Here is a 576,716-nt window from a genome sequence, read left to right as displayed (position 1 = left end):
AATTTATCTTTCCTTCTATTGTCTCCTTGTTGTTCATTCAAACATGCCTACTCCCATTCCTTCACTGGTAGGACTCGATAACATATTCGGTGAGAGCACCTGTGTGAACATTTTATTTCATCTCTCTTATCCTTTGTGACAATCAAGCGAGAAATTCAAGAGAAACTAACAGCTGAATGGCAGGGGAACATTAACCCCTTCAGGGACCACACTTCATGCCAACATCATGACACCATATCATGGAAACATGAAGAATGGGTCAGGGTCAACCAGAAAGGTCATCGCGAGGCTTAAAAACCCTGGAACTGTAAGAAAATGTCTGCGACAAAGTGGTTGAAATTTGACACCAAAGTACAAAAAAGAATCAGGAAAGCATTGAAGTTTTGATATTTCACGAAAGATGATACAAAGGCAAAGGGACTTTGGACTTACAAAGGACATTGCTTGCCTTAAGGTTATTATCATGGTGAGCAGGAATTCAAGATCTTTTCTGACACAAAAAGGATTAAGGGTAAATTTAATTTTTATTTTGACCAAATTGTTGTTTTTATTTTCAGGGTTTTTAGCTTCTGTGTTATTAGGAGAGACATTACTAGTGAATTCAAAATTCTATTTTAGAATGTATGTATTTTGTTGTCATTCAACAACCAATATGAATTCTTAGGTCAAATATGCTTCAAAAACAGTGAAGCGGATATTCACTGTGTATTTATTCATGCCTTTATGCACTGACTATCTGGTCATCCTATCTGATGCACAAAAAAGAACCATTATTTAAAACTCTGCTATTGTTTTAAATGCATTTTAAAAATGCAGGAATAAGTTGTCTTCCTTCAGGCCAGTATGCTTTCGGAGTCTTCTCATGAATTTAGCCTTGGAAACAGCCATTTACTCTGGACATTGAACTTGAAGGGATCTCCATTTTACTTGTTGATCCTGCATACGGATAAAGTGTGTGCAAAATCAAAGTTCTTAGAATAATACAAATTTGTATCAAAAGACATGTCAGTATATTGAATTTGAGTAATCTTGGCTTCTTTCAAACATCTGTCTTCATCTGGCAATGTACCAGAATTGCTGCCACTTCTCAACGGTGATGTTCTTCACAGCAGCAGATACTCATCATTTCTTGATAGTCTTTGCTTCTGCAAAATGCTTCCAAACTGAAGAAAAAGAAAATACTCAAGATGCTTTAAATCCTTTCCTCCAGCCCCTGCAGAATATTTTTGTTGTTTAAAGTCTCAGTTGCCCTCCATCCTCTCAGCAATCACACACTGGATTGAACTGCCTGTTGGCCTTTGCTCAAACATTCTATGGTTCTGAAATACTAAATAAAAGCAATGGAAAAATAGAAACAAACTTGAAATTCTACTTATTCTACTTCTTCTACCCATTCATAGTCAACGTGGCTCTAAAAAAAAAAAAAATCCATAACATGAGTTTGCTACTAGTACAGAATTTTACAGAATAGATTAAAAATTATGGAAAAAATAAAACATTTCAGTACTTTAAAAATACTGAACATAAAACATTCCATTTAATTTTCATGCATGTACGCTGTCCTTCCCTATTCAGTCAGTTCCTAGTATCATTTTTAATTACACTTCATGAGCACTGATCAGCTACACAAATATCCTTTCAGCTGATGTTCTTTTTTATTCCATGGATATTTTCAACCAAATATACAATTATGGTGGAAATATCATAACTAGGTCTCTTTTTCCACTTATCTGAAATCTAAAGACCATCCAAACTCTGTTTCAATATCAGTTTCTGATAATCATCAACCATTATAGTAATAAAAATAAGAAAGAAACATGTGATTTTTTTTCATATTTATCTACTGTAGGGAGTACCCTATTCTTGGAGCAGTGTTACTGAAGACACAAGGTTCACTGCTCATGAAAATCACCAGGATTTTCTCACAGATATTGTGAGCACTTGGCTTTGGCCATTATTATTCTCTTGCTAGAACTACATAGTGGGGAGTAAATTTTTCTTTTTCTCTATTTTATTTATGTATCAACATAAAGGTAAAAACTGAGTGTCCAAGTGCACATCTCCTGACTGAAGAGACTAAAATTTATATCAATCAATAAGGGAGTTTAACTGTCACAGAGGTCCTCCCCGGATATTTTGTTCTGCTTGGATTTTAATTCTGTCCATATCACTCTTGTCTACCACATTCCTGTGGGCAAAGACTCTTACAAATTTATCATCAAATAAAACAACCATGAAGCTGTTTTCCAAGGGTATTAGTCAACTGAAATAAAAAGTTGAACTTATGATCTGTTGAAACCTATACTCTTCCACTGTAGTTGTGATTCTAAAGTTTACGTGCATACCATTGCTGCCATAAGTTGTCAACTTCACTGCTAGTCACAAGTGCACTAATAGAGCTAGACTTATTTATAATGTGTTATTTCTCTTAAAAACAGTCATGCCCTGTGCTTACTTTGATATTAGTTAAAGGTTACAAAAAATGTGTTTGATATCTGCTACCATTTTTCCACACAGTTGGATGACAGATTAATGACAAAATAGACTAAGTACTAAAGAATTAATCTTCAACTTCTTTGTTGTAGGTAACCTTCCATAAGAGTAATTATAGTTATCTATGCAGACGCAAAGTTAATAATTACTTATGGGGTTTTTTTTTCTTACTTTAGCAGTAGATAAAGGTCTTCTAACTTTCTGGTGCTGTTAAGCTGTTTTCTTCACAAGCAATACTTTTCTCATTAAAAGACTAAGCACAAAGGTGTTAATTAGCTCTTTCTTTCTCTCTCTCTTTCTTTCTTTCTTTCTTTCTTTCTTTCTTTCTTTCTTTCTTTCTTTCTTTCTTTCTTTCTTTCTTTCTTTCTTTCTTTCTTTCTTTCTTTCTTTCTTTCTTTCTTTCTTTCTTTCTTTCTTTCTTTCTTTCTTTCTTTCTTTCTTTCCCATTAGAAACCCAAGGTCGTTAACAGGAAACAGGTGAACAAGTCCTACATTTCAATAATGTTTTCCACTTCATGGAACACACGTACATTACAAATGTGTTACATCTTTGAAGAAGCTGGAATTTAGAAGAGGGTACACATCCCCAAACTCACAAGTGAGTGACACAAAACTGCCTTGGAACCTTCTCGGGCAGGCTACAGGTTCCTCTTCCGTACTGTGTGATGGAGCAGACCAGGAAGCGGGCACAAGGGATTGACACTACAGTGGGGGGAATGGAGGACGTGTGCTGAACAACTGATACCAACTTCTCATGCATATTTGTGCTGCCCAGGGTAGGAGGACTAAATGCATGTGGAAGGCGGCAGGTGCCATACTGCCTCCCTCATCATGGTCCAGAATATGTCCAGGACCTACAGCTGAGTCTGGGCTTGCACTCAGATGTAGGACAAATCTAGGCTCAGGCTAGATTTAGACTTAGGTTAAGAGGTAATTTATACATATAGCTGTGAGCTGTGTACATATATATATAGAAATAAATATATGGCTACATAACTCTACTTCCTTAGCTACTTCGGTCATGATCATCAGAAGGATATGTAAGCATTAAAAACCCAAGCATCCAAAATAGTTTCACACAAGTACAGTCATTTTATAACAAAACAAATTCACATAAAAATTGATACTTATCTGTGAAACTATTAAATAGCTTGTCCAAGGTTTTTAGAGAAAAAAAAGAATGTTTAAAAAAACAGGAATTTTAATTCTTCCAAGCCTGGTAATGTCTGGCTTGCTCTGCAATTATAATTTACCAGACATAAGGCCAGAGGGTAATTTTTCCCTGATGTTTCCCTTATACAAATGAGCAGTGAAGCTAGAGAACACAGCAATTTTCTCTTTATTAAATAAATAAAAATCATAGTTACCTGCTAGGAAACATCTCTTTGATGTAATTTATTGATGTAAATTAAATGCTATATCTAAGATCACTACATAAGAAACAAGAGAATTTAGTACCAACAGATAATTCTTTGTAATATATTTTTAAATCTCTTTGTACTTTAAATTAATGGAATATTTAACAACAACAATAAAAATACCCAACTCAAACCCAGAACAAATTTAAAATCAAAGATGACTTTGGTTAAAATCTTTGCTGGCTCTAAAGTGAGGTAAAGGCAGCTGATCAGGAAAAAAAAGTAAGCAAAGGAAATGTGTTAATGTAAATGCAAAAAGAGAACGCAATATATGAGATATTGAAGATACCCACCCTCTCCATCAGAAAATAATAAGAAACAAAACCTGGTACCATGAACAGTAAGGATGAATAAGGATGTTAAATAATTTACACTGAAGACTCATAAATGAGATGGCTGAGAATTTAGATTCCACTTCAAGTCGGATACATAATTTGTTAAATAATGTATACAAGGAGCAAAATGTTTTCACTGGGTTTTGATACAGATTTCTTTAATTTTTTAATAATATAACAAATGCTTGAAATTTATATTGCTACTAGAAGTTAGTACAAAGGACATAATACCATAAAGGTTTTCTCCAAATTAAGTTACTGTATACAAGTAGTAGAGATTCATTCCATCGAATCATCTAAAAAACATGGTACCTAGACATCCATGTCAGCTAACTGCCCACATCTTTCACAGGTCAGTAAAGAGAAATAGCTACCTAGAGAGGAATAATTCATCATACCATCAAACAAATGTCTAACCTCCCATTGATAGCTATTTAGAATTTGACTGAGTATCTTAGAAAATCAGAACACGTTGATTTATGTGGATTAAAATGTCTACTTAGACATCTTTGAAAGTAAGGTGTGGTTTTTTTAAAATAGTGATGTTTTTATTAGAAATTCTACCATTCAGGGCCGTCATTAAGAACTGAAAGTAAACACAGGATTATTCACAATGAATTATTCAACTTCTCCTTTTTAATAACAATGCTTAAATGAAGGCAAAATGTAGCAAAAAATCCTGCTAAAAGTGAAAAATTTATAAGCCATTCTAAATTTTCTTATACTAGCTAATCTGAAAACAAATTACAGCTATGAAGTGCAGAGCAATTGACCTTCTCAGATATTATGTACATCACTTATAAAGCTAATTGCATTTTAATTGGGTTTTACTAAATGGACAGTTTTGCAATGAGATATTAGGTTTTAAACATTTTTGTATTTAATGAGTGTTAATTTCACTGATGATTTGCTTCAGCACAGAAGTATCATGACTGAATTAATTCTGCCTGAAGCTATGATAGATTTTAAGGCCACAAATATTGACTACAGAGGATAAGTTCTATAAAGGATAAGAAAAAAAAACAACAGGAAAGTTCAGCTTAAAATGAGAAAACTAGCTGAATAAAACTCTTAAGCTGTAATGGTTCTGCAAATGTTCTAGGAAAGGCATTTTGAGCTGTAGATGTATACATATTTTGAAGTAAATTTGAGGAAGGCTTAACCTTTTTTAATTTGTATAGTGTCAACAGAACTCTGGATTAAAGTAGAATTTTTAAGATACAAATTTTTCTATTTTTTTCCCTCAGGTTCATTTCCCACTGTTTAAAAGTTTCTTATTCACATTCAGTAACACACAAATAGTCCTATTGAGATGCCTTCCTTTAAAAATGAAGATACCTTTTTCTAGCCACATACAGATTTAATATCATTGTTTTGGAAGTGTCCTTGCTAGTAAGTCCTTCCAACCTGCAATGTCTTCTCTTCATCAGCTGTTGACTGGACTCCATGCATGTGCTTTATAAAATCTCCTTTTTCTCATTCTTATCCTAGGACCCCTGACCCTTCCTTCTAGGAAGGGACACCTGTTGCCCTATCTCTGATCACAACAGCTGGAGTCAAAGAAAATGGAGTGGTTAAGTCTCCTGGGATATAGCCAACGGAGACTGACTGGTGAGGCCTTTTCCTCTCAGGGTAAGCACCACAGAAATTCTTTCCCAAATGTTTTATGTCAAAGTTCAGCTCCAGTAACTTTGAAGACAAATCCCAAGACTCCATTTCATTCATAATTTTTGCTGTTTGCCTAACTGTGACAGTCTGGCTGCATGTGGGAGTTTGTTATGCTAGTAGCTGCTAGTTTCATTTAGTTGAGGTATGTTGAGCTTTTCACAGAATCACAGAAAGGTTTTCTTTGGAAAAGACCTTTAAGATCATTGAGTCCAACCATCAATCTAGCCCTGCTAAGTCTGCAACTAGATCATCTGCAGTTGCTGCAATTAAGGACTCCTAATACCAATAAAGGTAACTTAGAACTTACAATTCATCTTTATTGCAGCAATTTGACATACTCCTCTAATAGAGGAAAGGTTGACCTTATAAAATAGTGGTTATGAAATTATATAATACTGTAATAAGTCATATTTTTAATATAAATATTAATGAATATATTTTTCTGAGCATATGTGAGTAAAATAGAAGAAATTTTAAACAAACACACATCTTTATTAATTTAATCTAAAATTAGTTTCATAGAATCATAGAATAACCGGGTTGGAAGAGACCCACCGGATCATCAAGTCCAACCATTCCTATCAAACACTAAACCATGACCCTTAGCACCTCGTCCACCTGTGCCTTAAACACCTCCAGGGAAGGTGAATCAACCACCTCCCTGGGTAGCCTGTTCCAGTGCCCAATGACCCTTTCTGTGAAGAATTGTTTGCTCATGTCCAGCCTAAATCTCCCCTGACGGAGCTTGAGGCCATTCCCTCTTGTCCTGTCCCCTGTCACTTGGGAGAAGAGGCCAGCACCCTCCTCTCTACAACCTCCTTTCAGGTAGTTGTAGAGAGCAATGAGGTCTCCCCTCAGCCTCCTCTTCTCCAGGCTAAACAACCCCAGCTCTCTCAGCTGTTCCTCATAACGCCTGTTCTCCAGCCCCTTCACCAGCTTCGTTGCTCTTCTCTGGACTCTCTCCAGAGCCTCAACATCCTTCTTGTGGTGAGGGGCCCAGAACTGAACACAGTATAATTTATGAATTTCCTTTGCACATTGTTTATTCTTTATGAATGGAAGTAGATTAATACATTTATAAAGCAATATTACATCTTGATAGGATTGTTTCTGAGAACAAACATATTAAAAATTGTGATGTGATACAATAGTATAACCAGATGCAAATATACGTATTTAAAATAGATATTTGCCTACTATACCTGAGGTGTTAAAACTAGGTGATTAACTCTTGATACCATCAAAAGATACTCGTTACCAAAAACATTACTGTACACACTTCAAATGTTTTCATTCTACATGTAATAGCTATTTTGAACTTCATCTAAGAGTATTAAATGAATGTTATGCATAATAAAAATATGAACAAATAGACAGGCATTATTTCCTAATGCATCTTACACTGAATAAAACCTCTGAAACTGCTAGTTAAGGAAGTCACAAGCATATTGGTTTTTTTGGTGGAGAAGGGCATTTATGCAACTATTTTAATTTTTCTATTTATGAAACATTTTTTTTAAATTTTTCATCTATATATATTTCTATCTAAACAAGCATATAACACACTGATGTTACTGTGGGGAGGTCATTTTCATTCCAGAAATATCTGTAATTAGTGGATCTGGATGGTTCAAATTAGTGATATTTGTACTGAAAAAAAAAGTTTTTAAATGAATCTATGCCAAGTAAAACATCTGGAAAGTCAGAACAGCAACAATCATAGTCTGAATTACAAAAGGAGACTTTAACTAAAAGGCAGAGAGGTTCAGTTCTAGGATGACTAAGGTGGGTAGCCTACACACTGACCTACAAGATCATTGAAAAATTCATGCTTATTTAGACCAGTCATTCAACTCATATAAAAATCAAATATCAGCTGCTCCAGATGTGCATCTTATGTATGGAAAAACTTGTATTCATAAATAAGCCCTGAAAATGGGTCTGCAATGAAGAACCTCTCATATATGCTTCCTGCAAGCAAAAGCAAAGACTAAATGGCTGACATTCCAGCAATGCTTAACCACCTTTTAACTTTCTTAACTGAAATTCAGTCCTAGTACCCTCATGTGTGTAAAGAAATTCCAGCCACTCCTAGTAATGCTTGGGACAACTCAGACAACTGGCTGAATAGGCAGTGCATACAAAGCACTTCCAAAATCGGATGGCACTGTGAAAGTTCAGTGGGTTTATGCCATTTTTTCTGCTAGATCAGTGATCTAAGCTGAGCTGTTCTCATAGAGAAGGGGGAATTCTTTTAATCATTCCAAGTGGATGACCTGACTCATTATTTTACATTTAAAAAAATGGTCCCAAGCAGAGTATTGGCTTCCAGATAACTTCTGCTGGAACATCTGGACTACGGATCAGCACAAAGAACTATACAAAACATTAGAACTACTGAATCACATGTTTCTTAAATGAGACTGTAGTTAGAAATCCTCAACAAAGCACTTTTAATCTAGAACTTTCTATTAAAATTACTTTAGTTTACACACAAGTACTCCAACACAGAATTAGACATTGACTTCAGGAGAGTTGCGAATAAAAACAAGAAAATATCTGGGAAAAGCACTCTACAGAACTTGGGGCCCAATCACCATCCAGAGGGAGAACTCCATGGGTGATGACATTAGATTCATGGCAAGCCTTTGGCTGGACATAAGTGTGCTGAAATTTCCTTAGAGTAATTTTGTAGAGAATTATTTTCAGTGTTTAGATGTTAGATGTTAACAAACTTTGTCTTTCTATTTATCACTTTGTTTTTGTAATTCAAGAGTAATTATCTTTTGTTAATTTTAAAGCTCTTTCAGAAAAAAAATGCTTAGTTTTATTCAGTTTAATTTGTTCAGCTCAGAAATACACTCAGATACAGATACATGATGGTCTGCAGCAAATTAAGAGCCAGTAACTCATTTAAAAGTATAGCATGGTGGAAACATACCACTAACCACAAAATATCATGGGACTTGACTGGAAAGATTAAGAAAAGTCTTTTACTTTTAAAATTTCTGTAATACCTCAATTGTACAAATATTTAAATTTTAAACTGATTTTATTATGGGCAGATCCTCATCTGGTATAAATCAGTGTGGCTTCTTTGAATCTGAAAGAGCTGTGCTGATTTACTTCACATAACTCCATGTCTGTCCCATACTCTTTTTAAATCATTCTTTTAGAGAGCGTTTCAAGTCATAGGTTCTTTCCAAATATAATAGATGGGAAACAGCACTCTGCCTGCCTTTTAACTATTTTACCCATAGACAAATCTGTGCTGTCAAAACAGTCTTTTAGAAGTTGAACAAAATCCAGAAAACCCAAGCTCCATGCATAGTAAAAGTTGGCACGAGTTTATCTATAAATTCTTAACCACAAGAACACAGTGAAGTCTTCTACAGATCAGAATTTTCAGGCTTGTTTAGCTCAGGACAGTTGCTAATGTAGGCAATCTCACACCTCAGATGCTAAGGCTATAAAGACATCCCATTTATGCTTTATATTTATTTGTTATGACAATGCCCTGAAGAAAACTACCATTACTGTTAAAAGAGTAATACACATCATGCAGTGAATGATAGCTTGATCTGTTATGACACAACATAAAAAACATGTGAAAAGTCTGTTATCTTCAAATTTGGTTCCTTGATCCTTTAGTAAAAAATGTGTTCCATTTGTGGCAAGTGTAATTCAAACTAAACTGATTGATGCAAGACATAACTAAACATCCTAAATTCTGTGAAGAATTTACATGGCATTCTGCAGTCTGTTGCTTTATTCATTCTATTTACTACACAAGGGAAATTCAGCCTTATCTTCAGATGCACAACTCAAATGCACCATGAAAGGTTCTGGTAAGTAAAGGCCTTTTCAAAGGGAAGAGATAAAAGAAATTAATGTAATCATAACTGTTATTTATAGAGTAATCTCAAAAGAGGATGAGCCTTAGGGCAGGATCCAGGAAAAAGTTCTGCAGTGGTACCAAAGTTCTATTGCATAGCAGAATGAGCTACCTTGCAATCTTTGATACATATGACATAAAGCTGACCAGTCAGTTTCAGATGAAAGTTTAACTATTTTTCCTTAACTATTGCATAAAGTCACACATCTTCATGTGTTTTGTGGAGTGCAATATACACAAGTTTTTCTTTAAATTCACAGGTCCAAAGCAAATAGCTATGCTAAACAAACCATCAGCACTACAGCAGATAAGATTATGTCAACACCTCTCTGCAGTTGTTATAAGGACTGCAGTTCAATCAGGAAAAACTTATCCCAGCCTGAAACCTAGATAAAAGATAAATTAAAGCTTACCTAATTTGTAAGAAAAATTGTCTGACAATCTGTCACACACAGGAATGAAGGGAGAACATGACACTAATGATGTTTCAGGATCTATTTTGCATATACCAGATAGCAAAGACAGTTTTAGTAAAAATCTCACACAGTTTCAATGCAACCTTTCCTCCAGCTATTTCAGCCATCTCTGCTCATGGCCTTGTGGACAAACATTGCCTATGAAACACCGTTCCAAAAGCGGTGTGAGTGCACCAGTGTGGTTTTAAAACAAGGTAATATACTCTGGTTTAACCATAGAGGGAGAAATTATATTCCCATCCAAGGTAATCCTTTTAAGCAAACAAACATCGAGATTTCTGTCACTCTATGGGGTAGTAGCTCTACTAATATGATCACTCTTAGTAGAAAAGGCAGATAGGGATGACTGAAGAGTAGAAATCTGTTTCCCTTGTGTTCTGGGATGTAATGAGGGACAGATCTGTTTCACTTTAGAAGAAATGAAAGCACTGATTCTGTGAAAAACAAGGCAGAGTCAGAAAAAAAATAAGTTGTTTAGATAAAGGGAAAGGAAATGAGAGGAAGCCAGGCACAACAATGTGCCTCCTTTTCATCTGTTACTTCTGCAGTGCACTGTATCTGCACTGTACAGCCCCTATTTTTGAAAAAGTGGGTCTGACTCCCTCTGCATTCTTGTCATGCTGTAAGTGTAGGGGGATGGGGATTTTTTTAAGTTTGGAATTTGTGCAAAGCTGACAGCAAGATTAATAGAGGGGACCATAAGGATTACTGCTGAGCAATCTACTAAGCCAATAAGCACCGAACTAAGAAAAATTTGCACAATGGTTTTGAAACAGCTGTTCTGGTCTGCCATGTTCGAACCCTAGTTTTTAAATAATTTTTAAAGCTGGTTCCCCTTTACAAGCAAATTCTTCCAGTTTTGGCTGTAAAACAAGTGAATATAAGACATTAATTCAACAGCTGGGGTTTTATTTTCTTTGTTTAAGAGCAGAAGATCCTTTCCACCTTTAGGTAACTATAGACTACCCAGGTTTATATTAATTCTAGTCTCCGTTCTTCTGCTGTACCTCATGCTTCTTCCCTTATTCATGCCCAGTTCATCTCATTTTCCTTCCTAGCTGATGCTTTACATCTTCTCCAGAACATTGGTATTGCTTTAGCCTTATTGTTCTTTTTCCATTGTTCTTTCTTGATTTACAGCAGATCCCATTACTCCCTTCCAACTTTGCCCTTACTCTATTTCTACTTTCAGTTTAACTTTCCCGTGATGCAGGAGCACTATCTGAACCTTTGGTAGTAGTTATCGATTATCATTGGTCTTTTATATTTAACAGACTGCAATGTCTGAAGTATGGCATTCAAGATGTCCTTTCTGTAGCTGTATCAACAAATTGTGCCTGTGCCTGCTCTTTTTAGCAATAGGCAGACAAGAAAAATGAAAATACTTTGAAGGAATCAAAGGAACAGCATAACACTAGAAGGTTTACTTCTAAAGGTTTACTTCTAAAAGGACTTCAGAAGATAATCTTGAAAGGTGGAAGACTATGTATCCACCTACATACCTTGAAGAGTCAATGACTGAGGATAGGCTAACCTTGCTGTATGAACAGATTGCCAGAGGTGGAGGTGTTAAATCGCCAATGTAGCCTCCAGATCTAAAATGAGAGGTTAAGCCTTTCTTTCAGTAAGGGAAATCCTGAATAGGATGATATAATACTTTTAAATGCATCTCTTGTTTTCCTGGATGTATTAGAATGTGCTCTTTTACCTGATTTATGGCATGCGAGATCTGACCATCTGTGGGAGTGCAGATCTGAAGAGTGGGTGTTGACCGGGCTTCTGACCTGAAATCTGTTGTACAGAATGTCAGGTAACAGCATGGCATTTTTGTCTCTAAATTGGAAAGACACGATTTGATGGATGGGCCACTCAGTGGATATGGAATTGACTGGACGTTTGCACTCAGAAGAGTTGTGATCAACAGCTCAATGTCCAAGTGGAGACCCGTGACAACTGGCAATCCACAGGGGTCAGTGTTGGGACCGGTATTGCTTAACATCTTTGTCAGTGACATGGACAGTGGGATTGAGGACACCCGCATCAAGTTTGCCAACACCACCAAGCTGTGTGGTTGACATGATGGAGTGAAAGAAAGCCATTCAGAGAGATCTTGACAGGCTTGATAGATGGGCCTGTGGTAACCTCATGAAGTTCAACAAGGCCAAGTGCAAGGTCATGCATCTGAGTTGAGGCAATCTTAGGCATAAATACGGGCTGGTCAGAGAATGGATTGAGACTAGCTCTGAAGTGAAGGACCTGGAAGTGCTGTTGGATGAGAAGCCAGCAACGTGAGCTCACAGCCCAGAAAGCCAACTCTATCAGAAGCAGTGTAACCAGCAGGTGGAGGGAGGTAAGTCTTTCCCTCAACTCTGCTCTTGTGAGGCCGGGTCTCGAGTCCTGCATTCAGTTCTGGAGTTGTCAGTGAAGGAAGGGCATGGATCTGTTGGAGCATGTCCTGAGGAAGGCTCAAGGGATGTGTTTCAGCCAAGTGGTACCACTGCTTTTGCTTTCAGATCTTCAGGGGCCTATCTGTCTGGAAGACTGTTAAATAATTCTGGGGATTATCTTGCTCTGAATTTTAGGAAGACAGTAGGTAAGCAAAGGTTTTGATGATTGTTTTCCAACACTTCTGGACAGAAACCTGTACGTATTTTTGTATGAAACCATTATGGTTATGGAAATGATTTAAAAAGCCTAAAGCATGGACAATAAAGGAAATAAAGGGTGTGAGATTTGCTTGATATAGACAAATGTTATTAGTGATGCTTTCAACATAAGTGCTCAGAATATCACCCTCCTGATAAGTGAAATCCAAATGCAGGAGTAAAATTTCAGGTGTCCCATCACTGGCTGAGGTAGTACTGCCTAAGTATCCTTCATATAAGTAAAGTCCTGAGAAGGAACTTCTCTTCTTCCTCTTATGAACTGCATCAGTTTTGGGTTTTTTTATTTTTTTTTTATTTTCTATAGTCTCTACAATGACCATAAGACCATTGCAAGACTAATTAATGTAACTAAATTTTGCTGTAATTATGCATACATTGATAATTACCAATGTAAAAATGGAGTACTCAAAGTAGATAGGAAAAAATCAAGACTTCTGCATGCTAGTGAGTCTCACTGGTAAAACAGCTATGTGCTCTATTGGATATTTTAAGATAACATTTGGGTTTTATTGTAGAAGGAAGGAAAATTAACACATGTAGATCAAGTGCCCTGGTTCTTTCATTGAGTAAGAAGTAAAATCTTTCCTTGATTTTTATCAATTTTCAGTTACTGCAGTCTACATGTCTAGCTTCTAGCAAATATTCTATCCCAGAAGATTTAAAAGTTTATTGTCTTTAATATAAAATACATCTGTAATAGCAGAGATACTACTTCAAAGTCAGCCTTCATCAAAACCTCATTCCTCAAGCAGTTGGACTCCAATAGAAGTTTGAGACTCTTAGGCATCTTTGTCTCTATTTCCTAAGGAAGATCCAGTGTGAGAACAGGAAAAAGCTACCTAGTTGCAAGTAGGAAATAGAAGTTTTTACACAGTATTTTCTCAGGTGTATTTTTAATGTTATACCCTGTGAACACAACAAAGGCACATCATCACCTTAACATCTGTCTGGATCCTTTGCATACTGGAAGAGCACTTGACATTAGCTTTAGCACAGTCCAGCTTAAAGGAAGGAAGAAAAAGACTAGAAATATTTTGAAAGAGAAGGCTTAACATCTCCCCTAAAGAGACTAAAGGGCGGTGCTGCCTGATTCAGAGGAGAAGGGTGTAGTGTTTTTCTTTGAATTTTGTGATTAACAGAGCAATTTTGCATTAGAGTAGCAGAAGGTGAGGCAAATTAACACATAAATTGCAGAAGTAAAATTTAGTAAAGAAACAATTTACTGACACTGTCTTTTACCCAGTGTTTGATATATACTTTTTCCTCTGTATTGATGAAAAATGAAACCTGAATTGCCTGACCTTTATTCTTATAAAACAACTTTCTTGTAAAATTCTCAGTGAAAGTTCTTCTACACTGATCAATTTTCACTGTTGAGGTATCCATGCAGTGGTATAAACATTGAGCTTTGAAAATGTTATTGAATGCTGCTTCATTTTATGTATATACTTGGTCTTTCAAAATTAAAATATTTTATTAAATATGAAGTTTTGTTTGCATTACAAAATGCAACACCGATTCAGATGTAGGAGAGTAAAATCTGTAATGTAAAGTAAAACACAAAAGTATTGCCAGAAGTTATGTGAATTCTGTGACATCTCAGATTTCATATCATATTTCCTTCATACAATTTATCAATTCTTTTCTTTCTTCTATGGCTGAGTGTACAGCTGAAATTCTAGCTCTAAATAGACGCACTCATAAGAAAGAACTCTATACCAGCACATCAAAAGCAGACAGCAGACTGTATAATAGCACTAATAAGTACTTATGGTAGCACATAACAAAATTTAGCCTTTCAATGTGGAGTGGCATTCCTCAAACTGTTCCTAGGATTTCTGTAGTTAAGTATCAAAAAATTAAGCAGTATCTCAAGGCCAGTATTTCCTTTTCAAACCCACACATGTACACTCAGCTCGCCTATTCGTTATTTCTCAGTGTTTGATGTGATGAATTAATTCACATGAGAAAGTTAAACTGAAAGTTTAACCATTTCAACAATGGTGATCCTCCTCCATCTGTCCTTTCCTTGGACAAACACGGGAATCGGGCAATGAGCTTCAAATTTGCAAAAGTTCATTTTGGAGACTGAATTGATTTCTTTTAATCCACCATATTTTCCACACTTTCAATCAAAAAGTTAAGTATTTAACAAAGGCTCTCCTCCTGAATAGAGGTATCTTGCAAAGTGCCTATTTCCTGCAGTAACAGCAAGTTTCCAAGCCACTTGAGTTGTATGAGGCAAAGCCATCAAACATGTCTCTATGTGGTTGCTAGTGGCAGTGTGGCAGTCTTTTTCTTAGCAGCTGGGGAACTTTAGAAGTTATAATGGAATGATTTTCAACAATTTCTCAATAATATCTGAATACAATTGGAGTGCTGCTTTGATGTTGCTGACATCGTACGTGAAAGTATCTAAGTTTTACAGATGTTTCCTCAATAAAGTAAAACATTTTGGCTCCCAGTGAGCAAATCTTCCCTATATATTATATTCAAAGCTTCTTTTCAACCACAAAGAGAAATCCTAGATGAATTAAACCAATAAAATTATAGTTAGATAACACTGTTATCTGTGTCCAAGCTGGGCTGGAGTTCACAGTACCAAATAGTCTAAGTCTGTTAAGTTCAAAACTGTTAAGTTCAAAATAATTTCCCAGGTGAAAGCTAAACTCAGACCTGTCCCCTTTGTACCTGTTGGAAATTTATATATGTTCATTTGCTGATGGCTTCTCACACCAGTCCTCAATCTAGGGGAAGACAGTGTGATTTGCTTCAAGTACAATTTCAGGCCCTCAGTTAAAACCACACCACAGATACCTCCAAAGTCCAAAGGACTTATTAAACTATTAAGTTCAAGTTTAATTTTAAAACAATAAGGTTTCAAATAAAATTCTACGACCAGATAGGATGTTTATCCAGGAAGTCCAATGATGCTGGATTATGTCTTCACACAAAAGGACAGGTGTATTTTACAAAAAAAATATTTCAAAATGCAGTTGAGAATGAAGAATTGATTTAGCCAGGTGCTGCTTCTTTGTATTGGGAATTCTGAATTTGAGAACAAATGCCATAAAGTATAAGCTATTAAGAAGTCCTCCAGCAATGATATTCGCAGGTTTTGTCATCCCCAGGACAAAATTTCTAACCTTGCTTTGAAAGAAGACCCCTTTTAATGGCCGATGGATTGAAACTCCATCAACCAGAGAATGACATTAAGATGACATTGGATCAAACTTGCATTGTTACCAACCACATATAGAGCTTCATCTGTTGTAATTATTTAAGAAGCCTTAGACATTGCACTGAAAATATTGAAGCAGCTCTTTATACATTTCATGTTTGTCTTATGGTAACAACCGAACTGTAACTAAGACTTTATATCTGTATTCTCATCTGGCTAGCAAAAGAAGTCAGTTAATTTTCAAAGTGATTTGAAACTGATTATTTATATGTTTATCCATGGTTCTGCTTTGCAGAAACTTTTAAAACACTTCTGCTCAGAAAATCAGAGTAAAACAGTAGTATAAAAAATACTATTGCTTTAATGTTTTAGATTAAATAATTGCCCAGCTTATGTGATATTGTACTTTCAGAATAGTTTAAAATATGAGTATAGTGTTTGAAGACTTCGGGGTGACCTGTGGTGTTGCTGAGCCTGATTGCAAAGCTCCCATTGACGTCAACACTTCACTTTTCTGTGTTTTAGAATTTTGGATACTATTCAGCATTTTTTGGCCTATTTGATGCCATTTGGGGGTGGTCGTGAAGTTCCTTCCAGCCACATTCAGCCACATTTATTGACAAACCCACCTTCTTCAGAAATACAGTTGACAATTCAACACACATCTTTGCTTGCAGATTTTCATTATGAATTTTTTCAGTCTTAAAAGTGGCAATCATAGACCCACATAGTCTGTTGCTGAGGTAACCTAGAATGTACAACAAATACTGATAAATCATGGCATATGTGAGATTGATACAACAGACAGATTAAATACCATCCATATTTGGAGTTTTCCTCTTTTTGATGAGTAAACTTCTGGTGTTAGAAAATAATGTTTTGGGTGCTTCTTTTCAAAGAGGCATCATTTAATTTAAATTAACAAAAAAAGTCGAAAACTCAGGGGAGGATGTTTAATAGTTTTGTCCTCGGCCAGGAGAGGTCACCCTTGTGTGAGGCATAAAATGAATCTGAACCCTTTCACTAGTTCATCAGGAATTAGTGGCTTTGGTTTAAATGAAAAATATCATATCCAGACGTTCCTGAAAAGGAGAGAGTTTTAGAATTCAGACTGGACTAGGTTTCACACCTCATCCTTTTGTTTACTGGGCAAAGTGGTTCTGCTGCTGGTACCAGCACTTGTTTCTCCCTGTGACAGAATTCATATCGTATCTCTACTTCATGTAAGTTTAAATGCAGAAAAATATCCCTGAGATTGACATTGTTATGTTAATTGGTAGTTGGTCAAAGGCAATAAATGAGCTTATATCTTAGATACAGATTAGATTATATCTTAGATACAGATTTCTCTTATTATTTAAGTTAAAAAAAAGTAAAGGATTGGTTTCAACCTTTCAAAACTTTTTTAAAACAAAAATGATCCTTATAAACTTTATTTCCTCTTCTGCTGTTGAGAACTGGAAATGCGAGAGATGTCCTTTTATGGCTACTGTACATTCCTCCTCTCCCTAATTAGATGCAGGGGTTTCTAATGCAAATTCAGCTCAAACTACTTCTCCCTGGACGCAAAACTATGACTGCTCATCTAGGATCTTCTTCTTTATTTTCCATCTTTAAAAGAAAAGCAGTGTCCATTCACAAATGTAACCAAGATCTGGAAGTCTGCCAGAATCTGTCTGACTCATCATTTTCAAAAGGTACCATGAATGCTGGGAATCAAATTCTAGCTGTGAGACCAAAGGTAGACACTCGAGTGCCGAATTCCATTGCCACTTTACTATTCAAGCCCACTTCAATGAAAAAATGCAAAGCAGAAAGGAAAACAGCTTTTTCTACCAATCGTAACAGAGCCAACATGGCTCTTTATACTAAGAATATGAATAATGTACAAAAGAATTTTAGAAAAATACCTTTAGGCTAGTAAACTGAGACTAATCATAGCATTGTTTTTGTGAAAATATGACTGGCTTTGAAGTGTTTATGCTACTTCCTTACTATTCCCTTGGCTATATTTTGTTTTCATAATGTTTATTCAGTTAACGTAGTTATTTTTGTACTTATCTGGTGTTAATACCTTTTCTTTGTTCCCCTTTCTTTTGAGTCATGTTTTATTTTCGGTTTTCTGAGGTTGATTTATCTCTGTGAAGAATTGCTTCATAGGGCAAGGCATGAGACATAAATCCATTACTTACGGTATGTCCACTCCTGTAGAAAATGTGTTTCACATGGAGCTGATTTTTTTTCTTTTCAATTTTTAAACACTATTTTCCATCATGGAGCACGAGGACTAACCTTTAAACACAGCAAAATACAACCTAGATGTTCAATTTTTAAATATATACAGTCCTAACTCAATATGCATTTCCACAGAGTTCAGGAGACAGTACTACTGGATGGGTCTAGATAACAGAGATAAGTCATAACCTTCATATGCATATGCAAATTAAAGCTATGCCTTCAGGGACCTGTCTATTTCTTCTTACAAAGACCGCTGTGAAAAGTTGTGACTTTTGTTCACATTATCACACTATATTTTGAATGCTGGAAATAAAATATTAACAAAATATCGGTGTAGACAAACATCTATGGGAATCATAGCCATAAGAGGCTAATACTCTCACTAGATCTATACTTGTATTTCTGCTACTTGAACTTGTCATAGGCTTTGGAAAAATCTAAGCAAAATCCTTAGTGTTTAGATTACTGGGTCTTGTACTTTACATATTTTGTGGTAGAGCATTTTAGTTTTTTTATTATCTGTATAATTTCTCAGGTTTGTACTATCACAGATGTCTCCAAGAGAGACTGAGATTTTAGGTTTCCAATCACCATTCTGACACATAAACACATATCAACTTAAGGAACTGACGTTAAGGACAAAATTCTTGTTGATCTCAGTGGGTTCAGGATTTCACATCAGCCATACTGGGAGACAGCACTTAGCACTGGAACTTCGTAACATTACCATGTTTCTTCTAACGGTAAGTAAAACAAAGTGACGTATTTTAAAACTTGTTGTCTTTAAGCTGGTGTGTTGCTATGACCCACGTTACTCATTATAATTCTTTCTGTGTAGATACAAACTATTCATGTTTGCAATAAGGGAAAAATGCTGGCATCTGTATAATATGCAAAGTGTGTATTTATAAATGATGCAACATTCATCATGTTCATTCATTTAAGTCTGTTGAAATAATTGATGTTTGAACAAAAAAAACTATTTTCCCCTTCATTTGACAATAGGAGCAGATTAGAAACCATTTAAAATATCAGATTGACCCTTGCAGTTACTCAGAGTGAACTGTCTCAGCCTCTTTGTGAAAAATTAGAGCAACTTCTTCCCTTCATGTGTTGGAATTTGAATACTAATCAGCAGAAGATTCAGATTTACTTTGATTAAATGTATTTAATAATGCATAACATGGCTCAGTTGCTGACTAAATGGTGGGTCATAGAATAGAATCATAGAATTGCTTGGTTGGAAAAGACCTTTGAGGTCATCGAGTCCAACCATACTGGTCCTCTACTAAACTATATCCCTGGGCACTTCGTCTATCCATCTTCTAAATACCTCCAGGGATGGTGACTCAGCCACCTCCTGGGCAACCTGTTCCAGTGTTAAATAACACTTTCAGTGAAAAAATTTTTCCTTATGTCTAATCTGAACCCTCCCTGGTGCAACTTGAGGCCATTTCCTCTCATCCTATCACCTATCATCTGGTAAGAACAAACAGCATTTTCACATTTATTCTTTAAATTACTCATTTAAAATAGACAAAATAATATTTTCCTTACTAGAAACATCTAGCCAGCTACAAAGCCGAAAGTGATGCACTGAGAAAATCACTTCCACAGGATTTGATCCACAGAGTCATTATTTTGAGTCTATTTAACTTATTTCTGTGTTGGTTTTTGTCTTTTTATGATTTATCCATTTATAGTTTCTAGTTCTTCACTTATGTCTGCTTTTTTACAAAGTGTGCGTATTGCACATGGCCACTTTTGCTAAGCATCTTTTAATTCAAAACCACAGAAAGTCCCAACACATCACCAGGAACTCTCAGATGAGTGAATTGGTCTAGTAGCTTATCCAATAAATATTATGTAACATTTATTCATTTTCATGCTTGCAAGCCAGCAGTGAAGTGCAGGTGCAAATACCCTTGCAAAATAATCTGGTGAGCAGATACTGTAATGTCAGATCAGTAATATGTTGGGCCTACTGAACTGGTCAATGCTCAAACCCATGCATTTAATATTTATAAAGTCATTATGAAGAGATCTGATGTCTAGGTACAGTTGACATATAACTCTTGCTATTGGGCACTTGTTATGTCTGTTTGTGTTAGACTGCAAACTAAATTTGTAGTAGGAGGTTTTATCCATCTTCTCCCATCTCTGAAGTGAAACACTGCAAGGAACAAAAGAAATTCCTTCAGATAGCATAGTGAGGTGCATAAAATGTTTGTAGCTGTGCATCCCAGTGGAACATGTATGGGAAAAAAATGGATTTGCATGGCAAACTATTATTTACATAATGCCCCATCCCTGGAGGTGTTCAAGGCCAGGTTGGATGGGGCCTTGGGCAGCCTGATCTAGTGGGAGTTGTCCCTGTCCTTGGAAGTGAGGTTGGGACTAGATGATCTTTAAGGTCCCTTCCAACCCAAACTATGCTCTGATTCTATGATTATATGATTCTATGCAACTGTGTAGCTTTTAGGAAATATCATCTATAGAGTAGGAAAAAACAGAAGTAAGATCTTGAAGGTCCAATCCCAGCTGCCAGAATTTCTTTTTAAGTATTGTAAACCATCGTTAGAAAAAATATAATCCTCAACGGGTAGAAAAATTCTTGGTAAAAACGTCTTGACATTCTGCCCATTCACTCCATCCTTACTGACACAGGTCTTCTCAAGAAATGGCAAATGTATCAAGTATGTGATATTCTGGGAAGACATCTATAGAAACCTTGTGTTTACAGCATTATGGGCTCATCAGCACTTGCATATTAGCATTATATCAAATAACAATGTTTTCCATTCACTTCTGCCTCTTAAGTGACAAGAGCCAGCCAAACTCCACTTTGCAGGCAACAGCTCTCAGACAGAGGATGAGCTCCTGTAGGGATCCTACAGGAGCCTGCAGACTCTGGTTTTGGGTACTGAAGAAGTGAAGCACCAATATTAATTTGGCCTGTGCTACAAGTACTTAACAACAACCATTCCCATACTGCCCACCCAAAAAAAAAAAAAGCATGCTTCTCTTTAAAAAAAAAATAATCGGCAAAGAAAATAACTACCCATGGCCATGGAAAACATTTCCACAATAAGATTTATTTTGTTGTTTGAAAGAAATCTTGTAATTTCTTTCCATGGGTAGAGAATTTTTATAAATTTTTTAGACTTTTATACCATTGGTAACCATTTCACTTGCAGGTAGATAACCATCTGTGTAACTACATCTGTGTAACTTGTAAGAAGCTTTTATTTTCAAGAATAATGTTCATGAATAACTGCCTTGTTGATACTTAATGTCCCTGTCAGTCTGTATTCTGATCTAGGTACAGCGTCATGGTAAGGGAATATATACTTTGCAGTCAGGACATTTTTAAGTGGAGGTCAAAGGAAGACAAGGAGAAGATGGATGGATGTTAATATTTTCAGTATTCATGTCTGAGCCATTTGTCCTGTAAAGAAACAGTTACCTTGTACTACACCTATACCATGACCTGACTGTAGAGCTGGTCTTTGGTCTTGTCTTAGGTATAGTTCATACAGCACAAATATACTTAAAGGCTGTGGTGTGAGTGGATGTGTCAAACAAAGCGGATTTTCCGGTCACGAAAATTTCTGCACATCAGATAATCAAGAGATTTTTTTCTCTACATTCTCTAACCTCAGTATTTTCACAAAAAATAATGACTGCCTCTGTTTTAACTTCTCCTACAAATATATGCACCAATAGAACAAGAAAATCTCATCTAGAAATATTATACCAAAGCATAAGCATTGAAAAGTTATATTACTGAAGTTTCTAGATATATATAAAATATTAAAATAAAAAAGATAATATAAAAAGAAAAACAAGGAAAGGCAAAGAAAGGCATGAAAAAGCAGACAAAAATTATGCCAGGAGGACACAAGGTTATTTTCTGGAGAATGGCTGTGTAACATATTAGTTAGGAGGTACAGGAATATGTAAGAACATCTGGGGATTCAGTTTTGCAACCACTTTTCTAAGTCTGCTAAATGAAGATCACTTTTCATATATTTAAATTCTGATTAGGCTTATAGCACATTTTATGAACAGGATTTGAAGAACTACGGAATTCAAACAGGAAACGTTAAAATAATTTACTAGTCTTTGGTTACTATTTGATCATCCTCCTACTACCAGAGCAAACTTTTCAGTAATTTGATGACTAATTTGATGCCAAGTTTAGTGTAGCCAAAATGACAAAAAAGACATTAATGAACAAGTCTGTAGTTATTTAAAAAATGCTGTTTCAAGTAGTATATAAGCAAATCAGGAGAAGGCACAATGTGTTAAAGACTGTCTCATTTTGAAATCAATATTCTGTAGTGAACAACATCTATAACATCAGTATATGGAATACCTGAAATTATACAACCAGAGCTTTTGGTAGCATTCAGAGCACTTAGACATTGAGCCAGTGGTGAAATTAAATGTGAGTTGGGAAAAGGGGCACATGTAGGTTAGATTCTTTCGTTATTGCAACTTAGCCTGCCTAAAATATATGCACAAAACAAGAAAAGATATTTGAATTAAAGTCCAGTTTTCCCTAACAGGAAATACTATTGCTTCACATTTTATGCAGGCAATCCCTTTGACAAGAAATGAAATAAGAATAAAACTACATAGGAAAGTCACAGAATACTCCAAAGAGGAAAATCTCTGCCAATTCTTTAAAAAATGTTTACATGGACAGGCTTTCTACCTTCCTTTTGGCCACAGGGGACAGGAGGGAGGTGGGTCAGCCTGAGCTATACAGGGCTGGGTCTGCCAGCAGGCAGAGAGGTAGAATAATTGCTTTTGTGGCCTCCTCTTGCAACACTTTGAATAAGGTCAAGTATGGAAAAGCTGAAGGGAAATGGGCTCAGCCATGCTAAAATTTAGCTGCAGCACAAGAGTTCAGGAGTGAGTTCAGCTGGAGAATGTAGCTCAGCTTCCTGAAGCCAGAAAAAACTTGGCTACAGAATTACAGAATTGTTTTGGTTATAGTTGCCCACATACCTCACCTGATCTAGGTGAAGCAGAGTAGCTGGCACATCAACTCAAGGACTTAGAAAATTAAACTAAATGATCAAGGCAGTTCTAAATTTCTTTAGCTGGTGAGGATCTCAAGAGAAGACTTTGTAGTAGTCTATAATGCCTTCAAGCATCAGGAAAAAAAACCAATTGTTACCTCCTTCTTGCATGTTTCCACCACATAGTTATGTTGCCCCTGCAATTTCCTATGAAGACAGAATGACAAAAATTTTAAGAAAGTTTCTGATTTTTGTATGGGATGATCCCCATTCCAGTGTCTGTTGTATATAACTGCCATAAAAATATTGTTAGGAAAAGAATATCTGTAATTGTTTTCCCACAAACTGCTAACCACAAAAATCAAAATAGATTGATTTAGTCACCAGAAAATTTAGGTATAATTCTCTGCTTAATCTTGAATGTACCTCTGGGGGTCAGGGAGGCTTCAACATGCAGTTGCAGTTCTGTAGTTGTAGAAACTATTGCTCATTAAGAAAAATAAATAAGTATGGGGTCAGATCTTGGGTTATGACCATGACTAGACTGAAGAGTGCTCTGCAGGTAAGTTTTGAAACTCATCATTTAGCCTTTTTAACCTTGTACTCTGTAACAGCAACTCACCCTATATTCAGATAGAGAAATAATAGCAGATTCAACATATGACAGGTTCTGAAGGATGCAGAACTCTTTGAAAGCATAGCCTAAGATCAAAGTGCTGCTGTTTCAGCCATACACCCTGTTTTTCATCTTCACTGTATTTCCCCTGTCAGCAGTAGAAACACAAAATGTATTAAGAACTTCTATTCCACTAGGAGATCATTCTTACTCTTAGATCACTCTTAGATATTTTCTTCCTCTCTTGAACCATTTGGTTTTTAAACCAGATGGCACTCATAGTTCAGAGCAAAGCCAACGTATTGGAAAATATGGTGTATTCTGTTTCTCACTTTTATCTGATGGCATAGTATTTATTTTTATTTTCATTTCTAAAAGGAAGTGTTAAAGCATTCCATATCTTCAAATGTATTAGTCATTCTACAAAAAGAATATGACTTGTGCATGGCAAAATATAATGCATTAGATTATGATTGCCATGCTATAAAACTTCTCTTCTGCTTGTTTTAATATGCTGTATTGAAATAGATATAATCATATACAGTTAGATGAGACTGAAAAAACCACAGTCCTTTGTTAGTGTGGCTGTCAGTCCTGTGGTGCCGTTTGTTGCAAAAATTTTTGATATCTTTCTTTGACCTAAAAGTTAAGTTTATGACCTCATGTAGATAAATTTATAATGGACTGATTTCTTCCCATACATTGCCTTTCATATGGAAAAAAATGTAGTTTTGGCAAATTTTGAGAGGAATGAAATGGCTTGAAATATCTGAAATAGCTTCATTTTAAGCATTTCAAGGCTAAGATTTGGCCTCAAAATTGCCCCTTCCTCCAAACTATGATGAATGTCTGGCTTCATGCTCTCTTTCCTAGGACCCTAACAGATGTTCACCAATGGATTTAATGGGTATATGATAAAAGAATGATACTCGTTAAACTGTTCTACCAGAATTTACTGGCTCATAGGAGAGGTAGAAGGAAACATGCTTTGTTACCCGACTCATTCAAGTTCACAACTACAGATATTAATGTAAGTAGTGAAAGGCAGTGGACTGATGGTAAAAAACAAGCCTGTGAAGAAAGATTGGTGAGGGGTGGACATGAATCTGTTCTAGTATATTTGGCATGAGCAGTGAAGCAAGGAACACTGCTAGAAGTAGTGGTATAGCAACCAATGCAATTAGATCTAGTGGAGTCTTTAGCTCTTCTGATCAGAATGCAGTTTGCTTCCCAAGAACAGATAAAATTTCACAGTGTGTGAGTGTGTGTGTGTGTTGTTTTGAGTAAAGAATAGCTTTTTTTGAACTGCAAGAAACTTGTTTGGTCTGGAAGCTTCCAAACAGAAAGGAAAAAGGAGCTAAGTAGCTCTTCATTACCGTCACCCTATTCTCAGTTGGAACAAGTGTATCATCCAACCAAGAACCACTACTTGGACACTTTGTAAGTCCACTTCTGCAGCACCATAATTTGATCATCTTCAGCAGAGATATGTATCAATTTGTAGGCAGAAATGAGAGAAGAATTGGATGCCGTGATAATTTGCTAAATTAAAGGCAGAAAAAAGCAGTATAATATTGTGTATTGCTGAATTTTCACATCTAAGTAGGGCATTCAGATATAAATGATGAGCAATGACTATGAAGGCACCACAAAAATCAGTAAGAATGTGGTTAAAATCTTACTATGATCCCCATCAAATGGCAGCATTTCTATTTAACCCGGGAAATTGTGGATCAGACGTTAAAGGTGAGTTTCATGCTCCCTGCTGTCAGAACAGATTTCTACCCTCCTCTCTATAACTTCTTTCCACCATACATGCATATTTGCCTTCTGTCAATAAGAGCACTTCTCTTTCCCCACAATGAACTAATTAAGGTATCAGTAAAGAAACACTATTCCCTCCCTCCATTCCCCAAGTGAATAATTTCTGATCATCAGCTTGTTTACCATGGATCAGATGAACAGAAGTGAGGAAAGTGAGATGGATTATCAAAAGAATAAACAAGATAGGACTTGATATAACAGAATGGTAACAAATACTTTGGCCATAAACCAGCTGAAGACACCACCCTTCGTTTAGCTTTAAGGAGAACCATACTGGACTCAGCATATGGGATGGAAAGGGAATAAATCCTGCAAGTTCCAATTTGACCTAAAACTATATTTTTATTTTAAAAAGTTTGATTTTTTTTTCAATTGAAGCCAAAAAAGAAAGAAAGAGAGAAAGGGAGAAAGGGAGAAAGAGAGAAAGGGAGAAAGGGAGAAAGAGAGAAAGAGAGAAAGAGAGAGATTCAGCCAGTTTGGCTTCAGATTTCAAGGTTTGTACAAACTGCAAAAGGTATTGATCACAATAGAAAATATTTCATGATCCTCGGTATGCTGAGTCCTAATCATAGGAGGAAATAACAGAATAATACCATTTCTTAGTGCTATAACACAAATATTAAAATAAAAATACTATTTTTTTTGTCAATTTAAGGTATCACATCAACTATGGTCTATGCAGAGTTACTGTTTGACATAGTTTGATTCCTGATACAAAGAAAATAAATCACTAACTTGTATTTTCTTAGAGATCTAATAGTTACGAAAGCTGGTTTGGGTTTTTTTTGTCTGCAAAGCAAAACAATTAATATAGCTCTGTAAATGTAACAATTAATCACAGTCAGCACTCTGCAGCTGTCATGCAGGGAAGGCAGCCAAGTAAGCCCACCAGCACTACTTTGGTGACCTGACCTCGTGTGATGGATGAGAGGACTCCAGTTGGTGAAAGACAGCAAACTTGGCCCTAAATACATGGGAGTGCAGTTCCAAGGTATGTGTATTTGACAGCCAAGAAGGTTGTTTCACTGGATACCTGAGGAATTGCATAGGGGAAAATGACACATTAACCATTTTGTGATAAACCATAATGACCAATTTATGCTTGTAAAGCAGATAAATTACAGAATGAAAGCAATGACTGTTTTTTTCTCATGCTGCCAGTGGTGTTTCTTTGACAGTCCTATATTTCTTCTGAGAAATTCAGTTTAAATATTTTATCTCAGACAAAGATTCTGGACATACCACACACATTAGGTGAAATTCCATTCCATTGTTCATCCTCCTCTGCCTGTCTGCAAAGCCTACACATTTTCAGTATTCCTCATTTTTCTTAAGTTCGATAGTACTCTACAAATGCTGATCAAATCATACTCTGTCATTCCACTGTAACATTAACAAATTGAACTGCCCTTTCTTAGAGGGCATACAAAGCTGATTTCACAGATGTGTATCGTTTGGCAACCAGACCCAAAAAATGTGCACTTGGGGTCAAAGCCTGCACAATCTTTATTTTCTTTCCTTCTCCCCCATATGTGATCATTCGTGTCTCACAGTACTTTTTTATCTAATCATCCTCAAATGAAAAGCAAGCTTGATAACTGCCAAAACCTGCATGTTCTGTAACTTCACAGCTGTGATACATATGCTGGAGTGGCAATGACAGAATGTCATATTAAGTCAAACTCAAAATGAGAAGCTCTAGGCCACCTCCAACAAAGGGACTGACAAAATGGTGAGACAACTAACTAATCTGATCTTAAAGAGTCTTTAGAGACAGAGGGAATCATTCCAAATACTTCTCAGTGCAACTAGAGAAGGAAGGGAGAAACAGTGGAAGGGCTACTGCAGTAAACATAATTCTAATAAAAGGCAGACAGAAGCAAAAAAAGAATGATTGTATTGGGAATACAAATGGAACATATTCTGGTTTGATATGAACTTTGAACAAATAAACAAGGAGAAAACATTACATGGAAAAAAGCATCCTGGGTAAGAACCTACTGGAGGCAAGACACTGCTGCAAAACATGGTAGATATATAGCAAACTGTATTATATTTGGAGAATGAGTTAAACAAATGGAGGTTTTCAATTATACTTTTATCTCTCTAAATATAAAAGAAATACAGATTAGCTTTCAAAATCATTGGCAATGTTTAACAAATCTCAAGCTCACATCTGAATGGCATTATGTCCTATGGGCTCATGACAGTGTCTTAACAGCTAGCCAAAGCAAGCAGTAAAATTTTTATTTCTCTGTGTGTCTGAGATATTATTCCCTACAGCAAAGAAAGACAGAACTTAATGTAGGGATAAGAATGATGTAAAAACAACCATGATTTTCTAATAATCATTGTTTTACTGATGTTTTTGGACATGTAAATGTCTTCAAGTACTGAGGTCCAAGGACAAAATTAAAATGAATTCTTTTATCCAGTCACGTAGTTTAAAACATAATAGTGGTTATTTCTGTAAATAAATGTACTAAAAGAATGAAATAAGTTTGTGAGGATTTCCTGATAGGCCAAAGGGATGCAATACTACTTCTTTATTTATTATCTGAAATTCCTGTATTTGCTTATTTTAATAGAATTTTTAATATTTACCACGACTTAAAAGCTAATTAAGGCCAAGAAGACATACACCATCTGCATATTTGCAAATTGCAAACTGCATATAGTCATATAAATTTCAATCAAGGTTAAAAACAGTCACCATCCTGCAGATTGATCGAAGAATGAGAATATTTAGACAGCTAAAGTTGTGGAAAATCCACTGCTGGAATTGATTGAGCATTTATAGTGAGTTTGTGACATCATCAGCTCTCTGAAAACCCTAAAGCAGAAACATCTTTCATCACACCTCTATATACTATTTTGCCTATTGTTAATGACAGGCTCTAATTCTAACTACAGTTTCCTGGTTTCCTTCCCAAAGACCTAAGAGGAAAGATATTCTTCTGCTGATACAATGTCTTATTTTCTGCTTTAAGGTATGGAATTAATTTGCAAACTTATTTGTGTTCTTAATTATTTTCTGAGTTGTATTAACATAAGCTCTCCTGAGTTAAATTGTTATTTTTCTGTCCACATTTTAAACCCCTGTTGGATGTCATTTTATTATTTTGCAATCATCCCTCTGGTGCATAAGTTCTCTCAATTTATTATCATCTGCAAATTCTGTTAATGAGCTGTTTGCTTCCACCTTGAGATCCCTAATGAAGATTAAATAAGGCTGGATTCTGCACTAACCCTTTGCATCCTGATTCTCTGGGATATTGCATCATTTCTACAAATGAAGTGACAGCAATATAAATATAGGGGAACTCTGAAAGTTCAAAGCCTGTGACTGCCATCGAACCACTGCTTTTTGGGTTTAGATATTTGTGAGTTATTTTAGTAATTTCATAATCCACGGACTACAAGAATTCTGGGTTGGATATTCCAAGTAATACTATGTGAGAGGCTATGGGATAGTTGAATAATAATGTTATGATATATTGGCTCTCAAGTGAAGCTATTTCAGTGGTGGGTAGTGGGGTGGTTCCTGATTTGAAGTTAATAATATGGTGTAACTTATGGAGAACCAACAAGTGCAGAGAAACAATAAAGTTGATGTTGCAATTTAATATAGGTTGTAATATCAAACACCTTGCAAAACTTTAGTTTAACAATTTGGGTTTTTAATCTGAAATGCGAAGTGCACAGTCATTAAATTCTGTGTTCAAGTAACATGCAGTAACATAAAAAGTAGTAACACTTCAGAATAAAAATCCTTGAAACACAGAACAAACCAGACAGATACCATCTTCAATGGAAAGAAATGGAAGTATGCATAATTGCCATCAAAGAGACCCAGAAATTAAAAAAAAAGGAAAACATTTTGCTAACAAATATGCTGATCTTGAAACACTATGAAAACCCGGCATTTTTCTCAAAACTCCTCTACAGGATGGAGATACATACTATGTTACAGAATCCTCTTTCAAAAAAATGTCTGTTCTCAGTTTCCTCTCCTCTGAAAAACACAAATTATATGTACCAGAGTATATCTGTAAAAAAAACTTGCATGTTAGAGATCTCCACTGGCTTACTCATCTCACATGTGTAGGAGATTGTATCACCCTCTAAGGACATATGCTAGTAGAAACAGTCATTATATCATTTAGTCTTCTTACAAGCTTCTTTAGCATTTAAAAGGCACAGCTTGGGCTTCCTAGCTACCCTGCTTTTCTAGACATCATCACAGGGCTGTTGGATTGGAGTGGTTCTAAACTAACAATGGAAACCTACCACAATGACTCAAAATCACAATGTATAATTTTAAACATTGGCTTAAGAAGCACTAAAAATATCCAGCTAAGAAATCTGGAATCTCACTTAAAACTCACCATCTAGATTAAAACAGTTGTAGTCAAGATTTTCAGTAAGCTGTCCACGCCTCCACAGTGTGGACACCCTGTATCAGGATAAAACAAACCCTACTTACATTCTAGACTTCCTAGAAGCTCTCTGCAGTCATTCATTTCCTCTCTCTGCCTTAACTTCCAATCTTGCTATGTAATGATAATTGAAGAATAAAGAATTCTTATATGAATTCTTATATGAATTCTTTATATAAAATGTGTTCTGCTGTGCCCTGTTCAGCTCCTAGCTCCCTTAATAGCAATGTAGTCAATACAGCTTTGTCTAGAATAACCGGCACATGATTTTTATTTATTTATTTGTTTATTTTCTTTCTGGCATTTTGTTGTTTAACGTTTGTATTTAAAATATTTCTATGCTGTAATGTATGACTGGAAGATGAAGCATCTATAAATAGTTAAGAGCCGGGCTTCTAAGTCCCCTTCTGAGAAGCCCATGGAGTTTATTATGGGCACGAGGTAACATATGAGCCAACTGTATTCTCATTTTGAATAAAACATTGTGAATAGGTCCACACTGGCACGGATTACTGCATCTATGCTTGGGCCCCCTAGTTCAAGAAGAATGCTAGGAAGAGTGTTAAGGAACTGGACAGCATCCAGCAGAGTGCTACTAGATGGCTAGAATCCTAGAGCACAGGACCTACGAAGTGACCATAAGAGACCGAGGCTTGTTTAGGCTCCCCCCAAACACAGCTGAAGAGCAGCCTACAGCTGTTTGAAAAGCAGTTAACAAGACAACAGATTGTTCCTCATTATCATTACATCCTCTAAATATTTTCCCTTGAAATTCACCTAAGAGTTGTAAATCATGGTATGATGCACAGGAAAATCTATTAGACTTATCTGACCTGCTTCCTTAATAACATATGGCTGTTACCAGTTCCCTAACCTGGCAATGCATCTTCCAGAGAAACTGAAATTGAAATCATGGTGGTCTCTGTGGAAGTTTTTTGAATTTTTTACTTTTTTTTCCATGAGAATGGTGTGCTTATAGTGACCAGATGCATAATTTTCTAGCATGAGTTTAGAATATTTAAAAGACAATGTCTTCTCTCCATTCTACATGGTGAACAGGTTTGTTTCTCATTAATGAGGAGGCAAGAGGAATTTTAAAGGCATAACCATGAACTGTGGATAACTGACATAACTTATGAAAAACTGCTTTGAATTAATAGCAAATTTAAACACTATTACAAATTCCTTACATTATCCAATCTCCCATAGAAATAACTGCTAAAATGTTCAAAAGCAAACTTCAAACTTCAGTTATCCCTAGCAAGACAAAGGGCTTGAAATTACAGAATGGTTTAAATTTCAGGGTGATTTTAAGAATTTGAGGCTGTTATATCAATCATTTTGAGTTGTATATAAATAATTTTTTTGATTTCTGAGCTGTCTACTAAATAAAGGAATGCTTTGCAGGCAGAAATATATCAATATTTGGGTGGTACCATGTTTTAAAGGAAGATTTAAGTGAAGGTATTATGAAGTATCAAGAAGAAATTAATTAGGCTAAGGTCTTTCAGAAATTTTTGCACTTCCTCATCTCTGCTACTGGAAGTCAGCAGGAGGTCTAGCACTAATTTGTATGGGAAACAAGCATCACATCAAGGCATGATACATTTGAAAAAATCATTCCAGAGGTTTTGGAACATAGGTTAGTCAATGAAGGGAAGTGATGAAAGACTAATTAATAAGGACTGGACAGAAAAACAGTACAAAGTGTATACTGGAACAAATTCTGCTGAAAAGAGAATTGCAGTAGATTGTCCCTATAAAAGTGAAGACTAGCACTGTCATCAAACTAACAAAGGACATTTACTGGTGTAGCCAGAATGAAAAGCACCATATTACTGCCATAGACATAATTTGTAGTATAAGTGTGTTAAGCATCAGGAATGCTGTTTTAGAGTTAAAAAAAATAATAATAAATTTCTACAGTGAATGCAGATACACCAAAGGAAAACTATTAAAAATAGAGCCAGGAGGACTATCTGATTATTGGAAACTACGCCTTATAGTCAAAGTCTCAAAATCTATCTGTTTAGACTATCAAAGTAAAGATTATGGAGTCATTTGACCATAGTGAATCTTAAGGGACTGACAAATTTCTTAATGAAAAGCTCTTCAACATTTCACACAAAAATGTAACAAGAGCCGAATGACAGAAGCTACTGCTAGAAAAATTATACCTGGAAATATGTTAAAAATTTTAAATAGTGAAAATTAATAACCACTGGAACAGACTGCTAAGAGTATTGCAAGTTCTCCATTTCTTAAAATGATTCTTTTTTGGAAGTCATCCACTAGTAAAGACAGTAATTAATTCAGAGAGGACTAGGGGCCTGTATCACGAAGGAGGTTAGACTACATGATCACAATATCCTCTTCTGACTGAAGAACCTGACCTAATATACAATCAGAACCAGTATTTTAAAAAATGCTGGATATAATATAGATGCAAAGAAGTATTCCAATGCCAGTTATTTATGAATGTGATGCAGATCTATTTTCTCAACAGCAAAACCATTATCTGTTGGCTTCTCTCTCTAGATAAGATAACATGTCAATTATTATTATAGAAAAAGTTTAGTGCAGCTCTTGTCTCAAGATCACTTCTTAGAAAGGTTCAAAACAGCACAGAGTAGACTTTGCAATATGCATTTTCTCTTAGGTTGCCTGTCATGTTACTATTGCTCTTTTCTATTTTATCAAGTTACTTTTTCAATGAAAACTTACTATTGAAGCTGACAAGAATGATGGATTTATCCCTCTCTGAGGATTTAAACTTACTAAGTTTTAGGAGGAAAGAGACAATCTCGGACTGTAAATTCAGTTAAACGTTAAGATTTTTTCAAGCTATAACAACATTTGAAAGAAAATTAGGACTTTTAAAGATGTGAAAATGTCTTACTATTGTACAGTGGACCGAACCATCTTATTTATTTAAGAGGTGTCTCCACTTTCTGCATTTCATGTAAAATTATTACAGGCAGCTGAAACTGAGGAAGTAGTGACTTTTCTACCTATTTTATAAAGGGTGAGAAGTCATGTTTTGTCTTTTTTTTTTAACTTTTATAATACATTTAGTAACTTCAGATAAAGAGAGTTTCCTAATTTCTTTCTCTAGAAGAAGACAAAAATAGAAGGAGCTAAACGTAAAGGATGGACCAAGTATAGATCACATCTGCTGATTTTCCCTTGTCCCTAGACAGTTACCCCCTCACAGAAAAACACTAAGTTGGTCATACAGGACTTGCCCTTGGTGAAACCATGCTGGCTGCCTCTAATCACATTCCCATCCTTCATGCGCTTCAGCAAAGCTTCTAGGAGAATCTGCTCATACACGTTCAGATTCCTCAGGTGGTCATGAACATGATCCTCCCCTACAGTGGGAGGGGCTTTACCCCTGGTCACCATCTTGTTGTCCATTGACTCAGGAGGGTTGAGAAGAGCGGTTGTTAGTGAAGACTGAGGCAAAAATGTTGTTGTGTACCTCAGCCTTCTCCTCATCTGTTGATACGAGGTCACCATTTTCATCCATCAGTGGTGGTATGCACTCTTTAACCTTCCTTTTCTGACTGACAAACTTGTAGAAGCCCTTCTTGTTAGTCTTCACTTCACTTGACAAATCCCTGTACTCATCCTTACACAACTGGGCAGCATCCCTATACTCTTCCGAGGTTCCCTGCCCCTGCACTGCCTGTGCAGTTCCCTCTTATTCTTCAGTTTGACCAGAAGATCTCAACTCAGCAATACTGGTCTCTTCCCTTTCGTGCCAGATTTCCTGCACCTGGGGACTGAGCTCTTGCACTTTATGGATAGCAGCCTTAAATATTTGCCAGCTCTCTTCTGCTCCCTTGTCTCTGAGGACCATCTCCCAGCCCAGGGAGTCTTACTAACTCCTTGAAGAACCAGAAGTCTGCTTTCCTGAAATTTAAGATCCTGACTATATTCCTCACCTGTCCCATATCCCTCAGAACTCTGAACTCCACCAGTGTGTGGTCACCGCAGCTTAGGATGCCTCTGATCTTGGCACCACTGATGAGTTCACTTGTATTGGTGATCATCAGGTCCAGTATTGCATCCCCTCAGGTGGGGGCTTCTATTAGTTGGGTTAAGAAATTATCTTCAGTACACCCTAGGAGCCTCCTGGATTGCCCATAGCTTGCCGTGCTACTTTCCCAGCATATGTCAGGGTGGTTGAAGTCCCCCAGTGGGATGCCTCCAGGACCATCCCCCAACCCCGCAGCATCAGCCACCACATGTCAGCTGATGCGATCAAGAGTTTGGAGCAGCCTGCCCCTCACTCCCTGTTGGGGGATTTCCTCACTCCACAGATTACATTTTCTGCCTTGATCTTGTGCCCAGCTGCAGCACTTACCATGTCAGCTGCAGTCACTCACTGACTGAGCATTCATTTTCATATAAGAATGTCTTCTGCCACCTGGACTATCTATGATCTGATTTCTTGAGGAGGAGGTTTCTAAATATCAGAGTATTGGCTTTTACAACTACTTTCCACTCAGACTAATGATGCAAGGTCTAACACAGAATATATTTAGAAGGAATGATGCTGCCTGCAAGAACATTTCAAAGCTCCTTTCATCTCTGATTCTGTGATATTGTGGCACTCCCATCTACAGTGGACATGAGAATGACTTGTATTTTATGCCTGGGTAAGAGGTGATGTATCAAGGGTAGTGAGGGAGGACACCTTACTAGACCTGGGTGAGGCAGGAAGGCACTGACAAACAAGGTTGCTATTCTGCTGCGTAACACCTGCAAACATTCCAGGGTTATGCTCTGTCAGAATCGAGTTTGTGAGGCTCATGGAGGTTTTCAGAAATCCTGGCTTCTGCCAGCTGTAGCCATTTGCTGAGGACCTTGAATTGTCTGGCTGAAGAGTAAAATTTCATTGTACTTAGACAGAAAAGCCTCTTCTTGTGTCAGAGTTGAATAAATCAGCTACCTTTCTTTGCAGCAGACGTGCCTGAAGCCTACTTCTGCTTTCAAAGCTGTAAGTAAATACATAAAGCAGCTTTCACTTAACTGCTTAGCCCTTATGGTTTTAAAGATGCACAGGCTTAAAATGGTAATATTCCTTGTGCCAAACTCAAGAGCAGTATAATGAATTTTTAATTTAAAGACTACTGTCACAAACTTAGGGGAATATAATGGTATAGTATATCCTTCATATGTATTTTAATACAGTGAAATCGCACTTTGCAGCAAATAATATCATAATTGTATTAGTTTATTCAAGTGACTTGTCTAATCACACCTGGTAGTTTGTGATGTGAAAAGTTTTATTTTACTATAAAGGAATGAATCTTGCTATAATATAAACTAGTGAGCATGAACAAGAAGTAAGTACAAATTGTTTTTATATTCTTCCCTGAGAACTTTCAAATCTGTGCCTTCTGAAAAGAAATCCAAAGGTAGAAAATGAGTGGGTTGTGTATAATTGGCATGTTTGAACATCATTCACTGTGCTGCCTGATAGAAAAAAAATCAATTGTTTTCCTTAAGGGGAGCATCTTTGAAGAACATAAGGGTCTGCACAGCTCAGTAGTTTGCAGGTCCATCTGCCTGATGGAATACAGAGAGCAAAAGCTTCAGTCTCTGATTTGAATTGTGAAATATGTAATATTTCCTCTTATGGTGACCCTGTCTTTGAAGGAACAGATACAAAAACTCTCAGTGCAGAAAAGGTCCTTTATGTCCATTGTTTTGTGACATTTTAAGCTAGGCAAAATATGCGAAACAGAGGTACCTAAAGGAAACCTTTACTATTTATATTCAGGCACCTGAACAGGTGGATTGTTCCACAGCATTACTTAGGATCTGCAGAAGGCAAATAAGACTGCTTTAATTTCCATATAAAATATGACTATGAAACAGGTATATTTTGATAAAGAATGAGTAGCAACTGTATGAAACTCTGTACACAAAGTTAGCTTCATAGCTGGCCTACTGGTTTCATTTTAGTCCTATATCTGCTTTATGGATTTTCTGTTCCAAGTGAATGCACTAGACCTTGAAAGTTAAAACTGACGTTTTTGACTAACCTTTTCACATGGCTTCTCCTGTTCTGCTGCCAACGTTCAAGGCTCAGCTACTAGGCACTTATTCTGTATGAGCTGTAATAATACATGAGAAAACAATCAAGTATCTTTATTTATTTTCTATTTGCATAAAAAATTAGAGGATCCTTGTAAATATATTTGTAATATTGTCCTTTTCCCCTGAGGTTTCTTGCCAAACAGTAGGTGGTTGCCTTATCTGGAAAGATACCCACATCTCCCAGTTTATCTGCTGCTGTCAGGTAGCTTGCAACAGATAAGAGCCCTAGCTAAAAATGCTAAAAAGAATTGCATGTTTGAACTGAAATCCAGCACTCCCAAACTTCAGGTGTATAACTTTTTCTAACACAAGTAATTAGAGAACTGCAAACACTTCATCATCTTTTATCAACCTTATCCACACCATTACCCAGAAGGGCTCACTTTTAGGTTAGAGTGAGATTTCAGGAGTGTGGTGTTACCTATCCATTCCTTTACCTCCCTCTGGAGATTCAGGCATGCTCGTATCCCTGCTATTGCCTTGTAAATTTTGCATGAGCCTTGAGTAGTTCGAGTAACAACTGTCATCTGGATTTCACGCATTAAAAGGGCCCCTTAGATTTCAAAATCCATAAGCAAAGGATTTTTTATTTTTTCCCTTCCTGTACAATGACTATTATGCTGGAAATAAAAAGGTCGGGGATATATCCATACTAGAGGTAAGTGGTAATAACATTTTCTTTCCCTCCTTAAACAGGAGAAAGATGAATAGTACAAATAGATATGGTTGATAGTTTAAGTATGAGAAATACTAGTGGCTATTTTTAGAATGTAAACACAAACCAAATCTTTTATTTATGTTGAATTTGCATGTGTAAAGGTCTATCAGTTTCAGCCACTGCACCACATTAGCTTCACTTTTTATATACTCACTTCAGCTGTGAGTAGATCAGCCTAGGTGTACCATGAAGCCAAGAAGCCAAGCTGTACCTGGCTAGAGAAGAAGTGGTAAATGAGGGAAGCCACCCAAGAAAGGGACACAGTATTTGCTTTTTTTTTTTCTTTTGTCTCCCAGGTTTGTAAATGAAACAGATTGAATAATTTTGAAAGCACATACACACTTTTTTGTGTTTTTTTCAACTGAAATTGAGATAGTAGTTAACTATAGAGGATGGAGGACTGGAAGCAGGTCTTGGGCTTAGCGACCATGAAATGATAGTTATTGATTCTTGCTGAATTAAGGAGGGTGTTCAGAAAAACCACTACCTCGTGGAGGGCAGACTTTGGCCTGTTCAGGATGAGTATTTTGATAATCCCTTGGGAGACAGTCCTGAAGGGTAAAAGGGTCCAGGAAGGCTGGATATTATTCAGGGAGGAAGTCTTAAAGGCTCAAAGCAGGCTGTGCCTATGTGTTCGAAGACAGACTAATGAGGAAGGTGACTGGCCTGGTTGAACAGGGAGCTGTGGCTGGGACTCAGGGTAAAAGGGGAGAATTTGCCACTTTTGGAAGAAGGGGAAGGCATCTCAAGAAGAGTACAGTGATTAGAAAGGCAAAAGCCCAGCTTGAACTCAGTCTGGCCACAGTTGTAAGAGAAAACAAACGTTTTTACAACTACATCAACAACAAAAAGAGAGCCAAGGCAAATCTCCATCCTTTATTGGATGCACTGGGGATGACACACACATTGCTACCAAGGATAAGAAAAAGGCTGAGGTACTTAATGCCTTCTTTGTCTCAATCATTAATAGTCAGACCAGTTATCTCCAGGGTATTCAGTTCCATGAGCTGGAAGACGGAGAAGGAGAGAAGAATAAACCCTGGTAATCCATGAGGAAGCAGTTAATGTCCTGCTATGCCACTTGGATACTCACAAGTCTATGGGACCAAATGGAATCCACCCAGGATTACTGAGGGAGCTCATAGAGGAGCTTGCCAAGCCACTCTCCATCATTTATCAACAATCCTGTTTAACACAGGAGGTCCAAGAGTATTTGAGGCTTGTCAATATGAAGCCTATCTAGAAGAAGTGCCACCAGGAGGATCTGGGGAACCACAGGCCTGTCAGCCTGACCTTGGTACAGGGGAAGATTATGGAGTGGCTCATTTTAAGTGCATTCAACAGGCCTGAGCAGGACATCCAGGGAATCAGGCTTGGCCAGTATGGGTTTGTTAAAGGCAAGTCTTGCTTGACCAACCTGATCTCCTTCTATAACCAGGTGATCCATCTACTGGATGAGGGAAAGCCTGTGGATGTTATCTACCTCGATATCAATAAAGCCTTCGACACTATCTCCCACGGCATTCTCCTTGTGAAGTGGGCAGGTCATGTCTTAGACAGATATACTCTTTGCTGAGCAAGAATCCAGCTGGATGGCTGAGCCCAGAGAACTGTGGGGAAGAGAATTAAATCCAGTTGGTGGTCAGTCACAGGCGGTGTTCCCTGAAGCTCAGTGTTGGGACCAGTCTTTATTTAATATCTTTATCAACCACCTGGACGAGAGGGTTGAATGCTCCCTCATTAAGTTTGCAGACAAGACAAAATTGTGTGGGAGCGTCAATCTGCTAAAGGGTAGAAAGGTTCTGCAGAGGAATCTGGACAGGCTGGATTTATTACCCAAGGTCAGCTGTATGAGATTTAACAGGTACATGTGCTGCATGCTGCACTTCAGTCACGATCACCTCAATGCAATGCTACAAACCTGTGGAAGAGTGGCTGGAAAGCTGCCTGGCAGAAGAGGACCTGGGGGAGTTGGTAGACAGTCTGCTGAATATGAGCCAACAATGAGACCAGGTGGCCAAGAAGGCCAACAGCATCCTGGCTTGCATCAGAACTGATGTGGCCATTAGGACTAGAGTAGTGATTATCACCCTATACTTGACATTGGTGGGGCCGCACATTGAAAACTGCGTTCAATTTTGGGCCCCTCACTACAAGTAAGACAGTGAGGTGCTAGAGCATGTGCAGAGGAGGACATTGAAGCTGGAGAACAAGTTTTATGAAAGCAGCTGAGGGGGCTGGGTTTGTTTAGTCTGGAGAAGAGGAGACTGAGGGAAGACTTTATCATTGTCTACAACTACCAGAAAGGAGGTTGTAGTGAGGCAGGTGTTGGTCTCTTCTCCCACGTGACTAGCAGTAGAATGAGAGGAAATGGCCTTCAGTTGCATCAGAGGAGGTTTAGATTGGATAGTAGGAAAAATTTCTTTTCTGAAAGAGTGGTGAAACATTGGAACAGTCTGCCCAGGGAAGTGGTGGCGTCACCATTGCTGGAAGTGCTCAAAAGAGGTATAGATATGGCATTTCGGGACATGGTTTAGTAGGCACAGTGGTGTTGAACTGATCTTAAAGGTCTTTCTCAACCTTAAAGATTCTATGACTCTGTGATTCTAAATGCTACTGAAACTAAAACTGAAATTGGAATTTTATTGACATAAAATATTCCCAGAAATTAAAAACATATAATATAACAAAATTTTTTATATGGACTTTCTTCTCTATTTTTCTCTGTGCTTACAATAATTCTTATGAATTTGAATGTTCATAATTACTTATTTAGTGCAATTACTTCTTTACAAAAATGTTATTACTGGGGCAGGAGGGGGGAGTCAGCTGTTTATACAGTGGCCCAATCCTGTCATTTTGTGATATATTTATTGACTTGTCTTCTTTAAACAATTAGTATGTTTAATCAAAATGCTCCTTATCTCCTTTCTAATTTGTTAAAATTTCTCATCAATCTTCACAGCTTGTGAGGCAGGAAATAGTGTCCATCATTAAAGCAAATCACAGAACATTCTTTTGAAAGAAGAAATGATTAAACAGACTTAGTTAAAAAAAAAACAAAAGTGCCAGTAGCAGACAATTTAAAGATCAAGAGACTGAGACATCTGGTTTTAATTTCTACATATCCATCACCTGCATTTGGTACACAATTAAGAGCCTCATAACTATCCACAGTGTGAAGAAGAGCTTTTGAGTTTCATAATTCAGAAATAATACTCTATAAATGAATACTTCTTGTTTTACTTCTATAGTCTATACATATTCATGAACACCCAAACTCACACTTAAAATGTGTAAAAAGAAAACCAATCTTTAATTGGGTAATGAGTAACAGAACAATTTACTAATTGGGGGTATTACAGCAGTGTGTTCACACTGCTGTATTGTAGTTAAAGACTTTGTCAGTGATTCCAGCAGAAGCACACTAATTTAAGAGCATACTAATTTGTGATTGTATAGCTACAGAAAATACAGTAGCTCTGATTTGAAAATTGCCATTTGGTATAATTAGACAGTAATGCATCCTAATTGCTTCAGATATTTTGTACATTTTGTTAAAAATAGAGAGCTGATTATAACACAAGACTAAGCTTGAAAAAGAGGATATTTAGAAAGAAAAAAAGCATAGCTGGCTGAAATTCAAAAAGGTTTCATTTACCATTCCTGCAAACAACTGATTTTGAATTGGAGTTCTGCTGCTATTCCACTTATATTTCTCTGCTTGATTTTCTAGTAAAGTAGAAGACACTGGAACCATGTTTTTAACAATACAGATTTTTTTTTTTAACTTTCTCTCTCAGAAGTTTTTTTTCTTAGACCATCAGCATCCTGCCTCCAGATTTTTGAGGGTGCTATTGATGCTAGATATTCCCAGAAAGAGATGCTTAGAAGAACCAGCTTGCTAGTGATCACAGCGTGATTGTGAGAAGAAGCCATTCTTCAATTCTCAAGTCTCATGCATGTCCATAGTTTTTCCATCTACCTGTAAACCTCACAAAGGAACTATGGCATCAAGTTGGACACAGTATTTGAATTTGTCAGTTTGTTTCCCCTGCAAGAGAAATGGATGTCTTTAAAGGTAAAAACTCAACTTTTTTTGTCTTGTCCTGAGAAACAGGGAAACCAAAATGTCTTATAAATAGAAGCATTTTTCACAACAGACGACATTTGGTACCTAATACCTCCTTGTGTCTTTGGAGAAATGTTGGATTATACAAGCAAAGCTGTAAGGAACAGTAAATACAAGAGTATTGTTCAGAAGAAAATGTATAAAAACATAGTTTCAGAACTTGAATAGACTATGCAGGACAGCTTATCTTACTGGACTGTAATATTTATAGGGAAACCTGCCTAGCAGGTGAAAAGGATGGAGGGCCACATGTGGTAGTATGTCATTCTTCCAGTATGCAAACAGGCTAACAGACATCTTAAAAGCCACTCTAGATAGCACAGATATAATCAGTGAGGTAACTTTTGGAAAATGTGTACATCGTTTACCTTTGGCATTTAACACTTGAAAATAAATTAATAATTCTGGTCAGTGTGCCTGCAGCTAATTATGTCCTGGTGTCATATTTCAAGCAAAACCATGATCTACAAAATATGACTTTCCATGTTATCCCATTCTGCAGTGGGTAACTTCTGCCCTCTGTCATGTTTAATACACAAGAGGAATGTCCTTCTGGGATGTTACAGCTTTATCTCCTCTCTAGTGTGGTACTAAATACTCAAGTTGCATCCTCTAATGTATTTAAGTAAGAAGTTATCACTGTCAGTTAGTGCCTGTGTCTGTTTCTGGAATTCTGTATAATCTGCCAGCAATTTTTAAAATAAATCTCAGGTTTTGGTCACTTCTTAAACAATGGGAAAAAAACCCCAAACCAACCCAAACACTTTTGTGTACTTAATTGTTTATTTTTCATCTCTGGGTGTATAAGAACTGTAAACCAGTATACTAATATAATGTGGTTCACTGTTTTCCTGCCTTTTCTTAAAAAAACAATGGTATAATTTAAAGTGGCACCATTAATACACACTAAGCTGCTCAGCACCCTTTCCATTCTGAACAATGCAAGAGCAGACTAAAAGTCCATCAGTCTGGCACCTTGCCACTGTAAGCAACCCATCACAATGGCTTCAAAGGATGGTCTGAAATCCTCAGAGTGAAACTTGTTAGATAGACTGTTTCATCAAGGGGACCAGAAGGCAAGAATTCTGTTTCATTCCACGTTATAACTAGTGGTCTCCTGAATCTCCTGGTTAAAGCTATTCTGATATTTAAGCTATTCTGATACTTAACTACTTCTTTTTATCTCTACTTCTAAATAACCATCACTATAGTGTTTAAAAATTTCCATTATAGGGCAGCACCTTCACACTCTAACAAATGTAACATCTATTCAGAAGACAAAATTACTACTGTATCTTGTTTTACACGTTTGATAGAGGGCAATTCAAGGTTTTCACATAGTCCTTAAAAACTATTTAATCTACATTGCTGACAGACTGCATGTAAAGTTCCATTGTAAAAATCACTCACACCATCACAAAGCTAGCAATCACTCAAAGACAGCCAGTATTTATTGTTTTTCACCTTTGCATTTTCCAAAGGGACACAGGAGAGTTAAAAACAAAATTTTAAAAAAATTAAATTGCTTTTCAACTAAGCTCTTGTATGCCAAGTCTCAGCATGGAAGGAATTTTAGCTGCTGAGCAACCTCATACAATAGTGCTTTAGAACAGAAATGCCAAAGAACAGACCCTTAACTACAGTATTGTGGCTCTGGTATGGGTGCCACTGTGATGAAAGTATTCTGATATAAAAGTGTCTGCCATGAAAATAAAGACAGAGAGACAGCTTTGTAGGTGGAACTTGGTTTCTTTTATGTAACGACTGACCCAGGCAGTCAGAAGGGGAGAGTAAGAGGGCAAGGACCACATTATGTGGGCACGTAGTCGCCTAAGCGGGAGTCAGGGAAATAAGTGTTGTGCAAAAAGGGAATTATTCCAGCATCATTTCCCACACCTGTGGTAACATTAATGATTTTTAGCAGCTTTTCTCATATTTTCAAAGATCAAAATAGTATTACCTACATTGTTTTAAAACCTATTAGCCTTCATGCAAAATGTTCAGTGTGGTGGTTTTGGAAATACTATAGACCTTAGCCCAGCAAAAGATGACTGAAAGGCATGATGTTTTAATAAAGACAAGTCCTTTGTCCTTGAGCAGTGTGGATGATGTCACATCAGCCTCATGAATGTATGTGGAATTACCTACTTAAAACACTTATGTGGAAATACTTGTGGCTCTCATAGAAATAGGTTTTAAGAAGATTACAGACCTAATGAAGGGAAGCTTCAGATGTTAGATAAAAGAGTGACTTTAAAGAGGAAAAGTTTAGGATTAGTTTAGCCACTTATCACTTATTTTCCAATATTTTTTCAGATGAGATCTGTTTAGTTAGAAAACAGAGTTTGAAAAGAAAAGTAATAGCAACCACAAAGTTCTGCTCTGTTCCATTAGGCAGAGTAATCATGGAAGTATTTGAATTATTAATGAATATTCCAAACTTGAACATTCTGGCTTACTTACAAAACTTGTTGTTTTTATCTCACGTAAGATAAAATAAATGTATCACTAAAGTAGTAATGCTATTCATTGCAAACTCACTGTTGAGTTACTGGAAAAAAAGAAATTATGTTAGTTAAATTTTCTGTTGTTTTTGAGGGGGGAGAGAAAAATGAAAAATCCTTGTTAAGGGTTGCAGAACTTTTAAAAAATAAATTTATACCAGCTGCTGAATATTTCTTTTTTGTAGTTGTTGCCAGGTTTGTCACTTAGTGGAAGCCAACTTCCTATGAATTCAGAAAATAATTTGTGTAAATGTGTGCTGTATTGCCAAAGAACAGTGAACCTATAAAACATCATCTGTGATTCTTTATGAATACGTTAATGTACTTCACTTTCATAGAGCTTGGTACAACATGTTTTTTAAATAAAAGGCTCGTGCCCAAATTGATGGAAATGTATGAGAATTCATGCAGTTACACTGTCTGTTGATAGTCCCTGTCTCGGAACACCAAGAGGTATATGAAGATTTTTGTAGTCTTGTGAAAAAGCTGGAAGCTAATACTGTCGGCAAGAAATTACTCAGTCTATACAGGCTAAAAGCTAGACAATTTTTTCATGTTTGAGAAGTTCTTCCTTACCCTGATTCTTGTATTGTAGATGTTATATTTTTTAAATTTATTTCCTTATACCATTTTAGCAGTATGAGATATTTAAGTTCATCCAGAAAGTCAATATCTGAGCCATCGTAGTGTCTTCTAGTAGGAAAGATCTATATATCAATCACCTTAATTTTTTACTGGGTGGAGTTTATCTTTTGCCACTTGAGGGCATCCTGTCATTATGTTCGATTATAAAGTAGCATGTCTCAATTTCCATAAAAATAATGGATTTCTGCAGAAACAGTGGTATTTACCAAAAGTGCTGATGAAGAATTGGAAATTATAATTTGCCATACTAAACAGAGTTTCAAAGACCACAGGTCAAAAAGGACTGTATTTCAAGTAATGCTAATTCAACAAAGAAGAAGTACCACAGCTGCAAGTAGATGGAAGTTTTCTGACAGACATCAATGTAGACCTCACAGATGTGTAGAAGCTTTGACAAAATTTGCTCATGTCAGAATAAGACAGTTGGACCTGTGCTTTCACGTGCAGGCAGCAAATAGATTTACGTCCATTCTTGCTAATTTATGTATATTTTAGCTTTCAGTAGCAAAACTGACAGCAGGGGGTTCAAACTGAACAAGACAATAGGTTGAGCCAATACAGTTAAAGCAACCACTTAACTTAGTCGGAATCTTCAGTACTCCTGTAAGTGTAGTGGTGTGATGATTACATATTAAATATCAGCTCTTAGATGCTTGGAGGTCTGACCATGTTTTTACCAGATTCTGTGGTAGCTATCTCATTCAACTCACATGATCTATATTTCTATAATCTAGTGATATTATAGTGGCATTATTTAGATTTATACTGAAAGCATCAGTGTAAATTATTTTCTGGTTTCTTTCTTCAATTTTTGGTCACTTATCCATGTAAATGTATCAGTTTTAACATAAGGGATTACCTACAAAACCTTCGGTTCTTCATAGCTTTATTACATTTGACTTCGATGCTACCATAGAATCATCGAATTGCTTGGTTGGAAAAGACCTTTGAGATCATAAGGCATTTTCTTTGTGCTAAGCTAGAAGTTTTCAAACTTAGAGACAGAAATGTTACAGTCACCAGGGTTATTGTCTGATAGTGCATTCTAGTTATGAATTCACCAGCCTTGGTGGTAAAGCGATGGAACACGCCACATTTCGTTTTCCTCTCTGCAACAGCTTCCTACATATTAAATAAGAAGCACTGACTATGACCTATGTCAATGCAAGATTTCCTCTTCTCGAACTTGGCCCTCATTCAGACTTTTTTCTCTCTCGTCTTTTAACTTTTCTACACCTAGGTCAGAAAGCACATGCTGTCCCTTTATTAACCTGCCATTTAATCAGCCCTTCTCACCAGGCCCATAAACACAAGCCTCACAATAAAACTTTATGTGCAAGAAATGTGCTTCTATTTAACAGTCAGTTTAACCTCTCCTGCCTTTCATTTTCTTTCCTGTTTCAAATGATACTCACATGGGGAAAGAGACTTATTCACACTCTTTTCCACATGTTCCTTTCATTTCCAATCACACTGTTCAACTGAATGAGGTCCTCCCAAAGAGGATCTCTGACTGCTGTTTTATTCTGAATACTCCAAACCACTCGACCGCTTCCTAATCTCCCCACTAAATTCTGATCCACAGCTGCAGATTGGCTTCTCCCTTATTCTGTTGTCTGTTCCACATTGCCTCTGTTCTTACAGTAAAAGTAATCAGGAGAACTGCCACCAGGATCTCTGTGCAAACGGAACCACCACAGGACTGCCAGTGCTGGGGTGAGAACAAGGTATGCTTAATTTCCCATGTTCCACTGTGAAATGCCTCTGTCCTCTGCCCTCTGCTGGGGTGCAGAAGTCAACTTCCAGCACCACCACCCCATTGCACCATGCCATCAGCAGCAAACTTTTACTTCTTAGTATTGATCTTGTCATTTGTAGTATTGATCCTGTCATTTGTCCTCTATGTGGAGCGTAGGATAAAAATGAAGTTCTAGGTTGGCACCTATAATTTAGTTTTGGCCTTGTAATCCATCTCTTTAGCCTCATGGTCAATGATGTCATCCACAAAGTGTAGTTTTTTCTTAAGGCAAACACATGGCCAGAGAGTTGTGGAATTTTCTGGTGAATTCTTGCATCTAAGACTTTTGAAAAGGACATCCTAAAAGTTTAATTATTGCATTGCTCATTTGAAAGTAAGCTATCATGCTCGTTCATCAGACTCTTCATGGTCCAGCCACATTAACATCACTAACAGGAGAATAAAGCTGTGGAAGCATTCTTGGAAAGACTTGCAGACTGCTCATCCTCTCCTTATTGCTCTTCCCCAGGCATTCATTACTGCTTACCATTGGAGAGATGGAGATTCAGTATGGCCCTATGCAGTTGTTTTAATTTCCAAATGAAAGGACATGTTTGAATTAAACACACAAACAAGAACAACAACAAAAACCCCAAACCCAAGTTATAATTTTTCTGATGAACGAAGAGGAAAATAAAAATCACTTTATCTGTTTCAGAGCTTCTTAGCAACAGTTATCTAAAAAAATGTCAAGAGAGGAAAAGTAATTTCCCTTTCTCAGATGCATTTTATTGTGCACACAGGCACAGCTATAACACTGATTTCCGTTTGTTTCATAGATGTCAAATGTAAATTGCCAAACTTCAGTGTTCTCTCTGTCTATTGTAGTAGTAGGATTAACAGTATCTCACAGGAACCCTAAATACATGCAAAAAGATATATATTTTATCACAAGCATTCGGCTAATTGCAGAAAGGTGGAGGAGAGCATACTATTCAATAATATTTTTATAATCTAGACTATCATATCCTTCCTGTTGCTTCCTTGGGTTCAGAACTGTTTAACTGCACTGCCTGTTTAACTTAAATACATCTGGATAATAAGAGACCCTGAAAAGCTTCATTTATATAATTAAATGTATAAATATATAACATAAAGCATTTAAATATCTGCTGCCATGATAGGCTCACTCAACTGAAAAGTACTTCCTGGGACTCTGCTCTGCCAGTGTCCTGCTGTGTTACCTCAGGAAAGCTTGCAGCAGCGATATGCCTCAGATTTCTTTCCGTAAAGAATAGAAATTTTTATCTAAAGTCCTTGAAAATCCATTGCTGCTGAGAAATAAATTCAAAATTCATATTATTTGCATGCAGAATCAAGTGTGATATTGGCTAAAATATGTCACCTTTGTAAAACAGCAAATTTCCTTTTTTCTTTACCAGTTAATTCAAATAGAGTCTGAAGATTCTAAGTGGGAACAATATTCCACACACCTCTTGAAATTACAGACAGTTGGTTTTGTTTTGATACTTATTTTGCAGATATTTCTGGGAGCAAAGCTGTTCAGTATACGATAAAGACTGAGTCAGCCAGCTTATGGTATGAGTTCAGAAACAACATTACTTAACATTCAACACTTTATTTTGTGTGTGGTTTTCCTGTACATAGTCACCATTAACATCTTCAAAGCAAGTGTATTCCTTCTAGAAACACATTTGCTCACATTAAATATATCTGGTAGCAAATAGCAGGTGACTGAATTTAAGAAGGTTTATTTCAGTGCTGTATTAAGCATTTTTTCAAGCTCTGAGCCTTTTTTTTTTACTAGATTTATTTTCATTGCTTAATACAAGTTTTGCTAAGTTTTTATCCTCCATCTTTCACATTATTAGAGGCTGCAAGAACACAATAATTTTGTAAGTGTCAGGCTCAGAGGATTCTGTTGGATTTCTATTGAAAATATGGAAAAATGGTACAAAACACTGAAAATTAAAAACAGGAAGATGCGCTGTTGAATGAAATTAAGAGAGATCTAAGTCCAGTCTTGTATTCCTCTCTAAAATTGTATAGTCCATCATAAAAATTGAGAAATATATACAAATACTTGTAAAAGATCAGGATCTCAGAGCAGAATCTTTGTCAAGGAAAAAAAATTAAACAAGGCTTTTATAACAATAAATGGGAAACATTTTTTTTATTTTAGAAAACACTTTTTCCAGTTCATTTAGAAGTCATTTATCATATTGCATAAAAGATCTTTTCCCTGGCATCTTAATATATTTTGTATCTGGAAAGAGGAAATTGATGCACAGGAATAAATTCTGTTCCATTCAAGTAAACAGTTGCTCATTCTCTATGAAATAAAATGAATGCCATGGGCTTTTTAAGTGGCACAGGTGGGCTATTTTTTGTGAAAAGAGATGTAGAAATAATCTAGAATCTAGATAACACCTTTGATTGCTCAGCATCCATATCCACCTGAAAATTTTGTCTCTCATGTTTAGATATACTCTGCTTCTAACAAATACATTTATTCACTTTAAAATGAAGTTATATACTGCTCTGATACTGAAATTAAGTGTCTTCTGGAATTTGAGGTTGCAACTATTCAGTCAATATCCATGTATCTTCAGGAAGTAGTGGAGGAACACCTGTTTCCAGCTATGTTATCTTGAGGTCTTTAAGAATGGCATGAATGATTCTAGACTTTTTTAGATACTGTGAAGAAAAACACTATAAGCATAGTCATGTCATTTTTCTTTATGTGCTCAACCTCAAGTGCATAAATAGCCCCAATATCTGTAGCATGAGAAGTCATTGATGGAACTAAACATGACAATACTCTCAGATTTCTACTGGTAGTGATGAAAAGTTGCTGAGAACACAATACGATTAGACCCCACATCATTACTTGCCGATTTATACTGCCATGTGACTCTTCCTCAGACTTTTCTGTTGAATGACCTCTTGCCTGAAATTGGTACTCAGGAAGGCTCTATTCTGTGATATACCAGGTCTTATCTTTGCAATGGGATTCAAGTGTGAAAAGGTTAGTACATATTTGAAATCTCTGCCTGCAGAAATATAGATCCACCAGTACACTCCAGAGAGACCCTTAGACTCACATAAAATGGCTCAGGAACCCAATGTGCGCCTTGTATGGCTGCCAAATATAATACAGTAATGGTCATTACATATCTTTTCACTCATTGCTGACATACAACCTCCTATTATATTAGTACAATATCAAGATTTAAATAAAAATACAATGTCAGATCAAAAGCAAAATGTTTATTTTTATGATCACAGCATAGAGCAGTATGGGTATATCGTAAATCTCATGCAAAGATGGAAACATTATTCTGTGCTATGTTTGTATATGAATGTTTGCTTTCTCTACAGACTTTCTTACTCTTATGTTTATCTAGAAACCTAAACAAGAGGCAGATCTAAAAATGGATTTTTATTAGTTCAAGGCTACTTACTTATGCTAGACAATGGAAAAAGCATCTTGTCTGTGAAAAAATAATTCTACCACACAATGCCAATAATTTTTTAACTCTTTGTTTTATCTGCCATATAAAAAGAAGCAGTAAGAGATTGCCTCTTTTCCTGTACTGATACACAAATCAGCACAGGATATAGAATAAAGTCTTAAGAGGGTATGCAGTATATGTTAAATTTTTTACATTCCTTTGTACAGTGGTTTCATATGCTGACATGTCCCAACTCTACTCATCATATAACTTTTTAGGACATGAAAACATACAACTTAAAGTATTTCTTCTTAATGCAATAACTGTAAAGGAAGCAAATTTACAGCTGTCTTCCGTTCCTGTACATGAATTATCCACCACTTTCTCTATTGCTTGTATTAATTATGAGCTGACAGAGTCAGTAGGAATCATTCTATTGATGTCATAGAGTGTCAAGTTAAAAGGGTAAGAGTCTGACGTGTAGTAAAAGGGAAATACTCCTGTTGTTGTCATCAGGTTTCAGTAAGAACCCCCTTGTTTTGTAAACTCCCTCATAACGAGGAGTCTAGGTGTGGTAGAATCCAAACTTAGATTTCAACCTGGAGAAGGGTTTATGTCTAAAACAGTATGTGTGCACCCACCCATCAGAGTCAGTATGCACATTAGAGGTTTGCCTTCCAGAGCCCCATAAGGGACTTCACTCAAGGATATGACATTGACAGAGGCCATCAGAGCCCACTCGAGGACTTTCACTTAAACAGTTTCACGAAGTCAAGATAAATGATTTATTAAGGTGGCTAATAAAACAAGTATGAAATTGCTGGTGATAAATTCACTCTCTGTAAAATCAAGCTTGCTCTAAAAATTAAGTGCTTATGGTTAACCGTAATTTCCTAAGTAACATCCAACATGGTCAGAGGTACAAATCTTACCAAGGACATGTCCCTGCTCTGGGAGGAGACAGGGATCCAGGCCCATCAACCTATTCCATTGTTGGAGTTTCTCACCTCAAAAATTGAGGGATTCTAAATGCCAAGTTTATACTTTTGGTGACTCTTGGCTAGGTGGCACTAAGTAAATTGTTGTATTACTGATTGGCTCTTGACCAGGAATGCATGTGGATTTAATTCCACCAGGACTTGTGCAAAAACGCAAGGAGAGTGATGACGTTAAGTTGCAGGGATGGAGGGAGTGAGGGGAGGGGGATGAGGGCAAGGATTTGATCACCATTCGGTACAATGATACAACTGCCTTTCCAGTCTTGCTGAAGTAACATCGGACTGTGAAGCCTCCGTCCCAATCCCAAACACCACTTAGTGCCTGTATTTGGTGGTCTTTTGTCTAAGTGTTCAACTGCAGTGTCCTGTGTTTAGATAAGCAATTTGCTTCATATTCAAGCCCGGCTCAGCAAATCTCTGTCTGCGTCTGGTCCATAGGATATTTTGAGATATTTGTGAATATTAGAGTGTTTCAAAACAACAGACCTAGTATCAGAAAACCTCTGGTAACAGTTAGGCTGTACTGACAATTTTCCGCAGAAAGCTATGGGGAAACTTTTTAAACTTGATGTTTCTTCTGGAAATGCACACAACTGAAAAAAGCAGAGGTCTGCATTCTGTTGAAAATTTCTCCTGGATAGGACTGCACGACCTGTCATATCAAGTTCCTTTGCCCTTCTATCTAATGTTTACAATTTCTGCAGCTTTGATTAGAGAAAGGCATTCAAATAATATGTAATTTGTTCTCAGAAAAGGCCACTTCACTGCAACGCCATTGGTCTGTTTGTCTTCTTTAACATAATACTTTCACTGTTATGAAATAATATTACGCAATACAATTTTTCATGTCCTTTATCTGCCAGGCATCTATTTTCTGTGTCTGGATCTTTGTAACAATTAACAAAATCCCAGCCTTTGATGTCCTGTATCTTCCACAGAGCTAGAAATATGATGGGGACATGCATCAGGAACCCATACAAACAGACTTGCATTCTGAGATGCTTTTCCTCTAAGGACAAATTATCTCTACCATGGCAAACATGGAGCTCTGGCCTTTCTCCAGAGCACAGAGGACTTAACTTTTGTTTTGACATAACCTGTTTTAACAATTCCACCATTCTCTCCAGTTTTCCCCATTCGTTATTGCTGTGGTAGCAGTATTATGACCAGAGTACAGTCCCAGAGAATCCTCCTATACAATGCCAGCACTACAAAGGGGGAAATGGAAAATACGACTGAATGATTTCAGGGTGCTTTATATGTCAGCACAATTTTTTTTCTTCTTCCTGTTCTGAAATTAAAAAAAAATAAAAATGGCCTGTTTAAAGGCTTTTCTATTCAAAATATTACAAATCATAATTGCCCTTTCCTGAAGGGAAATGTCTTCTTTTTAAAATTTTTTATTTATTTATGTGAAGAAAAGAAATTCAAAGTAATTCATACAGGAAAAACAAAGTTGCCACAAGTTCAGATAGTATAGAAAACTTATGTGATGTGGCCACAAGAAATACAGTTGTCTTCCGGCTCTGGACACAGGCTGTCAACACCAATACTTGCTTTAAATCTAAATTTAGAATGTTTCCTGTCTTGCAGAATTATTACAAATGAAACATAATTATAGTCTTCTTAAATTTTAATACCTTTTCCATTTGCTATTAAATGGAAATTTGTGTTTCTTAATGAATTTGTTGTGATTCACTACTGATTGTTGAACAAAAACCCAAACTCATATAACCACTGAATCTATGCTTTCTTTTACTAGAAAATCTACTTAAATCTATGTATGCTAATATCACTCATTATTCTTATTCTGGGTTTGCAAAGACACCTGCTGTGTTTCTAGTATTTCCTCTGTCTTGCATTATTAATTATTTTTTCTTCTAAATTTTCTTTTAAATGTTGGGCAATACTAGATAACAGTGCAACAAAGGCCAGGTTCTTCACCAATTTAAACCTCTCTCAACATGGCTGATTTTGACAAAGATAGATTAATGACATGAACAAAGTTGCACAGAGGTTATATCACTGCAAAAGCGTTGCCTTCAGAAGTTGTTGCTAACTTCTTGCTTCACTTATACCCTGAATTATTACCAAGAACATCTTGTAAAAACACTCCAGCATTGTCTTCTAGTAAAGACAATAAAAATTAACCTCAAATCCACAATATCATCCATGCCGACTTTTCCATTGCGTGTCCTATCTGGACATACCGGAAAGCATCTCATGGAATTACTTTACAAATACTAAAGAAAAATAATTTGTGTTATTTTAAATCTCTGAGAAATCACTGCCAGTTATCCTAACAATATTTTCTTCATACTGTTCTGTGATAAATCACAGAATGCAAATTTCTTAATATTGGGTTAGCTGAAATGTCAGACTCTCATTTATCAATGGTTACATAAATTATGACTTAGCTTTTCTTAACATTTCTCTTTTCTCTACGTCAAAGCTACATTTCCAGCAATCTTTTTCTTTATTAGTAGTCCCTATATATGTTCGTAGTCTCATAGTTTTCAATGGATTAACAGATTTCAAGAAGGAGCTCTCAAAATCCTTAATTTATAGAGTAATTAAGTGCATGTAATAAACAGGTTTAAGTGGCAGGAACTTGATACAGTCATACCTTTCCTTTATACAACTGCTGCTCCCATAGTCCCACAGGTATTAAAGATCTTCGGTTTCAAGGTGCTTAATCCTTTCAGCTGGAAAATGCAGAAAAAGCAAGTATTGGTTATTACTAAGAAAAAAAGCATTATTTGACAGGTGTGAATAATACTAATTTTTTTTTTCCAGGTGCCTGTTGGAATATAAGATTAGATAATTTGGAAGATTATGTACATGAGTTCCATGACAATATTTTGTAGTCTGCAGTTCAAGCCTTGTAGTGCTCAATGTAATGAGATAATTATTGGCAGTTCATTCAGATGATTTCTAGGCCTTTTCTAGAGAAGAGCAGTGGGGACATTCAATATAACTGGAGAGAGCAAACGTAAAACTGATAGAAGAGGCCTTTATATAACATATAATTTTTCTGTGCAACTGGTACCACAAAATGTTACTGAGGACAACAATGTAACAGAATACGGGAAAAGATGTGTGTATGAATAAAAAGAACATCCTCAGTTGTATCTGAAAACATTAAGAAATTATATAAATAATTGCAGATACACTGAGAAACCACATCGTGAAATGAGTGTTTCATTTTTTCACACAAAATCTGAAAGACCTGTGTGGTGGTCTGCCATACAATTCTGCATTCATGCTGTCAGGTGGCTCTATAACCTCACTGCTGAATGCAATTAAGATGTGTTTTTTTCATAAAAAGGACGGTTTTGGTGTAAGAATTTTATTTTGTCCTTATTTTTGTGAAAAATGGAAACACCAACAAATAAAGTCCTCAGCAGCTACTTGATGATCAGCAAATTGGTTGACATGCGTATGTATGAAAAATAAAACTACAAATTATTTTAATTCACCAAATAATGGTTTCTGATAACATTTTGAGTTAGCTATATTTTAAGAGGAGACTGGTCATTTACTTGGAATGAAAATGAGTTTGAGAATGAAAAGTAAATCAGCTTTTTTCTTCTTTGGCATCAGTAAAGCAGCGAATGTTTCACACCAACAGCTTAACTGTTTATAAGATAAATGTAATTGCAGATTAAAAGAGAAATGCCAGAGGAGATTGCTACTTTTTGTCTCAGAGATTTCTGCAACATTCCTTTCTCTACAGTCTGTCCTTCACCTGTCTCTTTGCTTTTTCTACCTTTCTGAGGTAAGAAAGACCTTTGCAGAACATAGGGATACTTTGAACCTCAGATATATGTGAGTTTGATACATGATGCATGCCAGTTCCCTTCAGTTATTGAACTCGGTGACACATCTTTTACCATTCCCACACACTCAGGGTATTGTGTTTCAAATCACTATCTTCAGCATCACGTTTTTTTAACCCCATGAGTTTAAGCTCCTCTGGGAAATTACTATATCCATCTTTTTAATTGCAAGATACCTGTTCCTGTTTAGAGCCCTAGTGTCATTATAATGTACATAAAAACATAACAGAACTTCCTTTCCTACATTTGCATTTTTCCCTGATGCCTTCTCTTTCCCCATTTCTTCTCACATCAGTTTATCTTGCAGAGTTTCTGTTCCTAAACTGACCTATGCTACGGGACCTCGAGCCCTGTTTTCCTGTCTGCTTAGCCCCACCTTCAGCATCCTGTGATAGCTCCCACAGAATGAAGAAGTCTCATCTGACTGTAACTCAAATCCACAATATCTTTCTAGCTCCCTCCAACCCATTGCTTTTAGAAAAAAAAATAATTTTGGGTTTTTTTAATATTCTAACCATAGTTGTGGAATTTATTAGTGTAACAGTGTTACAAAAGGAATGCAGGTAAGAGAGTTTTAAAGGACCTGAAGTAAATTCTACAATTGAGTTCACAAATTCAGACTCACTTTCTGGTTTCTTTTTAACACTATTCAGAATTTTTGGTATTCATAAACTGTACTGATTTGCCAGTAATGAACCTCCAGTTAGAACAAGCATTTTACATTTCAGCTTTTAAGGTATAACTTTGTAACACATAATCTTGTTTTAAATTATATATTGCATATTTATTAAAATGAATAAATAAGGTGTATGCCTAGTGACTGATGTAAAGTTTTCAGAAATGGAACCCTGATTTAGGGATGACAGAAAATAATAGAGTCAGATCAGAAGTTCTATTTTATATTTCAGTTGTCACATGTACCTGTAATATTCTTCTAGATCATCAGTCACAAAGAGTAGTGAAGTGTAAAACCTATTTGAAACAAATTTCACATCAAAAGGAAATGAGAAAAGTTTTATTAAAGCGTGGGATTTACTTACTAATGGAAAGGGATGCATTTAACACATATACTTAATTTTCTTCTGAAAACAAGAAATTATTTGGGCATTTGTTATTCATTTCAACTAACTGTGCATTTAATATAGGAAATTTAACCAAAAATATGTATTTCTAATGCAGTCATAGTAGATAAAGCAAGAGTTTGCCATTGCTCTCTGGAGGAAGCAAAATCTTTAGCTAAGTTAAACTTAAAAAGTGTGGATACTCCCTCAGGATCCATTTCAGCAAAGACAAGCATGAGCACGTGGGATGGGAACTGAAGAAGGTTAGTTGGCAGAAGGACCACCATAGGGAGCAGGCACATGCTCTGTCTGGGAATGTGAGCCAGGGGGATTGGATCACACCAAGGAGAGAATAGAGGCTTGAATAGAGCCAGTGCTGTAACATGAGGCCTTTTTTCAAACCTCACCACACGCAGATCAAGAGAGATGGCAGCAGCAATACTGAACAGGAGCATTTTCTTCAATATCTTGAGAAAAGTCCTTAATTTGTGGCTTATAAACCAATGCTAAAAGCATCTCCTTATAATTTTCAAAGACTCTACAAAACAATTACTTTCACAAACTGGTTTTGCTTGAACTTTTATTTGCTTCTTTTTTTCTTTTCTTTCTTTGCTGGGAATGTGGTGTAGAGTCATTTAACTGGATTGAGTAGAGTGCTACACTAATATAATTGACCTGCTTTCAAAATGGAGCTGGCCCTGGGAAGAGCTTATAAATGTCTTCTAGTTCTGTATCGGAGATAATGAGCCCTCATGGGATCGATCTGGTACAGGCAGAGGCAGTTATGGTAAGTCTGCACACCAAGCTTAATTCAGGTACTAAACAGCAGCCCATAGGTAAAGGAGACTGACCATATGCAGGAGGAATAAATTGACTTCTGATTACTGCAAATTAAATTATTTCCTATGACAACTATAGAAGGAACAACTTTTTACATGCAATATATATAACATTCGGAAGGGCCATGAAATATATAGGCAACAAAAAAACCCTTAAAAAATGGAAGCCACGTGTTTTATCTATATGAATATATACTTCATTTGCAAACTAGACAAGGTTATAGAATGTAAAATCATATGGAGTACATAATATTTTCCTCCATGTTAACAACAGAACTTCTTCTGTGGACATCAGAATCTCTGCACATGTGGTAACCAGGTACTATAAGTTCACAGTCTGCTTTGCTGTTGTCAAACTCTGTTTCAGACAGGACTGTGAACTGCAGCTGTGTTTAAGAAAGCAGACCTCTGAGACAATCAATTCTGCTAGGTAAACTTCTCATATTATTCAGAGTTCTTTGTTGTGAAATACAGCAGACTGGAAGTTGTGTTAAAAAAAATCAGAGTTGAGGATGGCTGACACAGTAGATTTATTGAATAGAAACTGTCTGATAAAATGATAGTTCAATGGATCAGAGAAAGAAGTCATGGAGCAATTCCAACACCATCATTTTTTCCTCTAGATCTGAGAAGAAATAAAATTGAGAACCCAGATGCACTGGACAGATAAAAAGTGCAAAACATTGTACAAGTCAAGCAAAGATCGTGTTTATTTCTCACAGGCTGTTAAAGATAACAGAGGGGTTATGAAGCGCCCTGTGATGAGAGAAAACAACAACAAGGTTTAAAAGCAGAAGTAAAAATAATCTTCATTTATTATACAGTACCTCTAATCAGACTCATGTGCAAGTCAGGATGCCTTCAATCCTGTTTTTGAAAAAAGTTCAATGTGCAATTTCAGATACTGATAAGCTGTGAGTATAAATACTTAGCATGGCAATGTGCTTACAGTTACTGTGCGCTCCAATTAGGTGATCAAAATCGTTCTTTATTTATTGCTGCTCTTTATGCAAACTCTAACTGAATTATTTCATGCCAAAGTGGAAAAAATAAAGTGAAAATATTGCTGCTGAATATGATAGTCCTACATTGTTTTTTCAGTGAATAAGGGAAATGCATGTATGATTTGCTACATGGAATTAAAATCTGGACAGATAACACATATGAAGTAAGGATACCAACAGATAATAATATCAGCATAGCTCAGCTGCAGATTATAGGCTTTCTCAAATATCCAGTAATAAAAAATAAAGAGCACAGTTCAGACCTTCTGGAAAAAAAAGAGTGTGTGATAGATTTTCACCTTGTCAGGAGTTTCACCTGATGTATGGTGGGAAAAAATTCTTGGAATTAGAACATTGGCACCTCTAAAGCTGCTAGGTTTAATAAGTTATAAAGTGCCAAATTTATGATAATTCTTTGTAGTTTGTGAGAAAGGACAATGCCATTCAGATCTTACAGATGCAACTAACAGTCTAAGATGGGCTCTATCGAACCACTTCATAGCAAAACTATCAAAAAATCTTTGTGTAGACTATGTCACATTGGAGAAGATCCCTAAACGGTACTTTCTATTAATCAAATCACAGAGCAGGTTTTGGAATTGACTTCAGATTTCCTGCCCAATTACGTATATAACTACCTACTTTTCTTTCTAATAAAAACTAGTCTCATGAAATATATATGAAATGGTCAAACTAACTCCAAACAATTGGGTTATTTGAATACAATCACATGCAAAATATTGCTTTAAGCATTTTATCCTGATTATTGATCCTTTTATTTAAATATCAGTTTTGCAAACCTTTCTTTTCTTTATTAACTCTCAGCTTCAGTAAAGTGAAAAACCTGCAGACAGATCTTCCATTGAACTTAATAATGCCAAGGCTTTCACCCAAGAAATTGATTGCTGTCTCTTCCTACTAAGACAAGCATTCTTCTCTGTATCAAAATCAGAGGCTCATAATTTGATGTCCTGGCCAATGCAGCACTAAACTTTCTGGTTAGTATAGGCAATTTCTCTATTTAAAGTGTGAAATTCACATGAAACCAACGTGGCCTGCCCCTCAAATGACCAAGAAGAAAGATGAATGATGTTTCAACAACTGAGTAAACAGAAGAAAGGACCTTGGTAACATTCAAACTCTGTAGTTTCAACACTGATAGATTTGGCAGATACTTTCTCACTTCCCAGATCCTTTTCTGTATTTCAAACAAATGTCTGATGAAAGAAAAAGGTGATTTCCCTTATAAGAAAACAACTAAGGGTAAAAGTTCTCTCAGCGCAAAGAACATTTGCAAGCAATTTGTTTCTGGTGCCCAAAAGGACACAGAAAGGAATATTAATCTGTGATGAATCTGAACAGAGTGAATGCTGGAGTACTACACCAGCACATGCATTGCAGGATGAAGGGCTCCATCTCCTAAGAGACACCCCAACATAGGACAACTGGATGGTGAGACTAGACCTGAAGGGCATCTTACTATCCTGCTGGTAAAAAAAAAGTCAAAGGTTTCTCCAGGCATTGCTGGGACAGAGAACTTTGGCAGCTCTCCAGCCTACTACTTGGCTTCTTGTCAGCTCCATGGTAGCAGCCTTCTGTGAGCGAGGGCTTTGGATAATAGTCTGTTTAGACAACATGCTGACTATAGTACAGAACAGAGAGCCGTTAGCAGCACAAGTTGATTTGGTGAAAACAATTCTCAAGAGCCAGAGTCGCTGAAAAACTACCAGGAATCAAATCTGGCTGCTACCCAGAAAACAAAAGTTCCTTGGATTTGTAGTCCTGATGCCTCTGCTTCAGAGCCTTCTAGACCTTTCCAGGGTGTATCAGAGAAACTATTTGGAAAGTAAAATGGCTATGAGGAGACAGTCATCTACCTCAGGGATACAATTGATGTCAGAGTAATGAGAGTTGCAAAGGGCATATTAGGTCATCCCAACCATCTTGTCACAGAGGGGATCACAGATTCATTTATTTCCTTTGTCATCTTCTTTTGACATTTCAGAGTAATGGGCCCACTCTTTTGGAAGGGAATTTTATAACCTTTTTATAAGGTTATTGTATATGAAGACTATTTTCTTAATCTTTTGTATTGCTGGTTATCTACACAGACAAAATTTTCTATGCCCCATATGGGTTAGCCACAATTTTGTCATTATAAGGAACACTTCCCTCCTCACTGTCATATTTACGTACTTTCTCAAACATGTAAAAGTTGAAAATGCAGTAAAAATTTAAATTCTTACTTGATAAATTCTTTTCTTGAACTCTTCAGCAAAAGAAGACTCAAGGAAATACAGAAAATTTCTTTCTCATTTTCAATATCTTATTCTTTCAAATTTTATGGCATAAATAGTTTTATGATGAAAATAGTGTTCTTTATGAATTCTCATTCTCAATAAAAAGTTTTGTTTTAAAAATACCCTTTAATAATTAAAAATATTTTCTAAAAAACTGCCTACATAAATATAACCTGTATTAGAACAAAGAACATATTAGTATCCTACTTTTCCTATTCGTGTCTCTTCACTGTAGTTTTGGTGTCTTCCATGACTAAAGAAACAGTGACAATAAGAATTTTTTATTTAACAATATTTAAGTAATGTCACTTTCTATGCAATGGCTGCAATATGTCAAGCATTAAGAAAAAAGTTCTGGAGGAAAAGTTCCTTTTAACACATCGCTGTCTAGTATTTATGTTATTAGTCGATTCAAGCACTACAATGTTTTCTATCCACAAAATTTGCATTTCTATAAACATAGGCTGAGTAGCAGAGTAAAATGTGTCTTAAAGGCAATTTGGGACATAAAACATAAAAAGGGACAGAGAAGAACAGCACATGGCTTGGTTTGTCCTTAAAGAAAAATCTGTCAATATGCATGACCCTGTTTTGTTAATTTAGATTCGTGGAGTTCTTTTAATGCCCTCTCTGCCTGCTGGTTTTAAATGGTTTACACTTACTTGAGAGTCTTCTGTAACAGGGAATAGAATGGGGCATGACTCTGGACCCAGGATTTTGCCCTCAACAGTGTCTAAAAAGATTTAGGGAGACTTAGATAGCTGAGCTAAAGAGAAAATGATGAAAATTGGCAAAGTCCTGTTCTTCAGCAAAATATTTAAAATTTTAAAAGTTGAGAAGAGGTGAAAAAAAGGTAAAGTGAATAGCGAGGCACAGAAACACAAGCTCAGACTACTGTACACACATTTAAGCATTTTTCAGTCCTGTCTAATCTAATTCAAATAAACCAAAAGTAACAGTATATGAACATTTGTGAAATGAAAAGTGGGCATTAAAAGTTGGACATCAATGACATTGCGTAAATCCTTTACATCCATGTAAATTCTTAAAACATTTTAGAACAGCAAATATTCAGTGACTCTTTTCTTTAGATTTAATGCAGTACAGATGTGGCTACAGTAATTTCACAGTTTAAGCCTTGGGCACATGGAATTTAAAACAGATCTTCATCACTGTAACATTACACAGTTCTTTTTTTCCACTGAAAAAGACATGAAGTAGGTACATTAACTCCAAACAATCATTACTTTAGCACATTACTTCTCAGTGCTAACATTTCTGTTTCCCTACTGAAGCATTGTGTACCTACATGGCCCCTATTATTATAGCTCTCTCAACCATTTCTTATGTATTTAGCTGCCCAATTACCCTGCGAGACAGAATAAAACCACGTATGCCTATTTTATTAAATGACAAAACAGTACTCAGAGGACTGGTGACTTATCTAAGGTCACATAACAGTGGCTTGAACTCAGCCTTCTCAAGCAATAGGCTCAGCACCTTCACTTCTGAATCAACTCAACATCCTGCTTGAAACAGTCTGTACATGGTATGTCACTAAATATGTTATGATATCAAAGAAATCAGTGCTAAGATTAGAGCCTTTTCTCACAGAACATTGGTTTCAGAAATCCCAGTTCTTTCAGAAAAAAAAAGAAAGTAAACAAAAGTTCATTGTCCAGCCAGCGCAGAACTATATAATTGAAAATCTATCACACCAGCTCGCAGAACAATAGTTATTTTTTACAGCATTAATTCATACTTTTCACTTTTGATGTCCTTCAAAGCAATGGGTGGGCTTACAGTACCTTCACCCACAGCTCAGCCTTGAATGGAAAAGTATCTTGTGCACATGCAAGAGCACACAAGTGATATGTCTGGATGTCTCTAACACTTCAGACTATCATGTGGCACTGCAAAAAGAAGATCTTTAGTTATTGCCCATTTTCTTCTCTTTTTCAGTATAATAACAAAAAAAAATCTAGGTTTGGATGGGACCTTAAAGATCATCTAGTTCCAATACTCCTGCCATGGACAGGCACATCCCACTAGATCAGGCTGCCCAAGGCCCCATTCAGCCTGGCCGTGAACACCTCCAGGGATGGGGCAGCCACAACTTCCCCGGGAAACTTGTGCCAGTGCCTCACTACTGTCATAGTGAAGAAATTCTTCCTTATATCAAGCCTAGCTCTGCTCTTCTCCAGTTTATAGCCATTCCCCTTCATCCCGTCACTACAAGCCTTTATGAACAGCCCCTCTCCAGCTTTCTTTAAGGCCCCTTTCAGGTATTGGAAGGTCACTATAAGATCTCCTTGGACCCTTCTTTTCTCCAGGCTGAACAAGCCCAACATTCTCAGCCTGTCCTTGTATGGAAGATTTTTCTGCCCTTAAAATATCCTCATTTTATGAAAGTAATTCACATTATCCTTTTGTAATTCTGTGCTTATAGAATGGAGAAAAAAAATGCTTCACCTTTACTTAAGTAGCCCAAAGGCAGGACCACATGCAATCTTCCGAATAAAGAAATGTAAAGATTATCAAAATATCATTAGCAGAACTTTCTAGTTATACTTTTTTTAGAACAGGACTTAGCTTTCTTGAGATGCAGAGAAGGTGGGAGGCTTTCTATGTGAGTATCACCACTGTTACTGAAGGTGGTGTAAGGTACCTAAGAACAACAGGGCTCGGGAGGTGTTGATTATGGAGTAAATTTTCATTCAAGGTAACCCTCTATAACCCATGCTCTAAAAGACAGCTAGCACTCAAGGACAGACATCTTAAGGTTTCCGACTACCTCTTGCTGAAGACCAGCAGGCAGTTAAGTCATCCAAATCTAATTTAAATAGTATATTGTTAAAATGAAATTCCAGAAAATAAAGGGCATCTGAGAAACTACCAGACACCCTATTTTGTACTAGGTCCTGCTTTCACTTCTACCATTGACCTCTAATACATCCTCAATCCAGCTGCATCACTTTTTACACCGTATCTGTCAGTGGTCTGTTAGTGTTTGATCAGTTTCATAGTGGAAATATGTAGATTAGATTAAGGCTGCTTTGTAACCTTTTTTTCTTCTCTGCCATTTCCTTTCCTAATGAGTATTTTCTGAGTGTCATTACATCATGTGATGTGATTCCACATCAGCAAGGGTTGTTTTCAATTACATGGTGTTCTGAATGCAGTACCCTCAAAAGACATTGTGAATGAATACCAATTTGTGGAGAGATCTATTAAATTTGGAAACTGTTCAGAATGTTAACAATTTCCTTGAAATAATAGGCATATAATGTTTCCTGTACTCAGTTTCTTCCACCCAACAAAACAAATAAGATAATAAATGAAAAGAAATTATCCCAACTAGATCAGCTGACCCAGCTCTGATGGGAAAATTGTCAAAGGTTAGTAAAATTCATTAGTACTAGAATTACCATGAGAACACATTCATCCCAACCAAAGCCGTTTAATTATACCTTGAAGTTTTGAATTATATTTGCTTCAATAAAATTTCAAATCCCTTTGAGTTTGGGGTATAAAATTCATCCTGTAAAATATAACAATTTGCTTAAGTGTATATTTCCCTGGAAAAAGTGTGTTGCAGAGAGCCTTCTTCCAAAACGATCCTGCAGGGCCAGTCCTTCTTCACGGCTCTGGAAAAGCCACCAGTACCTTCTATGCAAAGTGATATGCCAAAGGCCCCACACTGAGTTACTGACAGAGCCACACTTGCAAATATGGGACATTTTTGTGTGTTTGCTTGCATTCTCCCAGAATACAAAAAAAAAGGAAAAAAAACAAACAAAAAACTGATAACTGCTCTTTGGAAAGGATGAGTAATTATGATAAAAGATATTTATCTTCTGCAAAATATTGGATGCAATTTTGCAAATACATTAGCCTGTGCCTGCTTTGAAGCAGAAGAGGATATCAAGAATATAGAGAAGACCTGTTTGAGCTGAATCTGAAGTAGGACAATACAGGTAACACAAAAAAGAATTCAACAATTCATCTCAAAACACTGAAAATGTGAATAATTTGAGACCTATCTGCATGCTTTAAGTGTTTGTTTTGATGTCTCGTTATTGTATGCTATGAAACCATTGAGCTAACAGCATTGTAGTGTTAGGAGAGTGTTAAATTGCAGTGGCACAATGTCCTTACGTTATGAATACTATTCTATTTACTCCATTTTTGTCCCCAAATCTGCTCTTAATTGGTAATGTATTTTTGCTTGCAGTACAATTCTTGTCACAAATGCACTTTGGTTAATGTGAAATGAATCTATAAAGAGATTATGTGTTTACAAAATGAATTGAACACATTGAATTACTATGAATGAATCCTCTCATTTATCACTACTGAGAGATAGTTCAATTAATGTTTTTACAACAAAAGCTACATTTCTAAGAAGATACAGCATATGCAAGACAATGTCTTGAGGCATCACACCTATGGTGTTCCTAGACACAAACAAGAAGAACAACTCTAGGCAGTCTGAAGTCAGAGGTTGCCCCTACCACACTCATTGTATCACCCGGTGTTTGTAAACTGTTCTGTAAGAAAGGGCACCTTGCCAATGGCTTGTATCTCCCAGGCAGTCCCCTGTCATGTCCATTACTTTTGACAGTGCTAGTGAGTGCCCTCATGCAAAGGGGAGGGCAGATAGCTGGCTTCCAGGCATCAGTACATTACACTGTAGGAGGGATCCCTGCTGCCCAACACTGAAATGTTGACAAGCCTAACTTCTGTGCAGGGCATTTTGTCAATGTTACTGACATCTTGCCTTTTAGGAGTACATCTGATGTTTGGGTGAATGTTGTAGAGTCAGCATGCAATAACAACCTGTGAAACTGCCCAATATGTAATGAATAATAACTTAATGCTTCCTCAGCTTTTTTTAACATGTAGACTCCATATACATTAAAGAGTTAATTAATATCCTATAACAAAATCCTCAAACAGATACAGGGATACTATATAGTCTTCGTGTAAATCACCAGTCTCTACTTCTTTGCCTTCGGAAGCCAGCCCAGCTCCAGCTGCCTTTTGCTTTGCTGGCTCCTCTCTCACAACTTTGACCAATTTCTATTCAGTCCTTGAATTTTAACTCCCTAGACCCCACTAAGTTTTCTAATGGAAATACTAAGGCTCAGATGCACCCTGTTGTATGTCTCCATGGTTCTTTCATAAGTTCACAAATACACCAAGCCAGAAAACACAATGGAGTTTTGCTTGTTACTATCAGGTGACCTCTGAAATGGGCTTTCAGAGAGAAATCTTTCATTCCAGCCTGTGTTTTTTCTTCCCTGAAGGCAGAGTCAAGGTCTGTGTAATGATGACAGCACTAGCATATCCTGCAAGTGCTATCAGCTAAGGGAGAGAGGCAGAGGAAATGGAAGGAAGAGTTCTGTAACTCTGAATGCATGTCTCACATGTTCCCATTTAAATGGATATATACTGAACTGTTTCACTTAAACCAAAATAAACCAAAGGGATTTTTATGTTTACTAAAATAACTTATGCCTAATTAATGCCCTGTAGGTCAATTCATGTGAGTTCATTTTATGCACTACTATCAAGTTGATATTCGTTGCTTAAAAATGGATCTTTTGTGTAAAAAAACCCTAAACATAAAAATAAAGCTTTAAAAGGGATAGAAAAGAAGATTATGAATGACCCTTTATGTTATTTTGAGAATTAAACAGCTTCTGGAAACGTAGACAGTCAAATCACTGTTGACCTGAAGGCTGCAGTGGTGAGAATAATCCGCAAATACTTATTATTAACATAGATATTCTGGTTATTATTAAGCAAACTCAAAAATCCTTTAGCTAAATTTTCAGGCATGGAAACAGAGAAGGAGTAACCTTAAATCTTTATGCAGACAATAAAGCAAGTCTGGGGTTTGGTTTATCAATTCTTTGCCTTCAGGTGTCTTTTTCCCCAGCAGCTACAGCTGGAACTGGAATTCTCATTCCATACACAGTGTAGGATGAATATCAGGCACCTAAGAAGTATTGGTTGACAGAGAGCTGCAAGTACAGTGGCAGGCCATTTGGACTTCATTAGCAGAGAATTTAGGCACTTGAAATATAAGCATCAGCTTAAGAAATGTTTTGAGGGTCCTGATGAGTCTTAACTTGGTATTTAAACTTTTCTTATGGCCCATAGATGCTGGACACCTTCATCTCCAAAAGGCCATGTTACTTCTTCACAAAGCATCTGTTTGGAGTTGAACTTCAAAAAAAAATTTTTGGCTTGTCATCTATGACAGTTGGATCAAAATGAAGACCTTTCCTCACCTTGGAAACCTGCAACCTGTTTCATTGATATTTAATGTTTGGATTCCTACCCCACTCCATGCCCTTATTTCTTTACCAGGTTTTCTTTGTTCTTCACAAACTGATTTTCTAAATTGTACATTTGACCATATTTTATAATCTGCTAAGACTGAATACTAATTTGTGGGCTTTTTCAATGAGTTATAGTAAATCTGACCAGTATTAGCCTGAAACTTGTAGTGGATTTGTAACCATGAAACTTCCTGGACAAATTGCTTTCTGTGCAAATATTTGCAAATAAAAAAAAAAAAAGCAAACCTCAAATAAACATTTCTCAAAATAAAAAGTTAGCAAATATCATCAAAGTGGTATTTTAGATCTGACTTGTGCATTAAATACTTTCTTCAGTGTTCACCGATCAGTGTCAACTTACCAGTCTAGTGGAAAGTATTGACCACAGAAGGGGGAAAAAAAACCAAAATAGTTTTTTTCATGCAGAAGATAGGCTGGAAAAACTTGCTTTAGGCATGTTGAATCGACTCTCCTTAGGGTATAGTGAGCTGCCATGCAAGGGAAGGGATGGGAGGCTACAACTGGAATTAGGACAACATCAACATAGTTCAGGATGTTGCAAAACCAGAATCTGCTGATGGTTCCCAGGACTGATCCTGAGAGACTTAGAACACTATATTCAAATCAGCATTCCTTCCTCCTAGTATTGTCCTCAGATCTGGATTTCACACTTTCTGTTTAGAATGCATTGGTTCTGTTTCACTCTTACTAACCGCAAAAAAAAAACAAAGGCTTGTGATTTGTTCATATGTCACATTTTCAAATGATGATTTTTTTTTTGGTTCTTCCTTCCACTCTTTTCCAACACACAGATGAAGTGGTTGAATCTCAGAGGACCTATGTAATATAAATAAATTTAAGCAATAAACTCAGAGGACTGATTAAGTGAAGATAACTCTATGATATTTTTGAAGTCCAGAACCTTATAATTACGATGGGAGTTTGAAATAGTAAGAGAAAATATAAACCAATTTAAATAAACAATATTTCTGGCAGTTCTGTGCTCTAGCATCTAATCCTATAATGCTATTAAACTGAATAAATTTTTCTGTTTAAAACAGCGATCTAGGGATCCAGAATCTCTTTAGGACCTTATACTCCTTTCTGGAAAACCTTGTTACAATATACTATCTGTAATGTATTTATAAAATAATTTGAATGACTATACCTAATTAAAACCAAACATTTCATTTTTTGTGTAGAATTCAGTGTATGTGACCACATTTCTGAAATGTTTATTAAGCTTTTGCTTGGTGATATATTTTTCTCTATTTGAATTCCAGTCAACAGCAATTGTAATTTTACCCAAATAAAGATAAACTCTGACCATAAGAGTTCCCTTATGACTTGCTCTAGGACTTTTTTCTCCATCCTGCAGCACATAAAAATGGCTTATCTGACCATAGATAACTTTTCTATCGAAAAGCATACAGAATTCCAGAGTTTATAACACAAGGATACCATGGGAGAGGAGACTGTAATCCTGAAATGTCAGCTATTAGATAAATATAATTAACACATTGATTATAAAACTATTAAGGCTGAAATTCCAAAGTGCTGGGAATATATTTGTGTTTCAGTGTTTAGTGATTCATAGGTGCTATTCCCTGTGCATTCAATTACAGTATGGCCAGAGAAATTATTCTGGCTACAGCAGATCTGGGTTAAACTAGAAGATTCTTCCCTCTGGATACTGCAGGTTTAACTATTCACCTATTCACTAACCCTGACATTCTAAGCTGTGGGTTGAAAACTTACATCATCTCCTTCCAAAGATTTGTTATTGTTGTTGATACTATTCCCTGCTCTGGTTCATCACCTCCCCTGGCCACCATGAGGGCAGGGATGCCTTTCCTTGCATTGCACCAGTGCACATGGTCGTGAAACCACTGCAACACTCATCAGCAAAATGACAAGAAACGTACTAAATCCCCTTGAGTCTATGGCCATCCAGAGCACCGTGAATGTTACATGAGGTTGGAGAATTGAGCCTTTTATTTCTTTTCATTTCCTGATGTGTGATGGATGACCTAAACATTCTCCTAAAACAGCCTTCTTGCTACTGATTTTTATTAAACAACGTCTTCTTGCAACATGTCTTGAAGTGAAATGCTGTCTTCTGGAAAGCAAGCAACACTCTGGATCAAGGAAAAGCCATATTTAGACCTTAAAGAATACTGTCCAGAACAAGGGAAAGGAATCACAGGTGCTTTTAATTATTGGAAAGGATTAAGCCAAGTGCACACTGAGGCAAGGAGAGTTCTGGTTTCAGGGGCAGGGCAGATTGCCAGATTGAGTATGTAATTGCGATGAAGAAAGGAAAGGTAAAGGCTGAAAAATTTCAGGGTTAAAATCAAGAATGGACACAGAAAGCAAAGGGATAATGCCAAAACAGTATAGTGACAATTGTGGTCTTCAATAACACAGAAGGGCAGAGGTAGATGTCATTTTCCTCCACTATAGTGGAGGGCAATTATTGTGATATTAGATTAACTGTTTGATTTTTTTGTGCTGCAATTCTTTGTGCAAAAAAAGAAAAATCTCTTCGGGATTGTGAGGATAAATAAGCTGAAGACTATAAGGCAGACAGATATTATAATAGTAGGGACAATATGTGTAACTTATATGCACGGGAAAAATAAAGAGATCCATTAGCAGAGCTTGAAGTGAAATCCAACTGGCAGATCTCAATTTCCAAGTCAAATTTATCAGTGCAGCCGAGTCCAGTTGGGTAATATGGGACTGAGATATTTAAGAAGCTAAATTTGGGCAGAAAGGCCAGAGGTAGTAAAGGACTAAAATAGTAACTTAAAATTTACTAAAAGTAACCAGAACAATTTTTAGGTTATTAAAGATTCCCCATTTGAAGGAGGAGTTGAAAGAAGAATATTTAGAAGAAGCATTGCACTGTATTTCAAAATAATAGCCCCTTAAATGGCCTAATTCATGAATATATTATCAACCACTAAACACGTATATGTAGCGTATTGGATTTTTCTGGATATAACAGAAAAAATCTCTTTCAGGATACTAAAAATGTCCCTGCATTTTGTGAAAAATGGACAATAGACACAGATATTAAAGAGAGATACTCCTCACTTTCTTGTGAGAAGCCCAAAGGTCTTCATTTCATTGCTATGGAAGCCCGCATGAGATGTTTTTTTGTGATCAACATATTCACAGTCCCTTTGGGGTAACATTTTTGATATAAAAAGTACCACTACATTTGAAATCAGAAGTAAAAAATTTATTACAGAGTTTATGAGGATAATATGAATCTCCAGTGAATACAGTACATAGAGAAGTGAATTTATTAAAAACTCTATAAAGTACTCTTTGGCATACTTAACACATATATTATGTCTTGTAAGTAAAATTTTCACATGAAATTCCAAATTCCAAAGATCAAGTGACCTCAAACGCCTAACCTTTCACTATATCTATGAATTATGGATTATCCATCTACGCCTTGACTCAGCAAAATATTTAATGAATTCAACTAATTTTAAATTCTTTGACGAGCTAAAGTTAACAGCATAATGCAGAATCCTGTTTTATAGAAGAAAGTAATAAATAGTATGTTTATCTGTTTACTTTCTACATTTCTGAAGAAAGAAGTGCTGATAACTAATTTTGATGCTAAGGTTTTATTTTCAGACTTTTTATAATACAGCCTACCGTCCTCGTTTCATAAATATTTAATTACTCAAAAATATATCCTCACATGAGCACTTTCTGCAAATCAATACAACTGTGCATCTAAATGAGTATGAGAAATTATTTGTTTAAGTATACTTGAAGTATGAAGATGTAAATCCACACAGGGAGTTAGTATCTGGCTGTGCAATAAGACACTACTACTCTGCTTAAGTATTAAAATTAATTTAGTAAAGAGTGACTGGAAATATTCAGTGAAAGGAAAACATTAATGTGAAAAAAAGAAAATAAACTCCAGGAAGATGGCATGTCCCTGACTCTTGCAGAAGACAATATTGACAGCGTGAAAAGAGATTTTAGATTATTATAATCAAGGATAAATTATGAAATTATGTATTTCCTAACAGATATATTAAACTACAATGGCCACCACAATAATTTTCTCAGAGTGCCCCAGCTCCCTGCACTGTGGATCTAGTAAAAAAATGCCTTTATTGAAATGAATGGCAAATGTTAATTGCTAGCTGTGGAGACAGGATTTTACCCTGGATAAAAAACTGCACCCCCAGACAGACTGAAATCCTGTCTCTGGGACAAAAGAATAGTGAAAATATATCTGAGACTCACATTAAGGGTATGAAGGATATAGCTAAGACCTAACGAGTAGATGACCTCATGCTCAGACTTGCATATACGCACAGCCATCTAAGCTGCTAAAAGGAAAATTAAAGATATATAGAGCTAGATGAGCTGATGACATGAACTAGCAGCTGCTTCGGTGTGCATTGCTATACTAGATAAAATCTGTCCTATGGAGGTTAGCAAAATTGACCTCTCTGTGAGTGGGGGGCTTACAGTCCTTGTGGTGAAGCCACCTGAGGAAGCTAGTAGCAAAAGTGAATTGGAGCAGAGAACATGGTGCATATTGCTAGTCTTCTCTCAAGTTTCTGATTCCTTCCCTCTGAATGGACAATTAAAATAATTTAATTTAAACAACAGCATGGCTAGGAATTTCAGAAGAAGTGAACAGCACATTTTACACAGTTTTAATATATCAACTTAGAGTTACTCAGCAGTGTGGTGGGTGAAACAAGAAAACTGTTTAAAATACAAGGCTAGAAAAATATAGAGGTTACTTATGTTACTGAAGAAAATAGTACCTCAGCCACTACCTGCTCACACATTGAAATGACGACTTTTTAACCCCATTCCATAGACCCCTAGGCATTTATTTTCACACTTGTGCCTTTATTTTGCCCTCAGTATAAACTAGGATATTTTCAGTTCTAGTGAGGGCAAAACTTAAAATGTTGGCAAATGAACTGCTTTAGTGAACGAACTGATGAGTTCTCCTGCTATGCAAACCTCTTGATTGTAAATATCTCTGGGAGATGTCTATAATTCTTCTCTGATCAAATAGTAAATACCATAAAAATAGCCTTTTATGGTGTTTTTCTGGCCTTGCTTTCTTGTGATCCCAGAGTGACCCCAACAGAGTAAAATGAATAAACAAGGTGACTGAAATATCAGGGAAGATTTTCATGAGATTAACTTTAAAGAGATATTGCTGGGTGGAGGGTAGGTTGCTATTTTGGCTCTAGTACTTATTAGTAGGGGAAAGGATAACTCACGGACTTATTCAGTCCTAAAGCTGGTTCTGAAGGCCTGGGGTTAGCCTGTACTGGGTCTTGGAAATCACTCACATGAGTTTCTGAGTTTTTCAACAGACATCTTTGCCACTAAAAATTCCCTTCCAGAAAAGTAATTTTGGGACAGTCCCTCCATTTATTTTGATAGCTTCTTCCAGCCTGGCATAAAAACTCTGAGCAGTGGCCAGAATCTATATCTGTACTGATTCTTCAATTGTTTCCTTCCTCTCCTGTAATCCAAAATTCAGCTTGTGCTGTGCTGGTTTATATTTATTCTGCAGAATGTCTAAACATTCTGATTCTAAAAGAAATCTCCACATTCTCAGCTAAGCTGAGTACCAGAGAGGTAAGTCATGAAACAAAATACCTTTGCACGGAAGCCAAACATGTGGCAACCACCTGAGAAAGGAGGCTATGAAAGCAAGAGCATGTTCTGCTACTGCAGCAAGAGCTTTAAAAAATTACTGTTGCCTTCTGGCCTGTAAAAATAATGCAAGTTTGAGCAATACCCTACAGTAAATAGTTTGTCATTTTCCCATGTAGCTTTTATAACTTTCCTCTCTTTATGACTTCAAAGGCCCTGTTTGCTGAGCTTCCCAGTGTTTTCATATGCTATAAGTTCAAGAATAAAATGAGATTTTTGTATTTAATGTGTTTAATAATGCCTTGCTAAAAAAAGAGTATAGCTATTCTTCCAGTGCAATATTTATGTTTTCAAAGCAATATGGATAAATGTTCAATTCCAGCTCATTTCACCATCATAAACTTTATATATTGCATTATGATTTCTCTATGTAAATACCCTGCAACCCAAATCTACAGATTTCTAGTACTGGGACTTTAATCTGCTTCGAAATTTAAGGAAGAATTCCTTCACTATGAGAGTGGTGAGGCACTGGCGCAGGTTGCCCAGGGAAGTTGTGGCTGCCCCGTCCCTGGAGGTGTTCAAGGCCAGGCTGGATGGGGATTTAGGCAGCCTGATCTAATGGGATGTCCCTGCCCATGACAGGGGGATTGGAACTAGATTATCTTTAAGGTCCCTTCCAACCCAAACTAATCTGTGGTTCTATGATTCTATGAAAATATGGGCCATTGCCTAAAGCCTATGATACCTCATTGAACAAATTTAACCATGAGTTTTTGCAATTAGAGGTAGGTACATGAAGAAAAACATTGAGACATCACTGTCCTGGTTGCTGTTACTTCTTTGTGTTGTCACAGAAATGGAAAGTATGTTTTAAGCTCACCAGGATCAGGTTATATATTCCGTATCCTGATTATGATTCTCTGTCAATTCATAAACTGTTTGACCAATATGTCTTTCTTTAACTTTTCCTACTTCCATTAGATTAATTAAAATTCTAACAGCTGCTAGCACAAACTGAATATTAGAAGGTTGATTCTAGTACAGTTTGCGCAAGGTCTAATAATAATAGCAGTACTATTAATAGTAGCAACAGTAATAACAAGCAGTAATACTAATACTGATGTGAATAATATAGAAAACTGATTTTTAGATCAACTGTTTCTTTGACAGTAGTCACTTAAATGTCATCTATTAATACCAGTGGGTGCTGATCAGTGAGAAATCTCATAAAGGTACTTGGTGGATCAAGAAGAAGAAAGATCGAAAATTTCAATATGCAAAGTTTAAATAAAATGATCTTTCTTTGACTCGAAAGCATAGAAACACTAAACAAAATATTAGTCAATCTGTTCTGAGACTTAATCGCTGTTACAGTTAGGACATTTCCTTCTACTCCCGGAAACATTCCCTCTTGCAACAATTCAATTCATTGCTTCCATCTTGCACTAAAAGACATGAAAGACTAATTACATACTTTAAGACAGATATATTGAGAGAATACTTGTGAGATCCTTCCTTGATGATTTTATGCCTACTTTTCAGTCCTTCTCTTTTGGCTACTTACGTAGCCATAAAAGGTCCTTTCCTGCAGCAGGTCAGTACAACAGTCCATAGAGTATGTGGAAGAATTTCTTTGTGGCAAGGTATTTTCTTCTCAAGGACTTTTAGACCCTTTAGGTCATTGACATAAACAAAGCAGAAAAATAAGTTTTTGAGTTGAATGTTTATAGCCTCAGAATGATTTCTATAAAGAGCTCTCCTCTAACAAGTTGAGTCATTCTCCACTTTTACTGTATAACAGGGCATTTTCTTCCTTCTTGGCTTCTGTCTTTCAATTTCTTATCAGAGACAAGTTGTATTCTTACACAGGTAGTATCTCACTAGGGTTAAAAAGGATTAAAAGTCTTTTGTATGTGTATGTTCAGTGGAGAATGAACCTTTTATGTTGAATTTGAACGGATTCTGTTGACATGTGAACAGGGTACATGAGCCTGACTTAACATCTATTTCCAACTATGTGTATAAAGGCTTTTGTAAAGGCATGGTGAGAAAATAACTGTCAAACATGAAGCAAGTTGGGGAGAATATGAACAAGTACAGGGAGAAAGGACTAATTAAGTCTACACAGAATACCGAGCATTTATAAAAAAATCCAAACATGTTTTAAATATCATGTTTATTGGCAAGAAGATGTAGGGAGAAGGGTTGTAGGCACCACAATGCTTTGTGGTACTATGCACTTCTGAACCTTTTATATTTTCAGATCGACATTTTTCATTTTTGTCTCCCCTATCTCTTCTTCAGTATTAAAAATCTGCATGTTTTGTTCCATTTTCACACTTGATTGCTATTGTGGAAGAAATAAATTCACTCAAAAGACATGCATCCACCAACACAAGGATCACATGCTTCCCTTGAGAACTATACCAAATTAATACAAAAAGTGTGTCCATTAAAAGGCTGAAATTAACCAAGTAAGCAGAAAAATAAATGAAATGCATCCATCATTTGGAAACAAGTAAAACCCAAGACCAGCTTCAACCTCTTAGTCTAGGTTTGGTATTATGAAGAGTTCTTCTAAGCAGACTGGGACAACAATTTCTCTAATTAAAATTCAGTTCAGAAAGTGTGTGTGTTTGAGGAGGGTCGGCTTTCATACTGTTCTGCTTTGTTTGTATTTCTCATTTCTATTTTTTTTCTTCTGCTTGGCTGACAATATAAACGTTAAGATTTCTAAATTTCCGTATGAATCTCATATTTCCAGGGATAAGACACACAGAAAATCTACATCTCTTATTTGAAAAGAAAAATTGGAAGTGTTTTATTGTACAGAGTAAAACACGCTATCAGTATTCACCATCCTTAGTGCCCATTTAAATTATTACAAAACTAGGACGATAGAAACATGTCTTATATAGACAGAGGAACTGTGGGCTTTTTATTTTTAACAGAGAAACGAGAGGGAAGTATTGTCTCTTCTTCAGTACTTAATTAGCTCTGTAAAAGTGAGAAACTTCGTTTATTCAATTGGTATCCAAACCCATTAGTTATGGACTAATCCCAAATCACGGTTTCCACTTGGGACTATAGCTGAGTAGTAAATCAAACACATATGACATAAACAAGTGTTCTTCATTACAAAGGCTTTCAACTATAATTTGCATCATAAACCCAATCTAGCAAGCTGCACAATTTTGCAGGGTAAGAAACACAGAGTGCTGTTTGTTCATTTTCCTCATTTCAAACAGTGTTATTTCTAAAATTATATGAGAAAAGCACATCTACTACCTAATGAGTTCTTTTTTTCTCATAATCCATTGGTGTTGTCTTACTCCAAAATATCTTTTTTTAGAATTACAGACCTTAGATATTATATTTATGGTAATGATATAATATCAATGTGAAACCAGCAGTAACTTCCATTTGTCCTGTTGTTTTGACTATGTCCTCTGCATATTCTTCAATTACACATCCCTGCAGTATAGAAAATTTTAGACCTTTATGCTACTTCTGGAAACTTGCTACAAATATGCTTGTGTTATGTTGTCTTGGAGTTTTTTCCAAATCTGTTCTGCAACTAAGATGAAAGATAGTCAATATTCAGTATTTAATCTGGAAAACAAGTAAAACTTCCTTTGTCATGCAGTCTATAAAATTAAAAAAAAACAACCCAGCAACTGAAAGTTGAAAAGAGATGGCAAGCTGTCTCAACTTTTCTTTGGCTGTGGAAGGTCCATGACAGCAGATGTACATTGCTTGCATGCTATTAATTTTATATTTCCTTGCTTTCTAACATTTGTTTACTTAAGTAGAACCTTGCTTTTAAATAGTCAGGCTTTCCAGAATTTAAAATTTGTAAAGTCTCTGGTTTTGTATTTTATCTATGTTGTAATGTCCTTGTAAGGTGTTTTCCAAAAAGATCAGTTTCATGACTGTTAACCATTTTTCTTCTCAAGACTGAAGCTAAGAAGCAACATTCCAACACAGTGTGAAATATCTGGCTGTGTTCATTATTAACAAGACCATCATACAAGACGGTCTTGTTAATAATGCAAGTCATACACCAGTGCATAAGCTTTTCTTCTTGAAAAACTTTATTTCCTCTGATGACTTTTCATCCTATGGGACTAAGTTACAACTGTCACTTCATAAATTACTGCTGAATTATGCAGGAGAGCTTGCAGACAGTTTTACCAGAAAGTAAATTTTACTTAGCAATCAGTTCGGTAACAGCTTTTACAAAACACTAATAAGAAAACATATTATATGCATGTTAATGATGTCATACATACAAAAAAAGGTTGTAGATATAAAGAAAATCACATAGCATTAGAGAGTTACAGATCACAAAGAGCTTTACAGTACTGACTCATTTATATAGGATTCTTTTTCAAAACTAGATCCAAGACTAAGTTCAGATAAATTCTTGCTGCTTAATTCAGCTGGTCTTGCTTTTGTCAAATATAGGATCTTCATACAACTCTCAAAAAACCTCTGGTCCTGGTACTTTTTCATGGTATTATCTTAGGTATTTTTAGTAACACAATTAATAGCAATTGACACAGGATCTTCAAACCTCTACTGAAAAAAAAATCACATGGGAAAAGCTATTAAAACTGTTTCTAGTGGCACACACTTCTTAGAAACTGGTATACATCACAGAGTCACAAAGAATTACTGAGATTTTATTATTATTATTTTTTAACTGGCTGGAAATATCATTATTAGCCTTTGAAATTATAGTTGCCTGCCTTGAGCTAGGTTTACTGAATTCCTCTATGATCAGAAAGGACTGTCATTCACCACCACCTTGGCCTGCTCCTGTCACAGCCACTCTAGAAATGAAAGATGTATTGCTGTTGGTTTTATCTTTTTTGTCTCTTCGTGTTTCATATCCATATATTTTTCATTATTTGCAGGTGAAAATTCAGTATGCAATCTGAAGGTGAAGTACAGTTATTGGACAGCAAACAAAAGTGGTTTTTGTCAAGCTGCTTGAGAAAATTCTATAAGGAGTCACATTACACTTGCATACAGCATAAATTAGTCTCAGACTAGATGAAGAGACTCCAATAAAGCAGCAGAAAAAAACTTGACTGGCAATACAGGTTACAAGCTGCTGTTGTTATTTATAGTCTTTTGGACCTTATAGTAATTTTCATACAGGGTTTAAATTTTTTCAGTAAATGTTGACTAATTGCATCTGTACTGGCAAGCACTCTCTGTCTCCACATTACAGACAGGATAGGATAATCGGGTTCGATTGTATCTGTCTACTACTAAACTGTATCCCTGAGCACCTTGTTTATCTGCTTTTTTACCTCCAGGGACGATGACTCAACCACATCCCTGGACAGCCTGTTCCAGTGCCTGGTAAAACTTTCAGTGAAGACTTTTCCTGATATCTGATCTGAACCTCCTCTGGTGCAACTTGAGGTCATTTAACTTAATTTTTTTGAAAAAAATACGGTAAAAAAATACTAATTAAATGTATATATGGTAAAAAATGAGGAGGTATCTTATTGTGTCCCAGAGTTTCTGCAGCATGTAAGAGGTGAGATATGCTCTGTCCTCCAGGCAATAGAGATATAGGGCTGCGGATAGTCTTCCATCAACACTGGGTCAGCATTCTAGAGAGCAGCTCCTAATCAGATTTACAAGGGTAAAATATAATTATACCTTGCTGGGCACAACTCTAGTGGCTGTAAGGAGTTTCATATAACATGTAAATTCATGTCTTCTTTGGCCAGTGCTTCATTTGTAACAGGAAAATAGTTTTTTTGCTCCAGGCATTCTTCTACAACTTTTCAGTTTTTTTAATATTAATTTTTTCTTCTGCAATTTGATTCCAGTTTAATTATTCAGCTATGGTAGTTGCTCACCAGCAAAAGCAATATTCTGGTGAGAGAAGCCTTGAACGAGTCTTCCAAATATGTCAGGTGTTAATATACTTGCATTACTTTCACTCCAACAGTTGGCTTCCATTCATACACAGCAGGAAGAAGCTATTGCAACTTTTCTTAAGCCTGTAATTCATATTAGTGATAAAACTAAGCTGTACTGGTTTTACCTGTGGTCCAACAACCTTCACATTGATTTCTCAGAAGCTATAGAAAACAGCCATAGTTTACATAAAAATCAAGGTGAGAAATGAATATAGTCAAAGTCGAATATAGTCAAAGTCAACTATATCCTGAACATGCTGGATTCTGTGTGAGTGCAACATAAAGACGATTTAATTGTGCTTACTGTGGAAGAATCAAAATTTCTGATTTCGGATTTCTTGTGCTGGCAGGCCTCAGTCTGTGTATAGCAACTTTTCTTCAAAAATTGCAAAATATTTCAGAAATTAATAGACCAAACCAGAAAAGTGAGAGGAGATTAGAAAAAGTTTCCTGGTTATGTAATAGTAAGAGGAACTTATGTCTTTTATCATGGACCATACAAAAAATGTCAGGACTGGAATTTCATGTTTGGCAATGCAAAACTCTTTTCAAGGCATCTTTTTTCTTCTCTTCCAGTTCTTATTTGATTCCATACATGTGTCAAAATTGCTTTGCTTTTTTCCTGATAATAGGCAGATGTAGTTTTCCACATGGTTGTCCAAAATGTGAGAGGAGCTTAAACCAATGTGTTCCTATGGCCTGATCCAGGATAACACCTACAGAATTCAGTGGATAAATTCCTAGTCAGTGGATTTCAGAGCACACCCACGTGAAGAATTGTATATATAATTTCCATCCAAAATATGCGAAGTCTTAGTACTTTTATTCTCCTTTAAAAATAGCCTTAATACAGTTAAAAGGGAATAAGATTTTGTATTCAAAAGCGAACAGTGATGTCTCTAACAGAAAAAGAGCCCAAATTTTTCTTTTCTAGAAATTGTGCTTACTAGAGATAATCATATTAAATCTGTCATTTCAGTGGGTCTTGAAATAATTTTTTCTACATATTCAAGGACCACAGGATACTTAATATAAAGCACATAAGAAAAAATGTTATTGCTGATTTAAAATTTGAGAGCTGCGTAGCATTATATACTTTGATTCCTTTATACATTTTCATTGCAATCTGACTTAGTAATGATTTCTTTTTATAGTGCTAGTGTAAAGTCATGATCAGGACCCTTCCATTCTTCCTTTACAAATATAGTGAAAAAGAGATCATTATTACAAAGAAGTTGTGACATCTACTAGCTCATTGATCACTAAGGTTTAAGTGGACACTTCCAAACTTAAAATTCACTGCTCTCCATAGAAATGTAACTAATTCACACCTTAATAGGCACAAAGGAGGATAAATTACTCATTGAGAGACTGTAATAGTTTAAGCATAAATGTTAAAGCTGACTCCAGTTAAATCAATAGTAAAATCCATTTACTTTAGGGTCAATGGTGAACCGCTGCAATTTTCCCATGCATTAACTCACTGTTAAAACTATCGCTTGGAATAGAAGAGCAGAAAATTTCTGATCCAGCGGACAGTTTCTATAAAAAATGAGAAAAAATCACTAGCCAAATTTTTATTTTTCATATTTTTCACGCAAGAAATACTTAGTAGTCACTATATTCTGCATCTAAATATAACTTGATTAAAAAAAATCTCAAAACTAGAAAAGGCAATGTCTCCAACCAAATCCACATATAAAGTCCTCATAAGCCTCAAACCAAAGGGAAATTCTCAACGCGCAGTATAAAATGAAGGGTGAAAGAGATAGAAAAAGAAGTTTTGCATTAAACCAACAGGAAGATATTTGCTGCTGTGATTTAAAAAACAAACCTTGTTAACAGGCAACCTGCCATATTGCAATTGCAGAACAATAAAAATGGCAATTACTGGTAGAAGAGTTCTATAGAAATCAGATTGAAGAAAGAGTTCACAAAAAAATATACTTTACTGAATGTCTGTTTATACTCCATACTTTATTTTCAAAATACATTATCAAAGAAGGCTGTTGCACACCTTTTGACTTTTATGAGGTCTGACGCAAAAAACCCGAGACAACCCTGCATATTGGGAACAAAAGAAAGGGAGAGAAATAGAGATGGTTATAGAACATGTTCTAACCTGTGCCAGTGAGACAAGGCTTGACTCCATCACTTCACTTTGTAGAAGTGGATACACGCTCGAATACAGATATTTTCTTAACCCCAGTCAGAAAATGTCAGTGTTCAAGAGTGAACAGTGACTTAACATCATTTGTTGTCAAACTGAAGAAATTCTCAAGGGATGAATTTTCAGTTATTGACTGAGGCTTATGGTTAAGAGATCTCAAAGATCAAGTCAGTGTTCAAACAAACTCATTTTTGTCGGTAGAAGATGTGAAAGCAAAACTGAAGGAGATCCTCAACAGCCTTTCAGAAAATTATCTGTGGAATTGCTTTGAACATTGACGACAATATATGCATCGTATGGTCTGTGTCAACTCAGAAGGGAACTACTTTGAAGGTGATCATTGTTGATTTTTCTTAATTTCTTAAATGAAAAGAGTTACAGGCACAGCCTCTTTTTTTTTTTTTTATTGGACCTTGTATACCTTCAGACATTCTTCTGTTTCCGCTCAAAGGTTTCCAGCATTAAGAATCCCCTATCTTCCTCAGTGTCTCATGCATTCATGAGGTATAAGAGAATATTTTGCAACTGGTATTGAGAAACTGGAGCTCCTGTATCATTTTGATTGCTTCATTAAGCTATAGGAAATGTCAGTCCTTTTAATTTCATTTTTCTTCAGATTCTATTAATATTTCTTTTTAGAAAAGCAGCAGAAACTTTCCCACGTTTGGAAGTTTCATTGTACTCAATGTTTGGAGGGAATCAAGTCTCTAATTAGTAATGGAGAGGATGTTAGCCAGTATATATGCAAGTCCTGTTTTCCCCTTAGGCAGAATATGCCCTTGATTTAAAGACAGAATAACTGTGAGCAATAGAAAGTAAACTTTAACAAGAAGCCTTTACAGTCCTCTATAAAAATCATTAGAAATGAAGTGTTCACAAACTGCTGTCTGTAAGTTGACAATATCTGAGCTAATGTTAGGAATCTGGTTTTGCATACCTTACCAAAATAGGTCTCTACCTGCAAATTGCTCACACAGACTATCTAAACTAAGAAAATGTGAAAAAAACAAGACAGTGTTGCTATAATCCCATTCCTCCCTCTCCATTGTTAGTTTCACTTACCATGTGAATTTCTAAGACTGTCTTTTATTACACGTTTCGATCATTTGTTGTATAGTGGTGAGTTGACATGATCAGGCATTTGGAATCTGTATTATTAAGCAGTATTTAGTAGTCTTTATAACTTGATGTTTATAAGTACTTCCAATTAAGCACAATTCATAAGATTCTGCATCCCCATAAACAAAATTGCCTTTCAAAATTTTTCTCTAAATAGATATTGCATGCTTAGGTTGTATTATGAGTTACAACAAGTATTATGTTGTTGTCTCTGATGCTGTAAATTATTGACTTGTCATTAAAGCACTGCTGTCACTCCCTAAAAACATGGTGTTCAGGGCTTGTCTGACTGTATGTATGTGCATAAGAACAGAGGCTAGCACATTGCGGATGTCACTGGAATACAAATGATTGTGATTCTATTGTATCTAGCGCTTCTTTTGCTCAGCAACTCAAAATGTTGAATTTATCATCAGATGTTCTCCATAGTATACCGTAGTGGGAAGCTGTACTCAGAAAGTCTAGAAGTTATCTAACATCTTGTTGTCAGCTGCTTTTGAAGGACTTTCCAGGGTTATAAACACAACAGGACTCTTTGTGCAGATGTGAAAACCTTGGGCAGAGAAAGATGAAGTGTCTTGCTTGTTAGACTAGTGTTGGAAGCAGCAGAAGAAAAAAACCTGAAAACTCTTTCAAAAATTTATTTTAATTTAGATGTTTTAAATGCTTGCACGCTCACCCCAGCATCAGCTTTTTTTAAGTCATCCCTACTAACGACCTGTATTAAATTTGTGACTTTTTGGTGGCTACTATAGCATGTCATTTTTTAAATATATTTTAAATCTATTTTTCCTTCAGCATCTGGTTGTAGGAATCAAACTGACCTCTCTATTTCCTTGTGTAAATCTTCATGTTGCTCACGGTTGAAAACAAAATTAATGTCTTTTTCCTAAAATAATTTAGTTTGAGGTATTATCAGAATTTGGAAGTACAGAACAGAACATATATGTTCTCTATGTTCTTTACTAATTTTCTGCAATGCACATTTTCACTCTTTATTTTACTTCGAAATTCTAAATATCTGCCATAATTTACTGTAACTTTCTTCTACTTATGGCATAACTTTGCTATCCATTTCACTGCTCCCACTTATGCAAAGACATTAAATGCAAATCTAAGCCTAAATGACTATAGATACTTCCAATATATGCTTAGTTTAAAGCATACGTGGAGCTGGTCTTATAGAACATATAATAGTTCCCCAGTTTGTGGGTTTACATGCAGAGTACCTTTCTGCTCTGGAAATAATAATCTCATCCCTACTTCTTCTTACAAATTCTTCCTTTAAACATATTCCAGCAGGGAAACTATCAATTTAGCATCCTTGCAGACTAAAGTTTTGTCTATGAATACCTTAACAAATTATTCCTAGAAAATTACTGTGTCTATAGCCTGTTGGTTTCAGACATGAAGAATTTAGCTTTGTAATATCATAAAAGCATGGCCATCTGATGTAAATTAAATTAGCACTGTTTCATTTCTACTTTTGTTATTGTCAGCACTTTAGTACTCTTTGTATCATTTTCTATACCTTCCTTGTATACATTTTAACTTTATCTCTTCTTCTAAACTATTTTGTGCTTCTGTGTTTATTTTCATCATAAGTAGTATTTTCATTAAATATGAATTTTAAGTCATCATCAGATACTCTGCTTCTTTATTTTGACATACAGGTTGCTCTGTTGCTGCATAATTTAGATATACTAATTCTTATACTAATTGCTATTGGTTGGACTCGATGATCCGGTGGGTCTCTTCCAACCTGGTTATTCTATGATTCTATGATTCTATGAGTCACCATGTGTCCTTTCATTTGCAATCTTCCACGCAGGAAAAATGGCTTGAAGTGAGCTGTAACCTCCAAGCTGTAAGTGAGTATAATCAAATAGTATCTACATGTTAGTGTGTGGGAACACATACATACAAGTACTTATCATAGGTTGGAGAAACATTTGTATTAGGATTTGAGATTATATAGTTTGAAATAGTTACAAGCATAAAAATAGAGCTCTGCCAACCATTACTGTGATGACTGCTGGAGCATTTGATGATTTAGAAGCACATGTGATAACATTTGGTCAATTCATCAAATACCTTTGACAAAACAGACTTTTCTGTGAGCAGCAGTCTCTGAGAAGAATTCTAAATTTTCAAATTCCTAATCATTGCTGAAGAAATTACTGTTTCTAACAATTAACACTTCAAAGAGCTTTTTCTTTTCCTTTACTCAAAATCCACAATTTTTACCGTAATGCAGTACTTGCTGATGGCTGGAAGTCATACACAAGTTTATTCATTTGGATACAAGAAATCCTTACTTATGTCAAAAAGACTTAAACATTGGCATGGTAGTAGAAAAAAAAAGTTACTTTAGGGGGGAAGGGGGGACAAGGGGACGATAGATTATAATCTTCCCTACATGAAGCAGGATTTTATTTAACTTCGGCAAAAGACAAAGACATTGGGTATTTTAAATGATAACCTTAATGAGGACAAGAAATCTAGTCTGGGGTTATTTGGAAGGTCTTTTATGTCACTAAGCACATTCATTCCTCTTTCTGTTGGCCTCACTGTAATGAAAGGATGTGGCTTTGCAGACAGAAAGATACATCAAACAACCTATAGGACTTAACGGCTCTCTCAAATGGGCTAAGATAGCTTTTCTGTAGCACATGTAGCACATTCTATAGCTTTACTGATGAGCTGTGAAATGAAAATGGTGAGCAGAATGTGTTCCTTCTGAAATGTGTTTTGAAAAAGAAATAAGTGCATCATTGTGTTAGGTGCCCTGTGCACCAGAAGTTGTGTTGTCATTGGCAGTTTCACGGCAACAGAAGTGCTGAAGGCTTGTGATAGCCGTGCTTGCCCTTGTCCGTGAGTCCTTCTCTGAAGGTTCCTGCCATGCACTCTTCCCTACAAAATGCAGCTGCCCACAGTCCCTTGCTGAGGGCCAAATCCACAGATTAGTCAAATACTTTATTTTACATTTTTTGTGGTTTGGATTTTAAAGCATCATCTGTTTTCCCATTACTAAGAATAGCGTTACTTTTGCCAGCAGCATGACCACAATGTCTTTTACACCAATTCCTGTTTAGGACTCATTGCTGTTTAAGCACTTTCCTGCTGCTGTTTAATAGTTATAGATACCTGTTTTCTGCAATGTTCCATGAATACAACAGGCCTTATCTTTAAATAAAATGCATAAAAAAAGCATTCTGCACAAGTGGTGTGTACTACATTTCTTTGGTACCTTCTTTAGTTCTTTTTACAGGATAAAACAATTCTATATGGAATTGTATGCCAAAATCTCAAGTTTTATAGCTTAAATCAAAAGAAAATAATTTCTGAAAGGACAAAACAGTCAAACAATTCATGTCCCAAAATAACTGACCCAGAAACAACTCTAAACCCACCAATATAGCAGCATCTGGAGATCTGTGAAGAACCAGATGCTGCTGCAAAAATATCTTCCACAGTTTGACATTTGGTGTTGTGACTGATGTCCAAAATATAGTTGTAAATATAATGGAACATACCACCTCCCTACTGCTACTCCTTTTTTAATAGAGAAAAACACTATATAACATGATTTAAGACTTCCAAGTAGTTTGGGAGTGAGGAAGTTGCAAGCAGAATGAGCAACTAGAAAAAAACAAAGCAAAAATAATTAAGTATCTTGCTGTTTACTTTCGCTTCTAGTCATTTTCACATATGTAAACTCCCATAGAAACTCTAGATCTGACCCAAAGACCTTGAATTAATTCTCAAGTTTTCTTTGAAATGTCTTCTATCAGGATTTCAACATACATTCGACAAATCTCAGAATACTTTGGAAAATGGACATAACTTATTGCTATATGTTTACTGGACTTGGAGGGTTACCTTTATTAAAAGTCAATTCCTAAACCAGACTTTTATCTTAGCTGAAATATTTATCACTGGTAGTAATTTTTAAACAATTTAAACAATGTTTCCGCTTTCACTGTGTCCCTTTGGAAACACTTGTTTTCTCTTCTCCAGAAGCAGATCTCCTGTTGAGTTATGCTTTCCAGTCTAAATCAGTTTTACCCATCCTGCTTGCTTTCTTCACTTTACAGGAGGTATTTCTTCTATTAGAATCGATCTTGTCATCTTTTGAAAAGGATGGGCTGAAGATAACCAAACCCACCATCAGTCAAAGAAGAAAGAGACTGACATTGATCACACATTGCAAGGAGTGGTTTAGGCAGAAGAGATTGAGTGGGGTGAGAAAAAAGAGTGTAGGATAAGTTAGCAGCTGATAGTTATCAGAGTAATGAGCAAAGGATTAAAAGGATTCAAAACTAATTATTAAATTTCTTTTGTTTAGCAAATTGCCATACATTAAGTAGCCTTGGTAACCTGTGTGTTTTCTCTGTCAGTCAACCACTGTGAAATAATTCAAAGTATTTTAGTTCAAAAACAATGACAACAACAAAAAAAATGCACCAGCTCATGTCGTCTTGCCTTTGCTCAAAGTGAAAACATGCAAACAGGCAGTTCCCCTGGCTCAGCCAGAGTGCTGTCACTGTTTAAGCCCCAATAAATTGTGAAAATGTGTAAGCACTCAGGTTAGCTTGCGTGTGCTGTAGAGGGAGAGGGAAGTGGGGCCAATCCTAATTGTAGGAAGACAAGAAATCCTATTGGCACATGCTTAACTTTCTTTCTAGTAATTCTCAGTTTCTTTAAGCCATTCTTTAAGCCTTTAACACATGCTCCTGAACAGAGCTCACTCTTCAATTCAGGAAGATTAAGACTACGGTGACTATGGTAATTTACTATATTTCTAGGTAGCAATGGCTGATCCATTGTACTGTGACTGAGGCTTACTACATCAAGCTTAATTGTTTTGCTGTTACTTTGCGTTTTCCCCATCTGTTAGTAGCCACCTGTTATATCCCATGGTGATTCCTGATTACAGCCTCCAGACACTGCTACAATAAAAAATAAATAGCCGTCAAAATAATAGCAATGTGTTTTTTCAGGATGCAATGAATAAATGCATTGCTCCTGCACTCATTTCATGAGGAAAAAAATAAAAAAACTCCAAACACTCAAAACAAAGCCACAGATTTATAACTTCTTTTCCATGTAAGTTCTTTTTTATCTTTTTTCTTCAGACCAAGAGTTGTTGACTTTCTTGCATATTTATTCCTCAGAGATTATTGTGTTGGGTAAAAAAAAGCTAAGATCTTAAAAACTGGATAATGATCTTCGGTTTCCCACTTGAGATCCTTTAGAGAGACCTAAACATTCTCTGAAAAAGAAAAAAAACCTCTATAAAAACCGGTGCCTTAATTTGCTAGCTATTTTTGGTAATTTTGGCCAAAGAAAATTCTCAAAGTAGGAGTACATCTTGAGTAAATGGTTTAGTATTTAGCAAAATCCAAATGTTTTCACTGATGTAAAGAAAAACAAGATGTTTTCAGGCATTCCTGGAACACTGAGATATGAGAACAACTGGAATTGACCTCATAAACTCAGCATATGTGGTTGATTTAATCCAGGTCTCAAACTGAAGAAATTACTTGCCTCTGCACCCTCTACAATGTGCTGTGACTTAAACGCATAGTTGAGATATAAGTTTCCCAACAAAGTTCTCAGAAAAAAACACAGCAGTGCCAAGAACAACTCCCTGTCTCCTGTCTAAACCACAGAACCACATTAAAAGCTTCTTTTTTTTTTATGCTTGCTTATATTTTGGCATTTTGCTTTCTTGTTAATAATTAAATTGGTTTATTATTTGACCATAAATTCATTTTCACTTTGTTTGTCCAATTTTCTTATGACTGAAGTAAACACACTAAAATATAACAGAACCACAATGAGCATTTTTATAAGTACAGAAAATGTAGCCTGGGATTCTTTCATATCTATAATTTGGAAAACTCCTAGTGGGAGTAAAGGAAGAGAGTGCCCAGGCTGAAAATATGGTGGGAATTGGATACAAATTCACTTATTACCATAGCCAGAATGGCTAATCTAGAGGTGGAAACAGTGGTAACTGAGGCCTTTGTTACAGAAACATATAGAATGGTTTGAGGGTTTTGTTTTTGTTTTTTTTTTAATCTGTGTGGTGCAGATGCAATCTTAAAATTTGAAGATTCCGTTGTGGTTACTTGAAGAACATGAATCGTGGAATGAATCTTAGAATGGTTTGAGTTAGAAGGGACCTTAAAGATCATATAATTCCAACCCTCCTGCCATGGGCAGGGACACCTCCTACTATATCAGGCTCTTCAAAACCCCATCAGTTCCAGGGATGGGGCATCCACAATTTCCCTTGGCAACCCGTTCCAGTGCCTCACTGCCCTCATTGTGAAAAATTGCCTCCTCATGTCTAGTCTAAATTTTCCCCGCTCCAATTTATAGCCATGCCTCCTAGTCTTATCACTACATGCCTTTGTAAACAGTCCCTCCCCAGGTTTCTTGTAGGCCCCCTTCAAGGAAGGATGCTATAAGGTCTTCTCCGAGCATTCTCTTCTCCAGGCTAAACAACCCCAACTCTCTCTACCTGTCCTTATATGGGAGGTGCTCCAGTACATCTGTCTCAAACAATGTTCAACAGTAACCTAGTTTGAAACCTGTTTTCTTCCCTCAGATTCAGGACTTCACATGTGGTCCAGTTATTTGTCCCCACCTGATAGCTTTCATAATTCTTTGGATATTCCTGTTGCTTACCCTTTTGCATAAACCTGCTCGTAACCATAATTTGCAAAATAAGTCCATATGCACAGACTCAGGATGTGTTTTGGAAAAGCAATAATTTTAGTATTTGGAAGCATCAACCATGGTGGATGATTGCATGCGTCTGGCCAGGTCCTTCTCTCCTGGTTGCACTGGAGGTCTTTACTCATGCAGGCAAAATGCCAAGTTTTTGCAAGGACCTACAGATTACTTCCTAGTTTTTGCATCTACAAACTGAAATTTTATTTGGCAACAAATTTCTTGCACTAAGCAACAAAAACTTGTCATCCCAAACACATTTTGTGAAAACAGTACAATTAAAGCCCTCATTTAATCTTAATATGGAGGAAAAGTCTTATAGTTTGGTTGTTGAGCATGGCCTCATAATACTAATATGATAGGGGGACGCTAAAGTTGTAATTTTTCATCCTATCCCCCGTTGCCCACACATAGTGCGTACAACATCATCATACTTATGATTTATTTATTCTCATGTGTCTGCAAGAGAGATAAAGTATGGGAAAGTCTTTGCTGCCCCTAAATATTCCTTTCAGACTGTGTAATCCAAGGCATCTATCTGCATATAATTTTGCAAAGTCACTTTCAAAAGGGTAAACAATATTCATCTCCAACATTGGCTATACTTTTCTTATCATAATTTCTAGTATCTTACTATATCAATCAACAAACTTCAATAGAAAAGTACATAGGAGGGGTGAACCTGAGAAGTCTAAGCAGTGCTTCTTTATTCATCATACCCAACTGCAAATTAGAAAAGCCATACAAAATTTATTTGAACTTGGCCAAACCTATTTGGCCAGAAAACTAGGATGGCAATGCTGTGGGAACAAATATATTCTGTGGTATTGCGGACACAGTCCATGACAAAGCCTTACAGTTCATGAAAATCAACAAAAGCAACGAAAACCCTTGAACTTTAGGAAAAGTTCAAGTAATTTGTTATTATATCCAGATGGGATTACTATTCTCTACTTACCATCAAGGCATAATAAAATACAGAGTAGCAAGATGAGTATAAATGAAAATTGGTGTGTTTGGGCAGCCAGATTCTCAGTTCCTCATTGAGAATCAGCTGAGTTTCACAGAATATTGTAAAAAATTATCTTCCAGTGGGGCACCAGGTCTCTAGTATGAGAGCTTGCAGAGATTTCCTTGGAAGTCACATTAGGCTATGAGGTCCTGTTTGCCCATCCCCATAAGTCAATATGGACCATGAAAGATTTTCCAACTACTTGCTGTTCATTCCTGTAATGGTGTTTTGTATTTAGCCTTGGTCAAATGTTTTCATTTTCCCTCTTCTGGTGTTCACTTGAACTTTTTGGTTTATTTCCCCCCCAACATGTTCAGAATTTTTTCTTTCTGTAGAGGAATGACATGAAAATTATCAACAAGATCAATTACTTGACTCATGAACCAAATTTATCTTTTACAAGTTTGCTTATATACTCCATGAAAAATTCTGTGTTCAGTCAAGTGGTAGACAATATATTGTAACTAGGTAGCAAAAGAAACAGTTTCAGACTGTTTAAGAACCTGATGCTAATAAATCATAATGATTTTACAGATGGCTATGACTTAGCTTATATCTTTTGAGAAGGAAAGACTCAAAGATAAACAGATTATGTTTGTGAGGATTGTTACTAAAAATTAATATCAAGTTCAAAATTCTAAAATGGTCTTATACTCTTGAAGCTAGGACAATATAGCAATGAATAATATAATAATGAAGAAGAAATGACACAAATGTTTCCCGAAGGCTGACTGTTGAGGAACAGAATGGGAAAAGACACAGGAGTGAGAACGAATCCAAATTACAGTAGTTAGAATATGAGACTATGGAAAATGAGCAAAATAAAAATCCAGAGGAAACACACAGCAATACTTTAAAAATATTTTAATGTTCCATAGGAGGCCTAAGAGATAATGGGGCAGTATAAAGGACATCACACTCAAAGGATGTGAGGACATTGTTAAGCAACCAGATTATTTTTCTCGTGTCAGCCCTCAGCAAAAAGGTGATGAGTTGTTAACAAATCCTCGAGCAATTCTTATCCAGGCATTTAGAGTAAGGCTTTGTCAGACATGAAGAGGTGGTATGGGAACACTAAAATTACAATTGCTTTATTAAATAGGATGAGGCTTCAGAGATGATAATAGGCTGACTCTGAATCCTTTATGCCCTATTTCGCATCATGAATGTCAGCAAGGCTCTGTGTTTCCCAGACTGCCATGCACGGGTCGTCAGAGCAGCTGTGTAGTATGGCTGTCCCCTAAGAATCTCTCCAGATAACAGTATTCAGTTGCCTTTTTTTATCTGGTCATATTCATTCCTGAGAGTTCCTTTCTAGTAATATTACTTTCTCTTATCTTCTTGGAATAAAAGTAGAAGCGGGGAATAGCTGAACTCTGATAAATTAATTGGCCATTACTGGCATCCAATGTCTTTTATTTATCCAGGATTTATTTGTTCTGAGTTGGTTTTTGGTTTCCAACCTTTACGTGTCCATCACAGTAGTTTAGTTTCTACAGTTTCGGTGGTTTGATGGTTGAACCCTCTAAGAAGTGTTACATCAGCCTTAATCTTGCCCTCTGAACACACTGCTTCACCCTCAGCATCCTTATTGTGTGTTTTCATTTTGGGAGTATGCAATTTTTTGACCTTCTAACATACTGTTTGCATTGTGTGCTAACAAATTTCTCAATAGCTTCTCACCACCCCACCTCCTTTCTTTCCCATAACTAATTGTTGGCAATGTCTTTTACAATGTCAGATAGTCTTTTGGCCTCAAACACATGAACAATTTTCCTAGAGAGGTGGTTGATGCCCCAAGCCTGTCCTTAACAAAATACTTCAACTTAGTCAGCCCTGAATTGGTTAGGCAGTTGGACTAGATGATTGTTGTAGATACCTTCCAAATGAAACTCTATATTACACTCTAAATTGCTGTTTGTTTCATTTTTGGAATTATATTAGAAAGAATTGTTCTACCAAAGTCTTCTACACCAGCATGAAAGGTGCAAAGTCACAAGTAAAGAGTGCCAAACACAAAGCTGAATGTAGCTACCTTTGTCAGATTTCTTTATATTACACTGTTCACTCAGAAGTTTCCTTAATTTAACTCTGTAAACTACTGTACTATATGGAAAGCCTTGACCTAACACGTCTTTTGGTACTGCTTCTCTACTTTTCTTCGATGTTTTTATGGTACATATTCACTTTAGGACATGAAATTTATAGTGAGTGACTTGGCTATTACACATGAACGGAAATATGTTATAACAAATGATATTGCTAAAACAAAATGCAGTGAGTTATTGCAATAAATCATCAGGGCTCCTTGATAACCATCTGAATGTCCTGAGCCTTGCTATTCTCTCAAAATACTCTGAACAAGTGCTGTTTTGGAAGGTGAGAATCCTTCATCGCACAACTCTCTGAAAAAATTGCCCTAAGATGAATAATTTACTCAGTGACTATTTTTACTCCATAACAAGGTACCTGCTGAGGAAAAATTATTCAGAAGAAAATTGACAGAACACCGAGAGATGTGTAAAAACTGCAAAGCAAAGCTATTTCTTTCCAATGAGCTTTTTTGAGGAAATAAAAAATAGTGGATAATGGGACTGAGTAGTTACAATGTGTTAAAGTGCTTAAGTTATTTTGTAAAAATCACTCACAGGTATGTTTGTAGCTTGTTTTCACAAACAGAGGAGAGAAACCACAGCTATGCACAAGAAACGTTAAGATACATGAAGAATGTGGTGATAGCTAGTTTTCAATGTGAAAAAATAGAAGGGTACCAACCGGACAGTAACAGGGACAAGATTGCATGTAATTAGGTATGTATATGCAAGATATTGAGATTATGAAGTAGAAAAAGTCATAGCTGAAGTGCAATATTTAAAGCAAGAAAGAATAAGAGAAAGCAGAGAATTTTGCTAAATTAATTAGCAGAAGAAGATGAGAAGAAAGTCATCAGTGTTCACTGGAATGAAACACTGAGCTGCTCTGACATTCAAAAAGCCTAAATTAAATTGAATGTGATTAAATTTCAGACTAGTAAAGAAGAAGATTTTTTGTGGAAACCTCAGTGAAATATTGTTTTAATAAACTGATTCAGTGAGCCGCCGCCCCCTGCAAAAAAAAAAACAAAAAAAAAAACAGAAAGAAAGAAGGAAAGAGAAAAAAAAATGCAGACTAATGGAAAATAAAAAATATCAAATTAAAGTTACCCCAAAAGATAAGTGGGAAGGAACAAGAAACATGTTACTTCAACACATTAAATATGTAGAAGAAATGCCATGTGAAGAAATGTTTATCATGAATAATGCTGAACTAAACTGCAATAAAGTGAAGTTATTATTAATAATTTTGGATGGAAAGATCTATTATATGGTTCTATTTTGCTTTCTATTTTCCTCCTCCTCAACTGAACATGAGCCAGCAGTGTGCCCAGGTGGCCAAGAAGGCCAATGGCATCTTGGCTTGTATCAGAAATGGTGTGACCAGCAGGTCCAGGGAGGTTATTCTCCCTCTGTACTCGGCACTGGTGAGACCGCTCCTCGAATCCTGTGTTCAAATCTGGGCCCCTCACCACAAGAAGGATGTTTGAGGCTCTGGAGCGAGTCCAGAGAAGAGCAACAAAGCTGGTGAAGAGGCTGGAGAACAGGCCTTATGAGTAGCAGCTGAGAGAGCTGGGGTTGTTTAGCCTGGAGAAGAGGAGGCTGAGGGGAGACCTCATTGCTCTCTACAACTACCTGAAAAGAGGTTGTGGAGGGGAGGGTGCTGGCCTCTTCTCCCAAGTGACAGGGGACAGGATGAGAGGGAATGGCCTCAAGCTCCGCCAGGGGAGATTTAGACTGAACATTAGGAAAAGATTTTTCACAGAAAGGGTCATTGGGCACTGGCAGAGGCTGTCCAGGGAGGTGGTTGATTCACCTTCCCTGGAGGTGTTTAAGGCACGGGTGGACGAGGTGCTTAGGGGCATGGTTTAGTGTTTGATAGGAATGGTTGGACTCGATGATCCGGTGCGTCTCTTCCAACCTGGTTATTCTATGATTCTATGATTCTATGAAAAGAAAATTCCTCATAGAATAAAAATTACAAATATTTTTTCTAACTGATCATATTAATTGTATAAAAGGTGGGTGTATGGCCTGTGGAAACAAGGGCAGGTGACATGGGAGGACTACAGTAATGCTGTTTGCAACTGTAGGGCAGAAATTTTTGGCCAAAGCTCACTTGAGGTTGAAGCTGGCCAGCACTGTGAAGGATAAAAAAAAGGACTTTATAAATATGTTAATAACAAAAGGCAGGCCAGAAATAACATTGGCCCATGACTTGATGAGCATGGACACATCATAAACAGGGATATAGGCAAAGCAGAGATATTTAGTGCTTTTTTTTTGCCTCTGTCTTCAATACAGATGATGGGCTCAGGCCTAGACCTAGCCCTGCGCTAGGGGATCAAGACTGTGTAAATGATAAACTCCCAATCAACCTTTAGCTTGTGTGGGATTTGTTGCTCCAGATGGATTCCTATCAGTCAATGGGGCCTGACAGGATTCATCCAAGGGTTCTTAAAAAGCTGGCTGATGTCATAGTGGAACTTATCTCAATGATTTTTCAGTGCTCTTGGGAATCTGGAGAGGTACCAGCTGACTGGAAGCTGGCAAATATTGTCCCAATCTTCAAGAGGAGCAGCAGGGATGACCCCAGTAACCACAGGCCTGTTAGTCTCACTTCAGTGCCTGTTAAGATTACGGAGAAGGTTATTCAGGGAGCTACTGAAAAACACCTGAAAGACAACACAGGCATTGGTCCCAGCCAATGACAAGGTTACTCAGCTAGCTGACCAAGGAAAACCAGTTCACATTATCTTTCTAGATTTCAGCAAGGGTTTTGATACTGTCTCTCACAGTATCCTCCCAAACAAAATGTCCGGCTTCCAGATGGAAAAACACATAATGCAGTTGGTAAACAATTGGCTAATGAGTTGAGCTCCAAAGGTCATGGTGAACAGGGTTACATTGTACTGGTGACTGTTGACTAGCAGGGTCCTGAAGGGAACCATACTAGGACCAGTACTTCTTAATAACTTCATAAATGACCTAAATGCAGGACTCAAATGTTTACTGACCAAGTTTGATGATGACACAAAACAGGGGGGAGCTGCTGACACTCTTGAGGGCAAAGAAGCCCTGCAGAGGGATCTAGGCAAATTGGAGAGCTGGGCAATTGCCAACCACATGAAGATTAACAAGGGCAAGTGCTGGACTTCGCACCTGGGACACAGCAGCCCTGAGTATGCACACAGAATGGGGGGTGAGAAGTTGGAGAGCAGCCCTGCAGAAAGGGATCTAGGGGTTCTGGTCAACAGCAAGTTGAACACGAGCCAACAGGGTGCCCTGGCAGCCAAGAGGGTCAACCATGTCCTGAGGTGCATCAAGCATGGCACTGCTAGCCAGTCAAGGGAGATGATTCTCCTGGTCCACTCCACACTGGTGTGGCCCCACCTGGAGTATTGTGTGCAATTTTGGGTGCCACAATACAAAAAGAAGCTACTGGAAAGCGTCCAGGAGGGGCCCAAAGTTAGTGAAGTGTCTAGAGGGGAAGTTTTATGAGAAGTGGCTGAAGTCACTTGGTCTGATCAGCCTGGAGAAAAGGAGACTGAGGGGAGGACCTCATAGCAGTTAACTGCTTCCCCTCAAGGGAAGGAGGAGGAGCAGGTGCTGATCTCTTCTCTCTGGTGACCAATGACAGCACCCGAGGGCATGGCAGGAACATGTGCCGGGGAGGCTTAGGTTGGGTGTTAGGAAAAGGTGGAGCACTGGAAGAGCCTCTCCAGGAAAGTAGTCACGGCACCAAGCATAACAATATTCAAGAAACATTGGACAATGCACTCAGACACATGGTATGAACTTTGGAGTTGTCCTAAGCAAGGATAAGAGTTATACTTGATGATCGTTGTGGGTCCCTTCCAATACAGGTCTTTCTGTGGTTCTGTTTTCCTATTGCATTTTATATGTGAAAATAGATTTAATAATATTTTCTTGAGACAAATTACAAAACTCTGCTGAAGGGGTATACATTATAAATATTGTTATGTACAATAGAAAATAAATATATTAAGTATCAGTTCCTGTGTTTAGACTGTAAATAGAGGGATAACTATCTTAAATTGGCAAAACTGCTGTTAAGTAAAGTACTGTATATATCTATATTATGGTATGTGTAGTATGACTGTAGGAACAGATTAAGTGATCCAGGCGGTTATTTGACTAAGACAGTATTTAAATTTTCACATATTGTCAATTAAAGGTGTGTCTTCAAGGAAGGCATTAGGTAGGTTTTGTACTTGCTACATTTAATGTAATTAAAGTTATAGATCTTTCTATGCCAAATGCTTTCAAAAAAATGATTAGTTTCAAAGTTAATCAAATGATTCTTTTCAAAAGCATCCAGATTCAGTTTATGTCCTTGAATTTGGTGAGTTCCTCAAGAAAGCTCCACTTAGTTTTGAATCAAAGCAATACAAAATTATGTACCTATATCTTTTTGATTTGTAAATGTACTATTTCTCCTGCTGCAATCTGCAGCTGTCTGGATCACTATTAGACCTATTGCCTGCTTGGCATACTTTGTTATCTCTTATCCATGTTCCTGTGAAATAGATAGGAATGTTTGCTCTGCCTGAGAAGGAGATTTTGTTCTACTTGCGTGACTGACAAAAGGCCAAGATCTCCCACTTGGTTAACGCAAGTATTAAAATAGGTATACTTCTCATAGTTAAATTTAAAGCATTGTATTAAAAAAAAAAATCTGATTTTGGACAAATAATTTTAAAAGTAAATTTATGTGGATCTTTACTTTTCAGTTATAACATCTATTTTTTTTTTTTCCAGTTTGCTTTTTCATTTTCCTTGATTTAATTTTCTTTTTTTTCTTTTCCTTTTCACTTTATTCTTTTTCATGTTTTCTTTTTTCTTCTCTCCTTTTTTGACCTTTCTACTCCCCTCCCCTCTCCTCCCTTCTCCTCCCCCTCCTCCCCTCCTCTCCCCTCCCCTCTCCTCTCCCCTCCCCTCCCCTCCCCTCCCCTCCCCTCCCCTCCCCTCCCCTCCCCTCCCCTCCCCTCCCCTCCCCTCCCCTCCCCTCCCCTCCCCTCCCCTCCCCTCCCCTCCCCTCCCCTCCCCTCCCCTCCCCTCCCCTCCCCTCCCCTCCCCTCCCCTCCCCTCCCCTCCCCTCCCCTCCCCTCCCCTCCCCTCCCCTCCCCTCCCCTCCCCTCCCCTCCCCTCTCCTCTCCTCTCCTCTCCTCTCCTCTCCTCTCCTCTCCTCTCCTCTCCTCTCCTCTCCTCTCCTCTCCTCTCCTCTCCTCTCCTCTCCTCTCCTCTCCTCTCCTCTCCTCTCCTCTCCTCTCCTCTCCTCTCCTCTCCTCTGTCTTTCTCTTTCTTTCTCCTTTCTTTTCTTTCATCTTCCCTTTACTTTTCATTAACATTTCACTATGAATCAGTCGAAATTCCAAAAGACTGGAATGAAAATTTCTGCAAAATTGTACAAGATCGTACTTCCAATAAGGATAACATGGTTATGGTTATACTATAGCTATATTATTTGCATTGAAGACTATCAAATAGTATATAGACTTACATTTGTTTCATGTTATAAGTTAGGTAAACTACTTCATTAGCCTTTCTAATCAAAATCTGGTTTATTCATTTTTCATCCTCTAATTTAATTTTTCTTATAAACAGAAGTGTTTAGTTTTGCCAAAGTTTGTTTGAAAAGAATAATTCACTTTCTGTAAAATACTTTTTTTTCAATGAGTCCCAACAGATGTGGCTTTCTCTGTTATCAGCTTTAGCTTTCATTTCCTCTACAATGAGCCATTAGTGCATGAAATGACTTTGTCAAGTGGAGCTAAGTAAGCAAATGACATGACATATTAACACTTTGAACTTAAAAAAAAATAGTGCAAGAGCATCCTTATTTTTTAACAACTTCAATACTGATTGTGAGTTACAAATATGTGTATGACATTACAGTCAATATATAGCATAACTTGCTAGGAGTTTTGGGTAAGAATAGTGACATGAGCATCACAGATATGGCAGAACAAAGTTGAGCACTGTCTGCAAAGCCCTGTAGGATAAATATAGAGTTTGATAACTCTATATTTCCATCATTACTTCCATCATTACTGATCAACTAGGTGATAGTTAGTAAAGATAATCATACCTTTTAAGTTGCAGCAACGCCCATGTTGTAGACCACGCAGCTGTATCCTAAAAGAAACTAATAAAATATTAGCACAGTCAGTGAGAATGAGTGTCTGCTCTGCTGTTTTGCTATTGCAGCATCTCTAGCAGTCACTAAGGATTCAATCTTTTATAACAGTGGTCATTAAATCCTCTGACTTCCATTGCACATGCAGGAAATTAAAAAGATAATCCTGATGTTAATAAGGAGAGCAAAGTATGACCACCTCCTATAATTAATATGCTCAGTATTGTCACTCACCAGACAACAACAGTGGGTAAGTATTATTTTGATGAGGCCTGGGCTTCACGAATTTAAGGTGGTCATTTCCAAGCAAAATAAATTTTGTGGGAAAATGTTTTAAAATATTTTATTAGACAATACAAATTGTGAGAAATTCACTAAGCACAACAAAAGGCACCTAAATAAGGATTAAATTGCATCTCAACACTGTCTTTGCAAGTTTGTGCTTTTGCAGTTTGGGGCAGGTATTTTTGATTTCATGATTTCCCACCAAGGGAATCTAGACATAGCAAGTCAGAGTAATTGAACAATTGAGTTACCCATACAAAATATTGTAAATGAATGTTGTTTGATCTATATGTTCGAGTTATATTTAGCAAAGAGTGTTTGGCATATTCACAAATTCAGCAGATTCACAGATTTGTGCCAAGCATGGGAGATGGGAATTTGTTTAAAATTTTGTTGGTAAAAATTCAGGTTCACCACAAATTATCAGCTTATTTGTTATTCCTGGGATTAACTATGCCTCTTTATTTCTATCAGTGTAAATGCTACAAAATAATACTGACTCAAACTAGTGTCTGCTAAAGTGCTTACTAGCATTTTCCCAGAATTAGTCAGAATAAACTAGATGTCTAAAGTGTCTTTATTGCTGCTGCCTTCAATTTCTTGGTCACTGTTACTAAATAGCTTATATTTACATCCACAGGAATCAGGTAGCAACATTCCAAGGTCCCAGAAAAATGGAAATGGTCCATGCATTTCTGTTGCCGCTGGCTCAGAGTCTCGGAGCAGGCTGGTTTAGAGAAACCAGAGAATATTCACCACAAAAATAAGGAAACACTCCTATGTTCACATTCCATCCCTGTCTTATTGTTAGAACATAAATAGGTGTAATAACAAACACTTGATTTGCAGACAAGATATTTTTGGCAAGTGACCTTACTAAATTTAAATTTCAGACCACAAGGCAATTTAGGCATGGATATCTTGCTCCACAAGGTGCCTCCGTGTGTCAGATGCACAGGAAGAAAGCTAAGATTCAAGGCATGAGTGTAAGACATGTATTAATTATAACTGCTATGAGAACAAGAAGCAATAGTGTGTGCAGCACAGGTCATGATTCCTTCCTTAAGTATTTCCACACGCTGCTGGACTCACATCAAACCCAGTCACTCTGCAACTGGTTCCCAAATCTTTTTCTTTCTCCCACATTTCTCCCTCATCATTCCTATATCAGCTGAGGAAACAGAGAAAAGGATTTTCTTGTCATTCTACACATCAGAAGCCCCAGGCTCATTCCCTCCTTTTTTGGGGGGGATATTTTCACCTAATCCTGTATTATGGGTGAGCAGGTTGTATGGAAGAACATGAATCTGGGAGGAGACCATTTATACACCCTTTCTCCCATGCGGATATGTCAGTGGCTTACCATCTATTTCCTGTTATCTTGTCTACATCACCCATTTCCAACATCAATTAAAAAAGAAATGAGGCATCCCCAGCACAAAGGCATTATCTGTTTCGGTAGGAGATAAAATGCTATTATAAAGAAAAATGTTGCCTTAATCTGTCAATTAATGAGACATGGAAATCTTGCTGCATTATCACATAAAAAGTAAAATTGTTACACATAAATTTCAGACTATTCGTCATGGCTAAGAAATAAAAACTTACTTAGTGACGAGTCCACTGACAACAAACTATGCAGTTTGTGTCCATTATCCTGTGAACTATCCAACCAAGTTAAAATCCATTGTTTTATTTGACCTTCTCTGATTCATCTGTAAAAAGAATTAATAATTCTCACCTTACATAAAGCCTTTTTTATTTTATTTTATTGTATTTTCCCTTGAAAAATAATAATGAATAGTCTACTTACCTTTTTGGTAGAGATAATGAGTGGCTGTGATGTGCACACCCCATTTTGAGATCCAGAAATGCTGAATACTTGACAATACGTTAGACTCCATTTTTATCTTAGCTTCATCGAATTAAAACTGGATTAATTACATTTTTATAATTTAAGACTTGCTCCAAAGCATAGTACAAGGGAAGAGTCTCTTAATTGATGTCATTAGGCTTTATCCAAAGCATGGTATAATGGAAAAAAGCTTTTAACTGATGACATTCACTTTGGGATCAAGTTCAAAGAGCAAACTGTAGCTTTCACCTCCAATGTATCATTATTGCTATCTATTTCTTAGGTAACAACAGAAAAAAAAATATTGTGGTTGCAGTTTACTCTGCTTAAGTTGTTATTGATTACAGTAACTGATAATTTACTAAATTTCTTAGCTTTCCTTGACAAAACCTGGGAAAAGTATTAATTAAGGTGGCTAAATTATGTTACTTCAAAAGAATATTAATTATTCATTAATGGTAATATTGCTGGATGTGGTCTAAAAGTACAGGGAATAGTTCAGATTTGAATAATAATATTAATCATATTCCTTGATTATTCCTAATTGTCACATTCAGAAGTGGCATGTTTACACAGAATTGCAACTACAGCATCAATTCTTCATAGTCTAGTAGGGGAACAGAGAAGTTTGAATATTTGCTCCCCAGCAGGCAAGAAGTAAACTGAGGGGATCTTTCCTCCACCAATGCAGTTGTACCATAAATCTGAGAAACTTTGCCATTACATCTTTGTTCTTAAAAATCAGATAAGATGATGCATTGAAGCTAGCACAAATTTCTACAGAGAAACTCCATGATCTCATGAACTGATCATTGCAACATGTAGAGGAATATGTCTACTTTGGCTGAGAAAAGGTTGATTGTTCACTAGTGAGCATAAGAGAGGATAATGGAGTTGACAGGAATCAGCCAAGTACATTCTAAGAATTTGTGAAAACTTAAGAATACAATAATTTTGGATACTTTCAGTGTTTGGTATTTGCCCATCATTTTTAAGACTCTTGCACAGCCTAAATGGGGAGAATATATTTATATCATTTAAGTATGTTTTATTTTTGTAGCAACTACATTGCTGTGTCTAACTAATTTTTTAAACATAGAGCTACAATGTATTCCAAATTAAATAGCTATGTTTATGAAGCTCTGAGATCTTTATCACCTTTCAGTACATAATGACTTTGAAATATGATAAAATTCACCAATGCGTATCATTCTTTCTGGAAATCTGTTCTTACCTTAGGTCTACTGTTTAGGCCAAACCCCAAGCTCTTCCAAAGTAACATACTCCCTGAAAATCTCTTTCAGGCCTTTGTACTGCTCCTGTATGTACTGTTGCTTGGAAGGACTTGGAAAGGTATCATATTTCTATTTAGGATGCTGTAGATGAATAGTCAGTTCTCACGCAGGCAACCTGGTACATGCCAAACGCAGAACTTATCTGGCAATTAGAATAGATCCAGCATATCTTGATGCTCTAGACACATGAGTGTCTTTGCCTTGTTGGTATTATGCATGCAGATGGCTGGAGATTATGTGCAAATGGACACTTTCTTTAAACTCAATCAAGACAAAATTTCTGGCTGGAAAAGGACATCTTCAGGGTACCCCTATGTAGTACATGAAAATATATACGTATCTGTATAGCATAGCAAACTGAGAAGTGTGGCTCTTTGGGAAGATTCTCACATTTCACTGTCTGTTAGAAAGTTATTTAGCAAAAAGAGGGAATAGGATCTTTGGAAGAGAAATACCGCACCATTGATTGTGCAGTATGACCCCATAGATACTAAAACCTGATGTTATCAATATATTGCAGAAATCAAAATGAGAGTAAGAAAATGTTTTTTTCCTCAAATTTCAATGCATTCATATCAGATTTTTCCAATTTTGAAGCAATTACAGTTAAAAGGGAGGCTAGTAGAACAAATAAATTATCCTTACACTTTAAAACCCTTGATCAGCCTTTCAGTGACAGATACAGTAAAGACAAAAAGAACAGAAAATAGCATAAAGAAATCATCTGCTATCATAGGCAAAAAATCTTCACATCAATAAAACAAGACCTTAAATTAATAAGCATTACATTATTCTCCTTCATGGCTCTAAACAGAACTACTTAGGAAAATTATCTGGAATAGTTTCTAAATACTAACATGAAAGTACAATTCAGTGTTCAAGGGAAAACATGCAATGCAAAGGAGAAAACCAAATCTTTGGCCAATTCATTTAAAGGAAATATAATTCACATTTCCAACATGTTTTGAATCCATCGGGCATTAAATTGTCACTGTAATTTTACCTCAGGCTAGCAGGCTTGAAGTTGCTTAGGTTACAAGAACTGAAACCACAGGTGAGAGAAATGCAGATTACAAAATATTCAGTTCAAGATATTTTATATATTTTGTGCATTGCTGGAATATTAACTGTTACACAGAGAAATGCTTGTGGCAGTCTATGATCTCTCTTGATACGGTTAAATATGAAATTAGAAAAGTCTGCAGCCTGTAAACTCCCCAAAATATACTAAGAAAAGTTGCTGTTATATTTTCTTCTTTCTGAGCTTGCAGATTTCTCCATGTCTTGAAAAGCAGTTGATTAGCCTGTGGGCAAATTTTGAAAAACACATCAGTACTGATGCATCTGAAAGAACTTTTCAGTTAAATGTCATACATGTTCTGTAGTTATATTTGAGGGGGCAGGACGTGATATCCTCATTAAAAAAAAATGTGTATGAGGAACAGCAGAGATATTGGGAGTCTCTGCTGCACCCATGAATCCTCCTAGTGATTCAGCTGTGTGTCCACTTCCTCTGCTGCCTTCCATCCTTTCCTCATATTCTCCTTGATTCAGCCATGATGACTGTAAAGTTCTCTGTGCACTTCCCTGCATATCACACACCATTTATTGAAAAATACCATCGTTTAATTTTCATTCCATTCTAATCAACCACGAGCTTAATCAAATGAGGCTGCTTTGATATAGCACTGAATAAAATTATAGCTGATGATGAGGTGGTCCTTCTTTTTCACCTGCACTATTTTACTACTGCATCTCTTACATCTCTCAAAGCAAGCGTGCATTTTGTCTCTGTTTGAGGAGTGCCATTTGGAAGAGACCAAAGCAGAAACATGAATACAGCAAGAGTTTTTGACCATCAGGTGGGAATAAGTTGAAGAACTTTCTGCTGCTTTATACGAACAAAGGTAAAAAAAATTAAATCCTGCTTGTCTTAAGTTTAAAGAATGTTCACAAGCTTTAAGTTGTTTGTTGTATAATAATGAAAGTCCTTATCTTTAGTTAATAATAAGAAGAAATCCTTATCTTTAGTTAATTTTCACTTTTCCAAACCATTAGTATTCACTGTTCTTATTCTTACTTTTCCTTTTGTTCATCTAAGACTGTCTGTCAGTTTGCATGAAAAATACTTATTGGTGGAATTAGGGCTAATCTTGATAGGCTACAAATCTATGAAATATATACTAACACTCCCTGTGGAAAACAGTAATAATATCCACAGCCTTCCGTTAGTCCACATAAACAGATTACTTCAGAACATCATGCATGTGACTTCCCATTGCATTCACAATTATTTAGAAACAATTATTAGTAGAAGTTATAAAATTCAGGCATTAGTTCTTTTAAAATTCAGAAACCAATGTTTTTTAAATAGAGAATCACTTTGAAGGAACTCTCTAAGCTTATATTAAAGTCCTCATTCAAAACTCTTTGATACTCTGTCACTATTATATGAACAATGTTTTCTGTAATGTGAAAATATGACATTTTTAGAAGAAAAAATATTTAGATTAAAACAAATCTCAAGAATTTAAATGTGTTTTTAAACAGACCACTATATGCATGTTTGAAATGAAAAAACTCATGTTAATAAATCAATAAAAAAATTTTTGGACATTTTTGATGCATATCTGAATGTTAATAACTAGTCCAAAAGGAAAGTAAGTAATTTCGCAGTCCTTTAAATCTTCTTGAAAATACTAAAGTTTTTATGGTACATGCAACATGTTGCTTAAGAACATCTTCAGACAAAACTATTTTGACAATTTGTTTCAGATCTTTTGTAGTAAAATCTAAAGGAACCAGAGCAGCCAAAATATTTAATTCTATGGATCTCACATGAAAAAAAATTCTGAAGAAAAGATCTGAAGATTTTATTTTTAATATAGAGTTGTTTTTGACACACGGCAGCAAAATCTCTTTGAGGTTCCCCTTCTCACTGAACATTGATTCAATGTTTCCCTGAACCAGATTATAATTGTACAGTTTGCAAATAAACAAAATGGGAAAGTGTAGTAAAAAATAAAAACAATTTACTCTCACATGAGATAACTAGTCAAAGGCCAATGAGACAAAATTGATGTGTTCAAACACAATATGGCATCCTATTATAAAACAAAATATGAGTTATGTCTACAGAGTGAAAGATTTCTGAAAAACGGTGAGTCAGAAAAGGATTTATAGGTCATTGTTGATAAACATGACAACGCAGAGTCAGTGCTAATCTGTGCCAGTAAGAACTATCTGAATTGATGAACATATTCTTCAGGAAAAATCTTTGTTCTGTACAAAGTGCTACTAAAAACTCAGTCAAAAAAATATGTGCAATTCTTGAATCAATACTTCAATGAAAGATAAGAATATGTTGTGAAGAACATCGCAGACATGATCACTAGGTTGAAAAGAATTCTTTAGAATTCTTAACAGTCTGAGCATCCAGCTGTGCATTTGGCTTGGTTCTGATCCATCTTTGCCGTGTACACACCCAAAGGTCACCAGGCCCTATTTTCACTTAATGATAACAACTGAGAGCTGTACATGTACCTTCCTTAAAGCAATGACTTCACTCATATTTTCTTTCTTCACTAGCCCTGCAAAAAAAAAAAAATGAAAAAAAGAAAAAAAAGAGAGAGAGGAAAATTAAGGAGGAACAGAATGCAAATTTCTGCTTTGCATTCAAAATACTCTTAGTATTTGCATTTAGAGAATACTGGTTATGCTTCAGGGTGACAATTGACTTGTTCTCAATATCTCTTCCTCTCTCTTTAATTTTCCTCTGTGAAGGACTGGCAATTGGCTATAGATGGAAAATTGAATAAGAAAACTTGCCAGGTCAGCATAATATCAATAAATCTATGTCTAGTCATTTAAGTCATACGGTCAATATCAAACCGATCACCAGATGAAGCCATGTCCTTAACTTAGTTTGGCAGGAATGCATAAAAAGCTTTGTTGGCTTTTTTTACCTAGTAGTGTAACAGTGATCACAATCCATTATGTAAGATTAACACATAGAAAGACTAATCAGTTCCCAGGGGCAACAGTAACCAGTATCTCTATGCATACAACTAAAAACCCCATTATTCTACTGAAAAGGTGAATATTTTCTTCTTACTAGTGTTGTTAGGATCAGTATATTGCTAGCTAAGTGAATGGCCTGTGACTTAGACAAATTTCAGATGACTTAGATGTCCCTCTGATCTTAAGCACTGTGAATCTATTAAACCATCTGCTCTCTCTACTTTTAAAGACAGATATATTTTGGTTTTCAAGTCCTGAATCTCTTCTGAATGTGTAAGAAGCATGAGATTTCTAAATCATCTGTTTTCAGACAGGTACATTTTTCCCAGGTCGTATTTGTTATTTAATCTGCCTAATGTCAGAAGGAAGCACAGTTCTATAAAGCCATGTGGTGATGAATAACACTCCTAACAGAGTTATAAATTGAGACTGATTGGTTTACGTGATTGTTATTAAATCCCATTTCAGCTGATTAATGGAATTTTGTTTGGCAGGGGAACAGAGCTAATGTTATCAGATAATTTTCTTTTGAAAATGGCTTAAATTTCAGTCTTCCAGATCTTCAAGTTCTAAATAATTCAGGGCCATTCCCCAAAAATTCCTTAGAATGTGTGAACACAAGAAAATTACAATGTTATCAATAAGGTGGCTTTAATATTTCAGTGCATTTTCACACTCTATCACCATGTCTTATGTTTCCTCCAAAAAGGGCCAAAACTATCCAACAAACAAAACATTTCAGCAGAGACTTTAATCTCATCTCACAATTGCTTGAATGGTTTCAAATGTCACATAATGAACAAATAAATTGACTTTCATGAAAACCACATTTGGCAGGAATGCACGAGTGCTTAGTTAAATAAGCAGACTGGGATTTAGGGGTACTTCTACACAATTTGTTGTTTTTCAAATGTAATAGTTCCTAAATTAGTCTCAAAGCATGGACTGGTTTGAAACCTGAAATCAATATCCACATGTGATTTGAAAGCTGATGGCTTGCCTGATTACATTAAGGTTCTAAGGACTTTTTTTTTAATTATCAGTAAACCCCAATGATGCAAAAGCATGTTGCTAACTATAATATCCATATAGCAATTTGTCTGCATCAGTTACTGCTGCTTTCTTTGACCTTTGTTGGCAAAACAAGGAACATCATATTTAAGATTACATAGAGTGCAAAGTTCATGAAGATTAACAGTACTAACATGGGGTTCCCTAATTATAAGCCTTCAGCACATTATAATTGTGACACTCATAGAGCATAGTTTAACAATTCACAGATATTTAATAAAAAAGGTAAAAGAAAGAAAAAGTGAATTTATTTCTATGAGCACAAGCAAGAATTAGAATTTGCACTAATAAAATTTGGAATTCCTGGAAATAAATCTTTCCTAAACTTACTGAGCAGATAGTGTTTAGGGAATATGTGTGTTTATACTTGCATAAAAAGAAAGTGTTCAAATGTATGTGTTGTCCCTGCTAAAGGAGAGCTACATGGAAACATCCAGGAACATAGGCAGCTGTCCTTAATAGAGACAGCAGTGCAAAGAGAAAGTGAAGGTTCTCAAACAATACGTGCTCAAACTAAGAAGCTATTTATAGACTAAAGCAACATCCTGAAAGCAAATCTGGAGCCAATGAAGTTTAATATTCTCTCTATAGCAATCATCACCAAACAACCTGGCCTCTGCGTAGCATGCCAGCTGTAGCTTCTGAAGGTCTTTCAAGTGTAATCTCACTTTGAATGAACTACAGTAACAGAATCTGGAGGTTACAAAGACAAGGATAACTTTTGAATTATGTGCACCAGAGAGCTAATTATAGTCATGACAACAAATGCAAACACTTGGGTGATTTTACTCATGCGTACAAATGGAGAACCCCAGCATCAGGGAGGGATGGGGGAAGAAGGACATGAAGGGAAGTATTAGAATGGTGACAGATACTGGCAAAATGTTGGCGAATGCCACTGGCCTTGGGAGAAGCTACAATTTCTACCACACTAATAAGTTATGAAAATTTCAGCATCAACTTTAAATAGCTCAGGTTTAAGCTTTGATCAATATATTACCAGCACAACCATCACTTGTTTCATTATATTTCTACTTGCTTCTTTTTAAAGCCTGTCAGTCATTGGAACTTTAGCCATATCCCAGTATCATCTATACCCTGTACCTCAAATTCCCAAAGCCTAAAATCTCAAAACCTTACTATTAGCATTAAATAGCAAGTTTTAATCTTTAAGAGATTCCTAGCCATTAGAAAACACTACCCATAGGGTTTTGTATGTAAGTTAGGGTGCCCCAGTTCATGCCCCAGACAATGTTTTGATTGATGAAGCTGAAGCTGTTAAGAGATACAAGTTTGCAAATGACCATTTTAAAGACAACTTCGTGCACCTCACTTTAGAATAAATGTACATGGCAATTCATGCCGAAAACTAAAGAACCACCTGAGCAGTAATTTTCATCCTGGACATAATTATTCTTAATCATTTTATTTGATTCTGCAGATTTATTTCTAAACTTCTCTGAATGTTCGTGCAGAAACACTTGTCAGGCAGGTAAAAAAAAGAATATGACCTCATACTTTAGAACCTAGTTGTATTACCTGGTATTTTAGGAAAGGAAAGGGGTTCTCTCACACAAAAAGGGATTTCAGTTGCTTTCTTCATTCAAGATCCTATAAAAATACAGTTTCAAAACACAGTAGTAAAAAAGTATCAAAGATATACTTTAGGTTAATTGAAAATATTCTTTTTAATTTTTTTTACTTTTGCAATCAGTATCAGTTAAGCAATGTAGTAGGGAAGAGGAAGTTTTGAAGAAGGTTAATTAAGAAGTTCAGTGAATAACTTTGGCTATCAAATACTTTGAAGAATAAACCTGATCCTTTCAGCAACGTTTGTAGAAAAGGCAGACAAATTTGTAGCACAATGTAGTCAAACTGGATATCCATATACTTAGCCATTTGATCCATTATACATTGTGTTTTTCCTGCATTGGACAGTCTAAATTGTTTATTCATTTCAAAACTCTTAAGGAAAGACGTTATCCATGACTTGAAATACTCTTAGCACTCTTGACTTTTTTATACCGTTTCAAATGAAGATAAACATGAACTTAATATTGCAACAATTTAACAATTGCTCTTTAGAGCAAGCATAATACCATTTGACAGTCTCATTGCCCTATTACACTATACCTTGTATTGTTATTTTTCAGGTGATAATGTGAATTTATACAAATAAAGGCACATTAGAAAGAAATAACAAACAGTATTCTCCTGACCTAATTTATTTTTAAGGAAAGGTATCTTTTACTAAGTACTGATTCCTAACAACTTAAGGGAAAACAGTATCATATCTTAATTCAAAAGTCTGTTCTGCTCTTTTCCTGGTTGTCATGTCCCTGCCTGCCAGAGACCAAACAGCAAAGAGGCAGGCATAGATTATAAAAGAAGAAATTAAAGAAATTGTAACTAAAGCTAGATTTTTTTTCTCCTTGTGTGTTATTGATTTGCACAACAAGCTGCATTGGGGGAGGAAGAAGAAAAGAGAAAGGTTATAGATTCTTGGACTTACTCAACTGTTATGTTCAACCTTTTTTTCCTTTTTTTATTCACAGGCCTCTTTCACTTCTTTTATTGTAAATAATTTCTGGATTTTGTTACAATGTCTGCTGTAACTCAGATCATCCACACCCTTCATAACTGCCTCAGGACTGAGTACAACTTCACCATCCTCGGAGTGGGATCGAAACTCATATCAGAAATAACTATAAAGGAGGCAAACGGAAAAAGAGATGAGTGAGAAAAGAAACACAGCTCACGAAGGAAGGGAGATTTTTAAAAAGGTTGGCCATTTGTTTGAAGGGGGGAAAGAGGAAAGAAGAGAGAAAACAGTAATTTCCACTGGGTCTTTAGGAAAAAGTTTTCTGCCTTCCTCCCCGAGGTCTCATAAAAAAAAAAAATCACACAAAACCAAACAAACAACACCCCACCCCCAAAACCTAAAGAGAGGTTAGAGATAACTGTCACAGTTTTTATAGTATCTTTTGGTTTCCATAGATACATTTTTCTACTAGCAAGTCCCAGGTAACTTTAGAGTTTGTATTAAGACCCGAATAGCTCCTGGAAGTTCAGCTATCACAGCCATTTCAGTTTTTTGTTTGTGTTGGGTAATATAACTACATCTCATTCTTTGAGATATTAACTACACGTCTTGGTCACCATATAAATTGCTTATTGTAATGTTTTTTACATGTAGTTAACTCTTGCTGTCATCTGAAATTTGCAGGCTGTATTTCCCATCATGTGCATTTAAAAAAATTTACCTGCTCTGTGTCGGATGCCACTCATTTTTCTAGCTGCTGTTTAGAGTGCTAATTTTAAATTTCACAGACACATTAATTCTGAAATCTGCTTATGCGGGTGACCGTATTTCTTTGCGTGAATTGTACAGTTCTGTCAGAGGAGGCCAGAAAGGAAATTCCATTTGATGCCCTCAACTCTGGAATTTGCTTCTGGTCCAGATCTTTTGATTTGTTGCACCTGTCAAGTATGCCTCACAGTTCAACTTTATTTTTTTTATGGAGGCTTGTGTATTTTTTTATGGAGGCTTGAATTTGCACTAATAATGTCCTTGAGCACAAAGCAACTCTGTTTAATGAGTCAGCAGTATTTCATAATTTGCTTTTATTTTTAAAATTTTGTACTAATTTTTTAAACATTCAGTGTAATTGTTGATTTTTTTTATAAATTGAAGCAAACAGAATAAAATCTTTTCTTTCTTCCATAACAAACAGAAATTTCATTATTAGTAGCACTTTTCCTCCCTTCCTTGAATCCTCTGCTGAAGGATATTTTGCATTTTATCTCTGTGCTTCTGGATTTTTACTGAAAGGATGCCATCATCAACTCATTTGTCATTTATCTACACTAGAACTATTAGGCTCAGATAAGAAAAAAAAAAATCTATGTCCTGCATTTCTTTCTGTTCATAAGCAGACACAGAGCAAGACAAAAGCAAAGTAAGCTTGAATTAGCAAAGTATTTCTTTTCATTTCCTTTTTTGTGCATAGTTTTTTGGCAGGAAAACCTCCCATTGCTAGGAAATTAAGCCACCACCTGTTGCCTTTTCCTCCTGTCTTGGTCACCTCTAAGTCAGCTCTGATACTCCCCTGTTCTCCTCCCTGTGCTCCTCCCAGAAAGGGGTGCTCAGGTTTCATTTGTGATGTGAGAAGTTAAGCAGTGGAAAGAGACATCGAAACTTGAGTGTTCTACAAATGCAAAGCAGAGGTTATTGGATTGTATCATACAGTCCATAAAGGTTAAGTTCCAGAGGAGGGAACAACAGGTTAGCCCAAGCCTACATAAACTCATCCTCCTGTTTCTTCTCCTCCGGCTGCCTCCAGAATGGCTGGTTGAGCAATTGTCAGGGGACAGGACAAGAGGGAATGGCCTCAAGCTCCACCAGGGGAGGTTTAGGCTGAACATTAGGAAAAAATTTTTCACGGAAAGGGTCATTGGGCACTGGAACAGGCTGCCCAGGGAAGTGGTTGAGTCACCTTCCCTGGAGGTGTTTAGGGCACTGGTGCACGAGGTGCTGAGGGGCATGGTTTAGTGATTGGTAGGAATAGTTGGGCTCGATGATCCAGTGGGTCTCTTCCAACCTGGTGATTCCATGATTCTGTGATTCTAAGGCATGTCTTTTGTGTGCACGCAGAGTGGCTGCATGGCTAAAGCAGGACCTGTCAGGTGCAAGCCAATGCCAAGACCCGGCTGCAGCAAGGCAGGGCATCCAGGGCCCATGACAGCCCCTGCTGTCCCCAGCACACACTCCTTCCCATGCGCAGGGCTGTGGGCTGTGGGAAGGTTTCTCAGTGGATTTTCTGGTCAGTGGAGAGGTAGCTGAACTGTCGTCAAACACCCGGTGTTGGAATCACATCAGTAGATTTCAGCTGTGGTGCAGAAACTTGAATAAACAGGTGAATGTGGAGCTTAGAGTTGAGTGAAAGTCAGTGCTCTCTGGAAATGAAAATGTGCTTGGCTGAAGCTGCATTATCTATGCATTTATTTCTGTTAAGTCCATCACCACAGCACATGGGAGCTGTCTAAAGTATTAGTTAAAGGCATAAATAACTAATAAACATCACAGCACTGCTTGGATCACTTTATGTTAATTATTCTTCCTGTTACTCCTTCAGATAATTTTTATATTTAAATAGAATCACTTAAACAGAATATTTCACAATACTCATCAGTCTCTTTTTCTCCCGTATTTTCCTGGCAAATTATGGGGAGTGCCTAAGTTCTGGCTAGGAACTTCCCTGATCTCCTGGCAAGAAACCATAGAGTTAGAGAAGATGTAGATAAATACTTCACATCATCTTTAATCTGCCTTACATGGGCATCCCAAAATATGGAATGAGCTAGAAACACTTTCACCCTATATAGACTGATCTTGCTGTCTCTTGCTAACATGCCAGAATGATATTTAATGTACCAGGGAGCCATACGGATTAGGACTGCATATTTAGGAAAAACTAGATCAGTCTGACTTAGTAAAGAAAAGTGCAAAATCAACCTGGGTATTCAAGAATGTGTGGGAAATAGGGTGATTTTTGGAACAAGGCAGGAAACTTCTTGGAATGACTGACATGTCAGCAGCAACATTGCCAGTGATCCACTCCCACTTCTATTTTAAAGGTATTTAAAATAACTGAAACTTCTCTTTTCTTTAACCTTCAACAAGAATAAGCAAGAAAGGGTTTCATGCCGTCTTTGTAACCTTGAAGGGTAAGAATGTCCTCCAGTAAATTCATTGCACTGCAGCTAAGCCATCATCTTCTAGAAAGCGAAAGGATCGGGGGCAGTTGTTGGATCAGACAGTCTATGATCCCGAATGACAAGTGCAACTTAAAGTTTAAAATATGATGAATGAACAATCCAACATTAAGCACAGTGGTGACTTGCCTGTTCCCATACTTACCCGCTGTCGTGATTTTACATGTTACACCATGGCAGCCATGCAAATCGATTACAACTGTAAACGACAACTCTTCCAGTAATGCATATCACCATTGTTTAAAAGATGCAAAAAGCATTCCACAAGTAACATGAAATCTCTTGCTTCATCACTGTAGTCACCACAAAGAAAGTTAAAAAAAAGCATTTCTACTAAATATAAAATTAAACCCATGAGAACCAAGCATGAGTATTTGCAATACAGCACTACAAAATGCTAATTATACTTTGTGAGTCACATGGTTGTTTACATGGTACATACAGAAATGGCATTGAAGAACAAAATAGTGGGACATAAACCTCTGTACTGATAAATGACATGAAGCAATCATTTTAATGCGGAATAGAATCAGTTTCGGGTTACTAGGGAGGGAATAATAGCAGCTGCAAATACAAATATCATTCTGATCCTAAGTGAAGTATAGCATTTTAAATTAAGGTCTTTGTAAAGAATCAACAGGTGATCACCTGCCTTGTTGGATTTTTGAACGTATAAAATGAGCCAGCGGGTGCAGTCTACATGTTGTGGTGTATCTTATATGGTCTACATCATGTCTGGTTTTCAGCTGTTATACATAAAGTAATGAATAAAACTGTACAACAATTCCTTTGTGAAGTTTGTCTTGCAAAATGTATCATGTGATGTTCTATGATCTGCTAACTTTCTGAGTTTTATGATCATGTTATTACTATAAGATTATGTAAATTGGCAAATGTTTAGTTGCTAGGGTTATTTTGTTCCACAATGGGGATTATTTTTGCTAAAAATTAGATGCATTTTTATTTGAAAATGGATCTGTATTCTCAGGAAATTAGGGGGGTATTTTTGCTTCAAACTGTAACAACACTTACAGAAAAATTCAGGATAAAAATACAGGCAAATTTCCAAATCACACAAACCCACAATGGTTCCTCAAATTAAACATTTTTTTTAATTTAATTTCTATACTTTGTATATCAGTAGTAGTCAGAGTTTATACAAATTTTTCTGATAGGCAGCCTTCCCATGATGTTACATAATATGACACACTGTCATCTTCAGAGGATGCCATGTCTGCATTGTTTCCCTATTCTAAAGCCTTTTACTAAGAGCTAAAAGGCGGATTACAATATTTCAGAGTGACAGGGTTAGAAAATCTAATTTATAATTTGCCTTTCTACTCCCACAGAAGAATCTCATGACTGCAGTGAACCTCTGGCATATATAAATATTTTAAATAAATATACTTCTCTACTCCTGGCATTTTTTTAAGCTATGGTTTCCAGCCCAGATATCCAATATAAGTCGTGATTATTAAATAAATATATTGTGCCTCACTAGTGGTTTTCACCATGTGCTTTCAGAGGCACTTTCTCCTTGTGATGACTGTTTATCAGACTCTCAGGTCTAGAATCCAAAAGGTCAAGTAGTCAGAACTATACTCCATCTACACAATAAACAGAAGGCTTTCATCTACTGACACTTCAGGTGCCCCAGAGCTCTATTTCTTTCTTAACTATCCCATAACAAGAACTTTTGCTTTTTCTTGTGTAAAGTACCTGTGTTTGGGAATAAACAAACAAAAAGCTTGTTCTGATTCTTCCCCAAAACATAGCTGCAAAAGGGGTAAGTACCACAAATCAGACTTTCTATGTTCAGAGACCATTAACATTCCCATTACTTAACTCTATTTGGAATCAGATTTTGGGTAGACAAAAGATATTTTTCAGTCCTTGGAAGATTAGAGAAGTGTATTTCTCAGGCAAAATGAGGAGAGACCAGTGTGCCATTAATTGCCATGGCTACCCTAGTGCTTGAGGATTGATTAGGTGAAAAATGCCTGCTCGGATCATCTGGGCAAACTACTTTCAAAGCTGTGGAAGAAGGTAAAAGATTCCAGCCTTGGAAAAAAGTTGCACAGAAACAATGTCACAATCCTTAGTAAATTGGCAGCTGTAGAGTGCTCTCCATTACTGACTCTAAGGCACACATAGTTTCCGATTCAGTGTCTTTGGTGTAGTTTCAACTTCTCTTTTCTCTAATGTCCTACATGTTATTTCATAATACCTCATAATTGTTTTCTTTGGTCGTTCTGTCATAAATAAAGACTAGATTTTAAAAGTTGAATGGTCTAAAAGGTTTTCCCAAGCAAATATCTGTGTTGAAGCTAGCTCAATTTTTCTCCTAAAAACAGAGTTGAAATTCCAAGTTGCTTTTGTAAATAGATATGGAGAAACAGAAACCAGGGCGGGGGGGGAAAGACTGAGCCTGCTGAAATGAACAGGAGAGATTACATAACTGTAGAGGAAAGTTTAAAAAACATATTGTCACCAAGACTGAAACAATGCCCAAAATCTTCCCTGTATTGCTCCTTCTGTCCCACTATCAACATAGTGGTTGTTCCATGCTTTCCAAGTTCTGCTGCAGAACAAACTTTGGGATCGTGCTTAATTTGGCTTAGAGCCTCCCCTTGCTTGGACAGGTTGGTATAATTTTATACACTTAGAAGTTTTAGCTCGTTTTCTTGTGGATTAGAATTCAGAGCTAGGGATAGATGATGGCAAAATATATCAAAATAATTCGAAAATCCTCCTTGAGTTAGAAATCATTTTCCCTGCTATTCATTCTGCTCTTTTGAGGAAGTATAATTTTCCCATCACCTCAAAATAAGCAGAGTATATTGCCTTGAATATATGAATACATTATGGTGCATGTGACTTGAACAATTATCTGCATACACATTCACAAACTAGTAAGAAATCAAAATTAGCTGAACTTGGAGGCTCCCCAGTTTCACGGTAAAAGGCTACAGAAAATGTAAGAACTGTCAAACTAAGTCACATTAAAGATCCATATAGTCTAGTATACATTCTCTCATAGTGGACAGGAGCAAATGATTAGGGGAAATTTATTAGAAACAGGAAACAAAGCCATTCCCCACGACTGCTGTTAGACCTCTGGGTAATCACTCACTGAAGAACTTCCTGAGGTGGATTTTGCATCCAGACCATGGTATTTAATATTCCTCATTCCTGTCATTTACTCTGCTGTATTTTGAGCTAATTTGTGTTTTGCCTTTCAATGCATCTCATAGCAACATGTTCCTCAATTTATTGATTGCTTCTTCCCTGTTACTCATGATCCCCTATATCAGTTGTGCCCAGATTAATTGCTGAAGTATGCACAGTGCTAGTTTTAAAATATTTATCTTAGTTTCCAGAAGCAATCTCTGTGGAAGCAAAAAGCTGTAAGCTAGCTTTTCCACTCTCCTGTTCTACATATTTTTCATTCTGTCTGAGTTTTAACTTGTTATTCATCTTTTAATGAAATAATTATTGAAAAGAAGTCCTGATTTTATAATAGGATTCCACACAATATAATTTGTGGTTGGAAACATGTCCTGTTTACCCTGATTTTACACAATGGGAACAAAAAGCCCTTACATTTTTATTCAAAGTCCATTTGTTGGGTTTAATAAGTAAAATCCCTTTTTTCAACCAGTGTTTTGTGAACAATCTAAATCTCAAAGCATGAGATCAGTGAATATTTCCTGTAAATCCACTAATATCCAGAGAACCTTTTCTTTTTTTCAAAATATTTGTGAGAACTGAGTAATTTCCACAGCAAATTATGCAAATATGCTGTACAAGATCTCCAACACAGCTTAGCCAGCGCAAATCCTGACCTTCCAACACTCCTGCTGTTCCTGCTCTGGTTTTCTCTTCATCAAGCTGCCAATCATATGTCACAATGCCAAGTTTTGCACTGTGGATAAGCATCCACTGGAAGCCAAGATAATATCAATGAGCTTGTTTACACAAGAGGACTAAACTCAGACCCAAAGACTCATATGCGGAGAAAAAAAAAACAGCTTCTGGACTGAATTAATCCAAAAGTAGCAAAGTTTGATTCAAGTATTGCTAGATAAAGTCCACAGTCAAGTTATGAAGATGTTCGGCTGGGTAGATTGTTGACTCAGAAGAGAACATTAGAATGACAAAACATATTAACTTCTTCAGCTCCTTGACACCTGCAGATATATAGATATAGATATAGATATAGATATAGATATAGATATAGATATAGATATAGATATAGATATAGATATAGATATAGATATAGATATAGATATAGATATAGATTAGATATAGATATAGATATATAACATCACAGGCTTGTGGGTCAAGATAAGGAATGGGAGAAATCACTCAAAATACAGCCCCCCCAAATACTAAATTTTTATTTCATCTGCCAATAGAGTATCTGGATAGTTTTTGGATTCCCATATATGGTTTATACTGTAGTACCTGAGACCAAGTTGGCAATTAATAGCCAAATAAAATTCTTCAAAACAGTTGTAATTAAATGAATATTTGCATGTATGGATATCTTTGTGCTCTCCTAGTTGGACACCCAGATGAAAACAAAAACAGCTGTACAGAAAAAAAGGTACATTGTGATAGCCAGTATTAAGGTAATTGGCATTGGAAATGTTAGTCAGTTCCACCATTCTGACTGCAAAAACAGAAATGCATGTGAACTTCAGTTGGCTATATATCATGAAGTCATCAAGTTTTTAGAGTGCTGGGTTAAATTTTTTAATGAAAGAAAGATCCATAGACACCTTCAAAGTTTAGATTTTATGCTATTGCTTTCTTTCCATAAAAGGCCAAAGACTGAATCAGTCAAAACACTTAACAAGGAGTTTTCAATACTTTACAGGAGAATTCTCTTCCCTTTTTAACATATTGTGCAGATAAATGCTTTTTCTCTTTACTTCTTGTGGTGGATTGACCATGGCTGAACACCAGGTGACCACTCAGCTTCTCTATCACTCCCTTTCTTCAGCTGGACAGTGGAGAGAAAATATGATGAAAGGATTATGGGTCAAGATAAGGACAAGGGAGGTCACTCACCAATTACAGTCACAGGCAAAATGGATTTGCCTCAGGGAAATTAATTTGATTTATTACCAATCAAATCAGAGTAGGATAATGAGAAATAAAACAAAATCTTTAAAACACTTTTCCCCATTCCTCCCTTCTTCTGAGTTTAACTTCACTCCCAATTTTCTTTACCTCCGCCACACAGTAGCTCAAGAGAAAGGGGATGGGGTTTTGTAATCAGTTTCATGCAATGTTTCTGCCACTTCTCCCTCAGGGGGAAGGCTCTTCACACTCTTCCCCTGCTCTTGCATGGGGTCCTTCCCACAGGAGAATGTTTTCCACAAACTTCTTTAATGTGGGTCCTTACCACAGACTACAGTTCTTTGTGACCTGTTCCAGCATGGATCCCCCATGGAGTCACAAGTCCTGCCAGCAAACCTGCTCCAACATGGGCTCCTTTCTCCGTGGGATCACAGGTCCTGCTACGATCCTGCTCCAGGAAGGCTTTTCATGAATTCACAGCCTTCTTCAGACACATCCACCTGCTCCAGGGTGAGTTTCTCCACAGGATGCAGGTGGACATCTGCTCCACCATTAACGTCCATAGGCTGAAGGAGAATAGCCTGCCTCAGTATGGTCTTCACCTCAGGTTGCAGGGGAGTCTTTGCTCTTGAGCCTGGAGTACCTGCTTCTCCTCCCCAGATCATCTTTGTGGTCCTCCTCTAGACTCCCTCTATCAGATCCCTGTCCTTCCTGTGCTGAGGACTCCAGAACTGAATGCAATTTCCAAATTAGGTCTCACAAGGGCAGAGGAAAGGCTGAGAATCACCTCCCTCAACCTGCTGCTCATACTTGCTTTGATGCAGCACAGGATATGGTTGGCTTTCTGGACTGCAAGTACACATTGCCAGCTGATGTTGAGCTTCTCATCCATCAAAACTCCCAATTCTTCCTTTTCAGGCTTACTCTCAATCCATTCTCTGCTCAGCCTGTATTTGTGCTTGGGACTGCTCTGACCCAGGTGGAGGACCTTGCACTTGGCCTTGTTGAATTTCATGAGGTTCACACAGGCCCACCTCTCAAGCCTGTCAAGGTACCTCTGGCATCCCTTCCCTCCAGCATCTAAACCACACCACGGAGCTTGATGTCATCAGCAAACTTGCTAAGGGTGCACTCCATCCCACTGTCCATGTCTCCAACAAAGATATTAAACTATACCGATACTGACCCTTGTGTTATGCCAGTAGTCATTGATCTTCACTTGGGCATGGAGTCATTGGCCACAAGTCTTCAAGTGCAACTGTCTGGCCAATTCCTTATCCACTGAGTAGTCCATACATCAAATCCATATTTCCAATTTAGAGACAAGAATGTTGTGTGGGACAGTGTTGAATACTTTGCACAAGTCCGGGTAGTTGATATCAGTTACCCTTTCCTTATCCACCAATGATGTAGCACCACTGTAGAAGGCCATCACATTGATCAGGCATGATTTACCCTTAGTGAATCCATGTTGTCTGTCACCAATCACCTCCTCATTTTCCATTTGCCTCAGCAGAGTTTCTAAGAGGGTCTGCTCCATGATCTTGCTGGGCAGAAAGGTTAGAATGACTGGCCTGTAGTTCCTCGAGTCTTCCTTTTCTCTGTTTTAAAAAATGGGAGTTATGTTCCCCTTTTCCAGTTAGCGGGAACTTCACTAGACTGTCACAACTCAAATATGATTAATGGTGGCTTAGAAACTTCATGCACCAGTTCCCTCAGGACCCACAGTTGCATCTTATCAGGTCCCATGGTCTTGTGTACCTTCAGGTTCCTTACACGGTCTGGAACCTCATCCTCTCTTATGGTGTGTGATTCTTTGATCTACGAGTCCCTGCCTTTGCCTTCTGTGACTTGAGCAGTGTGTCTTGAGGCCTTGCTGATGAAGACTGAGGCAGAAAAAATGTTGAGTACCTCAGCCTTCTTAATATCTCGGGCAAGCAGGTTTCCTGTTTCCTTCAGGAGAAGGTCCACATGTCCCATAGCCTTCCTTTTATCACTAACCTAGCTATAGATCCTTTTCTTGTTCTTTATGTCCCTGGCCAGATTGACTTCTATCAGGGCTTTAGCTTCCATAACCTGATCTCTGGCTGCTCAGAAAATTTCTCAGTATTCCTCCCAGGCTACCTGCCTTTGCTTCCACACTCTGTCAGCTTCCTTTTTCTATTTAAGTTTGTCCAGGACATCCTCTGTCATCCATTCAGGCTCCCTGGTGTTTATGCCTGACTTCCTCTTTGCTGGGACACAGCTCCTGAACCTGGAAAACTAGCAGGACACCTAGTAGTTAAATTAGTAGTTAGAGGAAGACCCTGGAACTGGGGGAACTCCATAAGTAGTCCTCAAGTAAAATTCCTTACTTCTAATCTAGCTACATACTCTAAGCTGAAGGCTATATAAGAGAAGTATTCTCATCCTTTTTTCTCAGCCAACAAATTTTGAAATCCTTTCTGCACTGAACCAAAACTTAAATACCCCACAAGAACTGCATGCTTAGAATGGACCATTGCATGAGTAACATTTTCCTCAGGGCAATGTTGAACAAAAGTTTAATCTTTTACGGTGACGAAAGGAGGTATGCGATGAAAGGAGGTATGACCTGGAACTACCACACCTGTATAGGGGCTGAATCTTACAGCACGTGAAAGGTGTAGGCATGGATTAAAACCAGAAAACAGTAGTTTAAACAGCTCACCTGCTGCAATGAACCTCTCAAAACAAACAGCTAGATGAGGGGTCAGGATCAGAACCAGAGAAGCCTGGGTATAAGATAAGCACTGAGCTGTTTGCCTCTGACAAGAGTGTGGTGCTTGGGAACTTAGAAACTGTAAAAAGAAAAGCATGTAAAGCTACAGTTTTCTGAACCAAGACACTGTGTTTCTTGACTAAGACACTGAACTTCAGTGCAAATCCCAATTCAGCCACCTGTTTTCTTTTTAGACCTTTAAAAGACCCAGATCTCATCAGAAACAATCTTCTCTCTGTTGTAAAGTGCTTTGATCTTTACATGCTCCTTAGAAGCAAAGCATTTATGTTAATAGGAAGAAAATTGTCCATTTAATCACACCTTCTTTGCAGCTTTCAGCTGACAATTTACAACAAGGAAGGACTCATTTCATTACTAAATAAATCCCATAGATAATAATTCCATTCTTCTCTCACCCACTTTTGTGAACTGGCTACAGAAAGTGGCAGTATTCTGCAAAACACAGCACAGTATTGGCAACAGCTATTTCCAGCTCTGTCTGAACTTTGGATGATTTATCAGCTATGTGTTGTGTTTGTCTGCTTTGTGTCAAAGCGCTTGCAAATCTGTTTGTCTGCTTTTTGTCAAAGTACTTGCAGGTTACCTTTGCATCACTTTCATAAAAAGCCATTTCATATAAAGTGAATTAGTATTTTGGTTTTGGGTAGATTCTGTTCTGTGCAATGCAATAGCTTCCAGAGGAGTAAACTGAAGAGCAAGAGGGATCCATTACTGCTATGTAAAATGAAGAAATTATTTTAATTGCAATGTGAAAGGATTTTTTTCTTCTGTTTAGGTAGAGGGAAAATACAGATGGTGATTACTTCTAGTGAGTTCACTTTCATATCATGCTTCCAAAATACTGCATTTAGCAACTAACTGGAAGAATACTTTTTATGATATGCTCCAGCTAGACAGATAAACACCTCCACAGTTCAAAACTGTCAAGAAAATTCACAAACCAGCACACTTCGTGACTGAGCAGCTGTTCTGTACATTAATGCTGCTGAGATTTAAAAAGGCAATAGCTCTTCTTAAAAATGCCATGCAGTTTTCAGGAATGATAACTGTTCTGCTTGGGTTTTCTTTGCTTACATTTGACATTTTGAAACTGTTATAATTGACATTATAACTGGCTACCTGACAGAACTGAATTGCACTTAGCTGTTAAACATTTTCCCTATTGGTAGCATTGTCCATCACTGACTAGCATTATCTTAATTGTTTGTACTGCCTTTACAAACTCTTGTAATTAATAATGGCCAATTAACAATGGCCAAATTGCCAGAGTTTGAGTTTCATTCACATTTGGAAAATGACCAAAAATCTCATCACTGGAGAAACGTTCCTAAGGTGCTTACACCATCCAGTCATTCAGAAAGTGTCATGTATTGCAAGTAAGAACATTCATTGTGCAATACAGGATATAGGAAGAAGTATGGATACATATATATTGATCTGTGACTGTGTTTCTATGAAAATTTCTAGCAGAGGAATCCCAGTTTGCATCCACATCCACACTGCAGACCTACAGCCCCTTTTGACACTACACATTGATCCCGTTCCTTAGGGAACTTGTTGGACCTTTCCAATTCAACAACATTGCTCCTGGTCATGCATGACCCAGGCAGTGACACAGGAAAGGCCTGTGACACATTCTCAGCATCAGCAGCCTGACTGAGACCAGACTCAAAGCTCTTGGTCATCAGCCTCTCCCACTACTCTTCAGGTGGCTCCAAGGATAGACAACAGGTAGGATATGATAAAGGAATTATATTTTCCTGGACAGTCCACACCCAAAATATACACATGTAACATCTTCACTATGAGAGTGATGAGGCACTGGCACAGGCTGCCCAGTGAAGCTGTGGCTGCCCCATCCCTGGAGGTGTTCAAGGCCAGGTTGGATGGGGCCTTGGGCAGCCTGATCTAGTGGGACGTGTCCCTGCCCATGGCAGCGGGGTTGGAACTGGATGATCTTTAAGGTCCCTTCCAACCCAAACTATTCTATGATTCTATGATTCTTTCATTGCTGTGAAGTATCTCATCAGTGACCTGAAATAAAGTCATGCTTAAACCATCTGTGCCAAAGGTAGATAAGCACCAAACGAAATCTGCTGAAGTGCCAACAGCTTCTGACAATAACCAACAAAATTCTCAGAAAATCTTCATGCTTCTTTAACTGTCCAGATTAACTTTCAAATTGCTATTAAGCCTGTATGTCCAGCAGTCCAGCAAACCCCCCTCAAGGAATACCAGCCTTGGCCTCTGCTCCCTCTCAAACTTCCTTTCCAGTCTCAAGCTCTTGAGTTGTCCCAGACCTGTTCTCATACTAGCAGTGATTTTGACAGTATTTCATAGCATGTGGAAATTTCCATTATGATCATCTCAATCATTACTAAATGTTTTAAGGATTTTTTTCTGGTATTTTTCAGAGACAAAGAAATTTTGTGCTTCTGCCAAGAAAAGTAAACTCATAAGGTGTGACTGAATAACTCTACCTCCCTCCTGCTTCTTTTTCTCTAGCAAGGTAGCTTGATGATGAGGCATGGGGACTGGGAAACGGGGTGGGGGGTGGAGGGAGATAGATACCTAGCTTGGAAGTGGCCTAATTATGTCCATTAAAAGAACAGGAGGATCAGGAAAGAGAATAGATCCTTCAGACAAAGGTATTTCATTGCCAGAACTGCAGCCAGCAGAGTAATTGTCACTGCCTCTTATGTATTTAGCCCCTGAGATTATCAGACAAAAAAATGTTAAATTTGAGAATGCTGAGAAAATAAGAACTATGTTGAGTAGATGTTGTAATCTTCGGGCAAAATATTTGTGTGTCTACCCTTCCTTTAGAAGGAATATGTGTTTCCTGTACTCTGCTCTTCTCCAGAACTCACTTTCTAGCTGATAGTCAGCTGTTTCTCCTGTCTTTGCATATAACTTTTCACAGTGACACAGGGTAGGCAGTAGACCTGGTGCCCCTATAAAGCTGCTACGCCTATTTCTGAAAGAGCTGGAAGAAAAAGTTCAGTTGCTCCTGCTATTGCAGCAAGAGCACTGTGCCTGGTAGGATCATTCCAGTCTCTGCCTGTGGCTTATATCTGGGAGATCTGGATCTGTTGGCAGCTCTCATCTTGGGGCGTTGCTGGTAGTGTCAGAGGAAAGACTCTGGAGTGAAAGAAGAAGTAGTGACAGAAAAGCCAAAGGGCTAGCAACTGATGAGAGCTGTAGCTGGGCTGTTCATCATTTGGGTGGTTCTTTAGTAATGCCTGTGAAGACGAGGCAGTCAATGACTCTGGTCATAGCTGAGTATCTGATAGTTTCATAGACAGTTTTGTGTTGGGCTCCTCTGTGGTGGATTTGTCAAATGTCCTGTTTTTGTAAGGCAATGTACTTAGCCCTGTAAAGTCTAGTGCTCTGCTGTGCCACCCTGATTTCATGGGTGGCTTCACACAAGGCTTTGGGAGTGACACACTGTATTCCAGTTTATCAGGTAATAAAAGCTATAGATGACACTAGTGTCTGCAGAAGAACAAGGTAGAGTAAAATATGCTATGTCTTGATACATTAAAATCTTTTCCATGAACAATCTCTAGGCTGGGGTTTTTTCTCCTTCTGTGAGGGGGAAAATAATTGAAATACTTGGCCAGGTCATTAAGTTCAAGTTGACTGAAGGTTATAAAATTATAGCACAGGTGGATTTATACCATGAAGACGTAACATTTAAGGATTGCTAGATCATAGCAGAATTCATCCATTCATAAAAACCATTGACTAACAGTCCCAGCATACTTCCAGTGTTTTAGAAAACATGTTGAGGGAAACAAGAGTATATCATAGGAATGCTCAGATTGCCAGTTCTGTCATATTCCAGCCAACCTCTACCTGCACATGTTGCAAAAACAGCAACAAAACCAAAACTAGCTCAGTTTTCAGAGAAATATGTTGTGTATTTCTCTTAGGCGAGTTGAAGAATATAATTCAACAGAATCTCCTAAAGGTAGCTATCCTAATAAATAATTGGTCAATTTTTTTATGTCTCTAGAAGACGGAGTGACAGTAGGGAAGTTTTTAAGCAGCAGTTGTGGGCTGCAGCCAACCCAGAAAGAGGGCAAAGCCTTACAGGCCAAGACAAACTACTGATGCAGACAGATCTAGCTGAGTGAACCTAATGAGACAGAAGAAACATTAGCCTAAAGTATCATTTGCAATTTCTTTTTGCTGTCTTTCTCTTTTGATGAGATTACCTCAAGATTAATTCAATGACATCCTCAAAGTATGATTTCTTCTTCTGGATTCACTGTTGCAAGTACTTAAATCCCCCAGAGTGCAAATGGTTTGCCATATGTAAAGTTACTTAGAAACATAAATAAAGTGAGACATCTGTATAAGAGTCTGTTAGCTGAAGTAATGGATTAAACATCAAGCTTTTAAGTTCCTAACCTACTTTTCATGCCATAGTTTTGTAGCAGTTCATCCAGAGGATTCACATTGGGGTGGGTAAGGCTAAACAATCCCTCTAGAACTTCGTAGCTGGTGTCTTTAAGCTTCTAAGCACGTGTGCATGAATGGTCTTAGATATGTGTGTTGTCCCATGACACTGATTCGAGTAAGACTTTGCAGCTGATAGGACAGAATTTTCTCTTCTCCAATTGATCTTGGCAAGTATGTTTGGACAAGAAGCATGAAAATCTTTTTAAATATCTGCTGACTCGTGACTGTTTGAACATCTTCCTGACACTTTTCGGCCACTTTACATCCGACAGCACTTTCTGACCAGAGGAATTTTGTAATGTTTTCTGATAAAGATAATCAGCAAGGGGCTAGTGACTCTGCTGGAATTTACTGAAGTCTTGGAGGACAAAATACATAGGTTACTATGTTTTTAAAGAAGAAATACATTTATGCATTCACTCCTTACATGTTACAAAAATAAAATCCTCAAAATACAAGCCTTGGGCTGGTTTCTTCATTCTTTAAAATGAAGTTATTTGTCGCAATTTTGCTGGAAATAGCCTTGAAAATTTTCTCTTTGCTCTCTCTGCCCAGAATCTGCACTGATCTTGGAGTACCAGTAAGATTTATCAACAGTTCAGAAACTATTGGAAACAAGTTCCCACCTGCCTGCACTGATTATCTGGGTTGGGGCAATCTGTGGTTTCAATACAGAATGGGGGATGCCATGATCAAGAGCTCCCCTGCAGAGAAGGACTTGGGAGTGCTCATGGATGAGAAGCTTGACATGAGCCAGTGAATCACACTCACAGCCCTGACGACCAACCATATCCTGGACAGCATTAAAAGAAGTGTAGCCAGCAAGTCAAGGGGGGTGATCCTTCCCCTCTACTCTACTCTTGTGAAACCCTACCTGTCCACTTCTGTAATCCTCAACACAACAAGGATATGGTACTCTTGGAATGGGTCCAGAGAAGGGCTACAGAAATGATCAGAAGGCTGGAGCACCTCTGATATGAAGACAGGCTGAGAGAGCTGGGATTGTTCAGTCTGGAGAAGAGACCTCTCTGAAGAGACCTTATAATGGCTTTTCATTACCTGAAGAGGGCATACAAGAAAGCTGGGGAGAGACTTTCTACAAAGGCACATAGTCATAGGACTGGGGCAATGGCTATAAAGTGGAGAGGGGAAGATTTGGATCGACCATAAGGAGGAAATTCTTCATAATGAGTGTGGTGAGACACTGGAACAGGTTGCCTGGGGAAGTTGTGGCTGCTCCATCCCTAGAAGTGTTCAAGGCCAGGGCAGATGGGGCCTTGAGCAGCCTGATCTAGTGGGAGGAGTCTCTGCCCATGGCAGGAGGGCTGGAACTAGATGATGTTTAAGGTCCATTCCAACCCAAACCACTCTATGATTCTATGGCTGTCAGGACTTCACGAAAGCCCCGACTTCACCGGTGTTACGACTGAACTTCCGGAGTTTCAGAGGAAGAACACTCCAGAAGCAATACCCCTTCAGCCTACAGGATGCAACTGAATAATTCTAATTCATGAACTGCCTTTGAAATACTTAAACCATTTTGAACTGTAAACTGAAAGCAGCTCAAAGTTTTTGAAATGCCAAAAGGCAGCCCTCCAATGGAAACTTTTGCTGGAGGCAGCTAGATAAAGACTCCAGGGGAAGCTGTCACTACAATATTAATATCATCAAGTTACTGTTCTGTGGACCTGAGTGACCCTGTCACCACAGAGATAATGGAGGGGAAGATATAAAAGCCATAGTAGTTGGTGAAAAGATGTGTGATAGTCCCTTTTCTCTTTAACACCCATTTATTTTTCATCTCACTTCCCCATAAAGCCTGTTTTGCAAAACTTTTTCAAACTTCTTCCACTGTAGAGAGTCCAGAGTAGTTTTATGGCGCCAGGGCCTAGCATTTTCTTGGCCCAAATTCACCCCTATTCAGATTCTTCCTTTCCCAAGAGCTTTTCTCCTCAGACGTTGGCTTGTTGTAGATATTAAAACTCTCCTCACCAGAGAATTTCTTCCTGATTTATCATCCACAGAAAAATCCTGTTAAGATTATATTATAAGTATGAATTAAATGATGCATTACTAAGCGGCTAGCATCTATGTAGATCCTGTCACATGCTGTTACTATTCTTAATCCAGAACCTCTGTTATTTTCAGTATCTCTCCATCATGCAACAGTCTGACAGTGTCGACATGCCCTGAGATTGATTAGGAACGGCTGCTTTTTCTCTTAATTTTCACAGATGTTCCACTCTTTAGCTGCCTTTCTGCTTCTGCTGCAGACAGATATCTGGTTGTAGCTTGAAGACAAACCTGAGTTAGTTTCAAAATGTTTGAGTATCAATAGCAATATAGAGAGCAACATCAGCTGAGTGTCTCACAAAGTACAAGTATTTGATACAACTCTTGAAGTCAACAGTTCGGACATGCCTGTATGGGCTGCAAACACTACCCTGACTTGGGTGATCATCAGGGTAGATGTCTTCTTAGACAGAAATTCTTTTGGTCTGATATGGTTTTTAACCCAAGTGACAGCATATGCTCTCACAGAATCCAAGTAGATTTTCACTGTCTTCGCGTTCCTCATTGCATTGTGTGTGGGAAGAAATAGGCTATTTTTCTAATTGTTTTCCTTATGTCTTTCCTGGATTATCTCTTCTTGGCAATGGAAATTTGTACAATTAAAAGTTGAAGCAATACTAGTGGTTTAGAATTTGTTGTTTTCTGAGCTCTTGCAGTGATGTAAGAGCGCCAGGGACTATGTCTCAATGGTACTTTGTAAATCTAGCTGATTGACTGAGAGATTTGTATTAGAGTGGCAGAACATGTTTTATTTCTTTTTCTTAAGATTCTGTAGTTGTTAGAACTAAAATCCAATTTATTTGAACTGTAGGGCTGAAGTGAAATCCATTACACTAAAAATCAAGACATTTAGCTGGTAATAAGTCTTGATAAGGAAGATATTTATGCACAAAGTATGCTTTGTGATAACATTGTACTGGACAGCGAATAAAAATATGTGTGATGGATAACTTTGTTTCAAAATATATTGCAAATTATTGATTTTTTTTCAGATACCAGCAAAGCAAATATGAAAAGAAAGATAGTACTCATATACACCATGGCAAGCGTCTGTTTCATGCATTCTGTTTTAACATTGTCTATTAAAGGTGCATATTTAGAGATCCATACTGATTTATGTCTATGTCATTAGCTTCTCCTGACAAAGAAAGGAATAGCTGCAAAAATTATGTACTTTATTGATCAGTGTTGATTAACAGATTTAGAGTGCTTTACTTTGCAAAGACATTCTTTTTTTTCTGCATAGTGATTTTCATATGCATTAATCAAAACTCTTTAACAAATCAGTTGTGTAAGTATATGGGAGATATACTGTTGGCACAGACTAACTACGTCAGATAAGGATTTAAATAATTTCTTTAATGCTAGGTGGTTGATGCATAATCATTCTTTTTATTTCGTCACTTTTCTTCAGCTGAGAAAACACATTCTCAAATGTATGCATGTACATAAGCCTCATCATCATTCTCTGTTATAAGAGTCTTAATACACTTTTGCTGCTAGTGGACAAAGAACACACAGCCTTTGTAGGTTCAAAGGAAAATGTCATTGTCCTGGGCTTAGAAATTTCTCATTATACATTGGTTATATTATCACAGGAGACATAGAGACAGTTGATATTAGTGTCCTGGGCTTGTAGAGAAATCAGCTGAGCTAGACTAATGTATCCAAACACCCTTGGTTTATAGAGATGTCAGGTAACTACCATAGAAACTCTTTGATCTGGGAAGTCCTTAGCCTCTTAAGGAAAACATGTCATGAGCAATGACTCCTCAAATGGTTTATTTTCCACAAGAATGTATCTAGAAGAGAAGGCAATGAATTTTAGTGCCAGTCTGAAACTTCAGGCAGTGAGATACCAATGAAAATCTATCTGAGTCAGGAAAGCAGAAGCAAGATGGTAGGCTGCTTTATCTTCATAATGTAAGCAGAAAAAATAGTTTCTACAGTATTAAGTTTTCCATGACATAGACTAGGTATTTCTTTTTATTTTTATGACATTAATACTTAAATAAGTAACAATATGAATCAGTTCTTTGTCCCAAAGATATGAGATAACCCTTAAAACTACCTACATGTAAAACCTCAAACCAAATATTTAAATACCCTCTGTTCTAATCAGTTGGTTATTAATTGTAATCATCCTGTCCAAGACAAATAGTATTCTCGTTTAGCTAGTATCTCATTGGTTTCCACTTAAAATTGCTCAGTGCTTAAATTGTCATTTGAGACAAAATGAGCCTTAGCACTCCAGAAAAATTAAGAAAAAAACCCAAACCTTACGTATGAAACAAATCCATTGTTATTTTATTTTGGAGTTTCTTTCTTATCAGGAGTGTGTGTGTGTTTGTGTAATGTTTTGTTTTTGTTTTGAGCTAGATCTTCAGGTGGTATAAATCAGAATAGTTATTCTGACTTTAGTAAAGCTATGTACTTTTACCTGATTGCCACATATAAATTATACATTGGTTGGAAGATCCATTGTTCTGCATAAAAATGTTGCTGAGGTTATTCTGACAATATTCATGAAAATTTCAGGTGACCAGGAAGAGGCATTAAAATATATTGCAGCTTCCTACTGTTTCATGAGTCTTGTCTGTGTTGTTGGTAGAAAATAGCTCAGAAATTACTTCACAAATTTAGGCCAAAATAAGGTTTAGGTTAGTTATTACTAGTACGAGACATTTCACACTGTTAAGCAAATATAATTCCATGCAATTGTGAAAAGAAGTGCTAAGAATAATCATCAAAACAAAATGAGGAGAGAATGTAGCAAAATTGGCAGGGTTGTTGGCTCATACGTATTCTGTCTTCTGCAAAGTAGCAACCAAAATCTGTGAATAAAGTACAGGTATTTCTCTTTGTCAGACAACTTGTTAACACCAGCATCTAAGCCTTGCAGATTCTCATGACAGTCTTGAGGCCAGGAAATCACACAAAACTAATTCCATTCTTGTAAAAACAACTGAAAAGAGAATAATAAAATGTAAACATGAAATACACTCTTGTGATAATTCTAATGCTATTCTGATAACTGTCATGTAGTCTTTCTCAGGCGTCATACAGTTACAAAAAAGATGACTTGTTGATGAGATCTCTGATAAAATCCTTTTCACAGCATCAATGTTAACCAACAATTTAAATGCATTGCAGCACCAAAAAGTTAAAAGGCATCTATGATATTATGTGTTACCTGGGATACAAAGGTAATAATGGAACATTATTTTCTGAATTCCCAATTTTGAACCTTCTGCTGAAGAAGAGATTTCTAAACTTTATACGTCTTAAATGTAGGACTTTTTTACATGTTTCAGACTTTTCATCTCCTGAAATTTGACATCCATCGCCCAGTGAAAGAACACTAAAGTGCTAGCAGGCTGCATGAAGCTCTTTCAGCAGAAAAGATAGGTTGAACTAATGAGTTTTTCCAGTTACACTTAAAAATATTTCAACAAGATACAGATAAAATGTAAATTCTGAGATTCCAAATGTCAGTTAAGGAAAAAAAATACAATTAATTTTTATTTAATATATATATAAACTTCCCCCAGTAGAATTTCAGCATTTGCCACACTGTCAACCCAAATCCTGAAAATGCTAAAAAACTTCTAACATCATTCACGTAGGAGGAAAAAATTATTGATAGGTTTAGTTCAGTGGTGAAACTGTGAAGCTACACTTTTAGCTCAAAAATAGGCCATGTTTCATAAAATACTAAAATTATGATTAGAAGTATTGATCTTCACTAGGTTCCATGTACTGGTTATTTTTTCTTTCCTCCCACTGGGAATTATGGATCTATTCCATCCACCAAAAACGCAGTCATATACAGTGAAAGATTGTAACAGATTTATCTGCATGAACATAGGAATCTCTTTAAAAGAATTGTTTCATAGTATTTGCTCTTCTGAAAGCACAGGCATCACTAAGTAGTTATGTGAATAAGAAGAATGTCTCCACACTGCTTTTTATGGAACTTATATCCTAGAACTATTATTATAATTGGACCATGATCATGGTTAAGACACTTGAGTGCTAGTGAAAAAGTGCAGTAAGAAAGAATTACACTGAACTTCTGTTTCATACGTCTAGCTGTCATTTTTTCTTTACGCTCATTTAACTGATGTTAAATTAGGTTTGATTTCATACCTTCAAAATCACCTGTGCATCTTCAGAGCTCATAGATCTTTATAACTGACTGAAAACCTACTAATTAACATACACAATAAAAACACACGCAAATACAAAAGGGATAATTTTTAAGTAAATTGCTGCAGGTAGTATTATGGAATGATCTTAACCTGCAATGTAATACCAGACTATGAATGCTGAGGCAGAAGGCCAAGGCAGAGAGAGATCTAAAGAACCTAAGTCCTAAGTCCTTATCAGTAGACACAAAATACATACTGTATTGCAATGTACCTGACTAGTTGATGAAAATAATGGGCCTCAACTGAAATGTGAAGTTCTAAGTGTTATGAGAAAGCTGTAGCATTCAAAGCATCTCATGCAAGAAATGAATCCGTGACAGCAGAAAATTATAGCTAACTCAGATCCCATTTCACAGTAAAGAAATGTGTGAAAAGTTGTGGCATTTAACGCATGCTAAGGTATGTGAGCTCTGAAAACAATTATACTGGAAAATGGATTTTCATAAATTTTTCTATCTTTTTTGTAAGATTTTTAACACTGAATGGTAATTCCAAGTTAACTCCTTCCAAAACAGAATAAATAAGAATTTGGACCTTCAGGCTAACGATAAGTGAAACTTCAAAACAGACTACCTGGATCTCCTGGAGAGTAAGGGATTGTTTTTTTCATAGTCCTGTCTTCTACATGCACAGAACCTGGGCTCTGAGTTTTCTGAATTCAGCACCCATTTATCTTGCATACTGTCATGGCACTGAAATACACTGAGATGTATTCTGTTAAAACATTCATAGTTGCAAACACACACACACACGCTTTTCCTTGTTAGGAAACCAAAAGTGTAACACCATCACTGTATTTACTACAGTCCAAATTTGGCTATGCAAATACAGAGTCTTGTTCCATCTGCACAAAGAACTCCATGGCAATGAGTGGGCAAATGTCAGCAACTTCAGTGGATGTTACAAAGGGCCTACAGTATCTTTTGTTGTACCTACACAACATGCTCAGCAATGTTAAGAGCAGAAGCTCCTAAAAACTACTCCAGCCTTTCCATCTGTCTTATACAGAACTGTGATAGCAAAAGACTTTTTTATTAGGCTGTATAGGAGATTACGGTGTTTATGTTTGCCCTCACTTGCCTTCAGGCATTAGTGCTGTGGATAAAGGGACTAAAAGTAGAAATTAATAGAAACAACTGACTGTAGACATTTCCAAATCAAACTCATGTCAATGTATGGGGCCAAATCCAGTATTTGTGGCAGGATATTTAGTATACCAAAGCCTATGATGTCTTTTAGAATATGTATATATTACCATGTAGACTGAGCAGTACTTGAGAAGATAAGACTTTTTCAATGAGTCTGTATCTTAATATGTAATTATGGATTTTAAATTAAAAAGGTTATTCTTTGGAAGTAATATCACTCGTGAGGTAATAAAAGACATCTTTACTTTCTGTCTTTTTACCATTTTCATTTACAATCTCCTTGGTAATGCCTGTGATATTGTTTGCACTGACATCAGCAGACTTACACCGCTATAGATGAGACCATTAGGTCTGCAACAGAACAACAGTATTATAGAGCCTTCCAGATGAACAATGATATTGCTTGCACTTCATATGCTTTTCTTAAAAACATTTAATGTGGAAAACAGTTTCAAGCTGTGACTTTTGCTGATAATATTATTAGGATTCTTTTCTTCCCAAAATAGAGGATTTAGAAAATTGAATTTGTTCCTGTATTTATTCTGATGCTATGAACTTTTGAGGAAGCATTTAGGTTGGTTTTGTTTTTAAGGAAACTTCAAAGCAATAAAAATCAGTATCTAAGCAAATATTACAGCTAGTCATGTTTTAACAGCAAAAAAAAAATTGCTAGCAGTTTTTTATAAAGAAAAAAACCTTAAGTTTTAACAACATCTAACAAGTACACAACAGAGTGCTGCACATCCTGGACTTCTTCAATGAGACTACTCAGAGACTTAAAACTAAGCATGCACTAGGAGCTTTACTGGACCATGTCCAATATGCTCAGTGACCATAAAATTTCTCTTCAGGCTTAAGGAGATATTTTCTGATATAGCATTCACCACCTTCCCCTTATGATCGAGTAATATAACAAAAAAACATTGTACTTAATACAGGAGCATGAGATTTTCCACAGTTGACCATTTTCCATGCTGGAAATTAATAATATATCCTTAGTCTGTGAATTTGATTCTCCTCTTCGATTATCAGTTTTATTCCAATGGAGTTACACTGAGTAGATTTTTATTCTGAAGTATTTTGCAAAAGGATTTCTGAAAATTAAAATAAATTATATTGATCTTAGATTATAGCCCCTGATCACTTTAGAATATGGTTTTACTCCATATAGTGAATATATTTTCAGCCATTTACATGGTCGGTATACTGTTCTTGCTGTAGTCTCTGTAATGCTGACATGCTCTGAGAGCCATGAAAATTCTCTAATTATGAGAACTAAAGCTAGGAAAAAAACACACTAAAACTGCAAATCCCACTTCCCCCTGGAATGCACACATGCAGTGGTAGCAGAGTAGGAACAGGTTAAAGAAAAATCAACATGTACATTCATTAAAGCAATCTGAATAACTAGAAGTTGCCGTGGAATCTAATTAGTAATATAATGCAAATATGTCTTATATTCAACTAGAAAAAAAAACAACCAAATGAAAAATGACGACAACAGTTTTTACAAAAAGAAAAAAATATATTATTTAGAAGGAAAAAACGTATATCTTAGAAGGAAACTGCAAAATATTATGAAATTGTCATTTCTGTCTAGCATGTGAAAAGAATTTTAAAAGCTTTGAGATACAGGAAAATCACTCAGAATGCAGCCACACTTAATGGATCTGTATATTTGAACAAGAAATCTCATGAGGCTCGTCTCTCTTTGGGGATTCCCTGTAGCGTATTTGCCATACAAAATCTGAATTGCTCATAGTTACAACACAGTAACAAGATTCTACATTCTATTCCTGTGTTTGGAAGCAGGATGTCATCACCACAAAGAATTCCATGACTGACATTTTAGTATAACTTATTTCAGGTGCACAGGAATACCATCAGTTCTCTGAGGTCTTAGTTGCCTTGAGTTCAGGGAAACAATCTTAAAAGCAAGAGTAAAGAGATAAGAAGAAACGTGGGAATGTGTATGGAAAAGCTGCAGATCTTTACAAAAAGATTAATATTGCCCAATCTTGGCTGGATGCAACTTAAGGACAGTTGCTGACAGCTTGCCTGGAAAAGTAGTGGTGATAAGGCCCCAAATACACAGAAAATTAATTGATTTGAACATTTTAAATTAACTTAAAAGTATAAAATTTTGGCCTAACTTGTAGCCAAAGAGGAAATCATGGAAAACAGCATGGCTGGAGAGCAGAAATTTTGTTCACTGGGGACTGTCTAGTAAGAGGAAATAGATGACTAACACTTTCAGTACCTGATCTATAGCCCTTAGGAAGAGAAAAGCTCTTCTCTTTTCTTCAATCATTAATCACCATTATAAAGCACATTCTTTAATTTCATGAGAAATAATAGATTATGGGTTTTACTTAGAAGTTTGTGGGAACTGTATCTTTATAAGTTTATTGTTAGAACAAAGTAACAGGTTCTGGGGGAAAAAGAAAAAAACTAAAAAACCATCACAAGCAACTTAAACACAGAAAAGTATGACAATAATTTAATGCTGATAGCAGGGCTTCCTTTTTTACCATAGGAACGTCAAGAAACCTTATTGGTAACAAAACTTGATTTCCTGAGTAGTATGAGAAAGAAACTTTAAGAGAATAGTTTGGAAAGAAGAGCTGGCAGATGGGTGGTACTCCTTCTGTCAGAAGAAAGCCTTGCCCAAATGAGTTTTGCCTGAGAGAAGCTCTATCTTTCTTGCTCATTTCCAGAGGAAGCATTTATTGCACTACAGTCTCTTTTCCTTCTGCTTAGACTTTAAGTGGCAGTATGGGGGAGGACAGTTTGATACAATGCTAAACTGTGTATATGTGAGTATTTTTAATTGTAGTATATTTAATGGAACATAATTTCATACATCAAATAGCAGTAAGGTAGCACTTATTTCACCCCAGGAATAAGGGTACACTAATAATCCAGTAATATTTTCATTTTGACGTGTTATTTTGAATGAGTAAAAAAAACCCAGTGTCTTGATTCAAACTGGTGTGATATATGTGTGAGAAACTTGTTTGGCTGATTTGTACAGAAATATGTAAACACACATAAAACCATTCAAACTCTGAGGTGAATAGGATTGCATTTTTCCTTTGGAGTTCTGACTAGCAACACAGTTCAGTTTAATGAAGAGACCATCCGACATGTATTAGCCTTAACTGGTGGGTGGTTCCAACTAGTGGAAAGAAACAGATACAAATACATCACCTGTTTTTGTCCCGTTCCTCAGGGAGATAAGCACTGATAATATTAATTGTAAAACACTACAATATGTGAATTTGAACATATGTTGTTTGTTTCCCATTAAGGCAGAAATTGTAGGAAAGAGAGCAAATATCATTCATCTGTAGCCTGTACTTATTTGTATATCTAAAAACCTATCTCTGAATGGATGCACGTAAAATAGAAGTGAATCCTGTACTGGGATTAAGATGAAATCCAGGGAGTACATCTAAATATGACTCTCCCTGCACACACTAAGTCATTGTGTTGGAAACTACTCGTGTATACGTGAGAAAGGATATCAAAGAAATAATATGCAGTCTCAACTATGCTTCATACAATGCTTCTTAGGAAGCAACTCTGTCCAGATCATCTCTATTTGGGTCTCTGATGTCCAAGGTGGTTGAGTCTAAGGTGGATTTATAGTTCTAGAACTTGACTGAACAATCCTCATTTGTTCTGCACTATACAATAGCTTATAATACGTAGAGGTTTGGAGGTGCTTAATAAAAGCCCAATAATATCTCTTACATATGGGCAATAAAAGATAAAAGAAGGGAATGGCCCCTTTTTGTATTCAGTTCCTTGGCAAGTAACTGGAATGTTGTCATCTATATCCAGTCTTGAGGGAATTTTTGCAGATGAATAATGGGAGTTTTGCCTGTTGAAAGACTTCAGGCTGGGTCTGACTTACCAAAAAGCATAGCACAACTCATGCTGAAGAAGGCAAATAATCAAGGTCAAGGGAAGCTCCTACATCATACTTCTGAATCTGAGCATTCCAAGAGCTGAATTTAGGGAGAAATTCTTCTTATGATGGAAATAAAAATCAGATCTTAATTCATTCAAAGCATTTGGGTCTGGTAATTTGGGTCAAACTCATCTCTAGTTAATGCTAAAAATGCACTGGATTCCTTATGACCTTCTTTTTATTCTTTGAAGCCTGCCAAAGTCCATGAAATCAAAATCACTACAAACAAATAACCTGAAACTGGAGACTGTGAAAATTAGTTACTTTCCAGATCCCACACAAAATATTTCCAAAGGCCAGGTAGGTGAGGACTATTTCTCAGGAAGTGGAATATGGGGGTAGCTGAATTCCAGAAAAATCTGTTCTACCAAGATTACGAAACTTCTAAAATAAACATAAAGAACACTGGAGAGACCACCAAGAGCAATAGACTGAAAGATAGTTTGGCAGAAGAAAATTCTCAGGCGATTTATAAAAGTCATATAAAAACATTTCTTAATACTTTCTAGGTCCTCTGTCAAATTACAGGATCCCTACTTTTATCAGTACAGATCTCACAGTTTATCACGCAAAGAACAAGAGGTGGAATGTGGTTCTTATCTCAGCTTGTGATAGAAAACCCAATAAATCTCAGAGAAAAGGCTGCAAGTGAATTATGAGACCCTTACTGTCTTATTTATACAACGTATTTTTCTTCTTGTAAGGATGATGGTGTTGATTTAAAAATGTGAAGAGAAAGAAAAATGAAAAATAGGAATGGGGAAATGGAGTGGTTTTGGTTTTTTTAACTTCTACTCAAAAAAAGTATGCTTACGGTTTTCTTTTCACTTTTTCCTTCAGGAAAAATGACCAAGGCATACTTTTATCATTTGTGGAAATGACAGCTGTGATACAGTAGGCAATGTTTTTAGTTTTTCACAGCCTTGAGCTCTGTAACCATCAAGATATGCTCTCCAATGTCTATACTCGGAGTTTTCTGAACTCTCTGTCCTTAACACTGTCATAGTTATGCTGTACCTCAGGTGTGAATCTCTAAACTCTAGTTGTCCACAAGTGACTGGATTACAAAACACTGATTCACACATCTTCCCAGACTAACCAGACGGTTTAAGAGATGGTATTCCCCTTGGACAATGGCCAGACTTCAGGTCAGACGGTGTTTGAAACAAGCCCAAAGTTCACTTACTGAATAACAAGTGAGTGTGTTCATGTGAAAAAGCCTGAGCCTGCTTCTGTCAGTGTAGCTAAAATCTCAGATGTCCAAAGAAGACATACCTCTCCGTGGAAGCATCTGAAAAACAGTTTCAAATAAAGCCATACATAATTGCTCTGCAGTGTGAGGAAAATACAGTAGTCATTCTGGGATAATCTGGCTTCTCTTTCACAAACCATTGGAATGAAGGACACAAGATTTTCAGTTGCTTCAGAGCAGATGCTGCCTCAGCTCAATACTTCATTCTCCACTAAATGGAATCATCAAGTGTATGCCTCAGCTTCACAATGCTGAAGCCATAGAAACCCCAAGAACGCTTTTAGCCAAGATCAATATAAAAAAAAATGATAAAAGAAAAAGAGATAGACCTTCCTAAAAAAATGAAAGCTTTAAAGGAGTAATGTTATTTTATAGGCACCATATTTTTATAATTGCTACGTACAGACTTACATTCCCTCAAAAAATACTTATGTATTCCCATAATTTATCAGCAACTAAAATGTGGGGAATAATCACTATGATATAGTATACTTACTAAAATTCTGTGCGATGTAATTTCCTGCTGCAGAGATGTCTATGCAGTAGCTGAGATGCCTATAGACTTGTTGCCATAAAGCTGGATCTCTGTGCAGTTATAGATTTCCCTCTACAAAGCTTCTTCATTAACAAGTTGCAGAACTAATTTCTGACTGAGCCAAACATACAGTGCTTGAAGTGAATATGTGGATATTCAACATATCTCATCTATAAAACAGTTGCTTTTATTTTGAATGTTAGATTATGCTTTGGTTTAGTTTAAGAAAAAGCCTGGCAAATACTTTTCTGAAGGATTCCACTCTTTTATCAACAAGAAAATACTCTCGAGAAGTTCCACAAAAACTTATTATGTTACTAAAATTGCATACTGTAATATTGTGATTGGTTCATTTTAGCCTGTGGACTGCAGCTTCAGGATGGGTAAAAAGATTCTGAGATCCAATTTCCATTTTTCTCTGTCCAAGCTCTTGGGAAATATGCTTTGTTTGCATCTTTCAACCAACCTTTCATAGATGCCAGGAGCCACAGCAGGATGTTTTTAGGGTGCATGTGAGGAAGGGCTGGTTGAATGTGAGGTCATGATATGAAATATGTAATCAACTCCTTTCCAACTAGAACTCTATCCATTTAAAATATAAAACCTGTGTTTTTTACTGTTGCTTTATTTTTTCTTTTATTTTAAATGCGCCCTTTGCAGCAAAGCTTTACTGGCTCTTTCTCCTTCTAAAACACTCCCCCAGAATAAATGAGCACTTTTGTTAAAGCATGGGGATAGTGGAAGAATTATGATTCTATTGGATAAAATCTTTTTGTTTTGAATAGTTACTATTTTTCCATGAAGAAATCAGACACCTTGTTGGTGTTTTCTTGTAGTAAACATAAGGTCATTGAAAGGAAACAGGCTAGATGGAACATCACTATGGTATTAAATTGCTTCCATCTGCAAACACTGTAAATCATGTAGAACTAAAGAGAGAAGTTATGATAAGAACTCTGAAGTATCGTGTATCTGGACTTTAAATTGTTCTTCTGCTAAGGACTTTTTTCAGCTGCCAAGATTAAGAAACACGAAGTCATGACTCAGGAGCTGGGCCCCGTCAAAGGCATTCTGCTCTGGAAATGGACTCCTTCCTCTTGAATTTTCTTTTTCTTTAGGAATTTTCTTTAGGAAAAATGATCTTCAAATCCTGTCTGTCCATCATGATTTCTCATATATGTACTTTCCACTGGCTTGACACTAGTTCAAAGAAGGTCTGGAGCTGGGGACTGTGTTAGAAAATTACAAGCTTATATTCTTTTTTGGTTTGTTAATTGCCCCTAAATAGACATCATATTTTCTTAATTTTAATTCATATATATCTCAGGCTCTGAATTCAAACAGACTGTTTTCTATATACACAGTTCTGCAAATGCAACTTTAAGCACCTGAATTACTTTCCAATTTCATCACAGGTGTTTTGTTATTCATTTCATGTGGCATTCTCTTGCTTGATGGTTATACAACTTCTAAAACTATGAAACCTTCAAAAATTCTGTGACATACTAACGCAAGGTGAAATGAAGGCAGTCGAAAAAAATTTGTAACCTCTATAAGTATTTCTGAGCATAATAATATATAGATAGATAAATAAATACATGAGCATTAAGTACTTTGACTTTTATAAAGAAAAAATCTTACCTAAGTTGTGATATTTTTTTTCCCCCTGCTTACTTTAAAGGAATTTACTTACAGTTCTTCAAAGACAAATACTTATACAAAAGGTTTAATGTGTTTTGTGGATTTCTATCATTTTAGAACAGCATATTCATTACAGTTCATTGCATGTGCTGAGAAATATCAACATGTGAATTAAAGTTTTTTTCTCAAGGAGGTCTTGTATACTTGCCTAACAAAATATATTACAAATGTAACAAAAACATACATGCACAGACCACAGATACAAACATTTTAAAATGACAACTCCCTTTCCCATCTGTCTTCTTCTTGCATATCAAACAAATTACTGTAAAGTAACAAAGGAAAGGCTGTTCCTTAAGCTGCTTTTCAATTGGAGCCTTGTCTTTATCTATGCACAGAGAGAACAAAAATGTTTATTTATACATATGGCTCTTTATAGTTGCTACTCAAAAAGTGCTGCATACAAACATCCAGGATTTCTCCAGCAGAAGGAACTCAAATGCACACATTGGAGATAATGACTGTAGGTGAAAGTTCCATTTGGCTGTTGTCCACACAGCCTGAAGATATTAACAGGAGGATTTTAGAGAGAGAGGCCAGATTTCTCTTCATCACTACTCACAGCATTGTTACAGAGATGTCTGGCTCCAGGTTCAAGAATTTCTTTCCAGCTAAAAAGAACTCCAAGATTTTTCTTTGATTCTGCATTTCATGGGATCCAGTAGCCCTCCCAGGGAGGTCATGATGAAAGATAGTGATGAAAGATAGACTTTTCTTAAGGAAAATCATACTCTCCAAAGACCTGCAGCCTTGAAGACTAAGCTAAGAAAGGAAGCTAAGAGGAAGAAAATATGTTGATCAGTAGGTCCCCAAAACTGATGCCTGTGGCTGTGTTGGAAGAGTATTAGAACTACACAGATGAAACAGAACTATTCTTTTTAATTAAATTATTTTTCACTCAAATTCTGGCTTCTTCCTGGAATATTCTAGTCATGTAGAAAATATATTCTCTCTTCAATTCAAATTGTTTGATTCTGGCAAACTTTTCCCTACTTTTCTCCACAGCTAATCAGTTAATAACACTTGAAAAGATTTATAGGAGAGAGTTGTTGAATCTTAGGATTTCCATGTCACTTGAAATAATTGGAAACAAAGAAAATTTCTTGTGTTCATTTACCTGAAAAGCCCATCCATCCTCTTCGTCAATTCAAGAGTAGTTTTCAATCAGCTAAAACCATACAGTGAATGTTAATAAAAATTATTTTGTTTAGTTGCCAGCAGAAAAGTGAGCTGTTGTTTAGTACAGGAGATATATAGGAATATTACATGCCAAAATAGTTGAGTTATTCATATAAAATATTGCAATTTTTGTAAGTGGATCATAAAGGAGAAAGGCAAAGTGTTTTAAAAGTGGCCAGTCAGCGATCCGCTCTTCTTTTATTTCTAACTTCTGAAATTTCTTCCAGCTACTGAACAGTTGAAATATTTATTCCAACTGTTGCACTAGCTACTACTATATCTCTCTTTCTTTCCAACCTGTTGATTAAAACAGGCGAAAAAAAGGTTTTTCTTAAGATGAGAAGAATCGGTTACCTACTGACAAATCCTGAATTCTAAGCTGAACATCTCCATGAAAAACTATGGAGAAAATAGCTCGCCACAGAAACATAGTCAAACAATCCTTCTGTAATTTTTAACCTTTTTTAAATCAGCAGCAGACTTAAAAATATAGATGTCCATAGCACAAGTATTTTATCTGAACTTTCAACCTTCAATTCCCTTTATGTTCTTCAAGGAGAAACAGTAAAGTTTTGGTAGAATTAATCTCACCTTATTGTACATGCCAAAAAGAAATAAGAAAGCTTTCACTCTTAATGGACTTCTATTTTGAGTCTATTTTCTAGTGAAATTCTGCAGACATGAGGAAATAATGAGGTTGTCCAGACTGTTGCACTTGTACTGTTATGTTAATATAAATGTTACCTGAAAGGAACTTCAAGGTAAGCTATGGTAACAGTGTTAACCTCTCTTGTGTTTCTCTGTGTATTCCTTATAACCAATGTTGTCTTTTGCCTTCCAGTACATTACAGCTGTACAGGACAGGGACAACATTTCTCTAAACCATAGTGCTTCCTCCCTCTAGCAGAAAATCTTAGGATTCAAAATAATAAGATACAAATACTCAAGTTCTCTCCTTGCCATTCAGACTATAATGCCCCTTCTCTGAGTTATTTCCCTGATGCTTGAGTCTCTTAATTCCCTGTATTTCCTTGTTTTCTGAGTTTCTTCACTGATTCCTTGTTCCTGTAAATCCCCTCCCTGAATTTGAGTTTTACTTCAAAGCCCATCGAAATTTAGTTCCATTAACTGTAAGTATAAAGTTAATACTTACATACTTATCAAATTTACACATTCAATTAGCAACATCTTAGAACAGTAATCTCTATATTTCTTTTATGTTTATTTCCAGTATTTAATTAATTAATCCAGCTTTTAACTTTATATAACTTCACATTTTCTCTCTCACACACAGAAGATATTGAAAAGTATCCACTCTTTTATACTGTCCTTCAAATATTTCCTAAAGACTTTTCCTTAAGACTAACCTAATTATTGATTGTTACTCAGCAACTGGTATCAACTGTCATTCTTCCTTTGCTGTGTTTGTCTCCCTTACTCTTCTTGCTCTTACAAATATTAACCTTCTTGAATCCTCTTTCACACTAAAAAAGTGTTCATAAACAATTGCTAAAATGTATAAACAAAACATTCAATATAAACAAAACTGTTCCTAGTTTTCCTCATTTCTATTTTCTTATTTATATCCTCATTCGCTAGACTTTATTTCATTGGTATGTTCTGCACAAGACAGAGGATGTTCTATCATCCAATTCTTAGTTACCTATTTTTCACTCACTGTCATGATATGATGATTAAGTTTTAACATTTATTTAATAGCTAACCAGTAATTTTAGTCTCTGATACAATAGAGAACTCTCCTATCCAGAGGTCTCAATACCATAGCCTAAGTAAAAAGTAAGTTAATCAATTAATAACAAGTAATCAGCACCTTAAATAAACAATTAGAATAAATATTATCTTTCTCCCTTTCTATTTTAGGCCCGTGAATTCCACAGGGAATGCACATAAAGGCAATGAAAGTTAATTATTAATATACATTGGCAAAAGGGGATTAGAAAGAAAATTCATCAAAGACATGAAGTGTTTGCATTGTGCCTGCAGAATTTCACTTTCTGTCTTATTTATTAAGCAAAAGACAAATTACCCTGATGTCAAGGGAATATAGCAGGGAGGAAAATGAAACAAGTCACCAGAGTAGTTAAGAATTTCATGTTGTTACTATTTCATAAAAAAAAAATAGCAGACCTCATGGAAGCAATTCAGCAATTAAAATTCCTTTTTCTTGTAACTTTAAGAATTAAAGTTTGCTGGGGCACTGACATCAGTTCAGAGTTATCAGTTATCACCCCTTTGGCAACTTCTACTTTCCAGTATCAGGGAATTATTGTAACAGAGTGGATCATTATTATACTTCCCTCTTTTTTTTTCCTAAATCAATAGAGATTAACACTAGTAAAGATCAGAAGATCATTTTGTCTGATCTGCTTTATAAGCTCTTATTTTTCATACTTACCTATTTTAAACACTGCAACTTCTCTTTAAACAAAGTTTAAGTGTATTTTCATAAAGTATCTCATCCAGAAACACATCCTGCCAGGATCTGAAGGCAATAAAGAAGTCTACTGCAGAATCCACTTTTGATAATTTATTTTTCAAAACTGCTTATAATTCCAAGAATTTTTTTCTAGGTTATCCTCAAAAGTTGTTGGTGGTTTTATTTTACAATAAAGGAACTTTGCACACATTAGTGTAAAAGTCCTAGACAGGTTACTACTCAGTTTTCCTAATTCATTCTTCCAAGGCTTCTATTACCTCTTATTGTTACAAGCATCCTAAGATCCCTCAGCGTGAGCGGTGGAGCCAAGTGTTTTCAGAATTAATATTTCCTATGTCTGCAGGTAGGACTGCATTCCTCATTCTTAGCTAATATTGTTTGCATCACAAAAGTTGTCCTTTTTCTTTATTAAAGATACAGAGCTTTTCATTCATTTGGTAAACTCATCGTGAAAAATTCCTACTTTCATTCATGCTTTTCTATTCAGGCATTCCTCTGTATCAATTATCCTAATTTTCATCAGGTGTGACAAATCCCCTCCTTTGAACCATGACCTATTTCTGCTTCTTCTCCTGATTTTCTTTTATTTGCTTACATTGAACAGAAGTTATGGTCGCTAGTCAACTACTGGTTTCTAGCCTAGTAATCATTACATTTTCTTTATCTCTTGTGACAAAATTCAAAATATCTATGCAAGTATCTTACGTTACAATACTTTTGTGTTAGAAAATTATCCTATATGATCCTTTAAATACTTTAATGTGGTTTTGCTACTGTCTGCCTGAAACAAATATTTCTCTGAATGTGAGTCCTCCATTGTGTAGATATTTTTGTCTATACAGTACAGACAATGAACACATCATGGTTTTGATGTGAGTCTGTGATCTGTCACAAAATCATGCATATCTCCTTTCCTAGACAACGTTCATGAGAATGTTTATCTGAAGCTATTCCAAGATCCAACCATCCTAATTATTAATAGTTTTATAATAGTTAATACCTGTCATAAAAAATGTCATCTGTTATCTTTGTCATCTCTGTTTTTTTCTATAAAAACTACAGTCCTTGATCTTAGGATAATATTCATATGAGTCAACCCAGCTAGCTTCATTTATTCCATCCACATAACAAGTTTCCCTCCAACAAGAATTTCCAGCTTCTCCCACTAGTTACCTAAATTCCTTGTATCTGGAGGCTGAAAAGCACCTTTTTCTTTTTGTTATTCATTTCTTACTGTGCTCCAAGTCTTACTCTGTATGTTGTTTGCCTTCCTCATAATTTCCTGTGTTTAGTCAGGCCTTTGAGGAGATTACAGGGACTTTATACCATAATGATCTTTGATACCATGGTGACCACAGGAAAAGTCGTGAGATTAATGAGGATGTCCTGTCTTTCTCTATGGTCTGGTAGCAATGCCTGCCTTTAAGATATGAAGACTACCAGCTGGCCTTTGCTAGGCAGGAGTAGGAGGCTGTTTTACTTAAGTAAAAAATCTTGCAAAGTATCTTGAATGAATAAAGCCATTTGAAAGCTCAAGACACAAAAAGCTATTTTAAAGTTCTCCTGAAGTAGAGGGGGGAAACTAGTACCCTGAAGATCAACCTTAGACATCAGGACTAACATATACCATTTTCCGTCTCTAGCAGTATAATAAAGAACAATCACTACTGAAGTTCAGTGCCTGAGGACACCTACCAGATTGCTGTATGGTCTAGTGTATTTTTATGTAAAGTATTACTTAGATTCTGTATTAGATCTCTTAGGCTGCTACACACTATGTGTGCCTTTACTTATTGCTAACAGTGGAGTGGGGGCATGGGGAGGACAAGAAGGTGAAAGTGAACAGGGTGAGAGGACCTTTTCTTACGAATTGCTTACCAGAGGACTTGTCTTTCAGTAGCCACTGTCAGATCCATGTAAAAACATGCCTTTCATTTTTCTTTCCTATCATGAACGGTGAAATGCTGCCAGCATATACTTTTGGCTGCCAAATACCCAACATATTTTGCCTTTTGTGGAATGACTGAAAATGAAATTATCTCCCTGTACAACTGGGATGATGTTTCCTACATTTTCAAATCATATTTGTACTTCTTTCATTAAGAAGTTTTCTGACTTATGGCATTACTTACTCTGATGCCTGTTAGGAACTGACTTCCCACCTGACCATTGCCAACAGCTGCAGAGGAGTAACAAAGCTGGCAACCTAATTCCAGTGAGTGGGAGGTCAATGCAACATCTGTCTTTCTTATCTTCTGCTTATTTGCACATGACTGCACTTCTTTTTCTTTTGCTGGTCAGAGTCTCTCAAGCATTTCAGTAATGTTTGCTTCACTGCATGTTTTGTTAGGCTGTCAGATTTCTGTAACTCATTTAGATCTTGTTTTATTTCAAATGGAGTGGATAATTTGGATGCAGGTTTTTCAGCCTATGTGTTTTTAGTATATCTCCTAGGTTTTAGGTTATGATAATCAAATCAGTTGGAAGCAGGTTTATGCTGTTTATGTATATGGAAAAATAAGTAAATGTGGTTCGTACTTCTACAGAGATACATAGTGGAAAGCATGTAGAATACAGCAATAGCAACATTACTGGGTGCATTATTCCACACTCACAAGGCAGCTCACAGGGCAGCAACATGAGCAGAAGCAAGGAGTGAGAACATGCCAAGGACTTGCTTTTTTCAGAATAGACACTTCCACTGCAGTGAACAAGTACATGGTGATAAAGATCATTTAACAAATTACTGTTACACTTTGATCTTAAACTCAAGATGTGTTTGTGAGGGACAGGGAGTTGTGAAATAAAGTCGAAAAGAAAGGTGGAATTATTTTCTTTAAATGTCAACCTCCTATGATACTTTGGATTACATTATCAACTCAGCACCAGTTAAAAAACCAAAATGTACTATATTTTTAAAAATAGTTATTATATTAAACCTAATTTCACATAACTGAAGTGTTTTACATATGCAGAAGTGTCTTCAGTGTGCTCCAATTGATAGGCATTACCTACGTTGTGGTTTGAGAGAGGGGAAATACTAAGGCAAAGACTACAGGTGAAAGTAAATGGGACTGGAAAGGAAAAGGTTGAAGAAAATACAAAGTTCTTAGAAAAAAACAGAAAAGTCTGTGAACAGAATAATGAAACATTAAGGAATGAACAGAATTTACCAAAACTAAAAGAGATTATTTAAAATTACTTTGACTGAAAATAAAAAAAAAAAAGAGAGGTATTCTATTAAAGATGCTTAAAGACAAAAACAAAAGCAGCTTTGAATTAAAAGCCAGAGTAGATAGGAACTTCTCTGCCAAACCTTATCCATCTATTTCTGCATCTAGTTTTTGAAAAACAAAAAAGTAGTTACTGGTAGTCAAGGGAATCCATGAGTTGCACAGTATAAGACATAGTAGGAATATTTTTCTGATGGTAGTGGATAGTGTCCAGAACCACTATGAGAAAAAAAAAGCAAATGTAGAAATAAAAAATTTATTGCCAATGCCTGGGAAATATACAAGTATGACATGTATTAGTGACGGAAAACAGTCTATTTGAGTAAAGATTTCAAAATTCAATTAAAAATGAGAACATACAGAGTTTTTAGTAAGCGTAGATGAATACATTTGAAGAAGACAAAGGAAGAAAAGTGAAAAGTAGTAATATGCGTACAGACCCATGCAAAAACTATAGGTCTACGTATATAATAGACCTATAAAGGAAGTTGAAGCCTAACAAAGTCAAGCAGAAATAAGGTAAAGAGCATGGAATCAAGTAGGATGGACATATAGTCAAAGATTTGAATGCGTATGTCTGTAGAAAACCAGAAATTTTTAAAGCTAATAAAATTATAGCATTGGTGAAATAATTGGTTAAATACATAGTTTAATAAGGCTGGCTGAAAGGGAGTAGAAAATTTGTGGAGAGCACATAGAATGAAAACAAATGATGGTGCTACTCAAGATGAGATCTCAGTTGGGCTGGCTTGAGTTATTTACGATTTATAAACTAAGACTGACCCATACCTTGGTGAAATAATCAGGGGGTTTTGATTAATTCTAGTGAGCTGGGGACATGTTTTTACAAGTAGGCAAAAATTTGCATGGCAAAACCAGAAAAGATGTCCAACACAAAATAAGAGAGAAACTAAATCCAAAGAAACCTAGGGGTTTACTGGAACAAAAACATATCTTGTGCAACAGTTTGCATGAAAGCAGAAATGAAAGAAGAAACAACTCTTTCAATAGTCACCTCAGCTGTAGAGCATGATCCAAGCACACTTTAGTCATTAGATTTTTTTTCTTAAGTTTGCAGATTTCTGAGGCAGTGTATAAGACTGATAGAAGTGAATGATTTGAATTTATCTGTAATCTGCTCCACAAAAAGAGCAATGTTAAATTTTGTTTAAACAAATCCAATAAAGACTTGTAGAAACTAATCAGCTGTGAGGAGAAGGTTGTAAGATTTTTCTGAGGTGCCAGGATATAGCTTTGATTAATAGGATATTAAATAACACTCAATAATTTGACTGGTCATAAATTAATCCCTTTTCTTCCTGTTGATAGATCTCATACCTCATTTATCGTTATGTCAGATGTTTCGTGTAAGGTATTAAATAATTTTGAACATTTTTTAGGTTACTCAATTATAAACCTTGTGACTGTTTTATCTCCTATCATTCGTTTGATGACAGCCCATTACATTAAAAAGTGTAGAGGAATCCAATGACTCAGTTATGAAAATTTTGCATTTGGCAGTAATTAACATGAACACCTGGTTGTAAGTAAAGGACAGAAAAAAAATTTCTTATTGAGATGCTCTCATTACAGAACAGAAGAAATACTAGGTTTTGATGTTGGTAAAAAAAAAAGTACAGATCCAAAGACCACTGAAAAAAGTGGAAAGACACATTGGAGGACAGATCATATTTTATCCTGTGGGCTTTGTTATGACAAACCATGAATAGAAATAATAAAATCACAAAAATATGTCCATGGAAATGTCTAGAATGTACCAGAGCAGATACATTCCCGTTAAAGGACAAGTCTCAAATAAAGGTATTTAATGGAGGAGTAAGAACAATAGTGAACATATTATTTTTCAAATAAAGTATTAATTCGGGTTAGACATTTTGTGTGAGTGGATATATTACTTTTTCAAGTGATTAGGAAATTTTCAGCTGTATTAAGGTCCAAAGAATTTTGCTTCAGTTTGGTGACAATTTTCTTAAGCACAGATTAGAAATGTAGCCTCTAATCCTGCGTTTTAATTGACTTAAACCAACAAGGTTTATCTTGACAGATCACTATTGAAATCAGTTAGGCCTCCAAATATTTGTGTAGAATGAATTGAAGGACCAAGGGTTTTCCACCATAAGATGAAAGACAGGAGAGGGAAAAGAGAGTAGAACTATGATAGGCCCTATTATATTTAACGCACTGCATTGTTTTTGCAAGGGGATACACAAAGGACCTACTACTACTCCCAGAAAGAGAAATGAGAGAACAGGAAACTCACACTCATCTGTTTTCTCTGCAGGCGCAGGAACAAGGTTTCATGGCCAAGAAAGAGAATGAAAATGTGTAAGAACATGATTAAATAAGAAAAGTAAAATAGTATTAGAAAATCCATAATAATAATGACTAATGCAATTGACATCTGGCACCGCTTTACATTTGTATAGAGTAATTGAGCTGACTAATTGAACTTGTGCTTTTTAATTTTCATTACAAATCTTATTATCTAAAATTTAACAAAGGAGTTTTTCTGAAAATACAAAAATACCCAGAATTTATCGTATTGTTTCCAGAAAGTGATGGAATGATTCATAATCTTACAAATTTAGTAATTCCAAAACATATAATTTGACTGTATAAAGAGTAAAATTAGAGGCCAAAAGTGTCCTTGATTTTATCTCATTTCACCATGCAAACTTACGACTTTGTTTCCATTTTTTTCTCCTTTATGATGTCATGGGGGTGATTTTAATTTGTGTAAGCAAAGCCAGAGAAAACATCTAGACGTGAGAAAATATTATCTTAGAGCATAGTTTCCAAATTCTATTTCATTAGGTAGTATCAACATAAAACTATGTTGTACCATTTTAGAGATAGACTCTAATCTTGAGCTTTTGATACCCAGCTGTTCCCCATTTCCTCCAGAGAAAAGGTGATAATGTACCTTGGTGTGTGTCATTTTGAAATAATTTAAGTCACACATGACTATATGATAATCAGAATCTGGAATTAGAAGTTTATATGTTAGACAAGAAAAGGAGGAAGTAGTTTAATCGTGTATTGCATACATGATGTCAAGGCAAGCTAAAGAGAAAATCTACTGAAAATACCACTGTCAAATTTCAGCAGAGAGTGACTGACCACTTTATGAGAAACCCATAACTACTAAATATACAGACGTCTTCATGGAGCATCTTTCGTATATACAGTTTTCTCTCTGTTAAGATAACTAGACCAGTCTAGTAACTTTTAGTATAAAACATCCGCATAGAAATAACGGTAAAAATACTTCCAAACAAGGCCTGATTTTACTTAGCATACAGTCAGTTGTATAAAAAACCGAACATTTAAACAATGATTCAGATAGAAAGTCCAGCCACCTGCAAACAAATACATGCTGTTCCCTGTCTGCCTCAGACTTAGTATAAAACTTATTCTTATCGATTTACAAATTCCCAGAATGCACACAGTTTTTGCACAAATCAAAGAAGAGCCCTTTAGTCATATATGAGAACAATAAGGGCTCAGATATGTTAAAATTCAGGGAGAAGTTTGATTTTTTGGGCTGTATACAGCTATAGTAGTACAGCTACAAGAGAATGATTACTCCCTAATCAGGTCAAATGCTTTATGTGTCAGAACGAAAACAGCTGTTAACAAAAGGATATGCAGCTTGCATATCAAAATATTGCATTACATGTTCACATAGGAATGTTTAGTTCAAGCTCAAGATGTGATATTTTTGAACAGCAGAAAGCTGGGAATGCTTTAAAACTATATCTCCATGTTGTTTTTTTTCTAATGTTGCAATAAGGAAGTCATAGGTAATATGGCAGAATGACTACATGACTAAATGACAGATCATAATTTTCAGTTAGAAGCTCCAAAAGCTAATTAGGTGTGTTGCAATACAGCTTCATTGAAAGTAGGAAAGGCAAAGAGCTGTCCTGAGTTAGAATTCCTTACACTGATGAAGAAGACATGTTCAATAAAATGATTGATATTCTGCCTGTCATCCTCCATGTGCTTTCCCAAACTATCCTGATCACATCATTCTTACAAAGGTCAAGCTGAACTCTTATTTTTTCCCCATCCCTTCAGCCGCCAACGAGAAATTATATTGATCTCTGTCTCAGTAATCGTTGATACAAGGAGATGACAAGGTAAGCCAGTCTAGCTTCATGCAACAGCAAACACAAGGCTCCTGCTCTCCCAAGTTTTCCATCTTGTGGGCATTTACAAGGTGTAAAATTACAAAAAGAAACAAATTTCTTAAGCATGATTCCCATGGTAACATTTAGCACACAAGAATATGTGGCAGGCCATATCCCAGAGAATATAAGGACCTGACTAGGTTAAAAGAAGGAAAAGTTTTGATGCAATATTGTGACATATACACCTCATATCTTTGCATGAATGAATGTAGCATAGTTCTGTAGTGACACAATTTACTAAGGAATATAAGATCTCCTTTTTGAGGCTCATGGCAAATACTCAGTTGAAGTTTACACAGTGTCTTTCAAATCAATTATTCTATTTAATTACATGTAAGTCCAAGCTTAAAATATGGTTTACATCAAAGTATCACTAAATTAAGAAGAAAAGCAACTAATTTAAAAGCAGCCATACAAAGTGCACGGGGTGGGATTCAACAGAATCAACACCACCATAATGTAGTTCTCAAATCCTATTTAAACCATTGTGGTATAGTATCCACTGTGAAAGCACTTATGGGCCAACTGTTCCTGCCCAGTCTCACCTGGGCCTTCCCCCTGCCCTGCCCCTGTCCCCATTTAAGCCCAGCTGGGGCCATCAGTCCTTGCCCCAGTGATGCTGGAGGAGTGGTGATATCTGATTCTTGTCTTCTACTCCTATTAGACTGACCCTGGGCATGGTTTCTCCCTTTGCTGAGCCTGTTGTGGGGGACCTCGTCACTGGCACTTTTCTCTGTCCACCATGGTGAGGTGCTCCTTTGAGAAGGCACTACCTGTCCTGGGTCACCCTTGGGTCCTGGGCATCCTTGGCTCCTGGCTCATCCATCGTCATGCAGCAGCCTGGTACTTATTGCTCCCTGGCACATTAATCGTACAAGCATAGAACGGAATCATATAATTGTTTCAGTTGGAAGGGAACTTTGAAGATCATCTGGTCCAAACACCCTGCAGTGAGCAGGGATATCTTCAATTAGATCAGGTTTCTCAGAGCCCCATCCAACTTGACTTTGAATGTTTCCAGGGATGGAACATTTATCACCTTTCTGGGCAACCTGTCCCAGTGCTTCATCACCCTCATTGTAAAAAATTTCCTCCTAATATCTAGTCTAAATCTACTTTTTTCAGTTTAAAAACTACTCCAGGTCCTTTGAAGTTACCAGCAGAATAAGTATAAAAAACAAAAATAAAATAAAAATCTGCCACTTAAATCTGTTTCCTATGTAGGAGCTTAGAAAAATCTGTTGAGCCCAGGACTGTGTATACATTCATCAAATTTCAGGCAACTTGTCAGTCTCCTGTGGAATTTTAAATTTAATTTTGATACTCTGGGGTCATTTTAACTCCCAGTTCTTTAGCTGGAATAGTAAGCATGAAAATTTGATACTTTGAATACTTTTCTTATGATTCATCAATTAATTAATGCTTTAAGAAACTGGGTGTTTTACAGTGTCCTCCCTCTACCCAAGATGCATGTTATCTGCAAAATGGTTTACATCAAAAACATTATAAGGTGCAAAACCGTTGATCTGACAAGGTAGCTTATTTCCATTGGTATGTGATTACTGAAGTAACGGGAAATATTTGTTGCAAAGGTTTTTGCTACGGTTGTGAGAAGCCTTGTGGGATACTTTTTCTTAAACGGGATTATACAACAACATGACTAAGATGAACTGTTATTTCATAAATAGTCTTAGATGTAAAAAATGTTGCTTGATAAAAGGTACAAGTGCATACACAAGAAATGATGGGAGAAAAAGGAATGACATTACTTCAAACAGCTTCCAGCAGCTGCTGAGCAATAAGCACCCTGAAGCCCTGTTCTTAAGCAAACCCTCAGATGGCATATCTTGTAGGGTTAGGAAGAGAAAAGGCTTGTTAAAAAGATTGAGACTTCCCTTCAACCAAGAGTAACAAGAAGAATACGTGTTAATGCAGCGTTAATGGATTCTGGATACTTAAGCATCAAGGGTTTTCTTGCCACTGTGCTGAATGAATGGAAGAAGGAACTTCCCCTCATTTTGAAGAGGTAGGATGTGAGCTCATAAAAACCAGCCAGATCATCTCCTAATCTGTCCTTTATACTCACTCGCTGAGATGAAGTATGACGTATAAAGGTAGAGGTAAATGTCCAAGCATTGCCAGTGAGGATTCTGTGTTTCAGGGTTTAGTGCATCTTTCTACAAGGGGCTTGGAGCTTCCTAGATTTTCTCCCTTTGCATTCTCTCCTTAATGACTAGAATATAGGATGTGCATATAAAACCTCACATAATTTAACAAAAACATTTTACTTCGGCAATCTCATTTATATTTTATATTTATCTAGCTGACTCCTTTTACTCCAAACTCCCTCCTTTAGTTCTTGAAAAAAATCAGGTTAGCCACAAATTTAATATAAAATGGTTAAAATAAAGAGCAATAGAATTATGTGTTTTGCAAGGTGATGATAATGGAGGAGGTATCCTCTAAACATTCAATAAGTTTTTCCTTTCCTCTTTTAGTGCTGAGATTCAGGAACCAAAACTTTGGCTTTATTGTACAGGAATGGGGAAAAGTAAACAAGGAAAAAGCAGTAAAGGAAAGTGAAGAACTGTGAAAAAGCTTGTTGGCATTACAGTGGATAATATTACAGCTTCGTGACCCTGTCATATTTGCTATTAATAAAGTATAGTTTTAAAGAAGTGTTTTAGATATAAACACATCTGTTGTATTAACAGTGGATACCAGTTTGACTTCCAGTTAACGCCAAAAGACACTTTCTTTAACTTAAGGGAAAATATGTTATGCCTACTCTTTCCTATACAAAGGTGAAGTTTACAATAAGCAAATTAATACCATCTGTTTATGGTGTATTGCACTTCATGTCACTAGCAGCTGATTTATACTCACAACAGAATATTAAATATTGTTAGAACTGTGGACTTAACAGCTGTACCTATTAGTGGTTATACCTTTTAATATATTTGACTTTGCTATAGTTTATTAGGAAATGTTCTGTCTCCTGTAAGGCATGGAACATGAAATGTTTACTGATTAAATCATTGTGGACTACTAATGTAATACAATAGCCTACATGTGGCTGCTATGAGATTGCCTCCAGCTGTGAAGAAACCAGGTTTTGTATTCCTGTCTTCCCTCCCATTCTTTTGTTTCTCTGTTCATTATTTTTGTATATGGACATATATAAGAAAGATTTACTGAAGTGTAATGTCAAGGGAAAAAAGCAATTCATTTGTTGATGCATCTCAGAAGAAAAACATCGCATTTCCTATTCAGGCCAATGGAGAGTAAAAACCAATTCCATTCATAAGGTTAGTATCTTGGGGGGAATGTGATTGTGTGATTTGGGTGATCTTAGTCTGTAGTAGCAACTGACAGAGAGATTTTAAAAGTTGCTTTAATGGAAATCAAATAGTAATTTATTGTTAAGACCAAAATCAATGCATACTTTTCCAGGGCCAAAATATCCACACAGAGGATCAAATTTCTTCCTTCTGCATAACAGCTACAACTACACCCTAATTTAATTCTTAATACTAAATTCACAAGGAGACACATTGATTGTGGTTTTTTAATTCAGATTTTCATCTTTAGCGAATGCAACAGCATAAGTTACTGCCTTATTCTGCCCCACAGATCTCAGTGATTATAATAAGAGTGGAAACACATTTATATTTGAAAAGCATTCTGACGGTTATGGCTTTGACACTGTTACCTTCTGATCTCTGTCAGCTTGGGTTGTTGTTTTTTTGTTGTTGTTGTGGTTGAACTGCTGTATTAAAGAGGATATTAGGAAATTTTACTTCACTGAAAGGGTTGTCAAGCACTGAAAGAGGCTGCCCAGGAAAGTGGTGGAGTCCCCACCCCTGGAGGTATTTGAAGATGTGTAGATGTAGTGTTTAAGGATATGATTCCACGGTGAACTTGACATAGTTAGGTTTACAGTTCTACTCGATGATCTTAACAGTCTTTTACAACCTAAAAATTTCTGTGTTTCTGTGATTAATTTAATAATAATAATTAATAAACAAACAAACAAATAAATAAATAATGCTACTGTGTAGTTTGTTAAAGTGGCTTCTTTCAGAACTGTACTGCTGAAGATAAGAAAACTTAATAAACCTTTGGTTATTAGTTGTTCAGCTTATGCAGGGACCTAGGAATCTTTCTATGCCCTGGAACTGAACTTTCAGGTTCCTGGTCCTCTTGATGATGACTTCACAACACCTGCTATGACGAAAGAGTTTTCTGAGCCTAATGGTTTAAAAAAGAGGCAAGATCTTTCTAAAGAGCAAAGAAAATATGCCTACGCAAAACAATAAAGAACTCATTAGGTTTTCTTTACTAATAACTTTGCATATATTTGAAGGGATATATATTGAATAACTAGGAATAGACATCATTCTAGACCTCCCAGAAGCATGCCCAGCTGTTGTAAAAAAATATTAGGTTAGGTTTTGTAACGAATATTATTTATTGTTATAATATTTTTTTTCTTTTTGTCACATGGATGTAAAAATTTAAGATTTTCATCTGTGAATTTATCACATTGTTTTTAAGTAACTTGAAATATATTTTTTAAATATTATATTATTTTTCCTTGTGTTTTCATGTGTTTGTTTTGGAAGTTAGTGGTGTAATGTATGCTTCTGTCAGTGATATATCAACATACTGTATTTATACTGCATTGTATATTCTACTAGCCTACCACAGCCGAGGTCTGATTGAGACTATACCCTCAAGCAACTATAAACCAAACAATTATTTTTGAGACTAATGTGTTTGCTTCCTAATGATCCACAACATTAAACTCTCACTTGGCAAGACAGAAAATACTCTCTTTTTTTCGCTCTAAGCATCAAAATTCTGCTGAACAGTTTTTTAAACGGTCATGGGTGACCAAAATGCAATTTAAATCTTCATTGGTATTTGCTCAGGGTTGCTTTCTTACTTGTAATTATTTCCAGAATGTTTGTTTGGAAATTTGTTAGAGTATGTATCACACGCAATAACTCTATATGCCAGATTCAATGCTGTAATATTTGGCGCTGCAACGGATTATGCTTATTTCAGCACACCTTAAAATAGGTAGTTCTTTATGTAAGAAGGAGTAAAGGTGAGCTCCGCCTGTGGTTCTTTTTTCCACATGCAGTAGCATTAAATGAGTTGAAGTAGTAGTTATTTCTGAGTATATGTTTTGCAGTTTATTATAGTCACTTTTTCTCCTTGTTAACAATAGTACACATCTTTCTTTTTTATTTTCTTTTGCCTTTTTTTCTTTTTCATTTTCCTTTTTTTATTTGAAGTAATTTTTATTTTATATCTTTAATAGACTTCAGATAATTATGACAGAGAAATTATTTATATATAGAATATATCTCAAATCTAAAGCAAGTTTCCTAGCACCTTAAACTTTTATACCTCAGATACGATTTTAAAGTACCTGAGTTCAGAGAACAACAGGAATAACAGCAACATAAACATTAAATTTTAATAATGGTTTTTATAATAATATGTATTTTATATCCTATTGGCGTTCTGAGAAACAATTACATGTCTATTGGAATTCGTGTTGATAGCTGAATTTATAGACTTAAAGAATAAGCTAGATTGGTAGGTACCTCTTGAGGTCATCTACTCCAGTCTTTCTGCTCAAGCAGGGCCATCTAAAGCTGGCTACCCAGGACTGTGTTCAGATGGGTTATGAATTCCTCCATAGATGGAGACTCCGTAACATCTCTGGGAAATTTACGTCAGTGTTTGACAGTGGACAAAGAGTTGGGAAGGGACATAACCTAGTGAGCTGACCTAAATTGGCAAAATATTCCATGCCATATCATGCCAGGCTCAGCAATAAAATCTAGGGGAGGGAGTTCTGAGGGAGGTAGCCATTACTTGGAGACTGTTTGGGCATCTGTCTGCTAGCAGGACTTTTTATCACATTTTTTTTTTTTGCACTTCCTCTTTCCTTCACATATTAAGCTATGTCAGCTCATGCTTTTGCTCTTCCTGTTCTTTTCCTTGTCCCACTGGGGCTGAGGGCAGTGAGCAAGCAGCTGTGTAGCATTTAGAGAGATTCCTGATACAACACACCATAGATGTTCACACAGTGAGTCCACATTTCCCATCACTACTACCATTCTGATTTCCAGGTAACAGAGGTTTCTACAGTTTGTCTCACTGTTCTTCTGGTACTCTATGAATGCACTGCTAATAGCATAGAGTTCCCAACAGCTTTTAATAAGGAAAATCCAGATCTTTTGATAAAAAGATAAACATAAAGATTTACTGTGGGTAATCTGCATATCACCTTTGTGTGATATCAGCAAATATAGTTTACCTTCTCTGTCAAAACAAATAAAATTTTAGGCATTTTACTAATGTGATTTGCATAACTTTTCAGACTATGCTAAATAAGTTAAATATGTATTATTCATGATAATCTGCCACAGAAACTTTATTGTCAAATACACATTGTCATATTTACTTCCAATCTAATAGTCCTATTACAAACCTCAGAAATTCATGGTTTGGAAAGAAAAGTTATAAAAGGAGCCAGAATGGAGTTCGTGCATTAGGAAATCTAGAACTTAAGAAACTATCAGCAGAAATTTAATTAAATGTCTAATGAATTAGATTATGATAATGATGACATTATTATTATTATCATTATTATCATTATTACTAAATAATAAGAATAATCACCATCATCATCTGCCATGCATTTCATCACTTTATTGGTGTTATACAGTTGAAGAAGATGAAGTTTTTAGCTGAAGGAAACTAAAGCCTATTAAATCCAGAATTCCTTATTTGCAGCCTCCCACGTCAGGAAATTTTACAAGAAGGACAAAGATTAAAGGGCTCTTCTTGAAAGTCGAAATCAGGCCTAGTCACTTGAGAATCATAGAATCAAAGAATCATAGAATGGTTTGGTCTGAAAGAGACCTTAAAGGTCAACTAGTTCCACCCCCCCTGCCATGGGCAGGGACACCTCCCATTAGATCAGACTGCTCAAGGCCCCATCCAACCTGGCCTTGGACACCTCCAAGGATGGGGCAGCCACAGCTTCCCTGGGCAACTTGTTCCAGTGTCTCACCACCCTCATCATGAAGAATTTCCTCCTAATGTACAATCTGAATCTTCCCCCTTCCAATTTAAAGCCATTCCCACTAGTTGTATCATTACATGGCTCTGTAAAAAGTCCCTCCCCAGCTTTCCTGTAGGCCCCTTTCAGGTAGTGGAAGGTTGCTATAAGGTCTCCCCAGACCCTTCTATTCTCCAGGCTGAACAACACCAACTCTCTCAGCCTGTCCTTGTATGGCAGGTGCTCCAGCCCTCTGCTCATCTTCATAGCTCTCCTCTTCCAACAGTTTCATAACCTTCTTATGTTGGGGATTCCAGAACTTGACACAATACTCCAGGTGAGTTCTCACTAGAGTGGAATAAAGGGGCAGAATCACTGCCCTCCACCTGCTGGCCACTCTTCTTTTGATGCAGCCCTGGATACAGTTTGCCTTCTGGGCTGTGAGTGCACATTGCTGGGTTATGTCGAGCTTCTCATCAGTCAGCACCCCCAAGCCCTTCTCAGCAGGGCTGCTCTAAATCACATCATCCCCCATCCTGTACTGAAACCATGGATTGCCCCAGCCCAGGTGTATGACCTTGTGCTTGGCCTTGTTGAACCTCATGAGTTTCACACAGGACCACTTCTCCAGCTTGTCCATGTCCTTCTGGATGACATCCAGTACTTCTGGTGCGACAACTGCACCATTCAGCTTGGTGTCATCTGCAAACTTGTTGAGAGTGCACTCAATCTCCCTGTCTACACAATCAATGAATATATTAAACAGCACCGGTCCCAGTATGGACTCCTGAGGGACACCTCTTGCCAAGGATCTCCGTCTGGTCTCTGAATGTGACCACCCAAACAATTCCTTATCCACCGAACAGTCCAGTTTATGATGTGTCCACACTCATCAAATAAAGGGCCAATGTTATTTCTGGCCTGCCTTTTGTTATTAACATATTTCAAAAAGCCCTTTTCTTCACAGTGCTGGCAAGCTTCAACTCCAATTGAGCTTTGGATGCACAAATTTCTGCCCTACACTGGCAAACAGCATCCCTGTAGACCTCCGATGTCACCTATCTTTGTTTCCACAGGCCATACACCATACTTTTATGCTTACATATGAGTAGAAGATCCCTGGTCAGCCAGGCTGGCCTTCTGCCTTGCCTGCTTGACTTACAGCATTTTGGAAGTGCCTGGTCCTGTGCTTTTAGGAGGTGATACTTAAAAAAGTGACCAGCACCAATTGACCCCACACCTTCCAGAGCTTTTTCCCAGGGCAGCTTCGTAAGCGGTTCCCTGAGCAACCTGAAATCTGCTTTCATCATATCCACAGTTGAGGTCTTGCTCTTAGTTTTCCTTCTGTTACCATAGATGCTAAACTTGACTGCTTCGAGATCACTGCGACCATTGCTTTTCCTGTGTCCGCTGATGTAGTCACCCCATCGTACAAAACCACTAGGTTGGTCAGGCAGGACTTACCCTTTGGTGAAGCCATCCCGGCTGTCTCAAATCACCTCCATGCCCTCCATGTCCTTTAGCATAACTTCCAGGATTGTTCCATGATCTTCCCAGGCACAGAGGTGAGGCTGACAGGTCAGTAATTCCCAGGGACATCTTTTCTACTTTTTAAAAATGGGGACAATGTTGCCATTCTTCTAGTCACCAGGGACTTCTCCTGACTGCCATGACTTTTATAATACCATAGAGAGTGGCTTGACAACCACATCAGCCAGTTCCCTCAGGACTCTGGGATGCATCTTGTCAGGTGCCATAGACATATATATGTTCAGGTTCCTTAGGTGGTCATGAAGCTGATCCTCCTCTACTGTGGGAGGGGCTATACCCACCTGGTCCCCATCTTGTTTTCTGTTGACCCACAAGGGGTGAGGAGAGTGGTTGTCAGTGAAGACTCAGGACCTTGAACTCCACCAATGCACGATCACTGCAGCCCAGACTGCCTCTGATATTGATGTCACTGATGAGCTCACTTGCATTGGTGACCATCAGGTCCAGTATTTCATCCCCTCGGGTGGGGGTGTCTATTACCTAGGTTAAAAAAATATCTTCAATGCACTCTAGGAGTCTCCTGGATTGCTTAAAGCTTGCTGTGCTACTTTTCCAGCAGATGTCAGGATGGTTAAAGTCACCTGGTAGGATGAAAGCTTGAGAGCTTGAAGCCTCCTGTAGCTCAAGGAAGAAGGTTTCATTGGTAGGCTTGCCCTGTTTGGATGGCCTGTACAGGTTCCTCTTGTTGCCTTGGTATTTTAATTCCCTTTCTGAACAACAATGCATGAATATAGTTTTCTTTTTTCTTACTTTTACATAATTTTAGACCTATCTCCACCTTTAACTAAGAGAATTGGAGGTAAGCATTAAAAATTTTTTCCACTAACGTAGATGAAATCCAAAAGAAGTAGAACCCAAGAAAAGTTAGTAATATATAGTGCAAAATTCTAATTGTGAAATATGGTTTGATTTAACAGGAGTCAGTCAAAAGCAGAATAGAAAAGATATTAAATTAATAAGTATTCCTCTGAAAGAGGAAGGTCCTTTTGATTTATTATGTCTCTTAAGGTATTCACTATAAATGACTTCTCATCCTTTATTACAAGTTATATTTGTGCAAACAATTTTTTTTTCCAAAATTGTCTACAAACAGGCTGCATTTATTCATATGTGGTATTTATATATGAATTGGTACAATTCTGTGAGAGCATTCATAATGCACTCACTTATCTTGTACAAAATTGGAAATGCAATATATACAAATATAATAAATATTATGACTTTCCCTGCGCCTTAATTGAGAATACATCCAAATATAGAATCATAGAATCATAGAATAACCAGGTTGGAAGAGACCCACCGGATCATTGAGTCCAACCATTCCTATCAAACACTAAACCATGACCCTTAGCACCTCGTCCACCCATGCCTTAAACACCTCCAGGGAAGGTGAATCAACCACCTCCCTGGGCAGCCTCTGCCAGTGCCCAATGACCCTTTCTGTGAAAAATTTTTTCCTAATGTCCAGCCTAAACCTCCCCTGGCGGAGCTTGAGGCCATTCCCTCTTGTCCTGTCCCCTGTCACTTGGGAGAAGAGGCCAGCACCCTCCTCTCTACAATCTTCTTTCAGGTAGTTATAGAGAGCAATAAGGTCTCCTCTCAGCCTCCTCTTCTCCAGGCTAAACAACCCCAGCTCTCTCAGCCGTTCCTCATAAGGCCTGTTCTAAATGTGATGCAAAAATACAATTGCAATGTATTGTTGCCTGAGCAAAGAAAGGGAGGTATGTATTTTACATATTCTGATAGTTTGGGATCTGCTTATCACTTACTATGTTGCATTTTCCAATGAACTTGCCCTTGCATTTCTTTTTATAATTATTGGGTCCCTTTCTCAGTGAACATATGACCAAGTTTACAATTTTGGCTACTGACCATAAGCTTTGAAGCTGAATACCAGCTACTTGAATGTGAATTGCCTATCAGACAAAGAACATTTTTCTTAAGAATAGTGAAGGAAGAACGTTTATAAAACCCACCAGCAGTCTATAGTTAACTGCAGAATATACAATTAGTTCAAGTATTCACTTTCTAAACTTGCTAACACAATTCTCACCCTTCACAGGGCTGTGCTTGCTGGAAAATTGACCCTGTGAAACTTGTGTGGTTGGGATTGAGCTAACTTCCTTCACAGCAGCCTATATGGTGCTGTGCTTTCCATTTGTGGCTAAAACAGTGCTGCTAACACAAATATTCCAGTATTTGCTTTGGCTATTAAATTGTCTATATCTCAATCCACAAATCTTCTCTACCTTCTTTTTACTCCCAGTTCCACAGGCAGGTGCACAGTGAGGCTAGGTGGATGTCGTCCGGGATCAAACTGCCAGTTATATGATTTCTATCTAATTTGTAAAAATTTCATGACTGGAGAAGAGCAATACCTCCATTAATAAATTTGCTGGCAAAGACATTGCACCTACTGGGAGGAGCTGACAGGACAGGTAATTCAAACCTGATCAACGAAGTATTCCGTGCCATACACATCATGCTCAGTATAAAAACGTGGGGGTCACAAGGGTCAGCCTCTCTTCTTCACTGGTCGACATTCAGGGAGGACCTTGCCTGTCTGTTTGCCCCTGAACCCATCCACGAATTCCTGAATCCAGTTTCCTGATCCAGTTCCCGAGTCCGGTCTGGGACCTTCCCTACAACTGTCCTGCAGCATTGGTGGTGATGTACTGTTATCGGGGGAGTTTAAATTGGGTTTTGTATACTTGTATATGTTTTATTGTTTTCTTAATGAAATTATAATCTTCCTTTTATTGTTGTTGTTGCATTAAAGCTGGTTTAGTGTTTGTTTCTAACCCACAAGACTTTCTTTCTCTCATTTCCCTTTTCCCTTTCCTGTAGGGGAAGGATTGGGACTAAAAGCTGCCCAGTTTTAGCTACTGACCTGGCAAGGGAGGGACTGACTTTAAGTCATACAATGTATTTTGAAGGAAAGAATAATTTAGAATACAATGGTAAATAGAGTGTAACACACTCTCAGCATGATTTTATGAAGGCTATATTGTATCAAATAGTATCATTTTCTCTGGTAAGATTTGTTAGATGGCCTAATGCTGTGGAGTTAATCTGTTTAAATTTAAGTACAGAAATTACATATTGCCCCATAGGAGGTTCTTATTTCAAGTAGAAATGTCAGGATTAATATGAGCGCTACAAAACTGAGAAAGTATCCAGAAAGGGAAATAGTTGTGAGTTTTTTGTAATTTATGGACTACACTGGTTGGAAGTTTTTACTGATACAGAAGATGACAGAATCATTGTATAGGAGGAATTAAATGACAATGTTGACTGGTGCAAAAAAGAATGAAATGTAATAGCACAAAGAGAAAAGTCATGCACTTTCTCTGTTTTATGGAGAGAGATTTACTGTCTTCCATGGCTTCACTTCTTAAAACAAAAGCCTTGAGGAGAGAGTGTGGTGACATTTCAAACACTTTTAGAAGATAAGCATAACGACAAAAAAGAACTACTCAACTTACAATATAACACCAACAGAAGATCCAGAAAAGTTACAAATCAGTCATGAATATATTTGATTACAAATTAGAAGATGATTTCTAACCACGAGAAGAGTGATATTCTGGAAACATTCCAATTAGTTAAAGGAAATCTGAATTATTTCAAGACAGAGTTTTATATGCTTATGAAAAGGGTAAAAAGAGGTAAGAAATGAAGTATATAGTGTGAGTTTTCAGATAGCAAATCGAAGTCAAGAGATTGGATTTAGGGACTGGGACATTGGTGTTTCAGTCAGGAAATGCTGGCAGATGGTAATCACATTTGAGTGTAAAACATGGTCTACTTCCTCAGTTAGTCTGGGAGATTTGTTAGCAAAGTCTCCACCTTTGTGGAGATCTAGGACGTTAACTGTAAATGTCACCTATTTTGACAGATACATTAGAGTTGTGACTTTGGTCTTTTATTGCAGGCTTATACTTGTTGTGAGATACTGGGTTGAGCATCATAGCCACTGTTGTGAGTTGCTAAATAAAGCAGACTTTTTGTGGTTTTTTCTAGACACATTGAATGGTTTCTGCCCCATGCCTGATAAGGTCATTGAGACAGGTTGTCTCTTTCAGTCTTGCATTCTTTTATGACCAAGGTTCATCAACTCTGTCAAACTCTTCAAAATCCATCAAAAATAGTGTCATGAGATAGAACTGTTTTCCAGCTGCCAGGACATTACATGTGAAAACAAAAATTAATCTCTTTATCCAAGATAAGATTTTATGTAACACTCATCTATAAAATATAATACTTTACTGATATTATTTATTGTTTGTGTTGTGGTACTAAGGTGATGAGAGCAAGGCTCAGGAGTTATTTTTACTATGTACAGTCTAAGACTCTAACATAAAACCAGTAACTTTTCAAAAGAATTTCTACTGAAAATACAAAATATAAACACAAGCAGTTGAAGAAGTGGTACTGAGAGATACTGTCTAGTTCAATTTTGTGTTATTTTATGCTTCACAGAATAAATGCATTTTTTTAATATCTTTACCCAAGGGATTGTCCCTGAGGAAGAAGTAGATTTTGGAGTCTAAGAATAACAGGTGATTTTATTTAGTCTAAACTATTTTGAAAATGCTATAATCACTCACAACTGTAATGTTTTAATTTATAAAAGGTAAATAATCTCTAAGATAAGAAGCTTTTAATTTTGTTGAGCTCTTCTTGCCAACATTTGCATGCAGATAAAGAAATATGTTTGTCTTGAACTTAACATTGAAGACAGAGTGTCTGCTTAAGAGTGAGAACAAAAGGAAAACGTGCATCCTTATGGCTAGAGGGGCCTTCACTGACGTAAATATCTCCTTTAACACTATGCAGAAATGGAAAATATGCTTTCTGGATTTCTTTGTTATTCCTACAGTACTTCATTTTGCACAAGTACAAAGGGTAAATAACATGTATACTCCTTTAAATGTTACCAGCCTCAAATAAACAAACAAACAAACAACACAAAAAACCCACAAAAAGTTGTTATAAATTAAGCACATTTTTAAACTTTTCACAAAGGTCTGTTGTTTATAAGCACAAAGATGAGATGGAAAATATTTGGGGCTCATAGAAAAGCTGCCTCAGACATCTGCTATCAGCAGGAGTTCTTGCACAGCTATACAGCAATTACTAAATCTGTAAGAACACGGATCACTGTTCTCAGGACTGCTCAATTGTAAGTCTTAGGCTTGCCAATAGTTTGAAATTTTCTGAGATCAGTGTTTAAATCTCTGCTTTAGGAGACAGGTAATCTGCCTTCTGGTCTAGTTTATGACATGAAATTCCTGCCTGGCCTGGTGTCTGGCATGAGTAAGGGCCATTTCTGCAGTAAAAGCTAGCAGAGCACAAAGTCACTGCAGGACAGTATTAGTACCTGATTTAGAGCTGGATGGCAAACTGCTAGCACTGTATAATAGCCAACATAATAATTTAACTGGAATATTCTTAACATAATATCAGCTCATCAGTGACCACAAATGGTCACTGATTTCACAGTTTACCTAATGTGAAAGCAGCCTCTGTGATACTGTACTTACACTGGCTACATAAGAGGATGTAACCCACTTAGTCATCAGTACAAATCTTTTTAGGTTTCTCACGTTGCTTGGAGAACTGTTCATTTTATTTACACAGCAAGGTGCTGGCAGCAGGGGGGTTACTAGGGCGGCTGCTGTGAGAAGAGACCAGGAGCTACCCTGTGCTGAACACAGCTGGTTCCAGCTGATTCCAACAGACCCATCGCAGGACACAGCTGAGCCCATCAACTGAGTGGCTGGCATTTCTTGGAAAACATGCTTAAGCAATTTGAGGAGTGAGCCAAATAATAGGTGTGAGAATTATAGGCAGAGCATCAGGGCCTGTGAAAGAAGGAGAGGAAGTGTTCCAGGTGCCAGAGTAGGTATTCCCTGGCAGCCTGTGGAGGGGACCACACTGCAGTAGATATCCACTCTGCAGTCCATGGAAGACCCCACACCAGAGCAAATGGACTCCCCAGCTGTAGGCAGTGGAGACCCCATGCAGGAGTAGGTTCTTGTGACAGGAATTGTGGCATACAGAAGACCTGCACTAGAGCAAATTTTTTCCTGAAGGACTGCAGACGATGGAGGGCCCACACTGGAGCAGAGGAAAGAAGTGAGAAGGAAGCAGCAGCAGACAGGAACTGTTATGGACTGACTGCAACCCCTAGTTCACTGTCCCTCTGCACTGCTCAGAGCAGGAGGGGAATAGTGGAAATGGAAATGAAGTAGTGAATTTCACAGAATCATAAAATCACACAGAATCATGGACTCATAGAATCATAAGATTGGAAAAGACTTTTAAGAACATCAAGTCCAACTGTGAACCTAGCACTGCCAAGTTTACCACTAAACCATGTCCCTAAGCACCACATCTACGCATCTTTTAAATACCTCCAGGGATGGGGGCTCAACCACTTCCCTGGGCAGCCTGTTACAATGCTTGACCAAGCATTTCAGTTAAGAATTTTTTTCCTAATACCTAATCTAAGTCTCACATGACACAACTTAAGGCCATTTTCTCCTCTTCTGTGGCTTGTTACTTGGGAGATGAACACCTGTCTCACTACAACCTTATTTCAGGTAATTGTAGAGAACAATAAGGTCTCTCTTCAGCCTTCTTTTCTCCAGGCTAAACATTTCCTGTTCCCTCAGCCAATCCTCATAAGACGTGCTCTGGACCTTTTACCAGCTTTGCTGCTCTTCTCTGGACATGCTCCAGCACCTTAGTGTCCTTGTAGTGAGGGATCTGAAACTGAAGACAGTATTTGAGGTGCATCCTCACCAGTGCCACGTGCTGGGGCAGAATCACTTCCTTAGTGCTGCTGGCCGCATTATTTCTAATACAATCCAGGATGCTGTTGGCTTTCTTGGCCACTTGGGAACACTGCTGGTTCATATTCAGCCAGATGTTGCCCAGCATCCCCCAGTCCATTTTCGCCAAGCTGCTTTCCAGCCATTCATCCCCAAGTCTACAGTTCTGCGTGGGGTTGTTTTGATCAAAGTGCAGGACCCAACACTTAGCCTTGTTGAACCTCATACGATTGACCTCAGACCCTTGATCCAGCCTGTCCAGATCTCTTCTTTTCCTCTGGCAGATCAACACTCCTACCCAAAGTGGTGTCATCTGCTAAATTACTGAAGGTGTACTCGACCCCCTCATCCAAATCATTAATAAAGATACTGAGCAGAACCAGCCCCATTACTGATCCCTGGGAAAAAAGTGAAGAATGAGGGAAGGTGTTTTAAGTTTTATCTTTGTTTCTCACCATACACCGCCATTTTAATTGGCAATAAATTAAATTTATTTTCCCCAAGACAAGTCTGTTTTGTCCATAATAATTATTGCTAAGTGATCTCCCTGTCTTTATCCTGACCCATAAGCTTTTCCATCTTATTATGTCCTCCTTCCCTGCTGAGGAAGAGAAGTGAGAGAGCAGCTAGGTGGGTATCTGGCAGCCAGCCATGGTCTACCCACCACAGACTTAAACTTAGATATTAAAGATTTGTGAAACTCATAATTGTTGAGGATTTTTTTCCTCAATAGCTGGACAGATCAGAGGATGGAAAGTTAGTTAACGCTTAAGTTTTAGAAAATCTTGCACAGCAGTCACATGCTAGTGTCTATTAACAGTATTCAATGCTCATCTTTTGTCTTGTGGGACACTAAACATGCTAACATTGAATGTCTTAATTATGCTTCTCCTAAAATAAGAAATTCACACACACATGATATAGTAAACAGAACCTGCAACAGAATACTCACTTATACTAGAGAATCCCCTGACTCAACTTAAAGAAAAGTAGATCTGTATTTAAATAGAAATACAGACATTTTAAATGCTTTTGGGAAAAAAATTGCAACCAAACATAATATTTAACAGCATACAGATCCTTTGCTTATTGAAGTAAGTGGGAGAACTGTCATTTACTTAGGTGAATCACCACTTAGGCCCAAATCTATAACAGTAAATTCAATGAATTTTGTTTAGTACCCAGTAGACCCTGAAAACATTGTCCTTGTCCATAAAGCATAAACTTAAAAATATATATATTTAATTTTCGTCTATATATCTTCATTAGAAAATATGTCTTCAGTGACTCACAGCTTATTACCTAAAGGTGATGATAAAAAAAACCTTCTTAGCTATAATGTCACAATAAGTGAGGCAAGAGGCTAAGTGAGAAAGATGGGGGGAGATGAAAAGCAAAAATACTAAGCAAACCCTTTGTTATTCTAAGAAAGTTTTGAGAATTTCAATTTTGTTCTTTCTCAGTAAAATAGTGATAACTTGGAAGAGAGCCAGAAGTCATGTCCTTGGTTTAATGAAGTAAACTTATTTGTATATTAGAAGCATAACACTTGAATAGCAAAATGATCTGTGAGAATTATTCTAGTTCAATTAGAGCCTGGTAGCAAAGTGAAGATATTGCCATACATCACACCAATCTTTTCCTGATGAGAAGAGTGAAAATCTGCAGGAAATTTGTAATCTTTCTACATGAACACTTTGTAGTGGGCTTCTGGTCTTAGCAAAATATTAGCACAAATCCTGGGAGCTCTCCATTATCCTGAGTACAGGGAGCTTTGCAGTTCTGTTAATTTCTTTTCTGCTTTTCTCTTCTTAATCTATTTAGCCACCAAAAAAAAAATCTATATCCTGCACTAAATTCAAAGCTTCTGTTAAAGTTTACAATTCACTATATACACCTGTATCTTATTGAAAAGATTTACTTGTGTAATGCTCCCTAAAGCTACCCTGCAGGGCAGGAGGTGGAGTAGGATGGAAAAAAACGATCATTAACAAAAGAAAAGAAAACCAGAAGAAAATGGGGAAAATATTCATTTGAACAACAGACAAAATAAAGATTTTCTTTTTCTTTTTTTTGAATGTTCTTATCCGTAAGATAGTGATTGTCCTGAGCTGGGGAAAATTCAGATTTAAACCCAGCCTTGAATTTTAAATGCCTAGTCCATCTCTATTCCAGATAGAGACTTCAGTGGCCCTCCTGTGCTGAGGATCACACCGGATCCTCCCGCTGTTCCTACATACGCACAGGATGCAAAAGAAAAAGTCTATTTTCAGTCCTGACATGCCTGCCAGAGCCAGTACAACAAATCACGGGGTAAACAGCTGTTGTGTCCTAACCATGGCAAGCAGGAATGACATGCCTGCTGCCTTCCCTGAGGCATGCTGCCATTCTTTGAATGACAACTAGTGGGAAAAGGGGGAGGAGGGTTGCTCCAGCATGTCAGCAGGCTTTGCCCACTCAGCCCAAACTCAATATAAGCCACATCAGTTGAGTGAGACGTCACTGATCTGTAAAACACATCTGTGTCTTTAATGACTAACTTGGAAAAAACAATAGTAACCATATTAGTATGCTGGCTGCAGGGACATAAATGCTCATTATAAAATGTTCAAATGTGATAGAAAAAAGAAGAAGTGGCTTGCCATTAAAAGTCTTCCTCCAGGCTATAGAAAGCAAAAGCAATAATTTACCTCAGTGGATTTAATTTCTTTGTTCTCTTCTTTTGACTGAAATGTTAATTATTAATTTATTAATTTCAGGGTTATAGAAGTTTAATGTTTTTCCAAACAGTTCAAATAGACTGAAACGGGAGGATTTTAGTTTCTAATTGTGCATCTGTTTTTCTCTCCATCAATATCCTGAAACACACTTCTGTAATTGTATTATTAACATCATCATTATAACTATTATTTGTGTAGTGTCTAACAACTCTATCATTGTCTGTTTGAGACAATCAATGTCTATAGGAAATAAATATGGACTTTGCCTCCAGAAGTTGTGTTGAATGTCACATTAGAGCACAGAAATTAATTTTAGGGGGAATTGCTTAGAATGTTCCTCACACTGAAATAGGAGCTCAATTTAAATTCAAATAAAGGTTGTGATCCCAAAAGGAAGGCTTCTGTGAATTTCTGACTGAAAATGTGTCTAAAAAGAGAACTCTTAAAATGAAAGCTGTATATCCTTCTTAATGCTGATATTCAAATGGAAAAGATAGCAGCACGAATCTCAAATTAACGTTAAATTTTATTTAACAGTCTTATAGCCCTTGGTATCTTTCTTGTGCCAGATAGTTCTGCTGCTTTCTTTCATGTCTTCATTGTTCTCTACTATTCCCTCATCTGTTCATTTGACGTACCATTCTAAAACAGACCAAATAAAGAACACAGTCAATATATGCAACTTTTACAGACGAAAGTCCTCAATAGGGTTAGGATACCCTAACTGTCACAGCTATGCAACACAGGATATATAATATTCCACTCTTTCGAGCTCCAATGTACTCATAGCTTAGCTTTGACAATATTTGTAATAATACATTTAAAGTACTACTTATGTCACCTAGGGGGTCCACAGAATTAGGAAATATAAAAGAGAGTTCAATCAGCCACATTATAGATCATAAAAATGCCATATCAATAATATAAAATCATAGAATCATGGAATGATTTCGATAGGAAGGAACCACAAAGGTCATCTAGTCCAAACCCCCTGCAGTGAGCAGGGATGTCTTCAACTAGATCAAGTTGCTCAGAGCCCCTTTCAGCCTGACCTGGAATGTTTCCAGGGATGGGGCATCTACCTTTTCTTTTGGCGACATGTTCCAGGGTTTCACCACTCTCAGTAAAAAATTTCTTCAAAATTCCTACTTCAAACTTCTCTTCTTTTAGTTCAAAACCGTTACCCCTTGTCCTATTGCTGCAGGCCCTGCTAAAAAGTTTTTTCCCTATCTTTCTTAGGAGCTCCCATTAAATACTGAAACATCTCCCCAGAGCCTTCTCTCCTCCAAGCTGAACAACCCAAACTCTCTCAGCCTCTCTTCATAGGGGAAATGTTCCAGGCCTTTGGTCATTTTGGTGGCCCCCTTCTGTATCCACTCCAACAGGTCCATGCCCTTCCTGTGCTGAGGGCTCCGGAGCTGGCTATTCAACATGTGGTCTCACTAGAGAAGAGTAGAGGGGCAGAATCACCTCCCTTGACACACTGGCAACTCTCAACTCTTCTTTTGATGCAGTCCAAGATATGATTAACTTTCTGGGCTGCAATAACATGTTACCGGGTCATGTCCAACTTCTCATCCACCAGGGCTCCCAGGTCTCTCTCCACAGGACTGCTCTCTTATCTCTTCATCCCCCAGCCTGCATTGATACTGAGGGTTGCCCTGATCCAGGTGCAGGACTTTGCACTTTGTCTTGTTGTACCTCATGAGGCTTTTCACAAGCCTACTTCTCTGGCTTGTCAAAGTCCCTCTGTATTCCATCCCTCAGGGATGCCAGCCTCGCTACTCAGCTTGTTGTCATCCACACTCTTGCTGAAGATTCTCTCAATTCCATCATCTGTGTCATTGATGAAGATATTAAATGGCACTGGTCCCAAAACAGACCCCTGAGAGACACCGCCTGTCATTGATATCTTGCTATATTGAAAGACAAGATAGTTTACAGTACTGTGACCACATAATTGGTATACTATTTGGCTAGCAACACAGTGCATGTGCATATGTGTGTTTGCGCACAATCACACACATAGATATGTACACAGAAAATCACTTTTCACAGCTCCCCAGAATATTCATGATCATCATCTCTAGCCTCTAGATACCAATTTTGGATCCTTCGTCACCATCAGTCTGAATAATCTCTGCCTAAAATCATCATTGAACACTAGTATGAGACAAAATCTCACTGAAACCATTTCTTTATACTATGTAATTAGACAGCATTACCTGAATCCTGTCATTTTAGTTGTGGGCATCGGTTAGATCTTCAAAATATGCATATGAATGTTCTTAGCACACCTAATACCTTTTACTTTGGTGAGTACACAACTGTCCCCTAACTTTCTTTTTATAAGCAAGATGCACTTAAAAAGTATGCAAGAAATGCCTATTGAATTTTAATATTTTACTAGGAACAAGTAACTAAAAAATCATCTGGGTGAAATGTTGATTTGTTACCAATATTACCTGAAAGTTTCGTCCAATGCAAGGACTTACAGAAGATAATCAATCAAATTACTTTATTTTACAATTACTGAAGTACAGGTATTTTAATTTAGTTAGGCCTCTATCTTGATTTGTAACAGAACTGAGGAAAGAATCTAGTTAATTAGGAGATCCAAGAAAGACATATTGTTTTATGTTTTTGTTGTACAGTTAATTCTTTGACCATGAATCTGTGCTTCATTAAGATCAGGTTGTGGATTTTTTCCAGTAGGGGTGTGTCATTTTCCAGCACCAAACAAGACATTGTGCACAGAACAGAAGGAATAAAAGACCAAATCTGAATCCTCGAGGTAGTTTTATTATTATTACCATTCTGTACTAAAATAGAAGTAATCCAGTGTAACAAGCCAATCTGTTCCTTCATGGATACTTTAGCAATGAATTATTGATGTTCTTTAGCTCATCATTTTAGGATTTTTAGGCAACAGAAGGGTATGATCTAACTTGTCATGTGCCATAGTCAAGTAAAATAGCAATACTGAAAAATATCCCACTGGGCAACCTACTCGAAAGAAAATTAGAAATTAATATGTGGCTGTAAGATATGCCAAGGAAGCATGTGCAGCAGTTAATAGACAGAAGATTAAAATATAGAGAGCTGGAAAGATACCAGTTTTCACAGGTCCTGTTAATAATTCTTGCTTCATGTCACAACATTATCACTCTGCAAGATTTCCAGGATATGACTGCACTAAGATCTTGTTCCTCTCCCTAAAGATATGGATTACATAAAATTACTTTTCCCATCTCAGCTTGATGGAAAACTTTCCACTCTGTCTCTTTTTCTTTAACTTGTCTTAACTTGTACCAGTCTTACAAAAACCGAAGGGACACTGTTAAGACTGGTGATACTAAAATAAAATCTACCAACTTTATCTGGTTTGCAAGCAGGACACAATGCCCCATTCTGCTCTGCCTGTCTATTTTGTTGCTGTCAGCAAAGAAAAGCAATGTAAACTGCAAGCAGCCCTCTCTTGAAACCCAATGGTGTGTCAGTGTGGGTGCCAATGCAATCTGCATATCAGAGGAACTTCAAAGGAATAAAGACTGAGTAGAGCATCTTTTAGTCTTAAAACTGTCATATTTTCATCAGTTTGCTTTAGCTTCCCATTTTTGCCTGTTTTTTCTGTTGTATTCCTGGTAGGGCACATCCTATTCTTTCCCCTTTTCCCCAAAATCAGCCTCATAAGCATTGAAATCAGGAAGTAAAACATCTCCTTTCTTGTACCCAAAGCCAAAGCAGCCTCCAGAAAGCAAGAAAGTGAAAGTTCCAACCAAACCCTTCATTTCTGGTACAGAGCACACTAAATTTCCCAGGAGAAAGAAAATGTTTATAGTCTTACTAACTTTCTGAGTTTTTTGATCTAGAGTTTACATTTTTGGATGATAGAGGGGGGAAAAGAAAAAAAATATTGCTATTTTATGGTCACATACAAAACATTTAGGTTTCTTAGTCTAGGGTTTTTCTTCACTATAGAAAGAAAAAAGAAAAAAAAGACAAGGCCACAGATTTCTTCACTTGCTTGTGCTAGTGAAAGCAACTTCTGTTTTCTCTGCAGCAGATGATTGTTGCTATATATTATTTGAAAACTTTTGGTCTTACAACAATTTATTTTAAAAAAATTAACATAGCTAATTTCCTCTGAAAACTCTGAAAAGTCATCAGTGCTCATCTTCTTTCTCCCAGGTTGTGCCTTCAGACTAATTCACAAGGGGAAATCTTGGTACCCAATACTACAGAGAACAATTTGAATAATTTACTTAAACAGACATAAATATCATGTAATGTTTAAAAACACTGTAATAACAGTGGAGCTACAGAGAGAAAGATCCTAAGTCAACTGGATTGCCTCCTTGAGATGCTTATCCCTTTCAAGGAGCCTTGGATAACCAGAAACAATCCCAGCTGCCTCAGTTAAGCACTTAAGTGTTAAGTGGGATGAATCCTGTCATATTTCCTACTGAAGTGTAGATGTTTTTCAAATAGTCTTTAAATGTAGCTGTATAATAAGGCCTTTCTTCCTTGCTGCTCCTTGGAAAAAATGCCATTTTCGGCTCGGAAAACAGGGTAGGGTGTTTGACTAATAGGGGGCAACTAGGTCCCAGGATTTCAATGAATTTTCAATGAATAGCTGAAATCTGACTCCTCTCCCATTATATATTTCCTGGATTGATATTTCTTAAGAGTAAATTATATTAGCAACTTTTTCCTATTATTTGTCAGATAATAATTTATCCCTTTCTTTGAATGTGCAAAAGTGAAAACATTTTTGAAAACAATAAGGTAATAATCTCTGGAAATCTTTACTAATTAAAGCTGTATTGTGCTCTGCCTTAGATAGTCTTCTGAAGAACGACAGAATACTGATATAAAATCCTCTGTCTCTAGCAATGCAATTTTTTTGCAACTGACTGTGGTACTTTGGTCAGTAATACATAAGAAAATGTTTTCTGGAGAGATTTCTCAAACACTGAAACTAAACTATAGGGTCATTCTGCGTTCTAGACAAGACTGCATGTATCACCTTTTTTCCCTACTTCCTCTCTTTCTCTCTGGCTCTTGAAATAGCTCTGTTTCTCTCACAGGACCAGACCCTGGATATTCACATTGTTTTCAGTGGTTCTGTTTTGTTACGTATTGCTTTAGTTACTTCTATTGCCTTTGCATGAAATTTTAGTGATTCATGATTATTTTTAAGAACATACTGCATACCAAGACATTAGTACTAATGTTTCATTCAGAGTATTTTTTTCATTTTCACACGGATTACTAGAAACCGTGAGTTTACCCTAAGCTAATCTAAATACAAGTCATATCTTTATAAACACTTTGAGAGTTTCAAAAATTAGAAGTATCCCTCACTTACCCTACTAGTTATTCTACAATTATATTTCAGGTAGAGATGACAAGAACATGTAAGATAACTTTAGTTTCCCAAAGTTATGAATATAATTCACTGCATCTCAGGTAGCTGCATTTCAGACCAGGGGCTGGGGTTTTTTTTTGGTGGAGGGAGTGTTAATTGTTACCAGTGCCTTGAACTGCAGGCAAAAGCAAACTGGAAACACAAAGCCAAATTTCAAGTGTGACATGTTTCCTCAGTAGTCTACCCATTTAAACAGAGCTAGAATGAGTCAAGGTGCTACCTGAAATCCTATCCAAAACATATTTTATTTCAAGCTATAACTACATCTCAACCCTATACTTGACATTGTTGTTGAACCTTAATTAAAACTGAACAAAACAAGCAAACAAGAGCAACAAATTAGTGGAAAGTTAATGTCCTCTAGAAGGACTTTATTTACACCAGTGAGGATTGCAGGGTGCCCATTAAGCAGAGTGACTTCAGTTATATCATCTCACCTCCTTGTCCATACCCTGTGCTATATGAGCCTTTACGTCTGCACTGGGAGACTTTCTGTGCAACTCCAAGCACCCCAGCATGGATCTGCTCAGCATAAGGACTGAGGTCTTTCTCGGTGAAAATCTAGTTTAAATGATCCTCAGAAAAGGGTCTTAATAGACCTTGCATTGTTAGAATACGTATTAAAAGGCATCATTGTTGGAATCCTATAATGTCATATTGGTATCATCACTGTAATTTTAAAAGAAAAGGTTACTCCTTGTTGTCCTCCTCTACTCCTCCTTAGCCTCCTTTGGATATTCTGTATATAAGATCTTAAATGGCTCATTTGTTATTGTTTAAGTCTGGGTAAACATTTTTTAACATCTATCAAATGCACAAAAACTGCAAGCATTTTATCAGGCAAGAGTAGAGTTAAATACTGTGTTGGTCTCAAAGTATAAATGATTGCATTAACTGAAAATCTGTGTCAAATGTGATGTGACTTGCAGAGCTGCATGTGAGAATGTCAGCCTTCTTTGTTCTCCAGTGTAGTTTAGCAACAGTGACTTTATTACAGTCTAGCAGCAGAGTCATGAATATTCTCAAGAGTAGGTGGGTGGCACATTCATTGAGATGTACAGTGGATTGCATACAAAACTAACAATATTTTTTGAATAATGTTACTAAAACTGTAATAAATCTGCCACCACTTTACATATTTTAAGCTCATTTGTCTCTATTTGGATTTTAACTATGTTTATCACACGCTATTGTTTTAACCAAGCGAACATTATTTTCTTTGCCAGAGTCTCTGAATTTGGTGAAAGAAATGTATTTTTGGCTAATTTTTAACCTGAGGTAACTCTATAAACAAGTGAAATGGCTGCAGTAAAGCATGATTGATCTTACATGTATTTTTGTTCAAAATAAGTGTCCTTTGGGTTATCTATTAGCCTTAAATGTAGCATCCCCAGAAACTCCATAAAAAGCAGGTTCTTTCTAAAGAAGAAATGAATTGTCTGGCCAATGTGACAATCTATATAAAAACCATTTAGCAAAACTGAAATGATCCAGTTCCAGCCTGCTCTGTAATTTAAGACATTATGGCCAGAAGTCACCACAATAGTGGTTTGGCAGATAAGCACAGGGAAGGAATTTGTGGTTGAAACATAGACCTAGAACACAGAAAAGTGTTTTCTATTCTTGGTCTGTGCATTGACTTCTTGTGTAGCCATGACTGACTTACAGTTCCTGAAAGTTAGGCACCCAGGGATCCCAGTGACGTGGTTACTAACCGTTTCCGAAACAAAATCCCTTGCCCTCTATATAAATTAGTTTGCCTGTCTAAGAAATGATGTTTAGAGATGGCCAGTTTGGGGTTGAGAGGAAGCTGTGTCCATTATTTTACCTGTTTTCAGTAGTTCACCCAGGGCACAAGAGTAGAATGGGAAAGGTAGGCACGCAACATTACTAAGTAAACTATTCTCTGACTGTTTTCAGTATGTATTAATGACACAGCTAATACAAAATATGCTGTTGATTCCCTTCTAAAAACTCTAGTGTTTATTTTCAATCAGTAGGCACAGCAGTGGGTTTATGCTCTTTCAGCAACCTTGTACTTCCAGAATCAAGCTCCTCTCCCAGCTTCTCAGAACAGAAATTAAGAAATGGTAGTTTATAGTGCATTAGGGTTACAATCACCCGCTTACGAGTATATTTCATGTCTGCATTCTCTAGAATAGACCTTTTTGTCTTTATTACACTGATATTTCTTCTTACAGATTTGATTTACTATTAGAATTTTTTCAGTGGTCAGTAGATAAATATGCTTTACGATTAGGATCCAAAATTCAGATATGTATACTTGCACTCATACACACACACAGACACACACATACATGCACACAGAGTATGGGTGCATTTGTAGCTCTAGACACATAGAGAAAGACCTAATTTTTCAAGTGGGAGACCTCTGCAGTACCTACTCTGGCTTTTTTACTAATTTTACTGTACATACAGGATCATTTAATCAGCTAGAAATCCATTTACTTTGCCCAAGTAGCACTTTCTTACACAGTAATCTATGATAAGAGATGAGTTCTTGCAGTACCTAGAAATCTTTCTGTCTGATATTCCTTTTTCAAGGAAGTCATCTGTATTTGCAGGTTATAAATATAGATAAAGATAAATATTTCCACTAATATCTCAACTATATAAATATTTAAACTGTAAACATAGAATATATAATATTTTGTCAATTTTAGAGATTTTAAAACTTCCTCATTACATTCTCAAAAGATTGTCACAGCTATAGTTACCTTTATTAGCAAAGATCATAAAATATGGAATGATATTTCAGAATTGTGCAACATTTACTGCCTAAGCATAGTCTAAATCACTTCAGTGGTTGATGTGTCCCTAGAGAAAAACATTACTAATAAATGTAATTAATTTGGTGAGGCAATGTATACAAAGATATGCAACAGTGAACTCATTAATTTCCGCTGAAATAATTATTTACAAATATTCATCTGGTTTCCCAAGACATGTTAATGAGTTGGAAAAAATGTTTATGTTGTATGATTGGCTGAAAAATGGCTATTGGCTTCAGCCTTCTAAAATAGTACTCCCTTTTTTCTGATTTTAAACAGAAATTCTAGCTCAATTGCATCTTAGTTAATGCAATTTCTTAATGGATAATTTATTTCCTGAAAGCTACAGGACTGAGTTAGGTGAAGTTAGTAATAGATTTGTGTAAAAGTTATCAAATAACTAAGGCTAAAATAGAACATCTGCCAAAAAAATTTCATTTTGTCATTTAACTTTGAAATATTATCTTCACTGGTAAGGTTAGCTACAGCCATTTTTTAAAGGTTTAAAAACTGAATTATTTTTTAGATCTCTGTACCTGAAATATGTTTGCATTTGGTTTAGCAAGGAAATTTTTGTTGACTCAATATAATTTGAAAAACATTTTTTTTTCTGTAAGGTAAAACATAAATCTTGTCTTGTTTCCATGGTTTTGCAGCTTAGCCTGTTTTCTCAGTACCTCTTATCTCAGTTTTCTAGATTTTTCTTAAACTGCTCAATCAGTAACATGCAATAGATTAGAAAGGGTTACTTTGACTAATACTTTCTTTCAAAAAGTATAAATTTGTTAACTCCATAGAGAATTTATGCATAGATTGAAAATCTCAACACTAAAATTTGGAGACCGACATTCGAAAAGCATATTTTAATCGTATCATTTCACCAATATTCTGCAAGAGTCTTAAAGTTCTGCTTTTCCATTCACTGACTGCAGTGAGTTGACAGTGCGAGAGTTTTTCTTTTTTCCTGCTTCATGTTGCCACTATTCTAGCACTTGCTCAGATAATTTTGTTCGAAGAATGTTGATCCAACATAAAATCATGTTAATAGGCTTCATCAAGGATCAGATTCAGTTGCTTAAATATAGGCATCTCATGCCACTTTTTACCCTCTCTCCAGTATACTTGCAAGGAGCTGGCAGATAAGGGCACAGGCTCCCCAGGACACTCACTCTTTTCTGGAGTGCCTGACAGAGGTCTAAGATACAACCTTGGAAGAAAATCCTAAACTAAGAAAGAAAAAACATTCTTCACTGTTTTCTTGCAGCATATATTTTTGACAGTCCTGCTGAAAATGCACAGTGCCATACTTTTGTCTGGTTTGCAACATGTAAATATATTTGTAAGGACCTTTGCTTATTCTTCAGATTTTAGCCTTCTTTAAGGAAATGCAGTCCCTGTGGAAGTACCCAAATCACATTTAATGCTGATGTCAGTGCTGACATCGATACTAGTGTGAGTGATAAAATAAGGAATTGCACTAACATGGGGTTCACCACATTCATACAATAAAACGGAACCTCTATGGTCTCTTTACACTCAATCTTCCTCTCTAAATTTTACAGCATTACGAGGTCATATAGTACAGCAGTTCTGTAGGATTGTGTTCACTAAAACAAAAAGCCACAGTTACAGAAAGTTTTATGTTAGTAAAAATAAAATAAGACACAAGAGTACTATTCTCGGCTAAAGTATCATTAAGTCACTTATCCATGAAGGCACGAAGTGACAGCAATAGAAAGTAGAAAACAAGAGGTCGGGGTGTAATAAAAGTAAGCCACACTATTTTCATTGAGTTTCAACACATGTACTGTAATTTTTATGAATTTTAAGCATGAATGGAATGCTGTGCCTAGCTAATTGGGACTTCAGATTGGCTATGGGCCAGTCAGGACTATAGGGACTCAAAGGCTAATAAGACTACAAACCTATCTGTGTTCTGTAGTGCTCACTATGCAATTTTTGAAAATTATTAGAAAATTAGGGACAGCTATGGGGTGTTGAAGTTTTCTTTTGACATTTGAAAATACATGCTATTCATGTCTTGGGTTTTTTGTGTTAATTAATTATTTAAGTTCTAAAGTCTTTGTTCTTCCCATAAGTTTTAGAGGCCATCAAAATTACAAAAACTCATGTAAAAATGTCAGTGATTTAAAGTATTAGGCAGACAAAACAAAAACTGGATCAAAGATGACACTAACTGAAAGCTGATGTAGACTTTAACAGAAAATTTGAGTTTGGGATTTTAATGAAGACGATATATAAATTAAAATAAAGTAGGTTATAGCCTTTTGTTTATCTGAAGTAAGAAGAATTAAAGTGGTAGTAGAGGTATTAAATATTATACTAAAAATGTTTTAGTTTTGAGACTTTTTTAGTGCAGCTATCTCTTAAACTCCATTTCAGAATCTTGCTTTTGTCTGCTTTTAAGTGAAATCAATGAAATCTAGTTTGCAGATAATGGAAAATTCAGAATTAGCTGTTAAGAACACAGTTAGAAACAGTAAGCAAGATTATGAACCTTAAAAATTCATAGCAAATACAAATATTCTTGTGGCAGCAAGCTGTAGCTTTACATCTTATGGTTGGCTTACCCTTTTTCTCACAAGGTTTGTGTGTTCACACCAGTTTTCTCCCACACAGCTTCTCTTGTGTCTGATAAGCTATTTGAGTTCATGTAACATAGGGTAATTTCATGAACTTAGTCCTTCACACACATACACAAACACACAAACAACACAAATCTCATGACTGACAGCTCCGTAGTAACTTAGTTTTGTTACATACAATCAGGCACATTTCTTCGACAAATTCCTCACCCTAATTTTAATTCATTGTGTTGTTTTGTAATTATATCCAAGTTTCTTTTGTGTTCTCCAAATCCGTCATGCAATTGTACCTTGATTAGTATTCTTTAAACAGCTAAAATAATTCTAACAAAATGAAGAACTTTGTTTTGAGTTAAGATCATAGCAAGGGAACAGAAAGGAAAAGAAATACAGAGGGTTTATATTTTTTCACAAAAGTATATTCAAGTAAAAAAACAACATCTGTAAAAGCTAAAAAGCTGCGAAGAACCCCACTGGAGGAGTAGCCAAGGCCACCTCTTGTGACTATCAGATGTACATTTATCCTAAGACTGGAAGATTTCATCCAATGGATCAACAAACAGCTCTGCCTTTTTCTTACTGTGGTATATTCTGTCAAAAATGCTAATTAAGCTGTATTTTTGTAGGGACTTTAGCTGTTTAGTACAGTATAACATGGGCTAAGCACTCTAATTTGCAGTGGAGTTCGAATATTAAAGCTAAGAGCAAAGAACACTTGTGAAGGTAGACTAAAGAAGGAAAAAAGAGTGATATTGCAGATATTATATAGTGGATATTGTCTGTAAAACCACATCAAGGATGTTGGTATGCATCAGGAGGGACAATGGTGATAAGTAAATCAGTATTACCATAGACTAAGGCATTGACCTTGTATTCAGGTACAGCAGGGGCAGGCCAAAGTATCATTTAGGAAATGATACCTCGGCCAGCATACAATGACATCTTCAAGCTTTCTGCCTGTTCCCTCCTGCCCTGAACTTCTCGTTCACCTCCCATTTAGCTCATTCAGATTGTATTACTGGTAATGCTAATATGCTCATATTTCCTCCAAAGCACATTTTAAAGTAATTATTAGAAATTAGCTTCCTATTTCACTTCTTATATCAAAGTACAAAGTACATCATTTTAATATAATTAAAAAATCCATTGGCAGTCAAGACGTGCCACAGATGGAACGCTAATCAGTTCATATTTTCCTTATGAGAGCTACATTTCTGCTCAGTTTTGACTCAAAGAAAGTAGGAAAATGGACAAAATAATTAACCCTCCCCTCCATTCCACAAGTCTGGAAAGAGATGCAATGACATAGTATGAACAGGCGTTAAGACTTGAGAGATGTAGACAGCACAATGACTTCTCAGTGCATGACAATGACACAGAACAAGATAACAGGATTAATTATATCCTCTCCACATGAACTCATGAATCTCCTCATTCTGTAAACTGCAAGAATTGTTAATTTTATACCTAAATGTTCAGTGAATTTTTCTGGTTTTCCTAGCTGAGTTTAGAAAAAAAAAATCATAAATTCTTTAACTATCACTGGAAGATAACACACCATGTTGTTTGTTTAGGGTTTTGGTTGGTTTTTTTTAAAGAAAAAAGTTTCGTTATATCTGTCTTTCAAAATCACTGCTTTTTTATATGTGGGAAAAGATGCAATCAGGGAATAGGCAATTAAAGACTGAGTAAACTGACATCAGTAATAAATCTTGTGTAGACAGAATGCATCTGAAGCTTAAGGTAAAACATTAATACATTACCTGATCACTTACAGAAACCATCAAGTAGGATAAAACACAGGAAAGTAAATACCGGATATATTAGATGAAAAAGGCTATCAACTGAGTTGTTTTCTTGAGTATATTGGAACTCAGGATACCAGAATAAGAGATGAAATTGATCAGACTAAAATATCTAGCAGAACTGACATTCCTGGAGTCTCCATGGGCAGATGAGGAAACTCAAAAGAAGTGGGCCAACCATCAAAAGAGGAACTATCTAGTCAACATCATTAACAATCATGACTTTATCACTGGGTTCTCAGTTTTAATCAGAAAGATATAAGAAAACACGTAAACATGAGGGAAAAATAATCCTTAAATCCTTAATTTTAATATTCATACAGCTGTATATTCTCCAATTTATTCTCTTAAAACATGATTCAAATGAAGAACAACTCATTAATTGCATCCTATGGTATAATTCACAAGTACAGTTTCCAGAAGACTGCTCCAAAGCAATGCTAGTACCCCAGAGAAACTGCCCAAAAGTCACTGTTTCACTCTGAGAAACAGTTAATTAATGATTAATGAAAGCACTCGTGCCCTTCTGAACCTTTTCTAAACACTTGAGTGTGTCCTACAGTAAGATGGACAACTGAAAGCTGTGAGATGACACAGGATGCTAATGTTTTGTCTTAAAACCATATAACTAAAATGAAAATATGAAAAAAAAGGAAAACATGTAAACTCTCATTAGTTCTTTTTATAAGTATAATATAGATGTATAAATAATATAAAGTCTCAGCTAAACAAGTAAGATTTAGATTCAAAGTGCTGTAAATGAGTGTTTTGATGCTGTATTTCATTTAGGCCCAGGATAGCAGATGTTTCAAAGCCTGGATTTAGGTTTGAAACCAGGATCTAGGGTTTGGCCCTGTCTCCAATAAACTGCATAGATCTGCCTCAGAGGTTTTTTAAAGTCTGATTAACATTGTGAAAGATGGATGAGGTGAAATTCTCAGGCACAAAAAGTAGAAAGGCGCAATACATTACTGTATAACATACTAAACTCAAAGGCACAGCTTATTCCAGTCATACACAGCCAGAAGAGCCACTGATGCCAATATTCTAAGGAAATATAAGGTTAGTTTTGAATTTTTTGGTTTATTTCCAAATATTTTTCATCTTCAGGCACACAGCTAGCCAGAGACTATAACAAGTGTGAAAACCTAAAAATTAAGCCTGCCATGCTGGCATCCCTGTGTAATACCCTTCATGCGATGAGAAAGATTTCCCCATGCAGTCCCTCCAGCCCCTGGAGCTGGGTCATCTGTCTGCTGGACCTCACATTGACTTCATTATGAGATTGTACATAGCAGCTTGTAGAAACAGGCCAAAGGAGTTCCTATTAAAGCAAACTGGGGCACAAAACATGCATGCTTGTCATACGCTCGCCTGTAAGCAACTACTCAGAGCTGCAAATTTATGTCAGCTGATGCCTGAAGCTGTAATTTACGTCAGCTGATACCTTAATGTAGATTCCCCATGTCCTTTGGGAACATTATTTTTCTGTCTTACTGAAGCGTTCTTGTGCATACACTTCTCTAATTTTGAAAGAAGTGCTATTTATAGATTTTAGAGGCTTCATAACAGATTCACCTAGCTTTAAGGTGGCACATTTCAAGTGAGTTAATGTATGTTGGTGCTTTGAAAATCCCTTGTAGTAACAAGTATAACAGACGCACTCCAAGACCTAGTTGTGAAGCATGTGCATTTTATTAATGCTTATCTCATGATTTACAGTTCAATACAAAATGCTGTGTTACAGGATTGGCAATCTCCTAGTCAAAACACTGAATTCCAAAGAAAAGACACAGATGTTACTATGACAAAACCTATGTCTTTTGAAACATATTTCTTCATGAATCTCAGGCTTCACTAGTACAGTCTAAGAAACCTCAAGCACGTTTCTGGGCAAACAAGTATTTCTCTTTAGATATTTCCAGAATTAAAACCTGACTCATTGCAAAATGGCTTTGGATCATTCAGGTTCATCTGGTGAACCATCTATGAGGGCTCAGTCATTCCATCTGAACCCTTCTGCTCATTCCAACTGCTGTTTAACATTTTGATCTGACAGTTTAATGCTACTCCATCACAAAATATATGTTCCCAGTGAAAACAAACATTTTTCATATTAGCAATAGAGACAGCTTCAAGAGATGAGGTTATCATGAGACAATTACACCCCAGAGGGATTACAGGCACTTATATCATGATAACCTTATCTTCAGCATGCCTTATTAAATAATTACAAGGCTGCCATAGCCAAGTATAAATAACCATAAGCTTCTTAGCTACGGGCTTATCACTAAATAAAGGTAAATGTTTATGTGAGCCTGGCAACCTCTACCACTTGTGCTAAAGCATCTAAACAAACCTCAGATTTCCATTTAAATGATGACAAATACTTAATGTTGAACTTGTTATGCTCTAGCAGGATGTTTACCATTAAAGTGAGACTCGCACTAAAGACAGCTCTTTCTCAAGATCCACAGAACCTTTTAAGTTGGAAAAGATATCTACAGGTTTATTCACTGCATTATGAATCTCTGCCGAAGTTCTCTGAAGTGCATAGGCTACACTGATAAAGATTATGTTAAGAATAGCTCTGACTCAGAAAATCATTGCTCATAGTTTTGCTTCCAGTGCCATTTTCAGTATCTGCACTGTGAGTTACTCTATAACAAACCACACCTCCTCATTTCACCACATAGTTTCACAGAACTGTGAAATAAGTACTCCTGGAAAAGTCATAATAAATATTTTCTTTGCATAAATATTAAAATTTAAAAATCTTTGAATTTGTTCACGTTCACTGACTTTTCCTCTTCACTTTCCATTAAAATGTTAGTGACTGAATTTACTGGCAAATATAAATTTTAAGCTTCAGTGATCCAATACTTACCAAAAATAAATTAGCAATGATATGTGATAAATCCAGCCAGCACTGGTTGATTTTATGACTGCAATTAAAAAGGAAAACAAAATTTTAAATCATCCCCAACACGGTTTTTATAATGTGTCCAGCCTTATAGTCATATTTCTGTTGATTAAAAATGCTTCTTTCTTTACATTATGCATGCTAACAATACCAATAGTAGGTAATAAACCATAATAAAAACAATGTCACTAGGCTGCTCCAGTTTTGGCCATGAAATTCAGATGCAACACATTTCCAAACTACTTACAGAAAGAGATAAATGTCATAAGCAAGTCACAAGAACTGTGAATAGTAAATCAATCTGGGAATGGCTGGCACTGAAAGCAGGCTGAGTAAAGAACCGTTTAGTGGCAAAATTTTCCCATGTTCCGTGATATACATAAACCAGCAGATTTTATAGGCTGTACAATGAGAAGCAGATTAGGAGCAGAATTCCTTTAGCTGTCCCATAGGCAGGAATGGGGAGAAAACTATTCTCATAAATGAGGAACATAGAAAGCGAAAAATAGCCCGTGTTCTCTAACAGAGCATAAGGAAGGTAATAGAGTCAGAGAGTAGATATTTCATTACATGGAGAACAGTTTCAAAACTGTGGCTCTATGCCTTCAGTGTTTTATAATGTATCAGTAGATGTTAACCCAATTAAGAATGTGACCCTAGGAAAAAAAAACCATAGTAAATGGTGAGAATTTGCGCCAATAAGCAGTGAAAATTTAACCTGATTGAAATTTAAATCAGGGTAAAATAATTTGACCACTTCTGGTTTCCTGTCAACAAATCATTGCCTTCTGAGCATGTGACATACATGAACTTTTCAAGTAATTCAACATGTTGATGGGTTTCCCACATTCAGTAATCATTTGACATAAAATATCATCATTTTATCACCTGCAAGCATAGGTCCTACTTGTTAAAATGGAGACCAGTTTGAACTTACAACCTGTTCTGGTCCCAAATGTTCACTTTTTTTAATATATGTTTATTTCATTCTTAAAAATAGATCTGGTTATGAGAGGGATATTTATGTGTTATATTTATTTTTCATAATTCCACAGTGCCTAGAACTGATGAACACGCCCTCTTCTAATTGCTTACAGATTGACAGCTACCAGTGTATTAATCGCTCAGTTTGCTCAGTACCGCAATTTACAGGTCTGTAGTCCCCTGTGTCTTCTTGTTTTCCTTTCTGAAAATAACTCAGAGTGTAACAGCAATAATTCTGTCCATTTTTTCCCCAATTTTGTGACTAGTCCTTACTGCAATGAAAGCTCAGAAATAATTGACTCTTTTGCCTATATGTTCAACATCACATAAGGAGTGTAATAAAGCTTTCCTTGACTGAAAACCAAAGCATATTCCTATTAGCTCTTTTAAGGGATTATTCTGTTAGATTTAGACTGAGATTCTTAATCCTGGGTCACAGCCTGACGTATTGTCTCCATGCATACAGTAACTACATTTCTCTACTTATACCATTGTGGAAAGTTAAATTAGTCAGCTTAACTCCCTTGAGAGAGCAGGCAGTAAATTTACACATCTATAATAGCAAAAATTCAACACAAATTCAGCAGGGGAGGAAAAAATAAAAAGAACATCAGAAAAAAAAGGACGTTTATCACAGATAGAATGAAAAATGTGATTTGACTAGACCTGACCTGTAAGTTACCGAAAGGGAGTATTTACTTTGTCTTTTCAGCAGATGGTTTTGTCCAGTCTTTTCTTCTCAAAGATTTTGCTTTTGGGACCACTGCCCATGACCTGCCCATTCACCTGAGCAGGCCTTCCCCCTCTCCTAGTCTGTATCACGGCACTTGTTCCCTCCCTGTTACTAACCCCGCAGTGTCCTCTTGATAAAGCATTTTTCTTTTCAGTCAGCTGTCCAGGATGGCTGCCTGCATAGCTGCACAGACTGCAGCACTGGTGCAAGGGAGCTGAGGTGCACAGATAGGAATAAGCTGCCAGGCAATGGGCTGGGCAACGGTGAAGAAAAGAAGAGCAAGCGGTCTTTCTGCAATGCGTCAAACCACAGCACCCTGAGCCTCAGACAGAGCTAGACTGTGGAAACACCGTCAATATTTCCTGAGAAGACAAAGACATAACACATGATGTGGAGTGTTTGAAACAGGTGATATGTCATCCTGTTATGTTCTCTAATGTCAACCGTTCAGCTTTTCATATTAATCTGCTTTCCTTTGTACTACAATATGTGGTGGACATAAAGTTGCCTGGGCCACTCACTCATCTTTGAAAGAGGGATCAGTCTATGAGTACATCCATAATGTTTTTTATACATTTTTTGGTGAACCAAATTTAAAAAATTAGTATTGTATTACTAATTTTATATTGTCCATATTTCCATTGAAGTAATACTGAAATAGTGTTTCATAACTGCGTTAAAGTTTAAAATAGTAAAGTAGTGTTGATGGGAGTTAGATGTGCAGTTCTCTAGGCAGTATTGAATAATATATTCCATGTCGTGGTGAGAAAAGTTGAAGAGAGATCATAAGTTCTTCAAGCCTCAAGATGTATTGTAGCACAGGCAGGTTTTGTTGCTTTGTTACACTATAAACTGTGTGCCCCTAGAGGATCAGTGTTTCAGTTTACATTCTGTGGAGTTTTTGTCCTCTGAACTATAAAAATAGACGCAATAAAATAACAAGAGAGCAATTTTTCAATATTGATGCTATCCTATATTGATCAACAGGGTGATTACACAGGAAATTTAGGTAACAAGTCATAAAACTGCTCTGTGCAATTTTGCCAGTATTTCTTCATCTGAACTGGTCCACAGGTTAAAGTTATCTGAACTCTCTCATTTTTCCTAAGTCCCAGCAGATCTCAGCTCTCTCCTCCTTACTCTCAACTACCATACACATTCAGTATAGTCTGTATGCCCAGCTCACACTGAGTAGCTTATTCATTATCTGCATCTTTTTCCCTGAATGTACATTCAATAGTAACATCAGTCATTCTACAAATAGCATGTCCAACTACTCTGCAACTTCCCTTTTTCATAGCAGGCCCTTGTCTTATTCTACTTTCCATCTGGGAGAAGTGAGGGACACAGCACCTCTTTTTTTTTAATTTTCACAGCTTGCACAAATAGTTGGTGTTCTTGAAGACTTACTTAGAAGACACTAGTGGCAGAATGAGAAATAAGAGCTGCTTATTCTTCTCTGGAGTAAGTTCTGGCTAAAGAGGAAGAACCAGTGGGACCAAACCCATTTATTTTATTGACTTCAACTCACATATTTTATATTTCAAGTAATTTTCCTTCTGAGAGAGCCTGGCAAAGAATAATAACTTGTAAGGCATTTTTGTGTTAGCTACATCATCTCAAGCGGAAAAAAACATAAGGATGAAAAAGCCAACAAAGTAACTGTTTTTTTAAAGTATTGAGGATTTTATCTGATTAACCCTGCCCTTATAACAATAGCAAATTATCAATTTACCCAGATTATTTCCTCATGTCTAACATATTTTCCCAGTTTCATCTCTTAAAGAACATATGGTCAGTAGAAATCACCCTCAATAAGAGATTTGTACTGTTACTCCCAGACATGTTAAGCTGAAAGTGTACCAAGTTGAATCTCTCCAGTTTTGTGAAGAACTGTACCATAAGGCTTGGGAGTTACAATTAAAGACATGAAATAGAACAGTATGGGACAAATACCTCAAATAAATATACCTGAAAGAGCTGGTAGCAAAATCATTGTTTTGTTTCATTATTTGGTTATCATAACAATGATTTCTGATGCCCAGTTGTCACTGAAGTCAAGCAGCTACTGAGGAGTAAGACTCAGTGTACTGGGCTATAAGCTTTGCTCGTCCAGCTCGTCTGTCCTGTAGTAGATCTGTGGCAACAAACAATAGCTACAAATATATACATCTCAGGCAAAACCTGCAGAATTTTGTGTATTAAGGGTTTGGCATCCTTGTGGTTCTAATTTGGCTGTTTGTTCACAGTCTGAATAAGTAGCACTTGCACAGGTGTGGTCCCCTGAAGTTTTCTAAGTCAGTAAGAAACTTTCTTCCTGCTCTTGATAAAAGGTAGCAGTCATTTTCTGATGACTTTTAGCAGTAATGAAAATTATTCCTTGTGATAGTTTAGTTAACTCTGACTTGTAAAGGAAGTCAAAGTTTTGCCTACCTATTTCACTGACCAGTCACCAGTCGCATACTTGAGGGAAGAGCAGTGTCATCCAGATTTGTGGATGTACTAATATTTGCAAACTCTCGCAGCTGGTATTGCAACTCAGATTATATTCTTGTGCATTCATCACAGTAGTTTGGAGTAGTATTAGAGGGGTGATTAACCTAGTTGGAACTTTCATATAGTAACTGTAGTAAAAACCACTTCAATAAAAAGCAAAATGCAACTGAATCCACAAAAAAAAAAAGTAGCAAATTGCGTAGCTACCTAGCAGATAATGTCCTTTTAATCACTAAAACTCCTAATGCATATTTTAAGAAACTGGCATTAAGGTAGGAAAATTTATTTTGGAAGATGCATGATAAACACATTAAAGTTTCAGCACAGTGCCTTTCACAATTCAGTCCAATATGTCTTTTCTTCTTTGCTAGCTGCCTATTTAGTTCTTTAAAGTACATCCATTTTCAATGTGTTTCTGTTTTTACATTCACTAGGGACCTGTGCAAGGATCTGGAGTACATACATGAAACATTCAGGACCAAATGGACCAAATGGACCAAAAAGATTACAGCACTAAGCAGGACACCTGAATTAAACATTTATTCAGCAATGATGTAATGTAGGACTTGTCAAACAAACACAAAACGTTGATTTAAAAATTGAAAAGATGACATCAAGTCTCACAGACTCTCTTTGAAAATGAGAGTATAGAATAATTTCAGGATATTTATTAGCTAATAATGTGTGCAGAAACTTCACAAGATATTTTTTATATTCAGGCATCTATTTTGATTTCTAGTGCAGCGGCTTATGTTGGTAACTATTCATTAGTGTGAATAAAATGTTTTCAGCCTGTCTTTTCAAATTTTGCTCATTACAGTCTATAAGCTAATGCTTTCATTCAAAGGGAGTATTTGTCTAAAATTTAGAACATATTAGTGATTTCGCAAACATTACCAGATGCTTGCTTCCGGAGCATATGTATGACAGTTACCTGCAGGACAAACAATTGCTTTCATATAGTTTCAAGACAGTTCATTGTTCAGTACCACTGAAAGACATATTTAAACATGCATAGTGCACATACTTGAGGACTGATTTTTTGGAAGACTAATATCCAAAGTCACAAGCTGTTCGGACAATCAGACTATCTTGTTTGATCTTGAAATGGATACTGGGTCATCTGAAATTTGAGTTTTGAAAGAGGTTGCTAAGAATTTTTGATAAATAGGAGACGAATCCAAAAAGTGTGACTAATTTTGTATTTCTGCACTACGGTTGATGGAATGATGGTTTCTGCAATGTCCTGTGCCTGAATTTAATCTTGCTTTAATTTTTAATACATTATGGATGTAACTTTTAATATGTGTATTTAATTTATCAGGCTTCTTTAATGTAGGGCAGTGAAAGCCAGATAAGCTGGAAGTCTCCTTTGAGTGGAACCCATATTTATGGACCAATTTTTGTTGCATCAAGTACATATAGGCATCATTCGTTTTGACAGAAAACCATGTTTAGTCAAGAGCAGCAGCTTTAAGTGTTCGGTATTATGGATTCAAATGATCTTAAACCACTTTACAGAGCTACACTGTTGGGTTTTGTCATCTGACAGATGGATCATAATCTAAACCAAGTGGAAGATGTAAACCTGACTACCTGTTTTAGTATGTAGAGTGTACTAGTCTGGAGGTAATACTTTTATGCAAGGAGGAGATGCTCAGTTCCATTATTTCCAGACTACAGTCAGAGTTTCTACTGTACTCAGTATCACAGCTTTTGGGGGGGTGACCTTAAATTTGCCAGAAATTTTACCACTCTGCCAGGTGGTTGAGAAACACCTCTACAAAACAAGACAGTATTAATTAGTCATTTAAAGCATAGTATCTAAGATGAGACCAGAGATAGGCAAAAATCTTTCGTGCATGTCCTGGAGATAGAACAACCTATTTTCCCAAATGCAAGTGAGCCAGAATTTCATTCTATCCCCTGTGGGAAGCATTAAAGCTCTTGTCATCACCTCGTTTGTTCTTTGTTTCATACCAAGCCCAGGTACTTTAACATATTTCATTCCCTTCAGCCAAAAATTGTTCAAGTATATTCTCTCATATGACCTTATAATGTATAAGGAAATGACTTGATTACTAAGTGACAATTCTTATTAGTGCAATCATTGTTATCAGTATCACTCTCTGTTCTCAGAAAGTTTTTAATCTCAGTAGATGTCCACATAAAAAAAAGGCATCAAAAGACACGAGTCTCATGTTTTCTTCACTATGAAAACGAAAAGAAGAAAAGCATTCTGTATTTTGTCCTTAAGAGTCAGATCAAATCATGCAGTTGTTTTGCATACTGGATCTGTTAGTGCAAGCATTGGATATGTTAGTACAACCACTAACACAAAAGACACCTAAATTATTTTTCGATGCAAGCTGAAACAGTACTTTATTTGTACTCACAAAAAGGAAACAGTAGATTTTTCCTATGTTTGTGGATCTTTTAAAAGTACATGTGAAAGCAATACTTTGTAAACTTAGTTATAGCAAGAGGAATATGCCAATTAAATCCCATTTGTCTCATTAAAAAAATGTTGAAACAATTCCTTCACGTTATACCATTAGGTTAGCAACTTCACACTCATGCAATGCTGTTCGAGCCTTTTCATGCCTCACCTAGCAGTAGTAATTCAATTCAATGACTCTGTTGTACTCTGCATTGCAAAATGTCAGAACGTGTTTCATGCAATGTCAGTCATGTGCTAATTTGACAAATTATAAAAAAAAATAGTGAGAATTCCTTTGAGTATGTTTAAGCACAAAGCACAAAATACATATTTGATTTCCAAAACTCATGGATTTTAACCCCAGAACTAGAACGTGCAATGCCATTTTCACTACAGATGTCAATCAAGTTGTGCAGGGATTTTTGTCCTCCCTTGCAGAAGAATAGCATATATGTACTATATGCTAAAACATCAGAGGACATTTTTGGCTTGAGGACACTGACAACTCTAAGCTTGGAATAAACGTTCTCCCTAAAATGTACAATGCCTGAAACACAGTTCTAATATCCCTATAAAAGTTCTGTGAACTTAAGATTATTTTTTTTTTTACTTGATCCTAAACTTGGTGAAATCAAATACAGCATTTCTATTTCTGAATGGAATACCAACATTTGGATAACAGGAAAGCAGCTTTTCTGTGTTACTCATTGCTAACTTACTATGCCTGATTATGAGGGAACAGTTTTGCACAATGCATTGATCTCTGACTTATCTTTCAGTAGTTATTACTAGCAAAGACCAACATAAATGTTTAACTAAATTCAGAAAAAAAATGCTCAGACTTCCAAGACATGTTAAACATCTTAAGCTATGGATGTTTTAGCAGGGTAATCAAAACTTCCTATAATAATTTCCTTTCCTAAAGATATAGATATGTCTGAAATAGAGGCAAACTAAAGAAGAAATGTGCAAACAGACTAAACAAAGTTATAAAATCAATGGATTTGTATCATATGGAGGTTTAAACACTCCTTGAGGAAGCAAGAGCAGGAGGATATTTTATGGTAACATAGTACCTTTTATTCTTCCACAACCATACATTCTTCAATTCAGACCCTTGTTTTCCTTACATAGCTTCTCCAGAGCTGATCTCACTCATCCTTTTTGGGTTTTTTCTCCACTTCACATTTTCCACACCTTGGGATGAAATAGGAGGCTTACACTTGATGCATATCATCTATTACTATAGTGTTAAAATCCTTTATGGAGAAAAGTCTAGATGCAAAATGTTATAACTCCAACTCTTATTTCAAGAATGTAATAATTTATAGGAACAGCAGAAATGTAATTTTCATAATAAAAAATACAAGTTAACATGTTTATAGCAACATGAATCACCTTTCAATCTTTGGTATTATGAGCAACAACTGTACAGCAAATAGCATTACCTCTTTCAAAACCATTGATTCCACATACATTTATATCATCCAACACTCTGACCCTGAAACACGTGTCTTAGGATTTAAATCAGATGTTAACATGTAGGAAGTTTCACTGCGTAATCAAAAATCAAGACTTATAAAACTAATCTTAAATATCATTGGTAGATCTGTTGTCCATTCATTTCACTCTCACCTCATGAAGCTAAGTACAATCACAGATATTTAAAAGATATAGTAAAGATGGTAAACACCACATAAGTGTTAAAGAGGCCAGTAGGGAGCCATCAATTTGAAGAAGGGAACATAAGAAAAGCCTATATGTATATGTATATGTATATGTATATGTATATGTATATGTATATGTATATGTATATGTATATGTATATGTATATGTATATGTATATGTATATGTATATGTATATGTATATGTATATGTATATGTATATGTATAAAACATTCTTAGCTAGATGAAGCATATGGTATATATCTAGCATAATCTTTCCATATTTGTATCAGCACCCCACACATCAGACTGAAGGGTAGGTTTTTTTTTTTTCTAGAAGACAGCACAAAACATGTATAGCTGTAAAAGTTCTGTTAGTTGTGGAAGGAATATAATCCATGATGAAAAATGTTTGCTTCTCGACTAATGATTTATATCTACTTAAATGTTAAAAATTACTCTGTAGTGGAAATTCTTGTCCCCTTTTTAATTTTCATTTTATAAAAAGGACTGTTCTCAAGGTTAGTTTTAAGATAATAAAAAACTTTATTTTGACAGAAGTTTTTGAAATGTCCTTTTCTGTTCATCATTTTCTGTCCTATTTTTTAGGGTCATGAAGCATTACATCTGACATAACCAAATGTGACATTACAGTTCATAAACCAATAAATACACTCCAGTGAGTGATACTGTCCAATTAGTTTGTGCTAGACCTGTAGAGAACATTGCACCAAATAAGCAAATTGTAAAATGAACAAAACCTTCAGAAGTCCTCAAATGGTTGCCGCAAGGTTCCCTGTAAGGACTTGATCTTCACTTCTTGCCTGAAGAAACTGGCAAGTAAAGTAGAAATTCAGTACATTTAGAAGCACAAAAAGGTCAGATTGCCAACATTCAGTCAGCAGAAGGGGTAAAGCTTTCACAGCAGAACCCACCTCATTTCCTACATTTCTTTATTTTTTGTTGAAAACATCAATATGTTTTTTGCATCTATGAAAAATCTTTGATACTTTAAACCATCCAAGGCCTACCCCATGGCTCTGTGGTTTTCTGTGTGGTCTATTAGCTGCAAAGATCCTACAAGACCCTTCTGAAGCTTTTCCATCTCCAGAACTATCTGCAAAGGAGAAAGATTTCTACTGGCAGTTAACTTTCACTATGTTTTAGGTTGACTTCTTTTTTTTAGAATTTATGTTACGAGTAATTTGAAGATGATATAAAAATAGATCAGACCTTGATCAAATATAAACAGATGTGTGTTTCACTAGTTGCAGACAAATATATTCATTAAAAATAATGTTAAACACATTGTGTAAATAAATACTAACACTGAGCAGGTAGTAATGTTCCTACTAGTTTTACATAGCAACAACGGATTTGAAGAAATTTCAATGCTGAATAAATAATTTTTAGGTATTTTCTATATTGCAAATAAAAACACAGCCTTAATAAATGTACTTTGAAAAACATAAATTTCTATCTCTCTGGGTTTGGAGAAGAACAAGACTTCCTCAAGCACTAGAATTTATCTGCAAGAAGCTTGCCAGAATAGTAGTACAAAGAGATGCTGTTTTTTTAATGCCATTTTACAGCATGACTAGTGAATTATTCAGTGAATCAAACTGCCCATGGATAATTCAAAACTAACATCTTCTGGATATCAAACCCTTCATACAAAATATCCTTTCTCTTTCAATGGGTTATTTTTGTATTAATTTGAAAAATAGCCGGGATTACTTTCTTCAAAGACAATATCAATATCTAGGTTCAAAGAAGAATATTATAGCAAAGACTTTTTTCCTGAATTCCTCTCCACTCTGAAAGTAGGCCAAAACTGCAATAACTGGAAAAACAGTGAGACAGTAAACAAATCAAGAAAGACACCAATCCATTGTACTCGAACAAAACTGCAGAGACAGAAAAAAGTAAATGTTTACATGATCACAGAATAACCAGGTTGGAAGAGACCCACCGGATCATCGAGTCCAGCCATTCCTATCAAACACTAAACCATATCCCTCAGCACCTCGTCCACCCGTGCCTTAAACACCTCCAGGGAAGGGGATTCAACCACCTTCCTGGGCAGCCTGTTCCAGTGCCCAATGACCCTTTCTGTAAAGAATTTTTTCCTAGTGTCCAGCCTAAACCTCCCCTGGCGGAGCTTGAGGCCATTCCCTCTTGTCCTGTCCCCTGTCACTTGGGAGAAGAGGCCAGCACCCTCCTCTCTACAACCTCCTTTCAGGTAGTTGTAGAGAGCAATGAGGTCTCCCCTCAGCCTCCTCTTCTCCAGGCTAAACAACCCCAGCTCTCTTAGCCGCTCCTCATAAGGCCTGTTCTCCAGCCCCCTCACCAGCTTTGTTGCTCTTCTCTGGACTCGTTCCAGAGTCATATGATATCATAAAGCAAGGTTGTGTTCTGGCCTGCATTGGATTTTTTCACTAGTGTTGATTCTCTGCAGTAGTGAATTAGGATAAGGAGACAGATAGGTGTCAGATGTTCCCTCATGAAGTTCCCCAGACTGAAAGTTTTAACATGAAATACAGTGTAAGAAACTTCTCTTCCTGTCCCTGTGCTGGGGACATGTTAGGATGCTGAAAAAATGGCTTTCATCTGCATGGCCATTTAGGCACACATGCCACACATGCCACAACACCAGTGCAAACAACAAAATAAAATGCAGTACATCATACTGCATGCGAGTCAAGAAATTAAACTTCAGTTGCTAGAAGTTTTGCTCCTCATTCACGTTGAAGGTAACTTGGCACTTCCCACGTATAGCTGTGAAACTTCTCATATTACTTGTGAAGAAAGGAAGAAAGTTCCTTGTTTTTTCATGAGCTCTTGAGGTCTCTAGTTTGTATAATGCCTTTTTACATCCAAACATCCACACAAGTAAAGAAGTATAGTCTTCTCACTCTTTCATATGCTGTTGCAAATTAGGGAGTAAGGCTTTTAAAATCAAAGGTGTAAAAATGATACAAAGAAATACATAATCAGTGATGCATTGTAGCAGAGTGGAGGGGGTGAGGAGGAATAAACGTTCAAAGTATTACAAGCAATAGGACCAGGAACAAAGAGCAATCCAAGCAAATGTAGGATCATTAAGTTAAACATCATCAGCTACATGGAACCACTTTGAAAGTCTAAATTATGTAGGAATTCAGTCTTTAGTTGTAAGGAGGGTCGTTCCGTCTGTGTACTAACCCAGGAGCTAGAGGAGCATAATGAGGCTCCCGTGATCCAAGAGGAGGTGGTCAGAGCCTTGCTAGCCCGACTGGACAGCCACAAGTCTATGGGGCCGGACGGGATTCACCCTAGGGTACTGAAGGAGCTGGCGGATGTGCTGGCCAAACCCCTTTCCATCATCTTCCAACAGTCCTGGAAGACTGGGGAAGTCCCACTGGACTGGAGGCTGGCTGATGTTGTGCCCATCTACAAGAAGGGTCGCAGGGAGGACCCAGGAAACTACAGGCCTGTCAGTCTGACCTCAGTGCCAGGGAAAGTCATGGAGCAGGTGATCTTGAGTGCTATCATGAAGCACATGCAAGAGAACCGGGTGATCAGGCCCAGTCAACATGGGTTCACAAAAGGCAGGTCTTGCCAGACTAACCTGATCACCTTCTATGACAAAGTGACTTGGCTGTTGGATGAGGGAAAGGCTGTGGATGTGGTCTTCCTGGACTTCAGTAAAGCCTTTGACACAGTTTCTCACAGCGTTCTGCTTGAGAAACTGTCAGCCTCTGGGCTGGACAGGCACACACTCTCCTGGGTGGAAAACTGGTTGGATGGCCGGGCCCAGAGAGTGGTGGTAAATGGTGTGAAATCCAGCTGGAGGCCAGTGACAAGTGGGGTTCCCCAGGGCTCGGTGCTGGGTCCAGCCCTGTTCAATGTCTTCATCAATGACCTGGATGAAGGCATCGAGTGCACCCTTAGCAAGTTTGCGGACGACACTAAGCTGGGTGGAAGTGTTGATCTGCTGGAGGGTCGGGAGGCTCTGCAAAGGGATCTGAACAGGCTGGACCGCTGGGCTGAGGCCAATGGCATGAGGTTTAACAAGGCCAAATGCCGGGTCCTGCACTTGGGGCACAACAACCCTATGCAGTGCTACAGACTAGGAGAAGTCTGTCTAGAAAGCTGCCTGGAGGAGAGGGACCTGGGCGTGTTGGTTGACAGCCGACTGAATATGAGCCAGCAGTGTGCCCAGGTGGCCAAGAAGGCCAATGGCATCTTGGCTTGTATCAGAAACGGCGTGACCAGCAGGTCCAGGGAGGTTATCCTCCCTCTGTACTCGGCACTGGTGAGACCGCTCCTCGAATACTGTGTTCAGTTCTGGGCCCCTCAACACAACAAGGATGTTGAGGCTCTGGAACGAGTCCAGAGAAGGGCAACAAAGCTGGTGAAGGGGCTGGAGAACAGGCCTTATGAGGAGCGGCTGAGAGAGCTGGGGTTGTTTAGCCTGGAGAAGAGGAGGCTGAGGGGTGACCTCATTGCTCTCTACAACTACCTGAAAGGACGTTGTGGAGAGGAGGGTGCTGGCCTCTTCTCCCAAGTGACAGGGGACAGGACAAGAGGGAATGGCCTCAAGCTCCGTCAGGAAAAAATTGTTAGGAAAAAATTTTTCACAGAAAGGGTCATTGGGCACTGGAACAGGCTGCCCAGGGAGGTGGTTGAGTCACCATCCCTGGAAGTGTTTAAGGCACGGGTGGACGAGGTGCTGAGGGATATGGTTTAGTGTTTGATAGGAACGGTTGGACTCGATGATCCGGCGGGTCTCTTCCAACCTGGTTATTCTGTGATTCTGTGTGAAATATCCTGAAGTCCAAAGATGCCAACAAAAATAAAACAAAAATACAGTCAGAAATTTGGATTTAAGTTGCAACCTCTGGTCAGGCAATTTCTTATATTTTTAGGTTTTAGAAACCAAAATTATCTCTAGATTCTAGGGTTTGTATGAAGAACAGAATAACAAGCTACAACACTATCTCACAAAATGGAGTGACTTATCCAATAATGTGGCAGTAACATATAATGAGTGCATTTTCCCATGATGAACAATTTGGATTGTAACCCGTCTCCATATATTTACAGAAATCTGCTGTACTATGGTAATTTTCCATCCTTAGGAAGAAAGAGATTGAAACATCTCATTCCTTTGAAAGATGGCTACTTTCTTGAATCTCGTGATTTTGTTAGAAATCCAATTTTAAAAGACATATTGCCTCTTCTATCCTGGCACTGGGAAATGTGTGAAGTAAAATTTCTTTTTACGTGGAGCTGTTTTGTCCAGACCTTATCAGAGCATTTTTTTTTAAATATGGGAGCAAAATGTTTCTTATTCTTTAGGAGAAAAAGTAAGTGGAAGTTATAATTAGGTAAAGATTGAGTAATCATCAGGCAACTGACACATTTGACATCAGTTCTGACCTGCAGTGTTTCTAATCAGATGGTTGTTATTCAGAATACTGAAAAAGAATTAAGTTGATTTCTTTAATCACCATCCATCCCACCCTGACATATTTCCCCTGTGCATTGCCACTGAATGAGTGGATACTTACAGTGCCATTTGACACTGTGCTTGACAGAACTCTCACCTCACACCTCTGCTGTTATCAAGTGCCAGTTAAACTCAAATCCAACTTTTATATCTGCATACGGAAGAATTATTGAAGGCTTCTTACAAAAATAAATGGAAATTTTAAATATTGGAGTGAAAAAATATCATTTTGCTAATGTCCAAAGTTATGAGAAGTTACAGATTCCTCATTGAGCTCAGAAATTCAGACATTAGCGAACAGAAACATAATCATGCTCTATCATTTCAGCTTGAATTAAATATGCTTTTTAAATAATAAAAACAGATTTGAATAATTTTTTAATTAAAGCCATTTTGATAAAATTTTGTTGAACAGAATATTATTGGGCAAAATGTTGGTTTCTGCTTGCTGTCTACAATTACTAGAAGCCATAAAACTGAGGTGAGCAGAGGGTATAGCACTCTAAGTTACAATGTAGTAAACCATTAGACTAGAACACATTTCCAAAACCTCTTCCAACTTCATAGAAGAGTGACACTTATTTTCACCTTTCTTTAAGCTGAAATATTTTTAAGAATAAGAAAGAATAACGTTTCAAATCCACTGAATTTTACTGCACGGCATCTGCAGAAACTAAAGTTTAGATATATTACAACTGCAACATGAACATAACTTTCTAGAATTTGTTAAATAAGTAATTTGTGAGTACAAAGCTGAAATTGTGGTCACAAAAAAATGAATGTTTTCTGTTTAATTTTAGTGGAGTAAATCAATGGTGACAATCATTCCTGTCATTCCCATGTCTCTAGAATGCATTTACTGAACCCACACAGTTTCTTTGCTACTGTGAAGCAAACATTGAAATGTCATGTAAGTTTTGCATTAAAAAATCATCAAAGTTGTGCACTCTTCTGAGCTTTGTATGAACAACAGCTGTTTACAACCATTCATCATGCCCCCTTCACTGTGGATCTATTGATCATGCAGCTGTATAAGAGAATAAAGCCATATCCAGTCACAGGTAAAATGATTCAGTAAATCTGTCAATGAACAAAATATTCAAATGCATGACAAGGTTCTGCAGTCACCATTCAGCCAGGATGAGATTGTTACTTATATTATATATTGTAGTGATTCAATTTGCTAAGCGGTTTATTTGATATTAAAAAATAATGTAAGGAAAATTTAAAAGGCCAAATTCTGACATCCTTACTCAAAATGAGTAAGAATTTTCCTTGAAGCAGTCAGACAATCTACAACATAATATTAATAGGCATAGGAAATCAAACCAATGTACGAGGTCTGGTGCAAACGAAGAAAAGACCCACCCTATAGCGCAGGAATGAAGGGTGAGAGGGAGGAGAAACAAAGAAAAGGTTATAGAATATGTCCTAGCCTGTAACAGTGAAACAAAGCTCAGCTCAATTGCTTCACTCAGTACGAGTGGATATATGTTCAAATATAGATGTTTTCTTACCCTCAGTCGGAAAATATTGGTAGTGGGAGTAAACAGCAAGTTAACATCATGACAATGCACCAACCTTCAATTCCTTGTCTCTTTGTTTTTAGCTAATAAACACGTTCTCCCAAAGATCACATGAAACCATTTTGTTTTGTGGGTAGAAGATGTGAAAGCAAAAATGATGAAGATCCTCAACAGCCTTTCAGAAAATGATCTGCAGAATTGCTTTGCATGTTGACATCATATGCAGCTGTCTGTCAATTCAGAAGGGAAGTATTTTGAAAGTCATCATAGTTGACTTTTGTTAATTTCTTAAACAAAAATAGTTATAAGCACAGACTCATTTTTTTGTGTTGGACCTCACTTTAACGGAGAGCATGGTAACAAACTGCAAATAGTTTCTGTGTGTAATTAGTGCAGAATGAAATAAATTATTAATTTTGATAACATAATGTGCATGTGTGTTCTTTAATGAAAGATCACATAATTAGAAATAAAGGTAATGAATAAGAATAAATATGAATAAGTAAGAATATATCAGGAAGAAACTGCTGACAATAATAGTTATTACCGTAAAAGAAATTCCTCAGACTGAGTACTTATTACATAGCAATTTCAGTCTCGATTGGATAACAACAAGATAACGGTAGTTAACCTACAATTATGACACTGACAGTGAATTGGAGTCAAGAACTTAATATACCAGATATTTTCTACCACCTTTTCATTAAAGTGAGGTATCAAAAAAGTGACCATATGGAATTATCTTTTCATCAGGTCAGCTCACTGAATAATTTATCATCAAAATGTATTTATGAAAAAAAATAAAACAACTGTTAAACTTCCAGTGCTGCTAAAACGGGATGAATTCTTTAACGTAATGTCTTTCATGTGATTGTTGTCAGTATAACTAACACTGTAAGAAAGGCTTACAAATAAGACAGGATGGAAGGAAAAAGCATGAAAGTCGAAGAAATTATTTTTAGTTATTTTTTACCTACAGTGGAAAATAATTGAAAAACAATCTTAGTTGAACATGGATCATACTTTCATTTTACAAGATGTGCAGGATGCACTGCAGTAGAATCCTTTACTCAGCCACAGAACTCATGTTATATGTTATAAATTCAGACAACCCATAAAGGAAATGTCTACTTAAAAAAAAAAGAGTGAGGCAGTGTGGCTTTCTGGCTTCCCAGGCATAGTTTGAAAACTCAGTGTAGTTGAATTCTAAACCAACAATATATACAGTATAAAAAAACTTATCCTTTTAAATTATATGGCCAAGAGAAGTTAGTAGTACAGAGAATACAGGGATATCTGTAGTCAAAATAGTCACTGGATCTTTTGCCCTCAAGCTCCCTCCTGCTGCTAGCAGGGTCATTTCAACTTCCCCACAGTGGAGTTACTTCTTTCAAGTACTTCATAAGATGAAGGAAATCTGCAGGTGGTAATTTTTTTCTGTCTTCTAATACTTTTCTTGTGTTCACAGGAAAACCTAAGAGTTATTATGGAAAACATGAAAAGATTTGAATTCAAATTAATCTAACTTCATCAGCTTTGAGTGTTTTGTGAAAATACAGGCTTAAGCTCTGTTGGTTTGGATCCAAAACCACAGGTTTATTGCTTACCAGGACCAAACAGTAGGTGTAGCCGTGACTGCAGCTAAAAACTACAGTTCAAGATGTGCAAACCAGTGTGGTGAAAACTGGTCCTTCTGGGGTCTGGATAGAGGATTTGGATAAAAGCAGATACACGTGACAGCTGTTCTGCTCACTGTGATGTAGGGGTAATTCCAAGCCATCTTCAAATTAGCTGGCTGAGATACCAGAAGCAGGCTTGCTGAGGCAACATGGACTTTAAAATCAAGTGCCCGGCTCACATGTGAAGCAGAATAAATCAGCCCACACTGAGTTCTTTACTTCTTTGGCTAAATAATCTCTTGCCTCTTTAAGCTATATCACAGTCTACTGAGCAGCTATGCACACTGACAAAAACATCTCAATATTAAGCCTTGAAGGTCAGAGGCAGAAGCACAGCTAAGAACATATGGATCGCAGTATTATGGGTAAACCCACTGATGAGGTCTAACAGTCAATGCACAGGGTGACATCATGTGATCCTTGTCTCCAGGTTTGTAGACTTAGCCTGGAGATTTTAGCGAAATCTATTCACTTCTGCACTTTATGTTAGAATAGGATGATTGTTGACCTATATATCCCATAAATGTGAGAAAATCATTGCCACATTTTTATGTCATACCAAACCTGAAGCACAACTGTAACAGGTGCCTGGTAAGAGAAGCATTGGGAAGACCATAAGAACAGGACAAGTTCCTAGAGCTTTGTCCCAGACTTCAGGGATTTGCAGACCCAAGTGTTTTGAGGAAACTTTTTGAAACTTCTTAACATATGACATGTCCTGCAGTGAAGTTAGTGTAAAGTACCTTTTATTTCTTTTAATTATTTATTTGTCTTAAATAGTCATTTATTGATTTAATTTGATGCACCCCAACCTCTTGTAGTGGAGGTCAGAAGAAGCAGTCCTTCCCTATAAGTTTTTTTTCCATGCCACTTTGATTTTATACTTCTATTGAATTCCTTATTGGTCTTTTCTTTCTCTATCTAATACAGGACAAGCAGACAATCTAAATAAAGCCCAAGCCCATCCACCCGTTTCTTCTCATTGTTATTTTCCTTGTCCAGACTTTTTCAATTCTCACAGCTCTTTTTCTAAAATGTGGGATGAAAACTGTGCACAAGATGGAAAATACTGATCAATGTACTCAGTGAAATAACAATGTTTCCTATTCTGTTTTTTATAATTTTTGTGATTAGTACTGAATTTGCATTATTATCCGTATTTTTCATTGTGCTAATTTTTCATAGATCTATCTACTATAAATCCAAGATTTAATTCCTGAATGGTAATAATGATTTCTGAGTGTATTGCTGTGTAGATAAAATCGAGATTTTTTTCCATCACTTTACATTTATATGAATTAATTGGTTTTTTTCAGTTTTATCACTTATTCAAAACTGTGTGATTCACCTACAACTTTTTTTATGATACCACAATTTAACACCCTGATAAATTCATAAAACTGACAATGTTTTAATCTCATTTTTCATTCAATTGTCCAGATGTTGAAGATTACATACCCAACACAGATTCCTGTGCAACTTCATTCTCTCCTCTATGAAACCTGCCCTTTTATTTCTACCCTTTATATCCTGCCTTTTAAACAGCTATTTTTCCTTGTGACTGTAATCTCTCTTATCCCATTGCAAGTTAGTTTCTTTAAGAGCAAAAGCTCTTAAACAATCTCACCAAAAGGCAAGGAACGTGGTCAAAGGTGGGTTTGAGTTTTTCTAATTTAAAGTATATTATCAACCAAAGGTATATCTGAAATTCAATTTTAATATTATAATTGTGAAGATGTAAGCAATCAGATAATAAGAATGTTCTTGAGGCAGTCAGTGGTCCATTGTAGTATCTAGGGGGGAAAGAAATCATCATAACAGTGCAAGCACAACACACAAATGTCTTTAGCAGTCTTAACAGTAGAGGAAAGTGCTAAGATACTTAACCAAAGTGACTTTTTTCAGGCAATAAAAAAGTCATGAATGGCTTTTGAGTATGATTATGAAATTAAAGGTGCTTAGAAAAAACTAAATAATTTAAAGTTTAGAACATCAGTACAGTGAATACCACTTGAATTACATTATCCATTTGATAGCTCCACAGAACACAGTGGTAAGCTCCTAGGGAAAACACATACAGCACTCCCACAGCTGGAGACATAGTATGGTACTCAGATAACAGCGAAACTTGAGGAAGATTAATAAGACAATTTCAAAAGTATATTTAATATGAATACTCACAAAAACTATGTAGATTTCATTAGAGATCACCACACCTTTAGTTGAAAATTGTTACATGGTTATACATAAACTGATCACAGCCTAATCATATGTAGCCAGCAAACAAGTTAATACACAGGCATCATGTGACTGTCACTCAGTTTCTATTGGTGATATTAGAGGGACATTGCAATTTCTTAATCTTTCATTGTACTCATATAACAATTTATAGGAGACATAAACTATTCAGTTCTGATTCCAGACCATTCTCTTCATAGTGTGATGTTGAGACGTAAGGACTCACTGCAGTATATCTAGAGCTTATTCAAATATTGGACAACAAGTCAAAACATGTAGAATTCAATTTTGCTTTCCGTGACTTAGAAAAAAATGTGGTTTTGATATATGTTACACGTTAGAGGGGAAATATATTTGTATAAACACTGCTGACACAGATTTCTTGTGTGCACTTGACTAAAACTCCTGTAGACTGATTATCAGCCAACACACTCCAATCAAGTTCTTGCAAAATTGAAATTCTGTACACATATACTTTTAACACTTATCCAACAGACAGATGTTCTGGCCCTAAACTGAGAAAGTTTATTTCACCTTTCTAAACTGTATCTGGCTGTATCAAAATTCACTTTGTGATAAGTGAATTTCAGTTCACCAAATTAAGAGCAAAAAAGATTGTATTCTTGCCTTGCCTTGCCTTTCTCACATGTAGTTTTGAAAAGTCATGTTTCCTTATGAAAATTTGGACAGAAATGGATCCTTTGAAAAGAATGTTAAGAATACATCTTACATTATCAAGGGCAGCTGTCTCTTGTTTTTCTGTGAAAGTAATCTTCCTTCATATCCTGATATCTCAGACATAAGGAAATGATTCACCTTTGACACAAGAGAAACATGTGTTTAATTCTAAGGCTGCATTTTTTGTAGTATTAGGACACATGATTGAATTATATACACTGGTGTTCACATAGCCATATGGGTCAAATAATAAAAGTAATTTTTTAGATTAACATAACAAATATTTATATATCTCATAGATTTTGAAAGTGTAAGTTGCATGAGCACATATTCTGTTTCATTTCAAATTCATGCAGTCCTCTTCCCATATCTGCCAGGAGCTAAAAGAACCAAATATTCTAATAACAAAACTTGTCTGAAATACTGAATTATACATATTTTCTGGAAAACAGTACTGTTCAAAGACTAAAACAAAGCAAAGTTCTCTGTCAGTCTAAAGGTAGTGTGCTGTCTTTGATACAATCTACTCCCATAATCATAATTGTAAGACACAGAACTGAATTTGATCTCTAGAAAGTCATTTATTTTTCATGTCATATAAGAAAGCTAAAAATGTAATAATATACATTATCAAATTGGTCTGTATAGAGGTTTGGTTTTCCAAATTCTTACTATCAATTAATTTAGAGAGGCAGATTTAGATATGGATTTAATGCCACCTTGAGGGACATCCAAGATGGATGTGAAAAAATCCAGTAAGTAATGAATTTATGGAAAATATTAAAAAAATGCATCAATGGAAGGACTTGAAATAAAGACAAGAAATGTGTCCTAAGAACTCATAGTAAAAGGTGTTGTAAGCTGATTGCGCATTCCAAACCAGTCACAGAATGATTGATAATTTAATGAGTATAACAAATATAAATTTTAGAGTTGATTCAATGAACATTTTCTTTAGTCATCTTCCATTCCCTGCAAAGAATGTCTCAGGACTACTATGTCCACTTTAGCTAAACATTCCACTGTGATCTTAAATGAGATTTTTGGCTAGAAAAGAAAATTATTTATCTAAATGTTAATGGTATTTTACAGACATATCATAAGCATTAGCCATAAGTCACCAACTAGACCAGAGGAAAATGTAGATAACAATATGGCCAGGAAAATATTAACCCCAGGACATTTTCATGAGGAATGTGAATTTACAGTTGTATGGCCACTCAAAGTGTAGAGAGAAGCTCTTTGCAGCTGGGGATTTGTAGCCTCAACAAGATGGCAGATTTTTTCTCTAGCAAACAGGCGGAAGAAAGTAAGGATTTCTCCAGCTTTTAAATATAGGGTAGTTGTGTATTTTCCTAGCCAATACACCTGAAACATTCACCTGTAAAGAAGGATATTTCCACTCTCCCTCTTTTCCTCCCCATTTCCATTAAAACTCAGGATTTCTACATTCAAGGTATGATTTTGCTTGTGTTGCTTCATGTATCTAGGTCTGGATTTAAAAAATTGTAATATTGCATTTCCATAAGAATTAGCATATGGGAAACCTATTCTTTTCCCTTTCTCCAGTTATGTAATCAGCAGATTTGTGTGAAAAGAAACTCAATACTTGTGGATTTGATTATTACGGATCAAATTGGCCACAATCCATCAGTGATTACAGTATTATCAGTTGTATTCAGGTAGATAAAACTCAGTACTTTACTGTTGATGGCAGTGGCAATGGCAATGGCAGGGGAGGCAAGGGAAAAAAGGAGGAGAAAGACCTCATTACAGAATCAATACATTGGATCCTAAAACAATACGAAAACTGCTCCTTCCTAGTCACTTTTATTTAATTCAGCTGATGGTCTTTCCATTAATCATGAAATATTTTGTAAAGTCTGCTGTTTTTAAAGCCTTACATAGTCATGTCTCTTGATGAAAATCTAATCATATATCTAAACATACAAAAAAACCCACCATTGCCCTTAAACAGAGCACTGCCAAACCTTGTATTTATTTTCATTAAGTACTTCTGGAATACAATGTTCAGCATAGAGACAGGGCAGAGGTCTTTTGTATTCTTTTTCTTAAAATTATATTTTATTTTGAGAGTGTTAATGTGGAGAAATTAGACAAAGAATAGAGAAGGACAATCACATTTATTGAATGCATTTTAGCTGGGATAAAGATTAGAGAATGAGTTTGAAAAAGTGTGATTTAGCTTTTTTTTGTTTTCTTAGTGCAGAGTAGGCTGGGGAAAATAGTATTTTCCATTCCAAATAAATCTCTCAATATGAAACTTCTATTTAGTTTTTGAGAGACTTTTCCCCTCCAGTCACATTATTATTTGAATGACTTCACCCTCTCCATAGACGATTAGAGACTGGAAAAAAATACGATCAAACTTCATATCATTCCTTTTCAGAATATTCAGCCTTACTGTCTTAGTCTCACTGATATAAGCATTTGTAAGATACTGTATCTTGCCTAGCCTGATAATAACTAATGATCACACTGCTCGATTTGATGCCCATGTGGAGGATCTCCTGGAACCACTCAGCAAACAAAGCCTCCCAAAAGACATTAAACTACAACTGTGCATGCCCGAATTTATTGCAGAATCAAGGCAATCTATTTCAGAGTTTCCACTTTCCAAGTAATAGCAACATTTCTTTGTTAACAAATAGTTTCTATCTAAGCACATAAATTTCTTTGTTATTCTTTATGTCTCCACTAAATAAGATTATTACCTTTAGGAATGCAGGAATGCTACAGCTGCTTGTTGCCTGGCAGCGAGATCCTTTTGTCCTTCAGGGTAGCCCTTATTTGCCAGTAGTTCACACACTAGTTCATATCAATATGCCTAACTTCATTGCTCATTCCTGAGCTTTTCAGTATCATCAGCCTAGATGTGCCCTACCACTAGCAAGGAAAAACAGAAAAAAAAAAGAAAAGGCAACATATGAGTATCATGAGACCAGAAAGGAAGTGCCATTCACACGAAGCATAATTTAAATGAAACTCGTTGCTACAGGAATTTATGCATGAATAAAAGAAAACTATACAAAAGCAATTACAGAAGTCCACGGAGAACCGACCTGTCTAGGATCTATCTACTAAACACAAAGGTGCTATTTCACTAACTCCACTAGCCACAAACTGCCAGAACCTACACTGGAAGAAACACTACAAATTCTGACTGCATCACTATATTTGACCTGTTCTTAAAGTGTTTCCCCAAGCATGCCCACTAGCCACGATCAGAGACAGGACGTCACTAGACAGACACAGAAAATTCTCTTCTGTGGCCACTAATGCCTCAAATAAAGGCAATAAAAGCAAATTTTTGCTCTTTATTCATTGCAGGACTATTGAATGGAGAATAATCTATTCTCAGCTTGATTATCTTCAAGATAGCCATGCAATGGTGTTAGGAATATATCAAAGCACAAAAAGCCCCTTAGAACGAGAAAATGTTATAAGAGAATATGCTATTGCTGTATCATCATTTGATCTGAAGACTGAGGAAAACAGCTTTCTTCTCTTTGCTTCAAATGCCAAAAAATTTTAGAATTATATTGCGTCTTGTGAAGTGTTTATGGAAATGTTGAGGAATGCCTCCCTAACCTACAGATGAAAGGATCCCGAAAACTTTTCTGGCTGTTAGAATTATTGTGGCTATAAGGTAAGGATTTTTCAGTTGGAGCATTGGATTCCTCATACATCAGAAAAATAGAGAAACATTTTCAGGGTTTGTTATATCATTAACAAGCTTATTTATTAGAAATTTTTTAAAATATCAACAATCTAATATTTGATGCACTTGGATATATGTAGTTATTCTTTCATAAAAGGAAAACCTTATAAAGATGTACTGATGTTACATACTTATGATTTTTCATAAGTATAATTAATTACTAAATTAAGAATATGTAATGTCAAAGGACAAATATATAAGGAATTTGTATTCAATATTACATATTATCATCCAAATATCTGACTTCACATTTTGATTTTGGCAAACAAAATTATTTTTATTTGATTTAGCCACTTCCTCTGCATAGTATGACTTTTCAAGAAATCATAAATAGTATAAAAGGGTTGAAACGTGTCAAAAAGTTGAATATGGAGTGTTTGGGGAATACTGTGTCATGAAAGATTTAAGGAAGAATGTCTGTACACTTCAGTAGTTTAATGATAGAAATGTTCTCTCAACGCCTTAAAACTTGTGATATTTCTTGCATTGCTGCTGTCACAAATGCAGCAGTGGAATATATATAATAAATGCACATACATATATACAAATAGACTAGATGAGATTGCAGAAACCTACTAAATAATTATTCTGTTGAGGTTAAACTTCTAATTAAAGTTATTTTCCTTCTATCTGAAAATATCTGAATAGATCTTCCCATTACTTTTTTATTGTTAAAAGCAAAAATGTATTAGATATTGAAACTGCCGATACTAAGTTTTTAAATGCTGAATTAACTTTAAAGTATCTGAGTTGTGAAAGTCAAGTCAAAAGATAGTCATTCTAGGGCAATGGATTACAGAATCACAGAATCACAGAATAACCAGGTTGGAAGAGACCCACCGGATCATCGAGTCCAACCGTTCCTATCAAACACTAAACCATATCCCTCAGCACCTCGTCCACCCGTGCCTTAAACACCTCCAGGGAAGGTGACTCAACCACCTCCCTGGGCAGCCTGTTCCAGTGCCCAATGACCCTTTCTGTAAAGAATTTTTTCCTAACATCTAGCCTAAACCTCCCCTGGCGGAGCTTGAGGCCATTCCCTCTTGTCCTGTCCCCTGTCACTTGGGAGAAGAGGCCAGCACCCTCCTCTCCACAACGTCCTTTCAGGTAGTTGTAGAGAGCAATGAGGTCTCCCCTCAGCCTCCTCTTCTCCAGGCTAAACAACCCCAGCTCTCTCAGCCGCTCCTCATAAGGCCTGTTCTCCAGCCCCTTCACCAGCTTTGTTGCTCTTCTCTGGACTCGCTCCAGAGCCTCAACATCCTTCTTGTGTTGAGGGGCCCAGAACTGAACACAGGATTCGAGGAGCGGTCTCACCAGTGCCGAGTACAGAGGGAGGATAACCTCCCTGGACCTGCTGGTCACGCCGTTTCTGATACAAGCCAAGATGCCATTGGCCTTCTTGGCCACCTGGGCACACTGCTGGCTCATATTCTGTCGGTTGTCAATCAACACGCCCAGGTCCCTCTCCTCCAGGCAGCTTTCCAGCCAGACTTCTCCTAGTCTGGAGCACTGCATAGGGTTGTTGTGCCCCAAGTGCAGGACCTGGCACTTGGCCTTGTTAAACCTCATGCCATTGGACTCTGCCCAGCGGTCCATCCCTTTGCAGAGCCTCCCGACCCTCCAGCAGATCGACACTTCCACCCATCTTAGTGTCGTCCACAAACTTGCTAAGGGTGCAATTCTCTATAGTAAATAAAGAATATTTGGGAGGTTTTATCAGATTTCTTCTTTCGCAGACATTGACTTGTGAGTTTCACAAGAATCATGTATTCAATGGTTCTGTTGACAGCCTGGCTATAGCAGCAAAAGCAAATGAGAAGGATATGAGTATTCCTACACTCACTGAATTGATTAGGGTCAGGCTTGTGACCTGAGCACAAAGGCAGATGTGGAGAAGGAAGGTGGGCAGACTGGAGCAGAGATGAGCCCATCAGCACTATCTCTTTAGAGCCATCCTGTATATGGCCATGACACTGCTCAATATTTCCAGGTCATACACTTGGGAATGAACAAGTGCTGGAACGGAAACAAGATTTGGCTTACTACCCCAGTAACCACCATTTTATCACTGAATCTTTTGCAATAAAGGCTTTTACCCCTTCCAATTCAAGCCTAGAGTGGCTGAGTGTGGTGCATAGATATAAAGACAACACTAACACAATCTAAAAGTATGCTTAGTAATTCTGCTCTATGAATACTTTATTGATATCCTTATTCTGGAATAGATGTATGTTTGAATTTCTCAAGACTATCTATTCTAGTCAAGGTGTATTTATCAGAAGGCCTTTAAGGAACCTGCTTCAAAGGCCAACTTCTCCTCTCCTATGCCATGGGCAGCTCCCTAGACAATATCTCTTATAGGTAATCTAGACAGTCTATCTAGATGTGGTGCTTTTATGGAAGGAGGAGCATCGAAGCAGAGCAAAGGTTCATGGGAACAGTTCCTTGATAGTTTAGAAGCAGTAAGCATTCACAGGAAGGTAGCAAGGGCAGGCTAAGATACAAACACAACTGTTTTGTTTTTTCTACATAACCAAGATAAACAGCTTGTACTTGATGCCAAGTAGCTCTCTGAAAGCAGCAAGAGCCCTCTTTTTCATCTTACCTTCACGTGCTAGAACTCCAAACCAGGATAGAGTAAGCAAAAATGAGTTGCCATTCCAAACAGCAGAATTGGGGGGCATTTTATACAGAATTTGCTATACAGTGACAGCTTCTTATGTTTTATAAAAAAAAGGTGTGATGAGCAGCAATAAGAAAAGCTTACTGATCATGCGATCTGTGCTACTGCACTTTGGTTCAAGACCTCCATTCTCAGAGGAAGGAAGATTGTTTTTACCTGAGGAAAAAAACCCAATAGGTACAGCTGGGAGGTGCTGAATTTGAGAATGGGCCAGAGAGATTTGCTAAACCAAACTAGAATCAAACAGATTATCTTCAAAGGGCAAAATGGACAAGGCATAGGTCTTTTTACAGTGATTCTTATTTTATATATTTGAATCAGAAGATTTGAGTTTCTTGGCATATATGAGGAGTCTATGTTCTATGTCAGTAATTTTCAGTGTTTTAGCCAATAAAATCAAGCTTTAGGAAATGGAAGCCTCTTGAGTCCATTCATCCTTCCTTCCTAATAGGAGAAAGATACAGTGATGCTACCTTTTTGTAGTTGCATGAAGACATATTGACAAGACAATGTTAAAACGAAAAGCTCTACTTTCTGGACGAGGTAGAATCTGACCTTTGTTGTTTCACATGCACACTTCCTTTCACAATTCTATGCTGCAAAGATCAGAGTACCTTCAGTATTTGTAGACTTACTAGTCCAGTCATCTTAGTGGCAACCATAGGCAACTTTGCCTGTAAGAAGCTATAGGTGGGCACTCCTGGCATCAAGGTCACAGATCAAAGCGGCCTTGTGTAGATATAGCTGACTTCTTTTATTGGTTCTTTGCATTACTTCAGTGGATTTGCAGTGGTTGTGTCTCAGTCAGCATGCCTCATTAGCATATAACAAGCCGCGCATTTGGTATGGAAGGTAAAATAAAAAAACAATTAGTAGCACCACATTCAGCTGCCATCCTAAATGGCTTCAAGATGGCACTGATAAATAAGAAACCCTTTCAGAAACTGGTACACTAACACCAGAGGCTGTCATCCCAGACTGTCTGTAACAGGCCTGCCTCTAGCAATTGTGCTGTCATAGAATTTGGAATGAGCTTTGGTACAAAATCAAATTAAGAATTTGTAGAAAACATCTTCTTTTACAAAAGAGACAGAGGGACTCTGCTTTTGACACTTTCTGTCAGACCATTTAAGATTATACTACTTGAAGAGAAAATCTTCTATCCGTTATATTAGAAAAGCATCTTCCCTGGAGCTCGCTTCTGTCAGTACACGCCGATCAACATGAGGTCAGATGGAAGCAGAGTCTACCTCTCACCGGAACAGTTAATGCCGTGGTTCACAAGGTTCAGTTAGCACTATAGATTCCCAAATCACCCTCAGCTATAAGAACAAAAGACTTATTATCTGCAATGTAAATTCTCATGCAACATGTAACTTGAATGACATAATGGAAATTTTCCACTGTGTAGGCTTGGCATAGTCTCTTGAGCTAGTTAGATGAATCAGTGCAATTTTGTTGGTATGTGTCTCACTTTCCTTTCCTGAAACATCTTCAAAATAATGTATTATCAAGTGTACGACTTTTTTTGACTTTTGCTATTCATTGTTCCTGTGTATTACCGTTTTCTTACAGGAGAAAAATGGCAAGCTAATGAAATTGGACTTAGATTACATAAAAAATTACAGTCTAACTTCTAGGTAAAGAAAATTTTCTAAGGTACACACAGCTACAGTTTTGGCAATGACAAGAAGCAGAAAGATAAGGAAAAATGAATATCTTTTTTGCCTTTGTGCAGATGTGGGGCTGCTGTACATATTTCAAGCCAGAAAGATGGCTTCTGTTCCAAAAGGTGCAAATTAGAATAATCTGAGAATAACATAGTGTTTATGAACACTATGAAGGAAATAATTTGCAGGCACGTATGACAAAAGTATAGGTGTGTTTTCAGCAGGCAATGTTCTCAGCTCTGAAGGTTTTATCATTTTTGTAAATATTTATCTAATGTCTACCATTTATGTTTTAAAACCTGAATTTTAAAGTTTCAAATTATTCAGCACTATGACATCACAAAAATCACAGCTAAAAAGTAAAAAAAGGGTTATATCACAATTTTTACTGTGACTCAGTTACTATCATCTAATTACATCTAAAGACTCCCCAAACCAATATAAAAATAATAATAATCTTTGATATATGTGTTAAGACAATTTTATGACTTTCACATATACATACACATATCCTTGTTTGACCTCAGAATATTTTTCTTCAGAGACAGAAGACAGTCAAAGGAAATAAAACCAGATATTTTTAATTTAATTTTAAAATATAAAATATGAGATTTTAAAATATAAAATTTCATTATAAAATATTTTTGTAAATTAGTAAATATATTTTCTTAAAATTAAGCATTGAATTAGTTATTAAAATTGCTAAAGAACCCAGTAATATATTGAATGTTTGTCACTTTGTTTCAAGAATATGTGTCACAATAATTAATAATACTGATTGCAGATTATAGCCTTGTATTTTCTCTTAACTTTTATAATGATGTATAAAGAACTGATTCACAGAGACACACATGCTTGAAGACCAGATCATATTACTCTTCATTCATTTGAAGTAAAAATTTCTTCCTATACAGTTTGAAATGATTCCTTGTATGTTTGTAGCCTGGCTTAGCCTTAAAGAAAAACCTGTCCCAGTTTCTACATTCTACAACAAAATGGTCTTTTTTTTTTTTTTTTTTTTAAGGGCTAACATTAGTTAACCAGCATTCAGGTGTTTGAACATTATCTGGAATAATTTCCAGAAAAATAAATTAAATTCCCCAGAAGATTTTATTTGTTTAAACTGTAGAAGGAAAGACTGCATATGAATCATAAGGATTTGTCATTTACATATGATCTCAATGTAAATCAGAAGTAAAAGACTTCCATGACTTATGGTAGCAGATAAATGAGTCTAAGTTTGCTCCAGCACCAGTGGATTTGAGTATAGTTTTTACCCTATATGATGAAGACAAAAAAATGAAAAGTTACATAGTCTACTTATATATTTACATAATCTCTTTCATACAAAATTCATTCTCAGAAGACTGGAAAATTTATTTCAAAATAACAAATTCCTAACAGATTTAAGCTAATTATGTCACAAGTTCAAATTTAGAGACAGAAGGAAAGGGACAGTTCTGTTATCAAACAAAATTTTATGACAATTTAACCTCAATCTCAATTATTTGTATCTTTATATTATATTAGCAATTAGGGATGTGACTGATTCCTGGTGGAACTGAATAGAGACAGAACCTTTTGACATATAAATTGGAGTGGTTGACGTGTCTGAGAGTCTTCAGAAATTTGTTACAAAAATATACATGCTTAGACCATTAGATGTGCAATTTAACTATGTTTCCTCTTCTTTTCTTAGCATACAAGGCCTATGACAATTTGATCTCATGACTAACTTGAATAGTAAATCTTCTCCTTGGAGCTTAGCAGAATCTTTTGGATACATATGTCTGTCATAAAGAGATAAATTAATTTAGAAATTTAAGAATAACTATTTTCCTCAAAACTTAAACCATAAAAGATTTCTAAGATTCTCGTCAAAATCAGGTGTAAGCCAGCTAGTGACACAACTCCCACAAACAAATCTGTTAAAAACTCTCAGCCACATAGACACAAGTGAAGTGTCATTAATGATAATACATTCAAGATGCTCAAAGATATTCTCCACGTTAAACCTTCCATTGTTTCCCTCTTTTCTTCATCCCTTAGCCACCTACAGCCTACTGCACAAAATTCCAAAGTGCAAACCCAGATTTTTCTGCATTCAGTCTGTTCTTTCAAAGAGCTCAGGATGTGACATTACCATTTCTCAACCAGTACAATATAGTATATATATGTGTGTGCAATTTCTCAAGTACAATCTACCAAAGGAGAATTTGAAGACAAAAAGCCAGACAAAGGACTTCTTAGCTCTCTAAATTTGATTTTTCCCAGTGGGAGAGTAGCAAAGCTCTTCTCTGTCCAGGCTAAATCCCCTAATAAATCAGTCTCTGGGACAGTGAGGAGTTCTGTATAATTCTTGTTGAAGTATCTGTGTAAGCTGAGGGAAGTATATCCATTCTAAAACACTGGAAAAAATATGAAAGAGAATACCAAGAAGCATGTGCTTAGAAAATCTGTAACAAGTGGTGGAAAAAAACCCATAGGGGTTGGAACATTTTGCAGCTATCCAACTAAAAACCACTTACTTAAAATACAGCATAACATATTTCAATTTCTTGGTTTAGTGTTAAATAAGGATATAAAGGTATAATCATGTTGTTAAATTTATTTTTTACTGGAATTCTTGATTCCAGTGAAAATTAGTAAGATAACACCACATGAGAATGATGTCACTTTTGTAGAAGAATTTGCTTTTATGCATTTGCCATAGACAGTACTGCACTTGATTTACCTATACATTTATTTTATTCAATAAAACACTTATATGTCATGATGGCCAAGAGAGACGGAGAAGTGAATTGTTCTGGCAAGCAATATAATAAAACGTGATGGATCCACCAAGAATTACACTTATGGTTTGGGGATTTCTGTTTGTTTGTTTGTGCAATTTACTACAAAACTTGAAGTCAATAGGAAGGTAGCTGACTGGAAAAACACAGCACCAGAAACACCAGACAGGATAAGATCTGAGAAAAGCACAGAGAGAGAAAAAAAATGACATTTACAAGAGTATATATACTACTAGGCAAGAATAGGCAGGGGATTCATGTCACAATGTGCAAGTAGTTAGCCTGGATTAACTATCATCATGAATGATGGCAAAGGTGAAAATATTGTAATGGAACCCATCCACTATATATCAACAGAACCAGGAGACTTGAATGAGGGGGTTTGTGAGCAATAACAGAAGTCATCTAAAACACTGGGCTTAAAAATAAATGTGAATATTAATAGCTCATAAGTCTTTGAAAAAGAAAATAGCAAAGGTGGTAACTCTCACTAACTCATTTGCATTGGTAACAACTTTTAAATGTAAGAATTGGAGATATCTATGGAGACAAGGTGCCCCAAAATGCAGGAAATGGCTAACAGCACCTAAATATTAATAGAAAATACCTTGGGAGAGAGTGAAATGATGGAGTTCATGATTCATATGAAATGAATGAGGAACTACAATAAAATAAAAACAAGCCATTTCTAGAAAGTAGGTTTCAGTAAATTCATAGAACTGGTAAAGAAGGAGTCTTAGGAGTGAAAAAAAGAAATTGAAGTGAATTATTAATTCCCTAAAAAAACAGTATTAAGGTCATGAGTGCAAAACATGTTATTATAGAGGAAAGATTAAAGGTGCACTACAAGATGAGCTTGGTGAGATCATGGGCGTTTTGTGAATTTCAAACATAAAGGAAAGTGGAAACTAGGTCTGGTTACTAAGTTCAAATATAAAAAGCAAAATGAGTGCATAGGGGAAGTGTAAGAAGAAGATACAACATAAAATCAAAAGTCTTTAACTAGGAAGCTAAATTATAACAAGGAATTCTTCCATAAGAGGAAAGAGGTGGTTACCTACTTATTGTAGTAGAAGAACCTAGCAGTCTTATCCAGGAAAAATTAGTAGTTCAACACTTTTTTGCAAGTTATTAACGAAAATGTCACAGGCCTGTCATAATTAATACAATTCACAGAGAGCAAAACCTCCTTCTCTAATAAGGAAGGAACAGGTCAAATAATATCTAAATGTTAGATGTTCTCAAAACAGTTGAAACAGCTGGTCCTCACTGCAGTGTAATTAAAAAGCTGGCTGATGAAATCACAGTATCATAAATTGTTACCTCTGAGAAAAGAGCAAGAACAGACAGAAGACAGGCAGAAAAAAATGTCTATGGGAAAAGGAGTAGCCAGAAAATAACATACTAACCAGATTAACATCAGCTTCTAGAAAAATACAGAAAAAGCTCTTCAAATTGTTATTAAAAGTCTAGATAGAAACATAAAACTGAGTAACAGCTGACATGATATCAACAAGAAATAATGCCAAATCATTTTAATTTCTCTCTTTTACAGGACAGAAAGCTACATGGGTAAAGGAGAAATATCTGATAGATAGCTTGACTTCAGCAAGTTTTCAGCATTGCTACTATAATCCTCAAGAAAAGCATGGCGTCAAGGAAAATATCAGAAGAAAGATACAAAACTAATTGTATCACGTTCTGAAAGCAGCTATAATGAGTCCTGTGTCATAACAAAAGCCTGTAATTAGCAAAATTCTGCTGGGGTCTGTCCCAGGTCAGTGTTCTCATTATTTATGTAGTATAGGTTTATTAAATATATAGATAGGAATGGGTGGAAAGATTGCCCATGTAGTTGAGGCATCTAGGATTCAACACAATCGAGATAAATTGGAAGGGCCATCTGAAAGAAAATCAAGGTATTTGATAATGCCACATTCAAGGTATTAATGCAAGTGGGAAACATCAGCCAGATAGTAACAGTAAAGAGATGTTTGCAAACATTTTTAAATATATGAAGGTTTGCTGTAGAGAGCAGCATAGTTGATGGCATTCTGTGTTCATTGTAAGTAGAAAAAGAGTTAATGTATAGGAGATACAGATAGAAATGAATAGTAAAGCATTTAAATTGAATATGTTAAATTTGTATCATCAACATCAGTGTCTTCAATCTTGACAAATATTGTCATCACTGACATATATAATTCTGCCTTGGACAGGTCAATGGGCTTAATGATGGGTTAGCTTCTTGCAATTTCATTATTCTGTGTCTACCCAGAAGCTACTGCACTCACCTTCAGCAGCTAAGAGGCAAATGCATCCTGCTTTCCTACATACTACTTTGAGAATCCAGCTGAGATGCAGGAATGCATGACAGGATCACCATATGCTCTGCTCTCTCTCAGTGGTATTGACAACAGTTCCTTCCCACCAGCTCTAAAGTGTACTTCATTTCTTCTGTGCATAAACCATATGCACAGGGAGAGTGCTGATAAGGAGGCACCCTACTGCTAGTGCCAACAGGTTTCGGTAGATGATGCCTGCAGTGCTTGCTTGTAATTTGGCTTTCCATTTGGGATTCTGTAACATATGTGTCCGTACCAAATACAGCAATCTGGCTAGGTAAGTTCACATGCATACAAGGGTCCATACAGAAATTGAAGACAAGAGTATAATAACAAAAGCAAGATCAAAACTGCAGCAAATGCAGAGGTTTCTCATTCAGTAGATAGAATGCTCCAATAGGCATAGAATGCATTTTCCTTAGCATCTTTATGATCTTCAAAACACTGTTTATATATATTAGAACATCTGTAGCTTCTTCAGTAATATGTGAAAACAAAAAAGTGTAGGAATACGTTTGCATTTATTTTAAAAAACACATTTATATGCCAAATCAAACAGAAAGACCCACTCAGCTATCAAAATTAGCTACATATATATCTTCAAAAAGCATTCAAATAATTAAAAATGAGTTTTACAGACATTTTGGGGGACAGATCTGTCACAGGCTACTATTTAATGTGGATTCACTTCTAAGATCTAGTAATTAACAAGCCCTAGTACATCTTTTTCTTGCATTCCTCTAATATCTGAAAATTAATAACAGCCTGTCTTAATTTCCTGTGTGAAGAAAATAAACCTCTCTTTCCAAAAGCATTTTGATTTTGAGCTTTAATCTGGTGAAGAACATCTGAGCTCCTTTAAATGAAGAAAGCTGAACAACATTACATCTAGATAGAATCTCTATACTCATGTTGTGATAATGGTAACATATCCAGTGGGAATACAAATTCACTGCCCATGACTTTGTCACAGATATAAAGAACTTATGAGGAAGGCAGTATATCAAACATAAGAATATATGACATTTCTCCACCTCTGCAGGAATCAGTTCATCAGATAATCTGTTTAAGGAAATTCCATCATTGTAATTTGCCTTTTCACTTTTAACCAACAATGTGATAATGCAGAAGCCACGTCCAGTGATTTAGAATGATTTAGTTTGCAGGAAGTCCATTAATTTAACCATATTTTCCCATACTTTTCAGCACCATGTCCTGTCATCTGGAAACAATAGAAGCCATAGTAGTAAATTCTGAAAGCTAAGAAAAACCATGCAAGTACAGTTCATGCGGTATTTACTGGTATGCTAATGTTAGACCAGCCTAACCAAAATTAGAGATTCCTGGTAAACCTGGATTAGCTTTCTAGTGAAAAAGACACTGAAGTGACAAACAAAAGCAAATATGCCAGAGTTCCGTATTTATTTATATGACAGCATAAACATAAGCCGGATATATGTGTCCTGAATCAAAAATATATGGTAAGTGAGCGTTTTCTTGTTCCTGTAAAGATATATGATATTGACCCTGTGAGTGTAAAGTGGGAGTAAAAGGGAGAAAAGGGATCATCATATTTCAAGTGCGACTAAGTTTTCTCTTCCTCTTGCTCTTAAAAGGTGTTGTTCAGACAAAACTTTTAAAAATACTTATATAATTACTACACTTTTACTGTCAATTTTTTCTCAGAGGCGTCATAAAGGTCTGCAGGGCCTTCCTTCTGTACATTATATAAACCTTAATGAGCAATTTAGTCACAGATGAGAATCACAAATATATAGAAGACATTAATTTTATTAGATCAGTCACAAAGTGGCTGCATCACAAACTTGGTTGTTATTTTGCTTTGAAGCAAAATACCTTTGGGTTCTTTATCAGAGTTCTTACCAAATCACTGCCAGTTCTACAGTAAATAATAAAAAGAAAGAAAAATATTTACAAAAAAAAAATCCCGGGATTACATGGCTTTATAATGTGTACTCAGTTCTTTCACACCTTCCTTTACCATCTTCCTAACTGTTACGTACACCTGTGAATGCGATGTTTGTAGCATAGTGGTCAGTGGAACTGATGGTGTCATGGAATGGTGTGCAGCTGTTCTCACAAAACTCCAATTCCTGTTGAAGGGAATTTAAAACTAAACTCCATTTTCTATTTCTATGCCTGGTATTCTTAAATTGCTACAAGTGAAGCCTAAAACCTTTAATACTGCTGAATTTTAGGCACACGAATAATCCAATTGAGGAGAGACTACTCAGAAATTTAAAGTGATTTCCTAGATTTTGGTCCTAGCCAAAACAATATGGAAAAATTTATAAAGCTGAGAGAAGAAAAAAAGAGATTTTCCCTCAGGACTGTAAGTACACCTTAATCAATAAACACTCAAAAGCTGGAAAGTGAATAAAGCTGAGGAAAAAAATATTTTATTTTCCTCTCTATTACTGCTTGAATAATACTCTCCACTAAAGAAGTTTATGGACCATAAATATATTTATGCTGATCAGAACACCTACCCTGAAGGAAAAGATGATATATATTTTTATATAATTCAAGAAACTGATTTTAAATGAGCTGAGATAGGAAAAACAGAACAGATTTTTTTTTCCAAAGGACTGGACACATTGTTAACTTAGAAACATGTAGTCAATTTTTTTAAAGTTATATTCATTTTACTCACCTAACCTATGACTATGAAGCATATGAAAACATTATGGGAAAGTCTGCTATGAATTAATTTGGGTTTTAGAAAAGAATTTCCTCAAATGTTAATATCTATCGCATTTTTCTAGCCAGATGCATCAATGCATCCATCTACATTCCCCTCTTTTACTCGTTTCATAAATCAAGAGAAATTGAACTGTCCCTAAAAGCCACAAAGTATGATACCCAATTCAAAGACTGATTATGACAATGAAAACACTCATATTAGATGCAGATTTGCAAACTGTGGTTCTGTTGACACTGCAGTCTTAAAACGACAGTCTAAAATGAAGTCTTGGGAATGAAGTCTACTGACATCATAGACATCTGATAAAATATAACAAAAAATATATTTACTTATCATCTACTATTTTAAAGAATTTTGATACAAAATAAGATTTGACTGCAGATATTTCTCTAAAAGTAAAAGGTGAAAATACATTTTCCAACAAAACAGAAACTTACGCTATATAAAGAATGTCATGTGCTAGTTTGGAAAAAAATCTAGTTTGGAATGGAAAGAAAAGATTAAGGTCCTAGTTTTCATGTGCCATATATTTAGATTACATTTGTATATAATTTTTCCTGTTAAGCAACAGGATCTTAGCTAAAAAAATCCTTTTAATCTTGACAGTCATAGTGTGTCAACAGAAAGATCCAGTCTCTGACGTACTGGGATCATATGATTACATTTAACTTCAGAAGTAATTATGAGGACTTTGAGCTGGAGGTAAAGCAGCAGGAGTTATGCTGTGCTATGTGGGTCCATGTGCTTACAAATCAGCAGCTGTATTCCTGGGCATCAATCAGTTCCTACAATTCTAATAGACTCTGAAGTCAGAGTGTCACATGCAAGACCTACAATGTACACAGACAAAAATTAAATTTCATCCAGAAATTTTCCCTATATGTTCTTTAGCATGCCTGGAAAATATCTAAGTCCTGAGGTACAAAAATGTCAGACAACCTTCTGATCAACTGCTGATGAAATCTTAGGAAACAGCAAAGACTAAATATCGAATGGATGAATAAAGAAATGATGAATTAATTTCATCTATTCTAAACAGTCTCCATCTGCTAGTACATGTGATAATGTTATTGAAGACAATAGATAAAATCCTGACAGCCTGGTGTGTATGTTTTCTATTCACAGCACTGAAGAAATCCTCCTTCAGTACAGTCAGCGTCCTGCAGTGAACGCTGTTGTCACCACTCATTGAAATCAATAGCTTAGATAGCTGAGGATAAACAGATTGCAGGAAACCAGATGTTGCCAGATTTTATTGATACCATTTTCTCAAGAAAGTGAAGACGTAAGTATATGATTATCTACATTTTAGGTGTATTAGCAATTCCCTGCTTTATACATACTGTAATATTAAATCCTTGCTCAAAGATCAGTTACACTACTTATCTGAGCATAGGTCCTCCCTTTCTATGAGTCCTTTTCCTGTATTGTCCATGATGAAATAGAACTGTAAGGCAAGTTGCTATCCTCTAGAACAGTCATACTTTAATTCCATAGGCAGAAAAAAGAAGAGAGGTCATTTAGATGGGGACCTTTGTACACGACAGGTTTATAATGACAAGATGGACCTAAAGGTTACAGCCAGATGTAAAGAAGGATACTGACTTCTTTCACTGACAGAATGAAATCTGTCTGTACAACACACCTGTGTCTGTACCAGCATGCTGGGACTTAAACCAAATATCCATAGCTGTTCAAGCTGCTTACTGACCAGCTCAAAATGCCCGTTGATTGGATCAAGTCATCTGTTTCTCAGGGCAAAGAAACTCTAACACACATGCAGTAGCTTGCAGTCTAGAATCTGTCCATAAAGGCACAGATTTTGAGTGTCCATTGAGTACAGCCACCCAAGGACAATAGACAGCCAAATTATTCCTTCCAATTAATCCATGTATAGCTCATTGGAAATGATACTTTGGCTTGGAGGTAATAAAAGCCTATGAGGAAATGCAAAAGCAAAGACTGAGAGCTGGCTGCTCTTCTCCGGTTAAGTGCTTTATAAGAGAGAGTTTCTGTGAAAAAAACACTGAGATTGGAGTGTGAGTGGGATGTATTCATGTGTCTAGAAGTTAGAAGAAAAACTGTTTAGAAAGTAAACAAGCTTTCTGTGGCTGATGGCTGGCTGTAAAGTCATGGCATTAACACAAAGTCTCTAAGTATTTTTTGGATAAAAGAGCATTTTACAGTGTTCTTAACATTATCTGATCATTACACTTTCCTAAGGGAAACATCAGCAATGAATTCAGGAATACCTTATTCCACTGGACAGTGATTTTCAATGATCTTTGATCTGTGGACCCAAAAGTATTTCCTAGGGAAAGTGAAGGTCATTATTAGAAAGATAAGATTTATGCCATATAATTACGAGAAATATTCTCTGCAATTAGGATTTCCTATGGCTTTTAGTAGATGGAGTGCAGAAATTCGATCTGTCACCAGTCACATACATTCCTAGTGAATGAAAAATAGTGCATAAAATATCCTTGTAACAATGCATATCTGCTTTATTTTACAAACATTTGTAAGACTGTGAGGAAACTAAGCTGAAATAACTGGATTCCAAATATTGTTTTATTAATAAGATGGAGATATATAAGGGCTAATTCCTGATGCAGGTAGCAGCTCCAGTAGTGTTTAGATGACTGCAGTATTCTCAGGGGCCCCTACATTGTCATTTGCAAACTGATGAATCTACAAATCTCCAATATTATTCTCAAGGGGCAGTAGTTACAGTTTGCAGCGAGCTTCATATTTTCTCTGCCCCCTATATTTTTAGTCCTGCTCTTGCACTGTATACATTATGAAGTCAAGCCTCATATTCAACTGTACAGTCAGAGAGCGATTTCCACCACAACCTTTCTGGTAAAAGAATAATGTTTCTCCTGCCGAGGCTTCATGACACCACTGCAGCTCTCTAGTATGTTTAGTGAAGAGTAACTATCTCATGGTCGGGTTAGGGTCACATCAGTCTCTGCTACCAAGACCTGGTTTTTAACTTATATATTTTACCAGATTTTACTGAGTTTGCCTGTACAATGCTTTACACTGTCATGGGCTTGATTTTGTTACTTTCTGCAATCAAATTCTATGAAATAATAACCTTGTTTTTCTCCCTACTGCCTGCAAAATGACAAAATTCTGCAGGCATTAGTAGCTTGGGACAGGTTGTGTCACAGGATTCTTACAATCTTAGACAGTACTTCACTTTCTTGGTTAACTGAGTCGTTAAGACCTGCAAGTGATTACAGGTTTTAGCCTCTACCAGAAGAGGGGGGGACAGGACAAGAGGAAATGGCCTCAAGCTCCGCCAAGGGAGGTTCAGGCTTGACATCAGAAAAAATTTTTCATGGAAAGGGTCATTGGGCGCTGGAACAGGCTGCCCAGGGAGGTGGTTGAGTCACCTTCCCTGGAGGTGTTTAAAAGATGGGTGGATGAGGTGCTGAGAGGCATGGCTTAGTGATTGATAGGAATGGTTGGACTGGATGATCCTGTGGGTCTTTTCCAACCTAGCGATTCTGTGATGCTGTGATATATAATAGCTGCTCTGCATGATTTAAGATTACAAATGCAGCATTTGGATTAGAAATTTTAGAGGGAGCAAAGACAAAATTCATCCAGATGATCTTTTCAGCTATACATACAGAAAAATTTTGATGAAAACAAGCTTAATTTCCTATTCCTGCAATTGCACAGCTAATGCTATCTTCAAAGCCATCCTCCAAATGTGTAGCATCTGTTTACTTATTTATTTTGTCCAAACAGCAGAAATGTTAACTTAGAGTTAAAAATGTTAGAGATAAACAAGAAAAACTACAGAACATTCACTTTTATGTATATTCCAGATGAAGTATTAGGAATAGCTTCTATATTTATCATAGAATCATAGAATAACCAGTTTGGAAGAGACCCACCGGATCACCGAGTCCAACCATTCCTATCAAACACTAAACCATGCTCCTATGCTCCTTAGCACCTTGTCCATCCGTGCCTTAAACACCTCCAGGGAAGGTGAATCAGCCGCCTCCCCGAACAGCCTGTTCCAGTGCCCAATGACCCTTTCTGTGAAAAATTTTTTCCTAATGTCCAGCCTAAATTTCCCCCTGGCAGAGCGTGAGGCCATTCCCTCTTGTCCTGTCCCCTGTCACTTGGGAGAAGAGGCCAGCACCCTCCTCTCTACAAGCTCCTTTCAGGTAGTTGTAGAGAGCAGTGAGGTCTCCCCTCAGCCTCCTCTTCTCCAGCCTAAACAACCCCAGCTCTCTCAGCCATTCCTCATAAGGCCTGTTCTCCAGCCCCTTCACCAACTTCATTGCTTTTCTCTGGACTCGCTCCAGAGCCTCAACATCCTTCTTGTGGTGAGGGGCCCAGAAGTGAACACAGGATTCAAGGAGCAGTCTCACCAGTGCCAAATACTGCCAAACAACAAAATCAGCTTTGGACCTTCTTTTTAGCTAAGATTTTCTACATTGCCTATTAAAAAAAGACAACTTTCTGAGGTGTATATATCAAATATTCTCATTCAAGCAATTAACTTCCTTTTTAATAGACATTAGATATTTATTTTTCAATTGATGCTAGAAAAGCTTTAATTTCTGACGTACATCTATTTGTGGGCTTTCTTCTTGCCTTTCTTAAATAAGGTTTTGACAAGTCTAGTTTTTTCAATTTAAATTACCTTTTCCCAAAACATCCTTGAATGTAAAGAAGGTGTCATTTCCCCTCCTCAGCTTCACATGTAGTTTCCCACTATGGAGTGTTCTGTTGAAGCACAGTTCTGCAACTGTATGCAAGCAAGAGACTGGAACCCTGGAATGATAGTCTTTTCTCCCTCACAGGTTTACAGTACAAATAGAATGCATTTTATAGCTCACTGACAAAATAATTTCTTACATTTGTTAATATTTACCAAACCAACTAACTTGAAACTCCATCAAATAAGATTACTTCTACATGGGTCCAGATCAGAGATTCATATAAAATAAATGAATAAATTTCCTTGACGCACAGGTACCAGCCCATTAATCTACATGAAGCTTTAGGACACTAAAAAAATCTTTGTTAGTAAAAAAGGATATCGCTTGATTGTCTTGTGTGTTTAAATTTTCAGCTCTTTAAATCAGTGTACAGACGAGCAAGAAGTTCATCTGTTTGCAGGGACCTCTGCCTATGATGTGTGCAACCAATTGTAACATAATTATCACTGCTGTAATGGATTATCATTATTACACATTATCACTGAAACAACATCAATCTATTTCATACTAGGTTTATCTCTTAAAGAGATACATGTATGAATTTATAAAGAACAATAATTTCTTCTTCATCTTTCTTGTGATCATGATGAAGAAAATGGCTTTTAAAAGGATATAACAGCCAGAAAACATATAACACTGCATATTTTATTTTAAATTAATCAGCTAATATGATAATGTCTTCACTTAGCGTGTCATACTGTCAAGGACAAGATTGTTTTCTGCTTACAATCAGTCTAGTTTTTCAGGGATAAAGAATGGTCATAATTCATGTGCAAGCAACTCACACCATCACTCTTTCACCTGCCTTTTCTAGACTGTGATTGAGCTTTTATCTGGCAGCAACAAAGAAGAATCATTACAGGGATAATCACAAGGAAAAATGCACAATCAGTCTAGTGAGAATACTGGCAAGTACACATCAATCTGAAATGCACATAATGCCATATTTTCAGTCAAGATGTACAGAAATATAAAATATAAAAGAAGGCTGAAGATCTAACAGGGTTAGTTTTAAGGGAATAGCATTGGCGGAAAATGAGGTAAGAACTGACAATAAAATGAATATTTGATGTAGAAAATTTAATGAACACACTACAAAGGCTTCATAAGTGCAATAGCCTTCCAAATGTGATTCCATTATTTTTTATGTGTTGCAATAAAGATTTTGACAGGTAGACGGAGTCATTGCAAAATACACGTTCAGCCCTGAGGTAATTTATATTATTAAAGCATTGCCTCTGATAGACATTTAAGAACTACAATAGTAGTTACATTTTGCATGGTAATATATTGCATCATCGGTAGGATGTAATTGTAGAAAAACAACCTGAAGATGAAGAGCTCCAAATAAAGGAAGATTTAAAGTGACTGATTGCTTATATGTGCTATTCGCATGTTCAAAAAAAAGTCATAATTGCTCTTCACTATTGCCATATATCCAATTTCTTTATCTGTATGCCAAAAACTGTTTGTGTGTCTAGTAGAAATCTTAGAAACCTATTATTACAGACAGCTGTTAATCTGTTTACTGCTTTCAATTTAATTTAATTTCAAATCTAGGGGAAAAGATGCACAGACTGTAGACTTCCTGGGGAAATATGTGTTACCAATTTAATTAAAAGAAGTAGCAAAAAATACATAAAATAGTATACAATATCAGTGTAGTTTTTAAGAAGAGCATGCAGCTATTTGGGGTTTGGGTTTTTTTTTTACTTATCCTGGTACCTAACAGAAAGGGGTCGTGTAATTTGGGATCATTTAGTAGAAGGAATATGAAAGGCTCATTGAAGTTCAATGAAATGAGAAAACTTAAGATTCAATGAAAAAGAGGAGAGTAGGAGTAGGATCTCAGGAGTAGCATCTCAGTGGAGTAGAAGGTTAGAATAGAAGTCTGAGGTCCTAATGAATGGCTGCTCTTCTGCTTCCAGTCTGGAACAGAGAGAGTATCTGGACTCCCTGGGGTGTCCAGGTGAAGCTGGAAAAAGGGTCCTAACACTGTGACCAGGGGATGAAGAGAAGCCCCAAAAGACAGGACACTTCTTTTTAAAAAAAAAAAAAAAAAAGTTTTTTATTTTTTGGTTGGTATTGGAAGAGTAATTTTTCTTTGGATAGCAAATTAAAATAATCTAGCCAAGTTAATTACCTCATCAACCTGACAGGTCTGTGGACCATTACAGGAACCCAGACACCATCTTCTTTTAAGCTGTGCTCAGCAACAACAGGTTCTGTAATATGTTAACACAAAATAACGGTGGAATTCAGTCTTCCCCCAGTCAGAGAAGCAAACCCCCTTGCAAAGTCACTGTTTCACAGTTATGACTGCAGATAAGCAGTGTATCATAGCACAGCATATGCCCTCACCAGAGACCTAGAGGGGTACCAACTTCCTTAACAAATCTGTCTGCTGAGAGGTACAGATACTTAATGTCGACTGGCAGATAATAACTTTAATATCCTTTTGTAACAGGGAGATATCTTCCTACTGCAGCAAGCTGTACATATAGAAAAATACAGGCATTATCACGTGGAGCTATTACCCTTGCACCCATGTGCCAGTAGCATTATAAAATTAGAATAGTAAATACAACATTATTACCATATTTGTTTAGAATACCTACTCACAACAATCCTATGGGAAAAGAGTCTGGAATACATCTTAGAATAATTTTGTTCCATTTCAAAAACAAGGCTTAACATGAAACCTTATAATATTCAGATGCAAAGTGATCAGACTATACTAACCATCAAAGCCTGCTCTACCACTAATATTCATAAATATGTTTAGTTATTCCTTAGCTATTTAACATCAGATCATTCAAATTTGTAATCCCAGATTTTTGTATAACACTGTCTGAATTTATTTAATATTTGAAGTAGCATGCCAAATTGCCTATATTTTTCATAAGGCGTTTTAATTATGCAAGGACATAGCATTTTTGAAAAATATTCCTGAAAATTCTGGGCTGATATTTGGAATTAAAACTTCATATATCAGGCTGTGATCCTGAGTGGAGAAAAACTAAATCATGGGATTTATCTCTGAAACGGCCATATTTAGAATAATCACCAATTGCTCTATAAATAGAGTTCTGTTTCCATTGGGAAAATTCTTGTTTATTTGTATTGATTTAACAATTTCAAGACTACAGTGCTTTAGTGGGCCCTAAGAACTCAAACTATGTAAGGAAGGTATGAAAGTGAGATCTGTAGAGTGATATTTAGTACACTTAAATATATGTTGCTTAGTGGAATGGAAGTTGTATACTCCTGACAAAATCCTCTTGATGGGATGAAATAGTCATCAATACACGAAAACAATTAAAAAGATATCTCCAGTTTCAAAATTAACCTTGAACACCTACTGAAAAAAATGAGGGAGAAACTCTCATCATCACATCATAATGGTGCAACTCTTCAAGTTGACGTCTAAGAGGCTGTTCTCCAGGTTTCCTTTAAATAAGCAATTCTAAAAACTAGGATGAAGAAAACCAGAAGTTTATCATGGTATCAGTAAACTCCGAAACAGTATTAAACTGAACAATGTGCTTTGGAGTAACAGCCTTTAGGCATTAAATATTTATTTATTCATTCATTTATTCATTCATTTATTTTCATTTATTTTTATTTGGCGTTGATTCTGAGAGTAGTGATAGAATTGATAATACTTGCAATACCTAGGAATTGTGTGTTGGCCTTTCATAGCAATTTCTCCAGTTAGTCTTACTGTTGTACATCTGGTATCAAGAAAGAGTCTCCTTTTATGGAGAATTGACTCTGACTGTGTAACACAGATTAAAAATTACTACGCTGATACAGTGAATACAATAAACAAATAATTTGTGTGTTGTTTCCAACTGAGAAGTATTCATATCAAATACCAGGGTCAAACAGATTGACCAAAAACATCCTACAAATATGGACTCCATCGGCCTTTCAAGTCTAATGACTAATATGGTGCATCTACTAATTATAAACTGTCTGCTCTTGGTAAACAGCAAGAAATGCTCTTACTTGTTTGGAAAGCAAGCAAGTGCATATGAAGTTGGCCAAAAATTCTATAACAACACCTCTTCCTGACCCTGTACCGCAAAAGAAGTGCAATTCTGGTTTGGTTCAAATCATGCTTAATCCTCCTGTGTGCCTGTGGAGGTTGTTTATGATTTAAAATTATATATTAAAGAATGCAAGAGACTAGCTTAATGGCCTGCCTTTGAAAAGCTAGTCTGGCAGTGTGTATTTGATGTTTGATATCTTATTAATAATCTTTCTATCAGGTTATAGGCAGACTCTGTTTTTTTTTAAACATTAGCAATAAAAATCTGTAAGAACTATTGTATAACTGAATTTATAATATTCTTATGAAATAAATGATCCTATATAGCTGACTAGATTAATTTGTTTTGGGCTTATAAAACTGTCATCGAACACGTGTAATACAAAAAAATTTGATCATCGCAGGCAAAAAATGCCGAGTTTTACTCAGAATATGGGACTGAATACTATCACAAATAATACAATGCCTCCTACTGGTTGCTCGGCCTATAGCGGAGGAACACTTTAACCTTGGGTAGAAATCCAGCATGTCTGAACTTCCTTGCAATTTGCTTCGCCTTCTTTCCTAATATACATGTTCTGTTTTCCTAAATACATGCTCCTTCTCCACACAACAGCAGATATTTCTTTCCAGCCTATAAAAGATGTAGTATTGTCCCTGACCTGTGGGTGTTCCAGCTGGATGCACTTGACAAGCTCCAGGAGTAGAATCAATTTGCATGACCTTAGAACTTGATATGTCGAGTGTCTTAACTTCCACATCATGCCGACAATCATGTTTTGATGGATAAGACTAATGAAACATAATTCTGTAGTTATGAATCCCCCTTGTGCTAACAGTTGGATTAAACCTCTTTGAAGCTGGTGGGCATAATAGCTGCTTCTTAGAATAAATGTAAGAGATATTGAACTCTTTAATGGAAATAAATAGCTGAAACAATATGAGCCATGACCAAAATATGGCTACAAAGGAAACCTGCCGTGGAAGCTAAACCATCTGTCAAATGGCCAATATATTGGAGAGAATGTATGGTGGAAAGAAATATAAATTTGCCCAAGGACACTATCACAGAAGCATTGTAAGTTAAGCTCTAACTTTAATAAAAAAATTGTAAATGCTTTTTAGCATGATGGCATGATGATAACATAACTTTCCTGCTTTTTTGTTCCTGAAAAATAAAATATAGTCTAAGATCGTAAACAAAATAATGTCATTCTAACTAATTGTTTAGCTGAAATAGAATAAATGACTAACCAAGGATAATTTGAAAACAAATAAGTTAACGTAAGCAGAAGATAAATGACACAATAATACTTTATAGTTTTCACTTAGACAATTTCTCTACTCATAGCTAAAAATACCCACAAATTAATTTTTGCAGTACTGTTAGAATGAAATGAAAAATAACATTACAGATTTTCACATATAAATAACACCAAATTATCTGATCTACTATGATGCCAGCTAAGCTTAAAAGCTTGCTTCCAGGAAAAAAAAAAAGAGACATCAGAATGGCTAATAACAGCTATTTTACTTCAGATTCTTCCCTTAGTTATATGTCAGCAACTTTCCAAGATTTGTCCTTCTATACAAGTATTAGATATAAACAATTCACTTCAGTACAGAGTTACTTCAGTAACAATTTGCTAAGACTTTTTAATTTAAATTTACCTAAACAGTTAACCTTTACTTATTGGGTTACTATTCTGAATAAAAATTATAGAGGTTTCTTTCTCTGCAAGTGTTTTCAAAAATTCTTAAAAGATAAAAATAGTAAGGTCTGTATTCATCTCTCTGTCACACACGAATAGCTTAGCCGGAATAAAGCACCACCTACCTCAAGGTCAGATTATGTTTTGAGATTCTTTCTGCAAGGGTGTGGAAGCAGACATCCGCCACACATAAATGAAGAAAAAGAAATATATTTTAGGATTTCTTCGTATTTCAGTTTCAGGGAGTGGCACTGCCTGGCTATGGTTCTGCATTTTAAGTTTCTTCTCTCTTTGCTGGCAGAATATCCACCTACAAAATAGTCATCCTGTAATATTGCAGCTTTAACCTTTAAAGATCTGATTTTAAATCCGAAAATGCAGGAGTTTTTTTTTATTTTTCTTTTCTTTTATTTTTATTCACTCCAAAACTGAATAAAATGGAAGCATAATTGGAGGACTAGACAATCAGCTCTGCTGAGGAAACTCAGGCACGTTTTATTAAAAGCAGATATTTGAGTATGTCCCTAGTATTGCCTGTAGTAACAAAATAAAAATGTCCCACTCGGTTTACTACAGTTTTGCACTGAATTTTAGCACAATACTTTATTGCATTGTGTCTTTTCCTTAAGAGCCTTGACTGACAGGTAGTGATTCACAATGAATCATAATAACTTTTTGAGTCTTGATTTTTGCAATGGGGTGAACATGTCCGAACAGAGAAATGGAGTTAATATTCTGACCCAAAATTGATTCAAGAACATGCATCAATTAACAGGGCTTTGAAGCATAACCCAAATAATGAGACCCTGTGAAAGTTTGAGTCACTGATTTTAAGAAAAGTTTAATCTAAATTAAAAAAAAAAAATAAAAAAATAATAATAATAATAATAATAATGATCTTGAGATTAGTGTCTCAACTTATTGCTTTTCCTATTCAACTAAGAGCTCATTTAGGATGGGGGTCTATTGTAGATGCAGATGTGCTGCTTGGTACGTTAAGCCCTGATCCAGCCTAAATAAAATGGCCAGGAGCAGGTAGGTGCATCTCATCATCCTGACAGGCAGAAAGCTGAGATGTGTCTATCACAAGCTGAGAAGGACTTGTGCATCTTGCACTTTAAATGCAAACTTAGATTAATGATAGACAAATTGATATAAAATGGATGGGTCCATAACAGTTGAAAAATAAAAGCCAGGAAGTATTTTGCTCTATGAAAAAATTCTAAAGTTCCTTTACCATAATCATGTAAACATTGAACAGGTCTGATCAGAAAGTGAATAAAAGAAAGAAAAAGCATTTTTTCTTCTGAAAGAGAAGCTGAGGCACTGTGTTGAAATGGAGCACAGGGAACAAATTTGAACTATCCAGTTGTACAACACTTCTGAGCTGCAGTTTGTGAAGCCAACAGTAATTTAACACATGTCATGAAGCACTTAGAAATGTAATAAAATCCTGTTTATTACCAGCGCAGCTCTGGGCCAAAGCATTCATGCGAGACTCATCTGATCCTTATAGTTGATGACCTTAGAATCTATCTCCATCAGGAAGAACAAGAAGATATATTGTTCTATGGATTTTTATACCCTTCAGTACATTCACAGGCAGATTTTATATAAATATGATTGTTTACTAAAGCTTGAACTCAACTGTATGTCTTAAAATAGCCTTCTGCAGATCAAGTATTCTTTTAGAAAAATAAGATTCCACTGCAAGCACAATTTCCCCCTCCTTTTTCCAGATGGTTACCCTCCTCCCAAGGAGCAGACAAAGAATGGATGAGGTTGGGTGCTTTCACTCATAGATTTCAGCACAGAAAATTCAGCTATCAAGTAGCACAACTCTCCCCCTTTGCTTTGAATCACCTCTTAATTTGTCTTCACTAGGGGTAGGATATCTAGCCTGTATAACATAACTGAACACAAGTGAAAAATCAGACAAACAGAATGGCTGGGACCTTATCATGGAGGAGTCGTAGGTAAGTGTACATTGCAGAATTTGCCACCTCTCCAAACTTGTTCCACTGTAAGAGTTCCTATATGGAGAAAAGAATTTAACTACATGAAGCGTCTTCTTCAGTATTCTAGCTTCCCTTAAACTTTTCCATAGGCTTTCTCCAGTATACCAGAACAAATACCCCAGCAATGCGAAAACTGTTGCAAGAGCAACTTGGGAGCATTTTCTCACAAACTATTTTACAGTTTTTCCAAAGTGTTCTCTCAGTAAATTTTTATTTGTTAGAAGTTGCCCTTGAGGCAGGGATGTAAAGCACTGGACTCAGGATAATGACAGCTGATCCTACCAATGCACCTGAAACAGCCCAGTCCTAAAAACAGCTCTTCAGTCAGGGACAGACCATTTAGATGATTAACACAGCTTAAGGCTGAAGTTAAAGTGAGGTAGTATGCATGATCCATGGACCTTAACCACTCACTCTTTATGGACATTAATATCAACAAAAAACAGGTTATTGAAGCAGAAGGCAAAAATTGTACCTGGAACACAGCTTTGAGCTTCCCATCCTTTGCAGCACTCCAATCATATGAGCTGTAGAAATCAACAATGTCATAGTTCTCTTACTGTGGAATTGCAGTTCTTCATGCTTGTTTCCCATGCAGTACTTCATACAGCTACTTCTTATTAGGTGTAAAACTAGCTACAGCCCAGTGTAGCCCTAATGGCAGAATTTCAGCATCTCTAGCATAGTACTTTTCATTAAAAATGTGTCTCTATTTCATCTTAGCTATTTTTTTTTCTTTTAATACCATTTCTGTTCAGAGTGGTGTACCAGAAACACTACCATTCTTGTGAGCAGTACTTGATTATTATTTTCCACTTTTGTGGGAGCCCCAAGTGAAAAAGCCTATTGAAATCAACTTGTGTTATGGCTATTCAGGGAAAAAAAATAACCTATACAAACATACCTATAATAAAGTGATTTATTGACACTGAAATTCTCCCTAGTAGTGGGATTAGATGATTTTTAAAGTCAGAAAGCTTCTTTACTTCTTCCTTCCCAGTCCACCTGCCTTTAATATAGGACAAGTATCTGAAAGCTTTGCCTCGTGGCTCTTCTGAAAAGTTGCAGCATAGTACTTCTGAATCTTGCCATACTGCATTCAGCGGAAGTTTCTGGATCCTCTCAAGTCCCTTCTATTCTGCTTGCCAGAGCAGCTTCCCAAGAGAAACATGGGGGTCGTGGAAGCAGGGAAAGATACAGTCCCAGAGACTGCATTCTTAATAATGACTTCCCAGCTCTGTGACCACACCCTCAAGCATTCTTGGATTTTCTCCTCAGCTGCTGTTAGGGGAGCTGTACATCAGCTGGATGTTGTTGAGACAGTCATGATCAGAAACCTGATCTACCACGCTAGCTGATACAATGGAGGCTGAACATGATGGGCTTTTGCACAAGCCAGACTATGTTTCTCTGTCTTCCAGGCAATGGGCAAGAGTGGGTCATGTGCAGCACAAATGTGGGTTTTGGCTGGGCCAACTGATGACCATACAGTTAAACCTGAGAAATGCTAGGGAACCTTGTGATCTATTAGTGATCGAAGAAGGAAAGCAGAATTGTGACAGGAGGGAAGAAAAGCAGACTATTTCAGTCTTTAAGATCAAAATGGTTGTAGAATAATCAGTCTTTAAAGTCACAAAGATGTAAGATGTGGAGCCTTACTTTTCTAGTAAAATGCATTGTGTTTATTAAAAGAGGAGCCAGTGCCACCAGTTTTAATAGCCAAACCTAGGCTAGTTTTCTGTCAGCAGTGTTGGACAATCTCCAGTGAGAAAAACCCATCTTTAAACTCAGGAAGGAATTAGCAGGATTTATTATAATGGTCTACATGTTCTAATATGAACTACTATATTCAGTGCTTCATTAAGCACTGATAAAAATGAGATTAGGTTGTCATTTCACCAAGGTTCAGATAATAACACAAAGTTTCATCATTCTAATAAAAATTTACAAGTTTTGAAAAGCAATGGGTAAGACATTCAGTAGTCTTATACAACTTTTAACAATTCATCTTTGATTCTGCATTCACTAAATCTTTGTTTTATAAATGTGCATAAAAAAGGTCAAAACAACAGCTAAAAGAAAACTGTTGAACAGAAAAAGGAAATGCAGTCACTTGTGTACTGATGAATGTATTCTTGTAGTGATGAGGAGATAAAAAGATGCTTGGATGATTAAAAAAATATTTGATCACCTCAGGCACTGTATTTGAGGTGTTTGTGCATGTAGACGTTGGCTCTTACCTATCAGTCCCTACTTGTACTTGCCAGCTGCAGCCTTTTTTTTTTCTTTTAATATACCTCACTGGCAGACAGAAAAAAAATGTTAAAATCTTTTGAGAGAGGCAGAAGAGACTGTTTTTTTTCTGAAAGTTCATCACACACAAGCATTTCTATGGTTAGAGGAAAACTTCTTTTGAACACTCAGAGCTGCACACTTCTATAAAACTGACTATTTTAGGGAAAGAACAACAGGTTTCTTAAGAGATACCCACACACCTCTTTAACCTTTACTTGTTTGTTAATGTACATTTTTACTTTTTTTCCATAAAGTTCAAGACTTGACACTCTGCCAGAATTCTAGTTACATTCTATACCTAGAGAGAAAAATCACCCTTTCCTACACCTTCACCACTCAGCTGACAAAGTTTTTTTCCTCGAATTATATGTTTAACATTTCTATATTAGGTCATTCCTCTTCTTAAACCTGTATTTTTAAAACCTTAAGTATAGTACTTCTGCAAATGTCTATTTAACCCTTCAAATTAATTGGTTTCTGTTGGGCTTTGACTATTGATTTCAGGGAAGCAGCTTAGTTTAGAATTTTGAAGTGTTTTTCCAAAGCTAACATTCAGTTTCTAACCTCTCTTGATTTCTAAGTATTAATTTATTGACAGACCACATTCAGTGTGTTGTATCACATGTGATACTTCCTGTGCCCAGAGGACCAACGAAAGCTCAGATCTAGGAATCAATGCATGCCAAGCCCGGCAGCAATTGTCTTTTTTTTTTAATATGTGTTTATATAACTGTTGTACCTAGCCAGGTCAGGACCCAATTACCTTAAGTGCTCTATAAATATTAGCATCCACTTCACAAGGTTATTGACCACAACAAAAAGGTGTGAAAGATCATAAAAAGGGCTAGATTAATTGAGAACCTTGAAGTGATGTCATTATGGTGGTATGCATAATTTATTGAGTAAAGGCAGCACAATATAGATGGTCCAAGACCTTTTCTAAGGATTAGTCCTTTTTTTTTCCTCCTTTTTTTTAAAAAAAAAAATTGTCCCTCATATTAAGACTAACATCCACACCAAGTGCTATAGCATCATGCCAGGTCATTTATTTTTTCTTTGTGATGTAAATACTTTAGTAGCTTCTACCATTAATTTGATTCACTTAGTGCAATAAACTGATTTTTTCCACCACCCAATTAAAAACAGCTCTAGTCTGAAAATAACAATGTCTTGCCAGGCAAGCATATCTAAGCCTTTGCTAAGCCTTCCATCATACAGGAATTCTAAAACTTAATTAAACTTACGACACAAACATCAGTGAAAAAAAACATTATTGGAAGAAAACTGAAGAGTCACAATCACTTTTTAGTCCAAAAATTAAGGTAAGTGCAAAAACATTTCATATGTAAGGAAATACTTTGATGCACTGTTTATTCATATTATCTCACATTCCAGCTATTCTGTTAGATATTAATTGAAAGGCTATGTAGTTTCACTGCAGCTTTGAAATTACGTCTGCACTCAGCTGACTTCCCAGTGAATAACAGTGTCTTTCTCAGCTACACTAACCTAAGGCAACTTTCTTGCTGTTCTTCAAACAGTGGAACAACATTTTCAGAAACAACTGACCGAAAAGCAAAGCTGCACCTAAGTGGCAATTGCCATAATTAATCATTCCTTGAGCATTTTAAAACCTTGGACTATGCAAAGTTATCCAGAACAGCTAGGTCTCTTTAGTGAGACTTTTAACAGCAAATAGTCATTCTTAGGAGCTTGAGCTTGATTTTTATTAACATGGTGCTGACATTGTAGCTCTCATTTTGTTTGTTTGTTTGTTTTTAATTGGAGAAAGAAATAAGATTCTACTCCACGGTTCATTAGTCTCTTCTATTGCAAATGCCAAAATACATCAGAACATCTAAAATGCAGTATTTGAAGTAAAATATATTTTATTCATTGTCCAAAATATTCCAGCCTGAGAAATCAAAGTTTGGAAAAAATAAAGTACTAATTCAAGCATCTTGTCAACTGTTCTACCCTTAATCTTGAGCGTTAATGCTCCCTCAACAAAGTTTTGCAAAAAGTTCCCAGAATCAAACCAATAAATTACTTGACCAGACATAATTTGCAGAAATTTTGCTAGTTTGCAACATTCACTTAGTGTTCATTGGATACACTTATGGGTTTTCAGGTAAAAATTATTTTATTCTATGTATTAAAAACTGAGCTGTCTCCTAACTTAAATCAGAGAGTATTTGATTATTAAATGATGGAATTCCTTGAAAACTTTTAGAACAGATACACTTTTCTGTTATTCTTATAACCTTCTATTGCAAGTTAGATAATAAACATACAAGCCTTGCCCTAGAAGAGTGACATTCATTTTTGTTCAGTCAACAGTATAAATGAACTACATAACTATTCCTATAAATTTTAAATCACATTTTGAACAAAAATTCAAAACAGAGCAATACTTTTTCTGTTGAGGTAGTTGATTTAATTCCAAATCCTGGAAATGTCTTTTTCAATATCATTAATAATTTTAGGAGTTACAAAAAGAAGTGATGATTTATAGTAAAAAAAATCAGAATTGCATTTTAACCATTCTATAAGCATGTAAACCATCCTTATTGTTTTACTTAACATTTGATCCTGAATTTATAATGTGCTTTACTTTTCTTGCACTTTTTAAAGACTTCAAACTCCTTGGTGCTTCTTACCCTGCCTTCAATAGAAAGTATGAAACTAAAGCAATGTCTTCTGCAGGTGGGACAGTTAAGCTTAACAGACTGTGAAAAAAGGTATGGAAACGTCTGCTGGTGCAAAGCTATGTGAAGTAGCTATTAATAATCACTTCTTAGTGCTGCTATTTCTGCCAGGCTGCTGCAATACCAACTGAAAGTTCTCAAAAAAGACAAAACTTGCTAGACTACCCTTTTCCAGTTATATGGCCCTTTCAAAAGGTCTTTACTACTACAACCTGGTCACTTCCTAGTACAAAAAAGAATTATTCTTGTGACATTAGGATTCGGACTACATAGAACACCCTGAAAGAATTTTTCAACTCCATCTGCCTGTAGACCATACAGAAATGCTGGAAGGGTTATTGATATCAATGCCCTTCTTGATAATACTCCTCATACATGAGAAATAATATTTATAAGCCTAGTAATGGAAGTTGGGAATGGTTGCTGTAAAGTACCCTTCACTAGATAATGTATGGAGCAGAGCTGGTGTTACTTTCTGAGGGAGCTACTTTAACTGCTTGCTTGACCAGTTGCTATGGTTCAGAGCAAACAGCAGTTGCTCAAGGAAAAGGAGAAACTTCTAACAAAAGGACATGAAAATCATTAGCCTAAAAAATTGAGTAGCTGTTAAGGTAGTGATATCCTGGATATATTCAGCTGGTAAAATTGAGGGAGGAAACAGAAAAGGTGGGGGGAAATAAAGGATAGAAGCATTATTTTGTTCCATTCTGACACTAAAACTTACATCTACCATGATATTATATCTCCCTGAAACTCAAATGACTGATCAAAATACAATAGTATAGCAGTTTCTCTTTCTTGTCCATATTCCTGATAGTTAGTAAACAACGGTATTTGAGACAAAATTGCAGTTTCCTTTTCTAGCACTGAGAAACGTATGTAGTATTTTAGAAGATGATGTATTGTCACTGTATGGAAATGGCATTTGTTTCACAGGAAAGAAAACTCCCATATAGAAATAAATTCCTTTAATACTTTCTTACCTAAAATACCTTGCCTCCAAAATAAAAAGTGTTGAAGGATCCTGTGAAGAACCACAGCAGAACAACAGTTTAGATTGTATTTCCCTTCCTCCACAGTTGAAAAGCCAATTCACAATAGTTTGGCCAAGTTCTGATTAGTAAGTTCTATTCCAAAACAAACATAAGATTGAACTAAGAAAGAAAACCCAAAATATTTGAAGCTAGGAGAAACAGACCATTTCTTCATAAAGAAAGTGAAGAAACATAGCAAAATAAAATGGCTGAAAAGGCTTTCTGATGCAGGAAGCAGCTAATTTTATTGTAAGGAGAAACATGTCAAAAAGGAGACATGGGAAAGAAAAGTTACTGAGAGGAATACTTCATCTGACCTACAATCTTAGAAAGAGTGAATTAATTTCATGACTATTTCCACATTAACATTGCAAAGTAACCTTTATAATAGTGTCTCAGGGATTTTAGAAAATGTTTTTCGAAGAAAGGCGATGTGCTCCAAAATAGCGTGATTTTTTTCTTTCAGAAAATATATCCCTATGTTAGTCATTCAGCCAGTTAAAGGCTAGTTACATTTGGTCTTATATTTTGGGTGACAAAGCTGATGGAATCTTGGGAAGATATTCCAAACAAACAAATATATAGAGCTATTTGGAGATCTAAACTATTTAAACGCAAAGTAATTGAAAATTAGGTAGATTCTCTGACCATAGAATAAATGCACAATGTTTGTACTGCAATGAAACAAACATTAAAGATTTAATGTTATTTGCTACAGTTCTAGCCACAGAACTGAAATAATAAACATTTTAAGACCAGTTTATAAATTATGGGAGCAAAAGATTCACTGAGTTTTTCAGTTGTATCATGAATATCACGAAATATTGAGGACATAGTAATAAGCTTTAATGGCAGAAAAACTGAAATATGAAACGGAGCTGAGAATCACCAAAGCCAGTCTTGTTGTACAGAATATTTTTAGTTTGATTCTATCCCTAGAGCTTTAAAATGCTTAAAGTTTGTTTTTATTTGATAGTTCTTTAGCAACACGAAGGTGGTAACAATACTTTTCATTTAATATATAATCATTTTTAAAAAGCAGTTCAGATTTCTTTGCAACCAATGCCCACTGTTGCACCCATCTCAGTACAGTTTATATAAACAATTTTCCTCTTACAGACATAAAAATCTGTGTAATTTTAGAGAATACTTGCTTTACCTCAGTTTTTGATTGTTATCATCTGCTGATCTGTTCTTGTATCATTCGTGGGTTTTCTGGGAGGTTTACAGCTGGTTAAGTAACCTAGGATCTGGATCTAACCTTTCTTCATCGGTCCTGCAAGTCATCAGGGATTGACTTACTGGATTGCTAAACAATGCAGTGACTTTTAGATACTCAATGATGGGAGATTTATCCCTTGCCCTCACCCCTGCTCTTCTCTCCTATTACATGAGGACGCTTTATAGAGCATTCATACTTCTATGCTAAAATAAGTTCATATTTTTCTAAGTAACACCTTTAATTTATGTGAATTATATTCAAACTGAATGAAGCCCTATTTCTCTTAGTGAAACAATTGCTAAGATATTGGAAATATAAACAATAACTGTGAGTTTCAATATTTGTAAATATTTTATTGTTCAATATATACTAGTTCTGCCTCTCCATTTTCTAAATATTAATGATCTCTGATGGTCAACTTGAGACACTTCAAACAACCTTTCACCAATTTTTAAAAATTTTTAGTATTCATATCCTAATTACCTTAAAAGTAACCTAAGCATACTGAAAGTCTGAGTGTAGAAATATCTTTGACTTGGAAAGAAAAAACAAGAAACCAAAATAATGCAATTCCAAAAGTGTTAAGGAAAGTTAAGTTGACATATTTCCTTAATAATTTTTCTCACCAATTATTTTAAAATGTTATCTAGTTTACAAAGTGGAGCACCCAGTTGTCACTGCTCAGCATAATACTCAATATTTTGCAAGTATTTTTGACTAACAAGTCTGTAGTTCTGCGAACGTGGGCATCAAATTAATTCTGCCAAATAATATGATGTAAGAGAAGTCTAACACAATTTGAAGGCATACTTGCAACAAATTAATCAGTTGTTTAATAACTGCAGTGTCTTCTGCAGAAAGGAATAACAATACAGAAAATTAAGGTCTATAGATGTGTTTCTTCCACTTCTGTTTACCCACTTCTTTATGGTTTCTCTACTTGTTATTTACCCTTCCTGCATAATCCTGTCTGTGGTTGTGTATTGTTGCAGACTTACATCAGCTTGTAGAAAATGTCGTTTTTTTGAGGAAGATATATTTTCTAAAGTTTCTGACAGAAAGGAAGTGGAAGGAATGAGTCTTGTTCTCTTCCACATATAGATCTGAACAAATGGGTACAGCTGCAGCCGTAACATTTGCAAAGTATCATGAAAATTAGTAAATCTTTTGTCATTTTTCCAAGGACCCTCTCTGTGCTCTTCTTGCTTCAGTGAAGATCAGCTTTCAGTAACAATTTTTCAACATATATGACGGCACTAGCCTATTAGGCTATTTTATTAGATTATCATGACCTCATCCATGTAAAACCTGTGACTATTTAAAATTAAATTTTTTCTTTTATAAAATGCCATATTTTAGTTTAATACTTCCATATAATATGTAACAAAAGACCAGATTCCCATATCTTAATAAGGAAAAAAACCCCTTCACCTGTCCTTGACAAAAAAAATCCAAAAATACTTCGGATTGTCTTGGATTTTTTGTTTTATGTTGATGAGGTAAGCTAAATTATCTTTTTTTAGTTCTCAGTGGGTATCTTGTTCCCTTTGGGGTTGACAGTGAAGATACTATTGACTTTAATGATAATAAAATCAGTTCATAAAAATTCTTTTGTCCTGGAAAAAATCAACAAGAATCGAGGGAGTCTCACTGTGATGAAACCCTAGTTTTCACTGCTACTGCTCAGTTATCTCTTTTCATTCTTGTGAGGACAGTTATCTAAAATGCCAAACTGATTGCAGGGAAGCCTTTGGTAATGTGAATTAGCATGTAGAAGGAGACATAGCTGAATGGAAAAGGTGTAGAAGAGAAATATTTATTTCATTTTCTATTAATAAATAAAATAATTTCTCTGGAAATACTTTTCTGAGTCATGTGATGCTTCATATGGTTTTAACATTAACCCAAAGCATCTACTTTGGGGAGAAAACAGTATTATAATATTTAGACTTACTAGAAATAAGTATCTTGGAATCTTGGATCCTCCTCTCTCTGTAACAGTGCCATGATACACAAGCTACCACAGCTACCATGAAACTGTGGAGATCCTGAGTGGAAAAGAATCCAAAGGTTAGAATCCAAAAGATAAGGCTAAAATGTAAGTGATTTAGCAAACATTAGTAATTCACAGGATTGGAATTTCTGAAGTTACTCCTCAACTACAACACAGTGAAAACTCTAGAAGATCCAGCAGTATGGACAAAAATACTAGCTTCTTAGAGAGAGACATATTCAAAAGACCCTCAAAAGCAGAACCAGAAATCTAACTTTGAAGATTGCCTTATTTTTAGTCCAAGACAAGTTACTGAATTCTTCTTTATTTCTTCCTATTTCTTTATACCAAATGTAGTGAAAAGTGAGAGTACAGCATGACCTTTTACAGTTATCCCCAGTTAAGAGATGACAACCTTCTATTTAACACCAATAAAGACCACTCAAATGTCTTGGGAAATATAAAAGGAATCAAAGATTTCTAAAGTCGAGTGGAGTCTCTGACTTCAGTGCACTTGAAATTAGGCCCTGGTTTTGAAGTCTGCTGAAACTCTGTACTTATAGAATTTAAGTGTTACAGAATGCTTGTGTTTGTTCTGTGATTCCTCATCCTTCAACTCTGCAAGCAGTTTCTGTAAATCTGGCTGCAAGCTTATATGGAGCAATGAAAGGGCTAAAAGCTTCTGTAACTATACAATGATTATGTTATTATCAGATAGCAGTTGTTTATTTGGAGTTTCTTTAATTCATAGAGACATGTTTGATTCAGATAGATAGCCACTATTTTTAGAGTAGAGAAAGTGGTGGAATGAGACGTTATAGTTGATGAAATGTGAAAAAAATACTCAAAATGAAATATCACGTAACCAGAGCCTCAGAAGTTCCTTAATCTCTTTAAATTTTCTTCTATACTTTTCCAATCTACAGCAAAAGTATTCCATCAAAGACAAATTCATAATTATAGATAACGATTTATCTTTACACTTAACTCAAATTGAAACTGCTTTCTCATATACAGTAAAAGTAGATATTTTGAACGATTACATGAATGCACATTTTAAAATCTTTCGTATCAATGCCAAATAAGTCCTTAATAATCTTTGTATATGCTAACCATATTTAATACTGTAGCTGCCAAAAGATGTGCCAAAAGAGATATAAAGTCTCAAAGAGGTTGGCATACTTGAGAGCAACTCAAGTCTAAATAATCTCCTTCTATCACAGAATAAGTGGAAGCAGTATTTGGAACAGTCAAGTGCAACTTCACAGAAGAGAGGAATTGGATTTAATTGTAAAGGAGTCCAAAGACAAGAGGCATTGTTTTGATTAATCTGTCCTAGAAAATTCTGAATTTTCTCAAAGGCAATTTATTAAATTACTAATAAACTGGGAGAGGAAGGAATTTTTGTTGTCAGTCCAAGTTTAGGACAATTTTCAATCTTCTGAAAAAGTAAAATGGGCAAGTTTAAACCTTGGGGCCTGAATCTTATCTGCATTTGATTAAATTGGAACAAATATTTTTAAAGTGGTAGAAAGCTTAAACAACTACAGTTTTGATTTTTCCCTCCTGTCAAATGAATCCCAGTGGATTTCCTCTGCTAAATAAACAGTCACTGGCTAAGGTGTTTAATAATTAAAAACAAAAACAACAGCAATAACAAAACTCTTGCCAAGCTAATTGCAAACATCTGTAGTCTGATTTGTGTTTCAGCTCTTCAAGAAACTTTGACAAGAAACAATATCCAAAGAAGTAACACTTTGGGGCATCCATTTATTGCTGAAATTTGCATCTCTGAAAGAGTCAAAATAATTTCAGATATGATTCTCACATTTTTAGCAAAGCAAGATATGGACAAAAATTGCAGTAAAGTCAAAGCATTTCTTTTCAGAAAGTTAAATAAAAGTTTCTGAAGAGGCAAGTGGATTCAGGCATTAGAGAGTTTATATTTTGTAGATCCAAAATAGACTAAAAACAAAGCAATGGCAGCAGACACCACTCACTGAAACAGGCTGGAATCAACTGTCTTTCTATCTGGTTGAGTACTATAATGATTATGCTATGCAATGTCATTCTTATCCTGAATTAATACTTAGTCACATGAATTAGAGGCACTTCAAAGGGTTATTGATATTTACTCATTCCAGAATACCCCACAAGCCAAGAGTTATCATATTCTTTTGAGATGTGGAAGAGCCAAGTTCAAGTCTTTACTCTAAATCAAGTTTAAAGAGAGTTTTGGTCCCCGTACTTCAGCACAACAAATAAGTGTTCTAGCAACTTTACAGGCTGTGGGTGGAAGAAGCCACTGCCTTCTCCAACTTGTTTTGTGAATGGTATTGAAATCTGCTAGTGAATCCAGACATCTCTTTCCATATTTCTTGATATATAAATCCTTATAGAATCATAGGTGTACTGTACTTCACTTCATTCTGCTATGATCTTTACTCACTGAGAATAAAACTGGAGATCATCATGAAAAATTTTAAAACATATTACTGCTGCTTATTGCAGAATAAAGTAATTATACAGAATTGTGAATAAGTACCAACACTTTTAAGGAATTACATGTATTGACAGATGAGTGATAAATGTGTGAGGCTTGGCTATTACTGAATAAGACCGTAAATCAAGATCACCATCACAAGGTTAGTAACTGTAATACTGTGTTAAATAAAGTGATGTTCTAACTATAATCAAATCAAAATTTAGAGAAATTTAGTCAGCCTACCATTTATTTTGAATGATTTAACCATACTAAGTCCATACTATGCTGTCTGCAGACAAAGATGTTCTTTAGGTGATGGGAATAAAAACTTAAGTTTACTTTTCTGTGTGAGAAGCATGAGGGCAAAAAAGCCGCTTAAACAAGACTAGACAGAGCCTAACCTGGACAGGCACAAGAATTAGAAGACCCCTAGACACAAAAATAGAAAAAAAACCCCAGAATTTATATAGATTGAATAATGTTTCGAAACTACTATCAGAACTGGCTTGACCTATGGGGAACTTGGAGCAGACAGGCCAAACCCTAAACAGAGAGCTGTAACTATTGTTTTGAGATGCCAGTTTGGTGCTCCTATAGGCTAGTGTCAGAAAACTTTGTTGCTACCTCTTTTCTGCCTGCTTCCATTGCTGTTGGTCCAACATCTTTCAGGAGCACTTAAAGTGACAGGCATAAAGGAATTTTTTTTCATTAACCAAGTTCTCTCTCTTCTGTCTTCTCTATAGATGCAGAACTGTTCATGTCAGAAATCTATGTAAATTTGCTTATAAATGTGGTAAACACTTTACAAATTAGTTTCTCCTATAATTCCCTGAGATAATAAACAATCCATTCTAGCAACAAAACTAAGTTTTGCTCTCCTTTCACTGCAGTTCAGAATTGAAAGCATGAGACCTATTCTTTCACTTATCAACACTGTGTTTCTCTTTATTGCTGAGAGATCATAAATAACTATATGGGAAAAAAAAATCTTGCCATTGAAGAAGGAAGGCTAGATGATGCTTTAAAACAAAATAAAAAAACCCATTTCACAATGTTAACACAGATTATAGAGTTTGAGATGTTGACTTTCTTGGTAACGGTTGCTATGTAAGGTAATCTGATTTGATGCCATCAACTATAATGAGTGAATATTTCAGGATTATTGCACTACATTAACAAAAGAATAATGCAGAGACTCTAAACAAATAACTATGATGAATTTCAAAAGCCAAATGAAAAGAAATACAATGGTGAGTTGAAATGACAAAAGGAGAAGAAAAAGAAAAGAATGAGTGAAAAAGTAAAGACATTAGCAATAATTTTGATTTTATTTCTGTAAATTCTACATTGAAACCATTATCAAATGATAGGTACCAAACATAAGAAACAAACTATGATCCTGTCTTCAAGCATTTTACCAGAACAAGAGAAAATTATTTGACGGAAGCTCATTTCTTATCCTTGTTCTTCAACAACATTCTGTTGTTCATTTGCTTGTGGATATTAAACTAACATTCTCTGCATTCAGGTTTATTAACAGTTGTTTATGACTATTTAAGCATATACTGTCTTGGATCTTACAGCTTGCATTCATGCACACTTACTGGTCTATCATCTGTATACAGAACTGAAATCTAGCTACATTTGATCAGGAGGCCATGATTCAATTGTGATGTTTTTAAATATCTTTCAGTAGATTCAACTTTCAAAAATCCATATACATACTTTGGGCATGACCTAAGAAGATTCACTGTACTGGATTTGACTCTGATTCAAATCCAGTATAAAAAAATTATAGATGAGAAATCTCCAACAAGAAAGCTTTCTTACAAGATGCCTGTGCCCTTACCTTGCTGTAATATAGAAAAGATACTCCTTCAGACTGTAATTTGATTCCACAGCTGTTGATTCAGTATTCTGGCCATGTAAAGACGTGAAACTAAAATATTGACTAAAAAGAAAAAAAAAAGATAAGCAAAAGCTCTCAATTTTTTTTTTCAGCTTGGTTTAAAGTGTGTCTGATACTTGTCAACTTTCTTTTTTAACCACATCATTCACCTCTGTACATTTTCAAATTATAATCTTTTGAGCATTTTATGAATTCTCAGTATTTCAAATATTTAGTTCTCTGCAGTAACATTTTAAGGTATCTTAAGTCTAATTTTTCATCATCATTGACCATTCACATACCATTAACTTATCTACAAGGTTTCTTTCTTTGAAGTAAACAAATAAAGCTGTGGGCCTCTCTGGCTGTTCAAGCAGTATGTATTGCAGTGACTCAAATTAGTTGCTTTCATGAATACTCCATTGTTTTCATATTTTGAAATGTCAGAGTAATGGAGATCCTCTATTATGGGCATTGTAGTGCTCATGCTTCCTGTTTTAGATTGTCATTCAGACCTACAACGTCTTCAAAACTTCCCTGTAATTATTTTCTTGGCATTTCTATCTTTCACTTCAGTCCAAATGGTTTATGTTGGCATGAAATTCTTCTGATATTCTCCGTTTATATATATTATGCCACATGCTCCAGTCCTCCTGAATCACCCTTTCCAATGAGCTTTATATCTTTATATTTTAGATCTCTTTCCAGACTAAGCTAAAAGTCATTTCTATGCAATTCATCATGTTTTCCTTAAAAAAAAAAAAAAAAAAAAATTCACTTTATACCTACAGTTTGGCTACTGTGTTCTCATTATCCCTTCTTATATCTGAAAAGAAACAACATTTCAAAATGCTTTGGCTACTTTTCTTTAGGAAACCACCATGTTTTTCTTTCTAGTTGTTACCTTTTCCTTCATTACACAGTTCTGCTTTAACAACTCTTACCGGCCATCAGTTTTCTTCTGTCTCTTACTTTCTCATTCAGATGCAGCTCCTGCTCAATAGCTCTCAGCTTCTACCTATGACTGGCAGGAAAGCTTAAAGTACAGCTCTGCACCTTCTTCCCCACAGCCTCAAGAGCAGATGTCTGAACCACGTTTTCAAAAGCTCGAATCTCCACTCTTTGTCATTTATACCCACATATACATTAGCTGCCTTCCCTTGCCATCTAAATTATCTTATCACTGAGCTGTCTAGGACTCTCTTTAGTGTAACAATTTCATTTCACAGCAAGTACTGCACTTTCCCTGTCAGCTCTTTAATTACAATGTCAGGAAAATTGGTGGAGGTTGAGGAGGAAACGACTATTTCTCTTCTGCTTTGAGGGTGGAGGTTATGTGTGTTCAGAGCGGGGAGGGGGGAATAAGATAAAGGCAGTGAAGAAAACTGCTTAAAAAAGGAGAGAAAGCATTTATTTTCCCTTATGAGACAATCTCAAAAATAATTTTTTTGTGCTTTTTCCGGGACTTCGAGACTCTCAGCTGCAGAAATGAGTCTGCATATCTCTAAAACCATCTACAGTATCATTGATTATTCACGTACTGCCTATAATTTTGTTGGCATTTTTTTAACTTGTTCTTGGAAATAGGTTGTATAAATTTTCCTCTGAATACTTTCATCCAAATAAAAACATCTCATTATTCGTTTAAGTAAACACACTACGAATTCCATATTTTTCTTCTGTAAAGGGCTTTACTATTTTGTTTCCAACTGTACAGCCACATTTTATTGAAGTGATTATAGAAGTGGTTAACTGCATGGGAAGGTACAGCTATTGTCCAGATGCTTGATAAGTTCTAAGTACTGTAGTGCCCATCTTCAGTGTAAATGAAGGAGGGATGCCAGAAAAAACTCATGGTTTAGTTTCTGTATCACTAAGCACTTAACAAGATAATTTGAGAGTTAGATCTTTTGACCTTTGCTGACTGATGAATTCAACATGAGTTGGCAATGCACACTCACAGCCCAGAAGCCCAACTATATCCTTGGCTGCATCAAAAGAAGCATGGCCAGCAGGTCGAGGGAGGTGATTCTGCCCCTCTATTCTACTCTTGTGAGATGACCCCACCTGGAGTATTGTGTCCAGTTCTGGAATCCTCAACAAGGATATGGAGCTGTCGGAATGGGTCCAGAGAAGGTCTGCAAAGATGATGAGAGGGCTGGAGAACCTCCCATACAAGGACAGGCTGAGAGAGTTGACAGAGTGCTGCATCAAAGATATAAGTGAATAGAAACTGGTCTTCTATTTTGATTAGGTGTCTGATATTGATTAGGTGTCTGATATTCTGCTTACCATTCAAAAAAGCAAGACTAAAATATTTGGGTACTGTACAGTTGCAGAGCTCTATAACAGTTGTTTATGGTCACTGTTGGTAAAATTTTAATGTGATTATGCAAATACTGAATATTTTCTTGATTTGTATCTTAAAGAAGAATTTTAAAAGCTCCTTACTATTTTCCTAATTTGATAGCATTTGAAAATAGTGTAAAAGACAAAAATAATTTTGGCTCATGTTAATAGCTATTGAAAACCATTAGACATATTTTTCCTTCTATCATACATTTGGTAAAATATTTCTAGATGTCAGTGCTTCATTACTGCATATGCCTAGAGATACTTCTAATCTTTCTTCAGTTTAGATTTCTTCGGACTATTGAAGGGACATAATATAGACTGTTTTGAAAGCCTGAGGCAAGTAGCAAAGAAGTCCATAACTCCTTTGGTTTTTTTGAGGAAGGCATAGAGTATCAAAGATCCATTTTTTCCGAAGTTTCATACAAACAAAGAACAACAGTTTGATTTAGTAACAGCCTAATAGCAGACTGTGCCTGGGGATCTGTGGTAAATGCCTATTAAATCTGTAGATCTTGATCCCAAGCCAATGGAAAGACTCCTGTATACCTGAAAGACTGGTTCAGTTCTCCTTAAAATTAGGGAGCAGGGATAATTTTCTTTTGGAGTGACCTTAAATCCATATCCTACCCAAAGGCACAAAGTAGGGAAACAGCAAAAACCCAAATAGCAACTTTGTGCATGAAGAGAAGGGTGGGAAATAAGCTGGACCATTCAGTTACTCTGCACTCTTATGGAGCAAAAACCTTGCGTTATACCACTTAGCTATTGACAAAGTGAGGTTTTGTACATCTAATTATATATCAACTGAGTATGCTGAGTATAAAGTATATTAGTATAAGCTGACCTCGTATCCTGAGGTTTAATCAATGGGAAGTTAGCAGTTTGCCTTTGCAATGAAGGCAGACTGCAGCGTACTAGACTGCATTGGCCAGCACACAGAGGAGAGTGATCCTGTATCCATTTCTGGGCTCCCAAGTACCAGCTGGACCATGGCAAACTGCTGTCAGTGCAGATGAGGCCCCCCAAAAGGGTGAGGGCACCGGCACACCAGGTACAAAGAGAGGCTGAGAGAACTTTAACCTCTTAATCAGAAGGCATGGGGAAGGCAGAGGCAGTCTCTCCTCAGAGATGCACAGTGATAGGACATGAGACAGCAGTCACAAGTTGCAAGGTGGGAATTCTGCTTAAATATAAGGACATATTTTTTTCACTCTGATGGTAATCAAAATTTGGGAAACTTTCTCCATAGACGCTGTGAAAACTTTGGAGTTATTCAAAGGCTTACTGAGCCTGGACATGTTCAGGCTCGAAGCAACCTGATCTATGTAGGTCCTGCTCTGGGTAGGAGGTTAAACTACATGTTCTCATGAGGATACTTTTGGCTATTTTATGACTGTGTTGAAAACAGTGGAATAATGACTGAACCTGAGAGAAGGAAGAGGTATTTCCTGATCTTACTGAGCCCTTTGCTTCAAGAGAGGAGAAAATGGAATATTAATCTTGTTCAAACATTTATCCTTTATTCCTAAAGCATGCTAGGAAGTGTGTAAGCTGTGTCTCTTTTTCCATAAAAGATCTAATACTTCCTTATTTTACAGGCCTGTGCCCCAATCTACTGGAGATGGATTCTCGAGATATACCAGTCAAATAATAATGATAAGCAGTTGGTAAGGAAAATATTCCGGAAAGTTTGAGAAAATTGTTTTGAGCTGTACATCAATTTGTCAAATCCATTTAAGTATTATCTTAAACATTAATTGACTCTCCTAAATGTATATTAGAGTTCTGGCTTGGGGTATGCCCAACTCTGAAGTCCACAGCAAATGGTAATAAATTGTGAAATGAGTTTCATTTGGAAAAGAAATCCTGTCAAATATACATGCTATTTAAAATCCTGAAAACTATCCTGCTGGTGACACACCAAGATCGAATTGCATAGAAGAAGATTTCTCTGGTCAACTTCAGTACAATGATAGGGGAAAAGGAAAAGAAATATTAATAGACCAGTTATCATTTTAATTACTATTCATATTATTGATTCTAGTAGCTTTTTGTCTAGTGTTATAATGAGTGATACAACCTAAATGAATAAAATCTTTGAAAAAAAGGCATAGGTAATGTATATATAAGCAAATATCGCAAGAATTTTTTTTCTTCCTATATATGCTCATGACATTCATAAGATATCTGATTGATTTATAATTCAGTCCTAATTGACTTTATGGAGTCTTTTCTCACTTTTCTCAGTTTTGGAAATCTCTGCTTGGAGTATGACTGTAATTAATGACTGAATGCCAACATTTGCATATAATGCAATATATGTTGAGTGAATGTGTCTGGATATGCAATTAAAAACTTAAGACAATGACACTGTATGCATGATGGGTAGTGGTTTTTTTGTCAAAAAAACAGTTATTTAAGAACCAAAGAAGAAGCAAAACAGAAATGCCAAAATAATATTACATAAAAACAGTCTATTTGTATTCCATATATATACCACGTGCATTCTAGGCAGATGACAAGGGCTTTAAAATGCTAAGAGAAAGATGAGAATAACAGTCCTGCCTGTAAATCCCAGAATTATAATGTTAACATGAAATAAAATTGTACAGGGCACACAAAACTTCTTTAAATGATCTAAAGTAGCTACTTCCTTCCTTGGTTTAAATTCAAAATTGAAAAACCTGATTGGACTGGAAGCTAGTTTATGGAATCTCCTCTGTCTTGCTGAATTACATTTCATTCTCAAACCCAGCATGGGCAACTGGTAAGGGACTTTAAAATGATACAGCCATAACATCCAAAAAAGCTCCCTCTAGCCCAGATCTGTACCTAATTGGGCACCAAGGAGATGTGAGACTCTATGGTAGACTGATTATTTTTTAAAAGAAAACTGCTTGAAACTGTTGAGTATTTTGACAGTGAGAAAATATGTTCTGGTAAGAAAACTGATATTCGCAGAGCAGATGAAGCAGAGATAGTCCATGTAGGTGCGTATTACAATAATGCAGTAAGTTGAGCTGTATAGACACTGTAAATTATAAAACATTAATAATTTAATACATATGCACCATATTTGCAGTGAACAGGACAAGTTTATTAATAGTTAAATGCAACGGAGCATGAGTAAGTGCTTATAGTCCTCCCTTTTTGACTCAATAAGCTTATTTGGCTTCTTTATCAGTAAAAATAACCATTGTGGCCATTCACTGAACAGACTTGGAAACTGCAGGAGTTAAATGATTCACCTTGGAATCTGCTTTCCAGCACTACATTATCACTGTTGGACTTACATGTTTGCTTTTTCTTTGGCCTTTTGTGGACTTGTTTTTCTGTGTTACCACACTATTATGCTTATTAACGTGGTATAAGAATGTTTTCTCACAGCACAAATTAAAACACGATATTTGTATGTCAAATGCAGTTCTTTATTTTCGTTCTGTCGCTACAGGGAATAATCAGATGTGAAAATGCATTGTCCCAAAATATAGGGGATATGGGGATGGAAGGTCAAAGCAGCACTCCCTTTAGAGTGGCAATGAATGAAACATGGTAGTTTGAGATCTTGCAGAAACTATTTCCATAATAATTTTTTGGGATCTCAACAAAATTATCTTTGGGTACATGATGGACAATCTCATTATGGTGAGAAGCTTGAGTTGGCATCCATCATTCTTCTATTGCTTCTTTTTGGCTTTTCCTGTGTTATTTTAAATGATCTTAAAATCTCAGGAGCCAGACCATGAAGCAAGACCTCAAGATCATGAACATGATACCTTAACTTCCACTGTAACAAGCAGAGAATAAAGCAGTTGTTTTCATGGCAATCAATGTTAATGAGCATCATAACATTCTACCATGGCTTTGATTTGCTGTCAGGTGCATGGCAGTGCTGTAGAGTGGACAAATACTTATCAGGTTATATGAACAAACTGAAGACTCTGCAATTGAGCTAGTTTTGTAAAAATATATCTCAGGCTCAAGTTTTTGTAAATTCAGCAGTTTCTGTGCAACCTCTTCATTTATTTATTTAAGATAATAAGAGATTTCAAAGACTTAGCAAAATAAATTTGTAATATTTTTCATATATATTAAACCCAGAAGGAACTGTTTTGGTTACAGTCAATATTCTAGTAAAATGAAAATACCTAATTCTTACTCAGAAAAATCTTACTAGCCTAATCTTCAATTTTCATATTTAATGTGTTTTCAAAAAGTCTCCTGTCCTGGAGAGAAGACTTTGTGTGATAGAGCATCCAATGATCCTCATCTAAATTTAGTCCAAAGGGTAATATCCTTAATTACAAATAAATAAAAAATTAAGAAAGGAAGGAAGGGAGGAAGGAAGGAAGGGAGGAAGGAAGGAAGAAAAATTTAAAAAAAAAAAACAAACGAGCAAACAAACTCCACAAAAAAGACAGTCAGTTTGCCTTTCTTCAACTTCTGTCTCAAGCTAGCCTGAAATTTTCCAGAGGAATGCTTCTTTTTTATTTAGAACTGTCAGTTTGTCAAAGACAGAATATTTATTAGAGGTCTATTGTTTATTACTATTAATAATAATGTTTATTATTATTAATATTTATTAGAGATCTATTGTTTTTCTTAGGAAAGGTTTTCAGGAGCAGGATCTGGAGACCTTAGGATAACCAAAACCAGAAATTTTCACTGAGCAATGGGCACACCAGTTTAAGCTCTTCATGACTTGCAGCAGGTTTGTAAATCATAGTATACAATATTCAACACAGATGAATAAGACATTCTGCAAGTATTCATACCTTTTTCTGAATAACATAAGAGCACCCTGGTTTTTAATCCAACTATAAATGAAAATATCAAAATACTGACATGTGCTAAAATTGCCTTACACTACTTCTGTCCATTGCTTTTGTATGTACCCTCATACTTAAGTGTGCCATCAAATCTTTGTTCCATAAAATGTCTGTAAATAAACAACTCTCTAACTGAACAGGAAGCTGTACAATGAATACCAATCAACTCTTGGATCATTTTGTGGATATTCAGTCACACCTTGACTGAAGATGAAGGAAACACTACTACAGAGTCAACTTTCTTTTCTCCATCATTCAACCTGCCCCAAAGACAGGATTTAATTCACCAGGGAAACATACACCATACAGGCAGAGGGTATGATAAAGACAGGCAATGGAAACTGGGGTTGTCTTAAGGCTTCTCTTGCCCCATCCCACAAAGTGAATGATGAGGCTTTAAACAGCTCTGTGAAAAAATATCCAACTTCTACTTGCAAAAGTTATTAAATATCATCCTGAAGAATATGCTTCATTACTCAGAGTGACATCTGTGAGTAAACTTGCTGTGGGAATTACTGCTACCTCTGAGACAGCTGAGCTGTGAACTGCAAAGAAACCTGCTGTACTTTGTGGTACCATCTGAACAAAAAATTCATTCCCTGTAAATACATCATTTTCTGCACTTAGTGCTGAATTGGTTTAGTCTCTTGTGGACTGAAATGAGAAGATATCAGGACATGCTTCTCTGGCATATGTATGCATCACTACCTTCCTGAAATAACAAGTACACTGCATGTCTGCACAGGGACAATGGATGGTTCTTAAAATGCACATACATATTTTATAGCCTCATTATAGCAGACTGGCTTTATATTTCTCTTTTAAAGTCTTGTATTTTTAGTAAGGTATTTTCCCATTGTGACAGTCAATCTAACAAAATTATGATAATTGGGTTTATCAACGTATCACTTGTTGCCCTCTGGGTGAAATTCACATACTCTCAAATGAACTGATGAGATTTGAATGAATCACATATATCTTACACGTGAGAGAATCAGGTAATTTCCAATGGAATAAGTATATACAGTTATAATTATTTTATTTGATTTTATCTGAAATGCATAAAGAGTTTAAGTTGGGAAAGAAAGTAATTTCATGTACAATTGCATTTTGAAATGTATAATTGTAAAAAAATCAGACTTCTTAAATTTTAGTAACATGAAGCGTAGGATTTGGGAATCCAGGTACATGATCAAAAGTTTTCCTGGAAAAATTTGTATCTGGATGTGCCATCATAAGATTGGCACTGCTTTGGGTGCCTTAAATCATGTGCTAAAGGTAGAGCTCACAAGAGTTAGCTCACTGTTGGGAAATTTACCTTCTAAATCATTTTCCCAAACACAGCATAACAGCAATGCCTCTCCTCGAGGACGCTGTTCATCAGGCACAGAGTCATTTTATTTGCAGACTTGCTATCAGTTTTATTTCAAAAGTGAGATCCTATAACAAGGAAGAAGTAGTAGCTCTAAACCGCACCTGTCTGTGGTGGTATTAAAACATTAGATGAGACAAAGCAGCATTTCATCTGCAATCTGAGAACTGGTAGTTTTGCTACACAAAGTGAAAAGTGAGTGAAAACAAGTACGTTATGATGTAAGCCTATCATAATATTGGCTCAATAACCAACGTAGTAAATATTTGTGTATTGGCAGCACAAAATTGAAAATGGTGAGACAGGCTTCAAAAATTATTGCATCCACATATCACATATTTTAATAATCAAGATTATTATGAACTCATCTGTTTTCGAATTTCTCAGAGGACTTACCCTTCATATTTTCTCGTACAACACATATATGTGAATCTTGCCAGTTTTTACTTGTATCTTGTACATTGTGTGGAATGCACAATGTATTGTGTCTTTCTGCTTCAGTGGGTTTTTTTTGATGATCAAACAAAAATAGATGACTCACTAGTTTTTTTCTGTAATAAATTTACTTAGGCACATTACATCAAAACCTTTTAGAGTAATAAGAAATTACAAAGCATCAGTGTTCCTGTTGAATTTCTTGTTCTTCTGCAAGCAGAAAGACTATATCTAATTATACACATATATGTTGTACCCTCAACAATAGCACTAGTGGAGCCTAATTTCCAATGAATCTGTTTCCTTTGTCTCCTAAAATATAGCTCTTTACATATTACAGTAAATATATCTTGCAATCTTACCACTTATGATATGTTCACAGAGCAAGGAAGAGCAGTATTGGTCTGGAACAACATGCATGTTGACTGGTTGGCCACTATGTAGATCCAGGCCCATTTGTGCATATTTCCTTATCCAGCTGAGGATAAACGTCCCATAGAACTCTTGAATAATGACATAATCTTGTGTGTTTTCTAAGTAAACCATGTTGCATATGGCAAAGTGACCAAAATCTTGTTCTACTGTATTAGTGAACTGACGTCTCTGTTTTAACTCAGATAACTTCATCTAAACCGTATGTGTCATAACTGATGAATGATAATGAAAGAAGAGGGATAAAAACTGATCTCTGCATTGGTGATTCACAGAACCTCTTCCAATTCTTAAGGCAGTAAGAATGATGTAGACCGCTAATAGGCTTTCTAAGTATAGATTTTCCAAGTATAACTTCAGACTTTTATCATAAGGCAAGCCAGAAGATATCAGGGAAGCAGAAGAAAGAGACATGCTGGTATCAGAAATGGCACAGAAGTGGCAAACCCTTTGTCCGTGTCAGATCTTATTTAATAATAAGGAATTATTGAGAATTACTGCAACCAGTTTTAACCATGAAATAATGAAACTGGTACAACTACCAAATATATTACTACTTGGTGGAGTTTCATTTTAATGTCAAAAAGATAAAACAGCATTTCCATTTTGAAACTGCTTTTCTCTGGCACTGATAGCCTCTGCTTCCACATGTTCCAATCTGCAGGTATCAGGAAATGCTTAATTTGTTAGTCCTCAGACCTTGCCTTTTCTTAGTTGGCTGACCATCTGAATTTTATGGGATATTAGGACTTAGATATTTCAGATTTTAATGGGTGTTTCTCCATGTTAAGTTCATGGTTATTGTATGTATTCTATAAACATTATTTGTATTTTTTGCTTCTTGCTCAAGATTTTAGAAATTTCTTTTAAGTTAACTGATCTTGAATAGTTTGATTTCTTTGGCTGGGTTCTTTAAACTTCTCTTGTCCATGTCAGGGTCAACAGAACTAGATGCCTTCTCACAATTCTCCAAAATTCTGTCAAGGTTTCATTTCTTTACTTCAGGCACCTGACTGTAATGGTCAAAAAAGCTCTTAATAAAAAAGTTGATAGCAGAGCTAATAGCTAGAGGCAAGATGGCTGTGTAGCCATGGGTAGATATATAAAGACTTAAGAATATCTCAAATGATAAATCACAACTGTTGCCCCAGAGGTGCCATTCCTATTGCATCAGAGGAGCAGACAAGCACCTACTTACTGTTCTGCTTGCTAGAGCTGAGCTGCCAAAAGGTAGATCTTGTAACATGTACCCTGTAAATGACTATGGTACTTGACATTCCCTCTCACTTGCTTTTAAAAAGAGTAACACTGAGCCCTTCTTGAGAAGCCACTTCCCATTGCTCCTTTATCATTGCAAAGCTCCAAAAGGGGCCCCCCAATGTAGCTGTCTGGGGCAAAATCAGATGTGTGTATCTGATTAAGACAAAGGTCAGCATTTTTTGAATCTTAAAAGTAGATGCTGAAAGAAAGTCTTATTGAACCATGTCATAAAAAATAAATGAACAAAATTATCATACAGGGACATTAAAATCTGCTCCTGAGGAGTGCTGTGAAGCAGAAGTCGGGCTTGACAGCAAGTAATTGATCAGGAAATTTTTGTTTTTTCATTTGATATCAGCATGTAACTATCAGATTAACATTTTCCAAATGTGCCAATTCATGATGTTAAAAACATTGCATAAAATACATTATTTGGTATTTTAATGAATAGGTGGGACACACAATGGAGGGTTGCTCAGTCTTAAACATTCCAAGAATTAAAAATCAGTTTAAAATCTGAAATCCTTATCACACCTCTGGAAAAAAAAACTTCCTGCTCCTGTAAAAACTTGGTCTTTAGTAGCTTCACAGGAAGAATAAAACTGTTGGGTTTGGGGTTTTTTTTCCCCAGCAAATCCATACAAGTTAGTCAGAACTTTGGATTTAAAACCTTATTTGCGGTAGTAAAAAAAAAATTCTTAAAAGTAAATAGGCAACACAAGTCATTAAGCACTATTCTTATGCCTAAGTCTCACACACAGATGAAGCTGTATATGCACGGATTAACAAATTATAACATTTTTAACTTAGTATTCTTATAAGTCACATATTACAGAGTATTTCTTATATATCCAAATGAAAGTCTTTTATTTAATGAAGTATTCCTTTTTTATTAAAAAATAAGTGGCAAGTATTTTGATATCTAGGTAAATGTATTTGTTTACACAGCTCCTATGTACAGATGAATGATTTGAAAGGAAATAGGAATGCTTGCATGATGGGATATGGTTGCTGAGTGATGTCTGTGGGGACTGCTTAGTGTTGATAAATAACTAAGGAATTTGTCTATCAACGTTTTGCATAAATGTCAGTCATAGCATTTATGGTTGAGTTCAGGCAGCCCTAAATGACAATCTATTTCTCATTTACATATAGGCTTTAAAGTAGAAGAATAGGGAAACAGAGAACTTATCTCAGAGCAGCATATGTTTTTTGAATGTGGGTGTCCTCCAGTAGAGTCTTCTCCAATTACTTCCTGTGAGACTTTGCAGAATCCAAATAAAACCTAGACCAATTCATGCCTTTGGCAGTTTAACAGAGTAATATGAATGTGCTCCATGACTAAAATATTATATCTCAGAGTCCTTAACATTAAGTCCAGTATCAGATTTGTCAAGTTTAAAGACTCTTAAAAATGAGGCTGTCATTTCAGATGTGTGAGGAAGCTAAACAGAAAACGGATTAATAACCTTCTCTAAGGTTTACACTTTTTCAGACAACTAACACATTATGTGGAAGAGTCTGAAATTCCCAGATACCTCCATAGAGCTGGAACAGTAACAGGAAATATATACTATAAGGATGGAACAGATATTTTGACAGGCTATGTTTCTCCTTATTTTTATATAAAAATAGATGTTTTCATATTAAAGGAATCTGAGTCAGCTCATTCAAAAAGCAAATAATGTACTTCTAACCATCCCTCAGTACGCTGAGCCCATTCTGAGTTAGCTCTGCTTCTAAAGCAATTAGGAGCATGCATATAATGTTCACAAACAGGCCCCAGGGAGTTGATAAAGCACAGTCTGATATTATTTCAGATTAGGAAGGCCTAGAGAATTTCTTTGGTATTCAACTTTTCCCCAATTAGTCAACGTAAAGTAGCCTGAGACTGGTATGCATAATAGCTATCACAACATCTTCATAGCACCAAACTGTCTCTTTGGTTTTAACATCCCTGGTATGCAATATACACAGGCTTATCTCTTCTCTCTTTGAAAATGCTGTAAAGCAGGGATAATCTGAGGTTGCTCTTGGTTTACACAAATACAAATGAGAGCAGAACCAGGAGCAAAGGTCTCACAATTACTGTCTACTAGATTGCAAATATACAAAATGCAGCGTCACAGAAACTGACCACTGCTGGGTCTGAGAAGTTTCAGGAAGCTGGGAGACAATTTGTTCTTTCATGATTTCCCATTAGGAAAAGGCTATAAAACTCTAACTGCCCCAAACTCATCTTTTCTGGGTAAGCCCCAGTGTTTTCAAACCCACAGAAAATCAACTATCTTTGACAGTTTGAATGTAATACCCTTGCTACTATATAAAACTGCACAAACAGCAAAAATAGATTATGATGACTTTCATTAGCTTAGATGCTACTTTGATTATACATTTATATATCCTAAAATTCTACTAAAAATAGCTATCTATCTCATGTGTTAAAACGGGATGGAGGATAATTGTAGAAAAGGTGACCACAGGACAAGTAACTACTGCACGATATGGCTGGGATCGTCTATCACAGAGTGTCTTCCTTGGTGAGGCAACCACTACTTGGTCTCCATGAGGTGGAATAGGAGGAATTTTATTTTATTGGTTTCAGTAGAACTTCAGGGAACTCTGAAATTGACAAAGCTTGGATATTTATTGGGAAAGATACCTGAAAAAAAAAAATTAACGAATTTCATAGATTAATTTATCACAGACATCTTTTAAAATATCTTTTAAAATACTCTTTAAAATATCTTTTAAAATACTCTTTCTTTTACGCAAAACTTCAAGCTGGAATTAAGGTGTATTTTTTATTAAATGTGGAGCTACAGTGGGGTTGATGGAGATAACACTACTCATACTGCAGACTCTGATACATTAAGTCATTATGGAGAACAAAATCATGTTTGGTTGCTTTTCTCTGAACTTCTATGAATATTTTATTTTTATTATTATTATTTATCCCAGCTTCAGTAATTATCAGCATCTTTAAACCACTGTTTTGTCCTTGATTGTGGTCGAAGTTAATAATAGGTTAATAAAATGATGATATCTACTGAAAATGTATCCTTTCAAATGCAATAACTGAAGAAAGACCTAGGATAAGATAAACAGAATTCAGTAATGTTAATGACTCCTTGTGCTCTCATTAATGCTTATCCCAAAGTCAAACACGTAAAAAAGTTTCCTCCTTGCACAAGCAAGTATACTTCCATTTGATGTGCACATTTTAGTCTGGGGAAATAATTTGCAGAGTAATCTGAAGCTTTGGTTGAACAAAACAAAAATACAGATCTAGTCAATTTCAATGGCAGGGAGAGTAGCTTGTTAGGGTCAGTTAAAAAAAACCCAAAACTTCACTTGGCTTCAATACCATGGAAAATCATAGAATTGTAGAATGATTTAGTTTGGAAGGGACCTTTAAAGGTCAACAAATAAGACAATAATTTACAAAATAAGACAATATCTTTAGAAAGTGGGCATAGGACTAAGCATTTACTGGGACTGAGTTTAATGATATACCTTTCAAGAATAAGTGACAAAGCTCTTCTTGTTGTATATTTTAATGTCTCTAGTAATTCTAGTTGATTCAGATAAGCCCTGAGCCTGAAAATACTGGAAACACTTAACTTACTCTGCTCTCTACTTAACACTGCTAATATACTCAATACTTTTCTCCTGAAACTCAAACAAACATCAAAGATGAAACAGGAAACCTGTGAAAAAGAGACCCACACCTCTTTATAACGAAGCTTATTTTCAGATTTGTTACTTTTTAAAATACTAAATTCTTCAGTTGTGGCTAAAAATACCTCCTAAGGAAAAGACAAACCACAACACTCTGGAATAAGATTTCTGTTATTAGAATAGCTCATCTTAAAAACAAATCCTTGATATCTATGGCAGACTAATTATACATATATATAAAAAATAATATTTCATGTCATATGCACTTCCTTTCCCATTCTCTATGTATATATCACTGTAGGCTTGGTTTGAGATGCATTCTCCACTCTTACCTGATTAAGAATTCACATCATCTCAGTGGAAAGCTGGTAGAAGAAAGAATTACAATTTTCTTAAAACATTCCACCATGTCAGCTAAGATATATAATTACAAGTAGACTATTATTTTTATCTTATTTGCTTACCTTCAATTATTTTAAAAAAAAATCAATTCTTTTTTTCTTTTAAAAAAAAATATATTCCTCCCTAGACGCTGTGCATTGTGTGAATTTGTGTTACCTCAGGTATGTATTTATTTTATTTTTTTGGAAAAAAAACATTCCAAACTAAGAAAAAAAATGTTCTGATCTGTATCTACAAAACGTTGTTATTCCAGCTGGTATATTCAACATCAAGAATCAAAAACTCGATGCAATGTAACTGGCAACAGCTAGCTAGCAAATATCCCTCTGCTGAATTATTACATTTAGAAAGCTCTTATTGTATTATTTAACCTTGCAGCGATCTAGGAAATGAATGTGATCATTTTAAACCGGTTTTACCCGGAAATATGTTCTATACAGATGTGTCTAATATAGTTTTCCAACAGAGGAATTGGGTGAAAATATTAACAACTATAGAAACGCAGGTTTAAATTACAGTACTACTTTTAAATCTGGGGAGAGGGTCTGCCTTTTGTTTTTCAGTTTTAAGTTATACTTATCTTCCTTTTTTTCATCATTTTAATGGCTTTTATTTAAATATTTCCTTTTTTTCTCCCCACAGTCTTACCTTACTGTAGTATTAAAGAATTTTATTCAGAATTGGATTTTTATGTTTTAATCTTCTCTGTACCCATTCATTCTGAACACATTTTTTTGTCTATATAAAGCCCTGAGTGATAACTAAGGATTTCTCCTCCTAGTGAAATCAGCCAGGAAATGCCTTTGATTTCCACATGACAATCCCCACCACTCAAGCTGTGTCTACCTGCTCTCTCAGAAGCTGTTCCTGTGAAGTGTCGTGGGCTGAACTACACCCCTGCTTCAACACCTTGGAGCACCACTACAGCCCTTCAGTTGCATTTATTGTTCAGCAGAAATTAGGTTTCTCTGTGAGACAACTAGCCCATAAATGTCACATAAATTTTCACCTGTTATGGCTTTTAACACCAGCACTGTGTGGGGCTTGTCTGCATCACAAACTACTCATGACCCTGCATAAGGACCAGTGAGGAGAGGACGTTTCATGAGGTGCAGCTTGCACCTCTACACCAGCAGTAATTATTAATATTACTATCCTGAGTAAAAGTATGTGGACACTCATTTAAATTGCTGCTGTTTAAAAATTTCAATAAAGATTAATTATCACCCTCAGGCATTCCTTTACCTGATCCTTTGCCTTTAACTCCATCCTTCCAGCAGTGCTTTCCTGAGCGACAGGTACTTTCACACAGAGTGTCCTCCACAGCATTCTGATCGGGGTGTCTGTGGCAAGGTGCTGGCAGTGGCAGGGCTGCAGGGGTGTTCTCTGTGAGGAGAGACCAGGAGCTGCACTGTACCAGATGCAGCTGGTTCCAGCCAGCTCCTCAATGGACCATATGCCACAAATGGCATGTTTAAGAAAGGTCAAAATATTTACAAAAAGGCAAAAAAAAAAACCCAGATGCAGGGAGAAGGAGGGAAGAAATAGTGAGAAACAATAGCATAAACCCTAAGATGAGAGAAAGGAAGGAGTCATTCCAGGCACTGGAGTAGAAATTTCCCTGCAGCTCTTGGAAAGGACCACTCCAGAGCAGATATCCACAGTCGCCCATGGAGGACCTTATACCAGAGCAAGTGGATGTTTCCTGAAGGAACTATATCTTGTTAAAAGCCCACACCGGAGCAGGCTAAAAGTGGAAAGAAGGAACTGGAAAGAGTAACTGATATATAGTGACCACGGACTCCCCTTACCCTGAACCAGTCAAAGGTAAGTAGAAAAACCTGGAGTGAAGCTGAGTCTGCAAGAAAGGGGAGAAAAGTTCTTGTTTAAATGTTTGTCTACATTTTTAACGATTCAAATCTATTTTAAGTGACAATACATTGAATTAATTTTCCCAAAGCTGAGTCCTTTTTGTCCACAAGAGTAACTGGTAAGCAATCTCCCTGTCTTTATCTCAACCCATGAGATTTCTTGCCCTATTATCTGTCCCTCTCCATTTAAAATGAAGAGTGAGTGAGTGGCTGGGTAGATATTTGGCTGTTTGCCAAGGTTAACCTGCCACAAGTCCCCAAGTCCCAAAATTAAAAATTTAGTGTCCAGACTACTTGGGAATGTGGGATTGGGGCAATTCATATACGTGGGGTTTTTTTGTTTGGGGTTTTGTTTGTTTGGATTTGTTTTTTGATCAGGTTTTTCATGACTTTCTGACAAGGGTCATAATAATGCCAGCAGATAAGGCCGGTTGACAATCTTTATTCAATTCAGACCCAGGATGTCTATGAAGGCAATGCTAGTGACTGGAGGTGAGTGTAGGGGTTTGTCCAAGATTCAGGATGCTTCTGTGTAATCTATAAGCACCAGCACAGACGGACTGCCAGAGCTGGCCTTGGAGATAGACAAAAGCAGGCATGGAGAGATCCTGACTCCAAGAAAGGAGTCTAGGGATTGTAGAGATGAAAAGTAAAGCAGCTTACACAGTATTCTATGAAGTCTTCTGAAAGCTGACTGAAACAATGCTTTCCTGATTTCATTTTAGGTGCCAATTCATGATTTTTTTTGACTCTCCTATACTGATGATTATTTGACCATAATGACTGAACAAATGTGGTCCAGCAAAGAACTGTCAGGAGATACGACCGCTAGCTTGTAGTCAGCAATATTCCATGTGCATTTTTGTTCAAATTATTCAGGACAAAAGGAAGGCAGAAAGAAATAAAAGTGAGACAAGCTCATTGTGGACAGATTAAACCTGGCTCTAACTTCAGAAATCACCTGAAGAATAAGCCAGCACTTTATGTAAAGCTATTTCTGAGTAATTTTGTCTTGGAGATTTGATCCTGAGAAAATGTGCTAATTTGAAAGCTAATTTGTCAGCTGAAACATGTCCTAGCTTACCGTAAGACTGACTCAGTGACAAAAATATTTTTGCTAGAGATTCTTTCCCCTTTATCTGGGTAATCTCTGAAAGTATGATAGAGAAAGCCTATGACAGAGGTAAACTTCTGTTTAGGCATACCTGCTGCTTGGGGATCTTATTAGGAAGCAAATCCAGGGGTAATTCAAGTTTTGTTTCATTAAGGTTATTAGACACATTTCTGACAGAGATACTGAATATTGTCATACAACTGTGACTAAGAGTAGAAAGAAGCATTCTCAACGTAAAGACAGTAACAAGGTTATCAAATTGCAACTTAGCCACCTTCCCAGATTTCTTGCAGCTCAGATTGAGTCCCTGAGAAGTTCTCTTTCTTAGGATCTCAAATGGAATATGAGACAACTGACAAAGTGGCTGAAATCAGGCTGGACCCATAGAGAAACTCAAAAGAGTGAAAGAGATATGACTCAAAAGCTTATTGAGCCAGGATGATATTAAGGTGAACGTGATCTAGGTGACCCTGCTTGAACAAGGGGATTGAACAAGATGACCCTCAGAAGTATTTTCCAACCTCAACCGATCTGTGTTATCTAACCTGGGAAAATGACCATACCAAGTGAGCATGACTGAGACCACTTTGAACTATATTTCTAAGATAAGTCACAGATCAGGCCAATTGGTAACCAGGAAGTTCTAAATTCAATGGAAATGTAAACATTACTTGCTTCTTTCCAGTCCACTCTGTTTCAAACTGGACGAAAAAGATTGAGGAAATAAAGCTTGATGAAGGACAGACTGAAATCGTGTGGCAGCAGAGTGGCCAACTAAATCAATGTAAATTGATTTTATTTTTGTCTTCTCCCTTATCAGTGTTCCTCTGTGCTTTTGCAGGCTGGATAAGGTCATGCCAGTACCTTTTTCTAAGTGTTGCCAGTGACTAAACTCGTCCAAATGAGTAAGTGGGAGAGAAGAACAAGCTAGGGTAGGTAACAATTATTATTATTTATGGAAGAAACTAGGGTCAAAGACAACAAAAGCTGTTTGTAATATTGGACAGAGAGACTTACTGTGATCGACAGATGTCATCTTAGGTACACATCAAGTGTACCTGACAAATTTGATCACCTGACAAATTTGCTGGAGTTTTTGTGATTTTGGAGCAGGAGTCCCAACAGCTGAGCACACTGTCAGATATGGGCAAAGGAGGAGGGCAGATGCTGTGGCTGTGCTGATCCTTCTAGGTGATTCACCACTTGCCATTGCAGTGGCTCAATGGCTACTGTCAAGACTGTAGTCCCTTGAGTGTGTAGTACAGGGCATTCCTCTGAGGTATGATGGTAATGTGTCCCCATATGGGTGGATTGCCAGCCAAGCATTAGTGTATTGATTGTGTTGCAGAGTTTCTGAAGAAGTACCCTAGGTGTGAGGGTGGCCTGGAGGCAGGTTATAGAGGTGAAGGCAGTGCTGACAGCCTCTGAGGTAAGTGGTGGCACATTCCAGGCACATCAAATGAGGTATTGTGAAATGGTTTTTGTGTCACTTAATTTTGCCACCAAGGGCTCTTCAAAGACTGAGTGCATTTAGAATTTCTTCCTTTCCCAAATAAAATCAGACACAGCTCTTTACTAATACCCTGGAAGACTGATACCATTATACATCATCCCAATGATGATATGGGCAGGGCAACAATGGAAAAAAGGTGCCAGGAGTGATACTACAGCACCTCCCTTGCAATCCAGGCCAGATTCCCCTGAAATCAGGTTAAGAACTTTCAGGTATTTCAGATTCAAATACTACTTTAGCTTTTGTTACTCAAGACAGATAGATAATTATACACTATGCTGTTCTGACAGTTCAGATGTTGCTGACGGAAAACAACTTCTAAGTAAATGAGGGGATCTGGGGATCCTGTTTCTTGAAAAGCAATGAGCAATAGTCCCAATGGTTGCATTGAAAAGACTTCAAGAGTGGGAGCGTTCATTAGCTCAGCCATAGATGTGATATTTGTCTACCCACAAACTGCTGCCAAATTATATACTTGATGAACATGAAGTGGAAATAAGGCCTTTATAACTTCCTTTTTCTATTTACTCTCCTGGCACCTTAGAATCCCATCTACCTCAGTCTTGCCCTGCAGGTAATTTTTCCATGCATTACATTAATTTATTTAAATATTTTAAATACCTTTATATTTCCTTTGTGAAAAACAGATTGAATTTTCTGATGTATTTCTGTTGATGTTGCCTATAATATTAAGCCCTAAAATTCATACTGAACTCATATCTATCCCCAAGACTCAGGGACAGTGAATGCACTTTTTCAATTACCTTTTAGCTATATCAATTATCTTTCAGTGCCTTTTCATTACTTTTCAGGTGCTATAGCATCAATCTGCCTATTTACATATACGGAATATACTATACTGGCTGATAACAGTGTGCCCTTAGGATATATTTGTATATCAAAGTCAATATCAGAGGCATGCTCACTTGCTTTTGGTGAGCACTGATTTATTAAATATCATGACATTATTTAATTTATTATACTAATAGATGAGAGTGTCCTATGATCAATATAGAGATGCTTTGATCTTAATCATGGATCCATTTTTCATAAATATGCAGATTTTTCAGCTGTCTAGTAGCAATGATAATTGGAAAGTACATGGGAGAGTTCTGTGGCAAAAGGGGAATAAAATAATTTCACATGCCTTAAAAGCATGACAGAACTGGCATAGGGGCTACAGCTACACCACAAAAATATATTAATGCATTCTTTAAAAAGTAGTAAAATTTATAGTTATAGCTACCATTTGCTATGAAGATATCTTACAGTGCCCAAAATCATACACCAATAAATTAATTAGGAATTAGTTTGTTTCCATAAGTAAGAAATCACATTAAAGAGACTGATGACACTGTAAAGGAGAAGAGCTCCATCAGAGGGTATACAATTATAGGGAAATATTTAGGTTCAACTGAATGTTTTAGATAGGTAGGAATCAGCCTACAAGTATGAAACAGGCACTGAAGGAGGCCTAATGTTGGAGATGACTGGAAGAGATGTTTACTAGTAGATATATGTACCTGGATGGGATTACCTGCAGTTAGGGAACAGGAGAAGAGTCTTGATGGTAAAATGCCAGAGGAAATAACAAGGAATGGGCCTTGAGTCTTACAGACTGGTGTTGTGTTCAGCAAGGTTATGGAGTTAACAGAAAATGTATTCCAACACTAATTAATACCTGAACCAAAATACTCCTATATGGCTTTAAAACAGGATGTACAACAGGCAGCTGAGTGGAAGAAATTTTTGCTGAAAGAAAACTGAGGCAGTATCAAATTCAGAAAATGGGCCAAGAGAGAAACTTGAAGTGTGATTGTGAAACTTACAGGCATGGAAACTACTGGTTCCGGCTTAACAACTGTGGCCACTATCTTAACATTCTGCCTCCATACAGAGAAAAGCAGGAGCCAAGAAGCACTTCTTAATCTCATTGGTGGAATCCAGCTTTTGGATTTTTTCCCAAACACTTGACAGTTTTTCCTAATCCCTGTTTACATTTGTTATCCACTGTTTATTCCACTGCTTCACCCTCTGTAACAATCACAGACCTTCTTCTCCCTATTCTTTTCTAAGTTCCTTATGCCTTTTCCCAGTCCTCTCCTCATTCTCTCAGTCCTTACTCCTCTCACTTCAATGCTGATCACTTCAATTCTGATCACTTCTTTAACATGCATCATCTTTTCCCTCTCTAACAACTACAATGAAAACATTCAGTTTCTAGAAGTTTCACATTATCACTGCCATTGACTTGCCAAAATCCCAGCCATTTTACTGTTTTTATCCATTTGGTTTGTTGTTTTTATCCCTTGTTCTGGTGTCATTCTTTGCACATATTTTCCTTTTTTTCCAATATAATGTATTTTGATTGTTTTGACTTTTTTAGGAATTCATAGAATCATAGAATAGTTTGGGTTGGAAGGGACCTTAAAGATCATCTAGTTCCAAACCCCCTGCCATGGGCAGGGACACCTCCCACTAGATCAGGCTGCCCAAGCCCCATCCAACCTGGCCCTGAACACCTCCAGAGATGGGGCAGCCACAGCCTCCCTTGGCAACCTGTTCCAGTGTCTCACTACTCTCATACTGAAGAAATTCTTCCTAAATTCACGTAATGTTTCACCTGAAAATAACACTTGAATGATAATTAATATGATATGAAAATATAGCCTCCAAGGTATTTAAATCAAAAAATCAATAGTCAATCTAAATTTCTCTAAATCTTGAAAATTGAAAAGAAAGCAGTAGAGAAGAACTTGTACAAAGGAAAATCAGGGTTCAAATTTTGTCACATTCCATGGCTTGAAAAAAAACTTTGTTATCATCCAGTCTGATGTAATCTTTGATTGCTTGGCAAGAGCTGGAAGATTTTTTTTTTTAATTAATTAATGTTTTAACTGTATGTTTTTTAGACAGAAATGCTTCAATCTGCTTTTTAAAATGTGTAGCAGAGATGCTGTTCCAGTTCTTAATTACACTTAGTGTTATGAAAAATACAGTGTTGTTGGTTTTTTTTTTCTGGTGTACACTTACCCATTTTAAACTACCAAGCATAAGAATTTTTATGAATTTATCTGATAAAGAACATATTAATCATATTCTCTTCTCCACTAAATATTTTTACATCGCTATCAGCCCACCTTAAAAACTTCTCTTAGGTAAACTCAGTCTTTTACTATTCTTTTGTAAAGAAAGTGCTCTTCAGTCTCCTTTCCTCCTATTTCTTTCCATGTAAACCTCCTCATTTTCCCCTTAAGCTCTTTAATAAATTACTTGTTTTTTCAATATCTTTCAGAGATCTATAGAAGGTATGGAGGCTTGGCTTCTTTCCAGACCAGGCCAGGCATTGTTACTAAATTTGGGCTTATGAATTTAACCTGACTCACTCATTTTGGAGACAGAAGTTTTAGCTATGTATTACACTTATTACACTTGTTACACTTGCTGAGAGCCATATTCTCCTGTGATTTCACCTGATCTGCATGGTGGTGATTTTTAAAAAAAAAAAAAAAAAAGAAGCAAACTTTTGCCATTGATCTAATCTCATTATAATGTTAATATTTAATTCACTCAAACTCTTATCTCCTCTGTTTCACTCGTCTTCCTGCACTACTTTATATATTTCCAATACAGACATAATAGATCCTAAATTACTTCTACAAAGTAGAAGGAAAATAGATATTAAATATTATTTTCCCGAAGGTCGCTATTTCACATCTAATTCACACTAATTGCAACATTCCTGTTCTTACTCTGGTGGTGTCCTCTGTTTCTGCTTTGTTGATTCAGTTACGTTGTTGAATAAAGACAAATACATAGCTCTCAAGCACTAAATGCATAGGATTAGGCCTGGTTTATTTTCTTTTGGTGTCATTTTGTACTTAGAAGCCAATCCTTGACTCAGGCTAATCTTGAAAAAACAAACAAACAAACAAAATAACAACAAAAATTTCATAGCTCTTCTCAGCCTGGACAGCTCCTAAAATTTGTAATGATGTTTAATGTTTTCTACTCAGATCTATAGTGGTAGATATTATCTAATTTATCTATTATCTATGCAGTTATTAAAATTTATACTAAACATCAGCAAAATTGTTTGTATAAGTAAAGCTAGAGAGAGAGAGAAAAAAATATAAGATATAGCAACAAAATCAAGAACTAACCAGAATGTAATTGCAACAGCTCGCTAATGGGTTATTGAGGAATTAATGTTAATGTTCTTTTATACATCATTACAATTGTTTTTATTGAGTACTTCTCATTGAGTAGCTTAATAATGTATTCAGGACAAATGGCCCAAATTAATTTCTTTCTACATATGGATATCAAAGAAGAAATGTCTGGACTTGATACTGTGGATGCATTGCTTTGTTACATTGACTCAAGATGACAAAAATAGTGTCTCAGAGACTATTAAAAGTTGTCATAACTTAAAGTTTCCAAGATGCTCTGGTTTAGACTGGGGTGATTAAATAATTCCAGAGTCTCTGGAATCATGAAGGCAAAAGTAATTTACAGTCATTTCTATTCCAGAACCTCAAGTTCTGCATTTGGGAGAGACTGATATGACTCAAAGACGATAACCCGGCCCTGAAGGCTCCAAATCATGGGATAGCTACATAACCACCAGTTCATACGTATCACGTATCTTTTCTTCCTTGTGTGAGCTCTCCTCTCACACTGATTTCATAGATATCTTATTTTCTTTAAATGATCTCAGTTATGAAAACCTTTAAAAAATATCTTCAACATAAAAGGAGAAAGGAAAATACTCTGGAATGCAAGTTGTCTTCACTCACTTATTCACAACTCACTTAACTTTCGAAGTTTTTTGGTTTTAAGGCCACTGGCTCAGTTCTACTGTTAATCCTATGTTATCCAATACTTAGAAGAATAATCTGTAGATAGACATAAAAGTTCCTCTGACATTATTTTAGTAATGGACAGCATAAGAAATTTGTGATTATTGTTGGGGTTGAAGTGTGGCAAAAAAATCTTTCTTCTGTTTATTGTACATCATTAAAGACTGTCCTTACTTTGTATATTTATGTCTGTGAAAGTTTCTAGAAATAAGAGAGCTGGTGAGAAAAATGTACTCACATTTTCTAGTCGTCCCAAATTTGATTATCCCAATTAAACCACAGAAGAGGATCCTTGTGTCTTTGAAAGGACTCTTTAAAGCTTACACAAATTAAGTCATTAATGAATAGCATTTCCATTAAATTATTCAAAACATGAATTCACAAGAGTTAGTCAAAAAAACCCAGAGAATTAGAATGACTATGGGAGGGAAAATTTGCTTAGCCACTTCTATTTATCCCAAAGCAAGATTTTTATTTATCAACTCTGTGTTCCTAAACCAAAATAAGCTGCAAAAGAATCACATATCATTTTAAAAAATTAAGTGCAACATTACATAAATGTGAAAACTAAGATAAATCTACTCTATCTCTGAGCAGGTGTTCCTAGAAGCTGCCTATAGTAATGTAAGACATGTTGACATAACTAATTCAGAAGGGTGATTAAGACCAAAAGTTTAATAAGGGCAAAAAAATAAATAAAGATTCCTAAATTCTTACCCCCGATCACGTATCTTATATGAAATGCTATAGATAACAGAAATAATTATTTCTGTTTCAGCAAATACTACTGTATCATAACTTCATGAGATAGTTCATTGAGTCTATTGTCTGTTGTTTTAGGCTTAAGCAGGTCAGTGAAATAACTGTCTAAATAACAGAATTATTTCATTCCTTATACCATGGAAACATAACTGTAGCATATTGTCTATAAAAATGCATCCTAATGAATTATAAACTAGATTTACAGTTCGTATCTCCAAAGTGAGACAAATATAATGAAAATATCTGATAAAATTTAAGTTATTATTTATGTTCAAAAAGAAGAATCAGCTGGTTTTCTAACAATGTGTACATAACTAAACTTTCTTTCTGGACTTTCTTCAAATATTCATCCAGTGTTTTTCTAATTAACTTAACATGGATTTGCCTTTTTCTTTGCTTTATCTGTGCTGTTAAAATTGTTAGCAAATTCCTGAGAGAAATGTGGTAGGATAAAAAAAATTACTTCTCTTGAAACACACAAATGTATTATACCCATATAATCACAGATTATTCTTTCCTAAGCTTTATTTTCAAATACAATCTTGCATTTAAACAGTGAAACACAGATTAAACTCCCTTTTTATTCTTTCTGCTTTTTATTTTCTTCTGTCTTTAAGAGTAAATCTGTCAAAATCATTCTTTTAACCAATCAGAAACTCACTGCAATAGATTGCTAAGACATGGGCACCTATCAAAAACTTCTTTCCGGGGTCACAAAGGTCATTGGTCTTATAATACCAGTGAAATATATTGTTATGCCATGTATGTTATACCACCTATACACCAAAAAGGTTTTTAGAAACCAATTCCATAATTTAGGATTCTGAAGGAATTACTATTAAAAGTGGTTGAGATAATTGCACTGGGACTCTGGCCAGCACTGACTAGATTCACCACAGATTCTGCTGCTTTTTCCCTGTGTGACAAAGCTCCCAATTTCCCTTTTACTAAATCCTTAGCTCTTCAGCATACTTTTGCTAGAAGCTTGTTTCCCTCTGCCAGTTTCCATCTGTCATGTTCTCCCTCATATCCCTATTCCATCAATGTACCACAAAAATGGCTATGCATTTTGCTTTACTTACCCACAAGTATCTTATCCATATCTCATAGTTATCCACATCTGGATTCCCTGCAATCCTCCCTTTTTACCTGTATCTCTACTCCTTGCTCTCCTTTGACATCTTCCTCTCGCTGTTTTCTACTGGAAATAAAAAATTCAGAGACTGAAGAACTGTAAAATGTTGGGGATAATGAATTGCAATAGCACGTACAATACTGTTAAGCAACTGGACATTTACAATTAACAATTGATTAGCTGACAATTATGCAGGTAAATGAAACAGATGGCTGTGTTAATCATGTGTTAGAGCTGCATACATTGCTCTTTCCTTTCCCATTTCTGTTTACAAAAATATTGCCTAGATTTTTCTTCTAGTCTCTATAACATCCCCTGCAGCTTTAAAACTGATCAGATAATTTACAAAAATGCACAACATTACTGAAAGACAAAAAAAAAGAGAAATAATACTGAGCTGAGCCCCTCCTCATTTTGCTCAGTCAGCCTGTACAGGTAATAAAACTGAGGGTGAAAAGCCATACTTAAATGTTTTGGTAACATTCTGCCCTACAACTGGAGAAAAATTAGGCAGCTGCTTCATCTCAAATCAATGAGCATTGCACGTGTCCATGTGAAAGATTAATTAACAGATGTAGCTGCCCTAGCATCTGTCCTTGCTTCTGCTGAAGTCAGTGGAGAAACTTCTGCCAGGTTCTGGAGAAGCAGGCCCAAGACCTTAACGTTATCTATTACAGTAATTGTTCTTCATGGTTCTGTATTGATTAATCTGTCTCTAAAAAGAAAAGAACAGAACAAAGCACAGAAAGAATTGTTTTAAATGAAAAGATGCTCGTCCTGGATCTAAAATGTGCTATACTGTTGGCTAAGTCCTGCCAAGAGCTTACACTACGTAGTTTCAATGAAGGCAAAATTAAAGCCTAGATTTTATTTTTTTTAAGAACACATAGTTAATTTAATTTAATCATATCTAAATCTTACAAACACAATATTTGAAAAAAAAGCTGTCTAGCTGACCACTGTTGCTATATTTGCATTATCCAAATACGGGTTAATGGAAGAAAGTGGTCTGATCTTGTAACAATATTGCTATGCTGGCTGAATGAGTCTTTGAAAGAAACTTTTTCCCACTGAGTCAAGACAGTAACTTTGCTACACTGTGTAATAAGCCAGATTGCCTTCTGTAGTTCTTTTCTACTGTACAACTAGCAAGGGAGGTAGGTGATAAAAAAACTTGGATGAACAATGGAAGGAGAAAATCACTATGATACATTACTCAATTCCAGGTGTTCTTTTGTTTCAAATAATGTCTTGTAATGAAGGATCCTAGTCCTGACTGTGAAACAAGTGGCATGCAACATCCACACTTCTCTTTAAAATAGCAAATATTCCTTATATCTGTTTAATGATCTATAACTCAAAAAGTTTTTGAAACTATTATGTTGAAGTTTTCCTTCCAGTTTGCAAAACTGCGTTTTAGATATCAGTTTCTTCAGCATCTTACAAACCTGAGTTTTGAAAGGAAATGATTATGTAACTCTACATTTTGGTGAATGCAATAGGGAGAAGTCTCTCTGGGATAAAGAAAACAACAACACAGAAGCTACTCCAACAAACCCCTGATGTTTATATGGAATGATTTATAAGAATCATTAGCCAAAAGTTTAAAACTTCTTTTTTCTGCAATAGGTATTATATTTTGTGAGCTTCTTCAAATTGCCGAGTACTGTCTATATCTGTGATGTCTGGGCTTTAGAGAGGAAAATGTTCTGTCTTATTACTAGGTACCTTGTCTAGAAAGCTTGTATTCTAATAGTCTCTTGCTCTGCCTACATCTTCAGGTACGTAACCTCCATCTTCACACATCCCCTTCAAATAAATATAAAATTTCTTCTTTAATTCCATTTACTGACAGATCAGACACTGGGAGGTTAGTTGAAATTCATGGAACTATGCAAGTTCATGCCAGCTGAGCAACTGACCCTAATCCCCCATTCTTCAGTTTATCTGAAAGTAAAAGACTTCTTTTCATACACCAGTTAAGTCTGCTAAATGACAACAGTGTGTTTATCCAGCACATCATTTACAAACCCCAAGTGCTTAAAACTGAGGAAATGAAATGTTAAGGATGTCATAAATCTTAATGTTCACCAGGAGCCTGAACCAACTCTTACTGAAGTTCACATAAGCCTTACCACTTATTTCAGTCAAAGCTGGACTGGGTCCATAATAAACAAGTATTTTGTCATATTTTAGGCCAAATATGTCACTAAGGGATGCTGATCTGTGCATATGAATGACTTAATATGGCAGAGGCAGTAGCAAGAAGGTGTTGTGTTCTAGACATTTAGTGCAAACACAAACTGTGTGGAGAGCTCATGAAAAATTGGTGTAGTCAAAAAGAATTACTTAAGCATGGATATCAGCTATCTTTTTCTTCTCTGATTTATAGTTTTACACGACTTACTCAGATCAAAGAATCTGAAACACAAGGGAAAAATGCTGGCACTTGTTTCTTCTCACTCATCAAGAGTCTATATTGACACAGCTAAGAATGGTCTATCACTTTTCACTACCTTTGTGATCTATGTACTTCACACTCCTTCAAGGAAATAAGGCTCAATTTCAAACATTTGAATAAATGAATGACAATATAGTAAAATATTGTGGTATACTATGTACAAAAGTTGTTCTTTCTCATTTACTGAGTACCCATTGATTTATTAAGCCCACAGCACCATAGCATTGTCATAATAGCATTACGTGAAGCTTTCTTATCTAAAATTAGCAATAATAAAGAATATGTATTCTCTACACAGCTTGCTAGCACCCACTAACTTTGAGCATCTTACAGTAACTAACCTTCACATTCTAAATGCTGGCAGGAGCTTTTCACCCTTATTTATTCTACTACATAGTAAACTCCCATTAACAACATGATTAAGGAAAAAACTTGAAGAACTCTGAGTTATCTCTTCTGAGGAAGAATAATTGCTTCATACTTATTTTTTTTAAGGATGGTTTTTAAGAAGTCATTGACCTTTCTAAATTCAAGTAATAAAGATGTGATTAAAACACAATATAAATATGCAAGCAGGATTCAATTTTATAGTTAAAAATTTGCTTCATACATACAGACTGGATTGCTAGTGGCACAAAGCTCTTAAATGAAAAAAAGCAATAGGAGACAACAAGAGACTCATAGGAACACCGTTAAAATGCAGCTAGTTGAAACGTGTGGACCTGTCAAAAAACAGATCAAAGAAACTTTTTTCAGATGTCAACACAATTAGTCCACCATAACTCAAGTTACATAGACTTAAAGGCTCTATTTTTCTGCTGTACTCTTGCACAATATAATTCCCTGTATCAAACTCATGTTGCTAAAATATGTTTTGTTCTTATAGGTAAACCACTAAGTGGTTCGGTAGACTTTCAGTTTTCCTTATTTCTGTTGGTGGAAAAGCTAACATTTAGGAAGGGAAAATACAGAATAAGATATTCTCCAGAAGTGTTTGCATAAAGGTATAACCAAGTGATAACAGAACTGATATTTTACAGTAGCACTCCAACTGGTTATATTTGCCCAGACAGCAGAGATGGGTTAAGGCTATGATCTTCAACACTAAAACAAATATCTCTAGGAGAATAACAGATACTATCACAAAATGCTGAAGAAGACTTATTTTTTCTCATGCAAATGATAAAGATGTTAGACATTGCTTATAATGTCTGAAATGCAGTCATTTCCTTAAGAAATAAAAAAAATAACACCAGTCCCTGGAACAATTTATAATCTGATATAGCTTTGATACAACTTGAGAGACAAAAGAAGGTGATGCAATTTACACGTTCCTTACATTTCCAATTTATTCTCCTCCCACCCAGCTCTTGGTTTTATATATTCAACATATTAGCTCTGGCTCATCACTAGACCTGCCAGACTACTGCTGGGATTTTAAATCCATACACAATGCATAGTATAAAGTATGTAAGCCTGATTCAGTCCATACTATCTTTTTACCTATTTGAATCCAAACAGTAATTCTGAAACACTGATTGGACATGGAGCCAGACCATGGTACGTTGTGTTTGCTTGTTTTTATCATGAATTTTAGTGCAGAGAAAATGGCATCTGTTCCTATCTGCCTTTCAGCCGTTAAACAGATGGAGAAGAGAAGAGTTCTTCTTTTTGTAATCAGGTATTAAACTCAACTGGGACTCCAGTTTGTGAAATTAATGGCGATGCTTCAGTATGCTTGACCTCAATCCTAAACTAAACATCCAGTGAAGAGAATCTGAGATGGCTCTGGTTGTTTCCACAGTGCTGTGCTTAACCTAGTAAGCCTCAGCAGAGACAGTATGCTTTTGCATGGAGTTAGTCCTTCTGTAGCAATTTCTGCACATGCTGAGCAATTAATCTGCAATCCAGATAAACTGCCCTTACTGTCTTGTGCATGTATATTCCTGTGAGGATCTAAATACACTCATTTGCATGAGTATTTATGTACTTTCGGCAAGATTCTTTATTTATATTTAGGTTTTCTGAATTTTTACAAGATCTGATTTAATTTTTCAGATATTATGGTGGGTGATACTCATTCTGTTTGTAAAGTCTGTTAAGTTTAAAGAGAGCATCTGGGAAGCAGAGAGCAAATTTGTCTCTTGAATTTTTTGGATGTTGTATTCACACTCTGGAGAATAAAACTCCCTGAAAGGAAGAGAGGGATTAGTCCTCTGCTGAGAGCAAATGAGTATAGAAAATTACTTAGGATAAAGAAATTTCCAAAGCTTAGTGTTATGCAAGCTGGCAAAATATAATATTGGAAATTATATACTCACAACCTGAATATAAAAATTTTTCTAGGAGCCTAGAAAGGACTCTGGATTTTTTTATAAATTAGAAACCAATGAAGGATTTCTGGAATGATAATATATCTTCTGGAAAAGTCGCAGTAAATGAAAAGGAGACTTGAGTATGAATCTTCTTTTTTCTATATCTTTTTTCAAAACTCTCTCTATTCTAAATTCCTTGTGCAAGCTATGCGATTATTAAGCCTAGCTTTACAGTTTATTGTACACTTTTTGTAAGAGAAAAGTTTGCAACGTTCAGTAGGTGAGTTTTTCCCACTGTTATATCAAATCTCTCTTGCACATTAATATAAAGATCTTGACTCCTCTATGTTTGTAACAGACCTTTAAGTAGTTCTAGGCAGCCACTGGGTCACCCTTTACTCCTCTTCTAAGCAAGAACAGCTTTCACAACCTCTCCTTTCAGCCCATTTAGTCTGAGACCCTAACCATCTTTAGCATCTGCTAGACCCTCTCCAGTTTCCAGAAACCCTCCAGAGAAGGGGGCTGGAAGGAAGCAAGGCAGTTTTCCAGGTGGAGCTTCACCAATGCCAAGTCAATGTGATCATAAATTTCTTCACTGTGCTGGCGACATGCCTCCTAACATAGTCCATTATATGATTTGCCTCACTGGCAATGAGAGTGCCTCCTTGCCTAGTGATACTCATCCTGAAGGCCACCTTATCCTCCAGGCCCTTTTCAGCAACTTGCTGTTCAGCCAGCCATTACTCATGAGGTTCAACAAGGCCAAGTGCAAGAACTTACACTTGGGTCAGAGCAAACCCCGATTTCAGTACACGATGGGGGATGACGTGATTTAGAGCTGCCCTGCAGAGAAGGATTTGGGGGTGCTGGTTGATGAGAAGCTTGACATGAGCCAGCAATGTGTGCTTGCAGAAGGCCAACCATATCCTGGGCTGGACCAAAAGAAGAGTGGCCAGCAGGTCAAGGGAGGTGATTCTGCCTCTCTGTTCGTCTCACGTGGGACATCATCTGGAGTACTGTCTCCAGTTCTGGAATCCTCAACATAAGAAGGATATGGAACTGTTGGAATGAGTCCAGCAGAAGGCTACAAAGATGATCAGAGGGCTGGAGCGTCTTCCATATGAGGACAGGCTGAGAGAGTTGGGCTTGTTCAGCCTGGAGAAGAAAGGAAGAGGAAGAGGAAGAGGAAGAGGAAGAGGAAGAGGAAGAGGAAGAGGAAGAGGAAGAGGAAGAGGAAGAGGAAGAGGAAGAGGAAGAGGAAGAGGAAGAGGAAGAGGAAGAGGAAGAGGAAGAGGAAGAGGAAGAGGAAGAGGAAGGTCTGAAGAGATCTTATAGCAGCCTTCCAGGACCTGAAAGGACTCTACAAGAAAGCTGAGGAGGGACTGTTCGCAAAGGCTTGTGATGATAGCACAAGGGGGAATGGGTATAAACTGGAGAGGGGAAGATTTAGACTAGACGTTTGGAAGAATTTCTTCACCATGACAGCGGTGAGACACTGAAACAGGTTGCCCATAGAAGTTGTGGCTGCCTCATCTCTGGAGGTGTTCAAGGCCGGGTTGAATGGGGCTTGGGCAACCTGATGTAGTTGGAGGTATCCCTGCCCATGGCAGGAGGTTTGGAACTAGACCATTCCAACCCAAACTATTTTATGATTCTGTGATTCTATGAAACATGGAGAGATGCATGGGATATGTTCAGTGCTTGAGGCAGGACCTTGAAACTCTTGTTAAAGTTCAGGAGGTTTCATAGGCATAGATCTCAGATTTCTCAGAGTAACTTTAGACTGAGCTTCCCAGAACGATCACGTTAAATGCTAACCTAAGTTAAAATAGTTCATAGGATGCATTGTGTGTGATCATCCAGGTGACTGTTGATACCATTGGAAAAAAATGGAGCCTCATACCTATAGTAAAGTACTCTGCTGATATGATAGTCCATCTGTGTTCCTATTATTTTACTTGGTACAGGTATTACATTTGATAACATTATTAGCAGTTTACCTCTGAGGATTTCAATTACATTTTTGTAGGCATGTGATTATTAGCTCATGGATCTGGGGTTTGGTATTTTTTTTTCTCTAATTAACTTAATTCTTATCCAGTCAAATACTCTATATTACCAAAGATATTTTCTTGTCTTCTATTTCATCTGGAAAGTCATTTGCTCTACCATAACAACCTGTCTTTTGCACAAGTTTACCTCACTCCCTGTTTTGAGCAACATCTTCAATTATCCTTGTGGTCTTTAGGGTTACTCACAGTTACTCTGCTCTGTCTAAATTTAAACTATAACTTTGAGGAAAATGGTTGGTCATTTAGTCTGAGAGTCCTTTTTACAGTAGGACTTAAAGGTATATCATGAAATTAAAATGGTATTGCGCAATTCTGTATTTATTTGAGTTTGTTGTTTCATTGTGACATAACTTAAATTTTCATGAAAGACAAGAGATCCCTCTAATTGTACCTCAGGGCAAATCAAGGCAGGCTGGAAAAGTCAGACTGGATTCTTTGCTTTTCATCCATCATTATTACCTGTGAAGGCTTTGACACTTAGACAAGACCTCCTTTAGCATGTTTGGTCATTTGTAACTTAATGTGCTTAACAATTACACTATTAAGCTATTTATCCATTCCCTAGTAGTATTGCCTCTGCTGCCCTAAAAAGTGCTTAAACTACAGTTTATGCACATATTAGGAATTATAAACTGATTTTAAAATCTCTTTTGAAAGTGCAACAACATTACTAACCTGATCATCTTCTATGACGAGGTGACCCACTTAGTGGATGAGGGAAAGGCTGTGGATATAGTGTACTTGGACTTCAGTAAAGCCTTTGACACCATTTCTCACAGCATTCTGCTTGAGAAACTGGCTGGCACTGGCCTGAACAGGCATACTGTCTGCTGGGTATAAAACTGGCTGGATGGCCAGGCCCAGAGAGTGGTGGTAAATGGAGTTAAATCCAGCCGGAGGCTGGTCACAAGTGGGGTTCCCCAGGACTCAATGTTGGGTCCAGTTCTGTTCAATGTCTTTATCAATGATGTGGATGAAGGTATTGAATGTACCCTTGGTAAGTTTGTGGATGACATTAAGCTGGGAGGAAGTGTTGATCTGTTGGAGGGTAGGGAGGCTCTACAGAGGGATCTGAACAGGCTGGATCAATGGGATGAGGCCAACAGGATGAGATTTAACAAGGCCAAGTGCAGAGTCCTGCACTTCAGACACAAGAACCCCATGCAGCGCTACAGGCTTGGGGAAGAGTGGCTGAAAAGCTGCCTGGCAGAGAAGGACCTGGGGGGTGTTGGTTGACAGCCAACTGAACATAAGCCAGCAGTGTGCCCAGGTGGCCAAGAAGACCATTAGCATCTTGGCTTGTATCAGAAACAGTGGGGCCAGTAGGACCAGGGATTTGATTCTGCCCCTGTACTCAGCACTGGTGAGGCCACCAGTGTTTAGTTTTGGGCCCCTTAGTACAAGAAAGACATTTAAGTCCTGGAGCGTGTCCAGAGAAGGGCAGCAAAGCTGGTGCAGGGGCTGGAGAACAAGTCTTATGAGTAGCGACCGAGGGAACTGGGGTTGTTTAGCCTAGAGAAAAGGAGGCTGAAGGGAGACTTCATCACTATCTACAACTACCTGAAAGGAGGCTGCAAAGAGGTAGGTGTTGTTCTCTTCACCCAGGTGATAGGAAGAGAGGGAATGGCCTCAAGATGCACCAGGGGAGGTTCAGATTGGTAATTAGGAAAAAAATCCTTCGCTGAAAGGGTTATCAAGCACTGGAACACATGGCCCAGGAAGGTGGTTGAATCACCATCCCTGGAAGTATTTAAAAGATATGATTTTGTTGTGAACAGGTACGGTTAGACTTGATGATCTCAAAGGTCTTTTCCAACCTAACATTTCTATGATTCTATGACTGAAATTATGCCTGAATTTTTCCTGTGGTCTATTCACAAAATAGAGCATTGGATTCTCTCCTCCAAAAGGTGCACCGTATTGACCTTTGTTCAGAGAGTTTGTATTTGAGTGGTATGTTATGTAAGTGATTATAAAGTACTTTGGGAATCTTTAGATGACATTTACTGCTTACTAGCTCTACTCTGGATATTTGGTCACGTTATCCATTACTGGCCTTTGCTGCAAGTTCACAATATAGCATGTTCTTGTATATTTGCCTGATTGTTTTATACAAACTTTTTTAAGTTTTAACTTAGACCAAAAGTCTACCAAGACATTGAATAGGTTTTGGTGCCTTTGATTGTATTACATCTGTTATTTATACATACTATGAAAGCATTGCAGTTCCCTCAGATTGCCAACTTTTATGCTGGTTCTTTCCATGCAGCGGGGTTCACATTTAGTGTGGTTGAACTAATGTTACCTAGACCACAAGCAATTTTCTCCATTTTGTGCAGTGATTTATCAATGAATTTTGTATAAAACAAAGAAGGGATCACTTAATCTACACTGTGGCTCTTATATTTTTCTGTGGGATTAGTGAGTTAGCTTCTTGACCTCAGAAAAATTCTTTTTTTTCATTATTATTTTCATTTGATTTCCTATTACTTCATATTTTTGATTCTGGATTAATTTTTTATTTAAAGTCTGCAGAGGTTTGCAGGATCAAACATTTTTTTGTTATCTTAAATGGGAAATTTTCCCTTTAAGACAGAATTATTATGTTCTTTGGCTGGTACCTCATCTGCTTGCTTAACCCAAAGTCTCTTTCATTTACCTGGCACCTGGTTGCTGTGTGGCAAATTATTTCTTTGGTAATAAGTTAAAATTTGCAATGAAATCTCCTGGAACCAAAACTGTATAAAAGCACATGAAACTCTATACAGTCCAAATTATACTTTTTTTATAACTGTCACAGGTGTGCAGTTGTACAGCACTAACACAATGAAATGTTCTATTTTTGTATTTGTTTCTCTGACTGGTGATCACAATAAAATCTCCTGTTGTTTCACAAAGATCTTCCACTTTTGTCTATTGCCATGAATAGTATTCATCACCACGGAAAAAATTCAGCCATGAGAAATGAAAATAGATTCATACTGATACACATTTTTTGTGTCCCTGTAGTAGAAACCTTTGGTTTGATATGCAGCTCTGTGTGAGATTAGCAGACAGAAAGAGACCTGAGGCTCCCCTACTTGAGTTAAGCTGTAAAAATAAGAACTACTGAAAATTTAATGTGTCTGTCTTCTATTTGCACTACAGAGAATAGCAATGTATTTCCAATAAATCTGATAGAATGTGGCATTGTCTTTTGAAGGAATGTATACATTTTGGGGACATGACTTTTCTTGAGTGTACAAGATTGTTTGATTAAAATCCAGGTACGTGATTTGCGTTTAACTGAGAAGTCGTTCTTGTGAAGATACTTCCAGAACTTTCAGATCCTTTATATCCTCTGCCTGTGAAAAACTATAAGAAGAAACACAAAGCAAACAAAGAAACCCTTTAGATGCTACGCCTGAGTAAGATTACGTGCTTCAGACTTCTAGAATACAAAAGAAAATTGGGACTATAACAAAACAACAGCTTACTATCCACCTTTAGGACAATGTCACAAGAGAATGGTAAGTAGCGTCAAAATAAAACCCACCTCAATACAGTGTTTATGGACTGCTTGGATATACATGTTTTCTGATTACATATTTTAAAAAGATAATTTTAAACAGTTTAGATATTATCTAGGTCTTTTCCTTTAGTGTTCACATTTTTATGGCTCAGGAGTAGCAAAAAAATATGCAATGGTGATGGAATTGCAAAGCTGTCCAAAAGTACAATGTGTTTGGGGAAGAAAAGCTACTTGTTATTAAGAATCTAATTCACATTGTCTTACACAATGTCTCACTCATTTGCTTAAATCTTCAAATCATTAAATGTATATCGTTCTACAGCAGTAGTGTTAGAGCAGCACATTACTTTGACAAAGCTTATAATCAATTGCATGGATAACAGAGGTTATCCCTATCTCTTCCAGTGTGAATTCTAACCTGTAAGTTTATGTGGGAGAGATGCTGGTGGCTTGTTGTTGTTAATTAGCATGAATGTTTGATTGACTGCATCTTATCTGAGACTCCTGCTCCACCTGTGAATCTGCAGATGCAGAATAGGTCAGTGTCCTGGAAGCAGATGAGAGGCTGAGCCTGAGCCATGCAGCCATGCCCAGGGGCAGTCGTGACGTATTGCTGTGGGATTCTCACTGATGTTGGGCATGGAGGTCCCTGTCTGCTGATATGAGCCATCATCTAGGGAGCTTTGCTGCTTGCTGGTGGCTTGTATCTTGGATGCAGTGGGCGAGCTTTCAAGGCTGGTTTTGCCCATAGACTATTACCCCCTGCACTTCTTCCACTTCAGCACCATCAGTATTGCTAGGGGAGACCTGCAGAATATCACCTGCACAGCTCTGTAAGTGAAGGCCAAGGATAAGAAGGCTCAGGTGACGTTCACTTCATTCCTGCCAGTGAAGGGGAACTGCTTGAAGAGGAGTGGATGGATCTTGTGGGTCAACAACTAGTCATTGTGCGAGTCATGTCAACAGCATGGATTTAATTTTCACTTCTCTTGAGAGATGATGATGCCCAGCTCACTAAGGAAGTGGTGGACAGGCTTGACAAGCAAAGGGTACAAGGGTGGACAAGAGACCTCGTAATCTAGAAAACAGCACTGAAAGTTGGGCCGTCCAGAGTGTTGCACACAAATAAGGAAATGCAGACATGACAGCATGATGGGGGGTGTGCTTGACCATTTACCCAGGAAATCAGAATGACCAGAGCCCATTTGAAGTGTCTGTACACTAATGCACTCTGCATGGGCAATAAACAGAAAGAAACAGTTCTGTGGGTACTTGCAAGGCTATGAGCTCATTGGGATCATGGAGACATGGTGGGATAGCACACCTGTGCTGTCATGGATGGATGTAGGATCTTTAGGAAGAACAGGCCAAGATGGTATGAAAAGGGACTCAACATCCATGTGAGAGAGCAGTAGGGATGGGTGGGTGATCTGGATTAGCAAGCAGAGCAGTGTGAATAGAGGGTGTCTGCTACCATCTCCTCAATCAGGAAGAAGTAGGTGAGGCCTTCTTCAGACAATTGGAAAAAGCCTCATGTTCACAGGCCCTCATCCTTATAGGAGCATTTAACCACCCTGAGATCTGCTGAAGCAGCAAAACAAGAGAGGACAAGCAATCCTGGAATTCTATGCAAGTACTCCTGGGGATCAACAGGTCAGAAGCAGCTTTGCAGAAAAGGATCTGAGGGTTTTGGAGATTGAGAAGTTGATCATGAGCCAGCAATGTGTCCTTATGCCAAAGAGGGCTAACAGCATCCTGGGCTTCATGAGGAAGAGAGTTGCCAGCAGGGTGAAGAAGATGATCCTTTCCCTCTACTAACAGCTGGAGTGCTGTGCCCAGTGCTTCTTTCCCAATGATGGAAGAGATGTTGACATACTGGAGCAAGTCCAGAGAAGAAGAGCCATGGATATGATTAAGGGCTTGGAGCCTGCAGCATCTGTCGCATGAGGAGAGGCTGAGAGGGCTGGGGTTTTGCAACCCTGTTCTTCACAAGCTCAGACAAATCTTATCAGTGTGTGTAAATACCTCATTTGGTCAAAAAAGAAAATGGAGCCAGCTGCTTCTCAGTGGTGGCCAGTAAATGGACAAGAGAAAATGGGCACAAACAAAAGCATAAGAAATTCCACTTAAATGCAAGAAAACACTTCTTTTTCGCTGTAAGGATGATCAAACACAGGAGCAGGTTGCCCAGAGAGATTGTGGAGCTTCCATCCTAGAAGATATTAAAAATATGACTGGGTATGTTCCCAAGCTAACTGCTTAAGATGACCTTGCTTGAGCAGAGAGACTACACAATGTCCAGAGGTATCTTTCACCATCTGCCATTTGGTGACTTCGTGAAACTGGTCCTTTGCAGAAAATAGGAAAATATGTTTTGACATTCAGTTTGTTTTGCAAGCCCGTGATGTAAGAAAAATTTGCTGAAAACTTTATCTGATTTCCCAGGGAAAGAAATGCTCCAAATGAAAAGGAAAAAATGGAATATAAAATCTGTATTTAAAAAGCTGTGAAACCATAAGTTAAAATACAATGTGTCAATTACTGCTATACAGTAAACATTAGCAGGCTTTAGTGTATTTTCACCAATGTGTTATGTGGGTTACCAGGAATGACTTGAGGCTGTGTCTCAAGATATGAATAAACAAACCAAGGATCTAGCTTTGTTTCACAGCCAAAACATTTCTCTTTCTGAGGAGACTATCTGCAGAGATTAAGCACCTGCAGAATTTAAAGGAAGAGTAGTTCTATTTGCTCAATTAAAGTCAAATCTAGGCATGATTATAAACTGAAACTTGTCCAAAATAACAAATATATAATCTCTGACTCTATGTGTTGTATACAACTACTATTTTTTTCCTATCAAAATAATAGCTTGTTGCTAATAATTAAAAAACTCAGTTCTAGATTTTTTCATAAATAATTCATAACAGTTTGTCTTCAAATATACATGCCAATTTAAAATACAATAAATCTCGTTTCAAAAAGGTAGGCCTTACATAAAAATCCTGTCTCAATTATTTAAGATTTTGTTTTCACAGCTCATTATTTCCCTTATCTCCTTGTTCTCCATATGTAATGTGCTCTAAAATAAAACCTTGTGTAGAACTTCCAGCCCTATAGAATAGTAGAGCTCAAAATTACAGTAAGGAGTGTCATTTCTTATGTGCAAAAGCAAATCACAGACTAATGGTGCAAATTTCCACAATTTTGATATGCTTTATTGACAATAAAACATTTTTGCTCCATAAGCTAATTTCTACAAGCAACATGAATAGTTTTAGATCCTTTTTCAGTAAGTTCGAGCAGCTATTGAAGCTTAGTATCTAATTTTAAATTAAGTAGTAAATTGTAATCTATTAATAACACTCCAAATAGTATGGCTAAGCCAGATAAAGTATAGAAAAATACGAACAAAATATAGTCTGAGGCATCTTGGGTTGGATAAATAAAAAACAAAGAGATAATGAAATGAACGGAAAATATTATGGGTGACAAGTTTCTGCACTGACTTTTGTCACTACACAAGTTAACAGTGAGCATATGTTTTATATGTATATGCTTATATGTATACATATTTCCTTTAAATAACTGAATCACAGAATCAATCATAGAATAGTTTGGGTTGGAAGGAACCTTTAAAGGTCATCTATCCAATCTCCTTCCAGTGATCAAGGACATCCTCAACTAGATCAGGTTGCTCAGAGCCCCATACAACCTGACCCTGAATATTTCCAGGGGTGGGGCATCTAATAGCTCTCTGGGTAACCTGTTCTGATGTTTCACCATCCCCATTGTAAAACATTTCTTCCTTAAATCTGGTCTGTCACTACCCTATTTTAGTTTAAAACCATTACCCTTTGTTCTATCGCAACAGACCTTGCTAAAAAGTTTGTCTCTATCTTTCTTATAAGCCCCCTTTAGGTACTGAAAGACCACAATAAGGGCTCCTCAGAGTCTTCTCCAAGCTGAACAATCTCAAATCTCTTAGCCTGCCCTCATACAAGAGGTGCTCTAGGCCTTGGATCATTTTTGTGGCCTTCCTCTAGACTTGCTCTAACAGATCCATGCCTTTCCTGTTCTGAGGGCTCCAGATCTGGTTCAGGTGAGGTCTCACCAGAGCAGAGTAGAGGGGGAGAATTGTCTCCCTCTACCTGCTAGCCATGCTTCTTTTGATGTAGACCAGGATGCAGTTGGCCTTCTGGGCTGCAAGTGCACATTTTTTGCTCGTGTTCAGGTTTTCATCCACCAGTACACTGAAGTCCTCCTCTGCAGGACTGCGCTCAGTCCCTTTGTCCGAAGAAAGAATTGTGGAAAGGATCCCATTTCTATGTTTCTGTTACACTGAAGTCACATTTATGCAAAATTTCTCTCCTGAAAAGTATCTGAGACAAGCTTTGAAACTAAATCTCTGGTCTGAACTAAATAACGCTATGTTTCTTCTCAAGTAAATCGGCCACCTGTTAGTGACCCTCAAGGTAAAATTTAGCCATTCTGAACGTGTAGATAATAAGGGGACACAGATCTCATATAATTTCCTTGTATGAAACTTGACACATCTGTATTTCACTGTTCTTTAGTTCAACTCTCTTAAAAAAGTGTATATTAAGAGAGTAAAGTTTGTTTTGCTTACTGCTGGCTTTCCTTGGAGCCAGCAGTTGTGAAACTGCTTTGCTCTTTACTGTGACCCTTGCCAAAAATGTTAATCTGCAGTGGCGCTAGGAGAGTGGACTTTCCAAGCAGATTGACTGACAATATTTTTCTATTAAAACAGAAATAATCAGAAATACCAAATTCTGAGGTTTTAAAACTGATACCATGAAATCATTAGAAGGATCAAAGCAGCATTGGTTTTGTAAATGTTATAAAGCTGAAGCTTACCAGAAACACTTGTAAATAAAATATCTTTCAAGAAGAGAAATATGTGTGGAACACTCATTTGAAGTCACCCATTTCTTCTCTTTCAACTCCTTGTGCAGGAGACTGTTGGCATAAAGAGAAGGAAATTAAGTTCACAACCATTTAAACCCACTGCTCAACAAAGATTCTTGGGCAACAACTGGTTGTGCAACAGGAGAGGTATAAGGATAGTTTTCTTTGCGCCACCTAAGTGTTGAACCAACAAACATTAAACCACATGTCCTTCTAGCATCTTTGCGGAGCTTGATGAGATTCCTAGAAACCTTATGTCTAGCTGTAGGTATTACCATATGGCTTAGAGTGAGGTGCAAGAATTCAGTAACAGTGATGGAATAATCTGCTCGTATGAGAAGCTTCCTCTGAGTATTTACACGAGGATGTCATTGGTACCCGTTCCTATGAAAGTGGCATCACCTGGGAAAGGTTTCACAAATTACATGAAGTGGAAAAAAATGAAAGAACAAAAATCCTTTACAGAAAGGTATTACATCAGTGAATCACTGTACCCAGAAATAAATGAGGTTTTCTGAAGGGAGAAATGCATGGCCAGCAGGTCAAGAGAGGTGACTCTGCCCCCCTGTTCTTCTCTTGTGAGACCTTATCTGGAATATTGTGTCCAGTTCTGGAATCCCCAACATAAGAAGGATATGGAGCTGTTGGAATGAGTCCAGAGGAGGGCTGTGAGTATGATCAGAGGGCTGGAGCCCCTCCCATACGAGGAAAAGCTGAGAGAGTTGAGCTTGTTCAGCCTGGAGAAGAAACGGGTCTGAGGAGATCTTATAGCAACCGTCCAGTACCTGAAAGGAGTCTACAAAAAAGCTGAGGAGGGACTGTTCGCAAAGGCTTGTAGTAATAGGACATGGGGGAATGGGTATGAACTGAAGAGGGGACGATTTGGGCTAGAGCTAAGGTAAAATTTCTTCACTGTGAGAGCAGTGAGGCATTGGACCGGGTTGCCCGTGGAAGTTGTGGCTGCCCCATACCTGGAGGTGTTCAAGGCCAGGTTGGATGGGGCCTTCAGCAACCTATCTAGTGGCATGTCCCTGTCCATAGCAGGGGGGTTGGAACCTGATAATCTTTAAGGTCCCTTCCAACCCAAACTATTCTCTGATTCTCTGATTCTCTGATTCTAAGAAATTATGCCTTTATATGTACCAGAGGCAATGAAAAGAGAGGTGTTATGTAAAAGCAATAAAAATACAATAAAGTAGGAAAGTATTCTTTTGTCTGTTGTAGATCTGAAAGAGGAAAAATTCTTAGATAAACATAGCATAGAGACCACGTAATTATTCTATAACATTTATATAACCTATGATTAGTTATAAGCCTATTTTTAAAGAAAGAAATGCATTTTGACTGGGATCATCTGAATAAAGCTGAAGAGTTATTTTGTTCTAACAAACATACATGTAGGAAGACTGCAAAGGAAGACAATTACTTAATGGTTTAACTCATTGCTCTCTTAAGTGCCTCTTATCTGACATGTCTGTTTTGATACTGTTCTTTAATTTTATTCAGACCCATCATTTTTAAAATTCTGGAAACTGAAGATTAAAAGATTTTTGAGTAATTAAATTTTCTGCATGGAATTTTATAATAACCTTTCACAAGAAACCTCTAATTCATCTGTGCTTCAATTCTTCAATTAGGAGATTACTATAAGCATGAGGACAATGAAAAAAAAATCACCTAATTTTCTGGATCACCAGGAGAATTTGGAAACGGCTTGTTCCACTATTGCACCATAAGACATTGTTGCATTGTTATGAGTTTTAGCTACACAGCCTCAATTCAAACAGAATGCAGTAGGATTAATTTGTTTCAGTTATAGGCTATCTCGGAAAATTTACACTAACGGGGAAAATTAAACAGGAGACATTAATTTTGTCATATACCCTCATTCTCTTTATAAACATAAAGTCAGAAAGAATCACAATGTGGAAGATAACATAACCTGAAGAAGAAAGAGGTACTCCAGCAAAGTACTCAGGATGCTGTCAAATGTCACATAAACCTTAATGAATCTCATACAGCCTAAGCATTTAAATGAAATACCTGAGGTAAGAGATGATTCCAGTGTAGGAGTACTCCTACACTTCCTCTGTAGTCAATGAAGAGAGAAAGGCACCACTGAAGCATGATTCAGGTTTCAGATAGGATGACTCACTCTGAAGAGATGTCTTTCACTTCTTATTAACTATTTAGAAACACCAGCCTTGCAAATTGGCTGTCTAAATTTAGATGAGAGAAATCCCTTACTGAAGTTATCTAGTCAGTCAGTGAAAGGAGCTGAGCTTCTCTACAGGGTGATTCCTTCTGCCCCAAGACAGAGCTCTTAAGACATGTAGGATGTTTCACATTCTAGAGATGCTTATCTCTCTGCAGTAGTGCAGTGAAAGCCTAGATAACTCACCCAGGCTCTACTAACACTATACTTTAAATAGCTCAAATTAGGTAAGTCAAATCATTTCCTTAGACTAGTTCCTTACCTAAGTATTTAATCAAGAAAGCTAAAGGTAGGGAGGATGAACGAGCTCTAGAGGGCAAGTACTTTGTTGGAAGAGTTTTGTCTTAGCCCAGGATGGTCATCCACAATGACTGTTGAGTTTCTGATGATCATCCACATGCTTACATTTTTCCAGATATTCAAATATACCCATAGTACTCACCAAAAAAACCTGAAAGTCTAAAAGCTAGACTTTTTAAAGTGTTAAGACCCCTAAAAATGTAGACACCTTAAAAAGATATCCTTAGTAACCTCTCTGCTGCCTTAGAAGCTTCATTACCTTTTAAAATCTGGCTCCATGTGGCCAGTTAACACCCTTATACTTTTTTCCTCCACTAACTTCTTTAACTTTACAAAGTTTGAATCAAAATTGAGCTATAGCTGGGTCACACTGAAATGAAAAGAAAAGATAGTTGAGAAATAAAATCTCTCCTGAAAAAAATTATAAAATACCTTTTAATTGTTTCTTCTCTAAAGGCAGTGTTCCCTCCTCTCCTCTTCTCAGCAAAACACCGTACATACCCTCCTAACAGAGCACTGTGACAGGTGTAGGACTTAAATGTTGTCAGTTATAATCCTTTATATGTCACACCTTCAATCATGCAATGGGCCATGCATTTTAAACAGAAGACTGTTTTCTAGTCTGTGGCAGCAGAGTGCCAGGACATACACTGTACAACCATATGGGTGTCTCTTTGCAGGACATATGTTGTACATCCTTAGGCACTAAAGCAATTAACCAGTAACTGTAAAGTAAATGTGATCTTCTCTGAAAAGCTCCAGAGTAGCTTTCAGTTTTTAAAATGATATTGCTAATTTATGCCATGAAAAGATTCAGAATGTCAGAGGCAGGTACAATGATCATAAACAAAAGCAACATTCAGAGGTAAATGCAAGTTTCTCTTCAGATACAATTATAGTATTTTTCATGTGAGTAGAGCATCATGAAGCTAAAGATGGTATAAAAAGTAATAATATCCAAAGAATAACTTGGCATAAGTATATGAAAATACAGTACCCAAAAAAAGATGGTAAAATGAACAGCATTTTTTGCTTGTTGGTCAGTGTTTATACAGAACACCCTTGGAGAAAACTACTTTCATTTTGGATTTTCTACTGCCTTTGTGAAATCTGCTGTTGAATGTGCTAGCAGTCACTGAATCCCACAGCTCAGAAGAGGCAAGGCTGCCACAGTTCTGGGAACCCAGCTCCAGTCAGTAGAAAACTGCTTCACAGTTGCCTCACAAGCATACAGATGCATATAGATCTTCCTGGTATCTGTTCTAGACCTAAGACCTTACTGGTAGCTAACCCTAAGCCAGTCTCTCCAGCAACTGGCTTGAACCTCCTAGTTCCTCCAGCAGCCATTCTCAAATCCTCTCAACTCTCCAGTATCCAGCTCAGAGTTGTGGCCACTCCAATACCAGGCTTCCGAACCTCTCATCGTATCCACTGCTGAGTCCAACTTGGTATTTGCTAGCAATCACACCTTGACATACACACCCATGCAAGGCACATGTACTCCAGCCTCTCCACTTGTGCAGGGGCCCTGTGACTCATGGTCCCCAGTCCAGGTGCTGGCACTTGGACCTACACATCCACACACACGCATACAGGTTAAGCAGCTCCAGACACAGCAAAACAGAGTTTAACGTAAGAAACAACAGACTGCAGTGAACAGGCACAGAGCGTGGTCAGACAAGCATACTGACCAGCAAACTGTTTGTGCATAGCTTTTATCCCCTTTTCCCTCTCTTTTCCATGCTTTCTCCTCCCTAAACCACTGAGATCCCTCCCTTTTCCCATCTTTGATAATTTTTGAACATTCCTTTGTACCCATTCCCCTAAACGCCTCATTGTACATTGTCTTGTACAACCCTCAAATATCCCTCCCTGCATTCCATAATGAGTGCCATTGGCAGTAAGTTTTTCCTCAGTTCAAAACATGCTCTGAAGAGCCTTTCCACTGACTCCTCCTGATCAGTGTCACCCCCACCCAGATGCTCACCTGGGACAGCCCTGGTTGGGCTGGGACTTCCTTCTTTGATTAGGTTATTGGAGTTCCCTCCAATCCTGTTGTGGTGTCTCTGCTCTCCTTTAGCTTTCTATCACACAGCCTATCATGCTGGCCCCCTATCTATTGGCAGCTGGTGGCACAAAAAGAAATATCCATGCTGGATTAGACGAGCAGAGAGTTTAGACCCCTATTTTGTCTTCATCACTGCCTCATTCTATTTACTGACAAAAATGTTCAGCAAAATTCTGCTGAAGCTAAATGTAAGCAAACCTTCCTTATGAAATAAATGTGATCTATAGTTGGAGATATTAAGACAGTGATTTGAAATGTCATCCAAAATTATGATGCTAAATTTTATTTCGGACAATCTTGAAATACATCTGTAAACACGTGAAGAGTTTTCAGTCTTGTGTGTCCTTGGAACTTTCAGGGACTAACAGTGCTGGTCAATAATTATGTACTATACAAAAATACTTTTCATAGATTTTTAATCTCACAGCTTTAACATCAGTTGAATACGCTACTTTCTTACTTTAGAAAAGAAGCTCCTGGTATGCCTTTCTTCACACTATTCATTATTTCTTCCACTTTATTATAGCTTTTTATGCACTATTTTCTATGTAGACAATCTTTTCAGCTATTCTTCGTGTACATTTTCTCATACTCTTAATGACTACCATTAGCTTTCTCTGAATCTTTTCTGGCATATAGTTGTGAAACTCATGATCAATCATTCCTTTCATATAAACCAACAGAGCACCTCACATGCAAATAAGCAGAGTAAACATATAAAATAAGACGTGCATCATTTTGCCTCTAGGAGAAGCATGGTATATAAATTGGATCATTGGAAAGATGAAAAATAAGATTCAGCAATTGATATTGCCATGTGGCAATTGATATTATTAATTGATTTACTCTGCTTGTTGCATGGATACAAAATGCCAGTTTTCAGTGCTGTGAGAAGACAGAGAGATGTCTTTCATACTCAAAATGCGCAGAGTACAAAAGGTTAATGACAGGAAGGATGTGTGAAATAGGTACTGTTCTTTTATGCGTCTGAAGCTAAAAAGATGAGAAGAGACTATTACTCACTAGCTTTTCTTGTTCTGATGCTGAATTTCATTTCTGGAAACTAACATTTCTCTTTAGAACTTCCAGTTTGCCTGCTTCAAGCACAGAGTATACACAAAGTACTGAAAGCCAGTCCTAACATTTGCTGCAGCTGCAGTGGAGTAGTCATCATCAGGAACAGATAACTTCTTATTAAAATAACTGTTCTTAGCAGTATTATTCTAAAGTTTTGTAGTTTGAGGGAGATCTCCTTTGTCATGCTCTGAGTCTTTGCTCCCAGTGACACCCCTGATGACAGAGCACACATAAGTCATCACATTTTTTTTCTTGTCTGTGGGTTTGTAATCATGGAATCTGAAGGCCCACAGTCAGTAGGTTCACACCTCCAGGTGCCCAAACGTACAGTGATCAGATGAATCATACTTGGAAAACTAAACCTCCTACATTAAGAGATTTCTGAGGACTCACTTTTTAAGCTCCGCTTTCTGAAATATTTATTTTCCTAACCTTTTCAAATGTAGGACAGAAAAAAACTTTGATTTTAGCTATGTATAACTAATTTTTAACTGCAGAATCAAAATGTTTAACATCCCCTCTATTTTGGACTGTCTTATCCTATTCAAAGAAAAGATTTCTGAGTATGAGGAAAAAATATTTACTCCAAAATTAAAAACATGTTTCCACATGGGTGTTCCAGGGTTCTTGTGGGCTGCCAGTTTTTAAAATATTTTGGCTGAAAATAATGCTGTGGCCTTCATGAGGTTTTGAAATTATTAAAATATTTTCTCATTTTTTGAATGTTTTAGTATTTCTTTTTAGGCATAATTCTTCATTTAATTTTATTTTATTTTATGGAATTAATGTAGTTTCTTATAAATTATCCATTTAAAATGAAGATTGAAAGTGTGAAAAATTTACTACTACGGAACAGTTTTATAGGAGATTTTTATGCTAGTGAAACGTCTCAAATGCACATGAATTTAAGCAACAGCTAGAAATTAAGCTAAGTACTATGATGAAATCCTGTTCCCATGAAAGATAACACCAGTTTTACCACTGGCTTCAGTGAGGCCAAGAAATGACTGTCATGAGTTTACATCCTCCTGTTACAATCCTGAAACACTCCTGTTAATCCAAGCAGATAAGAACTAAATCTAGGTGTGATAAATATTAGTATATTGCATAATATTTGCTCAATGTTGTTTAATCTTTACTAAATGAATAATAAGAAATGAACTTAAGCACCTACTTACATGGTATGCTGGCTTTGGTTTGTTTGAAGTGAGCAGTACGAAGTATGACCTGGAACAGGTCAAAAGAGAGCTAATGGATGAGAGCAGTCTATTCACTGCTTCTCCTCCAGTCATAGAATCATAGAATCACCAGGTTGGAAGAGACCCACCGGTTCATCGAGTCCAACCATTCCTATCAGACACTAAACCATGACCCTTAGCACCTCGTCCACCCGTGCCTTAAACACCTCCAGGGAAGGTGAATCAACCACCTCCCTGGGCAGCCTCTGCCAGTGCCCAATAACCCTTTCTGTGAAAAATTTTTTCCTAGTGTCCAGCCTAAACCTCCCCTGGCAGAGCGTGAGGCCATTCCCTCTTGTCCTGTCCCCCGTCACTTGGGAGAAGAGGCCAGCACCCTCCTCTCTACAACCTCCTTTCAGGTAGTTATAGAGAGCAATGAGGTCTCCCCTCAGCCTCCTCTTCTCCAGGCTAAACAACCCCAGCTCTCTCAGCCGCTCCTCATAAGGCCTGTTCTCCAGCCCCTTCACCAGCTTTGTTGCTCTTCTCTGGACTCGCTCCAGAGCCTCAACATCCTTCTTGTGTTGAGGGGCCCAGAACTGAACACAGGATTCGAGGAGCGGTCTCACCAGTGCCGAGTCACACAACTCTTGGCCCAGCTCCTTTCTTCCCTCACACTAGTCAATTCCTCAGCTGAGCAATCAGTTCCTATGCTTTTTTTCTGCTGGAAAGCCTCATTCAAAAAAAAAAAAAAACCAAAAATGCCCTTCTCCTCTTCCAGCTACCTCTCCAATCTCTCTTTATTCTTCCAGTTATTTAGTTCTTATTTTTGTTCTTCTGTCCTTCTAACGTCACTCCTAGCTTATCAGTCATGACAGCTAAGGACTTAATGTTACTGGTTTTGAAGCTACAGAAAAAAGGGATCATTTTTATTTATAAGCAAAAGCAATTATGTGTTTTACACTATATATCTTATTTCATCTGAAGTCTAATTACTTACTTCTGTTTAGCAATTTGGTGCCCTTTTGTCCTCTGCCACGATGGCTTATAAAAGGAAAACAAGACTGAATGAAGAGAGAATGAGGTAGGTCACTTATCCATATAAATGTGATTTAGATGGGTACCATGATTAGTTGAGGAAGAGATGTTGAAATTTCTGGAAAAGAACTGCCTCTATAAGGAGAAGTGAATGCTGACTATATTTTTTATATTACAAGCAGAGCTAATAGTATCATCCATCATTACAGGTTCTTCTTTACAATGCCTTATAAACTTTGCCAGACTACAGCCATCAAACAGAAACTCTACGGGACTATTTCACTCTTCATTTTTAGAAGCAGTTTCAAAGTGGTTCAGGATTTTTGGTTGTGGCTTTTTCTTTCCTCCCTCCCCACTCCCATTTGGTTTTTTGTTGGGGGAGGACAGCAAGGCTTGATCATTTTTCAAAAAAATTTGACATCCATCATTTCAAGAGTTGTCTAAAATTTCAGTCTTGATGGGAGTAGTCCTTGTCAGAGGATATATATCTCCTTCTGCCTGAATCTGAATGTGAATCAGACATGATAAATCATTGACAAACTACTTTTTGTCACTCAGGCAGCACTAGATTGCTGCAAACATTGTTCACTGAAATTCTGAACCTCTAAATGGTAAGAGGTGCTCAAGTCTTGTGTAGTACTGCAACCAAGTACATTCAATATGGACCAGAAGTTGTCTTAACAGACATCTCAAGTTGGGCACCTAAGATTTAGTGAAAATTTCAGACCTTAATTTCTTTGTGCATACAGAATAGTTACTAAATAACAGCTTCTTATGTAGTTGTAAATATTTACGAAATGCATCAGATACCAGAGCAATAAGCCATGTGCAAAAACTCAGGGTGAAACTCAACATTTTGTTTTCAGAGTAGGATATGATTTGTGTATATACAAAACAAACACGGGGGCTGAGAAATACCAATACCAGTGACCACACAATGAACAATATGGGAAAGGCAAAATACTGTTTATTAATGAAATACAGAATATTTTGTGTACTGAATGAAGTGGAGCCCTATAGAGAATGTCTTTGCTTTTATTATCACAATACATATACCCCAAAGGCTAAAGTAAGAGAGATTTTGCCTGTGCTTCAAATAAAAAAAGAACAAACCAACATCATGATTCAGATACTACTGATTGTAACTGGTTTGGTTTTTTTTTCCAGCTGTTAACCTCTGTACTGGTGATCTATAATTCATGGGTCCTACTGAGGTTTTCTAGGCTAGATAGAATATCATAGTATTGCATTCAAATTTACTACAAAGAATTAAATATTTTTTTCTGCCTTCTGCTGGCTACTAGGAGTGAATTTGTCTGTTCAGAGAGACTGTTCTTTAAATCAACACTCCTGTACAATAATATTGCCCCAATGAGAGACTTTAATAATACAAGAAACCAGCACGTTTAAATACATAAAACCCACAGTAGGATAGAGAAACCACAACAAACCAGCAGACCCCTGCAAGAGCAGCAGTTACCATACTGAGAGGAGGATCAAGGTGAAGACTGCCATATAAATTCAGCGTTTATTAACTTGAGGAAATTATTTAGTACACTGAGGTTGCAAAACGAGAATGAGAGAGGTGGTAAAATGCAGTTGCAAGGCTGAAATAATCCAGGACTCTTAACAGTTTAAAAATAATTTCTGAAGTCTGTCTCACCCTTGTTCTTATAAGCTAAATCCTTATCAAAGGAACTAATTTTTTTGTAGATGTTGAAAGACTGGTTCTGGAGAAGTCAGCATTCACAGAAATGCTTAAAAATGACATTACAGGAGCAAATACTTTGCAGTGTTTAATTTTCTGTTTATACACAGTAAAAAAATGCCCTGTCTTTCATACAACTTTCTTCCTGTTTCAAATGTAGATGTGAAGTTCTTTTCATTCCTCATCACTGTGTTAATGGAGAACTAAACATTTCTCTGATGTGGCAAAGAAGTATGCTGCACCGATGCCAGTGACAATGTGAATTTCTTTGCAAATGGTTAAGCTGCATTTGCTTTCAATTGTACTACCTTTATCAAGAGAATCTTGAAGTATTTCTTTCCAAGTTGTTGCATTCCTCTTTTGTACTTCACATGAAATCATTTTCACATTCGTTAGAAAGACAGATGTAGGATATTTATGATTCTGTAGACATTAGCAGGAAAGCCAGGAGAGGAGCCTCTTACTCAGAATTGAATTAATATTCGGCCTTAGTTTCAGGTTGACTGGGCTGGTGGAAATGATATATTTCAGATGAGACACATTGTTTTGCATAACTGCATTCTGGTGAATAGTACCCATTATCAGGACACCGGAGTATTTCAAATGATGAGTGAAACTATTCCATGATCACTAATACTACAAGAGAGGAATCAGATTTGTCTGTAACTTCAGCAAAGAAAAGTAGAACCTATGCAGATCTCAAAAAAATATTCCCATGTTTAGAGCTCTACAAACATCTTAGTCTTTGAAACACTGGAGAAAGTCTGTTCATCTATTCTCATGTAAGAAATATAAATAGTTGCAATTTCAAGTAGACAAAATTATCTTCATTTTCTTCCAAATTACCAAAACTACTAGTAATTCACTTCGGTGAAAATTAAGTATTCTTTAGGTACACCTGCAAGTTATCCTTAGATATAAGTTAATATAGAGAAGAAGTCTTATAATCTTCTTTAGTCAAGAATTCTTTCAAATGACATTTTCGAATGTTTCTTTGAATCTTACCTGCTTTTTTTCTTCACAGTGAATTGTGGTTCTGTAATCATGTGGATCCAAGAGTTGGATTTGATGATCCTTGTGGATTCCTTCCAACTCAGGACATTCTACGGTTCTATTAATCATTCTGGTTCTTATATTCTAAATTCTTACATGCACCTAAATGCTTCATTTCATACCTGTGCTAACCTTTTCTCTACGATCAGGCTTGTACAAGGATAGACAATGTGTTTTTTTTAAAAATATATCTAGAATATATTCATTTTTATCTCACTCTCAGTGAAACCCCACTCTTTTCTCTGATGTTTATTTTTATTGATGTAAAAACTTTGCTTTTGGCTGAGAATTATAAAACATTATTAAAGTCTAATAGCTCTGCTTTTATCTCATGGGTTTTTTAGGTGCTTGTTTATAAATTTGAATCTGAAACCATCATCCTCGCTCATACTCATGTACTTGGAATACAGATCAAAATTAAGCTATTCACTTAAAGCAATTTCAACCCACCTCTTCTTTAAGGAATGGAAGTTCTCATATCAACTAGGTTCATAAACTAGTTTCCTGAATATATCAAATGATCTTATGCAGTCTTTTTTGTTTCCTTTCATTTAAGTTTAAGAGAATTGGCCATTCAATCTGGTGTTATATTCTATGACCTTTTACTTCTAGAAATATTTCATAAAACAGCAAACCAGGCTGAAACAGTAGAATCACCACTTGGTAGTTCAGGAATTGCTTGATGATGAAATCTGCTGCCTAATGCATTCAGGAATATCTGATTCTTCCCAATAGTGGAAAACTATACCAGAATTGCAGAATTCTCTGCATTAATAATCTTTTTCATAATGCTGAAGAACTTTATCCATTTCTAACTTCTGCCGTAGGTGATTGTAACAAGTTCCCACCATTAACACAGTAAAATCTTTCTTCTTTACACATTACCACACATATTTTCCAAAGGTTCTGCTCATAGATACCTCAGGAAAATGGAGACTGGATTGTGTGGCTAATTAATTTTAGGTTCAATGACTATACGAAAACTCGGTAAGAGATCCCACATGAAAATTTGGGTCAGCGTGAAGATTTTGCTTTCTGACTCTTTTTCATTACAAAAAAACAAATAAATAAAGTATCAGTTATTATTTCAGTTAACGTTGCTCATAAAATTATCCAGAATTCCCAAATACAATATTTTATCAGAAACTGCATTTTTCTGTGACAGAATTCTTAACCTGAAACAATTTCCTTGTGTCTTTTCATCTTCACAATATTTTGTTTTCTTAGATTTAGCTTCAAGATAGCTATGGAAAAATATTGATATGCAAAATGGGCAGCCTAAATATCTTGCAGTATGCACTATTCTAAAAGTCTGCAGTGAAACTTGTACTCTGTACCCTAACTACATGCTGTTAGCAATGGAGATTTGGGTAATAAAAGAATTTACAATTCAGAAATACAAATCACAATTTCTACTCTTTCCGTCACGAAATGGATATATATATTTCTACCTTTTTTCTTCCCTGTTGTCTTTGTTTTCTACTGTCTTCACTCCTATCCAGCAAATATAACGGAGGAGAAACAGTAGGAAAAAAGGTCTTGATCTTTTCTGTTAGACTCACATGATTTTTTCAGAGGACCTGAATCCTGGACTGGCAGTTCCTCTTCTTGAACATCTTACTGTCCTTTGCAGGACATTTGAGTCTGCTTCATTCCTCCTGAATGTAAGCTGTTCAATAATCCAAGATGCAATGATGAAAAGGTGTGCATCCTTAATGTTACTTGTATGATTATAAAATAAATATTTGCAAGTCAATTTCTTGCTATGTTTAGACAATCTTTTGCTTTCCAGAACCCTTTCCTAGTGGAACTGCTTCTGCAGTAGTCTTCCCCTTTGCTTATGAGTTGTGCTTTCAGGCAATAGAGCAAGGTGCCAGGTACACAAAAACAACAGGAGAGTGAGAAGCAAAAAAATATTCTTGTGAAAACACTGAGCCACCAACATGACTAAGAGTCAAATATTTCATATGCCTATTAAACCATTGTTCTTCAAAGGCGGTGGCTAATGAGTCAAAATTTGTTTATGAATAGAATACACCCATCTGAAAACAACTACCAGCTTTTATAACTAAAAATTATTTCTCTAGAAACTGTGTTATAATTTATTGACAGAGAGAAACCACTTCCTTTTAGGAAAAATGTGCCAGCACCTAGGGGTTTTTTAAGTAATAAGAGGAAAACAAAGATTCAGCAATGTTCTTTCTAGTATTAATACAGTTTCAATCCCAGTTAGATACTATTGAAATACATTATCCCATCCTGTGTGGTGATAAAAAAAACAAAAATAAAGAACATATACATAACAAAAATAATGTGTGACAGAAAGTTTTTGTACACTTGGACAAAAGCAGGTTATAACAACTTTTTCTTCCAGGAAAGCTGCCAGAAAAGTTTGAAAGATATTAGCAGTCAAAATATCCTTATCAACTCAAGACATTTTACAAGCAGCTTCTCCTTCATTTCTCTAAAAAAAACCTTCTCCAATCCCAACATTATTCTCTCCTCTCACAAGAAGAATATTCTACACTCCCAGCACAAATACAGAAATGTCCAGTACATGTTAGGTTATGGCAAGACCAGTAAGTACAGTTATTTCAACTGAAACACGTACTGGATGACTTTAAACCAGTTTTGGTTATTTTTCATGTTTTACTTTTTGTGGAACAGAATCTTCAGAGGAGTACTGCAGCTCTGGTTTCCTTGGCATAGCCAATAGAAGAATCAACAGTGAACCAACTCAATTTTCCTTCACAGAGAGGCAAAGGGGAACGACACAAAGATTGTTCATGCTTGTTCATAATTGTTTCCACTTTAAAAAAAAATAAAATCAGTCATCTCAATTTAAAACTGCAGAAAAAGCACCTTTTCTACTATCATCAAATTAATCCACTTGATATGTACCCTGAAAGGAGGGAAAAAAACTATATAAAATCTAAAATCTATTGTTTTATCTATACTAACAACCCAGAGGTGAACATGGGAAAATCCTTTGAAATCACATTGGGATGGATATGTTTCTACAAAAGTCTGAAGAGAAGCTGAGAAAGACTTGGAAAGGTCATTATGAAAACATTAAAAAAATCAGTCGTAGTTTATTCCCTTCTGCCAGGAATAACTGTTCTACCTCTGCTGCCAGATGACAGTGAAAGCAAGTTGGGAGTTGCATTGATGGAATGGGTAACAGTTAATCTCAGGATGTAATGTCATTTTATCCTTAGATTCAGTTACAATGCAGCCTGCCTGACAAAATGGAAGTTGCAAGAAAGGATATGTTCCCTGTTTATAACTACATCAGGGTGGCAATCCCCAGGGAAGGAAAATAACAATTTAACTTAAAGGAGAGACATAAACACTGAAAGTGAATGAGCACAAAACAGAAAGACTACGTTTGCTGTGAAGCTTAGTTTTCTGTTTGCAAATAGCCAAAAATGAAGCCAAACCCAAGTTGTTTAAAGACTGAGTTTTTCTGGTGACTTTTGATGGTAAGTGACTAAATCCTCCACCCTGCAAACAGACAATTAGCTTTGCACAAATTACCAGCCCTCAGGCAGAAATATCAGCCTCAGTGGTCTGTTTCATGCAAAATGTCAGCTTTGATAATTTTAATAATCCCCTTTACCCTAAAGTGTAATGAATTCCTAAGGATTTGGCACACAATAATTTGGGAGTTAGGATTTTCAAATACAAATTCCTAATAAATTGCAGAAGTGTTTTCAGTTGAAATGATAAAGTTCCTAAACTTCATGAGTGCTATCTATGTCACAGGAGTAGTGAACTTACAACAGCTATCAGGTTTTCTACATTGATAGCACCTCGGATGTCACTGGTAAGGGTTAAAGACTTTGCTAGCACAAATTGTGAGACTTTTACTGGTAGGTGAAGATACAGCATGATAAATACTGACTATAAAACACTTATACCTGGGTTTCAGGCAAGTAATGAAATTAATTGCTTTATGTTTTACGTAAGAATCTGGGGAAAAGATTGTCAGTGTTAGATCAATTTATCTTTTGTTGGTTTTCTCTGCTGAAGCACTTCTTGCATTTTCCCTTCAAGTTTCAGTATCCCGATTGTTTAGTCTTTGGAAATTTATATTCTTAATACAGATTACTTAGATTTATCAACGTATGTAGTGTCACGTGGCTATTGCTGGTTGAACAGCCTTTCATAGAGCTTCTTAATTTACTAGGAAGCATAACCAATACTTAGCCTAGCAGTCTTGAAATAATCTCATGTTACCATGTGAAATGTAAGCATAAGCGAAGCAAATGGAACCCAAACATGAAGTAGTGTGCATAGTCTGGATCATGCGGTGCAACTGTGTTCACCCAGCTCTGACACTTCCATTTCTTTCCCCTCAGATTTTTCTAGACCTGCCATGAGGTATTGTAAACATTTTTCATAAAGGAGTAAATTTTAATGAGAACCCTGCTATACAAAAGATATGAATGGAGTACTTGGAGTTCTACTTATTTAAGAAACTGGAATAAATCCACTCTGTTCCATTCACATGGAGTGATTCAAGGTTTTCATTTTCGGCTCCTAAAACCCAGGAAATTTTTCAAATAAATTTCCAGTCATACTTTATGGTAAAACATTGTGAGACTTTAGATATCTCCACTGGAGCCTGAAGGTTTTACATGTGTGAAATCTATGACCTTAAAAATTTGATAGTGTCCCTTTGATATTGGATAAACCTCAGGTCACTCAGCTTTAGATTAGGGATACATTTCTGAAATATTTACTACCAGTTGTAATGTTTATTATGGGTGTTGTTTCAGAGAAGTCAAGAAGTTTGATCCTTAGCTCCCTTGGAGAAGCTGTACAAACACAGACATGGTCCTATAGCTCCTCGCTGCCAGCTAGAGTTTGCTTTAATCTTGTATTTAATTTGGAGGCATTTCAGACTGGTTTGAAACTTGGCTAGCTAATAACCGTAGAAGATAGCAACTAAATAAAATCTTCTTTGAGCTAAAATATTCTGTGGATACACTTAGGATTTCCAAGTTGCTCTTCAGGGTGTAGTCCACTGTGAAATGTCAAAACAGTTAAAGCTCAGAAAATACAGGCTAGGATTAGTCCAATGAGACTGTCACAAGTACTAAATGTTTGTAAGGATTAAAAGCAGTATACTATTTAAATAATATTTAACCGCAATTTCCAGTGGGTTGCACCTATCCCTTTTTGTCTGTGTTGTAAAAGATTCTTACAGGAGTTTTTTCCTTTCATGCTTCTTCAGCAATGCAATACATGGTCCAGCAATGCAATACATGGTTTCCCTATTCTTCTATCACAAGTTCATGCTTTTTGTTCTTACTGTATGTCCCTATTTTTCTCCAGTTTCCTTTTTCTTTCCTACATTATTTTTTCATTTTCCTGTCAGTCTTTTATCATATATGTAATGTTGGCTTGATGTTAACATTCTCTGTGTGACTTCTTTTGCAATGATCACACTACAATCTTTCTCCAATTTGATTTGAATGCTAGCATCATCTCTGCATCACTTATTCCACAAGATCAACACTTGCTTACAGGTAAATGACCAATGAACTTCACATTGGTTTGACAGACAAAAGCACTTAATTGCTAGTTTTTAAAAAAAATTGTATTTCTTTCCCCCTACCTTCCATACATCATGTCTGCTTAAGGAGGAAAAGCCAGGATGCTGTGATCATATTTTTGTTGCATTACTTCACTTCCTAGCACAATGCTGACTGGAAGTGCTGGATGATCCTGAATCATAAATACTTGATGACAAATAATAAGCAACTAATACACACAGCCAGATATCCTCCTTGACAATGAAAATTACTGTTAGAAGGCTACTTATTCAACAGCCCAAGGAAAATCATAGCTAGAAAGAACCTTAAAGTGCAGTTATTAATGTCCATACTCATACACTGAATGTGGTATATCTGGGTAATTCCTACCTAGTATGTGTTCACTCTGTTTTAAAATGTTCAGTAGAAAGTTAGGCTTGCGAGGGATGCAGCAAATACCAGTATCACCTTTTGGGCTTCACAGCTTTCTTTACTGCCAGCTTTTCTAATTCATAAACCTTTCTTCCTGAAAATGAAGGCCTTTACTGGTCGTGAATATTAAGTGACCACTGTGCTGCTTAAAGACACATTTTTGGTTTAGGAAGCATAATTATGTCTCTAACTTTATTTTTTTTGGGGTGGGAGCGCACATTTGTTTGTTTCTATGCTTGTTTCTAAACAAGGCAAATGCATTTTTTCTAACTTCTTCATAGTTCATGTTTGTTAAAACTTTGATTCTTACTTTTGTCTCCTGGAATCTTTCTGGTTTTTTTACAAGCATATTTTAGGAAAGCTGTCCAAACCCGAACACTTTATCTTATCCATAAAAGCTTTTATGAAGTTCTAGGAACTGATAAGCATTTAAGAATGCTTACGTCCCTAATGTAATATATACACCTCATCAGAATGATGTTTACCTTTTGTAACGGAATCTCCTCTATCATAAATTTAAGATGATACGTTTTTATCTCCATGTCCTTCTCTGGAGTACAGCTACCCAGCTAGTCAGGTTGTATTTATGCTTTTGAATTTCTGCTTTTTAATGCAATGTTATGTTCATGTCTTCCTTAAGATTTACTAACTTCATGTGTTTTCTCCAGTTTATCAAAATAATTTTGAATTGTTGTTCTGCCTGGCAAACTTTACATCCCTTTCTGGTCTGATATGATCTGTTAATTGCTGTACTGAATTTTCAACCAGTAATGGAATTATTCAGTGGCACAATAGTCTTCACAGCTTTTTAAGAGAGTCTACTTTTTTCAGACTCACCATCAACCATATTCTGACTGGGGAGCTGGGTTTTTTTTACTTAGTTAAGTGTCTGTGTTCCAGCAATTAAGTTTTGACTATATTTAAGCAGATTGCTCAGAAGAATATTAACGTGCGTGTGGGTAAACAACCAGCTTGTGTCACCATCTATCATACTTTTCCCCTTACCACAAAGCTAGTTACCTCCTCAAAGAAGAAAACCAGATTAGTTTATATTACGTACTCTTTATGTACTTCTATTGGCCATTTTTCTATCACCTTTTTGACCTTCAGTTATTTACAAACTGATGAGTTATTTGGCTCAGTATCTTTTAGGCATACTGTCCTTATAAGGCTATAGTGATGTTCATAGAGCTGATGGTCACCAAGCTGACTCAGATGTATCTACACAGCACATGGCTTTATGCTCAGCCATTGTCCCTGTTACCAACCTCAACTGAGAGCAGCAGCTTTTTGTATTTCTATTTTGATGTCCTGGATCCTGTTCTGAAGATGTTGCCTATGATTACTGACTTTGATCTCCTTATGCTACAATCTTCTTACATTCCTTGTGACTGTCCTCTGAAGGGTGTAATGTTTTACAATGAAATCTGGAGAACAGAAATTTGCTTTTAGCTGCTGTCATTATTTTCTGAAACAGCTGTAACAAAATTTTTACTCTTCCATTGATGAATGTTTCTAATTGCTTTTCTTGTAACATATCTTCTTGTTGTAATTTTTCCCCAGCTTCTTTCTCTGTGGGAATATTCTCCCTTATAACTTTGGAAGTGACTTAGAGCTCGTTCTGCAGGCAGCTGAGGCAGCTACAGGACACTCTGCAGGGCAAGGTTCGTATTCCAGCAGTGATACTATACTGTGTCTGACAGGCCTAGTCCTCAGACATTTCCAGACATTGAGAGTTCTCACATATAAAAGTTTGGATCACAATGAGAGAGTTTCAATGTGCTGGCAGGCAAGACACTCAGGAAAATCAATCTCAATGAATGAAAGGTATGCTTCAAAGGTGGGCATGTTAAAAATCAATGAATCCCCCAAACAGGAATAAAAAAATCAATCTTGCTTGTATTTAGTATACTTCTCTTTAAAAACAAAATATATTAGTTAAGACCAGTTTAGATTTTGAATCAGCTCTGCACAGAGTTGTTTAACAACATTTAATACTTTAAGAATTTATTCTTATTTTCTAAGAATTACTGTATAAAAGAAGATTTATTATTTCTTCTGTGTCTTCTACAACATTAGGCACATTGCTGGTACTTGAAACAAATAATGAAAAATACTGAACGGTTAACGGTTGTATTTTCTGTTTCTTCTCCGCCTGGAGTTAGAAGATAAAGGATTTTAGAGACATGAAAGCAGTGTGTTAGATTAATTTCATTTTTTCTTTTCTATTGCTTGTAGAAAGTTGCAAAATCCTCCCTAAATCCTTTGTGAAGACCTAAACCAAGCAAACTGGAAAAAAGAGTGAAAAACATTTATAAGCAGAAGCTGATGGATTCCCCTTACAGTCACTGAATTCTCCTTCTTGTGCTAACCTAAACCTGGAGTATCTCGGTGTCTCTTGCAAGACTCACGGCGCCAAATGCAACAACCATATTTACTGGATGTTTTCTGGACAAATGAATCAAAAAGTAAAACAGTTTTTTTCTAGGCATGTACTCTTTCAGGAATTTTCGTTGTGGCTCGCATTCTATGGTAAGAGATGTCAGGAGCAACTTTGCTAGCTTCCACTTCAGCAGATTAACTCGGATCTAGAATAGTGTTTCTGAGAAGAGAATTTGTCCTCCTAGTAACGGGCAAAAAGAGCCAGTAAGCCTCTTGTGGGGATTGTGCAGCGGAGACCCCAGGGATGATGAGACTGAGCTGGACCCAGCCATATGGAAGAAACTGAAGCCCCAGAGCATTTACAGACTACACCTTGCTGAGGGCTCAGTCACCCCTGCTGGGAGGCTGCATCTGCAAAAGACAAATCACTTTCACCTGTTTCTGGGGTCTCAGGAGCTGGTATAAATCGCGTAGAGCTGAATTCACCGGCAAAGAAAAATAAAACCGGTTAAAATTTAGTGAAGAGGCTGATGCATTTGGTATTTTCCTAAGGATGCTGAGGAAGCGCTAACAATACACTGCACTTCAGGAAAATACATTTGTTTCGAGTATAAGTTTATTAAACGGAAGGTGTTTTCTAAACGAGCCCTGGTATTGTTTATGTTGATACTAGCACAGTTTAGCACACGGAATAACAGTTGTCCATTTCATTTATTTATTTATTTGTGTATTTATTTATTTATAAAACAGTTTCTGGGAGATTCTGGTGTGTTTCACCCTAGAACCGCAACCGCAGACAAGACGCCGTTTCTCCCCTCGGCAGAGCAACCCAGAGCACCAGCCCCCCGGCGCGACCCCCGCGGGGCCCGGGGAGGCCGCGGCCGCGGGGCCGGGGGGGAAGCCCCGCGCTCCCCGGGCAGGGGGCGGGGTCCCCGCCGCCCCCGCGCTTCCCCCGCGCTTCCCCCGCGCTTCCCCAACTTTCATTCATTGTTGGCGGCGCCGCGCGGCGCCCCCGCCCCTCCCCGCGCTGTCCGGGCCGGGCGGGGCGCGCGGCGGCGCAGCCAGTGAGCGCGGCGCGGGGCGCGGCGGGCGGGGCCGGGGAGGCGCGGCCCCGCCGCCCCGATATATAGGGCGGCGCGTGGGGCGCTCCCGGGCTCCGTGGGAGCGGGGCGAGGGGAGCCGCGCCGGGCGGGGGCGGCTCGGCTGGCGGCCGCTGTCGCGGGGAGCGCTTTCCCGCGGGCGCCTCGCGGCGCGGAGGAGAGCCGGCCTGCTCGCTATTGTTCAAGCGGAGAGGCTCGGGGTGCGAGGGAAGGAGCCCGCGTGTCGCCTCCCTTCTCCCGCTTCTCACCGCCACCCGTCTCCGCCCTCCCCTCCCCTCTTCCCCCCCTACCCCGCCTCCCTCTGCGCTGGAGCCGCGCCGCCGCCGGGGAGCCGGGTCGCGCCGTTCGGCGGCAGCACCGACAGCTCAGGTGCACGGGCGGGCTCGGGGGAAGGAGCTCCAGCCCTTCCCGAGGCGCCGCGCCTCAGCGGGCTCCGGGAGAGGACGAAAGTTGCTCTCTTTCCTGCGGCGACACCGGGAGCTGCTGAACTGGCCTCGCCTGGACAGACCGAGCGGCTCCTACCTTTCCCGTCAGGTGCCTTTGCCGCGGCTAAGCCCCGGTACCTGGGAGACCGCGGGGAGCAGGATCAGGCGCCCCCGTCCCTCCCGCTCGTTAGCGGCTCTGTCTCGCCGCGCTCCCGGTATCACAGGAGGATCTATCGCTGCGATCTGTCACCGAGGAGAAGGAGGTCGTGGACGAACTCCCTTCCAGCCGGGCGACGAATCGCTTCTCGAGCGGCTTATTCTTACCGTGCTCTAGGACCAGCCCTTTCCTGCTAAACTTGGCTTGGGAGCTTTCGGCAGGAGGGGGCGCGGGGGGTGGAAAGCCGAGCCCGACATCGTCTCGTGCGTTTGACTTTTCTTCCCCCCCCCTACACCCCAGCCCTCCCTCCTCCTTCCGCGAGACAGTTTGATGAATGCCTGCGCGAGGGGGATGATTTGCTGAGGCGCCTCCGGCAGGGCGGTGTGTGCGCGGTGCCGGCCCCGCCGCCGCCCCCCGTGGGGCTGTGACCGGCCCGCGGCGGGGGACGCGCGTGGGAGCGGCCGGGGCTCCGCGGCCTCCAGCCGGGGGGCTCGCAGGAAGAGAAGGAGCCGGCCCGACCCCGCCGTGCCCCGCGGCCGCGCTTCGCCTCAGCGGGGAGCGCGTGAAGAGGAGCCGCCGGTGCCGCCCGACCCCCCCCCCCCCGCCCGGCGAAGCCGCCTGCGGCAGCGGATCCTGCGCCGCGCTCCGCGGGGCTGTTTCCTTGGCCGAGCTTTGGATAGAAAGGAAAAAAACCTAACAACAACAACAAGAAAAGACTTCGCTCTCTCCGCACGCTGAAAGTTGCCCGAGCGCACCCCGGGGCCGAGGCCGGCGGGCCCCGGCCGGGCGGCGATGATGAGCGGCGGGGGGAAGCTCGCCCTGTCCCTGGGGCTGCTGCTGGCCATGGCGGGCGAGGTGGCGCCGCAGCCGTGCCCGGCGCAGTGCTCCTGCTCGGGGAGCACCGTGGACTGTCACGGGCTGGCGCTGCGCGGCGTCCCGAGGAACATCCCTCGCAACACCGAGAGGCTGTAAGTACCCCGGGCGGCGGGGCGGCGGCGGCCCCCGCGGCCGGCCCGGCTCGGGGTGTCCCGGCGCCCTCCGGGAGGCTGTCCGCTCCCTTCCCCTGCTGCCGGCGGCGCCCGGTTCGTCGCGATGCGCGGGAGAGGCGGACGCGCTGCCGGCCGCCGCCTTTCATCCCGGGGAGCCGCGGTGGGGCGGCCTCTTCCCCCGCCGGCCCCCCGTTTCCCGGCGGAGTCGGCGGTCGCGGGGCTCGGTTTCCCGGCAGGGCTCGGGCCGGGGGCGCAGAGCCGGGGGGCGCCAGCCTCGTCCCGCTCCCGCGGCGCCAGGTTGTGTCCAACCTGCGGTCCCCCCCGCTCCTCGGGACACCCCTGGCGGGGGATCCCCCGGCCTGGAGGGGAGAGCCGGCTGCGGCCGCTTGTCTGTCGCGTCGCGCCGCCTGTCAGGAGTGGAAGAGGTGAGCGCGGTGTCTCTTGCTCTCTAAGAAGTCATTTCGGTGTTGGCTTATGAGTAGGAGACTTCCCCAGTGATGAATTTCACCGGTGAATATCCGGGACGCCTTTCTGCTGAGACGTGCGTGGTTTCTTTATGGTGGTGTTTTGGCCACATGTGGTGTAAACGCCAAAAAAAAAAGATTATTTGTTTTTCCTAACCTCGTTGGGAACGAGCTGTAGTTGTTAGGGTAGTTTCCATGTAATAACATATCCTAAAGGCTTGCCGCAGGGATTGGGTAGTCTAGTTTTATTTGTAGTGGTTGCATTTGAGGGAGGTTTATGTCTTGACCCTCAAACTTTATGAAAAAGGGATGTGTAACTCCGGAAGAGAAAGTAGTGTTGAAGTATGAACAGAAATGTTAGGGCCTAAATACAGTTTTCCGTTGTTTCTGAAAATGCTTTGCGTCCTGTAGCCAGTCAAGCTGCCTGCGCAGCAAGTGAAGGGTTTAGTTTTGATAGTGTTTCCCATCACTTGCTCTACAACACTCTTACGCTTATTTGAAAATTATCTTTTGCTGTAGGAAGTTAAGTCTTATTCTGCTGTTGTAGCAATGCTGTGAAAGCTGTAGGCTGCTTAAAAGTGGAGAAAATTATCTTGAGTTTAGTCACTTACTTAGTTTTTGTAACAAATACTGTATATATGTGTAGTAGCTTTAGTACTTTTCAGAAGGCAGTTATTACCCCATCTAGACAGGTTTTATATTGTTGAAGATAAACATGATCTTTATAATGGCAGGCAGAACTGACTTTATAAGCGTCTCTTATTGCAAAGTTTGAAACTGTTACTTTCAAGATAAACTTTGTTTGTCGCTTGGAAATCGGGAACTCACACAACGTTAGTTGTAGAAATGGTCTTTTGGACTCATTTACATCTCCTAATGCCTGAAAATGCTGTGGCCATGAAAACTGACAAAACAATTTAAGTGTAACTTTGGAATGTTTTAATTTTGCTGCTTATAAATTATTCTTCTTAGGGATCTTAATGGAAATAACATCACAAGAATCACCAAGACTGACTTCGCTGGTCTAAGGCACCTTCGAGTGCTGTAAGTTTTCTCTTTTTATCAATAATAGCTTTTCAAACCGATGCTACAGTTTGTGAGAATCATTAAACTAGTTATCTTGCAGTGTATGAGCTGGATGAGTTACCACTTTTTAACTATTGTGCTACTGCAACTGAACTTGCAGCCCCTCCCCCACAGTATGCACTGATATGAATAAGTTAGCAAATCCCTTAAGTATAATTAAAGAATTGTTTTTTAATCTCTTCTTAAGGTTATCAAGAGATAACCTGAGGATTTAATTTGGCATGTTGTTTGCAAGGAAGAATGGCTAGAATTGGTTGAATAACTGTTGGAGTGATTTTAGTTTAAGGTCAGGAAATTTATAGTTAACACTGAAAATGGTTACTCTCAACCCGAAGTGTATGGGAACTCATTAAGGTAAAAGTTATTCCGTTACTGAATTTAAATACAAGTTCCAGGTGATGATTACTGATTTTCTGTCATTTCTGGGCAAAAAAAAATCAGCGATGAATCTGAGCAAGGAGTGATTTGGTTGGGTTTTTTAAATGCTTTTGTTTCAAGCATTATGAAGCTTTTAGACTTCTGTGGAGTTTTTATTTATCTAACTAACAGCAGGTTTAAAATACTGCAGAATGTGCTTAACTGATTTGTTAATGCTATTTAATTTGAGCAAGAAGTCATATAAAATCTTTGTTTCACTCTGATACAGAATGTAATGATGCAGTAACTTTAGATTTATTTGCAAAACAAAACTGCTTGCGTTTACAATCTCTGTGCAGTCTTCCACTGGTGTTTTATTTTCCAGCGCTGCAGTTCAATGGTTTTTTTGTTTTTATTCTGATGTGAGACTAGTATTGCCTGTATATTGTTCAACTGGAGTTTTATAACTTGCTGAAGAACGATGATGTGTTTGTGCGTGCGTGTGCACACAGCATGTGTGCGTATGTGTAACTTTTTGAGTTGGAGCTCCTAGTGAAAAAGCAAATGTAATATCTATTGCTTTTTCTTTTAATGGTGATTATGAGCTCATATAAAGTGTTGATGATGGAGGTCTGGAAGGCTTAAGTGGATGTTACTCTAGGAAAACGTAACTGTTGTGCTGTTTTAATGAAGATTTGCTAGCCTTCAAATGACTACTGTTAATGCACCAAGTTATCTCAAAGCTATAAAGTTTTTACAAAAAAAATTCTATATTTCAGTCAGCTCATGGAGAACAAGATTAGTACTATCGAGAGAGGAGCATTCCAGGATTTAAAAGAACTGGAGAGGCTGTAAGTATTTTTAATTTTAAATGTGTTGGATTTTTTTTATCAAATCAGTTGTTTTCTTTTTAACTTGACATCTATCCTTAATGAGACGCAGAAGTAGTAAAAAGTTTTCAAGTAGTATGCATTGGACTTGGACTGGGGGGGAGCTTTTATGAGCAATCCAGATTTGAACTGTAAACTGCAATTGTTTTGTAGGAAATAGCTAATACTATCAAATATTTTTCCCTTGAGTACACAAGGATTTTTTGAAATGTGAATGCACCTAAAAAAGCCTGTTCTGAGGCACAGTGTTAGGTACGGTCTTGGAGTTGCTGGATTTTTCATACAATGTCTTACTGAAAGTAACTACAAGTTAAAGTGTTGTCTTGTTACACAGGATGAAAGCAGTAATTGAGTTCTAATCCAGTTTTTAGATGATTAAAGCTTGCACAAAGGCTTAGAAAAAATATGAACTGGTGGCTTTCAAAAATGAATTGAATTTGGACTTCATAAAAAAAGATTGGATACTGTAGAGAGAGAATGGAGTAGGGATGAGAGGATGTGGTCTAGTGAAGTTGAACTGCAAACACCTGCTTGGTTGCAGTAAGACATAGGAAATGACTAGGTCCTAAAATGATTTAGGTTTTTCTAATAGTTGCTTGATTTTCAGTATGTGCTGCCTTGTTTAGTTACATTTTCTCAAATGAAATTTTTTTTTAAAATGGATTGTACAACTTGGGACATCCAGCTCATCAAAGGCAAGATGCTGACATTTGAATAAAGTTTTGGTTTTGAAGTAGGAAAGTCTGAGAAGGCCACTGTATGCATATAAACTTTATAGGGTTCTGCCTTTATTACTAGGTGTCTTTGTTGCTGCGTTTTCTTTGTATCACTTTTTCTTTAAGTGTGCCTCTGAGGTCTTGTTAAGTTTTCAATTTGCTGCTGCTTTTATATTGTGAAGATATTTCTACTTTTCTTCTTTGAAAAGCAGCCTAAACATTCTGTTAGTCTTATTGTTGTGCTCTGTATCCACAGCTGCTGTGTGTTTAAAACGGAAACCCACAAACCATCATTGTTTGGTTTGGTCATATAGACAAAGCTATTCAAGGGACTTGGTAACCAATGTTGTAATTATGATAGAAATATCACAGTTGAAATATCATGTGTTTGAGGTAATTACCCTATTTTTTTACAAACAATCCTGAGTAACTTTTTGACCTAAAAATTTTAAGTGTTCTTACGACTTTGAGAAAAAAAATCTGACTATGTATTTCTAAGAGTAATCAATGTGCTTTAAGCTTTGTACAAAGTACAGCTTCTCCTGCTGAAGAGTTGGAATAATATATACATATTGCTAAATTCGGCTTATAGAGTCTAGCTAAAAAAAATTACAGCAGTGTTTGTGGTTTGTTTTGCAAAAGTAAGTACACATGCACAGAACGTTAATAAAAATTAAAAGAACTATGCTTTTGCTATGGTTGTGGTTTGACACTGCAATACCAAATACTTGCTATGTTTTAAAACAGTATATACTCAACTTCATCTCTTGATTACATTGAAGCAAGATCCTGCTATGTGATATATTAAAAATATTTCAAAAAATAATTTAATGTGTCATAATTTTGAGGCTTTTAATGATAAGATTTCTGTAGTATAGAATTACGGTAGTAGAGGGGGAAAAAAAACTTTAGTAGTTGGAACGTACTTGTCTCTGTGCACCTTTTGCCATTACGCTTTCTGACTTTTTTTCTTATCTTTTCTTCTTTTCTTTATCTCTTGATAAATCTGTAAAATCTTTGGGAAACAATATATGTTTTCCAGTTCCATAAGATACTATTTCTAAAGGGAAATTCTGATAATTGTGGCTACTTTTGTGGGTTATTTTCGTTCAACCTTCAGCAAGCGAACTCTGACATTTGAAAGTTAATTCATTTTGACCTACAAAGTTAGATTCTGTTTTGTCTTCAGAATTATTTTGCTTCTCCTCTGGTACTATCAGAGTTTCTTTAATTTCTTGGAGTTCAGTCAATGTTAGATGTGTGGGTGACTTGTAGTTTGAATATATATGCAAGATGTCTTTAAATCACCCCAGCTGTTGGCTAAGAGCAAATATTTCATATTTGTGAGGAAAGCTGAGAAAATTCCTCTTGTTTACAAATGCCAACTCCATCTGATGAAGGTGCATTGTTATCTGACAGCCAATTCATCTCCTTGGGATTCTGAAATTCAAAACAATTGCTCAGGAAACTTGCGGATACGTCCTTCAACTATTTTTTCAATACATTAAGTAGCAATCACTTTAGAGATTTATAGTTTTTTTTCAGTGTGTAAGACGTCACATTTCCTAAGTGTCATGTGTCAACCCACTGTCAAAGAGTACCTGATGTAGTCCTTTTAGCATACCAGTGGAAGGTAGAAGTGAGCCTTCCTGCAACTTAAATTAACTCAGTTTGGTTTGTAAGATTGCTTACATGTAATATTTTTTATATTGGAGTAGCTTGTGCTAGTGTATATAGACTGATTTTTTAAAACATGTTTCCTGTAGTTCAGTACTCTTAATGTGAAGAACAGATTTTCACAGTAGTTTCCCTTGGGGGGGGAGTAGTAAATTCATCTCTCTAGGTTAAGCGATGCTTTTGCTTTTTTGCTTTTGAACTGGAATTTCAGTTATGAAATAATTTTTTTTATGCCAGAAGCTCTGATATCCAAGGAACAATTTGGTTGGTCAGTGAGTTACTCATCGTGAATACCCACTTGTAGATCTGATCATGCAAAACACTAAATAGCCTCAACTCCATGTAAGGGAAGTAAAAGACTCAAAGCACTTTGCAAAACTAACCTCTGAGAGAAGCATCTCTCAACCTTCTCTTCCGAAGAAAACTACTCAAGATATAATGAATTCGATTAATTCTATGTATACCCCCTCAGTGTTTTTCCTATAGCTTAGTTAAGCAACAACATCTGCTAGTACACTAGCTATATGTAGTGTTAGGTACACAAAGCTATGTAGCGCTATTATGCTCCATGACAGGAATTTGTGTCACACAGTGTGATTGTAAAAGTGCAATGGGATCCAAACAGCAATAAGCAGTGACAAGTGGTTGTTAATATGGCAGCCCTGCTGTGATTTTAAAGTAAAAATGTCTGCTTAGCAGTAAATGACCATAAAGTAGTACCTACTACATAAAACCTGTGAGGGAAAGCAAGATGGAAGTTAGCAACTGAAATTCTAGGTTTGTGGGAACTTTAGTTGCTGGAGAGACTCTGATGAAGCTGAAGGGAATCTGCCTACAAGCCTTTTATATGGATATGTCTGTGAAATCTTCAGTCAGATAAATGGGTATATGCTGCAGTGTTCATTTAGTTATGATCTCGGGGAGTCTTGCCTGAAGGCTCAGCTCTTAATGGGGTACTAGCTCTAGTCTAAAGCAATTTGGTACAGTGCTGCCTGAGCTATTAAGTCTGCCATGAATATGGCTTTCTTGAAATCTTGAATGCCTGAATCACGTGGTCCGAGTTGTGTAGGTGTTCTCTGCTGAAACCACCTTTTTGAATTTCAATATGTACAGCTGTTTAAGTCAATGGAACAGCTTTTATCCTTGTGTACATCCTGAAGCAGTGTCAAAACCTCTTGGATTAGTTACAATCTTAGCTATTATGTATTTTACAACCAGAAGACTTTCTAAATTGACTGGTAACTTGTATGATGCGCCCATGTTCCCAAGAGTAGGGCCTCTAAAGAGTATCTGGCTGTTTGGTACATGGCAAGTCCCATAGAAGGACCAAAGGGTTGGGATGTCACCTGTCTTATTGTCTGAACCTCTCTTACATTGGCCACAGTAATGTTAGTGATGTATTTCAGTATGCTTCGTGGCAGGAAGACACAAAGGGTCAAGGTATGGAGAATTCCAACATATAAGAATTTCCAGAGACCACTGCTTATTGTGGGAGAGACCACCTTTTGAAATAAATCCTGATGAGAATGTGAAATTAAACACTTGTTTCCTTTCTTTAGAAAGCTATCATCTCAGATCTAATGTTTATAATAGTTTAAAATAGTTTCTTAAGAAAACAAGGTGGAGACAACTGAGCATCTCTGCTTTCTGAAAAGTAACAGTTAAGTCATTTTAAAAGCCATGCCTAATAAAAACTGTAGTCAGTTGTTATCCCCAAGGTCACTTCTTCTGTGATGTTGCAGCTACTGCTCAAAGTATCCCAGTGTTTTTCTACTAGCTATTGTCACCTGGAGGGAAATATAAAATTTGCTGAAGACAGCTGCTGTAGACTGTTGAACCAGTTGTATTATAAGCTGCCTAAGTCTAACATTTTTCTTACAGTTCTTTCTACTCCAGAAATGCAATGCAGCTCCATTTTGTGGGCTAAATAAACTCTTTGCTTCTTTACATAGCAGAGCGGTTACCTTTTCATTTAGGTAACTTTTTTTGGCTCATAAGAGCATTGGTTTTAATTGTAATTTTTGCTAATGTTTTTTCTATGTCTGGTAGTTGTCAGCTATGATAATTCTAAGACTATGCTAAACATCTAAAAAAATACCAGGACAGGAAGACTCTACAGCAGTCTTTTCAAAACTACACAGATTTTTCTTTTATTTGTGAATAATCCATTGAGGAAGCAGTGTTCCACTAAAATGCTAATTTGGAGTGTAATTCTGCAGACATTTACCACGTGGACAATTTAGTTTTGCATGAGTAGTCCCAGTGATGACTCTTGTGAGAAAGGTTACTTATATGGCCTAGAAAGTTTCCTGGTCAAGCCCTTACAGTTTTGATATTTGAATTAATAGAATTTATTTGCAAAATATCTATTTATTGTCTTAGCTCTAACCCCAATTGAAACCCTACTTCCGCTGAAAACAAGCGTGGAGGTAAAATGTTACTCTTATGAGCTCCAGAACAACTGCAAATTCTGAGCTGGTATCTGAGCTAATGTCTATTTATATTTAAATAATAATACAAATATAAATAAACAACACAATTATCTGTTTATATTTAAATATAAATATTTACACCCACTTTCTGCCCTGTCCCTCCTGCAAAACCAGCTGCCCTGGGCTACGTGGTGTGAGATGAAATCCTGAGTTTGAGAAAAGAATGCTGCAAGGGTTGAACTTCAAGTTAGTACTTGAAATAGCTTTCAGTTTAAAAGCTGTTGTATTTTCACGCTTCTTACAATGTATCACTGAATGATAGAGAAAGAAAGAAATATTTCACGAATTAAATGTTTTGTTACAGTTCATGCTTTTTTCTGCATTTTTACAGCACAGTTCTAAAATAACAAACTGAGGAATTGCCTGTACTTGCTGTTTGTTAGAGCTCCATCTCCACCAGTACATTAAAACAAATTGCTGAAACTTAAGATGAAGAGAGCATTTATTTAGGAGTGTACTTTTGAGTGTTTGAGTAGTACTGAAAATCATTAAAGTATTGTTCATGCTGTGGATGAACAATTTGGAACTTATAGTTGTGTAGCAGCACAGAAGGAAAAGTATATTTCAACTGCAGTTTCAAGGAAGAGCTTTTTCTGCTTGGTAAAACTGAAGTACTAGTTGGATTTCTTTTCTGCATATAGATCCACATGTAACTGCTATGTTTGCAGCTCCTGCAGCAAGGGCTTAATTATAACCTCAATCCTTAAAAGTCAATCTTGCCAAAGATATTAGATGGAATTCAATAAAGTGGTTTTTTTAGCTGTATTACACAGGTATGTTTAGTTAGATGTTTGGGCTTTATTGTAGTTTGCTGAATGTGGTAAACTATTAGGCTCTGTATTGACAGGTTTTGAATTTATAAAACTGAAACTCACTTACGAGTTACTATGGTCTCTGAATATATGGTGCTTTACAGAGCATCTTATCTTACAAAGGTGTGCATAGCAGGATGGGCTAAGAAATAAAACGTTCCATCTAAGATAAAATCTAATATAGCTTGTCTTGGACAATACTGCCCACCAAACCTTGGCAGTTATCGAGGGAATTAGCAGCTGTTTCAAAATAGACTATATAAACCAGTACTGTTCGTTTTGTCTCATCTAGGAAAGAGCAACACTATTATCTTCATATTCTTACTTAGGGTGTAGTCTTGTTGTATAACTGATGGGATAAGGCATACTTTCCAGAGATTAAAATAAACCTATGTGCTAACTTTTTATTATGTATTGATGTGTGGCATGAGACTGCAGCTTTATTCTGGTTATTTGACTAGCTTTGTCCATAAAACGTAAATTTAAAGTAAAATGGTAACTTTTAAGAAGACTAGCAGGATTTTCTATGACTTTAAATGTGAGCTGCGTCAATAAACTAATCCAGGAGTAATTAGTTTTGTTCTGAACTTTCTTCCTGGGTTTGGACTCTGATAGAATACAACCCTTTCAGTTGTGGGAAAGTAGTATTAAAAACTCCAGACTTCACTTCTGCAGAGCTACATGATCGAAATTCAGGAGCAAGGACTTCTGGAAAAAAATGCCAGATGTTACAGAACTGCATTATAAACATTCAATTTTAACTGAAGCAAAATCTGAGGGTTTTTTTTTTCCCAATTCACAGGTTTAGATGTTAAGTTTAAAAAGCTAACGTGGAATTAGCTTTAATTAACGTGGCTTTTTTCGGTAGTTAGACCTTGTATTCTGTTGAGTGGAATTTGTACTCAGCTCTAGCTTCTTTTCTTGCTGAATTCTGGTCTTCATTTTGGTGTGCAAGTTCAGTAGTGAAGCCTGAGAATGAATTTTTTTTCATTTGGGGTACATTCTGAGCAGATTCTGACCACCACAGCCAGGAAGGTGTAGGTTGGACTGCCTGCAACATGTGGTGATAATGCATGTGCTTGTTTTCTAGGGCTGCTCGATGTTTTGGTTTTCTCTCCATTGAAGCTTTGATACTTAAATACCTGTCTGGTTTCAGTCTGAATACTGGAGCATTTGAAGGGTTAATACCTTCACACATGTGATAGGTAGCAGAATAATGTGTTCAGGTAGAGAATGTCCCTGAAGAACCTTGAAGGGTGTGACAAGTTATACCTTCTTTATCACAGATGTGAAAAATCCTTCTCTTAGCTAATCCTACATATTTTGAGGGCAATTGCATAGAGCATTCTTCATCTTAGAACGAACAGGAGACCACAAAGCTTGTCCTAGTCACTAACCAGAGGAATGTGAGACCATCTTGCATGAGTTGCACTGGTGCGTCTGTATTTATAGCTTTAAAAAAACCAATAAAAATTATTATAGTAATTATTCTGTATCAGCAGACTTTGGTCAAAGGAACTTCAAAGATCATCTCTAAAAATTTCTGTTAAATCAGAAGTAGACAAAGGCTGTCTTTGAAGACCATATTGAAAAAGATGCAGTATTCTAATAGAATTTCAAGAATCAACTTATAACATTTGATTGTAGAGTACTACAAAATGTTTGATAAAAATTGCAGTCCAAGATAGTTCTTTTAAAAGCTGTATGGATGTTTGCTATTATTTTTAGTATATTTTATTCATCTGAGTGTCTTTTCTCATGGGAGTCCTTTAATAGGTCTAGAAGTCAAATTGCAGTCAGAAGTCCTGTTTGCTCTGTGCAGAGCTTTTTACAAATTCCAGGGCAGGAAGGCTGTTTATTTTTCCCACATCTGTTTTGTGCTCATCCTTTGTGACATTGTTTGCTGGATGCTCTTCTTTCTTGATTCCTCTGAAATGGGTAATTTGCACTGTTGCAGAATGTTGAAACCAAATCTGATTCTACAGAACTGTTGTCTGCAGTTTTTTGTTTCAGATAGTGTTTTGTGTTCCAAATGCATTTGATGCATATAGAGCACCGATATTAAAGCTATGCAATTTAGTTTTACTCCGCAAAAAATAATTTATCTGTTGCAGAGGCAATTAATATTTCTTAAAAATAGTTTTTATGTGAGATGGCCACCTGTGAAAATTGAGTTTTCATTACATTTTTATATAGTGTATTTCAAAAAACATCTAAGATTCTCCTTGTTTTAACTGTAGAAGCCACAATTCTATCTGGAATTTTACAGTTTGTCTCCAAAACGTATGAGGGATCTGGCTGCAGGGCTGCCATTTCAGTGACTCATACTGTTGTATTGCCTCGTTTACTCTGCAGTCTGGTTGAAGCTTCATCAGAAGAAATGGTTTGTTTTCCTTCATGGTAGATAGTGCATTGTGCTTGTACGTCCATAATAGTAGTCTAGATTGATAATTAAATACAATGTGGCAAAGTATCCCTTAATTTTAAGGCACACCAGCCTTTCTGACTTTAATTTGGCAGGATGCCTGTACAGGTGCTACAGAAATGTACTTGAATGAAGACTTGCTTTGATAACTCTGTGCCAGAAAAAACAGATCTAAGACTATCTGGTCTATTTGCAGGCCTTTCTTGCCTTTCTAAACAATCTGCAAATTCTAGTTAAACTCAATCCAATAGGTCAACTTCCCCTTCTTTCTTTCTGTGCCTTTTTCGTCTTGGAAGTAATCCCAAGTGTTGCCAAAGATCATCCTTTCTTCATCTGATACTTAATCCTATGTTACTTTATGGAGGTTTTAAAACTTCTGTTTTCTTTGTGGAATACTTTACAGAAAGAAATCCAACAAATTAGCCTCGCAGGGTTGTGGAGGTTTGAAGAAGCCTCTGCAGATTGTCTAGTCTCATGCCAGTGATTAATGCAAGGTCAGTCAGAGCAGGTGCCTAAGGGTTATTCCCAGTCAGGTTTCGAATGTCTCCAATAATGGGGAATCTACAGCCCCTCTGGGCCACCTGTTCCGGTGTTTGACTACCCTCACAATCAATGACTTTCACTGTGCAACACTGAAGTCTGGCTCAGTCTTCCTTACTTGGGAAGGAAGCACATCACTTTTTTATGCAAGTCATGAATTTACACACATTGAGATCCCTCTATCCCATTATGCCTCTTTCAACCTCTCCTGCTGTGACAATTGCTTTGACCTGTCTGCTTAATCGTCTTTGAGGCCCTTCTCTGGGCTTGCTGCAGTGTGTCAATCTCTCTAGTAGTGGGGAGCCCCAGCACTGGACACCACTCTCCAGATGTCACATCAGTGCTGACTAGACAGGAAGGATCACCTGCCTTGACCTACTGTCAATGCTTTTCCTCATACAGTCCAGGATGCCATTGGCTTCCTGGTGGCTTCTTTTTTATTTCTTCTTCACCAGTATGTCAGGTCTTTGTCTATAAAGCTGATTTACAACTGATTGTTCTCCAGTGTGTGCTGGTGCATGGGGTTATTCCTCCCCAGGTGCAAGACTTATTTCCCTTTTGTTGAGCTTCATGAGGTTCTTTTTTGACCAATACTCCAGCCTGTCCAGGTTTCTGTAACCAGCAGTGCACCCATCTGGTGCATCAGTCATTCCTTCCTGCTTTGCATCCTCTGCAAACATGCTGAGGGTGCATTCTGTCCCATCTTCCAGGTTGTTGATGTTGTTGAACAATACTGGCTCCAGTAGCGACTTTGAACTTGGCAGTTCAGGCAATTTTCAGCAACCTCACCATGGGCTTTTGTAGGCTGCTCATCAGTTTGTCTATGAGGACAACTGTTACAGGACACAGTGTCAGGGGCCTTACTAAAGTCAGGATAAACAACATCCACTGCTTTCCTTTCATCCACCAAGTTCTTTACTCAGTCTGGGAGTCGATCAGACTGGTCAGTCAGGCATGATATTGCCAGTTGTAAATGCAGTCTGACTACCCCTAGTCATCATCTAGTGTCTAGAAACAGCTTCTCATTTGCTCTATCACCTTCCTAGGCATTGAGGTGAGCCTGCCTAGTCTGTAGTTTCCTGGCTTTTGCCTTGATTTTCGTGCTGGTCTTAATGCCATAGGCAGAATTAGTAAGAGTAGTGAGCTGCTCTTTACGGCAATGTCCTTATATATGCTACTCCTTAAAGGAGCATGTCCATATCATCTACGGTGTGTCAGCAGAAGACATTACTCTCACACCCATTTAAAAATACCATGTAACTTTTCACTGAAGAAGTACAGAAAACAGGGATACTACTTGAAGCAGTAAACTCCCAGAAAACTGCCTTAGTTTCTCTCCTTTCTTCTTAGCAAAAAAGTAAAAAAAAAAAAAAGAAAATCTCAACTAAGCAAAGATTTTCCTAGCTCTGCTTACTTTGGAAAACCTCTTAAAAGAAGCAAATGGGGTATAAAATTCTGATTCCCTGTGCATTTAGTGTTCTGCATACTGTGTAGAGACTTGATTGCAATAGGGGAGGAATGTGGTAAGTTTGGACTTGACATCAACCCTGTGTGAGAAGAGAAGGAAGGACAGAAGATACATTAGGGTTCTAATAGTATACACTAGTACAATATAGTACTATACTTTGCAGAGTAACTTTCACCCATTCCTACACAAGTAAGAGACTTAATTTGCAGTAGTGTTTATGCTCTGTTTTCTTTCAAAGAGTGTTTTTAACGAAGCCAAATATCTAACTGGTACTTGATATTAAATTGAAAATAGCTTAGATATCCTTCTTAGTTAGGAATTATTTAGTTTGGAAAACAGATTCCTGGTTAAGTGGTTCTTGACCCAGGGGAAAAAAATTGACTTGGGCGTCTGAATGTTTTAAGATCATCCTTGAACTTCTCAGATTCCGGTTTTTATTCATCTGGTCAGTAAACTTGATATTCTAGGTTTAATGACTGAGTAGCTTGACTAGAGACAAGATCTTTGCAGAGAATTCTTAGTGGAAAAATTAGCACAATTTTCTGCTTGGTTCTTGGTCCTTCTCACTTGATGTATTCCTGCAAGTCACATTTGCAGACAGCAGTTGCCAGATCTGTTGAAGTTCAATTTATTGTGGCTTTGGACACAGATGCAGAGTTGTTCTCTGCCTCTGGCAGACATAGGAACATGTTTTTGAAAAAAGTAGTAAAAGTTTGCCTTTCTTGCAGATGTAAGCCTAAGTCAAGCTCTATATGAAGCCCTCTGGTGAGGGAATAGGCATCAGTTATTCTGATGTCTACTATTCTGACCCTGTATGTCTAAGGTCAGGATTTTAGGACTTAATGGTTAAACCAGTCCATGGAGATGATTTGGGTGCTGTGCACTAACTTTCAGTTTTAAGTTACTTGGATAATCTTGTAGGTTGGTTCTGTATTTCCTGGGCTCTTGTCCCTGTAACCTGTTGGAACTATTTGAGGACTCTGAGCTCAGTCACTGTGAATAGAAAGTGCTGTTGCATGAATGCTCAGTGGTTTGTTTACTGATGTGTCCCTTCATTTAAAATTGAAATCTAGTAAAAAAATGTGTGCTTCTAACATTTTTTCATATTTTGCAAATGAGCTTTAGGGGAAAAGTAGTTGAGTGGTACTTTTAAATGGGTGTGATAGTAATGTGCTGCAAAACAGTAGGTATGGATGTGCTGTATTGAGTAGAATTTCCAAGCTATACAGTGCTGTGTTACTATGTACAGGCAAAATATTCACTTCTCTCAGCAAACCTTGAAGGAGGAATGAGAAGTAGTGACCTGCTATCATAAACTTTTTGTGAGTTGAAAGCCTTCTATCTTTATTTGTGAAGAAGAGATGGTAGAATAAAATGCATCTGCACTTTATATTCAGAATTTGGGAAGGCTCTCAGTACCTGTGCATCCAATGGGATAGGCTGTTTCTAATTATACTGCAGCTGATTTATAATTTGCTTGGAACAGCTTATAACTTTGATCAGTTCTGTAATTATTTTTGAAGGCTTCCATTTTCTTAGGGGGGCTAACAGAGTTGCATCTACTTGAACTAAAGCCCACTGAAAGATGACTTGTCGGGGACAAAATAGCAGCCTTCAGGTGCCTGTGATGTGGTTATCAAAAAGCTTGAGACAGGCTCATTGCTGTGATAAGACAAGAAACAAATCGAAATGAGGGGTCATGATGGGGTATAAGGGCAAAACTTCCTCCCCATGAAGGCAATCAAGCACTGAAACAACTCAGTCTTTCAGAGAGGCTGTGCAGTCTCATTCAGCTCTTCTGGTTGTATGTAGTTGATTACTGTAACTGGTTTCTGATCGTACAGTAAAGGTTGCAACAAGTCTGGGAAACAAATACAGACCTGCTCATGACTTATAGGAATTGCAGATGATTACATTGCAGACAGTGTAATTAAGATTTTTTTTTTCCCATTCCTTGCCCATGCAGATTGATACTGTATCACAGTTATTGTGGCATGAAAGCTTGAGAGACAACAGAATGGACTGATGTCATAGCCAGATTTCAGTGGGTTAGGATACCTGTCACTGGGAGCGTAATGTGCTCTCCCCACAGTTTACCTCTAACTCTGTCATCCTCTAGCTGCATGCAGAAGACAAGTAAAACCCACGTATGAACTTATTTCTGGAGAACTAGCCTGTTTTCTAGAACCACGAACTCTAATCAAGCCAAGTTTTTTGCTTGCCTTACTGTTGTTTGTTTCAACCTACTGCTTGTCCATACCTACTTCTTTAGGCAGCTATTGATATCAAGATCCCTTTAAAGACTACTTTCACCTGCCCATCTGTTTTTCCTTCTTTGTGCTTAAATTAATCCTTCTGAAAGTGATAATATCTTTTGAGTGTATTTGTTTAGTTATTCCATCACTTCACTTTGAAGATGCTTTTCCAGTATTTACTGTGTAAAGCTCTGAGAGCTTTAAGTTGAAGTATTTAAAACACTTTGTTTACTTTAGGTAGTATGTGCACTTCCCTTGAATTCATCATGAAGAGCTCAAAAATTCACCTGTCAGTTTGCCTAATCTCAAAATGCATTTATTAACTGCAGAAGTTATGTATACTATAATTTCAGCTGTGCCTCAGTTTTGTTGTCAGACCCTCATCCATTTATTTCTGACCATTATGAAGGGACTTTACAGTCTAAAGTATTGCAATACTAGAAGAGATTTTCCAGGACATTTTCAGTTGCTTGCACTACTGACTCTTCATCTCTTCCAGGCTTTCTACCTTTGCTTGAGAAACAAAGTTTTCTAGCTCAGCTAGAAAACTGAACATCAGCGGTATGGAATATCTCATTTTTATTTCAGTGCTTCACCTTGAACTTTATGGCAGTTCTGGGAGAGCAGTGTAATTGACAACTGAAATTTCTCTGGCTTGAAATGTCTTGCTTTGTAGCAAGGGGAATGCTGTCTGCTCACTGTGTGGCAGCACACATTGAAAGGAAATGTGGTAGTCTTTTCTGGTTGCTTTTACTCTGCAGTAGCTGTAGTTCTTTGCAATCTGTAGTCATGGATTTTGTGATCCATTTTGTCCTTCCAAGTCTTTGCTTACTTAAGGTTTCAGCTTCTGGGGGGAAAAAGGAGATCATGCCTGTCTCCATTATGTCGGTGTATCCTGGACAAGTTTTGCTATTTCAGCCAAAATTAATTACGAGTTCACCTGAAAAAGTGGAAATGCAGATATTGGATAACTGTACATGGTCTTGGGCTCCTTGTGTGGCGCTGTTGCAAAGAGACAAGACTCATAGATGCTGCTGAATTGGAAGCTGGTTTATGCTGTGATACTAGTGTGTTCTGGATTTGCCTGCATCCTTTTTCACAATCACATATGTATGAGTTAATAGCATTTTTTAAAAACAGAATCATGTATTAGTCTTGAAAAATTGGTTTTGGTGAAGTCCAGTTTATAAAGCCTCCTTGTAGAAAACTTAAGAACAAGAAATTGATCCCATTGAAAACATTCAGTTACAGCTTAGTAGATATAGAAAGTAGCTGAAGCATCTTTCTGAAGTATGATGGACATGTTTACCATTATTGCCTTCATGAAGATTAGTCATGTCTGATATTTTGAGGCACAGGCAGTAAAGCATGGTCAGATTTTTAATAAAGAAAACTTATTATAAGTTTACCCCATGAATGGGGTAAGATCATTCAAAGCAGAAGCTACAAAATACAGGTTTCATTAAAGGTCGGTTGTTTAACTCGTGTTCCCTCAATTCACTTAGTGCTCAAAGAACAAATGTTTTACTTCTGTGAAAAGCAAAGTAAAAATGTAGGTTTAAACACTAAGTCTAAATGCCAGGGTCACTTGGTAGAAGTGGTTGAGTCATAAGGATAGTGGTATTTATTGTTAGCTTAATTCGTGAGCTTGAATTATTGTCTCTAAAATTTAAAAGTCTGCATAGCAGCAAATGCATCAGTACGTTAACAGTATACTCAGTTGTGTGGGCCATGTGAACTACAGCTAATAACAAACTCCTTATCTAAGGTATTAACTGCTTGTATAGGAAGTTATGTACTAGCATAAGTATTTTGCCCTGAAATAGCCTTCTAAAGTGATGTTAAGTGTATCATTACCTCCAGTTAGAGCTCACCGTTATTGTCTGGTGTCAGAGACTATTAGAGTCTTTAAGTATCAACAGAAATTTCTGTCCTGAATAGCTTCTGGTTAGAGACTAATTTCCCGAAGTCTTTACCCTGCATGTTTTTCCCTGTACTCTTTGATCATTAATCCTGGACTTAGAAGTATGTCTGAACTATCTATTTAGCAATGAAAAGGGGAGAATGAATTTTATTTGTGTTTAAGAATTTGTTCAAGTTCAGATGCTAATGTTTTTGTTTCCACATTACTTTTCTGATCACAAGTGTAATTGCTTCTTTGGAACAATGTTCTTTCTACTACAATTTTTTGGCCTTATTATATACTTTTATACATAAATCTACTGAAGTAGAGAAAATGTCTATTGTTAAATTATATTATTTTGAAAATGCTGTAGATCCAAACCCTCTAAAATATTTCATTTTCCTTTATTATGTAGGTAAGATTTTCTTATGAAGCAATGTTCAAATTGGAAGTCTTCTGCTCATCATTAACTTCCTTATAGCTCTATTTCTTTTATATTGAAAACTTTTCTTCTACTCTTTTGGAAATATGACTTGCAAGATTACAGTTCTGAATCTTTTGTTGTTGGATTAAGTTTTTTTTTCTATTTCTTACTAAACAGTGTCTTCATTCCTCTCTTTGCCCTGTACTATGGTCCTTCATTTTCAGTATCTGAATTCTCTTTTAATCTTCTAAATGTGATTGAAATTTCATCTGCTTATAGAAATTAGAATTTCTGATGTTTGAACAAAAAGGAACCTGATGTTAAATCTGAGAGTTAGGGATATCTAGATCTCAAAAAGCTATTTTCTTACTCTTTGAAAGGTGGTTATGCAAGAATCTCCCTTGGATTTTGTTGTTCTTAACAATAGTCACATTGACCTTTAAGGTAGCAATAACAAGTTGAACTAAAACCGGATCTTGAGTTTGTAACTGTGTATATATGGGAATTTATAGAAAAACCTTTAAGTTGAAAAGACTTTCAGATGGAGTGGTGCTTAGGAAAAATAAGCCCTGAGAGGCTAAATAGGTTTAAGTTTAATTCAGCCTGAAGACTAACAAAGAAGATATTCTAAAGCCTTATGAAATTGTAAAACTTAGTTTTGTAAAACTTTTGTCCAGTATCTTCCTTTTTCACCTTGCGGAATGCCTTGTTAGCTGCTTAATGACATATGCAGCATAACCACTGTAAGACTAGAATAAATATCAGGTAATACAATGCAGTCTGATGTCTAGGGATGCCTTAGAATTAGTGTATTGAGAAGCACTGTGCAGTGCAAACTGGGTGTTGTGATGAGGTTTATGGAATGAAGCAATTTTTTAATTTAATTTGCTAGAATGGCAGGTGGCATGTATGGTCCATTGTTTAAAAACAACCAAAAACCTGTTTTGAGATTGAATTCTTGAGTGGTACTCTCTAGGCTCCACTGTCACTTACTGTACAGATTCTTCTTTCTAATGTTTTATCTTTAAAAAAAAGATGATGATGGAATATATTTGTCTTGGCTAGTGGTTATTCTGTTGCCTATGGCTATACTGTGGTGATCTTTGAGTTTATCACCTCAAACTAAGCAGGTTTGATCGTGGTCAGCATGTTCAGTGAAAAAGTTCATGGACAAGTGGATGTCTTCCAGGTTCCAATTGCAGTTTTTCTTTTGTGCTGTATTATGTGCAACTGAACGAGTTTGTTTTGTAATTTAACTTGCTTTTGGTGTATCTTTACATCTATTGAAAGAAAACTATATAAAAAAACCCTGTCATGCCAAATATAAGATGTACTTTTTAATGTTTCCTGCCTTTTATTTGATCAAGGTTTCTGTAACAGCTTTCTCTGCTTTTCTAATTAAACAGGTTGTATGGATCTTTAGATATATTACCTCATTACTGAACTAAGTATATGCTTTTGATACATCTTCTCCTGATCCTTTTCATGGTCAGAAAAATGTTTTCCTCATTATACCAAGAAGAACACAGAGTTGGTAGGGAATTGAAGTTACGCTGCTGATTTTGGATTTTTAGTTTTCTGATTGTTTATGCAGGATACAGTCCTGAGTTAGTGATTGATTTGCAGTACAGAAATTAAAAATCTTTCATAAAATAGGTTATATGGTCTGTTGGGGAAACCAGAAAATGTAATTAGTCCATGGTAAATTTACTGCTGGACCATGTCTCCGTTAATGGACCAGCATTAACATAGTCTTTCTGGTCTTTAAAATCAGCTTGTAACAGCACTGGGATGCCTGCTCAAAGTGGTTGCGTTGCATTACTGCAACACTTTACTTGTAACTTAACACAACTTTTTCTTTTTCTCTCTAAAGGCGCCTAAACAGAAATAACCTCCAGTTGCTTTCGGAACTGCTCTTTCTGGGGACGCCAAAGTTATACAGGCTGTAAGTAGGCACCACTCAATAACTACTGTTCTGGAGAAGTTGGAATTGGTCTGTTATACTGTCTTGCTTAGGGTTTTCTGTGTTTTTTCCCCCTCAAACAGTGCTAAAATGTATCTAGAAACATTGATCTTTTATTCTGTGATTGCTTTAAGCAGAGTCCCTTGTTTGACTGCTTGGCAATTTTTTTTTAAATCTAGGTTAGGTGCTGACAGTTATGAGACAAAATACTGTTTCAACCATTCCCATTTCTGTAATGAAGTTTTGCTGAAAGAATAATTTGGCTTTTCTTTTCTCCTGTCTGTTTTTTGTTGGTTTTGGGTTTTTTTTTTTGGGGGGGGTGGGGGGTGCGCGTGGAGGGGATGTCTGTGTTAAAATAAATAAACAGTGCCTGTGGAGATTCTGACTTGGGGATATAGCATTTCAGTTTTGTGATGTTCTGTTTTGTGGCTGTGCACACTTGACTAGAAAAATCAGTGTTGGCAAATGGTAGGCGTGTGGAGAAGTCTCTCCTGCATCCTCTCAGAGAGCAAAGGCAGTAACTTAAACTTGGGAAGAAGAAAACTATGAAATGTTTTAACTTAAAAACTCTGTCAAATTGGGTAATAGGTTTTTGTTCTGATTGTATTCTTTAGTTTGATAATATTTTACTCTTGGCAATATTTTAACCCATTGCCTGTTTTAAGAATCCTCTTATTTCTGTTGCAGTAAAAATGTTGAATGAAGTTTAGATACTGATTTCTGTATGTAACTATATGATCAGTTATTTTAACTGAATTTCAAGGTATGTTTAAGTTACAGTAAGTGGGATGGAAGGCAAACAACATTACATGTTTAAGTAGGCTTTGAAAAGATGGTACAAATTCAGCCATGTTTTAATTAGAGACATATTTAATATGCTTCTTTATACTTTGGGTGAGGTTTCTGGTGTTGAAATTTCTGATCTTAGAGTTTCACCCCTTGTGTACTTTGGAAAAAAAAAAGAAAAGGAGTGAAGGTGGAGGAAGGTGAGGTTCTTCTAACTTGCTTCCACTTTATATGGAACTTAAAAACAAATTTTACAATGAAGTATTTATTTTTAGGAATTGATTTTTGTTTTAATATTGTGAAATGATAGTTCTTTTTCCTCTCTGTCATGATAATATGAAATGGTAAAGTGAAAATGGCTCTATTAGTGTAAACTTAGTTCTGTGTATTTTTCTTTCTTTCCTTTACTTATGTTTTTTGTTTCCAGAACCTCACTGTAGTAGCAATGAGTTGTTAAATTACTAGGCCAGAAAGCTCTTGAAGGCTTTTGTTCTGAGAAACAAATATTTTACTCTGCTGTAATGTTGTAATAAATTCATACATGTTTTTATATATTAACAGTTGAGTGTCTCTTATAATTTCCATCAGCCATGATAAAGATATTACTTCTCGCAGGAAAAAATGAAGGGGATTTATGATTTTATTATTTCACCTAAAGTGTCATAGTTGTTACCTAAATTCAAATAGAATAGAAATAAGCCATAATTCACAGGCAAAAAAACAGATGCACACTTCAGGCAAACTCATACTTGAATACATTTGATTCAGAATTCTATATTTGATAGATGCTAGTGTAATATCTATAATAGCCTTTGACATAAAGCACATAAGTATATGGTGGAAAGTAAGAGATCACTGGCTTCACAGTATTAAATTTCCTCTGCCTAAGGGTTATTGTTGATCAGACCATGAAAGTGAATGTCTGGTTAAGTGTATTCATGTTTAAAAGAAAATGAGTGATACTGAAAATTTAGTCACTTAACACTAAATTTGTAATTAAAAAAAAAGTCAGGCCGTCAAATGGATTGATGCCAGTTAAATGTTCTTGGTTGGTTTTCAGATTATATGTAGATTGATCACTGAAGAGAATAAAATGATTTGGTTTATTACATGTATCATTGTATATGTTCATATGTATTTACATCCAAATAAATATATTTCTAAGCAGAAATAAAGTTTTTTAAATATGGTAAATAAAATATATAACATGGTTTGGTTTTGGTATTTATTTTTGGCATTTAATGGCTAATTGAACAGTGTGTGTGCTGCGAGTTTTTGACATACTATTGAGCTTCTGTGAATAATAATTACCATTTGACCCTTGGCTGTAAATGAGATGCCAGGTGAAGAAGCACATATGCTTGTTGTGTAGCCTAAATGCAATATAAAAGAAAGAGGGTACACTGTATATGAATTATGATTAGACACAGTTGGTTGCCGCCAGCGGCTGGCTATGCTTTCCCTTTGCTGTCTGCTCCAATTTCTATTTGGATGGGTTGAGAGAGCACTGCGTGTTCAGGTCAAGATGTTTGCCTAGAAATAGTAGTACAGTTGCAGCTGTGTTTGCTGGAGCAGGAGACTAGTTTAAATAGCGTTACCATTTATCCAGTCCATTAACAGAACTCTGTAAAATAATACCAACTCTGCATAAACTACAGGACAGTGTAATAAAATTACAAGCACTTGTTGACAGATGGGGAGTGTAAGTAAAGGGGAGCTGTAGGTTGAGAGTTTAAAAGAGGCAGTGCATTATTTTCTGTCTAAAGATACTTGGTTTTCAAAAGTAGTCAAATGATTTTATTTTTTTTCCAGGTTACTTTGTTTCAGATCTAGCAACCTTCCAAGAAATCTCCTGGTACTACTTAAAATAGATACTTTTAGTCAAAGCAGAAACTGTTTTATTTTCCATTAAGAATTGTCTGCAAAGGTGTTTTGACTTAAACACTTCATAAGCAGTTAACGCTAATAATAGTATAAGTAACACTGTAGGTTATATTAACCTTACCTTGCAAGGTATCTTTCAAAGCCAAATGTACATGAACCTCTGTTTTGATCCAATACTGTTAAAATAAAGGTGCTGTTGTAATTCCCCTGAGGTAATGAAGTCCTTGTTAAACACATTTCCCTACAAGAACGGGGTCTGTTGTCTTCAGTGACCTATATGCCCATTCACACTAACTTGTCTGGTATTGGCATTGGTACCTTAGTACGGAGAACTCCTACAGCCTAGTGAGCGCTTATCTGAGGCAAATAGATTCTGACTGCTTACTTTGGCTGGTTAGATCACAGTTCGTTGATTACTGTTTGCTGCAGGACACCAAGTGCTGGACCCAAAGCTGTTTGAAAATTCAGTTTCAAAGGATACCTTTATTAATCAATGGCATGTAGAGATCATTGATTTCCATGCACAAAGCTTGTTCCTTTTTGTTTACATTTCAGGTGTTTGGAATAAGATTAAATTTCCTTACTGACTAATATTTACTCTTTAAGTTAGGCAGTATTAGCTTTGGGGAAGGAAAACACCCAATCTTTCTAGTGTATGTGGTCTGATATTAGATACATCTTCATTCTGATATGTACACTTGAAGATATATATAGTGAATAAAATATTTCTTGTTTAAGGGAACAGAAACCTTAATACAGTCTAATTGGTACTCAGTTTTGAGTTGTCTATTAGTCACTAATTATTAGCTGCTAGGAAGTTTTTCACTTAAGGAAAAAAACCTAAATCTTAAAAAAAAAAAAAAAAAAGTAAAAATATCTTGGGCCTGAACAGCAACAACAACAACAAAACATGCTGTATGGGGGGCCCTTGCAAAAATTCCTCCTGAATTAATTTCTGCCAGCTATGATTAAAGTGTATGGTACTAGATGTGTCAGACACCATAGTTCTTGGCTTCATTTTGCTCTTGGCCTCTTTGGCCCCTGCCACGATAAATCCCACAATGGTTAGTCAGGAATTGCAGGTTACAGTTGCCAGGGTTACCGTTGTCCGGTCAGACCAACATCATTACTCATCCAGCCTGCTACCCCAAGTGCTGCTGCTGTTCCTGGTGCAGGGAATGCTGCTGGTGGCTGATGCAAAGGGGAGGAAAACAGTCCCCCAGGCAGCTCCTGGGTCTGGTTTTCAAGATACTGCAGGGGAGTCTGTGATTTGCATAAGTTGAGTGTAGTTTTGCTTTTATCTTTGCCAAAAGAAAAAGAAAAAAATCTGTCAGATAGGAATGAAAAAAAGAGAAAAAGGTGGTGCATGTGAGATACTAAAACAACTTTTGAAGCAGTTTAAGTGCTGGTCTCCTTATTGTCCGTGATAGCTGCATTTGAGGCTTAGTTTATGGTTTTACTTTAAATCATCCTTTTAGCAGTATTGGTGGCAAGTGAGACTACACTAATAAATTTGTTGAGACGATATTTATCTGCAGTCTGAATAACAACCTGGAGAAATTGTTCCATAGAAAAATACTCCTTATCCCAAAGTCTCTGACATCTCCTTCCAACTGCAAACAGGTGGCTCAGGATGTTAAATCCAATGAGGAGCAAGAATAAGTTTCCATTTTCAAGAAACAGTATTAATGAATCTCTCTCCTATTGCAAGTAGATTGTTAAAGTAACTGCTGCTTGGTAAGTGTAATGGATAGGCTTCCAAAGTTGTATATGCTACAGTGCTCTACCTTTTTGCAGAAATGTGCTGGATGTGCAGCAATTTAAGATTTATTGGAACACAAATTATGAAGCCACCCTATTGCTATATCCTTCCTAGGAAAGTATATTCAGTTTTAGTTGTTTCTTTAGTTTTTATAACTTTTTTTTATGGGGCATTCTGTCAGCCTGTGTAGAAGGCAACTTGATTTTTTTTTTTTGTATGATAGATTTTAATAGGAAAAAAGTGTTCCTTACATTGTGTTCATCCTGCTTGTGTTTTTTCTATATTTTCCTGCTTCTTTTTTTTCTATAATGGTGGCTTAGTTCAAATACGAGAATGTTTAAATGGTTTCGTCTGAGCAATTAATAAATGAACAGCAAGGATAGCAAGAAGCCAAATCTAAATTAGTTTTTAATTACTGGCATTATTTTATGAGCATCACTTTTCAACAGTGACTGTTGTTCTTAGAAAATAAGTACCCTTCATAATTATTTAGTTAAGAGATACTGCATGTAGTATATGTATAAAATAAATATACAGTTTTGGCTTTGTGGTATTTCAAGTCAGTAGTTAAAAAGGAATCTCTCATTTCGTATATGAGTAGTTAACTAGTCTTTCTCGCAGTGTGTAAGCACCATTATTATTGCTTTGCTACGTTGGTGTGCTGTCACTAGTATAAGGTCTTATTGCCCCAGTCTGGAATGTTTTCAGGGTGAATTTAGTCCGATGTGCTACAAGTCCACTTCCAGTTACAGTTCTCAGTTTCATTTTTGTTATAATTGCAATCCATAGATAGATCTAAATCTAAAAGTTTTAATAGGTAATAAAAATATACTTATTAAGGTTCATTACCTGTAAGAAGAAACTAAAGTAACTAGAAATATGTTGCCTGTGTGCAACCTCTTCTGTGGCACGTATTTCTGGTATGGAAGTGTAGAAGTAAACTTTTGTAAGACGTTATAATGACTGATTGTTGATTCTGTCATCTGTTTATTTTTAATGTAGAGAGAAAAGTGGATTAGGATATTTATGTGACTTGGCTTGCTTCTACCTTAGGGTCTCCTTCGCAGTTACAGTGTTTCAAAAAACTGTGGTCTTCCTTTACAATGTAGTGAGTTAAACAAAATTACCACTGTTTATCCTGTTAAAGATACCAAGAAGACATTTTAGAAACTTTAGAAGTGCAGCAAAAACTTCTACAATTCATCAGGTGATTTATTTTTTGAGCTCTGAAATGAGAATTGTGTGTATATATATATACGCACACACCCATTTGAAGTACAACTTGCAGCAGTTATCCTAGCAACAGCAAACACTCAGCCTTAGATTTAGCTGAGTAAGTGTGGTGGAACCAAAATGAACTTTTGAAACGTACTCAGAAAAAAAAGCAACGTGTTATTATTGTGCAATTATTGGACTTCAAACTTCACTACATTACTCTTCCTGCCATTTGCTTTAGAGTTTCTGAATCTCTAGGCTTTTTCTGAGTTATGTTTGCTTTTGTATTTACACAGCACGTGCAGGGGTGCTGTGCAGGAAAAAAGTGGTATACCAAGTAAATCTACAGAACTTAGATTAAATGTTATTGCTTGAAGTAATAGTTGAGATTTTTAAAATTAGGAATAACTTCTTTCCTGTGAAATGGCTTTCTCAAGATGGATGTTTGTGATTTTAATTTTGAGATAATTGGTAGGTGTTTTTCAATTGCAGTTAAATTTGCCTTTATTTCCTTCATTATAAAAACATAATTTAATGGGGGTTTTTATAAGCAAGGTTTCCTTTGCTGTGGGATAAATGGCAAATTGGATGGACTTCTGGGGCTGTAAGTTAGTTCTGCTACTGGGCAGATCACTAAATCTTCACGTGATCTGCATTACCAAGTGATACAATTAACTAATTTCAGCGACAGGTATCTGCAGGTATACTTGTAACTATTGGTTTTTCATTAGAGCAAACATTTCGAAACTGTTTATAGTTGCTTTTAATCTTAATTTGAAAATCGTGTTAAGCACCAAGGAAGAAACAAAAGTATGGCTTAAGGCAATTCTTCTGGACCAATAGAAATACCTGTGCCATTCAAAGTTTTTATGCTATTAGGTGTTGGTATTGAAATGTCTCATGTGAAATCATGAATCATATTAGTTACTGAACTTACTCAAGCTATAGCACTTTTAAAATAATGTGGTGGTATTCACACTGAAGGATCTATGTTAGCTATTATGATTTTGTTATCTTGACCTGTTTGGCTCCAAGCATAAATAATTATTCTCTGTATTTTTATTGACATGTTAGATGTCAAAGAGAACAGAGGTAATTGCTTTTTAATATGAAAACTAAAGTAACTGGGTTTGGGTCACCTGTAACCATATTAGTCTTAAGTCTGAATCAGTCCCTGGGTTGTTCCTGGAGGGTTAACCTTGAAAATTCTGGTAAATTGTGATACAGAAAACCTTTTAGGCAGGGGTTAGTAAGGAAACTGAATCTCAGTGAGGGAAGTAATGAAAAGTAAAAAGTCATGTCAGAGGAAATACCATTATTATGTGGTGCAGAAACATGGTGTGAAATGTTATAAAGAGGACATTTCTAAGTCTCAGCTTACACAGAGTGGGCATATAAGTGCAGCTGTGTCATCTTGATTAAAAAAACAACAAAAAAAAAAGAATAGAAAAGAGGGACAAATCAGGCCAAGGGAAAATGTGCAAGTATAGAGGCTTGTCCCTATGATAGTAGGTTTCTTCTGCGAGTGGAAGATTAAAGCCTAAAGTAACTGAATAGCTGAGAAAAGTCCTAAGAAGAGTTGATTGCTTCCCCTCCAACAGTTCCAATTGATTGAAAAAAGCCTAATTTAAAGTTTTGTTTGTTCTGTGTCTTAAACCATCAGAATTTTCTTTTAGAACTGAGGGAATGCTCTGGAAGAGAAAGAATCCAAGGATAAAAAGTCATTGCAGGCCAACAATTGTTCCTAATCCTCACAAAATGCTGCAGAAATTAAATTTATTCTTTATTGCTCTAAGTGTTACCTAGGTCACTGGGCGATGGGAAAATTGAACTGGAAGTCGAGTAGGCACAATCTTTGTTTTGTGTCTAGATGCTTAACCTTAGACACGACAAGGCATCTTAGTGTGTTGTGGGAACTTGGTTCAGAGTATTAACACCAGGACGTTTATTACCCTGGATTTATAATGGGCTATGCTGTCAGTAGATGAAAATGTTGTGTTTACATTTCGGTGTTAAATGATCATTTAATTAACACCTAAGGAAAAAAAAAAAAAAAACTTGTGAAATTCTTAGCAGCTTTTATTGTTGGTTTCCTTGGAGGTTTTAATATCCAAGTTAGGCTGCAGTTACTTCTATAAGTACAGCTAGAAAAGACATTTATGAATGTAGTCAAGAAGGACAGTTTAACCCCTGTTGACCTTTCATCCTGAACGTTGATTTATATAGCATTTAAAATTTGTTTTAAAGCTTCTCTCAAGCTGATCACACAGCCTTCAAACACCACGTGTATTTTTCCTTTTGGAAATATTTCCCTAAGTGTTCGATCTTATAAAGAACATAGGTTTGTTTTTTTTTCCTAGAAAATTGCTAATTCTATAGAAGACATCAACAAACATTTTGCTGTGGAAAAAACAATTAGATTGCTGTTTTGCCAAATTTGTCTACATGTTCTCAATAAGAAAAAAGAGAGGCTTGAAACAGACAAAACATCATGCACTGGTTGTAGTAGCTGTAGCTACTGTCTGAATTCTTCAAAAGGAATAGGAAATTGGCAAGGGAAACTACATTATTACAAAAAAATGCATATCCACTTTAGCCAGCACAGATCTACTTTCATACGTTCCGTTGTATCAAAGTCAAGGCTATCCAAGAAGCTTTAATTTGCTCTTGGTGCTTAATAATGCTTTTTGTTGTAATGTTGATCTAAAATGCTTTTTGTGAACGATATTGCCCTACAAAGCATGTTTGAGTAGTTTTTCTGCATCTTAGAGCAATAGCTAGATGAAATGCTCTTTGTTATAGAGCAGCTGCTCTTCAACTGTGTTTTTATAAACACATTGTAGTAAAAAATGAAATTATAACTAGGTTCAGAGATTTTGGGGGTTTTGTAGGGTTGTGGTTTTGAGTCTCTGCTTGGGGTATAAAATCTCCAATTTTAAAGCATGTTAATACATTAATAACAAAACGCACCATAGCTTAACTCTGTTATTGATGACTCAAAAATTTTTTTTTATACTTTTTGTTTTTACTGCTGATCATATCCTTTACACATGTATATAACTGAGCTGGAAAACTTAGGAATCTGCTGATACAGTAAATGTTCCTTTTCTCCTCACAAATGACACAAACCATCCAAAACTTGATGAAATATTGCAGCTGCAGTGTGAGTTCTATCTGCCAGTGGGATCTCTATGCTTTTAAAACTCTCTGAATATATTTATTTTGTTGAAATTTAATATTCAGATAGAGATTTCTCAGAGGTACTTCCTTTTGCTTTTGTCTGAAATATTTGAACATTTGCAGTTAAAGAAGCGTATTGCCATTTGAGTATGTTTTTCAGTGTTTTTAACTTAAGAAATCTGCTATATCCATTTCTTGAACTGATGTGTCAGATGGAGTACTTAAGATAGATAAGAGAGGCTTACCCTGTACTACGTCCAGATTACCCTCTTCACTTTGCAGTCCTGGTAGAGATTTTAGGCTTGCTGAACTGGTGAGCGATTAAGATGGGTAGTGTGTGTGTAGGAAGACATAGGCTAAACTTTCCATGCAAACTGATAGACTTCAGCTGAAACTATGTTGAACTGTGTGGGACTCGGAGTCCTGGCGGGCAGATTACATCAATTAAGTACCAGTTAAAGGGACTCTCATTATGGTAAGGAGAAATGTGCAATATTTGGTCTCAAAGAGGAGAGCCGAAGCAAGGGCTGCAGTGATGAACAACCTGGACTGTTGCCCTTATCCTTGTAGTTGTTGTAAGGGTGCCGGGGCCAGGGTTGGTTGTTTTATTTGGGAAAGGCTGCTTATGGATGCTGAGCGGAGTTCATTCTCTCCCTCAGACACTTGAGGGGCTTGCTCTGCTAATGGCTGTTCAGACCCACCTCGTGGGGAATAAAGCTAGGCCTTGCTGAACTCTTTTCATCCTTACAGCCAAACACAGGTGCAGGCCCTCCCTGGCTCAAGGGTGTTTAAAGTACTGTGCTCTGAAGGCTGCTTTCCATGGCTCTTAATCTTTAGGGGAAAGAGAAAAGGGGCTGAAATTGTGGGGCAAATCTTTTTGTTAAGTACTCCTTGAGGATTTGCAGTGTAATACGTACAAGAGAAAATCTTGCCTCGTTCTTTTAATTTCCCCTTCTGTCCAGACAGTTCAATAAAATTTTTATTTCTAAATAAAATGTGTAGTCCGTGCAGTTGTAAGGAAGGGCTGCTTGTACTTTACAAGGTAGCATGTATGAGGAGAGTTTCGACATGGGTGTTCAGTGCTTTTAGTACTTCAATACAGGGGAGATAGAAACAGCAGCTTTTTCCCCTTCTGTAGATTTTCATAGGAGTGTTGGATTGCTGGAAGAAGTTTAGATAGTTGATTGACCTTGAAACTGAAAAGGTTGCATCTCAAGTTTAAGACCCATAGGGAAGGGTTGCAAAGATAGCATAACAACTAATATAATGAAGGGATATTTGTAGTAGCTGCTTCTCAAAGTATAAAGTTATGAAAGGTTAAATGGAAAGATAAGAGTGTAAAAGTGGGAGAAAATAAATTGAAAAGCTTGGCAGAACTAAAAGTTATTTATGTGAACTAAAAAAAATGTACTCAAACATAGACTCATGCATATTGCAGGAAAGCAGAGTTCACTTTGAGCTTGGTGAAAATTCCTGTCTGATCCTTAATACTTACACACCAGTGTTAAATATAGTCCATGATTAATTATTTCTGTCATCTTCTGGTTTGTTATGAATTCTGCATTCTTTGTAAAGCAGATGAGACTGACTGACTTCCTTGATTTTAGTCATGTGTCTGCAAATTCAATAGAGCAAATGCTTTTGTGTAACTCTCCTGTGCTATAACTTGTTAGAGCAATGCTATTCCCCTCATCATTTATGCACCCGCAACATAAGAGCAAAATTTAAATAGTACTCCAAAAAATCACATTTTTTTAGGACACAGATGTTTTGGGCTTTTTAAATAAAAAAGAACTCTTACAGAAGTGGAGAGCTTACCAGATCTATGTAGGAGAGCTTTCTAGGAATTATCTCCATTACAGTGTTCCTATCAGAGGTACAGAAGCCAAAACTTCTCACATGACATGGAATGCAGAGCCTCTTACCTTGGCTTACCAATGAGGGTAGCCAGACATTTTCAGTTTTGAGGGCCTAATTGCCCAAGTAGGTCATCTTCGCCCTTCTGGCTAATAGGTGGCTTTCTCTGTGCAAAAAAGAATCCTTCACTGTGCCGTAAGACATCTTGGGCTAGGAAATAGAAAATTGTATGACTGTTTTAGGATCTAAGGTAAAGATTACTGTTAGTTAAACCTGTTCATCTAGCATGCCTTAATAAAATAATTTTAAAACATGAAGTGTAGTGTCATCTTTACTTTGAAATCTCACATACAAAATTAGGTTCAAAGCTGGTTGGATATGGTCAGTTGTTCCACATACTGTTAGTGTTTTAGATAACGCCCTAGGCTGAAGTATTTATTGTTAGGTCTGTTGTTTTGTAGCCTGATTACTAATCTGAACCATGTAAACGGCACAGCAGTAAATTTTGGTAGAGGAAATAACACTAAAAGGGTTATGCCAGAGATGTTTATCTTGTGGATATGGACTGGAGAATGTGGAAAATGCAAAATACTTAGGGCAAATTCAAGATTGAGATCACTGGGGAGAACAGTATTGTGAGAGATTTAATGGTGATAATAGCCATGTAAAAGTACAGTCCAGCACGGAACAATAAGATCGTGCAATATAACGCATATGTATCAAAGGCAATGTAGGAAATGGAAAAGAAAATGTTTTTTACTATGCTATGTAGTTTTGAAAAACCAATGGAAAGGTGGGTTGCTTTTCCAACTAACATTGTGGGATGTTCACTTTAAATGCATTTTTTTCTGTTTTGTTGCCACATAAAAACATTTTGTTAGGATTTTGGCTAAACTGAGTTTTTGTCTGTTCTTGTAATCAGGTTGCAAAACCTATTGTGTTGGGCTTTTTTTTTTTCTTCCCCTCAGCCAAATGAAATAAAACTGATACGGATTTGAGTTATGGAGATGGCTTTAAAATGACTGTGTGCTTTTAGCTTAGTTATGTAAGACTGGACTCATGGAAGGGCAGCAGTGTTGTTGTGTGTGTGCATATATGGGGGGAACAAAGAGTGAAACTGGGGGAAATGTAATTGAATTAGGAGGTTGATTGGTCAAGAAAAGATTTCTGTAGCAAGTTGCAAGTCTTTGAGATGGGTGACCTAAGAATGATCATTTGACGTACATTCAATGCTCTAGTTAAAATACTAGTCATGCTTCTAGCTATATGAATTCTTATTAAAGACACGAAACTTGACAGACTGCTAGAATTATAAATTCAGAAGATGCAACATTTATGAGTAACAGTGGATGTTGGATTTTCACTGTAGTAGCAGGAAAACAAAGCTTTTGTTGGCATTAATTTTATTTATTGCTGATCTTCTAACCACATTGTTACAAGCGGTCTTCATAGTGATTTTATCCACAAAGTTGCTAAGTGGGGGTAATGACTTAATTCTGTTTTGCAGTATGGCATCTTGCACTACTGTTTCATGTAATATATTTGACTAGGATGGTTGAAATGGCATCAGATGCAGCAAGCATTGCTAACAAGCAGTAGTTCCTATACCTAGATAGACTCTAGACTGTGAGTTGGTATTAGGGAGAAAATTTTGAAATGTCAGAAAGCTAACATTTACCCAGAAGTGGCAAATGACATATTAGGGATCTGCTGATTTGTCTTCTCATTCAGGGAAAATGAATTGTCTTTCAGGACCTGCAGATCATCATGTTAGTTTGTAATGCAGGATTCAGCCTAGAGAGCCTTTCAGTCCTGGCGGAGAAGCAATGAAGTGTTATCAGCATATTTTTTCACTCACTTACTCTAAAGAAATTTAGATTAAGGTACACAAGAACTGTTGCACATTTTAATAAACAAGAGTAGAAAGCATTTTGTATTGGAAAAAAAAATCACATCGTTATGTTGCTGTTCCTATAAAAGACTTCAGATTTTGTTTCCTGAAATAAAGCACTCTTAGCATAACCACTCAGTGTTGTGTATTCCCTGGAATAGGAGTTTGAGTGTTCATAACTCTGCCTTTCATGCATGCAGGAAGGCATTAGTGTGTGGTAAAAGCAACAATAAAAAAATCAGTTGAAGAAACATAAGGTAACCCCAGTCTCTACGAAACAGTCAAAGGGAAAATGCAGTGAAGCTGGACATGCTGGTTTTGAAAAGTTTTCTTTGACATGGCCCAAGAGAAAATAGTTAAGAAAAATATTATCTGTATCCATTAAATTTTGCATTATTTGATGAATTAGAGGTATACATTTTGAACTAAATATCTTCATATAGATAAAAAGAATGTGGTGCTGTAGTTGCAGATTATGGTTTCTTAGAAATGTAAGGCTATTTGTCTACATTCTTCCTTGAAAATTGAACTTTAGTTACTAGATTCTCGTAACAGTATCCAGTGTATCTTTTTTGTATGATCTAGCTGTGGGTGGGATTGTTTTGTAACAAAGTCTGCTGTTCTTAATCTGTCTTTTTTCTTCACTTTACTTGCATATTTTAATTATAGTTGTATGACTGTTTGTCCATTGTGTTTTATTTTGGCTTCTAAACTTGGGATGACTTTCCAGTTAGATTGCTAACTGTGTATGTTGCAGAAAACTTTTAATGGTGGAATGTGAATTTGGCAAGTAGTTAAACAAAAAGGAAGAGTAGTCTTGGTATGGCAAAAGAAAGATATAGACAGGTTATGATCAATGTACTCATACTGCTCTAGTGTATGCTCATCACTTTGGTACTCCAGGGGTAATGAATTTGCCTGGATCTGCTAGATTCGGAATCTCTTTCCTTCTCAGTTAAGATATGGAAAACCCTCAAGATACGGAAACACACGCATCTATTTTCTGTGAGTATAGATAAGAGAAGAAACGATGTACACAGAAAACTATGACAAAGAATTACAAAACCAAACCAAGATAAGGAATTAACTTGGAAAATATTTCAGTTTAAGTTGGGTGGTCCAGAAGAAGATTGAGAGGATGTTCTGAATTTAGTGTCAGTTCCTTACCAGAGGAAAATATTGTATAATTGGAAATCACATCTTAATTGGTGTTTTGTTTTGCTTTATCCTTAATTATAATATCCTGCTGGGTGTAGTTTTATCAGCAATGCTTTTGAGATTTTGAAATGTTTAGAGAGGATTACACTGTGTAAAACTTTCCAAATATGAGATTATTTAAAAGAAAGGAAACGTGTTGTGAATTAAGTGTAGTTCTGAAAAGGAACATGCTAAGCTTTTGGACGTGTGTGTGTTACAATGTGTATGGTAAGTATTGTGTGTTTTAGTCTGTTTTATGCTTTTTTTGGTATGCTCTTTGATGTTAGGTTGGAGATGTGAATCTGTAACTGCTCCAGAAGGTATGAACTGTACAGGGAAAGAGGGAAAAAACCATTTGTGCTGAAGTTTTATATGGAATTGCTACTCTGAAAAAAGGCTAGGTAGTGTTTAAACACGTGGGAATTTCTTAAAATAAACACAGCTATGAGGGGAAAATGTGATAATGACTTGATGATGATGAGTGTCTGCTGTTATGGGTCCAGTGAGATGCAAGTGCCAACACCCCGACCTCTGCACCGTGATCCAAATTGTAACAAAGGAATTTGGCAGCTCTTACGCCTTTATGTGAATGTATTACCATGGCTATGAAGATAAATAGTTCCGAAGTGGAAATACTAACAAATGCTTAGTCATTTCCAAGCAGATTAGAAGTGAAAATAGGCATACTATAGGAACAAAGATAAATAGGAAATATATCTTCTGAGTATGTGTGTTCCATTCCAGTTTCCCTGGGTTGATTCTTCCTTTTAAGAATCAGTGTATTTGTAAAGGTCAAAGCCCAATTTCTTATTTTCTTCTAACTTCCTTCCTGCTCTTCCCTCCTATGACTCTCCTCTTATGCAAACATCAGCCCTGATTAAAGCCTAAAGCTTGCTTAAAATTTTCTGTACTGAATTGTAGACTGGTGAGCTGCCTGATAACATAAACTGTCTAATGAAGTGCAAGAGTTCAAATTTATTCTCAAGGGCAGGCTCCCCCTTGTGGGTATTGAGCTGGTTACTTCCTTGTCTTCCATGAGCTTCCTAGCACACCCTAACTTAACCTATATTTCCACACTCTCTTTTTTAATTAGTATTTGTATGTAATTCTGAAGTAGTTTTTATGTCCTCAAGTAGGCCAGTCTGGCCTGAAAACTCTTAACTCAGCAAGCAGATTTGTAATGCAAGGAAAAAATATTGCCACAACACAAAACTCTTAACTTTTTTGCTCTTTCTGTTTTTGATGCAACCCCATCTGCTGCTTTTGCATATAAACAATTCCCATATAAACTAGATAGATTAGTTTTTTCTAAATGTACTTCTTAGCTTGTCTGCTAAATAGGTTCATGTCCTGTAGTGGATGTCTACCATATGGTACTGATACCTATGGTGAGGGTCAGCACTGGTGGCTAGCAGACTATGTTCCATCAGATTCTTCAGGTTCCTTTGCCAAAGATTAGGGAAAGCTGTATTGCTCAGGTGGAATGAAGCGTCATTTTGTTTGGGGGTTTTTGGGGTTTTTTTGTGGTTTTTTTTTTTTTTAGTTTGGAGTGATAACACAGGATTTTGCAGTGGAATCTGGGCTGTGGCAGAGTTTAGATTTTCCAGACTTAAAACTCAGAATTTCAAGGGTAGAATTTCAAACTGTGGGGAAGACAATTTTTTCTGCTCTCTCCACTTGGCTGACTGTTTCTTGCAGAGTATTTAAAGCAGCTCAGTGACTTGACTTATTTACATGGGTTTAAGAGGCTTTTCTCCTTGCTTGCTAGCCCAAGCTGAGTGACTCATCTGAGATCAAGCTGTTGACAGAGGAGAGACACTTTTGGAGCTGCAGATGGCACTGCCAGCATCTTAATGAAATCTGGTGCCAAGGGAAGCATATGAAAAATGTAGGAAACAATACTGTAAATTGCATGTGAATCTTGAAAAATAGCGATGTGTCTGTAGATGAAAGATGTTGTACACTTTTCAGAATGATGAGGAAATCAATCATCCCCACTTTTCCACTTCCATCAGTGTCAGCCCTAGCCCTGAAGATTTCTGTATGGCCCATGATTAATTGAGCTGATGAATTGATCAAAGCAATGTCCTAGTATTTGGATGTTGTCTCTGAAGTAACAGTCAGGTGGTAATATGCTTACCTTTCATAATTTGGAATCCTTCTGGTCCTTCCAGTTTCCTTCATTCCTCTCACAGTACTAGCCAGTACTGTTATAATGTACTTATATGGTATCCTGGCTGAGGGAGCTGAACTCTGATTGTCGTTTGTCCTTAGATTATTCTCATTACCTAGGTGGTTGTTCACTGTTTACATGCAATTTTCAATGTGTAAGGTGACTCTGTAAGAAGGAAGCAGGAGATAATACCAACAGTGCAGCCTGCATAGTGAACCAGAACCATGAAAGTTGACAAATTGTATAACTTGCTTCATCTTAAATAGCTTGAACTTGCAGGTTATAATTCTAGGGGTCTTGGTTAGACGTAAAGTATTTGTAAAACATTGTAGAGATAAAGAATTCACCTTGCATGTCTGAATTGTGACAGGACTTACTTAAAAAAATCATAATTACGTTTATATTTGGAGAAAGATGCTGCAGTTTCTCCAGGATTTGTGGTCAGATGTTTTGTTTGGCCAGCTGTTATGGTTGCAGGAGCGTTTGTTCCTTCAGGAAATGCTGGCTTGCCAAACCTGAAGTGAGAGTCACAGAATATATCAGGGAACAGGGAATATTTCAGTACCAATATTCTTTTTTTTCTTCACCAATACAAACTCTGTCTGCATATTGCAGTCAAACTCATAATTATACAGTGTTCCAGGTTAAATTTCCTGGGCAGTCAGGAGGAGCTTTATGCTAGTCAAATCCACTTTCTAAATGTTATGGATCAATGAAAGAAAAAAATGTGTGCAAAGAAATAGAGGGTCATTTAATGGATGAGATATCAGCAATAATTTCTGATGACACTTTTTCTTGTATAGCTTGTCAGAGCTCAGGGGAATATTGTGTTTAGTCATGCTTCTTCCATTCTTCAGTTATCAACTTTATCAAATTCGTGAGCACAGTGAAAGCTTTTTGTCTTCTCAGTTTTTTCAGCATAGTATTTTTCATCACTGCCCTGAACCTGAGTGTGACCTTACTTGGTGACTTGCACAGTGATCTCAGCTAATAGACATCGTTGATGTCTGGATATCTGTCTTTTCTGGAGAAGGTGACCTTTTCTCCCGAATAAATTTGTCTGCTGCTTGCTTAATGGAAAATCTGGTTAGTCTAACTTTCTTTACTATAAATGACTCCAAGATGTTTTGTATAAAAGAAAGTATTTTCTTATTTGTTTTTACAGGAAGCATGAAGTGGAGGAGAAAAACAGAAATTACATGCTGACTTTGAAGGCACACATGCTTGTTAATACATCATTTCTTTAAAACAAATTGAAATATCTGAAATATAAACGTGTATTTTAAATAACTATAGGAGATCTTTACATGTAGTTGCAGAAAGGTAACCATGACATTGTTTTGTTCCTTATGCATGTTAGTGGCAGTGGCTTTAATTTAGTAAGTTTGCTAAATGTGTTTATCAGTAGTAAAAATTTAATTTACTGAGGTTTGTGAAAATGTTCCCATATACAAAGGTTATTTGTAGGAAGCTGGATATATTGACAGATGATTGACAGGATGCACAGTCACACTCTGTTCTGATATCCTGTGTCACAGTACAATGCTACACATACCACATAAGCCTTGGGAAGTAGTTGCAATCAAATTTATATTAAACTCTTTATGCCAATGTATTTTCACATTATTGTTAATTAGGAAACTGAACATAACACTGTCATCTTTTTCTTCCTTTCTTTAGGAAGCTTCACTGTTACATTGTTTTCCTATAAGGCCTTAGTATGTTGTAGCCTAATAGTGATATATTTGTCTCTATTAATAGAAACAGTGTTGGCAAGAGGAATTTCAGACTTTGTACTTTCCCATATTTGTTTCTGATAACTTTATTCTTTTATTCTTGTCATGTGAAAAAAATCATTAAATGATAAAAGTAGAATAGCACCTATTGTCCTTATGTGCCTCCAAAACAAGACACTAGAAAGTAACTGTAGCTCTTAACGTTCCTTAACACAGCCAGGCACAGCTGAACCTGTGTCTTACCCTCTCCATCTTGCCTCCCTCTCTGCCATGCACATGAGGCAAAGACACCAAACCAACTCACAAAATAATACCTTAATACTTGTATTTCTCCTAGGGAGCCAGATGGCAGCTTGAGTAAAATTTGGGGCAGTGCTGCAGTTTAACCTTGAGGTGTTGCATGGGCATGACGAGTGCACATCTACTACATCTTTCACATCTCAGGTTAAGGGGACTGGTGATATTGTCTTTCTAACTGGATCTTTTGCTGTGAACCATGCTCCATATTTGTTTTTAGACTAGGCTTTAATTTCCAACCAGTATTCTGTGTGGACTGGAGATTTCATCCACTGTATCGACTTAGTTTTTTCCTACTGAATCTAAACTGAATGGATCATGGCCAACTTTGTTCAGCTGCTCTGAGATTATGATAAGTATTGTAGCTGGGGCGAAAAGATCTCTCCACCTTTTGTTTAATGAAGAGAAGTCCAAAGTTGCAGGCAAATACAGCCTTCTAAGGGTGCTACTTCTTTTTTTTTTTTTTAAAGAAACAATAACTGTTCCTACGTCCTGAGATACAAAGTTGTACCAGTTGTAACCACTAAGAAAGAAGGGGGTGGGGAGGCTGAATAAATGAATTTGTAATAGGGTAAGGAAGTTATCACAAGAGATGTAAAATGGAAGAGACCAATAAAACTGCATCTAGAGCTTAACTAAATTGAGAATTCACTAATTTATATGTGGCAGTGAAGTTCCAGGTGTGTTTTTTATGCTTTGTCAAAGCTCTCGGAATCTTGAGTACTTTACTTTGGCAGTAGATAGGAGGTTTTTTACTCAAGCTTTGTTTATTTGAATCTTTTGTAACAGAACCCAAATATTTTAGTGATAATGTGTCTGTTCTTCCTATAATAGTGTGACTTGCAAAGTTAAACATTCCTTTTCCATAATCTAAGAATTACCCATTGAGAAAATTAAAAAATAGGAAAATACTCCTGAAGCATTTTTTGATAACTTTTCTGGCTTTATGTGTTAATGCCTTTACCATCCAAACGTATAATTTGATATGAAAGTTAACTGAATTTTTAAAAAGTTTGAGTCAATTATTAAAAGTTATCTGTGGTCTACGGTAAGGGAACTTAGAAGCTAGCAACATTTTAAAAAATGTATGTAAATTAAGAATATAGAATTAGTTTGGGTATGGGTATTAGTATAGGTAATAGCTTGTATTTCAGAACAGAACTGAAAATACTACTCATTCTTGGCATTCTTTGATTCTGATAGCATTGGTCAAGTTGGGTACCTAGTTGGTAAATTAATTAAGCATCCATAAACTGGGTGATATTTAAAAATAATTTCAGAAACTATTTTATCTGAGTTAATAGAATGTTGCCTGATACTTTGTCAGCACAAGCTGTTTTCTAAGTGCAATAATTTACTATTTTTAGAATACAGAATATTTTAATTCTAGAATTAGTAAATTAAAAAGTGTTCTGCAGGACTGTGATCCTCATTCAGTGCCAGTATTGTTGTCTGTAATTTTGCCTGTGGGGAAGGTCTAATAGGCAATACTTGGTGACCTGTTCTAAGATAATAGTTCTCCTACTGTATCACCAATTCTGCTAATTGCATGCGCTAGTGTAAAATTATATTGTCTCTAATGTTCAGGTAAATACATGCCTGATTTCTAATGGAAGTATTGAAGTTGTGCAATGGTCATTTTTAGGTGTTTTGTGGGAAGGTAGGCGTTATTACAATAGTATTTAATCTTCTGATAACTTGTATTACTCTGCTCTTAGTTTATTCTCTGTGCTGTAAAAATAACTTTAATAAAACATGACTATAAAACTAAATTGCTTCCCAGTGCAGCGTTCTAAGATTCTTATCTAGGCTACAGGGTTTTTTTGAGAAAAAAATCCTGAATTCTAAAGATAGATGGTTAATAAAGCAGATTATTGTAATTGCCACTGAAGGAATAGCTTAGATGAAAAGTCATTGCATTTCCTTCTGCCTTCAGTTTTTCCCATTTCCTCTTGCCCCTTCCAAAGCTCAATATACCTTCCAGCTTTGTGGAAGTCTCATGGTTTTCTAGCAACGAAAAAAATCTCTTTGCAGACCTAGCCCTAAATTTAGCTATCTCCTGACCTGTTCCTGGTGTCTTACTTCTGCCAGTCTGTAGTTTGAATTAGCTAACAAACTTAAACTACTATACGTATTTGTAAAATCCATCTCTATTTGAGAACGATCTGTCCTTTGAGATCCAGATGAAAAGGGTCAAGTTATAGAAGATTTTTTCCAACTCCTTAAATGGATTTAAGGAGAGGGAAGTGGAGACAAATGGGCTACCCCCTTCTGTACATTACTTTGATCAAACTGTCTTTGCCACCATCTGTCTAAATGATGGTGATGTATTTTTAATGTAAATTGCAGAACTCAAATACTTCAAGTGAATTTGGTAGCTCTAGTCTGCTGATGTTCATAAGCATACATTTCTGCTTGAAGCTCAGTCAAAATGCACGTAAGGTGGCTAAAATTCTATGTTACTACTAATTTTTTCTCTCCAGTGAGGTGCAGCATAATGTTTTTTTCACATTTGTCTTAACAGTGTAAGACCATGTTGCATTCCAGTAAACTGATGTCCAATCATTGGCATCAGTAGATTATGCCCTATATTTGTATGTGCTGTGTGGGAATGGGGCAGGAAAACTAGCCTTTTGGATAAAGGTAGAACAATGGGGATGTAACCTAAATACCATTTGTTTTTTTCTGTTTCCCATGGCATTCTCATAATTTAGACAAGGAAATAGGGTTAGATAAATTTCTGTCCTCCTAGTTGAAACTTCTCTTTTGGAACACTTATCAACCATTTATTGTTAGGCTGAAAAGGCATCTCGAGTACAGCCCTAGACCCACTTACATTTTACCTATCTGGGTAATTGAGTTATCCTGCCTTTAACATACAAAAATGAGGTCATGTGGGCAGTGAGTGGATGCTGCAAGCACTGCAGAACTGGAGTTCATGATGTCTGTGATGTGTTGGGCAGGTGATCTGAAATCAACTCATTAAATACACTGAGGACTAGTATTGAGAAGGAGAAATGACATGTGGAAGTGTAGACAGGTAGCATGGCAAAGCAAAACTTGTGGTTTGCAGGTCAGATGATTAAATTGCGAGTCATAGACAGTATATGCTATTTTTGCAACAGAACTATGACCTACTAAATGTCCTGCTATACATAAGACACTGGGTGTGATTTATCTTCTTTTGTTTGGTGCTCATGTGTGTTTCCTTTGGGGAACTGTTTTTAAGACTGAGTCTAAAAAAGGCTATCAATGAGTACTACAAAGTTTGGGGAAAATGGCTTGTGAGGAAAATCTTGCCATAGAAGATTACCTTATCCCTAGAGTGGATAAGACTGTATGTGAAGAGAAGGGTGTTAGAAAGTTATTAGCATCTAACTGTTTTTTTTTTTTCATTTCTCTTCAGCCACTTCCTTTGGAGTGATGAATTTAGGAAACCCTTTCTAATATCTGAATTAGTGAAAGGCCACCTGGGATCTTGGAAAGTACTCCAGTGGATATATTAAAGAATGGCTTGATATGTGATAAGTTAATGGCTTTCCCCAGAAAAGCATTAGGGGAACTCTTTAGAACATATCTTTCTCTAATTGTAAGAAAAGTGTAGTAATTTTAATAATTACTGATAATGTTAGCATATTACCATGAAATGATAATCATACTTAAAATTGTGCAAATTTTAAGTAATTCACAGATGAAATCTTTTAGATTATAAACAGTTGTTCTTCTTTCTTTTTAGTTTCATCTTGCTAAATCGCAAACTAGGTTATAGGAAAAAAACCTGAATTATTTATACTTTTGTGACTTCATTCCTGTTGGTCTTGTTAATAATGTATCAGAAGAACACAGATTTATTTCTTGAGCGATTAAAGGGTCTTTGTCAACCCTTTGTCCCCTAATGGACTATTTCTTTTTTTGAACTGCATCACTGTAAGTTACAGCATCTCTATATTAAGTGCTCTAATTTGTCATATTTTAATTCTGTTGTTGAATATACAACTTATTACCCTTCTCAATTATTGGCTTAGGAGGTTAAATACTTTTCATTGAATATACCTATGAAAAGCCATAGAATGGCTTGTAGACAAAGCTAAATGTAGTATTCCAGCAGTAACAGTGAAACTGGGTAGCCTTTCAACCCATTCATGAAGCTTCTGCTTTTGATAGAAAAGCATCATTAATGAAGAAGAATGCATTTTGTGCAGAGTAGTGCAGAAGAACAAACTTTCTGAAATATTTTAATAGTGAGAAAGAAGGTGAAAGTGGGGAAAAAAGGCTTTATTAGTATAAAAAAAGGCTTAGAATTTTTCATTAAATTCCTCAGCTATTCCTTATTTAATAATTTCTGTTAACATTTATGTTTTTCTGGTGTTCCTTTTTACTGGAAAAAACCAGATCATTTAAATTGGCATTAGAACCATAAAAAAAATATCCAGTTGTTTTCATATCTACTGGCCTCTTATTTTTGAACTCTCACTCCCAAGCAATGCAGTGTGTGCCATTGAAGATGTTCAGATAGTGTCCAGGCTCTCCTTAGTTAGCTCAAGGATCTGGCTGTTTATAGCCCAAAACCCAGCACAAGCCCTCCCTGTTAATTTATGTCTAGTGCATTCTATCTCTGTCCTTCAGTGTATTTCCTTGCGAGATGTGCATATATGTTATGTTGTTCCCCAAGTGGTTTTGAACTGTGATACATTTCATATCACTGGTTCTCTATCTGCTTCAGATAATTTATGGATTAACGTGTATGACTGTTTTCAGAACAGCAGAGAACTCAATGTTTCCCCATTAATTTCTTGTGTTTCCTTACAAGGTCATTAATTTCCTTTTCTTTCTATAGCACATTTAAATCTTTTTTATCTTTTCTCATTGGCTTCTTTGTTTGAGCCTTGATTTTAAGCTGCTTAGGGTGCTGAAGGAGAGGTGTGTTGTACCTATCTCTTCAGGTAACCTTTTTTCACAATAGCCATGGCATACATTTAAGAACACAAGTAAAACTTTTTGTGTTACAATTCCAATATTTCCTGTACTAGTATGAAGTCATCCTGCTCTCAATTCTTATTCATTATTTTGGGTTATCATCTTTGCTTTTCTTCTACTAAATACCTGAAAAGAAATAACATTTTTATTTTTGTGTGTGAGTTATGATGAGAGGAATTGTTTCTATTTTGGTAAAATAGTTGGCTGTTGCTAGAACATAGTTACAGTATACTTCTGCAATTTTAATTCTATTTTTCTGAAAGGTAGAAGTGAGGTAGACTTTGTGGTCATCTGTGACATGGAATAAATACACCAGAGGTGATGTAGCAGAACTGAAATAGAATACACTGATCTAGGATCACATGTTTCTGGTCTAAAATGGTGAGAGATTGCTGTTCACATGCTACACTGTAGGATTTCCTTAGAAGTAGAATATCTTTGGGTCTTTCCAAAGGCAAGGAGGCTTAAATGTTTCTTCACTTCTTGGAGGCTGTCTGTAACAGCCAAGATGCAGTGTTTTCTGAGGAATCTAAAGCAAATCAAGTCAAAGAATGTAACACAATGTTTTAGTGTGTAGTCTACAAGATGTCTGGATGACGCTCCTCAGCTTTTTCCAGACTGGGACAATTCTTGGCAGAAAAGTTTGCATGATATCTTCCATGTGGCATGATGCCTAAAAAGTTCAAGTACCAAGTGAAAATGATTTAAGTTTATAGTTTGCACCTACATGCCTAAACTTTTCTCAAAGTCCCATATTTTTATGGATTTAACTGCTTACATGTCTTGAGATGGTGCCCGAAACCCTGTGTTTCTTAGGAAATTGGAAGCTGGCAGGCAGTGATTTAAGAAAAACAGTAGGAAATGCTGAGGGCAGCAACATGGCCTAAGCCTTCTGCCTCCAAACCAATTGGGTGACTTTCCTTTGCTTTATTACCAGTATACTTTCTCTTGAAGTTGGGATAGCCAGACTTTTCTCAAAAGGAACAAGAGAAAGTTAAACAAAAATTATCTTAACAGAAGAGATGGCTGCTTAGATTTATTCACTAGACAAATAGGACATTCCCATCTAAGGCATATTTGCAGATGCCCTTGTATCTTGAAGAGACACACAGTGTGTTGCCAGGACATGGATTCTGCTTCCATACTCAGTGGTCTGGAACTAAGCTCTCTTAATGTCTGGTTTCCATTTCACAGCATGGTTTCAATCCTGCTTTCTGATGTTGCAATACCATTGGTAACTCTCCTCTATTCCTTCTACTGAGTATTTGGTTGCTCTTGCAGAGTAAATGAGTTTGCACAAGAGGACTGAAATGGGATTTAGAAACTCCATGGGGCAACCTCCTGGGATGAAGAATATCTAAGTTTAAATAACTTTTCAAAAGTGATGATGTGAGAATGGCTGCACGGCCTCTCTAGACACTAGACCAGTATCACCCTGGATACTGCTCAGTTCCTTGAAACAGAGGGATCTTGTTATGCCTAGCTTTGTTTTGCATAAAATCAGTAGTTTGGGAAGTGTCTGAATGGTAGAACTTCAGTGGTCTTGTACGTAAATGCCTTTGTCATAGAGGCTTAAGTTGTGTAAAGGTTTAGGTTGCAGTTGAGCAGGAAATCTGAGGATATCAGTGACATCTGAATATTGGTACCTGCAACTAATTTTGTAGATGTAGCTCTTGGTATTTCTTACTGACTGATACTCCTCAAAACCCAGCAGCTGGAGTCCTTCTGTATGCAGGACTCTTCATTATTTCTTTATTAATATTAAAAGAGCTTTTGCAGTTTGTCATGTTAGCCTTTAATGGCTAACCTGAAAGGTAATGCCTTCTTATATCATAGCTTTAAGATACTCAGATTCCCATCATAGTCATGTTCCTTTATTGAGATGGAATGACATTGGTATCTATGGAGTTCACGTTATCGTCTGTTTATCAGCTCTTGGAAGTGTATGTTTAAAAAGAAAAACCTCATGATCTAATAATTAAGAGCTAGATTTGTTGTACAGGAATTGGGTGTTTTTTTCCTGTGATTTATTTGAAAGAACATTTCTCAAAGAAAACATATAGAACTTATAAGCCTAGAATGGTCCATCTATCAATACAAGAATGCCATGTGGGACAGTGTTGGGTGCTTTGCACAAGTCAAAGTACATGTCATCAGTTGCTTTTTCCTTATCCACCAGCACTGTAACCTTGTCACAGAAGGCCACTAAATTTGTCTGACGTAATTTGCCATTAGTGAAGCCAAGTTGATTGTCACCAGTCACCTCCTTATTTTCCAGGTGCCATAATGTAGTTTCCAGGATGATCTGCTCCATGATTTCCCGGGCACAGAGGTGAGACTGACTGGCCTCTAATTCCCTGGGTCTTTGTTTTTTAACTTTTTTTGAAAAGGGAAGTTGTTTCCCCTTTCCATTCAGTGGGAGCTTCACCAGACAGGCATGACTTCTCAAATATGATGGGTAGTGGCTTAGCAACTTAATCCACCAGTTCCCTCAGGAACGGAATATTAACCAACTTTCTTGGGCCTTTCTCCCCTCCAGGATTTTATCCTATGGTACCCTACCAAGCAGATCCCTGAAGAGGCCAAAATCTGCTCTCCTGGAGTCCAGGGTAGCGAGCTTGCTGTGCAGCTTCCTTGGTGCCCTAAAGATCTTGAACTCCACCATTTCATGATCGCTGCAGCCAAGGCTTCCCTTGAGCTTCATGTTCCCTGCCAGCCCCTCCTTGTTGGTGAGAACAAGGTCCATAATAATAGTGCGCTCTGGTTTTATACTACTAAAATATGCTGCTATTTGAGAGTGAGCTTTCAGGTGCTAGCTTTAAGAGCGTTTTTCTTTTCTTTTTTTTTTTTTTTGAACGCTGGTTTTGGAAGAAGGCCATTTTGAATTTTATGAGGAGAAATTTGTTACGCTTGAGCCAAGGTCTGTGATGCAGTGTTAGAAACAGAACCACTAGCAAAAGTGTCTTAGTGTTTTTTAGGAATTGAAAGGTTTTTTTAAGCGTATATTAGAAATAACTTAAAGTATCTGAGCTTTTGTCTGAAATCAAGTGCCTGAATTTTTTTATAATGTCTGAGGACCTACAGAAGAGGCATAGTTTTCCACCCTCCTTACAACTTTTTAGTGCTTTTTAAATAGCGTCACTAAAAAAGACATAAGAAAAACAGGCACCAGTCCTGACGCTTGATTTGTGCATATCACAGGTAGCCTTATCTCAAGGGACTTTAAAAGTAGACAGCATCTCCCATCCTCACTCAGCACCAGGTGTTCTCTCAGTGCAGCAGTTGTGATTAAATTGCAGTTCCTTCTGCTTATGTGATCTGGTCCGTGTGTCTGTCTGTAACTCTTTACTGAAGTGAACAGTACTATTCAATATTATATCAATGTAATTCTTCCCAAAATTCAAAATGGTGTTCTCTTAAAGGATAATGTTTCTGAATGCAAGTACTGTATCACATCTGGAATTTTTATGGCAGCGTGTGATAACTGTGCAGAGACAGTTAATCCAGAAATGTGTTGATAGTCCCAGTTTTCAAAGCAAAAGATAGCTTTTCAAAACCCAAGATAGCTTTTACACTGAATAGTTAATTATGCTACTACTACTTTGGACTTTATGCAGTGCATTTCATCCTGGAATTCTCAAGCACAGATGCAACGTTAGCCTCACAACATCCATGTCATTGATGTAGGTAACAGTAATAAATCACTTTGAGACTTAATTTACTCTTTTTTCATAAAATAGGTGAATGGCTTGTCTGAAGTATAAAGTCTTAAGCATCTGATCAAGAACTGCATACAGTCCTATTTGCCAGCTTCCATCTGTATAACACTGTGAAACATATAATCTCAGAAAAAGGTTTTGGCACTGCCAGAGGCTGAATTGATCTCAATTTTTATTCTCAAACTTTGGGGTTTCTGTGTTTCTCAAGCACCAGAAGTGCAGCTTCTGGCAGTTCAGCTTCTAGCAGGGGGAAAACTGTATTAGACTGCATACAGATGCATCGATTTTGTCTGCCTTTTTTCTCAGTGGAAGCATTTGTTAAAAAGCAGTAACCAATTTAAGAAGTAAGCCAGTTGATATGTTGCATACTTAGACAACCAGAATTGCTGTGTTTAACAAGCAGTCCCAGTGGACTTTCATGCTTGGAAAATGGATACATCTCTTAGAAGGACTTGACAAGTGGTAGCTTGTCATAATATTGATTCTCTGGATTGGTCCTACTCAAAGAAAAAAAGGTTTCTTATAAATAAATAATGTTTAGTGCCACACCTGAAAATTTAGAATTTAGTTCAGTGATTTTTTCAGCTTTCTACGTTAAATTTAGTGTTTTGCAATAGATATTTCCAGATATGTCAAATTAACTTAAATTGAGTGTATTTTGATATCTTAATAAGAATTTTTTAGGTGTTACTTAAATAATGTGGGTGCTCATTCTAGTACTATTTGGATATCTCTATGACGGCAGTCACTCTTAATGACATCCCCCTCTCGGTGCCATTAGAATGTGGATTAGTTGCCCTTTGAGCATTTTGCTAGTTCTAGGTAGATATCTTAAGATATTATCTGTTTGTATTTTCTTCTGAAGTTGTGGCAATTTGGCTTGAATAATGCGCTTGTTCTCATTGAAATTTAATTGCAAATTCACCCTCTGCAAAGAAAAAAAAAAACCCAAAAAGCCCTACAAAAAAAAAGTTGTGTTTTTTTTCTGTAGGAGCAAACTGAAATTATAAGTTGATAGGATACTGCTACTTTCGCTGATTCTGTTTATTTCTCTTGAGCATAAGTTTAAAAAAAGTAACACAATACCTAGAGTGTTTTGGGGAAAAATGAGTGATTTAAATGTAGAAGTATAATAGGTGGAAAGGATTTGCTTCAAATCCAGTATCATATGCAGAGACAACCACATTAAGACGACACCTGTGTCTGATTTTAGCCAAAGATGAGTGCTTTTGGTCCGAGAACTCATCTTTCTCTTTCTACCAAAAAATGTCAGAATTTTTAATTGATACTATTTACTTTAGTCCAAAATGCTATCAAAATTATTTTCAGGTATTTAATTCTCAGCATGATGTGATGGAGCCTAGTTTAAAGGCACTATTCGAAGAGATATTTTGGAGATTACATTCACTTGGATTTGCCAATGAAAGAACTTATTTACTGGAGCCTTTGTTATGAAGTCTCAGTTTAGATTAAGAAAAAATACATAGAAGCCTGAGAAATAGTATAAATATCAATTTGCACAATACTTAGTAGTCTATCAGATTATTTCACGGTGTTCAATTAGTAGGAAGTTGTGCAAGTAGATGAAGTAGATGAATATTTGTAGATCTCAGTAAATACTTGCCATTTCTTTGCCTAGTGAATCTTTGGTCTGGATCTATTTCAGGATGAGCAAGATGAATAATATCAAAGTCTAGCAGGTTTCTGGGAGCAGGTTACATGTCTGGTCTGTCTTCCAGCTCTGTACTCCTCTCTGCAGAAATCTGCATACATTATGCATTTTTAATTCAAAATTTTATAAGTGTTGCCTTCAAATTGTTTTGATTCAAAATCTTCACTTCTGTAGTGTTACCAAGAGCACAATACAAATAAGGACATACATGAAGAGCAGTAGGAATTTTAAAAAGTCTTTAAGGGAATGAAGGAAATGTCTCTGTCATTCTTATTCTTAAATAATACTTTTTTCTGATGTTTTATATGGCAATGCATTATTTCTGTTTGTCTGAGCACAGCTGTGAATCACTTTATTGTAACTTGTAAATGGATACGTATTTTTGTGCCATGAAGTGTTGTAGTTGAAATCAATGAGATGTGAAGTTCTTTAAAAGGAAAAAAAAATATGTAAATATTGTCTAGATAGGCATTATGTGATTCCTCGTTTTTATTCTAGTCCTTCTTCAACAGATTATTCCTGTGATTAGTTATTTTTAGTGGTTTTGATTGTACAGTCATAAATATTAAAAATCTGTCAGCATATTAGGTAACCAACACCAGAAGAATTCCTTCCTCTGTATTCATAACTGAGAAATTCAATTTCTCAGGTGGAATTCCTGCGGAGTTGTAATGCAGAAATTTCCTTTTGATCATTTGTAGGCTGCACTTATTTCCATGCATGGAACATGAACGCAATTTGTTGTTGGTATATTCAGGGCCAGCTTTTTGCTGGACATACATTGCTTGAATATTTCCTTTTGGATCTGGCCATTGTAGAATCACAGAATCATAGAATAGTTTGGGTTTGAAGGTACCTTTAAAATTAAATTAGTCCAACCCCTCTGCAATAAGCAGGGACATCTTGTACTAGATCGGGTTGTTCAGAGCCCTGTCCAACCTGACCTTGATAGTTTACAGAGATGGGGCATCTATCAACTTCTCTGAGTAACCTGTTCCAGTGTTTCACCACCCTCATTGTAAAATACTTTTTTCCCTGTATCTAGTCTGACTCTATCCTGGTTTAGTTTAAAACAATTACCCCTTGTCCTATTGCAACAGGCCCTGCTAAAAAGTTTGTCCTCATCTTTCTTATAAGCCCTCTTTAAGTCTTAAAAGGCTGCAATGAGATCTCCCTGGACCCCTCCTCTCTCCAGACTGAACAATCCCAATTCTCTCAGCCTTTCTTCACAGAAGAAGTGCTCCAGTCCTCTGATGATTTTTGTGGCTCTTCTCTGGACTCATCTCTGGCAGGTCCATGTCTTCCTTGTGCTGAGGGCTCTAGATCTGGATGCAGTACTCCAGGTATCCAGGCTCACTGGAGTAGAGGGACAGGATCACTTCCCTTGACCTGTCAGCTACACTTCTTTGGTGCAGCTCAGGATTTCGTTGGCCTTCTGGGCTGTGAGAGCACATTGCCAGATCATGTTCAGATTTTTATCTACCAGGACTCTGAAATCTTTCTTGGCAGGGCTGATCTGAATCCCTTCATCCCCCAACTTGTATTGATACTGGAGGTTGCTCCAGCCCAACTGCAGGAACTTGTACTGTGTGCAGACCTGTACACTTTCTGCATATGCAGATGGACTGCCAGATTCAGAGATATATATTATAATAATTACTGTAACACTGGGATAAGAATCTTTACTCTTGGCCTGTGTGGCCAGCAGCCAGATAATGCATTTACTCAGTTGTAGTGTGTAATTAGTTAGAAGAGTCAGATGATGTTCTCAGTTTAGTAAAAAGCTTGAAAGATTATTCTAATCCTTGCATGACTAAAATAATTATTGTAATCAAAATATTGCCTTCACAATTACATACATGTGTGTGCATCCCCACACCGTGTGTGTTTTTATTTGACTTTTTCATGTTAGAGTCAGTTAACATGTGACAAAAATTTTCAGGAGTGCTAGTGACTTGGTTATATCGCCATGGGTCAATTTATTTTCAGTCAATATAGCATAAAACTGAAGAGAATGTACAAATGAGAAGCGATGATCTTATGAAAGCATAATTCAGGGTTCAGAGGCTAAGCAGCTCAAAAACAATTAGGAGAAAAAGATAAAGGGCAAGAAGAAAAGAAAAAATGGTTAAGTCTTCTGTACACATATTGAAAAATTTCACATTTTCTGTCTTGTGAGCATTTTCATTTAGTAAAACTAATACTTGAAGGTGTTTAGTCTTTTAAGTATGATCAGATTTTTTTCGCAGATGCTTCCATTTGAAGTTCAGAGATCCTTTTATACTAAATAGTAGGTGCCTAATTAGAATGGTTTAGAATTGGAGGAGTTTCAGTGTAAGCAAATGTTGAGCTATTCATTTTATTTTGTGTAATATCTTACATCAGTAAATGTTGCAGATGGAATAATTTCAATTTTTTTATTGAATCAGTGCATGAACATGTAAATCACTGAGAATAAAACATGTGCAAATTTATGCACATTTATTTGTAAAGAAATGATTTTCTTTATCTTTTTACATTAGATAAGTAACCTTGTTTTGTGTTTAACTCATCTATTTTAATTAAATGTTTGCATTTTTATCAAACTAAACCACATTTCATTTGTATTTTATACAAAGTCATTATAAAGAATGTTTCTAATAAAGACTTGCTTTGTGAAGGCGGAGTAACAAGCAGAGTAACTGTTCCTTCACCATTACTGTGGAGTGGTCTGAGTACCATTAGTTATTCAGACAAGAACTATATTTCAGAAGTAATACTTGTATTACTTTAGTGGAAAATGTTTTCTGTATTTTATCATTGAATGAAAGGAAATATAATCTTAGTTTATTATTATGTTAACTTTGGAAGGAAGTGAACAGCATAATTAGAATAAAGATAACATCACAGTGAAGAAAATCAGGATTCACTCATTTCTGTTGTAATTAAGTACATTTTTTTTCTTTTCAAACTCTTAGTGCATAATATCTGTATTATATACTTTGCTGCTCTTCAGAAAAGTTCCAAGTAATGTTTATAAAGCTAAATATAAAATTAAACCAAAACAAATGAATTTAGGTTTATTAACTGTTGTGTGACTCCTGCCCACAAATAATAAAGCAATTGCAGAATTTATAGGATAAATCAGGCAGGCCTTTAGCCCAAAGTAGAGCAAACACTGGAGCAGATCACTCAGGGCTTTGTCCAGGCAAGTGCCGAGGACCTTCATGGCTGACTCCTGGGGCAGCCTGGGCCGATACTTCACCAGCATCATCCCCAGAGGCTTTGGCTTTTTCAGATTTGAGAGGCACTACTTATTCATTGAAAATCTTAGTGTATGAGTGAAGTACCCCTTTTTAAGGTTTACTCTACTTTCGTCTGCCTGGGTATTAACGTCTGTGTTTCATAGAATCACTAGGTTGGAAAAGACCTCTTAGATCATAGAGTACTGTTCCTACCTTGTTCTTGGAAAGCTAGAGGAGGGCAAGAGACAGTAGTGCCTTGTTAGCTACAGCCAGGACAAATGACTTCTTACCATTTGTCTTACCCTTCACAGGGGCCTTCTGTGCATAAATTGGCCAGTTCTTCTCAAACTCCCCTATACGTCTCCAGAATGACAGTACGTGGAGTTTAGTCTTCTTTCGCCCTTTGAGATGTCTCCTCCTTGCTCCTGGCACTGCAATCACTGCTGCTGTTGTTCTCCAAGTGCTCACACCAACTAGTCCTTCAAACCTAGTTCTTGTGATCTGGAGACCCCTGAATGTGTGATGGTCATCAAAAGCTTCTTAGCTGTTTGCATCTAATTACTGTCATCCTGCCACCCCTTCCAGGTCTTGCTCTCTCTCTTGAGCCAGCTTTTCTACAACATAAAACATTCACCATCACCTTCCAGCACCATAGATATAGGCAGAAGGTGTATTCATAGTAATTCAGTAAAATGAGTTGCTACATCATGATGAGAGAACCTGCTTCTTGCCCTGCAGCAGCACTATGTCTCCATTAATGAATTTTACACTTGCTGATCATTATATTACTCACTTTGAAATACTGTATAGTTTATTAAACTTGAACTAAGGGGGATGAAATCCATTCAAGTTTTTCCTCCTGCTATTTTTGTATTCTTTGGTATGGAACCGCGTGAATGGTTGGACTCGATGATCCGGTGGGTCTCTTCCAACCTGGTTATTCTATGATTCTATGAATGGAGTCTTTTTTTTTTCACATAACACTTTGGACTGCTACTTTAGTTCTAATAGGAAAGTTCAAAGTTTTTAGGATCTCAGAAGATTTTGTACCTTCACCTTCAGATTTTTCTTTGCCTTTAAATAGCACATTCATATAAAAGCATTCAAATTCACCACAGACATGGCTAGGTTCCTTGTCAGTGATTAAATGTGCTAGCATTGCTTCCATTTTCTTCATTACTTGGTTACCATTTCCATTTACTGCATTGTTTGCTATGATGCACGTCAATCATCCTTTCAGTACCCAAGTGCACTATGAACCAAAATCCTAAACTCATGCATGTATAGGTTAAACTTGAGATGAGGCAGTCAGGAAAGTCTTTACTATATGAATGCTGTCTTTAGGTTTTTGGCCAGGACACACTAGTCAGGTTGGGCCTGGAGTCTTTATTTAACAAAATTCTGAGCTTAGAGTGAAGAAAATACCCTTTGAGTTGGTGATCATTTCCTGCTTCCCATTTATCCGAGAGGTCAGTGCATGTTCCAGTTTGTTCTCATGGTCAGGTGCCAGTTAACATCTAAATGTCCAACTCCTTATACTTCAGGATACTGTAGTTATTTCCATACCGTTATTTCTCCTACCAACTTGTTACTTTGCTCTGTGGGTACTGGAGATAGCCATGCAGTGGTTGTATATGTTCAGTATCTCTATTGCACTAGTTTGGTAGCTTGTGCCAAGTTATATATCAGTTCTACAAGGATTTTTTTCTGCCTTGTGATGTCTCGTGGTTGATTAGTGCCCATGTTGTTTATTCACAGTTTGGTTTTTCATTTCAAAGACAGTTTTCTCATGTAAAACTTGTAATTCTCTATGCTAAGGCCTATGGTAAAGCATGTTCCTCTTTTTCCTCTTTATCACAAATCAGTTATTGTGCAAAGCATTGAACAAAGCCCAGTAGACTCCTTTTCGCACTGGACAGAACTTTATCTAGTTCAGAGAATTCAGATCAGGTGTTTGGTAGGTTTCTAAAATAACAAGCAGTTATGTTAAATGCATCTTCCAACAGAAGCATTTCTACCTATATAGCCATTTCTAATACTTAAGTTCAATGTACTCTCCCTCATCTCTTTCAGAAATCAGCATGCTAAAATAAGGTCATACTTCCCTAGATGCCAACATGAACTGGCCAGTTTTATTTTGCTCCCTCTTGCTGTTGTTGAAAATGTTTTAATTTTGGCCTTTCTTCTCACCTTTGTAAGATACTGATGATTCTATTGAGGTGCAAAAGTGTAGTCTGTACTACTGCTGCATCCCAGTTAAATTTCTTTCTGAAAGAGACTGCGAAAAAGTAGTATGTTTATTTGCACAATTATTGAAGGTATTTTAAAAAGACGATAGGAACACTTCAAGGAAAAAAAATGCATCTTATTACAATACTATTTGAAAGTCAGATGAGTAAAAATTACTCTAGTATAGAACTCAGTTTTTAGTATATGCCTTTAGTTTTGCATAAGATTTTTTTGCACATGTTAACAGGTAACTAAAAGATCTCTTGCTTCTGTTCAGTGGTGAAGAGTTAGTAAATCTAAAGAGAACTATAAAAGTTTTCTAGAAGGATTATTATCAGGTTATGTATTTTTACCCCTTTTCCTTGTTGCTTTGAGAAAGTTAATATGCTGCTGAAAGACGAAAGAACAGGATTCCTTTGGTATATTGAAAACAAGCAGTATAAAGAGGGATATCAATGAGGCAGGCAGTACGTCTTTAGAGAGTGTTTCCCTGTCTTTTACCGTCAACCCTAGCTCATTTTATTCACAGGGACACTCCAAGCAGAAACTCAGGGATGGCTGAAGATCTCTGGGTGTCAGCCTGTAAGCTTCATACGTTCCCTGTGAAAAGCTTTTGTTATGATAATTGTTATTTCTTCATATGTTGACTCTGACAAATATAAAATAATTACGTTATCTCTTATCTGTAGTGCATAAGTGTATCTAAGCTTCCTCAAAGCCAAGTTTAGGTATTCTTCTTTTAAAGCAATATTACATTTCTGCTTCTCTGCTCCTACTTACTGGAATATACCTTATTTCTGTTGCTTGCCTGCAAAAATTGCTGTGTAGCTCCACAACAGAGAGTTGATCTGTACTCAGAAAAATCAGAGTATTAGGTCAGTGCCAGTGACATATCTTGGCCTATTTTTGTGTTTACTGCATACGAGGTGTCAAAGTGGTCCACAGGGCAAAGAATTGATTACATGTCAGGAAAAATGCTTTTGGCTACTGCAGCCAGTTTGCTCTGTTTCAATCAGCTTTTTAGAAGATGTAGCTAGAATAAAAAGAAAAGAATACAGTTTAGACAAGCTTTTTCATATTATTTTTCAAATTTTTATTGCTTTTAGGAAGTGGCAATATTTAATTTTTTTTTAAAGTAGTACATTTTTAACTTGTCTTCCATCTTATTTGATTTATACTTGAAGTGCTAACAAAAAGTATATGTTCTGAAATTTAAGCTACTGAGATCAAACCAAATTGAAGAAGTAATATTCTGACTTTCCAGTTTTCTTATGTAGATTATTCTTGGTCAATGTTTATCTATCTCATCTGTAGATCATAGGGTAGCCAACGATGCAATTTATTTTTCACACATGGATGCAATTTTAAAGAAATTTAATTGCATGTGATCTTACTGCACAAATTTTTTTTACTGTTCTGATAAGTACATAATAAAAGTTAGGGAGGAGCAAACATATTTAAAGAAACCCAAACAACACCAGAACATCCTTAATGAGAAAAAGGTAGGCTTATAAACACAACTGTGTTCCTTCTCCTCCCTTAAAGAAGAAAAACAAAAAATCAGTCAGAAAAAGGAGAAACCTTGTGGTGGAACTATAATACAAATAAGTTCATTTTAGTTGCTTTTAGGCTGAGTGTGGGAGAAAATGAGGCCATGCCACCGTATCTGAGATGAGAGGAGAAAAAAATCTTTAGAACCTTGAATCTGTTCTGATTTGATAGAAAATGAGTAGGGTGATAGTGTGGAGGGAGTTAACCTGTTCTACCTTCTCCTATCCATCCTTCAGAAGATTGAAATTCTGAGATACAAAATGTTACAGAAGGTACTAAGAATATTCTAATTTTACAAGTTTTTGAATCAAAGTTGATATAAAGATCTTCTACCCCTGTTTATATGAGTTGCCCAGTTTGCAAAACTACTGTAAGTTCTCAGTACTCAGTCTGAGTCTTGCAAACCCTACCTCTAGAAACTAATAAAATTCACTGAATTAATTTTTCCCATGCTAGAAAAACTACTGTTCAATGTGTGAACTTCATTACTTGTGCAGTCATAAAAGCATCATTTAAATAATGATGCTCTTTTTAAAGTAAACACAGAAGACAAATGTCTTGAAGCCTGTTCCTGCTAACAGTTTAAACACACTTGAGAAAAACAGAACCTTTCTGCAGTAGCCTGCTTCAGCTATGATTAATGTTAACTCTTAGATTGCACAACTCTTCAGTGGCTGATCCAATTTCAATTCATCAAGACAGAATTAAGACAAAAGCAAGTTACATTTAAAAAGCTTGAATTGTAGAGATGTTGAATGATGTCTTCCTGTCTATTTATGTCATGGTGAATCTTAGCACAGTCCTTTAAATCAGCTGGGTTGTGCTATTAATATAAAAATATCTTCACTGCTGAGGAACAGGATTTCTGCAAAAGTTTGGGATGTTTTCTGTAATTTAGCTAGTGTGTGCAATGCTTAACTCATGAGATAGTACTAGATTGACTGTTATATTCATTTAGTTTCATAACACTGGAATTTTCCACTGTGGCAAGTACTTTGTCCAAAAACATGAACTCTTATGATTGCAACTGGAAGTAGTAATGGTCATCTTCATCTTGAACTTGGAAACCATCAGCAGTAGCATTCCCAATCACAAAGCATGCTCAGCCTGGGGTTTATTAATTTATTTTTTTATTTGTCAGTTTTTAATTTTGTACGAAACAAATTTTAGTGATGGTTTGAGGGAGGATAAAGGGAAGTCTTGAAGCAATCCCAAATATTTTCAAACTAGAATTGATGAGATATGAGTTGTAACTGACCACATAAATGGATATGTGTTTAGAAACTTCAGATTCCACTCACTGTAATAGAAATCTGCATCATTTAGCGCCTTTGAACATGAAGCACTTCACTGAGGACTTGAAATCCCAACCTTTTACAAGCATGTTTAAGTATTCCAATCTTCATTCCTAAATTAAAGATAATTAAATTGATTGTGTCTAGAATAAAAGAGAAGACAAGACCTCATTTATACCATTTGATCACTTACAGTTATCTGTTTTGTCCTTTTCTTCAAGTTTGCAGATCTTGTCAGGAGTTCATGATGAGCTTTTTGGGCAGGCTATTTGTCCATTTTCATGTATTCTCTATAGCTCTGAAAAAGTGAGTCTGTATGAAAAGCATGTAGTGTTTGCTTGTTCTTACATCAGAAGAATTTTTTCTTTTGTCCATTTTATGCTTGTTTCCAAAGGCTTAAAATGCAAGCTTTGTTTCTGCAATAATGGCTTAGTGTAGGCTTACATTGTTGATCCCCTCAGTAGATGCAGTGTAATCCACTTCGGTAATGTGAATTTTTAAACAATCATCAGCCTTTGCTATTAACCCTTCTATACTAATGGTAATACCCCAGAAGAACTACAAAGGAATTTGGCGCTCAAGCTTAACAGAAGACTTGAAGGACACTTAGCGGCATTTGCATTCCTTAGTCTAGTCACAGTCATTTGCAGAACTGATGTTGAACTTGATTGGTACTGTATTCAATATAATATAGCTGATTGTGAGTTGATGCTGAAATACAACTTTTCTGGGGATTTCTTTGGCAAAATATGAATAATTCCTTGGAAGATCATTTGCAATTAAATGATACTTGAAAGCTATTGTCTCCCTTGCTTTAGTTTGCTATTCAACTAGGTCAGTAGTGTACTATTCTCATAATGCTTGTTTATTCTTTAAATGAGATGCAAATACCTGCTGAAAAGAGATATGCAAGAAGTATTCAGTCATGTTTTTATCTGTCATGTTATTTCAGAATTATTTTTATATAAAAATAGGAAAAATACTTAAGGCATTTTTTCCTCTTATTTCGTCCCATGACATTTAGCAGCAGATAAAAAACCTTCTCTTGATGCTAAATAATGTGATTTTTGAATGCCATTTGTCTCTTTTTTTTTTATTCTTACCAATTGACTGTTTTACCTACCTACCTACCTCTTCTCATTTGAGGGAGCTGGTCATATAAAAACTGACTTTATTACAGTGTGTATAACATTTATTACAAAAAGAACATGGACAGTTGGATTTTGTGTCACAGGAATGAGAACTACTGCCCTGTTTATCAGTAGTCCTCCTGCAATGATCTATCAAAGTTAACCTGTGCTTTCTATCTTCCCTTGGAGACTGAGGACAGTACCCCTGCAAGCAGCTCTGGTCTTATAGTACCCAAAAGCAGCTAGGAAATTGAGAAGATACACCAGACATAGCAGAAATAAAACTTTTTTCTTTTTACCATCCAGACAACACCAAAAATGATAGTCAACATTGGATAATCAGACAATCCAGGAGTCTGGAATAGAGTTAACTAATAAGCTTTATTTTACTGCCTACGTGAATGGAACAGCTGAAGGCAGAAAGAGGGAGATCTGTAAAACTGCTCCGTAGTACAAGAGTATCCACCCATTGGACATTACTGCCTGGGAGACAAGAATTTTTTTTGTCCTCTCATGGCTATGTCTTTAATGAAAAAAAAATATTATAAGGAGAATACACTATGAGTTCTGGTCTTGTTAGTTGATCTACAGGTGAATTTGAGGACAAGTGTAAAATGTTCATTCTAAAAGGAGTTTTTTCCTAATCATATTGGATGGTTGTTGGGTGTTTTGAGCCCTACTTATATGTTTTAAAATTATTGTTTTATAGTGAGAAATGAAACATTACATATCATCTTGCCTTAGAAATCCAGAGAAATACAGAGATATCACATTATTTAGGTCTTAGATCCTGTGAAAATGTTGTACATAGTACTTAACGTTATGTCACTCAATCTCAGGAAATAATGAAACGATCAACTGAGGAATTCTCAAAATAAAAAAATAAAACTAAATGTAGGTGCCAAACCATAGCTCATTTTGAAAAGTTGTTCTTCCATTTTTGCCTAAGGAGTAATACTTAAGAAAAAAAATGAATTCTTTCAAAAGCACAAACAAAAATACAACAAATACCATTCAGAGATTAAAAAGCTCTTTACAATGAAGATGATAAGAGTCTCCGTCCTTGGGAGTATTCTGTATGTGACTGGATCCTGCTCTTAGTTGACCCTGTTTTGAGGCAGGTTGACTAGATAATCTCCAGTGGTCCCTTCTGACTTTAAGCTCAATTCTGTGATCATAAACACAAATATTTATCTTTGTAACTAAGCAAAGCAAATAGGATTCTATTTCAGCTCTAATAAAAGTCACAATTTCATGTGCTGATTGCACATTTTTACGTGCAGGTTGGTTTGAGGCAGTCGTTAAACTGTGGAATAAACATTATTACAGTAACAATCTTTTTCTTCCTTTTTCATAAGTATCTTCTTTTTGTCTGTTGTAGTAGCAAGCATTTAGTTTTCTGTTAATATAATGAAAAGAAAAACAACTTCTGAAAGAAAACAGCAAACATTTTAGATTAAGGTACTAAAAGGTTTGGATTTCCTAAGATAGACTGTATAGGATAAATATAACTGAGGCATTTTAGAAGAAGTGTGCAGTAGAGCAGCCAAGCACACAATTAGCAATTATTGTGTGCTAACACATCCAGATGTTGGCATCTGACTTCATGAGTAGATTTTTGAAGATATGGGGAGAATAGAGAATTATTTTGCAAAAAGAAGCAACTGTGGCACCTTGCTTTGGAGCAGCATCTTCAGAATTCAGCTTGGAAAGCAAAAGCTGTATGATAAATATATATATTATATTTAAATGGCTTTTAAAACTAGTTCAAAAACATACTAAAACTTAAAACATATCAAGATTGAATTAATTTCTCAGATAACTAGGAGGATAATTTTACAGCTACTGTCTTAGGTTGTAGAAGCTGAAAAAGTAAAAACAGATAGAAGAGCTTCTGTGTGTGTTGAACAGGTCTGCATTAGATGGTTCTGTGTGATGGTTATGCCCATGGCAAATGAATTTTAAAAAACCCCCTACAAACATAATGGGAACTAATTAGAATTTAATGAAGGATTCCAGCCCCTGCACCCCCGAAGTAAGCTTTGTATTTAGGACCATGTATAATTTCACACTTGGGTGAAACTTGAATATTCCAATGATTATGGAAAAGGAAGAATCTTTACAGTGTAAGTCGCAGTAAATACTTTTGTTTCTATTTATTCTTTAGAAGTTGTTACTTCTAAGATGACAAATAAAACAAAAGAAAGCATCACCAGATTATTGCATGAATGTTATGCTGTTAGCCAGATACTGTAATTAGTGTTGATGAGCAGCTTTGAGTTGTTGTCATGATTTAACATCAGAAACGAAGATAATATTTTAAGCATTTTGCTAACGTTCTTTTATGAAAAAGCATGAAAAGGCTTATTTTTTGAAACAAACAAACAACCAAAAAAAAAAACCTGAAATGACATAAGTTATGTAAACCTTGTCAGTAGTTGGAAGTACTGAAGAAATTCAGATTTGGATGGCACTGGTCCAGAACAACTTCAATATGAGTAAGTCACAAACTTAGAATTTGTGGATGTGTGACTATGATAGCATTTCTGGTTTTACTTTCCCCCTAAATGTGGGCATTGTGCATGTTTTGTCTTTTGATGCTACATCCTGTATCTGAAGTCTACATGAATTCTGGATAAAAATTTCTGGAGTGTCTTTCCAAATGGATTTTTAGACTCAAAGTCTCACAAGCTGCTATTACCTTTGGAGAAGGGTGGAAATGATAGGGATGTGTCTGAGTATTAGAGCCAGGGGGTGATGAATGGTGACTCACTTCTGATTTTGTATCTGTGTTTGTCAGAAACTGTGTGCAAAGAAGGATACAAATGAATATCGTACTTTTCTGCCTTTTTTAAACATCCATTCTATGTTGTAATTCCTAAACACAGTTGTCCAGATCTAGTAACAGAAATATTTAAAACTTTGAGATTAGTTACCTGGATTCAATATGATTTGCTAGTTACTGCCTAGACAGATTATTCTGCTTAGTTAACATCCTACACTAGCAAAGGGTTAGCCATTGAGAGAATCTGATTACCTGATAGTGATGATCTGAGGTTGCATAATGTCAAAAATTATTGGAGGTTCTAAACGAAAGGGATAATCACTCGCTGTTTCAGGACAAAAGACTGGAGGGGGGATCTAGCTACAGGAGATCCTAAGTTTTGAGTTGGATCCAAGCATAGGCAGGGTAAAATAAGAAAAGAAATGCTGGACTTTAGGAAATTCATCTTAAAGCATTAAGAGTGAGATTTGATGGGAGTCAGAGAACCACAAAATTGCTATGCTGCTTGATAAAGGCCTCTGCTTTGTCTGCTGCCTAAAATTCTTCAGGAGGCAATAATTATGTACAAAATTATCTCAAACTAAAGTGGTGGGTAGTGGTTGCAGATGGGTGAAAAAATACATTTAAGAAATGCATTCAGTGAAAAATGCTATGTTTAAGAGGGAAATGTCAAATACACTTAAGAGAATAGCCTATGCAGCAACAGAATCCAGGATATTAGTGTCTTGCTGGATATTTGCTCAGTGTTCAGACAGGGTGTTATTTAGAAGTGCGATTTTTTTTTTCTATAAACTGCATTTTAAAACTATAGTGTGCAATATGTGCATTTCAGATGTAGAGCGAACACCATAAAGTGTTTATGTTGGTCAAGTTGATATTGGGGGGATGTCAGAATGCTGTAGTTAGTTTCAATGCACGCTCTTGCAGAAAGATGTGGACAGATTAAAAGAGGGGTTCCAGTGGAGAACAAAATAAGTTGGAGATGTAGTAGATCTAGCAAAAGCACCGAATGAGATAAATTTGAAAGAAGTAGTTTTGTTTAGTTTAGAAAAGAGAATAAATTCAATGGTAATACAGCAGCTTTCAAGCATGAAAGATTGAGGAAAGGCTGATACTTTGATCAGGAGAGGAAGTAGGAAGAATATTTGAGTTAAACATTAAGAGCAAATACAGTTGATAAGCTGCTTGTGATGAGTGCCTACTCAAGAGTACTGAAGGTGGACCCTTCACACTGGAGCTGAGCTTAGAGGAGTTAGGAAAACAGGAATTGTCTAGAATGGGTAAGATCTATTAGAATGCTATTGATTTCCTTCCAAATACTTTGTGTGCATAGTTTTTTTTGTACTGTATTATAACTTAGAAGTCATACAGCAGACTGCTGTTATAGTAATGATTTCAGACTATGAAGATTAATTATATGAATATGTATTATGTAGGAAAGAATTTTAAAGATATTACACAGGAAGAATATTAAAGTTTTTAGAGAAAATTGAAAAGAGGCCCTTAGCTACCACTGAAGAATAATTATGGTATTCGAAACATTTGCAAAGCTGTCTGCCACAGAACATACGGATTCAACATGCCTAGTGTTTGTCCAGCTGGGAGCTTGGCACACTTATTGTGGAGTGTTCCTACCTGCATGATCCAGAGATCCATAGACTGGTTGGAAGTGATTACTGAGCTGCGTGCAGTGCCATTTCTTCTATGTTGAATAAAGCACTAGGAAAAAAACAGCAGAGGAATAATGGTACTTTGAAGAAGAGATAGTTTAAAGAATTGCAAATCTACATGACATTGAATGTATTTGTTGGAATAGGCATCATGAGGAAAAGTAATGGGCTGGATGTTTCAGCCTTAGATTTTAGAACTTCCTTATTAATGTTCCTTTCAAGCTACTTTTTTTTCTTTTCAGTTTTTTTTAATCTTTCTCCTCTTCCTGTTGTTGCTTCACTCTATTTGACTGCCATGCGATACTATCTGCTATTACTCTGCTGCTTTTCAAGTTTTACTTTGGAATACAGATGCTGTGAATGTAGTTAAATCCTGTGTATTCAGTGCTTCTACTCTGGTCATTAACTGAGTATAGATTATTTTTTTTTCTTCACATGCTGTAGACGTCAATAGTCCAGAAGAAAAGATAGAGAACTGTAGCAGTTCAGAATAGGTGCCCATCATAGTACATCACTGACAAGAATTTAGCTTGGTTGGAAGTATTGATGTGCCACTGATATTGCATAGTATATGCACTGTCTTCATGCAAAGTTAAATAACAAATGGAACAGATGAGATTGCATTTGTGAAAAAAAAAAAAAGAAAAAATACAAATAACCTACATAGCTTATTCAGCACTATATGTTTTATGTCAAAAGCTCCAAATTGCTATTTTGGTTTGCTTGCCATTCTTTATCTTGCGATAGGTGTGAGTGTCATGGAATGGACATGGGGGAGGTTGTTGATTGTAAGGCATCGCAGTGAGAGCTTATGGTCATCTTCAGCTTATGTTGGAGAAAGTATCATTGAAACATCTTGTCTTTTTTTGTTCATTTGTGGTTCTTTTATACACTGTACACATTGTCAAAGCTTGAAAAATATACTTTTCTGTGTTTTTCCTTTGCTAATATACTGTGTGTTAGCAATATTAATACATTGAAACATGTAGCATTAATTAAATTGATAAAATGGACTTCCATACTTGTAGTCCAAAAGCCTGTTTAGGAAGGATGGTCATCACTTCAATTAATATTTTCTGAATGAAGAGTATCTCAGCAAACTTCTAGTAAAATCAAAGGTTGCATAAACTCAACAGGGGAATATGGCATCTCACTGATTTATACTTTAAAATATTAATTACTACCCATTCTTCTGGATCTGTGTGATTGTTTCCAGTAATGTCAAATGCCTAGTGAATACTTCTTGTTTATTGGAAATTGAACAATTTTGGACAGGTCCCAGTTACTTGGTATTCATCCAGCAGGAACAGTTTTTGATCACTTCTCTAATCTCTGTCCAAACTAAACCAGCTAATTTTAGACAAGGATGGAGCAGTGATCTAATATATCAGAAACATACAGTGCAATTACTGGCCATATCGGCACTTGTTATTCAGTGTAACAGTTATAGAAATACAGTACTGTGGTAAGTTCAGATGATGTACATTATGATTTTCCTTAAAGAAGAAATAAATACTAGTAAACCACAGAATAGCAGCATGGTACTACAGTTTCTCCTTGCCTTCCTTATTAATTAATCATTTTCATGTCAGAAGTGTCAAGCAGATTTTCTGGGCACATACACGAGGAAAAGCCTTTTCAGATGCATGGCATATGTATGTTATACACAGTGAAGAGACAAACATAAGCATCAAAGGCTTGCCAAAGCAGACTTCCATGTTAATGTTTTTTTAAACAGAAATTTAACTCTGTCTACCAAAGATGCTTCAGAAAAATAGATGAGAATGAATCTGTTGAATCTGTACATGTTCCTGTGTCTGCCAAGAATGAAAGTTTGTTTACAGGGGTAATTGCATATGTGGGCCTGAAGAAGAACCATTATTTATTTAGGAGATTTTTGGTAGTTTATGAATCTTAAAAAGCACTGAGGCTACCTTGAAAAGTAGAAATGTAAAAAACTAGAAAGCATAGACTGTAAGACAATAACCTAGTTAGTGTGCTTTATTCCTCTGATCCAGTTCTTTGCTCTGCATTTGGCAGTAAACATAAATATTAAGGGGTAAAAGTGCTGAATACAAAATTTTCATAATACATTTTCTGAACGATGTTGTGATGTTCTTTTGATAATATAGGTTGGTTTGCTAGGAAATTATTGCATATTTATATGAAATGCAGAATAATTTCAGCTATTAAATGGTAAACAGTGTGTACACTGTGTCTTCAATTTTAGACTCTACTGACTCAAAAAGTAGGAGTGAAGCTGTAAAGCTGGTGATTTTTCATGCTAGCCAGCAGACTTCCCACAGAAATTCAGCTGTGACACCACCATAACTGTAATAGCCGGATGATTTGGACACCACTCAAAAATGTTTCTGTCTTAGTGGCATACCAGAAGAGACTGTGTCAGTGACTTGTGTTTGTATGAGAACTGCTTTGTCAGATGTAATTGTATCTGGAGATACCGGGAATAACTCTCCCTTGCATTGCAAAAATGCAACCCAGATTTTTTCCCCTCTTTTAAGCCCCAGTCATTACTATATTATTTGTATTATGCTAAAGACACCAGTGGGTTTTCAGAGAAATCCACTTTTCTCAGCACTTGTCAGTCATACTGCAAGATGGTCCATACTCTCAAGAGCATGCGTAGAAAATATGGGAAGTAAGAGCCCAGGGTGACATATTGATTTGTTCAGTGTCATGCCACTCATTCATGCTGGTCAAAAGTACTAATGTTCTTCACAGTTGACTACCCTGGCTGGTCTACTGTGTTGTCAGATTTTTGGGCTAAAACCAATTTATTTGAATTTAAATAATGCAGCTTTGCACACATGATGAAACTTAAAGGTCTAAAGAAAAAGTGCAAATGGAAACAAAACTATATAGTAAGTTGAAGTACCATATTCTCTTAAAGGAGAAGGTGCTTTGGAGGTGGGAATTCCTAATTTTTCAAGACTTGATCCATACCTGGAAAGGTATTTCTTCTCAGTTCTTGTTTCTTACTTTCCAGAGACTAAGATGCTTTCTAGGGTGTTTTGGGGTTTTTTTGGTTTTTTTGGGATTTTTTTTTTGTTGTTGTAGTCATCATTTGAATCTTTCTTTGCAGCTTGGAATATGACTGTGTTCTGAGTTTTTAATCTCTGTCCTGTGTGCCTTGTGTTTGGAGATACTTTGTGAACCAGTAATGACAACAGCATCTGTTGGAGGTCGTCTTTATAGCACCTTGAAGAAAAGGCGTTGACTTGCAGCAGATTGGCCAAGTTGGTCTGATGTTTGTCGAAAATATTTTTGTCTTGAGCTAGCAGTAATAAAAATCTGAATGTAGTGAGGATGTGGGTTAAGGAAAAAAAGTAAGTAAAAGCAGTCAAGGAAACCCACCCAGCTCAGTGGGATTTTGTAGATGTTTGGCATGTTTGAGATTGTTGCTTTCTAATTGCTTAATTTTACAGGGGCCTGATTTTAGTCTTCCAAAACTGATAAAATCTCAATGACTGAATTTGTGCAATGCAGATGTTGTTAACTCTAAGTACCCTTAATGAATTTACTTCTCTTTCCTTCTCTTAACATTGCTTTATGATGACAGGGTTTTTTTATCGCAGTTGTACAGGTTAGGGACATAGTGCTCATTTCTCAACCCCATTATTGTTATTATTATTATTAATCTTCTGATTGATCATTTTTTCATCACTTTTTTTTGTGTTACATAAAGGCCATCTACTCTTTCTTCCTTGTCTTAGTGCTTCCTTTCTTGTACAGAGGAAGGAAACTCATTTTCTTTCTTCTTCCTGACTATTTACTTGCATTGAGGTCCTAGGAAATTTTTTCAGTAAATAATTTAATGTAACTTCATCTTCCACTATGCCTATGTTCAGGCCACAAAAAAATTGCATTATCTTCTGAGGAACTCCTGGAATCACTGAGGTTGGAAAAGACCTCTAAGATCATCAAGTCCAACTGTCAGCCCACCACCACCATGCCTACTGAACCATGTCCTAAGTGCCACATCTACAAGTTTTTTGAACACCACCAAGGCTGGTGACCACCGCTTCTCTGGGCATTGTGTTCCAATGCTTCACCACTCTTTCAGTAAAGTAATTTTTCATAATATCCAATCTAAACCTCCCTGACACAACTGGGAGCCATTTCCTTTTGTCTTATCGCATGTTACTAGGGAGTAACTAGGGAGACAAACACCCATGTCACTACAACTCCTTTCAGGTAGTTGTAGAGAGCAATCAAGTCTTTCCTCAACATTGTCTTCTCTAGACCAAACAACTCCAGTCCCCTCAGCCACTCCTCATAAGATTTGTTCTCCAGACCCTTCACCGGCTTCATTGCCTTTCTCTCATCACACTCCAGCAACTCGATGTCCTTCTTGTACCGAGGGGTCTAAAACTGAACACCGTATTTGAGGTGTGGCCTCACCAGTGCCAAGTACAGGGTCATGATCACTTCCTTAGTCCTGCTTGCCACACTATTTCTGATACAAACCAGGATGCTGTTGGCCCACTTGGGCGCACTGCTGGCTTATGTTCAGATGGCTGTTGACCAACACTTGAAGTCCTTTTCTGCTGGCAGCTTTCCAGCCACTCTTCCCCAAGTCTGTGGAGGTGCATGGTGGTGTGACTGAAGTACAAGACCTGGCATTCAGCCTTGTTGAACCTCATACAATTTACCTGAGCTCATCGATCCAGCCTGTCCAGATCCCTCTTCAGCGCCTTCATACCCTTGTGTGGATCAGAACTCTTGCCCAGTTTGTTGTCATCTGCAAACTTACTGAGGAACCACTCATGTCTTGATCATTCATGAAGATATTAAACAAGACTGGTCCCAACAATGACCCCTGGGGAACACTGCTTGTGATTGGCCACCAACTGGATTTAACCCTATTCACCACAATTCTCTTGTCCCTGCCATACAGCCAGTTTTTTTACCCAGCAAAGAGCACACCTGTCCAGGCCATGAGCCACCAGCTTCTCTAGGAGAATGCTGTAGCAGACAGTGTCAAAGGCTGTACTATAGTCCAGGTAGGCAACATCTACAGCCTTTTACTCATCCACAAGGTGGGTCACCTAGTCATAGAAGGAGATCAGGTTGGTCAAGTAGGACCTGCCTTTCATGAACTCATTCTTGCTGAGCCTGATATCCTGGTTGTCCTACACATGCCTGGTGAACACACTCAAGATGAACCATTCCACAATCTTTGCTGGTACTTAGATCAGTTTGACATACCTGTAGTGCCCTGAATCCTCCTGCCGGCACTTCTTTTGGATAGGCATCACAGATGCAAACCTCCAGTCATCTGGGACCTCCCCTGTTAACCAAGACAGGTGGTAAATGATGGAAAGCAGCTTGGCAGGCTTCTCTGCCAGCTCTCTCAGTATCCTTGGGTGGATCCCGTATGGCCACATAGACTTGTGAGTACCCAGGACTATGTCATAGGTATCCTGCTGTAGTGGCTTCCAGCTCCTATTTGTTGGCCATGCTGCTCGCATTGGTGTAGAGGCATTTGAGCTGGGCTATCTATTTCACTGATGTGCCACCCCTTGGCTCATCCCTAGCAAGCCTGGTTTTATCCCTTTCTGCCTTTGAGCCTAGTGTAAAGCCTTCTCAATGAGTCTCACTAGCCTCTGAGCCACATGTTAATCAGGTGAGTTTTCCTGTTCCTTTCAGTGTTCTTACTTGCCAGTGATGGGATTGAGGAAAACACCACCTCTGCTCTTGATCCTATAACCAATTGCCCCAGTGCCCTAAAGACCCTTTTGATTGCTTTTGGACTTCTCTCCACAGCCTCATTGCCATCAACCTGCATAACCAATAGCAGGTAATAGTCAGAGGGCTGTAGAGGACTAGGGTGTTTCCTTATAACATCTCTAACCTGGCCCCAGGGAGGCAGCAGACTTCCCTGTGGCATGGATCTGGTTGGTATATTGGGCCTTCCTCAGGAATAGGCCTGGTTATAACAGTGGTTTTAGTAGAAGATGGAAAAATCTAATGTAAAACATGACTATTAGAATTATTATAATTTAATGTGTCACTGAAACAGTCATAATTTTCTGTCTGTTGCTTAAAGCATGTTAGCCTTTAATAACCAATTAAGGCTGATGTTCACGTTGTCTTTTACAACAGTCCAGGGAACTTCCCGTTTGCTTAGGTGAAATCTGCTTTCACTGCCATGGAGGAACTGTAGACTTAGACTTGTTTTTACAGGCTATAGTTGTGACAGTTATGTCAAAATTCCCTTAATATAAAATCAGTGAAGCAACCAGGTCACAAAAAAGTCTAGCTTATGTAAAAAAATGCTTTGGTTCTTAGAGGAGTAAGCATTTCACCTGATACCAATGAGAATTCTTTTGAACAAGTATTTAGTGATTTATTAATTCTGAAAGCATTTATGTTTGTTTCATTTTTGAGAGACCATTCATGAATTTTCAGTTTATTACTCAGGTAAAGCTTAGTGGCTACAACTGAGCTTTGCTTTCTAATTTTGGAATTTTGACTAAAGCATCTATGTTGAGGTAATTTTTCTTCCATATTCTTTTTCTTGAGAAAATATACTTGAACTGTGTACCGCTTTGACAGGGCTTTTGTATTTGATATGTTTACTGTGAAGTTTTATTAAAAAAAGGGTTGTAATCACTCTTTGTTGTAGGAAGACAAAAATAAATGCGGGAGAAAAGTTACGGTTTCTCCAGTAAAAGTGTATTAGATAAACAGGCTTCCAGTGAAAGGTGTTATGTGACAGTAGTTGCTTCCTTTTAAATTATCAGATTAGAGAAAATTTATAATTGCCTTTTGAATGGTTTTGTGTTCATCTCTGCAATTAGCCATGCTGTGTTTTAACAGATAAGTTTGCTGTTCTTATGGATCTAGGCATTTGCATTGTTTGAAGGATGAAAAATGGTTAGGAGGTGGAAATAATAGTGGATGTATGTCAAGATCTGAAGGTGCCCTCTTGAAATTGATGTCCAGAGACAGACAAAAACTTAACACTGCTGTTTAAATTAAATAGATTCTAATACTGGCCTTACTGCTTCCTGATTGCTTTTATTTAGGAAGCAGCACATTTTGTCTTGCAAATCAACATGAATTGGTTGGAATGACCATCCTAGTGCTGTCTTCCTGTAGAACTTGAGGGAGTTGGAGACTGCCAGTAGCAGGTGTTAAGTTTATAATTTTCCCCATGGCCTTCTTACTCTTAGGCAAATTGTGTCAATTCTGTACCGACCTGTTTTTACTTGTTTTCTTTTAGCAGCCTTTATTTGCACTCTTATTTTATATTACCTAACTTGAAAGTAGGGTGAGGTTTTCATGGTGAGGTTAATGTTCCTCTTCATTTAGTCTGCACTACATCAATTTTTTCTCTTTGATCAAATGTTCCTTATTGCTTCATAAGGTAGAACAACTTCTGCCAACAGAACATTCAAGCATAGCTTTTTTTTAATGAATCAATGTTCTGTTCTTTTTTTCTGTTATTTTGGTGGGTTTTTTTAGCAAAGTAATTGTTTTCTGGTAAATTGATTTAGAGATTTTGTATGACACATCATAGAGGTGATGTTCACATATTGCTGGAGTTGGCCATAGGGCGAGGAATTAAATGGGACTTTCAATCTGTCTGAACACTCATGGCTACTCTCACTTTCCCCAGCGCCATACATTGTTGCTTGGAAAAGACAGCATGGAAAATGAGCAAAATTATTAGCTCATTTGGATGAGCCAATGGTCTCTTTTCTTGTATTGATCACACACTCATGCTTTCAAACATTCCATCAGCTCGCATGGCTGTCTACTAGCCCAATTTAGAGGACAGCAAAGTTGTTTCTCCAAGATGAGCTCTTTTGAAATTGCATGGGGTAATTCCTTCTCAGGTTCTTGGTTCTAACACATTTTCACCTTATAAAGCAGATCTGTACCTTTAAAATACAATTAAATTATAAAGGTGTAAGCTGTAATAAACAAACAATATATAATTCTTAACCAACTACAAGTAGTGATTTGTCAGTGTACTTGGGATAGGAATAGCTGCTTTTAGCATGTACACCCAACTACGCTAATTATGAATGTTCTTGATTGCATCATAGAATCACCAGGTTGGAAAAGACCCACCGGATCATCGAGTCCAAACATTCCTATCAAACACTAAATCATGCCCCTCAGCACCTCGTCCACCTGTGCCTTAAACACCTCCAGGGAAGGTGACTCAACCACCTCCCTGGACAGCCTCTGCCAGTGCCTGATGACCCTTTCTGTGAAAATTTTTTTCCTAATGTCCAGCCTAAACCTCCCCTGGCGGAGCTTGAGGCCATTCCCTCTTTTCCTGTCCCCTGTCACTTGGGAGAAGAGGCCAGCACCCTCCTCTCCACAACCTCCTTTCAGGCAGTTGTAGAGAGCAATGAGGTCACCCCTCAGCCTCCTCTTCTCCAGGCTAAACAACCCCGGCTCTCTCAGCCGTTTCTCATAAGGCCTGTTCTCCAGCCCCCTCACCAGCTTTGTTGCTCTTCTCTGGACTCGCTCCAGAGCCTCAACATCCTTGTGGTGAGGGGCCCGGAACTGAACACAGAAGTTTCCATTTTCCAAGCGTTGTTTTAAACTTCTTATGGAAACCTTCCAAAAAGATACCATCCAACTTATTCTCTCTTCTTCCCATCAAAACTGTTGACTTTTATAACTCAGTGCTGCTGTGTTTTGATTTCTTCTCTGTAGATGATCTTCAGCGGTGTATTTCATAGAACATTTGAAAAATGACATTCAGTGAAGGTTTTCTCTGTCTGCCATTTGTACTCACATAGCAGGTTCTAGCGTTATTGATATTGGAACTATGGTACTAACTCCTGTAGAGAAGTAGGACATGAACATAAATATTTCAAATATTTGTATCTGTATGCTTATATAGATTTAAATAAAAGGTAAGGACACATCCCCTTCAGTCTTTCTTACCATCTCCCTAGAAATAACACTGTATTTAAATTAATTTTATGTTAATCTTAATACCTTATTTATAGTTTATATCCATCAAACAATCCATTCAAAATCTGGCCAATAAAGTCTCTCTGTGTGGTTCATGATCTTGCATCTTTTTTCCTACTTCCAAGTCTTTAATATGTTACCAGCTAAAATTCATTATTCATCTTGAGATTTAAGATTGTGAACTTTGCCCAATTGATTCTTACCTTCCTGTGTTTGGATTTCTTTGTATTTAATATACTTCTTTGCATGAGTTTGGAAAACAAGAATCAGCCTTTGTATTTGTCATTCATTATTTAGACAGGAATTAACTTTAGTAAAATAGCAAGTGCATAAAATGAGCTGTTTTCATCCAGCTGAAAGTTTAATCTAGCGGAACACTACTGATTGTATTCACTTGACAGGGTTAGTAAATTATACTTAGAGAAGTCATATTGTTTCTTTCTGCCATGCTGCCATAAAGTAAAGGCTTGTTGATTGTTGTTGCAAAAATTGTGCCCTCTGTATTGTAATATTCTAAAAATAAAATTGAAGTTCCTAGTGGAATGTGATACTCTCTGGGCAACCATTATAGTTGATAGCAACTATGTCACATATATTTCTAAAATTATGCCTAGGTGGTGAACACCCAGAATTTTCAGGCTTTTTTCCATTTTAACTAGAACCAATCGTGTCATTATTCCGTTCCCTCTCCTTTTTCTAACCAATATTTGATTTCTGTTGCATAATTTATGAGTACCTGTTGTAGTCTTTTGTGTTGATAGCGTTAAACCCTCTGGGCTGTCTAAATTTTAGCCCAGCATAATGTGTCTTTTGGCTGGTTTGCTATGTGCTGTCAGTCTCTGTTTTCTGAAATCAAAATCAGCAAGGAATTTAGCACCTGTGAAGTGAATCCCAAAGGATGTAACATCAGTGAATCCATTACTTACTCTTATTTTTATTCCAATAAATTTATGTTTAAGATCAAGAAAAAAATCTCAAACCCAATGATTTAAGAGTCAGTAGGATTAATTTAAAAGAATCATCATTCACTTTGTTTAATGTAACAAAAGAAACAAAGCTTTTTCCTGTTCATGAAGTTAAAACCATTTTCTCTGTACATTTTTGTGTTTTCCTTTTTGAAGTCTGTGAGGAAGGTTATTTACACTAAAGGGTGTTTTTCTGTTCTGTGAAAGTTCTGACTGTTTTATTAGAAAATAGAAGAAATTTTATACAAAGGTGGGATGCATTGTAGATTACAAAAGAAGCTTTTCGCACTGAGATGTGAATTCAATGAGCCAAATTGCATTTAGAAGAATAGAGCTTTATATATATCCCTTAATTCAAAACTTACCATAGGCTCAAAAATCCTAAAATAAAGCACCTCTTCTTATCTTTTGAGTGCCTTGTACATCAGAAGTAATTTGTGATGATCTGGTTAAATGATGAGCAATAAATATAATCTGGAATTGTTTGTAGGATGGCAATTTTGCCTGTCTTTCCTAGACCCTAAGCCTTTTCCTCACTATGTTTGACAGCTTTGATAAATGAAAAATATACATAGAAGCAACGTGAATTAGATTACACTAAAAAGTTGTATAAATAAGAAAACTTCTTATATAAGTGCTTCATTTACTCCTCACCTGTCATTCAGTTTTAATAGTTGGAGCAGACTGACAGCACAGGCAAACAGTGGAGAGCAGGCATCTTGTACTGGAAGGAACATGGGAGGAAATGTGATTTTGCCTCAGAAAGCCCCTGTGTGACATCTGTCCAGTGGCTGAGCAGGAAGCCTTGAAAATCTTTGGTTGGTGTTCTCGCTCAGTTTTTGTTTGTTTGGGGTTTTTTTTGTTTGGTTGTTTTTTTTTTTAACAAACCAATCTCTTTTTTTTTTAAGCACTTTTATGCTTCTTTTTAAAAAATCCCTGTGTAGATTTTATATTCTCTATGTATGTATTATACTTATTAATGGAATGGAAATAGGAATTATCTTCAAAGCCTGTTGTGAGAGGGCTCTCAGTATCTTTTCATTTGATCAGAGAAACAGTAAGTCTGTGCTAGAAACTTTCTTTTTCTTTGTAGTGTGGAAAAGAACTAAGGATCTTTGAATTCTAAATTCTTTTCTTTGAGGAGTTGGTTATAGTATGTAGTACTTGGTGTATTAGTATATTTGCAACCTTTATTTGGTTTATTTCTACATTCATATAGATCATAACTATGCCTATCCTTATTTGCCTTAATTATTTCATTTTTTGCATCTTTGCTGTCTTGTAGAAGACGTCTGTAGAAATATATTCACATTGATAAATTGTTGGGGGGTTTATTGAAAATCCATTCTATTTGTTTATATAAGGTTAGACAGCTGAAAGGGTGATTATTACTGGGGCTAACCTGACTGTTCTATTGTATACCTGAAGAAGCAGATAGGTTGTATGATGAATCTGATGACTAAACAGACTTAAAAATATTCATGCTATAATGAACCAAACCTGATTGATGATCTGTGCCTTTTCAAGAGGTTTATCAAAAATTCTAATTATACCATTCACATGAAAATATTCCATTTAAGTCTTGTCTTCATTTATATCAGATGCGCATTATCAAAAGATAAACAACTGGTATTACTTTTTCAAGGCCAACAGGCTACATTAGCAAAATGTTTGAACATGACTGACACTATTTTTAAATAATATAATTCAATATTATGCATTCATTATCTTAAATATTAAGATGCGTGCACTGTTTTGTGTGTTTACCATCTGCTTCCAATGTATGAGGCAGTAAAAGCTTAATCATAGCATAGTTATATTTTATTCTCTCGAAACTGAGCAAGTATGTTATTCAAAAACAACTATTGAAGTTGAGAAATTGAAGAATTGTACAGTAGAAACCTGTTGGGTTTACCCAGGATGTGCAGGCAAGTGCAATCGCTGTAATAGATTTCCAAAGTTGAATTATATTAGCCTAAGTATGGTTGGAACAGCGAATGCCTCCTAATCAACTGTTCAAAGAAATATTATAAAGCTTCCTAAATTTTATCTAGTAATTCAAATTAAGCCTTCTATCCTTGCACTGAGCAAGTGTTTCTCGAGGAATTGGCTCATGTCTTTTTCCGTAAATTTCTTGACTGCTTGGTCTTTCTCTTTTCAGGTCATGGAGGTTGTGCGCAGTGATCCTCTCCACTGCTGTTAGTATATGTTTGGGGAACACACATTCTTTCTACATGCTACGTTAATAAAGAACCTTCATTAGTGTAGGCCCTAAATGGGGAATGTGCAGCTTCAGCCTCTAGAGCATCCTATTATTTCATTATCATTGATTATTTTCATATAGAGACATGTTGAAAAGCATACTCTCTTAATCTTACTGGGTTTTATTTGTAGCTTCCTGGCAGTGTTGCTTTCTGACATCTACAGACAAGTTCAGGCTGTGTTTCATCTGCCCCATCTCTCTGTTTTCACATTTTGAATTACTTTAAGGAAGAACACAATGTCATCTATCCTGTGAGAAATAACCGTAATACTTATGGCTTGTAGTCTGGTTTTTAGTGAGTGCAATCACAACCTTATCTTTCAACCTGACCTTTCTGCCACACATCTAAGTTGGTATTTAGACATGGTGTAAGATAGCATCTTTGTGTCCTGACTACCCATGTCTGGGCTCAGTGAATGATCAAGTGTCTAGAAGTCTATGAGATGGGGCTTCACCATCACCTGTACTCTGTCATACAAAGGGGAGTCCGAAACTATGCCATGTTCTGGTGAAGCATCGGTGAAGCAGATATTGACTTTGCTTAAACTGAGGTTCCTGTAACCAATATTTGTAGTATTATATATGCAAAATGCCCTACTACAAAAATTTCTTTTGATGTAGTTTCTGTCTACACTCCTGTGGATTACAGTACATCGTAATAGTGATATTGCTGTCAGTGGGCTGTGGAGAAAAGATGATGAACTTTGTATGTCAATATATCCACTCAAGAGGTTTCTGAACCTACTTCATTACTGCCACTTTGAGAATGTGACACTAATATCTATCGCTATGTCAGGCTATGGCTTTTGTATTGCTTATATCTTTTGATTTTTTATAAAAGCAAAAGGACATCTGATCTGCTTTTGAACAGTCTTCCAGTTGCTGCTGGCACAACATAGGCATCTAAGACTGGTATCTGTATGAGATTTTCTTTGCTTGTTCTCTATCAATTTCCTTCCAGCTTTTGCTGCTTTACTAAACCGGTGTGTCATGGTGATTGGTGCTTAGTGTCAGTTCACAGACCTGAAAAATGCATTGCTGTAGTTCATCTTGCTCTTGCTCTGCTGATCCCAACCAGTTCCTGCTCAGATTGTAGTGGAATGTTTTGGTTTTTTTTCAAATGGCTTTTACTTTTTCACTGGATTAAGGGTTATTTAATACATATTTCTTCTCTGATGACAGTTTTTAACTTTTCGTTAGTCACAACTTTGCTAGGTAAAAGTTTAAAGAGGTATGTGATTTTGTTAGTATGCAGAATAACTTGTAGCTATGATGCCCAAAGATCATGGCTATACAAATGTGCCAAACTAGAAAAAGAAAATGTATTCTTAAAATAAATTATTCCCATGAATAAGAACCTTAGACCATTTCTGCGTTTTAATACTGTTTAAAGGATTGTGGATAACATCTAATGTATTTTCTGAATTCTGCGAACTATGGTATTTTGTCACAGTACTTATTCAATTTTATCAAGTAAATTTGTTTAAGAATAGAGATGAACAAGTATCAATTAGTTTTCATTACTTGATTCTGACTTCTGACTCAAGTACCCTCTGCCAAGCCATGTCACATGCAGGTGCAAGAAGCACTGTAACAGGTGAGTCATCACAGCAAAAAAATGCTTTCTCTTTTATAAACAATCAGCAGAAAATACATTTTGTGCATTTGTAGAGCTTTAGATAATGGAAAGACCTAGCGCTCTTACTCCTCAGGTTCAGTTGGCTGCCAAATGCTTGGTAGGTGGATATAAGGCAAAGGAATGAAACTGCACTTTTTTTCCCGGGGAAGGAATAAGGAATATAAATAAAACTGACTTTTTCAAGATAGGATTAAAACTCAAAGTAACCCTCTGTTTTATTTATTTTGATGGATTTGAGGACAGAATTGTTGTCTTCCCATTTTCAGTTCAAGGAAAAGCATTGAAATCTTTAGCCTGCTTTTTCTTGTGTTTTGAATTCATCTGTCATTTTCACATTTCTTACAACAAATCATTTTCTGGCTTTAATGATTAATTCAAATTCAGTTCCGAAGGTGATACTTCCTTATAAGTGGATAAAGTAATATAGTATGGACCAGAATTAAATATAATGTTTTATTTTATAATGAAAACTGAACATGTCATGTATCTGTGAGAAAATAAATAGTGCATTCTGCCCTATGCAGCACATAAGGACTGTTGATCATGAAGTATCAGAAATTAATTTCAAATAATGCCTATAGCTTGTGAAGCAAAAGCAGGTACAGAATTGATAAGACTTAGTAGTCATTATTTCTGAAATGAGAGTTATTTTTCCTCTGACTTTCAGGCTCATGAATATAAATACTGGAGATCAACCATTCTGCTCAAGAGGGTAACAGCTTCCATGACTGAATTAATATATTGCAAATAGGTATACGATTTGGGTGAAATTTTACCAAATAAGTACATTTATAGGAAACAAGGGCACTCCATTCCAATTACAAGTAATATAGTAACACCTTGAGTAATCAACTTTAGTGGTTTGCTGGTGAGTTCTGGAGTTGAAACAGTACTGTGATGTCTAAATGAACAATCATGAAAGCGAGCATAGAGAAAATGCATGGTCAGAAATGCTTTTGATATACATTTGGTATGCAATAAAGCATTTCTGATTTTTTTTTTAAGTAACTTAAGCTGAAAAAGCAAAATTTAGACAGTGGCTTGTTAACTGGAAAAAAAGTTTTAAACCATGAACTACTTTGCAGAGAAACAGCTTACACAGGTAAGTGCCTCTGAGTGGTGCATAGAAAGTAAATACAGCTGCACATGCACTTAAGTAAAGAATGGGTTGCAGCTGCCTTCGCAGTCTTGTCCATACCAGATAAGGAAGTGACTTGACTTTGAGAAGAGGATTGGTCTTGTAAAAAAGAAAGGAAAGCTAGATACAAATTTCTTTAGTGTAGACGGGAAGGTTTTGCATTGGGTATACAGTACCACAGAATCACAGAATAACCAGGTTGGAAGAGACCCACCGGATCATCGAGTCCAACCGTTCCCATCAAACACTAAACCATATCCCTCAGCACCTCATCCACCCGTGCCTTAAACACCTCCAGGGAAGGTGACTCAACCACCTCCCTGGGCAACCTGTTCCAGTGCCCAATGACCCTTTCTGTAAAGAATTTTTTCCTAACGTCTAGCCTAAACCTCCCCTGGCGGAGCTTGAGGCCATTGCCTCTTGTCCTGTTCCCTGTCACTTGGGAGAAGAGGCCAGCACCCTCCTCTCTACAACATCCTTTCAGGTAGTTGTAGAGAGCAATAAGTTCTCCCCTCAGCCTCCTGTTCTCCAGCCCTTTCACCAGCTTTGTTGCTCTTCTCTGGACTCTCTCCAGAGCCTCAACATCCTTCTTATGGTGAGGGGCCCAGAACTGAACACAGTATTCGAGGAGCGGTCTCACCAGTGCCGAGTACAGAGGGAGGATAACCTCCCTGGACCTGCTGGTCACGCCGTTTCTGATACAAGCCAAGATGCCATTGGCCTTCTTGGCCACCTGGGCACACTGCTGGCTCATATTCAGTCAGCTGTCAACCAACACCCCCAGGTCCCTCTCCTCCAGGCAGCTTTCTAGACAGACTTCTCCTAGTCTGTAGCACTGCACAGGGTTGTTGTGCCCCAAGTGCAGGACCCGGCATTTGGCCTTGTTAAACCTCATGCCATTGGACTCGGCCCAGCAGTCCAGCCTGTTCAGATCCCTTTGCAGAGCCTCCCGACCCTCCAGCAGATCGACACTTCCACCCAGCTTAGTGTCGTCCGCAAACTTGCTCAGGGCGCACTCGATGCCTTCATCCAGATCATTGATGAAGACATTGAACAGGGCTGGACCCAGCACTGAGCCCTGGGGAACCCCACTTGTCACTGGCCTCCAGCTGGATTTCACACCATTTCCCACCACTCTCTGGGCCCGGCCATCCAACCAGTTTTCCACCCAGGAGAGTGTGCGCCTGTCCAGGCCAGAGGCTGACAGTTTCTCAAGCAGAATGCTGTGAGAAACTGTGTCAAAGGCTTTGCTGAAGTCCAGGAAGACCACATCCACAGCCTTTCCCTCATCCAGCAGCGGAGTCACTTTGTCATAGAAGGTGATCAGGTTAGTCTGGCAAGACCTGCCTTTTGTGAACCCATGTTGACTGGAGACCTTCCATCCCCTTAGTGCTCTAAAGTAAAAGCTATGAGAAGAACTATAATGCCATATATATTTTTATCCTTTGCCAGATTTCCACTTTCTAATAAAAGCTGTGGTACATCTGCCATTAAATTATTGTAATTTGATTAAGACAATGGGAACTCCCTGTTATTTAACATATATTTATGTCTTTTTACGTTTGTCACAGTGATTTCATTAGCATCTCTGAGTTATAAAGTCTGGAGTAAAGAATCTATGTTTTTTTCTGAACATGGAACACATCTTTAGAGTGTTTGACAGAGTATAAAATATAATGGGTCTCTAGTCCAAAGCAGATCTCTCTATATTGTAAAAACAATTACAAACACGTACAACAAGTTTTCATTGAAATATTCTCATTCTGTTGTGCTATATGCTCCCCTGGACCTATGATAATAAAAGGAACCTAACATACCTGATGAGTTCTAGCAGTTAGAGTGAAGCTGTGCGATTTTGTTTATTACTTCAGAAGTATTTCTGTGAGTGTATTTTAGTGTGTTTGAGAGGGAAGGAAGAAAATATTTAGCATTGTGCTTGCTTTCTGTCGTCTTTTCTTGTACTTACAAATAATTTGTGGTCACTGGAACCCAGCAAGGAGTCTCCTTTTCCTCCAGATGGTTGTGACATTTGAGTAAACCTTGGAGGATTAAAGGCACTCTAGCGAGCACTCACTGCAAACTCCTGACGCAACATGACAGTCCTAATCTGGGTTCCCGACTGATTAGATGGTAAGAGCTCAAAGGGTGGGAAGGGAGGATCCAACAGCAATAACCATATATGGCTAATGGAAAACACTAAAAAATGCACCATAACTTAAGTTTAGAGTAAAGATTCAGTATATGTACAAACTGATGGAAGTTAAGTTTTCAAGTGTAATAATCTATTCACTGGCTGTATAATAGCATCAGTTTATGTAAAGCTTTACTTTATGTGCCTGAATGAGCACAGCTTGATGTAAATGTCTTTTCTGTATATTAACGATGCTTTGCAAACAATCTAAATGGTTAAATGATGGTAGAAAATGCGGAAATTAATCTGAGACTCTTAAATCTGATTATGTATCATCACCATCTGCTGTAATGGGATAATAGTAAGGTAGAGAAAGATATATTCTGTGTTTCTTTGGAACAATATCAAAAAATCACTATTTCACATTTCTTTAGGAACAATAACTTCTTTGCATAATGGGGAGCTCATTGGAAATTATTCTCTTTATTGCTCAATATGGTTCTAAAGAGCCAAGACAACTATTTAATAAATTACTGGTTTGATTTGATAAAAATAAGAAAGTGGGTTGAAAGTACTTTACACTCTCTGTCCCCCGAATTTTTTAAGTAGTATATTGAATTTTCAAAAAATTGTATAGCAACAGGTGTAATTATTCAGCATTACAGAAGTCTTAATTGTTTTGGCTGAACGAATGTTAAATTGTACTGCTCAACATCTTCCCTGGTACAAGAACAGTGCTGCAACTGTGGCTTGTAAATTGGCCTCACTTATTTATAGATTATTTTTACCGCACAGCAACTGAGTAATTTGTTCCTTTATACTTATTGTGAGTCTGTCAGAACACAAAAGAAAGTCCAGTATTTTATTTTCAAATAAGAATCACTTACATCTTTAATTTTACGATCTCTACCTTATCCAACTTGTTTTCTTATTCTTCCAAGGTATTTTAGCACTCTGGTAAGATGTGCTGTGAAAATATCTGCTGAAACAGGAAATACACTTGAAGATTTAGTCTTGCAAGTGTAATTCCATTGACATTGTAGGAAATAAAATACATTGTTTAATGCCAAATACGAAACGAGTGGTAGTACAAAACATATTGTGAATTTTCAGTTATTTGTATGCTTTTACAAGATTCTCTGTTTCTTGCAAAGGCAAAGCTCAAGAAATCCGTAATTATGGTTGGGTATTTGCTAAAAAGAAAACCAGTTGCATAGAAGCTGTGAGAGTTCAAAGGAAGTCCAACCAGTTTAATTTATGTAATGAAATCTTCCAAATTAGGTCTCTACATACTGAATTTCCTTTACAGACATTTCAATTGAAGCATCAGGCTTCTTTTCAAAAAGAAAGAAACAAGCTTTAAGGCTTATGCAAACTGATCATAAATGCTCATGGTAGAAAATTATAGGATTTCATATCAGGTTGCCCCACATAAAATAAATAATTTGAATGCAGTGTTTAAAAGGAAATGCTTTTTAGCAGTTTCATGAAAAACATGACTACAAGAAATAAAGGGAAAAATCCCAAACCCAACATTGTTTTACCATATTCTTAATTCTTCTAACCTATCTTGCAATTTGTAGGCTAAAAATGACTGAGTAGCTGACTGGCATCCAAGTCATATCTCTTCAGAACCACCACCAATTCCCTTGGATGTGTGGGTTGGATTACTTCAAGTTGGAGAAGTCCTTTTTAATCATGAGATAAGAATGTGAAAAAGACCAAGCTGGACCTACCTTAAAATGTCCCAGCAAGGATCTAAATTATAGCTTTAAGGGTTTGAACTGGTAACATGTTGTGAAGCTGGCTGGCACTTTCACAACACTTTATTATCTTTGCTATATGTCAGGACTGTGCTTAGACCAAAACCTCAAATGTATTAGAAATATTGCAGTACAAAGTTTTTTTTTGCTTTAAGCAATCCTTTTTAATAAATTTGCTATATTCTGCAAGAATTAAGAGTTAAACCACTGCCAGTCTGCACAACCCTGTGCTCACCCTGTTCTCAGGTTTGTTTTTCTTTATTTCTTATCCTATTTAATGTAGCCTGTATTTATAGCTGCTTGTAGTGGGAATACAATGGTGTTGCTACAGGCTTCCCTTTAATGGATCCTTGCCAAAGATAGCCATTGTTCCCATTGCTTGGGGCTGCTCAACTGTGCAAGGTTGCTTGGAAACCCTCTACTGAGTAAAACCTTCCAGTCACTTTCCTTTACCTCCCAGGTCATACCAGTCGAGTGCTTAGGAATTCAGAGAAGGATCACAGTCAATGTGGTTGCTTTTTGTGACCTATTTACTGCTAAGCCAATGACCTCTTAAATGCAGCAGTGTAGCTGCATTGTACTGTGCACAACTATCTAGCTAAAAAACAAACACCACGCCAGCCAGGATGTGATATCATTGGATGCCCACAGAGGTGGTTAGCAGATGATTTAAAAAATCTTGGGATAAGGAAAAAGCCAAACTAGCAGGTTCTACTTTAGGTTATACTATTGAGAAAAGCATTACCTTTAAGTTGTGCTGAGGTGGTTTGTCCTACATGGTGTGCAATTAATGCTGAAACAACATAGTCTGGCTCCAATGCTGAATGTACCTAGTAGGTTTGCCCTAACATGCACCTCCATTTATTGTGCTGCCTCCCTTTCCCACACTGCAGAAATGAATTGTATTTGATAGAGCATTTCAGAGTGAATAATTCGTTATTATCTTGAGCAAGCTGGTCAGCAGGACAAATCAAATCCCATGCCTATTTGTTACATTTAATTTGACCCACCTTTCTAAATAAGTGATCTAAATAATTTCACTTCCTCTTTGTTATGTTAAGCCAATGGCTGTTTTCGTCAGCTAGTATGCTAAATATTTTCAGTTGGCTCATAAGCATGTTATTTATATAGGTGATAAATGCTGTGGCACACCATCTGAGCGTGGACTGCATGGCTTCTTGGTAGTAGATATTCCCTTAATACAAAGGATACAAACAGTCTGTGTCAATGTTACTAGGTGGAACATTGGCTCGTATTGTGTTTTCTTGCTGGGGAATTGGGTATTGCCGTTGATGTTCTCCAAGGTAAAGGCCTGTGGGGAAAAGAGATTGCTATTCCTATGTAATAATTTAATCTGCTTTCTATTGTGATGGTTTTCAGTTCTTTATCTACCACTATTTTGATTAAGGGCATCAAGTATTTGATTATAAATATACATGGCTCTGTCTCTCAGTATGTCACTGCTAACTTGGCTCCCCATGAAATTTCAGGAGTGATTTCATGCTGGCACAGACCTCAGGACATTTCAGTTTCTTTGGAATGTATTTGCCCTGAGCCTTTCTCTTCTTCCTGACGCCCAGCCTTCTCCTTTCTTCTTGAGGCTAAACCTTTACTGATCTAACTGGCAAATATGTATTTGTTATGTATCCCTAATATTAATATTTTAGGAACACTGCATGAGGCTGTGCATTGAATTCTGAAATTATAAAAAAAGATGAGTGAATAATGGTTTAAGAATAGGAACTAAAGGGTAAATTACATGTATTGCCTTGTTTCAGCTGCACCCAAACTTTTTTAAGACCAGCTGTAAGCATAAGATAGCAGATTGATTTCTCCAGGAATGCAAAAAGGGGAAACAGAATGACTGTGAGAGTTCCTAGCCTGGTTATAAACGCTGTGTGAAATAAAAGATAACTAGACATAGAATGTGCTTTTTTCTTTCATCCCTGGTAGAATAACGGTTATGACTTGGGGTTACTAATTTCCAAGTTTACAAGTCAATGTCAAGTCCATTCATATGTAAGCAAATAACTATATAACAGAGAAACAAAAGATCTAAAAAAAATAGAATTAAAAAAAAGATACAGCCTATCTACCTGTCCCACTACTAGTTGCTGTGCTGGAAGCATTGTCCTGCAGTTCCTGATTCACACGATTTTGTAAGATCTATGGGGTCTGTAAACAGATCAGATTCAGTCTTGCTGTAGGATGAGATTCACAACTTTTGCATCAAATGCTTATAACTTCTCAATTCAAAAGGCTGTCTTATAAAAACATTTTTGTGTCAGTAAGAATACGAAAGTGATTTTGTTATCTACTGCCTTGGAGATTGCCTGGAGCATAGCTCCAGGTTAACAGGATAACCAGCAATTTCTGTAAAAGTGTATGAATAAAATGCTATTCTCTGTTTTTTCTTCTTCCTCTTTTTTTTTGTTTTTTGCTTTTTTTTATTCTTCTATCTTCGAGCATAGATTTTAGTGCCATTACTCTGTAGCTGTAGTAGCAGCTTAGTATTTTGTCAGCGTAGTGTAGTTCACAACTTTTGAATAAAGCAGGTTTTACTTAGCTGGAAAGAACAGTTATGATCTTATAAAACTTGGACCTCTTTGTTGTTAAGTGGTGCCTATTAGAATCAGAAAAGGTCACCTATTTCTCCCTGCTTGTATTGTCTGTTTATAAGATGTAACCATTTTTACTTCAATATCTAAATTAGTCTCTTAATATTCTTTTTCCTGAATTAGTTGCATAATACTATGTGTGCAGGAAAATGGTAACAGTGTAAGCAAACTTGGAGGGATGCAGTCACTCCAGCTGCATGAACCTGCAAATGCTAAATGCATTTTGATGCAGAAAATGTAAATTGGGAGTTCTAGGACCCAGAAACCACTGTGGAAAAGCTGGGCTAAATGGGGGCAAATCCACTCCATTACTAGGAACTAGGAACTTACACTTGAGGTGGAAAAAAGAAAACTACACATGAAATGCAGACATGGCAGGACTTATTGGGAGTGGAAAATAATGAGCTGCTGGCACCTCACGGTAGCTCTGTTTACTGTATTTCTGTTGTTGCTTTGGAGGGTGTGCAGAAAACTGTAGTACAAAGACTATAGTATAAGCCTACTGGCCCAGCAAGATTTGTCGTTCAACAAAATTATGGATGTTGGACCATTAGTTGCCTTGAAAATAGCAAATTTAGTGACGATTGGGTGAGGAATTTTGAAAGATCATCCAGGAGCAGTGAGAATAATGTATGTGTACCATTCACATTAGTCAAGGGAGATAATGCTGTAACGTGAATGTAGATGGAAGACACGAAACTAGGGGAAATAATCAATGCAGAGGATTGTGATTCAACAAGGAAGCTGTTGAATTCTTCATCCCATAATATAGCAATATGCCTCTGAACTTGAGGGGTTGAGAGATATTTATGGAAAAATAGAAAATTTAATTTCTTGCAGTGGATACTTAAGATGATATTCATGGTTGCTTTTCCGAACAATTTTTTTTCCCTGAGAAAATTATTCTTGTATTCTTTAACTACTTTGGTTAAAATAAAATTTGTTTTCACAACTATTTGTTGCCTTAATAATACCATTTGAAAAGTATTTGGAAAGCTACTTATAAAAATATAGTTTCGGGTTTTTTCAGAAACTCTTTATATCTTAGTGTTTGTTTGGCTTTTTAGCTTTTCTTAGTGGTTTTTTTTCTTTAGTAAAATAGACAATGAGCAGAGTCAGGGTGTACACTTGGCTTTTCACAACAAAGTAACTTTCAAAACAAATACAGTTCAGGAAACTAGGTATATTTTGACTTTTGTATAAATTCTGCAATTGCATTATTCTGTATCAAAATGGCATATCTTCCCTCTGGAGTAATTAAAAATATTATAGACTACACATCTACATGAAGTATTTTTGCTCAGGAGAATTCACTCTTAGAGACAAGCAAGAATTGAAAGTATGTACTGTCATTCTTGAACTAACTGTCAGGGTTCAGGATCAATCTTTATTATTATTAATCAGTGTAAGACTATCTGGGAGCATTTGATTGTATAAGCAGCTCAGGGTAATACATTCAGTATCAGAGACTTTGCCCTATAGTTCCATGATGACAAGGACATTTTTATATAAGACTATAGGAGAAGACATTGAAAGAAGTGTGAGATTCAAAGACTTACAGTATGTATAAAAGAAAAGCTATCGATGAGGTTGGAATTAGAAAAAGGAGTCAATACAGCTGACCCCACAAATGCTGGAGGAAGAAGTACTGTTTTGTGCTAGGAGTTGAGTCAGTTGTGACTTCCCAAAAAGGGAACTATAGTTTCCAGTGCCCACACTTTGAACACTGGACATTATTTCTCTTTATTGCTTTGTACGCATATGTGTAAGACACATAAAAATAGAAGCAGAACATTGTGTAAAAATGCAGGAAAATGAGTTTGCCCCACAGTGTGGCATAGGAATGAAGTCCTATTTACAAGATGAAATGGTATTTTAAGGTGGTCTTTTTCTGTCATAACTTAGTTATTACCCTAAAAGTATCTTGGCATTGAGTGATTGTTTTCAGCTATGATATCATACACCTTAGGTCTTTGCTTTAAAAACTTACTTCCATGATTCACAGTTATGTAATATATTGTATGATCATATATATAAGTGTGTTCCTGAATTTTCTTAAGAATTTCTTGTCATAAAGGTTCTTTACTTCTCTGGTATTAGGTCTTAAACGACATATAGTCCCTAGATGAATTTTCTTTTATTGTTAAATACAGCCTTTGAGCAGCATTGTATATATTTATACAAGCCAACTTTGGTTTTGACCATCTATCAAGACATAGTAGGAAGGTTTTAACAATGTGCAAGGAGGCTTCAATCTCACTTTATTAACAGTTGTAAAATTCTCATGTGTTATATGCTTCATGGCATCCAGTGTCCAAGAAGATAAGGTATGTAGAGCTCTACTGTTGAAGAAGTACAAGTAGATACAAGCAGATTTCAGTCCTTAACTTAAGCAAAGACTGGAACAAGCCTTAGGGTCGTTGCTGTGAGCACACAGAGGTCTGTCAATAGGAGTGTTATGTTTCAATATATGTGCTGTTGCATTCATGTTGCTCAAGGTCTTATTTCATTGATCCCCATAGGATTACTTGGGCATGCCAAGGTATCACCCAAAACAAACAAGTAAAATATGGCAAGGTTAAATCCAGCAATAGTTTGAACAAAACATTTGATAATTTTCTTATGTAGAAGAAGAAAAATCTGCTCGAAGCAAAGCCAATACAGTTATGAAAATGGTTGTGAAATCACTTATTGTTTAAAAAAAAAAAATGCCCTTTTTTTCCCCGGTTAAGAAGGAAAACCTGAAATATTTTAGCACTGGAAACAACCAGATTCAGTTAGTGCATTTTTTTTTTTTTAATTCAAACACATATCCTTGGAAGTACTTAGTATTTGCAAGGGAAGGAGACTACCTCTGGTTTTGCTTGCTGTTGAATTTAGTAGTCAGCTTGACTTGCACTGCTAGTTTGAAATCTAAACAAACACATCTCCATATTCTCGCAAGATAGAATCAAATTAGTCTGAACAGTATAAGGGGGAAACAGACATAGGAAAATCTCAAACTATTACAAAAAAAATCAAATAGAATAATGTACTGATTTCATTTCAGAAATAAAATCTTCTAAACCATAGGTTATTCGTTATGAATTTCAAATCTTTGCATAAGAAAAATGAGTCACTCTGCACCCACAATTGAAGAGTTTCTTAACTTCTGTGAGAGGAGTTTAAAAGGAGGCAATAATAGCTCTGTATTGTATAAATGAAGTTACATGAAAGTTCTGTTTTTAAAATACAACTGCAGCTATAGATTCATTGTATTGCAAATTAAAAGGTTCATTTTTAACTGGAGAAATAGATAGCGAGGGCCAGATAAAAGAATTGTTATTAAAAATAACTGTATTCAGAGACCAGAATTTTATGAAGTGATTCCTGCATTAAACTGTACTTTGCACTTGACTGAGATAAAGCAGTAGAAATAGGCAAACTGAGTTTTCAATTAACCTCCTTGTCTTTTTGTCCAAATGAAGAGAAAAGCCAGTGTGTGATTTTAGGGGTGGGAAGTAGTAGTTAAGTGTGCACCACCCCTTGAAACATTTTCTGCTCTCTAAGCCTCCATTGTCTGAAACAGTGAGAAACAAGATTCTCAGCAATAGCAAGATGTAAGGAAAAAGAAAAATCTACATTCATTTATATACCAAATAGCAGTGAACAAAAACTGAGCCACAGATTTTTCCTCTTGGATTTAGCCTCTATTAACTGGAGCCTACTTGAATTTTTTAATCGCATAATTCTGTTTTTATTGTCAGCTTTGGTATGTTAAGGAAGTTTTCTAATGGAGATGAATAGAAGCAGTGCAGATTTGTTGGAAAAAATTTCTTTAATTGCATGTGGATATAAACCAACTAGAAAATGGATATCAACACTGACATGAAGTGGAATTTTATAGTTAGCTATTGTTCTGATGCCTTATATGAATATGGAATGTTCCACTTAAAAATAAAAGGAAATCTTTAGGATTAAATTTTTTATTAAGTGAGAGAGAACTATTAGGGAACTATTAGCTGTATAGACTAAACAATCACAATACTATGAAGCAGAATCCAGTGTGTGATAAGTTTTTGCATACTATTAAGTATATTGTTTTACTAACCTGAATTCTTTTGTGTTACCAAGGTTGTAATGTGAAGTGCCCAGCCTCCATAGTTGGCAAAGCAGCAAGGTTGGAGAATCAGAGTATTGCCTGGTGGGGGGAAGTTTGGAATCTCCCATCCAAAATCTCACTTTAGGTATTCAAATTGCTGAAGACAATGGAGTATATTTTGGTGTGATGCTGGGGAGAAATAGTTGGCTGTTCCCAAATTCTGTTGGTTGGGCAAATAACAGTCAAGGAATTCCTGGTATATTGTGTGGCAGTTTGTGTTTGCAGCTCAGCCATCTGAACTGCAGGTTGGTGCAGGAAAAGGCTTTTCTTGGCATGCTGTGGGATTGGTTGTACGCTCTTCCTGTCCAAACCAGTGGAAAAACAACTTCCTTATCTCTCAAATTTTCCATGAAAAAAGCAGTCTACTACAAAATCACTCATGAGAAGGAAAAACTTGATCTGCTTCCAGTAAGTTAAGATGACCTAAGTAAGAATTCATATATTTATTGAAATTGAATATATTTACTGAAAAAAAATTAAAGAAAAATAATTGAAAAGATATTTTGGTAGTCTGAAACACAAACCTTTATCTTGAGGAAATGAAAAGGAGTAATCTTGTGCATGTAATATTTATATGAGGAACATATACCAAATCAAATACATGTGTATCTCCTGCTCTACTTTTTTTTTGCAGGGTAATTCTATACCCAGGGCATCATTTTCAAATGAAATAAAGAAGCTCAAGGAGCCAGGTAGACCTATTTTGTCACAAACACAGGTAGGGTGAGAGGAGGAAGAAGTAGAGGTATCATATAAGATTATTGTGAGTTGAGAGATAATAGTGTTGGGTTTTTTTCCTAGAGTTAGGAATAATGTCATTCTCAAAGTGTTCTTACTACCATTCTTAAAAAGAGAAGGATCTTAGCACATGGGCAACAGAACTTTGAAGTGCATCTGTGATACAGTATGACAGTGTCCTGAAATTTCACTGAAAATCTAAGTTATCCATCAAAACTAGTTAAGCATTATTTCTACTTACTTTTACTACTTAAATAATATTTCAAATGAAACTGGGTTTAGTTTAAAATGATACTTGTTTTTTTAAATTAAAACTTTACATTATGGATAGTTTTGCAGTTTTTTTTCCCATTCCCTCCTACAGCTGTCACTCCCTGATCAGCCATAGCTTCTCTAATAGTACAGAATCATGGAATGGTTTGGGTTGGAAGGAACATTTAAAGATCAGCTAGTCCAACCCTCCTGCCATGGGCAAAGATGTCCTTCACTAGACCAGGTTGCTCAAAGCCCTATCCAATATGACTTCGAACACTTCCAGCGATAGGTCATCCACAACTTCCCTGAACCGCCTGTTCCAGTGTCTCACCACCCTCATAAAAAAAAATAAAATAAAAAATATTCCTATGTCTAGTCCACACCTACCTTTTTCAGTTTAAAACCATTGCCTCTTGTCATGTCACTGCAAGCTCTGGTAAAAACTCTTACTCTGCCTTTCTTATATGCCCCCTTTTGATCAGTCTTTGCACCAGATAAGATACAGGATATTCTGTCATCTGCAGCCTAAGCAATAGAAATTGCTGAGGTAACAGCTTCAGCCAGTTGGTGTACTTCACTCAGTTCATAACAGAATTTTGTGTCCATGAGTAATGGCAGGTAGGTGGTAGAAGGAAATGGTCTTGGCCTCAAAACTGGATTTTGTGATTAGCTATTCCTGAAAAAAATCACAATTTTTGAAGAAATTAACCTCTGTATGTTGAAATAAAGAACTTGGCAAATGTTCAGCAACTGAGAATGTTAGAGTACTTGTGACTGGTTTTCAGGTCTTTGTCAGTTCTCAGGTTCTACCTAGATAAGAATGTGAAGATGTGAAACATTCAAATATCAATATTTTCTGTAACATGGAAAATGTCAATTTTGTTCTGTTGTTTACATTACTATTCAATTTGCTTTTCTTTCAGATTTTTTTGCAATTGCAAATGATAGTGAAACATCTCACAAAAGTCAACAGTCATCTTTAAAATTCATACTAATTCTCATTGGGTGATAAATGACATTTTAAAGATTCAGCAGCTTCAGTTAATGTTAAAATTTAAAAATGTCTTTTCATTGATACTTACATTCATACCAGCTTCTGCTGAAAGGTTTGGTTCCAGTTTTACTCACTTAAATTATTAAGCATACAGGTTTCTAATTTCCTTTTTTTGAATAGGGAGAAGAATTGGTCAACTAATTTTTATTTGATGGATTAATCTGTTGGTTGCAAGAAATGTGAATAACAGTGGTGGAGAGTGATTTTTAATTTCACTGATCCTTACAGATGTGTGTCTATGTGTGACCGGTGACTAGAAATTATTGAGTTTCTTTGTGAAATACTGTCACTTCCAACAATCTTCCTCCCTCTTTTCTGGTGAAAAGAGGAGTTTTACAGCACTACCTGAGGTAACAGTTACTGAGTGAGATCCAGTTGCCTGAGCCATACTGTATTGAGACAATAAGGCATCTTTATCTGCTACTAGGCAATAAGTACTTATTTGTGCTGGAAGTTGTGGGTGATGAGACATTGTACCTCCCGTGAAGGTAATGAGGGAGGAGTTACATTTGTTTATAAGAGCTGCAGTTGACTTTAGGAAGAGAAAGAAATAATGCTGGAGTGTCTCCCTTTACACTTTGACATCTTCCAAGGTTTTATATTCTTATATTTAAGTACCAGTCGTTCGTTTTTTTCACATAGGAGATAATAGCAAACACCTCTTGAGAGAGTTTTAGGGCATTTTTCTACTTCTCTGGCTCCTTCTCAAATTTGGCTGCTGCTAAAACAGCTGACATTTGTTGCAGTAAGACCTAACTTTCTTCACTGATTTAAAAAATGATAGCAATAAATATCCATGAGCTTAAGTGTTTTAAACTTATTTGAGAGTTCACTAGGATTAGTGCATCAGAACTCAAATATTTAAGGCATTTCTCTGTCTGCAGAATATACACAAGAACCTCTGGTTATTAATGCACTCTAGTTATAGTCTTCCATGTATGTGTAGAAATAGATGTAAAACCTCTGTTTTAAACAGGTCTGTTTTAAACAGGTCTGGGAGCTGATAAAATAGTGGTCTTGAAGTGTGGTTGCACTAAGACCCATAGATGTCAAAGTCCTATTTAAACAAAATGAAGGTTCTATAACTGTTTTGTACTTTGCAACTGAATTTAATTGCTGGATTGGAAGGGCAAGCTTCCGTGAAGCCTAAGGAATAGAGTTGATCCCTGCAATGAAGACATCTGATTTACAGCTATTAATCTAAGCTCCCTTTAAGTCAGTTAAGAGGAAAAGGAATCAAAAGTATGCAGGAATAATGGGCATAAGTTGTCTGATACTGAGAAAATCTGAGATTATTTTAATCATTTGCATCTTATAAATATTGATGCTCTCTGACTGTAAAAGAAGCATAGATTAGTTGCTCAGTAGAAGTCCACATTACATAGATTGGAAGGTCAGTGAAATACCTTTGCTGCTCCCTTGTTTTCATAACTAGAAGTCTTGTTGAACTTAGATATCTTATTTCCCTATGTATATATTTAAGGGGGGGGGGGTGTATGATATGACATGCAACTATTTATTTTTTCAGTTTCTCTATAAACTTGATTTTTTGTTTGTTTTAAACTTTTCTCTTTGGAATGTATATGAAGTACACACTCTAAATATTTCCTTGTATTGCTTCCAGAAGAAAATAAAAATTCTTTTAGAAAAAGAAGATTTTACAGGTTGATCTGTATTAAGTGCAGAAAATTAGAGTCCACCTAGGAAGAGAAAAGGAAGGATGATATATAGTTGTTGATGTCATGGTAAAAATACAGTCTAGTAGAACATGCACAAAGAGCTCACTGGAGCATTCAGGTATAACGAGTGAGTCTGAATGCCTGTTAGAGGACTAAGTACTGCTACCTCTGGGTTATTTAATACATGCCTTGCATTTTCTCATTTCAGCAGTTCATATGAGCTATATCTAACCCCTAGGGTTTAAGGAGGAGAGGTGCATTCTAACTATCAAGTTTGAAGATTAACAGTCATTTGAATTAGTGGGTATCCCAAATGCTTTTGCTTTTACATGAGGTGGTTTTATTGCTCCATAGTTAAAGTTCCACTTGATTGCATAAGTGATTAATTTACTTAATCAGTTCCTAGTTCTGTGCTCCATACATTATGCCAACAAAATTCAGTTTTCTTTAACCCTAATATTGTTTCTGTGCCATTTCATGGCTATTGTGTGTTAATTTTTCTTATTGATACTTTCAAAAGCTTTTAGATTGCTAGGGGGTTCATAAATGTTAAATAGCAAACCCTTTTGCTAGCAGTTCTTGGACAGAGGAGGTTTGGGAGTGCTGATTGACCTTTTGTTGCATCTTTATCTACTGGTCATCAACCTGCTCAAGAGTGAGTAGGATAATGTTGTTGATAAAGAGCTTACAGAGACTTGAAACATTCATTTCATCCTTTTGCTACTTCTAACACTGGGGTCTAGGACCCCATTTCATAGGAGCTTGATCTGCAAGAGTTTTTGGCTGTTTCTGCTTTTGAAGACTGGTTTGGGGAGGAAACAGAGAGATGCCTACTTTCTTTGCAACCCAGCTTCTTTTTAAGTGATCTTTCTGTCCTGGCAAAAGTTAGTGCTTGTGACTCTCAGAGACCCAGAATAGAGTCAGCAAAAGAGATGGCAAGTGGCTTTCTAAATCTAAAATGATATTGCTTGTTTACAAGTCACAGACAGTTCAGAAGCAAATAATCTTTAAAGTGTAAGAATCTATGCTTTAAACAGTTACAGGTAATATTAGACAGTGATCAATGGTTGCTACTACCTGTCAAATCCCAACTGAGAAAGTCTTACCTTGTTTTTAACCACCAAAAAATCAGTAATGATCACAACTTGGTTTTTATTTGATTGATAACTGAGGAGGTGGTAAACTACAGCTGCTAAAAATAGGCATTTAGTATCTCCAAATACAGATTACTTGCATCTAAGTTTTTTAGTGCTTTGCTCTGTTTCTTTTTGATACATCATGAAGCACTGGCAAACTGAAGTAAGCAAGCTGATTTTGAAAAGGCTAAGTGGATTTGCACTTAAGATTATAAGTAGCATTTCTTCTTAGGATTATGCAGTTTGCAAGTAAATCTTGAGAATGGTGATGGAAAGGAGCGAGAGATGAGAACAGCGGTCCTTTTGGCTTTATAATCTGTGAAGCTGTTTCAGGATCAAAGAAAGAACATGGAAGATCTGTTATTTAATAAAGGCACTTAAACTAATTATTAACTTCTTTCATTCTAATGAAGAGTGAACAGGAGAATTGGAAAGGGTCTGATACCTGAATCCATGTTGTTAATCATTTGCAGATCTTTGTCCTATAGTTATCTCAAAGCCAATTTAAGTTAATTCATTTAATGATATTTCAAAGAATGCTTAATTGTATGAGGGTTGTCTGATCTTCATCTCTGTCTGGATCTGGCAGCCTTACAAAACATTATAACAATGTGATGAAAAGTTTGGCAGAAGAGATAAGCTCTACTCCAAAAATATAATTTGGGGTTAAAAGAAATTTTGTTATCTGAAAAATCTTTCACCACAATGGGGAAAAAAAGGCAATGAAAAAAAACGCAGATCATTAGATTGTAAAAATTTACATAGCTCTAGCAAAGTCTATGTGATGAAGATAAATCTTCCTATGGTACTTGAGCTTCTTGCCTGACATGAGGGAGAACACCAGTGCATTTTCGCCAGTGAAAATATCGTTATGTGCAGAATGCCTCAGAAAGCCAAGAGGTCTCTTCAGCATCACAGTAACATGAGATGGAATTTGGTTTTTTCATGCTTGATGCTTTGTTTCTGCTCTTCTCAGATCATCTGTCCAGATCTCAAATACATAGTTAGTGTTCTTGAATGCTGTGGAGCATTGTGTCATCCATAAGCTCCTTTGTAAGTGTGCAAGGGAGATCTTTCAAAGAAATTAAGGAAGGAAAAAAAAAACCTATCATAGTTTTTTCTGCAATATTGCTGTATAACATAAGTCACTTCAACTTCTATGACAATTTTCAAACTTAACATTGTAATTCAAGAAAGAGGACAGAAGGAAAGTAGAAATTCTTAATCAAAAGATGTTGCATATATGTAATTTGAGATGAGTTTTTTATCTTTTCTTCTGAAGACATTCACATATGCTATATAAACAGATAAACCTTTCCTTGCAGAAGATTCTTCAAACTTGTACTAACTTTTCTGCTCTGTAATAATGATACTTTATTCTTCAAGAAGGCGATCTCCTTTTGGACTCTAAAGAGGGTTTCTTTAGGTACTGTCAGTAGGAGTCCCAAGCACGTAATATCATGGTCTACCTATATCCTTTACTAGGAGAAGATTGCAAAAGGGAAGCATTTCAGTTACCAAATTGATAAATTTATTCAAATACATGCTCCTAAATAATATAATACAAATTTTTCAATATGGAAGTGATTTCCAACCCCAAATTTAAGTATCTTTTAGTTATTTATTTTTTAAGCATTGAGTTCTTGCTGCTGACTGAGAAATTCTTGGTGCTATGGAAAAAAAACCCAACCTCAAGCTGCTTATATTTAGGCACCTGTAGATGTGATAATGGACATGCATAAAAAATCTTTCACATCTTTAAGCTAAATTTCCATATTAATAAAGGTTAAAATTTAAGGTACTAAACCAGATTTTTGTTTAGCTGTTGGCTTTGAACCAAAGACGGTCGATATAATCGTGGCTAAAACAAGGCGAAGCATTTCTAATTTATGGTGACACATATAAATAAAAACCAGATTGCAATCAGTAAACACTTTTGCATATTTATAGGAAGCTAATTTTTTTGGCATTTTATGCTAAGTTGTTTCACTGTTTGTTCTTTATTTCTCACATCACATCTATGACTGTGTTCATTGCACATATATACACAACTCAAAGTCAAGGGTATAGATGCAACTATTTATGCTTACCAATATGCTCTTTCTGACTGTGTGTAAGTATATTACAAAACATTTACATGGTTGGTTAATACCCCACCCCTGAGTATTTCATATAAAAAAGCCTCAGATTGCCATTTCTTCCTGGAGATCTCACGCTTTCAGGGCATAAGCTTCTGGAGAAAACACTTATTCTTTGGAAAACCAGAATCAAATGACTGCTTTTTCTATTTCACTTTTTTCTTTAAAAACCAGTCAGGCAGAGCTTCTATACATGCTGGTGTGTTGACACATCTCCAAAAGCACGTAGAACGCAGAATCCTATGCTTCTGCTGTAAATTGCTAGTCTCCAACACAATAATGTTTAATTCCAAATTACTCCTAAGTTGCTGTTAACAATGATGAAGCCTGTTGGGTGTTAGTAAAGGAATAATCTCTTTATTTGGATGGAGATATTCTGTCCAAAAAAACCTAGAAAATGGAAAGTTTAGTAAAGTAATTGGGCATATCTACCTTCACTTGCGTCAGCTTTCAAGTGGAAGCTTCAAAAGGACTATTTACACTTGGATTAAAAAAAATATATATATTTGTACAGTATGCTGTATTCCTGTTCCCTGCAAAATGAGCATTTGAACTCAGCTACTATTGTTATGATAGCTGTGTCCCTCATCTGATTTCTAAAGGTTAGTTTGTGTTATCTTTATCTCTGCAGAGATTTCCTAGGAAGGATCATGACATGGTTCAATGATCACAGTGGGATTTTTCCTTCTACAATTTGTAGTATTAAAAAATGCCAGAAGATTACTGTATAGACTTTATCTATGTCCTTTAGAATGTACAAAGAATAGCACAATTGTGGTTGTGCATTGATGTGCAGTGATATGAAACATGAGCAGCATTTGAAAAGGTAGCACTGCCGCAAGGAATCTATGAAAAAAAATGATGCATATGCATCAGATATAGTATTCTGGTAATGTCCTGTGGCACTAGTTTTCATGTCTGAATACAATGATTAATTAAACAATGACTGTGAAAAACTCCGTTAATAATTTCATTTTGTTTGTTCATTGTACTGGGACCTCAAATTATTGAAATACAGTTTGTTAAATCATTACTTGAGTGATGATTACATTTGAGTACTATTTCCCTCGTACCTTCTCAGGAGTTTAGATCTTTAAATGACAAAAATTAGTAATGAATGTTTCAACATACGGCCAAAATGAGAGAAGTGAATATTGCATTTTTTTCTAATTCACCCATCTTGTGTAGGTGTTGCATGCGTTGAAAGTTTAACTCAGGAGAAATTATGTTGAAGTATTCATAGACTGCAATGTCTTGTTATTGTGTTTATTTTTGGGTTCTCCTTGATTAACTCATGTTGTGTGTTTAAATCCTGCAGAATATTTTCAATATGTAAGATTAATATTTTAAAAGAGTCCTAGGAAGATTATCATTGTATGTATATAGAAAGTTTATTGATCTTTTTAAGGGCTCATGATGTAGAGTATAGATTGAACACTATTTATATATAAAATGTCCCTGAAAAAAAGTGGTTACTGTGAGGAGCAAAGCTTCTGGGACTAGTGTACACCAGCTCTTTGCTTCAAGCAAAGCAACTGAGTTCTGATTTGGGTCAATGGTGACAGAAACTCTTACTGGGATCCCACCCTGAGCCCATTAAAATCAATGTTGCTGTGTCACAATTTAATTAGAGTAAGGATTAGGTCTCTGATGCAGCAGTCCTGTGCTTGTCCACTGTTAGGTTCTGACAGCTCATTGTAGCTTTTCTTTTTTTCAACCTTGCAAGTGAGAAAAAGAATAAGCTTGCTACAGTATGTATTAACAAGCCTAAGGTTTTTGAGTTTGTTATTTCGCTGCAGTGTGATTCTCTCTATATTTAGACATCATTACCAACCTGGTGTATTTCAATAATAAGAATAATTTGATAAACTTTTATGTCATTTCACAGATTTATTTTGCTTGCTTTTTAGTAGTTTCATGACCTTTGTGCTCTTGAGAGGTAGGGCAGTAGTGCTAATGTATTAATAACTGTGTTCTTGTGCACACTTTGTTAGTGCCTTGGGTGTGAGCAGGAGTTCGAGCTGGTAGCAGCTCCATTAAGAATAACATGATGTGCAAGAGAGAAAACTTAAGATTTCCTGTGCAGTTTGTTAAGAGAGGTAATAGTCTTTCTGCTCTTAGAGGCTAACCTGCCCAGGCTGGGAACAGGATGTGCTGGTTGTTCCTCCAAAAGAAGAGGCTGGTAGCTGATCATGTTGCAGGTCACTGAATACTTGGTCTATGTTGGATGATTTTGAACAGCTATGTTTGTTCTGTAGCTAGCTGGCGGGAAGCACGGAGCATCTTTGTCTCCCACTCTGCTGGGACCTCTGTTGAGAGGATGTGTTTTGAGTTTCCTTTTCCCCTTTAGTTTTTCTTTTCTTGATATTGATATTGTTTTTAAACTGCTGTATGCCCTCTGTTTTCTCCTCTGGAAAAGATGCTGTGCTGTCTTTTCCTTCTTTATTGATGATTCCATAAAGTCTTTCCCATGAGTATACTGGCTCAAATCCAGACACTCGGGGATCAAAGACAATGTGGTATTCTGTTGTAGCTTATTGATATTAACAGTTCACAACACACATTATAGTTAATCATGCAAAAAAACCTAAAACCTCATAGAGGTTCTGTTAGTAAGGCGTAAGCAGAGTAAAAGCTGGATCAAGTTAGGCACTTAAGGGACAACTGAGTTTGCTAGTGTTACCCAAATAATGTGTTTTACGGTTGATTTCAGAAAAGAGAGGCTGTAAGTAGTGTGTGGTCCTGAAGCACAGTGGATGACGTTGTTCTAATGCATGTTTTTATGAATAGCATTTCAGTGGATAATGTCATGAGCACAGTCTGCATTAGCACATCGTTGTAGTTGATCCTGTGTTCATGTGATTTACTACTGCATATCCTGTGGCCAGATATGGTCTTCTGTTTGGTTCAGTTTTGCTGGGGATGTAATTTTCCATGGTGTTGGATACGAATAAAGACATGTTGCTTCTAAAAGGTGTGGTTTCTCTCACTTCCTGAGCCTGTGGCTGTGCTCCTGGTGTTCAGAAGGCAGCACAAACTGAGCTGGATACACAGACAATCCCAAAGAAAACATGATTAGTTTTTCTCTAGATCAGCAGTCTGATGGGACTAGCGTATGCTAGTTGTGATGCAGTAAGATGGCTGTACGTGCATGGGAGGACACTTCAGGGAGCAGCTCACAGTGAGACTGGATAAAGCATAGCATGAAACTTTGGTCTCTGTTTGTTATTAAACAAAAGCTGCAAATAATTAGATCCCAGTGTAACAATTACTGTCTTTATTAGTGTTCTGTAAACATGCAGATAAGCTATTTTCGTGCATTCTTGTATCTGTTTCTGCAGTCTTGCATTACTGATGTGAAATCTGAACCAATGGTGATTATGGATATCTTTATACATGGCTATACATATAGACTGTATACATATATATGTATATTTCTGATTGTTATGTAAAAGTAGTGTTTCAAGACTGATACTTGAAAAAATTGCATAGCTGTGAAACTCATCCAATGCAGAGAGCTCAAATAAGCTTTATATATGTGTGTGTGTATATATATATATATTCTACTATATAAATAAAGCTGAAGTGGGTAGTAGGATCTTTTGTGCTCTCAGAACAGAGGTTAGTATAATTCTGTCGCTGTTATTTTGCATGGTTCTATTTTAATATAGACGTATGTGTATTCCTACAGTCTGTAGTTCACTATCAGTGTAACGTAAATCACGAAAGGCTTTTTCAACAACTTATCATTTATACTGAGAATTTATAATGTGTTGATTTCATTCTTCAGACTGCCTAAAGAGCAAGGTAAAGAATATTATACATATAGGAGGAGATGATCTGAATCACTTCTAAATAGCTCTGAACTGTATGTTAATTAGTGTTACATATTTATTAGTATTTATTTGATACATTATCAAAAAAGGGAAAGTGGGATACAGAATTTTCCACCTCTAGTTTTAGAACATGTGTTTGAAGTATGTGCATGCGTGCTGCCATTTGTGCTATTTTTTAAACAAAACAGTTTTGTAAATTGATTTCAGAGCATGTATCGCATAGGATGTTGTAATATTTGAAGTAAAGGATTCCTTGAGGAAGTGCTTATCAGGATTTATGTTAAGCTTGGGGAAGGTGTAAGGTGGACAGGCTGCTTAAAGTTAAAAAAAAAATCATCTTGCTTCTGTCCTGTTATAAATTGAAATTAACCACTGTAATTTCTAATGTAACGCTATTGGATCTGTTTGCTTAACTAATGTATCTTTATTGTCCAAACAGTCTTGCACATAACTAAGTTTTGCATTTCTGCCTACACTTCCCCATAAGACTTCAGAGTTTTTTCTACTAACCATAGTTAGTTTTTTCTTTGTTAAGAATTGTATTAGTCATGATTTGTGTTAGATTTTTCTGTTTTTCTGTTCTGTACTGATTTGTAAGGCCCAATGACTACACAGATAAGAACACTAGGAGGAGGCTTGAACGAGATTCGGATTTTTTGGATCTAATTATGCAACATCCTTCTCTCTAAATTGGAGTGATATGGATTTGATGGGTGGACTGTTCAGTGGATGAGGAATTAGTTGGATGGTCTTGGTCAATGGCTCAATGTCCAGATGGAGATCCGTGACAAATGATGGGATCCATATTGAGACAAGTGCTGTTTAATATTTTCATTGATGGTATAGACAGTGAGATTGAGTGCACCCTCAGCAAGTTTGCAGACGGCACCAAGCTGAGTGGTGCAGTTTTCACACCAGAAGGGTGGGATGTCATCCAAAGGGACCTGAACAGGCTGGAGCAATGGGCCTGTGTGAACCTCATGAGGTCCAACAAGGCCAAATGCAAGGTCCTCCACCTGGGTCAGGGCAATCCCTGATTTCAATACAGGCTGGGGGACAATGTGATTGAGAGCAGCCCTGCAAGGAAGGACTTGGGGTTGCTGATCAGTGCGAAGCTCAACAAGAGCCAGCAGTGTGCGCTCACAGCCTAGAAGGCCAACAGCATCATGGGCTGCAGCTGAATCTCCCCCTCTACTCTTCTCTTGTGAGACCCCACCTGCAGTATTGTGACCAGTTCTGGAATCTCAACATAAGAAGCATATAGAATTGTTGGAACGGGTCCAGAGGAGGGGTACGGAGGTGATCAGAGGGCTGGAGCACCTCTGCCATGAGGACAGGCTGAGAGAGTTGAGCTTGTTTAGCCTAGAGAAGGCTCTAAGGAGACCTTACAGCAACCTTCCAGTACCAGAAAGGAGCCCACAAGAAAGCTGGGGAGGGACTTTTTACAAGGATATGTAGTGATAGGACAAGGGGGAATGGCTTTAAATTGGAAGAGAAAAGATTTAGAGTAGATATTAGGAAGAAACAAGGGTGTTGAAGCACTGGCACAGGTTGCCCAGGGAAGTTGTGGATGCCCCATCCTTGGAGGTGTTCAAGGCCAGGCTGGATGGGGCCTTGAGCAGCCTGGTTTAGTGGGAGATATCCCTGCCTATGGCAGAGGGCTTGGAACTGGATGATCTTTAAGGTCCCTTCCAACCTAAACCATTCTATGATTCTATGATTTTATCTTTATAGTTTTACATATTTTACCAAAACTGACACGTTAAGTTTGTACACCTAAGTAGTAGATGTAACTGATTGAAATACATTTGATAAAATTTTACTGTACTAAAATGCAGAAAACTAGATTTTGAAGATTGTATTTTTAGTAGAAAGTAATATACTAGCTCTACAAAGAAAAATAAATGTTAAGAAAAGGTTGTTGTTTCGTAGTTGGATACTGAATACTCTGTCCTGTCAACTTTTAGAGCTAGCTAGTGTTGTCATCTAGCATCTCAAATTCATTGGAAGAGAAGCATTTTCTAGATGTCCTGCTTTAGATGAGGTGGTCATTAAACTAAATTACTTGAATAAATTAAAATAAAGGATTTGTTTATCAACTGATGAAACTGCAAAGACGCAGTTGGCACATAGTGATACATTGGTGCTGCTGTAAGTTTTTTTCCCAAATGCTTAGCTATAGTTTTCAACAGTTAAAACTTCCAAGTGCAGACACATGTGTAACTTCACTGAGAGCAGTTTTCTAGGAAATTTAAGTAGCTTCATTTACCGTTGTGCCAGAGAAAGGCTTCCCGTGCTGCCACTTGTAGGGGTGCTATCTTCTGTACAATAGATCACAGTATTTACCTGTTTTTTCAGTTTCTTGAATCTGTGGAGAGGGAGTAATGAGAAGCTTTACAACCTGCACTGCCTTGTGGCATCAGGGAGCTTTCCCCACCCCCATTTCACTTTAGAGTGAAGTCAAGGAGAGTTACACATTTGTTGGATGAGGTTTCATTGTTGGCTGTAACTAGATACTACAACCTATTACAGATAGGTTGTAATAATTATCTTCTATAACTTGATGAGTATCTAGTCATAGAACATAGAGACCAAGCCTTCCTTTAAATCTTCAGTGTCTTTGATGTTTTAATGTCTGTAAATGCATTTTTGGAAGCTTATATAACTACGTGAACTCAAGAATAAAATACTAGACTACTTGATGTTTTTCCTTTAATAATTTAAATAAGGATACACTTAAGCCTTACATCAAGAAAAAGCATGTTATATTAACTATGTTGTAACCTGGTTTAGTGTAAATATAAATTTTGCTGATAAGCATATTCGGTTTCAGATTTGGCTGAAATTTCTATTTGGAGATTCCCATTGAGGACAGGTTAGCTCCCTTCTTTTGTATTTCTCATGGCATCCTCTCCTGTGGAGCTCTGTTTTGGCTCTCATACTGCCCTTCTGTGATTAATAACCACCTGATTCAAATGAGTAATAGGATTTCTTCTTTTAAAGGAAGGGCATTGAGTTACCATTTATTATGAAGGCTACTTCAGGTGTAGGGAAAGAATGTTCAAACTTTTTTCTGTTTAAGAACAGACTATCTAGAACTAGAGAGCAGAGATAATCTTGAAGCCACTTCCCATACTGGCAGAAAAGCAGTATTGGATTTTTTCTTCCTTCCTTTTCTGTTTCTTTTTAGAAATGAAAACTAAATAGAGAATCCTCTACAATTTCTGTACATAGTTGCTCATGTCTGCTGGCACTTTTTTAAGTGTATCACATACCTGAAGTAAATAAATAACTTAGTCAGATCTCCCATGGTGTTGAAGTAGAAACCTGAGACAGTTACTCTAACTACATAAACTGTTTCATAGTTAAACCAAACCTTACCTCCTTTTGGAAAACGCATTATTATTAGACCAGTAGAAACTGAAAAGTCTGCTTTTCAATCTGTTCTAATTAATACAGTGAATGTTTTGCCATGAAAAGCTTCAGTCAGTGAGGCGCTGCTACGTACATAAATTTAGTAAAATGCTCCATCATTTCAGTTGCAATGTCACGGGAGCTGGACCACAAATATGAAGGTTCACATATGTATGCACACAAATACAGAAGTGGACTGATCTCATAGTAAGAATATCAGAATGTATGCCATGCATTATTTGATAACTGCTGGCACGTGGCTTCAGCATATGTATTTGAGTTCCAAATACCACCTGGTAGGTTGATTTGAAAAACCTTTCAAAAATAAATCAAAAAGTTGGTATGGCACTGCAGGGGGTACTTATGCATAGAATAAAAGAACTAGCGTAGCGTTCTGTTCAGAAATGTTTGTGGGTGAAGAACTGCATTTTGACACTTCTGTGTTAAAGCACTGCTTGGTATTAAGACTTAACATTTTACTCTATCCTATAACAAAGTCAAATACATACTATTAGATTTCATCCTTTTCTCTTCTGCATCTTTAAAAATATCTTGTAAAAAGTTCTGGATAAATTCAGTGGTTCCTTTCCTGAAAGGCAGTGCGGGTGCTTCTGGAAATCTTCTGCATTCTTTAAATAGAATTCTGATTATATTGTAAGGAAAAGGAAAATAAAAGTATGTATGCAAAAAACAAGAAAAAGGGAGGTTTTACCAATTCCATACAGCACAGCTATCTGAAGATTGCATGAGACCAGGTTACACGGCTGTGTCTTTCTGTCATTGACTGCAGGTAGACTTCACATAAATCCAATTTGAGATGCATGTAAAGACCTGTGAAATTTGCGTGTGGCATATCCAGGCACCCAGATTTGCACTGAAATCATAAAATGAACATAAATTGTTACTCTGCTTTATTGATAGCTGCAGAAAGTGTAAATGATATAGAGGTTTTTCATTGTTCTTTTTGATTGTTTTCTACTTCTACTCTGACACACCTAATGTCATAGAGGTATTTTGGGCTCAAAATTGAAAATACCAATACAATTTAAAAAAAAAAATTCTAATTCTGACTCCTTTGTTGAAATTTATTTTGCAAATATAAGTAGCATGATAATAATGTAACAAATCAGATATTTTCTGTATTATAGTATGATCATATCTGTATTCCAAGCTGTCAGTTATGTCAGTGTTTCAGTCCTTTCTTAGAGTAAATCAGTATAATGTACTGACTCATCTAAGAGCCATCACAGTATTCTTGATGCATAAAATGACTTATGAACAATAGGAACACCGTGGTCTGGACACATAGCAGACAGAAAAACAGAAGACCCTCATTGCTCCAAAAATTAATAAACATGACGAATTATACATTTTGGCTTAGTGATTCCTGTCATATGGAAGTATCATCAGTTGTAAAGGACATTTAGATGTTCTCAGAATAAGGACATCAGCCTTTTTATGGTTTCCGGAATCTCTCCTTCTCCTCCTAGGAACATTTAAGAGAATTAGTAGAGAACAGACCTTTTGGGTTTGTGTACTGAATTTTTTTTTTTTTTTAGTTAAGGAGAACTGGTTCGGTCAGGATGAACATAATCAACCTATGGTTATAACTCCATTTGCCACCCTTTCTACCGCAGTGAATGAAAAAAAGATCGGGTATGAGTATTCATATGTGTAAACCAAACCATTGTCTGATACAAATTATTGGTATAACCTGCTACTAGCAAGATGCTTTACACAAGTTTCTGTAGCATTAATTCTCCTTCTTCACTGGCATGTGGAAAACTTTAGGACTGTGATTATGATGCTGTATTATATTTATGTGCTCTCTGATCCATGTGAGGCACTCCTGGTTTGTGTTCTCAGTCCCAACTGACAGAGTCAGGTACAGATGACAGCAGAGCCTGATGTCTAGGCGTGTAAAAGAAATTGTGACAACATGTAAGCTTAGGATCTAACTTTGTAGTCTAGTTGAGGTTTACCTTGTGCTCATCATCTTATGTGTGCTGTCACACCAGCCTTCTTCCAGAGCACCCTACAAAAGGACTAAAGTCAGAATTGTTTTCTCTTTGAAATGTAAGAGTTGTTCTAAACAGCAAATGCCTTCACAGAGACTAGGTTTTCATGTAGCATGATCGTTATCAGGTTGCTCCCATTAGGTTATCTTCTTGCCTAGTTTCAGTTTTGTATGAGAACAGTGGTATAAGTGATCAAATGTATGTGGTGACATTCTGGTTGTGTTTGGATTGAAAAGCACGTTTCCAGAGTAAATTGAGACTGTTATGTCTGGAGGTGCGGCTTTGATAACTTTTGTATGGTGGATTTACCAGCAACATCATTACTATTATTATTCTAACTGCTAGTGCTGAGTTGAGGATGCATCATCTTCTGTGACTTTGTTTGAACAAGCACATGTATTTGCTCTTTAGAAATGCTAAAATTATTTCAAGATGTGAGTAAATAATGTTTTTTTATATTACAATAAGCTCATTAAATGAAACAGAAATTCTAAAACCTCCACAGAGCTGATAGACAGAGTGTTATTTCTAGACAGACAGCATGAGTAGTCTTCATTTAAATATTGCAATGAAAGTTTTTAAATTAAAATAAATTTGAACCTGTTCTTAAGGCCATAAAATAAAATATAATAATGTAAAGATAATTTTCTATCAATAGAAATTGTAGCTTTAATCATTCTTTCAAAAGAAACAAGAATCCATTCTCTCATAAGTACACTGTATTGTTATTCCATCATATTACAACCCACATGGCCAGAGAGAAAGAGAGTACATGATCAGTTTCATAAAAAGGTAAAGCTTAAATTTTTTTCCCCCTCTCTCTTTTTTTTAATGCTCTTTGGGATTGAATCCATTAGGAGCCAAACAAAGCACATCTGTGTTGTTGTCCCTGCTGACTGTCAGCATACAGTACATTCAAATATTGCAGCCAGAAGGCATTTTACAAAAACAGCTTTCAAGATGTGCTCTTGAAATGGTTTGTGTACTCATTATGCGGTGCTATCTTTTGTCAGTGGGGAGTTCTGTAAATAAAGCACCAAGGTCTAATATTGCAGTAGCTGATAGCAATAAAGTAAACTAGAATCAAATAATCTGCTTTTCTTTATGCAACTTCCTAGTTTACAACTGTGGCCACTGTACAGGCAAAAAGTATGAATCTCAATTTTTTGTTATTTTTGCAAAACCTTGGAATATCTAAAATGGTTTTGCAGGAGGAAACTCAACAGTAGTTTATAAACATATTGGACTTGACAACAGTCTGCTACTGTAACTACCTTATGTATGACCTGTTTGAGTAAAACAACTATTTTGCATCAGTCTATGCAGATGGAAAGAGTACAGCTGCCTGGAATTTACAGTTGTTTCTGTTCCCAAACTTGGAAGAAATGTTAATCCCAGAGTTCCACTGCGATGTTGGCAAAAAAATGAGTTCTTTAATTTAGGATCTATAGGTTAAGAAAACAAAATGAATGATCCGGTGGGTCTCTTCCAACCTGGTGATTCTATGATTCTATGAATGCTTGAATATTTGGGGGATATTCACAGTACCATAGGCGAAACTTCAGAGTTTAGACAGTCTCTTACACTGTCTTTTCTTTTGAAACATTATTCTGGCATCAAAACCAGTGCTTGCAATTTATGTAACAAGCATTGAAGTACCAAGTTATAAATGAAAAACAATGCAGGTGCATATATTTGCTCTGAGTGCTGCTTTAAAAATGAAATTTAAATGCTGTCTATTGCATTACAGTATTACCGGATGGCATTGTAAGAAAAAAGTACTGTTAATTATTTTTGACACATATTTGTAAAACAATACTATGCAATATGCCCAGAACATGAAATAATACTAAGGTTTGAGAATACGGAAATGCTTTAAAAGAAAAAAAAAAAACAACCAACAAGCGTAGGACAGCATTTGGACTTTTCAGAGAAACGCTTCCTTAAAGGTACTTACCTCTTCAATAACTAATTTAAGAAGGAAACATTTTGATGAGATGAACTTCTTTTGTACAAGGAGCGGTCATTAGAGATCTTACAAAAGTGGACTGCTTCTGCTGCGTTCACATGAATGAATCTAGCAGTATGGGAGTATCCCCCTGGCTTTTCAGTACTGCTGCCCTACTTTTATACTCAATAAATGTGCTTTTGCTGAACCTAACAATAATACCTACTGGAGATTGCCTTGCAAATGGGCATTGAACTTCGCTTTTTCAAACCTTTGTTGGAAGGACACTGGTTTCTGGATTGCTGTTCTGTTAGCATGATGAACTAATTGACCTAGCAGGACTCCCTGTGGAATTGCAGCTTCTGCTTAGATCATCAGGAGTACAATTTGTTGTTTCATTTCCTTTTTGAGTCCCATCAGGGAAACTGAATTCTGAAAAGACTACCTACTGGGAGCATTCAGCCCTCATGACTGAATAAGTAACTTTATTTTTTTGGTACTGTCTTAATTAACAACAAAAAAAGAGACTTTGTTAGGAGGGAGTCTGCTGTGATTCTGATACAGATGACTAACCCCAGTTACAGGAGCACTTGATCCACACAGCCTCCTGGAGACTGGGGGCCCTGTGCAGGTGCAAAGTTAACACAAAGCTTCAACAAGCTTTAAGTGCTGTATTCAGAATAACTTGTCAAGTGTCACTAGACCATCACCAAGACTGAAGTCTGCAGGTATTAACTGTTTGGCAAAAACATTCCGGGGTAAGAGGTCTGGCTTGTCTAGACTTTTAATTAATAACATTAATCAATGTTAATTACTTGGAGCAGTTTGTACTTATCTGTGAAAAGATATGGCCCTTAGAGTTGTCTGTGCTGTGACATCATAAGATAGTGATGTGATATTATTGTTAAAAAGGCTGCCTGGTGCTTTTTATTAACAGGACACGCACATTTGCACATCTCTTGCTTTTCCTGGCCCTGAGCTATATTCTATTAAAATATACTGAAAATAAATGTGTTTATATTTTTATCTTGGCTCTGTTAGACTCTTTTCAAGTTCACTTTTGTGTACAGGTGAAAAAGGCTAATTTTGCAGCTGTTTCCTAAGAGGAAAAGAATTCTAGTTTTTTTTTCTTAAGGAAACAGGTGAATAAATTCATCTTTTTGAAAGTTTATTGCTGACAAACCTTTTCAGAGTAACAAGTTCCGTAGCAAAAAGCATAGGAAAATAATACTGCAGAAAGCTGTCTTGGAGTGGAGGCAGTTTCATCAGCATATATGTTCACTGTATTCTCAGCTGTAAAATCTAACATTTTATAGTAATAATAATTTTGGTGGTAGATTTAGTTTAGGAAGCTGAAGGCCAAGGAAAGATGACGTTAAAGAGACTGTATCCATGATGTACAAATTTGCCTTCATAATAAAATGAAATGCACAGGGAGGAATCAAGTTTTATGTTTGTTTGACAAAAGGTCATATTACTAAGCTTATGAAGTAAAGAATAATGTATTATATTGTATGATTTTGACTTCTGTGCTTATTTTTAGAGGTTCTGGGACTGAGATTAGTATGAACAGCAACATATTCCTTGGAGCTCACTGAGTGGACTTTGCTGTAATGGAAGAGGGCAGATTCTGCCTCCACTCGTAGAAAGACACTAGCAGTCATAATTTTGTTTGCTCCTGTGCCTGAATTGTACTTTGCTAATATGATGTTGAGTTCAGAAGTGAAATAATGTTTTTATTGCTCTCAGAAAAAATAAAAACCAGTCAGCATCTCTAAATTCTCTTTTATTTCCTCTTTTATTTCCTCTTTTATTTCCTCTTTTATTTCCTCTTTTATTTCCACTATACTTTTTTTTTTCAATATTTCCACATGATTTCTGAGTCACCATAAAGGTGATGTGCAGAGTGCCAGCCACTGTGCTGGGGAATGGACAGGACAGTGGGGCTGGGAGGTGGGAAATGGGGCAATGCAGTAGTGTGGGTCCAGGAGAGTCAAAGGGAGGAGAAGGGTAGGATAGTGAGCAAGGCCAGCCTCATCTTTGGGTCTGAAAGGATTGTATTTTTGAATATTCCTTGAGAAGACAGAATCCAGCTTTCTTCAAAGGCAAAGAATAAAGATACAGGTTAGCTTCTGGAACACAGCATTATTTGGCCATGCTTATTGGTCATGGCTCAAAATCAAATGTGCTTATTTGGATGTTACAGCTTAAAGAGTACCATTTCCAGAAATCTACTTCAAAGCAGGGGTATATCAGAAAAATTTCTTTGGCTGAGAAGTCAAAAAATTGCCTGTGGTACAGAAGATGGGAGTAGAATTTTGTGGTGCCTGATATAAGGATGACTGTGGTGTATGGTGTTTGTTTATTTATTTTCTTATTCTTGTTTGTTATTTCAAATAGATGTGTCTGTGCTGCTGAGTTTCAGTGCTTGTGAGAACACCTTCCAAAAATGTAGTGGTCAGCTTTCTGTTAGTGTTACACTAGTTCCTCTATATTTGTACCTTTTCGCTAATAGATTTTCATTCCAGTTTGTTGCATGTACAAAGATGCACAAATGCAACATATAGGCAAGCATTCTTTTTAAAGGAGATGGGCATCTGAAGAAGATAATTTATGATGAGAGAATTCTTCCCTGCCTGGATTACACACAGTTGTATGTGGACACTAATCATGCTCCTTACAAATTTTTTCCTATCATTTTCTTCAGGTCTGATTGGAAATTGCATAAAATATGACATTTCTTGGGTTTCCATATGAGGAATAAATGTTTCAGAAATTACGCATGTACAAAATTATATTGATAACCACATAACCACAATCTTACTGAAACCAGTGTATCTCTTTGTAGGAGGAAATTCATTTCGGTTTTGTAAGTATTAGCAGGGGGTTTCACTGTTATACGTTGGCAACTAGTTATTTCCTTCTCATGCAGCTTCAAAACTGAAGAAGTCCCCTGTTTGGTCAACTCATTGAATGTCTTTTAAGATTTTAATTTCAGGAAAGTTGATTGAACATGTCTAGGAACTTATTAAATAGGTGTGTTCTAGACTGAGAATGCATTTATATTAGAGAATTTCCTTTTTTAATTTTAGCAAGGTTGGTAATCTAGAATTTTTGCAGAGAAGGGGAATGTATATGTGTGTATGTGTGTACAAATATAACTAAATATATTTATATATATATGCACAGTGCTTTTAACTTGTGGTGCAAGACTTTTTGCCTATATCAAGTTATTTATCAGTTTTTCATGAAACTTTACTTTGTCTAGATTTTGTGTTTCCAGATAAAACAAATGATCCCATTTTCCAGGCAGATAGGTTAGCAATCCAAAATACCCCTTTGAGATCTGCAGATCCTTTGCTTCGGTGTATGGGTGAACCGTTACACATTTGAATGAGGAATGATGTTTTCAAAGCATATTTATTTATCCTTGATGTTGGATGCTGAGAGGCAAGACTGGTATTGGTGGAAGTTAGGGAAGGTATTGTGTTCCTTAGTGTTACGTTGGCTGCACTTCTGTCCTTAGTAGTTGTATTCCTAATACACCTGTCACAGGGTAAATCTTAAATGAGATTGAGGATCTGGCTAGCAGTACTGCTCTGTTTCTATTAAAATCTAATATTTCACATCAGTGATACCCTGATTGAGCCACAGAGTCATTTTCTTTATTGATAATTTGTACAGTCTACATGCTGCGTTCAACATGGTTGGTTTACAGAGGCGCAAAATGAATATGCGCTGAAACTACAAGAAACTTCTGCATAGGGCGTTTTGAGAAGCATTAATATTGTTTGCATATATGATGAAATTTTCCAAACTGTCTCTTTCTACTGCTGCTATTGTAGCTTTTAGTTTTCCCTGGCTTGAAATAGATCCGCAGTTGAAATTATGATGTAATTGTGTTTTAATTTATACCAGTAGTTTTCAGATGCCAGGATAAGAGGTGCTTAAAAAGTTACAAGGGAAAATAACTGTTATTCTATAAGAATAGACAAGTTATGCTCTTAAGATACCCAGTATGTTTTTGCCACAAGAGGTTTCGTAGCCAAAGAATTTCATATTCAGTTTTCATTTTCTTTTTCTCTTAGATCAGATACTTTGATCAAAGTAGACAGATGCCTAAATATCTTTTTATCTTATAATGGGAAAAATAATGTACAACATGAAGTAATTAAATTTGAAAAAACTCATAATGAGGTGAAGAGCTGTATTCAAAAGGTGCTATGAAATGAATTAATTACTCATGCTCATCTTCCAACAGTCCTGGAAGACTGGGGAAGTCCCACTGGACTGGAGGCTGGCTGATGTTGTGCCCATCTACAAGAAGGGAGGATCCAGGGAACTACAGGCCTGTCAGTCTGACCTCAGTGCCAGGGAAAGTCATGGAGCAGGTGATCTTGAGTGCTATCATGAAGCACATGCAAGAGAACCGGGTGATCAGGCCCAGTCAACATGGGTTCACAAAAGGCAGGTCTTGCCAGACTAACCTGATCGCCTTCTATGACAAAGTGACTTGCCTGCTGGATGAGGGAAAGGCTGTGGATGTGGTCTTCCTGGACTTCAGCAAAGCCTTTGACACAGTTTCTCACAGCATTCTGCTCGAGAAACTGTCAGCCTCTGGCCTGGACAGGCGCACACTCTCCTGGGTGGAAAACTGGTTGGATGGCTGGGCCCAGAGAGTGGTGGTAAATGGTGTGAAATCCAGCTGGAGGCCAGTGACAAGTGGGGTTCCCCAGGGCTCAGTGCTGGGTCCAGTCCTGTTCAATGTCTTCATCAATGATCTGGATGAAGGCATCGAGTGCACCCTTAGCAAGTTTGCGGACAACACTAAGCTGGGTGGAAGTGTTGATCTGCTGGAGGGTAGGGAGGCTCTGCAAAGGGATCTGGACAGGCTGGACCGCTGGGCAGAGTCCAATGGCATGAGGTTTAACAAGGCCAAATGCCGGGTCCTGCACTTGGGGCACAACAACCCTGTGCAGTGCTACAGACTAGGAGAAGTCTGTCTAGAAAGCTGCCTGGAGGAGAGGGACCTGGGGGTGTTGGTTGACAGCTGACTGAATATGAGCCAGCAGTGTGCCCAGGTGGCCAAGAAGGCCAATGGCATCTTGGCTTGTATCAGAAACGGTGTGACCAGCAGGTCCAGGGAGGTTATTCTCCCTCTGTACTCGGCACTGGTGAGACCGCTCCTCGAATACTGTGTTCAGTTCTGGGCCCCTCACCACAAGAAGGATGTTGAGGCTCTGGAGCGAGTCCAGAGAAGAGCAACAAAGCTGGTGAAGGGGCTGGAGAACAGGCCTTATGAGGAGCGGCTGAGAGAGCTGGGGTTGTTTAGCCTGGAGAAGAGGAGGCTGAGGGGTGACCTCATTGCTCTCTACAACTACCTGAAAGGAGGTTGTAGAGAGGAGGGTGCTTGCCTCTTCTCCCAAGTGACAGGGGACAGGACAAGAGGGAATGGCCTCAAGCTCCGCCAGGGGAGGTTTAGGCTAGACGTTAGGAAAAAATTCTTTACAGAAAGGGTCATTGGGCACTGGAACAGGCTGCCCAGGGAGGTGGTTGATTCACCTTCCCTGGAGGTGTTTAAGGCACGGGTGGATGAGGTGCTGAGGGATATGATTTAGTGTTTGATGGGAACGGTTGGACTCGATGATCCAGTGGGTCTCTTCCAACCTGGTTGTTCTGTGATTCTGTGATTCATGGAATACTTGCATTGACTTCTGTGGCAGGTATTTGTGATCCTGTGAAGTCAATGTCAGTAACAGTAAAAGTTACCAGCTCTTTTTCGTTTCAGATGTTTAACATTTTATTCTCAATTTTTGTAACAGTATTGTTGAGGATTGATATGTCGCTGGTTTGAAAAAGAAGTCAAATGGGAGAGGAACCTTTGGAATGTTTATAAAAATACTTTACAATTGCAAGTTTTTTTTACATATAATGTCGTTTTAATTTTACATTCTGCACAAACTCAACTTTAGAACAGGATTTGATTCCTGCTAAATGGAAACTATGATGTAAAGGGATTGTTTTTAATTTAAAATTGTGTGAGTGGTAACATGTCTGAGGGGACTTCAAAGATGCTACATAACCATCTGTACTACGTAGCTTGTCATTACTGGGCTCTGTTTTTTTACAATTTTGTGTCTCAGGAAATTTTTCAATATTTGCATAGAAAGCATTAATAGTAACTCACATACTAATGTTGTAGTTGTGCAGTTCTGAAGTGAGTCATCTCTGTGTAGGGCTAGCAGAGTTCCTCTAATTGTTTCTTCTTGTGTTTGATACAAGAGATAAGAGAATATTTCAGGCCAGGGGAATTCCCAAATAATTGTCTTTCCCTTGTTAGTTACAAGTTCTTTCTCAGCTCAGAACTTCCTTCCCCTCTTCCACCTCCTGCCTTGCTGTTCAAACAAGAGTAATAACATTGTGATTATTTTGTATATAATAAAACAAATGTGTTTTGAAGTTACAATATTCAAGAGAGTTGTGAACTCATTTGAGAGGCTGGAGTAACTGTACTCCAATCATGTTGTCTCCATTCGGATACAGTCCTTCTGTAGTGTGACAATTTTTTCCTTGAGGTATTATCATTGGCCCTTCTTGGAGGGCTTAGCACCCACAGAAGCAGCCCCAAACCAGGATCATAGAATCACAGAATAACCAGGTTGGAAGAGACCCACCAGATCATCGAGTCCAACCATTCCTGTCAAACACTAAACCATGCCCCTTAGCACCTCATCCACCCGTGCCTTAAACACCTCCAGGGAAGGTATGGGCAATCTTCGTAATCTACTTTTTGTATAGGTGCTTTTTTTAATGTTATTTTATTGTCAAATAGAGTGGACATCTTTGAACCTTTCAGACATAATGATCTGCTAGTTTTTATTCACTTCTATGAACATTGTAAGTCTTTATTTGAACCTCATATATCAAACCCCAAATCTATTTTATTGTTTTGTATTAGCATTTAGATGCTTGATGTATAGACATTTTGGCTAACATTTCATAAGTAAAAACAAAGAATCTGCGTAGCATTTTTGATGTAAAGATGATGAGAAAAGAGTTTCTTAGAGTATTATTCTTACGTATTTATTTACTTGTATTAAGAGAGTTTCTACCTGATTTTTGGCAGAGTAGGAACAGAGTGGGTGTAGAAGTGGCGGAGAGAGGTACAAAGGCTTGAATCTATGTTTTACTAAATTAGCAGCAGCTAATTTAAGGTTTAAAGCACAAATTATTTGCGTTGTAAGCACAAATAGATATTACTGGTGCCATTAGTTAGAGTTTGTGGTGTGTAAGAAGGCATAGTGCTTAAGCAGGAAATATTCCTGAGCACGTGCAAAGTAACATGGACAGGCAAAAATATTCAAATGCTTTTAATTTGTAGGAAAAAAAAATATGACTTGGCATGTATGTTCTTTTATTTAAGACTTTTTTGGTTGTGATTTTCTTGCGTGTTTTGCCTTGAACTGAACATGTTTCTTTGCCATCTCTTCCTTCAGCCTCACTTAAACAACTCCTGTTAGCCTTCTGTTCTGTCTCACAGCTATTCAGTACTGAAAAGATTCTCCTTGGTTGATCTGCAGGAATATATTACATATCATGTGCAGCATCCCCTATGGTGAGATCAAGTACCTGCAGTTAAATACATCATTCATACCGCAATAGGTAGTGCTCACAGATTGTTCTGTCCGGTGCTTTTTCTGCACTTTTGATGAGGTTGTTCACTACTTCTAGAACACTGCTATCACTAGTTCATTGATTAACTAATGTTTCAAGCTGATTGGGTAAGTCACTCAGATAAGTGTTTTAACAAGATTTAATTTAAACTCAAATACATTTTCTTATACCATTAATTCCCATTTGCTAAGTGAAGTAATTCTATGTTAGGGATTAATTCGTTTTAAGAATGCATTTGAGGGAAGCATTTCAAGCACAATGCAAGGAATTATATTTAATCTTAGACATAGTAAAGTGTGCTACCTCTTTCTGTACTGACAGAATTTTGTTGGCTTCTTTGCATTTTTACCTATATTTGCATTTTTTTAAGTTGCTAATAAAGTTCTTGTTGCCTGATTTTCATTATTATGTGTGAAACTGCACTTACACTTTGGGCCAACACTAGAGAGTTATGCAGGCACAGCTCTGAAAACGGCAACTATATTTTGAACTTTTGTGTGTTAGCCTCTGGAGGGGGTCATCTTAGCTTGAAAAGAAGATTTGGTATCTGGGCCTTCAGGGGAGAAGTGTGATGACAGTTGAAGGGCAAAGCTCTCTGTTAAGCGAAGGTAGCAGCAACAAAAACTAGGGTTGAATTCCTGACCGTCTTTGAGACTCGTGATACAAACAACTTCAGTTTTCTTTGCCCTTGCTTCCTGTTTACTTTTTTTCCCCTCTCATCTACCTGAATCCCTTTTTTGCTCTGCATTTGTTATATGCTGCTGGGCAGTTCTGCCTGCCTTTCAGTTGTGGCTACCAGATACTACTGGATCCAGGAGAAAAAATAAATTTATTTATACATAGGAATATTGATCTTATCAGAAGTCAACTACCTTAGGATTACATTAGAAATATATGGAATACCTATAGATACATTAGCAATCAAGACCACCCAGTGCAGCAATATTCAAATGCCAGTAATTGTCACTGGACCTCATCCAGGCAATCCAAATGATTAGCAGAATATTAATTTGAACTAAAATGCATAATTGCAAAGCTGTAAGTTGGTAACCAAACTTGTATTTCTATCTACCAACACATCTAATATCAAAGGACTATAAACCATTAACTCATATTTGTACTAATCCAATTCCAGGTGCACACTGCATATTTTTGTAGTAATAAATATTAAATAGCATATATTTTAAAAAGCTGTGTGTGTCTTAGCATTCTTTGTAGGAAAAAGGAACTCATAAATTTTAGTCCTGGCAGTGATGTTGATTCACAGCATTGCTATGGGCAAGTCACTCAACTTCTGTCTGTGTTTCTTTAGCTATAAAATAGAAATAACAGTACTTATTTTTGTGCTTCTCACAGGAATTGAAAGACATTTTAACATTTGCGTACTTCTTCAGAGAATGTTAATTTAATGTCCATTTCAGCTTTTAGCTGTATCCAAGATAAACATATCCAATGATGTTTTTAGAAAAAAATATTTACAACATTTGTACAAATCTTCTCTCTTTGATATTTTACACATTAGCAATCTTTTCATGGTAATAGGTCGTGGTGTGTCCTTGTAAATAAGAAAGCTAATTAACTCGAGGGAAAAAAATGAACAAATTAATATTCTATGAGAAGAAAGTAAAAAAAATGAAAAATCCAGAGTTTTGGCATTTCAATATTTGTATGCATCTACTATAGTAAATGGTAGTACTGTGATTCAGAAGGGTATGACCATAGAGATTGTGTTGTGTGCAAGAAAGAGGAACACTACCAGTACATTTTAGAAATGCATTTTCAGTTGTTCAGCTGAAAATGGATGAAAATAACATTCCTACTTTTCATGCAGATTTTCTAAGGATTGCTCATTGCTTACTTCTTTCCTGAAACATAAGAGGTCTGTTTTTATTTAACAAATGAAGTATATCGCCTATAATCACCTTCAAAGTAGTGCCCTTCTGAGTTGACGCACAGCTGCATACCACGCTGCCACTGTTCAAAGCAATTCCACAGACTATTTTCTGAAAGACTATTGAGGATCTCCATTGTTTTTGCTTTCACATCTTCTACTGACAAAAAACTGGGCTCCTTTGAGCACCAACTTGATGTTTGGGAAGAGGGAGCCAGGTCTGGCGAATAGGGTGGGTACTCCAGCGCAGTGATGTTGTTATTAACTAAAACCTGTTTCACAGGCAAAGTGTCGTGGGCACACACTGACATTTTCTCACCTTGGTATCAGAAAATGTCTTCACTCATACTGAGTGAAGTGATCAAGTTGAGGCTTGTTTCACTATGACAAATTAGAACCTGTTCTATAATCATCTTTTTGTCTCTCCCCTCCCAGTCTTGATTCCTGAGCTATAGGGTTAGTCTGGTTTCTTTTGTGTATGGACTTTGTGTATTAGTAGTGAAAACATTAATTTAACCTTCAGCTGGAGATGGAGACAGAATCAGGAGGAAGATTCTGGAAAGTTCATGTGGTTTTTGGCACATGTTAGCACCGTAATTATTTGAGGTGTGCATACATATGTAGAGAGTGAAGGAGAGTATCAGTGAGATGTCACAGATGGTTGTATTAGTAGAGTAAAAAATTTAGTCCTGGAAATAATATTGGATAGAGTAAGAGCTGCAAACACTTCAGGGAACAGGAAAGAATATGTTGAGCAAGCCAAGTTACATCTTGAGTGGGAAGCACACAAGATGACGCCAAATGAGATTACCACAAGTGTTAGCCCAAGAATAGCCCACCTCAAAATTAAAAGCTTCATAATTGAAATGATAGTTGGAGTCAGTATTCTGCAAGTCAAAAAGTTCAGTAGTGTTGCCCATTGAAACGTTACTTGGGAAAAGTTGGGGAGATGAGCAAGTTAAAGTTAATTTCTAGTTCTCCATACTACTAAAACTTGAGAATGTGAGAATAGGAAATTGTGGATCTAGTAGCTGAAAATTGGAATTCCAAGGAATTGACTAGGAGAATACTAACATCATAAACTTACCAGATTTCAGGAAATAAAATTTTTGCAAATCTTGAAATATGCACTGAATAGCAGTCACTGGAAACACTGAAAATTACCTTTGTAGAAGAAATACTTGTGTTTTAGTACCTACTAAGCTGAGGGCACTAGGAAATATAGCTCTACAAGATAGTAAATTTATTATGGGAGGGAAAAAAGAAAAGAGAACCGGTAGTCAACATGATGTGATTAAAAGAGCTCAGTTGACTTGAAAGGCAATCTACTCCATTAATTTTGAAATAAAAATGAGGAGGGAAAAAAAGGATGAATATTGTGTGCTTGTGATTTAATTTTTTAGACAATTTTCCAAAACTATAAGGTTTAGAAAATATGAATTAGGTTTCCAATGAGGTGATGTAAATTTTTTTCTCTCATCCCTACCTGTAATAGAGGTTTGGCAAGTTGTGTCCTGTTATAACGGCACAAATCGCGTCACATACGTATTGCTGAAAATTTATTTCTGTGACTGAAACAAAACCAGAAACAGAATGAGGAAGTAAGACAGTGAATGCTTTTTTTCATCATTCTGTTGCTGTTTAAAAAAAAAAAAAAGTTTGAACAATTTTTCTGAAAAACTTTTGTTAATAAATACTAATGAATATGCTGCTCTTGTGAATTTATATGTGGGTGCCTAAAATTAGCTGCTGTGATTAATCCAGTGTAGCTACTGTGAATCAGAGGATGAAACCTTGGCTCTATTGAATTCAGTAACAGAAGTTCTGTTAAGTGCATACGATTAAATGCTTCCAGGATTAGGACATCCAGAAAATATTTAGAAAATTTTAGCACCTGTCTGAAAGGTTTAATTTAATGACACACTTGCAGAATGTCAAAATTAGCATGTATTCAAATGTTCTGCTGTACCACAGTGTACTTTGTCTGCTATAGCTAATATTCAGTATAGTACCTTAAAGAAGTTAACTTGTGTATTTCTGAGATTTGCATATTAAAATCACTTGTTTGCTGGGGAAGAGTAAAGCATGATAAAGGTAAGAGAGTGCAAAACAATAATATTTCTAAAAAAAGAGAGGGGGGAGCTGGGCAAAAGATGCTATAAATCAAGTTGTATGTATCTGTCATGTAGCAAACATTTTTAAAGCTGTCAAACAATAAGGAGGAAAACCTGGTCTGATTTTAAGAGCACTGAGCACTTGCTGTTCCTGTTGACTTCAGAGAGAGCTGCAGATAGACTCTCGGTGAGTGATTGACTGCCACAACTGAGCATCTGTATGTCCAGCACACTTTAGAGTAAACATTTGTAAAGAAGTAATCCAGTTAGCAAAATCTAAATATAAGTTAAAGTTTCTTCTTCCACACCACTTCTCCCCCCACCCCCTCCCCAAAAAAAACGCAAGTCTTTTTAAAGTATTGAAGATACCAAAGTTAAAGGAAACACTCCACTTTTATGAACAAACTTGATTTTCTATAGAACTTCAACAGTAATTCATTGAAATATTAAATGATGCCTGGACATTAGCATTAAAATAATTCTGTTAAGAGCAAGATCAACAAAGGTTTTCCCCTACACTTGTCCCCATAGGGCTACCTCCAGTTCTAAAGGGGACGTCCCTTGTGCCCCAGGTGCTACCTCTCTGGTCAATGGTCAACCAAACTTAAATGCAAATGCATTCAAGTATAACATGAAAAATCTGTCACTTTTCAGACAAGCCTGGCAGTAGGCAAGCAGATCTGGCCTCTTCCTCAGTCTCATTACCAGGCTGACTGAAAAGGCCCAGTTCTTTTCTTCTGCGCTTAGAAAAATGTTGTACTTTATACTATTACAAACACAAAGCATTTTAATACAGTGCCAGTTGCCACTGAAGATGGAAGGAGCTAAATGTTTTTAATTAATCCTTGTCTGGCCTAATTGAAGTTGTGTAAAACTTTAATGACATTGAAAGTTGAGTCCTGGTCAAGTTCCAAGTGCATGGGAAAAATGCATCATTTGGGGTGGAAGACATCTGAATATCTATAAAATTGCATAAAATTCTTGGTGTAAATTCATATAAGGTAATATTGCCAAGGTCAGTCTTGATTTCTTCTTTCTTCTTTCTTTCAAAGAAAGGTGGAAATATACTCAAAAGCCTTGCAAATTCCATCTGCTTTCAGTTTTTCTATCTTGTTTCATAACTGAAACAAGTTCTGAGAAGTTACTTCCATTTAAATTGACCTGTGATGAGTGATAGCTAGAGGAAACAGTTTAAACACAAATCCCCAAATTTACAAATAGTGAGGCTTGAGCATTACTTTGTTCTTTTAATGAGATGGAAGTAATTTTAAATAGGTAAAAAGTAATTTGTAATTAAAGAAGTTTAATTTACTTCCTGTTAATATGTAAGCTGACTTCCATGGAAGAGACAGATCAGATGTGTAGCTTTCGCTCTTCGTTTTAAAGTCAAGTCATGACAGTCATGAAATTGGATAAAGCAAGAAAAAAAATGCAGAGAAATTCAAATTAGACCTGATTCTGTAATTTTTTACTCATAGACAAAATAACAAGTTGCATCAAGGGAGGCTTTATATGTATCAGGATTAAAGATCATGTCCTAAATGTGTGGTGAGATAAAAGTATGTAGAAATGCCCTATTAGTCCTTTTCAGCTAAACTTTAACGTCTCTCAGGGTTAATGTTATAAAATCAAAAGAAGACTTTAAATCTATTGTAAAAGCGTATTTTTCACTCTTGTGAAAAATGGAAAACAATTGCTCATAGATCTGTAATGGAATTCTGTTGTTCATGGTAGGAGTACCACATATAAAAGACCCATGCAGAATGTAATTTAAACTTGATTTTATGGATGCAGGGAACCAGCCTTTGAAGTGATCTCCATAGAGATTCTATTTGGTATTCAGAATCTGGCATATCTTGTGGAATGGTTCTCTTAATGTCTTATTTATCTAGTGCCTTAAATATGCGTAATTGGAATTTATTTCAATTCTATTCCATGTTACCATCCATAGCACTGCTTGGAACTGTATTCTTTATGACCATACATAACAGCTTATTCAGAAATCCTAGTAAGTTTTTTGTTTTTCTTTAGATTAATTTTGAATATTTAAAATACTTGAATATGAAAAATGCAATTCAAAAGATCATACAGATTTTCAAAAATTGTGTAGGCTATTAATGCTGTCTTTCTTTTAGGGTATGTTTTAAAGCTGTACCTTAGTCAGCACTCTTTTCAAATACGTGGTCTCAAATAATCCAAAAACTGTGTGCATTTTTGGGCTGCTTGTTCAAACCTTATTGTAACTGCAACTCCCTGGTCAGAGGATACAAAGATGGAGCCATACTCTTCTCAGAGGTACACAGCAACAGAAGAAAAGGCAACAGAGAAGTTGAATATATGTAGTATAGTAGGGGGCAATAATTCAGCATGTAGGATGGCTGAACAGTCAAGCAGGTGTCCAGACTGGTTGTGGGATCTCTTTCTTTGGAGGTGTCTGAGACCCAACTGGTTGTGGTCCTGAGCAACCTGATCCGATTAGACCTGGCTTTGAGCAGGGAGTTGGACTAGAGACCTCTGAACATCCCTTCCTCTCCAAATGATTATTTATTTCTGTAATCTAAAATAATAGAAAACAGCAGTGGAGAATATATGTTGAGAATATATGTCAATATCATCTCAGTGCCAGGTGAGGAATTATCTTTGCTGAAACTAATTTAAAACAACAAATTCTAGGATGAAATATGCTTATGTCAGAACTAATTTCTGTGTACAACTTATAAGACACTTGGGACATTAGTATTTCCAAAGCTCCTCTTTATGTAGGTGATTGCCAGAAACCCATATAGCCACATCCTTGCCTATGTTGTTCCTTTATGAAGGGATATCTTTCAGTATCATCAGAATATACATGTTCTGCGCTTGGTTTAACATTGGTAAATCATCTCCAGGACAGCACTGACATGCTGTAAAGTGAAGAAAGTATGATGTATGTGTTGCTTCTCCATTTTCCCCCACACTATTGAAACCTCAAATACTTAAGCATCTTAGTTGCTTAAGGTACAAAGTTATGTACATTAAATAACTTTCTAAGGTTTACAAATGCTGTCAAAGTAGTTTCTGTATGCAAATGAATTCTGGCTTCATGACCTCTGCTCTAACTCTTTGAGAGGATTCTTCAACTCTTCTCCCACAGAAGTTGATTTTACAGATAGTTTTTCTTTAGTCCTACTGAATTCAGTTTGTGGACAGTTGCAGAGGCTTTACTAAAACTCCTCTGTGCAACTGTATTTATAGGTAAGCAGTTTTATGGATGACAAATTTTTTTATTCTGTAACAAGAACGAACTTGAATGAAATTGGATCAAATGGCTGAAGATGGACTTAGCAAGGACTAAAATATTTATTTGATTAAATAATTTTTAAAGTACAATTCTGTCTGGGCAGATTTGAAATAGAAAGCAAAAGAATAAGAACTGTAAATTTTCAGGTGTATTGACAGGAGGTTTTGGAGCGAGATATCTTACAGTTATTGCAAGCATATCCATTTGCTACGACATACTGAATACAAATGTACTAACGCATCTGCATATAGAGCAATATATTTTATATGATTAAGTGATATACTTTGTCATGATTCCACTTCATGGGCCAACAAGTGCAGCACTTGAATATTTTTCTTCCGCATTAACTTAGAAAGCCTGTGTGCTGCTTTGTGGAAAAACATGCTGTAATGATTCACAGTCTGTGAACTGTTGTCATTATAGGCTATTTGGTGTCTTATATAAAGTGTATTGAACTTCAAAACTGCATTTTACAGTGCAGAATCATTATTCTTAAATAAAGAGGGTTTTGGTTGTTTGTTGTTTGGGAGTTTTTCCCCCCAAAGTCTTTGTCTCCTGGTACTGCTTGGTCAATCTATGACAGTACAGGTGTCTCCTCTGAGCTTACAGCAATGCTGTTCCTTACATTAGCTCACACTAGTTATGTATTCAGTGCCTCAGCAAGTAAGTGTCTTTGGAGTCTCGTTGAATGACCATGGTTTAAGAAGTGCTATGCCTTAGTGTGTGTCTTAGGAACTGATAAAGCTTATAGCAAAAGGAACATAATCTGATTAAAATCTCTCAAAATACTGGATTTGATGTAGTGAGCTTATAGAGTAGGAAGTGAGAAAGAAATTTTGAAACCAAGAATGCAAGTATGTTTCATTCAATGCAATAACTGATATGGAAGCACGCACCCCAGACATTGGAAAGTATTAAGAATTTTCTCTTTAGAAGTTGTTTAACTAATCTTTGACTAGTAAGATGGATATGTTACTCCTTACTTTCGGTGAATGCTTATGTGCCCACTTGCAAATCTAAATAACATAACGGCTCTACTGCAGTTAATTCATGTATGTGTATAAGCAATAGAAGTTTTCTGAGCCAGAGAACTAACTCCAGTGTAGCTTCCAGGGATTGGCAATGAAATGCTCATTTTGAATACTTGGCATAATATTATTTCCTGTTCTTTGAAGGCAAAGCAATACTCATGGTAACTGTGGTAATGCAAACCTACTATAAACCTTCGGCATCCAGACGCAGATGATGAACGCTCTGACTCTGGAAGTGAACGATGAAGACTTATGTTACAAAGCCTGACCAGGGCTGCTGCTCAACCAAAGCCTTTCAAGTGCTGCTTGAAATCATTTATGTCCAGTTTCCAAGAAGTGCACTGAAAGCCAAATCTAAGATAGCCTCATAGAGACTGAAGTTTTTTTGGATCATAAGATAGCTTTTTATCTTCTTTTGGCATGTGCATTGGTAGAGATAGATGAGAGCCTATTGTACAAAACATCTTCAAATACCAAATGAAATAAAGTCATTTTCTCCAGTAGCTGAAGGACTGAGATCTTTGCAGAGGCTTGGAAATCTGTTTTTATAAGGAATATATGAAATATTTCACTACAGTTGTAGAATTAGATTAGAATTCTGTTTTAACCTAGAGAAAATATCTACAAATAGAATCTTAAAAGTGGATTTTTATTTATTTGGATCTCAAAGCATGTAAGTCAGAGATGGTAAAGAACGGTAAAGGTCTTTTGTGAGTTCATTACTATATACATCCACAGGCAAAATTTTCTTCAAAGAGAATGAGTCCTATCTCAATTGGTATTTCAACTTCTGACAGTCCAAGGTTTTTTAAAGAAATATTATTTTGTGTTGATCTTTTGCAGTTTCTTCTACCTATGTAGATATCCTATGAGGAGTAATGTAAACTTAAAATATACTAATGATTTATAGAAAAGCCTCATATTTATGCTGGGAAGCTGGCATGTTTTTAATCTTTTAAACCCTTTTCTAGTGTATATAATGCTCATGTAAATAGGCCATATATAATTAAATAATTCATATACTCCCAAAGCATGTTGGTTTTTTTTCCTTTCAAAAAGAGTGGGGTTTATTATCCTGTTCAAGGTCTGCTTTGGTACTCAGCCATTTGCACCACATTAAGTGGATTTCACATGAAACTGATCTTTCTAAGAGGGACAGAAGAGAACTTGCCAGTCTCTTAATAGGTTTAATTATAAATACCACTAACCCTCTGGCTTCTAGTCTTATTATATTTTGCGTACTCTTTGCTTTAAATTCAACTGTAAATTCTCAGAAGTCATGGCTGTATTTTTTTGCATGGTGGTTTTTGTGTGGTGTGTAACATAGAACGGCTCTGGTGTAGGTTTATGGAGGGTTTGAATTTGATAGAAATAGGAGTATTATCTGGATTTGTAACAGCTGTGGCATATAAGTAATTCCTGCACACACAATATGCAGTTTCAGTGTACTAGGGTGACTTATTAAGTATTGTGAATTTGCAAATGATGGTTTCTCTATGGTATTGATAGGCATGGTCCAGACAGATACAATGCAGGAATGTGGGCCCCGAGGAGGGAAATAAAATCAATAGGAAAATATTTCCAACATAGTAGAGCTTCTCTGAAGTTGAAGTCATTAATGTTTTAAACACATTTGAAGATTATAAGATAAGGGTCACGATGTAAGTGTGAAGTAATAACATATGTATGTGTATTCATAATGTAAAATACATTAGTGCAGTTCTGTTTCCATTAACTATCTTATGTATGTTAAGTATTTTCCATGGGGAAATTAATCCTCATTTCCATTCTGCACTAGCTTGACATTTTTAAATTTTATTTAAGTTAAGGTAGGATCTGATGAGTATTCTCTTCCTGAATTAAACATTTTGCTTTTAAATAGTAAAATAAACCCATGTGGAATATTATTTTTGGAGAATAACTGTGAAGACTGTTAATAATTGCCAGGGAAAGACTTTAGAAGTCTTACAGTTATTTTTAGGGACAACTCTTTGTAATAGGGAAAATAATACTAAAAATATTGTGTAATTTAGTATGGAAATTTATAGTTTGTCTCAGTAGGAATTTCTTACAGATTTTATTCCCACTTTGATATATGAGAAGGCATTCTGACAGCTCAGAGAGCCACTCTTGACAGCTACACTTAAGTGATTTCCATGGAAAGTTTTGCAAGTGAACACATGTACTTTTCCCCATTTTCCCTTCCTCCTCATTCACTCCCAGAGAAGGGAAAAGGGAAATCTCAACAGCACAGTGAAATCTGAAATTGTGGTTTGTTCTAAGGAACAATGTGAATTTTGTGAGGCTTTCTTCACTTATAAGATCTTCAACCTTTTGAAGAGGATGCTGAGGGCTCCAAAGAGCTGTTTCTTCTGAGGACCTGGTATCCATGGTCCAGGTAATCTCCATCTCTCACCTGAGAAGTTCTTGGGAGCTTAAAAAACACAGCACTGCTCAAAGACCACTTTTTATCTGTACTTTGTAGTCCACAGCAGCCTCTCATCTGCCCTACCAGCATAAGGCTATGCCTCTCTCCTTTGGACACGTTTTGGTTTTGAATTTGTTTCCCATGCTTCCGTTTTAGGTTCCTTTAAACAAACAGAGGAAATTTTCAGTCAGTTACTTTCAGCCAGGCAATGCCAGGAGTTGTAATCTGGACTTCAAGGAGAAAATACAGAAATGTGCTATACTTGCCTCTTCGTAGCAGTCTTTGGGCTCCTGAAGAAAATGTCTATGGAGCCCTAATGCACTAATAAAATGGCATTTTGATGAACGACCTTGATTACATCCTCATAAAAATACTGGAGTCAGATTGTTTTCCAGAGATTTACATGAACAATGACATGATGTCTTGATGGTTTGAGTAACTCCTAAATATAATATATCAGCATCTTCTAAGAGCACAGGTTTGGACAGGTCTCTGTTTTATAATTGATACAAGTAAGATGTGTAACGTCCCTGCTTATTACATGTCTTGGCAGTTTTAACTATGGTCATGTGTTGACATACAATCATACTTAGTTCAGTGTTTTTCTGAGACTCTTAGAGCTGGGCAATAATTGTCTAATTTCTTTGCCATTTTAAGTGCCAGAACTTGGTTTTGGTTTAACACCAAGAGCCCACGTGATTCTGATTTAGATAGTGCTTTTGAGAGTTATGTGGTGGCTGGCTGTTCAGATGTTTTCCATTCAAGATCATTTTCCAGGTAGAAGAGACTTTACCACTAGAACTAGTAGGCTTGCCGATCTGCATCTGAATTTTGCATCATAGGCACAGGCATTAACAAAAATGCCAGAAAGGTAGTGCTTCCTTCCAAGGTTTTCTCAGCCGTTTTCATATCTGCGAGAGGGAGGGGACCTCCCCTGTTCAAGGCTTTGCACAAGTTACTAAAGAACAAACAAAACCAACCAACCAACCAAAAAAGAACAGTATTGAATTCTGCTTTTTTCTGCATTATCAAACAAATAAGGGGTCCTACATATAATCATGGGATTGTTTATTTGGAAAAGACCTGTGACCAAGTAATTAGGCTGATTATCAATGGGTTTACATGCAGTAGAGGTTTGGGTTGGGTTTTTCTGAGTTATTGTTCAGTAAAATAATAACTCATGTCTAGAAATCAAGCATAAAATTGTATGATTAAAAATTCCCATGTGACTCATACTCTCATTATGAGTGTTCAGAGACTCCAGAATTAATTGATTGAATGGAAATTCCTTTTTCAGAGGAGCAGATATATACTATTCCTTGATCTTCTTCACCCTGACTACAGCTTCAAAACCTCCATGTTGCTTGGTTAGTGCTTCTTAAAGTAGATTAGAGTTGCAGAGTGAATTTTAATATTTCTTCAATTTGTGATGTAGAGAAGCATACCACAATCATTAAGAATATATTTGCATGGAATTTTTAATAATATGTCATCTTGTAATAGTCCTTAATTTTAAATAAATGAGAATAAAGCTGAGAGATCAGATGCTGAAGCATTCTGTAGTTTGCTATGTTGCAAATATTGAAAGAGTTTGATACTAATGTTTGCAAACAACTTTTATTTAGAATTTCAAAATTTTTCTTCTCTGTATATGCTTACATGTTGTCCTTGGAATCGCTATCAAACCTCAAGCCTAACTTAGTTTTAAGAGTTTTTTCTTAAGGTCTAGCAGTATAAACTGTATTTAACATATTAGAAGTTGAATCTTTAGGGTCAATGCATCCTAGGCTGACTGCTGCTGTTCAACTCTGGTCTAAATTTTAAGTTGAAAATGTTTTAGCAGAAATACTCCTGGGCAAAAGTGTGTGTGAAATAGTGTTGTAACTGGATAGATGGAAAGAAGAGATTGGAAACTTGGGTACTGATTGCTGTTTGTCTCCACGTCCCTGCATGTGAAAAGGTTAAAACAGAGTTTATCTAAAGGAATGTTTGTGACTCTTCATTCCGCTTCTTGGAAACAGAGATGCTAAGTACAGAAAACAGAAATATTACCTTTCAGTTTATCATTTAGCTTTTCATTTGTTCCAAGTTGTGTAATTTCAAAATTTTAAAAAATATCAAAATTTCAAACCCAAAAATTATAGATAGATTTTTTTTTTATTTTGTTGTGGACAGGAAAGAGAAAACCTGATTTAAGCTGAAAAGCATCTTACGATTCAGTAATGCAGTTTTATCAAATCTGCCACAGACAAAAATTGATATGAAGTTATCTGAAATTCCTTTTCATTTAGTTTCTTCTTCTTGTGTTATTTTTGTAGAACTTTCATGTGCCCTTATGGCACATGTGGCACATCTTTACTCTCTTTTCAAAACTCATAATTTCTTTGGTTTTCAATGAAGGACAGATTACTCATCATAATCCAGCAGAAATTGTTTTTAGTGTTTTGCTGTTGGTATCCCATCAAAGCTTGTGCCTGTCAAAGGAAAATGCTGAAGAATATAGTCAGAATTTGGAGTTTCATTGTTTTTGTTTGTGCTTATTTGTCATTTGTGTTTCTCTGATAACTTCTCTAAAAATTTTGTGGTATTTTTTCTCTAGAAATAATTCTAAGACATATGTGTTGAAATTAGACTTGTTATATTACGATGTAGCATATCCCTGACAGTTACTGAAGGTGTTAGCATGACTGGTTGTTGCTTTCTTTTTCCTTCTCTCTCATAAATAGTCAATCAGTGTGCTTCAGTATGGAGCTATAAAAGCAAGTTGCAAGGAATGAGACATATGCACACTCTTGCCAGCCTCTTGGGATAGAGCTCTGGTCACAAGGCAGAGCTCAGTTTAAACAATCACATGGCTTCTGATATTGCATTTGGAATGTGAGGGCAATTAGTTTAACATAGTGCAGATACAAGGGATAATTATGCCTTGCAGTACTGCTGAAATCTCCAAAGAGATTTCATGCCAAGATTCCTGAAAAGTTGATTGCTAACGTGTAATAAGTAACAAAAGAATGATGCACAGGAAAATGATGATTATTGGAAAAAAAAACCTTATAAATTTTCTTAATGATATTTACTCATAACCTCTCTGTGAAATAACTTCCTAATGCTTGCTGGAAGAGGAACTTGGGCTGCATTTACTCTAAAAAGCTGTTGGTTACCAATAAAGTGTATTCGCACGATTGTTATTATATCTGTAGCAGGAAACATAATACTTGTGCAAGTGACCATGAAGACATGATTGTTGAATAGTGGATTTTCAATCTTTGCTTAGTCAGTTGTGTGACACTGTTTGATGCTATTGACATTTGGATAAATAGGTTAAGCCTGCATGGTGGTTAGCTGCATGAGATGGAATTAGCATCCACCAGTAATGGAGGTGCCTGCTGTCATAGTTGCCCTGATTTAAATCTAAACCCAGGAAACAACACAGGGGAATAATCCATTAAAGAATGCCTGTTCTTTAAAGAACTATGTTTTTCTACTCTCATTCAAGAATTGCTTATATTGGTAAGTGTGTACTGATGTTAAGTCATGCATGGATTGAAAAATTAAAGCATTTTTCATATGTTCATTAGAAGTGGTACTGGTTCCTCAAGAACAGAATGGAAAGGTAGATGTTTAAACAAATTCCCTATATTGTCAGTTCTGTTGGTCTGAGGATGTTGTGCTCCTTATCTTTTTAATCAACTTAATCAAGACTCCAGGGGCTGGCGAATTGAGCCCCTCAACTAGATTATGAGCAAAAATAAATCATAAAATATAACATGCTTGCTTTAGTAAAGAATACCATATTTTAAGGTAACGGAATGGGTTCGTTAAATTAATTGACTTTACCTTAGCTGGACTTCAAATTACTGTGGCTTTCAGGGATGAAAATAGAGCTGTGTCTAGGCCATGGTGGCTTTATTATCTTCAGATAAAGCAAATGTTCCTTCTAAGTCTCAAGTTTCTCCAATATTTAGCTCTGTTGCTTTTCAGATATACATTTTACTATCATATATAGGAAGTATGTCCTATTTTGCATTACAATAAAAAGTCTGTTCCCTACAGAAGCTCTTTACTTATTACATCTTATACTTGATGTATAACGTAATTATTAAATGTTCTCTTTCATGTCTGTGGTATGATTAAGACCTAGAATAATTCATCATTGAAACTTCCATTGTAGAGTTAAAATCTACTTTTATTTAAAATGTAAAAATATTATGAAACTAGTCAAGATGTTGTTTTGACGTTCTGTGGCTCTCCCACTCATACTAGTGGCAAAATGCTTTGAAGTTTAAGTAAAGAGTTGTGGCCTATTTTTACCAAGCTTAATTAAAATCCTTGGGTTACTTATACTGAAGAAATTGTAAAGGACTTACTATAAATACTGACAACTTTTTAGACTAGAATAATTGTGAATCACTTAATAGCATTACATAGAAAAACAAATTAAGGCAGTAGTATAGAAAGGATTTTTTTCTGTTGTTGTAATAAAGCAATAAACTTTCAATACCAATGAAGTGTTTAAGCAAAAAAAAAGGGAGATAATTTGCACTATGTGCACCATGTATGAGGCTAAATCCTCATAGTATATGGAGAGGAATGCCAGTCAGAACATCCATCCTGTTCTTACTGTTTTACTGATAATGTAGGCATATATCAGTATGGGAAAGTAGATACATTTTAATTGGTTGCCTCAGTTGGCTGGTACAGCTTTTAGAAAATTACATAAGATTTACTGAAAGGTTTGAAAAGTATGTTTATTTTTTCTGTTAGTCACCTACACGTTTGAAATACTTCTAGTATTTTAAATAAAAAGGCATCGTTTTCTTTTTTGATTATGTGCTTTTAATTTTTAAATATGCTGATGGCAAATGGAACCAAAATAAGAGGAAAAATGTGTTAGAAATAGAGGATTATTTAGTGGATTATGTGAAAGTTCACTTTGGAACTTTTACACTAACTGATCTTCTTGTATCTTATATTTTGAAAGATTTATTTTTTTTTCTCAAAGAGAAAACCTAAGCTAGAGGGTTTTATATTACTCCTGAAATGTCTACCTGAACATTTTTCCATACTGAAAAAATGCAGACTTCAGCTTCCATGACTGCCACTCTTCCAGCAGGTTTCCTGGGCTGGCCTGTTATGTCTGGTGTAGCCAGAAGAATGGAGGGCTCCACAGAGCATCCCCAGTGCTCCCTCAGACAGAGGCTGTCAGGCTCCTGGCTGTGCACCAGGGAATGTTGTGTTCCCAGAGGTCCCATTAACCTCCTGCATTATGTCTTTGTGCAGTTTGTGGAGACTGGGGATCCCTCCCTTCAGGGGTGCCTGTGTGGTAAAGCCTTGTATTCCCAGAAGACATGGGTTGTCTAAAAATTTTTCCAAAAGACGGATTTAAAAAAGCCCCACAACTAAGTAAGCAAACAAAAGCAACCAATGTACCCTCCATCTCCCAACATATTATTACAATTCCATCAGAAGGAGATGTTTCCATAAGTTGACAAATGCTGCAATGTAATATCAATAATAGAAGACAGATTTTCTTTATTAAGAAGTCCTTTTGGCCAGCTTCAAGTGAAAGTTTACATAGATGTTCAGTAGCATTGTATTTTCTAAGTCTTAACAATTACTCATCATATTACTATATGGGTGGAATTCACTTGTAGAAAAGGAATGGTTTTGAGCCTGAAGTGGAAAGCTGATTTGCAGGTTCAAGCACTAACTGTTGATCCAGCTATTAATTTAAATTAAAAATTTGACTGTATTGGTAACTAAAGAGCAGGTCTGAGTCATTAATCGTATTAGATGCAACAGGATGCTAATCTGGGCCACATCTTGGGAAACAGGTAGGTTACGTTGCTTGTATTTAATGTAAAGATATATAGAGCTGGTTGTAATTTAAAATTTCTCAATTAAATGTCTTCAAAAAAGGAGAGTAAGACTTTGTGATAGTAGACAAGGCTTTGAGTGGTTGTGGGTTTTCTAATATAGGGTGTCCTTCTGTCATATTTTAGAGCAGCTTACAGGTGTCTCCTGAGCTCCACAGTTTGGTGTGTAGAGTGCTAGTTTATTTCCACTAGTCAGAAAAGTCCTGGAGAAACCAGCATCATTAGATAATCATGATGCCCTAATACTTAGGGAGCAATCCTAGTATTTGGAAGATGTCAGTTCAGGATGTTACTGAGATGGGCTTCTCTCGTGACCGTGGCTATGCAGTGTGTCAGGGTCAGTCTGAAAGGTTTTCTAGATTGACTCTCCTGAAACTGAAGTGCTGAGTGCAAACTCACTTTTAAAACTTCTTCTATTGTCAAATGCAGGGATAGAGACAAGGATACCCTTCTTCTAAAGGTGTCTTCACCTTCCTGTAGACATGTAACTTAAGACTAGATTTCTGATTTTCGGCTGGCTAAAGACAGGTGAGATGACTGCTAGTCACTGGTCCCTTTATCCCCATCTTGAAATTATTTTATTGTATTTAAATACTTTACAGGATGAATCTTCCTTTTGTTATTATTTTATTATAAATGTATTAAATATGTGTAGTATTTAATCCACTTGATAATGAGATTCTGCAGGCACTCAAGATAGATGGCAAATTATCCTTCAGTGGCAGTATTTCTTCTAAACTTACAGTTTGCTTGAGTTGGACAGAAATGCTGTATTTCTGCCTATTAGCTCTATATAATTCTTGATAGCTGTAGTAGTATCTCCAATGCAAATTCTGTTATATGAGAAATAGCATATCTGACACATGGAATATACTTTGATTTTGGGAAAAGTGGACTGGATTTAAAAACATGATGGTAAAGCTAATTATGGTAGAAGAAAAATTATCTCCCAAGGTTTTCTGGACGTGCATTACAACAGTAGCTTGGATCCATAAACATATTTCTGGTTTACTGTTGATTACTGCTTTGAATATTTTACCACAAAGTGAATGGGAAAACTGTCTTGCATAAGGTGACTGATTACATAGTAATATATTTTCATTTCCCAGTCTGGATATGCATTTTAACCCACTGGTAACTTCAACTTAGAAACTAAACTTCTGTTGATATTCAACGGTATTCCTCCAGTAACTAAGGAAATCTATACAGTAGCTGTAGAATCTTAAAACTGTGAACTCAGCTGTTGTGTCTGCTGAACTGAGACTCACTAAGTACTTCACTAAACACTGTTAAGATATTATTTAATCACCTGGGAATCTATAGAACAGAGACACAAAAGAGTTCAGCAAAGAATTGTTTGTTGGTTTGATTGCTTGGTTTTTGTTTTTGTTTTTTTTTAATTTCAGCAAGAATAAAAGTATTGAATATTGATTTTGGACTATATATGGTGCAAGGTCTGGTGCAAATACTCCAGCGAGTGAGAAAGAAAGGTTCTCTGGAAAGAGATAAGGCTGTGCTTGTCCAGAGAGATAGTAATACCTTTCATACCTTTCATTAAACCAGCTGATCTATCTGGAAAAAAGGGACAAGGCGTTGGGCATACAGATCCTCCTTCAGACCTGAACTGGATCACATAATTGAAAACTAAAATAATGTATAAACATGTAAGACCAAAGTAAAGGTGTAATAAGCAGTACTAACTTTAGCTTTCACTGAGGAGAGAATGCTTTTCTGTGCAATAGAAATGTACTCATGACACGAGTTTTTATTATTTTTAATGCATTTTTTAAGAGAGTAGTGGTTTTTAATTTCTGTCCAGTAATAAAGCCTGTTAAGATCTTTATAATCAGTTGTTCCTTTCATTGAAATCAGCATCTGCCTTTGGAACTCAGTAATACCACTGTGTTGGTTTATATGTAAACAAATTTGTATTTTTAAAGTAGTGAAAGCAGGGATTTGCTGCTTTCTTTTTTTGAGCCTTTACGTTGTAGGTTAAAAAAGCTGGAAGCATATGGTAGCAATTTTTTAACCTCTCTACATGAGGTGCTTGTCAACGGAGGTCCATACGTCCAAAGCTAGTTAATAACAGCTGCAGGCCAAAGTTCCTTTAAGAACTATTGCCGTGTTCCAAGATTCTCAAAGACTTTGAACAAGTGAAGTTGGCCACAAGGGAAAGCAGCAGGTCTGCATTCTGCTTGTTAAGTGAACCCTGTTTGAACAGAAAAAAATGTGGCAGAAATTCAGAATTTTCATACTATAAAACTTGACCATAAAATATCAGATAGGATTGATTAGTAGGCTACTGCAGTTTAGCCTAAACAAATAATTTATTTCAGTCTAGAACTTTATTTTGGTGATTACCTCAATGAACATATTTAAATTCGGGGTTTTTTTAGGAAAATTTGGAAGGCTAATTATACTAGATACTTTTTTTTAAAAGAATTCAGAGAATCTTGAAACATAGGAATGCAGTTGTTTGTGTTTACATGTTGTATATATAAAATATGAATTAGAAAAGGAAGAATGTGTGTGAAAAAAAAAATTGCAATTCTCTTGACTTTGTGCTGCTTTCTCAGTTTTTTATTCATTTCCATTTTTGCCATGTTCTTTTCAAAGCTGTAGTGAATTAAAATTAGGAGAATTCCCTCGAGACAGCTTTCCATGCAGTTTATAGTTGCTTTCCAGTCTGGAAGAAGTCCAGACTTAGAATGTGAAAAAACTTTGTCAAAAGATACGGTCTGTATATTTCTGCGTATTGGTTGAAAACCTTCATGGTATATTAAATCCTTTATCAGAAAAAGCTCTTTAGAAGGAACAAGGCTGTCTGGTTGCTTATCTGCCAGTAATAAAGTATCAATAAACAATACACATCATTGTTGTTCAAGTAGAATATAAGGCTGGATGCTTGACAGAGAATACGTTTTGTGCTCTACACCAGAATGGTGCTGGGTCATAATCCGAGGTGTGCGATGCATTTCTAGGGCGCTGAGTGCCCCTAGGTGGTCACAACTAGAAGTACAGCATCAACAGCTTTCCCCTGCTCCTCTGGTTTCTGCTGAGGGACAGCTAGCCTGTTTGGGAGGTGTTACAATTAAAGAAGCACTTCTCTTCCTTTGAGAAGTCTCCGCTTTACAGAAAAGTGGTTTTGTGGTATTAATTTTAATCTGGAAATTACTGGCATACTGAAGTGGCAGTTTTCATTACTCCCACTTATGGCTCCAATTTAGCCCTTGTCATTGCAGTTGTCAGTATCAGTTGGGGATAGATGGGGTTATAGCATGCAGAGCAAATGGTCAGTGGATCAGAACCACTTTTCATTCCTTTTTAACATAGTCATTTTCTTATCAAGGGCATTGATAGATTTTTGTTACTGCTTTTCATTTTTATATATACATAAGTTTTGGGGATAAATTGTTTCTGGAATTGCTTTGGGGTTCTTTGCACTCCATTTCTGTACTGTATTTGAATTATATAAATAATGAAATGACACAGAAACGGCACCACTTCTAAAAATGTTCATTTCTAAAGTCATACAGTTACTTGTTTTGAAAGTGCTCATTTATAATGTATCGATCTTTAGAAAAGATATGCATTGTACGAGTTATCCTCCTACCTTCTATACAAATGTGTCATTGATTTCCTATTTTAAGGGAAGCAAGCATTGTACAAGTAATGGAAATATGATTTCAAAAGATTGTAGAGCCAATTCCAAATTTTAAGGTTTTTAAACTGAATAATGGAATGCTAGGTAATAATAAAATTTATTTTAATCTTCATCGAATAAATGCTGTCACAAATCTCTAAGTACAGTATGTGAGAAAACAAACTTTATATTTAATACTAAGAGTTAGTTTTTCGCAGACGTAGACACTTCTTCAGGGAAGGAGGGGGAATAAAAGGTAAATCTTTCTCTTGCTCTCTGAGAATTCTGGTGAATTTGCTTCTATGGTAACCAATTAGCCAGAGCTCATTACTCATGTAAAACAGGAACTGTTTGCATTTTTAAAACTTTCATTTGTAAAACAGCATGTCTAAGTGATAAAGTTAAATTTCTTTCCCAAGACCACAAGTCGTCTTTGTAGGTGGAAACAACTACGTTTACAGTGTAAAAAGCAAGGGAAAGGCGCTCCTAGGCAGCAGCATCCGTCCACACTAAAAGTAAATATTTGTTTTTGGAGGAGAGAATGGCTGTCCCCGGAGCAGCCAGCTTAGCAAAAGCAGGAATGGAAGGGCAGAGCTCATCTTTTATGGAAGTCAGATAAATTTCATGCTCTTTAACATCGACTGTGACTGCAGACTTTTCACTGAAGCCTGGCTCCTTCCCCAGTGTGAACAAAATAGGAAAAGTGATTAAAGTTCACTCAGTACTGGACAGCAGGAGGCAACCGCTCTGGTGTCTTCAGCTGAGAGAGAGGACGAGAGGGCTCTTTAATAAGACTTGTGAGGCTTCTTTGAAGAAAAGAAATAGGGCTGGCGGGGCCTATAGATGCCTACAGTAGCATTTGTTCATTTCCTGTACTTCGCACAGCTTCTTTGACATGTTGTAATATTGTCATCCCCTTCATTAAAATGTTCATTATGAAAGGAGAAAGAGAGAAAATCTAACTGTTAACTGGAGTCAAGGGTCAGCAAATTCGGCTGTGAGCAAGGTCTTGGAGCTGCCGCAGATAATAGTGGAGGCCCTGGGGCAGATGTGACAGACAGATGGAAAATGGAAATGCAGCCTGTAGAAATTGTCCTGTTTAGTGTCCCTTCTTGGGATGGATGGGAGTCTTGAAAGGCTGGAGTGGCTCCCGGATCTTGCCTTTTGGCTTTTTCCCTCTCTCTGTGACTTTTTTCTGTTTCTCCCTTTTTTAAGTTGTGCAATCAGTATTCACACATTCTTATAACTAATAGGATTAGAGGCGTTGCAAAGGGATTTGAACAAGATAATTAGTTTACTGCTTAGCCCACAATATAACAGGCAAAACCCCTCTGAGAAAAGGCAGACAAAATGGATCAGAAAATGTGTGGGAAGTGAGGTAAGGCCTCTCAAACAGGGCCTCAATCAGCTGTACCATTGTGAAAGGCTCCTAGAGTATTCATTCATTACTGGAGACTTGACTTTTTTGGCTTGGCCACCAGAGGTGTCAAGGAAAGAGGCTGAGCTGAGCAGTGGGAAGTGTTGCTGGACACCAAAGTGTCCTTTTCAAGTGCTTAAATGCAGTTTCAGGTTCTTTGCCACCACACTGCATAGAGCAACACTGGAAAACTGAAGCATGCAGCCTCAAGCACTTTACAAAGTTGAGCTGTAAAAGCAAAACTTCTTGTAAACCTTGGGCTGGATCGCAAGCTCAGGAGGAGACTGGCAACTGAATTATCGAATCGGGAAACTTACTTTATGTTTAATATTGATGTTTGAAACTCTATCTAGGAGAGTTATTTAAAACATAAATTTCTACCAGTGGTTAAAGTGTTCCATTTAAGTGTATCTTTTCTTGTTTTAAGATATACCAGTCAGAAAAAGCCCCCAGATCCAGACCCCCACTGTCCCTTCTCTGTTATATCAATTTGATGTGTGAATTACTAAGTGACGCTACCTTGTTTGCAGAGGAGCAGCAGGAAATACTGCAAAGTTCCAGCTCAGGTAGGTTTTTTTTTTCCTGCCTGTGAAACTTGTATGAACCACCAGCCTGATCAAAGCTGCCAGAAGTTGTTAGGAGACATGTCGACTTGAGCTTGCCTGTGTATGTAACTTAGAGCTACCTCTTCTTTGGTGGAAGAAACAGCAGGAGTTGCTCTAATGAACTGTCCGGCAGCTCCATCTTGCAGTGTATATACAACCAGAGGTGAGAAGAGGTTAATCCATAGGGGAACTAGTTAGGAAAGCAAAGGATAAAATACCAGTGAGTTGTATGACTAAAATTCAACTTGAAGTCAAAGATGATTGCTGACATTTTCTCTCTCTTTAATGAAACCATCAATTTGTTGCTTTTTGTGTCAGCTTGTAAGTTTTAAATACTTCAAGGGCAATGCTGGAGTATGCATTACGTACGATGCAGATTGTTGTGTTGCCTGTAGCACATTGATCTCCCATTAATTTTAAATACCTGTATCTTATTTCTGATGGAGATTAGTTTCCTAATCTTAAAATTAGGCTTACTTTTATTTCTGCATAGGGACTTTATTACTATAATCTTTATCTGCTCATAAATGTAAAGAGGACAAAGATACTCACTATTAGACATGTACATACCTGGTAGTAATTTGAATTCCTTATACTGTAATCCTGGCTACTGTGATTTTCATCATTAAACACATGTACCCCAGAGTTCTATTCAGGCTTTATTTTTTAAAAAAATCTGCCAGTTTCCTTTTGTTATTTAAATGCTTTTTCTGCAATTCCCTGTTCAACTGCAAGCTAAAATGTAATCTCTGCCGCAGCTGGGAGTCTCTATTTTGTGTTGCTTATTGTTGTACTTATGGAAAAGGGAATCATGAATATTGAAAATATTGGTACAAACAGGTCCTGTGAGATATTTGTTGGTTCTTCAGGTCAGGCATTGTACCATACATCCAATTACATACTTACAAGGTAATTTCTCACTGGAAGCAAAGTGTTTCACTAATTAAAAACCAAACCAAAACAAGAAAACCCCACAGGCAGAAATTGGTATAGGTATGCTGGAGAAGTCCATGTAAGACTTTGTCCCTCCTATGTAAAAAGCGATGTTAGTCCGTATTATAAATGATGTGTATCTCTAATGAAATTTCAGCTAGGTTAAAGGAAAGTCCAAACAACAATTCAGGAGAATAAAATACATATCTAAAATTTCATTACAGCATTTATCTTTTGGGATAGACTTAAAACACAAATAAAATCAATAGGTATGACACAAAAACTCATGGTTTACTTTGTCTAGCAATACTGTTTTGAATACTGGCTTTGAAGCTGTTAAGTTCTTTTCCTTGGGGTAACAAAATTTTAAGTTCTGTGTGGGATAAGGTTATCTAATACATCTTTTTAAGTATATATTTCTATATGATTGTTTGTGTTTGGTTAAACTGTTCAATTAGAACAGCTCATCAAAACATTTCTGGACATATTTTCCCTTTAAATATTTTGTAAAGCAGGATACAGTGAAGAAAATTCAGATTATTTTCATTATTTATAGATGTGGATGGGAAGATGGTTAACAGAGGGGAAAAAGAAATAGGGAAGAAGAAGATGCAAAAAAAAATATTCAGAAGATCTGGGGCTTAATAATGTATTTTGTATCCCTACTGAATGCTGAATTTGATCTTTACATTTTCAGAGATTGCAGGCCTTTCATTCTCACCCATGGTCCAGTTAAAATTGATGCTAAGGGAAAACATTCAAATATTTTTGTCCCTGTTTGGGGCAAGCATTTGTAGACATATCCTCATGTCTCCTTGGTTCCTTTGGTGGTTTTAGTGTGTTTTTAGCTCGCATACCTGAAGCACTCAGTATCACTGCAGTCCAGTTCTCAGGCTTTCTCAGCTGTAAGTCAGGGATGAATCCTTATCTGCATTTACTGTAGCTCTTTCAGTGTGCATTTTAACTATTCTTAATTTTTCCCAAGGGACAACCACCTACCATGCTGTCTTTGGTAGCACAGTTCCTGTGAAATTCTGCAGGGATGCAGGCAGACCTGACACAAAATTTAAAAGTCTAGAATTACCTGGAATGGTCAGTCCTACTGAAGTACTTACCTTCTTCCCCAAAGCTTTCCTGTTCCTGGCCAGGAGCTGGGAAAGATTCCTGTCTCTCAGAAAAATCCTTTCAACCTTGTACGGAGTGCTAAGGAGAAGCATGTGAAGACTTTGCAATTCCAAAATGAAAATCCCTGTTTTTTCAGGGAGTAACTGAGAACATGCAAGATCCAGTCCCCCTTCCCAAAGAAAAACCCAAAAGCAGCATCAAACCCCTGAATTTGTTAAATATAGAAGATGGTTTTGTTAAATATAGAAGATACTTTTATTAAGGACTCGTACATGGTCTAGTTACCCATAATATTATTTGTAGTGGCACAATGGTAGCTTTTCACAGGGTAAGATGAAAATTTATGGAGTGATTATGGAAAAGAAAACTATTTGATTACTTTCTTATTCTGTCTTCCCATCTAAGGAGGATTTTGTCTTTGTTCATATATGCTTAAATTAGGGAAACTTATAATTAAAATGTGTTCACTGCTGTTTTCCAATGTGTGTGATTCAAAGATATATTTGATCGTATGTTTAACACTAAGCTTGTGAGTAGTTACAGTGAATTCAATGGGATTTAAATGCTTTAAATTGTACATGCTTCAGTGGTTTCCTGAATTGGGATGAGATTATTTGTATGTTTACAGTTTAGTAAGAGTTATGTTTCACTAACTTAGTGTAATTTTCCATCCTTCATCTCTGAAGATGCTGTACCATAACCTAGATTTTCATTTAGTTGGTAAGTAAGAGCTTTGAGGAGTAACATTTTTGTTTGTTTTCAGAATTGGTGGGGATAAGGAGCATTCTTTTATATATCCTTCATTCCTAATCTATCAAAATTATAGTTGTGGATTATTAAAACAAGCAAATAAAACAAAATTAAAACCAAACCCCCTTAGAAATTATCGTTAGGGAGTTGGGTGTATGTGTGAGTGCACTGAGGTTTGGATTTGTTGGATTTTTTTTAAAGTTCAAAAAATAGTAGCACTGTTTTAAGTGCTCTCTGGTTTTATGAGTGAGGAATAAGAGGTAAAGGATTGGCTTAGGCATGACTGGGAGTGGGAGAAAGGTGTGCAATAAGTGGTTTTGTTCACACTATTGCAACATGCGTTCATTGACAAAAGTTTATCACTCAGTAAGAGGCACCGCAGAAGCTGAATTCAAACTTCTCTGCCTTGTTTCAACACAGACACAGTTGTCTATTTCTTGTGCACTGGTTAAGAATTAAAGCAGGAAGTCATGCTGACAAATGAAGTGAATGGGAATGGGATACAGAGTTACTCTGTGATTTAATATATTGTCCTAAATATGTTAGATGTATAGCTCTATAGATATTTTAGGTCTTTATTGCAATAAAGCCATGACTTTCTTAAGTGTTATATCTTCCATATTTTTAAAGTATTTTGTTTAATAAAAGTTGAGTAGATTGGAACGAGCTTAAAAAATGCATTTTAGTAGGCCTTTTGACAGATATGATTTAAAAGCTTAGAGAAAGCAATGCACCTGTCACTTTTAATTGCAGAAAGCTTTCCATCTATTAACTTTATTTTGCCAGAACCTTCTAATGAAAAAGTTCCAGTATCTAATTTAATTTTCTTTGGGTCTGCCAGAAAAGCAATTAATTTTTAAAACATCCAACTGTTAAGTTGTGCTTCAGAAAGCAGTCTCTCTATCTTATTAAGTTTCATCATATGCTTCTTATACCTTAGGAACATCTTGATATCCTTGAAGAAACGTGGCAGTGAAATGTAGACATATTGTCTGTAGCACTAGGTAGGGTTTACAAATACAAATGTTCGTATTATTGGGTTATTCCTATCCATCATTAGATCGCACCTCTCTGGAGCTGTAAGTACATCTGTGCCTGGCAGGCTTGTGTTATCACCAGGGCATATGGGGACCACGTGTCAGTCTTCCAACAAAGATATATAGCCTTCTGTAGAAGCAAGATTGGATATGCTTGTATTTCACCCTCTAAATCAATTTCTGGGACCTTTGCTACAGATGTTGGAAGCTGCAGGTCTGTAAAACAGTATACTGTAATATGAACTACAGCAGAAGAAAAACCATGAGAGGGAATTAGCCATATGGCAATAGATAGCAAGTGCAGTAGAGCCTGTGTAGAAGCAAATCCTCACACCTTCTCAGCTATCTGTGTAAATATCGTTTAAATTCAATCACCTCAGAGCTCTGAGCTGGTCCCATTCTCAGAGGAGATCTGTTCTTACTCAGCTAAAAGAACAAGTACAGATACATGTGCTTGCTGTTGTAGGATATATGTCCTGGGGTTTTTGAACTTGTGAAACACTCACTGAATTCCTTAGAAGTACCAATGGATTTACAGACTGCTTTAGCAGAAAGCCTGGCTGTGTAGTGCTGAGATGATATTCTCTTTAACGGCTATTATTGATATGAGTACAATGTCATGTGTTGTTATATTTAGGTTTATTTCTTAAATCCCTTTTTTTTTATTTACTCTTTAAACAAAATGAAACAATTTAAATGTTTCATAGTATATTTCAGAATTAGTCCTCTAGCAATAAGAAAGCTTAAGTGTTTTTCACTACATTTAATAGCTTGCTCTTCCCATTATCATAACTGTTGTCAGTCTCTGTATGGTTACCTAGACCTCTCTGTCTTGAAGTCATCTGTACTCATCCTGAGAGTATATGGTAGCTTGTGACCAGCTGACATCAGTTTCACTCTTAATCATCCTGAGTGCGCTGTGCTCTCATTTGATCGCAATTAATTAACTGATATCTATCCATTTAACTGCCTTTTGGCCCCCAAATAACTAAACAAAACAACCCCCTTCCAAAACCAAAAAACTCTCATACAACAGAAGGACCACCTCCCCACACACACAATCACTCTTTATCCTAATTATTGGGCCTTCTCAGTAGGATTTTCTGGATTTTGACTTAAGCAGAAGCTCTGTCAACTACTTAGTACAGTCTGGAAAATGGTTGAAGGGAAATAATTTTGCATGGAAACAAACAATATGGAAGAAAATAATTGAAACTTACAGATAGAGAAAAAAAGTCTGAAAGAAGGGGGAAAATGAATTTTTAAAGTGCTATTAAGAGCAGCCACTCTTTGATGCTGTCAGTGGAAAGGTGCACACCTGGAACAGAAAATATGAGCTTTGTGGACTTCATGAGACTTGTGTACTGAAAATTACTACTAGTGCAAGCAGCCAAAATTTTTTTGTGACTTTGAGGGAAAAAATACATGAATATGGCAGAATTAGCAATACAATTTAATCTTTTCTTTACATAATATTAAATTCAGCTTTGCATAGAACATTTTATAGATTACTTTTTCTAGAACATTTATCATAGAATCATAGAATAACCAGGTTGGAAGAGACCCACCGGATCATCGAGTCCAACCATTCCTATCAAACACTAAACCATGCCCCTCAGCACCCCGTCCACCCGTGCCTTAAACACCTCCAGGGAAGGTGACCCAACCACCTCCATGGGCAGCCTGTTCCAGTGCCCAATGACCCTTTCTGTGAAAAATTTTTTCCTAATGTCCAGCCTAAACCTCCCCTGGCAGAGCTTGAGGCCATTCCCTCTTGTCCTGTCCCCTGTCACTTGGGAGAAGAGGCCAGCACCCTCCCCTCTACAACCTCCTTTCAGGTAGTTGTAGAGAGCAATGAGGTCTCCCCTCAGCCTCCTCTTCTCCAGGCTAAACAACCCCAGCTCTCTCAGCCGCTCCTCATAAGACCTGCAATTTAGATGTTATTTATGTACTGGTATTGTGGCAACAGCATACAGACAGGGCTGTAACATTCAATGGGATTTTGCACATTCTTACGCTTTGAAGCTCTCTGATCTAGGTTTTTTTTTCAAGTTGTTTTTAGTTTGTTGTTGATAAAGAAATTTGTTGTGATCTGTAATCTGTTCATTCTGGAATTAGAAGTTTCCTTTCCGTTGTTTGCATGCATTTTTACCATTTTTACAGGGGGTCAATTCTAAATGGCCCTTGTGTTCAGCTACAGTACACTGTTCTGGATTTACAGACCAGTTGTACTGCCTCTGCTGTATTCTCAACTGTTTTTACAATAGGAATCCACCTCTTGAAATTCTGATTCTTTCCAAGACATTGAAAGAAAAGAGATTTTGGTGAAAAGAGTTTGGGGCAAGTGGCTGGAACAGCCACAGATAAAAAGGGTAAGCTCAAGAAGAAAGAAAAGCCTGGAGACCTTGAGCAGTAACTTGAGACTTGACACTTCTGAGATGCTCAGCTAGAGCATTAAAGTAATTTAATCCTTGTCAGTGGGAAGTTTTAGTTCCAAAATACTTGAATATTCGTATCAGTAGTAGTCCTGAATTTTCCCCAAATTTTTTTCTCCTTTTCTCCTCAGAGCTTTTAATTGACTTGTATTAACCAGCACGTACACAACACACAAGATGTAGAATAATAAAAAAATCCAGTGCAAAAATGCTGCCCAGTAACTCAGATAATTCAGCTTGTTCTTACTGTTTGTGACTTCATTATTAGTGAAGTGGAGGGTAATATGAGCACACGTTTCTGTCATTCTTTCCATTGTTAGTTTACTCTCAAGACAGTTTAAGTCCTGGTTCCTTGGGTCAGAAACCCAATGGTGCTAGGCACTGTACAAACAAAGAGTTGAAAAAAACCCAAACAACAAAACAACGAACAGCCAGCACCCGGTAAAATGAAACAAAGTATTTCTGTGAAAAATATTACAGTATAAGAAATGACAGATGGGTGATGCCCAGGAAAACAATGACGTAATATTGGTCACCTTGATAAGCAGTAGTTATGAGAGTAGCTTAACTGTTGTCAATTTTTTAATCATCCGTGGTAATCCTTTTATAGTTTGCTTTGGTTTCTTTCAGTGTTCTTAGTGTACTTTTTGCATTGACAGGCATCAGCCTCAAAGTCTGAAGCATCAGTGCTTCACATATATTATGTGACTACACACATACTCTCTCAAGCTAAGACTGTATAATAAATCTGTCTTGTTAAGCAATCAGCCCGTCTCAAGAGACAATCCCCAAATTGCATCATTCAACTCAAGTGAAGGAAGAGTGAACGCAGTGCCATTCAACATTAATGATCTGCAAGATTATTTCTAGTTTGCTCTCCAAATTTTGACTGTCCCTTGACAAACTGTTCAAGGTTAGTTTTACTGTTAGGAAATACTTGGAATACTCAGCTTATTACTAGACTAACAGTTTGGGCCTATACTTGATGAAAAATGTCTGTGTTCCAGAATGTAATTATTACTTGCCTGTACTGGAGTAGCAACTATGCATCATAGAGCTGGATGAGGAACCCAGTCTGCTCCATTCTAAACAAAGACAGAAATGCCATGGTTCACTCAGTGATAATTCAGAAGACAATATGCAGGGTTATAGACTGTATACTGAAATTAGGCAACATACCAGACAACCTTTCAATCAGTTCCTAAAAGTGCTTATGTTTTTAATTCCAAAGCAGGTAAAACAATATTAAATATTAAAGACATGTTGACAGCTGCTAAATCCTGCTAAAAATGAAGTTTTGTTACAGGGAAAAGTAGTGATGTATTTTTCAGGTACTGTTGAAGAGGTCCTTTTGAAAGTTAAGCATGCCATCTCATCTATTCTTAATGTGAGCGGATCCCCAAAGCAAGCCAAATGGGTGTTTCAACCATGCATGTGCTGAGTGTGTAACGTACCAGAAGCAGTGAAAGTTACCTGGCAGCATCTTGCTTTATCATTTTTAAGTGCTTAACTTGTAGTGCATTTTCAAGTCTATCAAGTATAACAATTGATTAAAAATTAATCACCAAATCACATACCAGACAAACTAGTGGAATTAAAATAGCAGAATCTTCACTCTTTCCTTACAAAGAAATTATCTTTTGTGGCCATGTATGATATAATAGCATGTAAAGGTTAAAGTTATTTTCTGTTTTGGTTTCAATTCCAACCTGGTTAAATAAAAAGGAGGGGGAAATTGCATGGATAAAAAATATATGTGTTTTACCAGTTATTGGCTGGACTATTGCCCTGCACCACAAGAAGGATGTTGAGGCTTTGGAGTGTCTAGAGAAGAGCAACAAAGCTGGTGAGGGGGCTGGAGAACAGGCCTTATGAGGAACGGCTGAGAGAGCTGGGGTTGTTTAGCCTGGAGAAGAGGAGGCTGAGGGGAGACCTCATTGCTCTCTACAACTACCTAAGAGGAAGTTGTGGAGAGGAGGGTGCTGGCCTCTTCTCCCAAGTGACAAGTGACAGGACAAGAGGGAATGGCCTCAAGCTCCACCGGAGGAGGTTTAGGCTGGACATTAGGAAAAAATTTTTCACGGAAAGGGTCATTGGGCACTGGAACAGGCTGCCCAGGGAGGTGGTTGAGTTACCATCCCCAGAGGTGTTTAAAGGATGGGTGGATGAGATGCTGAGGGGCATGGCTTGGTGATTGGTGGGAATGGTGGGACTCGATGAACCTGTGGGTCTTTTCCAACCTAGTGATGCTGTGATTCTGTGTAAATTATTTTTGAAACATTAAATGCAAGGTATAAATCCATATGGCTAAAGGTCATCTCCCACTTTGCAGACTCTAAGTAGGGTTGTATGTCAATGATACCCTTGCACTTTGGAACTGTGCTTCTGACTTGAGCACTGTTAGGGGAACAGTGCTGCCATTAGAAATGCATGACAAGCAGCAGTCAGTAAATGTTGCTCAGTACTTCCCTTCAGCTTGACAAATTTGAGACTCTATGGATGATAAACAATCAGCAAGTTTTTATTTGCAGGGAATAGAGGTGTTTTAAGAGCTTCAAGTTTTTCTTTCAAGGATCATTTTCTATCATAGGGATTACATTGAGGCCAGATTTGAAGTAGTATTGCAATTCTCTCCCTTTGAAATTGTGGGTGGTCCTTTCCTCTTTAGGAGCTATGGAGTGCAGTTATTTCTTTTCTCTTTTGGTAGTCCTAAAAAAAAAAATAAAGAAATATCAATTTAGTGGAACAGACTAATAAAGACTGCTTTCCTTTTCAAAAATAATTTCTCAGACTCCAGTAAAATACATGTGTGGTCCTAATACTCGTATTCTATTTCACAATTAGCATTTGCCACATTAGGATACTTGAGCACAATAAAGAATAAGTGGTGAAGCTTCTTAAGCAATTATTTTCAAATGGTACCAGAGTATTCAAATTGATTTAAGTGCACTTCTGGAGACATTGCAGAGTAGAATTGATTTTGCAGCCCACAGTTTAACTGTCGTGCCAAGACTGAGATTGGTGGGCTTGACTTACTCCATACCAAAAATGTGATCCAATTAAAAAGTAAGACAGGCCTGGTACCTGCACTCGGTGCTATTTTCATTCTACAGAAATTAACAATTACTAATGCTCAAAATTATAAACAAGCCAAGATTCTATGATGTTGGATAGGTACGAAGAGTCAGGCTGTTTCTCAAACAAGAGAGGATTAGCACTAATTGTCATAATTTAAATGTTTGGTGACTTATCCTAAGTGTTAAGGTTGACAATACTGGTAAACTTTGAGATTATCAGGCTGCCAATACTGCTATTGTTTAGTTAGTTAGTTTTTTTCTTTTTTTTGTATATATTCTATATTGTATGCATAAGTGATCTGACCCTCCGCTTTAATAAATAAATAGATAAAAAGAATAAAAATCTGCTGCTTTAATAATACAAATAGTAATATGCTGATAGCTAAAATAAGATGTACAGTTTCATTCAATCATAAATTATATATTTATAAATGGATAATGTTTTAAAAAACTGAAGCATTGAGTAAGAAAGAAATTTCAGTCATATCATTAAAAACTGAAAGATGAAAGTAACCAGAGAAATTTAGTCTGAATATTCTTAGAAAAGTTGAAGATTAATTCCTTCCCATAGAAGTTGCTGTAACTCACATCATTCTCTCCATATTACAGTGGTGGTTGTCCTGTCTTGTGGAGAAGGGCATAGGGAGTGATTCTGCTTTAGCATGGGAAGAAGTTCTGTGTCTGCTGTGTACAGCATCTAAATCTCTAAAGTCAACAGAGCAAATGGAAATTAGTGATGCAGAGAGAACCTGCTATTCTATGATCTAAATTCTTCTCATCTGCTTTGTGCTCCTCAGCATAGTACTGGCACGTATGACCAATGATAGGTCTTAGATTGGTTTCTCCATCTGTAAAAGGAGGTTAATAATACCTTTTCTTAGATGTGATATTTTATTCCTCTTATGGAAAGTAGGTTGGAATGAAGATATGACCAGCAATCGTGATTTACAGAACTCATACTAGAATTTATAATTCACATTTTTATATACATAAGGAGATAGATGTGCCTCCAAACATTTCAGTATTGGACACCTTTTGTATCTTGATTATAAAGAGGATAGGTGTACTACATGTTTTACTGAAGAACAAAAAAAAAATCATTGAAATTAATAGGAGGCTAAATTGTTTATTCCATACTCAAAGGATAACGATACAGTATAGTTTGTGGGTTTGATTGGGTTTTTTTTCAGAAAAAGAGTTTAGACTGAATTGATAAGCATATATTTTTTAAACATTTCATTTTTCTCTCTGTCTTAATTGATCTGTATTCCTGCCAAAAAGCTATGCCTTGCTAAAAGGACATGAGATGCCATTTGAGTATAAGATTATCTTCATAAATAAATGATGCAGTACAGTAACTTTTTTTAAGATTCATTTTATTGATGGAAAAGGTACTTACTTGTTTGTATATATTAATGTATTTGCTGAACATAGGATGAAAATCTGTTACGTTATAGATTAAAACATTCGTGTTTGTCAAGTAAGCTCGTGTTATAATGAGATATATTTTCTGTAACATGTAAACCAGAGGACTAAATACTCTGGCAAACCTGGAACTCACTCTGGTGTAGGTTTGAAGTTTTGGATGGCGTGCCTCATTAACGTCATTGTGCCTGGAGATGTGTCTCAGACCATGCAAGACTGCGTAGACATCTTAATGAAGTACAGAATACAGTGACCTGCCTGTGCTGGAGCATGTTTCACAGGCTCTTTCTGCAAAGCGCTCCTTAATGAACTAGTAGTGTCTGTCTTCTTCCTGCCATCTAAATATCTGTACATTTTAAGGAGTAGTCAGATACAGGTATATTGTAGGAATGTAGGATAGTACTGAGGAAAAAGCAAATTGTAGGGAAAACAGCTGAAAAGGAGAGGACTGTTTGATATTTATAAACCAATTTTTTGGTTAATTTTACTATTTGGTAAATTTTACTAATTGATGCTTATGTTCTGAAAAAGAAGCTTTTACTTGTTCCACCAAAATCATCTGTTTGGACTAGATGATCATAGTAGGTCCCTCCCAACTAGGTCCCTTCCAACCGAAATATCCTATTTTATTCTAAAATGGGGGGGGGGGAGTTGCCACTTCTGTATTCCAAGTGAAAATCCCCTTGTGCAAATTTATATGTTTGATTTTTGATCAAAGAATTTAAAGAAATTCTCAAGTTGTTTATTCCTTTGAATGCCCTGTAGTCTCATTGTGCATGATAGTTTGCTGCCCTGTATGAGCATAGGGCATTTCATGCAGAATATACTTAGACAATGTTAAAACTGTTGTTTTCCAGTAAGAGATGTACTAAGCAAGGCTTACATTATTTGTATCAGATATACTTAAATAATTATGAAGGTTACTGATCACAGAATAGCCACTTTAGCTGTTTTTATGAACAGGTGTAAATAAACTGCTAAGTATTCAATACTTAGCTTGACTCAGTATTTCTGCCTTTTCCTTTAAAAATCAGGATACATTACTCATTTGTAGTACTCATTCTCTATTTTGTAAAATACCAGCAGTATAGATTTATGATATTGCTGGTCAGTCACAGAGGGAGGTTAAACCATAGAGGAAAATAAAATTACAGGTAATTAAATTTACAAGCAGGTTTGCCATCTTCAAAAGATTTATTGTTTCAGAAAGAGCAATGGTTTTAGCCACACAAGAAAACTGATATAGCCTTAACAGCGTATGATACAGACAATATATGTGGTGTTTCAATTTATATAATTAAAAATTTAGCACTTCTTTTAAGGGTAAATGAGATGATATTCAACTGGGAATCGTACATGGTGAGTAATAAAACAGCTGCAATGCAGTACTGTCTGCATTTTTTAAGAGCTGAAGCACTCTATCAGGCTCATTAATATCAGGTTATCCAGGGCTTTATCCTCAGATAAAAAACCCAACAGCATATAGAGGTTGTTGTGGTTTTCTGTGGGAATAGGTTATTATATTCTATTGGTGTGAATTTCAAATGTTAGCAGGATTCTAGGTTGGGTGGTTTTTTTTCCAGATACTTCTATCTACTAGCCAGTAAAAATGATAAATAGAAATGTAACATTTGCATCCTGTTCTTAGGAAGGATTGAGTAGTAGCAAGGTTTTAGTAAGGTTTTTGCAGAAATAGCAAAGCATGATGCATTATGATTATAAATGTATTCCAGAGCAACAAAAAAAAACCCAAACCAACAACTGAAAACAAAATGAATCTCATTTTCTGGGGGAAGATGGGGGTGAGAAGTTTGGTTTCTTTTTTGTTGTTATTAATTTTTCCCATTTCATCAGTCTGTGACATACACAAGTCTACTTTCTTTCAGGCATAAGTTTAAATTAGACAAGTTCTAGTGTAGTGTCATTGAAAATACTAGAGTTAAATCCTTAATATTTGGTAACTGGTTTAAAAGCTGACATATGTGATTATCAGAATATATTGCATGTAAATTACCTGATTTGTTTAAAAATAAATAATATTTTATGTAAGCACAAAACTTTCAGGACTTAGGCTATAGTATTGCTCTGTTTTTGTTGCTGACTGAAAACTTGTACGATATATGTTAATTAAAAAAATAGGTGCAACATATTTAGTCTCTGACTTAGAAACACACATCTGACATTCTCTGGGGGAAAAACATATGCAAGGCTTTCAAAGAATCTTTGTAGTTGGGCAAAAACCTGGAAATCTTTCTGCATTCTCCTCTATGTAGCTTCGTTTAGAGTGGGATTCAGCTTGGTTTGGTATATGGGATTTGATACTCTTGTTTTACTTTTGAGAACATGGATTTGCAACCAGAATACTACAACTCAGAAGAATGCTTGATATATACATGGCTTAAACACATCTGAAACAAACCACTAGGAACAGAGTGGTGCAGTTGTATCTAGAGCAGCACCAGGTGCTCATCTGTGCAGTTCTGCAAAGAGCCTCTTTCAGCTGCTGCTGCCCTGACTTGCCCAGATGGCTTTTTGTGTGCAAATCTGCACTTTAACCCCAATATTACAATGCCATCTTTGGGCTTGAAGAAAGAGCCTGAGAGCTCTCCTTGAGGATGTCTCACACTAAAAGAGATGGAAGTTACATATGGGAGTTCTGGCCCTGAGAGCTGGTTGGTGAGGTATGAGTAGGGAGGTGCGTTGAAGGCCAGGTGTTTATGAGTGCTCTGCCAGCCAGAGGATGAAATGAATGAAGCCCACAAGGTAGCACTAAGGAATGTTCTTGAAAGGTCAGTGTCTAAGGTACTCCACTTCATACTTAGTAATTCGGAATGTATCTCTCCAAGAATGATATAGCGTCAAGAGCAATGTAGTTGAAAGAAGCTTGCAGGACAACTAGAATCTGTGTAAAGATTAGTTCATCAAAATATCTTACAAGACTATTGTACTTTACTTATTAAAAAAAAAAAAAAAAAACTGATCTGTAGGATAACCTTGGCTTTTTTGCTCTAGCTGTGTACAAAACATTTTTGAATCAATTCTGCTGTTCCAGAGGTATGCTGGATTTTTATGCAAGATCTTGAGCTATAATCATAATGGAGAATAATTTGATGCTGTGAAAGTATCTCAGTCAGATTGTTGGTTTCAAATGTGAAGACAGGCTCATGCCTTTTCTTTCAAAAATACAGATTTGTTTATGCAAAAGTAGAATATTCTATTGTTTAGTGGCTTAAGTTTTAATTTAAATGCTTAAGTCCCTCTCATTTTAGGGTTACCAATTGCCATCATAAATAACAGTATGCTGATTCTTTTTGAAATGTGAGATGAAGTTCACAAAATTTTTAGTCTAGGAAAACAATGACCATCAGGCTGAAAAGGAGATCTGCACTCTCTTTCACTGCAGAATTTAAGCTGCAAAGTCAAATCAGTGTAACATAATGGCCTGTAAAATTGTCTGGTTTTATCTATAAAACAGATTTTTTGCCCCATTTCCCCAGAAAGTCACAGTGCACCCTGTGCTACTTGTGACCTTTTTTTGTGAGTAATCTAAGAATTGCAGTGAAATGACTTAAAACATGATAAAAAAAGACTGCACAGCAACTTCTTACTGAGTGAGTCCTAGCTCTGCAGTGTGAAATGTAGGTGTAATTTATGTAAGAAGTTGGATGTATGTTTAAGCCCCTCAAGGTTTTTGTAAGGAAACCTTTTTAGATTGAAGAGATGAAAACTTGAAGTAATCAATAAATAATTACTAAAAATTTCCTGCTATAAGTAGGAATATATTTAATATATATTTAATAAATATTTAGTAAATATAATAAATTTTATGTCCAAAATAATTGTTTTTATGAAAGTTAGAATTTTGCAATGAAGATAGGAATTACAATTGAATGAATAAACAATTCCAAGAAAGTTTTGCAAACCAGCAGATGCATAGCAAAAAAATTTTTTCTTGGAAAATGACATTTGCCAACCTTACTTAGTGCTGCATGTTTAGAGGGATGCTTTAAACAGAGTACACGAGCCTGTGCTGCATGGAAATGATGCTGACTTTTGGGGCCCTGTGGTGTGTCCAGCATGCGGTAGTCAATCTGCTCCCTTCTGCACATGCATACACAGACATGCATGCGCACACACACAGTCTCAGGGTATTGTTTATTGAGGTACCTGGCTCAATAATTGTTACTTGTAAGTCCTTGCATTCGTGCCAAGATTTGCAGCTAGTCAAGGAAAGAAAGATTTCGAACATTGATATTTTTTTTATTAGATTTTTTTTTTAAGATTAATTTACATATTGTCTCAATCTTGTTCATATTCCACTTTTTTAATTGAATAAAATGATGAATGATGATACTCTATTAAGTGTCATAAAAAGCATAATGCACCATTACCCGTTACCTCCTGCAGTATATAAATATGACAGTGGTTTACATAGATATATACAGATATCTGTATTATAAGCTAATAATTCATCATCATACAAATCACTACTTCTAACTTAAACACTTTATGCACAATTTTTATATAGGTAGAATGTGTTAGGCAATTAAACAGAAGGGTAAATATAGATATTTGCTTTTTATACTTGTAATGGATTTTTTTAAAGGAAGTAGGCTGTTAAATCATGTTGCTGTAACAAATGCTGAAGGCTGCTTTTGCATTCATTGCCATTGAATTTATTGTCAGAGCAGTGCAGTCATATCCCATTTCAAGATTACTTAGGAAGCTTGAAAATTAAATCACAGCTCATAGCTTCTCTTTTTTCACACATGGTTAATAATAGTGAAATTGTGTCTAGTTTTAAATATACCTTGCAAGATATTGTAGTGCAGTTAGATGCATGAACTATGAAAGATTTAGTAAATAGAATGAAATTTTCCATAAACTAACAGTGAATTGGATGAAATAAATAGACCCTCAATGTTATTTTCAAAAGGATTATGTTGATATAATTTTTGTGAGACTCGGGCAGCGTGTGGTTTTATGACGTCCTCAAATTATTTTTTTTTAAATTAATAAAACTGAAAGATATCTCTAGGAATGTTCACTAATAACTGGAAGCATGAGTTTATGCTAGATTACATTTTAGGGAAAGAATGTGTCAAAAGCATGACTGTTTGTATCTAAACAACTGAATGATTCTTGCTTATTCACTTCATCTGCACTGTGTCTTTTATTTCTATGCACTGTCTTCTCATATATCTCCTGAAAGGTGTCTCGGAAAATGTCAGTTAGAAGATGTCTCTAAAAACCTAGATATTTCGCAGTTTTACTTCTCCTGTTAGGGTTGAGGTGCATTTGGTATGCTTCTGGAGTGAAGGTCCTTATTTGGTTTTAGCAAAGTGAGCTCTAGTTCTGCTCTGCAGACTTACTGAAAATCCTAGTGTGGACACAGCTTATACGCTTCTGATTTTTTTCTAAATTTTATTCAGATGCTCAAGCAAGCTCAAGATGCTCAAGCTCAAGATGCTCACTTAATTTCTTGTGTTCTTGTGTATATGTTATCTATAGAGTTTTGCATTGCTGAAAGCCCCCAAAAGAAGTTCTGGTTTCATAGTTTTAAAGCTAAAAAGTAGATAGGTCTCTTTGAAGGCCTTCAGACATTTGTGAATCACATGCGTGATAGGTATATTTGGTCCAGATTGCCAAACTGTAGTCTGAGGTGAAACCTTCAAACTGCAGACAGCGTAAATGTAACGCTAATTACTTTAATCTACTGAATTACTTGACATATGCTTGTATAGTGTATGTCAAAAGCCCTGGATTGTAGTTTGGGTTTATTTCCTGTCTCCACTGCTGATGTCTTTTTTTCAGTTCTCTCAGTTTTATTTCCAATACGGATCTTTGAAGGCATAAAATATTATTAAATTTCATAAGAATGGTTGGTTACGTATACTGATAGCAAAAAGTTATTCTGGAATATTTCTCTTTCGGGAAAGCTTCTTACCCAGGTAGAGCTCATCATGCAAGGATTTTTGGAGAGAAGCGTTAGGTATCCTCTGCAGGATGGTTTTTAATGCCTTCTTTCAAAATATATGGTGCTTGCTATTCTGAAACAAAATTCAGAAATATATTGATCTCAGACATTACAGAGCTTGATAGTTGTTTCTCTGAACAGATTGCTGCTTGCTCTTTTTGCTTGTTTTCAGTCTTCCTGAATAACGCTGAACATACTATCAAACATTTGATATAATGGGTTTGGAATGGATTGAAAAGTAAAATCAGTCAGTTAAAAACTAAATCAGTTTGGTCTTCACTGATAAATTATCTAAAGCTTCTATTTTCCTTTAATGTATGTATTGTTTTGTAAAGGAGCTACTTAGTGCAACATATGTAAACTAATTTGAGTATTATTGCTTCTTCTTTTTCTTCAATTACAAATCAGTTAAGGTAATAAAATAAGCTTCATTGGAAACATTGACTGAACTGTACCTGCTGAAATTATTTCCTTGCAAGTTATTTTTTTTATAAGCAGAAACAAATATATGGCAGATTTTATGCTTAATTTGATTTTTTTTTTTCTTAGAGATCTTAGTGAAAATCAGATTCAAGCGATACCAAGGAAGGCATTTCGAGGAGCAGTAGACATAAAAAATCTGTAAGTATTTTCCTCCTGCTTGCATATATTCTGATGGTAAAACTTTGTCAATACAGTGTACTTCCATTGCATCAGAAATCTTCTCCTAAGCCCTTTCATGGGATCTCCACATTAAAACAGAATGTACCATTTGTTTCAGCAAAATGCTTTAACATATCTTAAGCATCCTAAAATTACCCTATATGAAATCTAAAACATTGAAATGGAGTCAAATACAACAAGGCATTTGCTTATGATAACCTGAGTTTTATACCTGAGTTTTATGTCAGGCTAGTCAAAACATTTCATTGTTTCATGTGGAAGAATTCATTTTGCCTTGGGTCTAAGAGTTGACTTTTGTTAACTTGTATAAAAGAAAGAAGGAAAGAAAGAGGGAAAGAAGGAAAAAGAAAGAGAGAAAGAGAGGAAGAAAGAGAGGAAGGGAGGGAGGAAGGAAGGAGGGAAGGAGGGAAGGAAGGAAGATCATGCTGTTATCTAGCTTTGCTAGCATATATTTTTGTATGTATGTGACAATTTTTCTTACGTGGTTTTCTTCTGTGGAAAAATAAGTCTTTTAGAAAAGACTGATACTCGCTTTCCTGGAGATGGTGACCCTGAAGTTCATGGGCAGGTTTTGAATTCTTATGGCTTCTAAATGTGGAAATATATGAGTTTCAAGACAAAGGAAAGCAGTGACTTTCTGCTTAGAGTGATAGATCTGCGTGATATCTGAGTGATAGAGGACTGAAAGACCTGAATGACCTGAAGACTGTGATGGACTTGAGTAGTAGGAAATGTAAGGTCATGCACTGATAAACTATAACCCCTGCTGTAAGCTGAGTACTTACCACTTAAAAACAGCCAACAAAGAATGAGGACGTACACTAGTGGGTTCCAGAAAGACTGTGGAGCTGCCAGTATGATGCAGCTGTGAAAAAGTATAATTGCTATCTTCTTTGGTGTCAATAAAAATAGGGAAGTGTTAGGCCATTATATGAGAGTTTTGTGTAATTTCTGTTGAAATACTTTTTATTAATTGAAGTTGCTAGTGTTAAAGAATTATGAACCTTCTAGCTGTATTACTTTGCTCCATAATTACGAAGGAAATGACATGGTGTTATATCCCCAGTAGGAGGATACTTGACAGGAAGCCAATTGTATTTCTGCCTTCCTGTGATGGACTCTGCTTCTTTCTGCTGCCCTCAGCACTACACACAAATGAGTTAGGAAAGCGTTTTTCAAAGATATAGCGGAATGCCCAAGAGTTTGGCATAGTTGCTATGATATTTAGGAAATATAATTTTTTTAATTATTTTTTTTATTTAACCACGTTTGTGGTATGGTTCTTGGCAATGAAGTCCTGCTGCATCTCAGTGCAAAAACTATTATGTTCAAACCGATTATGTTCGAAAACATACAAGGGCTTTTCAAAGTAGCTTTGATACTTTAATTTATGTTTTATGAGTTTATACGCAGAACTGGTCTTGTCATTATTCATGGTCTAAAAGAGGCTTGGCTGCAGGGAGAAGTTTGCATCTTTCTGCATGATCTTTTATGTTTGAATATTGATGCGGCTACAGAAGAGAACTTTGTTAGTAAAAATAACAGCATCATCAAGAATATTCTAGTGACAGAGCAGTATTTTAGAATTTGATAAGTATACTTATAAATTGTAGGATAGTTCCAGTCAGAAGCTTAATTAGGATGCTAATCTTTACTTAATATTTGTATCTTGGTGTGCATTTTCAAGTTTCTAATCCTGATTTATGCCTAAAACTTGCATAGAACAGTAGATACGCCCTTTAAAAACTTTCTCTTTGGGGAGATAATTAAAAAAAAAAAAAACATAAGGGCCATAGCATTGCCACAAAGTCCAAATTGTGTCTGTGGCATAGAGTTTATTGTGATAGTGTAAAAGCTACAGATACATGCTTTACTGGTGGTCCCAGGGGAACAAATAATTAATAAAAACTCCTAATCTGAAATCTTTATGATCCCACTACAATTGAAAGTCCTAAGAAATACTTTTGTCTTCTAAATGCTGTCTACATTCCTGGTCATTCAGGAAGAGCACTTTATAATGTGTGAGGTACAGATGTAAGCATCAGAATGACAAGCGAGTTTGTGGGGTTAGCCAGGTGGATTCTGGCACAGCCTAAAAACTACTTAAGGCCATTTAGCCTTTCCAGAAGCTTAAGTTAGGAGATTTGGACCCTAGCTTTCCATCAAGCCTGGGACTTTAAACTTAGAGAAGGATGAGAGAAGAATTGTACTATTTTTGCTTCATCATTACAGAAGATTGAGGAAACTACTTGTGAGTAATGGGTGTAGAAAGCATCTCTCTGCAAACAAAGGGAATTAAGAAGTGAGGGAATTTAACATCTATTGGATGATTAACCTAAGATCCAGTATTCAAGTATTTGTATATACTTACTGAGAACTGTTACAACAGAATGCAATTTTTGTTTCTAATTTCAGCATTTCTTCTGTGATTGTCTAGCAGTTGAGCATAATGCTAATGATGTTAGTCACACTTATAGAAGAGACAGGTGAAGGTTGAGCCTGTATTAGAACATATAAATTTAGGATTTGTTTTGTGTACCAACATTGATGACATCGATTTAAATATAAATTGCAGCCACTTTTTTTTAACGCAGTGAGTGGTAACTATCCCATACAGAAGCTCTGGTACTAAAGCTGTTTCAAAAGTAGTTAATGTATCTCACAGAAGCCGACCTGATTACGTATTTTTTTTCCCTGAGTGGAGACTCACCAATCTCCCACTCCTAAATATTTTCCCATCCAAATTAAGAGTTGATTTTTTTTTGAAAAACATCTACTGTATGCAAAGAACGTTCTAGTCTTCATAGAGCAAAGGAAATTAGATGTTAACGCAGATTATCTGAAGGAAATTGCTTCCTTTAAGGCTGCTGGTAGCACTATGATCTTTTGATTTCCCGCTGTTTTAGCACTAGGGTTCTCTTGATGTTTCTCAGAAGAGGCTGTCCAGTTTCCATAAAATGTGGCCATGATACATCCTTTCTGGACATCTTAATAACATTCATAGTACAGATTTTGTAGAAGATAAAAGCAAAATGGGCAAGGTATTATGAAAATTGGCAACCTGCCATGCCTCTATGGTAAAAAGAACTTAAAAAAAAAAGAAGAAAAAAAAAAAACCCAAAAAATCAGCCCCCTCAAATCTACTTTATACCTAATTGGAATTTCCCATTTAGCAACGTTTTTCTTGCATCTTGTTTTAAACTGCAAAATTTTGTCTATACCTTCCCTTTAGACAGTTGCAGGCAACAATATGATTTCCCCTCTGCCCTCTCTTCTTAATGCTGAACAAAGAAAGTTCTCACAGCCTCTCCAGGAATGTCATCTGCGCCAGCGCTCCCATCTTGGTGCTCTTGGTTGGACTCAACCCAGCTTGTCAATGACTGAGGAATAATCCTCTTTTGGTATACCTTCTGATCTGGGACAAGACAGAAATTAGGATGCAAGTTCTGGAAATATAATTCTGAAAGTTACTCCGAACTTGCTGCTTTTTTAGCCTCAAGAAGTTAAGTTCTTCAGAGGATGCATTGACACCTACTGTTTTTTTTAAAAATAAACAGAAATTATCATATAGATTGGAAATTAAACGCAGATTTTTTTAATATACATGTTAATGATAGTTTCGTAACTCATTCTGGTGATAGAGTACTCATATTGGATGTGAAAGAGGCTTAAAATCTCCCCAAGCTCAGGAATTTTAAGATAGTAAGAAAATGCTTTACTTGCACAGATTATAAATTTGGATAGATTGTTTCTTGAATCTTGGTACTAGGAAGAAAAATGGTTGGGCTTAGAAAGGAAACACCACTGAAATGATATGCTCAGTTTTTGAGAAATAGATTCCACCCCCTGCTCTGATTTTGATAAAATTTTATTACAATATTTCCATTTGAATTATATAAAATTTTCTAGAATTCCAACTTCCTCTTCTGCCGTGTAATCAATATTTTGCAGAGGGTGGAAAAGAATACAGCAACATCATGCCAGATTTGTGATGCTAAATATGTGGAATACTAAATGAGAAGAAAAATACAAGGGAACATTTTCTTCATATCCCCTACAAGTATCTTGTGCACAGTTGTTCTTGCCGCAGTCTGGTCTTAATTTGGACTACCCTCTTCTTCTGTACCTTTGTGATCTTTTGGTTCCATTTTTTTCCCAGCAAGCTGAGGACACTGTAGCTGTCATCCCAAAGATAAAGGCTGCCAGGCAATATAGCAGCTTAACAAATAAAATTTGTGTTAAAAAATGGAGAGTTAGATGAGGGAGAGAGACACCAACGTCCACTCAAAGTCCCTCCTGCGACTCAAAGTTTTGTCTTTTAGGCCTACTGTGAAAGGTTTTTAACTCACGTTGTCGCTAAAGGCAAGACTGAATTTTGTATTAATCTTTGTTGGCAGTAATTGGACATTTTCTTGGAAGTTCAACTTTTAGCAGTTGAAATCCAGAGTCCTGCTGAAAATATTCTGGTTACTGATTTTTCTCAAATCGTGCACAAAATTATGCAGCTGGAAGAATATTTGTCTACTCATCTGTTCAAGTGCCAATCCAAATGCCTTGTTTGTCTAAAACATGCCTTGATAATTTAGAGTTGGCATATTTCTCATGCTTGTTCTTAGTCAGAATCTTAATTCAACTACTAGTCTGTTCAGCAACCTGTTTCAGGTGTATGTCAAGAATTTTTCACAGGATGTTAGTGAAATGTATTCAGTGTATACTTAAGGTTCTTACTAAAGTCAAAAATAGCTCTGAAGGAATGAAGAAAAACTTTTCTAGTGGCTCCTGAAACTTATTGTTAAACAGGTCAGTGATCTTGTGGCTTTAGGGAAAAAATGTGTTTTTTCTGACTTTAAACAAGTACCATTTCAGTGCTATTTTAAAAGGTGTTGTTTTCATTATGGATTACTTTCCTAAAAATTGCCCTGCTGAAAAGAGGGGTTTTTTTGTCAGCAAATTTGTTTATGTACTGGTAAAGTCAATTATGATTTAAAACAAAGCAGAGCATTGGAAGGTGAGTTTCAAATCAGAAATCTCTGAATATGAATTGAGAAATCCCTTTCAAGTCTTTTTTTTTTGGCACTTGCACAACTGAGGAGAAATCTAAAATACATAGAATCTAAAAGTCAGTCTGAAATTTATTTGAGTGACAATAAATATTAGATGAATTAAAACCTAGACAGCTGAACTAGGTATGTTTTTATCTGCTAAGACAAAATTTTACATGGTATCAGAATTTCCAAAGGAAAGAATAATCACAATGAATAGTAATAATCACAGGAAGCTAGCAGTTCTCTGAAGTTTCATAAAAACTTAGAATAAATTTGTACATGATTTTGTTACATACTTGTCAACTACTGCCTCTGAAATTATTGATTCTCTTGAAATTGAAATTGAGAAGAAAATTGAGAAATTAGAAACATTACTTGGTTCTGTTGTAAAATGAAAAAAATAGGAGATATTACAAACAGTGACTGTTTGCAAAAAATGTCTTTCTGTGATAAAGACTGTGCACTCTTTTTTTCCCCAAAGGAAAAATTTTAATGATGTGAAACCCGGCATATAATGTGGTAAACAAGAAATATTTTCCAATTGTTTTACTGGGTAGGAAGCTACAGTAGGGATCTAGAAAGGCTTCTCATTTTTTCTGATGAATTCTTAAACAATATTTACCATTAAGTCGATAGACTTAGGGAATGTAATCATTTCGGAACAAAGGAGAAGGATGTAAAGCTGCACAGTACCTCTTGTGCATGGAACCACAGAGTGTCCTCAAGCTGTGAAGAACAGGAGAATAAAGCGGATAAACTGACTGAAACTGTTCCAACTTTTAACACAGCCTCTGAGTAAATGAAGTGAATGAGTGAAGAAGATTTTCTGTCAGTCACATAACAAAGTGGTAGTTTTCAAGTATGTAACATCTTCTCTTATTCAGTAAATGCTTTTCTTGTCGGATAACAAGATTTATTTTTAGATATTTATTTATCATGTGGTAGGCAACATATGCTAAAAGGGAAGAAAATATAAGTTAGCAACGTATTTCTACAGTCTAAGGTGTATCAGCAAAAGCAATAAATAGAAGACATTTTAAAGCAGATATTAAAGCACATATTAGATGACAGCATTTTTTTCCAGTTCTTACTAGTTCTTAACAGCTGAACTCACATAAACATTTAACATTTCAAACAGCAGAAGATCAGTCAGTGTATGAAATGCCCAGATAATGCTGCAGGTATGGGTGGAAGATTATTTAATTCTGTGTGACTACGGAAAGGTTTTGAATGTAACAGCTGTTGTTGTTTGGTGGTTTATGAGCTTCATAGGAGTGACACTGCTGAAGGTAATCAACTGCTTTGTGGAGGTGGGGGCAGAAAGGAATAGCCACTTTCCAGTTGGATGGAGAGTTCCCACTTAGAAAAGACCCAACGTGGGGATGGCATGTGGAGAAGATGATGAAGAGAGTCTGAGGGGAGGGGATGGATAAGGATTGGCCAGAGTTTCTGGTCCATGTCCGATCAGCTTCTGTTCTCAGGGAGTTTTAAGAATTTAAAGAGAGGAAACGCTCAAGAGTTTTAAAATGGAGCTAGGATTATTGGCATAGTATTGTATATTCTTATGTGTGCTTTCGAAACTTATTATGCTAAAATCAAATTATAAAACATAACTTAAAATTAGAGATGTTATTTTTTTCTCTAGTATACTTGCTTATGTCTTAAGTTACAGCACTCACAATTTGCTATCAGGAACTGGTCTTACAAAAAATAAATCAGACTGCTTCAGTATATCTGTTAGAGGGACATCATAAGATAATGACATCTGGCTGTGAAATATTGTCTAATTTTCTGTTTGTATTACATATGCAGTAGAGATCTTCACCTTAACACAAATACCATAAATTGCTATTCAAACCAGGCACACAGTCTTCAGTCATGTGCCTTTCATAGCTTAAAAAATATATATCATGCCAAATGTTCTTCAAGTTATGTCTTGATCATTTTATATCATTGTTTAAACTGATGGAAGATCATCTAAAACATAAAAGACGGTAGTATCTTTCAAAGAGAATAATTTATAAAACTAGAAAATATTTCTCCTCTCCTACCCACAGAATTCCCTTCCCCCAAAATGAAATCAACTAATTAGTTTAGTGCAAACAAAATAATCTTTCTGGTAAGAAGATTTAAATGAAAAAAACTCACCCTTCACTAAGGTAATCGTCATGGTGACTCATTAGAGGAAGAAGTCCAAAAGTTTTCATGTGCACCACAACTGCTGCCAGTCTAGTGGAAGAAATCTGCCTTTCAGTTTGTGTAGGGCAAGCCTTGCTCAAGTGCTTTCTCTGCTATTAAAAGATTTTCCTTTGTGTATAGTATGGATGATTTAGAAGAAGCTGTGTCAGCACTGATTTATACATTGACAGCTAAGGATAATAAGGTATGGGCAAACATACAGCTCACCCTTTTACAGATTAACCTGCAGACTGCATTAGGCAAATTTGATGGCATTAAAAGATTTTTCCAATTTGTCTGGAAACAATTTCTCTTTTGTATTGTGTCAAGGGTAACATTTCATGCCATTGTACTAATTTAAATAGCTTTGATAAATTGTTCAAGAGGTTAGAAAGTTGTACTGTGTATATATTTTACCTCTTTAAAATAAAAAGGCTATTAACTTAATTGTTAAATGAAATTCATTAGTATAAATTGAAGGAGCCTGAGAAAGTAGGCTTAAATATTCCAACACTGCAGCACTGGTGCTGTAACATTGCACCAAATTTATTAAAGATCATATTCAGGAAGTAATAGTTTGCATTTAGCTTTCAGTACACAGCAACACAGACACTGTTTCAGGTATTGTGATATTTTATTCCTGTGTAGTAGTAATTCAGATGAAAAATGTGGAGGTAACTAGAAGAAACTTTATTGAAGTTGGTACATTATACTCAATGGTGGGTGTGATGATTTATTAATAAAGTGAAACATTACAGAAGTAAAGAAAAAACATTACAGTAAAGTAAAACAGAAGAATAATAGAAAATGCTTTAGTAAAAGCCTCGTTAGCCCTCCCAGCTAATCTATAATTGAAGACAGAAGGGCAGAATTCCTTTGTGTTTTTTTCATTTCTTAGTATTGTTCACACATATTTACTCATATTTATTATCTGACACTGGCAAGTTATTGGCTTGGCATAGATCTTCTGGTTGTTTAAATGAGGCTGTGTGATCTTTGCTTTGCAAGTTGTGGCATGAAATGTGCAAGATGTGTGGCAGTACTCACAGAAAAATATTTTACCATCAGAGAAACTGGGGTTTTGTATTTGCATGGTTGTTAATTTCAGCAGACATTATATTGGACAGTATGTCCTGTATCAATGTTTTGAATTGAAAAGATAATAATATTCTTCAGAGAAATGATTGTAAATTTTTCATAACTTAATACTTAAAGATGAATAATTTATGAGATGAGTTGCAGAGTTTTATGTCCAGAATACAAGTCCTCTGTTACAACATCTTATCTGCACGCAATTGCAGAGAACACAAAGTATGTGGAAAACCACACGCTGAAGTTTACAGCAGAAAATCTAGGTTTTTTTGGAGCAAAATTAAGAGATAAGTAACTGAATACGTAAATACCTTGAACACTATTATTTCTGTTTAGAAATATTGTAGAAAGTAATTATTCTAAATCCCTGCGTACATCCCCGCACCTCCCACCCAGTCCAGGCATGGACACATGCCCGGGGACCCCTGGAAGTGATGTTTCTCGCCGGTCCCCGCTGCGGCGGCTGGAATTAACATGCAGCTGGGCTGCTCTGATAAATGGATTCTGTTAGGTCACCGAGGGGATGCATGTGACATTAAGTGATTTACCGTCCTTTACCTTAATGAAATTGTTTCAGCAAGATGACGCTGAGAGCTTTTAATGGATAGGTTTTCTTGATGTAATGAAATTGCATTCCTTTGGCATTTAATATAAGGTGCAGTTATTATTTACTGGAGCTTTCCCAGCGCTGCTGTTTTGCGCAGACAGTTCAGAACAAAAAGGGATTTCTGTGGCAGCATCCAGGCCAGCGTGCTGTGTGACAGGCTCAAGCGTACGAGCGTATTTGCAGGAGTGTTTCAGTCAGCGTGGCCTAGCTCTACCAGCCCTTCAGCAGGCTTTCTTTGCACATAATGCTGCCAGCCCTCCTCTCCCTTACAAATACCTTCCTAATCTGTTTAACAGGCAACTGGATTACAACCAGATCAGCTGTATTGAAGATGGGGCATTCAGGGCTCTGCGCGACCTGGAAGTGCTGTAAGTATTCCCATATCTCTTACTTGTAGCAAGAGCTCGGTATCTGGGGAGTACTAATGTACAAGCTTATCTGCGAGCTGCAGCCTGGTGTCAGAACAGTGAAGTGAAGAGATGTCTTAAAATAATCCACTGCAATGTGCTATAGAATGGTAAAAAGATGTGGAGAGGCAGAGATTCCTTTGCTCTGCGAGACAGCCATTAAACACAAATAAATAAATAAGCAGATGGCAGGTACTGTAAGAAAAGAATGTATTTCCTTTTAAAATGGGGAGGGGAGCAGTATTAATGAACCAAGTTAATTTTGTAAATCATCCATCAGTGTTGAAGTGCTGAATGTTTTCAGGATAGCCTTTGTTGTACACTCTGACATCGATTTGTTATTTCGGACCCTGTTTAAGGAACAATACACTATATATATATTTGACAATTTGATGTTTTCGAAGAGGCACTTCTCTATCAAACACTACTGTTACGTGTTAAGATGTTTAGCTTGTGCATGTTTTTTTTTAAACATTTTAAATTCTATGTGTATAAATACATATAAATACATATAAATCTTTTTAATGTCAGTGAGGGTTAGTATTGCAGTACTTTTTTGCATACTTTTGCTCACCCTCTCAAAGTGCCCATCAAAGAGGTTAAAGGTTAAAAAATTATCATCAGTGACCTTTGACCTGAAAACAGTTACTGCAAGGAGCTAAGTGTCTCACTTCCCAAAGAATTTGAGGCACAGGAAACATTCCTGAAATATTTGTTCTGTCAGTCAAAATGTCACATTTTTTTCTGGGCTTTCTACATTAAGAAAAGTGAAAGAGAGTGTGTTATCAGTGAATTACTTCGTAGTAGTTTGGTTCACACTTGGTAAACCACACCACCTTGTGAGGGCTGCGGGAGGGTTTTTGTTTCCTTCTTTTAAGATTCTGAAGTAAGGAAGCTTCTCTGGCAATAGATAGTGTCCATAAGTACAAAAAACTAAAGAATATGTGAGCTGCTGGTGTTAGAAGTTTTTTATTATTAAGCAATAGTTGATCTTTCTTCTGAGTGAATGGATCTGACAGCTAATTTTGATATTTATTTTAATGTAATAATTATGGAATAACAAGCCTATTGTTACTTCCTGGTATAAAGACATGTAAAATGTATTGTAGGTTCAATATTACATGTAATTGTGAAGTTGATAAATTGTTGATTGTCAGTAAACCTGATGATCTGTGAGATTTTTATCTTTCGAACTCATATATATGACAGAATAGCTTTTCCAGTGATGGCTTAGCCTGGCTATTATGTTTTTTAATAGAAACATTTCTTTACAAGTGATTATAAATAAAATAAATGTATGTTTTAAAAAATACATTTTTTTCTGCATTATTTAATGCTTGCAATATTTAGTTTTCTAAAAAAGGTCAGCCTTGCCAGCTGAAGTCAATGGCAAAATTTTCACATCCATTTCAATGAGTGCAAAAAAGGAAAAAAACTCTGTTAAAATTATGGTCTGCTGAAAAAGTAGGTAGTTAGGTTTTCGTGGATGAATGTACATAAAACATTAGCATAGTTCAAATATACAACTAAATGTTCAGTATCTTGAATTATGTTATATGTTAAGCAATGATGTAAAGATTACACTTGTAAAAATTGCGATAGGTATTTCAAACAGAACTGAAGAGTTTGTATCTAATTCAGCTTCCTTTCCAACATGGCTTGAAGAATAAAAGATGTAGATCCAGTCATACTGTATATGCATTGAGTACTACATAAGACAAAGTAGCAAATATGTACATTACGTAAAACTACAGTTATATGATGAAGCTTTTAAATAATCTTTAAAGTAATTAGGTTGTAATACTGTTTAGTGACAGTTTGAAATCTTTACCAATGTAACAGGTCTTGTGTTTCGTTAAATAATTGCAGAATAGAATCTTAGAGTCTGTTAATGTTAAAGACAAAATACCAGTTCTGTAAGATGAAAGCAATTGCAGGTATAATTCCCCCTATGAATTTATGTGGAATTTTAATTTTCCTTTTCTCTTTCTCTGTGTTTGTTTTGGGGGGGATTTTTTTGTTTGTAGTGTTTGGTTTTGGTGGATTTTTTTTTTTTGTTAAGAAAAAATCTTTACTGGGCAAACAGTGACTATGGGAAAATATATAGTGCTGTCATATTAGAAAAAATTAAAGTACCTAAGAAATTAAAAGAAATCTTTCAGTCATCACACTCTTTGCAGTAACATGTAACACTTACGTGAAAGTATCGAGTCAACTTTTTTTTAATTACTTCACAATAATCAAGCATTTTCATTATTGGATAGAAATAGTTATGGAAATTATTTAAAAAGCTAACATCTGGAAATACATACTGATTACATTCCATCCACTGAAAAGATATAAATTTTAAACCCTGTAAGAAGTCGTGCAGGAAGAACTATGGGAGCTGTCATTTACGATGTGGACACTGTAAGAAAATCCTGTGAAGATTTACTGGTTGTCTTTTATTCATTGAGATACCTTTTGTGGATATATCCGCTTCGCCATGTTTCTATTTCTACTTTTAATCTGCTTTGAAAGAAGGCATGATTGTCCCCTTTTCTTCTTCTTTTGATTGCTCTCCTCTTTGTTTATGTAGCCCTAAGGGCACACATGCACACATGGGAGGTCCCTTATGCATGGGGAAGGAAACATGTAGGATGTGGAATGAGTAAGCTCACAAAGGTAAATTCAGCACATTGGACCAATAATTAATTGCTTGGTTAGTGTGTGGAGTTGTATAGCCTGATCCTGTTCAGGGTGCTGTGAATTTACCTTTCTGTGTTTCAGGATCAGAGGGTACTTAAAATTGATTCAAAATGAGCACACATTACACATTATGTTTAAAAAAATAAATAAAAAGAAAGATAGAAAAAAGTAAACCAGTTTTTGTTTCCAAAGGGAAGAAGAGATTTGGTCAGTAGGAATTATTTCTTTTTGGTGCCAGTTATGAGTTTAAAATCCCAGGGCACATTCTCCGTCCTGTTCAAATGAGTAATCTCTAAGTCAAAGCTGTAAATTCTATCGCTTGTTTCCTTTTTGTGGGGCTAAGCTTGTTTGCCTTTTATTTGCAGCCTAAAGACAATATCTAACTGAAAGATTGTTCATAAAGTTTCATGATCTTTAGAGTCTACACTTGATGAGTATGACAACTTTGTGCTATCCAACAATGGGCTAAGATTTGTTCCTAGTCTCTATCTCAAGTTCCTGACACCTAGTCTGAAAATAAAAGCATTAGTTAACAAAAGTATTAAGATTTCTGACTCCTGTCATTGTTAGCAAAAACTCCCCTATTGTTCATGCAACTCTGGATCATCTATTGCAACTCTATTCCAAATAAAACCTAATTGCAGTCCAGAGTTGATTTTCTTGATTAAACAGGCAGATTTCATACTTGTATAGTCTGTCAAAGAATTCAGACTGTAAGAATCTAGAAAGAGAAAACAGAGACCTGGCATCAAGACATTTTCTCCAAGAATTCTCTTTTTTACCTCAAGATGACAAGCTTGGCTTGAATGCTGTAGATGCTCTCAGCATTGGTGGAAGCTCCGTTTGAGTGCATTACAGATCACTGGGAGCTCAAATTAATAGGAATATTAATGGAATGGTAAAACTATAGCATTTTACCAGAGACTGAATAAAAGGGAAAAGTATATCTAAAAGCCTGGTGTTTTTCCTGATATGCATCCTTTAAAACAGTACACTATGATCTTCATTAACTGTGCCTTTCTTAAAATGTAATAAATGTGACGTAACTGTAGCATGTTAATATACTTCTTCTTGACTTTGCAGCACTCTTAACAATAACAACATCACTCGACTGTCTGTGGCAAGTTTCAACCATATGCCCAAACTCAGAACATTGTAAGTAGTCCTATCCCTGGCTACCATTTTTAACAGTCTGAAATAAATTTCTACCTCTGTCAGGTTTTGTCAATCTATAAACACATATGCAGGCAAAGGAAACATAATGTCAATTAAAAAAATATTGAGGCATCATGAGGTTGACGAGTGTGAAATGTCTCTGTGTGTGTATGGCAGCAATGATTTTGAAAGGTAAAGCTAACAAGTGATGTGAAAGCTAATACCTGGGGCTCAGGAGATAGAAAAGAAGATGCATCCTTTTCCATCAGCTTTTTTAGCATGTGGGATGAATAAATCTGTGAAAGTGGTTTCATTGAAACTCAACTGGGCTTTCCACAGTGCTGCATTCGATCACAGAAAAGCTTTACTTTTTAACAAAAAAGATGGGGGCAGAGGGGATGCTCTTTTATATGTTGCAGCTGTATAGAGAAAGAAATTGATGGATTTTGAAAGTAAAAAATTTGTTTTACTTTGAGCTATTCGATGGGTCACATTTTATTTAGGAACATGGAAGAATCTTTGATTGGCTGTCAGATGTGATAAATGGGAAATCTTTATACTTTTATTACTGTACTGCTAGCAGACCTAATTAAACTAAACTGGCTTTCCAACATTCTTTGTAACATAAAATTATAGCATCATCCGATAGTGCTATTATAATTAAAGTTGTGTCAGCATTTACAATTAGGTTCCTATTTTTAGAGGTTATGACTTTCAGGGAAGAGCACTTCAGGCTTCTAAAACAAAACACAGTGGAAAGAGTGTGCACAAGTGATAGAGTTTGGGTTTATTTCTTTTGTATGCTTATACTGAAGTAAGAATAAGTGTATATTGTATGGAGTGGCAAAAGCTGAGTATATCAAGGTTTAGTCCTGAGACTTTCTTTCAAACAGGTTTTCCAGTGAAGTGGGAATCAAAACTGAATGGGATGTTTCTATAAGGGTTCAAGAGCAGCTCTGACTGTTAAAAAACTACTTTTAAAAAGAACCTGTCCATTTTCTTTTACTCATGTTGGGATGCAAAACTATTTTTAAATCAGTAGGGCTATTTACTCAAGTTATTATACCGTTCATACCTGAAGAAGCTTCACACAGGTGAGTAGTTCTGTTGATTTCATAACAGAATTGTCACTATTCATTTTTGGACAAATACAAGAGTACTTAAATTGTGCTGACCATGGGGTTTTGGTGGCCTTGGTTATAATTTGGAAATAGAATTTCCTTCAGTTCTTTTGGATCTGAATGAACGTCTGTACCTCTTTCAAACCTTCAAATACAGTTAATATTCTGAACCACAAATTACAATGAATTAGCAATATTTGCATTTTCTTGGTGGGATATTTCATCTTTTGAAAAATTATTTTAGAATAACAAAATGAAATGGAGGCACAGAGTCCTAATTTATAGCTGTAACATCCCATTTCCAGTCAGAATATGCTTGTATAACCATGTTGATTTCAGCAACATTAGTTCTGATTTGCAGTGTTTTTTCTTGCCTACAGCTGGCCACAGATTGTACTGAATGAGTGTGATGTATTGTGAGCTATATTTGCAAAGCACCCACCCAAGAATTGTCTTTAATGTTTAGTCATTTAGGAGGAGAGAAAAAAATATATAGTTAAAATCTTTTGTTTCTGTTGGTTACAAATTTCATGTTTCTTTACAGATTTTTTTTTTAATGGATCAGTTAGACCCCTTGACTAAATTCTGATTTTCTTGAATTTCCTTTCCATATTAGTTCTTTAGTTAGGATTGAGCATATGAGCTTAAAAGGACCAAAATGGCTTTCCTTTTTTATGGCTGATTCTGAGTAAGGATTTGATTTATAGCTTTGAACATCCTTTTCTGTAGTTTGAGAAAATGTAAGAGCTAGAGAAAAGTAATTTACCTAATTTAGTGAATATATTTGCCTGATATTTTTCAATGGCAAAATGCTTTTTGCCACTTGGCAAGGAGCCATGGTCTTGTGTCAGACCCTGCCAAAAGAGAGTCGACTTATTTAATTCCAGCATTTGCTGCCATTTAGTCTTTTAATTCAGACATTGCTTAGAACGTAGGTCCGTAGGAACCTTAAGCAGCTAATCCCTCTTTCTGTGATTAAACAAATTGAAAAGGAAATAGGAAAAGGGATGTGAAAGAAGGTGTTTTATATTGAGTTATTACTCTGTCTTGTTCAGCAGAAAATGAATATGACCTGTTAAAGGGATTTTGCAGGCTGTTTCTATAGAGACTAATAATGGCCAGACTTACAGATATATCTAATTGGAAACCAAATCTTTTATTAAGTCTTTTTTTTTTTCTGACAGTATATTACCACTATAGGGCAATTTACTTGAGACATTTTTGTCTTATTCACTATTTATACAGATCTGGACTAAAGAGTGCCAGAGCAGCTTTGAAGCTCTTGTATATTTTCGTCTTTCTTTTAGATAATAGGAAAGAAAATACCACTGGATTACTTTATTAGGAAAAATATTACTTTATTCCCTTTTTTCGCAATTAAATTGACCTCAAATTAAAAATAATTTTACTGCTTATATATAGTTTTAATTATTAGCATTTAACTGTTAGACTTTCAATGAAAGATGTGAAAAATGGATTCCTGATTAACAGGTTTTTCAAATAAATAGGCATAGTTGCTTGCTGAAGCGAGGGCTGGGTAAATCGGTTGCTTTCTTGTTTTTTCTTCCTAGTTTGAAGGTACTTATGTGTTTCTTTCCATGTAGTCGTCTTCACTCCAACAACCTCTACTGCGATTGCCACCTGGCCTGGCTGTCTGACTGGCTGCGGCAGCGGCCACGAGTTGGCCTCTATACCCAGTGCATGGGGCCATCCCACCTCCGGGGACACAATGTAGCCGAGGTCCAAAAACGGGAGTTTGTCTGCAGTGGTAAGGGAAACTGATTCGATTTCTGAGCCCTCTTTTACAACACACCTAACGACAGCTCGGTGGTGATTGCTAGTGCTGCATGTTGACTTTTGTTTGCTGTTGCATAATCCAAGCACTAATGTTTGTTCAAATATAAACTAATCATTTTAATCGCTATTTGTATCTTGGGGGGGGATGTTTCTCTCTTTACAATTGTTGTGTATGTGCTACATTAATTTAGATTATGTAGCCTTCTAAAAGCATGATTACGGGGAAGAGATGCGGAAAAGGAAATAAAAAGTGCACTGACTGAGAACAAAGTATTTAGTAATAAGGAATTACTCTTATGTTGTTACTTTTTCTTGTTATTTTCTGCTTTTACATAATATTATGAATCCTTAAATAATTTTCTGAATGTTATGCTTTAGTGATTCAGGTTATTTTCTTTTATGAAATAATGAAATGACTAACAGTTCACTACTAATCAAATTTTCTCTATTCAATTTTTTTTTCCTTTTTTCATATCTTCTAGATGAGGAAGAAGGCAAGTTTATCTTTCTTTTTTAAATATATTTAGACTCAGATTGAAAATTTCCTTTAAAGTTTGACTACTGTTTCAAATTTCCTTGAAAAAATTGAAAACCAATGTGAATACAGCTGTCTTTTCAGTGATTCAGCAGGGTTGTTTTCTCTGGATGATTTTCTGCAGATCCCCAGAAGCCTGTTGCCAGATATGCCAAGATTTGCACAGATCTATGCTTTTAAATGATTTTTTGTAGAGCACAGTGTTCTGTCCTTATTAAACAGCTCTGACATCAAACTGTAAGGCACTGCCATCTTTGCATTGCAAATGCTGACAGTATTCTTACCGCTCATTCTACCTTTATGTATGCTTGAAAGGGCTCCTAACAAAATCACTTCATGTAACTTATTTGTAAATGGTATGTCTGCAGACCCCAAGTGTCAAGAACAGTTTTGAACTTGGTAGTTATAACGTTGATTTTGATGAAGTGACCATGGAGAATAAGCAAGGGGAATAACCATATTTTCTGCCTGGATCACTGTATTTTTTCTTAATAAAGTCAGGTGAAGTATTTCCTGCCTGTTCATATGGAAGGGTCATATGTGTTATTAGTTCTGGCAGCTGTTTGTACTTTTGTAACACATAAAAAATGTGAAATTAAATTAGTATATTATAAACTACTATCTCAAAAGACTAACTTTTCATTAATATAAAACTTGAGCAATTGTTATTTGAAATTGCAAGTAGGAACAGCACTGACGGCAACTTACATGATCAATGTACCCTTCCTATGTTAGTATATGACATTAGACAGACGTCTTAGATGAAGTTGTGGTTTCATAGTCAAGGTTTTTTCCCTCTGAATTTTAAAACAATCTCTAGACTTTTTTACCTCAAAAAAAAAGAAAGAAAAAGATTGCTTCATGCCTTTTTCGTGCCTTTGTGCCTTTCTGTACAGCAATTCTGTGTCATTAAATTGATACAAGAATGAATGCATTAATAATAATATTAAATTTTAAATCCCTCTTTTTGTAGGAAAATATAAGTTGTTTACTTCCTAAAACATATCTAAATATGAAATAATTATCTTTAAATGCAATTATACATGCCAAGTTTAACATGTAGCATGAGAACTTGGGAGGGAGGGGAAAGCTGTGTAGATTAGCTGGCTTAGTTAGCGAGAATAGTAGATTGGAGGAGGAACAGGTCTGTTGAGCTAGCAGAGAATGGAAGTATAAACTGTGAACTCAAAGCTTTTATTTATTTCTGGTGATTGAATGAAAACAACGTAACTCCAAAATTGTCTGTAAGTGATAAATAACTGAAGGACTATATTCAAATATGTATTTGCAGAACAGAACATAACCAGCAGGACGCCGTAAGTTTTTGTAGCAGTCATTCATTTCTGTTGATATGCATTTTTAGTACTACACAAAATTCTGAAAGTTAGATAAATGAGTAATAGGTTTTTAAAACCACAAAAGAAATAAAATATACCTGAAAAATTATCATATGTAGTCCTCTTTAACAAGATGATTTTGAATGTGAGTTGCTAAAGAAGTTGAGAAATGTAATGCTAGCACAGTAGTTGAGCATTTGACTTTCATTTCTCAGTATCGTGTCAACATGTTACTATTTATTGGGTATTTAAATTAAAGAAATTCAAAAGTATTGACAGGCTACAGCATTTATAAATTCTGCCTTTCATTTTTCAAGGAAGTGTAAAATGTGAAGTAAAACTGTTGAAGTAAACTGGACTACGGTTTGACAGTATTGTGCAATTTTAGGAGAAACTCTTTACCTTTGTAGGTCACCAGTCTTTCATGGCTCCGTCCTGCAGTGTCTTGCATTGCCCCACTGCATGCACCTGTAGTAACAACATTGTGGACTGTCGTGGGAAAGGCCTTACTGAGATCCCAACAAATCTTCCAGAAACCATCACTGAAATGTGGGTAATCTGACTTTCTTTATTAAACTTCAGAAAACAGTTCTTTCTTATGTATTAATTTTTGTTATTTGTATAAATTCATGCATTGCACAGGGTAGGAATTTTGGAATGCACATTCAGATTCAAATATAAAAGGAATATGTCGGAATATAAAAATATTTGAGACCTTTATGTACTCTAATGAGAATCATAATCCATAGTTAAAACTACATTCTGAGTTGATTTTAAAAGAGTTTGGGAATACTTGCTTTTCTGCATATATGACCATACGACATCATGCTTAGCAATAAAAGCAGAGAGAAGAATAAGGAAGGGGAGATGTTGTCATGTGATGAGAGGGTAAATTTTGAAATACAAGCAGAAAAGAGAGCCAGAGTACAGTACACTGAGCAATGACGCAAGGATAAGCAACATTGTCCAGCTTGCCCTCAACCATTTTCTTTAGATTCTTATCAACAATTTCACAAAGACAATCAACCTTGTCTAGCTTGCTGAGTTCAAATCAGAAACTCCCTTTAAATCCCTCTGAACAGTCAATGAAATTGCTGAGACTTGTATAAGTACAAACAAGTCGATTTTATTAAGAGTAATTGATTATAACAGCTCGTGACTAGTATGGGTTTGGTAGTGTCTGAGAATAAGATGCTGTTTGCAAAAATGCATTGAACAACCCTACATATGACACAACAGCAGAATGTGTACAAGAACATGCAATGATATATGCATAGCAATAACATCCAGATGTAAATTAACGCATAGATAAGAGATGTATAGTTAATGTTAAAGTATAGAGAGATACTAATAATTAGCTTGATTTTAATTAGCTTGATGTTAAGATATGTATTTAACACGCATAATACAAAGATCTTACCCCGACGGAATCGAAGGGCGGGGGTGATGTGGCTATAGCCCATTGGCTGATCCTGAATGTTTCAATGACATTTTCCCCTCCCAAACTTTCCCTTCTATTCACGTTTTTTATAGCAACTTGCACCTTTGGGGTGAAGGTTTAGGTAAAGCTTGAGTGACTGAGGTAATTACATCAAACCCTGCTGACTGGTGGAGGAGTAATTCTCACTTCACATGCCAAAAATAAATGTGCATGCTCAGTAGGAGTGGCTTTGGGAGTGCTTTGCCTCGGAGGTGGGGAGGAGGTGGGTAGCCTTAGGTGTGGAGGTGTGTTTTAGTATTATAATGATATTATGATGATGTTACAGGTCAGCTGGAGGGCTGGATTGTCAGAGCAGCAGCTGCAATTCATCTTCTTGGAAAAAAAAATTGGGCTTCTGTCCTTGCAGGGGCCTTGCTGATAGCAGGAGGTTACTATGCCTTCTTGCAGACTTCCATCCCCTACTTCAGATAGCAAGATGCTCTTGATGCATTCCTTTCTGATGCATGTTGCAACTCCACTGACTTTGCTTCTGAAAGCCTTGTACCCAGCCCAGAGTGGGTCTGAGAGGGGAAGGAGGGGAGCATCCAGTCCCATTTCTCCCCACAATCAGTTCCATTCTGCATTTAGCTTTATTCCCACAGATGTTCAGATTGATAGTGTTTTTTCCTTCCCAAACAGCTATCAGGTGTGCTAGTTCCCTACTTTCCTGGAGATGGCTGAACACCTGCCTGCCAATAGGAAGCAGAGAATCAATTCCTTATTTTGTTTTGCTTGCACACACAGCTTTTGCTTTACATTTTAGTTGCTGTGGATATAGTGTACCTGGAATTTAGTATCTTTGCCACTATTGCTCACAGTATTCTTGAGAAATTGGCTACCACTGGCCTGGACAGGCATACCTTCTGCTGGGTAAAAAACTGGCTGAGTGGCTGGGCCCAGAGAGTCATGGTAGATGAAGTTAAATCCAGTTGGAGGCCGATCACAAGTGATGTTCCCCAGGGCTCAGCATTGGATCCAGTTCTGTTCAATATCTTTACTGATGATCTGGATGAGGGGATTGAGTAAGTTAGCAGATCACACTAAAGTGGGTGGAAGTGCTGATCTGCTGGAGGGTAGAGAGGCTCTACAGAAGGATCTGAACAGGCTGGACCCATGGGCTGTGACCAACAATTTGATTTTCCACAAGGCCAAGTGCCAAGTCCTGCACTTGAGACACAACAACCCTGTGCAGCACTACAGGCTTGGGGAAGAGTGGCTAGAAAGCTGCCTGGCAGAAAATAACCTGGTGGCGTTAGCTGCTAGCTGGCTGAACATGAGCCAGCAGAGTGCCCAGGTGGCCGAGAAGGCCAATGGCATCTTGGCTTGTATCAGAAACAGTGTGGCCAGCAGAACCAGGGAAGTGATTGTGCCCCTGTATTTGGCATTGGTGAGGCCACACCTTGAATGTGTCCAGTTTTGGGCTTCTCAGTACAAGGACATTTTGGTGCAGGAGCACATCTAGAAAAGGGCAACAAAGCTGGTGAAAGGGGTTGGAGCACAAGTCTTACGAGAGGCATCTAAGGGGGCTGGGGTTGTTTAGCCTGGAGAAAAGGAGGCTGAGGGGACGTCTTATCAATGTCTACAGCTACTTGAAAGGAGGTTGCAGTGAGTGGGTCTTGGACTCTTCTCTGAAGTGACAGGCGACAGGATGAGAGGAAATGGTCTCAAGTTGCACCAGGGGAGGTTCAGATTAGACATCAGGAAAAATTTCTTCACTGAAAGAGTGATGAAGCACTGGAATAAGCTGCCCAAGGAAATGCTTGAGTCACCATCCTTGAAGATATATAAAAGATGGGTAGATGAAGTGCTCAGGGAAATTCTTTAGTAGCAGACAGGTTTGGTTTGGACTCTTTCATCTCAAAGGTCTTTTCCAACCAAGTGATTCTGTGATTGTATGATTAAATTGACTTTACTCAAGCCATGAGTTTTCTGAGTTTTCTCACTTTTACCCTTCTGAGTCTTTCCCTCATCCCACTGTGGGGAGGAGTTGTGTGCAGCTGTGAGGGGCTGAGCTGCCTACTGGGGTTTAACCATGACACTTGCCTTCAATCACTTTATTCATCAGACACCTTATTAGACAAGCATATCTTTGCATGAAGGAGCAGCAACATATACAACCCACAATAAGTATTCTGCTAATGCAGAATCCTCAGTGGGTTGTCTGAGAAGGCAAAATTAAGGTGGTTGAATGGGATCTGTGGAATAGTCATCGTGTTAATATTGGGTAGCCATGGATAGAAGAGCATGCACACTAAGGTTGTGTGATATGTCATATACGGCAGAAACATTTACAAAATGTAAATGTGAGACTTTATAGGCTTCCAGAGTGACATGGCTGAGAGGTTATGTGGGCACAGAAGGGAAGTTAATGCTGCATTGTCTTCTATGCAGGGGAGGAACTAAAACATAAGATGAGTTTGCCGGCAAGGTGGGCAGGGACTCAGCAACATGAACATCTTTTTGTGCTGATGATGGTAGAGGCAATGGTTTGGAAGGAAAAATGGGAATTCCATTTAGGAAGATAGTAGGAAAATGGCTGTGCCTTCAGCCTGGTAAGGAGATTCTACCTGGAAATAACTGAGTTAGGGCAGTCGGAATAAATATATTGTGAGCAGCTTGTTGATACAAGATGGTGTTAAGAATTTCGGATGAGGAAGGACAGATGCCGGAAGTAAAAGGAAAGATGTCTCCTGAACATATCTCTATCTGTTTTACGTAAGATGTTCTTGGAAGTTTTAAAACAGGCCACCACAATGGGATTTTAAAAGATAAGTAGAATTTTACAGTTTTATGGCAATTTCATGGCTTTTTGATATCTGACTTGTGGTTTTGAACTTCACAGGATTGGAAGTACTGTGGTTTCTTCTTAGGATGTGAAGAATAATCATGTCTGTCAGTTCATTATTACTGCTGTTAAGACTGACCTGGCTGACCCTACCTGACCCAATTCCATTATTTGGCTATATAATACAAACACTTCTCCTACCTTTCACCCCTCTTATTAAAAAAAAAAAAAAAAAAGGCTGCTTGCAAACAAAGGGACTGCTTCAGAAAAAACATGTACAGTGGCTAGAAAGGCTGCATAGACTGTTTTCATTATACAACTAGTTGTATACTGGCTTTTTAGCTTGCATATGTAGATCTGTGTGCATGAAGAAAAAAAAAGTCGGGAATATGGCTCAAACACTCCCCACTATATTTCTGCTGTCAACCAGTGCTAACCATTGGAGCTAACCTACTGAATGGTGATAGAGACACTGGAAGACTGATTTTTGCATCATTGTCTTCTAGATCTACGTAGTTTAGTGGAGATACATGCTGTTAACATCCATACACCCTTGAGAAATTTGGTACTAGAGACTGCAGGGGTGTTCCTGAATCCTTAAGCATCATCACTCCTGAAGAAATGACAGGATGTGGAAGTTACTGGTTGATTCTGAATTCACTGTTAAAAGAAATGAGCATAAGATAAGAGCAAATGGGAATTTACAGAACAGAAAGGTGTTTTCCACTGAGCTGTTCACTGTACTTTCCATATTAGAAATGCTGTTGAGTTTTAAGCATGAACTAGTAGGGTCTTCAGAAGTTTATTGGCCTGAAGAGTAAAAGCACCCGTATAACAATACCTCCAGCATTTGGCTAAACATTTAACTGATTGCAGACAGAGGCTGTTTCCTGCTAGACTGGCAGTGTTCAAAACCCAGCGTGAGACCTTTTCACATTCTGAGATCCATAAGATAGATAAATATGTGTGTGCGCTCATATACATATGTATATTAGATATGCTGTGCTACAGTGCACATAGTTTATAGTGATACAGTGGGAAATATCTGATATCTACCTGTATTGTATATAGTTTGTAAGTGCTGGCTGGATAAAAAGCATATCACACTACATTGCATAGTACATCATTCATGCCATAAGACATATGAACATATATTTATTCGAAATCTGGTACAAGAAAAAATAGAACATTAGAAAAGCAAACGTTAGTCATTATTTTATTTTAAACAGATACATAGCAGTGAATGCCAGTGCAATAAGAAAAGTAGACATCAATGATGGACTTAGATTTTGAATAAAGTAGACAGAAGGATTTAGATATGCTTTGAGGCAGTGGTAAGGCTGCATTTACCATACAGTGAGAACAAAACTCACTGTAGAGGGAAGGAATATGCATTCAGGGTAATAATTAGTCCTGCCACCTTCTATTTTGCATGCCACCCTTACTTATCTCTTCTCTAAACTGAGTGTTCCAGGTCTGTTCTATTAGGTGCCCAAACCTTCTATGTCTTAATCTCCGCACATTCTCTGAACTCTGTTTTCTAAATTTCTTGACCTCCAGTGACCAAAGTTGAATACGGTTTTCAGATAATAGTGAACCATCACTTTATATTAATAGAATTTTAGTTTTCTTTCATTTACCTTTTGCAACCTAATATTCACTTGCTTTCTTTATCTGTCAGTACACTTTCTACCATGTTATCCACTGAACTATCCGTGAAGAATACTAGGTCTTTTTTCTTAGCTCTTGCAGTTTTCTCAGAAACCAGAAGTTCATGAGATATATTCCCATTATTACATTTACAGACTTTTCTGAACCTTGAGTGTGGTTGTATGCTACTTTTTAAAGCTGCTCTATGACAGACTTCAGTCCTCTCTGCTTTTAACTAACTTCAACATGCAGAAAGATTGTGAAATTCCTATATTGTTATCATACAATAAAAAGTGCTTAAAAGCTTCTTTTTTAAGGAAGTACTTTGCAACTGTTGCTTATAGTATCCCCTGAGATTAGATTAGGAAGATGATTCATATACCATAAGATCTGGTTTTTCTCTTACTCATTATGTGGTAATGTTGTCAGTATGCCAGAATGGTAATGACAGTAAACATTTGAAGAGATGTGACATGCTGTCATGGTAGCTTTGAGGGTGCTGAGGAGCTGCTGAACACAAGGCGGAAGGGTATAGTGAACACTGTTTCCACCACCGTTATACAGTTCCCACACACATGGCTTTATTATCTTAATCACCATTTTAAGCACATGCTTTGGCAGGAGCTCCCTAGTTCTCAGTGAGAGAGAAATGTGCTGGTTCCCTGTTGTTATCTGAAGGATGTACAGGCTTCAACAGCCAAATTATTATTTATTCACTAATTTTTATACTTACTACCATTACCAGATTGTTATGGACACCACTAGAAAATTTTCATTATACTTCTATTTTACATGTGCCAGATGTTGTCCAGTCTTTTCAGTACTTTACATCTGTCAATCTTTTTCTGTGTTTTCAACTGAACATTGTCATCTGATTTTCTAAACATACTTAATTGACAGGAGCATTTGAAAAATCCATAATACTTGCAAATTCCCATACTCTGGACAAGTTTCTCTGCCCTATGATGTTGTCCCCTGATTTTAGGCTGTATTTGCAGAATCCAGCACTGAATAGTACCAGCCTATCATGTTATGCTTCAGCCAACTTTATGGTCCACAAACACCCTTGCTGCTTACATCTTTCCTGCTTTTTGTATTTGCTTTATTCTATCTCATGTAAATAACCTTTTCCAATAAGCTGACAGTAAAATTTACTGTGAATTGGTTAAAATTTGGCACCCATTTCTAGCTCATATCTTTATTCTTGTATGTATAGCAAGTTACTCTTCAGAATATATAATCCACATTTAGTTTTTCAAGGTCCATTATCCACTTATTATTTGCTTTAGGTTTTGTGAAGTTTTTCTTCCAACACGTTTGTGGTTTTGTGATGTTTTGTCATGTTTTCCATCTACTTCTTCAATCCTTTCTCTAAATGGGAAGCCTGGTGTCATTCAACTACTCTGTACGTTATGAAGCATTAATTTTCTTCCTCTTTGCCCAACACAAATTTCCTGCAGATAAAATGTTGTCTGATCTGTTTCTATATAAAAATATTTCGTATTCATTATTTTGCCAGTCTATCTGAGACACTGCTGCATAAAGCCTACATAGTAGTAATAGTGTTGTTCTCTATCCTTCTGGTGTATATAATTAAACTGTATGTTTTAATGTGTACATTTCATATTAGCAATTCTATGCTCCACCACTACCTCCCCCCCAGGAAGTTCATAAATTAATCTGTATCTAAATAATGCGTTAAAACATCCTTTAAACAGAATATTGAATTTCTTAAGTATTAAACATTGGCAGTTTTTATTGAGTAAAATTTTGCATGTTAAGTCTCTGAGTGGGCCCTTTGGAGAAAAGTAAATGAAAAGGCTTTCTGTTGTGAGACTAATACTGATGTCATGACTTTGCATTGCCTTGATAGTTCTGCTGGACAACTGATTTTGGATGACATTTTAAGACAGTAGGAGCTGTCTTCTTTGCTGATGTCTACTGCTTCTGAAGCAGAGCTGGCAAGTGACTGTGCTTTCTACTGAGAAAAATGAGTTTGCACTGAAGTGGTTTAGGAATGAGCAGGCGTTTTGTGGAGGCAGAGCCAGTTGCTGAAATGCTGTTTTGTTCCAGTGCAGTTGGATTTACCAGCAAGCATCAGGGTGTTGCTGAGAGGGTTTTGTCATAATGCTGTCTGACTTCTCAATTGGTACATAAGTCAGTTGGCTAAAACTAGCAGTTCCCATTGCATGAAGTCAATTAGCAAGCAATGCATTGCCTGCCAAGTGCCTCTTGGGAAGATGCCTTCAGTAACAGTACTGCTTATCACTAAGTAGCTGCCAGTGAAAATGGAAGTAGAATAAAGCCTGTGGTGGTCCTTTCTTTTTACATTCTGGTATGATAAAGCTCAGAGCAAAATTAAGTGTTCACTGTCTCAGTGAACATAATTCTTAATCTGTATTGACCAAGTACAACTCTATCTGTACCATTTGCACCCTTTCTGCAAAATTAATTTATTTTTTTGTTATCTAAACAAATTCACACACATATGCTACATAGCATACCAAGCTTTTCTCTTCAGGGTCTGTCCGATCAATGTGATATTATTTGAGAAAGAAATACTTCATATTATCATAGAATTATTTGGGTTGGAAGAGACCTCAAGTATTATCTAGTTCCAACTCCCTGCCCTGGGCAGGGACAACTCTCTGCTCAAGGTCCCATCCAACCTGGCCTTGAACACTTCCAGGTAGGAGGCATCCACAGCTTCCCTGACAAACCTGTTCCAGTGCCTCACCATCCTCATCGTGAAGAATTTACTCTTTATGTCTCATCTAAATCTTCTCCTTTCCAATTTATAGCCATTCCACCTTGTCCTATCACTACATGCCCTTGTAAAAAGTCCCCCCCGCAGCTTTTTTGTAGACCCTTCTTGGGTACTGGAAGGTCGCTATTAGGTCTACTCGGAGCCTTCTCTTCCTTGGGCTGAACAAACCCAACTCTCTCAGCCTGTCCTCGTATGGGAGGTGCTCCTGCCCTCTGATCATCTTTGTAGCCCTCCTCTGGACCCATTTGAACAGTTCTATATCCTTCTTTTGTTGGAGATTCCAGAACTGGACACAATACTCCAGGTGGGGTCTCACAAGAGCAGAGTAGAGGGGCAGAATCACCTCCCTCGCCCTGCTGGCCACACTTCTTTTGATGCAGCCCAGGATACAGTTGGCCTTCTGGGTTGTGAGCACACATTGCTGCTCATGTTGAGCTTCTCATCAATCAGCAACCCCAAGTCCTTCTCCACGGGGCTGCTCTCAATTACATCATCCCCCATCCTGTACTGAAACCATGGATTGCCCCGACCCAGCTGTAGGCCTTTGCACTTGGCCTTGTTAAACCTCATGAGATTCACACAGGCCCACTTCTCCAGCTTGTCCAGGTCCCTCTGGGTGACTTCCCATCCTTCTGGTGTGGCATCTGCACCACTCAACTTGGTGTCTTCTGCAAACTTGCTGAGTACTCAGTCTTGCTGTCTATATAATTGATGAAGGTATTAAACAGCACTGGTCCCAGTATGGACCCCCAGGGCACACCACTGGTCATGGATCTCCCTCTGGACATTGAGCTGTTGACCACTGCTCTCTGAATATAATCATCCAACCAATTTCTTATCCACTAAACAGTCCACTTGTGAAATCCATATGTCTCCAATTTAGAAAGAAGGATGTTGTGGGAGACCATGTCAAAGGCTTGACAGAAGTCCAGATAGATTACATGTGTTGGTTTTTACTGCGTCCACTGCTGTGGTTACCCCCTCATAGAACACCACTAGGTTAGTCATACAGGACTTGCCCATGGTGAAGCCATGCTTGCTGCCACTAACCACATCCCTGTCCTCCATGAGCCTTAGCATAGTTTCTAGGAGGATCTGTTGTTCCATGATCTTCCCAGGCACAGAAGTGAGGCTGATGGGCCGGTAGTTTCATAGGTCGTCTTTTCTACCCTTTTTAAAAATGGGCACAATGTTACCCTTCTTCCACTCACCAGGGACTTCTCCTGACTGCCGTGACATTTCAAATATCATGGAGAGTGGCTTGGCAACCACATCAGCCAATTCCCTCAGGACTCTAGGATGCATCTCATCGTGTCCCGTAGACTTATATATGTTCGCGTTCCTCAGGTGGTCACAAAACTGATCCTCCTCTACTGTGGGAGGGAGTTTACCCCCGTGATCCCCATCTTGGTGTCCATTAACCCAGGAGGGGTGAGGACAGCAGTTGCTAGTAAAGACAGGCAAAAAAGTTTTTGGGTATCTCAGCCTTCTCCTTGTCTGTTGATACGAGGTCAGTTTTCATCCATCTGTCATACAGTTCATGTATTGAAGGTCATTCCTAAGATTCAAAACTAGTACTTTAATTGATTTTAGAAAATATAGCCTTTCTAATGGTGATAGGATTTATCAGCCTCTATGCAGACATTCCTTCCACATTTTAGTTTTCCAGCACTGTTAATCTCTTTTTCACTTGGTTGCATTTTAGAATTCACCTTTTGCATGAAAATTCTTTGAATGATCAGTAGAAATAACTCTAGTTCCCTTTGAATAGAGCCTTTCTGGCGTGTGTCCAAACAGACACCTTACAAATAGCAACGCGGAAGCAATGCTATTAATTGTACTGGTACTTTCTCTCAGAACGGTGTAAGTGACAGGCTCTTATTTCAAAAGCAGAGGCCAAAAAGCCATTAATGAGCTAGACTAGCTCCTGAAATTGCTGCTTTTACATTCTTCTGATTTTTCTCTTCTCTTTTGTGGCTTGAACTACCAGTCACAGTGGTTCTAAAACCTTTTTTCTTTCTGTAGTAGTACAAATAAAAGAAAAGAAATGCATTTTCAGTAAGTGTTACTAAGGGGGGTGGGGGGGAAGAGGGGAGCAGGTTACCTGCTCTGATGATCATAGCTTTGTATAAATAATTTCTAAATAAAAATTGTTTCTATCAAAACCATTTCTGTAATCAAAAGAAGGACTTAATTAAATTTACTTCTTTTTTCAGAGGGGTAGCAGACACTACAATGGAGTTTTGAGGAAGAGGAAGGATTGCTGGAGAGGAGGGTTCCTGGAGGATTGCTGCTGTTAACAAAGCAGCAGTTGTATAAATAATTCTAATCTTTTTAAGGGGTGTAGAAGACCCTAAACCACATGATATAAGAAACTAAAACCAAATATAGGAGTCAGGATTTTTAACAGTTCACCTTTATAACCTAGTCTATAATTCACTGACTTTCTAATTACTGTGACCTTGAAGATTCTTGTTCTTGTGAATGGAGCTTTCCAATATTTGAATACTAAAACTAGAAGCTGTAGGGTTGTTTCATGATAACTTTATTTACATTTCTCATGTGTTTCCTAGTTTGTCCCCTCAGACTTGTCTCGTCTTACTTTTATGATTTCTCCTATTTTACTTCATCTTTTCCTCCTTCATCTTGTTCACTCTTACATTTTGTTTCTGAAAGTCTGTTGATTAATGATTGTATATTATGCCGAGCACTCAACTACACCTTTGTGGGCTGTGTGATATTAAGCAGGATTAAAAGCTCCTGAGATTGCTTCTCAAAGTAACACTCATATTATATTAAAGGGGGAAGGGCAAGGGAGGAGGGAGGAGAGAAAAGGGAGAAAAAAGAAGGAAAGAGGGGAAAGGAAATTACATCTGACAGAACTGAACTTGACAGATGGACTTAACTGAGATAGAGTGATGAGTGACCTGATCACACTGCAGACAGCGTAATTGTGACATTTTATTTGAGAACTAGGAGCTCTATGCATGTATCTCTTCCAAGCTGAGCTTGGTATATGTACGATTTCACTGTTGTCTTTAAAATTTCATCCTTAGCTAAAAATCTTAAATAAATAGCTATTGAACATAGAAACTTGTATATTGAGACGTAAAGATTCTTATAAGACACACTGTTAAGTCATTTGGGAAGGATTTAGGCACATTTATTCAAGATGGTTCAAAGACTCACATAGCAGGAAAACTTGGAAACATCAGAGATAAGGCAGTGTCCTCTGTTTTTAGCAGCTCAAAGTGTGATTTGGCTGTCTACAGTAGCCTGACAGAAATGAGAGCAAACCCTACATTTTGGACCTTGAAAGGTCCTAATGCTGAGGGGAGGATGACCAATCTTTTTAAGACCAATCCTGACTAATGTGTTGGACTTCACATTTTTCACCAGTGAGCTGGGGAGGCATTTTGGTTTTTCATGAAATATAGAGCTTTTGCTTCTGTTTTGCCCTAAAGTATCTACATTTTTATGTCCAGAAGCTTATATCAAATAAAAGTGCATGATTTTTAGATGGAAACTGTTGAGGTATTAACGTTTTTACTTTAGTATATTTAATTTGTTAAAAAAGATTTCACTTAATTACATCTAATTTGTCTTTGGGATTTCTACCTGAATCTTTCTCAGGCAAAAATTAAAATATATTCCATTTCACTACTTCAAAAGTAGATGGTTTTGCTAATTTGATATCTAATCTTGTCTGCTTAACACACAAGAGAAATCATTTGTCATGCTCTTACTCAAAGATCTTCCTAATCTGAAAATTACCCGTAAATCATGTTACCTTATGCTTTTTTTGGAAAAAAAAAATTCTTGTTTTATTTCTCAGACACAGTGATTTTTGTAGGTAGAATATTTAATTTTGTCTTTATTAGGAGGTGTTCTATACCGCCGTTATTCACGTCTTTGGCTTTCTTCATACCATTGCGTCTTATCTTAAAGAAATATTTAAATACAGTGGACAAAGTATAATTTCATGGGTCAAGAGGATGTAGAAACATGAAACACAATGACTGGAGAAACAAAATGTGAAAGAGTCTGCAAGTAGGTACTGCCCAGAATGAGCACTGTTCCATCTCTGGATGTTTTATGCAAGTTTCTGGTGGGTATTGAAGTAGAAGAGGCACCTTGAGGGTCCTCTCTGTATTCTGTCATGGGAAACAAAATAACTCGAGCATGAAATAAATGAATATTTTATGCAGCATGAAGGGAAGCTGGAGAAGGCCCATATAGTTCTTCCAGAAAAACCCTCATAGATCCTTGACAGCTGTGCCACACTTCAGTGGTGTTGTTACTCTTAGATTTTATTTTCATGTTTGGCTCTTCACTATTGATAACTTTTCCTAAGTAATAATGTGAGTGGTGTTACTATAAAAGAAACTATGGGTACTGATTTTTCACTATTTTGTGTTTCATCATAAATGAAATGCTTTCTTCATTATTTATATATTGCTAAATACATGGTCCAGTAAACACCAACAACTTGTGGGAAGTGTTCTTGGTTAAAAAACTTCATTTACATTTTTCTGGCGAATTTATGGTGTAAGTCCATGTATTGCTTAGCATCTAGTAAGGACTTCTTCCACACTGTCGGTCTGGCACAACAGTGGAATTCTCAAGCTTGTGTTCCTGCTCAGTGAGAACTGGTTGAAAAGATACTGCTTGTGATGAGAAAAGAGTATAGCAGCATTGCATGTGTTTTTTTGTGAACTTAATGCAGTTTCTCTTAACAGCTCAGGTAGTTTTTGTGGTATAACAACTCTCATCAAAAATAGGCTAATTAGAGAGGCTTTTACTTGACTCTAGGTGACTCAGGTTAATTGCACTGGAGCCACACTCTGACAGATGCCGAAGTACTGAGAAAATAATTCTTTAGGAGTGGTGCATTTTGCCTATAACCTGAATCTGTAATAATTTTAGGAATATAAAGAGTACAATCATTAATGGTGCTGTAGGGTTCAGAGCATGAGATGGCCCTTTCTGTGATGAAAAATTAAACAAATGCAGGTTTGGGAGTTGCTTTTGACTAAAAGCAGTGAATTGTTTAATAGCTTTAGTATGACAGCTCTCGTTATTTTTTGATGTAATGCAGACGTTATGTAAATGTCATTTACAATCAGTCCCCTAAGGAAATATTTGATAGAACAATTAGACTGGATGTTAACAGTTTGGCAAGCTTTAGGGCAACATTGATAGTGATTCTTTATATGCAAATATTTAGGAAACTGTCAACCAGATTTATTAATACACTGAATTAGAGCCTGAAATTCTAAAGTACAAGTAATACAGTCATTAAAAATAAATCTTGTTGTTCTTGTTAGACATGGATGATATTACGGGTACCAACAGAATTCTTTTCTTGCTAAAGTTAGAAGTGACATTTAGTGGATAGAGAACTGTTCAGTCGTTTAGAGAGGAAAAAAGGAACTTCCTATAATAGCCTCAAGGATTCCTGTAGCAAAGGGCAACTATTGAAGTTTCTTTATTGAAAAAAAAAAAAACAAAACAAAACAAAAATGCACCAGAAACATGGCAGATGTTGCATATGATGAGAAATGTGTTGGCTGTGTATTGCAGTTCTTCAGATTCAGGAGCTGCACTGAATCCCATCACTGAAATAATTTTCTGTTTTCTGACAGCTGTTTTTGACATTTACTTTAAAAGCAGATGGGGAAAATGCAAAGAAGAGCTGTCAATTTTATTACCATGTATAATCAGCATCTGTGCAATACATCAGACTCATTGCACATCTTACACTTTCTTCTCTGTAGTAAAAATTCTTTTGAGGTTTCTTGACAACCTTGCTCCAGACTTTTTGTTAATTAGTAGATGCTGGAATTAAATATATAGATTAATTAACAGTTAAAGCCACTGTTGTATTGACCAAATTTACTTAATCAAGATGTTATGTTCTATATAAAATATTATAAAATTATAGAATTATAAAGTATATGGCTAATTTGCTGCTCCATATTTAATGTCTTTTCTTAAGGGAGGGTGTTCTACTTTATTTTATTGCTACAAAATATTTTTGTTTAGGTCTATCTCTGACCCCTTAACGTACATTTTGGTGCAGCCCATCTTTGTGCAGTATTTTTTACCTTTCTTTACTCAGCTATCTTTGTATATTGTACCTCATCTGCATGACTTAAAATAAAAATGATTCTGTAGGGAACAGGGTGTTCTTCATTTCCAGTCTGTCCTCTTTCCTGATGCAGAACTCTTTCACAGAAATTACTTTTTATAGTGGGAAATAAGCTAATTTATAAGTGTCAGTATAAATAAGCATGTTGTCTGTCTCTGTAAGTGCAGAAGTAGTAATGAGTAGTGGTGTGCTGCGGGCTTATAGTAGGGAACATCATCCTCCTGGAAAGTGTCAAGTGATTTACATGTCAGAGGGTTCTCTGGGGACTGAGTAGGAGGAATCTGTCCACTGGCTGGGGACCTACTTTGATTTGATTTGATTAGGTTGGAAGTCACAACTGCAGAGGCACTTTTGTTTCTTAGAATAGTAGGTGATTGTACATTCTGGTGTCTGCAGGGATAAGCAGGGGGGAAAGATTCAGGGAAAGAAATGTTCACAGTAAATTTCCTAGATAGGAGGCGTTAGGGAATAGTCTTCAAAAAAGATTTCAACCAGTTTGGCAGTCTTAAAAGACAGTAAAACACTTATGTATTGATGCAGGACTCTTTGAAGTGAAATGCTAAAAGGACCAGGAGGCTTAATACTAAAAGCATTAATTAGCGTTTTTGTGGTGATGGGCAGAGTACTTCTTACACATAAGGCAGTACAAGCTTTGATGAAGCATGTACTTAACTGTCTTCCTCCATTATCTTACCTTATTAAATATGCTACTAAAATTGACTGTGGCTTTTGAAAAAGAAACCACCAAGACACTGTTTATAATACATACATGATCGTTTATAAAAAGAACAACTTCAAAAGGAGATATGCACAGAATTTAATAAAATTTCCATTGAAAAATACTGATATTAGCTTATTGTTCATCTGTAATGTAATAGTAATTCTGGCCATGTCATTTGTGAGCACTTAATAGCTGACTTTTTTCAGTAATAGATAACTACAACCCATCCTATTCCAGAATTTAAAATGTTTCATTTAATGTGAGGAATCAATATAAAGGAGTTTTTAATTACTATGGGTTTTATCAGTAGAATGCAAATTCCTTTAGATATTAGTCTATCTGTGCTTTGTGACTCTGGAATATATCTAATTGGATTTTCTCTGGAATACTGGATGCAAATTTGCACTCTGAAATTCAGCTGATTCTAGGAAGATAAAGCAGATTAGAGGATAACAAAGCTTGAAAATATGGATTTGTTTTACTTTCTTTACAGACTATCTGGGGTATAAAAGATTTTTCTTCTGTATTTATATAATGTTATTTATCCTCTTAGACTAATCCCATTTTCCAAAATGTGATGTGTTTTAGCGCATACACTGTGGCATGAGTTAAGAGAAGACATATTTAGATGATCCTACTGTAAAAAATCTTTTATCCAGAACAGCTTGTAAATTTATCCCAGCACCGCACAGTCTATCCGTTACACTATGAATTTCTTACTAAAAGGAAATCGTGGGCAAAGTTGACATGGAGTTCATTTTATATATCCACTGGTGAATTGGTAGCTGGCTGTATTACAATTGCTAGAAAATTATCTTTCCAAAATACGCTGTAGTAGGACTTCTTCAGGTTTTGGACCCACATAATTTGTAGATGGATTGGACAGCACTATACTATATCTGCTATTCTATCTTCTCATAAAAAATGGCATACATGTATCGTCTAGGGTACTTCCGCATATAGAACTAATATATTTTTAAAAATAAAAGAGTAAACTAGAAAATACTTTGTGTCTTAATTTAACACTAGATCCCACTTTCTCAAGTTAAATGCTATCACGTTAAATCATTTGTGGTTAAAAGCACTATATGCTTAAAGATAGGTGAATGTAGACTGGATGGCCACCAGCATTAGGTTACAAATCTCTACATCATGGGGTAATAAGCAGCAAAGGAGGCTTGTGACATCTTCATGTGGGAGCATTGCCGCTGTCTTTCCCAAGTACGCAGAGGCATTTTTCTCTAGTGTGTCTTCTGTCCAGCAATTCAAGTCCTTCCCTGTCCTTTTTACCACCACCGCCACCCCATTTCCAGTTGTCTTGAGTATGCTCTACATGTTTCCTTGTGCAAGAGATTCTTTGGCTGGTTTTCAAAGCTACACACCTGATGAATGTCTGGTCAGGCTCTCCCTTGTGGTTAGGCAGTTGATTGCTGCCAAATAGAATGTGTAACAGGAATTGGTGGATTGCTGACATTCCCTTCATGGCTGGGTTAGTTTGGTTTCTCAACTTCTTCCCACTGATAAAATAAGGAAAGTTTTAAAAATTTTTATCTGAAAGTTTTACCTAGCCAGATGAGTAGAAAACCAGATGATGAATAACTAGAAGATGCATAATCTTAATTTTCTGGGGAAACAAGCTAAAAATATAGTGTAAGAACAGAAAATACTTGGGTTTATTCTAACTTGGTGTTGACCTCTAACTTAAGCAAGTTTTTACTTATTCAGATGTTTGCCTTCTGCAAATTCTTAACTAGTACGCTCAAGTGTACTAGATAAGAGTGACCTTGATCCTTTGTAGCCTAGTCAGTACTCCTAGTCCGATGCAAAACGTGTTTCATGATTCCAAGAGGCTTAGCCAGGGTAGAGAAAGTATATGGAAGTATATCATGTTTATGGAAAAAGTTAATATTCTTATGCCATGGAATTCCCTACAGTGTTTGAAATAAACCTGAAAACCCTAGCAAGGTGGTAACATTTTCCTAGTTAAAGACTTTTTTTTTTAAATATGAACCCTGTCTAAAACACCAACAATAAAATGAGACTATCTGTGTGCCAGGAAGATTTTTTTTTAGGATTTTTATTTTCTTAGTTTCCTTATTCAAGAACAAATTCTGGCAAGGTAAAGCAGAGTCAGAGATTTTGAGTATTAAGTGAATAAATATCTCCATCTGAACAAAACTTCATGAAAGCAGTAAGTTTTTTCTTTAGATCAGCTGTACAGTGAATTCTGGAGAAACTTACCAAAAAAAAAAGAAGCAGTTGTAATAAGAGTTTAATGGAAAGGCTTATGCAAAGTGAACATATGAGCTTATTAGTTACACTGCACACACACAGACTCGTATGTCTCTATCAGAGCAAAAATAAAACAGAAGAAAGTTAATAGGATTAGGGTAAAAAAAAGGCTAGTATTTCTGCATCTACATTTTAAAAGGCTAATATTTCTACATCTAGATTTAAAAAGGCTTTTTTATGTTAGATTCTGGGTCAGCATCTGAGTGATATAAAACAGTGCAGTAAATTCTACAGAATTGTGCGTCCTTACATGAAATAAATTTTTGGCATTATCTTTATGTACTTGGAGCACAGTAAGAGTTTGTACCTGTGTATGAAAGAGGGATATTATTATTATTATATAAGCATGGTATGCATATTCAAGTAATACTGCCTTTTCCTGTTGTGCCTTTTCATATAAATAGTTCAGTCCTTACATCTACATAATAGAAATTTTTGAACAGCCATAATCATGAAACACTGTGGTACCTGAAAAGGTAGCTTCTATTTTAAATGTGCTTATCGCTGAATCTGTTTTGACTTTTTGGCAAGTGGGCCATAGGTCTGTATCAGCATAGATTTCCCATATGTAAAGCTCTGGCACTTCAAAAAATTCTTTGAAAACTGTTTCCATCAGCAAATTCACACTTTGCAGTATAGCAAGTTTCAGTCACAGTCACTATACATACAAAGCAAATGTGGCTAGTGATATAAACTACAGTTTTGGATAAAAATACTTGTTTAAAATAGTTAGAAGTGACTGTGCAATCCTAGTACTGTCTTAAAGAAAATGTGTTACAGACTGTATCTGAAGAAATCCTCTGTGTGTGTTTAAAACCATGGCATTTGCCTTACTGCAGGTAGCAACATACAATAGGAAGATTCCTCTCCCCTTTCTTATGGCTTATATCTTTGAATGATTAACTCACAGAAGTCTTTGGACACTTTTAAATAAAACTTAGTATAAAAATGCTTTAGGTGAATAAATATACTAATTCAAATTTTAATTTTTAATGACAATTCTAGCTTAAATTATACAAAAAACTTGTGTGCTCTGAAAGTAAGTTTTCTTCAGGGAAAAATATCAAGATTGGGTTTTAATTCACAACATTACATTCCATAGGTTAAAAGGCTTTTTACAGAAAGAAACTGATTTTTTTAGTAATGAAAACTGAAATGAAATTTCAGTTATACTGAAGTATACTGAAAAAGTTATACTGAAAACAAAAGCAAAAGCAGCCTTCTTTGTTACAATCTATCCCTTCTGGTTTGTAATGACTTTAGAATGATGTTTGGTTTGGGGTTTGTGTTCTTATTTTGTTGTTATTGTTTTGCAGCCGATTAGAACAAAATTCAATCAAGGTTATACCTCCTGGAGCTTTCTCACCATATAAAAAGCTTCGAAGAATGTATGTACCTAATAATTCAGATTTATTTTTTTTACTTTCTGACTTATATACACACACTTACACATATAGATATACACATTTAAAAAAATTAAAAACAAGTAAAGGTCATACAGAGGAACTGCAATCAATGTGTGAGCATTTAAGAAAATTTGACTGCTAGAAGATTAATATGGCAGCCTGATTATTAAGATAATTTAGCATCTTTGTTATATTAATAAAAATTGTTCTATTGAATATTGATATTATTTAATATAGTTCTGCTTAGAAACAGTATATTACTGTAATGAACATTCTGTTAAAGAAAGTAAATTAATGGGGATAAGTCACTGTTATTTCAGAATACCTTTGAGCCTGTGCAGTCCTGTGACCAACACAAGCAGAGAATTCTTAATGAACTGTACTTGAGAAATCAGGAAAAGTAAATCTCTGTTGGTTTTTTTCAAGTACTTGAAAGCTCTATTTTTAACCATCCATTTTGGTTTGATGTACTAGCAATTTTTTAATTAAAATTCTTTGGGAGTGTCTCACATAAATACTTCAATTTCTGTTTTCTTTCCATGTGTAACTCTATTTAGATATTATTTTAATATTTATTATTTTGAATATAGTTTGAATGAAGTTAAGCAAATTTCCTTTATTTCAGTGACCTGAGCAATAACCAGATCTCTGAAGCAGCTCCAGATGCTTTCCAGGGCTTACGTTCACTCAATTCACTGTAGGTATCTGTTTGACATATAAAAACAGTAGCAAATTTCTCACATTCTTATAGTGAAATTATTTTGGACTTCCAGCTCTCTGCAGAATTTTCATATAAATTCAAGCTGTAAAAGTAACTTCAGAATGTTAGAGTGATAATTAAATATGATATTACAGCTGAACACTAAAAATGTATGGGTTTTTTATAAATATGTTCATGGCAAAGAGTTGAACAAAATCAAACATTTATATTATTCCCTAGTTAGTTGTTCTTATAAAGCAGCAAATCCACTTGCAAAGACACCTTGGTAAGGCAGTTAACAGTGAGGTACTGATTCTGCTGAGAGCTATTTGGGCAAAAAGTCTTTTGGGAAAATGTGTGATCCCACTACATCACAGGACCACAATTGCCTTGCAAGTATCAAGTTATTGCTGTTAAATTCCCTTCAGGAAAATGAAAAATTCTTTATTTTTAAAGTCAAAATCACATAGTATATGCCTTTCATAGTCATGGCTTTCTTGGCTTTATTTCCTGGTACAGTGTCCTCTATGGCAATAAAATTACAGAACTTCCAAAGGGCCTATTTGAAGGACTCTTTTCTCTGCAACTGTTGTGAGTATTTTTTTTTATTATTTACTCTATTTTGGGATGATTCAGAAGGGTAAACTTGATGAGGGATACATGCCTGAAGAAGAAATTTGATGATATCTTAGTTAATATCTCAGCCTAAAATGATTACAATGAAATTATTCTCTTGTGTGGCAGTTAAAAGCATAAAACATGTAAGATATGATGCTGTCTTGCCCCGTAAACAGCAAATAATATGTATAAATTTGTGTGTGAGCCATAGAATGAATCTCTGTATACAGTTTCATACAGAGAAAATATGCAGTGGAAATGCTATGTACTTTTATTTCTACTTATACCCATGGAAGAACAGTACAGTGCAGTACAGTTTCATTAATGACTTCTAATGTTTGCTGACACTCTTCTCTGTACAGTTCTTTGACTCTGTGAACTCCATCTGCTATTTGGGTTAACACTTTGGAAATTTGCATGTATAGTCATATAAACCATTTCTATTTAGATTTGATACTAGGAATAAAGAAGAATGTTATGTTGATAAGTTTATTGTATATTGTCAATTTTTAGCAGAAAAGGCTTTGTACTAGTTGTTCTTCTTCTATTAAAGAAATTTGTGAAATAGACCATAATCCATAATAACTGGCTTGTCGAGTTAAAGCTGCTTCTTAAAGAATTCAGAATTTCTTCCCACTTGATTAAAAGAATTTAATGTCCAAAGTTCATAGTGTAATGATTAGCAATATGTACTACTAGCAACTCATTGAAGATGGCAAAGCAGTTAAGTAAATACTAAGAAAATGCAAGTTCTAGCACCATCTAGAGGTTTCTGGTTTGATTTATTTTAGTCACAAGCTATTAATAGTATAGCAGAGGGAGGGTATGCATTCCTGTATTTTTTAAAAAAGATTTCAGTTAGAAAATGTATTTCAGACTATTTATTCTGCTTTAGAAACATTTTCATAGCTTGATATACTTCGCATGGACAATACATTTCAGTCTAAGTAAATTTCTGCTTGTGTGGTTAAACTGTTTATCAGAGCATTGTTTTTCAAATCCACTGTTCTACTCCATTCCATTTCTGGATGGATACACGAAAAAGAATAAAAAAGATTTGGTTGTAAAAATGCATTCAGTAGAATGACTTTTTATTTCTCTTCAAAAGTGTGAAGGAGTTGGTTTAGATTGGCATGTTTGTTTTAACTTTAGAAGTCTGGGAGGCACAGGGAAGAAAAGGTTCCCTTTGAAGATGGAGAGGAAAAAGGATCCAAGACAGATTTGGATATGTTCCATGCCACCAGTTTTTACTACAACTCTGTTAATGCGGCAGCATGCTGATTAGTAACAAATAATTAAAAGTGCCACTGCACATATCTTCCAGCTAATGAACACAGTGTTCAGTTCCTTTTTTGTTTGTTTTTTTTATTTGGCAAAAGGAACTAGTTTTCCTTGCAGATATTTGATTTTTTAATCTTGTTGCTTTGCATAGACAAACATCACACACACGTACCAGCATATACAAGAAATATGATTTTAGTGGAACAACCCCCTACATTTCAATTCCAAGATGCAAATATTTAGGAAATGTTTCAGAGCACCTAAGAAAAATATTTCAATTCACTGAAATCCCTTATGTCACTGCCAATATTTTTTACTATATCTCTTGTTCTGGTTACAAATGCATATAAAGAATTAACTGTGAAAAAAACAGAGGCTGCAGCAATATTAGTGAATTCTTTCAGTTTTATAATTGTCTTCCATTAAACAGGTTATTGAATGCCAACAAGATCAACTGCCTGCGAGTTGATGCTTTTCAAGATCTGCACAACTTGAATCTTCTTTCTTTGTATGACAACAAGCTTCAGACCATTGCAAAAGGCACCTTCTCACCCCTACGTGCAATTCAGACCTTGTATGTATGCCCTTGTTTATGGTTGTCTTTAGTATGACCTGATATTCTGCAATTGTGCTAAAAATATCAGGAACTGCTGAGACCAAAGAGAAAATAATGTGTGAAATTAACATTTTTTTCTTCATGAAAGGCATTTGGCTCAGAACCCATTTATCTGTGACTGCCATCTGAAGTGGCTGGCGGATTATCTTCATGCAAACCCCATTGAGACCAGTGGTGCCCGTTGCACCAGCCCCCGCCGTCTGGCAAACAAAAGGATCGGCCAGATCAAAAGCAAGAAATTCCGCTGCTCAGGTAATTTTCTTCGTTCAGCTGCTGTTTTTCTTTTATTGGCAAAAACAGTGGTTATAGAAGTTCTAGTGAAGACAGCTGGCACTCTACGGAATTTTTAAACATTGCAGAATCTTTTTGAGTTCTTTGACTGAAGGGGGAAAATCATCGAAGTCATAGACTATTGGATCATGGAACATTACTGTAGTTAACACATTTGGCACTATTTCTGAATAGCATTAAATCTAACAAAAATGCAATATATAATACTTCGGAATGAAATGCTGAAGTTATTCATTACAAGTATCACCAACATAAATCATTTTGTAAAATTTCCACATGGCTCTGGAGTATGTGAAAGATCTAAAAATTTCTAGCTAAATATGGAAACACAACATGTTCATTTTATACAGGGAGCTTACCTCATACTGAAATTTACTGTTTTCTTTTTCTAATCTCATTCCATTTCCTACTTACATTTCTCTAAATCCTAACTTTTGTCATATGGTATCCAGCTGTTCCAGGTGCATTTCACATTCTACAATTTATTCAGTCTGAACTGCAAATACCAGATGAGAACTGTTTGTTATCCATGTCCCGGATACATTTATGACTATTCACACTTTGTTGTTTATTGGCTCTCATTGTGAATACACATTTTTTTTCACTTAATTATCTGTAGTTAACTGTAGTCCATACTTAATCTAATAAAACTCATTCTCTGCTTGCTGACATTCAGGTGCATCTTCTATTTTTTTTTTCTCTTTATTTAGCTAAAGAACAGTATTTCATTCCAGGTAGGTTTGGCTCTGCAGTAAGGTTGACTAACTGCAGATACGCTCTCCCTTTCCCCCAAAAAGCAAAGTTTGTTTTAGCTTTTAGGAAACTGATGCATGTGTATTAACATTAGTCAATCCTGTAGCTAGACATAGTTTTCCTTTGTAGATTACTAATAGTTCTGTTTTCTGAATATAAGAGCTTAGCATGCAGCTCCATTTACTTTTTCTTTTGCCCTGCAAAATTTGCACACAACCTACCAAAATTATATGTCTACTTAAATTATTTAGAAGGTTGCACCTGCTAGTTCATATATCAATCGACCCCTTTGCTTACCTTGTACTCTGCCTTTCTCCCACTACTGTTTTTAAAATGTAGCTTTTGAGCTGCTTTTAAACACAGGAAGCCATGCTACCATCGAAGAGCTAATACAATTTTAAAAAGAAACCTTGCACAAGTGAACATTTTCTTGCCTTGCTTTCATGCTCTACGCTGGCTGCAGCTACTGCTTGCTCACCCTCCTTGTGTTTGCAAAATTGCAGTGGAATGCTTGGAAAAGAAAGCTGATATTCTTCATTAAAGGCATTATGTGGTCACATGCATACAATAAATCAGAAATGCTTAAAGAAAATACAACTTTAGAGTTGGGGTTAAACAGCAGTTTACACACTGCTTTAAGCTACAACGAGTCTATGTTATTTTCACAGAAGATTTACTGATGTTCACCCTAGCTCTTTGAAATATATTTATTTTACCTTGCTTGTCGGATGTGTGCACTGATTTCTTAACAGAAAAAAACACTGATGCATTTGCATTATGTTCCTAACAGATTATAAATTACTAATTGGCAAAATAAACAAGGGAATAGTTAATCTATTGATGAATTACAGTATGCGACTTGCAAGCAGGGTTCTCTACCATAGTTTAATATCTATAAAAATATCTACAATCATTTATTATGACACCAGTGCACTTGTTCTTTCAGTTATTACAGTTATGTTAATCTGCAGTGTCTGAAGTACTGATTTATTGATTAGTCTTTGTCTTTTAAGCTGGTATATTTAACAGCTCTTCTAATTCCATGTGATGTATCACTTAAATTTGCAGCAATCATGTAACATTCTTCATGCTCTCATACTAATATGTTGGTTTGAATATGAAGAAAAGACAAAATGAAATACAAACTAAGGCAGCAATTTGTCAGCATTGGCAGCCGCGAAAATGTGTTTTAAAGCAGCATAAAACAGAGGGGGATTAAATTTCTCAAACCTGTAGTACCACTCAATTCCTTAATGAGTAGAACAGCTGTATTCCTCCCACAGAGGGATTTCTACTCACGCCTTGCCAGCACAACTTTTGTCTCTGAGTTAGAAGTGTTTTCTTGCCAGCAAATGTCTTCAAAGCTGGTTTATAATATGGCCACACATGCAGTTTAGATTTCTTTATGTACCCTTTAAAAATGCTATTCTGAAAAAAAAAAAAAATATATATATAAAAAGAAGAAAAATAATTAAATAATTAAATTTATCAGGTGCTACAGGCTTGTTTCTTGAAATACAGCTTCTGTGCTTTCTCTTTCTATTAGGTTATCAGAGAGATGCTGCATAAAATTCTTGTAGTTGTTGAAGACTTTGTTCCTGAATATTTCAGTTGTTTATTAAAACTGCTGATAGTGGCTTACTCTGGATGCAGGAGGAAAAAAAGTGTATTTGTAGCCTCACTTTTTGAGTGTTCATAAGTTCTAAAACCACTTCTTTACGCATCAGTAATTACTGTTAAAATATTAACATTTCTTTAAAATCTTAAATATTTTTCATATTTGTTTTAAATATGTCATTGAGAAATGTTGATCTGCAGGCAGAAGTCAGGAGAATTTCATTATAGTGCTTTGGACAACTAGGGATTGTACAATTATTAAATTATTAATTCAAAAAAAAATCATTTGTCTGCTCGCTCATAGAAATATTGCATATAATCATCTGTGTTACTTAGACATTTACAAAAGCTGGCTAACATAATATGTGATGACTGTTAAGGGTTTATTTTACTCCCTTGAACAATCTGTTTCTCCTCTGTTTCTTTGGTTTATTAAGGTTTTAAGTGGCATAGGATGTATGTATGTTCAAGTGAATAGTTTTTGAAAAAAACATTCAAAATAGTGAAAAATAATGCATGGGAGGCATTATCATCATATATGAAATCTGTAATTAATCCCAATCTTTTCTTCATTTTTTAATGCCGCTTAAAATAAATTATTCTTTCTCTTGCTGAAGATGGTATCCCTTAGCAACATCTTCTAATCAAACTAGAGCAGAGAACATGAGAGCTTAGTTCATGTTTTTGTCTTAATTGGGATTACTCTGTCTTTCTTTCCTTCTTGGCTATCTTTACTTTTGCAGGAGTTCACCATTTTGGCTGTAAGTAAAGTTCAGTGTCTGAGCTAAATCACAATGTACCTCCCAGCCCTGATGCACCTTCTACTAGTCTCAGTCTTTTCACCTTTGTCCACGAAGAACCCACAGGTCCTTTCAGCTTCTCTTTGTTTTCTTTGTCATCCACCCTCAGTTCCTTAATGGATGTTTTCTCCTGATATGTTTAGGATGTTTTCTTTGACTCTGGGAAATGGTGGAGGCAACTTTCAATGTGGTTCATTATTTTTGTACTTTTTATTTAATCTGTGACAGTAATACTGTTACTGTGGCACTGGACATTCAGTAATAAGAATGCCATGTCATGTAAGCAAGTATTAAACTTCAAATGCTTCTGTAACTTATACCTACTCCTTCCTCTTTTCCCTTGCTCTTATCCTTGGCATATTGGATGCAGTTTTGATAATGTAGCGAGATTTTCTGTTGTGCTTGATCTAACCATGTGGTTGTGAGGTATGAGTAAAACATGGTTCTGTCAAGCACCATGGAACGTCACGCAGCTTTCTACAGCATGGCAAGCTGCTGAGGCTTTAAGTCAGGATCACACATTTTTAAATTTAAGCTGAAAACAGGGCTTTCAATCTTATGGGTTTGAGATGATGTGGAGTATCAGGACTATAAAAAAAAAATGACAGGTTAATGAAGTCTGCTCAGCAATTCAAATTTATAATGAGAAAGAGAAAAGGTGGCATTCATGATCTATTTATTCTTGATACAGAGAAAGAAAATAAATTCTAAAAGAATCAGTGGCATTTGTGTGATTAGCTGTAAACAAGGCTAGATTGGCTGACAGCATAATCAGCAGAAAGTACAGCTGTGAAAAGCTCAAGTTAATGTTATCCCGTTATGTGAAGTTGGTCACAGTTTCTTTTTCCAGCATATCTTAAGCCCCTATATTTAACCCTCTCTTGAAGCCCTTGTGTCTGTTCAGTATCACAAAGTTTATCATACATTTCCCAAGTTGCCCACCTGTTATCTGCATTGCAGACATCTTTTCAACCTACTTCCAAGAAGCAATTCTTATACTTTCTTGACTCAGTATCTGTATTTTGACTTGACTTTTCCACAGGCACTGAAGATTACAGATCCAAATTAAGTGGAGACTGCTTTGCAGATTTGGCATGCCCTGAGAAATGTCGCTGTGAAGGGACCACAGTGGACTGCTCCAATCAGAAACTCAACAAAATTCCTGATCACATCCCCCAGTACACAGCAGAGTTGTAAGTTGAACCCATAATAAAGCAACATCTAGTTCTCCAGTACATGAACTACCCACTTGGATTTTTTTTGAAAGATAATTGAGTTTATTTTGCTTTTTATTCTAACTACAAGAGGAAGTAGGGCATCCAGTAACCAGGGGTCTGTCTTACGAAGTTCTACCTAGGTGTTTAATAAAACAGAGCTGATTGTTCTTATGCAGCGCACACATTATGTGTGTCAGGCAGGAGACCAGAGGAAGATAAAGCAGACAAACAAGACAGAGTTGGGTTAGAGAAGATGACATAATAATGTAATGAACACAGATGAGTAGAAAAGAAGTCACAGATTATTACTTGCTTAATAAGTCCCATATGAAAATGATTTGTAGGCATTATAACTGAAGTGGTCTTCAGGGAGGGATTGAAAGATAAAATTAAGACAGCTTTACACAGTTTTCCCATGTGCAAAGCAAAGTATGAAAGAGAATGCAGAGATGCTTGAAGGATCAGCAGAAAGGCAGGAGATAAAGGTGGGGGGAAATAGCTATTTTTCATAGGAGATTGAGTGTAAAGAGGAAGGCAGAATGATGAAGGGCAAAAGAGAGGGACTTGGATTTGATGTAGTAAAGTGGGGACAGAGGTATGGAGGCAAGAGCACTGCGATCAAGTTCCGACCCACAGGAATGAGATAAGAAACAATATGGCACATCTTAAAATATGTCTGCAGCTGGCATCAAAGCAACAGTCTGGCAATATGAAGGTATGAAATAATGTAGTTAAGGATTTGGACTATCTGGCCAGGAAAAGGAATTTGAAACTAGTTTTTGTCTGTTTCTGGGCTGGGAGAAGGAGTTGAACTTAGAGATGTTCTAATTAGAAATCTGAGTGGGAATTCTAGTTGTGCTTAGAATGATGGCAAATTTAATTGAAAAAGTAGCATATATGGGAAAAGTGAACCTCAGCTTTTGGCCACATTCATGCTGTTGATTTACTGTTCATAAAATAGTGCCCGAGAAGAAAAAAGTTGAAACACAGTTTTGTAAAGGATTTGGTAGGGATAAAATATAGAGGGTGAGGAACCAAGGAGGAAGAAGAAAGAAAAGATTTTAGTATGGAAGAAGGTCCACAAAAAGACGGAAAATACTCATCAAATGTGTATAATGTTGTGCTTTAATATACTGAGATAAAATTACTTTAACTGAAAAATAAAAACTGATGGAATGCATAGCAGGTTAAAATGTGGGAACAGATCATGAAGTAATGGTTGTAAAAATCAGTTACTGAGCCAAGAGAGGAGAAATGGAGTTGCTGAAGTGGCAAGCATGTTTTGTCTTGATTCTTAGCAGGATTCATCTTTAATTCTCTCTGAAGAAATAATAATCTCAATTTAGTATTTTAATTGCTGATTTTCATATTTATTTATTTACATGTGGAAGTTAAACTGTCAAGAGTTTCTATAATTATGATTCCTAAACATTAAATTCAGAAGAAACAATTAAATCATCAAGCCTCATACGCTATGTATCTGAACTCTCAAATTTCAGTCAACAAAAAAATTGTATTTGTCTAAAACATGTTTCATATTTAGTTAAAGCAGTTCTTTCAGAAAACATCCAGTCATGTTTGAGTCTTATCAGTGGATTAAAAATCCTCCACTGTTTCCCTGAGATTGTTATAGAAGTTAATCTTCTGTTAAAATCTGTTAAAGTGGGAACATTTACTATTCTATTTCTTTTTCTCTCACCTTAAAGAGCCCTTTTTCTATCCAGCACTTTATCTAAAGATGATGGTCTTAAACTGTAAAAAGTCACCATTCAGGCATCTTGTTGATAAGCTGTACGGGTTGTTCTTGAAGTCTTTTGATGTGATAAAAAGGGGGATAGATAAATTATTTCTTCTTTTTTTTTTATTTCCTCTAAAAATCCAAATGCTGTAGATAAATATGCTCTTCTGACATTGCCCTCATTGGGGCAAAAGTATAGCTTTTCCTCTTGTTTCCTTCTTATTTGTGGTCTTTCATGCTGCCTTTGTTGTTCCTCGTGGGACAGTCTAGCTCTAGGGCCACTTTGTAATTTCCAGTTCACAACATCTACTGGTATATACAAGAAGAGCAGCTTTTCTAGCCTTTCTTTTCTTTTAGCCACAAAATTTGAGAGAAAGATACTTCTTAGAGTTAAATGACAGTGATGCTTCTCTAACAGTGATGAGGAAGGCTAGATTATTCTCCTCAGGGTGTTGTTTGGAGCTGAGACTCAGCTTGGAAATGATCAAATGTGAGGAAATGTCTAGATTTCTTTTGATTTATTTGCCAAATGTTTATGCTTTTCTAAATGGTTTGTCAAGAGGTACGTGGCAGTTGTAATTCTAAGGCCATGGGAGAAGTCGGGAGGGCAGAAAAAGAAGATGGCTTCTTTTCATCCTTTGTCTCAGAAGGCTTTGAAAATAACAGGAATCTTATAATGTCCAAGAGAAATTGTATTGTGAATCCTCTGGGAAGTGACACACTCAGAGGGATATAGGAAGCAAAAAGTATTTTCTTGGCCAGATTAGAAGAATATAGTGGACCTCCACTGGCACTACCAACATGCTATTTAGCAGATAATGAACTACTTCTGTCTCTATCATTCTAGGACCAATACGTCTGGTGAAAAATACCGCACTAATGTTGAGTTCAAGAAAGTATGCAATGCTTCCTTTAAATGTACTTTAAAAAATGTCCCTTTGAAAAGAATTTCTACATTCAGTTCTCACATCTACTGATAACACTGGTGTTTCAGCTCAACAAATGGCAATGAACATGAAGAAAGTTTTCTGTCAAGGAGTTTGAAAGTGGTTTTTCTTATCTTGGTTTCTCCTCCCTGCTTTATTTGGCCATGTGACTGGTCTAGAGTATTGATTGTATTGATTGCAACAGTAATAATATTACACTAAAAAAAAGTATTTTTTCAGAGTAGTTGTTTCAAAAACAATCTGAAAATAATAATACAGTTCAAGGCAGATAATAAGTGGCAAAAAGTGAAAACATTTATAAATGAGCCAAGTGCTATATCTCTCATCAGAGTATTTGGGATAAATTACAAGCCTGTAAATGAATCCCAGAAATAAAATAAATATATTTCAGATAGCGTTCTAACACATAGAAAAATTCAGGAAGCATTTGATAAATCACTCAAAGCAGAGTCCTCAGAAGAAATGGTAAATAAAAGCAATTTCATTCTTGTATGTCTGATATTTTTGTGATGATGGTACAGTATCTGATAAAATACTAATTCCTAACAAGATAGTTTTTGAAAGCATGAATATCACTGAAGGCACATAGCCTTGGAAGTTTCAGCTGTTGTACCAAAACATGCAAGTATTTTACCCATAGTGCTAATAAAATGGAAAAAAAGCATCGAATAAAAGAGAGAAACAGAATATTTAGACGTCATAATCAAATGCCTCTTTGTTTGCTTTTTCATTTTGAGAATGACATTTCAGTACTTTTCTTTGAATAAACCAGACAAAAGTATTTTTAAATCCTTTTCATTACTCAGTGATTGAGAGGTTACAACTGCCTTTACAAGTAAAGAGCATTGGGTTTAGTAAATAATGGTATTAAGATCCAGAAGAAGGGTGCCACTCTGCCTGGTAATTTTCCAACTGTGTGGAATAATTTTGATTCCTCTCTGTGGTATCACTTACAATGAAAATAGAAACTTCTTACATCAGGATGTAACAATTTCAGACCTAAAGCCAGCCATCTCCAACTATTGAAATGCCTTGAGATCCCTTTGGTCATTAATCTGACGACAAACACACAATTTGTAACTCTTAATATCTCTTTATTTGTGGATCAGCCCTCAGTGATGAATAGTGATATCACCATATACACGAAGTTAACGCAAAGATAAGATTTATGCTTCCATTCTAAGCAAACACAATACACTGATTCAACTCATCCTTCTTTTCCATCACAGAGAAGTATGAAGAGACTTCTCAAGCACTGAAAATCTTCAAAACATGCAGAAAATTCCTAAAATTGTTTTGTAATACTGATAATAGACTAAGATTATTTTAAATATAATAAATATTCGTGTTCTTCTTATGACATCAGGTAGGGCTAATTAGCACCACAAATGCAAGATTGAGGAACAACCAGCAGGTAGTTCAGGAGAAAAGGCCATGGTAGTGTTATCATACATATTACAGATGAAGGACTGCGATTGGGCACTGCCTCAAATTTAATTTTGGGATGTATATACAGGAGTGTAGTAAGTTGTATTAAAAAAATTGTTTTACTATACAGAGCAATAGTAAAATATTCACTGTAGTACTGTGTCAAGGTCTTCAGTTTTCAAGATAGTTATGGATGACTTGGAAAGAGTTTCAAAGAGAACAATAATCGTATAGAAAAAAAGACTTCTGGGGTAAAAACTGAGAAGATTGAATGTATTTGTGTGAAGGAAACTTGCAGGAGAAGCACAGTGAATTCTTTTTAATATGGAAAAATTGTGAAGAGGAAAGGAACAAATTGTTTGCATTTTTCAATGGGGCTAGAAATGTTTGCAGTAGAACACAGCAAGTCATTCTACTAGATGGTATAGCAGTTGAGAAATATTTGAGAATGTCAGCATTTATAGAACACTCAATGCTTCTGTTGATGATGGACAGGGAAAAAAAGGCTGTTTAAAATGACGATGTGAATTTGTTAATTGACACAGGAAAAGTTCATTTGATGTGTCCCACTAAAAATCACATTGTCATCCAACTGATTTTCAGAGGTGGTATCATTTTTTCAAATTCATGTTCCTTGTACTTCAGTGTGGTATACAAATGTTTCATGTATATCCAAAAAACTCTTCCCATCTTCTGTCTGCTTAGTTCCGTGCTGAAACTGTTGTACAGCCATACCTTCAGATTTACAACCTTAATTTCCCTTCTGGCTATCGTTGAGAATGAGCAGGAAGGAAGGACAAACGAGCAGCTTTATTTATTTTCTAGGGGTTTCTTTAATCTTGTCTTGCAATAAGGCAATTCTCAAAAGCATTCTGGGTTTAGAATTATACTGAATCTTATTTCATGGTGATCTTGTCGGTCATCTCTTTTCCTTCCTATTTAGCATCTCTAAATAAAAGCTGGACAGACTCCCTTCCTTAATAAGATGACTTCATTAAAACATATAAAGAATCTAAGACACATAATTTCCATTTTCTTTTCAATAGAGGAAATAGGGAATATTGGGTCAGTACAGATATTTTCTGACATATAGATGGGCCCCTAACCTAGCAGCTGCTAAAGGTATATTATGCTGGGACAGCCTTGATACCTGCACTGGAAAGATCGGTATCCAGCTAGTATTTCTTGCTCATTGTATATCTTCGTGCAGTGTTACAAAGCAACATTTAATGCTTATGCAGTATATGTGTGTTAGGTGTAGCGGCCTGAAGATAAACCATGGTCAGAGAATATTTTTTAAATTCTTGGGAAGACCTACACAGTGTGTTTCAGTCCCTATTCAAAAGAAGCATTGAGCATAAAGAAATTATTTCATTCTTGTAAATTGTGTTCTGTGAGCACCTCCAGATGTCTGGCAGACCCCACCTGATATCCTTTAAAGAACAGAAAACTAATCTTCAATGGTTTATTTGTTCTTCTTGAAGGTTTTTTATATATAAGTTGCCATGGAATCCTTCCTTAGTTACATTTTTGTTTTTCTTCCCTTAAAAGAAAAATGAAAAACATCAACTTATATTTCTCTACAGTGTTAGCTGTATGATGTTTTGTGATCTGGTTTTGATTCTGTATGTCTTACGTATGCCAAATTTAACTAATGAGAATGTTCATTCACTGGAATTATCAGAATTAGACATGTCAGTATTTATGGAATTGTTCTTCGGCTACCAGCTGGATACCAGCTATTCAGTTAAACCTGTCTGAAAAGCTCACTTAGTGTGGAACATTTTGTACCAATGCCTGAATATCTTTTTCTGAAATTTATGTTATTTTTTGTAGGCGACTAAATAACAATGAATTTTCAGTCCTGGAAGCTACTGGAATCTTTAAGAAACTTCCTCAGCTGCGTAAAATGTAAGTGCAACGTCAGTGACCTTTGTCTATTCAGATAGCACTTAGCTCCTTGCTTTGTTTCTCCACTTGTCTTACTTCTTATCTAAAAAAGATTCTGTTCTAATAAAAAATAAAGAATGGGTTTAAATTAATCACTGAGGTGGATCAGAGTTGATAGTTCTTCTCTACAGGACTAGGCACTGCCAGTAACAACTTCTCATGGAGTATAGCTCCGGCACCTTCACTGCAGTGTCCAGCCAGCTGGTCTGTTATGCAGCCACAGCAGGGAGCTTATAGTGTAAGCTGCTCAAAAAAGGTTCCAGCGATCTTTTGTAACTTCCTGTACTACTCCCTAACCAGGCAGTTTTGCCTCTTTCAGCACATTCAAGACATGCCTTTGATTCTGTGTTTCATTAAACTGACATTAGATGAGGGGAATATCAAAATTAAATGACCGAGGAAAAAAAAATATTTGATAGCTTATTCATGTAAGTCCATGTTCACAGTTCATGTTTTAAGACAAGTTACAGTCTTACAAGTTGCAGTTGTTACTAAAAATTAATCTATGGAAAGCTTTTCTTTCACTTATGTAAAAGACACATTTGAGGATAAATAATTTAGTTAGATTTACTGACTCTGCATAATCTTTTCAGGATTAAATCCAAACATAAATAGTAAGTGAAGAAAAATGCAAGTAAAAATAGTTCAGATTAATAAAAATTATCCCTGCTTTGTAGTCACCAAGTTACTACCGTTTATGAAAGATCAGTCTATGTTGCTAATGACCAGAATCTCAAGGGGAACAATAGTATTACTTAAACTATTGTTAGTCTTATCCAGATGCTTGCTGGCAGCTGTCATGATCTCAATTAGTTAAATACTTATTAATGATTTTTTTCAGTTAATAGTTAAACATTTAAAAATAAAAAATCAACTCTTGGGTTTTAATCTATTCATGTGAGTGTACCTTCACAGAATCACAGAATCACTAGGTAGGAAAAGAACCACAGGATCATCAAGTGCAGCCATTCCCATCAATCACTAAACCATGTCCCTCAGCACCTCATCCACCTGTCTTTTAAACACCTCCAGGGATGGTGACTCAACCACCTCCCTGGGCAGCCTGTTCCAGTGCCCAGTGACCCTTTCTGTGAAAAATTTTTTCCTAATGTCCAGCCTGAACCTCCCCTGGCAGAGCATGAGGCCATTGCCCCTTGTCCTGTCCCCTGTCACTTGGGAGAAGAGGCCAGCACCCTCCTCTCCACAACCTCCTTTCAGTTAGTTGTAGAAAGCAATAATACTCTTGCCACTGTGGACTGGGCTGAGATACTTTAAAAAAGAATGTAGGAATGTCTGGCACAGCAGTGTTCTGGTGCAGTACAGTATATATGTAGATTTCATCATTCCTCAAGGATCTGATAGTGGCACTTTCAAGGTCTACAGACTGCCTTAGAAATAAATAAAATACTCGATGTGGCATACTTACATGTGCACACACATGCGTGCAGACTTATATACTAATTCTTCATATTTAAGTAAAACAAGGAAGGGGAACGTACTGTCATTAGTTACATATTTTCAGGCTATAAAGGTAGCTTAGTAAACATTTTATATCTAGACCTAGTCTGCTGCTTTTAAATTAATGTGTTCAAGACGAAAGAAAAGGAAGAATATTAATTAGTCTTAGTGTAACTGCCTGCTGGAACTCCCAAGAGCTTTGAAATCTGGGTAATCAAAGAGGAACGAAATTGAGAAAATGTTAATGAAAAGTTAACATTGTTAATGATACTGCTGTATAACTTCCTAATATACTTATCAGTTGTTAAAACATTCTTCAATTTAGAGAACAGTGAAGTGACTGTTTAGGCATGACTGGAAAGCAGTGAGATTGTGATGTTACAGAGACACTAATATGAGTGAATTCTCTATTTTTGTGGAGCTTTTATCTTCTGAAGGTTCAGATAGGTGCAAAGGTCTTTCTGCACAGATGACATTGAAAAATTGGGGCCTAAAGGTTTAACTGATTTGATGGTTCATCAGTAGTAAAGCACATGTATGCATTGCATCACTGATTTGCTATGTGACATTAATCCTTAAAATATCCCTGTGAAATGGGCAAAGTAGTATTCATGTTACACCAGGAATAAATAAGATTTTAGGAAACTGAGGGCTTGACACGGATAAGCCAGCACAGATGAGAAATATAAGTTTCTTTCTTCCAGTCTTGTGTCATACAGGAGACTGAACAGCTCCACTGTGAAACTAAATGAAAGCAATGATTGTATCCTTCATCACAGGCAAGGTTAAATAACAGCTAGGCTAAAGATGAGTGGTCAGCACTTGAGATTACCCCACAACTCCTTTTTTTCTCTGTCTTAGATAATGATACCAGTTCATTCTGGCAAATGTATGGATTTTTGTTCTAACAGATAGCATCTTTTGTAATTTGAACTATTAAAGTGCTGTTCTAGAACTTGCATCAAATAATGTTTGATTTAATTCCCAACACCATTAGTTCCATCAAATAAAATGTTTTCAGCTTCACTTCATTTTACATTGTCACAGAGTGTTTTTAAGAGCTTTTTAAAAATCATCAATGTATTATAACACAATGTATTACAATTGGTGTGTAGATACTTCTGTAATATTTATCAAAACTTCAGTGAAACAAACAAAACAGTAGGAGGAAAGAAGAGCATGAAAAATCTTTAAGAAAATGTGTGTTGTTGAGTATGTATGCTTTTGTAAATATAGTACAGATAACTACCCATTTAAGATATAATTCCCTTATTTCAACTAAAAACTGCAGACACTAAATATCTTGGCAGTATTTTAGGTCATTATCCCACATTTTGATCTGTTTTGCATGTGAATTGCAGATAAATGAATGATTTTGCTTAGAAACTCTCCTTTTTAGCTAATGTCTTAAATTATTAATATTGCACTTACTGTTTACATTCACACATTTCGTTCACATATGTTGCTGTTTATGCTGTTTTCTTATATTTGAGTCTACTAAAATTAAATAAATCAGAGTGGTTAGTTGCCCTGGTACTTAGTACCATTTTGTTATTACTTCGTCTAATGATACTCAAGGACTGAAAAAATATACACTTGCAAGATTCAAAATTATAAAAAGAAGTTCTTATGTGGCAGCAGCAAGGACTGCATAGTTGCCATTATTTAAAAACATCTTTCAAAGATTGCTTTAAAAATCTTTACCTCTTTAGTTAGTGGGGCATTGAATTTTGTTTTATTGCTTTGAAGTTGAATTATATATTTGTTACTTTTAGACAGTAGCTCAGTATCCTGAAATCTTTGGAATCTGTAGCATTTAGCAGTTAATTTAAAATATTTTTAAAAAAGAAAACATGTTTTTTCTGTTGCTTCTGTTAATGTGTAATAGAAACTTGAGCAATAACAAGATTACCGACATTGAAGAAGGAGCATTTGACGGAGCTTCTGGTGTGAATGAACTGTTGCTCACTAGCAACCGCTTGGAAACTGTTCGACACAAAATGTTCAAAGGACTAGAAAGTCTCAAAACACTGTAAGTGTAATTATTTGGGTGTTTTTATTCTTCTGTTCTGGCAGTTGTTTTTTAAAGTAATATTCTGTCTATCCTGAAAAATTTTATTTTTGAAGATTAACTATAGATTATTCAAGCATATCTTAGGTTTTATATCTATTTTAAGAAATTATATCATATATTATACGAATTCACTAATTGTTAATTATGGATAGAACGTCACTGAAATTTTTCGTTGTGGTTACTTGACTACAAAAATTGAGTCCTGTAAAACAATGAAGTGGTTGAGAATGTATAAATACCCAGCTGCAGAAATAGGAATGGGAATAATCATCTGCTTTGAAGTAACAGAATTTTGCACAGGAATTACACGTTTTACGTAATGGAGTCTGATTCAATTTAGCTCAACCACTACTGGGAATTTGACTAGGGGAAAAAATTATTCTGGTCAATATTGACATGTGAGAAGTTATTCTTTCTGAAGTAATTTTAATGTCATTTCAACATTGAAAGGAAGAGTAAAAGCACTATAGCTTGAACTCATTGAATTCTTCCCGTGAAGGTGGTTTAGCTCTTTTACCTCAAAAAAAAATGTTTATAGAACCCACACCTTCTTGACCGTCAGAGAGCCTGTCCTTCTGATCAGCAGAGCAGAGCCAAGTTTAAGTGGTATTTGGGGCTTCAGTCGTCCATGCACTTTAGGTATTTTTAATAAATCAGGCTTGCCATTTTTAACTTTGCATTTAAAGCTGCTAAAATTGTTATAACCAGCTACACTTACACAAGAGCATGGGGGGAAAGTATTCGTTTATTGATGGACAGGTAGAAGAACAGCAAAGTTCAGAGCTAGTATGTTTAAAGAACTACGAGAGATTTTAGAATAGTATCCTGAAATCTTTGCTATATCTTAGAGACATCTTGAGAAGGAGTCAGAGTAGCCTGCTTTTCTTTAACTGAAATGCTTGAGAATGTAGTAGAAGTGGTTTCTAGAATTCATCCTAAGAAAATTCAGGTGGGACTTCAGGAGGCGTTCAGCTAGTACAGACTTCTGCTTCATGTAAATAGCACTTCTCGAGTCATTAGGCTTGGAAACATGAAGAGCAGGCTGCTATCTCTGATTTGGGGAATTTAAATCAATTTAATTTATTATCAGTTAACAAACTCTGAACTACCAATTCTGACATTGAAAGGAATAAACCCACAAATGCTTAGGGGAAACAGCCATTGCCCCTACACTTCCCCCTTTCTGTTTCCAGTCCTCTCTACATGTACTGCACATAGTCCCTTCAGTGAGGTGGTGGGTGGCACCAGCAGGCTCTGCGCTTGTGGTTCCTCCACCAGAAGCCGTCCATTTGGAGTCATATCTCTTGGCCCTTGCTCGGGCTACCACTTCATCTCTGGCCCGTGCTTGGGCTAAGCTAAGAAATGCTAATCCTTTCTTTCTCAGGATGCTGAGGAGCAACCGTGTGAGCTGTGTGGGAAACGACAGCTTCACAGGCCTGAGCTCAGTCCGCCTGCTCTCACTGTATGACAACCAGATCACCACCGTGGCACCTGGCTCTTTTGATACACTACATTCTCTCTCTACATTGTAAGTCATGTCTGTGTTTTCCCTTACCCACGTTTAAACCTCTAATGTTTTGGGGACATTTCTGTTAATGATTTACATTGTGAGGTAAAGTCAAGGGAAAAAAGAGTTCATAGATTCTTGAGAAAGTTTATTTTCTGGACCATCTTGGATGCATGAAGAGTATATTTGCACGGTCCCTTTGATGCAGCATTAGGCTGGTTTCTAGGAGTGCCTGAGAAGTCAGGAAAAATGTCCTGGTTGCCCTCCTTGCAGATGCCTGCTCATCTCATGATTACAGCTGATTGAATCACCATGTTCCCTGTCCTACTGCACTTTGCCATCCAATTATTATCTTAAATTTCATCAGCCAACCAAGGATGTTAATTCACACATGTTTTATACTGAAGCTTCAGTCTCATTTTCTATACACAGAAGCATCCCTTTTTTTATTTAGATGTGATATAATTTAAGGGAAGGAAAGATGATGAGCAAAACTGCCACTCAGTGCACTAAAGATTTGTAGGTAGCATTGTTCAGAAAAGTACTTAATCCCTTTTTACATAAAAAGTGACACTTTACACCAAGTGACTAATATGTGCATATTAAGGATGGCATGTTTATAAATAATGGAATTGTTGATAGGTTTGTGGTGAAGTAAGGAGATGCCAAAAGTACCAAGACTTCTAGAAGTAATTTCATTTTTCTAACTGGCATGTAATCAACTTACCTGTCACTTTAGATAGGAAACTTATTCTCTGGAGCAAATAAAAGATGGAAATCTTGAGATGACAAATTAATGGAAAAGCTGTTGTCAGGTTAAAGCTAATAATGTAATCATCCTTCATCTCTATATGAAATTATTGCATTATCAGTACAGACCGACTTGACAACGAGTCAGGTGTTTGACAGTTTTAAATTATTTCTAAACGAGTTATATCAGGATTCACCACACAGAGCCTAAATTACAGCTTTCATCTATGGTTTGTACATACTATTGTTTGAAGAATGGTATTTGAGTTTAGCTATTTGAAAATAGAAATAGAATACTTGGGATAAAAAAAATGGTGTAATCTGAATTAAACTTCCCTGTGGTTCTCAGAAACCTCTTGGCCAATCCGTTCAACTGCAACTGCCATCTCGCATGGCTTGGAGACTGGCTAAGGAAGAAACGAATTGTGACGGGGAACCCTCGTTGCCAAAAGCCCTACTTCCTCAAAGAGATTCCCATCCAGGATGTGGCAATTCAGGATTTTACATGTGATGATGGTAAGAAAATAAATACTTAACGTTTTACAGCTTCTGCTTTCATATTTATAGCTGCATGATTCCCAAGGAACCCAAAATGTTATGCTTTAAACAACGTCATCTATGCTTCATGCTCATTCTCTATGTCAGTTTAAAATCTTCCACATGTTTTTGGATGACCAGGAAGCACATGGCTCTTGTATATAATCTTTAAAATGTTTTTCTTGCCTGTGTTCAGTACTTTAAATCATAATTTAGAGATAATATAATAATTTAATTGACCAAATGTTGTAGTTCAGATGAAAATATTTTCAAATGCTGGTGCTTGAATCAAGCATTCTTTCAGGTTACTTCATCAAATAATATGCCATTTTACTTAGTTTGTGACTTCCATCTTGCATCTCTCTCATTCATGCTTCCATTTATTGTGTTATTACTTTGTCAGTTTTCAAGGCTGTAACTTTTCTTTAGACAGTGTTTCTTTTTAATAATCTGTTACTTTTGAAATTCAACATATATTTTGCTTTATTATCTTTCATTTTAAGTTTTCTTCTTTCTTTAAGGATTTTTTTTTACAGCATGATACTAACTTGAAATGTAAATACTTGAAACAGTGCTTTACAGAGATAATATAATTTTGGTTTTCCATACCTAGAGATATCATAATGTAGAAACATCCTGTTGGCTTATAGAAATTCTAGGTGGTATATTATTGCTAATACTGAAGTGGCAATCTTAGCATCTATTTGTTTTTATTAACTAGGAAATGATGACAATAGCTGCTCTCCACTGTCCCGCTGTCCTGCAGAATGTACTTGTTTAGACACAGTAGTGCGCTGCAGTAACAAAGGTCTAAAAGCTTTGCCTAAAGGCATCCCAAAAGATGTTACTGAACTGTAAGTAGCACAGTTTTTTACCTTTTTTTGAAAATGAATGTTGGATTTATATTGTCAGGTTCAAGAACAAATGAAGAAATGAAGAATTGGAATCATTAGATCAGTTGAAACTGATTAAAAAAATAAATTTCATAATGAAGGCTTTTTAAAGACTTGCACGGTATCTTGTGAAATTTGAGGTTAATTTTGAAATAGCAAGTGTCTGTAAGTCTCAAAACGTTCTTTAAGAATTGTCTGTTACTGAAGAGATTTTAAAATGTATGCATATAAAATTGTAATCACTCTCAAAGTTTATATCCTCAGCACTGAACCATCATATAACTAAGTGTGGATATCATGTGGCAATGGGTTAAATTATATGCAACAAGGAATTTGATTAATCTGTGGTCACTGTTTAGGAAGGAAGGAAGAAGTTCAATTACATGAAAATGCAAAAAGAAAACAATATGTTAATGTGTTTACATATTTTCATAATAAATATGGGTTTGTGATATTTCAAAAAGAAATGTCTGGTTTTAACAGACAATCTTAATTTTCATATAGGCAGCTTTATAAAATTTGGGATATATTATTGATCTTTTGATGTGTTTTCCTATGAAAGAAATGGTTAAGGTTGTATTTTACAAAATGATATAATTTGAATAGGGAGATGGACAGTATCTTTGATATAAAAAATAGATTGCTACCTTTTGTATTGTTTGAAAATAATAACTGAATAAGCTAGGATTAGATGAGTCCATTTTTATGCATTATGAAGGGGGAAAATAGAGGCCTAAAAATTGGGCTATTCATCTGTTTTGAGTCTTGGTCAGATAGGTCACAAGACTGAAATAATAAATACAAATTACTGACAAGAAAAAAAATGGGGTTGTGTTACTTAAGGCAAGTATTTAATACTAAATTACTAATGCTTCCTAGCGAGTGATTAATTCAATGCTTTTTCAGAAGACATCATAGTTGCGTATGTTAAGTCATCGTAATTCTGTATCTTAAACAGTTTTATTTTATCATTTGGTATTATATAAAAGATTCTGAAAAGTCCACCACTAGTTTGGTGCTTATTAGCATCTGAAAGATTTTAGTCATTAATGAAGAGAAATTATTAGGAACTCAAATTAGCACACAGCTATATAAACCTATAACCTAACTTCATTCGGTTCTGGTGTTGATTTTTTTCCCTCAAACCGAAGATGACATAATTAAATGTAGTCGGGCATAATAAATAGAGATTGACAATGTAAGGATATCGATGCAGTGTAAAATTAAGCAGTTAAAGAGAGATATTTCTGGAATTGCAATTGGAACCCTGACTGTGACTGAAAACTCATTTGTGTACAATTTTGTATGCTTTAATTAGTGCCTAAGCATGCAATTTAGCATATTTTTCAAAAGGATAATGGAGGTGGTTCCTGTTAACAATTGCATACTGATTGATTCTTCTTATTCATTAGCATGCATAACCCTTCCAAGATACACTCCTCATGTGTTTTATGAAATATCTTAATAGTTGCTTCATTTGAACAAGGGGGAATTTTTATCAACCAAGTGGATACTTGTAGTACTTCAGTTCTAATGAAGCTAAAGCAATATATTCTAATTTATCTGTTAATAAAAGAATTTTCTCAGAATGCTTACTCTTTCAAAAAGCTTAAATGTTGCTGGTTTCTTTTTTAATAATTAAGTGTATGAGCCCATGCTCAATTCATCACTATTTATGAAATGCATATTTCGGATTTGGCGAGGAGCCCCAAGGAAGTCATGATCCAAGGGAAAAAAAAAAAAGAAAGAAAGAAAGAACGAACTTTTTGATTAGATGTAGATAGTTATTTCATTAATTTTAACTGTGTTTCAGCCCATTCATTTAGTCAAGACAAAACTTTCCAAAGATGTTGTAGCATACTTAAAGAAATCAAGCTCAAAATTAATATAGGAATATTTTTATCAGAGGCTGCTCTTGACTCAAGTGTGTTCCAAGCATTTGGATGGCTAAAATGTCTTCTTTGTAGAGGGATAATGAGGGTGTAGTTTTTACTTGGATTCCAAAAGACACAAGTAATACCACCATAATAGTGCCATCAGCAAGTCCTTTGCCCCAGTTGAGAAGCTATAGACCTTTATTCTATAGACTGTCAGTTCCATTTCAGAGAATCAGGTAAATTCAGCACATCTACTACTTTTCCTGGTTACATAAAGAGCCCTTCTGCTTGCACTTTGTAATGACTGGCTGCACACTGGAAGCTTTTTAGGCAAGGCTAAAAAGCTGTATTGGCACCTTCCTTCTCCTGTGATTCAGGTGCCAATACGGTTTGATGGCTGTTATTGAGAATTATAAGCAATTATAAATTAGGGAAGGTGACCTGAATTGCAGACGTGACAAATGAGTTTACTGTTAAAGATGGACCAGCTCTTGCTGTTTCTGCTGTAGACTACCTCTGCAGTGTCAAGGTCTGTTTCTGTTTAAGATAGCTCAAAATCCACACTAGTGAGACTAGCAGAAGTCAGATTTACTTTTTGTCTATAGTGGGGTGTGTGTGAAATGGAGATGATAAACACTTAACCTTGCAAAGTCTTTACAAAATAATAGAAAATACAATGTAAGAGTTGGTTGTTATTACTGTTAATTTATAATATTCATAGTATCTGATATAATGGCATTTAGATTTTAAGCTGCAATTCCTCTATTGTTTCTCTTAAACAATTTATAAGCAATGTTTCCTCTAAGATGCTAACACTATTTACTCATTTGTTATTAACTTTACTGTTGGATTCTGTGATTAGGGGATGAAGAGACTACTGTTTTAATGAAAAAAAACCCCAATGCTCTATGTTTTATTTTTCTATTTCAGTTATTTGGATGGAAATCAGTTTACCCTTGTTCCAAAAGAGCTTTCTAACTATAAGCATTTAACACTCATGTAAGTAGTTTTAGAGCAACATTCTCTACTGGAGTGAAAAAAAAAACAATAAAAAACCCAATAAACATACTCCATTATATATGGGTTTAGTTATAAGAAAAAACTGTAAAGTATATCCAGGTCCCTCTGGATGGCTTTTGGGTCGATGCAGGATTGTATTAACTCAGTAGCATGATGGACATTGTTTTTTACAAGAATGCATTGTGCTGCTTTTTCATCTGTGTTGAAATGGAAATGCTTTTCATTGATCAAGCTTGCTGAGCTTGTATGTGGCATGTGAAAATATGCACTGCTTTAAATATTGATACCAATGGTGATACTACTACTACTACTAAAAATAATGTGTCTCAGTTTAACTTACAGTGTTTCAGGACTGGGGCAGGCATTTTAAGGTCTGAATTTCTGATTTTGTTTTTTATAGAGATTTAAGTAACAACAGAATCAGCACTCTTTCTAATCAGAGCTTCAGCAACATGACTCAGCTGCTCACCTTGTAAGTTTAAACATGTAACAGTGACTCTTTGGAAGCATTACAGTGCAGGGTAGGGGGTTGTCTAGTGAAGAAAGGGTGTTTAATTGATGTTAAAGCTTTTATGGAGGCTGTAAAATAACTAATTTCCTAACTAGCTATGTGTGCAAAAGCTATTTTTGGTCATGCTTTGCATCATTTTCTGAATGGCTAATATACTTACTGACAGTATTTTATATACTTTTAGAATTCTTAGTTACAACCGCCTGAGATGTATCCCTGCACGGACTTTTGATGGATTGAAATCACTTAGGTTGTTGTAAGTATTATTTTTTAACCATTGTTATTTTCCAGAATTTTTATTTATGTACAGCATATAGCAAATCTGTAGGAAGTTGCTAGATTTTAAAACAATTAGGTATGTGAGAAAAGATAATTATGTTGCCTTAAAAATCCAAGTGGCTTCATTCTAGAGAACTATGTACATGACCCTTGACATCATTGTGTATACAGACATATAAATTATTCTTTTCTGCTTTTTCATCTGGGCTATATTCCTTCTTTTGTGTTATGTTCTTCCTTGCTAGAAGTATTAAAATCTAAAAAAATCCTATATTCATAGCTCCTTTACTGTATATGAGAGGGCTTTGCAGTCAAATTTTGAATAATAATAATCAAATTATTGAATAATTGAATAATAATAATCAAAAAGCTTCTTTATTGTTTCATTTAATGTGGCCGTATTACCAAAATCTTTACCTCATGGTTAACTGTTGGAAATGAATAAAATTATTTTTTGTTTCCAAGAAACCTTTCCATTTTAGCACTTGGAAAAACATGGTTGAAAGAGCACAAAAAGGGGTAAAGGGAAATAAAGAATAGTCAGTCTAGTTTACAGCTTCGGCTTGTCACTGAGAAAAAAACCCCACAAAACTGCAAAAATTCTTTCTGCAATATTTAATTTTTGCCTCTGCTTGGGTAGTTTGTAACCATTTCATAGCTTAGTTGGATTAAGTGTCTAAAGCATGGCGTTATTTAGTGTGCTCACGTAACTTTAGTTATTTATGTAAATATGGATAATTTCAAGAACCGTAATTCCGTATGCGTTAGATATACATGTAATTTAATGACTTCATAGAAAAGGAAGGATTTTTTTTGCAGTTTTGCTACAGGATAGATAACACTAGCCCCAGCATTGATGCATAGTAAAGTCTTTAGTTCTTTTACTTTCCTGTCGAATCAGGGAAGCAACCTTAATACTTATATTAATGAACAGTCAATGCCTATATTTTCCCTGAATCCATGAATGATAAAAAAACCACATGATCAGAGAACTGCTAATGAAGTTAGAAATAACTCTTCTGCTGCCCCTAAATCCAATCAGTACTTTGCAGAAGTGTGCCTTCTTTTACTGGCCTTTATTCTTTCAGTTTTTAAAATATTGTATTATTAACATTTCTTAAGAAAAAATCAGGATGAAAAAATTAAGTGATGAGTAGGCTGCCAGTTAGAGCTGGAAACACTGAGGAACTGGAAGGAAAGAGAATGTGAACAGCTGAAAGCTGTTTACCAAAGAAGACATTTAACCTGCTGATTTTTATTCATATGTATTATTCTTTTTATTTTCTATTTTAAGGTCTTTACATGGAAATGATATTTCTGTTGTTCCTGAAGGAGCTTTTAATGATCTTTCATCATTATCACACCTGTGAGTATTCAGATGTCGACTGTATTTTTTACTTTGCACTTAGCAAATTTCATATAGCTGAACAAAGACAAAATGCAAAGGCCTGCTCTGGAACTAGCTTGGGCATCAGTACACGCTGGGGACTGGCCAGAGGACTAGCAGCTCAGCAGAAAAATCCCTATCCTCCTGGTGCGCAGCAAATTGACCATCTGCCATATGCCCTTATGGCAATGAAGGCTAAAGAAGCTCTGGGCTGGACTAGAAAACAAGCAACCAGGTGACCGAGGACAGTGGTCACTCCCTTCTTCTTGGCCCTTGTAAGGTCACATCTGGAATTTTGTCCAGTTTCTCCAGTACAAAGTGGATGTGTATGAACCAGAGCAAATCCAGAATCAGGTCAGGCAAGGATGGGAGGTGGCCAGAACATACAAGTTGAGGAAAGGCTAAAGAAACTTGGACCTATTAAGCCTGGAGAAAGATGCCAAGGAGGGACTTAATAGTCTTCAAGCCTCTAAGAGGATTACAGCAGTGATAGAGACAGATTTTTCTCAGAGGAGCACAGCAAACAATAAAAGTCAGCAGTCACAGGCTGCAACAAGGGAAGTTTGATTGAATGTAATGAAAAATTCTTCACTATGAGGGTGGCTCAGCTTTTGGAATAGGTTGCCCAATAAAGCAGAAGAACCTCCATCCCTGGAGATTTTCAGAGCTCAGCTGGACACAGCTCTGAGCAACCCTGCTCTGACTTGAAAGCAAGCTCTGCTTTGTGCAGGTGGTAGGAGTAGATGGCCCTCAAAGTGCCCTAAATTATTCTATCAATCTGTGTCGATGTCTGTTAAGTTGACATTAAATACGTGGCATGTGATTTGAGAGCATACTTGAGGCAATACTTTTCCTCTTTTTTAATTTTCAGTGGTAACCTAAATTAGAGTAAGTTACGTATATGTAAACCTTATTGTGTTAATGGATAGCTGTTACATCTTTGCTTACAGTTGAGGAGTAAGTTGACTAGTTCCTTAGATGTTTTGTTTTTCTGAACAGTTGCAGTTGTTAAAAACTTATTTATCTGCTTCTGTTTCTAGTATTAGACTTCAGTATTTAGTTGGCAATTTCTTAGAAATTTTATGATATTGATTAAGCTGTGAGTCATTGATCACTCATACAAATGTTACTATTAAACTAGCTTATCTACAGCTTATCAGTAAAACTGACAGAGAACTGATTGTTGTTGCTGTTACTTTTTTCTTAATGGCTAACAGTTCTCCTTGCTAACACATGATTTTAGCAGAGCAGTTGTTTTATCTCACTTCAGCCTGACATTCAGCCTTGCAGATTTGGACAGGACAGATTCCTTGTACGGGAAGTTCCCTGTCACTGGCTCTGATTTTTGTTACTATTCTAACTTAAGCCTGCCTGAACAAGTGTATATAATCTCTGGTATTATGCTGGAAGTATGTAGCAAAAGTTAAGAGAGGGATTCCTGTTCAGCATGGTACAAAAGAGTGTTTCAATAGTGGTAGTTTCTACTGCCTTTGCTTGCCAAAGATTTTCTTGTATCTCTAGAAGACCCACTGATCCCAAGTTGTGGAACAATCTGAAAAAAAGGTATTGAAACATCTGGAGAATGTGGTTGTTCCAATATTGCCATTTGAGAGTGTGCACATGTCAAGATTGTCTGTTGCATGTCCTATAACTGTTGTATTTTTTAAAAGGAATATGAGTTCACCTTTATAAAACAGCACAATGCTTCTATTCTCCAAAGTAACTACACAACATATTATTATTCTCAGACTTTTAAGAGTATTTATAGATTCTAGCAGAGAAAATAGACACTTAAAAAGCCTTTACAGAAATTGATTCTGAAAACCTCTAGCTAAATTGTTTTTTTAATTTAAAGAAATCAGATTTATTTTAAGGAATGGATTTGCTGTCATAACAGGGCAATTCTTATGTAACTGCCACAAAGCTAGGATAATGTAGTTTAATTTACTTACACAGCAGAGACCTCTTGCAGAACTCTGCACATAGCTGTGAGTTCAGTGGGAGTGCTCCGAAGAGGAAATAATTAAATCAAATTTAGAAGCTTAGAAACAGATGGTTTGTACCAGTCTGGGAATCATAAACTGAAAAGGAAAAATATGGGTGAAACTCTGTGGGGTTGCCCTAGCTGCTTCAGAAGAAATACTTTATTCTTGCTATCTTAATTTCCCAGTATCAGTTTCATTCTGCTGATATAGCTGATCTTGGCCATTGCATACCAGTGGTGAAACAGAGCTAGTCAGTATTAGCTCTCCAAAATTCACACATAAAGCAGCTAGTAATAGCTAGGTTTCTGGACCAGGTTTACTGCTAAAACTGTCACCTCTTGATTCAGAACCCAGATCCAGACACTTCATGGTCTTATGGGAAATTTGGTGAGGGGAAGGTGGGTTTGTGGTTTGAAGATTTTTTTTACCAACCTGTTTCCTGGGTTCTCCTTTTAAAAGAAGCTATTTAAAACTTTATTCCCTTTTTTTTTGTTGTTTGTTTTCCATAGGGCTATTGGAGCAAATCCTCTTTATTGTGATTGTAACATGCAGTGGCTCTCTGACTGGGTAAAATCAGAATATAAAGAACCTGGTATTGCTCGGTGTGCTGGTCCTGGGGAAATGGCAGATAAACTTCTTCTCACAACTCCGTCTAAAAAATTTACTTGCCAAGGTACTGTTGTTTTATTCACTTAAAAGTGTCAGTTTTGAATTTCTACAGATAATTGATCTGTGAAACATGAGTCCTGTGTGCTCTAAATATATTTACTATAGCATCTTCACTCAGCCTTGTCATCATTCCTTCTTATACTAAGGGATGTAGCCACTGGTTCTATTCAGGAGCTGTATTTATTTTAAAGACTTCAATGTCTATTTCTTTTCAAGCAACAGATGGAGAAAAAGAGTCTTTGGACTTGCAGTATAGTATTTCTCAGTACATAAAGGTACATAGGTACTTGGTCTCAGTCATGCCTTAGCCATGAACGGCAATTTAAGCATCTGTACTTCCTGTAGCCAAAGAACATCTTTTTCCTTCAGACTGTTTACAGTAGAAACTGTAAATACATCTGTAATTCTTGCAGTCTGCATTATCCTAGTGGTACATAATTGCATCAATATGTCCAGAATGCTTTCTCTGATGCTTCAGAAGAAAGCATTAAAAAAAAAGTGTAAAAAAAAGTAGATTAAAGGATATGGTTACCTCTGTAGAGGTCTCTTTCTAAAATGATGATATATGGGGAAGTTTCTCAGGATATGAAACAAGGGTATTTACCTCCATGTTGGTACCAATGTTGCTGGCATTTATATCACCACTTATATTATTGTCCTTTAATTCCTGTGTTCTTTTTCTGAACCTGACTATTTTTTGGTGAAAAAAGTACTTTTTTTACTTGTATGTGAGCAAAGGTTTTGGTTGGTTTACTGTTTAATTTTCCTCTATTTCATCCATTTCTTCCTTCTAAAATATTCTGAAAACACAGAAGACTGCAGCTACAGCTTCATTTTTCATAGCCCTCATTTGGAAAGACTGAAAATCCTGAACTGAGCAAAAAAATACCCCAACAAAATTTATGTGTGCTTATACTTGGAAGTCTTTACTAAGCTTAGTAATTTCTGAGGCATCAGATAAATATGATCTTAAGTCTAATAGAAGTAACTCATTCTCACAGTCTTAGTAATCTTCAATCTATTCTGATTTATTCATCTGTTGATGTATCTTCAAAGGTGAGCTTAATCCCTTTGTAATTTCTTCTTTAAAAAAAGCAATGGAACTTTGTCGCAGTTTGTCTCATCCAAAGCTGTTCTTTACTGCATGTTCATTCTATTTAGTCTCCTCTCCTTAGGCTTTCTGAAGAAAACCCTTTTTATTAAAAAAAACCCAAAACATTGGAACCCATTTTGTTGCATGTGATGTCAATGAATTGTCTCTCTCTCCAAAACCTTCTTGCAGTTTTTCAACAGCACATCTCTGAGGCCATGCCAGTGTTCATTGCATATGACACTCATATGTTGCAAAGTCCCTTTGTCTGATTTAAGATAGGAAATTTCCTGACTAATCTGATCATTTATCTACAAGCATCCACTAAACATTATTGCAGATACACTCTTATTACACATGGTTGTAGGGATTTAAGTGAAATAATATTTACAGGGACCTGAAGGACTTGTTTGGTTATTTTCCAGCTCTTTTGAAAACTATATTGCCCCTCTCTAAAATCATTGTTACGTTTCTGTCAGACAATACAGAAGGAATATCTTACTCCCTCTTGCCCATTAGAAAATATCCTTTATATTATTATGCAGGGTAAGAACTGTATTTTATCACTTTCAAGAGTGGAGATCTGGTATGATGGATACCTTTGAGAGAAAAATAGTTTTCCTACCACTGTCCTATGAAGATGCTCATAATTACAGATTGCAAATAAGCAGCTTTAGTGAGACATGATGCCCCTGTAAGACATTATGTGTCTGTTATTCAAAGATAAGTAATTTTATCTTTTGCTTAAAAATGAACTGCTGAATAGAATTTAGGAAGATGCTATATTCCTTTTAGAACCAAAATTTTAGGTTATGAGTGAGAACTATTCTCAGATATCTGTTGATGGTCTGCTATTGTGTATGTATTTATCAGAAAAGAGCAGTTTGTAATTCCCTCTTATCAGTATCTTTGAATTCAGGTGAAAGTGAAATGAATGCTTGACTTTGACTTACATAATGAATGCTTCCCAGTGAAAACGAGCATTTTAAAATGAAGTCTCATCTCAGTTTTAAAGCTCCATAAAATCACGGTACCTTACTCTAATTTTATGAATTCTTTTACTCCAGGAACCATCCCTTAGTATTTTCTTCTTTCAATTGTTTTTCTACATTTATGGGTGTTTCTTTCTTTTTTTATGCGGCCTCTAACAGATTCTCAATCTTTTACTTTTACCCCTTTACTATCCATGCCCTGCTTCTAGAGATTCCAGGGCCTTGTGGTTTTCTGATACCAGGTAAGGTTATAAGTAAATCTGGAATGGGTGATCTAATAAAGAATGGACCTTCTGACCTTCCTTTTGTGTACCTCAAGCAGACTTCTTTCCTAAGTCACGCATGTATACTGTTTGTTTTCCCCTTTGATGAATTTACAGATGACTCTTCATGATATATTGTTTAACATATTGTGTTAACAGTTTTGTTATTTTAAAAGCCTGGGTTTGAGGTCTGAAAACTATCCAACTTAAATGATCATTTCCACTGCATTGCACTAAAGTTGGTGATTTCATTAGCAGCTTTAATATAAGTGAATCAGTGTTGATACTGATTTTGAGACCATATGCAAGAGAGAAAAAGAGTCATAAAATGCCAGCACTCAAAGTTTTCCTTGCAACAGGTTTCTCTAGAAGCTAGTTTTGAGGGGGGTTGTGTCATGTTTTTCTTCAAAAGAGTTAGGTAGCTAAAAGTGTGTGTCTGTGTCAATAAATATGGTAAGTTTTACACTGTTTATAAAAGAATATTGCTTTTTTTTTCTGAAGGACTTTTTTCCATTTAGGGCTTATTCAAGAATATGTCTACAGTATGAAAAACTAAACAATAGGTTATAACCTAATTCTTTTTCATATGCAAGTCTTTTAACACATGCAAGCAGAAAGAGGAAAGGAATGGTATGGTGCAAATGAATATAAGTTCCAGAACTGACTTTCTATTAGACTTCAGTAAAAATATCTGAAACATTTCCATTTTTTGATCTTACAACTGTAGAATGATAAACAAAGTTGTTATTTTTTATTGGATACTATATATATGATAGGTGGAAATAAACATAGCACTAGATCAGATATGATGCTGTTTACTATCTTGTTGAGAGTTAGGTTAGCATTTTCTGACTGTGTTTTGGAAGTGAAATTAAGGTTGCTAGTCCGTTCGGGAAAATTACCTCAGTTATTGAATGTTTTTCAGTTCATGCCAGATAATTAGCGTTTTGTTGCATGAGAAGTAGAAGAGAGGATATGATGTTCAGAATGAACAGCTGAGACAAGGAAGCATAGAGTTCCACGCAACAGCAGTGTTGCAATTTTTTTTTTTTTTGAACACATGCCTCTTGCACCTTATTTTTTTTTCACAGAACCTCTTAAGGTCTTATAGCAATAATCAGAAATAGTCTAGAGAAAACAGACAGGACTTTCTAGATGTTAATTTTGTGGTGTTTGTTTCAACTCTTCTGCCTGTGCTCTTAGCTAGTCTAACAGAGCCTTTAATCAGGTATAGATTTCTCTTTCAAAATACAGTAATGAAGACAAGAATGGTCAGTGACCCATATAGATTGTGGCTTTGGCAAGAAGCATCTTATCACAGCTTACTGTGTTCATCTCTTTGGATTTGCTTGCAAGCTGTGACACAGAAGGATACCAGCACCGGCAGAATTTAAGTATCTTATAAAAAAAAAAAATGTCAGCCTTTCCTTGTCTAACACCTCCTAGTGTATCCGATAATTACATGGCTTCCTTCCATGCCAGCTTCTTTACAATTTATCGCAGATTAATCTTGCAAAGAAAAATGAATAAAGTTAAGAAATCTAAGTTTTAAATACCCCCAAACCCCCCATTCTCAGTAAAAGTGCCCTGTAAGCTTGGAAAACTTTGCAGTCTGGATCATTTTGAGTAAAACATGCTATGGAGCTATCAAGCTATTCCACCAGCAGGTCTAAGGAGTTTGGAAATTAAAACACAAATACATTAGATATAGTATTCTCAGTAACACCATCAAGGGCAGGATTGCAGACTGTGAAGCCCTTTTCTCATAGCCAGTTTTTTATTCCGTAGAAAGACAAAAGTTGAAATCATATTCTTTATTTTGTTAGTACAAAGGGAAGCTATTTATCATTGATCAGAACTGTGCATATTTCAGGAATCACTTTTTTGAGAGAGCCTCTCTTTTAAAATAAAGTGGTAATTAAACCAAAAATCCAAGCTCAGATTTATTTAGTCATGTCAAAATGATTTAGGACAGTCTATCATTTCGTTCATACAGAAAAACCACAAAGTCTAAAATAAAAGTTTCATTTTAAAATTTAAAGCAATGTGGCAGATATATCCTGTCAGATATAAATTAATAGTTGTTTCTGACTATGAAATTTGTGTTTTTAAGGACCCATGGATGTTAATATTCTTGCTAAGTGTAACCCCTGTTTATCAAATCCTTGTAAAAATGATGGAACCTGCAACAATGATCCAGTTGACTTCTATAGATGTACTTGCCCATATGGTTTCAAGGTAGGTACTGAGTGAAGAAGAAAAAGCTTACTGCAATGTAAGATTCTCCTTAAAAACTTTCATTTGGCTCTGTTCCACTAGCGTCTCTATATTCTTCTTAAATTGTAATTGCTGTTCCCTGCATAGGGTCAAGACTGTGATATTCCCATTCATGCCTGCATAAGCAACCCGTGCCACCATGGCGGAACTTGTAATTTGAAAGAAGGAGAAAAAGATGGCTTCTGGTAGGTTGTTTTTAATTGTCATAAGAGGATGGAAAACTACTGAGTTTTATATGCTGAAATAATTTTGGTATTAATCTTTAAGTTCTCTGTGTTTGCTGGTAAGCACACCACAAAGGCAGATTTTCAGTGCTTCTGAAGTTTTCAGAACATGTCAGCGTCCTTGGAAAGCTTCTAAAGCTTTGAAGCTATTAAAAATAATAACAAATGATTGTGATTAGTTGAGGCGTATCAGGTCAAGACAACATAGTATTGACTCAATTATGTTAATTAATAGCTAGCTAGATCCCTGCTGAAAAAATCTCACAATTCATCAGTTGTTGTGTGTATTACTTCAACAGACAGCACGTAAATGATACAATGTAAATCCCAGTGCAATAGAAAATTAATGATTCATTTGAAACTCACTATGCCAGCAGATAAACATGCTGTGAGCATTTTTAATCCTGAGTTACTTGATCACGCAGTACAATTAGTCCAGATGTACTTCATGAATTATGAAATAAAGTTCTTTAGCATTCTTACGTGAACTTATTAGTCATTTAATAATCTGCACCTCAAGCTTGTTAGAAATGACACCACAAAAAGATACAGTTCATTATCTTGCAATTCATTATGACATTATTCATATATTTTAATCCACATTCTGCCCAAAGATTAAGTAGTTTTCTATTAAAAATTAAGCATATACATCTTAATACTATGCCTCTAGAATCTGAAGTGACATAGTCATGTCTCAGAATTTGACCTTTTTTATTTCTATGTTTAGACATTACATAATTTGAAAATCAAAACAATATTATAATGAAAGCTGCAGAAATTATAGATAGAGCATATAACATGAAAATGTATGTGTAGTCATGTTTGAATGATCTTTTATGTTTACTGTCTATCTTGATGTAAAAACCACTGCTTTGAAGAGTTTATGAAGGCTTTTATTTTTATATATTAAGACATGTATTGTGCCTGGAATATTAAAGAGAGATTTGTCTTGGTGCATTTAACTGAATGATAGTGGAATACTGCTATTACACTATTACATATTAATCCTGGACTCAACAGTCTTTTCCATGTGTCTTACATTTTTTTTTAAAGAAATAATGATCACCTTCCACAAGAAATATGATCTAATCTTATAATATAAAGGTAGCAAGCTTTTCAAAAGGAACGTTCAGTGATTTAACACCTTAAACTAAAGATTATAGCACAAAGTTAGAAGCCTTTTTTTTTTTTTTGTAATTTCAAACACGAAAAAATAAACATTTACTATATGGTGGTTTATATTGTATCAATCATGTTCATATACTGATATGGGATATTGACTATGAATTATTGTACTTGTTAATTGTAGAACTTCCTGTCTCGTCTCCCCAGGTAAAATGTCCATGTGGTTAGTTTTGTTCTCTGTATTACAGGTGCACTTGTGCAGATGGATTTGAAGGTGAAAACTGTGAAGTAAATGTTGATGACTGTGAAGACAATGACTGTGAGAATAACTCTACTTGCGTGGATGGAATTAATAACTATACTTGCCTTTGTCCACCTGAATATACAGGTAAGAGTATAAGAGAAAGTATAGGTAATTCAAGAATTCCTAGCAGAACAGTAATATTTTTCATTTTGTAGGTGAATTATTACTTATTCTACAATTGACTTAAAGCTAGACTTTCTTCATATTTCTCTCCTATATAGTTTGCAGTCAAAAATAGACTTAATGTCCACTCATTAATTCCTTTGTTTTTCAGTTACAGTTTTTTGATGTTTAAAAGATCATTCAGAACATGTCCCTCCCTACTATTTACCTAACCCAGACATTCTAATGAAGAGCCTCTGTAGCTGTAGAAATCTCAAAAATATTCTACTTTTATCCTATGTACCTCATGTTACAAACAGGGCAGAAAATGATCTGTCTGTGCCATTAGGCAACTGAATTTGGCACTCATGGTTGCTGTCCTGCCTTCTGTTAGAAATGTTAAGGCAGAGTGTGATGCTTTCTTTCTAGCTCAAGAAAAAAAAAATCATTAGAGTGTGCGTATTTATTTGCTTCTGTCATTTGGCTAAAGCAAACCCCTCTTTAAGACAGAGGGTCTCTTGTTATCATCACCTCTGTGGGAATGGAGGATAGTTAGAATAGCGACGCTGGAGAACAAGAAGTAGGATCTATTGTTTACACTGATGTGTTTTATAGTTTTTCTAGCTACACAGATCCATTTTCTGTCAGCTAGTTAAGCAGTAGAATACAGAGCTTAAATTCACAAAAGCATGTTTTGAAACTCATAAAGAAGAAACATAAAATCCACCATAACTTGGGAATTAACTCTACTCAGTCATCTTATATTTTTAAACAATCCTGTTTCCCTCTGCCTGGTAAGTTTTTCACTATCCTCAGGGAGCACTAGATTTGAGTTCTGCAAAACCTGGAGAAGAGGTGAAATCCTGAATTAATTTAATTTATTGAAAACATAGTTAACTTCATTTTAATGGCCCGTATTTCCATCATTAGTTCTCCAACCTATTGAATTGATCAAATGTTTTAGGGTATTCAAATTTAAAGTCTGTATTTATATCTTGGCAGTGAAGATAATGGAACACAAGTAAAAGAAACACAGCTTCATAATCTAACTTATATATTCATTCAGTATTTATGTTCGGTAAATGTTTGGTAGAAATTTCCCCCTACAGCATAAGCTACAATATTTACAGCAACACAGGTTAAAAGTATAAGTAGCCAGAATAAGGTATTTAATAATAAGTGGATGGTCCATATCTGGAAGAACAGACATAATCTTGTGCTTAGGCAAAATACTGCTTTACCAATAATTGATACCTTACTACCTAAAATCAATTGACAGTTCAGGCCTTAGAAACAAGTAAAAGGTAACAGCATCAATAAATAGACAGAGGTGTTTGCTATTTCTTCTTTACCTGTATTTCAGCTATACGCAAGTCAAACTTGAGCTCCTCTGGGATCAGTTGCTATCTCCTTTAAAAATGGTATCAGATATTCTGCTGAGTGGGCTGGAAGAAGGTGAACAAAAGTCACATCAGTGCAGTATTCTTGTTCGGTGGCTTCATGCCAAAAGGCTAAATATATCTGTTAGATGGTAGACAATTCATTTGCACATGCATTCCTTCTCTGCAGTTTTGCAAGTGTTTTTTGCTGTGTTGTTCATTTATTTATTTTCAACAGTGCTCTGGATGCTTTTAGCTGCTGGAGTCAATAGCTTGCTGTATTCAAAATAGGCATGGGAAGAACTGTTTTGCATTAAATATCCATGGAGTGGATATAATGATTTGCTCATATGTGCTAACCTAAAACTTTGATTAAGTGTGCCTGTTACATTTCTGTAGTAATTTAATTGAAATGTACATTTTACATTTACAATTGAAACAGCAATTGTAGCATTTCTCTATATATCTGTTTGTTAGGGCAAAAAGGAGACTATAAACAGTAGTAAAATATTTTATGTTAATATTGCAGTTGTGCTTCTTCAGTCAAAATAGAAGAAATTGTATTTTATAATTTGATTCGTAACTGTGCATAATTCTAAAAGTAAAATACTCTGAGTTTACATGGCAAGTGTTTTGGTTTGCTAACTGTAATTCTTTCAGAAAGAGAGATTTGCTTTTATAGATGCAATGCCCACTTATAATTGCTACCGAAGTCAGTAGGTCATGTGAGTAGTTGAGAATCCTCTCACCATCTCTAAAATAAATCAAAACAATCTACGTGTAATCAGTAAGTTTACCTGATGTGTTTTTTAAAAAGATGTTGAGAATTTACACTATCTCATATTTTTTCAATACCTTATCAAAAATCAAAGACATACTTTTTTAAACATACCGCACCAGAGCCTCAACTCATTTGATAGTTGAGCAAAAACTCTAGCAAAAGTTCAGGTTTTTCATTCCACAGGATATAGTACAGAATTCTACAATATACTGTCTATCTTAAAAAGCACCTGAGGATAGGATACAATGTGTGAGATCCTAAGTTGTATTTGAGCTGAACTATGAAGAGAAAATATAAACTATTGAGCTAGTCAAGGTGTCTTAACATCCGTTGTCCTTGATCTCGCGTAATAATTAAATAACCTTTAGCGTTAAGAATTAGACTGACAGTAGTCTGGACACATCAGGTTCTAGAAATGGTAGTCTTCAGAATATAAAGTAATTCACAGTTGCCTCAACTGTGAATGAGGTACCAAATTATTTATAGGATATTGTTTTCCTCTGGCTGAAAGCCTGATTTGAAAGATGAGGAAGAGAATCCCCATCCAGTATGGATACAGTGGATTTTGGTATCTGTTCTAACAGGTTAAACGCAGATATTTGTATTACTAATGTGTTTTTTATGAAAGGTATTTTTCACTAAATGAACTCATGTACTAGTTGGGCAAGAGTAGGTTAACAACCAGGAAAACATCCTATATATTCAGTAGGTAAAATGGTTTTTAATTTCAAAGTTACTCATCTCCAACTTGGAAAGTCCCTGGGCTATAAGTTGTTGGGTGCTGGGATGGTGGACTGGTAAAACAGCACTGTAGGCTCGTCCAGTTCTCTTTTAATTCTGTTGGCAATACTTCAAACTGTCTGTGTTCAAAATGTCACAGCATATATGTACTGAATGTGGAAGTGCACCAGCACAGAATATTTTTCTGGGTGGATGGTTATCTGCAAATATGCTTTACATTTCAGTAGCACAGCATAAGGAACGAGTCATCTGAAACCCACTGGTATGAAATGTAAATCGTTTTTCTTTCAAGTTTTATTTTCGTGTGGAGGGCTCGTTATGGTCTGAAATTAGCTCTGAAAATACATAGAAAAACTATGAAAAATGTTGTAAAGAATGTTGCAGTGCAAAAACAAACAGTCACTTTTTGCCTTTTTTAACAAACCCTTGAAAATTGACCATTCTCAAGTATACAATATTGATTTCAAAACAAACAATTAAAAAATATTATTATTTTGTTGCTTAAGAATCAGGAATCCATTTTTCTCTGCCTCAGTTCAGTTTTACAGTTACTTCCACAGGTGCAGATGGAAAGATAAAGAATGGCATTTGCACTATACTATGAGCTTTCTTAAGATCACAGACTATAACTGAAACAACAGTAAGCAAATAGAAGCAGCAGACACTAAAGAGTGTCTGATGAAACCTTGAGAATTAAAACATAAAATACCTCACTATGTCCTGCACTCTTTAAACTCCCTATTCTCTTAACATTATCATATCCTTTATTTTAACCTCAGTCTAGTAAACTTCAGGTCATTTTATGTACATTCTGTAGATTACAGATGATCATTTCTCTTGCTCATTATCATCAGCCATTAGATCACAGATCTAATTGATCCAGAAGTAAAATCTTTCTTATGCCACCGGTGGCATGTACTTCTTACTTTTTCTGTTTGTTTTGCTCTGCTGTAGGCGATACTCTGAAGCTTGCTTCATTTTGCTATATCAACCTTTCTGCTGCTATAGTTGTGCATTAGCTTAATGTGCTGTTGTATTACAATGTAAAAAGTCTCTTGTCTCTTCTGTCTTTGTCACTGCAAGCTGCTAATCTGAATGAAGTGGAAAAAGGTCAGTTGTCTTTTAAGCCTATTTTCACTTACTTTGGTTTCTCACTTTCCTTTCCTTAAAGGTGCATGGATTTCAGGTTTTTAAAAATGAACAAAAAATAGTATGTAGGTATAACTTAGAAAGCTCACTGCAGATCCTAAAATTAGGCACTTTGTTCTTGCTGTAAATGTCAGAAGAATGATGTTTAAGGTGCAGATCACTGTGCAGGAGTACTTTAATTCTACCTCCATTGTCTTTTTTTCAGATGTATTAAAACTTTTTACAGCCACTGACAGAACTAATAGAAAAGTTTACATGGTGATTTTCTGAAATCTTTAGTCTCATCTCCTTAAAGGCACATGTTGGTTTCATTCTAATGTATTTTATAGTGCTGTTTTGCTTTAATTTCTGTGTTAGATTATGGTACTAGAAAATATGCTGGAGTATAAAATAGCAGTCTTCTTGCTCATCATTTCCGTGGCCTTTTTTTACTGTTAATATCTACAGAATCTTAAATGACCACATTAAGCTGAGACTATGGTACAAGAACAGAAATAGTGGAGGGATTTATGACACAAACTTTGGGTATTCCTGATTTTTAAATTTTTTTTTAAGTTTCTGCCTAACACGTGTCTTGCTAACAGGGATAAACCATCTTCTGTACAATCAGATCATCTAGACAATCAAGAGTGCTAACATAATCATGATGACATGCTTATGAAGTTACATATTTAGTTTTAAAAGCAAATGAATCATCTTTAGTTGATTTGCCATTAATTTAGTTTGATAAATGTATTGTGCCATCTATAAAGCAATATAATACTTCACTAGTAATAAAAGTATTTTCATTATCAATAAAATAGCATGTTGAGCAACACTGCAGTTATACCATCTAAATTGATAAATTTAGGTATCTCATTAATTAATTCTTACAACTAAAACTCAGAGCCTGAATTCTCTCTGTAACTGATGGAGAAAACAAGATATTTCCAGAACGTTATTCCATCCATGGGTCTTCCATGTTAAAAGCTTTATTCCATTCAGACATACTGCTGCATTTGCATTTTATTATTAGTTCTCTGGACAGCAAAATAGCCTCCTGATTTGTTCTTTTTTTTCCCTTGTCACTTCCTAAGTTATTTTTTCTACATTATTCTGTTACTGTCCCAGCCTGCAACTAGTTGATTTTATGAAATGGTACTCAACCCTAGAAAAACTAGAAAAAGTGCAAGCTCAGTATAAATAAATATAAAAGTTTAGTTCTTTATTATTTTTAATTAGGAAAAAAAAAAAACCAAACAAGCCAATTACAATGAATCTGTGATTCTGTGATTCCGGGATAAAATTTTGTTTTGTCACTGATTCCCAGTAGTGAAAATTACAGAATTTTTCAGATTTACTTTCAGAAATTAAAATAAAAGCTATGTTTATGTAAAAATACCTTTGCAAATGGAATACAAAGGGAAGTATGAAGAGACTCAAGTCTCTGAATCAGCTGTTACCTGTATATAAGTAGTCTTGCTGACAGTTTGAATGTTTTTAAATGTGATTAAAGGTAGAAAGGCAATAAATCCTAAACAGAATTGTATTCACTGTAAATGTATTACAGAAGTGTGAATTATAACATATTAAAATTATTGTTTATATCAAGAACAAGTTTTGCACAAACACCCACGGGATAAGAACTAAGATCAGCATCCCAATTAAGCAGATGTGTATGTGGTACATATTTGTATTAGCTTGCCAGCTGAACTTAAAAGTTATTAGTAGCCTGTCAGGAGGATCAGTCAGTTTTATCATGCCAGGCATCTTTTGAATTGTGTCAATGTTAGGAAAAAAATTAAAGATAATTCTAAGGAATCATTTCACTTTAGGCAAGCCCTAGACACACACACACATATTTATGTTTATGCTTCAAAAGTTCATTACATTGCTGCCTTGCTACTGCAATAAAGGAGTTGAGATACTTCTTGCAATTCACTTGGTTATCAGATAAATGCCTGCCTAAAATTTAAGTATGCAAGCAATTAAATGAAAATCATGTCATATCAAACTTGCTAAAAAGTTTAGTTACTTCATTAAATCAGGATCATAGTCTAAATTCTTGTAAGAACTACATGTTAGTGTTAGAACTCCTTATAGTAAAAAGACAATTTTGGTATTATTGCTTTTTATCACTCATTGTAAAATTTTCTGTTTCATCTAGTTTAATGCACTTCAAATTACTGTTCTATATCAAAAGCTTAAGTATTAAAGGAATTTTACTGCATTTTCATAAATGGGGAATATGCAGGGTATCCTTCGTAAGCTGAGATGCCTACTACTAGTTTGATTACTTCCGTTACTGATTCTCGTCTATAATCCATACTTTTGTTTTCCTTAATTAGCTTAAAGCTTAACTGCCGTAAAGTTACTATTTCTTTGTTGCTGCCCAGCAGCTTATGTAAAACAACTAGAAATGTTAAACTAAAACTGCCCCATCTTACACTGACATCCACAGCCATAGTGCCTTGATGAACAGACTTAAGCAATGAGGGAATATAGGAACACTGAATCTCATCTAGAATTTGACTTTAACATTAAATTCCAACAGAATGTTTAGATTTGTGGTTATAAACTGCATTCTACTGTGACTGTGGTTTTTTTATTTGTTAGCAACTTTGTCCCTCACATAGTAGATATTTTTGTCTTTTTTGAATAATTTCAAGTCTTAAAATAATTTGTCATCTAATGTTCATCAAACTCAACTTCATAGAAGTGTAGCATGTTTCCATATAAAGTTTGTTAAGTGACACTGACATTTTCCAACCACTTCTATGCTCTGTTGGCTATTTGAGTCAGATGTACTCAAACAGAGACCTCCAGTTAAAGGCTCAGATAGTAATACCTAATTGATAACACATAAATACTGCAGAAGTTGACTCACAATATATCACAACAAAGCTCAGAAGCTGGAACAGACATGTATGTACACATATTAAATCCTGCTATTCTAGCAAATACCAGTAAGTATGTAATATATTTTTGTTATTTTTGCTTTGGAACACTGAATAAGTCTTCCAACAAAACAAATTATTTTGATAATTTAGACTGACTTCTTTCTTTTGCATTGTGTCTCTAGTTCTTCGTGTAATATACTCAGCTTTGCTAATATGCTAATGATTTTATGCATGTTTTTTCAGTAAGCTTGCCTATAATCAGCAATGTGCTATTATATTCAGATCTCCATGTCCACTTGTGTTAGAGCTCTCCTCTTCATTCAGAAATGTAGTGGCTGACATTGCTTTTTTTGACTGTATTTTGAATTTATTGCCCAATTATTATTTAAAATTATGTAAATCCTTCTTCACCTCATTGCATTATTCCGTGTTATTTTGTACTATGTCTTTACATACTGGAAAATCCAGGGTTAAGTTTTTCTGTGATTTATAATCTCATCGAGTTGTAAGAGTGAGTTAACATATGCTAGGGAAACACAAACTGACCTGTGAATCTAGTAAACTTATAGCTTTGGTTAGTTAATCAAGGATTGCTCACAATTCATCATCGGTATTTAATAGTATTGTCTAGCTGTTTAAGTCTGCATCATCCTCAATATGTAGCTGCAGAATATCAGTAAATATTCCAGTCTTGACCATGAAGGATTGTGTTCATTTGGACTGTGCAAACAATGGTTGGAGTGGTACCCCATACTGGAATCCAGACTCCGTAGATTGATTAAGAAACAAGTCCTATGAAAAGAGCTATTGCTGGTTCTTATTAAACTTTGGAAGAATTTCATAGGATTTTTGACACTTTATCCATTGCTTGTTTTTAAACAGACTAGTCTGTTGCTTATGTTCCTATGTACAGAAATCTTCCCATCTTTCAAAAACGTAATTACTTAGCCAAGCTCTTACAGAAGCCTTGGCTGCAGTATTATTAGATGAATAAAAGAATGTACACATACATCGGTATCAAGCATGCTTGAACTGGCATTTGTTTCACATTTTTATCACTATTTTGAAGTATGTTTTTTTAAGACATGGTATTGTGCTTCCCAAATCAGGCAACTCTGTAACATTTCCTTCCTGTAAAGCCAAGGAGTCTAAGCTGGTAAATCTGATACTTTCTTCAATTAGTGTTTCACTTTCATCGCTATATTTTCATTTCAACAAAATTGCTTTTTTCCCTTCACCTTGTCTCAGCTAAATTCTGAATAACACATTGGTTACTTGGTACACTAAGAGGTGAACCTTTATAAGGTTCAGATTCCATGTCACATATTTTTACTTAACTTTTCTATTAACTTTTTCACAAACAATTGTATTTTGGTTATGGAAATGCTTCATTCAAAATATAAATCTGTTAACAGTACAAATGAAGACCTCATACTTGGGTTATTTTGGTTTGTTCTTCTGGTATTTATGTTTTTATTCAGAAATTCAGTACCTGATGTACATATTTTGGATCCCGTCTTCAGTTTTTCTTGATTTTATTTTTTCCAGTTGTGTGTGCAAGTCTGTCATGAATTCTGCTTTCTTCATAATGAAAGTTAGTACATTGTGTAAAACTGACTTTTTTGTTCATAGAGTTTTTTTACATTATTATTATTTCACTACATGAACTGACACATTTACCATTCTTTTCCTTGATTCTTGTTTCTTTCGCTAGGCTAGTTGCTAATGGACTGTTTAACTGAAAGCACCCTCCAGTGATACAATTTTGACACTTATTTCACAGTGTATACAATTCACATATGCAAGGGGAAGCTTTACTTCTTTTATGCTGTCAGAGCATACAAGTCCTGGTTTTTAGAAACAAGTGGGGGTTTTAATCACTTTTTCTCTTCTTTTTCTGGCTGTGCACTTTTCTGTAGAGTACTCGGATCAGTCTGTCTATAACCTCAAAAATACCTGATGATGTTTTGCAAGCCATTCGGCTGCAGTAGATCTGGTAGTGTAACATTTGTCTTATAATCTGAACTGGACATTTTTCAAAACTGTTAGCCTGTTTCAAACTTAAACTTCCAGTTTGACCCTTAGTCTCTCTGCAGGATATGTGGCTATGACTTGGGAATTAAGACATTTCACATGCTCCTGAGCTTTTCACAAGGTGATTCTGCTTTCAGTGTAGTTCAGAAGATATCAGGGCCATCAGCCTATGAAACTAAAATGCAGTGTTCTCTAACTAAGGAATAATGTATTTTATAAGTACCTGAATGGGGAGGGAGGACTTGGACACTACAGTCTATAAAGCTTTTTCCCACACAAGAAATTTCAGACGTGTATGCCAACAATAATCTAAGCCATGGTCCCGTTACTATCCTGTAGCAAAATCAATGCTCATTAAAGCTGACTGCAATGGTGATATTGCTTGATCCTATTATACCAGTCCTAATTTACCTTTTTCTAAGTTTTTGGGGAGTTTTCCAATGAACTGCTGCTGTGAATATAACTAGACACAGAAAAGCTCAAGCTCTGCTTGAAAGTTAGGCTTGGTATGTCACATTCAGAAAGTCTTTGTTATACTGCTAGAATTAATAATCTTGAAAATGTCTAGAAGGGTTTTTATCAAAGTCTTTTAAGTACTGAACGGCTGTATTTTTATTATTTGTAGTTGGAGTGTTATGTATATTGTACTTCTGCATGTTCTTTAATATAGAATATATGACATAATAAGATATTGGGGGGGGGACATATATAAACATATATACATTTCTAAGCCGTAGGCATGTGTATAAGCTACGTTAAAAAAAAGTGATTTTGCTCATTCCACTCCATGTTCCTGAAAATCTGAATTTTGTGTTCCCATGTTTATATCTCACTCTTAAATGTTGCTGGCCTTTAAACTGATTTCAACTATTAGAATAAGTTCTGTAAACTGACTAAATGCTATATGAAGAATTACTTCCTCTTAGATATGTATTTGTTTGAACAAAACCCTTTGAAAAGAGAAAGGGATTTGGGTTTTGTTTGATATATCATGGGATGCCAAGAATCCCTGGTATTTCAGGATTCTTTGTGCACTGACCTAGTCATAACAGTTGCACATTTCCAGACTAATAAGACCATTGAGAGTCTGAAGAGGCTTTGAGGATAGAATTAAAATCCTTTGTACAGGTCATCTTCAGTGGCCTGCATTCGATCTTCATTCAGTTTCCTACATATTGATTAAGTCACATTGTTACAGACACTTTTCCTGAGGAGCGTTAGCCACCCTGTGCTTAAAGGACATTTTCTTGTAAGCTTTATTTGATTTCATAGGGAGAATGCACTACTTGAGAACTGGTAATGTGCTATCAATTTTTTATTTAAAAAAAATTAAAAAAATCTTTGTATAGAAGAAGTCTGGATCTTTTGGAAGGCTGCAAATACTTGTGTAGCTGGTTTTGGCTTCTCCTGTCTTTCTTTAAGATCTAGAGGTCCCATGCCTTATCACACTTAGCATATGTGTTTCAGATGTGTTTTTGTCCAGTATGATCATAGAATCATAGAATAGTTTGGGTTGGAAGGGACCTTAAAGATCATCTAGTTCCAACCCTCCTGCCATAGACAGGGACACTTCCCACTAGGTCAGCCCAAGGCCCCATCCAGCCTGGCCTTGAACACCTCCAGGGATGGGGCAGCCACAGCTTCCCTGGGCAACCTGTGCCAGTGCTTCACCACCCTCATCGTGAAGAAATTCCTCCTTATGTTTAGTCTAAATCTGCCCCTCTCCAGTTTATACACAGCGCCTCTAGTCTTAGCACAACAAGGCTGTGTAAACAGTCCCTCCCCAGCTTTCTTGTAGGCCCCCTTGAGGTACTGGAAGGTTTCTATAAGATCTTCTCGGACCATCTTTCGTCTCGGACCACTCCTCGAGTACTGTGTTCAGTTCTGGGCCCCTCACCACAAGAAGGATGTTTGAGGCTCTGGAGCGAGTCCAGAGAAGAGCAACAAAGCTGGTGAAGGGGCTGGAGAACAGGCCTTATGAGGAGCGGCTGCGAGAGCTGGGGTTGTTTAGCCTGGAGAAGAGGAGGCTGAGGGGAGACCTCATTGCCTTCTATAACTACCTGAAAGGAGGTTGTAGAGAGGAGGGTGCTGGCCTCTTCTCCCAAGTGACAGGGGACAGAACAAGAGGGAATGGCCTCAAGCTCCGCCAGGGGAGGTTTAGGCTGGACATTAGGAAAAAATTCTTCACAGAAAGGGTCATTGGGCACTGGCAGAGGCTGCCCAGGGAGGTGGTTGATTCACCTTCCCTGGAGGGGTTTAAGGCACAGGTGGACGAGGTGCTAAGGGGCATGGTTTAGTGTTTGATAGGAACGGTTGGACTCGATGATCCGGCGGGTCTCTTCCAACCTGGTTATTCTATGATTCTATGATCTTTGGCTTTGGTTCAGTTTTGCTTTTTTTCTCTGCCCTTGCTTTAATGTAGGTTGTTCCTCAACGCTTTTAGGCTTTTGTTTATTTAACCGTCATTTGAAGTAGGTTCTGCCTACCCAAGGGGATAAGTCCTAGAAATAATGTCTCAGATCTTGCTCTTTTCTTCTTCATTTTGGTGTATACTTCTACTTTTTGGTCACTAGCTCATCTTCTATTACTTGACAAATGACATGGGGCAACCTCACTGCCTCAATAGTTTTAGGGCCTGATGGACATGTGAGTCCCTAAATTCAGCAGGTACAGGGTTTATAGCTTTGATTATACATGTATTTTTCATATGGATGCTGGAATACCTTACAAACCAGTGATAAACTTTATGAGTGAATTACTCATGTTATCTTCTGATTAGTTAGTCAGGGAACAAGACATTGTTGATCTGTTTACGCACCTGTAAGTGTTCACTTGTCATAAAGTTGCAAATGAAATCATATTTTAAATATACTAAAATACTGAACAGATTATACAGCCCATGTTCGAAATTAGAGCTACTGTTAGACTTCTAGCAGCTGGGAAGACGGGTGACGTAGATTTTTATTTTTTCTTTTCTTTTCACAGAAGAGTGTGTAGATAATCATGGTACAGTAACAAATGAAAAAATTGGAGTCATATTTAAGAAACAGTAGAAAGCAAGTTTTCATTTTGGGATAATTGGAGTTGTATTGGCATGCAGTGATATTAACAGGGTTTTTCCAGGCAGTAGGTTACTTTTAGTGTAACTAAATAAAAGAAAAGCATATTGATGGCTGGTTTGTCCTAGTGAGCAGAGACTCTATTAGTAGTGTTTTCCTATACAGCATAGCTAGATAAATATCGTAAATTAAAAAATATTTTTCACAAAATTATCATTTATATCCATGGATAGATGATTAACGTTGAACTATTTTTTTCATAAAGGAGTTATCAGCAAGATTAGTATTGATCATTATTATGTATGTATTGATATTTATTTATTTATTTGTATTTATTGTAAAGGTAGTATTTATTATTGCATCATGAAGTATGCTTTTTTTTAGTTTAACAAAAAAAGTTGTAGCAGTTACTTTTAAAGTAGAAAAAGCTATTTTCAGGGCACTGTGATATTTTCACTAAATTGACAGTGTACATTATATTCCAGGTGAGCTCTGTGAGGAGAAACTAGATTTCTGTGCTCAAAACTTGAATCCTTGCCAGCATGATTCAAAGTGTATCTTGACACCCAAAGGATACAAGTAAGTCTAAAACATTTTTTCATATTCTGACTGAGTCTTAAGTTTTTATTTTTTTATCTTGCTTAATTTCTTTTCCTTTTGTTTTAATGGAAGTTGTCTCCTCAAAATACCTATTTCAGTTATTATCAAGCATTATGGCAGAATAGGTTATTATTTTCAGTAAATCTACATTATTATCTTAAATGTGTTTTACTGAATTGTACTGATGTTTAACAATTCTAAATCCAATTCTAATTTTAAATAGGAATGCAGTAGAGCAGTAGTCTATATGGCAGTCTACACAAAACCCTGTTAGTATCTTGGACAGTAGGAAAATAATTGCATTCAATTGACTAGGAATAATTATACTGCTTTCTAAAAGGTAACTGTGAAAGAGATTACTAGGAAGGCATACTGGAACTTATAAACTAAAGAAGTTCATCACCAGGAAGACTAATCTTTAATTGCATTGTATTCTTATTGTAATTAGTATGCACGATTATAATTGTTTTAAATAATCTGTAGATTAATAAACACAGGACACCTGCTGCTTTCAATTGTTGTCATAAGCACCTGTTTTATTCATAATATGCTCTTGTGCTAAAATCAGATTATTTATCACCATGCCTACGTCTTACAAAATGACATTTTATTTAAACTATGGCAAAAAAACCCCTCAAATATATGAAATAGTCAAATGAACATGAAATGAAGTTTATAGTTTTCAACTGGAAAATCTTCCATGTTACTTTCTAAGATTTTAAATCAGAAAAGAGGTCATGCAGCTACTTCAGGCAGGTATCTCAGTCAGTTTTTTTAATATCATGCTTTATATTCTTTTTTACTATTCCTATTCATCTATGTTGTTGAACAAAAATTGAGCCATTTGATTGAAGTACTTAATTTATAGTTACATTTCTATTTAAAATCACTCTTGGCACTTTAAAGCAAATTCTTAATACTAAGAGAAACAACACAAAGGAGGGAATCACAAGATCTAATGAAATCAATTGCATACATATTCGTTTATAAAAAATAAAATCATCTATATGCATGAATTTGTAACCTTTTCCATTCATTTTTCACAAAGGGCCAGGCATTCGCTCAGTCTAATATGTAAGAATTCCCCGAAGAAATGCAATTAACATAAACAGAGTTGCAAGAGATAAGGGGGGAAGAGGAAGATACAAAGCAAAAAAATCCCACAAAAAAAATATCACCCCAATTACATACTGTCTTGAGGATATGCTGTTCTAGTTCAGTAGGGGCTTGAGGAGGGCATAGGATGTGTTTACAGACCTCTGCTATTTCAATAACAATGGAGCTATATATGGTAAATCAGGCTGGTGGAAAACAAGGGGAAAAATTATGCATAACCTCTAAACTATGTAAATGGAGTACTGGTTCCATTCATAGCTGTTCCACTGACAATGAAAATATCCATCAGTACAATACAAGCCTTGGATTATTTGTCTCATTTTCAGCAACTAAGCATATTGATTAGCTAAAACATCCTGTAGCATTCTGTATTACTCATAAATTCCAAGAAGAACTGTCAAAATTCTTCATGAGACCTCTCTAGATTTAAATCACAGTTCTTCAATATAATGGCAGATGAGTAAGAACATATAAGTAACAAATCTGTATTCACGTTACCTGTGCAGATTCCCCCTGATTAAGCTACTTAGTATTTACACACAAATTCACAGTAGCGCTTTTTTTTTTTGAGTTGCAAACAATTCAGTACTTCTTAACTTTGTCATAAGCTCACTCTGTTGTTAAAAGGCACCGTTCTATTGTACTTGCTTTACTGTTTCACAGATGTGATTGCACACCTGGATATGTAGGTGAGCATTGTGATATTGACTTCGATGACTGCCAGGACAACAAATGTAAAAATGGAGCGCAGTGTACTGATGCAGTTAATGGATATACATGTATTTGCCCAGAAGGATACAGGTGAGAAAGATCTGAAGACAGTACAAGCATGTATGTTTTATGTCAAAGTTGATTTTTTTTTGGAGATACTAATTTCTTCTGTTTGCTTTTAGTGGCTTGTTTTGTGAGTTTTCACCACCAATGGTTCTACCTCGCACTAGCCCTTGTGATAATTATGAATGTCAAAATGGAGCCCAGTGTATTATAAAAGAGAGTGAACCAATCTGTCAGTGTTTATCAGGCTACCAGGGTGAGAAATGTGAAAAGCTGATCAGTATAAACTTTGTCAACAAAGAATCCTATCTACAAATCCCTTCTGCCAAGATCCACCCCCAAACTAATATCACTCTACAGGTAAGACTGAGTTGCAGATTCTGATCTGGAAAAGAGTGTAAATGAATTTTCATAGTGTGGAAAATTAGCCAAAGTTGTCATTGGCTCATGTAAAGAGCTTTTCACAGTTGGAGCTAAATATCTAGGAGAGTCACTGAAATACCTCTGTGTTCATATTGGAGTTGTTGGGTTTAATTGATAGGAAGAGAAAGGATTTTGTCAGGTTGTCTTTCAAGGAAGAATTTTCTAGTGAAGTAATAGCGTATGACTAAATTCATAGTGTCATTTAATACAGCATTTTGATTTAATATTTACTTTTAGTTCTTTCTAAGTGTTTCTTTCCTTTAATTAGATTGCCACAGATGAAGACAGTGGGATCCTGCTCTACAAAGGCGATAAAGATCATATAGCAGTAGAGCTGTACCGCGGTAGAGTGAGGGTCAGTTATGACACGGGATCTTATCCAGCCTCTGCTATATACAGGTGAACCCAGATGAAACAAATTTCTAACTGAAACAAAGCATGTATTAACTCCTTATATCAAAGTCATGTTTTTTAATAGATGGTTAAAAGAAATATATGCAAATGAATGCATTGTGAGATATTTGATACCTATTGCTAAAAGACATGATCTGGCTTGGAAAATAACTAATACAGTTATTTCAGAAAGATGATGCATTATTTGATCCATTAAAATGGAGTAAGAGTCAGCTTTTAGCAGAACATGTATACATTTGAGTATAGCTCACATGTGGAAGTGGAGTTTTTTCCATGATGTTACTGCCAAATAATTTCCTAGAGTACAGGGTAAAGTGCAGAACTATACTGTATTACAAAAATTTAATGGAAGTTTCTCTTTTCTTCTGTGTTAAGCAGTCATATAAGGTGGAGCTTTTCCCTGGCAAGTGAAGAATAAGCTAAAATCTTGATGCTGTAAATAGGCACTACCCTTGAAAAAGGAATGTTTTCTGCTTACGCCATTAAGAGACAGAATCCAGATCTGGTTCTGGATTATAATTTTTCAGGGTTCTCTAAAAAATTGCCACCTGAATTTCTGGGGAGGTTTTTATGTAACTTATCAAGAATTTGCAGACAGACATGCAAGAGTGAGCAAAAAGGCAACAGGCGTCATTTCTTGGCCTTGAATGCCCTATTGTTGGTACAAATACATTCAGAAATAAAGGAGAAGTGTTATGTGAATTTTCCTTGAATCTTCTTTCTGCTGTATTTACATCTTTGTTTTCTAAAATTATGTCTAGTGTATATTTACTTACTGGAGTTGGTAGCATCTGACATTGTTCTGCATTCCATTAGGGACATTTCTTTGTAAATAAATTATTTTGAGAAATAATTGTACTCCAATGGCAATATAAAATTAAAAGCTTAAGTATTCAAAGCAGAGAAACTGCTAAACTTTGTTAGGTAATAACACCAAGGGAAGAGTGGTTTTAGTCTGTTACTAAAAGCATTCCGCGAGAAAGAAAAAAAAATCCTATAAAATATAACATAAAGTTGTTTACTAAAAACATGGCCTTTTACAATAAGCATCTTAAGGTTGCTTTTATTTTCTGATGCAATATGTATTTCATAAGGGTGTTTTTACAGTTCTTGAAATGATTTAACATGTGCAAATAGTATATGTATTTAAATGTATAAATGTTCATATGCTAAAATAGAATTAGAATTTACAGGAAATTAATGTATTTAAAATCGTGTGAAACATTCACTTTTCTCAATGACTACAATTCAATATAACATTATTTCTCTTTTGTGTCTGTGATAGTGCTAAAGAAGTTTAGATTGTTTTGTCAGGAGTTTAAATTCATTTTGTTGATTTTTATTTTGACAGCTACAGCTATTCTGTTTGACAATAGGAAGCAATAGGAATCAGAATTATATTATATACATGTATTTCCTTCTCATCAATTTAACACTTTCTCCAGTATTAATGGAATGTAATATATACTGGTTATTCACACTTGTCAGTTTTAGTTTCCTAGAAAAAGATTAGAAAACAATACTAACACAGCTAAACCTAAAACCCATAAATGTAAACAGGGTTAATAACAAAAAAAATCAGTTAACAAACAATCCAAATTAGTTTAGTGCAACAACACAATTAGAAGCATCTCCCCTACGTAGTTGATGAGCAGGTTTGAATTATGTGAAAGTGGAGAATGCAGGTGCAGTAGAGAAGGGGATTAGAAATGTAGTGGTGTCACATGGCAACATGGTTGTTTAGTGTAGATACACACTTGTATTTTTTATTATTATTATCATTAACCTCTCTGTCACTTCAAATAAGCATGATGGTGAGTTCCTAGGAGATATTTGAAAATTTGTCATGTAATGGTAATGAGATCAATTGTAATGAAGTCTTTTGCCCTTGAGAGAGGTGCATATGTTGGAAGCCATGTATACATTACCACATTGTACAGATGTTTGTGCATCTAGAGATCACTGTACAAATTGGATATTATTTCATTTCTATTCCAGGCTCTAGAAAGGGGTATGTTGTAGCACAAGACTTTTTCACAATATACTCTAATCTCTTCATCCTTTCCAACCTGTCTCTATTTTTCTAACTTTTGTTTCCAGACATCCATGTTTTCCAGTTCTTACTGTTTTACTGTTTTCCACTCTTTACCTTCTTTTCACCCATTCATTGCATGTTGTCTTTCTGTAACTTTGTTACCTGTTAAAGCTGTCTCCTGTCTTGTTTCCTTTCTTTCTTTTGATCCCTCCCTTTGTTTTCTTTCCTCCCTTTATTTCTTTCTAAACCAGCTAGATCTGATCATCTTTGCTCAAAATCTGCTCAGGCATGATCTGCATTAACCTCCTGATTCACTTTTCCTCTTCTCTGTTGTCTGTCTCGGTCTCCTCCTCGCCACAATTTCCAGTCCTGTTTTGCTTACAATCCACTACCATCTATTAGTCTGATTCTTGCTTTATTCCAACTGATTCTTGCCCAGTCCTAGCTCTTTCTCTTCTTTCTCTGCAGGCTTATTTTTTTGCTTCTCCTGAATGAGAACCACAGAGTTTCTTTCTCTGTCCATGTAGCCTTGATCAAGCTAATGCAATACCTTCTCTTTGAGTGGGGTGGCAAGCACAGATCCAGCAAGTACTGCTGCAGCCCAAAAGTACAGTTTCAGACACCCTTCACTATGGAAAATCTTAGAAGAAACAGTTGAATTTTACCAAAATTATAAATAGCTAAAATAATATCAGAAAATAGTGTTATGGGTTAACCCTGGTAGGCAGCTAAGTGCCACACAGGCTTTCACTTACCTCCCCTTTCACCCTGAGTGGGACAGTGGATGAGCAAAGGAAGAGTAAAAGTCATTAAAATCATGGGTTGAGAGAAAAAGAGTTTAATAACCAAAGGAAAAGTGGATGGAGAAAGAAAGGAAACAAAACAAGACAAATGCTAGAATTGCAATCACTCACCATCTCTTATGGGTAGACTGATGATTATCCAGTTCACAAGCAGAATACGATTCACCTACCTAGTCCTCCCTCCTTTCCATTTCATTGCTGAGCATAACATTATATGGCATGGAATATCTCTTCGGTTATTTCAGGTCATCTGCCTGGTTGTGTCCCCTTCTAACCTCACACACACCCCTAATCTATTCACCAGGGCGGGCAGAGTGAGAAAGAGAGAAGGCCTTGACACTGTGCAAACATTATTCAGCCCTGTCTAAGACATCAGTACATTTTCAGCATTGGTTTGGCCGCGAATCTAAAACACAGCAACATACCGGCTATTATGAAGAATGCTAAATCTGCCCCAGCTAGACCCAGTAAAACTAGTTGATGAATTATAAAAGAAAACAAGTTGGTGTATTGTGTTTATCAGATATAATAAAGACAACAGGATTTTAACTCATAATGTGTAAGAATTATTTGACAACAGAGTAGATAGTTTGCAAACTAAGATGAGAAGTTGCTTATGGTAAAAAAGACAGAAAAGAATTACAGATTTAATTGAGGCAATGATGATTTGTGGATAGCATAGGAAAAAAATTAGAAAAGTCATACTCCTCTGAACAATGATGAGATGCCTGAAACAGATGCCAAAATAAAATAAATAAAAAAAAACCAAAAAAAACACAGCCGATAGAGAGATTTAAATAGAAGTTATAAATAGAAGGTTTTTAATATAAATGGCAGTCAAGAAATGGTGTCTTGTAAAGGAGTCAGATGGGAGCTGTAAAGGCTAAAATGGTGCTTGCAGTAGTGGCAAAGCAAAGTTACAACCAGATGAATTAATCATGATAAATATGGAAAACCAACAATAACAGCAGTCTAGCTGTGTAGAGTGAATGAGAACTGCTTTATCAATGGGAACTAACTGCAGAATGTAATAATCCCCAAAGCGTTTGTCAGTCAATCTGAATAACAAGAAGAGTTGGTGGCAATGTAAAGGCCAAAAAAAAAAGTAAATCATTGGAGATGGTTATTTGGGAAAAGTTGATCCACTTCAGTTTTGTTCTTTGTGGTCATTCATTTTTAAATGTTAAATTTTTTTTACACACACACACACAAATAAAAAGCCCTTTTCATTCTCTAAATTAGTTTTCATGTATTTATTGGAAATACAGGATTTTTTCTTCCCAAATCATTATTCTTCTACAGAGTTCTAGAAGCTTTAAATCAGTTTTTCTTACAGATTTTCATTAGGATCTATGCAAAGATCTATGCATTCAGCTCTCATTTCTCCAGTGGAAGTGGGCTAGAAGTACTGTAGGTGCATTGGCAGGAACTATTGCACAGATTTGCCTCGTGCTTATTTTCCTGTTAATTTAAACCACTTTTACCTAGGAGGTCTTCTCTTTCTGCAGTCAGCTTTTACCAGTAAAACAGTTTAAACAAGAAGCTTTTAATAATCGCTCTTAACAGAGACACATTTTCTTCACACGTTATCTTTTATACATTCCTGGAATGACCTCTTGCTATAAAACTGCATTTTCTTGTTGCTCTCATCCTTTCAAATACTATTATATGAAAGGTTGATAAGTTTTAAAATAATGTAAGTTTCCTTGGAACAAGAATATTACATTAGAATTTCTAGCTTACCTAAGTGCATTTTAAGTGCAATTTGATTCCTTAGCAAATTTTTTTCCTGGATTCATTGAAATATGTTAAATAAATTATTCCTGACACTTTTCTTATTGCTTGATCACAGTAAAGAGACCTCTTAATCCCTTGAACAGACTTTACTCTTTAGGAATGATGAACCCTGACCTTTTCCTTCTCCCTGTGGAACCCAGCAGTCCCCCTCGGGCCCGCTCCCAAAAAGTGTTTATTCTGCCAGTGTCTGCTTCATTGTGTGTTTGCACTTCCATGTAGAGCTGAGTTTGTGTAAAGCCTGAATGCTACCATGCAGACCTTTATCCATATTGAACTGAATCTGTCCACATAGTTTGAGTTGGTAACAGATAGCTAAGAAGCTGTAAATGACCATGTGAGTGCTTCTGATCTGTTCCAGGACAAAAGCAGTTAGGTTAATTAAAATGTCACTAAGGATGTTATAAGGCAATTTGCTTGGGTTTTGCCTTGAGATTTAGGAAGCTAATTCCTTTAATCTATACTGCTTAACTGTTGAGAAGAGCTAGCCAACTATACAACTGTTAGTCCATTTCAGGCTATCATATAATTGGTTCATTTAAATAACTTTTTTCAAAGGCATAAGCTCACTTATTTGATGGTTCCCTGCAGCAAATAAAGGTTCTCATGGGAATGGTTATGTCTGAGCTCTGGAGTATAGTTCATTGTCATAACTTCCATGCAGCCATACATTCAGCTCTTAATTCTCTAGTGGAAAATAGGCTAAAAGTTATGTAAGTACAATGATATATTCAGCCCCAGAACTGAGTTATAAGATTCGTCCTTCTCTGGTGTACTTAAACTGTGTTCAAGTGCAGAATGGTTACTCTGCACTTAAACATTTGATGTGTAGATATGGAGGCTGATAAGCACTTCTTGCACTTAGTAGCTTGTGTAGGCCTGTCCTTACACAGCATAAGAACTATGTTAGAAAGAAGACTTTTCTGTGTGATGCTTTTTGGTCGTTCTCCTACTAGGGGGTTTGTATCTTGTTAGTAAAAAGAAAGAAAAGGCATATGTGAACAAGAAAAAACAAAAAAAAAGTACAGTATTCATTGTACTAGTAAGAAGCCGAACACAGAAGTAACTATGCCTAATAAGATATTACTTTATTGCTAGCATTAGTAGAGCTGTCCTGACCAATGATGTGATTTTGTGTGGCAGAACTAAGGTTTCATGCAGTTCCATTTCCATGAAATAATAGGTTTGCATATTACTAGAGTCAACTCAAGCCTTCATACTTGCAAAATATTTAAACCCCATATTATGCAACATGTAGGATACACACATGTGTATGCACATGTGCAAATAAGTTCTTTAAATAAGTTTAGAATTATAAAATTGTTTAGGCTGTAAGGGACCTTTAATGGTCATCTAGTTCCACGTCCCTTGCTGTGGGCAGAGACATCTTCCACTAGATTAGGTTGTACAAAACCCTATTCAACCTTACCTTGAACATTTCAAATGCTGGGGCATCCACAACTTCTCTGGCAACCTGTCTAATGTTTCACCACCTTCACATTAAAGAGTTTCTTCTTTATGTCATCATCTTTTACTTTATAGTTTCTATCTAATGTAAAACTACCCTCTTTTAAAGTGGTTACCTCTTGTCCTATCACTAAAGGCCCTGGTATAAAATTTTGCTCCATCTTTCTCATATGCCCCCTTTAAGTATTGATCAGCTTCAGTAAGATCTCCTAGCAGCCTTCTCTTCTCCAGGCTGAACAACTAACTCACTCAGCCTTTCTTCATAGAAGAGGTGTTCCAGCCTTCTCATCATTGTTGCAGAAGAACTCCAAACTTTTCTAGTGTTTGGCTTCCTGCCTAGTAAATGTATTCTGACTGATGTTTAGAATATCATCTATATTTACACAACTCATTAGTTGGTGAGGACAGGAATAACTTTGAATGAAAAAAGGCCATTAATTTACAATCCATATTAATAGAGTGTTATTGAAGGGGAACTATACTGTACTAGCTCTTAAGCATACATGCATATCCTTGCTTAAAATCTAGTTTCAGGAGACTGCACTCATGGAGAAGTTCTGTTCTGAAGCTGTCTGTATTATCTCTTCAGGAAGATCAAAAACCATTCTAACCAGACCATCAACTGTTTAAAATTAATATTAATGTTTATTTTGCAGTGTGGAAACTATTAATGATGGCAATTTCCACATTGTGGAGCTGCTAGCTATGGATCAGATTCTGTCTTTATCTATTGATGGAGGAAGCCCCAAGATAATTACCAATTTGTCCAAGCAATCCACTTTGAATTTTGATTCTCCGCTGTATGTAGGAGGTAAGAGGATCTTACTGTTTCTTAGTAATTGTATTGTAGCTAATTTACTCTGGTTACATACATTAATAAACACTTGGTAAGCAACTCATGCATTGAGATAACACCTTAGGATGAAACTTAAACAGTTAATCTCAATAGTTTCAATTTAACCAAACAGTGTGTCCTCAAACTGCACCTCTATCACTGTGGTTTTATCACTATGGCTATTTAATGCCCGCAGTAAAATTCTGTAATTTTCTAATGTTACATAGCTTTTTATCATACTGAAGAATAGTGTTTGACATTGTTTAGCTACCTGAAATTTCAGTAATGCATATTTAGAAAGTGCAGAACAGTAGCATTCTGTTTTGATCTTGTTTTAAGTTTTTATTTCACTGTACAGATACGCGCAGGAAATGATAACAAGGTATAGAACCATGACACATAGAATCATAGAATAGTTTGGGTTGAATGGGACCTTAAAGATCATCTAGTTCCAACCCCCCTGCCATAGGCAGGGACACCTCCCACTAGACCAGGCTGACCAAAGCCCCATCCAACCTGGCCTTGAACACCTCCAGGGATGGGCCATCCACAGCTTCCCTTGGCAGCCTGTTCCAGTGCCTCACCCGCGCTCATCGTGAAGAAATTCCTCCTTATGTCTCGTCTAAATCTGCCCCTCTCCAGTTTATACCCAGCGCCCCTCATCCTATCACTACAAGCCTTTGTAAAAAGTCCCTCCCCAGTTTTCTTGTAGCCCCTTCAGGTACTGGAAGGCTGCTATAAGATCTCCTCAGAGCCTTCTCAGAGCTGAACAACCCCAACTTTCTCAGCCTGTCCTCATCCAGAGATTTTATTGCTTAGGGCTGATAGGAATTATGACATTAGGTAAGAATGAAACCAACTGGACAGTAGCACCTCAGTATGTGTCAGGGTTTGTTGATTTGGGCTTTTTTTTTTCTGTTTTGAGACGAAGAATTGTTTATTTCAGTAAAATTGGTAGTAGGTGATTGTGGAGGTAAACTATTTGAAACATTTTTGATCATTTGGTGCAATTTACTCTGCAGAATTATGGATTCAAGCCTGCTGCTTTAACCAGCTGTTTCTGTTGAATTTCTGATGGGCCTACATAACCTAGGTCAAAGAGTCAGAAACTTAAGCCACCACTTTGTGCCTTCTTGCTGTCCTTGGTAGCAAGTGTAAGTCCTTAGTGATAAAAGATTCAGCATGGTTTTTAAATACTGCTGACCAGTCTTCATCTCCTACTTCGTTTAACCTTACACTTTTTAGAAGACATGTAAGGAGTCTCCTTCTGATCTGTTCTTTCTGTATAATGAATAACTAATTTCTTTTTTCATTTTGTGTAATTCTTAAGAACTGTTTTGTGTCTGAGAATAAGTTTTTAGGCTTGAGCATCTTGCTTTTTTGCAAAAAATTATGCTACCAGTAGTACATTCATACAATGCTTGTTTTCTCTAGAAAAGGTGCTCTTTATCCTCTTTCTGAATATACAGAAAAGCTATGGGTGGTTGCTTAGATTTATCTCTGATAGAAAAGAAAAACAGGAAGCTGCTTTGATAACTCATCAAGAGTAGTCTGTTTATACTAGTATAGCAAGTGTCTTGATTACAAGTGATGAGAAGTAAGTTCATTTTTGTCTCTAAAAATCCCCATTTTTCCCTTGAAACACTTCAGCTTTTTTGTCAAATCTTTTCAGATTTTGTCATTGCCTCCTTTTATCTAAGGTGGGAAGAAGTACAAGATAGAATTTAACATCAGTCATCACTCCCCACACCAGCAGAGAAAAGAATTAAAATTATCAAATGTATGAGCTGCCTTTAAAATCAATTCATATCATGAATGTTCAGAGGAGGATTACCTTGTAGAAGCACGTCTGCATTTTTTCATGTTTATCCCTTCTGTTGTTTACATAGTGTCCTATACCACATTTTTTGGAAGGAGAGATGGCCCTAGATTCTAATAAGACACTGTGTTCTTGCTTACTTGTAGTGTCAACATCCGTTTGTTTTTTAATGACTGCTAAGGCAAATTTAATTAGTTGGTTGATTCCCCTGTCTGTTATGGGCGCTTTTTGATGAAATGAGGCTAGACTGCCAATTATAAACATTTATTCTGTGCAGTGCTAACCCTTGCTTGTTGATTTGTGACATATGGTTCTCCTTGCTTTTTCACCTTGCAGATCTGTACCTCCAATAGGAGAATTATACTAATCTACATTATCATTTTGAAGTATCAGAAGAGACATTTTTTGGAAATAATCTTTTCCTGTAGTGGTTTGATTCCTAAGATTAGGAGTCGTCTTCACCGTAGCGCATATTCTTTAGAGAGGTCCTGTGTTCCTTCTATTTTTATCCTTCACATTCCTATGTTTATCACTCTTCTATATTACCCATCTTTTTGAGATTCCTTCATTTCTCTTATCCAACTGTATCTAGAATTTTTAGAGAATTTGATCACACATTTCAATCAGTTAAGAACTCAAATTCTCACTAAGATTTTATGCAGTATTTTTATCTTTGCCAGAGTCTTAGTTTGACACCTCTATCATCATGGAACTTACACTTATTCTTATCACCTTCCTGCTAAAATGGCATTTCTGGTAAGCATCACCTCAGCTGGCAGGATGAAATTCAGACTTGACAGCAAGCCCTTGTATGGTTCTTTCTCTCTCATTCTCTCTCCCTCCTTTTCTGCCTTCCCCTCCCCCCCACCCACCCCCCCGCTTTTTTTTTAACAAAGTCATTCTGGGGTAACAATATTTGGGTTGGTTTGGAAGGGGTAATTTAACTTTATTGTTAGAGAAAGGGGGCTATAATCGATTTATATTCTTCTCTCTTTCTGACCTTATTCCAACTGTATGGCTCTGTTGTGTGGTTAGAATACACACACCTGACATTTTTCAACCTTTCTAGAATAGAAAAATCATATTGAAAGTCCGTGGCTTTTGTAAAAAGTCTTAAGGAACAACCTGTTTCTTCTCAAAAACTCTCCAAAGGGATGAGAAACTTCTCTGATACTTCACATTCTTCTGTTGGAAATTAGAGCATATTTTACTAGTTGAGAGTGGCACCTTGTTTCACGGAAGCTCCTATTTCTGAGACAGCTAGAGCATCAGCTGCTTTTCATTTGTGCCTGCTCTGTTCTGGCAGCCTCTAGTATGAGCACATTTTGACAGTGCTATTGCATGACTATTATTTAATAGGGATGTTACCATTTGTCTCCTTGAGCAGTGATTTTACCTGTAGTCAGGTTCAGTGACCAAAAGCTTAGAGGGAAGTGAGAACTACTTTCGTATGTTTTGGAAAATAGAGCTGAAATATTTGTCAGCATCATTTCTATGGCAGTTCTTTCCTAACTGATGAAGAACCTTTATCTAATTTTAAGAAATATTGCTAAAGAATATAAGGAGCTTTTGCACACACTTCGGCCTTTTGGCATTTGGTAACGTGCTAGAAGAAGAAAAAGAAGTGTATAGGCTAAAAGCTTGCATATATACTTGCATTGTGTTGCCAAATGTCTTCCAAATTAGAGGTTATATACCTCGTATTATCTGGTGTGATACGTGCTTATATGCCTCCCAGAAATCATATCTAAATTTCCAGATACAAGTCAAACATCTAGTTTAACTTTGAGTTGGTGTACTTAGTTTTATGTAGCTTTTATTTTTACAGTGGATAAATTCAGTGCATCTATTCTGCTATTAGACACCTCAAGCCACGTGCCTAAACATTGATTGTTGCTTTCAAGGGAGACGTTAGGGTGAGGAGGCCTTGATGACTTTGCCCTGTATCTGGACTTTGAGAATATGGTGAATAGAAATGGACTATAATGATTGTTTGCAGCGGGGTCCTTTAATATAATAGTCCCAAGCCTATTTTTACTTAATTGATAAGATCAAAGAAGATTAGGCTCTTCAGCACCATGGATGCAATATTGTTCATTTCTATTATCACTGAAGCTTAGCACAAATGAAATGACAATAACATCTAAATGAAAGGCAAGTCTACTTCATTAGATTGCATAGTGCTTCTGCATTACTCTTAACTGTTCAGAGTCACTATATAAATCCATTAGAAGTATCAGTTTGCATGGTTGAGGAGCAACAATGCAGAACAGTATCTCTTTCTGTGGTTATGTAAGTATAAGAATGAAAATTGTAATTTTGTATATGAATAAACCTGTGCAGCTAAGAAGCATATTTATTTTCAGGTAAGCAGATACTTTTCTAATGCTCAGTATGCTTTGATTTACTTTACTTATTATTCTCAGGAAATATTTAAGACTTTGTGTATTAATTATTTGAATGTAATGTTTTAAAAGACTAACTAATATGGGCAAATATGTTGACAATAAGTTTTAAAAAAAAAGCAAAAAACAGAGGGTAAAGAAACATCATATTTACAAGGAAACAATGTTTAACAGTAATGTTCCTTCTGAATTAGCCTTAAATGATTAACTAATCACAACAGGGTAACTGCATCACATATACCTCCTGCTCCAAATACACCTGCAACAACTGTAGTCTGTAACAGGGAAATTATTCTGAAAATGGTCAATATTAGGGGCATTCACACTATCTTGAAGTATCTACGCATAGAAATTTGGATGTTGAATTATTGTCTTTGATTTAAACTGTAATGGCAAACTATGAGTGGGTTTTTTTATTAATCTGTTTATGAGACACGCTGAGCAAAAATATTTGTGGAAGTAATGGAACTTCACTCCTCCTGCTAAGCTTTTCTTTCCGTGAATTTTCAGTAGCAAAATCTCACATTTGAAATGCATATGTGAGCTCCACATTGATGAGCTGGTCCTAGTACATTCTTCTGGATTTGAATATCTTAGCAGCTTTCAAAAAATTGTGCATTAACTGCTAAATTTCAACAACATTTGCCTTTCCACCATTCACAAACAATTTACTATCCTGGATTTAATTGCAGTAGGCCTGTATCTGAAATTTTTCACAGTTGTGAGCTTCCCATGTGAAGTCCTATATACATCTCTTCAGTTGGACCTTGAGCCTACAGGTCTGGAGCTGATTTTCATGGATGTTTGACAACCAGGAAAATTTCCACATACTTGATCGCTGCTCATGGTTGTAGACTGAATGTCTAAGAAAAATTAATTAGGAAGAAACATTTCTTAAAAAATGTTTAAAAAATAAGGAAAATAGTATAGAAAATTGTACCAAAATTTACATTGATTTTTTGCTATTATTCATCTCCTAGGCATGCCTGTGAAAAATAACATAGCAGCATTACGCCAGTCTCCAGGACAGAATGGCACCAGCTTCCATGGTTGCATCCGTAATCTGTATATCAACAGTGAACTCCAGGACTTCAGAAATGTGCCACTGCAAGTGGGAATTCTGCCAGGCTGTGAGCCTTGTCATAAGAAAGTTTGTGTGCATGGAACATGCCATGCTACCAGCCAGTCAGGCTTTTCCTGTGAGTGCGAGGGAGGATGGAGCGGACCCCTCTGTGATCAACAAACTAATGACCCATGTCTTGGAAATAAGTATGTCCTTCCTCAAATCAGAACTGTAGTGTAATATGCATATGTGTCTCCTGTTATGTATAGTTTTTTGTTTAAAAGTTCACACTTTCTTTCAGCAAGAAACAAAATATCCTGGGTGTGTAAAAATGAAAACAGCATCCAGATTATAGTATATTCTTATCACATACTTTATGAGAAAAAATTGCAAGTTTAGGGGAGCAGATACACATCTTACTAAATTTCTATCTAAAGCTTGGGATATGCTCTTGAATATTTCTGTTTGGGCTACTTTTGCAATGAGTGACACTGTTGCAAGTGTTGGTATGACATTTAGTACAGAAAGTGTTCAGAAGAATTTGCAAATGGAAAAAGAAATCTATTTGCTTATTTATAATTTTATAGAACGAAGAATTATTATCATCATCATCTAAAGTATTTTAAAAACTTGTTACAATAGATGGATCTAATATTTTCATATTTTCACAATACCCCAGGTTTTAGCAGGAAAACAGATTTACGGTAAACATCTGCTTAAGTTTGTGCATGCTAATTCTTTTTTTCTTATTTGACTAGAACATTTTAGGTTGGGCATTTTATGTACGTTTATAGAGACGGTCATGTGTGTGTATATATATATGTGGAGAGACTGAACAGAAGATATGTATATATAGGTATATGTAATTATTGATATTTATGCAAATGCATCTTTTAAATTTAATATAGAGACAGATTCAATTTTTTGGCTCAGGGTGTCCCAGCACAAGATGATCAGAAACTTCAGAAGTCTAAAGTTCTTCAGCATTTATTAGTCATGCGCAGCAAGATGCCATTCTGTTTGCTCTCACCAGTGCCCTGACCTATGTAACTTTTGTCTTTCGGGGACCAGTGGCCTGAGTTTCCGAAGAGCAAGATGATTTTCAACTGCCATATAAAATTATCTTTAAGTGATCTTTTCACATAGTGTATGTGGAGAGTCTACCCTTTAAAGCTTTATACACTAGTTAGCATGCTTTACAATGCATTAGCATTGTTTATGATGGTTATGTGCTCTTTCAGGACTGTTAAGTTTTGATCTCTTTCCAAAGCCACATCAGTGAATTTTTGAGTCATATCATTATAGCACTTCATTGTTTGTGGGTGTTTTTCTTACCCTGTCCTCTTTCACAGTAACTTAAGAGATAAAGAAAGGAAGTCATAGCAGGATAAAAAATACAAATGTGATGTCTATTGCATCTATTTTATACTTTAGTGGTCAAAAATAACATGGAACTATAACCTTGAAGTTCTATAATAAGAAAACCCAAAGAATTTCATTGAAGTGTCCTTGAAAATTCAACTAGTATAGGTTCTTGGAACTATACACCTCAGCTTGACTTAGGAACCTAGTGAACAAAATTTGCTCTACAGTCAGTAAAGGAATAAACACATTTCTAAAGAGTAAGTTAGACCTCAGAGTGATCTAATCACCCTCTGGATAAGCTAGTTTCTCTCCATGGTTGTGTGGGGAGCTTATGGCAATTATACATCTAACTTGGGTTCCTGACATAGGTACCTAAAATTAGATAAGATGAAAGTGTGCCTGAGAGTTTGCGCTTAGCCTGATGTTCCGTTCTGTACATGAAATTTAGGGCTTTAAGGAACAGGTGGAAGGAAAAGTTTGAGAGTTGGCATGAGCTAAGATGTAATCATCTTCTAAATCAAGCAGAACTTTACCAAAGATCCTGACAGGGAACTGTTTTTTTTGATATTTATCCCTCTGTATAGAGTATGACATGATGTAAGTGTCACCTGAGTAACTTTGTACATCAGATGTACTAAAAGTGGTTGTTTTGTGAGTGGTGAACAGATCAAATGTTAAACATAATGAAAACTAAATAAAAGCCATCTGCCTTGTGATACTGTCTAATCGTTCAATTTGGAGTTGCTTAATCTAACAGACCTGGAATATCAGACTTTAACCACAGGAAAAATTTGGAATTTTTTAGGGAACATAATTACTTTGAAAGTATAGACTATTACATAATAGGGAAGTTGAAGGTAACTGGAGGCTGTATTGTGCCTTTCATTTAAATATTCTGTGATGAGAATGACTTCCCATACTCTTTTTTTCCTCCAAGTTACACCATGCCTAAGGCATTTGCACAGAATTAAGGATACAGATGGAGAACTGTAATGTAGATTTCACTGATGAGTGGAACTTGTTGACTTTTATAAACTGAAACTGTTTTAAATAGTTAATGCCAGTTTGCCAAAGTTAATGTAGTGCATTTTCTTCAGTTTTTTACTGTACTGAAGGAGTAGAGCACAAAGCAAAAAGTTTCCAGAAATACAGACTATGTAATTCAAAAAATTTCAAAATTAATGTTATTCTTAGTAGAACATTGCTTGGGTCAGAAAAGTTCAGTTAGGAAGTGCCTGACTTGTCTTTGTGCTGGGAGCCCCATACTTCATGACTGACAATATGACTATTTTAAATTATATAAGACCTAGAATTTCTGGTAAGTATCATTTTTCTCTACTTAATTCTAGTGGATTACATTTGGGCTTGATTTTGCTGTGTTCTTCTTAAAAGCATGATGAAAATTTAGGTAGACAGCAAATGTTGGGTTTAATAACTGTGGCATTTAAAAGTCCTCCATAACACATCTACAGTGGCTGTTTTCTGGTGAAATAGAGTTCTAATACTGCAGTTTATTTTGTGTAAACCTGCATACCAATTATAAATCACTTCACTGCATCTCACTGATGAAGTCCATTAGAAACAAAAGCAATTTCTTCTGAGTACAGTCCAAAGTATCTGTAGTTAATGTTGCTTACCCTGAACTTTGATGAATAATTTATTTTTATTCTCTTGGGCTTGTTTCCCCTGTAGATGTGTGCATGGTACCTGCTTGCCAATCAATGCGTTTTCATACAGTTGTAAATGCCTGCAGGGACATGGGGGAGTCCTCTGTGATGAAGAGGAAAAGCTGTTTAACCCCTGCCAATCCATCAAGTGTAAACATGGCAAATGCAGGCTTTCAGGACTTGGGAAACCATATTGCGAATGCAGCAGCGGATACACAGGGGACAGCTGTGATCAAGGTAATGAAAATTTTTAAATCATGTTGGTTTGGTCTTAGAAAAGAGTGTTTTTTATTAAAACATGAACAGCCAAAAACATTACCAACTTTTTTTTCCCCACAACACACACATTTGTTTGGTTTTTTTTTACCATAAGAATTTATCTCAGTGAGAGAAAAATCAAACTTTTACCATGAATTTGTTTACATTTTGAGGATTTTTTCATCAAATATTTTGCTGTGAAAACATTTCTCTTTTTTGACTTTATTCAGAAACACATTTTTACTATATTTAACTATTACCTTTTACCTGCTGTATCTTTCTGTATTTATTGTTTCTCTGCCTTCTGCAACTGAGAAGCCAAATCCAATGATTCTGCTCCTAGTTTTATCACAAACTCTACTTTTGACCTCTCAGCTTCAACTGATTTATCACAGCGAATTATGCAGGTGAGATGGATGAAAACAGGATGACTTTTCTCCCTACCTTTTTCTTCTTCCTTTGTCTATCAGAGCTCTCCCTCTCCCTCTCTTTACCTTACCCCAGATGGCATTTATTTTGTGTTGTACATAGACGTGAATAGAATAGAGGAATATGGTTGTAGAACTTCTAACAGATGTCTCATTTTTAGATGCTTTTATACCTCAGTAATTTATGAAGTTAGTGGAATGTAATTTGTATTAAATAATAGTTTGAATAATATTAAACTCCAGGTCTAATAAATTAAATTGCATGGTCTCTGAAACATTTCCCTATGGTAAACAGAACCAGCTGCAAGCAATGTAGGAACAGAAGATCTCTATTTTTACAAAAGAGGAAAAGATTTAAACTTCCAATTTTCTTGTCATTGTAATAGCTTTGTATTTATGGTTTACATATACATAATATAAACTTTGCTGAAAATAGGAGGTATAGGAAATAAAACTCAGCATTAATCAAATTATGTTTGGTAGAACCACTATTTTCCAATATAAAGTCTGAGTCAAACTTTAAAATATCAATTCCAACTGCAATTAGAAACACATCTTCTTTAGCAATGTCAGCCATTCTTTGACCTGTATCTTAAATGTGTATCTCTCATTTTAAATGTTGTTTTCTACAGAAATCTCTTGTCGAGGGGAACGAATCAGAGATTACTACCAAAAGCAGCAAGGGTATGCTGCGTGCCAGACGACCAAGAAGGTATCGAGACTAGAATGTAAAGGAGGATGTTCAACCGGGCAGTGCTGTGGACCACTGAGGAGCAAGAGACGGAAATATTCTTTTGAATGCACTGACGGGTCATCATTTGTGGATGAGGTTGAAAAAGTGGTGAAGTGTGGCTGTACAAATTGTCCCTCCTAAGTGTCCCTGTCACACTTGTCTTTTGAAAATGTTGTATACTTATTGACCGTGTCGGACTAATTAATGCTTCATAGTGGAAATATTTGAAATATATTGTAAAATACAGAACAGACTTATTTTTATTATGAGAATAAAGACTTTTTCTTCATTTGAAAAAAGATTCAAGTGCTTGAACTGAGACTTCTCATAACCAAGAGGAGCTTTGAAGAAAAAAAAAAGACCTGGTAACATTGCAACAGAATGGGAAACTTTAACTGCTTTTAACATGGATTCTTCTTTATAACATGCTGAAGATACACTGACACTATATACATGTGACTTTCAACTTAAAAGCTCACAGATGAAATAATGATCAGAACATGAGGCTTGTTTTTTTCACTTTCGTATCAGTATGTTTTATTGTCTTGACAGACCATACCAATCACTTACCTATGGATGAGGAAGCGTTACAAGTAAAAGAATTAGATTATACAGAAATAACTATTGTATGAAATACATTTTATCTTTTGGAATTATTAAGCATCTTGAGAAGATGGGCTCCCATTTAATGGATGGGAAATGGAGATACGAGAATATACTATAATCCTGAAATCTCCTGATGATGTATACTTTTATGTCAGCATGTTAGCAAAAGAAGCATATAAAAGTGTTTATCTGCCCTTTTCCAGTATTAATTTTTTGTAATATAAATGTTTGGGGGATGATAAAAATAGATTATTGATGGATAAATTAGTAATAATATGGATTTTTGTTTCTATGAGTTCTAAACAACTCTATACAGTATTGGGTTTCATTGAGAAATATTTATTGTATCAAAGTACATTGTACTTAACCCTTTTAGGCCATCCCTTTTACTGTTTTTCAATGCTTTAATATATATTAATTTATATTTGTCCCAGTATTTTTATATTTTTTTTAATTATTTTTTTTAAAAGGAGTTAAAAATCAGGATTTTTTGCAATAGAACTAACGTAGCATGTCGTCTTGGGGTAAATGTTTTTGGTCTGTTTTTTCCTTCCCTTTCCTTTTTCTTTTCCTTAGAATCTGACCACTTGGTGTCACTGAATCTGAAAGTGATGACAATCTGCAGTTTTCACATACAGCAGATATTCAGGACACCTTCCAAGAACCCGTAATGTATGACAGAAAATGTCTTTACACTAGGTGGCAATTGTAGAGAAGTTAATTTTCCCTATATTCAGTACTTACAGAAAATAAGATGGCGTGTAGAAAATGACATTAGAAGGTAGATCTTTATAGGAGCTTTTTACCTTTTTATTAAAATAAAAGAAAAAAAAGCTGTGCTATCCAGAACTGTGACTTTCCTCAAATAATAAAACTACTTTACTGCCCTAATTTTCCCCATGTTAACATGTTGCTGCTAAATTATAATGTAGAATTGGTAATCAATAGTGGGTTGTGTCCTTCCAGTAAAACCCAGGGTACCCTGTAAAAATGCAGATGTTTTTCAAGTTTATTTTATTATTTTTTTTTACAAAAAAGTTAGATGTACATGTGTAATGCAGTGTGCTTTGTCTTATTTGGACTGATATCAGTAATGCTACTGATGTTTGTAAATTAAACAGATATTTACTTCATTAACAGCTTTTATTTGTATTCTTCTGAGAAGTTTAAATTGTCTAACAGCCTTTAACTAAACTTCTGTAGTTGCAAAGAATATTTGGTAAAAAAACAGAATAAAACCCAACCCTAGATCCTAGTGTATTCATTACTGAAATCCTGAAGAAGAAATTAACTTGGGATTATCACATCTACATGCAGAGACATCTGGAAATGCCAGTTCATTACAAACACAGCTGAACTCATACCAAAATTAACAGAAGACTTATAAATAAAGTACACTGCATGAAGAGGCAAATTGAGTCTATCCTAATATTTTAATGGTTGTATAAATGGCAGTTTGACAGTTGTGTCAGCAAGTAATTGGACTCTGCAGAGGGATTAATTTTCACTACTCTTGGACTAAGTATTTTAAATGTAAGCAACGGGATGGAATGATACTTAACACGGTTTCTCTTCTGTAATATAATTTTTACAGATACTTCTGCCTTTTATTTAGTGCACTTTAGAATTTGTCTAAATAGCCAATGAAACAGCCTTTAGCGTGAGGCCTTCTTTGCAGTTTCTGTGACTTCTAAATTATTGTCTGTAAATAAGGGTAGCTTTGAGGAAGAAGGCGGCATTTTTTGTACAACAGTACTCACATACGGAAGTGTTCAAGACCAGGCTGCACGAGACTTTCAGCAAAATGATCTAGTGGAATCAGGGTTGGAACTAGATGATCTTTAAGGTTCCTTCTGACCCAAACCATTCTATAATACAGCATTCTTGGATAAGCGGTATTATTTTTCTGTGTATAATCAAAATCCGTGTACCAAGTATCTGGAGTTGGACTGCACTCTGTCCTCATGCTGACAGAGAAAGAGGAACTTTGCACTGGTATTCAAGCAATGCTAGCAGCTACTAGTGATCCTGAGGCCATCAAGACAGGGTGTTTTTTTGTGGTCTCTAAGCAGAACCAAATAAAAACTTAAGAATTAAAAAGAAATCCCCTCCAACAAACAACTTTGGCACCTATATTGAAGAGTGACTCAACTCACCTTAGAAACTGAGTGGCCCTGTATTCTTGCCACTGAAAGTCCTTAAGCGTCAACAAGGTGTGCACCTGTGCATGACAAGACAGAATTTTCTTAGTAGGATGGATCACCCTGACACCTTTATCATGCCTAAATCAAGTTTCTTGTAATATTTCGATATTAGACTGCCTTGTAGCTGTATTCCCCAAAAGGGAAATGGGGATCTGAGGGAACTGTAGCTTTAGGCATAGGTAACGTGGTGGAGAATTTAGTTAAGCGTAGAACACTCTGGACACATAGGTTTCCATTCAAAAACAAGTTATGCAGCTTTTAACACAATGCTCAGGGAATAGTTTACTCTCCTAGGATCTTCTGTCTGCTATAGGAACCACTTATACAGTCTGCTTCTGATGTAATGAATAAAATGCACTAGCAGCATTGGGTCTGAAGCATACAACAGTACAGTGACCAAGCTCCTCACTTTGAGTTAACACTGCATACTGTTAAACTCTTTTTTCATCAGAAACCAAGAAAACTGAAACTTGCAGATTCCATCATTTTCTGCCAGTATTCTTAAAAGCTATAAAAGAGAAAGCATATCAATGCTGCTTAATTTGTACTGGCTCATGCTCGGCTCTTACTGTCATCTCACAGATGACAAAAATGTGAAAGAATATCAGAAAAAGACCATTCTTCTTGAATGAAACTAACAAAAGTCATTGCTTCTTTTGTTGATGTTGAAAGTCAATACAGAACAGGAATTATCACATATGGAATCATATTCTGCAGCCTGAATTAAATTTTCTGGGGAAGATGGATATGCAGTGATCGAAATACAGCTTGAAGCAAATAATTGGTGGGCTTTGGATAAGCTTTGGGATATAGTTTATTTTCTAAGCTCTATCATAATAACAATTTTGCCTTGCACTCAGCATAGTATTTATTGCCATATGGGGATACCATGAGGCTTAGTATTACAAGAATCATTGTAATAAGATGCTCTGTGTAGGTGCCAGTATGATATTCACATGATGTTACAAAGGCATTTGCCTGGAAAGACCAGAATGCAGAGGTTTTACAGATGATAACAAATCTGGCAGAACTGATGATCTTGCAGGGATAGTAGCAAGGTAATAGAGAAAGTGGATGTCACCATGTTAGTTTTGATGAGTGATGATTAAGAGATGAGGGGGAGAGTGGTGTGTTTTGGAAAGGAGCTTGCTGTTAAGGAAGGAAATGCCCAGAAGTTTTGAAAAAGTGTCAAGAATGTTGGAGGCTATTTGTATTGAAGCTCTGTGTTTTGGGAGCTTTATCTGTTATTGCTTGAAACTTATGTATTTAAAAGAAACCTCTTTACAGTTCTGAAAAATGCACACTTGATCTTTCCATCTTGAGTTAACCCTGTTGTTTGAGGAAAAGCTTATCTTTTCAAAGCAATTCAAAATCCCATCTTTTAGTTCTTTTAGAATAAAGTGTTACTCTTGCAGTAGCTCATCAGGCATGCAGTGTCTGTACTTCAGCTATCCCACCTTACAGTGGAGAGCCTGGCACATAATTTCAGTTCCCATAAAGTGCAATTCCCCAGCTAAGCCACTCAGGATTCTTGGCTTTTGGAAGAAATATTTATACACTGAGCCAGTATCTCCAATCTACTTAAGACTCCTGGAGTGGAAATGAGAAAATTGTCGGTAGTTGTGACTATGTAGGGACTGTCAGGAGTAAAGTAAAACTGAAGTGTTTGCCTGCATGCCTGGAGAGTCTACTGTTCTACTGTGTTCTTTATGTATTGTGTTCCTGGGAGAGCAGGAAGTAGTTGTGCTCATCCTTTCAGAAATGTCTGAGAGTAGAGGGATTTTGTGTCCTTTTGCAAATAAATTGTCTAGGCTGGAAATCATAGGCCTTTTTGGCCCTCAGCCATGTTAAACTGTGTATGTATACCTTAACATCAACCATCATCTTGGACACTAACAGCTCCTGATGTTAAAAACGTGAATAAATCTTGCTCTCAGTTTAATAAAACACAGATGGAAAAGCAAACCAAACAGAGAATTAACAGCTCTATTCACTAGTCTCCTGGGCTCCATGTGATTAAATCTGAGTTGGAGGGTATGTTCTTGCTGCTGCTGTTCTGGCCAGTGGCCGCAGGGGCAATGGCCAGCAAACGAGGAGTATTCCGTCAGTGCTGTGTGTCATTTGTCAAGCTGAAAAAAACCAGTCATCTTGCTGAACAGCGAGACTTCTGGCTATCCACAGTCCCAGCAAATATGCTCCAGTTCTATAGCATGACATCCATGCTGCAGGAATTTTGCTCAGCCATGGGAACAGACTTCAAAATCACCTCCCAGATCCACAGCTTAATTTCAAAACATTGATCTTCGTAATGCTTTCTGGTCTTTACAATTCCATTCTTTTATTTCATTCTAGTCCAGACGTAAACTCCATTACTTGTAAACACTGGTCTCAGTACTCTCAATTGCTGCCCTATTCTACATACACGAGATTGACTTGAGTTTTTTCCTTTTTTAGGTATTAGTTAACATTTGCAGAGGAATTAGAAGACCTGCCTTAAAGAAGAGACAGGTTACACATACAGCTACAGAGATCAGACATTTTCACGTCCTTTGTAATTTGGCAAATGTTACACATTACCTCCTGTGGAACAATTTGACATCTATAGAATGATATAAACTTAGATATTTTACAGATTTATAGACTCATTCCAGGGGAATTGTTGTCTGGTTGTGTCTGCTAGAACATTTTTTAATTCCTTTTAGGATACTTTCCATATCACAAGAGACAAGTAAAGATAGAATTAATGTACCTCGGTTGGTTATTCTGTCATTAAAGTTCCTTAAAAAGATACAGTAGCCTTCTTCCAGGACATTTTTCTTCTTTCTCATAGTTTTTCATGTTCTGGGCTTCAATCTGTTGTTTCTGTATGATAGTCCATTTGTCCACTTTGGTAATTTCCAGGACAGATTTAATCCTTCTAAAGAGAGGGAAAGGATACCTTTTTTCCCCTGCAGCTATGTTTAAAATCTCCCACAGCCCATCTTTAGAAGTATGTTTTCTTTCACAGTCCACTGAGAATAGGTTAACTTGAACTGTTTCAACCGCAAATTTATTTTTTGCTTCTGATTAGCTGTATTTATTTAATCACATTTCTGTGTTTCTGCTATGGTAACAGCAATAAGAGTGGTACCAGCTGACCTGTGCTTCAGAAGTTGCTTGCTGTTTTGGTAAGTTTGGAGAGTTTGAATTTTGCCTGTTCTCTCCTTTTTTTCTCATCTTTTTTTAAAGAAAAACAACTTTTAAGTTTCTTTAGATCTCCTTCCCTATCAGTCCACCCATTTTTGAGCAGTTTTATGATTGATAGGAAACCTAAGAGCACACCAGTGTGAACAGTAAATAAAATTGACTACAGAAAACGCATAGATCTACCAAAAACTAATTTCTACATGATGAGAAAAATTAGAAGTAATTATCCAACAGTTTTTTCCTTCTGTTTTACTGAACAAACTTTTACATGTCTAGTGAACAAAGCTATTAAGTAGCCCCCAAGAACACCCCTAAACATAATTAATGCAGTGCGTCAAGGGCTAGAGAAGTTAAAAAAAAAGAAGCCTAACAGTTACCCAATTGTATTACACCTCTTGTTGAGAGGAAGATTTGGGCATGTTTCTGTGTCTGAATTGCAGTGCATAGGCTCCACTGCAGAAGAAGGTAAACTGTTACCCTCTAAAATAAAATAAAATAAAATAAAATAAAATAATGAGAAACTTTGTAAAGAACCCTAAAAATGAGATGCAAAAACTTTGCTGACTCCCACTTGATCAAAACAGTGCTTATCATCCACTACTACAGACCAGCTTTTGGCATTTGTTCCCCTCTCCAGCTCCAGGCACTACTTGCTCCCCTCCTTTTCCCACCCACCCACCTCCAGATCTGACAGTGCCTGCCATTCCCACAGCCCTCCCAAATGAGATACTTCTTCCTTCCCTTGCAGTAACTCACAGAAATCACCCTCCTGCACATGTATTCGCTAAGATAACTGGAGGCTTCTGGTGAGGGCAAAACACCGTGTTGGTGATGGAAAGAAAACTCTGCAGCTGATTAATATTTAAGCATTTTAAAAACTGACTATTATTTATTGAACCAAGAATGGTGGCTGACAAAATGTTTAAGTAATAAAATCCTAGTGTGTGGGTGACATAGAGAACGAAGCCTCTTCCTTCTCATTCTGGAAAGCATGTGTAGCTTAGGATTAATTGACAGGAACCTAACCCTAACTGACAATCTGCTCAGCAATCACATTCAAAAGCTAGAAAAACACACACACACACACACACACACACACAAAAGATGCCCCAGTTTGTTGTTCTTTGGTTTGTTTGGTTTTGGGGTTTTTTTACTAAGAGAACAAAGAAGAAACAGTCAAATACGATACAAGTGCCTTGGAAATAACAATGAAAAAAAGGAACCAGCTCTGGCTATATCAGAATGCCGGGCAGGGAACACACAAGGGAATTAACTGCTGCAATTGCTCATGGGTAACAAATACAGCCATATGCTTTCAAAATTTTGTAGAAAGGACACTTAGAGCCCAGAAAGTAGTGACCAGTCACAGAAGTCATTCTACTGTTACCGCATGCTGACATGAAAGAACCCTTTGGGAATAACTTCTTTTAGCAGAAGTGGCCACAGCCTATTTGAATTTCACATGGTAATGAACAGGCTGGTAAAGTGCAGAAAAACAGAGAAGAAAATAATACAGATTTAAGACATCTATGGCCAGATTCACTGTAGGCTTAAGCTGATCATACTGTTTCAATGATGCAAAGCAGCTGTAAACCCAATTTAGCTGGCCTGGAGCCACTACATCTTCTATCTGGTAAAAAAAGGACACAATAGTTTCAGTGCCCAAATCCTGGGTTTGGAACTGTGTCCCATCTGCCAGCCTGTTGGCTAAAGGAACTATATCGCTTGTGTTACTTTGGAAAAACCCTTGTGCCCCAGTTGCTTGGCTCTGCCCCTGTCCCCCATCTAAAGAGTGTCATTCGTGGCAAACGAGCTCACTTTTCAGGGCTGCTCTCCAAACTCCAGAGAAGCAAAGAAAATTGGCAATTCATCTTCAGCAAAAGCAGTCGAAAATGAAAGACTTTTAACCAAAACAATAAAATTAAGTGAGCACTATTGTAGTATAAATGCTTCTAGTGAAGTCATTTCTTTAATAATCACTTTTGAAGACTCACTTATAAGAAAGCATTATGAAAAACAGATTTTCCTGTTAAATCTTTTCTTCATTGTGTGTGTATATAGATCCAAATATATAAGGGTAGAAAGCATGTTTGTTTTTTTTTCTTTTTCACGATGTGAACTTGGTTCCCCTGAGCAGCACTGAACAACAGCAGGTAAGATTAAGAATTCAAGGTAGCTGGCAGTGAAGAAGTTTGACCTAATCTATCTTGACTTTGCACTCTATGCATTTAAATGCAGCATTGTCTGTGTGGAACACACCGTAGTTCACTGGGGTACAGCATATCTATTTTAGTCACACGCATACACTGAAACAGCTGTGTGCACATGGAGATCACTTTTTTGTTGTTGTTGTTTTTAGCCAAATTAGGGGATCAAAGCCATGTAAAACCTTTTGTAATGAAACTTGAAACCACCTGTAATGAAACCAGATAGTTTTTCCTTTCTGATCTAAAGTCTTTCCTGTTTTCAGGCATTACTATAAACCTACATCTTGGTCCACTCTGTAACTTGGTCCAGCTTGGATTTGCAAACAGTTTGATGAAGGCGGGGGGAGGGAAGGGTGATTTATAGCTTGAGGTAGAAAGAAAACAAACAACAGAATCTAACGTTTAGCTTGCTTTAGGCTCAAGATCAAGCGTAACCTCCTACTGACTCCTTTTGGATTTTTGTGTCTTTTCAAATCCCAAAACAAAAGCACCCCACTGAATCCTAAATGCAACACAAAAAAGATACTGCAGTGGTAAATGTAAAAGCAAGTTTCACAAATATCCTTTCATTTTCTAAGAAATTTCTATTTAAACTCAAATGAGGAACTTGTACAAAGGGAGATTAGGGAAAATATTTCTTCCTTATTACAAAGAGCTGAATGTACTCTTCTTTGTTCAGAAGACAAGTAGTGTATCAATCAAAGAGCACTTTTTTCATGCCATCCACAAACTTGTTCAATCTCCTTTAATTCAGCTTAAAAGGAAGATGACAAACATCAGCGGGGAGCTGTTTAGCTAAAGGAAGTGTAACATTCAGAAAAATCAATACAGATTTGCAAAGACAGCTTGGCTTAAAATTAGCATGAAAATAATGTGGGTTATAGCAGCTCTCAGGGTTCCTATTTCCTATCTTCTTTAAAGTATAAAGACTTTAGATACAAGATAATAAGGGGATGTCTGTGAAGAATATCCTACACAATCACTTCACAAAGTAAATTCTTTCAAAAATACTTCTTTACTGGTTTTAAAAAAAATCCTTCTAGAAATCAAGCTGGTCCTTGGTATTTCTACCTGCTAGCAATGCACGTGCATAAGGAAACGCTCTTATCTAGGCCAGGACATCTTCACTTTTGGCATCAGAAGGCAGAAGGAGAACAAACCAATCCCAAAAGAAACAGCTGTGCAAAATACGCCTTAAGCAAAATCTGAGTGAGCAGATGCTTTGCTCCGTTGGACTGGTGTGGGTGACAGTCTGTCCCATTTAAAGGAGAAGCCTAAATGATAAACTGATTGAAGCTTTGTTTTGTGTATTCCAGGATTTGGCTGGAAGGAATGGAGTATATATTTTGAGACACCTTAATTTCCACGTAACTGGAAGATAATAATATCAACAATTGCAGATCTCTGAGAACATAATATGGAAGGTATTTCTGATTCTTTGGATAAAAAAAGCATTTGGTGCCCACAAATAAGATGGCAGAAGTATGGACCTACAAGCCTGAAACCACAGTTCTTTCCATTAACAAAATTTAATTCCTAGGCTAAAAGGATTTCAATCTGTATAACATTACAATACATTCAATATTTAAATTCTCTCCCTTACTTAAAGGCATCCTAAACAAGAGATCAGTGTTTATGTTCCAACAGGTCATGTTTCCTATGATTATCAGTAGTGGGTACTCTCAAAGGGTAGATAGGCAGCTGAGGCTCGGCAACCTAGCCATGAAATCTATCTACACCTCATGCACAAACCCATTTAGCTACCCTTTAAAATATACACAAATCCTTTAATTCAATCTAGATCAAAATGCTGAGGCATGAAAATCTATACAGCGGATTCAAAAAAATTCCACATAATTATCCTAGCTGGATGTGAAGTTTCCTTCGATCTTTGATCTATAATGTAGTAACGTGTCAGCTCGACCAAAGTAGTTTTATGTGCAGGAAATAAGACAAGCTGAGTAGCTTCATGGTTAATTGATTAAAAGGTTCTAAAGAAGGTGCAAGATCAAAGAGTAACTTAATGGTTTTATGTTACTCTAGAGAACTGTTGGTCCACTTGTCTAACAAGGCTGACCTTGGGCAATGAAGTAACATGCAATTTAAAAAAATCTGCAAAAGTAAAACACAGATCATATTTATCTAGTTCAGCATCCTTATTTGCTTTAGCAGGTAATAGGTGGCACCAGTGCTCTAAGATAAGCTGCATTTTGTTATCCTTTGGTGCTATACAGTCTAAATACTAAGTACACAAAATTGACTGTTGACTATACTTGGCCTGAAAAAAAAAAAAAAGAAAGTGAAAGCACAGAAACTCAGAATACAGGATGCCTTGCTGTTGGTTAAAAACCTATGAAAACAAACAAATGACAAACCATGACTGAAGAACAGTTCCCTTGTCTGTGGCTGAGCTCCCTCAGCCATCTTCACTGATTTTGGCAACTGATGACACCTACCTCATAGCTTACAAGACTCGCTCATCTTGACAAGTATATTAGGAAATGGGAGCTACTCTAAAGGAATTTAACTGCTTACAATAAAGAAAAGAAAAAAACCTGTTACTGCATCGACCCTTAAAGAAGAATTTAATAGGTCATTCTCTAAATGACGCTTTAAAACACCAATACTTTCTGGTTAGGCTGTCATCCCTAGGCTATTCAAGTACCTCATGAGCACAATTTAGTTTATGTCTTCTGAATATGAGCATTACTCGATGATCCTGGGGGTCTTTTCCAACCTAGCAATTCTGTGATTCTGTGATTATACTTGCACTGAGGCAAAATACTGGGAATATTG

At 36.5% G+C, this 576,716-nt stretch overlaps 1 protein-coding gene across 12 annotated transcripts; it reads left to right on the top strand.

Annotated features, from left to right (window-relative positions):
- The first annotated feature begins 308,000 nt into the window (after positions 1 to 308,000).
- SLIT2 (slit guidance ligand 2) lies at positions 308,001 to 566,279 on the top strand. Of its 12 annotated transcripts, none has more exons than XM_069856251.1 (41): positions 308,003 to 308,260; positions 309,718 to 309,789; positions 310,968 to 311,039; positions 327,664 to 327,735; positions 461,089 to 461,160; positions 470,421 to 470,492; positions 474,303 to 474,374; positions 477,100 to 477,263; positions 479,575 to 479,713; positions 498,327 to 498,398; positions 499,042 to 499,113; positions 499,636 to 499,707; positions 501,446 to 501,589; positions 501,720 to 501,883; positions 502,633 to 502,656; positions 505,036 to 505,053; positions 506,135 to 506,285; positions 512,259 to 512,333; positions 515,719 to 515,862; positions 517,289 to 517,432; positions 518,511 to 518,677; positions 519,420 to 519,552; positions 522,399 to 522,467; positions 522,889 to 522,960; positions 523,184 to 523,255; positions 524,573 to 524,644; positions 527,160 to 527,323; positions 529,611 to 529,643; positions 531,778 to 531,902; positions 532,029 to 532,126; positions 533,539 to 533,678; positions 537,681 to 537,707; positions 546,204 to 546,297; positions 548,098 to 548,235; positions 548,328 to 548,568; positions 548,900 to 549,030; positions 555,801 to 555,955; positions 561,184 to 561,472; positions 564,385 to 564,535; positions 564,875 to 564,963; positions 565,617 to 565,860. In XM_069856251.1, the coding sequence occupies exons 1-41, from the start codon at positions 308,085 to 308,087 to the stop codon at positions 565,714 to 565,716; spliced, it is 4,551 nt and encodes a 1,516-aa protein (XP_069712352.1). In that variant the 5' UTR covers positions 308,003 to 308,084; the 3' UTR covers positions 565,717 to 565,860. The 12 variants fall into 12 exon arrangements, with proteins under 12 accessions (XP_069712354.1, XP_069712352.1, XP_069712348.1 ...); XM_069856247.1 differs by having other exon boundaries at positions 308,006 to 308,260; positions 564,324 to 564,535; XM_069856252.1 differs by lacking the exon at positions 564,875 to 564,963 and having other exon boundaries at positions 308,006 to 308,260.
- Positions 566,280 to 576,716: the final 10,437 nt, after the last annotated feature.

This window comes from Phaenicophaeus curvirostris, chromosome 4 (genome assembly GCF_032191515.1).
Source record: "Phaenicophaeus curvirostris isolate KB17595 chromosome 4, BPBGC_Pcur_1.0, whole genome shotgun sequence".
Lineage (NCBI taxonomy): Eukaryota > Metazoa > Chordata > Aves > Cuculiformes > Cuculidae > Phaenicophaeus > Phaenicophaeus curvirostris.
The sequence above is the reverse complement of the archived record's forward strand: the minus strand, read 5'-3'. Positions and strand labels throughout refer to the sequence as shown.

Excerpts from the sequence above, each read along its gene's own strand:
- SLIT2 (XM_069856241.1), top strand. The coding sequence starts at position 308,085 with ATGATGAGCGGCGGGGGGAAGCTCGCCCTGTCCCTGGGGCTGCTGCTG. Across the intron at positions 477,264-479,574 it reads ACGGGAGTTTGTCTGCAGTG|GTCACCAGTCTTTCATGGCT; the intron begins GTAAGGGAAACT and ends TTACCTTTGTAG. Across the intron at positions 561,473-564,323 it reads GACCCATGTCTTGGAAATAA|ATGTGTGCATGGTACCTGCT; the intron begins GTATGTCCTTCC and ends TTTCCCCTGTAG.